Source organism: Daldinia vernicosa (assembly GCF_022497035.1).
Source record: "Daldinia vernicosa strain CBS 139.73 unplaced genomic scaffold F5Y00scaffold_8, whole genome shotgun sequence".
Taxonomy (NCBI): Eukaryota; Fungi; Ascomycota; class Sordariomycetes; order Xylariales; family Hypoxylaceae; genus Daldinia; species Daldinia vernicosa.
In genome coordinates, this window is record NW_025953924.1 from 1 (window position 1) to 476094 (window position 476094).

Sequence of the window (476094 nt, forward strand, 5' to 3'; positions counted from 1 at the left end):
TTAATTATATAAATTTTAATATTTTATTATATTTATTAATAATTAAATAAATAATAATATTATTTTTAAATAATTTAAAAAAATATATATATTAAATATTAAATTAAAAAATTTTATATAATAATATTTATTTATATTTAATAATTATAATAATTATATAAATAATAAATTTATATAAAAATATTTTTTAAATAAAATATATATATTTTTTTTTTAATTTATATATTTTATATATTTTAATTTTTTAATATAAATATATTTATAATTTTTAAATATTTTTTTCGATTTTATTTATATATATAATTATTTAAATAATTTTTATAAAATATAAATAAAAAAATTTTTTTAAATATTTTTTTATATATAATTAATAATAATAAAATTTAAATATATTAATATTAAATAAAAAATATTAAATTTATCCGTTAAAGACATTTTTTACGTTGGAACTTTTAGAAATTATTATGTAAAATTAATAAGGAAATGATAAAGAAATAATAAGGAAATGATAAAGAAATGATAAGTAATTGATAAATAATTTATTAATAAATGATAAGAAAATTGATAAAAGATTTAATGTTTTTGATAGATTTTCACGTGCGAGCTTGCGAGCACGTGAAAACGCTTGCGCGAGTTTACGAGTGCATGCGTTTTCTTAAATTTTAATTTATTTTATAATTAAAATTTTAAAAAAACTTATATTTAACTTTTAAAATAATTTTTAAAAATATTTTTTTTAAAGTTTTATTATTTATAATTTTAAATTTTATTAATTTTATTATAATATTAATTAAATTAAATATTATTATATTTAAATTATTATAAAATATAAAAAATATATAATTAAAATTCTTTTTATTTAATTTTTTTTTTAATATATTTATTATATAATTATTATTTTAAAAATTTAATAAAGTTTTTAATAATTAAATAAATAATTTTATAATTGTAAAATTTTAAATTAAATAATTAATAATTATATTAAAAAAAATAAAATTTAAAAAATATTATAAAATTATTTTAAATTTAAATAAAAAGTTTATATATATAAAAAATATAAAAAAAGTTAAAGTAAATTTAAAGTTATGTTTAATAAAAAAATAAATTAATATATTAATAAAAATAAATTTAAAATAATAAAAAGTTAATTAAAATAATAATAAATTAATATAAAATTATATTAAAGTTATAATAGTAAAGTTTAAATTAAAATATATAAATAATAAAGAAAATATAAATAAATAAATGTAAATAGTTATATTAACAATAGTTTTAAATTTATATGGCGCGTTATGGGGTATACGCGTAAAAGGGTGATCTACCTTAACCACGTTTTATACGGTTGGGAAGAGTTTAAACTTCATGGCTTCTCGATATTACCTATAGCCTACCTTACATATCGCGTGATTCTTTAGCAGCTATCTTGACCGCCTTGAATTACAGTATGTATGCAGCACGTCTATAAGCAATGAAGTCATGTAAGAGAAAAAACCTGGCTAGGTAATAAGCTTATCCGGAGATCAGTATTACACATTTTGGGGTTTTGGGGGTTTGAATTCGCCTGTGATCCGAGGTTAATGTCTTGATCACCACCTAAGGTATGTCAGCCTGCGTATGTAGCTGTATAGTAGTACTCATGTTAATACTTCGGCTTACCTCGATAGCACCAACATCTACCTCCAATTTTTCCACTCTGATCTCGATTCGTCTTTAGATAGCACTACATACCTTTACTAGCTGACTTCTATACTATCACGAGCTTTAGGAATGAAGGTTAACTTACTAGCGTACCTAGCGCATTGACGAAAGCTGTAGTGTAGCATAAAATAATTAATTTGAAGCTGTTGTTATACATTTGCTTATCGTTATACGAAGCCACCAAGTCTGCGAGTGTCCGTTCACACAGTTCTAACGAATCACCGAGAGTTTAAACTCTTTCTAGATCAATTTTCGAAAAATTCATGTTATTCTTTAAAGCAATAAAGCCCTATCCCATAACCCTATCGTCTTGAAGATCCATGATCTAAGCCTAAATGGTTCATATTTGACAAGTCAAGTCCTTTGTATTCCATAATATCCCTCCACAATTTGTGTATGTAGGTGGAATTTAGAATGGCCTATTACTGCGGCGGTCCTTTGAGCCACACAGTGTTCTCATCAGGCTCGGGGTCTTCTACTGGCAATGCGTGCTTGTCAGCCCAAGCAACAATCTTGTCGAGTCTGCGGCACTTGTGCTGCGTGCTGAAGTCGGGGTAAATTCCCCATGGATGAACCCAGTTGTAGGTAATGATACCAACGTCGCCGTGACACAGCAGAGCTTCACGTAGCATCTCAATGCAGTGGTCGATATGAGCGCGAATGATAGGCTCGGGGTCAGTGAAACTTTTTGGTCGATTCTCAGCGCGGAAATAGTATTCCTTGTAAGTGTACTGGCGGATGATGTTCTGCTACTATTAGTATTCGGCAGGTTATCATGGTGTCTCGAGTTGAACATACCAAACAGTGCATATGGTGGAAGACCTCGACACCGACATCATATTGTCCACCCTTAGACTCTGGGTACTTTACGGCAATACGCGACTTTCCGATGCGGTCTATGACATCGCCGCTCACACCAGAATTGTTCACTAGTTTTGTAAGTTAACTTGACAACTACTGAGACTTTAAACGATCGTGGCTTACTGTGCGTGAGCTCTACCCATGCTGCGTCAAGCTCCTTGTTAGGTGTCCCCTTATAGATGCTTTGGTGTTCAAGAGCGCCTTGAAACCTGCGAGTTTCATATTCGATAGCACCAGAGTCCTCTTCTAGGAGCGGGGCTATTGTTGTTAGTTGTTGATGAGTATAATCTGGATATTATCATTGCTCACAATAGTACGATGTCTTAGCAGCACACTGGATTTCGGAGCATTCCTTTTCGTGCTGTGAAAGCGATAGGACGACGATTATACTTATTAAAAGAATAGTGTTGATAACTGCTAGAACTGCGCCACCTGCTTTGACCCAAGAGGTAAGGCGAGAAGACGTTCTCTGGAAGCTTCGTCCTAGCATAGGCTTGCCCTCTTGGCTCTCGAGGCTATCAGAACTCTGCGAGAACCGCGCCTCATCTGAGACAAGCGGCTCGTATGTTGTTTCCTTTGACTTAAAACCCATCTTCGATATGGATAGGCTTCAGGACTAACAGGTTCTAGGACATGAAGAATTGTATAAGACGGAGTTGAGAAGGTTAGGAGTAAGGTATGGGGATGGGCTGGGTGTAAAAGTCTTAAGTTCTGATTCCTTTGTGAGCTTTAACCCGAAAAGAATGTATGATGACAGACCGTAGGATCACGGACCTATTTGTCCGTCAATGGCGAATGTTAACCGGCAAGGCATTATCTCGAGTCTCATCCTCATCGGAGCAATGCTAGGTAACTAGGGCCTCGCCCCCCTCTTACAAAGGTGCCGATAATGGCGCTGATCATGGGGTTTCGATCGAGTTCGGATTCACATGTCTATAGACTTCACTAATATTGTCCACGCATATATGCATGCATGTTTATTGAAGATGGCCATGTTTGAATATGGGGTCTTTCATGTCGTGATGTTTGATCACTTCTCTTGTGGGGAAGTCTAGACCTATAGCCATAGTTACATGGACCGAGTGGTAAGATTTTACGGTTGAAGCTCGCAGATTGCATACCAGTTCATCACGAGCCAGGGCTAGATATTACAAGCCGTAGCTAGAACTGCAGGGCCAAAGCTTGATTCGCTGGGCATGCATATATGCGGCGCTATATATGCCGGACAACGGGATCGTAGGCTGGATGCAGATGCGGGGAGGAATAAGCTTTCTAGGCTCAGCTACATACTGCACCTAGGTACAGTTAGAAGCCGGAGACGCAGGATCTGCAGGACAGCTCGTTTTCCGCGCCACCTAAACGCGGCGACAACTATAAGCACAACCTGCATATCAGTGAGGAAATCAGCACTATAATTGCGTGATACCAAAAACGGTGCTCACCTTTTTAAACGGATTGAATAATAAACGGCGGATTAATTCTTATAGTTACCTAGGAGGTAGTTAAGATAATGATACTACTATAAGGTAACTTTGCACTTTGACCTCATAGTTCTATAGCTCTATCACTGATATTAAGATAACTACTACAAAGTTACTTACTAAATTGGACAGAAGCTAACTCATGTTATCACTTGTGAAGATCGACTCAGTAGTTTACTTCGTCTGTACTTTTAAATCAAGTTTAACTACCTGTAGAACATGTTACATATTAACAACATATGAACCTTACACGACACAACATGAATCTCGTCCTAATATCTTACCTGCTTTCCTCGCTAGTAGTTTCCGGTTTTCTCATAGCCATGGTTGCCACCAGCATACCTCTCTCTATTGGATACTTGATAACTGCCGAGATGTCATAACTCAGGGTATCAAATCCTACTTTCTTCTATCCTCACTAGCAAGTGTGATATCTACAAGCTCTGCATATACCCGAGACCTTCTGACTAGCTGTGGGTATTACAGCATATTCGGCATCTTGGGCGATTTGTCATACAAATCCCGGAACGGTAGGGGGTGTAGGGCCTCGAAAAGAGTCTACCGAGGATGATGAACATGCAGTCGTCATTCTCGTAAACAATCACCTAACCTACCTCCTATCTATCTAGCTTGTTAGAAGGAAAAGACTTAAGAAGGTGTATTTCTACCACATACTGCCTACTCTCATCATCCATCCTCAGCAAAGATACAAAGCAATTCCTTCGATTAAACAGTCTCCAACCCCCCATACACCATCATCAAATACCAAGATGCACTTCGTCAAGACTTCCATCGCCCTCCTCGGAGCTCTTGCCTCCACCGCAGCAGCCCTCCCCGTTCAGGAGAACTCTATCGTGGCGTAAGTCTATATTATCTGTTCCCCGAGATACTTTGACAAAGAGGAAACTGACATTCTATAAAGTCGTGAGCCTTCTAAGGAGAAATATGCTACGTATGATGCTGCTCAAGGGGTAGATAAGCGCCAACCCTCTAAGGAGAAGTACGCAACATACGATGCTGCCCAGGGAATTGAGGTGCGGGACCCCTCCAAGGAAAAATACGCCACTTATGACGCCGCTCAAGGGGTAGACAAGCGCCAGCCCTCTAAGGAAAAGTACGCTACTTACGATGCTGCCATTGAACACGAGCATGAACACGTACACGAAAAGCGTTCGAAGGAGAAGTACGACGCCTATGATGCCGCCCAGGGAGCTGAGAAGCGAGAGCCTTCCAAGGAAAAGTACGCTACGTACGATGCTGCTCAAGGGGTTGAAAAGCGGGAGCCTTCTAAGGAGAAGTATGCTACTTATGATGCTGCTCAGGGAGTAGACAAGCGGGAACCATCTAAGGAGAAATACGACGCCTACGATGCTGCTCAGCACGAATAAGCAGTGTATGTATGTACCTAAAGCATCGTGTAGACTAGATCTCTTAGCGAGCCACTGCTCCTCGACTGGCTCTTTACACGATACGCTTCTGGGGAACTTGGTATAGTAGCTATAAGTTAGAAATATTGGCTTCAGTTAGGTGCCAAGGCATCTGAGGCTTGGGGATTTCGAGGGAATGCTGAATGAAATGGGCTGATAGGGGAGACGTCGTATAAGCTTTAAGTCTCCTTTGGACACTCATAATTGAGCCACTCATTTCAATAGTATTTTCCAAGTAGATACTTGCTTGTAGATGTGAATCAAGTACTATGTCCACCTCATTAAGACAGATTTCTGATAGCTCATATCTACGTCCCGTAAAAAGTCCTAGAAGAGATTAACTGGTCTTTGTTCTATAGAAAGGAAGAAGTATTTTCCGGCACGCACAAGCAACCTTAGGTACCCCGTCATAGCTGCAAGGGGAGGTGTGTCCAATTGAACGTGTGATACGACGTATCATCTTCCTAATGAGGTAACCTGATAACCCTTGCTAATCCATATATAAACGTCGCGCCCTTACGTCAAAGCAGAAATGCCGTTAGAAGCCGGTTTTATTTTTCTACCTATCTATCCCGCTGCATAAACTCGATTAAACCTATCATAATCCAGGGGAAACCACCTCCTCCGGGAACTGGTCTCTACTTGACAACTCTATCCATTCCATTCTATTTTGAGTACCTACTTGTTATAAGGATCTCAACTTGACCTTTATAAATAACATCACGCAATCATGACAACCTGGAAGATTGAGCGCTGCACCGTGGCCGACGCCGCGGCACTAGCTCGCAATAACATGAGCGCCTTCTGGGAGGACCCGAACTGGAAGTTGATATGGTCTAAGGAGACCACGCTAGACATGCTGATCGAGAACAACGCAAAGCGGTATCCGCGCATCCTCGCAACCGACCGCGAGAAAAAGCGCCACGAGAAGGCCGTAGACCCCGCTACCGGGGAGCTCGTCGGCTACGCGCGCTGGGTGCTCCCGTCCGAGCATCTCGCCGCGGAAGACGGCAGTCCGGAGTGGGCCGAGGCGCAGGTCCCGGACGTCAGCGACGAGGAAAAGGCCCGGTTCGAAGAGCTGGCCAAGTCGGCGCGGCTGGCTACGAGAAAGGAGGCAGATGGCATGGACGACAGGAACGACGAGGTCTTGGCCCGTCTCCTAGCGGCGGGAACATATATCAGTGAGTTACCTATCAAAAAGGGCCGCCGGGCTACTCTGCTAGTTATGCCGGACTGTACCTAACTACTTCTAACTAACCAACCCATGCTTAGAGTTTGAATACCTAGCTGTCCACCCCGCCAACAAGGGCAAAGGAATAGGCAGCGCACTCGTCGAGAGCGGGATCAGACACGCCGAGAAAATCGGCGTCCCCCTATTTACGATGGCGTACAAGGCCGGCCGGGGCATCTACGAGCGACTTGGGTTTAAAGAAGTCGAAAGGGTGGTCCAGGATGCCACGAAGTACGGCGGGACGGGAGAGTACGGGGCTTATTTCATGGTTTACGACGTCCCTAAGAAGGCTCCTATGAGCAAGAGCCAAGGTTTGGGAAACCCGCGAGAAGAGTGCAATGACTTGGGCGGAAATAATGGGGAATAAATAATAGAATTGCTCCTTGGGTTGCTAACGGGTATATTGATTCCAGCATGGTGTAGATATTTCTACCTACCTACCTCTTGTTCTTAGCTTTGATCATGCGCGAATTGTGCTGTCTAATACCTACATCACGATTGAAGGGACTTTCCATAACAAGCCCCGGAGACATCGAGCAACCGGGATTCTCCTGTCTACCTCCGGAGAGTTAGATCAAGCTTCGTAGAGCTCCGGAACCTACCTATATTTGGAATTGCCGAATCTGGACATCCCCATGGCATTCTGGCCAATCATAGCTCAGCTTGTCCTTGGTGGGTATGATTCCTTCAAGTGGTGATTTACGTCTGAAAAAAAGAGAAGCAAATATAGAAGCTACGCAAAGCGGAATTATTTGCTTTTATTTATTTTCATGGATATATATAGGTGTTTAAATACATCCTGATTTGACGACGCCGTAGTTACATGGGGCGGATATCCTGTCGCCCCCGTTCTCGTATCGCCCTTTATACCATTTTGCCTGTCCTCGTTCCCTAGAACTTGATATTTTAGGTACCTTATAACCCTTATAAACAAGTTGACGGCGCCCGGTCCTGAAGCGCAAGAGCAGGAGTTGTATAATTCGGATTATACTCTGGAAATCAAGATTCTTCCATAATTAGGTCTGGATCGATCTCAGTACCCAAATCTCGGTCTTCTAAGAACGTACGCCCAAGGAGCGTATCGGGAAGATAGTCTTGCTTCACTTTGCCGTCTTTATAGTTGGGGTTGTATTTATATTCCCTTCCGTATCCGAGCTCCCGCATCAGCCTCGTCGGCGCGTTTCGTAGATGAATCGGTACTGGTAAAGATGCTACTCCTGGTTCTTTGAGAGCCGCAAAGGCATTATTCAATCCTCTATAGGCGCGTGTACTCTTGGGCGCGAGCGAGAGCGCTACGGCGCAATGGGCTAGAGGTATGCGAGCTTCCGGCATGCCGATCTGTTGTGTTGCAGTATATGTTGAGGTTGCTAGGCTAAGAAGTGAGTTATCTGCTAGCCCGACGTCCTCAGATGCGATTACGACCATTCGCCGCGCGATGAATAATGGATCCTCTCCCGACTGGAGCATACGCGCCAGGTAGTACAATGCAGCATCTGGGTCAGAGCCGCGGACAGATTTGTGAAACGCAGAGATTGTATCATAATGTTGATCGCCAGCTCGATCGTATACCAGTGTCTTCGTAAGAGATTCTTTAATTATTTCCTTTGTCATGTTGTCCCTATTCGCTAGAGACATAGCTAGTTCCAGTAGGTTGAGTGCTGTCCGCGCATCGCCATCAGCAAAGTTGGCAAGATAGCTCATAAGTTCCTCGTCAAGAAGAGGGGAGGGCGGTGATGAAGTAGCTGAAACCTCAGCCTGTAATGCTCGTGATAGAACGAGTTGGATGTCTGTCGTCGTTAGCTTCTGCAGTGTGAAAGTTCGACATCTTGAGAGCAGTGCATTGACGACTTTAAAGCTTGGATTCTCCGTTGTTGCGCCGATGAGCGTTATCGTCCCTGCTTCAACGGGCTTAAGAAATACGTCCTGCTGCGATTTGGAGAAGCGGTGTATCTCATCGCAGAATATTATCGTTTTTCTTCCGGTCAATGCCAACTCGTTTGCCGCATCATTGAATATCTTCTTGCATTCCGCCACACCAGAGCTTGTAGCGTTCATCTCAACAAAACGGGAGCCGACCATGTTTGCTATGCAGCGCGCAATCGTAGTTTTGCCTGTGCCAGATGCGCCCCATAATATCATGGATGGTACCCGGTCGGATTCTATTAATGATCGTAAAACACCGTGTGGGCCGACAAGATCTTGTCCAAAGACTTCATCGAGATTCTGTGGTCGCATGCGTTCAGCGAGAGGGGCTGCTCTATTCGTCTTGGTCCTTTTCAGCACCCGACCGGTTTCGATGGGTGCCACGTCCTCCGTCCTGGCGCCTGCATCTTGCATAGGCGAATCTTCTCCGGGACCTTCATCGAAGGAACGCTTGACACCACCGTTCGGTTTCGCTCCGCCGAGTGTTCCACTAACACCGTTAGCCGAGGGTGCAGTCGGTTTGACGGGTGTCGACTGTCGTTTGGCGGAAGGAGTATGGAAGAAGCTGGACGCCGGCCGCTTCTGCGAGGAGGACATTGCGCCATTTGCTTGGGTAGCCGAAGGCATCTGGGACGAGGACGAGGACGTCGAGACGTCAATTAGGAAAGTCTGGCATCCTGAATCGATATGATCATTGATCTTGGCAGATTGGACTTGCTTGCTACAAATTGGGCATTCTACCATTATGGCGTCAAGTATTGTACAAGAAAAGAAGCAAGGTGATTCGAAAAATGCATTAATGATTTGAGAAACCAAGATAGTATAAACCAAGCAGGTCAATCCAGATATTTGGTCACTCTCGGTAGAAAGCTTGACGCGAAATAGTTCGGGGTTTAGAGACGACGCGATTAGATGAAGGGGAGCTAGAAGCTGGTAGATTAGTAGATTAGATAGACATATGAGAATTTATCGATAGGGGTCCATCGTCCGATTAGCTAATAAATTTCTTAAGCTTACAGGGTACATGCATATATGTACCTTTAGTGGGCTACCTACCCTGCAAGTACCTAGTAGCTCTATGTACTTATGCATGTATCTATCATATCGATGTAAAGACTCGGAAATCGGACATAAGCAACTGTGAAAGCTACCTATCCAGGATATCGGACATTAGTCTTTAGAAGTAGATAACAACTAACCTGTTAATAGAATCATATTTATACATTAGACGGACAATATTATCATACGTGCTTAAATTCTTAGAGAGAAGCCGAGCAACCTTGAAGTTGGCTAGGCTTGACCATACCACGGAGGATCAATATCTCTTACGGGATACGCAATACTATCGTAAATACCGGATATGGTAGGTGGTTTAGAGAGTAACGGGTATCGTTTAGACTGAATAGAAAGTGTCTGTTTAACATTTCTTGGAGAGAACCTTTCATCTTCTTCTCGTCCTCGAACGTTTTGCCGGTCGTTGAGGTTCAGCTACTTCAGCTTCGCTATCTTCCTCGTCTGATTCGACATCTTCGTGGTTGACATCGTTCTCATCTAAATCTTCCTGGCCGTCCAAATTGTCTTCGTCCTCTTCATCTTCGCTTGATTCTTCGTCGTCTTCTGACTCGCCGTCAACCACTCCGTTTGTGACAGGTAATCCATCGTCGTCATTTAAGTCCATAGCCCCATTAACTATATCTGCGTCACTTTCTTCCCCTTCCACATAGACGACAGCCTCTTCTTCGTCACTTTCATCGACTTCTCTGCTTTGTTGTGCGATCCGACGGAACTCCATTTGCGCCTCTAGTAGATCAAGTTTGCCCTTTAAAACTAGAAGAGAATTAAGGCCTCTTGATCGCTCTTCTAATACTCGGTGTAACTCGCTTAGCTTCTTAGTCAACCCCGGCTGAGTTGCCAATGCGCCTCCATGTACAATTAGCGTCCATTGAACCCAGGTCATTAGGGTACCAGCTCGTCCCGGACGTCTATGCATTCGAGTCGCAAGCTTCGTAAGTAATGTTCCTGCGAGGGTGGAGTCTAATCTTTGAATGGTTTGTCGGACTGTGTTGAGATCGCTGACGTGAAGACAAGACTCTAGGAGATCTGCATCATCAGTGCGGAGTGCTTGTGATAAAACAGTTCCTAAAGATGAGAGGCTAGGAATAGCTAGAGACCGCCCTGGAGTGGCGACGGCGTTGGACTGGGTAGATATTGCGTTCGGAACTTCAATAGTATCATGCGCGCGGGCAAGTTCGCCAAACGTGGGTTGAGCAGGTTCTTGGTCAGACTCGCCATCTGTTGGCAAGTTTGGGGAGGGCATGTCGACATCAACGTCCTCGGTATTTTCTTGTTGTCCTTGCGCCTTCTTTGGTACGGATTGATCTTGAGACAGCTTGGTCTCTAGCTTAGTTTTGTCGTCTTCCTGCTCCCCATCTGTAAACTCGTACTCGCTGCTGCCCGAGTCGCTTGAAATCTCTATTACTTTCTCGTCTGTAATTCCACTCTCTGTTGAAATATTGGGAACTGAGACAGCTGTTTCGGACTCATTAATTGTAGTTTTGAGGGGCTTCTTTGCGCTCTGCTTAACGACCGGGTGAGCAATCTTGCTCGGTGGTTTTCGTTTGGTTGACATTTTCCCTGGTAATAAATGGAGTGATTATGGAGGTTTCGTAAATAGAGAGTTTAAGAAACTAGGATTCATTCAAAGTAGGACTTGATGATACCCTTTTGAGGTCGGAGAGGGCCAGCGCAAAGGTATTAAAAATTTCTTGTACTTTGCACGCAAGTACGTATATTATGTAGGTAGTGAGGTGAATGGTACTTCACATTAATTTTTTTCCCTTGATAAGGAATTGGCTTAGTATGATAGGTGTTTGGTATTTCCGAAACCGAGACATGCATGGCCCATCATCTACCTAGGTACCTAGGTTACCTAAGCCTCGAAACTTCACCGCCAAGTAATATTATGTACTCGATAGGTATTTCTTACTGTGACCGTGTGCCTCAATTCAAAACCCCATTATGCCCGGCCAACTTTTCCGACTGAATGGAGCCTAAAAAGCTACACAATTTCACCTTTACTACACAAATTTTCTTTAAAGTTAACCTGTGCAACCTCGAAATAACACGATTTTTCGAGAGCTCTAATCTCTACAGATTAAGCAACTACCTTAGTCGAGTCTACGACGCGACACAGAGCTTCAAAACATCTTTTAAAGACGAAACATGTTCTTTCGAGGCAGACAAAGAAAAACCTTTGGCAACGACATTCTCACATCAGTTCTCCCGGATCATGTGACGATGAATGATGCATCGGATTGCTGGGGCAGAACGTTGTTCTTGATGAGTCAACAATGAAGCAGTATTTACAGCTGCACGCCCGGGGCTAATCTAGCATCGAAAAAGAGAGTGCTGGTGTCTTCTATCATTTCGGACGAGCAAGGATTTCCGAGCCCTACGCGTCATGATTGGGCAGTGGCCAGAAGGTCATCATTGCGCTCCGAATTTGATTGGCTCTCCTATCAGGTATCTAGGTAGCCCGCCAAACAATACTTCTCTCGTCAAATCTTCGAGCACCCAGGTCTTGCCTGTCCATTCACTCAGCAGCAAAAATTTATCACATCCTCAAATATGAGCATGATAAATCGCAACTCAACGCTTCCCTTCCGGCTTCCCGAGAAACGAGAAACGAGAAACAAGTATAAGGCGGTGCCGTACAATCACGGTCCAGACCCGAGTTCCTCCGTCAATCCAGAAATGCCAGGTAACCGTTTCCCACCATTCATCCACAGTACCTACGTGTACCTGCGTACATACGCACAATGCAGTATCAAGATGGGTACTTGATCAATCTTGGGAGTGTGTACCCTTGTTCCCTGTATTAAAGGGCCCCACATCTTTATATCTGGCCAACATGATTTGCCATTCAATGCTTTAATACAAGCACGGCAGGCGTTGTTCTCGACATAACCCTTGTCGTAATTCCCCAGTAATGGCGAACCGTGATTTCGCAGCCCGGGAAAGCGCGTTCTACAAATAGGAAAGTGGCCCCAAACCAGAAATTTTCGCGACGAAGAAAAAAAGAGACCTCTGATTCCTGAGATTTTTTTACAACCCTTCCTCCTATTTTTCCATTTCTGCCCAACCCCAACCCCCCCTCTCTAATATTCCGAGCACCGACACCGCCTCGCATCTTGAGAAACTGATCTCATACCTTCACCACCGCTGCACGCGCACCACGCGACAGAAAGTACCGAGGTACCTTTTCCCTCCCATTCTGTCTTTCCTTATTTCCCCCGTGCGCTCTGCTCGTCGATTCGTTGTTTAATATTTTAAGTTTTTATTCATTCCAGTCCTTCCCCCAAAACGGTAGTATCAAGTAACTATCGCGACCACTACCGCTTTGACCACCTGCGCGCATCTACTACCATCGCGAAGTCCGTTTTTTATCGGCTCTTCGTGAACCTCGTCGTCGTTAAATTATCAACGATACTAGGTTATCGCCATATTACTATTATTTGTTTGGTCTGATTCAGTTCAACGTACCAAACAAATCTCCACTACTTTTTCATTCCCGCGACCAACGCGCATTGCGCCTCACCTTGCCAGTATTCGTCTAGTAGTACAAGAGTGACTTTCATTCACTGTCGCTTTACTACTCTATCGTCTGGTCGTAATCGCCACGTGGGTTACTCGTTCCTCTCTTGTCTTGCCCATCGCCATCCTTTTTTTTAAAACCTGGATCCGGGATTCGACGCGAGCTGGCGCGTCTTTGATTTTTTTTTCAAAGTTGAAGGTAAGTTTATCAAAGATTCCTTGTTCTGCCTATCCCTTATGTTACGTTTTGCACTACACCACTATCCTCATCCCTACTATCATTTGTCTGGTCGTCGCCAAGGTTGCAACATTGCCCTGCATTTGAGCCGTACACGGCGAACCCATCTCGTTTGCCCCGGCGCCTCAAGTCAACGTTTGTCAACTCCTCTACTCGTCTTGGACTTAGAGGAGTCGAAGAACGCGCTCCTGGACTTTTGATAGAAATCATCCCGATACTTAGGAAAGAGCCGCTGTTAAAGTATCATTGGCTGCTGACGCGCTCTGACCACACTGATCACTTGCGCGTCCATAATCGAGTTGGTTTCACAGCCTGATACCGATGAGAAGATGCGCAGATTTGGATAAGTCTCGATATAAGGCGTACCGTCCCGATAGCACTTACACCTCATCCTTGCACCCAGAAATCCCCCAATCTTTCCCAGCCCTGTTTTCATTGGCCGGCCACCTTGCGACTGGCCCTCTCGCATACACAACTGTCGCATGTCGCAAGTCCGCGTAGCGTAGCGCATCGCGGCGCAAAGCAAACATCCATCACGATATCGCCAAATTTCTCTGGCGCCCAAAATCAATACCACTCCTATCATTCTTTTATTTACTCTCACTTTTACATATCCCTTGCGTTCAAAATTGCAGCCTTGCACTTGCTCGTTATTGCGTTTAATCGTCTTTTTTATTACCTTCGTTACTGACTACCAGCCGCAGTCGTAATTACCCAGAAACCTTTTCGCCTGCAAGACTAAAAGGTAGGTTCATCCCGGCTCTTACACTACTAAGTAGTCGCAATTGCATCATTCTGGCGTCTCGGTTGATACCTTTTATGAGAGAATCCCAATATTGCGTCTCTGTTTACCATCTCTTTAACCGCATCATACAAGCCGTGTCTAAATATTCATATCTGACCATAAGTTTTTATTAGACCCAATTCTTAGGTTCATGCGAGAAATTCGGGTTTCTGGCTTCACAATATCGACATCACCTTGAACCAGTTGCATCTCGACCCCTCAAGGTAGCTGGATGGCAATTATGGCGACCGAGCAACCTCAAACCTTACCGGTAGATAAGAAAGTCGCTGGTCCTGTAGCAGATAAGGAAATATCGATTAATGAGTCGGATGCGGGAGTAGTTAATGGGTGAGTACAATTATGCGCTCATTATATCGAGATGCTAAACGGTACTTTGAACAGGCATTCTCAATCTGGTCAAGACGAGCCCAAGTCTGACGACAAGCCTGCTGTTAATGGCACTGCCGAATCGGCAGACTCGGCAACTGCCAGCGCTGATAAGTCGCTGAATGACAAGGCCTTTACTGCAAACAACAGTATTTCCCAACAAACGCCGACTAAATCGCACTCTGACCCCCGGTCCACCGATGATACCGATATGCCCGATGTTAATGGCGCGTCGGCCGTGAAAGACTCGTCTCCAACAGCAGAAGCTGATGTAGAAGCCGTCCCTACTTCAACATCCGAGAATATTGACAAGACGGAGCAGAGTTCTGCGACTCGAGATTCAGTACCGAACGAAGAAGTATCCGAGAAACCTGTAGATTCGATGGATGTGGATATCTCAGAACAGCAGATCGACGAAGAATCGATCACCAAACCCGAGACGAGCACAGAAAACAAGCCTCCCAACGATACGCCAGCGCCTGCGTCATCTCAGGATTTAGGTCAGCCATCGGCAAGTCTTGCCAAATTGGATATCAAGGGTACTCAACCTGACACTACTGCCTCTCAGCTCGACACGCCTATGGCCGACCAGCCTGTGTCCGCAGTCAAAGTTCCCCGAGAGCGTGACGAAGATGCCGACAACGAGCGAGCGGCAAAACGTGCGAAAACAGAAGAAGATCAGAGTGGACCTACGGCTGACTCGTTAGTTGTCGCAAGTGGGCCCCCTCCCGCGTCACAGCCAAAAGAGAGTGTTGATCGAGAGCAAGATGGCCAAGCCATCACCCCTTTCCAGAATAGGCAGATAAGGCAAGTCTTGGCCGGTATCAAGAAGACCAAAAACGGCCTTAATTTTAGACAGCCTGTAGAACGATTGTGGCCAATTTTATGGGATGACTACAAGTCCAAGATAGAGAATCCAGTGGATATTTCTCTGTTTGAGGCGAAGCTCCGCGAGGACAAGTACGCTAATTATGGCGCATTGAAGGCCGATATACAACTATTGTACGAAAATTCTCTTACGTTCAATGGCGAAAATAATCCCATTACCATAGCCGCAGGTGCAGTAAGAGATCAGATACTTGGACGCCTGCCAGATATTTCCAAAATGGAAGAACCTGCCAGACTTGAGAAGGGCAAGAATCCTGCAACCCGACATCCAGAACCTCGTGCAGCAACCCAGCCTCGGCGACAATCGCAATCACAGCCGTCACGCCCATCTGCTGCGAGCCCCAAGCCGAAGCCGACCCCTACACAGGCCGTACAAACTGCGCAGCCAGCATCTGCTTCGTCTTCGGCGCCAGCCTTTGCGATTCCCCCGAATGGTATCCCCCAAATCCGTCGCGATTCCACACGAGAAGACAGTGACAGACCCAAACGTCCGATACATCCTCCAAAGAACCGCGATCTTGACTATGGTTCAGCCAGCCGCAAGAAGCTAGAACCCGAGCAGCGTTTCTTCGAAGTCGTTTTGGACGAGATCAAGAAGGGGAAACATTACGCGCTGAATCAGTGGTTTCTCACACCAGTGGACCCCGTGGCTTTGAATATCCCGACGTACTTTAGTATTGTTAAGAAACCGATGGACCTTGCCACCATGACACAGAAGAACTACGATGGCGACTACAAGACGGTGAAGGATTTGGAGAAGGACATGAAACTTATCGTTCACAATTCCGAGCTCTTTAATGGCCAACATCACGATGTTACCATGCTCGCAAGACGCTTAGAGGAGCTATTCAAGTCCGAAATCTCGAAACGTGATCAGTGGATGAAGCGTCATTATCCTCCGGAGTTGCCGTCTACGGCAAATGTATCTGCTCGTAGCCCAGTGAGAAGCGCTCACGAGTCCGAAGACGAGAGCGAAGCAGAGGCTGAGGATGAACAAAATAGCGAAGCGGTCCGTAACCTCCAGGTTCGCTTAGATGAGGAGCAAGACAAGTTGAACACTCTTCTTGGATCAAAGAAACCAGACCTTACAATGATTGAGATTCAGCAGTCGATGGTTTCGATGCTCCAGCGAAAACTTGTAGAGGAGAGAACCAAGTTTCATAGTGAGGAAAAGAAACCGAAGTCGAAGAAGAAGAGCACCAAGAGCAAGCCAAAGTCCGCGGGTAGTGGATTAGCAGCCACAGGTCACAAAAAGGCAGCGTCTGGAAATGTCAATACCACCAAAAAGACGACCAGCCATCATACCAGCCATAAGAAGGCGGCCCCCAAGCCCCGGCCAGTTGGTGCGCTAGAGAAGGCGGTTATCGCAGAGGGAATCAATGAGCTCGACGGTACAACCTTGACAAAGGCCGTTGACATTATCAAGAAGGATACTGGTCAGAATGTAAGCGTCTGGATCTCTACTCATCTTACCCTCTTACATATTGTGCTAGCGGTTGTTTTGCCCTGTTTGAGACCAGCACTGACAATTATTATAGGAGAATGACGACGGTGAGATGGAACTGGACATAGATGCCCTGTCCGATGAAGCCCTCCGAAGACTCTACGACTTGATCAACAGGACCAATCCTGCCATTCGCACCGCACTTGAGAAGAAGCCAGAATTTAGCCGCCCTGTCGAGGTGGAACCCAAAGCGAAGCCCAGTGCGCCGCCTCCTAAGGCCAAGAAGAATAAGCCGATGAACAAACATGAGCAGGAACGTAAGATTGAGCAACTCCGTGAGCTTAAAGCTCAACTTCAGCGCCACGGTAGTGGAAGTCAAGAACCTCTTCCTGAAGTTGATGACAGCAGACCCATGGAGTCAAGTGAGGAGGAAAGCGACTCCGAAGAGGAATAGAAGGATAAATACTCCAACTTGCCAAGACACGTTAATCTCCGCATATTCTCAGGAGTATGACTAACGTCTTGTTATCCTCGAGTAGCTTGGCTTGCTTGCTTTGCTCAGTGACCCTAAGCCTGTTACTGAGAGGGGATATGCCCAATAGTAGCAGAGTTTTTAAGAGAGAAAACTTGTAATGTAAGATTATAATTCCCTCCGAACCCCAACCCCTTTTGGAGGTTCTGCCGCCGGATTTGAGCATTGTTGCCAGGCTGGCTGGGTTGGTCGTAGTTGAGTTACCGTTGAGTTGACGTTGAGTTGAGGTGGAATAAGGCCTATGTACTGAAAGGGCCCGGTTAGCTACAAGTTACTGTAACTATTGCCGTTGCACTATGCTGAGAATCAGAACTCAATAAATTGAGGGCACAACCACACCTGGTAATGCTGAATTGCTATGTGACTCAACCTCTTTCCGCAAGCCTAGCCGAGTTTGTCCAAGGTCTTATAATGATTTATCCTAATTCTTGCCCTACGGTGAATAATGTCAAGTGTAAATGTTAATATTGATCCTACGATTCCCTTATTCAGGTAAGCTCAGGTGGCTACATGGCTAAGGTTCGTGGCTAGGTCACAGACATTCGTATCATCACAATCATAGCCCCAGACCAGACTTTTCTTCATGCAAAATGAGTTGTTGGGGATGTCAAAGCGATACTAAGTTCAGCTTTGATTAGGCAGAGAACTAATAGACAATAAAGGTGATATCAGTGTACTACGAAACTATAGCTAGAATCAGTAGCTCGAACTATCGATCTCGACGCATGAGTCATCGCATGGACTCTAGGTAAACCTTTAAGTACTATATGGTTAAGCGGCGTCTTCAACACATAACTTTGATGAAACGGTTGGGGCTCCCTGATGCCTTCGCCTTATATAAATAGTCCATAAGGGGAGGGGGTTCCGTCGACTGTAAAATCTCTCCTGGTTTCATTCAATTCACCACGCAATTTCGCACGAACACACATATACCTCAATATCAAGCTATTCTCGCAGCTATAATTCCTCAGGTTTCAAGCGAAAGAGAAAACACGTTTCTTGTTCTCACGCTATCTCATACACCATGCACTTCTCATCAGCTCTCGCAGCTCTACTATTCGCTGTCAGGGGTATCTCCACCCCCATACAACCCTCAGGCAGCGCCATAGACCTGAGCAACGTGTCGGATGGCGCATATGAAGACATGGTCGCAGGCGCGATTCCTTATAGCCTTGCTCCTCCCCCGTATGACCCTCCCTCTGTCGGCCCACGCAACTGGCCACCAAATGATCCTATCGACAACAACAGCTACTGTCGACGGGACACCGTACCCGGGACGAACTTGACGGAGGAGGAGAAGGAGCCTGTGACGCAATGTTTTAACGATATGGTTCAGGCAGGCGAGTGGGTGCCGGAGTGGACCCTTTGCAATGGTACCTCGCGCTACTTCACGGCTTGGGGTCTCTGGTGGAAGAACCCGGACGACTGCTATAACGCTGTAAGTGATACGGATAGTTTATTCCCTTCTCTTCCCCTTCCCCTTCCCCTTTTACCTTGTCTCTACATGCAAGATTTCCTAGTCGTGGGCACGAGGGTTACTACCCCGAGACATATCTACGCCCCAACGGAAGAAGTAATTATTAACTCGTTGTTACAGTGCAAGAGGTGCTTCGTTGGCGCTATCATGGGCGACGCCGCAAACTGGTACTGCTACCAGAGCGCCGGGTTCATGGCCCAGTGTACTATCAGGTACATGCAGTGAGGGAGTTGCTAGGACTGGCGCGAAAGCATGGCGTTTGGGTGGTTCTTCAACCAATACTGTACCTAATATACTTAGCTCTCATGCCCCTTATGGGCCTGGTCGTACCTCTACTTGAGTAGATCCAAATATATTTATCTTTTACCTATATACTATATTGAGTAGAAAACAGTAAATGCATCATTATAATATTATCGCATTTCGAACCTTACATATTAAGAACACTTCTGATGAAGTACTATCTACGTTTGTTTCCCTAATTAAATTGTAATACTGAAATGGTGAGTGCTTCGATTTGCTGCTTAAAAGACAGACATCTCTACCAGTCGTTCATCTCGCATAGGCGAGGCCTGTGTGCATTTTAAAATTCTGAACGTAATACCAACCCAACACTATATCTATGCACGAATTTATGAGGGGATGTTGTCTCGGGCGACGTTTTTCGAAATAGGAAGCTCGTCTATACGCGGCCTTTTAACGCTTTTTATTGGGTGCATTCTTCAAATATGGATAGATCGTACCAAGTCTCCATTTTCATCTTTTCATATTTTTCTTTTCGAAATACATATTGCCTTAAGCCCTTCTTTTAGGTGTCAAATCCTCTTCCAAGGTGCCGAGCCCTTTGCCAGGTGCGAAGCCCTCCTCTTAGGTGCTAAATCGAGGGTGAGGGTGCTAAGGGTGCTAGGTATCCAGGGTGCTGAGGGTATCTAGGTACCTAAGCTTCTAGCCGTGTCATAGAAGTATAAATTCGGGCTATTGTGGCATCCCGTGCGGCCTATGGACTTAGCAATGGGCCATGGCGGTGGCGGGCGTACTTAAGGTTGATTAAAGGAATAACCGCCTGTAACCCAATACTTTTTACGGCTTAACCTAAGGTCATATGCGCTTGAGGCCGAACTCTCTTTAAACATTTTAGAAGATACGTTAGCACTGATGACGTTGGATAAGCCACGCAAGTCAATGAGTCAAACTTACTGTAGATGCCGAGGCCTAGAAATCGACACTGGGACACTGCGCATGCGAAGAGGATTTGTGGATAGAAGCCATTACTTCCCATTTGCTAACTTTATCAGGTGTCGGACCGAAAGTTCGTTTGCGGCCATGAGCGATGGGCTACCAACCTCTCAATTAAATGATAGTCCTTGGTAGTTTTCGTCGAAGCCCCAATTTACGAGTTCCGTCTCCCCAAAATCGAATAGGGCGTCTGACATCTAGCAGAGGCGTTTAGTGGCAAAAGTACCTAAGATATGGTGGCGGTTCTTTACTTACGGTCAAATCCCAATCTTCTACCATTTGAGACGGCGTGGTTTGCTCAGGTGCTCCAGTGGAACCCTCGAGTTTTTCCCTAGCAAGCATTTCCTCAAGTAATGGGAAGCACTCTTCTTCAGCTTTCTCCCCTTCCTTGACCACAAATCTCGAAAGCTCATCTCTTTCGAGGCCTTTCATGAGCCCCTCGATCTGAGCTGCGTGGAGGCTTGCGAGAAAGTAGCCTTTGACGCTAGTCTCCCCAGCCTCAATGCACTTCCAGGCCCAGGTTTTTGCCTCACCAACAACGGACAGAAGGTCCTGCCGTACTAGTCCGAGCCCCAAAGTTTCTTCTTCTCGTAGTTGGCCCATAAGCTCTGACGCTATGAGGACGCTCGCCTGGAGGGCACTGATCCGAAAAAAGCCCGAAGCACAGACTACGAGTCGAGCTAAATAGTGCCGATTCGGTAGAACTGTGTCATGAGAGGTTGGGGTAAGTGGCGAAGGAAATACTCCACGCCAAATCTTAAGCGAAGTTTCGACCACTACATTTCTAGAAAACGCGTAAGCGGCCTCATCCATCGCAGGGACGAAGAACGGAATATGGAGGGATAAGCAGTAGCGGTTCATCAGGAGGCTCATCACATCCATCGCGAACTCTGAGGGCTGCGATCCAGTGGTTGACTTGTATCCTTGAAGAGTTCGAAGTACGGCCTTGTAGGACGCCCTTAATTCTGCATCTAATCGTAGTGTCTCCTTGTATGTACCGGATGAACCGTGGTTGTTTAAGAACTTTACGACAGCGAGGCGAGCTGGAAATATCTTTCGAAGAATTATAGCTATAGATGTTTGAGTAAAATGACCTTCTGGTTTTGGTGGAGGATCCTCAACCGCCAGTTGCTCGTCGTCGAAGTTTCCAGGGGGCTCGGTGTTAAACATGTCCATAGAGATAAACGGTGGCCCCCCTGAAACCAAACTCAACTGCAGAGATATTTCTAGTATCGTATTCCATAACCTCCTGCGCATCTCTGCAGTGAAAGTCGATACCTTGGGGAGGCGTGTAGGGTCTTTATGCAACCCCATGTACACCGCAATCCTGACGAGCGTACCAGCTGAGATCCATACTAAGTCTGGACCAACGTCGGCGAATTCTCGAGCTAGTAGAAGGAGAATATTATTTTGCAAAAACTGAAGATTTAGTCTATGCTTGAATCCGGGCTCGGAAATCCAAGTTTGGGCTTCGTAAACCCATTGCATAGCGGAAGTTCGCAAAGTGAATTTCTCATCGTAAGTAGTAGCTCCGATTGCTAGTACTAATTTCAGTTGAACTAGGAACGCCGTATTGGGTTCTGTATTTGACGTCCAGTGAGCTTCATAATCTCTTTTGAAACTGGGGATATGAAGTATTCGATATATAGTCTCGGTTGTCTGAAGATACCGGTCGACAAGCTCGTCGGCAATATCTTTCGGGGGCAGATCCGGTTTTAATGGCGAAGGCCAATGTGGGGTCCGTTGTGCCTTAATAGTCCTTGCCAGAGACTTAGATTTTACCATGAGAGTAGTGATCTTACATGTGTCTTCATGCACATGAGGCTCGATCAAGTTCAGAATGTCTCGCACCTAATCATTGTCAAAACCCTTATCGACTGAACAGGGTAAATAACACGAATAACATACTAAGGACATTCCAGTAATCCAATGGCTCTGGCCGAACATTCGGCTCTTATGTGTAACACTACGGGAGATGTTCTGAGGCTGGCCAGCTAAGGGGTCTTCATGATGGACATAGAATGTGCCGCCGATACGCGATGAGATAGCCTCTATATTAGAACCGGGGGTCTGGATAGGGGACTGGGAAGTCCGATTTGATTGTGATAACCGTTCTTCAAGCTGTTTAATCTTGTTTTTTAAAAACTCAATATCTTGGGAGGATTGGTAACTGGCGGCAGTTGATGCAGTTGTTGTGCTAGCTGCCCTAGGAGGTGACTTAGACGTGAGACTCGGAGCTGCTACCGCTGCGATGGGTGGTGAGATTGAGCTGTGAAGCTCAGTCGCCTGCTGAGGCTGAGAAAAATGATTCTCATAGATGCAATTTGCATTTTTGGAGCGCACACAATTACTGCATGGGCTCTCCCGATTACATCGTATCTTGCGCCTTCTACAGAGAACACACGAGCTGTACGCGATGAGGCGTCGCGCTGCTGTCAGCGCCAAGTCCTAGCTTGCTTAAGGGCTTCTAAATGAACATACATTGGTGGTCGTCTCCGCCGGCGTTCGGTCTCGGCCATAGTAACCACTGAAGAGTCCCGGGGTATTCCTTTTCGACCGGTATGAAAAATATTAAGGTGGATAAGTTTATTACGAGTAAAATGATCTCGGTTTGTCGTTCATCTTCAACTTTTTTCGGTCTACGAATTTGCCGACTCCGATCTCCGACACCGAATTCATGCCGCCTTTATTTTATCCCCGATGGAGCCTCTAGAGTATACGATTGCTCACTATTAGGTAGAACTAGAATAGAAATAGAAAATTGAGAAGTCCTAAATTAGTAAATCGTATTTATATATGATGAATCCTCCCTCATTTCTGGCTCGTGAATATGATATTTGGTTTTCTACAGTAGCATAATTGAAGCCAACAAAGTCTCACGGACTGCCAGAACCCCTTATCGTCCAACCCCGAGACGTATTACTGTATAACGACACGAACTATCACGAAAATGTCTACTTCAGAGATAGAAAGCCGAGAAAAGGATTCGATCGCTTCCGTAGAGCTCGGACAAGAGAATGCGACCACCAACCTTCTCGAAGCCCCTGACGGAGGGCTTCGAGCATGGCTCGTCACAGCCGGAGCCGCTTGCGTTTTCTTCTCGGCTATGGGCTTCTCCAATGCCTTTGGGGTCTTCGAGGAGTACTATCTGTCACATCAGCTCAACGGAGAATCGCCGGATAAAGTGGCATGGATTGGATCTCTAGCCGTAGCCCTCCAGTTCCTATCGGGAAACATTGGCGGACCGTTGTTTGATCGGTTTGGCGCATGGGTTCGTATCCCCTTAACTTCCTAAGATACTAATTAGTATATTAACAGCTTACCCAGGTGCTCCGACCAGCTATGGTCCTGTATGTCTTTTCCATTATGATGACGAGCTTATGCAGAGAATACTGGCAATTCATGCTGGCTCAAGGTGTCTTGATGGGCACTGTTATGGGTTTTCTTCAATTCCCGGCCATGGCAGCGTTATCTCAATTCTTTAATAAGAAGCGAGCAGCGGCCCTAGGGATAGCAATTGCTGGGTCGTCTCTCGGCGGAGTCATTTTCCCTATTGCCTTGTCTAAGATGCTGAACGGCACCTCTCTCGGGTTTGGCTGGTCGGTACGAATTATTGGATTCGTCACCATTCCTCTCCTTGGATTTGCATGTGTGGCCATCACATCTCGTCTGCCGCCTAGGACGACTACCTTCTTCGTCTGGCAGGCCTTTAAAGAAACGAAATTTATTCTCTTGACAATTGCGCTATTCTTCATGCTTCTCGGGACATTCGTACCACTATTCTACATCCCGACGTACGCAGTCTCGAGAGGTATGGACCCAACACTCGCTTCTTATCTTCTGGCGATCATAAATGCGGCTTCCACGTTTGGCCGCGTCATTCCGGGTGTACTGGCCGACAAATTCGGACGACTAAATATGTTCGCATTCGGGGGAATTATAACCAGTATTGTTATATTCTGCTGGAACAAAACCGAATCAACCGCAGCGTTGGTGGTATACTCTATCGCTATCGGATTTAGCACCGGAACTGTCATTTCAGGGGCATCTGCAGCACTTACGGAAGTCCCCAAAGACCCCCGAGACATCGGCACGTACCTAGGTATGGGTATGAGCGTCAGCTCTATCGCGGCCTTGATAGGTCCCCCGGTAAACGGAGTATTCGTTAGTAAATATGGAGGATACTTTGAAGTATCTATATTTAGTGGCGTAATGGTCTTGGTGGGCGGCGTTATAGCCCTTGCAACCAAAGCTACAACATCTAAAGGTCTTCTAGGAAGGATATAATACTTAAATACTCGACACCCTATTGCGGGTTAATTTTTGTTATCCATTATCCCACTCGTCTTTAGGAATCCCTACTCCTAGATAATTTAGCCAGGCAACTGATAGATTTAGATATTTCAAGGTTTTACTAATGTCTTAATACGAAGCTACTAGGTACCCGGTATCGTAACCTGAAAAGACTTACCCCCCTTTTTTTGCTTAGGCCGCGTACTTGAAACTGCCCGAAGGCAAAACGACACGTAGTACGTCCTGTCACATGGATACTGAGTTTAAGTATAGCTAATTGCAATACACTCCATTAGTTCTATGAGGGTTAGCGGACGTTAGTATTCATCATCTTTCTGGAGGTAAATCTGACATTTCTGTGCAACCATTCTCCATCATACACATCATAGTTCTAGTATTATTCAACAATACCACGTATTAAGATCTAATTTATTTATGGACGGACTATCCTACCATACATACTGCTATCTGTATTATATTACGCATACCAAGCACTGATTATTTTGAGAACTTTCAGACCCGTTCCGAAAACGATTAGTTAATTGAGACTGGCTGCTGGGTAATAGCCAGTTATCTACTATCTGATTGAAGCGAACCGATACGCAGGCGCAGCAATGAAACACATACTAGAAAAGCCATATGTTACGGATAACATATTTGAACTATTAAAATTGAAGGCCATAGTAACCATAGGGACGACAAAAATGCTCCGTGGCGGCTCGAGGCTTTTCCCACAGATGGCTGTGGGGGTTACTCTACTACTATTTGGATCGTATCTCTGGTCGTCACGTTTTGCTAGTCATGTCTTAAACTCTGACTATACCAGGGTCCTTCAATGGAAGGGAGATGAGCCTGAAGAAAAGAATTTCAGCGGAGGACTGAGGATAGTTGTTTTTGGAGGAGGCGACGTTGCTACTCCAAGTCGAGCATCATGGCAACTAGGCGGACCCAATGTAGCGTGGACAGATATTCTCTGCCTCCAGGCAAGTTAAGAATTAAGAAACCAGATCTCTTTGATAACAATCATGCTAACTCTTTATTTTATTTTTTTTAGCTGAATTGCAACGCCTACCTCTCTTTCATGCCACTCGCTGACCACGACGGCGGATCTATCATATCAAATTCATTATTCGAAGCTGCGCTGGCTCGTACATCATCAGCGGATAACAACACACTCTCTGGACTTGACTACTCCTGGTTGTCCCATAATTATCCGGTCCCGTACCACCAAGACCTACTCGGACAAGTAGATAGTTTCCTCGCTGGTCCTCGACCCCGTTACCCGCCTCGAGACACCTTATGGATCTTTAATATCGGATTTTGGGACATATGGTACTTAGCAGCATTGCCGCGCAAACTTGCTACGCATATTATCGAGACTCAGGCACAACAAGTTTTCTCGTGTGTGGAACTTCTTTATGAGGAAGCGCACAAGAACGACTCTGTTGCCTTCTCAAATACTTACATAGATACTGTTAAGACTACTCCGACTCGACCCCCGTTTCGCGTATTTATACCAAAACTATTCGACATTTCCTTAACGTCGGGGTTTATTAGTGCCCGCCCTACGCCCCCGCCACCTCATACTAGGGCCGAGCAGATGCGGAATGCAGCGTTCTTGGCGGGCCACTGGGACAAGGTGTTCCAGGATATGCTACACGAGTGGGAGAGCCTTCCAGATAAGGAGGAAGTTAGCGATGAGGATGACTTGTCCGAGATCAAGGATGCTGATCTTCTACTTAGTAAGAGAGCTTCGAAGGCGAAAAGTCCTCCTGTACCATCCGCGCGCCGAGAAGCTATTACTTATGACATATCCGGCTACCTCCGAGAACTCATCGTCGAGCGCCAACTACGGAACGCTGGAATCATGGATCATAATGGACTTGGCTCCGCGGCCGTGGCCAATGGGTATTCTGAGATATGGGAGCCATGCATTAAGAGAAACAACCTCTCCGGGGACATGAATGATGAAAACACTAAGGATAATGCTAATGAAGAAGGGAGTGTGTGTGGTTCACCTGACGAGTATCTGTTCTGGACCGATTTTACAGTGAGCCGACGGGCTGTCTTCGAGATGGGTAGGCGTGCTGCTGATTTACTGAAGCGTCATGTGCAAACGGATGCGGAGTGGTCCAAGAAGGCTGAGCAACCCCTATCGTCGTTGCGTAAGGATTCTAAGGGAGTACCCCTGAAAGACGAGGCTTTTGCGGCGTGATGAATTGTTGATGTAGCCATGTAGAAACCGATAGAGGATAAGTTGTGTGCGGTTGCTTCTGTATTGTATTTATTTTTTATGTTGTAGTGATTTACTTGGTCACGTAATAAATATCATCTATGATTACTCCTAGTTCTGACAACCCGACTGTATAATGCTACGTAGTGGAAAGGGGTTAGGTATGTCCTAATGACAAATGGAAGCAAGTTGTAATTCAGGGGTAAATGAAGGTGGGGAAGAATGGAAGGCCGATTGGAGTTGCTTCCATTGGGTAAGTACCTAGGTATTTTGCATCAGAGAGCGGAACTCCACTCTGGCAGGTACGCTACCGGATTATTAAAAGTCCGACGGTGGGGCTTCGATCGTGAAATGGAATCTCCTGAATCCCAGCCCGATCCATTAGATCTTCCTTAACTTCTCTCTGCAGCTGCCCCTGCCCCTTGTTATCAACCAAACCACTATTCTATGCTTTTACCAGCCTGGTTTCCTCCTCATTAATGGCCCCTTTCAATTAATTTATAATAGTTTCAACTAATATTAGCCAATATGCCTCTAGCTCCTCCTGCAGAGGGCATCTTCCCTACCATAGAAGACTGCGAGAGGGCAGTGCAAAACCATGCTGCAAAAGAAGGCTACGCTATCGTCATGCATGCAAAAGCCAAGTCCAAGCGTACTGGCAAGTATATCAGATACTTGATTCGATGTGATAAGTCGGGAAGTTTCCAATCTAAGGCTACTATCGGACTCAAAAAAACAACAACCAAGAAAACCAACTGCCCTTTCTCTTGTCATATTAATGTTCGCGAAGATGGTTGCTACTTCGCTGTTAGTGTCCCTGAGCATAATCATCCTCCATCTAGCGATCCGAGTGAGCACGTCCAACACCGGAAACTCACTGAAGACCAACGCCGCTTTATAGAAGCTGGTGCTATTGAGAAGAAGACCGTCAGAGCTATCCATGAGGAACTTCTTAGAGCCTTTCCCGAATGCCTTGCCAAGCTCGAGGATATCGGAAATCACGTTCAAGCCTGGAAGAAGAAGGCAAAAGAGAACGCTACCGGCGTACAAGCTCTTCTGATCAGCCTTCAGGAGAGGGAGGATATCTGGAGTTTCCCCCTCGAAAGAAGTGGTAGCTTGGAGGGAATGTTTTGGGCCCCGAAGTGGTCTCAAAGCCACTGGCAGCGGCATCCAGATATTCTCATTATCGAGACGAAGCACATGGTTAACCAGTCTGTCCTTCCCGTCATTGAGATGAACAGCGTCCTGGCTGTTAACTCCCACCTTGGTGCTGGATATGCGATTCTCCCAGACAAGACCGACCCTACCCTTCTGTGGCTTATGCAGGCGGTGGATAAACTACGCCTCCGTCTCAAGATACCAAAGCCACAGGTCCTCAACATTACGGATTTCAAAACCGCCGAAAGGAATGTTCTAGCCGAAGTCCGCGTGGGACGAAATTTGAGGATTGTTTGCGGAAGACTTCTTGACTGGGAAGGCGAGGAACCTTCACAAATTCCTGGTAGCCAGGACGACATGAACGCTGAAGAGAGCTTTGTGGATGTTATGCCGGAATGATCATTTTATCAGATTCCTTTTGTTACAAACTAGAGTATACGACGGATATTATAACGACAATCGTCTCGCAGGGGTCGGATTTGGTATTAACTGGTAAATATGACGGACGGATGACTAGGTTCAGGAGGTAGTCATGCCCGCGGCGTTATCCTGAAGGTTATGGTCTATCGTGGCCATGGTAAAAAGTTACAACCTGTGTAAGTCAGGGTAGGGAATGATGATTATGGAAACGAAACTTTATGTATGAATTACGTAGTTAATATTATCTTGTTTTCACCTTTTCTATTTCTATTAGTTCCAAAAAGGACTGCTCGTAGGTTCAAAAAAGAATAGTCTATTTAGAAGAAAGACCTATTACTAGCTAAGATAGGCATCTAATGGGTATCCAAGCCGTCTTGAACCCTGACCGACGTATCCAACTTCGGAACCAGGGGGTATCTATAATAATCATAGCTAGAAATAAGTACTTTACATCGTCGCGCTCGGGAGCTCGGTGAGCCCTAAAAAAAAGGAACACGAGGTTAGTAAACTAGAATTTGAAATGTGTGGATAGGGGTATTCTAGCACTTACATCCGTCGACATCCTCGTTGATGGTCTGCGGCTTCTTGCAGGCGGTAGCCTGGGCCGGGGTCTGGGTCTTGAGCTGCGAGCACTGGTCGTTGGAGCAGCGGGCGTCGAGGGCGCGCTGCAGGGCATCTCCCTTCCAGCCGAACATGTAATCGCCGTGCCAGCCGTATCCGGTCGAGTCGTTCATGCTGTAGACGAAGGGCTGGGAACCATCCTCGGGCCAGATCGAGGGGTCGTTGAATTCCCGCGTGTCCCACATCACCTCGTACATGACCTGGGGGATTTTTATGGGGTGTGTGGAAGGGCACGCGCTGGACATCTCGAAGCTGCCGCTCGAGGGGTATGCTACGTGGCTCTTATGGTCGGGGCTGTCGAGGTTCTTACCGTCCCAGCAACTAGAGAGATTGGGGGTGGTTAATCGTTAATTTCTAATCTATTCAGGGGTTAAGGGGAAAGAGACGGGTATGTGTAACGAGGGAGTTTATGGTGGGCTAGTACTTACGTTGGGAAAGTAATGGTCGCACGGATACCTCCATCACATTGCTATTATGAGTTAGTAAGAGTCCTTCAATTAATCATGTGAAATTATGGCTTTTAAACACGATTGAAAAAGGGGAATCCTCAAGCACCACATACCTTGTTCGGGAGTGCGGAAGTATCCATCTGGCTGTCGGCACAAGGGGCGCCTCCGAAAGGAGTCTGGTTGACGTTGGTATAGCAGCGGTGGCATAGCTGCTTCTGTTGGCCTTGAGCTGTCCTTAACATAGCTTCACCGACGAGCATACGGAAACCCTAATACTTTAATCAGTCGATATCCGAACAATATAATGTTGTTGCTAACATACCGGCTTGAAGGCTGTGACCTTGGTGTAGCCATCATACGGCGGAATATAGTATACGGTCATACCCTCCTCGCCTTGTAGACCCTATGATATAAAAGTTAGATAAGTTCACTGCTGAATAGACATTTACACTTACAAGGTTGACCATCTGCTTCACTCGCTTGTAGGTACCGTTGCGGGCCTTGAAGTACAAGTTCGCGGTCCAGTAGTTAGAGAAGTCCTCGCTGAACGAGCAGGTTGTGCAGGTCGACTCGGATGGAAGGTCGTAGTCGATAGGAGCCATTGTAGCGTTGAACGAGTCTCCACCAACGACCTGGTGAATATGGGGCGACTGGATGAGACCCGGAGATACAAGGGGGTCTACTCGCTCAACAACTAGCCTGCCTTCAGTCTTAAAATTTGCTTTTCTTGTCCCAAGTTTTATGTCTGAGAGCTTACCTAGAGCACTGGAAGCGCATCATAGCAGCTTGAGCATACTGGGCAGAAACCTGCAGCGGGCTTGCCGCGGCAGCTAAGAAGAGAGTCTTCCACTGCATGTTGATAGAAGAGTAGGTACCTAAGCAGCCGGGTGTGATCTACACAAGGTAAGGTTGTGCTGAGCTGTAGATCAGAAGAAACGTCGAGAAAGGAACAGGACAGGGAACGACAAAAACATTATATATTTGATAACATCCTGGAAAAGCTGGGAAACAATCATTTTTGATGTCGTCGTGGCATGGCCACCGGGTAAAGGTGCTTGCTCTTTGGATAAAATGCTCTTCCCCGGTCTCCATACAACTGCCGAAGAGAAATGTCAAAATAAAATTTGGCCGAGGGATCAATTAACTCCGAGTGGTCGTAAAGCTTCCAAGACAGTTTTTTTATTGGATAGGAGTAAAAATATATTGCATTGGGCACGGGTTGTGCGGTGTCCTACTCCAGATATTCTATATTAAGATACATGCGGCACCCAAAGTTGACCTGGTATAGCATACTGACACCCCTGTCCGTCTTGCTCTCGGAGAACGGGAAGAGATGATCGGTGGCGAGAATAACTGTGCTAGGAATATAGACGCTTATAATATTTCGGTTTTGACGTTTGGTGGTGAGAGGTTATCAATAAGAAACGGTATAACCATGTTCTGCCTTTGATTCGACCAGTTCATCTGGAATAGTGCATTTCGCGTACAAGCCAACCCGAAAGTAAATAAAAATAGAGGAGGCCCATCGTCCCGATAGGTAACGATGAACACCCAAAACCATATATCTGTTGATATGGGGCGAAAAGCAGCCGCGCCGGCTAACAAGAATGATATTTGCAGACCCTAAAGTACTCCCATTGCTTTGGCCACCCTACTATCGAATAGCATATACGACTTGGTTGGCCGTGTGAAAGTAAGTAATAATCCTAGAGCAAGGCATATTGCACCTAGAAGAATGGGAATTCTGAATAGCCTTGTGGCTTCTGATCGAGGCTGGTTATCCTCGTTCATCCGGGGCCAAGAATTCTGCATCAGTATACAGCTTAACATGTCCGGGAGAGGATTGGTATAGGGATTACAATTCTCATGGAAAAGAATGTGTTTTGGTATTCCGTTACGGCATTGCCTTATTTCCCGTTCTGCTATCTGGCTGCCTGCGTGTACGAAACTAAATGCACCAAGATGCACCATGAAGAACTAATACGCCAAATCGATGTGCTCGACGAGCAGGTCTTGATGTTACGAGCCCGCTACGACTGGATAGAAAACAAACATTTCATTTAGTCTATTCTGGGGGTGACGGACGGACCGTCCAAGTGCCAATCCCTTATCGCAGAAGCTAAAAAGGGGCAACTTGAACTTTGCCGACCTTGTAACATATTATAGGCCATCGCTTCAGGAATGGCTCAAAAGGTCAGATGGGTAGGTAAAGCCATTTTGGACTGTAGAAGTCTAGCTTGGACTAAGAAAAGGTAGATCATAAAGGACCAGAGCCATGATACTGAACTAAATAGACGAGACATAGTTTTGACTTGCAACAACAAAGCCTCGAGGATTTACTAGCTTAAAGAATCTCTTGATCATGATATACATGATATACTTGTACCTAGAGTAGGTAAGTATTCATAGATTATATATTCAGCGGCTAGTAAGGGGCTTATAAGAATACTCTCAATAATCTACTGCATCGGTAATACAACCCTTGACCCCGTGCTGCGACCATTCGGAAGTCATCCTCACAATATAAATGAATATCATTACACTATAGAAAGGCCGAATGTGGGTGTAACAAGGTCTGTATAAGGGCTTGGAATAGATTCAGATTACTAATAATTTTCTAAGGTCTCGAGGTCCTTGATGATCTCTCTATCTCATTGTGAGGAGATCACGGCCTCTTTGTAGACGATTCTAAGAGATGTATCCCCGTATCTCATTGCCCTTTCGGCTGTATGTTAGCTATCTCGCATACTGCCTGCAGCGTCTTGTGATGTGCCTCATCCAGTTGTTCTGATCGTAGTTATCTTAACCCCTTATTGAGTCTAGGCTGTATTTTTAGATTCCAGTCTAGGCCATGTTGTCCGTATGACAGTGGGGTATAGTGTAGTTAATGAGGTTGTATCTTGAGTTATTCGTATAATTCGGTCATCTTTCGTTTCGTATCGTATCATATTCATGCTTTTAGGTTGACGACACGCCACATCTCATCAAGCTTGGTTTGTCGAGGTAATTGCACCTTCACTCGGTTCATATGACATAATAGACGAAGTCAATTAGGAAATAAGTTACCTACCTGAGGTAATTACTACTAGGTAGATAGAGAGGATGGAGTTCTTGAATATAGAAGTTAGAAAGCGTAGAAAGGCGACCTAAGCCCATCTTTCACAATGTACTGAGTTAATTCTCCAAGTTGCTGCGTTCAATGTCGAAGAAGCCCTGATGGAATGGGATCCCCTAAGCCAAGGTTGGTGTCTTCCCATTGAGAAGTATGATGAGGTGATGGAGTTCAATCTGGCGTTTCGTGGTCTATATCGTGAGAGTTCGCTCGTAAGTTACCCCTGAGTTTTTATTTTTTTTTTCTCAATAAGGCAAAGCGTCATATACCATGGAGGTAGTCATTTTATATACTAACTGCCTCTTGTCAAGGGGCTTCGTAGTTGAAAACGTAGCGGATAAAATGTATGGCCAATGTCTATTCTGTACCTAGGTACCTTCAAGTACCTTAGATTAGGTAAGCAGCTAAGGTACATATTCTCGCTGTTATCTCATATCAGCTGCCAACAGCTGGAGAGGGGCACCTAAGCTATTAGCGGACGCCACCGCCAATTCCCGCCTGTCGGGTCGCCTCCCTCAGCTGATTGTCCTTATTAGCCAGTTTTGCGATATCGAGCTATTGAGGCATTGAGTCGATGAGTCGACGAGGTCCCAATTAAATCTTACGACCGTATAGCCAAACTTACGATCGTCTAGATAGTGCCTCCAAGTGCTCGGCCTATTGCTTTACTATAAAATCGTTCAATTCCGGGGTGGTACACGATGTCGAAGCGACAATTGGGCCAGTTCATATTACGGCCACAACTTGGAAGAGCCAGCCGTCCTCCTCGACGAACATTTACAACTGCTTCGAATACGACTAATAGGTTCCGTTGGGTTAACAGAGTTGCAATTGCCACTATTTCGTTATCTGGTCTAGCTTACACGATGGTATTTAGTCCAGTCGAACCCTCTTACATGGCTCTAGATCACCTAATTAACCAATTTGTCTTCTATTGTAGGCGACTCAGAAACCAGTCAAATTCGACGCTCGCACACTCGCCGAACTCGACGAAAGGACGAAACGCGAAAAAGGCGTAGACGAGAATTCTCCGATGCGTTTGCGCATGGAGAAGTTCATTCGCGAACAGCAAAAGGAGATCGTCTTCGAGCTTGAAAAGGTAGATGGCATGCGCTTCCGCGAGGACACGTGGACGAGAGAGAAAGGAGGTGGCGGCGTGTCCTGTGTCCTACAGGAAGGCAACGTATTCGAAAAGGCTGGTGTAAATATCAGTGTTGTCTATGGGACGTTACCGAAACCGGCCATCTCGAAGATGAGGGTCCACCATAAAAATATCGCAGAGCAAGACGAGGTCGACTTTTACGCCCTCGGCTTGAGTATGGTGCTACATCCCCATAATCCGATGGCGCCGACTGTTCACTTGAACTATCGATACTTCGAGACGATGCGGCCGGACGGAACTCCACAAGCTTGGTGGTTCGGCGGAGGAAGCGATCTAACGCCAAGCTACTTGTTCGACGAGGATGCGGTGCACTTCCATAAGACGATGAAAGACGCCTGCGACAAACATAACAAGGACTATTACCCCAAGTTTAAGAAATGGTGCGACGAGTACTTTTCTAATACGCACCGAGGTGAGTCTAGGGGTGTAGGTGGAATCTTTTTTGATGACCTAGATGAGACCGTGGCCGACGCCGACAACATATTTGCATTCATTCAAGATTGCCTGAAGAGCTTCTTGCCTTCTTACCTGCCAATTATCCAAAGGAGAAAAGATATGCCCTTTACCGAAAAGGAGAAGGAGTGGCAACAGGTGCGAAGAGGCAGGTATGTCGAATTCAACTTGGTCCATGACCGCGGTACGGCGTTTGGCTTGAATGTTCCCGGATCAAGAGTCGAAAGTATTCTGATGAGTCTTCCCTTAACGGCGTCTTGGCGTTACATGTACGAACCGGAGCCAAGGAGTCGAGAGCAGAGACTTCTCGAAGTTCTCCAGAACCCTAAGGAATGGGTATAATGCTTTCTCGTTTAGAAGATAAGGTTATGTATTATACGGGAAAGGCGCAAGAAAGACTTAAGAATAGGAGATTTATGAAGGGATGGTGTATATAAAAAGAGAAACCTGCCGTATATAGGATAGAGATATGTAAAAAGTCATGACCAAATCACGTTGTTTCGCTATACGACTTGCACTCGATCGCGTTTGTTAAACCAGCACGGAAATTCCGATGAATTAGGACGGGTCGGAATGGTACCGCAGTGGACCCGACAGGACGGAAACAGTTTAAAGTTTTTGGCGTTGGCCGTTGAAATGTCCCGAACGCACGTGCCATATTTTAAGCCCTGCAAGTTGTAAGGTGGAATAATCTCGGTGGGGCTGTGACAGACGCGGCAGGACAAGATTGGGAAAGGACGTGCCCTGTAGGGTGGTCAGGGTGGTGTCATTAAAGAAATGGAAAGGACATGAACTCGACTTAGAAACTCAAAAAAACAAGCTTGACTCCAATAATGACATAGAAACTAAACAACACTTTCTTTTTCTCAACCCAATCCGACCCCTCAACTGAAATATCCTGGCATTACGTTGTTTACAAACGTCTTACGTCGCCTGTGATCTTTGGTTAACGAGACGAGTTAATGTATATATACAACACGGTAACTGCCTTATGTTCAGAGACTGCGCCGATCCTCGATATCGTGACGATCCATTTTTCCTATATAGGTACATATGCGACAGCACTGCGAGCGAACAACCCATCTTCCTGATACCACGAAAGCTGTCGCGTAATACAACTTTCCTTGCCGACGCATTGCATCTGTCTCCAGGAACCTAATACCATTCCCGTCCGAGTCATGTTCGGGTTTGGTCTGCAAGATCTAACTGATTAGATCCAGCCCATCGGAATGCTCTCACATCTTCGCTTCCATAGACGGGGTCCGTCCAATCCTTCATCTCCCGTACCCGAAACCAGCCCTTGGGATACTACTGCTCTTCAACCAACCCAGCTGGTCCCTGACGATGGCGTCCCAGCGCCCGAGATTCGACCACGATCCGCCACTTCCGTACCTTTTGCCCATGGACATGGTCAGCCTCCCTCGCAGCCGGCGCCACCTCAGTCCCAACAGCCTCCCTTACAGCATAGCCAGCCGCCTACCTTGCCACCAATTTCCGGCATTTCGTCAGCCGAGTCGGACCTAGCGATTGACCTAGAAAAATTTGAACATAAGCCACGCGAAGAGTCGAAGCCTTTGCCGCGGTCGTCTTATAAGGGGGATAGCGGGTTTATTGGTGGACTAGCTTTGCAAAATTACCGTCGGGAGCAGGCGGCATTGAGACCGGACTCATTAGATAGGAATACAGCCCGCGCGTCGGAACCCCCTCCGTCGTTTACCACTTATTCTGGCGTGGCCAATTTTCCAAGTCGCCCAGCGCCGCCGGTAAAACCCATTAAGGCCGCGTCTTCCTTCACTCCACCTGTTCCTCTCCAGAATGCAAATACGACAGGTAAACGGCCACCAGGCGCTAGAATGGTGTCAGATTCACAGGCCTCTCATGGTCAAGATGCCCCGAAAGGAAAGAAAAGCCTCCCTTTTCTGAAAAATCCTATGTCTACGTTGCTTCTGCGGAGAAAAACCAGTCAGAATGCACCGGAACTCACATTGCCGTTACGTGGTCAAGATGAAGAACCTTCATACGATCCTCGGATTAGAGGCACCCGAGTCCATGATTTCAGTGCTCCACGACCGAGGAAGGTTGTACCGAATAATGAACAAGTTAATCCAGGGGTCGAACAGCATCGTCAGGATGTTGTGTCACCTACTATAGAATATAATTCATCTGTTGTAGGGGTACCTCCGGTTCCTCCTAAGGAAGACAATTCTCAGTCTACTCGATCGTCCTCAGCAAATTCTCGGACAATATCAGTAGATACCACGTTTTTACAGAAAATCCGGGGCTCAGTGAATAGCGGTTCTAATATTGAGTCTAGAAATGGACGGAATAGCCAGAGGAGAACAAATTCGATTTCCCCGTCGTTAATGTCATTATCTCGCAATGGATCAGAAGCGTCTAGCCGAGACGTCCTTTCGTCGATTCCCAGACATATGAAAAGTACATCTTCACGGTTTAGTTTTGATATGATTGGTGCTGCGAAGCAGGAGAAGTTGCTGGAAGATAGACACCGGCAGCGACAACAAGACAAGAAAACGGACGAGCCCCTCGAACAGAGGGATTCTCGCTTCGATGATTTCGATGAAGACGCGTTTGACTATGATGCGATGGATTATGACGATGGCCTTGAAGAACGTATACCGGGTGTTAATGCGGACTTGGACGAAGACTTCGCCGGTGCAGATGACCCAGATAATGACCAGGAAAATTTTGCGGGCTTCTCCTTTCAAAGATCTAATCCCGTGTCAGAATTAGCCAGTCCCCGTAGCACCGGAGTATTGCCTACGCCCAGAGATGCAAATGGCAGTGTCATTGGCTATGCAACGACTCGAGAGATGATAGATGTTCCCCAGCCCTTAGATATTACCACCAAGGATCTAGATGAAACTCCTGTAAGGCAGGCATCAGAACAAAATACCCCGACGGGACTAGGTATACAAGGACTCGAAGCTGTCAACGAAATGTCTGAACAAGTATTATTTCAAAAACAGGAACAGAACGGAACAACACGACAGCTCTCTAAAGACGACGAGCTTTATTTTGACGATGGGTTGATCCATGATTTTGACGGGGAGGGAGATGGATCAGCGTTTGATGAGTCTATATTCGATCTTGAGGATACTGATAAATATGGTCGTCCAATTCCCGGATTGTTCGCCAATGCGCTCTCGCAGAGAAAAGCTGTCGAGGAGGCAAAAAAGCGAGAATCTGATATGACTTCTAGATTGTCGGCGCAATCCGATTATTCAGAATCAACGGCCCACACCTCGCTCAGTGCCGGCCTCCAGTCTAAACCGACCGAATCTGAGCCCAAAGTAGAGACACAACCATTTGTCGAGGAGCGGAAATCATCGGTTGTTGGTCTAGACAATACAGGGCAGGACCAAATAGCAGCTTACCAAGCGGCTCTGGCATTAGCAGCCCATCAAGCAGCAGCTTCTGGGAAATTTCGAAGGGATTCATCTCCCCCCCTGCCTGCTGAATTAACAGTTACGTCTCCGACAACGTCTACGTCCTCCCACGCCGATAACCTCGATGATTATGAATATGACAATGGATTATCCGCAGGGCTAGATGACTATGAGCTTGACGACGACGATATTATCGCTGAGGCGAACGCCAGCGCTCTTGCTAACGATTCGGATGGTTGGTATGGACAAGAGTTTGGATTTTACTCTGCACCAGCGCAGTTACCAACCCATCACAATGCCAACGCGCTTAGCGAGAAGAACTTATATCATTATTCTCACGGGGGTTACTTCGGTCCCAGCGGTATCAATCAAAGTACCTCAGGTCGTATTGCCTCACGCGAGCCGAATTTGACGCCTATCACAGAGCGCTCCGAGTACTCGAATCGAAACTCAATCATGAGCTTAGGCATACCCCAAAGCACAAATCCTAATGGGCCTTTGCAAAGTCCCGGCTTAGCTCAGCTCGCAATGATGGCAGACGATGATAACATGTCACTATCAGCGCTGCTTCGTCTACGCTCCAAAGCATGGGGTGGCTCCCAAGCGTCACTCGTCAGCTCGCGTGAGGGCTCGCCTAACGATAGAAACGGCGCTACTAGTCCATGGGGTCAAGATCTTGGTATCGCAGCTTCGCACGGACGTAAAAATTCCGCCTTTTCTATCTTTAGTCAAGACTCTGCCGGAGCAGGAAGTGGCTCAGGTAGCCCCACGCTGACTATGTCCATGTCTGGCATACCTAACAATTCTATTCCACCTCCCACGGTGCCTTCTAATTCGAACCCCACTGTCGCAACCTCCCCTTCCAGCTTACCGATATTTTCCCCCTTACAACCTTCGTCAGTTTGCCCACCTGTCTTTGAAGATGAGGAGTCCAGTCCACTCGACGAAAGACGGACTGACATTGTGAGCCCGAGCCTATCGGCATCAAGCACGATGACAAGACCACCCAGTGAAAATATGAGCCCAACAATTGGTCTACCTTCCCAAAAGGGACCAGGTATGGGTCATAGGCATAGAGGAAGTGCAGACAGTATCTCATACACGAAAGAAGAAGATAGTGGGGAAATAAGATGGATAATGGAACGACGCCGAACCGCAGAGTCGGGCGAGATAGAGATCCTTGGCCGACAAGTGGTTGATAGAGGCAGGATTTGACAAGTTTTGAGATAACCGACTTGGGTTACAACGATGGTTTCTCACTTGGGACGTGGGCGTAGTAGGGCCGGCGTACATTTTTAAGTGGGTGGTATATGGAATGTTTCTTCTCGTCTATATATTACGCACCCTTTGGACTATGGCATAGCACTAGAGAAATCGAGGGTTGGAGTAATAGATACCTACGTATAAGGGTTTGCTGGAGTATAAAAAGTATGGAGTCATTTGGCTTTCCTGGGTTGGATGAATGGAGGCTATTGAGCACGGGTTGGTCTTAACCGTGTACATCTACGCAGACCTTTGTATACCTAAAGTATAATGACGCCTTTGGCTCAGGGGTCGTATTGATGACCCCTTAATTATCTGACGAATATCGCTTTACTTACGAGCTAGGTTAGATTGTTGTACGCGTTGTTAAAACTGGAAAAGGATAAATCATGAGAATTTTGACAACACCCAATAGAATTAGGTACCTTGGGTAAGTACCTTTATTAGGGGTCAGGGGGTAGAGACATCAAATGTCTGGTGGCAAATAATACATAGGTACAACGAATATCAAAGTCGACTATGGCTGACGTCAGTGCAGCTGAAAAACAAGAGATGCTGAATCTTGTGGAGTTGTTTACATAAATTTACATAATCTAGCCTTACAACTTTTACGCGTCCATCACGTCCAGGCTTATTAGATCTGAGGACGATAGACCTGAGAAATCGACTTAACTGAGACGTTCAAGCCACATGCGTAACCTGTGGAGCTCCATATGCCATATGCTATTGCATCATCATCTCTCTCTCAAGATCAATAAATTAGGTAGATACCGACCAGCTTATATTCATCCAACCCTCCGTGTACCCCTATTTTCAAGTAATTCATGTCTTCTGAAAACACCCAAAATCTTATACGAGTCGAAGCTCACAATGAAGCCATTTCCAGAAGTTAAGAGCAACGTGCCTCCAATGAGGTCAAGGCTACCCCGTACTCTCCGGTCGAGATACACATGGCGATTAATAGTCGTCATCTTCATTGTTTCTTGCTACCTTTTCTCTCTGCCTCCATTTCCTCGACCATTACCTGGTTACAGCGGTCCGTATCCCGTCGGCGCAGTTGATGTCGAGACACCCTTAGCATCACCGCGCATCATCGATACGGCGCGATTTAAGGAAGCGAAAGAAAACGCATTTGAGTTAGATACGGTATTATTTACATTATATTACCCAGCAATCCAGCATGCCACTCATCGTCAAGCGAAGCATCACTGGATTCCAAAACCGATATCTCTTACTGCCGAGGGTTACGCCAAGTTCGCCCATATCAACAATGTCATCATGAACAAGGTCATGACAGGAGTACTCAAAGCTCTTGTCGGACACATTCAAATTCCAGCTCAAGTTGACGTACCGTTGGCTGACCTTGTATCTGCGGTGACAGCGATACCGGAGACCCAGGACAACATCGAGGAGATCGAGAAAGTCGTGCAGATTAAAAAAGGCGGGCACCCGGTCATTGTGTTTTCTCACGGCATGGCAAGTAGTCGCACTGATTATACGCACTATGCTGGTGAACTTGCATCACGGGGTTATGTTGTTGCGCTACTCGAGCACAGGGACGGTTCATGTCCCGGGTCCGTCGTCATGGAGCAGGGAAAACCGGATCGCGTGAAACTAACCTTCGACGTTCCGGAAGTAGAGACGCCGAGCGGAAAGGAGGTAACAGTGGATGAATTCAAACGAGCACAGCTTGACTTCCGGGAGGCGGAGATCGAGGAAACTGTGCGAGTCTTAAAGTTAATCAATGAGGGACGAGGAAAGGAGGTGTTCAAATCAAACATGCGGGACGAAGGTGTCGACTTCGTAAATTGGAAAGGCCGCCTGAACACGGACGATATGATCGTCGCAGGCCATAGCTACGGCGCTACCGGCGCGATGCAAGCTCTACGAGGCGGCCCTAGCGCAAAACGCCCCTTTAAAGGCGCCATCATCCTAGATCCAGGCAAGCAGAGCGGCCGGCTAAACGACGACATCCGGGTACCAGTCCTCGTCATCCACAGCAACTCGTGGAGCAGCAAGTACAGCCTATTCTACGGGCGCGCGCACTTCGATACGGTCCGGGACATCGTCGAAAACAACGTTTTGCGGGGAATGCCATCGTGGTTCGCAACGTCGCTTGGGACATCGCATCCATCGGTCACGGATGCGCCGCTGCTGGAGCCGTTGCTGCTCAGTTGGACCACCGGGGCGCGGATCGATGTGTACCAGGGGCTGAGGGTGTATGTGCATGTATCCGAGGATTTTCTATGGTTCTTGTCTACGGGGGAGAAGAGAGGTTTACTAAAGGAGAAGCCTGAGTTTCCGCAGTACGATGAGGGGAGGGGGTTTGGCGTATGGAAGCCGGCACAGGGCGAGAATGAGAAGACGGGGGGACCTTGGTTTGACTGGAGGAGGTATTGGCAGGTTCATGTTTCGCCGAATTAAGATGTATATGGTATAGGAGGTAGGTTAGGTATGAGGTATGTAAGAGATAGATGGGAGGGGGATAGATCATGATGCTTTGGATACCTTGTTGCTATATCTAGAATATCGTATATTATAAATGTTAGAATTTATACGGTTCTCCAGCAAGACACTTATTATAAGCCAACCGCGTGTAGCTCTTCGTCACACGCGAAAGTTGTGGAACTCCCGCAATGTTTTATATCCCTCTTCCTCGACATGTAAGTCCCCTGGACCCCACAGCCGCCGAGCGCATATCTGTGTTCATGATAGGCCACAAACTTTGAAAAGATCGAGACGCTGACGTTGTGGCTTAAGTAGGCCAATCGGAATATCCCACCTCACGCCTCTATTTATACATATAGTAATTAAGGATCAATATCTGCAGGGAGAAGTTATTGACGGCGTACAGAATGTTACCAGCCAGTGTAATCCAAGACAAGCCCCTAATTAGAGCAGAATTAATTGATAAGGTCAGACCAAGAGGGCAGATCAAATATCACTCCTCTTCTTGGAGACACGAATTCTAAGCGTCACACATGTCTCCTATGCGCATAATAATATATCGATCACCATCTCTTTGAGCATAATCTAATATCTAATCGGGCGAGCGATGTCAGATCTCGGGCCTTTGACGACAACATTTACGCCGGCGTCTGGGTGTAACTCTATTCTTTCGGGAATCGTATACACGCAGACTCTACAGGATGGCAACACGACTACACACAAGTACCATAGTCTAGGGCCCAGTGCCACGTCCGAGTGCTACCCACCAGGGTTTGAACCCGCGTCTGGCTTTTACTCCCCCGGGATCTGCCCGTCAGGTTGGTGGTCGGCGTGCGGAACGCTCGACGCTATCGCAACTCTTACCGAGACTAGAGCGACCTGCTGTCCGCTGTATGTTGACTAACACCCCACCGCTTGATTATAAGGATAGTAATTTCTAACGAGAAATAAATTCCTCAGCGGATATGTGTGCATACAGAAGCCAGATCCGACTGAGACGTGGTCGACCTTGTCCTGCTCATCGTCTGCTATCTCGTCTGTCTCCGTGACAGTTCCGGACCTGTCTAATCAGATAAGCAAAGTTACTGTACTGAGCGGGATTGTCATACATGCCGCAGCGATCAACATACGGTGGCAGAGGGGCGATTTTATAGCATCTCGCACGAACACGCCGACCACTTCAGCAACATCTTCTCTATCGTCCTCTCTTTATCAACCTCCAGCGCCAAGCGGAACTGAGATAGCTAATGAGGACACAGAAACGGGGCTTTCCTTGGGCGCGAAGATAGGCGTCGGCGTAGGTGTAGGACTGGGGGGGTTGCTCCTAATCTCAATCGCGATTGGTATCTGGTTATGGAAAATACGCCACCCCGAGGGGAAAGAGCAGCAGAGAAATATGACCATGCGCCACCCGCCCAATCTTGGGGCTTCGAAAACGCCGGCGGAGTTGTGGGAGCAGGACCAACAAGAGATGCAGACTACGAGTAATACGCACGAAATGGCCACGGAGAATAATCGACATGAGATCACGGGTACTCCTAGGCCCGCCGAGCTGCCTCATGAGAGTTGGAGGTAGTTTTTCCGGAATGTGGATATCATGTTAAACGTCTGTGGGAAGCCCTATTTCTTCCGAAATTGGTGGTAGATTTCCTCTAATATCAAGTAGAACTATATCTATACGATTTTATCGTGGACGCTAGCTATTGCATCGAGCGTTAATATTAAATTATAATTCTCCTAGTGCTAAATGATCATGGGACATTCATCACACTAATAGTGACCTTATTAGTTGTGCTCGGGGGTAAATGACCCCCTCCCGCAATCAGAAGAGACTCGGGATCCTCCTGGAAGACATGTAGAGACCTGGTATACGAAGCTCCCTCCGGCGTCGATACCTTGTTCCACGCATTTTCAGCTCCTAGCACCTTGTTGATGTAGATTTCAGAACAGCACCCCGAAGACACGATGATCGTTCCATTCTCACCGCCGGCTGAGGACCATACGACATATGGCGAGCCGGTTGGAACCGTACCATCGGTAGTCCTCAAAACATGATGAGTCGCACTGTTAAATTTCTCGGGATCGCTGGAGAGGCGGTAGTAGACCGGGAAGGAACCCGAGTTTGCTGGGTTCGGGCCTCCGCCGTACTCGTACGTGAAGATGTATTGGCCGTTCGGGAGTAATGCTGCTGATGGCATTCCCGGACGTTGGCTGTATGTAGGATAAGCCACATCGTCGACTACGGGACCCCAGTTGCGCAAGTCAGTGGTAGTTTGGTGGACCATCTTCTGGCCGTGTTTCGCGTCTCGCTGGTCTGAGTAATAGTAAATAAGCTTGCCGTTATGAAGTAGCAAGAATGGCTCCCAGACAGGAGTCAAGCCATTGTTCGGCCTGGCTTCGCCTCCGGCAGCAACATGGCTGAGGAATTTCCAGGTTTTGCCGCTGTCCGAAGATGCATAGATATCAAGTTGAGTCTTCGAGAGGTCTGTCGGGATCGACGAACCGGCTAGTAGCACATCCCCTTTCTTGTAACCTGCGAAATCCTCTGGCAGCACATAGAGGAATGGCTGGTACCGTAATCCGTATCCGTATCCTTGGTCCTCGACTTGAGAGATCTTCGTCCACGTGGCGCCTTTATCGCTAGATCGATAGATGGGGAAGTATACCGGAGGGGGTTCCGGGCTATAATTCTCCCAAGTTGCTAGGATATCGTCATTCGGGAGTTGCGCTGTGCGCGCATACAGAACTCTCGGGTCCGTGTAAGTGGAAGGCGGAGTGTAGATCACAACCTGCGAAAGTTCTTTTATTGCGGACGATTGCGATGCCGCAAAAGTGCCAGTAGAAAGCGAAAAGATGGCCAATGCGGCCAATAATAAACGATCGTGGAGCAACATTTCGACTACGACGTAAATTAATCCAGCTCCCCGACAGAACTTACAAGTCGAGGATCTACACCCCATTTTCATCTTTACCGTTTTCTAGGTAATTATATACTTGCATTTCGGACTATCCGGTTAAACCCGTTCAGAGCATTCGCTATGCTCTCCGCCGAACAGCTCCGCAAAAACAAGATCTTCCCATGGTACCCCAGATTTTAGTCGAGCCAATCAAAGGGCCTTGTCCGTGACGAACATGGTAAAGTGACGGCCCAGACCTACGCCGATTCATGGAAATATCCCGTAGGTTTAATAGCAGCCATATTAAGGTCGTATCTCATCATCTAGCACAAACGGGGCGACCCAGTTCCCTGTGGGGAGGCTGGGATAACTCATTGATTTCTCCTCTTTCTTCGCATAAGCTGGGTTACGAAGCGGCTTGTCGTCTCCAGGATTCTCCTTACGCGCACCACTAGAAAGGCCGTAATAAGCCAAATGAGCCTCGCGTAGTCTTGGGCAAATTATCTATATTCTAGGCGCCACTATCCTATAAATAGTAGTTAACTCATCTCAGTACTATATATATCATTCCTGTCAAAATTATGGCCATATTGTGTAGGTAGTTTGAGCAGCATAATATTATTCAGTTGACTATAAAGTCCTGTAATAGCTAAGTGATAATCATGGGAGGTTAACGTCGGTTATCCTCATAAAATAACAAGAGAATCACGCCGACCATAAGTTCAAAATAGTCTATATTATCTAGTGAGAACGGACGGACAGCCCCAGTGTCACGAGGTGACTAAACATGTCCTTTGTTCTGGATGTCTCATTTCAGAATTCTGACGCCCAGCCCAGTATCGTATCTATAATTATAAAGACTTGACGACAGGAGTAAATGAAATACTAGTTAGACGTGGTATTTAATTACCTATACTTTGACATTGAGTCTTTAACCTCTGGATGTAGGAACTAGAGGAGAATTGTTTCACTTAACTATCGGCATTGAGACAATTCCTTATAGACGCTCTGCTAATTAAGTTACTCCGACTTTCTTTATCAGCTAGTTAGGTCCAAATCACAATAAGCTATCCCCTTAACTGAGATACAACTGCGCCCCGCTATAATTGTGTATAGTACGCAAAGCTCGGCGTCGTTCATTAACATATTGAGATTAGTCTCGAAAGCAATATGATTGGACAAGCTAATACCACACAAACCTATGACAAGAGAAGTTATTACTAAAAGTGCCAAAAGGGTTCCTATCAGGGGTAAGCTTACCTAATTACTTAGAACAGAAAATCAGTAATCAGACAAGACGGGGAGTATGACCTTAGCTGCTCCTATACATCATATTAGGAGTGATTTATCCTTTCAAGGATTACTAAAGGTACCTAGTTGTCGCATTTTCGCGTTCTTCGGCGTAGCGTTCGTGAGGCGCGAAACGCGAAATCAGCATTAACATAAAATCCATATACTTCAACCAATATGACTAAAATTCGATTACCACGAATCACTAACAACCTTAACCATAATTATCAATCGGGGTAACAGATACCCCGATAATGACAAATCGTAGCCCTTATATAATTAGGTAGTTAGAAGTCCTCTATATCATTTATTTAATGCTTGGTATTGGAAACCATATCTATAATCAACAACAGTTTATTTTCCTAACCAATATGCCTCGAAATACTAGTGCTACGCCTGATCGACCCGGCCGATGGATCGTATCTAAATTCGGCGGCCCGGACGTCTTGAAATGGGATACCTGGGATCCATACGCTGAGAAGTTACCAGCCGACCATGTTATTGTACGGATCATAATAGCTGGCATTGCTGGAACGGACAATATCCAACGGGTGGGAGGTTATCCTGACCCTCGTTGCTCGAAGCCAGGATTCACACTGGGGTACGATTTTGTCGGTGAAGTCGTCACTCTGGGCGCCTCGGCATCGAAAGAAAACCCCCTGTCTGTGGGAGACCGCGTCATGGCTATGTTTGGAGTTGGTGCCTACGCAACTCACATTATCTTGCCCGCGGCTGAGCTTATTCGTATTGACAAGACGGATGATCCGGTCAAAGTTTCTACTCTCCCGCTCAACTATTCAACGGCCTTCGGGATGCTGAAGCGGGCTGTGACAAACCTTGTCCCTGGCTCAAGTATCTTGATCGGTTCTGCAAGCGGAGGTGTTGGGACGGCGATAGCGGAAGTGGTACGAGCGTTTAAAATGGACTTAAAGATGATAGGGACATGTTCGCCATCGAAATTCGATTATGTGAAATCCCTCGGGGTAATCCCGGTCGACCGCCATGCGCCCGACCTCGTAGATCAAGTCCGGGCTTTGACTGGCGGCGAAGGGGTAGACGTGGCGTATGACTCGGTGGGGAGCGAAGAGAGCATCCAAAGAAGTTTCCAGGCGACGAAAAAGGATATCGGGCAAGTCATAATAATTGGCGCCATGTCGGAGATTTCTACTGATGGATCCGGACTACGGCAAAGCGGACTCGACCTTAGAACCGTGGTTAAGCAGCGACTACAATCAAGAATGAGACTATGGAGTGCCATTGCCGACTACAAGGCGATACAGAAACAGGTCTGGCTCGAGGACTTGCAGGCATTGTTGGAAAAGGTCCGGAGCGGGGAGCTGTCGCCGACGATCGCGAGGCTATTTAGACTCAGTGACGCTGTAAAAGCCCAGGAGTACCTTGTATCAGGCACGGATGTGAAGGGTAAGATGCTGTTTGTTGTGGATGAAGATCTGGCTACGCAGCATGGCTTGTAAAGGGGTTGGCCCATTTACAGTGCTATAGAGTACTCTCAATTTATACGTAATATTGTCGACCTAATAGCTACATATTTATATCATTTAAGTTTACTTAGACCCCTTAATAGTTACCAAGACATCTAATCTCCACCCCTCAAAGAATCATCCATTGTTTTATTTTACAGATAATGTTCCCATGTGTGTAAAAGGTTACATCGAGTCCTTAGATGCTTTCAAGGTACCATATATTAATCTAATCTGTCTCATAGATCTTCGAGGAGACACTGAAGGTACGTTTAGCTATTATCTCCTATGTTTCCAAGTAAGAATTTTGGTAGTCAACATTTTCACGCCAACAATAGTCTAAGCTTAACTCAAAACTGGGGATAGGATTCATTATATAGATCTAGAACTGTCTTATTTTCATGAGCGCTGGCCAAGTGTTTATCCAAGTCGTCGAATTACCTAGTATCACGGTGAGCAGTGGCTCGGAAATCATCAATATAAAATTTCTTTCTACCACTAGTCGTGTTAAGTTTCTTGACCCCAAGTTCATTGTTGTTATAGAGAGTACTGCGAACTTGAAATTCAAGACAACGGATATTGCTATGTAATCCACCAGACATTCTGATTCACTTTGTCGATCTTATTTGGGAAAGTTATAGGATAACCTTTTGGGTATCGATTCATGGTATTATCCTTCACCAAGACACTCTGATTTCCTTCTACGTGTAGCTAGAGAAAGGTCATTATGGGATGTATATCGCTGGATAGTATATACCTTACACTATTCTCTTTCGAACCTTCGAACTGATCGATAATACCTTAGCTTTATAGACTGAAGCATACCACGATTAGGCATGGATCATAGACATACTTACCAAACCCTAGAGTCTAGATCATCGTCGTGATATAATTCAAAGCTGGTTTTATAGCTTTCATAGTCATACCTCATCACCGGTCTCCAACCCTTCTATTTGAATCCTGCAAGCAACGGTAGTTTCCGTATGTCTAAGCTATAAGATAATTCTCCGGGACGGCACTCACTATATCATCCCGATAGACAGGGCCCTTGTCGTACGTTAAAGTGTCAGGCGCATGTCTTAAATATGACAGCGACCTTACGTTCAAAAGCGCCAAGAATGCCTCTAATGGCAAACAAATCAAGGCTTTGATCGGGAAACAAATCGCCGGCAACATTGTCGTTTGGTCTGGGTGGATTGATACGTCATTTGCCAATAACTTAACCGTCTTCAGGCTATCTATGCGCACGCCCTCCCAACCTACCTCAGACAGTGTAGAGCTCAAGATCCGAGAATTACGTGATACCTTAGGTGGTATCTTTGATGGATCTTTTAACCAAGACGGTATACAGTGCGTATAGTGTATAATTATCCACGTGTATATGTACTTCTTCCAAGCGTGTACATGTGGGCATGGTATTGTGGAACTAATAAGCGGGCTTTATTTGTATGTTGACAATACCACCACACAATTAAAGTGATGACGGACGTTGGCTTATTGGTTTACTAACGTTCTGTAGCATTGCCGTTGGCATTTTTGCTAGCGTAACGTATGAATACAGAAGAGGCAGAGTAGAATTCTCATCCCGCTTTGTCTCTTCTAAGACATCCTCAGAGCGGCAGAACTCGGACTAGATGCACCAGTCGGGAGAGCTTTGAGAGTTTGGCAGTTAGTTGCTAGCTTCGGAAAGTCTCCCCGCATCTAGCTTACCACACACACTTGCAGGGATTCGGAGTCCAGGACTTTCTTTTAACTGGTGGCCCTGATCCCGAGCATCAATGAGGCGGGTGCGCGATGCTTAATGCAGGGACACTGCCACTCTTGCATACGCACCATCATACCTATTATACAAATGCAACATACAAGCTCGTAAGCTCTCGGGGACCACATACGTAGGTACATAATGGTGGGGAGAGGGGATAGGAAGGGTTTGGAATTAGACTACCCTTACGATGGGACTTTCGTCTACATATGTATTGATGCTGAGTCTACAAGATAGAATATAAGCAGTAGAGGTCTAGCGCTGTGATAACATGAGCTTTTCAGTCAGTAAGCCTGGAATACGGGCATTAGGGTTGTGTGATCTATTACTTACCTGCCCACATAGTGGCGTGGGCACTTACATAGAGAATCCATAATAGCCCGAATTTCTATCACATCACACCGATACCGCAGCATCGTGGTGGGCTTGGTCACAGGAACAGGTACCTAGTCGTCTTCACGTTATGATCTACTTTTATTGCCTATAGCACAACAAAAGACGCAATATCTTATAGAGAATATATTATATCCCGTATAACATACTCTATGAGAATAGTAGTATGCGAGTGCGCGGAGTGGGGGTTAGTGAAGACAAATGAATTAGGTACAGTTCCCTCTTTACATCTCTGTTCCCCTCTACATAATGAGCAGGGTTCATATATGTGGGGGGAGGGGGGACACGGATGTCTCGAGCCTCTACAAGGAAAATCTCTAAGCATCCTAAGCCATGTGATGCTATAGAAGTAAAGAACAAGGTCGCGGCATAATTGATCAGAGAATCTTGCTGCATCTATGTTGTGGCAAATATTATACCCGAATAATCTGATGAGCCAGCAATATTGTCATGATAATTGCAACGGGAATATCGTCTTTAACTCTGCAAGTAGCCATTGAAGAAAATTTCGAAAACCCGGTTCCTATGTATGTATTAGAAACCATCCGAAGTCCGTTCCAAAGGGATTGTCCTCAGCGCCGCCAGACTGGGCCGTAACGACTATAAACGATGTGAAGAAAAAAGTCCGATTGATTGCGAAAGTGGGCGTATGTGCGCAGCCATCCGCTTCAAGGTCCAGATTTCATCTTCGTAGATCGTACGTCATACATCATACCAAAAACCTGACGTTCTCCTCTTATTGCTGTTTGCTTTCGAGCGTAGCACGTGGCCAAGAGAAATAAGCGTTTGAAGCCTGAAACTAGGGTGGCCTGATGTTGAGATGTTGAGAGTATACCTTGCGACGGATCACCTAAGATCTGCAAGCCCACGCTACTCGTCATAGCGTAACGGATCTTTCCATAATTCTCCATACCTTACCTAGGTTACTATGTAAATTGACGATAACCTCACCTGAGGGACGTGCGCGGGTGATCTTGAACCGGCTCTCGGGAAACTGTATCCCGCTGTTGAACCTCCAAACAAATCTTGGCCAATGTGAGACGCATTTGATAAATCACGTATGTCTGGAGAGACTCCAGCAAAGTGGTAATTAGTAATATCCGTTATGAAAATAGTCGTATAATAACAGGTAATTTGCAAGTCTCATTATTATAAAAATGCAAGCTAGTTACTCACTTATACAGGCAACGCTTAGATGTTAGACCTATGTATAAGTACCGAGAGGTTAGAAGAACGCATAAAATATAAAATGAGATGCTAATCCGTATTTCTCGCCTATAGTTGGTCTGCTAAGTTACTACGATATAGTTATTCGGCTTCACGTGCGCTAATAATTGGCAATTAAGATTGGAAGAAATTCCATTAACCTTCTAGCAGCAGAATACAAAGAATGCCTATTAAGCTGGCTTGACCAGGGAGGCCAATCATCGTAACGGCTGAGAACATGAGCTAGAAGCCTTGTGGGTTTTGATAACGGCAACAGCCGTTAATAGTTGCATCGGCGTTGAATTTGTGCGGAGCGGCGCCGGCAGAGAACCTCATTATAGTAATCAAAGGCCGAGAGGATGGGGACTTTACGAAATGACAGATACGACCCTTCAACTACCTAATCTTCATTTTATCTTACTGGTGGAGGTATTACGCGTGCCAGTTACTAGGATAGCCTAGATAGAAAGAAAACATAAAAGGAGTTAAGCAATCACTGCTTGTAGAGAAATAGAAGTTAGCATCGACTATCGTCAACGTAAAGATGAAGCGTCCAACCACGAATCTTGCCGTCCCAGTCGGTGTGTTGGCCCTGCTAATCAGCGATGCACTGGCAGCCAGTAGCGGCGAGTTTAGCGTCCTTAGCATGAACGTCGCAGGCTTGCCAGATTTCCTCAATAGCAATGAGGTCCCGGGAGACAAGACCACCAACTCGGGGTTGATAGGCACGAAGTTCGCGCAGTACGATTATGACATAATTCACGTACAAGAGGTACGTACGATATTTCGTCTTCCCCTTATTTCGTAATGTATCGATGATTTGTAAGAGTTTAGCAAGTGGTCAGGTTTTGAAACCATCTGTTCCATCCCCCTGCGCTGTTCTCCTTTTTCGTTGAAACAGAGGTCTGAGGGCAAAGGGGCCGCGACATACATGTTGCATGATAGACAAGAAGGATCTAAGCTAAACGCAAAACCCAGGACTTTAACTATCACGCTTACATCTACGCCACTGACACGCACCCGTACCGCACGGCTACTTCGGGCGGTGTGCCTTTCGGCTCCGGGCTCAACACCTTATCGAACTTCGACTGGGTTGACTATGAGCGCGTCAAATGGGAAACGTGCAGCATTGGCTCAGGCGATTGTTTAACCCCTAAAGGTTTTGACTTCATGCGTGTCGCCCTTGATGATGGCGTTTACGTCGACGTATACAACCTACACGCAGACGCGGGTAGCGAAGACGGCGATATAACAGCACGTGCCGCCAACCTCAAGCAGGTGGCTGACGCCATTGACGCTCGTAGTTCTGGCAACGCTGTGCTTGTATACGGCGATACTAACAGCCGCTACACGCGGACGGGTGATGGTATCCGCATCTTCTCGGAGCAGAACGGACTCACGGACACTTGGGTTGAGCTCGTGCATGATGGCACTATTCCGAACGTCGAAACCATTTGCGAGAACCCAAGCACCACTAATGAATGCGAGACAGTCGACAAAATATTCTACCGCGGGAGCGCGCTTCTCGACCTGACCGCTACGTACTGGAACTACGAGAGTACCAAATTCCTACAGTCTAACGGCAGTATACTGTCAGACCATAACCCCATCACTGTGAATTTCACCTGGTCAGCGGGATCGAAGCTGCGACAATCTGGATTCTGGGGTGGCCCGCACGGTACTTGGTTTAGTGATGTGACATCACTCTCGGGGAAGACGTCGCCAAAGGTCAGCACGCTCACCTTCCGGGGTGCAGAGAGGTTAGATAGCGTTGGCGTGACGCTGGCTGATGGCACGACGTTTACGCACGGAGGTGATGGTGGCAATACTGCGACCTTGACGCTCAATGCCAATGAGTATTGGACTAGCGCTCAGTTGTGCCAGGGCCAGAAGAACGACGAGACGCGCAACTTCTATATAAAGGCTACAACGAGTACTGGCCGGACTCTAGAGGCCGGAACGTCTACTTCGGCTTGCTCGACTTTCACGGCGCCGGATGGGTGGGTCATTGTCGGCTTCCTAGGCCAAGACGGTGATGAGATGGATCAGCTAGCATTCGTGTATGCACCGCAGTAGGTCGAAGCCATTCTACCGAATTCGTAAAGATATTTAATCGTAGTTAATAATACACCACTATATTTCTATGATATCACTGGTAGACGCCCGAGGTGAGGGAAAGGGGCTAAACTACAATCTATTTGCCGAACTGATCTAGACTATTCGGCTATGTAGAGCATGCATCATGTTGTCGTAGTAGCATAGCCTAAATGGTAGCATCTACACTACGTACATTTAAGCCGTATCTTTTACATCTTGGAGTTTCTAACGCTAATGTGAGAAGATCGGCATTGCAGATGGTACTTACTATGGAGATACAGATCGCCAGGTCCTACATAGTTGCGGAGGGGGTTGCAGAGCATGCGGCCACCTCGTTTCCGTTTTTCTTTCTTCGGCGCACAAATGTTGGATGGCTGAATATGGATTAAATTAAGATTCCCTCGTGGCTGCTCGTGTACCTGCGTTGCTCGCGTGGCTCCCGGGGTTAAAGTAAGTACGTAAGTCTCGTAGTGCGACATTGTGTATGACGAGATTGAGTGGTTTCTGAGCCAACTCGATACCGACGATAGATATGCAATTTATTGTGTATACGAGCACCCCTTTCTCGCCAAGACGGAGCTTGGAGCTTTGCTGTGTTACTTCATATCGGGGTAGGCAACCCGGTCATAAAGTGCCGGAAAGGCTTACATAGTGTGTAGTATAAGTTCGTGGCTCTTGTTAGTATGCGTCTCGACTCTCCGATATGAGAGCCAAAGAGAAGACTAATATGTAATATTCGCATCCGGTATCATGTCTCGTTTCATTACATAAAAGACGAGACTAACGTATGCTCGCAACCGTGCTCGTGTTCATGCGTTGCCCGGACTGAAATCAGATCCGAGCTTTGCTGGAGCCACCCATGGAGCGATCATCCCCCCAGCCTTTCAAGTAGGTTGCCGCTTTTTGGAACCGCATCCGCGAGATCTAACTTAATCTCATTTATCATACGCGGTTCCATTGACGTCGTGTAAATGGATGGCTAACGCTTGGGATGGTAGCTCCCCGAGATGGTCCTTGACGGGCATCGAGGCGTAAAGAATTGGATTTTGGACGGATCGAACGGATATCGAAGATACACTAGATGAAAATGCGAGCAAAGACCAACGGTTCGTCCTACAATTTTAATCACCCAGGCAACTTCACCGATGCCCCCCCAAATTTCATATATTTCGCACATAGCGTGTAAGCAGTTTAACAGGACGCCGTTGACACTAGGGCCGTTAGATCAAGCCATAGTTCGTAACTAAAGGACGGAAAACCCGCCTCGTGCCGTCGCCTCGTTTTGCTTTTGAGGACCCCACACTATATAATTGTTCAGGGCTGAGAGAGCCTTTGTATTCCCTGAAAACTCGCGTGGCGTGCGCCGCGTGGATGGCAACGGATTTCATTGGTAGTGCCCTGGTGCAGTAGCTGCTGCCGTTGGCTCCATTAGAAAACTAAGACAATTCTAGACCTAGGATCATGATCAAAGCGGTAATCCCAAAACTGACCGGGTTTGCACTGTCACTATACTAACTAGCGACAAAATTTGGAAAGGCGGGAGGCTCGTGGCTTGCACTACGGAAACTCATCCGATGGGAACCAATTTAGAGTCTTTGAAGGCTAGATGTGATACCCTGAATTTTGAATAGCCTTTATAGTAATGGGTCTTGAGTTAAAGATGGGACGGCTGAGTAAATATTGTATATATATGTGGGAACTACGGCTACTCTGGAAACATTGTACTAACGTTATCGTCAACGGGTTATGAAATTTGAGGCGTGTAATAAACACGTTTTACTGAGCTGAGACATCGTGTCGCGTGGAAATATCGTATGCAAAGTGATATAGCCTTCTAGGCCTCCGCTGGGTCTAGAATCATAAAACGGTCGGGTGCGTTCTAAGTACTGCCTGTCTATCGTCAAGTCAATCATCAAAGCTTCGGTCGATATGTATATGCCGAGGGAAAATTATGATATACCTAAGTCTTGGAGAACTGGCCGCAGTTGGCAGAGGGATGGATCCGAGAGTTCGGTCAGTCCCAGCGTATACGAGCTCCTTAAAATTAATCAACTTTGATTGTTTAAAAACACACAAAACATGAGTTCGAGATTAAAAATCCTTTAGAAGTTTTATGAAAGATGGCAAAAACACTGAACCAAGACGCTGGAGATTTCAGGGGTACACACCAACGAACCCCCCGCAAATAAATTAACCGAATGAAAGCTTCCCGCGACAGTTAGATCTGAAGAGCGTCATTCCTATAGAGAGCGGATCATGCGCAAGCTAGCCTGTAAGGCTTATCCTATCTATTTAATATTGTCACTTTATGTTTTGCATATAGGTATGTTGACCTGAGATCCGAGTTGTCATAAGACCGCGAAGTGACTTACATAGCTCAAGTCGACATTGCGGGGCACCGTAACCATTGACATTGACAATAACCAGTAGCAGTCCTAAAAGCTTGAACCTACAATAGGTCAAAGAGCAATTTCACTAAAGGGGGTCAAGCTCAAAAGGAATAAATGTAGTAAGCAAGCTAAGATAGTTATGTGACTTATGACGATTCGGACCCTCAAGGATATACCCTGATCTTCGAATTGGCGTCTGGAATTTTTCTCTTCGTTCTAGCATCCTTCTGTCGCTACCTGGATAGGTATCCCGGGGATGCTTTCAGGATGGCGCTATGTATGATGCGAGATTACTGAGATGCATACATAGATCGTGAGCTAGGTAGCTATGGATAGTTTCAGGTAAATGGGCGCGGAGATTCTAAAGTTTTTCTTTTTTTTTCTTTTTTTGGGGGGGAGAGACTGGAGGCTCGAGCTTCTCGAGAAAAAGCTAGGGGTATCGACAGATGAGAAGCGCACAGACAGCTGCTCTCACATGCAGTCAACTCGAGGCCGCTACCTAGGTATGTACGTAATACATAATGACGAATCGAAAGCGTCTCGTTCGATATTCTTATCCTCTTCTTGTTTATTTAATGTTATAGTAGCACGGTAGCTATTAGGTATATGTCTTTACTACTCTAACGTTGAATAAGGCAGTCTTTCGCAACCCTCTGTAAACATATGCAAGGTAGATTAGGTACTTATCTACCTAGGTTTTACCCACAAAAGGTTACTGACAATGCACATAATCTAGAAGCTCAGCTTTGGAAGCGGAGTTTACAGCATGGGGCTCCTCAATCTTAATCCGCACAGGTTGTTGGATCGGTCCCGACTCCCTAGGATTGCACTGGCACAATACTGGAGCCACCCAATAGGCTACCTAGATATCTCTTACTTGGGTAAGAAATCGGAGAATATGTATGCGCGTATGATGCCGGAATGAAGAGTATTTAAAGGAAGTGCTTCTCTATTTTGAGATGAGGGATGTTTGATTTCTAGTTCAAAGCGATACAAAGAGTCTACTGGAGCGTAAGTAGGTATGTAATGTGACGTTGTTGCCTTTCACTACTGAATAAATATGTAGGTAAATACATACACGAAGCGCGTGTCTTAGTATTCTGCGCAGAATAATCTACGTGCGTGGTTAAGATTCGTGACGACACCAGGGCTTCTCGGCTCTACTCCCCAGATTGGCATCTGAACAAGGAAATGAGATGGCCGCTCGTAATCACAATTTAATTCCTTCGGCACCCACGTTTCTCACATGGTAGTGTGGCCAATGCTTTAAAGTCTTGGCTGGAGCCCTTTTTTTTGGTTCCTGCATCCATACGATCCAACGATCCAACGGGCTTGTGTGACTACTGCAAACTCCGCAGCGTGGCTTGACGCCAGAGAAGTCCTATGCATGTTATTCGCTGGGGCTGACTATTTGCAACCACGGGGGTATCATCACGGCCTTTCTGTGCGGACTGGAAGTTATAGCCGGTAGGAGTTTTTGTTGTTGTTTTCCTTGGCATAGATAGGTCTCGGTCGGCCTACTCGTTAGGTATGTTTCCGGTTGAGACATAAGACAACTTCAAATTTGCGACGTAGATGTAGATACGAGCTTGGAGAACTAGCACTAATATCCGTCAATTGCCAGTTCTCTGATCTTGGATTAAAAGTATATCGAACTCGGAAGTAGGTGAGCCGAGTAAATCGGCCGGGTTTTTTGCATAATCTATTATTGTCGAAGATCCGGAAGAACAGACATTTTTGGCGATTTCCAAGCTTGGTCAACGCGGCTACTCCCAGCTTTGCATTGCGCGCAGGCGGGAACAATGGCAAAAGCTTGTACGAAGAACTACAAGCTTTGCGGGCCTGTGCTGGATGATGTTGGACCCTGACGTCGTTAGGAGGAATCCCGGAACTGTGACATGCGTTGCCGTGTGCCGTCCCTTGAGGCTAACAGTACTAATCTATCATGGATACGGTATAGATTCCCTAATGCCTGGCATGCTTTGCATGGTCAAATGGTGTGGCTCGCGTGGCATTGCGAAGACGACACTATTCGTAAGGTAGCCAGTCAATTGAATAGTACCTCGGTGGTGTTAATTGTTAAAGCAATAGTCTCACAGCTGAACGTAGTCAAGTACGACGGATTCAGCAAGACAATTGGTTCGTGTCAGAAGCGACTGGATGTGTATATCAAATATACCTATCAGATTCTGTGGCAATATGTCGAAGTTCTCGATGTGATGGTGTCGCCGCTGGATGAGCTACCTATATGGGGCTGTCATTCGGAGAGGGTGGTGATAATGCAAGCCACCCGAGGCTCACAGCTAATCGGAAGGCTCGTAAGAATCTTGTGGCTACCTATGGCGGTGAAGCCTTGAGAGTATGGTTCGTCGGTAAGACTTCAGAGCAAGATACCTCCTATATCCTGGCTATTAGAAACCCATCAAGCAGCTCACAGGTAAAGCGTATAATCGACGTATGCGAAACTCATATCGTATACGTATGGGAGTAGCGCTATTGAACAATGCATTGTATTTTTGAGGCTTACCATCCTGTGCCTGAATTTCAACGGCGGCGCGGGGGGGAAACGTGAAGGTGGTAGAATGCAACTGGGCTGAAGACCACCTGTAAGGTGACACGGCATGGGCTGGTCTAGTTTTCTATTGGTGTAGCAGTTATATGTACATATCCAGTAGGTGGTGTGATTGTTGATGTGCGATTATTTGGAGATAGTCGCACTCGGGAGTAGCGTTGCGTGACTTACATACATACAACACGATGATTTCTTTATTTCACGAATACTTAATCCAAGCGTATATGGCATGGCATACACATTTAAATATCTAATTTTTGTTCGATAAGATTATTGATATACGTGATCTATGTTTTATATACGAGATAGATATCTGCTTGGTGTACCTTATTGGGTACCTGCTTGCTTGAACCTAGTACTGTATGAGAACAGTCCTCGATAAATGCATGTAATCATAAGTGACGATATTAAATGTACGAAAACAATATATCCGAGATACGTCAGTTTTTAAGCAAACCATCTCTCTCAAAAGTCGCCGTTCCATTCATAATTCCTACCGCGGAAACCGGACGAGCAGCACTCTCACCTACACAGTAAGATTATATTTCCCGCGGACTAGGTCTAAGTGGCTCACCGGGATCGACCATCTCGATACTCTATAAAATGGCCCAAGTTTCCTGTCTGCGTGGTACACTAACGCAAAACCCCCCGACTCCATACATACGCACATACATAGATCTGAGGCCATCATCAATACTAGTGCTATTAGTGGAACTTGCACCAACTAACGGAATCCTTAGTGTATTATACCTGGCAGTTGGATAGCGAAAAATATAACCAACAAGCCTACTAGTTTATTGATCATCAATACTTCCGAAAACACCACATTTCATAACCAATGGTGGTTTTAAAAAAGCCTTATAACGTGTCATGTACCTCTACGAACGTTTAGATCACGACAATCAATAGTTTAAGCTTATCCAACGCCTTTCTCCGTATTCCCCATAAGGTTCTCTGCCTATTGGCCACATCCTAACGAATCTTCTTCAAGATCTATAGTAGCTGAGTCGTGTTCCTCTTAGGAGAGGTACGCCTTTTCGTACGCCCCGAAGGTCCCATGGAAGCTATCTATCAATATGTGTGTTTAGGTTCGAATACTGCATCGTATAATGGCCTGTGGATGGTATTGAGATGGTTGTCTGCTAATATTGCCGCTTGGCGCCAGGCGAAAGAACGCGCGAATAAGCGATCAGAGCTGCAACTGCAATCACTATCAAGCGGCTAGAGTCTTTAGAAATGGGTCTTTGAGGTCGGCGAACAAAGCTTTGGATTATTCTAGTTAAGGATAAGACGCATCTGTTCAACTTTGTAACCGGCCTTAAGCCGAGAATCGTCAATCGTACCTACCCTGAGAGCTTACAGTATGCTTGACTGTACTGCACGTATCTACAGAAGGTGCATCCCGCACTATCTGGTCGAGTACCTGTGTATCTATACCTTAGGTGGTACCTACCTACCTAAGGGAAGCCCCGGAGACCCTGTAGGGTATCCCTGTGCGACATAAGAGGTACCCACTGCACCTAACCCATGCTGGGTGTCAAACTAGCAGCCTTCCTAACCAAAAGCTCTAGCAGAACCCACCAATAGGTGGTGACACAGGACCCACTGAAGCTTGTCTGTCAAGGTCGCAGTTCCCGAACATGCCCCTGGTTGCTCCTTCCCCCCCCCTTTGGAGATACGTACATATTCCCGGCTTGTAGGTCCATCATGCCTAATAAAAATGTTGCCGAGTCTTTGTTAGGCATAGCTGCATGGGGGGTTGCAACGGGCAGGTCCAATAACGTGGATAATTAAGATAATAGTTGCTAGTAGGACGTGCAGGAGCGCATTGGTATCTGTTTTTCTCGTGCATCTCCCCAACCTATCTTGCCGCATCTGCATCTGCATTTTGTCCTACCATCTCCTTCAATCCACTTACACAAGTTCAGTTTGACTTTGTAGGTCGAGTATTTGCGGCGGCACAGGACGCAACCTAAGTGATCAGACGGGTCTGAGTACAATACGACGCTTTCACCCCTCCAATACTCATCCGTCTATCTTTCACATCCCCATTTGATGTGTTGATTTCCTAAGCGCTCGAGATACTAGTCGACCACAAATATCCATCCACAATATTTCTCACTATTCTCTCGGACTTGGTTATGGACCCGGAATAAGTTGGGATTGAAGGAAAGCTTGCAATTGATAGGACGACCAATTCGAGAGTAAAAGTGTCGACACGATATTGGACTTATCCGCGAACTGGTGGAACCGTTTTCGACAATCGCAGCTATTGACATCGACTATCTCAACTATCTCATCGCCTACCTTTCGAGAAGCTTGGATTAAGGCATTCAGCGCCCCTCTTCCGTTGGGTATACTAATTGCGGATTGTGGAAAGGTGAATTTTCATTTCCTTTATGATTTTCCTGGATATTTTCGTGCGAGCTTTTTCGAAGGAAGGGAATCAAGAATATTGATTTTGCGCTTCCCGGGTTGGTGCATCAAAACCCACGAGGTACGCATACGGGCATAGTTCTCTTCCGATTTCCTATCGCGCATGGTAGGACGGAGGAAACGATCTTCTTTACTGCCTAATATGGTATGCTACATGTCAAATGGGAAGAGTCGTCATTGGAAGCAATTGGATCTGAGACTTTGCGTCAAGCACATACCCCAAAATTGTTTAAGCTAAGCTACCTCCTAGGTAGACAGCTTCAACATTCCTATCTTGGACCCCTCCTGTCTAGAAACCTCATAATATTTTTTACTTTATCTCCCTTCATTCCATCAGGTTCTCAATTTTCTTCGCAGCAGCAGTGGCAAACAACAAATGGTCGCGTACTAACACATTTTCTGTTTCTCTCGCAGGTTCTTCTGGCTATTCTACAACGCCTCCTCAACCTGAACAAGCAGTGTTCTCGCAATAACCTCATATCGAACTTTCTAGAATCGCCTATTCCAGATACAGTTATTCATGGTATCAAAAAACTTCCGAGTCTCGAGACTCTCAGAGAAGAATTAAGACGTGGTGCACGTCCGCTAGAGCACCTACGTCGTGAGGAGTCTGGATATCTCCTCTATCTACTAGCTGTTGCGAAAGTGACAGCAAAACTTGGTCCCATGGTTTTCTACAGCGCAGTTTTACAGCAATCATGATGCTGGATGACCAACCTATGCGAGCGAGCCTGCAAGTGGCTCCGCTCGCAATCAACAAGAACCGCTACGATGAAGCGGCAGTGAACCTGCAGGAAGGTGAACCAACAACATCCACACATCCCTACTCTCAGTCCCAAATAACTCCGCCTTCGACTCCCAATGATTCGCAGGAGGAGTTGGTTCCCCAACCCACACAATCAAATCCTATCTTTCATAACTACCTCCGAGCGTTTTATCCGTTCCATCCCACATATGCTATGTCAGATTCGACCGTTACACTACCCTTGAACGAAGGCGACGTGGTCTTGGTCCACTCTATTCATACTAATGGGTGGGCCGATGGGACGTTGTTGATATCTGGTGCGAGGGGATGGTTACCAACGAACTACTGCGAAGCGTACGACCCCGAGGAGATGAGGAATTTACTCAATGCATTACTGAATTTCTGGGACCTGCTAAGGAGCACAGCGACGAACGATCGGGACATATTTAGCAACCAGGAATTCATGAAAGGCATTATTGCAGGCGTGCGCTATCTATTGGTAAGCTATAAGATTTGTGTGGAATTGTTCCGGTTACAAGTAGCTAATCGTGTCCCAGGAACACACACACTGTTTGACTCGGGAGTCAGCTACAATACAGAGGAGCGAAATCTTACGGCGTGGTAGGAAATCGCTGCTATCCGAGCTATCATCTTTAGTGAAAATTGCCAAACGACTCCAAGAGACATTAAGAAGTTTACCACAATATATCCACGATGTGAATGATATTATTGATGAGATGATCCTGAAGGCATTCAAGATCGTCGTAAAAGGCGTTCGATTTCTGGACTTGATTGAAGACGATAGACGGTTACGTGCACCTGCAGTAACAGTTATGGCAACTGTTGTCGAGGAGCCATTCGTCCCACCAACGCCACCTTTGGAGTCTACGGAGTTTGAGAGCGACCGGAGAGACGAAGCTGCATCTTCCCGAACAGCTGTCGATGCAGTGACCACTAAAGGGTTGGCACCACCGGCAGCCGACGACGCACAAACAACTGGATCCACCAACAAACGATTATCATCTGGTGTTTACTCGTCTACCAATGTAGCAAGTAATCGGATGTCTCAACTCAGTTCGTTACACGGAAATCGATTATCGGCTACTATATCACACAGAGTGTCTCTAGCCGGTCCTTCTCCATTATCGCATCCCCAAAATCTTGTTTCAGAGAGGCTCAATTCCTGCCACGATACGTTTTTATCGCATCTTGGATCTTTCATTGGCCGATTACACGTCCAATCTCAATCCCGACCGGAACTCGCCCTGGCTATTAAGCATTCAGTTATCTCAGGCGGAGAGCTTTTCTCTGTAGTAGATGCGATATGCGACCACAACATATCCGTTTCGGACACGTTGGGACAGTCGCGTGTAGCCATGTACGATCGTATCAGAGATTTGGTCTACTTAGCCCGTGAGATTCTAGGTAACCGAGGACCTGACGGCGAGGACGTCATTATGCCACAAGATAATAGTCGGCTTCTCTCAGCCGCTACTGGGTGCGTCAAGGCAGCTGGTGAGTGTGTGGCAAAAACCAAATGGGTTCTAGAAAGAATAGGCGATTTCGAATTCGAAGTCGAGAATGGAAACTTTGGCATTGACCTGGGTGTCTTTGAAGCCGTATCTGAGAGCCAGCCGCGAACTCCAACCGAATCAACAATTTCAGAAACTAAAACACCAGAGTCGTCATCTAGGCCAAACCGTTCGACTCAATTATCGATTGACAAGCCGCTCCCTGAGGTCCCTGTTGAAAATATGCAAGGGCGAGAAAGTTCCGAGGAAATCTCTTCGCCTGCATCAAGGCCGCAATCGATGATTGCAGATGATAGAGCATCGAGCATGGCGTCTTCTGTCTCCTCCATTCGGCCTTTACCCCCGGCCCTACCAAGGCTTACGACTGCCATTCTGCCAAATGAGCCGTATAGCCCTACGACAGAAAGTTCGCAAGACGTCGAGTATCAGAATTCCTTCCGATCTGATACGGGCACAGCTTCCAGTTCTGGAAGTAACAACACATATCTAAGCCGTGACTCGGAATCGAGCATGGTGTCCGATATTTCCACGTGTGCTACTACACCCGATATTACACTCGTACCAAAGACTCAACCGTCCTTGTCAGACTTAAGTACAGCAGGCAGTTCCAGCATAAGCGAGGAAGTCGAGGAGCTTGAGTCGAAATTATTAGAGAAAACATTTGCCAATGAGCTAATGTTTAACAAGGAAGGACAAATCACTGGTGGCTCGCTTGCTGCTTTAGTTGAGCGTCTTACAACCCACGAAGCGACGCCTGACGCTATGTTTGTATCCACCTTTTACCTTACCTTCCGGCTGTTCTGCACACCCAGCAAGCTGGTAGAAGCACTCATTGAACGCTTCGATTATGTGGGTGAAAATCCCAACGCAGCAGGCCCTGTAAGGTTACGTATCTGCAATGTCTTGAAGGGGTGGCTGGAATCACATTGGCGCGATTCCGTTGATCACGAAGCGTTGCCGCTCATTCAGAACTTCGCAGAGTTCAAACTTGGATCACTTGCTTCTCCAGGTGCAGGTAAACGAATCCTGGAACTCTCGCAGCGAGTTTCGTCCACAGATGGTTCGTTAGTACCACGTCTGGTGTCCTCTATGGGGAAGGCGAGCACCTCCACTTCTCAATGCGTCCCCATCGATACACCGATGCCCAACCCTACCATATCTAAAAGCCAACAGAATCTGCTCAATAACTGGAAGTCGGGGGGCAGCTGTCCCTCGTTTCTTGATTTTGAACCTCTTGAAATTGCTCGCCAGCTTACTCTCAAACAAATGAGCATCTTCTGCTCGATCTTGCCGGAAGAACTACTTGGTTCTCAATGGATGAAGAAGCATGGTGCATCCTCGCCCAACGTAAAGGCAATGTCCAGTTTCTCGACCGACTTGTCAAATCTCGTGGCGGACACTATTCTTCAACATCCAGAAGTTAAGAAGCGTGCCGTGGTCATCAAACAGTGGATCAAGATCGCCCATCAGTGCCTGGAACTGAATAACTATGATGGCCTCATGGCTATTGTTTGCAGTCTCAATAACTCGGTCATTAGTCGCTTGAGAAAGACTTGGGACCTTGTGAGCCCAAAGCGACGCGAAATGCTAAAAACCATGCAAGCTATTGTTGAACCATCCAACAATAACAAGGTCCTTCGAGCTCGTCTTCAGGGCCATGTCCCTCCATGCCTTCCGTTCCTCGGCATGTTTCTCACCGATCTCACGTTCGTGGATATCGGCAACCCTGCTACAAAACAACTTCCTGGCTCTGGCCCGAACGAGAATGGTTTAACAGTTATTAATTTCGACAAGCACACCCGGACCGCGAAGATCATCGGCGAGCTACAACGGTTCCAAATTCCGTATAAGCTGACAGAAGTTCCGGACATGCAGGAGTGGATTCAAGCGCAAGTTAACCGTGTGAAAGAGTCTGACCAGGGCAACGTTCAAGTCACCTATTACCGAAAGAGTTTACTACTTGAACCTCGAGAAACCTTTCTGAGAAGCCCAACTGATGGCTCGACCGCTACACCAGCAGGTCAAAGGGCGGATTTGTTTGGCTGGATATCAAGAGATCGGCACAATAATGCGACGATTTCTACGTAATGACGCCTACACGTAACATTGGCCATCATTATCGCCGCCTATCCTTACTCGTTACTACTTTTTCCGTCAACTTTTCTTTTTCTTTTTTATCTCATCCATTGATACCCTATTGTTTCTTGTTTTATCGTCGAGCCCAATTATGAAGCATTTGGGATGTATCATGTCAGGTACTGGCGTTCACAGGCAGGGGAACAAAGGATAGTCCTATAACTTTTCTTGTTGGCACATATATTGCCTGGTCGCATATACATCAACTGACCACCGGTCCTCAGGGATTTGGCCTATGAGTTGATACTCAATTGTTCCTCTGCAATCATTTGGAAAAATGGTGGATGGAGTTTGGTATACATTCGATCAGCATTCACAAGGCGGGGAAAAGCATTTGGGCGTAAGCATGGATGTTATGCGTGATCAGGATATTAAGGGATGACACGATATTTCCAACGCCCACCAGTTACGCGAAGGGGGAGAACTTATTGTATGAGATACAGGTACTTGATATGAGGTGTGAGAGTATGTACTACCGTAGCTTTCTACGCTCGGGAGATAATCATATTGGCCAATGCATAAGACTATTATCCGCTATGAATTTGCTTTGAATCTGCTCAGAGATGGAACCTGAAACTAGCTGTAAGGTTTAGTTACCTATGTCTCGAATCGTCAACTTAATATAGCACGGCGCATTTTAGCCACGCAAGCTTCGTCATATCAGTAGCTCATCGCTAACAATACTCAATACGATTCATCCATCGAGCTTATATCAGCCCCGTTTATGAGTTATCTTAGATGTTCTAAAGATGTACTACCGAGTACCAGGCAAGACCTAACCAGACACGGTAGATACAAGGTCACTCTTACTTGTTTTATAAACCTACAAACCACAACTGACAATAACAGCTACACAGCATCGAGTAATTTATAGTCTCATTCGGGTTATAACCAAGTTAGTATTAGGCCTAGGTCGTAATCGGCTTGTTTACAGGCATGACTTTAAATACATATGACCTGGGCATCGGTAAAAAAATTAAGCAGTTGTTACCATATTTACTTACGGTCTCTCATGAAGACTATCGCAGTCAAACATTAGCCCCCTGATTGGTATCACGCATAAAGTGAGCGTTAGGATGGATAAAATCGAACTATCAATGTTTGTTTTTTACCCTTCTACGAGGGTGCTGTGCGCCCCTTATATAGTAGATCTACCCTGTAACTATCCCTAAAGTAGGCTTTACGGGTAAGCTAATTATACCAGGTGTAATTATAAATCATCAATGGTAAGGGAAGATTGCTAGAATCCCCTTAGGAACGTTATCATATTTATCACGTATGTCATTTCATATGCTTCTACGCGAACAGAAGCTTAGCAGTATAAGGAGCCTACTTGTACTACCTGCTACTTTCAACAGTACAATAGGTAGTCCTTTGCCTTTCTTTCCATGGCTCCCGTGAGGGCTTAAAGCGAGGCTTTCAAATCTTAATACTTTAGGTCGAAGCTATACATTCTACGTGTATTCATATATGATCCTTTCTGTTGAACTGGAGTCATGAGTAGGTGTCAAGTACGTAACTTCCAGCAAAAGCTGTTGCTCGCCGTTGGTAACCGAGGTTGGCTTACAAAGTGAATGTACATTATTGTTAGGACTCAAGATAAGACACTCAGGAGGGCAGTATACCTTCGGTAAGTCTAGCCAGAGCAACCCATGGCTTGGCTTGGGGTTCCGTGTGTAATACCCAAGTTGTTTCTATGTATTCTAGGTTTACTTATTATGATATAGCAAGTGCACCTCTTTATGTACTAACATTGAAGATTCGGCCAAACTATAGGGCCATTCATGAAGTTAAGTAGAGCTCTATTCGAAGAGTAGATTGTGTTTTTGTGTGTCGTAATTTGGTTTGCTGGCGATAAAAGCTAGCTAAACACGAATTGCTCAACTTGAAACTACATCAATCGTAATCTTATATATTCAAGATCAGCTCGCACAAGTCATTGGGTGATCTTGCTAATATATTAATTTTAGCAACGCACCGCTTCTATGTTCTATTCAATGATTGCGCTTGTGAAGATTGGCCCTGGTTTATTTTCTAAATTGAGAGTTTTTACTTGATTTGTTTGCACCCTGGCGCTGAACTGCCTAGTTGAGCGTTGGTTGGTTATCTAGGTAGGTATCCTTGTTGTGTTGATACCACTCCTTCACACAGGATTAATAAACAATGGGTATCTAGGCATGGCGTCGGGGGGCACAGTCATATGCCTCGGTATACTTTTTTTACGTAGCTCTAACATAAGAGTCTTGCGCTTGATGGACTTCGTAGATAGTCAACACGCATCAATCAAAACCTACCTACCGGATATTCTATAATATATTACTAGGATGGCTCATAGTTGCCATCTGTAGAATACATAGAAATGGAACCAAAGTCAGAACTCAATGGCATAACCATGTGGTTTTGAGAAGTTGGCTCACTAGGGCTGACGTTTCAATACTTGGCATCGTATCTGATGGGTCTGGGTATACCGCTAGATACGGATGGTACGATGTTAATTATAGTAATAAACCACCAACATTGAACGCCTGGGTACGGAGTGTCCTTCTGATCCAACATTTATCTAAAATAGGCATGCGGACATGGTATTTCTGAATGCCATCCCTGTATTGTTAAATTTGAATTCCGATTTGGGTTTTTCTTTTTCTAAAATCTTTTTTTCCTCCCCGCGTTTCTGATACAACCACAGAGCTTCATTACGTACCTACTTACATCTGAATATTGCTTTCGCGTGTTAATGCCATAGGTACCTATCTGACTACCTACCTAGGTAGATAGGAATAATTTGAAAGAGAGCGCTGTTGGTTGCGACTACGCAAAGCATCGTTCTAGAACGACGGACGTATGACCACGGCTAATGTTGCTGACCTGCTGAATTATCCAATGTAACCTCGCACGCTCGGTTGGCCATGTCGTGCAAGAAAGCCGTTACATAGTAACTTGTTCCCAGCTGGCTGTTCTGTGCCACATGCGAAGCGCAATTGCAAACTCGGAGTCGCACACAGGAACAACAACTCCACTGATATGAATTGTAGTCGTGGCTAAAAGTATAGTTTAGACTTGATGGGGTTTAGTTGAAGATTATACCGTAGCTGAGGATCTTGGTATGAAGTTTGTTCGGTATCGTATATCGTTATCTTCTGTAACATTACCCAGAGGATTGGAACAGGATGATAGGTACCTATGCATCGTAGCAGCAGCCAGCCAACCGCTTAGGGCACCAATCGAGATAAGACAAATGAATTTCGGATAATGTCAGTATCATATCATTCTCTAGTGGTGGTGTCCTCGGCCTTACAGAAGAGATGTATGTCTCTTGTGAAAGTCGGTTGGCAGTGTGTCTTCCCGTTAGTACAAGAGAAAAAGATAAATTTGGGCAACGTTACATATCACAAGAAGTACGGATTCAACTTGCTGACGAATAGGGGGTTTATCTTGGGCGGTATGCTTAGGTGCTCAGGTTTAATTGAAATCTTGCTCTCCAAGTATACATCTTATAGGTAGCGTACCTATGTACATAGATAGGTACTTGGGTACACATAAATGTACAACTTCCTTCCCCGGAGAACACTACGCCACCTAGCCAATGATGGCGATCCAATGATAATTCGTAGCGGGACTATCTCGTGACTTGGGGCTTTTTGTGTCCAATTAGAGGTGATCTATGATATCCATATTCGGCCCGCTGCTATCTATCTTCTTATCGGCTATCTTATTAGTCTACCTTCCATGTCCCTGTCTTTTTACAAATGTTTTCTTTTTTAGAGTATTGGGGAAGACGGGAAAGATGGTGTAGACAAACGCAATTCATGTAAGGGTCTTTTCTAAGGGTCTTCCCGCAAATCGAGAAGAGGGGAAAAGATCCCGTAACTTAATTGGACTTTACGAAGCCAACAATATTCCATCTACTATCTATTTCTAGAGGCAATTAAAGATAACACGACATTCCTACCTACTACCAACACGAAGTATGAAACAAAATATGGTACGAATTCAGCAGTAGGTACCTAGATAAGCTTAGCTCTCTAGCGCGTTTTTTGAAGCCAAGGGAACGGAGCTCGCGAAGGATTGCCTGCAATCTGACCACTTACCTTAGGTAGTCAAACCACAAATAACTTAGCGTCTCCCCGGTGCTCCAAAATCCCCAGAACTCTAAGAGCACTAGGTTAAGGTTATTAGTGGAGTGACATCGTTGATACCGTTGACACTTCAATGTTCTTTGTTTCGTCTTGTGCGACATACATAGGTACCTAGATATGTATACCTAGCTACCAAAGATATACGAGGGGTAATCGGGCTGGGCGTGTCACGTAACCATCATTCCGAGCAACATTCCCGAGCTTATAACGAGTTTTTCGGGGCTGAGGATTTATTCGGGGTTGAAAGTTAGGTTGGTATTACCATACCTACCGTATGTATCCAACCGTATTCCGTTCCCCCCCATTCCCCAAAACCGCCAACCACAAACTTCCCAAGTAGATCGTGACTTCAATGGTACCCATCCGATCAGCACTAGGTTAGGTAGGTGCAGGTACATTTTTCTGACACTTCTTTCGCTGGTACATTCCCGCATGCATGCATAATAGTGGAAGTGTTCCGCACGTGCCGCATATCGTATTAATCTACCTAACGTCGCCTTATCTTACCAGGGTGGATACCTTATACAGGCATGTACCCCAGTATTCTATTCTAAGACGATAGGTACCGTAGTGTATTTATTTTGTTATATTGTCTGGGCCCTTTCCGCTTCAGCGCAGCTCTCACTTTTTCCCATCTTCTGCCAGCTTAACGGTCAATATAATTTAGCCGCCACGGCGATTATTAATTTTCAAGGTATGTTCGTACTTTGCGCTTATATGCTAACGGGTACCTCATTGTGTTTTACTTCAAGCACTAGTACTTAGCATGGACCATCGTCATAATAATACCTAAGCTAACACTAGATATTTACAGGGTCTATTCTAGAGAGCTTTTCTTCGAATCGCTACATAGAAGAAAACTGACCAATCGACCAATCCTAAAAGATGGCAGACGCGAAAGAGGCGGCGGTCGACGCCGATACACAAGCCGTTCGAAGATCCCACTCGGATCTTGCCGCGAGTACGCACGGCCCCGAAGCGCGTCCTGATAGTTGGATGTATCGAGGTTTTCGGATCGGCGGGAAGGAATTCTGGTATGCGTCACCAAAGATCCAGCTTCTGATGGTGGCTTTCGTCTGCTTCATGTGCCCTGGAATGTACAATGCGCTCCAAGGTCTCGGTGGTGGTGGACAGGTCGATTCCACTGTGCAAGATCACGCATCCACCGCTCTTTATTCCGTCTTCGCTGTCGTCGCTTTCTTTTCCGGCTCCATCGCGAACAAACTCGGTGTAAAGATTACTTTGACTATCGGTGGTATCGGTTACTGCATTTACTCTTCTAGTTTGTTGTGCTACAGCCATACCGGCAATGTTGGTTTCGTCGTCTTCTCCGGTGCTCTTTTGGGTCTTTGCGCCGGTCTGCTCTGGACTGCGCAAGGAACTATCATGATGGCTTACCCCCCCGAGGAGTCTAAAGGCCGCTACATTAGTTGGTTTTGGATCATCTTCAACCTCGGCGCTGTTATTGGTAGCTTGATTCCTCTCGGACAGAACGTCAGCAATAACACTGGTACAGTCACGGATGGCACGTATATTGGCTTCATTGTTCTCATGTTTGTCGGAGCGTGTCTTACCACGCTCTTGGTGAATGGAGACAAGGTTATCCGTGATGATGGTTCCAAAATCATCTTGATGAAGAACCCTACTTGGCAGAGCGAGTTCATTGGACTCTGGGAGTGTATCTCCCTCAGCCCCTGGGTCGTTGCTCTATTCCCAATGTTCTTCGCTTCCAACATCTTCTACACATACCAGCAGAACGTTCTCAATCTCGCCTATTTTGACACTCGTGCCCGCTCACTGAACAACCTTCTTTACTGGCTCGCCCAGATTTTTGGCGCCGTTATTGTCGGATACGCTCTTGACATCAAATCGATTCGGCGGTCAATGCGTGCCAAAATCTCATTCGTCGTGCTTTTCGCCCTCACCTTTGTCATCTGGGGTGGTGGCTGGGCGTGGCAAGAGCACCAGCTTGACCGAGCGGCGTCTAAAGAAGTACCCGACGATCAGAAGATTGACTGGAGAGACAGCAACTTCCTTGCACCTATGTTCCTTTACATTTTCTACGGCGTGTATGACTCCGTATGGCAAACATGCATTTACTGGTATGTCCCTAGAATTTAAAATGACCTATGTAAATATTCGATGTCAATCTAACACAGTTTTAGGTACATGGGCGCTCTCTCAAACTCCGGCCGAAAGACCGCCAACTTGGCTGGATTTTACAAGGGTCTGCAATCCGCTGGTGCTGCCATTTTCTGGCGCTTGGACGGTATCCACACCGAATATAATACCATCTTCGCTGCTACCGTGAGTTCCACCCCCTTTCCTCCGCAGGTATGAATTCGTAACTAATATTTGAAATAGTGGGGTGTTTGTGCCGGATCTCTCCTAATTGCCGCCCCGATCATTTTCATGAGAATCAAGGACACTACCGAGCTCGACGAGGACCTTAAATTCAGTGATGAAACGGCGGGTGATGTCCTACCGACCGCAGTTCCGGAAGAGAAGCGCACTGAAGTTTAAGCAGTGATTTCTTTTATTTATATGCTTTTTTTAATAGTTAAAAACACTACGAGCGGGGTGTTTATGGTTTTGATAGAGCCATGGATTGAGCGGCTGAAGATTACGAAGTGGTTGGCATAACCTAGCCTACCGGTGTTGACGCATGATGATGAATATAGTATTGAACAAATTCATTCATAAGCATATAAATATACCCCATGATGCAGTTGTCAGATCTAAAGTTCTTTAATTAGTAATGGTATTAAGACTTGATGACGAGAACTATTATAGTACTTTCTACTTCAAGTAGAATAAACACTAGACTCGGAGTAAGAGATGTGAGCATTCTTCTTGTGTCATCTCTAATAACTCGATATCCCCGGATCTAGTCCCGGTCCCCATTATTACCCCAGTATGAGATTGATCGATCTTGTTTATCTCTACCATGAAGGGGCACGCTACCGGCCATCAGGATTGGTTCAATACGTAGGTACCTATTACTCAATCAATGCTATGCTAGCTAAATTGGCAGGGGGGCATTGAAAAGTTTCACAATGTATGTATTCAACGTTCCTTACCCCCCTTAAGCTAAGCTCCAAAGTGCAATGCTACGTTACTTTAATTGACTGCTGGGTCTACGTCCTTAATAATAGCACCTTTGCCCAGGTTTATAAGTATACCACGGGTTTAAGCGATTATAAATAGTATGCTGGAACTATTATCTATAATGACATGCTTATCATGTTGTCTATATGTCTTTCTTAGATGAATGGAAAACTATGAATTGATTGTCACAATAGCTCTAGTAAAATACTGGTCCTATATAAATCCGGAAGTCTTGGTAATTGGCACAAGACAATGCTTAAATCAGGACAGACTAGATGATATTGAAGACATCATAAATATTCCTCTTGGAATCATTCCACGTAATTACCCTCTAGCTTAATCCTTGTAGCAGATTCAAAAGGAGCCGCCGGCTTCTGTCGGTAGACAAGGTCTAGTCCATGTTATACGTACGTATGGATTAGGGGTAACGGCAATACAGCAATAAGGGTGACTCTCGTATAAACGATGCATGATTCTAAGATCGAGATAGATGCGGCTCAACGGGAGAGCCGCATCTATATACTCGTGCGGGACGGATTATCCTCTAATCCGATAAGGATCATCTAATCCATCTAGTCCAACAGTTTCCACTGTAGTGAAATTAATCATAGTTCCGGAAACTTCATAACATAATACTAGTACATCTCATGAGCCCTACGAATAAGGCACGACAGAAATCATCAAGCTTATGGTTGCCAGAGTTTATATTTGTGACGGATGTTATACATAGAGTGAATGTCGGGATCCTAGATGAGACATCTAGGACAAAGAACATGTTAGTATGTATACGAGCCATAGGCTTGTTAGATAGGTTTAGAGTTCCTTGCGGAATAACAAAGTTGTTTTCCATACTGTTTGGTTCCAGCTTGTGACAGTGAATATCATCATAGTAGTATTGAACTAGTAATAACTGCCTTCCTATCTTTTTACTACATTGCTGCGCGCCCCATATGTAGTAGATATACCTCTAACCTTCTTATACCCTGAGAATGGTGCTTTTGAGAAAAAATGATAACAATCACTCCTTAGTAAAATCCTCTTTTATTATAATTCAAGATTTTGCAACCTTTCTTATTCTTTCCGTAAGAGTTTAGGTCGATCTCTTTAGTACATATGCTAGTAACCTGTCCTGCGGAATTATTTTTAAATGAACGTATTTGGTTGTGAAATGAGTGATTGGGCACCTCCTAAGATATCTATGTGAGATAGGAAAGGGTCACTTCCATAGTAGATTCATGAGATCAATAAACACATCGTTACACAATACATCTATGTATAGTTGCTCTGCTAAATTGTACTCTCATACCAAGTTACGTGCTTTCACCATGTGTTCATTGCCCGACCTACGAACATCATAATGTAGCATTTTCATCTTTATATTTCAACCCATTTCTTGCTAGACCTAAATTTTCACCGTGAATACGCAGGGATCTCACTATCCTAGGAGGAAGTTGCCAAATATTTACGCTTTCATAGTTTCTTAGGGCGTTTGGTTGTTAGTTGAATCTCGATGGACTTAGTCCAGGCTTTCTTATAGTTTATTTGTCTTGTTAGGTTATAAACGTCAACGTACTGTCTTGTCTACCTAGAGAATCACTGCTCTAATGAGTTTTGCATAATACTAAAGCTTAGATCTCATCTGAAAGTATCACAGGAGCTTAGACAGTCATTCTTTTAAAATAGGGGAGCTGATAAAATCGTTGTGAACACCTGGTCGTCTTGGTCAATACAACTCGTGCATGAAATAACAGATACCAGTGTCACCTTCGACCTTAACGATTTACACACCGGCGTAAGCTCTCATATGCAGAACGGTTACGAATGCAATCACCCCACCGGCATAATAGGGGACGGTTCCAATTTGACGAGTCTCGGCCGTCAAGTGTGCGGACGACAAGAAAACACGATAGATCCATACAGATAGATCCGTACATTAGACCGTTCTACTCCGCTCACTCATTTACTTAGTGGCACCTAACCACTGACTCTTTTCTTTCCCTTTTTAAATGATATCAGTGCCACAATTCACAATCCCAAAAGTTCCCCAACCAGACTTTTTATTTGGACAAAAACTCGCACCCTTCCTATTCCTCTAGCCTTGCCACCCCCCCTCCCAAGGAACTTATTACTTACAAGGCTTGATTACAAGCTCCTTTTATTTTCATTGTCCTTTACACTCTTGCCACGATGTCTTCGAACTATCCTCAGGATGTTACCACAACACCGGTAGCATTGGTAGATGTCAACAAAGCGAAATTACCTTATATGCCTTTGGAAGTTCAATTTTTGATAGTCAATTCAGTCTCAGAGGAATATTTTCCGGAGGCTTGGTTTGCATTCCGCTTGGTTTGCAAAGCCTGGAAGGCAGAAATTGAGAAAACTTTTCTGCAGAAGTATATCGGCAAAACTTATATTACTCTCTCCAATCTCGGCTGCCGGATAAGAATCCTGGAGTGTGTCGCGATTTCAAGGGATCGCAACAATGCCCTCTTCACCATGGAGGGCCCAAAACAGGCCTTGGCCTATGGATACTTTGGTCATTTGGCCAAAGGCGCGGTTACTCCCCCTGAAGCCGATATTGACAGGATTTATCACCTCGGAATGATTGTAGGAATGGCCTGCACTGACCCTAAGTGTATGTAGTCATGTGGTTTTTTACAAGAAAGCAGTTGCTAACTCTCCTTGTATAGTAGAGGGAATAGAGATAGATTTCGAACAAGAAACGATATCTATACCTTGGATTCCAATGATCAATCAACTACTGGGTGATGAAGTTCGTCTACGCCGTCGAGCAGTCAAGATTCTTGATACAGGGTCACAATCCCGCCATCCGCAAACGACAGTTAGCAGGCCCGATCAGTCCCTATTACTATTTCTACCCAACTTGAATACGGACAAAGCGATGAGAGAGATGTTACTCAAAATCATTAACCGCGATGATTGCTTCATGCTTGAGATCGACAGTGTTCGCGAGTCACGAATACGACGACAGTATACGCCAAGCCAGCATGGATTAGACGCCGGGCTCTACCGTGACATTAAAAGGTTTCAGGCAAAGACTCCCGAGATATTCCGTACACGGAATGTATTTAAAGCCACATGGATGCAATAGAGTGAATACGACAGACTGGAGGATGTAATACTTCGTAAGTACCCCATAGCCAATACCTATTTGAAGAAGTTTAGAGGACAATTGGCTAACATATAAGTAATATATAGTACGTTGCCGGTACTCTGACGTTCGGCTATCGATGCCAGCCCTAAATCGACACTCGTCGACCCCGACCCAGAGAGGAATACCGAGTCCCCCCTGTTCCGAGGCAAACTACAAATGAAGTTTGCAATAAAGATGAGAGATTCAAATAGGAGGGGATTGTTGACTTAACTATTGCCTCTCCTTGCTTCTCTCTCTCGATTTCTTTTATTATTTCCTTTCGTTACGAAGTCGTTACACAGCCTGACACTGGTGGCTATTAATGCCGAGAAGATCGTGATGCCTGCGGTTCTTAGTCTTGTTGTCTTGGAGAAGTTGATGTGCATTTCTGCCATCAGCCATCAGCCAAACAAGCCAGAGCACATAAAGGAAGATAACAGTAAGGTAGACCTTGGCGAGCCAATAGGTACGGTTCAGGTAATACTGGAATGTTTCTTACGCCCTTGAACCGCGGCGAATAGTGTAGCTTAGCTCGTTATTAGAATAGTATAGTGCGGAAAATTAATAAAGTCATATAAAAAACCACTGGACTAACGTATCGAGTGATCTTATAATTTGAGCGCAATACCATATCCATAATAGAACATTGATATCATAGAATTCCAACAGCCTAGACTCCCCGCAAAAAGCTGTTTAGACCTATCTCGTAGAGATTACAAGGATCACCACATAGACTCTTCGAGTTAGGCTCCCAGACCTACCTAATACAATCGCCATCCCTAATATCGATGCCTAAAGCAACCAATACCTGTATATAAGCCCTAGTTACGATCCGACGAGCCTGTCGCCACGGCTCGGCGTGTCCCTCCCCGTTTCCTGTATCGTACGATCGGCTGCGCCACGGGCTCTTCCGCTTCGAAGAAACCGCTGTTAGCAAGCGTGATGGTATGGATGAACCGCAGCTTGCCGTTCTCGAGGCGGAACTCGTGGCTGTCAGGCGCGTTGCTTAGGTGCTCGAAAATGCAGAATACGCTGATGGAGCCGTAGGTGGGATCGATGACGTAGCGGCGATGCGAGTTGGGCGCCTGGTTATGGTTCGAAGGAATGCCAACTTTGCATGAATCTGTGGGAAGTCCGCTACCCGTGTACACGCTGCCTTCGAGTCGATCGCACGGCTGACCCCAAGGCACAGCGTCTTCGGCGGTGCTGTTACTCCACATATCCAGGTAGGCGTCGGCAGCATTTTTGAGGGTTTCGCGCGAAGGGCGTTGGTCCTCTTCAATGAGAGTCCAGTTCTCCTTAGACGCGTATTCTAGCGTCCTCGTGGAGTTGAAGAGCCACGACCCGGTCGTAGACACGATCAAGTCCATGAGATAGCAGCTCAGATCGCCCGGGCTGTGGCGGATCTGGGCGCCGATGACGTAGGGTGCTGGTTCGCCCGAGGCGTTGTGCGTTATGATGAGTTCGGTGAAGGAGGAGCAATCGATGGTGTCGACGATAGTGTGGCGGTGCGCGATCTTGAGCGCGTTGTTGAAGATGCCGCTGGTGATCTCTGCCGTTTTGTTGTTCTCCACGTACGTGAAGTTGTCAGCGATGTTCTCTAGGCGGTTTAGCTGTCCATTCTCGTGCGCCTCGACGTAGCTGTCTGCGAAAGACTGTATATATGTCCGGTTGCACTCATATTCGGCGGCAGCTTGAGGCAGTAAAGCCCCAAGGACTGCAATGCCAACACCTAAGAGACGGGAATGCATCCTTAGGTTTCTATTTTCAAATGTAGATAAGTCTATCGACGTGCTATAGAGTCGAGCCCAAGATGCAAGAAGTGTTCTCTGGATCCTCACTCATCTATAATAGGTCTCGCTAGTAGGTAATAAGTATATCCTTTTAATCGGCGAGTAGGTGGAAGTGCCGTTGCCAATACTCCAATACCTTCCATGGTCCAAGACATTCCCGGCTCCGGGAGAATTAGCGGGAAAATTGTGTGATGACATCGCCGTTCGGGTCCCTCCCCACGAGCTCTTTGCGGATATTAAAATGCGACACGGGAATCTAGACTTGAGGACGCCTTCGCCTAAAGGGGTAATAGCAGAGCATAGGTGCCCGCTTCTCTAAACTTACCCTCCATGCCCGCACTCTCTTCCTTGGAGACGTCTATAAGTCTGTGGCTTGGCTACGGTATGTCTTGTAGAACCAGAAGTACTTGGATACTTACCCCTGTGTATAATTGGTAGCTGTTAATCTGGGGTAGATCGTTCTTTTCGGTGGTATTTATCTAGATAATAAAATAGTCCCAAGACGCTATTGGAGGATGGCATTCATCTTAATACAAGTATACTTTGAATATTCAATTGAGATAGTGCATTCCAAGTTAAAGAACCACCTTATACAGTGGGTAGTGGTGTGTAATACTCCTAGATGTCTAGGCCCTTATTGTTAAAGAAAGGGGGTGGCAACGAATCTCAGATCTGTCTCTCCTATCTATTATTCCTAATATTCCCCCCGTAATAGAAGAGTACGTGGTAATCTCACTAACACCTCGCATTGAACTTATATCCCCAAGTTCACTATTATTCGGAAACTTGCTAATGTGCCTTGGCAATCCTGATCAGATCCTCGGGCATCAACGGATCTTTCTCAAACCCATTTATGACCTGATCTAGCATAGCTGTCGTAAGGTCTACGACACTGATGCTAGGGATACCAGCAACAAGTTGTATCATAGTGCCGGCAATAGACTTCATAATCTCGCCCGGTGCAGTGATATAGCCTGGTTTTGCGACACTGGCTTCAACTCCATCGAGCTCAGCTGCCAATGCAAGAACTTGGTTTTCAGTCTCTCCCTATATCCCGTTTATCAGCTCTGAAATGTTCGCTTCGTTGTCTTTCCTTACCCGCATGTATGAATACTGTGGCTGAAACCGTACGGCCTTTTCCGGGTCGCGTTCTGCTGCTGCACCGCTCATATAAAGGAATCGAAATGGCTTTGAGACGCCAGACTCATGTATTGCCTTAAAACCTGTGATTGTAGATGTCTGGCAGATGTGCTTGACTTCCTCAAAATCGTACATCTTTGATTTTGACGGCGTGATGGCGACCGTCCTAGGCTTTGTTAGCGATCTTACTCGGATATATGGCTAATCTCCGCAATGAGAAGAAGGTCAAAGGGATCTCTACCATATGCAGGCTGCGGCCCCAGCAAATTCGGTTTTGACCTCTCCAGGATAATGATCGTAATCTCTTATCACGACACTTTTAAGCTTGGAAGGGTTTGCGTTGGGTAGAAGCTTTTCGGGAACTGATACCGGCTTGCGAGCCAAGGCCACAATAGATGTAATCTCGGTCCTGCTTAAACTCTGTCGTATTATTTCATTGGCTACGAAGCCTGTGGCTCCCGAAATAATCAATTTCATTGTTATGGCTTGTAGATTGGGTAGGTTGTGCTATTGGAGAATAGGTATAATTCAAGATGAAGTAATGTATTCATAGCATAAATCACTTGCCATAGAGCTTTGTTAAATACCTCTGTATTACGAATATCGTGTGCTTACTTGTCAGCCTGTCTATTAGCTGACGGATGTGCAAGGTGGCGGCAAGGATTACACCGAGGGTCTGGCTTACTGCATACCGTAGCGCACTCAATATTCTCGGCCGATGATCCTCTTTAATCGGGGATTGGATGATCAATTACTCCGCGACCGTTCGGCATTCCGTATTTTTATATCAGGTTTGCGAAAACAGACGCTTCTTATCCTAACCATATCTTGAGGGTTCCTTTCTAATATGCCTAGCAAGTTGACGCCTAGCCCCTAGAGTGTAATTCCAGTCTATTGGCACACAGGGATGAAGGCTGCACCTTTAAAGGATCCAACTATTACTAGCAGTATTGCGATGCTGTCTTCATCGCCACTTTCAAAGGCTATGCTAACTACATGTAGTGCTCAGCAACTCGAATGAGCGATACGCCTAAGCTGAATACGAACCCAAGACTCGTGAAGCCGTATAACGTTATATATGTAGAGTATCATTGAAACTTACCTACGGAATACTTAGGATGGACGATGAAAGCGTACGTAATTCGTTCTCATAATTTGACGCCTTACACAGGTTTTCGTGCGATGATTAAACATAGGTTGGTTCATCTAGGATACTACGGCTGAATCTTTGATCCATCATATTATATCCTAATATCAATTACAGTCTCCATATTTTTTAAAAAAAAAAAACAGAAGGGCAAAATGCGTGCTCTTCGTATTGAGACTAGTGTTCATAAATACGCTCGAGTGGTCGAGCGGGTCTCTTTAATTTGATGGGTGTAGATCTGTTTTCGGGCGGTGAGCCTTTACTAATAGGGTTACGCGGAATGTTTACTCAGTGCAACGCCTAGAGACATTATTTGGTACAAATGCACCTCTTCATATGCCCCTTTTCCTCATAGACCAACTCCAACGTATCGGAATGATCATCCATTGATGACGACAGTACTCCATAGGTGGTTATCAGAATGTACATAGATAGAGTTATACGTTCGTTCGCCAGAGGTGCTTATTTAAATATTGTTGGGATACTAATGTTCCTTTGGCACGCTGCAAATCTCTCCCTTTCTATATACAAGGGGTAGAGTTGACACCTATTTTTCTAGGGCGGATCAAAGCATAATAGTTTCCGACCAATTTCGTAAAATGCCGCCAAGAATATCAAGCTTAAAGTCAATGATCGCTCTCTCGCCTGATGATTCGCGTAATGGTGCGCGCCCACGTCAAGCCACGAACAATCGCGTCATGGACAAGAGTCGACGCCAAGTGGAAAAGGACGATGAAGGTAGGAAACATTGATGCGGATTGAATGATGTCGGTGCTAATTCGGGGCTTGGGAGCAGGACACGGCGGCTGCATATGCTAGCCTTGCCCTGTCCTTCGTCAAGCAATACAGTTCAGCTTGCTACGCCTATCAAGATATCAAATATTGCTGCTGGTAGCGTTAAGACGGTCCATGCGAAAACCCGAGTTCATAAGAAAAATAAAAAGTCTATAAAGCATGCCTCTCCTGCATAGATTTAGCGAATTAGTTATAATGTAAGTCTAATCTCTATTATCTTGACTGGCGTTCCTACCCATGATCGGCGCAAGATTAGGAATAATGAACGCCAGACCCTAATAGTGGAATATACGAAGATATATGCTAATGTATAAAAGATAGACGGGGCGTGTTTAGTACTGGGGCCTTGACCGTATGTTCCCGCGTTTTGGACCGCGATTCGCTCCAAAGCCAAGGATCTGTGTGCAAGTCGGGAGAAGAAGGACACAAAGAGAACTAAGCCAAAACTTAGAGTCTGAGAGTGCCATTGGAAAGATATACAAATCAGTCAGAGCCACTGAGAAATCTTCAGTATTACTCCTATTTGGGTATGAATTAAGGGTATTGACTGCGAGTGTATAAGTTATAATAATGTGTCAAGATTGGTAAATAATTTTCAATGAGGATACGCTTTGATTCTTTGATATTATACTTCCCATGATTAAGAAAGTACGACCTATTGAATATAAAGGAAGAACTTTTGTTCATAAGTTGCTATATACTTGCTACCGAGGTAGATACACCACTTTGACATACTACTTACCTAGGTACCCAGCCTAACCTCTACCTCTTTTACTTAAATACGAGCTTCCGCTACTTACGGAGTCACACCATTAGAAATTTAATAACTACTTAATGTAGGTGGTGAAACCTCATCGCTAACATTAGCCGAGCCAGGATCAAACTTATATTCGTTAGAGTAAGAGCGTGAAATGTAGATGTAGCGATTCGGCTTCTCCCGTTGCAGCATGCTTATACCTATGATGATTATAGTGAGGCGGAAATTACTCAGTTTCATAAAATAGTTGATATAGCCAATAGGTATCGTAATCAGGGGGTGTGATCGGATTGTTAGCTACGGAAATTACACATCAGTACCAGGTTATCGACTTGAGGCCATCATGATCCAGAAGGAAAAGATGTTTGTTAATACGCTTCCGACGCCAAGTGGTTGTTTTCCGTGTATGCAAGTCGCAGTTGATGCAAGATGAGAGTACAGAACGCCACAATTTGGATTTAATTACTTTTCTTTAGGGGGGCAGTTTTTCAACCAATAGGCACTATAATCCAATGAACACTACCCACGAGCATTGCATATATTGCGTGTTGCCACAGAACGCTAAAACAATCAGCCGTCTCGCGGTTGCGTGCAGCTGGTTGTCTGACTTGGAAGAAGTAACAGTCCGTGGGGGTCCTAGGGAGCATGGTATATTACCTGATCTCGAACAAACCTCAATGGATAAGTTTATTGGATACATGTTAAGGCGTTGGCCCTCGGAAAGGAAGAACCAGACCGTGGGAGAAGTATTAGTAACGAGTCTTTCCGACTCCTATCAATTTGTAACAGTGGCGTAGAGGGATGATACGAAACGAGAAGGAAGAATATGCAAGATTGAGGAACTGGACAAGGTTCTCAAGTATAAGAGTCGTACAACTTATTAAAGACGGCCGATTGCGCCGTCAGTGCCCGATAAGGGTTGTAAACGTGATCTAACGCGAAGTAATACAACTTTTGGTGGCTTCATGTAAACCTGGATCAACACGCCATAGAAGTAATGGCTACAGGTGGCGTAATTTATCCTTCATATAGTTGCAGGGTGCATCCTGTATTGTGATACCCAGTACCAATTGGAAGCTTTTAGGGCTGTCTCTATCGAATTTTATATACTGCATGGGACAATATGACTTAAAATCGTGATTCATTAGTTTATACAAGCCAACTCGGCATAGGAAGTACTTCGTACAGCATTGCATCGAGTAAATTATATAAAGACCATACACAGGCTTAAAGCACTGAAGATACTTCATATAATCAAGACTTCATAGTAACTCGAGCAAGACTTTCGGCACTATCAACAAGAAATAAAAGTTACTTTCTAATTTGAGTCTATATTTCCCAATATGTCTTCGCAGTTGGCAAGTACCGTCTCCAACTCATCCCTTGAGGACAGAATAATCTATGGATTCGGGCCCGATCATCGTATGCCTTATTCATGTCCTTCGTGTCTTGGAACTCCGAGATTGTAAGTTAAGACTCTAACCAACTCAAGCCAAATATGGAATTAAACTAACTGAAGCATATCCTAGGGTTAATGATTGTCATGCCTGTGATGGGACCGGCCTTGCTTGGGACACCAATTCGGACAGTATTTACCAGGGAGAGGAGAAACGACAGACATCATCCGGTGGATCCTCGCCGGAGAGTTCTTCATTATCATCATATAATCAGCAGGGCTGAAAGTAATTATTGCCTCCGACGGTCCATCCTAACGACCTATTCGCTCGATCATAAAGCGAAAAAGCACTTACGGGGGACATCAACGAATATGGTATACAGTAGGGTATATTAGCTGGAAATAATTAGACCCTCACGAAGAACCTGCTCTATGATTAGCAACGCGAAGCTCAATGAATCGCTCATGCGCTGGTAGCTGGCAAAACCCCTCTCTTAATTTTTCGGTGGGGTAATACATACGATATATGGGCTATAGGATGCGGAGAACCTGGGGTAATGATTTAGGCTTTGGAGTTTTCCTAGGTTGAATACCTTGTTTCCTAGCCCCTGAGCGGGGAATATATATAATTAGTTTTACTCTAAAGGTCGACGAAGCTATACTTAATACATCAACTACCCGATTACTGGTGTAATTTCAACTAAGTTGCGAGATGTAATTTCAAAAGGGGAAGTTTAACGGTGTCTACCCCTAAGTGAGGATACAACGATTCACTGCATACCGACACGAAATATTTGCTTGATATGCCTGATTGATGTGCAATCAAGAACCCCAACTATGTCGCTATCTACTTTGAGTCTTACCGTCTTCCTCGGGGTTGCTGTCCGTTTAGCTGCATGCTCTACAGACAAATGTGCATCACTCGGCGCCCAAATCCTGGTCCCTAATAGTACAATTCTTATGCATAATTACTTCCTCAATGGAACGACCATTGATCTTCCTGGGACTGTAGAGTCCTGTGGAGGCCCAAATCTCAAAGCTAACGCCACCGCCAATCTCTGCCGGCTTGTATTTACCATCACGACTTCTCCCTCGAGCGAGATACAGCTAGAAGCCTGGCTCCCAGATTCACATAATTGGAATGGAAAAGTATTAGCGACAGGAAATGGTGGTATTGGGGGATGTATCGACTATGCTACGATGCAAAATGGGGTTGGGCTGGGATTTGCGTCTTTCGGGACTAACTCTGGGCACAACGGATCAATAGGGTATGATTTTTTCCTAAACCAACCTGAGGTTATCAACGATTTCGGCCATAGAGCCATTCACATCGAAGCAGGGTTTAGTAAGGAATTGGTACATCAATACTACGGAGCCAGAGCAACCAAGACGTATTACGCGGGTTGTAGCACGGGGGGCCGTCAAGGTTTTCAAACCGCGCATTTGTATCCCGAGGACTTCGATGGGATGCTTCTTGGAAGTCCGGGTGTCGACTGGTTACGCGTTGTGGCCTCGAAGGGAATCCTAGCACGACGTATCGGATGGCCTTATCTAAATTCATCGGCTTATGTACGCCCGGAGCAGTGGCCAGCTATCGTCGAAGCACAGATCAGAGAATTTGATTCTCTAGATGGAGTAACCGATGGTATTATAGACGAGCCAACGAAGCACCGATTTGATCCTGAGAGCCTAGTATGCGGTACCGGCCTGCTTAACTCATCACGTTGCCTTAGCCCACAGCAGGTGGAATCTGTGCGTAGAGCGTACGAGCCGATCGTTAGTGCCTCGGGCCAAATCGTTTATCCAGCCTTCGAACTAGGTTCTAAGACCGATGTATTCTCTGAGAATCAGGAGAACGGGACAGCCAGGTTGAGTTATACGATCCTTGAAGATTTCTGGCGTGGCGCAGTTTTCAATAATACCGATTGGACACCAGAGGACTTTAATGAATCGGACATGGATTTTGCGGTAAGCGTCAACCCAGGGCAGGTCAATGCTGCTGAGAAAGACTTGTCGAGTTTCTATCGCAGAGGTGGTAAGATAATCTCGTATCATGGGAGGAATGATGAGGTATGTAAGATTTAGCAACATTATGGAGGACTAGATGATGAATAGATCACTATTAGGTAAAATTTCCGAATCAATGCTAACAGGCAGTATCTAGACTGTAACATCTGCTCTCTCCGAACAATTCTTCACTGGGGTTCAGGCCGTGCTGAACATTACACTACAAGATATGCATAGTTTCTATCGATTATTCTTCCTGCCCGGTATGCATCATTGCTCAGGGGGGTTAAGCCCCTGGAGTATAGGAAATGCGCAAAAATATCCGTACGACAAGACGCTACTGGATTCTAAACATAATGCGCTTATGGCGTTGGTTAACTGGGTCGAGAATGGGACGGCGCCGGAAATAATTATTGGTACAAAGTACGAAAACGATATTATCGGAGGTAGTATCACGGCACAACGAAGTGAGTTTTCCGTATATTTATCCTCTTTATGAATGAGGCGCTAAGATTCTATACATTAGCGTACTGCTCCTATCCTATGGTTAGCAGATGGGACGGCATTGGTGATGGAAATCTGGCAACTAGCTGGGAGTGTGCTTGATGAGGTTGAACAGAACGGGAACCATGCTTCGTTAGAGATAGCAAAGTAGGTGGTACATACATACTCCAGGGGTTTATACTTTGGGACCTACGATTTCCCCTTAACCAATTATTTTTAATTCCAACGTAAGTTTACCAACCGCTGAATATACCTTTCCATACGGAAGCTCGCTGTCGTATATTCAACACATTCAAATTCAGCTCCAACAACAGTAAACTGATAAACACAAACCCAAGGGGTTAATTGGTTAATTGGTTCACACATCGAAACAACATCAAAATGTAAACAATAAAAAAAATTAAAATTTTATAACTAAAGAATAAAAAATGTTGTGCCCCCACACCGGATTGAACGATGGACCTCTCCATTTCGAATTTCACTAGATCACGCTGTGACCATGTGGTACGAGTGGAACGCTCTACCACTGAGCTATAGGGGCCGTATAGTGGCAAAATGCCGCTATTTTAGGCTTATAATTCCGTGCAAAATTCCGCGCTCTTTGACAACTCACCTCCTTGATCATTACCGTATAGTAAATATAACTCTATAGTATGGGGCTTCAATTTTTAATATCTTGCCATTGTTAAATTCTCAGTTCAACATAGGTAATCAATTCTATCCAGTAGTCGGGTTACAGAGACTAGCTTCGACCATGGCGTCGCCCCGGGAATGATGGTTCTAGAGTCCGGCCCTAATAAGTCTATGTTCTTTGACCGACTTTGTCAAAAATTCCACTAAGGCTTATTGTTTCCTCGATACTATAGTTGTATCTTGGATCTGTCTTTTCTCTGATGCCGGTTATGACATCTTGAGGAGTGAAAAAGCTTCCGGCACCATTTCGGCAAGAAAATGCAAAGACTTGTCTATGCCCTTATATACGTATGAGATGCTAAAATACCAAGTTATCACAATCTCTGATAACTCCGAACTTTTTCCATTTTATCATGAGATCTAAAGCTTCAGAATTTATGATGGAAGCAGGGTAATAAGTCACTCCATCTCATCATAACTACACTAGATATGAAGTGACAGTCAATTGACAGCTCCTCTAGGTTATGGAACTCTTGGAGAGTCCTAAGTGGAGGGTAATCTGCCCGAGGAGGGTCGACCAAAGCTGGGAACGAATCGAGCCTTATGCTTTCTGAGATACGTGGTATGTAGGAAAACGATACAGAGTTTCTTGAGCGTTCCTCTGACGTGATGTAGCAACTGGGCTGGGCCAGGTCAGAAAATTCATCCAAACCCTCCCAGTAGTACGCTAGATCCTCAACCTTCGGAATACAATGCAGCAAGTTACCCAAGTGATTGGGGGTCAAATCTCAAACGGCTAACCTCCTTACATTATATAATCCCAACTCGTACTAATATTTGTCGTAAAGCTATTTGACTACATGCTTGGACCAGTCTTCTGCGTCACATGCATATATGTCCTCAAGTGCGAGGGAGACACGGTGGGTACCTTATACTAGGATATGTTCAATCAGAATTCATGATAACTGTTTTGGATCAATCAAGTTACTCGGATTTGGGGGGGTTGACCCACCGTGTCTCCCTCGCACTTGAGGACATAGTCTCGGTATTATTTGGAGCCACGGCGTATAATGCCTCCAGTTCATTAAGGCATAGACAGCTGGGCTCATGGCGTTGCATATGTACAGCTTACGACTACCTATCAGCTATTGACATAAGGATGATGTATAATACTAAACATATTCTACCTTTCAAACGGATAGCTCGTCTTGATGATCAGGAGTGACATGTGTTCTATAAGATAAGATCATCTAGAACTTACTACACGAGAGCATCATTGTAGACAATATCGCTTATGAAGGGCGCACTTGCTTTTCCCACAACTGCACTTTTAAGACCTGCGTTACATACTTGGCTAATATCAGGAGGGTATGAATGACGTAGGGAAAAAGCAATGGAGTAATACGTGATAGTAGTGTCAGACTGTATACCTCATCTGTTCCACCTTAGACAGGAGCTTCCGTCCTTAGCTGCAGCCGCCAGAGGTTGTATTTGGTTACCAGCGTCTATCCAAGACCAATGAAAGCCGTGATAGTCCGAGACTCCAAGCAGACCCCGCATCCTCGATCCAGTTTGTAGGCAATCGATCGGGACAACGTGCATTAGGATCGTGTACCAGATAATGTGCTTTATTGAGGATATAAAAGAAATATGTAGAGCAACCAAGATATGATCGAAACTATTATTTACATTGCCTAGTTAAACATATACATCGCGAATCGAGACCTCACCAGAAATTACAATTACCAGTCACCATGTCACTCACAGAAGAGTTAAAAGGTGAGTACAAGGAACACGCGCGCGCCTACAATGAAGAATATTCCTTGCTCCCATACGGAATCCTGGAGAAGCAACTCCTAGCATCCGCACTAGGCGACTGCACAGGCTACACCGTCCTCGACCTAGGCGGCGGGACCGGCACACGCGCCCGCGAGGTAATCGACCTCGGCGCCAGCAGCGTCGACGTCGTAGACCTATCCCCGGATATGCTCAGCGCCGGGCGTCGGACCGCCGAGGCCGCGGGAGCCAAATATGCCGATAACATCGGGTGGCACGAGGGGGACGTCTCGAAGCCGCTGTCCCATCTGCCGCTGCGCCAGACCTACGACCTCGTCATGGCCAACTGGGTCATGGACCACGCGGCCAGTCTCGCCGAGCTCGAGGCCATGTGGCGCAACGTCGCCACTTACCTCGCCCCCGGCGGGCGCTTCGTCGGCGTGCGCTCCGGCGACCCGTACGCGGCCTGCGCCGCGCAGGGGAAATACGGCATTAGGTACAAGGACTGGCGGGACGTGCCGGGAGGCGTCTTCTTCCGGTACGAGGTGGCGACCGTGCCGCCCATCGATATCGTGGCCTCGTCGTGGGAGGTGTCGTACTCCGGGTCGACGGAGATGATGGATAAGGTCGGGTTGGGCGAGATTGAGACAGAGCCGTATGAGAATGCGGAGGTGGTTAAGAAGGACCTGGGGTTTTGGGAGCTGTTCTTGGAGAATCCGTCGATGGTGGTTGTGAAGGCGCGGAAATTGGCGAAGACGTGAATGGGGAAAGGGGTAGCTCAGGAGTGCCCTAATATTAATAATTGGTGCTATCGAATCAATTTTTCATATGATTTGAAGTAACACTGTAGTAAAATTATTCGATGGAGTATGGATGAAAAGCAGTTTGATCATAATTGTCGTTATCTTTCACTTACGCTGTCGGTAGGAGACACTCCGTACCAACTTTAAAGAATCTCTATTTCAAGAATCTGGCCATCTAATCGCTCCCAGTAATATTAAAATAAGCTGTTCTAGCGTAACATATCTTTCAAGTATAATTGTCCTATCCGAAATAAAGATATCCCATGTACTGACCTTACCCCTTTCTTTTCAATCAAAGTAGGATATTGATAATGAAGTCATACTTCTAGACTGAGAACTCGGACGACAGTCCAGTAGCAGTAAGTTAAATACAATCCTTTAAGTCTAGATGAAATTTAAGAGTACAATTAGAAAAAGTTCCCTCACGAGGGTAGGTAAACGAGAAAAATGTGCGGTTATTTTACCTAGGTGTTGTTTATAGGCCACGGGGTAGGTACCTGGTTAAAGTACATTGTCTTGAAATATATAAGGTATAACTATAAGAAATAAGTATAAGGTTTCTAATGGTTGGTATATTTGATGATTTTAGTCAGATAAAGCTATCACCAAAATATTGAATCAAGTAGACAAAGCGTAGCTATGACTTGTTTTTTAATTAATATATCCAAAGCCCAAGCCGAGCTGATGTTGGGAACTTCTGTATCTATACTATACTCCTATGCAGCTTCTTCTAGGGCTGACCCATGACCCCAAGAAACTGCAATATGCTCTTCAACGGCAAATAGAATCGCGTATATACTTGCTTCGAAATTGATATAGCTTAAGTGCGTCAAATCCCAATATGCATGCATCCCCTCATATGGCTTTTCCTATGTCCAAAATCTATCCCTTACCACTTCTTAATCTTCCGCATGCTGCCCTCCTCTACTAGTGCCTTGTGCATGTCGAAGCTGTTAAATAGTAGGTGCGGCTCGTGACCCCAGCCCTTCTTGAGGCATTCGAACTCGGCCTTCTCGAAGTAGTCCTTGAGGATGGGTCGGTAATCTTCGTGGGCGCACTTGTCAATGATGACGCGGGCGCGCTCGCGGGGGCTCAAGCCTCGGACGTCTGCGAGACCCGTTTCCGTCACTACCACATCCAAGTCGTGCTCGGTCTGGTCTACGTGTGTGCACATCGGTACGATACAGCTGACACCAATCGGGTCTGTCTTGGACGGTCGCGTTGACGGCGTGTGCATGATACTGTACTTAGCTGACCGCAAGAAGTCAGCCGAACCACCTAGCCCGTTCAGCATGCGGCTACCCATCACGTTAGTGCTGTTGGCGTGCGCGTAGATGTCAACCTCGACGGGCGTGTTCATGCCAATCACACCCAGCCGACGGATGATCTCAGGAGAGTTAGAAACCTGTTGCGAACGTAGGAGCAACTTGTTGCGGTACTGCTCCCAGTTGTCATAAAAGCGCTTAAAGCCTTCAGGGGAGAAGCGAACTGAGGTTGCGGTAGCAAAATCGAGGCGGCCAGAGTCGAAGAGATCGAGGAAGGTGTCTTGGATAACTTCAGTCCACACTTTCAGATTCCAGAAGTTGGACTCGCTAAGGCCGCCAATGACAGCGTTGGCGATGTTACCGATACCAGATTGCAGGGGGAGGAGGGACTTGGGCATGCGACCGTGCTGGACTTCGTGCTCGAAGAACTCGATCAGGTGGTTTGCAATCGCACGAGAGTTTTCATCTGCAGGTGTGTTATGCGTCGTTTGGTCTTGGTAATCGGACTCGATCACACCAACAACCTTCTCCGGATCGATAGGGATAGAAGTAGTTCCGATGCGATCTTCGACACCCATAATTAGGTAGGGCTTTCGTTTAGGAGGTAAATCCGTCATTGTGATGTCGTGAAGTCCATCAAAGCTGGGGATTGACGTGTTGACTTCAATGATAATCTGGCATTGAGAATTATGGTTAATGCTCCGTCTCTGGAATCAATCGGTACAAGTACTCACCTTGTCTGCGAGCTGGATGAGTTCTGGTGTTGCGCCGACCGATGCGCCTGGGACAATGCTTCCATCTTCTTTGATTTCCGAAGCCTCAACCACCACCACGTCCAACTTGTTGTTCGGCCTATCCTTGGTATAAAATCCCTAGTGATGTTAGGTATAGACGCACTTATAGGTTACCTTATAGTCGAATCCCAGTGTTCACTTACATATACTAGATCCACGGGAAACATAGATAAATGCTTATCGAAAAATTTAATCCTTCCCTCATTAATACCTTTTGCAATAGCCTTGCCGACTTGGTGAGGACTACGCCTCTCGATCATGTCGAGTCCAGCCCATCGGTTCTCGGTTTCGGCCCCTGACGATGCGCCAACAAATAATGTGTAGCGGAGCTTGCCCTGGAGGTTGTTCTTCTCGACATGGTCCGCTAAAAACGTGGGTATTTTCCTGCAATTGGAGTTTAGCCAGATGAACCGCATGGAGAAAAGGAGGATAATAATCTACATACTTCGGATAACCCACACCAGTGAACCCCGACCAACCAATATAGGCACCATTAGGGAAATGGTGAAGCATATCTTCAGGTCGACATAGCTTTTTTAGCATTGAAGGTCGACTAACTCGAGCCTTCAAAGCTGCGGATGCTACAGGAGAGGCCATGTTGTCTCGATTTGAGCTCAGAAGCTCCCGCTAAATGCGACCTGGAGGGGCAAGCAACGGAGGTGGCGAGAGGCACAGCAGTGATTCTATTGATACAAGCACGAAAGCACAAATGGCTACGGAATTAGGAACGAGCAGAAAAGAGAATTAGAAGAGAAGGATATAAAAGGACGGGAAATTAGGAAAGAGGGTCAATTGAGAAAAAATGAGGAGAGGAGAGTGGAGAGTCTGGGGAAATTTCACGATAATGATCTAAGGGTTAGAGGTTCACGATTCGCATATAAGTGACAATTAAGTAATAATATTTGAAGCTTGGGGAAACTGGAGAACGCCGAACGCCCGCCGAACCCGAGGCCCATAATTTTAAGTGGTGCCACTACGGAAGCTCTCTTTTCTCTTCAACCTGATATAACAGGTGATGCAGGCGAGGTGAATTTCGGGAAAAAAAGAAAAAAAAATTCAAATAAACATCTAAACAAAAAATGATTTTTTTCCTCTTTTTTTCCTTCTTGGCTCCCTGGGGTTCTGAATGCTGCGTAGAGGTATCCCTATACCAAGCAAGTTGCTGACTATGACGACACTTTGACGCCGTTGGCCCGTTCCTGATAAACTAGGCTCGGCCCGAGCAGTATCGAAATCCCTTTGGTCCGGATAAGGGAGTATATGTACCGTAAACGTGAAACGACAACGGGTTTGAATTATTCGCCCGGAAGACATCTGATTAAGGTTCTGCCAATTAATTGCATCGATTTGCCCGTCTTGGTGTAATAGGGGTTCTTACATATACCGAATCTAGCCCCCGCATCTACGTGTAGGATGTTCCGAAAACAATCCGGGGTTGAGCAAAAACGTGTAAGCGCGTTTCGAGAATATGCAACTATAGGCTGGGATTCTAGTTATAAGCGATTTCCTAGAGGCGATAGTCGAGTGGTTATATCTTAGCTACATAATGCTACAAAAGGATAGACAAAAACTTCTAACTGGCTTGACGATTCCAGAGATCTCGCCACATCTCCTTGAATCCGTAATGGGGTGCTTTCGAGTCGTATACCTTTGCAGTATGTCCGCCGTTCCCAAAGCGATCTAAGATATTGCTAGGGGTATTTCCAACCCCGCCTGATAGGGATCTCGCCGAGCTACTGGCCCTGTCCTTTATTTCATCTGCAAGTTGCGGCGCAACATCCGCATAGCAGTTATTTAACTCTCGTTCAAGTGAGAAATACGGCTTCTTTGCGAGATCAGGTGCCATCAAATTATAGGATCGCGTAAGAGTGTTCAGATGGCTAATGGAGAGGTCCATGTAAGACTTTTCCGTGGCCAACCAATCGGGATCTCGGAAGGGTGGCAATGAAATCTCCTGAGTTGCCGCCGCACTAGCAGCAGTCTCCGGCGCCGGTTCGGGATTCGTTTCCAAGGACGCTTGTTGCCTCATTTTGGCCATGACTGGATCGTCTGTCGAATTCGTAGGTACTGCTATCTGGTCGACGTTGCGCTTTCGCGGGTTGTGTATTACTTCGACTTTCGCGTATTGCCTTGCCCGATTCATCTGATCTTCGAGTGAGCCGCCCTTACTTGCGATCATACGGGCAGCGTGACGTCTCCAATCATTTCGCAACCGAGCCCGGAACACGTGCGCGGCTTTCGATAATTCTTGCTGCTTCTCAATCCACGGCGGTACTATCTCTTGACGCTTGATCATCTTGTTCATAATGTACTCGGTCGTATCTATGAACGGATTGTCACTTCTCGTATCTCGTTCAACTCCCTTGCCTCTTGGGATGTTCTTGAACTGTCCTCTCGCGATGGCATCTTCAATTCTCTCGTTTGCTAACGAAGCTAGTCCTGTCAAGGTATTCGGTAGTGCTCGGGCAGCGGGTCTAAAGCGATCGCGGAATTCCTTCCTCATCGCCTCTCTCTCTTTTTCACTGAGTCCATTTTGTGCCTCTTTCATACCCATGCCTGTGTATGCAGAAGCCTTATCCCTGGCGTTGGCAGCCCTGTGCCCGGCCTTCATCTTTGGTTCCTGTCTAATTCGCATGTCGATCGGTTGGAGGTCGGGTATTTTTGGACGGCCTCGTAAATCTTTATTCAGAGGCTTATGTGCGTCATCAAGCATCCGTAAAACGGCGTCTTCAGTAGCTTCAGTACCTGTCCATGGCTGACTTGTTGCCGCGAGACGGGTACCCACGCCAGCAGCAGATGGCATGCCGGCTTCGGCGAAAGCTGCGGCGTGTTCGGATCGAAACTCGGCATCTTTAACTCTCGCGAGAAGACGTTCTTTTAATTCGTCTGAGAAACCGGCATCTTCCACCGATCGTCGACCGGCTCTCCCTCCCGTAAGCAACGCCTCCTCCGTAGCCTCTTGTAGACGGCGGGTCATAGGACCCGGCTCAGGGTTAGTTTCTTCATCGGCTGTATTCTCAGATTGGCGGCCGGGGTTGCTGCTAGCTGGAGAATGAGTAGACTTGGTTGCATAACTTTTCCATTGGTTAATCGCGGGGATTTGGGTGTTTCGGGCAAGTAGCGCATGAGCGCATCGAGCGCAAATGTACGGGGACGCTATACCTCTAGCCATTTCCACCTTCTATATAAGGTACTAACAATGAAAAGAACATTTTGTTATGGCAGCGTCAGAATATGTATGTCCACATTACCTAGCAATACTGTGGCAATAGAATCAACGGACGGAGATAAGCAACAATAGCAGGAAAATCGCGAATAAGACAAGCTCATGAAACTAAAAGCTTGCCGGACTTTAGCCGATTCATACTACGCCATAGCAGCGTGCTCAATGCTTACCCCAGATTAGGTGAGAAATCTGATGAAATCACCTTCCAAATAAGTGTATGATCTTAAATTTGATTGGCTACCTATGGAATTAAGGCAGAATACGCTGTTACTCAAAGAGTTAGCAACAGAGATAACAGCCAAACAAACCGTCGGTAATTTTATTTCGAGTCTTCCGGGAAGGTTCATTACCTCTAGCATATAATATGGACATAAGCAGTACGCTCAAAACAACACTAACTTATTATAGGTACCTAACTACGGAATACTCAATAGACTGCTACACCTCCCGGAAGCTCTTTGATCCACTGCCCTGCCTTTCCAACATCTTCAACAACCTGTTGAGCCTTCTTGCACTTCATAGCGTCCGCAGCCGACTGTATCTTGAGAACGCCGCAGTTAGCGTTGGCACAATTTCCACTAGGCAAAGCATCCATGGCCTTTTGCAAAGAATCATCCTTCCATCCGAAAAGGTAATCACCGTGCTGGCCGTATCCAATGCTGCCATTAACATTAGTAACAGGTACAACAATTGACGTAGAGGAGAGAACGTACGAGTCGCCAAAGCTGTAGACGAAGGGCTGCTTGCCGTTTCCGTACCAAGCATCGTTCTTGTACCTTCCAGTGTCCCACATGACTTCGTACATAACCTGAGGAATAGCAACGGGGTGAGTTGAAGGGCAGTTCGGGCTGCCTAGGCCGCCACCGTTGGAGTAGGCAACGTGGGACTTGTGGTCCGGCGAATCGAGATTCTTCCCATCCCAGCAGGACGGAAAGATGACGGTAGCGCGGATACCTCCAGGGCAGTACTTGGTTGGGAGCTCGCCAGTGTCTTTGCTATCGCAGGGAGCGAAGCCCTCGCCGTTTCCGAGGCAGCGGTGACAGATCGAGGGTTTGTATATGTTTTGTTTGTTCGTGGGGTCCCCCGCGATCATCCGGAAACCAGGCTTGAATGCCGTCATCTTACCATTTTTGGCGCTGTAAGGCATGTAGTACACCGTCATTCCCCCATCCTGCTGGATGCCAAAGTTGGCAAATTGGGGCACGCGCTGGAAGGTACCATTCTCAGGAGACCTGAAGTACAATGATGCGGTCCAATAGTTGCTGAAGTCCTCCGAGTAGGTGCAAGTCGTGCAAGTAGACAAGGTTGGTGGATCGTATTCGGCTGGTGTCATCTGAGTCATGTTAGTGGCAGTCTTCGACCAGATTCATGTGCGCTACCGTAAGATTGAACGAGTTGCCTCCGATAATCTGATGTGTGTGAGGGGCGGGGTTTTGACCAGGAGAGACCAAAGGGTCAGCTCGTTCGATGGTGAGCTGCGAGCAGCCGAAACGAAGCATGTTTTGCGCAGAGGCATGCTGCCCTAAAAGGGCACCGACGATGAGAGAGCTCCAAAACATGATGAAGTCTTTTGCGTGAAGTTCTAAGGTGAGCGTGGTGATGCATGCTGCATCCGGTCCTGTTGACTTCTTAAATAAACGACTACCTAACCTACAATCTGACTCCATAGGTCAACCTTTAGATTAAGGCCTGGGTGCCGTGGGGAATCCTTGATACATACAACTGCCGGTAAGATTCTTTTAGCCGGAGAAAAAAACCAACCAACTGGAACGTCGAGATTTAAAGGCACTATCATGGTTGTTATATGAGACGGTTCATTCTATGCGGCTATAGAAGGCCATTTTCGGATCCTTAAGTTCCTAGTCCCAGTGACTTTTATGCCGTGCACCTAGCCATGATTTATATGCGGACTGCCCTCTCGACGGTAGGTAATATTGGTCATGTGACAATCTAATAGAGTGCTACGACCTAACGGCCTGTTCTTAGGCCACGAAGTCCGTAAATAAGGGGAAGAAAAGACTCGAACTACTTTGACGGAACAGAGAAGGTGTGTTGGTTGAATCAATGTTTTAAACTCGAAGCTCACAGAACTTATGATACGAATCGAGGCCCGATATGAGGCCCGTAAAAGTGGATCTAATCCACCGGAATGATGATGCGGGTGCCGGGTACGGCACGTGACATCCTCCGGCGCCCCTGAGAACCAGGAGATGACGTTCTCCATATAAGCCTGGCATAGTCTCATTAGTTGCAGCCCTTCTAGCGGTAGTTAGCCCAGGCTTATACTATTATTTGGCATTAATATAAGACATGTCTCTCTTTAACCCTCTTCGGCGGGATATATAACCCTACGTATAATACCTAATATACTATCTACCTAGGCATAGCAGACCCGAACTTTAAAGCTCAATTAACAGTGTTATGTATTAGTATTCAGCTTGTACTCTCTTAATAATTATACTAGGTAGGTATGTTGTGCATAAGTATATGATTTGCCAGCTTTGACCAAGGTTGCATTTCAATGACACTAAGTCACCTTACTTCTCTTCCTTAGAAGTCTTTGTTTCGCTGGCCAACTGTTGGAAATCCTCTTCGTGTGTCATGAAAGCATCGTCGTTGACATTGCGATGTTGCCACCAGAAGATAATGGTTTGAATAGCGAGTGCTATTGCCGGAGCAGCCCAAGCCCACACAAGGGTGGGATCTGTAATTGCGGGAATCAAAATTTCACCCAAGGCACTACTCAGAGCAGTCATGAATAAGAAGAGAGCAATGACTGTAGCCCTCATATTCTCCGGGGAACGAGCGTATGCGAGCTCGTATGCTGTAACGTTGACAAAAACTTCGGACATTGCGCCCAGAGCAACGTTTGGAATCTGCCACCAAATTGAGATTGGCGATACCTCGTCGCAGTCTGTAGCGTAATAGCCGCAAGGTGATGTCCTATAGACATATAACTGTACTACAGCACCAAATACTGTTTTTGGGTTCAGGATTAGCATCTTTTTACGTCCGCAAATAGGGGGAAAATGCTTACTTCCGGAAATGGTGGCAAGTACAAAGCCGATTGTCATCCGAGTAATACGGCCGACTTTGATCTTTCTGCGCTCCAGGGCTGGATATACTATCTCGGCCATCAATGGCGAAAATACGATAATCACTAGAGGATTAAAGTGACCGAGTAGATCATTAGGTGCACCTTGAGACTAATGTATAAAATGATTTTGTGTCAGTTTTGCAACCCTAAAATTCTAGAATCCCTATCGTGTTCGGGTGAGTCGAAATAATCAGGTCATCACACTTACTACTAAACGTTAGCCACTATATTCCGAGAACATTCTATAAAGGAAGTTTTCAAGCAACAACACGGAACTTACCAGTCATGCTCGCGCCCTGGGAGCTCTGAGTACTGCCTACGCCGCCACTGCTCAAGTCAAAAATTGAAGCTTTAAAAGTGTAGGATAATCATCGTGATCGAGTGGGTCAGGAGGTTAAGGTCACCACACTTACTACTGAACGTTAGCGACTGTATCTCGAAAATATTATATCAAAGAGATTCTAAGACAACGACACGGGGTGTTTTCATACATACCTCATTGAGATTCCAAATAGGAATGTAGCAGAATATCCGTACGGCCGTCCAAGTTCGTTCAGTATCACTTACATCCTTCTCAGAGTAGGTGACATGGATATTTTGCTCCGCTAGCACAGAAGGCTTCACATTATACCATAACCTTTGCGAGAAGATGTTTCCTTTACTCTTCTTCAAAGCTGAAAGAGTGATCTTCACGAAACGGGCTAGGTCGGAACCCTGAGGTGGCTTCTTGATGGTCCGCTTATACATGACGGCGAGTAGGATCGGTAGCAGGAAATAGATGATGCCTGGGAGGAGGAAAGCAAGCCAGAAGCTGTGATACTTTTCGACATAGACCACAGCGATGCTGAAAAATGCACCCACGTTGACAAACGCGTAGAAAATAAGCATGATATGACTGACCGTTGTCTCTGGGTCGACAAGCACTTTCTCTCCGCTTTTCAGTACCTTCGTATATTCTTTTTGATACGAGTACTGGTCAATAACTGTCGGCGCAACATTTGGTTTGAAAATGCCAGCTCCGATGGCAAGCAATATGAAAGAAACAAGGAAGGGAGCCACGCCTTTTCCGGCCTGTTTTTACGACAGTACGTGTTAATATTATCTTTATAATAGAATCGTGGCCAGGGAAATTGGAAATCGTACCTGAAGTAAAGCTGGAGCAGCCCCTCCGACCATAATTACGTGGGCAACACCTCCAATAATGACACCCCAGCTATAGAACTGGATTAGTATAAGAAAATTGTGGGGGGGAGGCTTATGGCTTACATTATAGCTTTATAACGACCGATTTTTACATCCGCAACCCAGGCACCAAAGATAGGAATGACGTATGCTAGGAAGGTGAACAGGAGACCCAAAGCAGAAGCTGTTTGAATGCCAAGGTTGAGGGCACCAGCATGTGAGTTGGGCTTTGACTTATCAATAGCACCGGTCCCGGGGCCGCCCTCTGGGAGAGGAAACTGCCTATAAAGAGTTATAGTGTTAGGCTGAGGTCTTATTACGCGAGGTTTTACAAGAGATAGATACGCACATATAATTGTTAAAGACAGCTTTGACGCCATAGTAAGAAGCTCGTTCGGCCAGTTCCACAAAGCAAAGGGACCAGGCGGCCAGAGGGATAGAATCGTTGACTTTGCGCAACGTCCTCCGTTCCTCTTCGGTCGGAGGTGGGTAGGCTTCATAGTCGATAACAGGGCCAGCTTCTTCAAGCGATTCGGGAACCGAATCGGCGCGGGGAGAATCGGAGGACTTGTTTACGGGTTTGTCCTGTGCATGATGTCTTTCTCCATCGTGGATACCCGGAACTGGGTCTGCATCTGGTTCGACGACTTTTTTGACATTGAGACCGACAACATTCTCAGCTACAGAATATGTTAGATAGGTAGACAATTAATGGTAGGTACTAATGATAGGCGGGATGCTAGGACGTACCCATGATGGGCGGATGCTTTCCTTGGATCTGGGGAATAGGTCGCGAGACTGGCTAAAAGTCTACAGGATGCGTAGGTCCAACGAGATGGTTCGCATGGCCCTTATTAATATATCCTACGACACATGGGTATATCTACAATCCAGTGATTCGATACCGGCCTGTGAAACCGGTCTTGGATGATTGGACGGGACTATCAATCATATAGGAAGTTAACGAGGCGGGAACAGGGATTATTCATATAAAGTAGGAAGGTGAAATGCCAAGATGATAACAAACTTAATGACCTCCATTGCGCCATTGCGGAGCTGCGAAGTCTAATAAGAAGAGGGGGGCGCAACTTGGTTGCGTGATGGCGCACTGAACAGATTCTAGCTAATCGCATACCCATGGTTAGATCTTTAGTCGAGAATCTGGATCCGAATCCTTGGGATTCGGCGTAACGACCATTTTTGCCTCCCATCTTCCAGGTCTTGCTCTGTACGAGCATTGGACGCCGGGATTTCCTGCTCTCATGGCTAGAGTCAGTTTTGTGTGACCAAAGTTACGAGGGTCTGATTGGATTTAAACGAAACCGAGACCAGGAGTCTGGCGGATTTCGTATAACAGACGTATTGTTACACAGAAATCGGCAACATACATAAACACAAGCCATTTCCTGATTCGGGGAACAGTGTTTGCCAAGAGAATGCAGGTAAGATATTAAGGTATACCAACGTTTTACTCATTTTACCGACCTATAAGAGTGGCCGATAAAGCACCAAGTATTATATACATCATGTACATAGATAAATACACATGACTCTATAGCGCATTCAAGAAAACAGAGTTCCTTGTGCGTATCAGTAGGTGAATTGGTAAACTTTTTGAGAGGTAGGGAGTTAAGTTTCTATAGGTTAGGATTGACGGCTTTGTATACGTATTAACAAAGTAAAAATACTTTCCTAGTAGAGAATTTGGTACGTGCTGAGGATAATCGCGGATCCAGTACCCTTGTATGGCGTGGTCTTGTCGATGCAATCTCGGGTAGACGATCAACCCTAGAATTTAGTACGAAGCTTAGCGCGTGGTCCAGATCGTCAGCCAGCTGATGTAGTTGAGCTTCGGCGAGATTCTGAATAATAGCAGTCTGACCGAAGCCGAAGTAGATATACCAGCTAATTTGAAATGTTTAAACTGAAGCTGCTTTGGTGGTGTAAGCAAGACTCAAGCGCGTAGGTATTAAAGTCCAGGCTTGGTAACACAGAAATATGCCGAGTTAATGATAGGTCATTTTCCGAGTATCTTACGTTAACTGGTCAAACCTTGTAACTATCGCTTCCAATGGCGTCGTGTTATGGATGCCTCTCATGATGTGATATATGTAAGAGGAGAGGAAGAATCTTTCAACTTCAGCTGGAAGCCAAGCTAATCAACAAAAGTGGATATATCCAGCACGTTTTTTGCCTGTGCGATAGCGCAATACAACATACTGACATCTACGATAGTAAAACATGTAACTTACCTAGTAGGTTAGAGATATCTACCCCGGCGTGCCAAGGGCGGGATAATCCTTTTCTAGCCGCAACTAACACAAAGGTACCTATTCTACCCGCATATGTACAGTTCACCCCTGAAATAATGTTAGTTTTTCGGACGTGCACGATATAAAACAGAGCTTCGAATTCTGAATAAAATAACGCCTTTTAAAATATTTCAACTATAATACCAGGGGTCTATAGCATAGAATACACCGAAACAACGTTTTCAAAAAACTATAACGACTTCCCAAGGCGGCAATAGATAAACCTCCGCTTCAGGATCTTAGCGAAGTAGCTTTAGGGGTCCGCTGAATAACATTAAGAATGGAGTGCCACGTGGAGAATGCGCGTACCTACCCGCGAGATGATCCACCAGATTGCAAACCGTGCGCTTCGCTAATGTCCCGCCAAAACTCAAGCATAGAATAATTATTATTCGATCATAGGATACTACCTCCTCGCAAAAGCTTCCCAGATTCGTCCAAGTAATAGATACGAGCCGCGTGACTTCCGATAGATTTATCAAATATATCTTTACAACCTCTTACTATATTGCTTCTTACTGTTTTCTACCTGCTATCTTTTCGGCACTTACGCCTTGTACTAATTGCGGTACGTTTGGCGGCACTATGCCCGAATTTATAAGGGTTATTATCTTAGGCGACGTTTTTAAAAAAAAGAAAATTCGTCTACCTACTTCGTATACGCAACCTTTTAACATAGATCCTCTGAAGTCTTCACTTTCTTTTTTTCGAAATACGTACTATTTTGAGTCCTTTTCTAAGATGCCGAGCCCCTTTTTAGGATATCGAATCAAGGGTAAGGGGAGGGCGCCGAGTCTTTTTCCGGGGTGCCGAGCCGTGGCCAAGGGTGCTAAGGGTGCCAGGTATCCGGAGTGCCGAGGGGTGTTGAAGGCGAGGATGCCGGGGGTTTCGAGGGTACTGGGGATGAGGGTACTAAGAGTATTGAGGATATCTGAGTGTTTAACCGTGTAATAGCAGTATAAATTCGGGCTATTGGGGCATCCCGAAGGGGTGCCCTCCAGTCTAGGTACCTAACGTTAAACTCGATATTAAAGGGTGCTGCGCATTACCTATAGGTAAGCATTGGGCTGGTAGTCAAGGACTGATCCGAGGTACTTCCGAATAGGAGGGTTTTCCATATATCATAAGAGTATTTTCAAACAGCGCTAATTCTATACTTATTCCAGTACTATGTAATTTCCAAGAGTCGGAATAGCCTCTTTATTGGCTCGGAGATATTCCTTAGTCTTGCCTGATTTCTTGATTACTGCGCAGCACCCGAAGGTTGCAAAGGACGGGGGCAGCACTTCTACTGCACATTAAAGAGATATGAAATATATTTGGAATATATACCCTGAATAAATGCCTGAAAGGGAATTATTTACCTTATGACTAGATGATACTCATTAACATGAGAACCTCCCACACTATCTAGTAGCACCCGACTGATTGATTATAAGGAGTAGCACTAATATCAAAGTCCAATCTACAATTATGTAATGATCAAGTGAAGGAATTATAGCGTTCTGTGGAGTGATGATTCTGAGAAGCACCCGCACACGCTGTCTCTATCACCCAGCGAAAATATCTTAGGCATTTGAGAAAAAGGAGTGGTCTTCGAATTGGATTGGGATGTTATATATAGGGGCTTATCCTTCATTGGGCATACATCTAGGAAAACAAGTAGAGAAATAATCCGCCTTATGGCAGTTCATGGCTGAAGCGCCTGACGAAAAAGGGGCAAAATCATAAAGACCACGTTAGTATCAAGGATGCGAAATTTTTATTTATTTATTCTTACAAGTTAAGTCGTTACTTGATACCTATTACTTCATATATTTACGAGTATCTCCAAGTTCTATAGTTTAATCTAAGTCATTATCTTACATTGTTTAACTAGTACGCACATATCCGAACGTTTACGATAGGCAAGGTATGGTCTAGACTCTAGAGATATAAAAAGTTCTATCTCATCTCATGTAGTATAAAATCTATGATTTCCCAAGAGGTCGCCATCCTCATGCCCATTTGCCTAAAAAGCTCATTAAAGCCATTCCCGCAACAAGTCCTAACCCTCCAAGAGTTGTCACCACTGCCCCTGCATTTGCCAATTCACCATCAAACATCCAATCTCCCGCCCACATCTCCACAACTCCAACCCATATGAGTATGCCAGCTGATAAAGCATTGAGAGTTCCCAGAGCAATCAGTGTGCTGGGGTCATTACCATTGAACTGATTCAGAACCCCAATGCCAATTGCCATGCCAACCGGAGTAACCAAAGCAAAGGCGGCGGCCATCAGGAACTTCCGAGGCATTGGTAACGAATTCAAATTCTTACTTTCCTGCAGAGAGTCGCCATTATCCGTGATTGTTTGACCTTGTGTGGATGTAGTATCACCCCTAGCCAATTGTCCATGATTGGCGTTTTCTCCATCAGCTCTGTTAGATTGACCAATAGAGGCAATGCGTGTACCAAGAGCTATACCCTCAAACATTTGGTGGAAGAGGATGACAACAAAAAGGGTTATGAAGAAGCTGTCCCCTGCAACCACTAAAGTAACGCCGATCACTTAAAGAAGAAGTTAGTTTTGGATGAGACCAATGCTTAAGGACTGAAGACTTACAAAGCGAGTGGAATATTATGCCAGCTTCAAGCACTGTGACACCAACTACCTCGCTATTATACTGAGTTCTAGCCCAGAACTTTCGGGCCAAGCGGTGACTCGTATATTCTATTACGAATGCGAAAAACATCCCGGCCATGACAATCGCAGCTGTTGTGGATTCGTACCCAAGCTCACCAAGACACTCATTGGTGAACATAAGCTGAGCATGCGTGAAAAGCTAGACGTAGGTTAGTGACTAGTAGTACGCGTTGTGTATCGACCTAGGAGACTCACGTGGACTAATGCTGTTGATATTATAACTCCGGTGCCGAATTGCTTCAGAATGAGGAAAACTGGCTGGAACTTCTGTGGCAGAATAGGTTTGAGGAATATCGGTCCCGCGACGCCTATAAAATTCCATCAGTTTATCACCATTAGGTACCGGATAACGGTTATGATTACCGATGAAACTCGTGACTAGAATAACGAAGAGAAGTCCAATCCTAAGGGGGACGTTGTAGTCTCGATCTCGTCGTGAGCACTGTGCTACGCTACTCTCGCTCGACCCGCCGACACAATGCCTGTTGAATTTTAGAGATACGATCCGATAATACCTAGGAAGGGACCTACTTACTCAACTCCTGCGTGGAAATGACAATTTTGTTCCCCGCTCTCACTGTGTGCATCGTCTTCTTCTGAGTGACCGGCTGGGTCATCGCTGTTAAGACCGATGACTTCAACATCGGAGCCATCAGGCGCAACACAAAATCTGGGCGATTAGCATTACTTTACGGTCCAAGGAGTATATTACTTAACATACGATTCATCCCCGTGATTATGACAGCCTGTATACGTTGGAGGAATTTCACTTGTTGCTGTCGCTGGTACCACCACTTGAAGCTCCGTTGTACCATAGAGGCAGAATCTGTTCTACGTTAGCCCACCATTCCAACCTGTTGGCGTAAGAACTCACACTGAGGCGCCGTGCAGATGGCATTCTGATACAGCAGTGAAACTTTCGGTGGCTCGAGGGACTATGGGAGCTGGTGTGGTCATTGGATGCTGAGAGATAGGTTGTGGAGAGATATATGATGCTTTAGAGCAAGGAAAAACGTCAAGGGCGATAATAACGGCGAGTCGAAGCGCTGTCGACCGCTTCTGGGACCAACCCATGATGCAAAATGTAAATGTATTGTTGCTTCTAATTGTAGTTAAGTCGATCGTGGCCTGTGGTCAATCCTAAAATAGGGGGTGATGTTATGGTGAGTCGTAGCTGCGTTGAACGAATGGATAGGCCTATTGGCAGAGCCGCATAATATGAATGAAGGCCTGTGTAATTACTTAAGTGAAATTTTTTTTTCGCTTGGAAGCCGCTCTTTTGACCATCAAGGTGCTTCGGCTTTTTGACGACTCAGGAAGTTGTACTTGGCGTTTTCGCGAAGTATACTCTAGTCCGTGTTTATCCCCACACAGCTTCCCTTGGCCTTCCTCCAGCTGCTTGGCAGGTCCAAGTGGCAACCCGAAGAGGAAATGATTATTTGAAGTTTTGAAGTGATAATTATTTTCTTTTCAGTCCTGTAATAGCGAACAAGAACCTTTATGGGCATTGTAAGACCTTGCGAATTCCGAGCAGATGGAAACACTCACGGCGCACCAGTGTTCATGTATTTATCCGCCATCTTGAAGGCACTAGGTCTGTGCAGATATAAACGCATAGAATACTTCGGTACTACGTATGACGTATATTAAAGATATAATATTAATTTGGTACATCTTAATTGGCTTTCTTAATGGGATGGTACATTACTATATGCACGATGCAAGATCATACACCACAACATATATTATTGTCCAATATAGCCGTAACAAATGTATTACGTATCTAAGCTTAAAATCGACTTTTCTTCCATCTTGAGTAATAGTAGAATGCCGTAGAACTTAGTACAATCTAGTCTAGGATAAACATTGCCTATCAGAAACCCATTCCTGCAACAGCGAGTAAACCTCCTAGCATCGCAATGCTACCAACTTCTACTTTTCCAACGCCAGCTGTTTCTATAGGTTGGGTGGAAGATGTAGTTTCGGCCACAGCAGGCCCATCGCAGTGCCAGTGGTCCCCGTGCGGCTCACAACCAACCGACTCTGTTGGGCTAGGTGCCAGGCTACCAGTTTCCTCGTCATGATGCTCGCTAGTCACAGAGGTTGTAGCCGAGGCAGTCGCCGATGCGGGAGCATCACAATGCCAATGATCTCCGTGAGGTTCGCAACCGATAGACTCCGTAGGACTTGGCGCAAGGGTTTTGGAGGTTTTGTTATTGTGAGTGCTGGATATAGTTACAGAGGCGGTGCTTGAAGCTGGCCCATCACAATGCCTGTGTCTTCTAGTAAGTTTATCATGTTTTTCTACCGGTAATATTAAATAAGAGAGTGGCTCACCAATGATCACCATGAGGATGACACCCCACAGATGCGGTTGGAGACGGTGGCAACGTTTGCGCAACGGCTGTCGAAGCGACGAGGAAAGCAGCAAGAATCGCGTTAGAAGTATACATATTGTCAGAGCTCTTGAAGTATCGCTGGTTGAGTAAAGCTAATAATCGCTCAAGCCCAATCAACAAGGCATTGCGGACGACTTATATATCTGTGTAGGTATAGGATTTAAATTCAATAAGGTTAAGTCCATTTCTAAACTAAAAGTTATGAGCCGAGATAATCTCTGATCCAATACTTGTTCTCGACTCACACTACCGCAATCTCGTGTTGACCATCCCAGCTAGAAGGACGAACTAAAGATTTCAATCAAGGATATTCGGCCGACAACTGAGTGTTTGGATCACTGCCAAGCTAACGACGTGGTTAGTTATGAGATCATAAAAAGTTTCGTTCATCTCCGAAGTTGTGAGAAAGGAATATGAAGCGCTGTATAATGTGAAAATGTTAGTATATAGGAAGAACCCTGATGGCCGTTATTATAGACTATATATCTTGGCTCTTTCTCTTGCGCTCTCTTGGCGTGGGTAGTTCACCGTCTACGAACTACGCCAAGATATCGAAATTTTCAGCTTTGCCTAGGTCTTTTTTCGTATGCGGAATGCAGTTACCCGACTCACCTCCAAGATGAAGCTTTAGTAACCAAATTACGTTGAGAAACTTAACAGGTCCAACAAGGTTACGGTCTTTCGCGCGGCAAGATACTTAGGGAGACAGCTAGATACTTTGGCGGAGAAAGGATGTACCTGGGCTGGTCAAAATATTTATACACAGGTAGTATTCGACTCAAATTTGGTTGTCGTATTGGGTTCTTTATGGGACTTGTCAGATATGATTTCATTGGTTTTCTAGAATTAAAGCTTTTCAAATTTGATTTTTTTTCAAACACTCAGAATGCCTTTGAATATATAGTAGTAACGCCTCAGCCTCGTGGCCAGTTGGTCCAAGCTGTACTATAATGTTGAACGTAGTGTAAGCTATTCCCGTCATTTGATATCCCATAGATTTACCGTTTCTCCTTTTGCGAATGTGTCATCTAGATTATTATAGTGCAAATGATAAATAATGCAATCCATTGTAGGACGTACAAATAGACTTGTTCCCTCTCCACTTCGGGACATACATAAAGGGGCTTTTCTACGTAATCTCCAATTCTGATATCTCGAGTCATCTCAATTCTACACCTTGAAGTGTGCTAATAAATACAGTATATGAGCTGTATGTTGTATATAGACTTGATATATCAACAGTAAACAGTAAATCCTGGCCTGTCACGCCCCTTATACCCCCAGGGGGAGGCCATGGAGCAGCAATCAGTTGTTTTCCCCCGGGTGTTAAATAATAACAATAGTCGTACCCCCTTAAATAGAATCGAGTAACTTGCTACTACTAATAAATAGACCCGTTTCACTGGTCCTTACGGGGTTCAAGGTGTATGTTCAAGGACGGCTTATCCCACAAGAGCCACATCCGCTGGTCCTTAACCCAGTCTTTATCTGCTTCGTTGACTAATGAGATATCGTAGTTCCAAATGAGCCTTGCCAGAATTAGTCTCATCTCTGCGTACGCAAGGCTAGATATTATTGTTAATATATTTATAGACAGGGGGATTACTTTCTTTATTTTAAAACTTACTTCCTGCCCAGGCAGTTCCGTGCTCCATAGGAAAAGGGTTGAAATGCATCCTTTTTGTCGCTTGCAAACCGTGGATCGCCTAGCCATCGTTCGGGAATGAACGACTCTGCCAAGGCGAAGTGACTTTCGCTGTGGTACATATTCCAATGCCAGATATCCGCCAGGGTCTGTGTTGAGAAGTTAGTCCCCAATCACTGCAATACAAGTAGGCTTGATAACTCACGCCCTGGGGAAGATATGCCCCGCAGATTATAGAACTTTCGTGGATTATACGTGGCACGGCAGTGGGCACAGCAGGATAGATTCGTAAACTCTCGTCAATGACTGCCGTCATGTATTTGAGTCTCTGGACACTAAGAAGAGTGATTTCGGCCTCGGTGCTAAATGCCGACAAGACCTCATCGCGAAGTTTAGCCAGCACTTGAGGGTTTGCACACAGCAAGGATGTTATGCCACATAGCCTATATATTTCGGTCAGAGCGCGACCTCGAAACCAAAGCGTTCACTTACGTGGTTGCAGTCGTTTCGGAACCAGCTATAAGCAAGAGATTCACGTTATCCTGCACTTCTTCGAGAGATAATTTCTAGTGGAAAGATAAGAGTTAGAAGACTTCCAGGCGGTGAGAATATTCACATACCTGTTTGCCATCTGGACCTGGCGCAGTCATGGCGTCCATAAAGTCAGGTCGTTCCGACTGTAAAGCCAGCCGCTTCTTGACATTGATCTCAACTAACTCATTGTGCTCCCGTATTTTCTTCGCAGCGAACGTTTGAAGTATCGAGTTGATGGCGGCATTCAGGCTTGGGTAAGCTCGTCGCAGCTGCGACAACACCTGGATCTCTTTGAATTGTTCAAATATCATAGCAACCCAAGTGTGATAATTCGAATTTTTCAGGCAGCCGAAGGGCTCTCCGAACGACAAGTCGCCAATTATGTCGAATGTCAGGTAGTTGTACCACTTAACCACGTCAACGGGCTTACCGCTAATACAGTGTTCCCTCAATCGCTCAAAGAAAAGATCAATGTAAACCCCCATCAGAGATTCTTGCTTGATCATGCTCTGTGCAGAGAACCCATTGGCAAGTATCCGGCGAGCTCGAGAATGGTTCTCCGAATCTGCGCCAATAAGGCTATGGGGGACTGCTTGGAAGTACGAGGTCTCCTTGAGGTTTTCTGGCTGTCCTACCTTGCGATGGCCATACACTTGCCTCCAGGCGTCATGATTGAGTAAAGAAACTGAGTTGGGTCCCGTACGAACGACATCACCATACTTTTGGTGCAACGCACGAATCTTTTTATGAGGCGTCCCGGAACAGTGCATAATAGCATGGGGAAGGGGTGAGATCGCCCACAGTATTGGGCCTGGAACCTTGCGAAGAGGATTAACGAATAGATTGTATACGGCGCCCCATAGCATATATCCCAGTACCTGTTGCAGGTCGGTTTTGAGTTTAATTCATCCACAGTAAGTTAGGGGTTGATCTCACAAGGCAGGCAAGCAACGCTGCAAGGCGTGGCATCACAGGCTTATCCGTAGACAGCATTAAGGTGTCTATTATCGTAACCATGATTGTTATTGTTCTCAAAGTTAAAGAGTATATTTTGAAGAGAGTCGAGCAGAAGTCTCGTGGCTTTTTGCGAGGCTTTATTTAACAGGAGCAACTGTCTCCTGCAGAGTATGGCTCACTACTTCAACAACTCAAGACCTTAGGATAGGCCCTAAGGAGCTGATAGTGGCACTATACTCTATCGAAGGCTGTAAACGAGCTGATCAATTCGAGGAATGAATGATTAGAGGTCGAAAGAGGCTATTAGACGCATGGTTGAATTGTTGAATATATCGATTAGATGAGGCTCTAATTAACGATTGAAGATGGTAAGTATGTGAGATGTTGATCAGAGGATCGTCTAATATAGGACCTTTATAAGATTTGTGTGGCTATAGACTATGCTGAAAGATACGGTATATGAGCTGTAGTTGTATATTGACTTAATCTACCAACTATATGAGTGAGGAGAGAGGTCCTTCTTATATATACATTCCATGCCAAGATACCATGTAATACTGTACCTGAAAGTAGTCCCTTGACCACTCACTTCAACAGACTACGTGTCACGAGGTGGAACCAAACAACATGGAAATAACTTCGTTGTTCCGCGAGGAACTCTAACCTATCTGGCGAGCCCACGGCTCGTATATACATAAATGTTCTTCGTCCTAGATGTCTCATCTACTAGAATCCTGACACTACGTAATGTTACCCTATAGGTTGCGACTATAATTGAAAACCGGTAATTGTCTGGTCATATCCCTGCCTGTAGTGCGTTGAAATATACCGAATCTAGTTATGGACCCTGATTCTTAAAAGAGGGTATTAAGCCAAAATCGTCGACTCTGTAGTATTTGATGAGCTCGTAACGTCACAGATGAATACCTGTTAATACGATTAGAACAGTTTATATACTTGACTTCCTATACAAATGGTATCTGACACTAAGTACTCGGAATGTATTACCCAAAGCCAACATGTAGACTACCTTACTTATCTATAATATTACCCTACCAACTAGTCTAAGGTTTTGGTTACAATACAATATTGATCACCTATAGATATAAGCTTGGCCCAGCTGAACCAATCACTAGCCAGAATCCGGGCCTGTAGTTGCATAGTGCTAATTGCCCGAAACTCCGAACGGGGTTTCCAGGCAGCCAGGTTGGCGAAGAGCGGATCATTACGAATCCGGGCGCCCGATACAGGCCACGGCTCCTAGCCGGTTCCCCGGCGGTGTCGAAGCTACGTCAGACAAGGGGGCCTTTGGGGTGGTGATGGAGACTCGGGGCAGATGAGGAGATAATTTTACGAAAAGGTCTCGGGCCCCCTCCAGGTTTCCTGATGAGCTACTGTTAGGGCGTCATATTCTACTATACGAATCTAGGTCCCATATATAGGATTGCGCCCACTGAGGGGCCTATCTCCAAAATACTCAATCTAGGATGTCAATAGAGTAAGCCTTCTCTCATACTACAGCCTCTGCTACAACGTAATCGTCGTATGATCAAGTCAAGAGACGAGCGGCTAGGCTTCAAGATATTCACATATGAAACCCATTCCGGTGGTACAACCCTCCTAGGCATACCTTGGGGACCAAATTATCAAGGCATACAAGCTGTCGAAGATTTAAAATTGATACAGCCCCGGACTTCGAGAATCAGAAGCGTTAGAGGCATCCGAGTCCCCTCCTGTGTTGCCATTTACACTCGTCTTATTCTTATCACCTTACGCTGCGAGTGGCTCATACTTTACGCCGTTAACATTCTCGTCATAATCATCCCCAGACCGGAGCTCAAGTCAGAAGGCGCTCCTTCTGTACGGTATCGAGGCCGGCACCGACGCAACTGCAATGGGCGCGACTCTGCGGTGGAGACGATCGTCTTGACCTCTCCACCGTCGGTAGGGCTGGGAATATTTGGAGGGGAGCTAAGAGCGCTGGGGCGATCCTTCGGGCGGGTCTTGCATCTGGCAACCAAGAAGAGCCCCAAAGAGGGACTGGGGCTTTTTGTGTTCCCACTAAACCGGAGGGTACGAAGCTGTGCTTATGCCGCACCGCCTTCGGGATTTGTTATGGAGATAGAAGGAGAATCTAACACGAGGCGATTGGCAGACTCCGCGCAGCCAGGTTTTCCGAGAGGGAACCTGCTCACTGGCAGGCGGTCTGGTCTTGGGCAGCCAAAACGTGTTCGCATCGGCAGCCCGTGCCTTTATATCGGCGGCTCTCTCGTCGACGCAGTCTCCAAACCCTTATACAGGATTATAGGTATTCCAGATGAGTGATGCTATTTACAGATTACCTTGACAGTCCTTCCATACAGATTACTCCACAGAACAAGTGTATGCACTTACCCACCAAAAATACTAGTAAAACAACATGGTCACTTTCTGCCTCATTGATTTTACAGAAAGTTCAATTTCACCGGTAATTACAACAGATATTAGAATTTTTTTACATGCATAGAATTGCTCAATTGAATATAATAGGTAATCCATGTCTTTTTTGTTTTTATAATTTAACCGTATTTCATTAAGTTATTATAAGTAATCTCTAAATAGCAATACGTATGCTATATTTCTCAGCCAATACACCGTATTTTATAACTGCTATTTATACCATAGAATCCTTATGATGAGGCGCATCTAATGGTATTGAAATTGTATAGAGACGAGGTATTCTAAAAAAGATATTGTTGAGTGACAAGTCTTATACCATGTAAAAGACCTTGGAGCCTCATATTACGTAAGAAGCCTTGAATGGCCTTGAATGGGGGCCTCGAATTAGGGACCTGGCAGCGCCTGTAGCGCCTGTATGCGTTCTAAGAAGGTTATGGGGCAGAATGGGGCCATGTCGTTTTACTATTAATTTTGGTTGCCGGCTACTTACCCACACCTGTTTTGTGGGGTAATCAGCGGTCTCAACAAGCCAAGTCAAGCAAGTTTTTACTAAAAGCCTGGCCGCCCCCAAGTCAAGTCAAGTCAAATAACTGAAATTTTTTTTACCTGACAATATTTACGGATTGGCTTGGGTCTCGGAGCCGGAATAGTATTAGTCCGATAGCGCCTCATCTCTAAAAACATAAGCCACAAAATCCATATACACATCCACACAAAGCCACAAGAAGCCACTTATACCTTAACCACCAATTACCTAAGTAGGTATACCACGTAAATATGTATATAAGTGGGCCTGTATACATAAAATATATCTGGATAACTGGTCGAATAAAAAAAATAAAAACTTGACTCATTAAAATATCTTAAAAATAGATATCTGGCCAAGTCAAGTCAAGTCAGTTCAAGTCAAGTCAAATAATTACTTGACTTGTTGAGACCGCTGGGGGTAACCTGGATGGAAGGGCTGTCAAGGTAATCTGTAAATAGCATCACTCTCCTAGATTACAAAATAGATATCCGCCACTTCAAATCCTGGGTTATCCGCATTGGTACTATACTGATCAAGAATTTATCTAGATAATTGGGGTGTGTGGACGGGGTGTGTCACGAGGTGATACTAAACAGCATGGGAATAACTCCGTTGTTGTGCAAGGAACTCGCAGCTATTATACGAGCCTACGGTCCGTATACACATTAAACATATTCTTCGTTCACCCCCAACCCATGAAGAAGCTTCTTAGTAAGTAATTAAGCGACTTATACTGGTCATACATAGTTCCTTTTAGCAGTACCCAACTCCTGTATGCCTGATTTATAAGCTAGACTCCCAAATCATCGAAGATCGAAGGGTAAAGTATGAGCTCGTCGCCGGTTATGTAACTCTCGCCCTCTCGCAAAGACCGAATTCTTAGCCCACCCTTCGTATGTGAATATAAGAGAACTACCTAATTGGCTATTTTAAGAAGCGTCAGAGGATGGGAGGGAAGCGGTCCGGGGTTCCAAATCGAGTAATTGATTAACTCCGATACGTAATATGGGTGTCAATAAATTATGTCCATTAATCCCGATAAGGAGTATAGCTGTTAAGTCCGCTAAGACTCCGAAACTCTAGCGTGGTAAGGAATGGCTCGTAGAGCTTGAAAGCGAGACTATTACTGGACTGTATTCGAAAGACTACCTGCTAGGTACCGAAGAATAATGTAAATAGTGTTTCATCCCGCATATATAAAGCGAGGCCAAAGCCTGCTCTTTTGTCCTCCATCTACACGACTAAAGCTCGTCATATCAAGCAAAGCCAGCACTTCTTCTTAACATATCATAATCCTAGGAACAATCACCCCAAGTTGCCATGTCTCAGGACAGTTACATCAAGAAGGTAGCGATTGTTGGTGTAAGTGACTACCTAATCTACCTAATCTACCTATACCTAGGCCTATCTTGTATACCTGCCGTACTAGACCTTTACTAACCAATCACCTCTAAATAATAGGCGACCGGAACGGTTGGATCATTCATCGTGGATGAACTTATAAAGCTAGGGAAGCACGAGATTACTGCTATCACGCGCAAGAGTAGTTCGGCCGCTAATTCGATCCCTGAAGGGGTCAAGGTCGCCAAGGTGGACTACGACGAAGAATCAACATTGGTAGATGGATTAAAGGGCCAAGATGCTCTTATTATTACCATGGACACGAGGGCTGCCCCAGATACGCAGTCAAAGCTTATTCGCGCTGCGGCCGCTGCTAACGTACCTTTCGTATTACCCAACGAATGGGGATGCGACACAGCAGATGAAGCCTTAGGAAAAGATATCCTTATAGGAGATATTAAAGTATCCTCGCGAAAATTAATCGAGGAGTTAGGCAAGAGTTCGTGGATAGGTGTAGTAACGGGCTTTTGGTACGAATACAGCCTCGGCTTTGGAAAAGAAACCTACGGTATGGAGTGGAAGACACGGACGTGGACGTTTTTCGACAACGGCGAAACCAAGATGAATACCACTGTGGGAATAACCTACTAGCTTCCCCTTTATACATGGAATACTAACAAGGTTACACGCAGACATGGCCGCAGGTAGGCAGGGCCGTAACCAAGCTGCTCTCTTTGCCAATCGAACCCGAGAAGGAAGGAGCACCGAACTTATCGAGTTACAAGAACAAGTTCGTATACGTGTCTTCATTCCATCTTAGCCAAAAAGACATGTTCGCCGCTGTTCTCCGTGCTACGGGGACCAAAGAGTCGGACTGGAAAATTGAGTACGAGGAAAGCGATAAACGTTTTCAAGACGCGAGGAAACGATTATTCGGCGGCGAGACGCAAGCCTACCCTCAGCTTCTCTACAGTAGAGTCTTTCGGGACGGCAGTAACGACTTTGTGGGTAAATATGGAACCGTTGCTAACGACGTCTTGGGTCTTCCTAAAGAGGATCTCGACGAGGCCACTAAGCGTGCTATTGACCGTGCCGAAAAGGGCCTCAAGTACCACCAAGCAAGGCACCAAGACAGGCATATTTCATGAGGATATTCAGGGGCTGGCACGAATGGATACGAGTACATGACATACTCTAAATATATAAAATTGCATGAGTATTAGGTCTAAAGACGTATAAATATTTACGTAACATACACACATAGAGGAATCCTAAATTAAATTTTATAGTTTAATATTGGTGATTATTTAACCGTTTCCCCTGATCTAAGGATAGGGGGATGCTCTCTTGGTAGCCACTTTAAACAAGACCTGGATTCGCTTTACCAAAGAGCAACCCTGCCGACGGACTCATAGACGCGAAGTTTGTTAAAGCATAATACATCTCGCCAGCTACCGTGCTGGGATCGATCGGCATATGCGGCCAAGTCACAAAGAAGGAAAATCCAACCACCGAAATCATCGTGGTTAATACACCTACTGCCATCCAGAGGCAAACCGTATGTGCCCAAAACCCTTCGGTACATTTGTCTAAGGCGGTACTTAAAAGCAACGGAAGGATCTCGGATAAGATCGAGGTAGCACAGACGAGCCCGAGATAGACGTCTCGGCGTCCGGGTGCTAGCGATGACCAAATGCCAGTAAAGGGGTTAGTTGGTGGTGTCATGTATACGGCTTCTCCGTTATAGAGTCGTATTCGATGCAGTAGTTTATGAGGACTTAGAAAGGCGACGGCTGGTGACTTTATCAGCACGGTAATTTAAAGGTGGGATTGATTAACAGAACTTACCGTAGAAGAATGATCCCCATATTATTGAGATCAAAACGCCGATTGTAGTGAATATAAACCGCACAACGCGCCATCTACCTGTCATAAATTGTGTGTAGTCCTGGCCGTCCCCCATAATGGTATAAATCATTAAGCCGATTACCATACCGCATAATAAGGCTAGAAAAAGTAGCTTCCCAGTCCATGTAAGAATAAAGAAAGGCATATAATCGCCTTTCCTCCGCCGCTGAGAAGCTTTCCCCCCCGCAAAGGCTACCGATTTGCCGCCTCCTCTCAAAGGCTGTACCTCATTTGGGATTAGTAAACCATATTTAAGCTCCCCGTTGTCTCTATAGGAGTCCAAAATAAAGGACACTCCTTTTAAGGCCTTGGTGACGTATTCATATGTCATCCGGCCGTCCTTTTCACGCAGGCGCCGCAGTAGCAAGGTGCGAATTTCGTTGTTCGCCGCGAGGTGTCCCATATGGAATAAACTCCAAGGATTCCAGCTCAACCCTGTATTCCATTTTCGAAGCACAATCGCAGTTATCCCGACGAGGATAGTCATAAAGGCAAGGAGTGCTACGGCGACTTGGGCTGGCACTAGGTTGACACCAAGGGCCATGGTACAGACAGAGGAGTCTCCCCCTGGCCCCGCACAGTTCGGACCCCCTAAGATAATCCGGACAGATTCGGAAGTTAACGGGACCATAATCACACTTCCCAATACCAAAAGCCCCGTTAGAGCAAGGAGGCTTTCTCCATTTAACAGTGAGCGAAAGCGTCCCTTGATGTTCCATATACTTGAGGTCTGAAAACATAGCGTATCGCGAGCTAGTGCCCCTCGAGTTGCCGTTAGCGCGTGGAATGGATGATAGAGCCTTGCATTTTGGTCGACCATCCTGATCGAAATCGACACGGCAATCGCGATAAACGTAGGAAGCATAAGGCCTAAGAAATATTTTCCGTTGGAAATGGGGACGATGCTTAACGCCTTCTGATCTTTGGCATTCGGCGAGACTTCCGAAGTTGGCGTTGCAATAACCGTCGTTGTCAAAGATAGGGGGACAAGGTCAGTTGTCGTCAGGGTTGCTACACCGTTCCCGTTAAACAGGGTAGTTGGCATAGCAACCTCTGTAACCATGGATGTCTTAGTAGCCGTTGGATGACCGTCATCGTCGTATAAGACCTCTGAGGATAGGCCAACATAATAATCTCGGGTTAATGTTGCCCGCCCTTGATAGTCCGTCAGAGTCGTCTTACGTGGGTAGCGAAGCACGATCTGCGTCCCTGTGCGGGTGGGGTTTCCATGAGAATCTTTATAAACGATTGTTTCCGTAGATGCTTGTGCCCAGATAGTCTCCGTTCGAGTTGGTCTGCCATCTGAGTCCGTATATGTGCTAACATACTTCGTAACTGAATCATCTAATTCAGCTTTTATCCCCTTGACGAAAGTAGTTATGAATGCTACACCATCTTGGGTAGTCGATGTAGTTATTGTTGTAGTTATTATAGGTTTCGACGGCGATGGCCGATCAGGAATATTGGTAATCGTTAAGAAAGGCTCCGGCAACTCAGTCTCTGTCGTTTTAGATACCGACGATGATGGTTGTAATATCCTAGTTGGGATAATAGCTGCGGTTGTGCTAGATGGAGATAGTGTCATAGCTTGAGGTTCAGAATTTGTTGAAGACAAATAATCAAAGGTGTACCTAGTGTTACTAGCCGTCGTGCCAGTTTTTATAGATGTCTTTTCGCTAGTCAAGCTTCTGGAAGACGCATGTTCTGTTTGTGCTGGTGGACTACTCGGGAACTCCTCCGTAGTTTTAGCTGTAGTGGTCGTACTTGAAGTAGTTGTACTTGAAGTAATTGTACTTGAAGACTGTATACTGGACGAGCTGATTGGAAGACGTGTAGTAGTCCCCGGTGATTCTGTCGCGGTTCCAAGAGGCCCCGTTGAAGTTGAAAATGGAAGGCCTGTGGTTGAAGTTGAAGGTGGGCTTGGTTTAGTTACGCTAGAGGAGGTCGGTGATGGTGGCGGTGGCGGTGGCGATGGCGATGGTAATTTAGTACGTATCGTTGTTTTAGGGCCTGTCGGAGTAGAATCAGAACCCGTGGATGATGTCAACGTATGCTTCGACCGCGTTGGGTCGTCGCCGGTGGGAGGGTCCGGAGCTGTCGGCCGCGAGGACGATGATGGTGTGGAAAGCATGGAGGTTTCGTCGGAACTTGGAAGCCGTGAAGTAGGTGGGACTGGTATTGGGGGTTGGCCTGAATGGTCTGGATGGACTAGTATTGGGGGTTGGCCTGAATGGTCTGGATGACCTGGATGATTCGACGAAGGCCACGGCCATTGGTTCTCCGACGATGAACTTTCATGCGGTCCAGTAGGCTCCCGTGTCCCTGTTGACGTAACCGTTGGCGACGACTCTAGCGTGGATGATATCGACGGTGGCGCGGGCCATGTAAAAGGAGGTGATGGAGAATATTTAGATGAAGAGGTGACGGATGGTGAAGGATTATCTTCTGACGATGGCGAAGGCGAAGGAGGAACTTTCGAAGTTGACGTTTGAAGCGGCGGCTGGGGATCTGGCGACGGAATTATAACTGGTACCGTAGGTGATGATGTTGATATCTCAGTTTTTGTCCCTCCTCCAACTGGCGGTACCGTTGTTATTTGTGACGTTAAGCTTGAGGATGGTGTAGTCTCAGGGATGGTATGAGACGTAATTTCAGTAGGTGTAGAGGTGGTTGTCACTGGCCTGGTTTCGTTATGGCGTTTGAAATGAGCTAGATTGCTGGGGACATGAGATTTTGTTTCAGGATTGAGCCGATGGTAGATCTTCGCAGTGTGCTCGTATTCTTCAGAGAATGGATTAATCCCCGAATCATTCGGAAGACGTTGAATCGCGAGTTCAGCTAACACAATAAGAACTGCTAAAGACAAGAAAAGGCCAAGCAAAATATACCCTCTTAAGCAAAGGGGCTTATAGTTCCTTTTCTCATGTTTATCTTCTTCGTCGGTCTTCCCTTCAGATCCACAGTAGCTTATACTATGACAATTATCATCAACGGGAAGTCCCCCAGAAGAGAGATAAGGGGCAGCAGGTTCAGAATGAACTTCTAGCCCGAGACCAGCTCTAGCACTTGATATTGGTGAGAGGCCTACAACTTCCGGGCCGTAATATCCACCACAATACTCCACGTACTCTCCGGTATTTGCTTCATGACTCCTTAGCGGTACCTCGAAATAATCACCACTGATAAGCGTCGTATCTGAAAAAGCGGGCGAGGTACGTGTGCTTTCTTGACCGTTTTCTTGCTGTATAGCGCTTTGTCGAAGTACCTGCTGCACCTGGCTGCGAAAATCACTTTTTGGTGTCCATTTTCGCTCCGGTTGTTGTTCGCTAACATGCTCCTCTTGTGGAATCGGGTTGAACCCACCGCGGCGGACGCCGGACATCTTTCACTGCGTAAATCGGTTCAAGAACCTTGCCGTATGCCGTGAATAAGGTTGTTAATCGGCATCTTGGAGATCCCATGACATGGCGAGTTCTTAAACAATGTCTTGAGCCCTCGGCAGTAATCCGCAAGTCGTTATCTCACAGCGGTATGTCTTAGAAGAGATGTGATAATACCCCTCAGCAAGGTTACAACCCGGCGACTTGATCACTTCAATGGGGCGGTTTTTTGAAGGAGGGTGTGGTAGTAATATAGTTAAGGGATATAAATGGTTCATGGCCCCAGATCGAGATGCAAGCTGACTAGTAGAGCCAATAGTCGCATCGCGCAACTTGTGCAGCCTGCCTTAAATAGCCCCAACATGCATGCGAGTTACTAAATTTGCCCATAAGGGTAACATCAGTTCTCGATTTGTTTTCACAGCCCTCACCAGCGACACGACAATATATTTCGCTTGTAAGATTTTAGCGGATTTATAGGTACATTCAATGCGATGACTTAACCGGCACGTTGATCGTATCACTATAATTGTATACTCGCTTTTCACCGATATGTTCTAATTAGTTTAAATAATCGAATTGTTCTTAACTTCGTCACCGTATAGCCTAGGCCTATCTTCCGCTAGATATTATACCCTTAATGAATGTTATACATAAAGTGAATGTTAGGATAGATGGACAGAACTAGTACCGCCTGCCTTTATACTCTCTTACGAGGGCGCTGTGCGCCCCTTATATAGTAGATATACTCCTATAACTACCCCTAACCCACTTATACCCTGACATCTTCCCATCCACGACTCACTTCAAGTCCCTTAAAAAACACCATTCTTCGCCTGCGAGAATGGACATGTTGCTACTCCCCTGCCCCGAATAATCTCTACGTTTGCAATCATGTCCTCGATCCCCTTTCCTTTCTGCGGTTCTGGTCCAATTGTCATCAAGTCGTAGCCTTGGGGGATATACCGGTCTCCGCCCGAACCAGGTACTTTCCCACCGAGCAGCTTGATGAGGAAGGCACCAGGTCCCCAAATTGACCAAAAAGTTGGCCTTACGTACCATGGCTGCAAGGTTTTCCGTTCGAAATTATATAATCCAGTCTTCGGGTTCGGTGAATCGTCGACCATCTTTACGGGGAGGGAGGATGGACGCGGTAGTGCCGCGTACCGAAGGAGTACTATTCGAATATTGCGGACGATGGCCAGGAGAGATGAGAGAATCGGTCCAGGCGCCTCCAAACTGCAAAACTTAACAGTTAAAATTCTTGATGTCCCAATATGCTTCAGATCAGTGGTAAGGGCGCTCTTGATAAACTCACCAGAGGCTCGTCCTCATAACATCATCTAAATTCGCCGCTAAGACCTTCCTCAAAGTTGTCCTGAAGACTCCAGGCAGACTTGCGACAGCTGAATCAACGTACACCCTAACATACTGGTCGTTCGTCGGTGTGGCCCTTGCCACATCTTCCTCGTATCGGAGTGTCCAATCTCTTAGTTCCCTCGCAAAGTGAACCCCATCTTTCCACCCTTCCACACTTGACGGTAGTGGGGTGAATGGGATCCCCATATCTTCTCCCAGATTCTTGTGAAAAATACCAACGGCGCACACCTCGACACCCGTCAACTTGCGCCATTCTTCTCTATCCACGACATTTAAGATCTCAGCAAGGCCGTCACCGAGAGTGTGGAGCAGATCGGGGTCAGTGATTTTGGCGGCGCGTCGGTAACGTGAATGGCTGTTAGACAAAAATATTAGCAAATGACGGGAGTATACTTTTTAGATATTCAGCTGTTATGATTACAGGTAGTTCATCCTTGCCACGGCCATAGCGTAGCGCTCTGAGTCCCGACGTTTAGACTGCGATTCTCGAAGAAGAACCTCAGTGTCGACGGAGCGCCTTCCCGCGTTACGTTTGGTATTTTGACCAGTGACGGCGAAGAGTTTAGACATGGTCGGGATGCCTCCTGCCTGGAAGTGATTGTATCGTTAGCTGTTATCTTAGGTATCATCAATGTCAAAGAATATCTCAACACGTCGTGAGGCCTACTTTGAGAAGTGCAATTTTGCGAGCTTTTGCGAATGCGTACGGGAACTCGAGCTCTTGCAGCTGCTTCATGATTTCGTAGGCTTCCTCGGTGGTCATACTTGAGAGAGGCCGGTTTCCTTTTACAAAAGGGGCTTCGATATTTGATTTACGGCGGTAACGAAGGTATCTGACAATCAACAAGTAGCCAGCCAGGCAAATTCCCAATAATAGCGAATAATTGTGCCATGGTGGGTGACAAAATGTGAGGTTGTTGATGGCTGTTCCTGGAAAAAACATGGTCGAGTCTCTTTAGTCGTTTATTCTTAGTGCTTGCTATAGAACTAAGTTGAATCACACTTCATCATCAACTCTTATTACTTATTATATTAATTATCTCTTCTACACTAGCGATGAACGTTGAGGAGTCCGGAACGCAACCACCAATTGCATTATACATTCCAGAAACCCAACAGAAAACAAGCCGAGGCAAAACCCTATCAGCCCCAATTAAATCATGTGCCTGGTGACATTCTTCCATGGGGTATAATGAAGCTATCCAATGTCATAGGTTAATAGCAGTAAGGTATATTATATTTAGTCAGCTACGGTTACTTCAACAGCCGAGGTACGACCCACAACTCCAGCCTTACTATGTATAACCCCCAATACCAATATAGTAACATAGTACAATACCATATAGTCTAAAATTGGGCTATCCCAACCTCATCCATTATAGTTGGCACGGCCAATATCTTCAGTCTCAACAGTTATTATTTCTCATCGTCGTCAAGAGAACTAGCTATTTATCAGAAAGTCGCCCATACGACCATAAAATGGAGCAGAATTCTTCACTGGTCGAGGCGACGCGTCATTTCAAGTCAATACCATGGTGCGCCGCTCTTCTTGAGCGTCCTAGTGTGATTACATTTACCCCTACCTCTAGATTGCCAGAGGATCCTACCGGCCACTCTCCATCTCAAGATCAATTATTTCGGAAGACGCTCAACAATGCCGACACCGTGCCACACTGCATTGGCTTTTACGAAAGCCCGGCTTCCTCTAATTTGGATATAGAGGCAAGCCCGTCTACCCCGTTGGGCCCACCCTCGCAACTTGGCCTGCAACTTCTGATCAACTCCTCATCCCTAATTTTCGACCTACGTCCAGGTGTGAACGGATATAATGGCACAGCCCACGGCGGATTCGTTAGCTCCCTGATAGATGAGGCAATGGGAAGTCTTATTTTCATCAATCATCAAGTTCAGATACGTGAAGAAGCACAGGGGCGGCGTCTTCCACGAGGCGTTTTGGATTTGAATAACGTCCGATTCTTTACTGCGAGCATGACTGTGCGGTTTCTGAAACCTCTGCCTACCCCACAAACTGTCGTCGTGACAGCATCTCTTAACAGAATAGAGGGGCGAAAAATGAGTTTAGATGTAACGGTCAAGGACGAACACCAGGTAGAGTTTGCAAGATGTGATGGGCTCTGGATGTCGTTGCCGAAAGAGAAGATGTAAAACTCACCACAAGCTAACAATATACCAAATCGATATACTTGACGAGAGGGTCTAATGTTACGGGCCTGCTATGACCGGATAAATTACATATATTTCTTTGCATCTGTTCCAGGGGTGACGGACGGGTTGTCAGGGGTAGCTACAGGGGTCTATCTACTATATAAGAGGTGCGAGGCGCCCTCGTAAGAAGATAGAAGGCCAGGCGTTACTAGTTCAATATATCTATTACTTGGTCTACCTACCCTGTACACTCACTCTCTGTATGACTATCCTCACCGGGCATTAATCCTGACATCCACCTCCTAGGGATGCGAATTTAATTATGCGCATAGTGTACTATACCGTATAATATCACATAATGGCGTGTAACAGAATTACTATGCGCATAACGGAAGAATCCCCCTTGTTTATCCGGCGCACTAGTACTCCAGATTAGGATTAGCTTGGTGTCAAGTGAGTGTAGGTTTTAAAAACTAGAGTTAAAAGATAAGTGTTTTTAATATTAGTACAACGTATATTCTTCCAAGTAAACGACTTTAATTGATTGATATGAATTGATTAAACTTAGGGTAGTTATTTGAAAATATTTTGAATAAAATTGTAGGTGTTTTGAATGAAAATAGGTGGTGGTGTTGTTGTTGTGATCAATGTTGTTTTCGCATTATGTGCAAATTGCATGGCATTATGCGCATAATTGATCTATTATACCCTATAATGGCATTATACGCTATTACGCACATAATGGGCATGCCTACCACCTCCCCCTCGGAGAAGATAGGGGCTATCGGTCATCCCAACATAATTTCGAGTAAGAATAGGCCACGACCATTCGATTTTCGTGCGTTCGTTTTTGCCAATGCTAATAGAACCACTTTAGCCCATCAATATTTCCTTAAATTCCATTGCGAGCATAAAGTCTTTTATTTATGTACCTTATACTATTCTATCAGTTGCCGTTTCCTACTTACAGCTATAGGTATTCATACGAAACGTAAACCGATCAATTTTTCTCAGAGCTTCTGTCACGTGTTCAATCTGTGGCCAGCGATGACAACAAGTAGCTAAGCAAGTATTAATTAGATGTCTACATAATTACGGAGGTCTATTAATATACTCTGGATAACTCCCCCCTTTTAATCTCATTAGAAACACTGTTACTTTGATCTCAAAGCTAAGTTATATCAATGTTGTTTCATTTAGCCGTACAATATGGTTCGTTACTCGTAGGGGGTATCTTACGAATTAACATCAGCTTTGAGTTAACGCATCATCTCCTGCTCGCGTTTCTTCTGTATTTCATCATTCGCGATTGCAAGTTCCTCCGGTCTGATGCCATACGGTGCCGGAGCGGGTTTGGGCGCCCCCGGCTTCAGGTGAAATCTCGGTATTACGGAAGTAGTATTTTCGGTTAACACGAAGCCGTGACAAACCAAACACATCCACGCCTTACACACACCTTCTCCGCCTTGTGGGCCTTCAAAGTTGTACTCGTTGATGCCAGGCCTCTGTTTACATACGGGACAAACCGATCTTCCGTACATACTGTCGATATATATCTTCATATTCGATATAGCTTCTTGCATGTCTAGTAAGTGCTGTAATCTGTGAGGGCTACACAGACGACGACCTAGTAGCTTAACGCCGCAGGAACAACCCGTTATCTCTAAAGGAGCGCCTTTCCAACCTCCTACCTTTTTAGTTAGTCCTGTACTGATAAGCGAATGGCTTTCGAAATCTGGCAACTGTACTCCTGTGGGGTTTTCGTAATAAACATCAAAACCCATGTGATTAACCAGTAAAAGTAAGTGTGGAATGCTGATTGAACATTCATAGCATAGGTATTGTCTCATTTGGGGGGCAGTAATTTCGAGTTCCTTGTAAAATTTCTCACGGTTTTGTTCTTCGCAGGTATCGCAAATTGGGACACCATCCCCTACGTGAGTGGTATCTTCACATCCGCATTTTGTTGGATTTCCGCACTTTCCGCCAACCATATAGTCAATCATATACTCTTGCTCGCATGGTTTTGCGGTAGGATACATCTCCCCTTCATCCCACATGCGTAGGAATGGAATTGACGATAACACGCATTGTGCATTTTCGTTCGGATGCTCCCTGAAGGGATCTCTTCGAATAGCACTCATATTAACTCTTTCAGGTCGCCCCTCCGGGTATTCGGCTGTGTTGTCGTGGATAACCATAGCATCACTTTTCGTATTCCACGGTATCCAGTAGTTGGGGCGAGCAGGGCCAGGAGATGCTGGTCGGGTAACAGGACCCAAGGCCGCGTCTCTGATAGGGGCTATATAAGAATACTCTACCTGTGTGCCTGGATTAAGTCTTTGAAGGTCTGCCTCGTTATAGAGAATATTGAATTCGCTTATCTCAATTTGGCGTTCATGGGCTCTAGGATTGGGCGCAGTTTGTTTACCGAGATAGTACATGAGATCTCGCGCAGCTTGAGACTCATTTAATGGGACTCCGGCCTTAACATCCCGACTGAGGATTTGCATAATTGCCGGTAGGTTAGCCGGGACCCCATGCTTGGCAGCGTCTTGTGCTAGCTCTACGATTCGTCCATATTGGTCCTGGAGTGGTTCTTCTCCTTGTAGTTCTAATACCTCACGGGGTACAGTTCCTTCGTTTTTCCACCTCATATATTGTACATGGTAGTCTGCAGGCATAGTCCATCCAAACTTGCGTGTTTGAAGAACTTGATTAATCCCGTTAGGACCAAATCCGAGGTTAAGATAGTAGCCGTACATGTCGCCGCCTGGTACTTCGCGAATGAAACAATATCTTCTGCTTCCCGTGCACCTAGTTCCAGCATTGTGACATCTATCGCACTATAACAACAGTTAGCACCAACTTCTTTTCGTATAGAGTGTTAAGAGACTTTTTTTTGGAAGCAACAGTCAATTATAAAGAATTTGGCTTCGAAGATAGGCCAAAGAAAGGGTGAAACTCATTTTAGTTTTACGTACCGGTCTTTTGAAATCGCAGCGTAGGCCCAGCTCTTTACATTGATCGCATGAATATAACACTGGTGCTCTAGTAGGACCAGGGTACGGAGGTAGCGGATTATCGCCAAATATGCAAGGGAGGCCATACTGCTTACATGCAGTGCACTGTAATATTAACGGTCAGCGAATAATCACAAGGAAATACCTAGGAACGCGAGATATTGATTTTGATTTTTACTTACCCCGTGGCCTTCCACAGGACGATTGCATGGTGCTTTTAGACCCGATGCCTTCGAGCGGCATGCTATACAAACTTGACGTGCTGCCTGTCTACCTATAGTCATTTTGGATGAGCGTAAGCTTGGGTGACTTTTAAAACAATTCCAAGTTTCGACGAAAGGCTTCGATGATGATGATGTTGATGATGATGATGATAATGATGATTAGAATATGTAAGTAGCGTTATGATGAAGAGAAATGAGATACAGGAGCAGGGAAATTCGATAAATATATATACATAAATTCCCTGGAGAACAGCAGCAATACGAGGCTATAGTGATATAACAGATATGAAACAATGCATTGTTTCCCAAGTTATATAACGTTGCATGTTCTTTCTTTGGTTTCTACATAGGTACCTTATATGCGAAAAACAATATCATTTCATAAAATCTTATCAGATCAATCTCTTTCAAAAAATCTCAATATGGCAGCTGTATATTCTCATTTGTTAATTGAAAATGGATTCGAATGGGTAAATAAGTCCAAATCCTCTAGTTTATGAAATAATTCCCTTCAATACTTGGCGGCGTATATGGGTGGATAATACATAACAGTACAGAAGGAATAGGGGGTACGAATGAGCGCAGTATACGATGGGGTGCGCGAGGAAACAATGTAGAACGCAAAAGGCTACCGTGATTAATTTAAGTCTATTTATCCTATGCAAGCTTATAGTAGCATATTGAAATAGTCTAATAATGAAAATCTTTTATTTTAAGATTGAAAACTTTATAATTAGAGTCAGATTCTATAGCATCCTAAAGTCGGTCTAGCATTGCGCGTAAAAAGCGTGCTTAACCTAGATTTAAGGCAAACAGGCCTATTTACAACGTAGAAGTCATTAGCAAGGAAAAAACGTGCATGCTATAAAAAGCTATGTAGGTAGGTATGTCGAGATTATAAGAGGGAGGCATTATAACATAAAATGGTTGAACCAGAATTATGTTCAGGTTGTTACAATAATAAGCTATCTCTGCTTATACGTTTAGAATACCTATCACGAAGGGCTTTTTAATGCGAATGGCGACGAAAATGCTAAGGGTTAATAGTACAGGAACCAACGGAACGTTAGCTAAATTAAAACATGAAACTCTTTGAGGATAGATACAAGGTAAGCATGTCTTGCGGCATGTCTAGGTACAAACTAGAATAACGCTATCTAATTAAGGGGTAGGGAAAGTAAGTGCTCCCATGCTATATGGGTATAATATCTAGTATAGTAAAGCCTTTTTATACATCCATTCGATTTATAACTTATTTCAAGTCGAATCTTATATGCGGACGAAACACAGAGTCCTATTTTGGACACAGTTTTCCGTTCTGTGTTGGGTAATACTCAATCTGGTCAGTTACGTACCAGTCCTCGGATCCAACTGCTGTAGGTGCCCACAATAGGCCCCAAGGATCGTACTTCTGCTTGAGCTGGTAAAGATATGCATAGTTTGAACCGTAGAAGGCTTGCTGCCAGTTTGGTTCGTTAATGTCCGCCTCGTTGAGATATGCGCCAGCATCGGGGGATGCATCTCGCCATGGTTGCATCATCTCGACGAGGTTCTTGTTCGCGGCCGCGATATCCTGGGCAGTGGCTTCCTGGCTCCAAGTGGCACCTAGTAGCGCGTGCAAGACAGTTTGGCGCCATGCTGGGTTTACGGCGTTGGTCTGGTTGACTGATGGGTTGACTGCTGCTTTCATGTTGTACCCGAGCATTAAGCCAGCCTTTTCAACACTCTGCCGGAGCGCCGCGTTTTGTGTAGCAAGCTTTGCAGGGTCGTCCCAGTTAGAACGGGGGAATAGTCTTGACCCAGTATTAAAATTCCAGACACCACCCTGTTCACTTTCAGCCGACCAGGTACCTTCGATGCCACCCAGCACGCCATCGTATTCTTTATAGACAGCATCGCTAACGGTAATTCCTAAACCCGCGAGCTCGTCAAATAATGGAGTAGACAATGTCTCAAGCGTCGTCGAATTCATATCATTTCCCCATTGAGGAGCCATGGAGAAGGAGCAGTCAGACAAGCAACTGATAGACCAATAGTTGTACATCCCCTTATCGGCAAATTCGGGAAATTTGGCGAAAACAGCATTTACTCCCTCCCAAAAAGTCTCCGTCGATACGTTAGTATTGTTAGTATTGACACCGAAGCTATAAGTGAGAGTAGAGACGGGCTTCTTCGGGTAAGCCCGAATAACAAGCGAGGTTACGATACCCCAGGTGCTGCCACCTCCGCCACGAAGGGCGAAGAAAAGATCGGGATACTTTTGCTCATCAACAGAAACAAATCGGCCATTAGGTAGTACAACTTCCATGGACAATACTTGGTCAGCTGCCATGCCATACATGGATAGCAAGGGGGAATGGCCACCACCAGCAATGTATCCACCACCGATGCCGACGGTCTAGCACAGTATCTTAATTAGACTCTGTTGTTTTATGGTATTTTCTCGGAACGGGACACGATAGGTAGGTACTTACACGAGTATTTCCACCGACAATATGAAGACCTAATTTGTCTGCGGCTTGATAAAGGGGAAGGGCCTGAACGCCAGCACCAATCTTAAAAGCTGGCCCCTGGTAACCTGATGAGCCATGGGAGTAAGTGGAACCCAAGTACTGGATGTCTTGTAGGGCGTTGGTCCAGACGGAAAGCGATCCAGCGGCAGTGGACTTGGCCTTGAAGTCATGGCCTTTGTTCTTGACGATCAGCCGCAGGTTAAGGTTCCGCGCGAAATTGACAGCAAGCTGGATCTGTGCGACATTGGTCGCCTTAACAACATACGACGGCATGCCACCTAGCGTGCATTTAGCACCCGTCCTTGTAAGGTTAGGCGGCAAGCAGCTCACTCCTTCAAAGGCATAGTATTGGATTCCTAGAGGCTGTGATAGTCTGTGCTAGGTTAGACACAAACCCAAGCGAGGATAAGGAAAGGGGTGCTGACTGGTATTGAGGCGTCTGCCACTGAGAAGTAATCGAAGCACACTTAGTCTCGTCATACTGAGGCCAGTCAGAATAGCATGGCGCTGCGGCTGGCACTCCCTCAACTAGAGCACCTCCTAATAGAATATTAAAGAGGTCCCATATAGGGCGAACCGGCCAACTTCTGTCTCCGGGATAAGTTTTACACACGCGGCCGCCACGTTTTTGAACCGCGGCTTCAGTGTCGCTAAAATTGAAAAGGTCGACATTAGTAAGATTATAATTTGTCAAATTAGCAATAACGTCAGGCGTAAGCTGGCTCGATTCGAAGGGGAAATAGTCGATGCCAGATGATGAGGCATCAGCTTCCACTGTCTCGACGGCTGGCGCGATAGTCTCTGAGGTTGCCTCTATTCGCATCGACAAGGGTTAGCAAGCCACCACATCATAATGGTGTGTCTATTGTAATAAAGGGTGCATCAAGGACAAAAACTAAAGCTTACCGACGCCATCCTGGATTGTCTGGGCGAACGCCAAGTTGGTTAGCGACAGAGCCGCAACATAAACGAAGCGCGTCATTGTTATGCCCGTAGCTGAGTTGCCAAGTATCAGGCTCCTACGCGAGATGCAAGTATATGCAAGTTTAAAAGTATAGGAACACCTAGCTACCGGATAAAACAGTCATCGAGCAGTTTTCACGGCCGAAGGATCACAATAGAAAAATTCCAAAGGACCGTCCCTGCGTGATTAATTTATACGAACCGATAAGACACCGATATTCCTTGACATCCACGTGGTTTTAATGTGCTAATGCACACAATACCAACAGTTTAAGGAATAAGTCAAAGCTGACCAGGTGTAAGTGTATATAACTACCTTATAATACTATGTGTATAGCATAGAAAGTAGTATGATATACACTACGCCGTTATGGGCGCAGATGAACTTTAGTTAAAGCTTACACATAAAACGATAGTCCTCTGTAATTTCATATGGTTCGAGGGTTCCATCTAGCGACTCCATACCGAGTCTAGAAACTCCAAACGAGGTCAAGAGTCCGTCTCTAGTCTAGCGTCTATCTAGTCTAGAACTACTGTAATACCTAGTAGCCTTAGCTAAGCGTTCTCCAGCTTCTTTTAAGAGTTTACTCTCCGTTCCGGAACGTCGGATTGTGGATATGACTTGCGATAATGTATATTTGTACATAATATAGGTAGCATTATACGCAAGGTACGCGTCTAACACCGAAAAGGTGACACTACCCCAACCTACAAGATATGACAGGGCAAAAGGGTATCAGCCCTTTCTCGGGTATTTCTTCCGTCGCTTTTTTCGTATAAATTTCGGCGGTTTATCAACACCAATCCCCAATATTCATGTTCATCTCTGGCAAATAGTAATCAAGTTTATCATTCGAGTTCGCTGAAGTAAGAATTAATCAGAGAAACAACTAGTGAGGTTCAGTCGAGTAAGTATTGGAACCTATACGGTGGCTTGCTTGAAAACCTATGCGGAGTATCGCTATTGCGAAGTGAATACGGAATCGGGAACGCAAGGTAGTATCAATTGCAAAGGTAGCATAAGACGAAGTAAGGGCGCAGCAGCTTGGTAATACCCGCGTCCAAGGAAGGACGCAATCCGATATACCCCTATAGACAAGAAGATATCTCCGCCCTGGCGGAGGACGCGGCGGCGGAAAAATACTGCACGATACTACCGCAAAAAGTGTTCGGAGAGAAGAGCCGTGCATCATGCACCACATACTGCAGGTGTCAACCAGTAATGAACCGATAGCATACACGAAGACAAGGATAAGAAAATTGACGGTCCTCGCTTAAGATCCTTAATACGCTAAGTTTTGAAGTATTCAAGTTGGTGTCTCATGAAGCTAACACGCCTTCACAGGCACTAATGTTGGAAGAAGCCATGTCCCTGCAGGGCAGGGTCGGAATGCCCAAGCCCATACATGAGAGGGTAGGCAGTGCTGTTATATAGAAACTCTACGTTCCGATAGTACTACCCGAAAAAGTTTCCCCATGAAGATGCAATCCCGATCAAGGACAAGTCCATGTCACCTCGCTCAAAGCAAGTCCCCATGCTATGTACCATACGTAACAGGTTTAAACAATAACCCCTTAAACTTTTGCCAACTCTTGTGGTAAACTCGTGCGAAATAGCCGACGGTTTCTCCTCGCCAAGGCCAGGGGACAATCCAGTTTCGGGCAATGGGTCCTGGATTATTCTAGACGGATACCGGGGAATCCATGTAATGCCCTGTTTCCAATTAGGAGGAGAAAGGATCGTGTGCTTTGATGTTCCTTAGGATCATTAATATGCATCTAAACCGCTCGAGAGCCTGATATATCGCATCGATTATTCACTGAGCACGAGCCGGGTGAAGCTTTCCAGACCTCGTCACCCTTGCCAATGTTGTAACGCGACTCCTAGGCCCCACGGCTACCAAGATCTTCAACATACTCGAATTCTGGGGGATAGGATATATGTATATGAATGATCGCCTGCAACCCCGGTGACGATCTCTTTTATTGTTTGGGTCGACTCATCTCGTGGATCTATCCTGACCTTATCTGGACGGGACTGCACAGATGTTTTAATGATCAGTCACCATATCAGAACCCATCCAAGCCTCTCCAATGGCGACGAACCCTAATCCCACGAGCTGGCTCCAAAACCTGGGTATCGCCATCGAAGTGGTATGTCCAGTGCTCGCGCTGATAGTTGTTGGCTTGAGGACTTATATCAGAATCGACACGAAGAGCTTTGGATGGGGTAAGTTTACGAGTCGCAAATCTCAGTAACGAGATTAGAGCAATGTACTAACTTAATTCATCTAGACGATGGCCTCATCGTTGCTGCAATGGTCTTTAGCATCGCTTTAGCAGTAGGCTCTATCAAAGGTAAGCGGACATGCGACAACGCCTATCAATATCTGAACCTAACAATCCGCAGTTATGAAGGAGTTATACATAGGAATTCATTACTACGATGTGCCGCAACCCTTTGATCCCACCGAGGGACTGATTTGGATATACGTTGTCGGCGCCGTTTACCAACCCATCTTAACCCTGGTGAAACAGTCTGTCCTCGTCTTTCTACTTCGGTTTTCAGGTATTAAGGCAGGCGTCCGATACGTCGTCTGGGGCACTATCGTCTTTAACACAGTCTTGATGCTCGCCATTCTCCTGACCGTCATATTCCAATGCACTCCTATCGAGCTCAACTGGCATCCATTGGTACCTGGGAAATGCATTCAACAGTTCACCTTCGGTGTGGTAGCTGCATGTATGACTATTGCAACTGATGTGGTCTCAGTCGCTCTTCCATTTTACATTTTTCTGGGCTTGAAGATACGTAAGAACAGGAAGGTTGCCTTAATTGGAGTTTTCATGCTAGGTGTACTGTAAGTAACACCCCTAATTACGACTTCCCAGCTACTCCAAAGAATAATTCGAAAATATCGAATGTACTTGCAGAGGTAAAGCTCTAACATAAGTCTTATAACAGCGTTACCATCGTCAGCGTCATTCGTCTCTACTTCCTCGCTCAAAACTTCCATGACCAAAGTCCAGATAAGAACTTCTCTGTCGGCTTCTGTGTCTCTTCGATCGAGTGCAATTTGGCTATTCTAACTGCATCGGCTCCCGCACTTTGGCCACTTATTCGTCGTTGGGTACCGCATCTCAAGTCGACCGGCAACCACTCTTATTATGGTCATCACAAGTACGGGGGTGCCTCGCATGCGCAGCAGGGCTACATCAGGACTACCGATGGACCAGATAATAACGATATCGGCTTAAAAGACATGGATAGCCGGCGAACCCGTACCGAAGTCCGGTCCGCGCGAGATTCAGACGAAGAAATTCTTACAGGAACAGGGATCATGCGCACTACACAGTTTACCGTCTCAACTGAGGACGAATATCCACGAAAGGGGCCAAGAGCCAACTATGAAGGCCAAGCGACGCATTCAAAAGCCTCGAGTAATGCTTCCTTATGAGTTATGATGTACAATAGCAGCTGAAGCGAGGGAATGTTGTGGTAGGGGCAAGGGGGCCAACACATTTCCCTTTAACTACCGTCAAATTCTACCGGTTCATCATGTATATATTTAGGTACCTTGGCAAGAAGAGAAAAAAAATATTAACAAAAACATAGATGCATTTCTAACGCCGAGCACTTCAATTCTTCATTTCTACTTCGTTCACAATAAGCACTTCTACTTTTCAGTAATCTACCCTATAATTAAAGGCTATGGCTCATAATCGAGGTCGACGTCAAGCATCGAAATTGGATAGGTGGCAGTGAACGGATTTCAAGCACATGCAATTCTATTAGACAGGAGAGCCAGTCTCAATAGTCCGGAAGACAAAGTTATGATTGCCGCAAGGATCATCCAAAACCCCCCCTCGTAGTTACATCGTGGGGCTCCAAGTTGTAGGGAGGGCCGGAGAAATACACCAAGGAAGGACGGTGGTAAGGCTAACGGGTTTAGAGCATGGGTCAAGCATTATTAGGTACTAATGTTTATCTTCCCTTTTAATGTTGTCGATTAGGTTCCTGGCTAGATCACCCAGAGAGAAATTTACCCACAGAATAAGAACGTACTCCACGAGTCTTTAAAATGGCGATACTAGGTATAAGGGGTCGGGATCACCCGCATATAGTCGCGTCCCAAGTAATAAATTTGATACATATATCAAACGATAGCCCAGGATGGACAACGCGTATTTCACCTTTGGATCCTTACACCAACAGCTTTCCAGCTTAATACTACTATTCACTCAAACTAAAATTCGCAATCCTGCCATGTTAGTGCACAAGCTTATTGGCTCCGGGTGTTTGTCTGCTTGCGTGGCTATTTTCAAGGTATTTCGGGTAGTTGGTTAGACCTACTTGAAATGGAAGAGCTTAGCAGGGAATCGATGTGTTTGGAATTCAGGGCAATACGGCATGTCCCGACGCAAACCAAGCATTTCGGGCCGATCCACGGTATCGTCAAAAAGACCTTTTACCTTTAGATCGAACGAGCACCACGGGTACCCACAGTTCATATTGGGCTCAGGAACCAGGTACAGAGCTAAGAAGAGCTTTACTTGGGGGTTTCCCCGAAACACCCGGCTCTATGCAACATGGCGATGGATAGTGATACACTATATCTCGGCCTTTTCACGAGCACGCTGGTAATGAGAACTATGAGTATCTCGTTCCTAGCGCCGTTCGGGACATCAACTTTTAATAGACGTTCCTCACTAGCAAGCCGTATTGTGTTAAGTCGACTAGTTATAGTGAATATATTGGAACTTATATAGGGAGCAAGTAATTACTATACAGCGACAGCAACGTACAAGGCGGATCAGCCAAGTTATCAAACCCTAGTACCATAAACGGGGTATCGACCATCAAAGTTAACGCCACGAGAAACGGTTTCTCGGCTATCGAGAAATTAATTCTCTGTTAATTTTCATTAATTACAGGCGGCCTCGCGCTCTAGCACTACCTCTCCCCCTTCCTCTTCCCCGACCGCGTGTAGCAACGAAAGGTTTCCTCGTTGGACCATCGTCAGCGGCTTCCAAGGACGAGTCGCTATCACTACTATCATCCGAAAATGATAGCCTGACAATAGTAGGAGTTCCCAATTTCTTAACAGGTTGTTGCCGCTCTGGGGCCTCATGCTCCGGCGTGGGGCTAGATGAGGGTGAAGACTCGGCTCTCTCATCAGCAGGCTCAAAATCATCATCAACTAGTTCTTTACGGCCCCGTTTCGGGCTGGCCCTACTAGTTTCCTCTGCATTCTCAGTATCTGGCATTGGTTTGCTTCGAGTAGTTGTAACTGCAGGAGTACCTTGGGTCGAAGTTGCTGCAGGGCTTCCCGTTGCACCATCCCTTGTCCGGCGTGAACCAATCCTAATTCTCCTACCCCTTAGAGCCGCTCGTTCTCTCATAGACATAAAACGGGTATCCGGAGGCGTATCATCTGGCTTGGCTATCGCGGGAGATTGCGTTACTCGCCGTCCTGGTGGTCGGCCTCTTTTCCTTACAGAACCCCCACGGGCCGCAGTCGGTCGTGACTGCTCTCCATCATTTGCATCGCCCAGTTCTCGCGCCAGCTGAGCTTCAAGTTCATCTACGGTAACGTCATTCTCATTCTGAGTGCTGTCGGGGTCTTCAGCATCCACCGTGATACTGCCCTCGTCATTTTCAGTATTATTGGGTAAAGATTTTCTCGGCCGTCCTGGCGGGCGGCCACGCTTCTTCCCAGTGGACGGAGTAACAACCGTTCCGATAGAGCTTCGGGGTGGTCGCCCTCGTCTCTTAGCTCCCGGCTGTGGAGTGTTTTGGGCGATAGTTGAATTCTCTCCTTCGCCGCCAGGAAATTGGGTCAAAGCGCGGATTGCATCCGCCGCTAAATCTACAGGGTCTAATTCCTCCGGCACGCCATCTTCGCCCTCAGATCCAAAAATTCTCAGGGGCTTAATTAGAACACTATCATCTGGGTCTTCTGCGGGTTCTTCGGCTTCCACGTACGATGCTCTCGGTTTAGCGTGTCGCAAAGTAGGTCGTAGAGGATCAATAGGAAGAGGAGGCCTCGCTTGCTTAGGTGCTTGCTTAGGTTGAGCAGCTGGTTCATTAGCTTCTCTCGGTTGTGTTTCTGCGATGTCGTCCCCTGGCTGTTCACTAGGGCCGACCGAAGCAGTTAATCTCGTGGGCGTAGATGTGCTATCGCCAAGGGCACCGAGTAAGGCTGGATCCAAGTTGACAAGTTGATCAATATTTCCGGTCTTGGGCTTTTTTCGCTGGTGACTCCTAGGTCCTCTAAAATCGGGATCATCCTCAATCTCCAGTCTTGCCTTTCTCTTCGCAAGTCGCAGCGTCTTTTTAACGTATTCGGACATTTCCGGCTCATTATCTAGAGCATCGGCAGATGGCATCTGGAAAGGATCGAACAAGATTTTATCTGCACTTTCATCTTGGTCATAGAATCCCATTCCCATCATTCGTGCGCGGCCAACCATAGATGGATCGGGATACTGCGATTGATCCGGAAGAACCGAGTCTCCTTCTCCATGTTGTATAGCAGACACGTCGGCGTGGTCAACCTCGTCCACAGGTTCTCCATGCGACATTTCAGCAGCGGGTGCTTGGCCATTCTCATAACTAGCAATGTTTGTCTCAGCATGGTCGAGGAGATGGCTTTGATCTCCATAGCCGTTCATAATTGAATCCTGAAGGGCCGAATCCATTTCGTGCGGAGCGTCTTCTGCGGAATTCAAAGAAGCCAATGGGTCTCTAGCCTTTTCAGCATCTGCCTGCTGCTTTAGACGTTGCATCCGCTTCGTATCCCTCCCACGATTTTCGTCGCCAGTGGCCTTAAGCCAGCCAAGGTTATGTTGCCTGAAGTCGACGATTGATTCAACACTGCGATCGTCCGCAATTGGACGCGTATCATGCCCAAGAAGGGTATTCTTGGGGACATATGGCTGTGTAGTGCCACTCTGTCTACAAGACCCGCAGTTGCAGATATTGAGACATTTGGGACATTGCCAATGTTCCTTCTCCATTGCCATCTGGGGCATCGTATCAAATGCCCGCCACAACACCCCGTAACAATATGCGTTTTGACATGTCGTGCAGAAGTTTAGCTTATATGTGTAGTCTTTGTGGCAACAGACATGACAGCGGTAGACATCGCCCTTCTTAGCCTTGCGTTTCGGCTTCGGCTTCTTCTTGATACGGCCATCCTCGTCGACCTCGGGTTCATCAGATTCCTCTGCTTCAGGTTGAGATGGCTTTGTGATGTCGTTCCAAGGCCGCCTTCGAAGTTGTTCTTGGCAGATCTGGGCTACCGACTTCTTTCCCGTCTTTTTCCGCACAATTTCGATAGGCTGAGGAGATAAATCGATGTCGACAAACCCATCTTGTTGAATAACCATTGATCTCCAAGTTTCATGTTTTTCGATGAGATGGGGCCACTTCCATTGTTCGCACCACTGGAGGCCCGATATACAAATACATGAGCGCCCCATAGCATAGCATTCCATGCAAATATCGTATGTATCTTCGTCGCCGTCGATTAGAGTTCGCACGCAACACTTACAAGTTAAAAAACGGTTGAAAACGTTGGACCGGCAGTATGAACATGTGATATTTGAATCGAATGGAATATATTCAACGTCGGTTTGCTTGTAACCAAACATCTCGTCGACGAGAATCTCGGTGAACAGGCCGAACAAGCGTTTGAAGTCATTAGCCATCTGCTTCATACGAGTGGAATTTTGCATCAGCTCTTGACCAAGACCCAATAACCCAACTTCGGAGTTCTCTTCGTGGGCTTGAAGATCTTTGTAGTACTTCTCCATAGTATAATAGATGATAGCCTTGTTTTTATATTGCTCATCTCGGCAGACTAGTCGCGCCTTGGGTAATGCCTCATGAAGAGCTAAGTCAAGGGTTTCGACTGTTGTTCTATTCCATGCAACTTTCATTGTCCGTGTCCCGCGGTTCCAGACTTGGTGGGGGGCTAAGGGAGGTATAAGGATGAAGTCGCCAACCTTTTGCTCAACGATATAGACGGGAAAGTTGGCCTTCTTCCAGGCGTTGATCTGCGCGAAATGCTTCTCGATTTCAATGTCGTGGCCAAGCATGGAAAGGAAGTACTCTCGAACAACCTCGCGATCCTTGGTCTCAGTCATGAACCAAATCGAACTACCCGCCTTCTCTCCGTTCCGGTCTTCCGAGGCTTCAACCATAATATTCTGGCCCAAGCTCGCGCACATCTCTCGATGCGCAGGCGTATACGTTCCTTCATGGCCGATGTAGCACATTAAATTTTGCGCACGCATCTCCTCGGGTAAGCTGCTCATAAGATCCCCTGCTGTAGCAGGAGTCTTTTCTGGTGCGCCAAAAATGTCGTCATTTCGAGCGTCTGCCCCTGGGTTTTCGCTGATATTCTCATTCATATAGAAGACATTTGGAGGGATGACCTTCTTTAGGTGGTTATACCACTCGGGAGGACAGTCTATATCCTTCAGATAAAGACGCTGGCGCCGATCGTCGCGGAAATTCGTAGGGGTCCATTGATTAGTCAACTGTCGCATCGATCGCAAGTAATGGCCAGTGGTCATTGGGATATCGGTCTGTGCTGTTATATCACGAACATTTTCCTCTACCAGCCCCTATTAGTATTTCTAAGCGCTGTATATGACGAAAGCGAAAGACTCACGTTTCTTATCGTAAGTCTTCTCCAACCATGCGGCACTGAATAAATCTGATGGGAGGACTTTATTCCAGCCTTCTATAACTAATGGTCGGCCTCCCTCGATAACATGAAGTTGTACTAGCTTCTCAAAGCCAGCAGGACCAAGGCGCCTGATCTGTGCGGTAGAGATCCGTACAACCCAGTCGAAGTTCGGGGTGCGATCGACAAGAGCATGGAGGTCGAGATCTGGAGGGATTGGGTCGAATTTAGCTTGGGGATGTAACGTGGTCGGCATTTTAGCGATTACTCGAGGTATACACTAAGAGCTAGTGATTTGAAGAGTCGGGTTTCGGAGAGGCGGAAAGGGGTTATGAAGCGACGGCGGGGTTCGCGAAGATTGTGATCACCTTCAGACGCGCCTCACGGAGTTGTACCAATCGCGATGGTATTCGCAAAGGACAACCAACGCAATATACATAGTATCCCATATGCTTTTTAATTTGATAGGCCTATCGTGGAGTATCCTAGATGCTATGGGAAAAGGTTGCCAGCTTCTACCCGCGGAACAAAGGCGTTGCAGCAATTTAATGCTCTTGGTAAAATGCGACGCACTTGCAGCGCGAGGCTGGAGGCGAGGAAGCTATGACAATAAATTTAGAGACGATAACGGAAAGCGCAAACTGGATGACAGATAAGTACTTAGGTACCTACCCACTAGCGATAACTCATGTATGTTGTAATCGCACAGGTCCAGTGCTTCGCATGCATGTATCGAAGTACCTAAGGTTAGGATGAATTGCGGTAGGCTCGGTACCTCGAGTTTGTGCGCAGACCCGTACAACCTCCAGACTTATAGAAAATAAATAGCTTTTTCAAACTCCAGCAATTTCTCAACATGACTTTAATTAGTATGTGAAATGGTTATAAACTCGAAGTGACAACTATTTCCTTTTAGTCTCAGTGGTAGGTCTTCATTCCCTTAGTTTACTTGACAGTGAGTTAGTAGTTCACCTCTTAGGAAACAAATATGAATATAAAAAATCTGATGAGTTTATCAAATACTCACCACTCACTTAGGTAGTTATTACTACCCTTTATATAATAACATAGTCTATAGCGAAGATCGGTATTTCATACTGTTATCATGTTAGCCTTATGTAGTGAATGGAAATTTTCTATATAGGGCTTCTCAAATCTGACACCGTCTCATCCTATCAGTCACTGCTTAATCAAAATCTTCAACCTCGCTAGAAATCCAGCTAACAAGTCTCCAGAAGTCGATACACCCCTGAGAAAGATGCCTCGCCTCCTTATACCCAAAGGCACAAAGTCTCTGGTGTCTCACAGTCTAATATCTCCGGATTTAAAATTATCGAGACAACTCCATAATGTCTCCAGAGGTGTCTCATGTTACCTACAAAACGCAACATCAGCCTCAACAACCCTCGGTTTTCCCAGGCCAAGGCAGATAGTTTCAGTGCACTCACAACCTATAAGCCAGCGAAAAGCCCACACCGTCGATTCACCATCCTCAGCAGTCATTCCAGAACCCTACTCACCACCCACATCAGGCATTCTATCCCGTCTGCCTAAGTCATGGGTTCCCTACGGAGAGCTCATCCGAATCGATAAACCCACAGGGACATATTATCTATTCTTCCCATGCTTATTCTCAACACTGATGGCGGCTCCGCTCACCACCCCCATGGCTACACCATTGTCCGTTGTTGGTACCACTGCTCTCTTCTTCGCCGGTGCCCTCGTCATGCGTGGTGCCGGCTGCTCCATCAACGACCTCTGGGATCAGAACTTAGACAAGCACGTAACACGGACGCGACATCGGCCCCTGGCACGTGGCGCTATCACGCCCTTCAAAGCCCTGACATATACAGGGGCGCAGCTCCTAACCGGCCTCGGGATCTTGCTGCAATTCCCGACCTCATGTCTCTTCTATGGTATTCCAAGCTTGATATTCGTGGCTTCGTACCCTCTCGCCAAGCGCGTGACGTATTACCCGCAATTCGTCTTAGGCCTGACTTTTTCTTGGGGCGCCATCATGGGCTTTCCCGCTCTGGGGGTAGACTTGTTGTCAAATAGTGCCGCCTTAAGTGCGGCTGCTCTACTTTACGCAAGCAATATAGCCTGGACTGTACTATACGATATGATCTATGCGCACATGGACATCAAGGATGATGCCAAGGCAGGAATCAAAAGCATTGCCCTCAAGCATGACGCTGATACGAAGAAAATCCTGTCCGGGTTAGCGGTAGCACAAATAGGCCTTCTTGGAGCCGCCGGCATGACAGTAGGCGCCGGACCAGCTTTCTTCATCGGGAGCTGCGGTGGTGCTGCTCTGACATTGGGCTGGATGATAAAGAGAGTAAATCTCAAGGACGTGAAGGACTGCTGGTGGTGGTTCGTTAACGGATGCTGGATCACTGGAGGCGCGATCAGTCTCGGTCTTGGAGTTGACTACCTGTTAAAATACGCCGAAGAAGACAAGAGACAATCTTTAGAGAATTAGGCTTCAACCATAATGTATAGTTATGTGTATATAACGGAATTCAATGTCGGGTTTGGGATAGATGTTACCTAAGGTAGGTAATTAGAAAGCATCTACTCTGCTCTTAGACCGATTATTTCCGCATTAGATTAGGTAGTCACGATAATCACGATAGACTCTAGAAGAATTACAGGTATTGCTTTGGCGACGCAGAATCTCTATTTGTGGATCTCGTCTGCCTGTGAATGAGTATCAAGGCCCGAACCTATGATGCCGTGATGAAACAAAGCAAGCCGTATCGACTCCGCATGCCCAATGAACCTTCTCTCGTTGCACATTTTCCTTAATTTCCTTCGTCCCCGACCGAACATCTATGATCTCGGCTTCTCCTTCTTCTCCTTCCATAGAGCTAACAGACCGACACCGGAAACCTTGACGACCTTGAATCGCACACCGGGAATATCACCCTTGGCCTTGCCCTTGCGACCGAAACCGGCAAGTAGGACTTCGTCGTTCTCGTCCACGAAGTTCAAGCAACCGTCATTGGGGACTAGAATTAAACCGCGTCAGCTAATTTGCACTCAAAAACAAAGGAATTATCGCTCTCTTAGATATCCCTTCCCGCGAAGCCAGCCGCCTCAGACACGTAGAATAAAAGTAGGGGTATTCGTACCGAAAGCAGTAACCTTCTTTCCGTTCTTGATGAGTTGGACACGGACACACTTTCGGATAGCAGAGTTGGGCTGCTTGGCTTCGACACCGACCTTCTCGAGGACGATACCCTTGGCGTGAGAGGAACCACCGAACGGCGACGACTTGAAAGCGGTACCGAGAGCGCGCTTCTTGTATCCGAGATCGGCCCACTTCTGCTCCTTTCGGTGCATGCGCAGCTTACGGGCTGCGTTGAGTCCACGAGGCTTTCCTTTACCCATGATTGCTGTAGTAGAGGAGTCGCACGGTCAGCAAATGTAGACTCGAGGGCGCAAAAAAAATTATTTATCGTAGTCGAAGGGAACGAGGTAAAAGAGGATTGGTAGCAACGTATTGACCAAAGCCAAAAACCGATGCAGATCGATCGTGAATGAGGAATTGAATTGACTTACCGATTTGTATGTGGTATCGCTGAAAAATGGGTGTTGAAGTCTTGCTTGGATGGATGTGGATGGATAGATTGGCTAGCGGTTCGTGGATGTGATGTTTCTTCGGTTAATTTTTTCCACAAGACCAGAGGTGGAAAATAATTGCTAAGGGTTTCTTCGCCCTAGTCCCCCCAGCTGTGGCCGGATGTTAATTGTGGGTCATATACAGATTAGTCCATCTCCACATTAAAATTTCGGTACATAGGTACATACCCGTATCGAAGTGGCTGAGTACCTGATAAATTCATCTAAGCCACATTAATAACGGAGACTTGCCCTGTGCATGGACCATGACGCGTGTGTGCGTCCCTTCGCATCTTCATCATAGGCAACTTCAAAACTGACCAGTCATATTCGCCAATTACAATATCTCGCTCTCCAGGCCAGCCTGGCTTCTGGACTGCCCTTCTTAATAGGGCTATTTGAAAGGAGTTGTATTGATATTGATTGTATTCTCATACTGGCAAAATGTAGCAATGGATGACCTCAAACTAACACCGAGCAATTCTAAAGCTCGCGACCCTCCTAGGTTATTCCTCCATCCCTCTCCAACAACATCACATGTATCGCTCTCGGGAATGGTCGCTGCTAGCCCGGCAGTTCCGCCTGCTGTTGCCTCAATTTCGAACACACGAGAAAATGCTAGCGGCGCATCTATCCAGCAGTCCCAAGCTACCCACTCGCTTGCGCGAACAGGTTCGTTGTTAAATACACGAAACCGCGCGCCTGTCGGCCGACTCCATACTGCAGACTCTACCCGCACTGCTGATAGAACCGATGCCTTGTGGGCTGAAATGCAAGCGACTCTAGAAGAGGTCGAGCTGTCGGCAAGCGGAGGTACTCACGTTTTCGGACCGGAGCATGACCGCAAGCTCGCCGAGTTACGTGCGGCCCAAATTAAGCTAGCCCAAGCATGGGCAAGAAGCGAGGCTGACGACTCAATCGAACCGACGGCTGCGAACGAGGTGCTAAACCTTAAAGGAGCTTTAGGTGAGATTGGCGTATCTGCTACTGGGGTAGCCCTTGGTCCTACGATATCCTCAAGCGTCGGGAAGGCGGCGGTAGAAGGTACAGAAGGAGGAAAAAGCACAGTTGGTACAGGCAGCGCACGACCTGGAAGTAGTGGGACTGGCCGCGAGCGGTTAGGCGCTAAGCTCGAAGAAGAAACGGAGAAGGATATCCTTCTAGCAAGAAATAGGAGAGAGGCGAACGATCGCTACTTTTCAAAGATAGACCAAGGAGTTAGGGACGTTGTCGAGAAATTAGAAGAAGTGGCTATCGCCATGAGAGCTGTCGAGGAGGAAACGCGTAACATCTGGGGCGACAGCGCTATACCAGATAATGTAAGGGTTTAAGGAGGACATCCTGGAATTATGCATATACATTACGAAGATCAGATGCCCTTACGCATTGGTCTAGTATAGGTATTGGGACATAACGATATTCGATGATGGTTTCACTCATGCATATACAATCGGCGTGGGTACGTAAAGGGACAAAGGGGATTGTATTGGCCTGATGAGGCTGCTAACACACCTGCAACAACTTGGCAGTTGGTGCATGATGGTCGAAGAATGAGTGGCTTGTGCCAGTAAACCACTCGGGGTATAAGTCTTCATAATATGGTATCCTTAACATTGGTCCATCTCCTGGGCCAAATACTCATTTCTCATAACGCGTATCGTGCTCATAATATAACCACTCCACACGTCTACTCCTCGGTCTCAGCTGAGTCCCTTCTCATCCAATACCCAAGCTTTCTTCCTGGATTATGGATACAGATCGGATCGGGGTGTTGTCCTGGGTAGGGGTTAGGAATACATCCCTAACCCCTACCCGCAGTCACGCAGACGCGACTAGGTCCCGCGGCGTCTAGCAGCTCCAGTCAGTATGTAGATCTTTATAGGGCAGAAGAACGTTCGAGACTCACCGTCGCCTCCGCAGTAGCGGAGACAATAGCCACGGCGGCCATGACAGCGACAAAGATGGAGAACATCTTGACGGCTGTTAACAATGACGGAAGTTGGTTGGTTGGTTTTGGTGATGTTTGACAAGGCAAAAAGCCCCTAGATCATCCAAAGAGAACGTCTCGTTTCCCGGAGAGGGTCTGTAGGTTTTTATAGACATACACTTCTCTTCCTACGCACACATATTCCTTACCTTAGATCGGACCCGGTTCGCACATTTGGGTGCGTCTTGCCACCCCTCACTGCCCTTAGAGTTACGGTCAAGACTAAATTGAGGTTGGGAAGCAGATTCCGACACTTTCATTGGATGGAATATCCAATCTGGACCCAATTTGGAGGGGTTGGGGTCAAATCCCCAACCCCTGGGTCTCTCACCGCCGGGCGTAGTGAACTCGAAATTCGGAACACAACCATACAACGACGTCCATTTTAGGCATGGTAAAGCTGCAATAAAGCAGACGTTCTGCCAACGAGCGGACACCACGACCAATAGATCTTTGGCTCTGTGAGACCCGGCAGCGAGATTTAATGTCTTGGCGAACTTCATTGCCAACACATGCATCGATCGATAGGTTCTATTCGGCCGGTACTTCGTCCGTCAAGGCCGACGACCGGATCAGATCCGCTGGAATGGGGAGATCGAAAAAGACATAATTATTATTATAACAGTAGACCAGGAACAAACACAATTCATACTTCAGATCTCGGTCCCTCGAAGACGCACCAAGACACGACTGGAATTCTATATCCTAACATCCCGATATCTTACGATACTTAACACACCGGATGGTCTAACCGAGACTAGGACAGCATATCTCTTGAGACAACGCAATCATCGAATCATCAGGGAATTAACTCGAATGGAAATAAGCATTTCCGTTCTACTTACCCTTGAGGGTAAGAACCGTATTAGTATTAATAACTAGAAAATCCCGAAAAGGTCTCCCGGCTCTTCCGGACGGTTCCTATGTTCAAGGGTAGCATCATTCGGTTGTTTGTGCTCGAAGAGCAATGCGCTGGTGATAATTGTAGCCATGCACAACTATTACAGAAAAGAAGACGCCAATACGCTCGTTTTCGCAAGGGAAGACTTTATGTTTTACGCCACTTCCCTAGGACTCATTTTTACGTGCTATTTCTAAAGTCGGCCTAGTAACCCTGTTATATTTTCCACACCGGGCTCGACCGGCCGAGGTACGCCAAGCGCTCGGACTCAACGGCCGCGCGCGATGCCATCGTCAGTTCCCGGGTGTATGTTCCAAAGCTGCTCTATCCAAGCACGATCATAACAGGTACATAAAAAGCATAATAATACATTAATGATAAATTGATCATAAGGGCCCTCGCTTATTAGATACTTAGTAGGCGCTTATTAAGGAGTTTGTCCTACTGTAAGTACCAGAAATGCCAAGGCAACTATACCCTATTTTAATCCTCATATCAGTTGCCGGGCTTGTCGTAGGAAGACGCTATACAAACTAAGCATCTTCTAACCCTAGCCACAAATTCTAGATTCCTTTGGTAAGCTCTAACGCGAAACTCATCTCTTCGGCTGATAATTGGCAATGTAAACCCTTCATTATTCGGATCAGTTTCATACAAACATTTCCAAAGCATCGAATCAATGATGCTGTTAAAACCCATGTCGATAAATAATCGATATATTCGGTACCTTAGTAGATAACCACCGAAATGATGACAGTTACTTTAAAAGTCCTTTTAAGGGCAAAATTTCTCTCGTGCTGCAATCTTCCAACATCTAATATCAACTATACTTTAGCTTTACACAAGTTAGTATCCTATAAGGTGTAAGGTAATTTCATAAGCAACCATATAATAATTAAATACTAGTAGGTATGAGCAAAGAATAACCATGAGTGTCTAAGATATGTAAACAAGCCGACCAGTATAGCGCGGTTGAACCCACGCAGGAAACGTACCGGGTATGTCAACAAGGCCAGTATTCAGCTTTTGTCCCGAGTATTTGGGCCAACATAGATGGATCGCGGTAGTTGTTTCTACCAAGCAAAGTGCCTCTAGCAGATAACGCAACCAGGAAATTTACGCGAAGCTGAAGTACGAAAACACGTGTCTTCGACGAGCTTCAGGGACTGCATACGTAGTAGTATATCAAACCAACCCCTGGCATCGTTGCCGATCAATAAGAAGAAGAAGAAAAAGCGTAGGTAGTAGAGACCCTCGGTTAGAGGATTTCGGCTCTATTAGTATGGCCTCTCCGTAGCGATAAGATGCAATCATCAATTCCTATTACGGGTAGCGGTACGACCCTAGACGTTGATAGCTTCCTTCCCCGCGTTTTAGATAGATGGTCGAGAACCCTCCGCAGTCTTGGCTAGGAACCACGACGCTGGCAGATACGAGATCTGATCGCGAAGGCCTCAGTCCCTAATGAGAAAACCGCGTAACATACGTACATACATACATATACTAATGACCTGCATCAGCCGCATCGCTCCCCCGCGTTTTAACGTCCTCTCTTCCCTTGGCTTTCCAGGTTCCTGGTAACGTCTGATATACGATGACTTCAAAGGTCGGCGCCCATGGCAGAGGCCACCTCGTGCATAGCCATGCGCATGAGGAGGGCATCCCAGGGACTGTAAATCTTCAAGCTGCCGGTATGCCACTCTGGAGTATTCTTTGACGTTCGAAGGTTAACTTAATGGCTTGTGACACTTTGTAGAGGGCGACGATACGGTCTATGGCATGGCCCTCTTCCCAGGTTATTATATCCTCCGAGTCCTTTGGGATATCCATTGATTGGCTTAATTTTGGCTAACACTCTCAAAGTTCCTGCCGAGGATCCAAATGATCCTTTACAGGTATGTTTCGTGAAGATGTGAACAGGGGCGGGTTCTAATGTGACAATAGTGGTCCAACTTCAAGAAGACCATGATCCTCATAATCTGCTCGTTTTACTCGTTTCTCGCCAATGCGTCCGTCATTGGGCCGTCCCCATACATCGACCTCTGGGCTGAAGAGTTTGATATCTCGCCCGCCGTAGCATCTGAGCTGATATCTTATCCCAATCTCGCCTTTGGGTTTGGTATGTTGGTGCTATGCGGCAAGAGAAGAAGCAATGCTAATACAATGAAGGCTCTTTAATTTTTGTGCCCATGTACTTGAAGTACGGCCGACGACCGGTCATGCTGTTCTCTCTTGTTACGTTCGCAGCCGGTCTAATAGGGGCGTCTCAATGTACTTCATTCAGTGGCCTAATGGCAGCCCGTGTAATACACGGCTTCGGTTCCTGCGGGTAGGTTCCCGACAAAATCTCATCATATATAGTAGCTAATATTCAATAGTAAGCGAGATGCTCATATCTTATTATTTAGGCGATATTCACCTAGGTTCAACTAAGATTACGCTTAAAATCTAGAACGTCATAAGTTAGAAACTAATATGTTGTCTTAACATCAAAACAGTATGCGAAGCATTACCGGTACAGTTAGTCAATGATATATTCTTCTTACACGAAAGGGGCAAGCGAATTGGGTACTATACAGGTAATGAATATGGCATCGATCTTTATCCAGTATATCTCTAACGTCTAGCAGTCTGTCTATGTCTCGGTACTTTTGCCTCATTACCTGCTGGATATATGCTCTCTGGCGGTCACGGCGTATGTAACGTTCAAAGTTTGCTTCTCCCTTTCCTCGCCTACCTTGGGTGTCAGCATTTCTACATAAGTTCGCCAAAGGAGCCAATACCCCTGAAATACTTACTCACTTCTAGACTCCTCCCCAAAAGAATTAACTGCTAACTTTTAGTGATTCAGTGGAGGCTTTTCTTCTACGTAGAGTTTGCGTTCGCCGTAGCACTTCTTATACTAGCTTTTTTCTTCGTCGAAGAGACGTCCTATAACCGCCAGGCCCACGCAGCACCTTCCACACCACCAAACGAGTTGGAAAAGGAGGGTGCCCGAGAGGTCGAAAAGGGGACTCAACAGGCTGACCTTATTGTTCCATCGCGTAAAAGCTTCCTGGAAACATTGAGTTTGCGGGGAAGAGTTGATTCTAACGTCCCATTCTTTACGACGATGATTCGCTCATTCAGTTACTTCCGTATGAGACCCCTTTTCCTTTTACTGGTCGTTTTGGGGAGTGGCCGCCTTCTATTTCGAGGCCCCTGGACCCATTATTAAAGGGAATAACTACTGACGGATTTCAAGTTGTTCCCCAATCACTTTGGGTTATTACCACGTTTGGGATCAATGGTAAGCATAAATACCAGTTTAATTAGGCGTGATTCCTTCCGCTTGTCCTAGTTGCTAACGCACTTGAAGTACGTCATACAGTTATTATCTATTCCCCTAAAGGAATAATCTTGAAAATACGCGGTAACATTGAAGTATTAACGTGCAGTAGATTGGCCTATCGGCACTATCCTTTTCTTACACTTTCCCGATTTTAATTACATCGCCGCCTTACAACTGGACAGTGGTATGTTGCTTTCGTATAAGCGTTACTCACATCTCGATTAACATACAATACAGACCAACTCGGGACTCTTTGCCATCGCCGCTGTGGTGGGTTACGGACTTGCTGTTCCTTTTACCTCGTCATCAGACAGGCTTGCAGCTTTCTTTACGAAGCGTAATAATGGAATCCGGGAGGCCGAAATGCGCTTGGGGGTCATGGTAATTCCGATGATTGTAGGGCCTGCAGGAATTGTCCTGTATGGATTAACGGCAGAGCGAGGCTTACATTGGATATGCTTCTTTATTGGAGGGGCCATGAATTACTGGGCCGCGTACTTTTACTTCTCCTTTACGCTTGCATATGCAGTTGACTCCTATTACGCTAACACGTCTGAGATGCTCATCGCGATGAACATCGGGAAGCAAATTATCTCTTTTGGGTTCGGGCTAAAAGTACTGACTTGGGTATTGGAATCTGGGTATGGTGTTGTCATGTCTGGGATCTTTGCCGGTGTGCTACTAGCTAACAACCTCGTACTCATAATCTTTATGGTATGGGGAAAGAGAATTAGAATATTCTTGTCACAGACTTGGCTTGCAAGGTTCCATTTTCGGAGTATTCGGGAGGTTACTACGCATTAGTTGGTGGATTACGCCGGACACGAATGACCGCGAGATACTGAGCTCGACCCCATAGAGGTCGCTTTCTGGCCTGGGCTGGACATACTTTCAACAATAACAGGTACCTGGGTAAATATTATTTATGTAGAATCTAGGCAGTGTCTATATTTGATACTATTATTATTGTTAATTACTCAAATAGACACAGCTTTTTCACAGGTGATTTAACAACAACACATCGTGTGACCTCCTATTTTCTCCTATTTTTTCTTTCGACAAAGCTAGCTGCCGAACTTATCAGCCGCGCAACTAATGCAGCTTCTGCAGGTGGCGGATTCACCGGACGCTAGGTAATAAGCTCCGCAAAACCTCAACAGCAACGACATACGAAATTTCGAGCTTTGCCGCTGGACCGGTAAGCCTAGCAGGGTATGCGATCGGTCGCGGTACCACCTAAGAGACGTAGAAACAAGATGGAAATCCTGTTTGTGTGACAGAGAGACAGGAACGGCAATAAGGTGTTCAAATTGATTTCCGTAAATTAATTTGTCGTTTAGGTAGGTTAAGTTAGGTACTGAGATGTGATTCGGTAGACCAATCTTTTCTTTAAGGCTCCCGACAGCCGAGTTCCGCGGTCAAGGTTGTAAGGCGAGAAATGACATCGGCCTGCATTGCCGCGTATCGTCCGAACTTATCCCCGGAGCAATCTCAACGTCCCGTCCCATAGCGCCCGTGCATTAGCCTTCTTACCTGGAACCTGGCTGGCTGACCTTTAGCTCGATTGGGTCACCAATACGCCAACACAACACGCTTACACGTATCGAGAACGGAACGCAAGACGGGAAGATTGCGCGAGGCCAGGTCCACATCCAAGAAGCCTTAGAAGTTCAATAAGCTAGTGACAAACAGAAAAGACTTCTTCTAGTTATACGAAAGTAAATATTCTATCGTCAAGGTCGATCTATATTCTGATCTATATTATATACGTGTATTCCGTACTTGCTAACTGTAGGTGTGATGGGAAGAGATTTTACCATCTGCCGAGCATCGGAATTTGACCAGTCATCTTGAGAGTAACGAAAGACGGTACGCGGACTGCTCTAGATTCAACTGGCCCTGTCAGCCTGTCTTAGCAAGCCAGCTCAGCCATCCGTTTGGCTGGCGTAATTGTCACTGCACGCCTAAGCCTTAAATTTTGCCCAAGCTCCTGTTAGATCTGGTTCAACTTGAGGATCGCTAAGTTAGCTCAGATCCGTAAGTGGGGAATTATATTAACCAGCTTACGAATATAAACGGTTGCCAAGATTTTATACACCTGGAGGTAGTGTATTATTAGTGTCTAGACCCGGCACTAGACAATAAACTATCATTTGTCGAATCAGGCGTTGCGGCTGAAGCAATGTAACATATATAAATATGCCTGGAGAAGATCGTAATTATACAGTCATTATGTGGTATCCATCAGCTAACGTTATCCAGGTACCCAACGCAGACAGGTCTAAGGATTTGCGGGGGTCGCATTAAGGATGCTGGAGTGGCTGAATTAACCCTGTCTAGCCAGGCACGAATACATAGTACTATAATCTCTAGTTAGCTACACGTAAGTAGGTTTAGTATACGAGGTTTGATATGGATAATGCACCTGTACTTCTCCTGGGATTTGGATAAGCCAACATGGAAAGTAGGAGTTTGAATAGCGAGTGTCTAACCGCTGAGGACTTCCTCTTATGACGAACTATAAGTACTAGGTAGCTTTAGATTTATAGCTATTATTACAGTATTTGTTCGAAACTATGCCTAATATCGAACCGTAATAGGACGGCGTCTAGGATAAGCCTTATGCCGTAACACAAAAAAGCTTTACACTCATGACGCCCTAATAGGCGACCTCCGAGTACTACTATAACGCCAAACACAAACTTACCCGGAGGAGCCAACAAAAACGGACAGAACATCGTCATGTATACGCTTAAGGTTAAAATATGCAAAATATCAAAATAAAGAAATACGAATGTATAGGTACTAGTCCTTAAATAGCCCCGAATGACGCATATCCCTAAAGAGGTTTGAGAAGACCGGCCCTTCATCCGGAACGCTCAACATTGGTACAGAAAATTGCAACATGCAATTGCAACATTAGTGTCGTTGTCGTAGTTATCTCTCATTGGTTATTCTCGGTTAACGCTTGCTTAGAAAGACTCTTCAAATCAAGTTCATCAAGTTCATCAAGTTCTCATAGTGGATCATTTACCCTATCAAGTAATAGGAGCTAGTCATACAGACTTTGAATCGCCCTCCTAATTTGCTTTACAGAGGTTGTTTCTGTCGTTGACTGCTTTCACGAACGAAGCTCATAGGCTGGTGGCTATTCTATATTGGAGTCATGTGCATTATTTCGATCCACCGTGCTAAGCTTACTCTATGTCACCGCTACGTTGCCTAGGTAGTGTCGTGAAGTCGACGAGGCCTTGGTGAAGAGCCTTGACCATCAGATGGCCTGATCATGGGCAATAAGGAAGACTGTCTTCGAATATAAGAAGCCATGATCCTCTTAGTTCATCTCAGGTTTTTTTTTCTTCATCCGCAACCAGATTCATCTTTGCAAACAGGTCAACCATCATCTCTGCTTCTTACACATACACCGAGCCTTCGAGTTCCTCAAAGCCCAAAATACAATCAAAATGCAGCTGTCTACCTTCTTCGTCACCTTCCTGGCTACCGCCGTCCTCGCCAACCCTACCAAGCGTGGATATGAAACTGCCTACGACCCTTGCAGTGGCCTTGAAGACACTCCTCAATGCTGTGCCACCGACGTTCTTGGTATAGCAGATCTTGACTGCGCTGCCCGTAAGGATATCTCCAATGTTTATCATCTAGAGATTTTAATTTTTACTAACAATCCTTCTATAACAGCCAGCTTGGTTCCCGTCAACGCGCCTGACTTCAAGAATATCTGCGCTGCCGTTGGAAAGCAAGCCCGCTGCTGTCTCCTACCCCTCGTAAGTACTATTGGACTTCACCATAGTTATACATACATTAACGAGCCTTTCTAGCTTAACCAGGACATCGCTTGCTCGACCCCCGCTGGAGTCTAAGAGACGAGGTAAAAGGCATCATGCAAGGTTTCTAGGGAAAAAGGCAACACTCGGATAGAAGTTATTTCTCTTCAAAATACTTCGACTCGTCAATATTTCTCGGAGTGGGCCTCGGTCATGGCAGATGAGATGGTTGTGATGGATTGTCACTCCTTTAGACTTATACATTGAATTGAAAGTGGAAATTTTTCCATCCTACACGAATATTTGACGTTTCAGCAATCGTGTGATTAGGTTATTTTGCAATTCTTCATATCGCGTATCCTAATCCCAGAGTTTATAGAGTGTTATGTTGTGTTTAAAGCTCTGGAATCTCTAAATCATCCCTTTAACTGGCATAAAACAGCAAACCCACTATTTTCGGTATCAATACATATATCAAAATCGGCTAAAGAAGATAAACTGGCTCTATATTATTAGATTAGCCAATCATATTTATTATAAAGGCATATTACAAGTTTTTTATGTCAATGAATCGCGTTGAACTTTACGTACTCTACCGATTATAAAGGGCTTGCTGTTTTATGCCAGTCAAGGGGATATCTTAGTTAACGGGAGAATGATGTTAGGATTCTAGATTATTCATTCAGATGAAAGGATGAAGGTACGCTGGATACAGCCCCAAACGCACTAAATAGTGTAAATATTCGTCGGGAAAAATCATAATCAAAAGGATGTGACATAATGGTGCGAGGATATTAATGGCTTTCCGGACGTTGCGCATTGATTGAGGAAACGGCTAAGATTTAGGGATATCACCAAGCCAATAAAAAGTTGTCGTGAGGCTAAGAAGATGGTCATATTTACTCATGGATCTTGACTAACTTTTTGAACCTATTTGGTCCAGATACGACGTTGCATCAACCGCGTCTAACTACAAACCTACTATACTAACACAACATAATAAACGACTGGCACAGGGAGGCCAATACATAGAGCGTAGACTACATATTAAAAAGCACGTCATGTGGTTCAAAAAAAAAAAAATCAAGTTCTGAAGTGGTAGGTATTTCAGGTGTCAAAAAGCCTGCTACGCTTAGCTATAAAGCTCTCGCCCAACCCCTTTATACACCACAGCGTAGAGCAATAAGGAAGCCACTAGGATGCGGAAAATTCAACAATTGACAGTCCAGTCCTTCATCAAACCTATCCCATAAACACATCCTAGCAACGGTTCATCTCGTATCCCATCCAGATCATTCGTTGTCTGTCTGCCGTGGAAAAATTGGGGGGTTGACTAATTAAAATTTCAAGGGAAGACCGCAAGGGTATATGGTGGCTTTTTTTCGCCTGTAAAAACATCACGAACGTCTCCAAATACAAAGTACAAGATGTACGACATGACACGAAGTAAAGAAGGGAAATACGGAACTCCTCAAACGCCTCGCCAGATGTGCACTATGTGCCTGGAAAACAATACCGAGCAGAACCCCGAGTAAGCCAAATAGCGTCGTGATTGGGGGCAAGAAAGACGGTCAGAGGCATATCACGCCAACCCCGCGACTAAAAGCAGTTGAGGCTACCTTTCTTCTTTTTCTTGTTGTTGATTGCGTTCATGCGCTCCTCCAGATGGGTTCTAGCCCTCTCGGCGTCTTGCCGCTTCTTGCGTTCCTCCTCAATCTGGTAAAGGCTGTCACGGTTCTCCCGTTGAGGCCGCTCCTTAAGCTCCTTAACTTCTGCCTCAAGGTCTTGAGCACGTTTTTTCCAGGCCTCACAGTCGGCCTTCATCTTCTTAGACTGGCTTTCGAGGTCAGTCAAAGCTTCTTCCAATGTGGAAGTCAGCTGCCTTTCAGCTTTCAGATGTCTCTCGATGCTTTGTATGCGTGCCTCCTGGTCCTCTCGGATCTGAGCTAGAGCAACATCATGGCTAGTTGGCCGGCCACCAATTGACGCTGGCGGGATACCTTGAGTTGGCGAAGTCGCGCCGCTGGGTGGCAGCGGGGGAAGGGGGATGGCGGGTGGTGGAGATGGCAAAGAGATGACGGATGCTGTCTTACGGACCTGCGAGCTCGTAGAATCAGTTCGCTTCGGTCCATCGGCAGCGCTAAGCTCCTCGATACGAGCCTAAATACATGTTAGTCTAGTAAAATAACGGGTTGGGTAGATGTAATATAAGCCTTACCTGTAAGCCGACCATTTCTTCCCGAATAGTTTCCAGCTCAGACTGCGCTTTGATCCTGGCTGCATTGGCTTCTTCTAATTGCATGTTGCGCTCGGTTTGGAGCGTAGACAATCTGTTATTAGTAAGTTGGGCTTGGTCGTAGTTAGTCTGCAGCTGGTCCTCCAACTCCTCCACCAAACGAGAGTGTTTCTTGTTCTTGTTCTCGAGATCGTGCATTCGCTTCTTTAGGGCTGCAAGCTGCTCTGTAACAGAGGAGTAGGGGTTCGTCAAATCTTCGCTGTCAGGATGAAGTATGCCATTTAGCGTAGATTTCACAGTCTCGAGGTCACGCATAATCGTGTTGTTGATCGCTGATAACTCATCGATATGACCTTCGAGCTCGACGGATCTCTGCTGCTCAACATTCAAGGCCTTCTGATCTGCAATCAAGTCCTCGATACGCTCACTGATCCTGTCAACGCTTACTTCAAGACCTAACGCGAAAGCGACTTGGGTGGCGATTTTCATAAGCTCATCGCGTGCTTCCGTAACATCGCTTTCCAGGAATCTAATGTTTTCAGCATGCTCTGACATGAGCATATCGATTTGCGCGTCGTATTCCTCCTTGGAGCTGGCCCGAACCTCGTCGATTTCCCTGGCATGGTTGTCGCGGAGCTGAGCTAGGTTTTCCTCGTGGTTCCGGAGGGCCTTCTCATGCTCTGCTATCTGTATTTCGAGCCGACTAACAAGTTCCTGATAGCCGCGGGATTCCGCAGATGAAATATCCCGCGCTTTAGAAACCTCTTCAAGTTGCTCTTTCGCAAGAGCATGTGCCTGCTCTAGTTGAGCTACCTTAGCAGCATTGCCATCAACGATTGTCTTAAACTTCTCGATCTCATTACGTAGCGTAGCAACAAGGCCCTGGTGCTTAGTTTCTGCTTCTTCGGATTCTTCGTCGCTCTTTGCTTGCCCTCGAGACTCGTCTATCTTCGCATACGCAGCTGCGACCTCTGCTTCAAGATCGGTGATGGTTTTCTTCATTTGCTGCTCGGTTGTTTGCAAAGCATCTAACGCGGCGTTATGTTTACTCTCCCAGCTGAGAAGCTCAGCTTCGAGATGAGCAATCTTAGCCTCGTGGGCTACGCGCAACTCGCGTTCTTGTTCGCTCACATCCTGTGTCTGCGTCGTCGACGTTGATCGAACCTCGGCAGCTTCCCCAATGGAAATGCGCAGAGCTTCCACCTCATCAAGAAGTTGTTTTTCACGGGCAGCATGAGTTTCTTGCATGTCGAGGAGTTGTCGTTCGTTCCTCTCTAGCTGCTCCTTCAATGCCGCAACCATTGAAATGTCTATAGGACTAGACTTCAAGCTGGATCGCTCACGTGTTAAACCTGAAATGATTGTCATCTTGCTCTCCATTTCCTTCCTCGCGGCGGCGACGTCAGCCTCTAGCTCCTGAATACGCTCTGACCTAACGTGTAGCTCATGCATGGCCGAGTTTAGATTAAGATCGAAGTTCTGCATAACATCGGGCTGTTGCTCGAAGTGTTCAGCTGCCATATTTCTGAGCGTTGCGAATGATCGATGTGCACGATCAATTATCATCACATTCTGACTGGACTTTCGGCGAATTACTGGTGTGCCCATCCTTGGGGATGGCGGCTCTGCGTATTTGGCCTTGGCCACTTCGGTTTTGAGCTCTTCGACCATATCCAGCGTTTCCTGGTGCATTTCCTCCAGTTGAGCGTACTTATCGGCAAGTTCCCTCTCTGCTGCCTGCTTCTCCTCGGCCAATGCCCTTAGTCTCTCTAACTCGGCGGTGAGAGCTTCACTGTTATCGGCGCTCGCTGTTTCGGTTACCGGAGTGGCCCTAGACTCAGAAGGCTTAGACGCTTCGCTCTCCGGAATATCAACAGTAGTAGGGGAATCCATAGCTGATGATAATTCCGAGGATAGCGATCGCGATAAGTGCGTCCCATCTTTGGCGACGCTCGATCTCATCTCGGATAAAAAACTCTGAGGCCTGGTCTCGTTCGGAGAAGTTATTGATAAGATCGAATCGCGGTGACGGTTTGGGTGCCTTGCCTCATCGACCTGGTCCTGTAATTCTGCTAGGGTGCGCAAAGCCTCTTCGTATTTCGCATGGAGCATGTCGAACTCGTTGATGGTTGACTCGTGCTCGACTCGTAGGGCGACAAGTTCTTCGGTTACGTTCTCGAGTTTGTCGGCAATATATTTGTTTTGCGCTGGACTCTGCGGTGGGTAGTCCGTAGGTGTCGGTGCCCTCTCTGGTGTATCAATACTTGAGCCGACTGCTTCATGATCGCTGGTGGTATCGGGGTGATCTTGGTCGTTGGCTTCTTCTTCGGTACCTTCGGCGACTTCAGGAAGAGTTCCTCTTCTGCCTAAACTTTGTCGGCTGACGTGGCTCTTGGTCGATCGTTCTGACATGGTACGGCGGTGTCCGATTCCGTTTCCGTGCTCGGATTGGGCGTCGGACTCCTTGCCATCTGGTTGGATATGATCCAGTTCGTGGAGGAGGCTGTCGAGTTTGCCCAGGCTTCGCTGGCGTTCAATAACCTGTTCAAGGCGGTCAATCTCGCGCTGCATTAACTCCTGATCTTGATCAGACTCAGCGAGTCTCTCCTCCAAGGTTGAAATATATTCCTCACAAGAGGCTTCATTATCTCGGATTCGCGCGATCTCTTTGCGTAATTCTAGGACGATGGTAGCATTCTTTTCTTCGCCAGATGTGTGGCCATCAAGCTTAGCTTCCAAGTCGTGAAGATAGCTTTCTGTACTAGCCTCTCGATCCATTAGTTTTTGTAACCGTTTTTGCAGCTGAGTGTTGATTGTTTCCACGTAAGCACACTTCGTTTCCTTCTCAAGAAGGCTTGTTTCCGTGCTTGAGAGCGTGGCCCGTGTGCTGGTGAGTAACTGCTCGAGCGATTGTATCGTCTTCTCATATTCCAACACAACTTGCTCTACAGCTTGAGCAAACGAATTAGACCGATTCAACCTTTCTGTTGCTGTATCGCCCACGTGATCGTCCAGATCCTGGTTCTCGGCAGCTTCGTTGTCACGGGCCTTAGCCATTTCCGCAATGAGCTTAGCATGGCGCTGGCTCAGGCTATTGTAACTTTCCTGAATGTCTAAAAGTTGGTCTTGTAATTCCGACTCCCGTTCGTTTTGCCGTTCGGACTTCTCGTTTGTCGCAACATTGCGACGCTCACCCCCACTACGTTCTGCATTTCGGATCTGATCGCGTAGGAAAGCAACTTCGGCTTTCAGTCGTTCAATGATTGCTTGTTTGTCCCCTTCCTCTACCTGCTGGATCCTAGGTTTGCTCTGAATAGCTCGGGCTCTTTGCGCGTACTGTACAGTGTTGAGAGTTTCGCTTAGGTGAAACTCAGCCGGAGTCACACAGGCGATCATATAAGTGATGGCGTTCCCACCAAGGGAATCCTGGAGTAGCCTAGTCAATCTCGAATCACGATACGAGACATGAGACCCGGCCTGTCGAGATGAAAGCTGCGATATAACCTTTCCCAAAGCAGCAAGGCCAGCATTAATAGAGATACCTTCCTTAGCCCGCTCGCCCTGAGCGCCAGTATTCTTTAGGCGTTCGCTACCAGCTAAATCAACAAAGTGAAGTTTGCTATCAGTTGTAACCCAAGTCTCAGTTCCGGTCATAGCTTCTATCGGAACCGAAAACCTCTTGTTAGCTCCCTGGGCAGTCTGCGATTTGCTCTTGCGCTGTACTAGATTCAAACTGAAGACGGCATGTGAACGCGAAGATTTAGCGTTAATGGCTGTCGCATCAGTCTGTCGAATCGTCGAACCAAAGTTTAAAGCATTCATAAGATCATCCACCGAGTTAATATCAATCTGTTGCAGGCCAGTAAGGATGATGTTACCCTTCTGATCTTCACGAATTGTGACGTTACTTCGCTCATATTGCTGAAAGTGGTCTGGCACAAGCAAGTCGCGAAGCTGCTCATTGTAAATCTCTACATACGTTGCTTTCAACTGCCAATTCTTTTCACCCTTTGGTGTTGGCGTCTGCAACGAGTATCGCGCCGGCGTTCGCAATTGGGACATGGAACTACGATTCGAACTTTTCGGGGGGCCTTCCAACTTCTCGAATAGAGCCATCGCAGCTCGCGGGATTACACCTACCCGGAATGCAGGTCAGTATTGAATATTTTACAAATTCAGAATTCACTTACCCATAGACTCCAAGTCGCCTTGCTCATTAGGTCCAGATGTTCCCATCGTGTAGGACTTTCCCGCACCAGACTGGCCGTATGCGAGTAGAGAGACATTGTAACCTTGGATAAAGGCGTTAATACTGTCTTGCAGGTATTCCCAGACCCCTTCTTGGTCAACATCAGAACTGAAGACTCGGTCGAATACGAAAAGCTTTTTTCCTTGTGGTGAATCGATGGAAATACCCGTATTCGAGGTGGTCTGCACCATAGACCGTTGGAATCGCTGGGGAATAAGTTCGTAGCCGGGATCCGTAGGTTTTAACGGTGGCCGCACACGAACGGCTACCCATCAACTGTTAGCGTTGTGATCTGTTGTTATCAAACCTAAGAGGGCCTCCTAGGGATATATATGATATGATACTCACCAACTTTTACAGCAGTGCGACCCCCATCCTCATCCGAAGCTCTACTCCCCCCAACTTTGCTGTTCATACTTAAGCGGCTACTGCTTCTTTGTGCCGGCTTCATCATGGCGCTTGACGGTCGTGGTAAGCCTGGTGATCCGGGAGGAGATGTTGCCATAACGGCGTAGGGAACCAGCCTGGTAAATACCTATACGAGGGCCAAGCCAGTGAAGATATGCGATATTACTATGCGAAATATCGAAGAGATGATCGATCCGGAGCGGTGGAAAGTTTAGGACGAATGAGGCGATGAATGAGGCGATTGTGAGCAAATCAATCAGGTCGTCGAATCGTCGAATTATAAAAGCCCAAGCACCCAAAAGTGCCTTCTGAATAATGGGTGGGAAACCCTTCAACCCAGGAAGGTTGTCAAAACTTGTCTATGGTATAGAAACGTCATGCGTCGCATGTAGTCGCGTATATTCGTAAGTATTCGCATGTATTACACGATGCCGTCGCTAATGCGCCTAGGACATTTTTCTTGTCGCGCGTGGTCGTCGAGTTGACTGACTCTATTCTCGAACGTGGACGGGGAACGGCGATCAGAATTAGGGGGTGGAATGAAAATTTGGGGTAGCACTTGTTTATTATTTAGGCCAGGAACGTGCACTAAAAATCCGACGATTGATTACCCATCTACCTCTATGTACCTGGACTAGACTATGTCGTTGCTTGCTTTCTTTTGCTGCAGTGAGTGCAGTGGGTGCAGTGGATTCAGTGGATTCAGCAGTGGGATTTAATCGTGGGATACCTAAGCAGGGGGTGAACAGGGGATGCAGGGATGTCGCGCGCAAAAGTAACTACAGGGGTCCACTCCCCGGTCCACTCCCCTATCAGAACTAGACGGTTACCAAAAAGAGTCAAGAGTAAATTAAACACGTCGCTTAATGCGAAAACGCATACCAATATTGTCCTTAGGTAGTTAATATATGGCATATGCAATATGTAATTAATAACAACATAACTGCCCGGCACTTTTTACTAATCCCGTAGTTACCTATGTATTAGCCTACCTACCTTCAGATTTTATAAGAGCGGCAACGGATTTGGGAGAGAGATTATTCTATACCTTAGGTACATAGGTGTACGATCGGATGTTGACTTAGATCCTGCAGGTTCGTTCAAGTTCGTTCAGTGGATGCAACTTATAAAGCCCCGAAGCATACTTCGTACAGCCCTTGATGCCTACCTATCTAGGTAGATACCCGACGTTGTCATCCCATGTTATCCTAGAAGTTGGAACCTATCTCATATCCCAGAAGTTCTACGTTGCAATGGTGTCACTGCACAATAAGTTGTGCTCCGTGCGGGACAAACTGAGTCTCGTTCCCGCCTTTCAGAAAGCCGATACCCAAGAATGGCAGTTGGACATCCACGTTTTTGCCATGCATATTGCCATATCCAAAGGTATAAAAGACAGTATAAAAGAAATATTTAAAGGAAACCTTAATTGTTTGTCTTCGATATTTCCCTGTCCATGCCGATTTCTACTGCAAGGAGACACCTTAGAGAAAGGACCCTTAATACCAAAAACTCTTTAGTTGGGATCCTTTTCAGTGGGACAGCTACATATAAGTACCTACATATGTATGTATTGTACATTAGGTAGTTAACCTAGCCTAATGTACGTCTTATGTACCTAACCTAAGGCAGCCAAGGTCACCTAGCGTGAGATATGTGAGATGGAAGACAAAGCCCACATGCATCCATGATCTGCTTCGTACACGTACATATGTACCTAACCTAACATAAACTACGGGCAAACGGGCTATCTTGGCTCCAACGGAGCACATACCCACTTACGCAGATGTTCTAGCACCGAATGTAGCACACGAGAGCGGGTCAGGATGGCCGAATTGGTCCAAGTAAATCCCGAAAGCTGATTTTTAAGAAAGCAACGGCGCCAGAGCGGTTCCTTTTCGTGATGTAGGTCTAGTGTAGGGGTGATATCAAAGGGGGAGAATGTGCCAAAGGGGAAATCAGCTGCAGGCATAAATGCCACTCTCGCATCGTCCATCTCAATTCTATCCAACCAATTGCTTACTATACGATTTACCCAACTTTAAGAATGTAATATCAAGAGTTGCCTGCCACTTTTTGGGCCAAGTAATTGACCATCGAAAAGAAGTATTTTATGTATAGATGTTAATATTGCTACATCGACGGTGATTTAGAGTAGCTGTATTGAATTCTGACAGATTGATAATCAGAACGAACCACGTAGTATACGCAATTATGGCGTCGAGTATCAGGTCGCACAATCGTACCACAAACCGTTAACCTGTCAATCATATCCTTTTTTACTCCCCCCACGAAAACGACATCTTCGTACCAACGAAGATCATCATCTACATAATGTATGTAGGTCACGGATAATAAGCCCATTACATATCGTGGGCCGCCATAGTAAAAAACGATAGTTCGTTAGCGTCGGATATGTCACTGTAAAATATTAAAAAGGAAGGGAAAAAAAAGCCTCATAGCAACTTCATATTTCCATTCCTCGTCAGTCAAAAGCGTATTCTATACTAACTCACAATACTAATGCTCATAAATTGTAAGGCGTCTTTATGAAAAGTACCCGGCATTGCACGCTCATCGCTCACGGACCCCTCGATCTTGTGGATGTCACGTGTATGTCGCAGTCTTAATCTCGAGCAACTGTTCCAGCCATGACAGCATGATTCAAGCGTCAAGACGCATGTTTCAGTTCTCTTGCCGGAAGATAGTCGCCGATGATCCTTTGATCTTAATTGACTGGCCCTGAGCGTTGAGGCGCTTAACTTGCCTCCTCTTCCTCGGGGCGGTCGGGGTCCAAGCCCTCCAGCTCGGCCAGTCGGCAAACGCCCCACGGGAATGATGCTAAGAAGGGATTTCGTATCATGTACCTATCCTTTCAGCACATCTAGATCCCATGGTCAATGCTCTAGCTAACGCTCGTCACAGCCTGACCCGACAGCTGGGGACGGCTAAGGAATCAAACTACTCTATCTACTTCCCCTGAAAATGATCGACATTAAAAACGCTGGCCTTCAAGTATGTAGCTGCATAAATAGGTAGATATGCTTTCATGCACATTTCTCCATAACGTTTGACAATATATATCTCACCAATAACCTTAAATTGATATTGTAGAAAATTCTCTATACTCTAGCATCCTCTAATCGCGAAAGTAGCATCTATATAGGTAATATTACAATTACACGCAGGCGTTATAGCTTCAAGGTCAAATAGGCGGGGCCGCTTCAGGTTACACTGGCTCATCCAACTGCCGGTGGGCTATGAAACAAACGTCTATGAACTCGATCGTTAACATATGGCATATATGTCTATACCTGTAATTGTTTAGCAAGGTGTTTATTTTAATTACGTATTTACAGACACTTGTACACATCTCATAATAGGTAATTTACCTAAGTCATAGCTTCAACGTCAAAACAAAGCAACGACATAACTACCATATTCAACTCTAATACTAATCATTCTCATATTCACTCTTACTAGGTAATAGTACTCAGAATCGATATATTATACATAGGTCAACTACAATCCAGACAATTATTGTACAGTATTTAGCTACCTGTCTAGTATTTTATCGTTAAACGTGTTGTACGTAGTGACAGGTTCCTTGGTCATTGTGATTGATGGCAGATGATGTTTCGATGATTCGAACATCGGCATCAAGAATGAGGTATCCACGCTATCTTCAGCCAGGTGAGAAATCTGAATAGAATTTCCGTCCGTCTCATCTGAATATATTTCTACATATGGTTCGACTTCCGACATAGAAAAGTAAGTATCTGCTCTGCTTATTGTAGTTAGATATCCAAGGAATCCCCATAGCTTGTCTTAGAAACTGAGGTCTCCTTTCAGGTCTATCAGTTATCCGATTTAGCTAGATTCCGCAGCTGCAATGCGCAATGCACCCTTACTGAAATCTCCGGCCGTGCGTGCGTTTGAAGCTTCGTTGATCATGATCTGATTCCCCAATCCCCCATGCTCAAAAACCAAGCTTCGTGCAGTTGAGGTAGTAAAAAGTGATCGTGCGCAACCAATGCGGCACGGCAAACCCAGTTTTCTTTTCCCAGGCTTAATGTTCCACATGCATCTGGATTCTGCATTCTGCGGGTGACGATGAACAGCCAAGACCCAAGTCTGCTGAGTTTCCACTGATCCCACTGATCCTACTGCCTGAGCGTGCATGCATACCGGAAATTCTCCTATTGCTTGCAGTGGAAGTTTAGTATTCCTGGGTTAGTTAGTAAATATATTAAACGATGGCCCTGCCGTCTTGACCAGAATAATTGTCAACTCTACCGCATCCTAGCGTCGCGAAAAGCGGTTTTGCGAGCTACACTCTGGAGGGCATCAATCGCATCCAGAATATATGACACAGATAACCTCGGACTAAGAGCTTTTGCCAAATGAAGCAATCAAAGTCCCGTTGCTAACAATGCAAAATTCAGACGGTACATAACTTTTAAGCGTAGGTAAGAATAGCTAAGAATTGAATAGGAACTCCAATTTACAATTTACATCATGGGTGAGAAACACGGTCCTAAGTCAACGGCAAATATTATCGAAGTCGGAACTTCATATATTGCATAATGAAACGTCTATAACTAATAACTGTATATATGGGCAAGTATCAATTCTAAAGGAAGGGCTGTATGCAAAAAAAGGACAATTATTGTATCACGTGCCTCGCGTCACTGTCGCGACTAAACAATTACGCGTTGTTTGCCCAAAATCGGATTTTTAAACTTATCGATTAACGTTTCGTCCGTAGCGTAGGCAACACTAATTTGACATATTAGCCTTTGCTACTACCAGTTGGCTTGAATCCGCATGTTTCAGAGCTATTTACTTGCTCAGCCCATCACCTTGGTTATGTGAAAATGGCAGCCGAAGTTATTAGTCTGCTGTCATCGAGCCCAGCTGCACCATCCCGACCAATTCTCACTACCTCCCCCGAAGTCTCTCCGCGGATAGGCCAAGCCGCTCCCTCTAGGGCCCTGGATTATGATTCTCATAATTTAACCGCGGTGCCGCCTCCAAAAGGACACAATGGACAATCAGACAAGAGATCTCATGGCTCAGTCACCGGCGCGAAGCGAACCAATAGCGGGCATATACGGCAAGATAACGACTTTTTATTCCTTTCGGATGAATTCGACACAACTGGGGACCTTGACGGCAATGTAGCGAAGAAACCCCGTGCCTCAACTTCTACGACGTGTCTCAAGAAAAGGGAGGATACTAGTTTCAAGAAAACTAAATCCGCCACGGGTTCTTCCAAGGGTCACGAGCGACTTTCACCAGTTGCACCGAAACGATGGAACTCGGCAATCGACCCAATAGAACATAGCAGCTCCCCCGGCAGCTTTGCGGCTCGCAAAGTCCAGAATAAACCAGATATTTCATCGGACCCGTTCGAAAGCCCACCAAAGAAGCAGACAGCTACCAATGCCAAATCATCTCTATTAGACTTGTCAAGCGATCCATTTGGGAGTTCTCCTAAACAAGACGTTCATGAATACCAACCATCGAAGGCACAAAAATTATCGGCTGATGACACATCCGATTTCAGGAGTAAAAAGTCGTCGAAGACGCCTATAGTCATAGACCTTTCCGATAGCGAACCGGAAAGCCCTAAGGGAATTGGCCTATCCAAAAAGTCGAAGCAAAACGGAGCTTGGGATCCAATATCGAGCTCGATGCCAGAAACTAGAGTGCTAAGGCAAGATAGCCCGACGGACTCGGATTCTGACTTGCCCGAATTGAGCGAAATCAACTTCTCAAGATCAAAGAGACGCAGATACAGTCTATCACCTTCTCCGCCTCGTAAGAAGTCCAAAACCACAGCCAAAGTTCCGGCCGCCAAAAAGACGGCGGGGCCAAAGAAAACCGAAGAAGACAAGGAGCAAGAAAAGAGGCAAAAGGCAGAGGCTCGGGAAGCGGAAAAAGAACGGAAACGAGTTGAAAAGGAGAATGCAAAACAGCAGCGAGCAACCGAAAAAGAAAAAGAGAAAGCCTTGGCCGAAGTTAATAAGCTCAAGACTGATAGGAAGGTTGCCGTACCTGAGATGATTGTGGACCTTCCCAACGTCTTGAGCGTTGGCGTTAAGGCTCAGATAGAGAAGCTACTTGGTAATATGGATGTCCAATTCGAGTACTGGCATAGCTACGTCAACAACGTCGTGAAGTGGCGGCGAAAAGTAGGCTCCAAGTACAACGAGGAGCTCGGACACTGGGAGCCGATCCCAATGCGCATCAAAGCGGAAGAGCACGTCATGGTCATCATCGAAGCTGCCGAATTCGTTAAGCTCGTTCTCGGCCCCGAAGGCCAAGATCTCGAAGCTCACGTTCTCAAGATGAAGACGAGCTTCCCCGGCAGCGCATTGATCTACTTGATAGAGGGCCTCACGCCTTGGATGCGCAAAAACAGAAACATTCTCAATCGGAGGTTCGCGTCGGCGGTTCGTGCTCTCGACACTAATAACGTTGCGGAGTCTACTACTTCGTCCAGCCAGCCCCGACGCCGGAACAACAACGCTCAGCAAGAGTACATCGACGAAGATATCATCGAAGACGCGCTGCTCTCTCTGCAAGTCGTTCACGGGGCCCTAATCCACCACACGAACGTGCAGGTCGAAACGGCGGAGTGGGTCGCCGTATTCACGCAGCACATCAGCACGATCCCGTACCGGAAGGCGCGGGACGCGGCCACGGACGCCGGGTTCTGCATGGAGGTCGGTCAGGTGCGAACAGGCGAGGATGCGAAGGATACCTACCTCCGCATGCTGCAGGAGGTGACGCGCGTGACGGCGCCCGTCGCGCTCGGCATCGCCGCCAAGTACGGCACCGTAAGTCAGCTCGTGCGCGGGCTCGAGGAGGACGGGCCGCTCGCGCTCGAAAACTGCCGCAAGTGCGCCGACAGAGACGGCGCTTTTTCGGATCGCCTCGTGGGTCCCGCTATTAGTAAGAGGATGTACAAGATCTTTACCAGTCAGGACCCGGGAAGTATGGATGTGTAAAATAGTACTTAGGTTAGGCACTTTTGATAACTTACCATAGCGGCAGAATGTAGGTTCGTGGAATGGTTCCAACCTATTACAATAATTCCATGTATAATAATGTTTCAATTCAGACCAAATGATTCCACAAGGCTTACAATGATTCCACAAGGCTTACAATGATTCCATAGGGGTTGGAATGATTCCAAAAGGGTTGGAATGATCCCAAAAGTGTGGAATGCCCAGAAAAATGGGTCCAAAAGTTGAAAAAAGGCTAAAAATTTGAAAAGACTGGTCCTCGAACCTATAGCTCCCGCGTTTGTGTTACCCTATAGTGGGGGTGTTTAAACGTTTGAGCTAATGGGACGAGGTGGCCAATTTCATTGAATTAATACGAAAATTTAATTAATTTTTACCTTTATAAGTTTTACATTGAAAAAAACTTAATAATTTTTATTTAAAAAAAAATAAAATGGAACTATTCCATTTTTGGGAATCATTCCGACATTTGCAGAATGGTTCTAGGCTTTAACCCACTTTTATTACCTATCATCTAATTAAAAGCCTTAAATTGGCAGTGGGTTCCGCATTTTATTAGGCCATTCCAATTTTAGCAATCATTCCACGAAACTACATTTTGCCGCTATGGTACCTAGGTACCTGGTATTGATTAGAGAGTTTTGGTTTTGAATCCAGTTTATTTGTTACAATGCAGTGTCGTTTATTTTAAAGAATTCCGGATCAGTTGGCGACTGTACGTCTTAAGCGCTTGCGTCCGTTGGGGGTTTATGTATACGGCGCTTAACAGCGTGGCCATAGGGTGGCCGCGTTGTAACGGCCTATATTAAGGCAACCTCCCACCACCAACTCCGACCTAAGGGGAAGTATTTTCATAAATGGTTTAACGGTATGTCTCAAATTATACTTTTATCGTAAGTTGTATATACATGGTATGCGCGCATGAGGCGCTTCTCCCCCGCCGTGTACTGACTACGGCTAATCACCCCAGATCTGTCGGGGTAGGGGGTTTGTGCTCAGCAGCAGAGGGCCAAAAGTAAATATTGGCCCTCAAGACCGCCGGTAATGCATTAATTCTCGCCTGTAGTGATGGTGTTTGCCAACTCTATGCCACGGAGCGATTCTGAAGATTTCTCGAGCTTTGATAGCTCTATTCTCATAGGCTCTTAGCAGCATGAGTGTCTAAACGATCCACATCCACTAGTAGGCGAAGTGCTGATGTTGAGTACTAGCTCCGCTCATGATTTAGCCATTAAGGCTTCAGGCGTAGCGAATCCGGTCTTCTTAGCCTGGGCCGCGAGGTGTTTGAGGTGTGTTTCGGTCAGTAGCGAAGGAATGGCGTTTAAGGTGTTCTCAACCTCGGTTCTTACACTATCGACCGAAGCAAACAGGGAGTTATGATGGCTATCCTTATTTATCTCAGTTTCTATAAGATGGAGTTTCTGAGCAAGAGTCGATACGCTGTATGGAAGATCTGTTAAGGACTCAGGAAGCGGCCAAAGCCCATGACGGTGAAGCGCCTGGATGATTTTCCCGAGTGTGAGAGCCAAGCATCTGTTTTTGTTGAAGGAGTCGCATTGCCTGCAGAATGATACGTCGTTCCGGACAAGACGCCCGATAATATCATTCAGGGGCTTGAGAAGCGACGTGATCGTGTCCAACCGGACTTTCTCTATCCTCTCTGAGGTGGTATTTCATAAGCTATAAGAAGCGCAATAAAGGTTAGATGATTAGACATACCATATATTTCAGGCGGCTCCAAGGCCCCGACATAACGCAGATTGTTACCCGCCGAGGCGGAGCTATTCATGAGCATCCCCTTCGCCATACTCTCGAAAGCAACCCGATCCCCAAGTTCCCACGAAATCCACAGTCGTTCGTGACAGAACTTCGTTCGTAAAGATTGGCCAAGCTTTTCGCATTGGTTATGCGTAGAGCGCGACCAACCTTTGGCCCACGGCCGCAATACGTGGGCCATGTCGTATTTATCTGTCAAGACGCAGAGGTTGTAGAAATGCGTCGTGTATACGAAATCCTCATAGCCGGGGACCTTGTCGAAACGGCCGTGGATGATGTTAAGGATGATTGTCATGGCGGCGACATTGTCCTCAGGTAATTTTACCACCCAGTCCGATTTCTCGCTCCCCGGTTGCGCCTTTTTGCCTTCGGAAAACGCTCCGTAGAGCATCTTCTTGAAGAAAGGCGATGACCTCGCCATGGTCTTAGAACATACTACAAATTCCGTCGCCTGGGGGCCCACGGTGAGACATAAGTCGCCATTTGGATCGGTATAAGTCTTGAACGGCCTAGGAGTCGACTCTCGTGCAGTTGACTGTGACTGAGAAGTAAACGAAGTAGCGGGGGTTACAGTGCCGCTTGATACAGAGCTCCTTGATATAGAACTCCTTGATCGTGAGATTGGTGAAGGGCTGGCCGGGGTGGTAGACCTTCCAATGCTGAAAAAGCTTAGTTGTGGGTTGGTCGGATTCCTCGACTGGTTCGTCTGAGTTGCTTGAGGCGGAATGGTTTGAGGTGTAAAACTGGGGATGTCATTGGTAGTTTGAGGAGTAGTGGTGCCAAATAAAGATACCGGAGTTTGAATGGCTTGCTTAGGGCCTCCAAATAGAGTCTTATGAGACCTTTTATGTTGAGGAGTTGTGGTTGGAAATATGGCGCTATTTCCAATCGTCTGCTTAGGTGTTTTTGTCTTCCGAGGTACGCCAAATGCTGATGTCGATTGGCCCGACACCGTAGTCGAGCTTCCCCAGAGGTTTCCCGACGTTCCAAACGAAGTAGGCTGGCTCACAGGAGCTTGGCTCACGGGAGGCTGGCTCGCTCCAAAAATGGGAGGTTGGGAAGCCATCGTCATCGCATTGCTTAACAGTTAAGCCTTAACTAGAAGCAAAAGCCCACGGAAAATTTCTTACGCGTAACCCCAAGTTTTTGCGCTCGCGTCTAGCTGATAGTAGATATAGTAGATATAATAGATCGACTCGTACCAAACTTGAGCTTTGAGCTAAATTGAACCAGATTATTCGCTAACCAAGCTTCGGAATATGACCCAGATAAATCACAAAGCAGGTAGTTTGATTAGTTTGATCGCAAATGTTTTTCTTAAATGGTCATGCATCAAAGTGGCTTCCGGTAGGGGGTTAGGATCGATGTCCACTTACCGCCAGACGCATTGACCACTTTTCGTGTTGTAGCATAATCAAATTAAAAAACGAAAATGAAGGTATTTTAACCTTTAACTCTGACAAACTGGTGCCATCTTATAAAATCATGAGAAAACAACCCATTTTATATATAATACACCTGGCACCCGCTCATGTGCATGAGCTGGGTTACCTATCATCTGCATTTGAACCCCGCCTCACACAATAACAAAAGGCTCAGAAGATGATGAGATAGATTGTGTATCCGGGGCTGGCGGGGAGACACGTATGGTCGGTATCCATACAGTCTATATCGAAATATCAGCACTGTATCTGCAGATACGGGGCCCAGGTCAATTAACTAAGACGCGTCGTGACATAACCGGGACTATTTCGAAGCTAATAAAGGAAATTAAATATGCGATTTGCACATCCAATTCTGCGGAGGTGGCGGGCGTGCGCTGGCATGAATGAGCAGTATCTAGTAGGTTATGACATCTCGACGTCGTCCTAAGAGGTGGTTTGAAATGAGACATTAAAGATCGAATAGGAATAACACCATATAGTATCTACGATGTGATTGGTGAGGCTATATGCGACAACGTTGTATTCGTTAGCCTCATATAGGTAGGTACCTATAGGTATACGCCTAGCTGGTCTATATACAATACATTAGGTAGTGATGAATGCGATAAGTAACACTTTACTAATTGGGTCCCAGGTAGATTACTCCCGATAAGTTTTATCGTCAATACATTGCTACGCCGCTCTCGACCATTCGAATGAAGCTGTATCAGTCTGGGCAAAAAATACTCTGCGCAATGATCAGGACTACGTTTAGAAGTATCGTTTCAAAGTGGCAGAGGTAACTTTTGTATTAGTTACGTACCTAGGTACCTAAGTATATTGGATTAGGTCCTAAATCATATGAACAGAGCGGCGTCAAAGATGGCTTTCGTTAGATGGTATCTACTTCGGTAGTGATCACCATATTATCTAACATGAGGCGAATACCAGCAAGTCCTAACTGATCCCCGCAGACTGCTAGATAGTTCCTACGAGGGTTACACTATCTTTAAAGCCGCCTAGTTTATCTCTAGCCGGATTTATTTATTTGTTTATTTATTTTATTTTATCTGCGCAAACTTTACAAGACTCTCGTAACTCAAAATAGAGCAGCGTCTGCCTCGGCGAACTTCTAGAAGGGCAAATGACCCTATTAAGTAGTATGAAGAACTGACACATACCTAGAGGTCTAACTGATTTCGCGAACTACATAACATGGACGCAAATACTTGTGATCATAACAACTTCGAAGTTATCTATATACCTATAGGTAGTTATATACGTTTAAATTCTTGTTTCAAAGCTCACTAAGTCTATAAACGACTCATGTATAGCGTAGGGCATATTCAAAAGCCTCTTATTATGCCTTAGGTAGGTGAGCTTTTATATAAAATACCGACAATTATTGGCTATAGGTACATAAATACCATACACATGCGGCCGTCCTGCACCCCAGATTACCTGTAGCTTTATAGCGTAGACTGCTTAGGGCACACCAAATCATCCTTCCTACCTATATATTCTATCCCTTCTTTCTTATAATATTTTTTCTACGATGCAACGCTTGTTTCTATGCAGCCAGCTTTAACCAGGGGAGACCCGTCGAGCACACCTGTTGGGCACACCCCTTTATAACCAGTTGGAACCACTGCTATCAATGATTAGTAGTGTTTAAATTAAAACACAAGTCGGACCGTTCTTTGGTTTAGTAACTACAGCTGTATTCGAAACTATTTATATAGGGCGCTCGTAAGCACGGATCAACAGACAACCAGTTTCAACCACTATGCTATGCAAGAATGTCTTCGACCGAACTTGCCGATATGGTTACAACCGGAGAACATCGACCAGGGAGACAAGAACGCCCCGAAGATTCAGCTGAGTGGTCAGATGACAAGGATTACGATAGGTGTATGACGTGATAAGGGTTCTAAGGTCTAGCTTGAAGCTATCTACCAGCTAGTCATTCATTATGTTGTATATAAGGGAACCTTGGTTCCCTGTTACATTTAGGAAAAGGCAGGCGTTAATAACACTTTGAAATATATGATATATGAGCTATCCACCAGCTAGTCACCTGTCACTCCGTAATGGTCATATAGGTACCAAGGGCTGTCTCAGAAATGAGTTGAGAGAAATAGAAGCTTCCAGTTTACCATCTGAGGCGATAGACCAGAGTTCAGCCAATAACGCTCTATCAACAACAGCAATCAACGCAGCATCCAAACGGCAGCACTGGTTTTCTACGTTAAACTTCGGAGTCTCGGGATACATTTCTCTTGTATCTCTTGCGGTGTCGGTGCGTGGCAAGCAACAAATAGAAGTAATAGTATCGGACTAGCAAGCTACGAGGTATCAGCATGGGCACTATGTAGTGATCATGAGGCGAGTGACCACTTTCTTCTTCCTGTTGAACTAATAGTAGAATATAGGCGATTAAAGATACTCCCTAGTGTAAACAAATTCTTAGAGGCAGCGTTGATAATATTGCTCTTGGTGAGCGGCAAATTGGGAGTACATTATTACACGAGAGGTCTCATACATGTAGTGATGGAACTTCGATATCAATCTCCTGTGACCAACACAATACAATAACCCTCACAACATATTGTGATGAGAGAGAAATTTTGTTTCTGAAAACTATCACCTCTCTTTGTCTTATCCTACTCATCATTATATATACTCTCCCATATGCAACTGCTTACACGGCCGCATTTGACGAGATAACCACATTTCTTGACTCCGTCGACTTCTTGGTCGTCGAGGATAAGGTTTATGAAAGTATTTTTGCCAGGATTCCAAGACGGGAAGACAAGATACGATTAAGCCAAATACATAACGAGATCCAGAAAAGCCGCGATGAGCTAGGGGAGTACCTGGACCGTCTTTTTTACGTCAAAGGCAGCTAGGCATTACGAATGCCACCTCGATGGTTTTGGGCTGGCTACAAGAAACAATTACAGAAAAGAGCGCGGCGGCTCGATAAGCTACGGACGCGTTTCCTAGTTGTATATATGGACGTGTTTGCGACGACAGCGGAAGGTAGTACATATCTTCAACACCAAATGCCCAATTTAGGTATATTCCGACCAGGCCAACCGAAAACATCAGACAAAGACAAAACCTCACTATGAGCTGTAGTAAAATGATAGAGAATCATAATAGTCGTTTCAATCATGAACTTAGCAGTTTTCATTTTAGGACAACTTTCCCAACTCGGATGACTTTTTCTTCGGGTTGTGGGCTTAGAGAAGTATAATTTTGATACTATTTTTAGCCCTCATATACGTAAGACTATTAAATGTTGCGGTTAGGGGATGTAATTGAGACTACCTCTTCCCGTGGGAATACGTGATTTTGAAAGCTGTTTCTGCTGGGACTCGTGGCCATGACATGAATATATACTATATTCAGATTCCGTACGGCTTGAGATCGAGAGCGAAAGGTATACCACGCGGAGCTCTACTATTGAGTATTGTTTAAATTGGTCTACAAAAGTTGAAATATATATAAAACATAAGATAATTGTAGTCGACTCAATTAGACGTAGACTTGAATCTAACCAGTACGCTGACCGTCACTAGGTCTTTGCTAGTTCGGAAATGCATACATCAAGTCTAACTTACGTACTATACATGCCAAGTAGTAGTAGAGGCCCGTGGGGCAAGCGCATCCTCGAATAGCAAGAGTTCCATATCATCATGAACCCGGGTAGCATACCCGACAGCTTCGAATGTCGGTGATTATTCGCAAGAAATAATAGCCGGCTCTACCTCCGAATCCTGCGTGTTATGCAAATTCTCTTCAGCCAAGCGAAAGCTACAAGGAGGCGTTGACATTGTATTCTAACATCATCAAACGGCCATGTGCCGTCTATTAAGCGCTCTTCCCCATTCGTATTCTACTAGGGGACCTCTTTTCCTTCTTGTCTTGACTTTCCTTGCCCTGCTGATTTTCTTTCTCCTTATTCTCCTTCTCTTTTGCTTTCTCCTGATTTGCATTGATTGCATCTTCAGCATCTCTAGCAGCCTCGCCATCTGCTGGGACGCCATTCTCGACCGGGGCCTGTAGCCAGCCGTTTTTCTCAACTTCGATGATCTTCTCTATAAAGATATCTCCCATCTTGAAATAACCCTTGTCGGTAGGGTGCATATCGTCAGGTCCAATATCCGCCTTCTCAACGCGGTTCGGTAGACCCTGGTCATGATGCATTTCAGCCATAACTACTGGTTTGCCCTCCCGAATAAGGTCGATAGCCACCTGGCGTATCTGGGCATTGGAGCTCCTGACGCAACGTTCCGTACCTTCCCATGGGCTCATTATGATGGTGGACATGATAATGGTACTTCGCGGCGAGGCTTCGAAGACGAAGTCGACTAGATCGCGCATTTTCTGGAAGACATACGCCGGTCCCCAATGGTCCAACTGGAAACAATCGCTTGATCCAGCATTGATTATGACCAAGTTTGGTTGGGTCTGAGGTACGACTTCTTTAAGGCGATCGAGGGTAGGTTGTATAGGCTGGGCACCGAATGCTTGGACGTCGTTGTCTTTGAAGTCACCATATCGGTTCTGGAAGCACGTGCGGGGTTAGCATAATCTAAACGTTGGGATGGACCACCAACTACGGTTGGCGGAGGGGGGAGGGGGGAATACCTGGCCGACATAGTTGACGGGATTGCCTCTAGCAACCATCCAGTCGCGAAGTTGCTTTCGGTAGCCGACTTCGCCAGTCGAGTGCTCACCGAGGGTCATAGAGGCGCCTATGAACATGACACGAAGAGGAATTCCACCAGCCAAAGGGCCATTATCGGAGTGTGTAAGACGGTTCCACCCATCGCGTGCAACGTCGGGATTAGGCTGAAGAAATATAACTATATTGGCCTTCTGCATCAGCGTACTGGCGCGTGATGCGCGTTGCTTCAAGAAGAATTGTCTTACCTAATAAGAAAATAAATAGGCCGGATACAGATATCACCTTATGGAGGTTGGGTAGCTGCTTCCAGCGCAGGTAAAGCGCGGAGAAGGGAGAGTTCATAAGCATTTTGGCGGGAGGTCCATTCGCTCGACGATAATATAAAAGAGTGAGGTAAAGAGTGTATTGCTTGCGCAGTCTTTTAACGAAAGCGCATAACGGCGCAGAAGCAATCCTGATGAGAAAGGGGAAAAAAAGAAAAAGGACACCACGAAGGATACACGAAGGCTACACCAAGAATATTTCAGGTAAGAGCTTGGCAGGGGCTTCTCTACGTATGTACGTTTAACAAGACAACAACGCAGACACGAAGTGCCTTCCTGCGCGGCCTACGCAATAAGAAAGCAGGAAAGTGATCATTATCCCTGTCCATCTGTCTTTTTAGTTAGTCTCGAAATCCTTATCGGTAACCTTATTTGTCGAGAGTTTGAACTGATTTGATTCAGACCCTACGGAATCTATCCTAACAGGGGTATTTAAAGTTAGCTTATCTTGGCGCTAACTGACAACCGGGACATCGGCACCGCCCAAGCGTAACGGGATGCCCACTGTGTAAATATAAAGAGTGATGCTACTTACAGATTACCTTGCCAGTCCTTCCAGACAGATTACTTTTCAGAACAAGTGCATGCACCTGCCCACCAAAATTACTAGTAAAATGACATGGCCACTTTCTGCCCTATTAATCTCACGAGACTTTACAAAAAGTCAAGATTACTAGATATTTTTAACAGATATAAGTATTTTTATATATTTTTAGCATCGTCTAATTGAGCTGAATTGATTGATACTAATCATTCTACGATACGACCGTGTTTTCAAAAGTTATTAAAAAAGTAATCTTTAAATAAGCAAAGTAATCTCTGAATAGTGGCATGTAATCTGTGTATAAGGCCAAGTAATCTGAAAATAGTAATATGTATATGGTATTCCCCAGCTAATACAACGTATTCGCCAGTCAACACTTATACCAATATAGTCGTTAAGATGAGAGGGATCTAATAGTACTAATATTATATAAATGCGACACTTTTTAAAAATGGTATGTATTATCGAGTGATGAGCCTTATACAGGTATGTCCATATGTAAAAGGCTTTAGAGCCTCATATTACGTAAGAGGCCTTGAATAGAGGCCCCGAATTAGGGACCTGCAGCGCCTGGCATGCTGGGTGTTCTGAGAAAGTTATGGGGCAGAAAGTGGCCATGTCATTTTACTAGTAATTTTGGTGGGCAGGTGCATGCACTTGTTCTGAAAAGTAATCTGTCTGGAAGGACTGGCAAGGTAATCTGTAAGTAGCATCACTCAATATAAATAGGAGATCCACTCTATCACCTAGAAGCTTTAAGTTAAGAACTTATCCAATTCATCATCAATATTGTCTTGAAATAACTATGTCAATAATAATTATATCAATCCATAAGCAACACTATCCAATTTGAACATCATTTTTTTTTAATATAACGTTGATCAATATATACAGTAGAAATAAAACAACTGTGGCGTAAACCCACGAGGAGCATCACCAAGAGACTATGTAATATCTCGGTAGCGTCTTGAGATGAGTCGCAAAATACTCTCTATGCCGTGAATGGGACCTCAACCTTCTCAGCAGCCGCGCTCTTCTCTGCCTGAGCTACCTGGAAGGCGTTAACAAGAGCCGGGTACCAGACGTTCACCATCTTATCATCGCCCGAAGCCTACGGTAAAGAGGGTCAGCAACTACTTCAACTAAGAACTCCAGAGTCTTCCGAGGAAGCCCTATGGCAGATATGACAGGGGACATTTGCTGGTACTACTTACGTTGGGGTGTACGCCATCGCGCAGATCGCTGGTGCCGCTGAAGCCTGTGTATTGGTCCACGACCCAGATGGGCGACTCGGTGGTGTTGAGGCCCTGCGCCCAGGGGATGATGGCCTTGTTCAAATTCTGAATCTGGGTGTTGTAGTTGCCAAAGCCCATGGGGATAATTTGAGCGACCTAGTTGGACGAAATTAACAACTACTAGTACTGAGGAAAGTAGTGAGATAAGAATTGATAGGAAACTTACGACGATCTTCATCTTGGGGTTACTGTTCCTCATCACGCCGATTAGGGTCGTGAAGGCAGCGATGATATCGTTAACCGGCTTGTTCTGCTGCACGATGTCGTTGGTACCGAGATGCATCGTGATAACGTCCGCCGGGTTAGTCTGGAGCCACCCGACGAGTTGTTGCCTGTTGGCAATGTCGATGGCCAAGAAACCCGAGTGGCCCTCGTTGTCGCGGTCGTACGTGCTGTCTCCGCAGTTGTTTTCTACTTTTCCGGAGCCAACCCAGTCCACAGATCCCCACTCGGTAGGCTTCAGCTTCTCCCAAAGCTTTGCACGCCAGCAGATGATCTCGGTGATAGAGTCACCGAACGGCATATACCGGAGCGTGGCGTTCTGGGCGACAGATGCGCCCAAGAGCGTAGCGAGGGGGAGAAGCTTGTTGCAGAGCATCGTGAAGGTTTTAGTATGAAAAGATCAGGGCTTGGAAGTGTTGATATTGATGGTGTGAAATCTTTGACTTGATGATCGTCCTTAGCCCGGGTTTTATACTAATCGCTGTATCCTGCAATGCAGACCAACGGAGGTTGAGGTTCTACATCGTGGTAGCCCTGGGTTCCTGCCAAGAGCGGCTAAATGAAGCGGCTGCATGCGTACGTACGAAATATCAATATAGGCACTCATATAGCATCCCGCCGCGGGCACGCCGATTAGGACTCTAGCGGAATGATTAATTCCGAACCCCAGAGGATCGTGTGGAAAGATTCCTTTCAGCCGGGTCCTCGACCACATGGCGTCCACGTGGAATATAGTCATCTACAGCCCTTTCAAGTGAGGATGTTACGCTAATCTCATCGATCCGAAGATCGGGTTGACGTCCGGAGACGGGGTTGATGATGTATTCATTTGATTCAATCTATCCGCTTGAGACCCTACTATAACTCCCGCTCGCCCATTTGCTAATCCCAACACACTTCCACGACTCCCATATTAAATCGCACCAAATTTAGTATCCCACGTGGCTTCTCCAACTATGATCCTTCTGAAACCTCGTTACATTATACTGTTGCAGGTACTATGAGCGGAACTTTTGCGTAGATAGGCTGGTTCCGACGTATATGCTTAGAAATACCTACATCACTATATGAAAGTCAAGGATTATGAGTTCGCTGAATACTACACATGCACTTAGAATGTTCTGGCACAATTCCTAAACGAGTTAAGAGTGCCGGGATAAAAGATATCTTCGCAGATAATATATACGCTATACTCGTTGATATTACCTACAGTGCTCGAATAATCAAATCACTTCATTATATACGTTGGCTTATAGAAATATTGTTGTCCTATACAAGCGAGGTATCATACTTTCTGAAGCTAGACTATGTAGTAACTATCTCGGCTGCAACCAACCCACGTCTCCTCTATCAGCTCAAGAGTAACCGCAAGAGTAACCGGATAGAACAGATGATTGTATGCCATATATCCTGCATGCTGTCACATTTCCAATATTACCTATCACGAAAGCTAAGTTAATGATGTCTGATTCTATGCATACTTAGTATAATCCGATTCAACCGGCGTGGTCTATCCACCACCGAGAGCTGATCGACAGAACACTCCAAATTGCTGGATATGTCTGTTGAGTATCACGATAATATAAATTATGCAGCTACATATCAAGTATGCCTTGATCCTTGATGTCCACGTGGAGGTTCATGCTGCGGGTTTTGACCTAGTAACTTGTAACCTCCGCGGGTAACTCGCTTGTCATCACGTCATGTCAAGGTTCCTTACTCTGATAATGGCTACAACTTTATGTACATCTAGCGGTAGCTATGGTACTAAATAGGGGGTCTAACCAAGTCGTTTAAGAAGGTAGTAAAGGATGATATGCAAGCTAGATTGTCGGCTAGGGAAGTTCTATTCCTCGATATCTCCTATTTATAAGGGCCATATATAACAACTGCCTCACTGGGTACCTAATGTATAGATGCCGGCGAAAAGAAATGATTATTATTCGTGGAAAAGCTAGTGTTAAGTACACCAGCCTTCCTTGACTACAACAGAAACCTCTGAAGATAAATGTCTAGAATCACAAGGCCTTGTAGCATACAAATACCCAAATTATAGGCATGCTTTAGCCAATAGGGTAAGAAGCCAGAGTTACTATCAACGAGGAGGAATAGCGTAAGAGGTACCTCCTCGAGTAGATCACTACTAGTTACGAAGGGATATCGATATTGAATATACTACCCCGGTATATTACACTTAAAATAGGGCTATATCATAGTACCTTGGTTAAGCTACTTCTGTCGTAGGCATCTTATTATACCTACCATTGTAGTATCATGGCCTCATCGAATATACAACCGGGTAGGCTTGAGTAGATAGATCTATTCCTACTAGGATTTTCTGTTCGATATGCTAACGCCTCTTAACTAACACAGAAAGACCCCCGATAAGGCGAAAAGGAAGCACTCCTAATCCGGCCTGGATATACTCGGGATGTATTGGTACTTTTGCAAATTAGAAAACTACCTATATAAATTATCTTTAATATATATCGAATATATATCGCTGGCCATAAAGAGCTGCCTACTAAGACCTTTCCGATGACAATAAGGTCTAGACGCACTATATTAACATTCCAGCGGGTATTTCTTCCGAGGTAATCAAAACACTGGGCCTTAGATACTAATGGACACTTCATATGTAGGCATACTCGAAGGAGATCGTCGTTCCCAGCATCGTAAGGGGTAAGAAGTTGTCCGTTCGTCCGGATACCGCATGATCGTGAGGTACATTAATATGGACATGTCTACGACATGATACATTAAAGCCATCCCAAAAGGAAATCTTTAGGCCAAGGTTAGTTACCTAGTTTGTAGGAAGTCTCCCCTCGCCCCTATCCCCCCTAGGCGATACGGGATGTGCCATCCTGGACTTGGTTCCCCATAGGTCAGGTAGTATCGTCACACCGGAACCTTATATCCCCAACTACTGTATCCTAAGGCCTGAGTGGCCGTTATCACCTAACGTATGGCTCTGAGGGTAACCCCGCCGCCATACCTGACGCTCGTCCAACTAGCTCCTGGTGTTCGACAGCAACTCCTTTGCTTGGTGACTGTCACTAATCTATGTAGTTTTTGCGTAAATAATAGACTGATCGGTTTACAGCCACATCACAAATACTACCTAGGTACTTAATGGAACTATTTATTTTTAGACATAACATACGATCCAGCTGTTCTGCGGTCCCTCTTGGTGTGAGCAAACTGGTTTCCTTCCCCCGTGCTAATTCTGTGTATACTTTACGTATACTGTAACACTAGTACGCCCGGTACACGTGTATAAACTTGTGCAGTACGTAGCTAAAAACGTCTTCTGGATTACATGTATTTATAAAGCGCTCCCTTATGATACTGTCACCTCGAAGCTGGATGTCACTGTACGATATATCATGTCAACTTGATATACATTCCCTTCAAACTCTCATTTGACTAGGAATGCAGGTCTTTAATAATTCGTACTGATCATTCACACACTGAGCTTTTACTTTAGCCATGGTATCGGTATGTGGATCTAGCCCCTAAGTGTAGAAAGACTAGGGCTATAATTTAGAGTAAAAACGGTATACGTTGGAATGATACGATATAAACTAGCCCAGTACCACTTATAAGGTGAGGAACACTAATAGTTACCAATAAGTAGTCTCTCCTTTCGTGTGTTCTCTTCCCCATCCCCCCTAAGTTAGGTGGGGAAGAACAACTAGGTATGGATACACAACATCAAACGGCAGCTATTGGAAAGCAAAATGCCAGTAATACAGCACCGGGCCCAGCAAGAAAACTAACGCCATCTTACTGTCTGATAAAAAAACAAAAAAAAAAAAAAACAAAAAAAAACAAGGCTGTGAGGTTAAAGAAAGTATTTACATGAACCTACGCAAGCAGACGGACAACCTCATGAAATAAGGCTCTCGCCTATCTACCGTATATCTCCGTAGCTGACAAGATCGGCCCGCTCCACGTCCTCCACAACCAGTAGAAAAAACCCTCACGTTTTCCAATTATTTCAACCATATATACACAAGCGGACTAGGTTTGTACGCCGCATATGCTACGATGACGGCCTTGTAACACGCCGAGACTTTTTTTTTTCGGTGGGCGGAATGGTCCGGGATGGGGCCATTTACCAAATAAAGAGCCGACAGGGGGCACACACATACATAGCTACATACCCGGTGAATACATAGGTATGACTCAGGAAATCTTTCCCCAATCGCCCCGATCTCACCTCTTCACGGTGCATACCTACCTAGCACACACGACTGATGTGAGACCGAAAGCTTGCTTACCTACCCCATGGCAGCCTGCTCGCGTCCCGCATCCGGAGGACAGGCCATACCGGAAATTCTAGGCAGGCAGAGACGCCAGTTACAACGCCTATGAGTGATCACGCATGGATGAGGCTGCATACCTAGGTACCTTACCTAGGTAGGCTTGCACCTCGTAGACTAATATGCTGTTCCTATCCTTTTTGGTAGGTGTTACATGCGAGTAAGACGGCGAGTGATTGGCTATGACGGCATGTGTTCAGCTCTTGGAACTTCTGAGGATGACATAAAACTTGAGGCTACGTCCGTGAAAGAGGTCTAACTTGTGTTGTGTTCTGCTTTTTATTTACTTACCTACTCTCCCAACATATGCTTTAACTAGGCGGAACCTCTAGCTTAAGTTACGATATACTGATTATCCGTACGCAATCTCGAGTATGCCGACTGAACAGGAAAAGCATAGGGCGGTGCTAGCTTCGAGGGGCCGAGTTCCTATGTTCTCCCCTCCTCCAAGCTCCCCGAGGGGTAATAGTGTTAGCGAGACCGCGCCGACAAAACCGAAGAATCCAACCGGTAGAACCGGTCTACCCACTGGACAGCCGTACCATGGCCAATCGCTTGAGGCCGCATCCATCCTCAGCCATCCGCGACTACAGCAGGTGACAGGCTTACACCCGCGGAAGGTATCTTGGTGGAAAGGCGTTCAACCCCCAAGAGACGAGCTAGCGCGTCTCCAATGGGTTATGAACCTGCCAGACGCCTATCCCGTCAAACGGCCGAAAGGGAATTTCTAATATCGCGAGTCGCAAACGAAGAAGAGACACCCAAGCTAATCACTACTCAATATTTATTTTTGCTGAATGCCATTCTACATTCACCCGTATACGCCGAGGTTGTGCTTTGAGGTATCTAAAAGAAGAGAATAAGCGCAGGAAGAAGAATATACTATATACAGGAATTTCGTAAGGCCAGGCGCGAATATAAGGACCGAAGGGGAGATACGATGATGTCAAGGCGCGCAACAACCGTAGGCGACTGGCCGCTCAGCCAACCATTGTCTTTCCGATCTCGCTCTGCCAGTCTTTGGCCCTCTCGAACCCGTTCATATGGAATTGGTAATCTATCAACGCCTGTCGCACATCTTCGGGGGAGTTCGCCACGAACGGGCCGTACTGGACAACCTTCTGATTCAGGATCTGGCCGGCAACTATGACGAAGCGCGCGTTTTCCTTTGCGCTCTCGGGTACCTCGACATTCACCACGTCGCCGTCCGGCTCGAATACGCAGTTGTGATACTGCGCGACCGTCTGCTTCTTGTCGCCGGAGCCAAACACGGCGGATCCCTCTAGCTGGTACGAGAAGGCATTCCAGCCCTTCGGGAGAGGTTGAGCCAACTTGCTACCCGGCTGCATTTCCACGTCGAGCAACCAAACCGGGGTATAAGCCAGTTCCTTCAGGCTTTCAACGCCACCGGCTTGTCCCGATATAACTTTGATGCGAACCTTGCCGCCGTCCAATTCGGCGCTCGGAATTTCGTCCTTCTTTAGATCGCGGTATCGGGGTTCGCAAGCTTTAAGGTGGGCGGGTAGATCAACCCATAATTGTAAACCGACGTTCGCGCTGCCGTCCGGGTTTTGGCGCGGCATCTCGGCGTGCATAATGCCCCGGCCGGCTGTCATGAACTGCAGGTCACCGGCCTCGATGGTACCAGCGTGACCGGCGAAATCCTCGTGGTCGACACCCCCCGTTAGCAGATACGTAATGGTTTCCTGGCCGCGATGTGGGTGGTCTGGGAAGCCTGCGCCGGGTTTGATGCTGAAGTGGTCTAGCATTAGGAAGGGCGAGAAGTTCCGTAATTGCGGCGTTCCTACGCTTCTCCTACCAATAGTTAACTTGCCGTCCGGATCACGTATTCAGTGCATAGCCGTTTTCGGGTCTAACTGACCTAACCCTAGCTCCAGCTCCTTCGGCCTGTTCGACCGCTAGGAAGACCTTGCGAATTGCGCGCGGGACAGACATCTCAGTTACAACGAGTTTCTCGGACGGGTTATAAAAAGGGGCTTCGGATTCAGATTCGGATTCGGTGGTGGTCGATTTGGTTACCGTATCGCTGTTAGTCACGGCGCTATTGCTACTACTTCTGCTGTTGCTGTTGTAGGCCTTAAAAGTCTCTAGCACGGAGTTGAAAGTCGTTGTGGTCAGGTCGATAAATCGTTCTCTAAAGACAACTATAGACAGTATAGCTATAAGAAAGGAAAAGGCGACAGTCCTCATGAGGGGCAGAGATGTTAGAGCCTTAGAGGGTGTCTTATGTCTTATACGGGATCGAACAGTAAGACTGAATCAGGTAGGTCGCGAATCAGGGACGAGGGTGGATGCATTATGTACCTAGGCTAGCTAGAAATATCACGAAGATTCGCCCGATCTTGTTTGGTTGACGTTGGTTTTTTGTGATAGGGGCAGAGGAGCAGAGGGGGTGGGAAGGAAGAAAAACATCACGGGGAGGGAAGCGGGGCAATTACCCTGTAGTCCTTGTAGGTAGTCCCTGTACGAGCTAGTTTCTGGGTAAAGTTTTGGTAGTTGGTCAGCAATTGCCTTACAAAAAGTGAAAATTCCCGACGGTAGGTACGTAGCAATGGGTAGCATCCCCGCCACCAAGCCTTACCAACCCGTTACATCAGCGTCCACTCCCGCGTTTCGGGCCTGCACTTGTCCTTAACAGGGCATGGCTCCAGCGCTGACTGGCCGCTAGCTATGGCTGACTTAATTCTTCCAAATCTCCAAATTAATTTTCTCACCTCCGAAACGCCGTCGGCCCCGAATATACTTACTACTTTAAGAACCTCGTCCGGCAGAATGGAAGATCAATTGTATGGGTGATCCCGGTTGATGGTAGTGTTTTTTACCTATCTTCCCTATTATCACTATCGTGGTCATTAACAACGTCAACTCTTATTATTGTTATAAAGGCGTATTATAAAGTCAAGCAGACCGCCAGTTTGCTTACTACTGCGTCATCGAAAGACCATAGAATCTGATCGACATTGACATAAAAAAAACATCTCATTAGATTTTAACTTCATAAGGTTTGACTATAGTGAGGCTATAGTAGATTGCGAACACCTCTCATCCCCGACCTCGACCCCGAGCCTATTTCGACGCAGTGGCCCTCCACTGCTGGACCTCACTCTCACTAATCTCTCTCAACTTATTAACACCCGCCGGTTCGCCCGTGACGGTGCCCTTGGCAACCTCGGCAACCCTGCCCATTACCGACTTATCTGTGATAGCATATGTGATGGAACTGGTCTTCACTTTGAGCACAGCAATGCGCGGATCGTTCTCGCTTCCGTCGTGAATGCCGTCACCAAGGTCTCCCAGCCAAGCCTTGAGCATCGGGTTGTAGTACTTCTTCACGACCTCCCGGTCCGTCTCGATGGTCGCCTCGCCCGCGATTGAGGCCCACTGGCCCGAGTGGTCGTAGAATGAGATATTGGTATGCCTGTCCGCGTTCAACTCGTCCGTCTTGTGCGATTCTGTGTTTGTCGTGAAGGTTAGGTCGATATCACCGCCTTCCTGGTGGTTTGGATATTACGGTTAGTTATCTGGGCACTGTTTCATTCTGACTTAGACGAGCAAGTAATAGGAGACTTGAACGTCCTAGGTACCTAAGATACTATCTGCGGGGACTCGTTGCTTACCTTGCCTGCGACGGCCATGCATCGAGAGACCAGCTTCCCGCTCGAGGGGTCTCGCGTCGTCATCATGCCGAACTTGCACGACGACACGAATTTAATGAGTATCTCAACCTTCTCTTTTAGGGATACATCTTTGTCAATGTTCTTCTCATAGTATGGCCCAGACGGCTTGTTGCCGGTGTCCGTATTTGAGAACGACGACATATTGCGTGGGAGTTGGTGGTTGAAAGTAATATATCTAACACTTTGCTGTGAGGGTTGAGTATATGTTATTGAAATATGGTCGATCTGTTGGTTTTCCGAGATGACTTCTTCTACTGATGGGTCTGAGTGTAGTCCGGTGAGAAACAACGCCACTTTTAAGCATAGCTCTCCTCGTCTTTATATTGACCAGACCAATCGCTACGTGCGGCAAAGTTGCTTCATCATGTCTACTACTTATTGGCCCGCCACTTGGAATTATTAACTTAGTCTGGGTAGGTTTGTTTCACAAACATCATCATAGAACTGATTTAGGAGAGGTTGTTGGTCTACGTGACGGCTGTTCAATACTATGACGTCGTCGATGGTTAGAGCGCGTCACGATTACGAACCGAGGCTAGATTTAGACTGGCCCTTCTAAAAAGCATGAAGCTCCGCAGATAGATCGATTGGTTAATCATATGTGTGTCCCTTACTTTATGCTAAAGTTGATTTCAACGTCAATGAATCTAGATTCGGTACCTTCTTATATGATACCAGTAGGTCTGATTACTATTCCGACCCATATACACATAGGCTCTCGCTTCTCTTGTTAGGGTTAAACACTCAATATGAGATGAACAAAGACGATGGATTAAGGTTGATGATTTGTTCACTGTTTCTCTATTGCCAAGGTATCTTAGTCGTTTACATACAAGTAAATCGTATTGCGGAGTTGTAGAGCCGCACGGAGTGAGCAACGACAACCTCCGCTCTTAATATTCGCTTTTAAAAAGGCCGCTCCGTTTTAAAATAGTACGTGGCCATGTGATATAAGAATAAAATGGTAGATACTCTGTAACTCATTAGTATGCAGACAGATATTTCCTCCCAACTCCCTTGTGACCCATCAAATCCCTGACCTCCTAAACCTAGGTATCCTTTTACGGTTTCGATAAATAAGAAAGTATAAATCGTCGCATAGGTATCATGGATATGCTCTTCCTACGTAGTTGAAGTTTGACGGATCTGACGTGTCTAGCGAGTATTCTAAGATCTCATTGTTAGAGATGCCGTAAAACATAGCATCCGGCGACATTGCGATGGCCGTGAAGTTGGTCTCCGGGCCGGATTTGAACTGGAAGCTTGAAATAGGGTTCATTTGTTTACCGTCCCAATGGCTGCCCTCGATCTTGCCTCCTTGAAGGAGTCCGAGATATAAGGCTTGGTTCCAGCTATCCCATCTAGTAGCAGCGAACTGTTGGGATGGAGCGGGAAGTGGTATGCCGTCTTGAAGTACGGTCACTGGATATATGTCAGCTTACAGGCCTATTCGGGGGGTCTTGAAATAATATAAAATATCATAAATATTCATCAGTATGCTTACCTTTTTGATCAGCGCCATTCCACGTGTCATCGTACGGCGTCATCATCATACTTCCCGTCTTGCCTGATGTCACTTGTTCGGAGACGAGCTCCAGGCGGTCGAGCCATGGCCCACGCAACTTAGGGAGGATGGCCAGGCTGGAGTTGGCGGCGACATCTTGAGATTCGACCGCTACGGTTGCGGTAGCCCAAGTACTTGAATTGGCCGTTTTTATTGCTCCTTCTGGTCGTTGGTAGGCGACAACCCAAGTACCATCACAATCGGCACCCCAACAGCGTTGCCACATCGCCGCTAACTGACCCCCAGGCCAAGTTTCTAGTCTAGCATTGTCGAGCGTATCGTTATCCCAACTGTCGGGTCTATTAAGCGCGTCGACAGAAGCCATAGATCTTATAATGTTATCCGGGTCCGTGAACCATACATGTGTTTCGAATGTTTGCTTATAATCCATAGACGCGCTCGCTAATGGTGTTCCTGGTTGTGGGTTGAGCGGCTTCGTTGTCGCAGCCATCAACTCGGTTAGGTTATTCGTCTTCCACGACTTATTCGTAGAGTCCCAACGCCGAGCGATAAGAGAATTATACGCATCCTGGAAAAAGATAGTCCTGTGAATGACCCCATCCGGATCTGTCCAGTTAGATGCGGTTATTTTCGAATTGTCGAGTATGAGCTTTTCGTCTGTTGAATTCGACGGCAGATCTGTTGGACTGCCATTGTTCGACCCTGACGACACCGCTGAATCTGTTGACTCTGACGTATGTTTTTTACTCGCCAAGCCGGCCGGTATTCCTACTGCTAGCGCAATAACCACGACGATCACTACTCCTAGAATTATAAAAAATGTTTTCCTTGGGAGGCCACATATCGTCTTTGTTGGAGTTGCCTTCTCTGTAGGAGGAGATTCTCCGCCGAGTCCGGCCGCGTCTATTGGCCCGGGTCCGTAAGCAGAAGAGTTTATCGGGCTACCCACGGTCGTAGGATATGCGCTGTTTGGATATGCTGATCCGTCAGAATAAATCGTGCTTGCGGGATAGCCTGCGCCATTGGGATATGCCGCGGCGGTTTGATGGTACGCTGAACCTGCAGCGTAGTTCGGGTCCTTATACGGGCCTGGAACGACACCAGGATATAGATGTGATGAATTTACGACTTCTTTTGCGGACTCGGGACCATAATACGATTGTGTATCCCCCACGGCTGCGTGTTCGACAGGAACAGCTTGCGGATAGCTGTGGTCTGGATATTGTATCACCTCCTTCTGGAAGGTCTCTGGGTCCCGCGGAGAGACCTCAAGCGTGCTGTAAGGCGTGTCTTCCGGTGGCTGAGACATGGCGTCGTCTCAAAGAACCAATACCGCTAGATTGACAAGAATTGCTCAGCTCGAGAGAATTTGGATCCGTGATAGTCTGTGAGAGAGCATGGTCTTCCTTTGGTCAAGAAGCACTCGAAATTAGGTTGTCACGACACAGCTGACGCTGTGGCGAGAATGGGCTGGGGACTTTCTTCAGCTCTCGCTCATAGTGTATGTGGCCCCGGGGAGTTATTCAAACTGTTTTATGAATCCTCCTATACATACTTCGTATTATATTACAGCAATCCAACCTGACCTGCCTCGTCTCATTTTCTGGGCTAGCTCGTTATGGGTTCGTGTAGTTGCACGCCTGCTTCTCAATGCGACCATATGCAGGGGATATGAAATCCTTCTGGGTCTACATTTCCGCTTATCCTATCCAATCCCGTCTCTAAGAAAGCTACGGGTCTGGGGGCCCCAAGCACCAGCAGACTCGGACTCCGTGGATAAATCGACCTATGTACTTTCTAAATAAGGCGTATTCATACATAGGTAGGTAGGTATTCCACAAAATAGAGGTCTTTTATGGTAGTTCTCGTGCTAATTTCCAATGCTGCTATTCTCTACTGTAGCCGCTCTGCTTTCGAACGGTCTGGCTAGTTATAATTAATAATTACTTGACCAGATATCTTCAGCTAATCTCTAGACTAACAAGGTCAGAGCTTCAACAGCCCTATCAGACTGTGCCGCTAGTTACCATAGATTTGTAGCCTAAAAAGCTTGGCTCTTTTATATACGGTACCTAGACCACAAAAGGTCAAATCTCCTCCCTTTGGTGCGATCGACACAACGTACGGGAAACCCATTTGTAGCAGGCGGTATAATAAGTAAGATTGCACTGAGGTTTTTACCAAAACTCAGCGCAGTCTCGCCTTTTTAGTCCTTTTTAGTATTGTAAGATCGAATCAAGACTTCGTTCAACCTCATTGGATGCCATGATTCCTCTTTCGTCAGCGGAGAGCATTCCTAGAATCCCTTGGGGGCGATGAATAGAAGCCGAATCGACTATTGGCCTCTAGTTTTCTGCACTCTTTCTTCGACCATTCCTTCGCCCAATCTAGCTGAACGTGGTATGGGTATGGACGGCATCGCCTGCGCCCGTTCCCGTTCCTGAATTCGACAGGGGTTCCCTGTAATGTAAGGGGGGCGCATCCAGTTCTTTACCCACCTCGCTCTGTCAAAGATCACTGCATGCTCCCCGCAACACAGACATCGCACCTCGTTGGGTCCGTAGCCGCGCTGAATTGAGTGTTATAATAGATGGCCAACAGGGCGGTAATTCACCTAATCTAGTGCTCTTGTTTGGGTTTAGTATGACCTCACAGCCTCAGTAAACGCGACAGGAAGTATTCAGAGGACTTCCAAAGTCTACCTACGAGTTACCTACGTATTTAAATGATTGCAATAGGCTTGTTAGATTACATAGTAGTAGCGTTTTCAGAGCCTCGGTGATGGTTCGTACAGTAAGCAGTGTTTATCGTAGCATCGACATTTTACCCCTGAGGTGGCCAATAAACGACCTCGAGGAGTTCCTTTAAGCTTCCTTCCTCGTGACTAGCTTGACTGGCTTGACTGAATTACGCCGGGTTAAGGTCGGTATCAAATCGTAGTAGGTTCTGCCTTTTTCCACCCTCCAGGCCCCTTGAAACCACACCTGTTATAACTACCAACCTTATCTCCTACTGGAACGCCGTTAACGCCTTGCCATAGAGGTCTAATGCCGATCGAACGCAAGTTAGGGTATAAAATACCGATATATAATATATACAATATACATAACGGACGAGTACCGCGGCTAATTCTTAACGTATTATGGTCTTGAATTAGTACGTGCGTCGTTCGACGTCGATTAATATGGGCGTTTCAATCCCAAAACCGTTGAGAAATAATATAATGAGATGTGAAATTAGAAGGCCTGGGCGAGGTAAGTTAACCCCGCCAGCGACGGCGAAGGAGACGAAACACGGTCCGTCTCCTCTAAACCGGACCGCAAGCATGTGAAGAACATAATATCGATCGATTGCTCTCTACCCCGCTTGTTGATGATGAGCGTTGCGGTCTAGAATTCATAGGATATTTCCTTGTGATCAACCAACAGCTTAGCATGCCATGCCGTACGTGTCTATCACAACTCCTTAAGGTCTACGGAAGTCCCCATCAAAAGTTTTGTCCATAGATGCCACCTGACAGCTTTTGGAACAGCTGTTTAAAGCCTGGCACCATGCGGCAGCCAAGATTTTAAATGTATACATATGTACCTTTTATAAGATATTTTACCCCTGATTTACTAAAGAAAGATATTGAAAATAAATATATCAAGGATAAAGGCTCTTTTACACTTCTATATAAACTTCATTGTTTAAAACTGAAAGTTCGTGCTGTTCTATGTAAGTAAAAAGAGCGTAGCTTGAATAATACATTCGGTATGTGGCCTGTAGCTGTTGCCAAGCCCTGTTAAAGCTGGTCATAGCTGACAGGGGCTGGCCTATGGACAAAACTTTTGATGGGGACTTCCGTAGTGATATATCGATTACCGGCCGTATCATAGCATCAGCCGCGGTCTGGGTAGTCGCTAGTCTAAGTCTTATAGGTACTAACTTCTAAGTAGGTCCGGGTTCGAGTGGTGGAGATCTAAGAACTTGAACTTTATTATGCCCCCGTTTAGGAAAGAGCCGCAGATATGGGGAGAGGATCATATGCAACGACGAGGCTATCCTCGAAGTCTCCTAATAGCATACGTCACAAAGTATACGCAGGAGTTAATCACGACCGTGCTCAAAGATAAAATATGCGATGCAATTCTTTAGTAGTAACCACGATGGGCTCGGACTATATAGATTTAAGTTCAAGGAGTTGAAGTCAACTTCTACCCCTCGGACTCCTTTATTTGAATAATTGCAACCACCATCGTCAAGAACCAGGACGGTGTGTATCATAAATAGGTGGCTCCCCCAGTAACAGAGCACACAGAACTCTTCTCAACTCCAGAATAGTTACCTGGTAGTAGTCAGTTACTTTACTATACATAACTACCGCGAAACGATGTCGACACCGGGTTCTTACTCGACTGGTTCTCTTGACCATTCATTCGACCGCTGCCAACCTTATTCGAGATTCGCGGCTCGTTCTCAATGTGCTGGCACTCTCTTCCATCGAGATTCCTTCGAATTGTACAGAGAAAGAACTATTCGAAGGGCTCAGCGGATAAACGAGGGCGGTTGGGAATTCGACGAGGAGGAGGAAGGTGAAGAGAACAATAAGAAAGCTTCTCTGCTGGGCCGATTAATCGCCCGAATCCGCCAAGCCTGGTCTGCGTTGCCATGTTCGACGGCTTCAAGAAACCGACAAAAGAACGAAGCAAGAAACTCAGTAACATGAAAGGATAGACATGTACGCTTTGCCGATGATGTCTCGACTCCGGCATCGTAGCACCGCACTAATGTTCAACATAGAAACACAATTACCTCCGAAGGTAGAATACAGAAGAGCCGCACAATATTCCTCACGTTATAACCGCACTACTCGGCGACGAAGTCTTTCATGAAAATATACCTTATATCGAGGTTGAAGACGACTCCGACGACGAAGACACTGAAGATGGCTCACCCGACACAATCGATTCGCCTTCTGGACAGGACCCATCTGGCAGCCTTCAAGGCAACACGCCTAGTAACTTCCAGTCTCCATTGCCATTCGATTTTTCGCATTCTGGTGTGGCAGAATTCACTCATACTCATCCCCATCAAAATTACCATCATTCCTCACCCATGACGGACTTTACTCCTTGCAGCGTCGAATATTCTGATCGGAGCGAACAGCTGACAAGCTTGGCTAATAGCCTGCCGTCGCCTAATGAGCAGTGTGCTGGTGCTGGTGCTGGTAACTTATCTACGATAGTTCGATAATCGAATATGAAATCTTTGATATCGTACGAGTCGTCAGTAAAAGGGCCGCTCCACTTGGAAATCAATAAGAGAAGGTAAAGGTTACCCAACTCCACCCCGTCAGCTTTATGTCAGGCGATACTCTAGCTCTGTTCCCCCCGGGGAGTACTCTAGACGTCTAAAGCGCCAGAGATGCGCCGCTGTACCTACATAGTAGTATATAGCAGACCAATAGACGTAAACGTTATCATCATCATCCACCCCGTCAGCCCGTAAACCCATTGATGCCGACGAGGCGACCATCAATTTGAATGATCCAAGACCTTAAAGCCGAACGAGCCCCGAAGCCTGGCATGCTAACATAAATGACTGTACTGGGTTCTTGTTTCTTTATGGCCAGTCATCAGTCTCCAGCTTTCATGGTTAATGAATAAGACCTTTTGCGACTATGTATGAGCTGAACTCGAAGGGTTTTATAATAGTTAATTAATATAAAGATTACCTTATATAATATTAGCGCACTGCAGCCCTGCGTTGTCAAATCTCCGAATCTGCGAGGCCTTAAAGCCTAAGGAACACGAGAGAGAACATATTTCCCCGTGCTTTTCCAATAGATGCGGTCCACGATCTTCGACGCTCGCTAAATCGGCCACTTCATCTAAGTCGGGCCGCTTTGTGCCTGCAGGACACGTGCTACGACCCAGAAAAGGGTTGGGTATTTGGGTCTTTTTCATTTTCTTTTCGTTCCATACGCTTACATAGCTTGTTACGATAGGGTAGGCTTTTTGTTCTTTACATGCTTCTGTGTAGGACTTGGGACTTAGAACCGCGACTAGTTGTATAAAACTGCAGGGGGTTACGCACTGAAGCGATGATCCTGCCGCTCTCATTTAACATTGGAAACTGATATTCACTCCAGCTACTATGTAATTATATAAAATATTTACGTAAAATCGTTCCATATCTTACGACAATACCAACCACAAGACCTCTAAACCCAAGTTCCAACTAAAAAAAAATAACTCTACATACTATATAAAATGACTTCTTGATCTTAAGGCGTACCCGTGCCCGGTTTAGCTAGCTTGTTTTCCTTATTCGGAAAATGGCTGACAGAGCGAGTTCGCGGAATAGGCCCGCTGTATCTGGCGCCGAACGAATCGGGCTCGAGTCCCTTTCCCATTTATTTTATTTTTGGAAATCTGCATCGCCCAAGCAGGCAGCGAAGCTAGGCACTTACATGGTATAACTAACTGACATGGTATATAGATAGATAGTCATGTGTCTCCGACGCGGAGTAACGCAACGCTAGCTTTTGCTGCTGCTGTTTCTCTGGTTACCTTAGCCCTACATAGGTACACTTACATAGGTACCCTACATATATACAATTCATGTATACATTATGCATACGATTCTTTATGTCTTAGGGCTATATCTTGAAAGGGGGTTAGCTATTCTCAATTAAGACTACCGGCCGTGCTAAACTACCGGCTTAGATATTTTGAGTAAACCCAAAAGGCCCCCCCAAAAAGTGAACTCTGAACCATATGCTCCTCCAACCATGAAGGACAGGCTCCAATCATCGACAAGCTTCGAGTTCATAAAGTTTGGTCTCGAAGAGCCTCCTGACCAGCCGGACCAGAACCTGTCCGTAGAGAGAGATGCTTTCTGGAGCTACTGCGGCCCCTTGCTCTCCACACTAGATGATATCCCATCTAGCTTTCACGACTGGGCCCACGCTGCTCTATCTGGCTCCTTACTTCCACTCCTACTCCCCTTCTTAACCTTCGTCAACGAGTTCGTCCGAACAAATGGCCTTGATCACTACTGGCTCACCATCCGCGCGACGAAAGCGACCACGGAATACAACAAGCCGAGATGGCACACGGACGACATGTTCTTTAATAGGAGTAGTGGCGACGGTGACGGTATTTGGGCCCGGAGAAGATCGCTAGTAATGGGTAGGGAAAAGGCAGAGTTGGACCTGCAGACGGACTGGAAGTTATGCGCTACGCTGCTCGGTCCCGCAACTATGTTCATTCCCGCCGAGCACCAGGCAGCAGCTCGCGCGACGTCGCGCTCGACGAAGCGTGCTCTAGCTACAGATCACACCTGCACTTCAGTCCGTTGTGTTGGGTGTGGGGCGACGGCCGAAGCTGTCCGGGATAAGCTCACGACCGAGTTTGCTCCCTTAGGCTCGGTTCAAGCGGAGCCGGGCGAGTGCAGCATATTCCGCATCGGCCAGGAACGCGGTGCTGTGCACTCGGAGCCCTGCATGAGTAGAGGAGATCGGATATTCGTCAACGTCGTGCCGGGGAAGAAAGACGAGCTGTCTTCTCTACTGGCCAAATGGGGGATGACTTTCCCAAGGTCATGGTATATCGCCCCAGGCGTCTTACGCGGTCATGGATTAACGTGATTGATGAGGCATACACTGGGAGGTCGAGGAGGACTTAACACTGTAGTAATTGAGTATGAGCATTGTTACGGGCCCTGTCAAGAGGAAAAATTTGAAATGAATGTAGGAGGAGGAGACTACCCGAGACCAAAGGAGGATAACCCCTCTCTTCTTTTCCTTATTGCATTTTATCTAGTTTTCTAACGTGAACATGATCGAATGGATATCCAGGCTATGATACCTTATACCCACACCACTGTGACCGACAACCCGCAAACAAAGGGCAACAGGGGTACCGGAATTAAACTCCCATCTTCCTCGTATGTGCGTGAACACCGCTCTGAAGAAACCGTCTACTACTTACCTACTAAGGAGGTGGAGAAAGTAGGAGGAACGCTACAGATACATATAAAGGGGAAACCAGAGAAATAGAATACATGGAGTAGACGGATGAATCGGCAACGAGAGATACGTAACATATAAGGATACAGCGAACACAGACGAAAGACATTGAACTCTAAATGAAAGCAAGAGGACAAAGGGGTGGTAATAGTCGATTTATTTATTAATTAACTATTGGACGGGAAACCTACATCAAACAGTCAAAAAAGCTAAGCGTTAAACACATTTTAACACGTTCGAAGCCAGCGAACGAGTCTCATGGCATCACATCGTCACGCGGAACGGCTTCATATCCAGTTATGTCCAATCGCTTGCCGGGTTTTCTCAGCCTCTCTAGCTCTCCTCGCCTCTCGGTCCCGGGTGACGAGGAAGCCCAACAAGTGCATGATCCTAATGCAGCGGTCAAACTGGATGTCCTCGGGGCTCTTTGCTATCTCGGCGTCTAAGTTGACGTCGAACGCCTCTCCCCGCGCGGTTACCAGGAAACTCATGATCCGCAGGGCAAACATCGACACGTGCGGTAGGAGCTCGTACGGCGCCGACTTGCACTCGTCTTCTACTGCTTCCCTCAACGTCTTCGCCTTGCTTCGGACTACGGACGACGTGCGCAGGTTTTGCAAGTAGTCGTCGACGTGCTTCCAGTCGGGCAGTTCCCTCGTCATGGAGGCCGCCGAAAGACACCTATTCATGTAAAGCCGGAACGCCTCCTTAACTTCATCGACCTCAAGCAACGCCTCTGCATCACGCTGGGTCTTCAACCTCAGGGAGATTTGAAGAGATTTGACTGTCTCCGGATGTCTGGCGAACATCTTGTATTAGGTAATGTCTTAAGGTGTTGATTAAGGTCTAAACTTGGTTAAGGTATGAATTATTAGGGTGTCTGGTTTGGTTTAGATCGGGCTACTACTATGCATCAGGCTTGTATTTATATCCCACGGGCGTGTGCCTATTTCAAAGCAATACTTGATCATTGCTACAATACCTTATGCACAAAGCACTAGTTTTTTCCCAAGTTGTTTGTTTGCTGTTCTCAAATGGTTACCGGGATTTGGTTCTTGCTGAACCGAGACGGAATCTAAACAATGCCTTAGTGAGATAGTAGTGTACAATGAGATTGTTCGCCCCATCAAAGGGGGTAGTCGTAGTATACAATGATTTCGTAGGCCGACATCAAAATGAGCGTCTATAGGGGAGAGCACCACATTCTCACGTCATATCTATCTGTCCTCTGTCTTGCCGCTCAAACAACCCGTGAACGTACAATCATATCCTACAATATGTCGAATTAATTTGCTGGGCGGGTAGATACCCGTTGGAACAGGTGAATCCATTCATCATCTGTAAGATGCTGCTCTGCGGACGAAATCGCTTCTAGCGAAGGGTCGTTCCCAAATTTCGAGTCGTCTCCCCCGTAAAAATTGTCCAACGTGTAAGGGAAACTAAAATCTAGAAGTAGAGGGTCTTTACCGAGTTAGCATCTTCGTCGTCACTAGATATATGAAAATGGAAGCATATTGAAATAGTGCCCCTCGAGGAAGTAACGTACCTTGCAAAGCGAACATAGGACTTAGTTCGTCCTCTGCGCTAGCCGGGCTCTCCGTAGGAGTACCCGCGATTTCGAGGACCAGATTGATCGCTTTGGTAGCCCTCCGAGCATTTCTGGATACGTCGTTGTACCTCTTCCAGCATTCCGCAGATGTTACGAGGAGTTTGTGAACCTCTTCTGTGCTTATTCCCTCTACTGCTCTTTTAGGACTATCGGTAATCTGTTTAATATAAGCACATATAATACTAGTTGCTAGGAGAAACTCGTTATTCATCACAGATGAAAGTTTCCAGCGAGTCTCGTATAATAAGCTACCTGGCTTGACCAGTTCATAAATCGTATGTTGATATTCAAGAATCTTCATGGCCGCTTTCATGCAGACTTCTCGCGAGTGATTGTAACGTTCATTTTGTATGGGTACCATAAAGTACTTCTTGTGTAGCACGATTCTCAGCCGGAGGAAGCAGATGTCCAACCAAATTCTCTGCATTACCAGGTTTGGAGGGTCTGCGATGGACAGATGTATAGGCTGCATCATTAAGGGTGGTGGAATGCGCAGCTGATCAGCTTGTACCCTTTGGTCCATTGCAAGGGTCTCTTCGTATTTATGAGGCCTTGTATCAGTCGCTAAGTCGCGAACCTTTTCCCAGAGACGCGAGACGCGGCTCCTAGTAATTATATATAAAACTGCCAACTTGGTTAAATTTCTAGAATTGCCTTGGGCCTTATACTTGTTATAGGAAGCAAAGCTACTAACCTGGCGTCACTTCTGTCTCGGGTCGAGATGGAGGAAGTTCAGTTGTTCCCTCATCGAAATCAGAGTCCGCAAGATTGTGTGGTTCTTCCGTATCTATCTGGTTGTCTTTCAGTATACTCGGAAGGCCCATTTGGGAGGAAAAAATAAGATTCGCCTGGTATAGCGCCGCCCATGTTCGTCTTCTCATCTCACCATCGAAGGGTGATATGACTGGAAAGTTTTTAGGATCTCTATGATATCCCATCCTCATAGCAATGCTTATTATCATGCTTAGTAAAAGATGAGTACCAAAATCCGAATCCTCTTGGAGGAAATGTTCTATAGCAATATAGAGAATTAGAGTCTGTAAGACATTCTCACCGCCCCTGGTGTACTTTCCCAGTGTCAGGCACTGGACAACCTTCTCTCGATACGATCGTACAAGGACCGTATTCTCTGCAGTAGGGGGTAGAGCGCCTGGATCGTGATCACCGTAGCGTTGTAAAAGCATAGACGAAAAACACATGATAGCGAACAAGAGCCCTATCCACATAATCGGGGCTGCGTAGGGGTCTTCCCAGAACTGGTTGTACTTAAAGCAGCATCCGTTAGCAATCAGAAACCATCGAATATACGAAACATGGTAGTTACCTGTCGAATAAACTGGCCGCTGTGTAATAATGCTAGATAGAATAATTAGCTCCAAGACGTTACTTATCTAAAATAAGCGTATGAATATTACCTGGTGTTAAATCGATAGATGTAAAGAACTTCGAAACCAATGAATCGGCCACACTTCGCGGTGGTAGTATGCTTAAGATCTCTCCCTTGCTGGCCTGGGCAAAACGGCCGTATAGCAACAGCGGGCAAGGCCCAAAGTCAGGAATACGTTGCAAGGGAGTTTGGTAGTGCGGTCCTGATTCCGTACCATCTTGAAAGTAATCCTTTAGTTCGGAGATGCTGTCTAACAGAGCAGTCCAATGTGCACCATCGACGTAGCTAACGCCGGCGGGGCTGTCCGTTAGTGTACCACCATTAGACGGTTCTCCTGATGCACCCGCCTCGGAGTCGGGGGATCCTTCGGTGACCTCGGGGGGTGCTTGGACGTTGGATGAGTTCTTGGGTGCTGCCCGTTGCATAAGGGTATGAACAAGGCCCTCTAGCTCACGGATTCGGTTCTGCACTGTAGAATAGGTATCACGATCCGAAGGGCGTGATGTGGCGTCCGGGGGATAACTGCAGGAAGCGGCAAGTCCCCGGAGGGAACATGTTTTGCAGGGCTGTTGTCGATCACATTTAACCCTAGACGCTGATGTGAGCAGAGCAACTTATTTGGTGCTGATATTAGAATGGAAACATACTTCCGCCGACGACACGAATTACATGAGAGCTGAACGCAATTATTAGTTATCCATATTACTACTACCACTACTCGCTTTCTCATAATTAATACCCACCTGGGGTTTATCCCGTCTTCGATTTGGTGGAGGCAAGGGGCGATGTCTTGTCGGAGGAGTTGCCGACATTCTTTTCGCACATTATCGGATATACTGCCGTTCTGGCTCGGAGTTGATGCAACGTTTAGCTTCCTCATACGAAGAAGAATTTCTCTAGACGGTGATAATTGAGAATGAGACGGTCTACCGACTCTTCGAACCAACCAACAAGAGTCAGTCAAGTTATTTGATCCGACATATCCGACCGTCCGAGACCGTCCGAGCCTCCGCAACCCCACGTCTTTTTAGCCATTAACTAGAGAGACTTTAGAGAATTTTCATCTCTTGACTCGGTTTTATTTACTAAATTATCGATCAGAAACTTAAATACTTGCTTTTTAAATGAGAAGATGACTTTATGAGGGGTACCTTGTTTAATTCATTTCAAGTAAACTCAACGTTCTTTGTTGTTTATATTAGTTAGTTCTTTTCTCAAAGGGTTGTGTAATGAAAAGCTACCATTGAGATGCATCAATAGTTGGATTTCGTGAGCCACAAAATAAATATTACACACTTTGATGCCGTTTATAATGCCAGATACACTATAATAAATATGATATATGAATTCTCGTAGCTTATAAGTTCCAATTTTGACTTGATCAAATTGATAAGTTGTTTATTGTCCCATCCTTCTCTGCTGCGGATATCTACCTCATAACTTGAGTCTTCATGATGTCATATTTCATATTATCTTACTGCATAAGCCACTCAACATCAGGGCAGTGCTTATAATACCCCACGCCTAAACTCCGCTGAAGCCGACATCGAGCTGCATGATTTCTTTGCCTCCAAACGTTCAATAGAATCTCTTGTGACGCAAGAGGCGCCCGCACCCATAACAGCGTTGGTAGTTTAGTGCAATATAACCTAACGCTAGCCAGGAACCAAGCTGCCTACACGATGACAACTCTCTCACTAGAAGAAGAAGATCCCCCGCCTTACATCCCAGAGAATCGGAATGACGGAGACGACGTACTTCAGCCTGCCATCTTCGTACTTGACGGCCATTACATCCGTGCCCAAACGGCCGACGGTGCTCCATTATATGAACTCTCTCGTGATGTTAGGAGATCTCCAACAAGTGAGGCCCGCCTTGCCCAAGTAACGCTCGAACGTCTGATTCGCAACGTAAGGATAAGCGCAAACGGTACGCCTCGGGTTATACACCGCAGCCGTCGCATATTCGAGCTCAAGCATCTGCCTCCCGTGATATCTACCGGATTTCCATATGTCTTGGATGCCATATCGCGACATGCTATCGGGAACCTCGCGCTTAAACCCGCATCCTTCCCCCGATCGGGATATAAGGTAGTAAAGATCATACCCGAGAAGGAGAGCGGGTTCCCTAAAGGATATCGAGCTAGAAAGGAGTCGTTGAAGGGGGACGAAGTGATATTCGAGATACTCAAGAAACGCGACCATTACGAGTGGATGCACCCTATTGACGGGAGTCGTATCGCGGTAGAAGACGAGATGGGGAATCAGCATAGACTGATAGTTACGACCCCTATCACGCGGAGGATGATGGATGCCATGGTAGCTAGTTGGACCTTACGAATTTGGCGTGACGGTATGAAATCGCATGGTGAGCCGCGGAAAGCACGTAAGTTGATTTCACTATCGTTGCCGAATAACGGTATGTGTTGACACCCTCAAGTCAAGACAGAAGTACGGAGCGTACGAGAAGTTCTTCCAAGGTGGTGGTAACTAAAACAACGAAATCAAAGAGTGTTAGTGGCGTCAGGGTCACTTACACAATTCGTAGGGAGGCGGCAAGGAGGAGGGGGTGACCATAACGTCTACTCGGCTCCGAAGACGAAGCAGAGACGGCCTCTCAACCTGCATCTCGAACTTTGAGAAGCCCTGGACGGGACAGACGGTCTCAGGGATTTTATGTGATCACGGAGCTATATGTCCACGATATTAACGACATTTACGACGTTTATATGTTTTCCTTACAAGCTGTATATATTAAGATTGTTAAGGTATCTAGGTAGGGACGGTTGATGTAGATAATCAAATTCGGTCCACGATTTATTTATCCCCTTGCTCCCCCACACATCCAATCTACGACGAGACATGCTATAAACCAAAAATAGCTACAGATTTCAAAAATAACTATCCGTCCGAGCACGTCGCTAAACTTCTTAAGCCTCAACGGCAGCTAATTTGAGCTGACGAAACAGTTTCTTCCATGGTTCTGGCGAATTAGAAATCGGCATTAGTACCCTTGGCGCCAAGGCGATCATCGTCGGCGGTTGAGGTTTGAAACATCTCAATGGCAGTGCTTCGTCAATGAGGGTTTCAAAAAGTCTGGGCAGTCGTAACTGCGGATGGGGAAATGAACTCGACGACTAAGTTGAGATGTATTAAAACGATGTGGTCTGCAGAATGGCTTTCAAAATCCTCACTTGCGCTGGATTTGGCAACTGAGCACGTTGTGTTTCCCCAGGTCACTTTCTTTCTCACTTCACTTCGAGATATCGGGCTGCGCCCTCACTGATAATTACTATCTACGGCTGGACCTAATTGAATAACCAATTACTTTCATCGAGGTTGACTTTTCGTCTTTCCCCTTTGTTCATTTATTTCAATTCTAGGTTGTCGAGATTCTATTAGTGTCGCGTATTCACAATGAGGTAAGTAGTCGATAAGTTGCGTTATAAGTGTTCCAGCTCTAATCATGACGAAGGAGCTCAAGCTATCGGAGAAGCGCTCGCGCAAATAACTTAAGGGTGTTTATTCGCGACGATGTCCCACATACCGTTGATCATGTCGAGCCCGATTCCGAATCTGAAGATGAACCAGATACACCATCGCCGACAAAACATGTGTTTCCGTCACCCCCCGCCAGGACTGAGGCACCTACACAGACACCTACACAACAGGTTGGAGCTCATGCCACCCCAAAGTCTTCATCAATAGAGGCTCCTCAGCCGACAACATCCACGAGCATCAGCACATCAGCAACTCAATCTTCTTCAACTTCAACCAGCACAGATCTTCCAGCAAGCGCACTACCACAAAGCAACGAATCCTCACAAGCTCAAGCAGTTCAATCCGAGAATTCCAAATCTATAATGAGTAAGGACGGCGCCATAGCACTCGGCACAATTGGTAAGGCTATAACGTAGTAAAGCTCTTTTAGCAACCCTAAAAAACTAACGAAAGCAATAGGAGCAACGATAATAATCGCAGCCATAATATTCCTCCTCTGGAAATGCCGACGGCGCCAAGCCCGCGCAAACGACGGGGGCGGAGCATCCAGATTCTGGCCCTTCTCCGGGTTCAAGAAAATAGAAGAGCCGCGGGAGATATACACGACGAACCGCGAATCAGGGGGGAAGACGCAATCAAAGATCATGGATGATCTCATGGCGGCTGCGTATGCCGCCGAAGACGGCAATGTGTCGCAGTACGGGGCATATACGGATGAAAAGCGGCAAACTTACACCTCTATGCACGCCCCGAACCAGCGACAGTCGAATCCGCCCCAAGCCGCGGAAAATCCCGATAGGGGGTCGAACTCCCTTTACGTCAACCAACTCATGTCCGGGTTCTACAAGGGTTCGAGAGCAGATGGACTTACGACCCCAGCTAACGCGAGAATGCCCCCTCCGCCAGCCCCCTCTGTCTCAGGGGAAACCGACGTCACGGCTACTACCGAGAGTACGTGGAGGACGTGGGGTTGGTCGCAAAAGAAGCCGCCGAAGGAATCTTGGGTCGATAAGTATATCCGCTTGGGAGGCTCGAGATAGTTTTGGTCTCGCTTTGATATTTATAGAGCATGTTAGAAACTTGAATCGAGCTACGGCAACGCTTGGAATCGAGGCGTTACGATATCTGCATTTTAATTCGTGGTATTTCTTAGTACAAGTGATATCACTTAAAAGGAGCCAAGGTAAGTACAGTAGTCAGACGATCTAATCGAAGCACGCCCTTTGAAATCATATCAACTTGACTTGAACGTAAGTGTGTCCAAGTAGGACATGCAAATTGTACGGGTGAAACCTGTCAATACCTCAATGGTTCATTTCCAATCGGATTCTTCAGCAGCATCACCTTTCCTATTACGGTCGATTATCTCGACAGCGTCGGCAGACCATCATATGACAGGTGTCGCATTCGAAAATGAATTCACTTAGTCGGATATTACACAGATCACATACGTAAGGCCCCAGTCTCCTGGTCCAGACATGGAGGTCGCATCCATGGTTCACCCTCAGACCCTCTGCAATATTTCGAATAGCCACTCGCCTCTGGGCATTCGGACCTTGGCGAGCGTTGCGGCCACGGTTGTAAATCGCTTCCGCTCGGTCGAATAGCCGATTCTCGTCCCACTGGGCGCAGGCACATGTTTTCCAGCGCAGGCCACAGACGTAGCAGAACTGCGCGCCACAGCGGCAACTAAGACATAATTAATTAGCATATTTATCTTAAAACCTTTGCTCTAGATTCGGTTATACTCACGTAATATGGTGACAACCAATGTTTAGTTCAACCATCGACTTGCAGTTGTAACATTGTTGCCATCCTTCTTCTTGGGCTAGTTGCATGAGACCCCGGAGTTCTTCGTCGTGGGGACAGTCACCATCGTGAGAAGGTCCCTTGCAGGTAACGCATGTAATAGACTGGCACTTATCACATGTTGCAATGTTTTCAACATACATATCAGGTCGTATGAATGCAGAGCAGGTTGTCTGGTGACAGTACAATCTATCCGGTGTTGAATACTCGACGACTTTGTCTTGGAAATCCCTAACTAAATCCTCCCCAAGCACATGCTCGTTAGGATCGAGAGGGACCGTTCGACGACAGCAGCGTGGAGGGAAGAGAGATTCATCGGTCATGGCATTCCGGAACAGGGTTGCTAGACAGTTAGGGCAGTACTCGTGCGAGCAAGGTACTTCTGTTAGCCTGGTAACTTCGGTCATCTCCTGGCAAGCAAGACACGCACGCATTTCGACGATCTCGGCCGTAGTGTCCTGAGGGGTAGCCCCTTCTGGAGAACCACTGTTAGAAGCCGAATCAGAGACTACCGGGGGCTCCTGAAGGGATAAAGTAGCCACGACATGGTCATCCTGATCGATACGCTCCTCGGGTGTAGGTTCATCGGGTATAGGTTCATCAGGCGTAGGTTCATCAGGTGTAGATTCATCGGGTGCGGGTTCACCAAGTTCAGGCTCATCAGGTACAGGCGCCTCAGGCGTGGGTTCCTCAGGTGCGGGTTCGTGCGCGATGTTATTATCGACATGGTTTCCCTCCCGTATTTGCCGAACTAACTGCCTATCCGAGGCGATGGTGGCAGCATTGTTCAGCTCAATATCGTAAAGCCGAATTGCTAATTCTGCATCTATAAGCTCTCCTTCTGTGTGCTCGCCATTAGCAGGTGCGAGAAGTTCTCGTAAGTCTTCCTGCTGAAGTTGGATAATGAGATTTAAAGTCTCATCGTCAGCGGCGTACCACTCCTCTGTCGGGTTGCCTGGCGCGGCCATTGTATGGGAGGTGTGTTTAGTCGACTAAGAGAGTTAATGGACACATCTGGGACACCTTGGTCTGGAGATTTGGGTTAGAAAGCGCAAAGGTATCAGAAGTGTGTAGATAGAGGTGCATAAGTTGTACATCAACCGAAAATATTGTTCACGGGTGCCTGAAATCGTAAAAAGTACCTAAGGTTGACTTATCCTAAAGAGTAGTGAAATTTATCGCGATGCGTTACCGTGGCATCACATAAGTCGTGTTTGCTAAAGCAATACCTACCGAAATTCAGGTGCGAAACTTGTTTAGAGTACGCCTAGACAGCATGCAAAGCTCGATAGATGCCAAGTGAGCTTCACAGTTGTACTTCTAGTGAGGTGCTATAGGATTAAGTTACCGCCAAATACTGCAACTTGATAGATGCTGAGAATAGGAAGTAGGCGGCATGGCAAATCACCTATTTCCCAACCATACCATTCCCTACGCCAAAATTCCTACTTTTAAAGAGCTAGGATTTACAAGACGTACTTAATTAAGTTGTCCTGGTCCTAACAGATAACGAGAGACGAAATAGGATGTTGTGCCAGTACAAGTTTCTATCTCAACCACCTAACGAAAGCAAGTTAATTTGACTTCTACTTCTCAGTTTTCAAATGACCTGATGGCACTCATGGCGCTTCCAAAATTTATATCTACTATCTCCAGATCAGTTATTCGCTGGTCTTAACTTGATAACGAGTTTCCAATGAAATATACCTGAGGTAGTATTAAACTAGAAATTTCCATGCGAAGCTCTACACAAATAACGCTGCTTCTACATGATATATCAGCTTTCGCGAGATTGTCCTAGGTATTTACATTTATTCTCCATATTTGAAGTGGCCTGACCAAAATAATAACTAATATTTCTTTTTAATAAAAGTTCGAAATTAAACTAAAGCTTTCCATTTAGAGAGGGTCAATTTTTATTTCTTGTTTTTATTACTTTTGCCTCACAAGACCTCCCCCTTTTCTCGAACGACGAGTAATGTGAACAGAACTCGTGATAGCCAAGATGTCCATCATACGGAGTCGTTCTGTCCTCATCTTGACGAATATACGAATAGTAGGTAGGTTGGGGGTATGGGGACTGGACCTAGCCGTTATGTTATGTCGCTATGACGAAATATGATATATTGAGCCTTGCCCACTTTTGGGTGGCGACAACGATGCCGATATCAATCTTGAGCGCATTTAATACTCGTGGTCCTCTCTTACTCAATCACTACCAAGGAGCGACCCCCGGAAAAGAAATCACCTCCTATTTTGCAAATACATGGTATTCAGACTCGGCAAGAAAATGACAGACGCCCTACCAGAACTCCTAAAAGGCGCAGCGCAGAAGCTACCGCCGATAGAGAGCAATGAATTCGGCGCCAAATTCGACATGTTTGGCCATTCCCGCTTGGTTCTCATCGGCGACGGGAGGTTAGTACTCTTAATCCGGCTCTGGGGGTTAGCATAATACAGCTCGTTAACCAACTTCAATAGTCACGGGACGTCCGAATTCTATCGAGCGCGTGCTGCTATTACGAAACGCTTGATAGAAGAGCATGGCTTCACTCACGTGGCTATCGAGAGTGACTGGCCGGACGCGCGCTCTATCGATCACTACGTACGGCAACATCCTCGCCGGTCTCAGGAGGTGCCTATTCGTGTCTTCGACCATTTCCCGCGTTGGGTATGAGTAATTCCAAGCAATATCATTGCTATACATCCTAGTATAATTCCTAAGATCCTCTAACATCCTATGTTGTACTAGATGTGGCGGAATACCGAAGTACAGGAGTTTGTCGATTGGCTCCGAGAGCACAACGCTCAATTGCCCATGAACCAGAGGACATCATTTAACGGGCTTGATCTTTATAGTATGGGGGCCTCGCTTCGGGCCGTGACCGAGTATCTCGATAGGGTAGGCTGTCATGTTTATTACTCTTGATCATGCTATTTTATCGTGCACTAATATCGTAAATAGGTCGACCCAGCCCTCGCTCAAGCAGCTCGGAAGCGATACCACTGTCTAGAGCCATGGCTTGATGACCCGCACGAATACGGGCGCAAGTCATTCTATGAGGGCTCTGCTAAATGCGAGGCTGGTGTGGTCAAGATGTTGCAGGAACTCCTCGCGAAACGCATTGAGCTAGCCTCACACCCAGAGAACGGAGAATCCTTTATAGACGCCGAGATGAATGCTCGCGTGGTCCGTGACTCCGAGAAGTACTATCGGGCTATGTTCCACGGTGATAGGACGTCGTGGAATATTCGCGACACCCATATGTTCAACACTCTAGCGCGCCTCCTCAAGCTCAAGCCCGGCTCCAAGGCCGTAGTATGGGCACATAACTCACATCTGGGAGACGCCAGAGCATCGAGCATGGGGACTAAGCGCGGCGAGATTAACCTAGGACAGCTATGCCGCGAGAACTACCCGGGCGAGGTCTCTGTGATAGGATGTGGAACGCACATAGGGACCGTCGCTGCTGCAGACGAGTGGAATGAGCCTATGAAGATCATGGAGGTAATGCCTTCGCGCCAGGATAGTTATGAAAGGGCGATGCATGATACTGGAATACCCTCTTTCATGGTTGATTTGCGCGGCTTGAAGACCGAGCCTATGTTACAGCGATTCATCGGCGTGATATATAGGCCCGATACAGAGAGATGGAGTCACTATATTAAGACCACTCTCAACGAACAATACGACACATTTGTTTGGTTTGACAGGACGAGTGCCGTTCACGCATTCGAAACAGCACAGCCGAAAGAGGCTCTCTCAAAGGGAGAAACTTATCCCTTTGGGGTGTAGATAGCTAGAAGAAGATAGGGGGAAGAAAACATACAATATCACTTCTGATCTAATCCAGATGATACAGGGCAAAAGCAGATGTATAAGAAAAACACGATGCTGTCCTCCCAAATGTAAATAGTGTATATCAATGCTACATTAACAATTTTAAATCACCATAACATCTGTATACACGGTACCTGAAGATGATGGTATAAATGATAGAAAATGCCCATGAAAACTCCGCTAGGATGCATATCAAATTATGGTCTATCAGCACGCTCAAAACAGATTACCGCCGCCCTGGAATATCACCCCACTCCTTTCTGTCCGATGCCTTTTTTGATGTTCATTTGGTCGCTGCCAAGCCGTCTCATGGTGTTCATCTCTAACCGGGGAAAAGAAAGCACAGTGGCTCATCCGAATAATTGATAAACAAGGGTTGAAGCAGGGGCCCGAACACGCATCAAACATCGTGATTATGTGATTCATCTTTACAATTTCGTCCGTCAGGGCATGTCCACATCCCGCGAAGTAAAAAGTAGTTGATGCATTGGCCGAAAAGCCAAGCATACCTGATATCGCCGAGCATGCTCATGTCTCGTCCCATCATCTCGTCGTGCTCAGTCCCATCAACGTCTCACCCAGACACCATCCCAAAGCAATAAAATTTGTATGTTATACATTTTCTCCTGAAAAAGAGAGGTGATTGATCCTTCCAAATTAAAAATAAATCGACTCGCCTCGATCCCAATAGCCTCGACGCGGCTAATTTGAGGCTTTACTCGTGGTCGTTAAGAGTGTTTACTAGATTGAACTAGATTCCGTGCGAATATTCATTATGCGTCCCACCTTTGTTGCGTTCGTAGCAAAATGCTTAGCATTCTGACCATATCGCTCTCAATGAAAGCTACCGCATTCTCTAAGAAACAATTAATTCTAGGGCACGGACCACGGGCATCAACTACACTATATTTGCAATAATCTGAACCATATCCGGGTTTCGCTAAAGCACCCCACAGCAAGATGTGCTCAAATCATTTCCAAATATCGTATAGCTGATCTCCGTGGTCCGTGCCCTAGAATTAATTGTTTCTTAGTGGATGCGGTATATTCCGTATCCGATATATGAACGGATCGGCTTGATACATGTTCATGTATCTCATACACGAGGGGTAGTAGTATGCAGGGGCGTCGACACCAGCAACAACACTAAACCTTCATTAATTTTGCATGTATATCTTCTTGGCTGTTTCTGTGCTACCGATACTCGTTTGGGTATCACGTCTCTTTGCGCTTGATAACGTTCTTCCTAGAGGTGAGCTGGTGTGGTCTTTGATAGGATTCCGCTTCTTAGGCTTCATCACAAGACCTTCATCGCTATCGCTACCGTCGTCATCATCGACTGCTCTTGTAGTTAGAAGGGACGATGTGGCGAAAGAACGTTGGGGTTGAGGGAGTAATAGCGTTTGGAATTGTTGCACATCTTCTAGAGGAAATCCGGAGATCGGCTCCTTTGTAAGAGCGGGTGGGGTTAAGGAGTCGGTAGTATCGATAAGAGAAGGACGGTCAACAGAGCCTGGCCTTAAAAGGAATTCCCCTTCGGCATCGGCGGATATCGAGCTGGCACCGCTGAGCAGCGCCGGTAGCGATGGGTCTGAGCGGAAGACGGGCGAGTCTTCATTCTGGCTTGGTATACTTCCGAGGCCAACCGGACTTGTCGACTCGCTCGGGCTGGTCAAAGGTGTCATCAGCGTTCCAGTGGAGGCTGAAGCTGATGTCCCAGCGGTTCCAGGATCTTCCCTAGATGGTGGTTGGGTATGTTCTAGGCCTAGCTCGTCATCTGGCGAAAAAGGATAAGAAATGGGCGTAGTATCGTCCCCATGGAGTTCGAGCTCTTCGCGTTTCGATTGTTCTTCGTCTTCTTGTCGGCGGCGCATTACGTGCTCATGAATTCGGGCAAGAGCATCTGGAGTAGACGGGTCGTATACCTTGGCCGGAGCGGTGTGGCCTTCCACCAGTGCGGCTCGATGAGCAGTCACGGGCCGTTTATCTAGCTCAGCAGTGCCCATGTGGTTTTCATGCATATTGGGGTCTGAGTTTGGCTGACCATGCTGATAAGTACCGACAGCTCTAGAAGAAAAGAACATAGGAGAAGCCAAGGCAGTTCCCCGATGAAAAGTGTATGATTTGATTTCCGGTGGGTGGACCGAAAGAGGACGTCTAGGAAGTTCCATATTGCCGGGAGCTACAGCTGTGCTTAAAGCAACCTTGGCTTCAGCGCGTTTATCGGCACAACCAAACAATCCACGATCTACCGATCGTGATCGGGACGATTCATCCGTCGAATCGACATCTCGGGTCTTCCTCAAGGCAGTAATTGGATCATCTCTAATGCAAGTTTCAAGTGCAGGAGAATTCGGCGTGGTATGCGGGTCTCTTCCAGGTGCGAGAGCAAGGATTGCATTGGTTATTGATCTTGTCCGACCGTGGCGGTGGCCGTGACTTAAATGGCCCTTGATTGACGAGAAGGAAGGCGATGTCGACGGCGGTCCTGCCAGATCTGGTTGCGCGTTAAAATCGCTTACAGAGCCGCTCAGATTGCGTCTAAAATCTCCGCCTACCAAAACCGACCCACGTCGGGTAGAATCCGGTCCATCATGGACAGGAGACTCCTGAGGAGTTGCACTAACACTTTGCGATAAGGGGTGATCACTTTCTCGAACCGTAGCAAAATAATCATCGGGGCGTAAACTCTTTCGGCGAGCGTCTCGAATGTGTGATGTCGATCCTATAGTCGAGCCTACAGTCGAAGGTACATCTCCTGCAGAACTAGCAGCACTGCTAGCTGCCCTTCTCCTCGAGTGGCCTTCCGTTCTCTCAGCACGCGGGTGCATAACCTTGCCGATGGTTTTCTTCACAACCGAGCGAGCCCTTTCCAGAAACGTAAGAGGGACGACAGCACGAGTGATTTCTCGTTCGTCGACCTCTATTTTTCGACCAGAAGTACGGCGCGAAGGGTCTGTCTCGTCAATCCACGCAATGAGGTTAGGAATACCTTGCACAACCCAAGGATGACGCTTCACCTCCCTTAACCGTATCCGTTTCTCCGGATTCTTAGTCAGCATCCGATTTAAGAGGTCGTATAGCAGGTCGTCAATCTCTTCGTACGCAAGGACACTATCGTCGCGGTATGGCTCGCTGTTAACGCGTTTGTATAAGGACACAGACGATGGGGAAGTTTGCGGATCGACCGGCTTGAGTCGGCGACGTGGGATATACACTTCCTCCTTAGCAATCTTGTGGAACATCTGGAATTCATCCTCGGCCATGAATGGGATGCGGGCGTAGATTAGGCAGTAGAGCGTCACTCCTAGAGACCATACGTCAATTTGTTCCGAGATTTTCGGCTGTTCTTCGCTTATGTCCGTATAACATAGCTCCGGTGCAAAGAAGGCGGGCGTGCCAACGGTCTTGGCTAACTCAAGATCGTCATCGAAGTCGCGAGCCTCGGATTCCGATACGAGCTCATCGGGTTCGCCCTCACGAATCGGTCGGCCAAAATAGGAAACACCGAAGTCGGAAATTTTTACCCTATGGTCTCGAGTCCATAAGAGATTGGCCGGCTTGATATCACGATGGACTACTCCTTCGTAGTGCAAATACTCTAATCCCAGTACGGTGTCCCTGAAAGTAGCACGGGCGCTATCAATTGTGAAACAAGGAACATAGGAATAGTCATCGGCGAAGGGATCATGAGGTTGCTGATTACAATCAACCGATGACATATGGGAAATGATAGAGTCGGCCATACTCGGAGATCGACCACGAAACATAACATCGTCGGGGAACGCCGAAGCGAGGGTCCTATCTAGTGCGGCCGAAGATCCGGGATGGGAACGCAAGGGCCCAGGAGTCTCGATGTCGCTTTCGCCTTCTACACCGACCGAAGAGGCATCGTATTCCGAGGGTAATGGTGTGCCCGCGGGAGAACCTGAAGGTGCAGATTGGGCGTGCGAACGAGTCGGAGAGGTGGCTCGTGATCCAGTCCTAGACGAAGCTATTCTGTTTGAACGGATAAGCTCGCTTCCTGCTCTACCTAATGAACGTGGTTGGCCCTCGGAGTCGTCATCGTTTGCGGCACCGTACTCGATACTCCAAAAGTCGACCGGGCCCCTTTGAGTCTGCACCATCTTTGCCCTTTTCCAATCATTGAGAGCCTGTCGTCTTTCGAGAAGCTGAATATAGTGTTCTTCTTCTTCGGTACTCAGTTCCCCTCGGACTTCCTTCTCAATCCTTCGTCTCTCGATGCTACAAATGTACGGCAATCCCTTCTTCCGCCAGACAACTTCTCCTAATTCGACGTGTTCCAGAACCATGTAGATCTTCTTCAACTCCGGATCGTCGATGATTTCGAGCAGGGCGACGACATTAGGATGGCGGATCTTTTTTAGTATAGCAATCTCTCGTTTTGTCTTGTCCTGGGGAGACGCAGTCACTTTTCCCAGGCGGCGCTTCTTAGAGAACCTGGGGATGATCTTGATCGCAACATTCTCGCCAGTCTCCAGGTTTCGTGCTAGTTTCACTTTGCCGTGTACGCCCCGACCAAGTTCTTCTATCACTTCGTATTGATTGATGATCTTTCGTCCTGTCATTAAGTTCAAGTCAACGAGGGCTTTGTGTGTCCTATATTTGCCAATATTAGTTAGCCAACCGCGAATCAGACGAAACGCCCAAACAGAGATCCCAATCGGAGACCGAGCTTAGCCTCTCTTCGGCTTCAACGCTCACGATCCGATTCTAGGTAATAATACCAATACATGATGTTCTATATGTCGGTCATGCTAGACTTACTCTCGGACTCTATGATTCTGCAGAGGGTGCAGATAGGGGCTAGCCGTGGTGGCCATCGGCGTAGAAACCTCGGAGGCGGAATGGGTGAAGAAGGCATTGGGACGAGGGTTCGTAGGGCTGAACAGGCCCGGGGAAGAAGTCGGGGTACTATTCGCAGTCCTAGAAGGAACGGAGGAGAGGGGCGGATTATGGTCGGTAAGGAGTTGATGAGGTTGATTCGGCTGCTGCGGATCCATGGCGGCAAGAGGATGTAGGTGGCTTAGGAGGTATTGTGGTCATCATTCTGGGTGAATATCGAAGCATATCGTCGCTTGGTCCTAGCGGACAGGAGGCGGGGAAGAGAACCGAATTTCAAGAAGCCATTACCGTGGGGAATTGAATTGGGTAGTACACACAACTGGCAGGCGAGTGGGAAGCTAAAGGATAAATTGGATCTCGATGACGTTAGGTTAAGTGATGAGTGATGAGTGATTCGTTGTGGGCAGTTGGTCCTGTCTCTTGTCAAGCAAGTCGTCGTCGGTCAAAAAGGGAAAGGGGAAGAAAAAAGGCCAAGTCCAAGAAAGAAAAAAGAGAAATGGAAAGAATTGGACTGATTCGTTGCAGAATGGGACGATGATGAATGAACCGGACGTCAGAAGTGGGCAAAAAAAAAGGCATGAGAAAGTTTGGTCTGACTCTGGCGCAAGTGGAGAGATTGTTGCAGCAGCCACCACCGCCCAGCCAAAAGCCCAGCCCAAAAGACACGAAACAAGCCAATGATGAGGGGAAGGTTCCCACTAATACGTAGCTACTTTGGCCCGGAGCTAACATTGATAATCGGATGTCTCTTGTGTCTGTGCTGCACACACCATGCTAGGTTTAGGTATGTATTAAGTATAGGTGGATACCTAATTTATGACGCTACGCTATGCTGGGATATGCACGGTACGCGACTCGCACTAAGCTTGCCTTGGTCGGGCACTGACCAACACAGTTCGAGGAGGAGTACATATGTACATAAAAGGTTGCCCCTCCTATGCGACGTTCTACTTGGGTACATAAAACAGGTACTTTATACGTAGCCCCTCCTTATAGCCAGTAGGCGATTGGCAACGGGCAATGAGCAACAATTATAATAACATCCATCAATTGCTCCGTCAATTATTTGATGAGCTGTAATGCACGTTAGGTATGATACATGTAGCAAAAACACGTACCTGAGTTGCCTACATCGGCAGTATCACCATAGTATCAGCATAGGAGTTTCGAGAACTTTGAAAGGTATGCAGGTATAACTATTACCTTTTCGTTCTGTTTGATATTTGTGAAGGTTAATTACATACATGTAAGTACTAAGGTTCTTGCCTACTAAGGTTCTTGCCTTGGCTGGAAACTTTGTACAATGTAACCTGCAGGTTCGTTCCGTTCCTGTTTATGTATGGTTTTTTGTTCTTCTTCCAACTTCATGTAATTAAGAATGATAACATCATACTTTTAACTTCGTGGATTGCGTCCCCTTTGTTTGGCGCCGTGACACAAAACGGGCACAGGCAAACCGTGATGTCAATTTCCTGCTTCAAAGCAAGACGATCGCCAGGTACCCGTCGATAACATCCCCAATTTGCTTTTTTTTTTTTTTTTTTGGATCTCTTTGCTTTTTCTTCAAGTCTACCGGCAGTTGATCGATGGACCCGGGGAAGGATACTTGATCATTGTTAGAATTTCTTTTATTCCCTTCTACGATATCAGCGCATCGTTTGTAGTCTTGCCTTGCAGTACTTGCAACTTGCAAGTAATAAGTCCTTGTACCTAGACGAGATAGTTACCGTGCCTTTGGAGGGTTGCGGCTATGTATGAGTATGTCTGTGTATGCAGCACAGTACGAAGACGGGTTATTCATTGTATGTGTTAATAAAGGGGTGAGATCGACGCCAGCATGGGTCAGGGATGATGGGGTCAGGGATGCGGCAGCTTATCGCACAATCTCCATGCGTTACCAGGATTATGATTGGCCTCCTCTTAGAAAGACTGCCAAGCTGTTTTCGGCCTTCTGGTGGGTCGACGGACAAACGCCGTTACGTTGAACATACGCAACATTAAAGTTGACCCAGGGGATTATTCATTACCTACTATGGTACTCCTCGCGAATCGACGACGCTACTATATATGTATGTACAGAACTCAATAATAGGAGGTAACATATGATACATCGCCAGGCACGTGTGACTGTACTCAGCCGGCCGGACGAACGTCTTGATAAGAGTTGGTTACGGCTAGAAGTTACCGGTACGTGTTGTCGGGTGCGGTATGTACCTTGAGATTTTTACCTTTCATATAAGGTATATACCTTATAACATAGTCAAGCCCAGGGTATATTTGCTATACTCGAGGCAGATGCTTCTAATTACCATGTATACACTAATGGTCGATCAATGTAAGCCGCAGGGTGCAGCGGTGTTAATTCGAGGATATTGGAATGTCCCTTTTTGGTATTTCCGGAGTGCAAAACCATCATCCATCGAGCCACACGCTGAGCTTGATGGTTCGAGTATTATTTTCCAGCCTGACCGGATTCCAGTGTGACTGGATTAGAAAGGACACATCACGTCGTACAGCAAAGACATGATTTCCCGGTTAGTATGAGCATGCTGACATGGAGAGTTGCGGTGCTAATATGGACTTTAATTTTTATTTTCCATTTCTTTAAAAAATACCTACTTTTCCCAGCAACGTAGCGGGTAGTTCGTTGTGTTTCTTACGCTTTAGGCATAACTCCAGACAAGAAGGGATTCAGTCGGATAGAAATCATATGTAGGTACCTAGTGGTATTGGCTCTTCATTACCATTCTCTGATAAATACATAGTACACCACCGGATAATATGCCTCATTCACATGTATGTATAGAGCGACGTTGGCGGGATCGTCTTACACGTGTAAAATATACAAAGCTTTGCTGATCCGGATCTACCCAGCTCGGCGTGTATACGTACGTGCTTCGAAGCTTTTCTTGATCGACAGTTCCCACAGTTAAAATATCGTCAACCTGATCGACAGCACCAAATACTTGACTAAATAATGTAGCGGTGAATATTAATCCTCCTACATAGATGAAACTGACAAAACTTTCCAATAAACTTTGAAGAATACCTAGGTAGGTAGATACGTAGTAATAGTGCTATCATCTTGAGCGTTGTTGTTGTCCCGTACCTAGTAGGTACTTTTTTATGTTCTTCCTACTATTTGCCAATGGACAGAAAGGTCCGTGGTCACGATGAGGGGTATCGCCCGCCCCCTAGTGTAGAAGGATTTAACTGTATTTCTCTCGTCTACCGTCGAACGATATAGATTGGTTGGGGAAATGCACGATTTGATGAATGCGGCGCGGTGACGTCTCTCGATCGGGATCAGAAACCCCTCAGTAAAATAAATAGAAACGGCTAGGGCTGGAAGAAAGCCGTTATTACACCAGGTTGGATCTTTAGCGGATTTTCTCGTATTCCCGATTTCTAACCATGTAATTTAGCATCAATCGTCAATAATACCATGCCACAATCCCATGGTCATTTCTGGATTAGCTAGAGCAGTAAGCACATAATGTTGTGTAAACCCAAGCATTTCAAGGGGCAACGATTCTCCAAAAGCTGAGAATGTCGGCGCCATTATTTTACGAGTAAAAACATGTATCCGCTCTCCGAGAAGCTGATTTCATACAGCCGGTAAGCCTGACAACGGGGAATCACATCATCACGCTGTAACATTATTCTCCAAGATGGGCTGCATCGACTGCAGTCTGGGCCATAAGGGCGGCACGCCGAAAGCCATTGTAAACCCACTACGCTATATCATTCGTTGAAGGAATGTTAGGAGGTCCGATGCTACACGTGCTCTATCCGTCAGCCAGCCATCGCAAGATCGACGAGTCACGAAAAGGCCATTCTTCAAAGACCCTATTTCCCCACACCCACGCCCACACCTACACACCCTCTTCCCCAGACTCTCTACTCTTTCGAAAGCCACGCATTGGAGAAAAATCTATGCAGGGTTTGTGCAACTCCTACCGTCAGGGCCCCAGTTACCGTAGTCTATGGTACCTAGTAATAGGCATGAAGACAATGGAATATCTGTTGTTAGTGGTTGCTAACCATCCCCGCGCCGCCCGCCACCTAATGTGGTCGTGAATGATACCCCTCACTTCGGACCTACAACGCTGAGACCTGCTATGTACATACATATTGTCACACCGCAGCAGGATATTCTTCCTTTGAGAGAAGGGTCTGCTTCGAATCTTCGATTTACGCGCGGATCTATGGATCCACGTTGAATCGGCAGCTACTACTCAACGTCAAGAATCGACGATTGCAATGCAGTAATAGAATTACTCGGTAGGTGAGTCCAAGATGCTCCGGAAATAGAGTATTATTTCGAGTTCTTTCTTTGATATCCAATTACCAATATCTAGTACTGGTGGATAGAGAGCGATCTTCATTGCCATTTTCTACATAGTACAAAAACAGATGGTAATAAAGACGGGACAAGGTACAGGGATCTATAATGAGTATAATGACGCTACGACGTAGTAGGTATGTGTTTAACTCCTGAGCACACACATTTATCTTCCGCCGCAAGCGACAATTGCGACTGATGCGTTGAACATACTACATAGGATTCAAGAAAAAAAGAAATAGAAGAACAACACACGGTAAAAACATAGATATAAGATAGAATTAACTACAACAAGACAGTATTGTATCATGGAGAAATGAGGCATAAGACTCAGCTAACGCCAGGTAAGCCATGTTGGTATAGGATGCAAGCCAGGGTCAGCGTCATCGATATGTATACCTACTCAAGAATAACAGGATATTGCCAGATGCTAGTTAAGAAAGGGAAGGACCCCGTAACAGGAACATTTCCTCAGCATGGGACTTCAGTCCAGTGGGCGGATAGCGTGGATTGGGTTGCTGGCGAGTGCCTTGCAGAAACCTGGGGTAATGGATCCCGTACAGCATCACTCATCCCGCTCGTCCCGGATAACTCGAAGAGTCTTCTTCTATTCGACTAGGATGAACCCGAGTTCTTCCCCAGATGCGGTCCGTCGAGTTCCTTTAAAGTTCTATAGTGTATTCAAACATATACATAGTCGAATGTATTTATAAATCTACCTCTAATAGTCTTAATTAGGAAGATGCTTATTTCCCGAGCAATACCACGTAGGCAAGCAGCCTTGTGCAGCACAGTGTAAACATTAATTTCTTTATTATATCCCTCTCTATATGTATCCCGTCTCGGCCGTGTACTGTACAGTATTTGTCGAAGGTCTGAATCCTGATATTACTTGCATCAAAGTCCTTGCAACTGATGCCGTTGTTGGCCATGTATCGTATTGCATCTCGTTCCCGACGCTCGACCCCTCCCAGGGTCTTGCCGACCATAAAAAACGATCTATCACTTTCTATCACCTGCTGCTGTATGCATGTCTACCAACCATAACAAGTCCAAGGATAGCTTGGCTGTCTAGGGCCATTGCAGAAGGAATTCATCAAACAGCTGCATTATTATGTTGGGAATTGTAGATCTGCGTCTTAGCAGCCTGATCATCGTCAGAGCACGCGCGTTGAAGATCTGACAGCCGCAGACAGGTCTCAGTTAAAGCTGCAAATATGCAGTAGCAATACATAGAACCGGTAGAACGTAGCACAACTACCCTTCAACGTTTATCAATTTTTAGGACGAGGGTGGTGGTACGGATAATAATCCTGTGCCGCTATAACGCAGCCAGCCTTCCCGCCTCAAGTCAGGACAAGTCGGGCATAGAAATGAGCCGCGCAGACTTTCTCGTCACATCTAGTGAAGTTCGTGGAACATGCCGCATAGAATTTTTAGTTCCAGAGGCAATATCTTGCGACTTTCCACCAAAAATCAGGCACATCCTGCTCCGTGTGTCAACATAGGTATTCGAGCCTAACCACGAATGAGGCACTCAGTATACCACATTAGCTTCAGTTAACCTTCTTGGCCAGGTAAGGGAAAGGATCGTCGCTTCAGGGTCCAGATTGATACCTAGAGTAATGCTCACTTGTCGGAGTTCACTCCATGCCACGCCTAATCAAATAGCCAAAAGGTAGGTAGTTAGAATTAATATTGTAGCTTGTGAGCTCAACAGCCCCTAGTTTGCGCTCAGCTTGGCGCCAAAGACGAGCGTTTTTTCGGCCGAGAGAGTAATTGGAGCGTTGCGTACTAATCGTTCGTTCTATGTCACAACGATACGAAAAGAGGTATCATACTCAATGCTACTTAACGTACCTAATCGATCCACGACGCTATCGACATAGAAATGGTCAAGGTAGCATGATTCTTACTTAAATCAAGGTGTATGTATTTGTCTAGTGTATGTACTTAGATGTGTATATGAATAACTAAGAACATATACGTTGATTGGCCTATGTATTTACCCTCCTCCTATATACATACACTAGTTCTCTACTCTGCCCTATGTTGCCACACCTTCAAACAGGTACATTAGTCACAGCCACAATCCTCGTCGTCTAGTTAGTGTATATACATAATCTGCTCTGAATCTTTGTGTTCTCCACCTACCTACTTTTATCGTCTTCGTCGTCGTTTAGAGTTACGTATAAAGCCGCCTCTTACTTAGTGTCAAAATAGCTTATCGTCCAATAGGGTCTGTTCCGCTCTCCTTTCCATATGTTATCTAAGTATACATATGTAGCACCTAGATAGAAGCTTCAAGGCTTCTCGGTTCCATATATTTGATAAGCTGGGATCAATGGTGTAATGACGGAATGTTAGCTGATGCGAAAGGGGGGGCCAATCCCATCTGGTCGGCACATCTCATCTTACAGCTGCAAGCCACCTTCTTACAGCCCCTCCAAGCGCTCTCGGGTTTGAAGATAATGACGAAAGGCAAATTATTAGGATGCCTCTGCCAGCTCTGCCCATGTACGCACCCGAATTACCCTCTGAAACTTAACGACATGCTATCACGTCGCATTAAGCCCACCAGACCCTCCTTTTCCTTTCCCTAACGCTACTCAGAAACATCGTGGTGATCACCAGGCAGCCCAGAGTAGTTCTCTCTCTATGATTTAGGCTAGTTGCGAACATGTGATGTGCCAAGTCTTGATCTTAGATCCTGACAGGTCAAACTAGTCGCCATTTCTAAGCGATACGAGCCACATAATTCACGCCAAGACACTTTTTCTTGGTCTTTGAATTTGTCTTCTCATTCGGTGTCTCACCTAAGGTATGGCTAGGATGGCATCGATTTATTTTTCCCTCCACCACCAGCCGCAACCACAACTACAAACTCACTATGTAGATGAAGACAGTCCTCTACTCCAGGTAGCTAACATATGGGCTGCTCATGTACCTATGTAATAAACCCCATCTACGGTAGGTTAAGCAGCCCCTGCTTGCCGGACCAACTTCCTCGCCATTGCCGTCTTTAAATCTCCCGTGACTTGCTACCGTCGTGCTCGGTTAGCGTGTCCTTGCTCAGATCTGCTACACACCTCCTCACCGAATGAGGCGAATGTTATTTTCTCAAACATAGTGTGGCGCATAGCATCTAACTATTGGTTCCTCAACAACCGAGAGGATATTGTCGGGAGCCAGCAGACGCGAGATAAGCCCGTGAAACCCGCCTATCTCCCCAGCTCGAGAGGGTGTTTCGACCCTCGAAACACCTTAAAAATTTCAACTTGGATGTACACCAGCACGGATCTTCCGGGAAAAGACGGTGCGGCGAACGGCATTCCTATGTCTAGGTACTTGCTTCGCTGTATAGTTTGCCGATGTAGGGCACCATGATATGAATACCTACATAGGACCAGGCTCCTCGCCACAGACGTCAAGCACAGCCGAAAAGACACGACTTCAACTCTTCATATCGTATAGATAGTCGATAGTCGATAGTCGCCCTATCAGCACACCACTAACTTTTCCGGAATACCCCGAATATTAACCACCTTTGCTGATATCCCGTATAATCCGCGACCCCTATGACGATCGTATCAACCCAAGTGTGTCTAATCGCAGGTAACCCCCCACGCAAGCATTACCACCCTAGCCAGACGAGGCGACACGGTCCGCTACAGCCCGTCTCTCCGCAATGTATGTCTCCCACGCATTACCGTCGCATCGCTTATCCGATAGGCAGACGAGCCCCCCCCGGCTCGGCTCAGTAGTACTCCCTCCCAACGTAGTAATAATCACCAGCCAACTCTTCGGCATTCCTACGACCCTGCGCCTGCATCGCGTGCTTGACTCGGTTCGCCTCGAGTCTCTCGGCCGCCGTCCTCCGGGTGCGCGCCCCGGCTTGCTCGATACGGCGCTGGACTTCTATCGGAGGGTCCGGTCCGGGAAGTAGACACTCGCGGGGCAGGGGACCAAGTTCTGTCCAGACGTCATAGTAGCGTAATGCTGCATTGATACCGCGCCACGCGAGCTCCGGGTCAGCCGCGTGTTCGACGGCCATCATATCCGTGAAGCCCTGCAGTGTAAGCATTGGCATTCCACCGTATGGAAGCTGTGGGCGCCCAGGGTTGCGCACAGCGACGCGGTGCTCGAAGGACCATGCTTCGCATGCAGCCTTCAGCTCGAAGTCTGCCAGGTCTTCTGGTTGAAACATCACATTCGGGGCTAGGTTTGATTTCCCTAATTTCTTATTAATTTTTATCAAATATGACAAGCTTCTATCTAGCTTATGACAGGTATGCACTAGGTAGGGGAAGGATTAAGGCACCCACAGACGTTGTCCCCCCCTACAAATCCGTGCACGTCTAAGAAGGCCGATAGAGTCTCGGGCGTGATAGTACCTGCACTTCGGGAGTCGAGACTGGCGAAGAAGGCAGCCAGTAGGGCTTCCATTAGTTGTGTCGCCGTGCCGTCAAGATTAGATAATGGTCCCCATGTCATTGGCTGACGTATGGTATGCGGTCGTGGGACGCCAGGAACCTGTCGGAATTGTTGCTGTGCAGACGGGCTCGGCCGGGGAGGCAGAGAAGGGTTCACCGGACCCCGGAGCTCGTACCCGGGTGGGCGTGGCGGGATGGGTGGTGGAGCATCCATGAAACCGACAGGAAACCAGATTATAGTATCACAAACTCTTTTCTACAACCTTGCACATGTAAGGAATGGTCATACACTTCCTTTATGCATTTATTTTTCACTGCTATAGCCGCCATAACCATCGTATCCGAACATTCAGCCTTAACCTACGCCTTAGCTGAACGGACTACACTCCAATTCTTCTCAGCCGCACAAAATGGCACAGCAAAAGTCGGTTAGTTTTTCCCTTCGAAGTTCGCATCAGGTCAGTGTGACATAAGTGTAGTTTACCTAAGCCCAGACGAGTTACCGTGCGAATGGTTCATGGCTGCCCAAGTAATGTGAGCCAGTGCCGAGATGACGTTGGACCGGGTCTTGAGAACTTAAGAGAGTCTAGAACGTGCAGTAAGCCGAGGGAGATCTCAGTCTCCAAGTACCTTCAGATGGGTTAGCTTGGCTGACGATAGCCGCATCCGGCGGCATCTAGCCCCTGTCGTTCGGGTCGATAAAAGCATTAGATCCTGTGCGTCTGCAGCCACATGGTGGTCTAGACCGCTCCGAAAAAGCTCGTGAGATGCATTAGACTCCCGGCGAACTACTGGACGCGGAAATTGAGGACAAATTAGGGACGAGTTTGGGGTAATGTTAAGTACATACATAGTAGGTCCATTCAGGATAGATGATGTCGTCGCCACCCTAGCTAGTTGGCTTGTATGTAGAGAGCATCCCTAGCATGACGTCCCGCTAGAATACATAGTCTATCTACCCGTCTATACTATATATGAAGCAGTTCGAAATTGACACGCACATCCGCATGCTGCGATGTGTCTCCTGCATACCGTCACCAGGTTGCTTTTACCCTTATATACGCGGGAATTGCCGTTCAAACCCAGAGGGTCTAGCCAGGTCTATGCATAGCCGCACGAAGAAATTGCACAGGTATAGATAGAAATTAAAACATAGTAATCCACTCGTTCTATACCTAGTTCACGATCTGATAAGTACTAGTCCTGAAACCCTTCATACTGACAGTATGATGCTGTCATATGCGAGACTAAAATAAGACGACATGGTATCGAACTTGGTTTAGCAAACAGCAGCATTGATCTAACGGATACTAACAGGTAGGTTTGGTGTCTTCCCATCTGGACCTTCTATTAATTAGGAATGTCGGCAGTAGCGCAAACCTGCTTTGGTTTTTTTTTTGGTTCTTTCAGGCCTCTTACCTTCTATTGAGGCTCTCATGCATAGTCTCGAAAGGAGGTGTAAGCAAATAACTCCGCTGCCCGCCTTTGCATTACATATCTGTCGTGTAACAAGTTCGGGGGCGAAAGGCTCGAATGTTAATGGTGACGATGCTGTATCAGGGTTCGGTAGGCCCCGCTCAAGTGTTCATGGCCTGATAGACTCGGCACTTTCATAGCCCATGGTGTTGAGACTGCAAGCTGGTCTCTACGATGGTCAGAGGCAGTCCTATCTTCCGTATCTTATGGGAATGTGTTGATCAAACCAGCTTAATGCCGCTCTCATAGGAAAGCGTGAGCTAATTGGCCTGCGAATGAAATAAAACCTAGATCCATACTGTGCTAATCGGCTTGCCTCAGTATCGAGTATTAGTTTAGAAAAGAAAATAACCGATAGTTGTGCTAAGAAAATAGCTTTCAGTATAAACTTAAGTCAGAAATCAAGGCATTAGTTTGAGGCATCTTCAATGATGAATGTTTCTGCCGGTGCTAATATTTCAAACTCTCTTAAACTCTTCTTAAATACTCTACTTGTAAGTAATTGCATACCTACTAGTAGTCTTATCCAAGTTAAAGTGCAACTACTCGTGCCATAGGATAGGTACCTACTTAGTTTCCTTCTGCAAAAATTATGAGAACTACGTACTAGCCGTGCAAGTCACTTGAATAAAGTGCTATGCTGAACTTAACAAACTTAGCTAGGTATGGCTACCTGTGTATAATAAACTTTGGAAAGATATATTGTATACCAATTGTGCTGTCTCCTAGAAAATGCAAACTACCTATCATCTCTATACATCGTTTATACATGAGTAAGGTAAAGGAAATCTGTTACACACCTTAATAAGTTAATATAGGTACCCATAATCTAATTACTTAATAGCACTAGAAACTCTCCATCATAGAGCAGACTGAGTTATAAAGGTTTAATCATGTATAGAATATAAGCGCCTACAACACTGCCAGCCGTCCATAAATGAGGCAGAATAAGACCTGCATGAGATGAAACAATTAGGATTTCCAGGAATGATGCCAACTATATGAACTACATCATGTGACAACACATCATCCATCAACTGTTTAAGATATTCCATGTCGCTTTAAATTAATACAATTATAAACTCCAAAGGGCATCTGAAGATTTACAGAGACTAACGATCGAATATACTCGCTCTCAAAAATAGCTTTCCATGAATATAAAAGGCTGTGAAAACGAGGCAGTGCAATCCAAGTTAATGCGATGGGAGGCAGCCGTTATAGGAATTGACCGGCCATAATTTGGCCAGCCATGTTTCATCCCAGTACCAACACCACCCTTGGGATCAGCTCTGAATAGGACAGCAGGTAGCAATGCCTCGAAGCACAGGACTCATTCAAAAGAGAGGTCCTAACCTTGTTGTCTTATTTCCTTAGTTACCATCAAGCTTAGGTACTCAATTAAATTCCCCAATTATTCCTATACTATACGAGATGACTCCTACGAAAAGCACAGCACCTCCAGGTAAAAATAACTATAAGAAGAGAAATACCGACAGACCGTCCTGTATATTCTCCCCTCTCCCCGCTCACGAGTACGAGCGTAGCTTAAATCCAAAAGAGCTCGATCAATTCAACCAACGAGTGCAAAGGCTAGACAAACGGGTCTGGCGTAACTGCAACAGACGCAATGTATCCGAATTCTGCTGGGAAGTCCACGCGTGGGAGGACGTATTCGACCAGATCCGAGAAGAAGACGCATTTCGAATGTACCTAACCTACTAAAACCCCCGTTCAACACCAAGTACCTACCTACCGAGTATCATCAAGCTAACCCGACAACAGGGACAAAATCGACTACACGGCGCTTGAAAAAGACAAACACGGCAACTGGCAAATAATCAAGCGAACGCCAGACGCAACTCTCGGCTTCCAGCCTACCCACGGCGGCTTCGAAGCCCAAGTCCAGAGCGCAAGAGGCAACTGGGTCCCTCTCTCCCGGATCTGCGAGGTAACCCGCGTCCCCTTCGACCGGGACGCCGACGCTCGGAGCCTCGTGTTCCCCTTCGCCATCTACGAGGCCAAGAAGAGCTACTCCTCCGACTTCGAAGCCGAAGCGCAGATCGCGCATGCGTGCGACCGCTACCTAGGACTGCTAGACAGCGTCGTCCGCGACCCCAGAGACCCTGCCAAGTACCAGTGGCGAACCAGCCGCGAATACCAGATGTTCGCCTTTACGTCCTGCGCTTCGGAGTGGAGGGTATACGCCGCTCGACGCTACGGCGAGTATCACGTAAGTCGCAACCAGCATCTATTACCTATTACCTAAACCTACCTAGGACTGCAGCTAAGCCCAGCACAGAACGTAGAGACGATCTGGGCAGGTGACGTGAGGTTTCCAATCCATGCCGTAAGTCTACTAAGTATCGTGGATCAAATCCAGAGGTGGGCGGCCGATGTCTTCCGGCCGTTTGTTATCAAACATTTGGACATACGCGCAAAACTCTCCGTGGACAGCACGCTCAAGTGGAATAGGCAAGGATTTGTTGGTCCCGAAGCCGCTGGGCCGCCGTGCGTCATGAGGACATATCGTTGTCGCGATGTATATAAATGTACGAAAAGACTTAAATTCGTGCAGACTGATGGCGAACTCGTTCCGCCGGAAGTGCTAAGCCGAGTCTCGAGGCTATACTCTGGTACCGTAGTAGTTAGAGAGCTTATCCACATAAAATAGTGGTAATACCATGGAAGTCCTTCGCGGAGGTTTAAGCACATACTTGTGTACGTATAGATTAGTTATATTATTATTAGATCATAGAATAAGTGTTTACCTGAGAGGAAACGGACTTGTAATAGAAGACATCATATCATCCTTCGTAGGAGAAGTTCGTATTAGACAAAGAGAAGCTATTATTAATAGTAGTTAAAAAGTTCTCTCGCTGTCTATTAACAATTCTTACTATACTATGCTCTATAAACAAGGCATTCATGCCTTACTGGAGTCTATCGTTACGTAACTTAATACAAACAAGATGACTCGCTATACGTAGAAACCTACCGCTGTCTTCATCGAAGGGGCAAATAAACTTCTCCCTCAATCATAGCAATAAATTGTTAGCGCTCGCTTCATAGAGACGGTTTGTGTAAGGGTTGCGATCACCAGGTTTTGTAGGCTCCCGATTCGTCAGTATCGACCAGATGAAGCGAATAGTAATGCTGCCGAAATCCGAGCCTTTAAGCCTTTTTGTTGTCGGTCTTAACTCGTCCGGAAACCACTCTTCTAGAGTTCCTCCGGGTCTTCCTAACTCTCGCCTAACGTCCAAGTCCTCGCTACCCGCGATCATGACCCCTACTGCGACACCAGAAAGCCACGTCCACATCAGGCCGTCACCACCGAAACCGGCCGAAATCCACTCATTTGGCTGTTTATAGCCAGCGTTTAGGACCTTGTTACTCCGTAGGTCTGGATGACGGCCTGTTAATGAAGCATCCAGCTGGCCAACAAATGGTAGTAGATCCCCTGTGACGCTCATCACTCCTGACCATGTGTGTACAGTTCTCCCGCCATTCGACGCCGTTTCCCTACCCTAAAAGGGCCCGAATATCAACGGAAACAATCCATTGAGATGAACAACGGCTAGGGGGTCCAAGAAGGCATCGTTCTACACGCCAATCATGCTTGTACCGTGGCCTGCTGCGCGCGAGAAACCTCCACTGGTAATAATATGCCCCGGACTTCTCTGGTTCGCTGGTCGCTGCATAGCATTGTCACATGTTTTCCCATGCACAACAGACCAGGCATATCTTTTGCCTAGATTAAAAAGGCCAAATCTATGTCTACGTAAATTAGTATTTATCCATCCTCTAAAAACCTTATAGGGGTCATAACACCCCATGAGGTTAGTTAGTAGGCCTTTTGACTCGTCTCGGGAGTCAAAAAGAGGAGGGGGAATTCTTGCCATGACTTACCCTGGCCTCATCGCAGTCATGGTTCCGAGGATCCCGGTCATCTTGCTACGCAGGCCGGGCACGAGATCGGGGGCGAAAGCGTTTGTAGCGTGTACGATGTGATTGCATCTGAAGTTGCCACGCGTGGTTCGGACCACATAGCCATCTTATGTATGAAAACATTCTATGTCAGCTTTACAATTCTAGAATCCTAGAATCTTCACCGTCCTTGGTCGAATGAGCGGAAACGATAAGGCTTTCACACTTACTACTGAGCGTTAGCCATTATATACCTTACAAAGGTGAATTCGAGACCAATTTAGAAAGGGAGGGCTGAAAATGACAGTATGGGTTGTATATAATACGTACCATGGGTCTCCCTTGACTGAGTCAATGGCAACAACGTTCGTATGTGTCATTATATAGAGAAATGGTTTATACTTGAGTAGAAGAGTATTCCATATGGAGTTGACGAAATGGAATGGTGAGATCGTCTGTGGCTAAGGTTAATGTAAGAAGAGGAAATAGAAAGCTTGAGCATTACCGCTGAATCGTAGGATAAGGCTCCTTCCACTGCCTGGCTCACATTGAACCTCTGCATAACCATATTAATATTTGCATGCGCTTTTCCATTTTCTTGGAAATGAGTCGATATAAATTGTTAAATGGCAACTTACCTCTCGCGCCTGATCCGCGCCAAAGGTTGCAATCTTAAATTCCGGAATCCACTGTGCAAATAAACGCGCCTTAGCGAACGCAATTTTGCAATCTCGTTCAGTAAGGTATAGTTCTACCATCTCCTTCTCGCGGAACTCCGTATAGCCATCGCCCCGATCTATCTCTTGGCATAGCTCCCTCAGCACTTTGATATGAGCTAGTTGGAATCTTACAAGCGCTGCGGCACGATGGAGACCTATAGTACTCCGTAGTCTGTGAAACATCTCATGCGGTGCGCAGTTCAAAAGACCATTGCCACGGCCCGTTCCGCCCCCACACATCTCTCGGGACTCAATGACGAGAACGCGCCGTAGGTTGTTCACACGTCTGGTTTCAACCAGTATGGAGTTGGCGGCTGCGGCTGCGGCGATACCAGAGCCAATGATTATAATTTCGGCCTGATCCGATGGTATTTCTTGTACGATGTTCATGATGTCCGGATATGGCGGATCTTTTAACTAGTAGGACTCCGTCGCATCAGGCGTCGGGGGTCCTTCTGGGTGGTGCGCTCGTTTCGTGACATCATTGAATGTATCCTTTAAGTGGAATGCTGCTTTTGTGGCGAACCATAGGGATTTGGTTGAGGACTGAATACCGCCCATTTTGAATATTTGAGTACTTGGATGTGAATGTAGGCATATATGGATTCGAATTGAGTATAGATTGGATGAGAATTAATAATATGTCAAATTTAAGCGAGGGTGAACGATAATCAAGTGGAATATTGAGCGATGATCGGTTTGAATGTTATATGGAAAATATATGAAACTCGACACATATGTAGTTCTTTGATTGAATTCAACGATATAATAAGAAGGGAGTAGGTATTAGACCTATACCTTCCTATATTTTAACTCTCGACTTGAAGTAGGTGTTGCCGTTGTTTTAGGGGTTGTGACTTGTTAGTCATCACACACAAAGACATTCTACGGCAAGTGGTTCGTGTGTTACACCCCATCTGGGCTGCTGGGGAAGATGTACATATCTAGTAACTTCCATCCACCTTTAAGCGCATCGTCAAACGAAGGACTAAGTGAATTCTCAGCACATACATACCAGGTACATACATGTATGTCTGTCCTCGTCGTTGAGATTCAATATAAAATTCAACTAAATACACTAGTTGAAAAAAAAATAAAAAATAAAAAATGGTGAAAATTCTCAGAATCCTGAGTAATAGCGGACATCAACTATCCCGCTCTTACCCGCCGTCACCAAGAGCCATGCCATCAGCGCCAAACAGAAACACAAAGCCTAGAGCCAGCGCAGACAAAGTGGCTACAACCACGCAAGCACATCACAAAAACAAGAAGTCTTCCTCTCAAAAGAAGCCCCTGCCGCTCCCGGGGCCGGGTCAGGTCAGCAACGCCACGCAAGTACCTGTAGGCGGTGAAGGCGTGAAACTAGATCGCCGTAAGTGCCGTTGCTATCTCCGTTTTATTCTCCCGTCTTAGAAATACACATACCTACCTACCTACCTATGTAGACAGAAAGCTAGGTAGTCGTATAGGCGATGAATAAGCGTTGCTGACATATTCATTGCTGCAGTGGGCCCGTTCGTTGTTAACAGAGACGGCTCGATGAGCCGAATTTCCAACTGGGCCAATATGCCCGAGTTCATGCGGAAAGATGCGCTGGTGGCGTTGGGCAGGCGAAATAAAATGCGTCTGGATGCACTTAGAGCCAAAAGGCAGTCTCCAGAGGGTCAATCCGGGAATGGAAACTAATATATTCAAGGTGTACATATGAATATAACTTTTGGGATATCTAGGGCGTTTCAGGATGGCGGCACAAAAACGAGGTTGAATCGACTCTGGCAAATATACACGTAGTTGTATATTGTATTAGGTTAGGCATTGTACATAACTATGTATTTGTTATTCATTCAATTGAAATGGTGATTAGATAATATCTGGTCCCGTCAAGGAAACACAGGAGCATTGTGTCAAGTATAAATGCATACCTATCTTGTGAACTTATAAGATCATCCCTTATGATAGTAGATCGTTGTGGACAACAAACATAACATAACCCTGCTTGCCCTAATAGTAAGAGGCCAGTGAAGCGAGTAGGTACTAGCGTTGAGGTGCGATGTGGTACCTTACATGTCTATTTGTAAGCAATGGTAACCGGGGATCCGGGGGTGAGTGGCGGATCCGTCGGGGGCGTTAAAACAAAGACGGTGGGAGACGCTAGGCTTCCAACGTAGATTCCGGTAAAAGCGCTAACAAACTCGAGGGAGCCTTGGATACGCCCTCGTTCACTTAGAGAAAAGATATTCTTACTACCGCATCAAAACTACGGTAGAATATATAGTTTATAGGCCATCTACAAGATTGATATCACGAAAATGGTGATCCGCTAGGCAAAACATATGTATGCTCATATATTGCTCATATATTGGAGTAAAGAGTAAGGCGATTACCCTCGAATCATGCTTCAAAATCAGACGTGATATATCCCCAAAGCCGCCGCCGCCGCCTAACAGTGCGCAACCAATATGATTTCCCCGTAACGCCATCATTAAATGTTTCAATGGTATCATCATGCTGAGAGTTTACTATGAGGCCTTCTCGGCTTCCGTCTTAGCATTACTCTCCGACTCCTTGCCAGCTGGCTTCTTCTCATTATGCTTTTCCAATAACGTGGAAATTAGCGTTTCGTTCCCGCCCGTCTTTTCCATGACAAGCTCCCTTAACCATTTGTTCTCGGTCTCTAGAGTTTGAATTCGGACCTCGAGGGTTCCGACCTTGTCACTTAGCTCCTTCTCGCGCTTTTCGAGAGCTTGCTCGCGAGCTTTCTTCTTAATGCGGAATCTTGCGCTGGCGGCCGTATTTCGCCTCCGCTTGTCCTCTTCCGCAGCTAACCGGGACTGCTCCTCGAAGGACAACTGCCGGCGAGGTGGAACAGCAGGATCAGCAGACTTTCGTTTGTCTCCCGTCTGCGGGATTGAAGCCCCGTAGGTGTTCTGTGGCGAGCCATTGGGAGGGAAAGTTGGCGAAGGCTGAATAGGTTGTAGGTTCCCTAGGTTGTCTGAGAAGGCTGAGACATTTGGTGTTGAATAAGGGTGAAAGTCAAACCCGTTGAAATCGCCTGAAGACATGACGTGACGTTAAAAACTGTGGCCCAATTGACAAATGCAAAACAGAATCGTGACAAAACCTTTCTGAGGTGCTAAACATCATCGATGACGACTTAGTGTCTCGAGAGGGATATAAGTTTAAGCCATTGCTGTGAACTCTCGACAGCAGACTTGGTGGATTTGAGTTGGCTATTGATCTCAATAACCTACTCCAGATCACCTAAAGATCACGGGATATTGCACCATAGCTCGATTGCGCAATCGCAGGGTAGTCTTTCGCGACCATAATAGGCACTGGCACAGAACGCACAGAACACACCTAAACCGAGCGATCGCTGCAATCCAAATGCAACATGGACCAACATGGACCAACCCGCACCAATCACGGCTCGAACACATGAAAACTCATAGTGGGGCAATCATAAAGAAGTGCCAAAAATGCCACAAGTGCCATTAAGTGCCAGGCCTGTGATAAGACGAGGGACTCCGCTTGGTGGACACACCCCCAAATTCTCTCTTCTCCCACTGACACCTGGGGGTGGTCGCTGCAACAAGGCGCGGCACCAACCATGCGAGCTCACATAGGCGATTGGAAGGTAGATGGTCAGTGTACCAACCAGCCAACCCAGGCACGAACGGTCAAGCGAGGCTGCCGAGCTGTAGGTAGAAATGAAGACCCTAGAAAAGTGACCCTCGACGTGCACACGCCATCGTGTAACACCAAAGCGCAATAATGATGCGGGGGAATTGATGGCGGAATCCTTCATCAATTGAATTTGAAGAAAATTGAATTGGATAATAAATAAGAAGGAGTAGGAATCGGGAAGAGAAAACAACAACAGAAAGACGTTGGGGAAACCCGTTTCTACTAACCTGGCAAGTTGAAGTCAAATCCCGCTAAATCACTACTCATTGGCCCTTCTTCTGTAGGCGACGTTGTTGACTGCGTGTCCAAACTAACGCTTGATGAAGCCTGTTGCTGCTGTTGCTGTTGTTGTTGTCGCTGCTGCTGGCTCTCGCTCGCATCCCAATCGATGAAATTGGTATTAGTGAACATGGCTAATTCATCGTCGAGGTTTCGTAGATTTTCCTCCGGTACTGCAGTAGGCTCCGGGACTCTGTTCAGGTCTTGTAATAATTGTGACACGTTCACGGCCTGGCCGCGCCGGCTGGAGTAACTCGGCGGCATATTTCCAAGTGACTCTCTTTTAACGAGCTCGCGAGAGCTTGAGGGATTCGGTAGCGTCGAATCGATTGTACCGCCCTTCGCTACGGGATATCAAAGCAGTGATCGGTGGCGGGTACGATTGTTTTATCTTTGCTAGATAAGACGGCGGAAATTTGTGAAGCGAGAGAAGATGACGGCGGGTAGCAGGTAGAAGGTTTGTGTAAATGTAAATGTAAAAGTAAAAAATTAGTAGTCAGGTAGTGTTCGGATGAAGTACTTCAAATTTGTGGTAGTGGGTCAAAGGAGCGCCGGACAAAAGCGAAGTTTGCGGCTAGTCACCACCGATTTTGACCGATGGGTGATGGGTCCGCCTATAGCTTAATAACAGCTGACGCTCGGTTGACGTTTTAGGGAAGATAAAAAAAAAAAAAAAACTATAAAAAGCCTCCTCTTGCCCCTCTTTCGTAGCCGATATCAATCGGTATTAGTCAGTATACGTAGTATAGGTACCTGCTGCGCTTACACCTCCGTTATACACAAAGTCTAACGTTAACCGTAAACTCTTTGAAAGTCTAGAATTATTCAACGCTGCATTCTCCAAAATCATTGATAAGTTGGAACAAAATGAAGGTTTGGGAAGGAGCAAGAAATTATTATCTGATTCCAAATTGGAGACGCAGGATTGACTTTAGTATCCATGTACTGTACATACTTGCATCTACACTACATACAAGTTGGTTAGTTAGGTTGGTTGGTCCAATGGCCCCTCTCATGATCCTACGACGTAGACCCGAGTATACCAGAAGCGGCATACAGTCCGGGCTTTGAGTGGATGACCTATTAGTCAAGCAAATTGGGTCGGACCAATTAAATGTTGTGGAGAGTTTTAAGCTTCCCACCTCGCCCACGCACCCGCGTGTATTTATACAGGCAATACAGGAACCCCCACTACTACAACCTGTCTGGAACTACTTGGAGTCTTGGACCCTGACTATCCCAAGCCGTCCTGCATGGTGATTGTTTAGAAAACTTGGCCTTGCTGTTCTCGACAGCTTTCTTATGCCCGTCTATTCCACTCTGTTACATAGTCCAATTTACTATAATAGCTATAATACTTGGTGGAGGGGACCCCTATTCTTTTCTTTGACCAAGCAATATTACTCTCATGCTTAGAAATCATGGACCAAACCAATGAGAGGGGAAATGGGTTATGGGGACACAAGATCGCCAAGGCCCTATAGCCCTTGCATGTGTTGCGAATTCTATTTTATCTCACGATATTATCAGGTAATTATTTCTTGTAGGTTTGTCTGCTTAGATGTATGTACTGTATTGATATGCTTGTCTGCTATACCACACTGCCACAGTACGTGCCTCAACCTGGATTGGTGGCGAGTCAGATCGACAGATCCATGATGGTATGATCCGGACGTGATCTTGATATATGCACGCAACGAAAAATAACATATCAGCCTTTAACTACGATAACTCTTGACGTCAACTTTGTTAATCCCTTTGTTGTACCAAAAGTCAAGTATCTTACACTACAGCTCCCTCCCCTATGCCACCAATCATCTTAGCAGTATGTAATTGGTACCTAGGGTCGGTACGGATCCGTAGACTGGTAGATATGCAAGTACGTGCATAGAACATCACAAGAAAAGTCCTGATATCTTAAGGACCTTACATATGAGAGATATTTCTTGCCTTACCCAACAGACCCAAGAAAATCAAACCTCCATCCCGCACTCGTTCGCCAAGAGTTCATCCATCCGCTATCGGGTAGCGTGGGGTAGTATGTACTTTTGTACCTGTAACTTGTAAGGACAAGTCAAGGTTGAATTCGGGTGCTCGGGGCCTCGGTATCTTGTTGCTTAACTAATAAAAGATCCATTCTGCCGGCGCTTCTCAGAGTTGCGGCGACGTCTCAGGGATGCTTCCCGAGTTGCGGGAACCTATCGGATGAACATATGCGGGTTCCTTTATTAGGAAGGAGAATCCGTCAGCTGCCCTGGCGCATACACTATATGTATGTGCATAGGTATGTATGTCAGTATCTTTCTGACTTTTATATAAATCAATCGGGAAATTCATATATGTAAGTCTTTGAATTCTATCTCCCGAGTCGCCGTATGGCCAACCAAGGAGAGCTAAGGATTGGTGCACATCCATGTACGGTATATTCTGAGAGAAAAATTAACCAATCGCGTATTTTATATTTCCGAGTGGGATACTATATTGGTGTTTGATATTATGTATGTTTTTGAGAATAATGATGCTGATGCATTGATTGAATAGTACATTATCTTGCCTATGTGCTATGTTTGATGACATAATCAGACAGCTGGCAGTACATGATAGCGTCTGGCAGCCACCTGTGCTATAGATTATACCCTTGTTAATAATGATCTTGACGTACAATAATAGATTACAACAATATCGTCAATAGTAATGCGATTTGTTCTCAAACTCTAAGCTCAGCTTTGAGTTATCACCACGCGCTTAGATAGAGGTTGCATTTTAATCATTTTAATTAAATCGGGTTGGGTAGGACAACAGGAAAACCGAACCATTCATCATACCAAAATGCGATAAGAGGCCATAATTCTCCGACGCGTCGCGTGTCCCACTTCAACCTCAGAGCATCAATCAAACATACTAGGTACTTCGACTATATTGTTCGAAATTGAAATATTTAACCAAGGGAGAAAGAATACAAACCGATGCAGTCATGGCACGACTATCGTTGCCAACAACAGCCCGTCTTTCCCCATCCTTACGGGTTGACCCCGCGAACAACACCGTGATTAAAACTCTTAATCGCCTCTCGCGATCGTCGCTACTGTCGCTTGTGCTGGACTGGTTAGACGAAAGAAACCAATACTTATGCCCGCCGCTTCTCCGCCGACCAGATGCTCCCCAAGATGAAGACGAAGATGACTTTTATCCTCCTGCGGAATCGCTTGAGGAGTTAAGAGGACTCTATGAATCCATGCAGGCTAGGAAGGGCGGCCGACGCGAAGTAGTCGATAGGATTCTCGAAGGCGATTGGCGATACGGTCTTAGTCTATACCAGCTAGCAATGGCAGACCTACAATACCTATACGATCACCCTGGCAGTCTCAAGTGGACCGCCTACCGTATCCAACAACTGAAGGTCCCGGCGCACGAGGATGATGCCGAAGGCCCAGAGAGAATAGACAAGGAATCGCTTGCTGTACCGCGTTTCCACCCGTCTACCTTCTTACAGAATTTGCAAGCCGAAGTGCTTCCCGACGTCAAGGCGCATTATAACTTTGACCGACCAAAGGACATGCCGCTTCTGTTGCTGCGCATTTTCATTATCGACTCCCCTTATAACACCGACCTAGCGGTCTCAACCCGGCATCGCGGCCGTCCTGGCAGCAATGGTAGCAATAAAAGCATAACTACGAGCTTTGATGCCTCTAGGACTATCTACATCGCTTTCCCAGACGCCTCGCCGCACATCTATATATCTAAATCCGCCGCCGGGGGCGCTTCCTCGTCAGCAAGCGCGGCGGGCGAAGCCAAGAGCCTACGCGCCCTTATCGTGGAAGGCATTCCAAAGGCGCTATCAAGACCACGCGAGCGGTATACTTTAAAGGGAACAAACCTAACGACGAAGAATCTATCTACCATGTTGGCAGTGAAGGGCGCGGGTCGCACAAATGCCGCAGGTGGCGGCTGGAGCATCTACGCTGGCACAGGAACCTCGGATTTGAAAACCGACAGCCCTTTGCAGACTTTACTGCCCACACCACCATTATCAGACGCATCGTCTATCGACACTGATAATACAGATAGCGATAGCCGCAAGCGTAGGAGGCCTGTGAATGATCCAGCGGATGTAGAGGATGAGAAACAAGCGAAACAAGCACGCTTGGCAGCACAGGCGCGTTTTGGCAACGCCGCAAAAGTGGACGATGGAAAGGGGATAGAGAGATTGGACGTCTTAATCGAGGACCCGTTTCCCGTAGATATTGCTAATTTCTCAGATGATGAGGAGTCTGAGATTCAAAGGGAGAATGAAGATAGGACAGCTGCACTGTCGCGACAGTCGTCGAAGGGACGTCGGAGTACGCTTAATTTGAGCGTATTGGTAGAAGATCAGGAGAATGCCGATGATACTGGCGGTGGAAGAAGAGACAACGACTGGGCACCTCAAATTAGGCTCTCGTTCCACGGGTCTCACGTCTTTGCTGGCATACGGCAGTTAGTTGAAGCAGGGATTGTTGACGGAGAGAAGATGCCGGGGTGGATGACGGGCGAGGAGGGCGTGACGATCGGAGCCGTGCGGCACGGTAGGATAAAAGGCTTCAAGGGTTCAGGATTATGAGTTATTGCACTATAAGCACTTCCTGCTGTTGTTTTGTCATGGCTGGCGTTGTCGGACAAGGAATTGCTATGCATAGGTAGCCTTGGGTGTTTGCGTTCTGATTTCTAGGAACGAGGTATGTCGGATAGGTTATCATATACCCAGTGAAGCATTTCGGGAGCGGTCTAATACGAAGAAAAAAGGCCTTATTCCTCTTTTTACCTTCAAAGTGTCCATTAAATGAACTCTTCTGATGTCTATCCTTCGCTTTCTAGTAATCTGTTCTATTCGTCTATAGGAAATACCTTGGTAGTATTCCGCCAGGCCGCCTCGCAAACCTCTTCTACCGAAACGCCTTTGATGCCGGCAACGATCTTTCCGACCCGCTCGATCATACACGGCTCATTGCGCCCCTTTACCATGGCGCCTTCAACCCACTTCTCTTTCTTCACGACTTTATAGCGCTCTGGCACTTCCGGTTCCTTCTTCTTAGGCTGCTTCTTGGACTGTTGCTGCTGCTTGCCCTTGGGTTGCTGCTTTGCCGGTTCTGACGGCGTACTAGTGCCAGTTGTTTCGGTGCTGGTACTCGTACTTGCGTCCGGTTGGGGTACGTCCGCAGGCTTCGGCGCGTCGATGAGGTACTTCCAGCCCTCGTGGCTAGGACGTACTTCGCACCAGGGACCGTCGGTCTCGAGCATAAGGCGATCGAGGTGGATTTCACGGACAACGGCACAGTTCTCGGCGGTCTTGAAACTGCAGCCGTTGGTACCGATATACAACCCAAGGTCCATAAGCTCGCGCATTTCCTCGGCGGTGCCCGTGAAACTGTGGACGACGGCGCCACGCTCTAGTTTCTCGAGCCGCGGGCCGAACTTCTCTTTTAGGAGGCCGACGAAGTCGGCGTGCGCGGCTCGCGAGTGTAGGAATAGGGGCAGTTGCGGTTTTAGGGATACGGCTAGGTCGAGCTGTGCGGCGAATGAGTGGAGTTGGATCTTCTTGGAGCAGTAGTGCAGGCGGTCATAGTCGAGCCCGAACTCGCCGAAGGCGACGAGTGGGCTTTGGCCAGCGCTACTGCCCCGTGCCTGATCGATGAGATCTCGGAGTTCTTCGATAATTGACGTCGTCCTTTCAACATCAGGCTCGTCATCTTCCGAGATTGGTTTAGAGGGGTCTGCATCACAGGGCATCGTGTGGCCGTTTGTATCTACATGGGAGTGTGTTGTACTAAATATAGCACTAGAACAGGGGTGAATGCCAGCGGTGGTGTATACAGTACCGGCTTCCGTTCAGTCAGCTAACTCCGGTCCCAAGTCAATAAGACAAATGTGAGTTTTACTTACGGTATTCTCTAGCTATCTCAAGAGCATGCCTGGAACTTGTGAAGTCAGAGCCCGTAATTATAAGTTTATGGCAGCCGACTTCCCGGGCTCTCGATACGACGGCGCTTAGGTCGTCGGGATGTCGTTGGGTACCATGATACTGGCCACGGAATATTGGGTCTGCAAGATTGATACCAATCTAGAGAATAACATTAGTGATAAAACTAAAATAAATGAGAAGCAAGTAAGTTAAATTACAAAAATTGTGTCTCGGAATGGCCATAATGATTAATATATCAGAGGGGGGAGGGACTACATTAGTGACGTTCAGGATTTGACTTACATCAATATACCGTGGTTTGTAAGTTGTCTCATTCGCCGGGCCAGATGCCGGCACAGAATCCGGCTCGCCAGCAGACATCCTAGGAACCGACAAACAGACGCCTCTAGTAAGAACACTTATAATTGATAAGCGTTTGGGACCTAGGCGTATGAGACGGAAGAATAGTGGATTCTGGAAAAGCATCAAGGATGAACTATCTCAACAGGGACTCGTTATTTCCCCATAACTACCTAAGGCAGCCAATATTTATAGTCTCATCTGTCTCTCGTATTATCTTCAGACTAATAGCAACTAGATGTATTGATTGCATGGGTTAGCTGGGTGAGTCACTTTTAAGCGTAGGAATCTGGGATGAGCCTCAACGTTGTTATTTGATTTATTAGATCTTTGTTGGAAGGAGCTCAGGGTGTAATCCACGTCACCTGGTATGCGATAAGGTACAATAAGGGCTGTAATGCAGCTATTTAAGTAGGGCTTATAAAGCTATTAGACTTAAAATAATCAACGTACATTTTAACCGATTAACCTATCTACATAGTAACTTCACTACCGTCCCGACGCCTTTCGGCGTTACGTAACGCCTTCTTGGCGTGGATTCCTGCAAGTAAACCAGGAATAAGGTTATAAATCGTATTAAAATCGTAATTCCGCGTAAAGTAAACGACGCGTTAAAAATAGGTTGCAAGAACCGCGTTAAAAAACGACGCGTTAAAAATATGTTTAAAAACTGTATTAAAAAACGACGCATTAAAAATATGTTTAAAAACCGCGTTAAAAAACAACGCATTAAAAATATGTTTAAAGTTATACGGGAAAGTAATGTAAGTGTAAGTGCGCGTTATTATATAATAACGTTAAATAATATTAAAATAACCGCTTTAAAAAATTAATAAAAAGAAATAATAAATAATTTAAACCACGGATATTTTTTAAGTAAAACTTATTTAAAAGGTAAAATAATAAAAAAGGAAAAATAATTTTATTAAACGATAAATGTATTAAATAATTAAAATAATATAAAATAAAATAATAATTTATTAAATAAATAATAATAAATTAATCGAATAATTAAAGTAATATAAAACGAAAATAATAATTTATTAAATAAATAATAATAAATTAATCGAATAATTAAAATAATTTAAAATAATATTATTTAAATAATAATAATAATTATAAATTAAATATTATATATTATAATAAACATTATACGCGATAAAACTTTATACGATAAACGTTATTATAATTTCGTATTTTTTTATAATAACCATTTTATAATAATTACTGTAAAACGCGAAAAGTTAAGTTTATATATTAAAATACCGTAATAATTATAAAATATATTTAAAAATTAAAAAAAATTAAAAAAAATTAAAAAAATGCGAAAAGTTTTATATATTAAATAAAAATGTGTAAAAAACGTAAAACTTTAAAAAAATTAAATTTAAATAATCGATTTAATAATTTAAATTTATAATTAAAAATTTACACGTACGATAAAAAATATATAAATAATAAAATACGATAATAAAATAAAAAAACGTTAAAATAAAAAAACGTTAAAAAACGGTAAAATATAATATACGAAATATACGAAATGTATAAATATAAAGTTTAATAAATATTATAAATTAAAAAACGTGTTAAAAAAAATTTAAAATGTAATTTATGTTATTTAATATATGATAAAATATAATAAAAACCGTAATATAATTATTTAAATAAAATTTATAAAATTATTAAATTTAAAATAATTAACGTACATTTTAATCGATTAATTTATTTATAATTTTAAATATAAAAGTATATTTTTTATGTATTTTTAAATTTTATATATAAATTAAATTATTTTAATTTACGTGTTTTTATAAAATAAACGGTAAAAAGTCGATTTTATATATAATATAATCGCGATAAAAAACTTTTATATAATGATTTTAATTTAAAAGTAAAATTATTATTAATTAATATATTAAAAAAATATTTTTATAAAAAATTATTATAATTTTTTTATAAATTAAATTTTTTAATTTTTTTTAAAATATTTTAATTTAAATGGATTTATATTTATGTTATTATTAAATGTAAAATATTTAAAATATGTATTTTATTTATTAAAACTTAAATACGGGGTAAATGTTAACGTAATAAATTTTAAATAAAAAAAAGTAAAATAAAATTTTATAAACATTTAATAATAATAAAATACCATTTTTAAGTTTAATAAATGATTATAATACGGAAAACCCTTTTAAAAAATTATTGGTAAAATAAAAGGAAATAAAATTCTTTACGACTAAAGGAACTGTAGTTGTATGTACTTAAAGTATACTTAAATGTAAGTCTTAAGATATATGTGTGCAAACGGAAACTAAGCGGTACGTATCCCACCTTAATCCTACCCACAACTTCAACCCCGCGCCAACACGCGTTTAGTGGTTTTTTTTCTGCCAGTGATGAATAGGCAGGGGCAAAGCCCTTGCTGTTGGTCGGGGATCCACGTCACCTAATTACATAGGATTACAGTTGTGGGCAGCTGGTTACGGTCATGAGTCACTGAAGCAGCTATTGAGGCAGTCACGATCGAGGCATCTAAGGAAGGAACGAGGCCCTTAAGGCCTCAGGGCCAATTATATAAAGAAACGGGGTCCCGTAGCCTTTTAGATTTAGCAACGCACTCGCAATACAAGACCAGTCCCACACTTGCTGATTAATTCTTAAATGATTGCAGCTGGCAAAGCTTAACTAATCGCCTGCCAAAGAGGGTTTAATTGTTCCGAGTGTTTTTCTTTACGCGCTAACCCGGAAACGCGCCATCAATTAATTCTATTGGGACGCGTTTTCTACTTTCTACATAAAAATCCACCGTAGTCGAAGTCTTTTCCTTCCAAACATCTCCCACTCAACATCAACCACAACAGGCCATAACATCATACTACATACATTGGATCTGCATGCTTTCCATTGCATACAGATATTTGTGGCTCTGAATTGATTATTTCCATTGCCTAAAACTTAACTTTATTTCATTCTTCATTACTTAATTCTTCATTTTCCACCCCACCGCCATTCCTTTCTCGGGTCTTCCAAAACCCAACCTTCACTTTCACCATGTATGTCAAGAAGCGTGATGGACGCCAGGAGCGCGTTCAGTTCGACAAGATCACAGCTCGTGTTTCGAGACTATGTTACGGCCTGGACACAGACCATGTCGATCCCGTTGCCATTACTCAGAAGGTCATCTCTGGTGTCTATGGTGGTGTTACTACAGTCCAGCTTGACGATCTCGTAAGTACACGATATATCATGAGAGCTAGTTCTCCTCTAACAAATCATTTCTTATAGGCAGCTGAGACGGCTGCATACATGACCGTCACTCACCCAGATTACGCTATCCTTGCTGCACGTATTGCCGTGTCGAACCTCCACAAGCAAACGAAGAAGCAATGGTCTTCTGTCATTAGCGACCTTTACCACTACGTCAACCCGAAGAACATGAAACCGTCTCCTATGATCTCCAAGGAGACGTACGAGTGTGTTATGAGACACAAGGAGGATTTCGACTCCGCAATCGTCTACGACCGAGATTTCAACTACCAATACTTCGGCTTTAAGACTTTGGAGCGGTCTTACCTACTGAAGCTCAACGAGAAGATTGTAGAAAGGCCACAACATATGATCATGCGTGTAGCTGTTGGTATCTGGGGTGACGATGTAGAAAAAGTCATTCAGACTTATAACCTCATGTCCAGCAAATACTTCACCCACGCTTCCCCCACCCTCTTCAACGCTGGAACACCCCAGGCGCAGCTGGCATCTTGCTTCCTAGTTGACATGAAGGAAGATAGCATTGAGGGTATCTACGACACCCTTAAGACCTGCGCTATGATCTCCAAGACAGCTGGTGGTATTGGTCTCAACATTCACCGCATTCGTGCCACCGGCTCATACATTGCTGGCACGAATGGTACCTCCAACGGCATCGTGCCCATGCTGCGAGTCTTTAACAACACTGCGAGATACGTGGATCAGGGTGGCAACAAGAGGCCTGGTGCCTTTGCTATCTACCTCGAACCCTGGCACCAGGATGTCTTCGAGTTCCTTGACCTTCGCAAGAACCACGGTAAAGAAGAAGTTCGTGCTCGTGATCTTTTCCTCGCTCTCTGGATTCCCGATCTTTTCATGAAGCGTGTTGAGAAGAACGGCGAGTGGACCCTGATGTGCCCTAGTGAGTGCGCGGGTCTTGCTGACGTCTATGGTGATGAGTTTGAGGCTTTGTATGAAAAGTACGAAGCAGAAGGTCGCGGCCGCCAGAAGGTCAAGGCTCAGAAGCTATGGTACGCCATTCTGGAAGCTCAGACTGAGACTGGAAACCCCTTTATGCTTTACAAGGATCATTGCAACCGCAAGAGCAACCAGAAGAACCTTGGAACTATCCGTAGCTCCAACTTGTGCACTGAGATCGTCGAGTACTCGGCTCCCGATGAGGTAGCCGTCTGCAACTTGGCATCTCTTTCGCTACCTTCGTTCGTTGATTACAACGAGGGTACCTACGATTTCCAGAAACTACATGAAGTTACCCAAGTTGTTGCCCACAACCTAAACAGAACCATCGATGTCAACTACTACCCCGTCCCGGAGGCACGCAACAGCAACTTGCGCCACCGTCCTATTGGTCTAGGTGTTCAGGGTCTTGCAGACACCTTCCTGGCACTACGTATGCCATTTGAGTCCCCGGAGGCTCGACAGTTGAACAAGCAGATCTTTGAGACTATTTACCACGCTGCCTTGACCGCGTCCGTGGAGATTGCCAAAGTCGACGGTACCTACTCGACCTACGAAGGCTCTCCTGTCTCCCAAGGCATTCTCCAATATGATATGTGGAATGTCACTCCCAGTGATCTTTGGGACTGGGCTAGTCTCAAGGAACAAATTAAGCAACATGGTGTACGAAACAGCTTGTTGGTTGCCCCTATGCCTACCGCCAGTACTTCCCAAATTCTGGGTAACAACGAATGCTTCGAGCCTTATACCTCGAACATCTACTCTCGTCGTGTCCTCGCTGGAGAGTTCCAAGTCGTTAACCCTTGGCTGCTCAAGGACCTTGTGGATATGGGTCTCTGGTCTGACGCCATGAAGAACCGCATCATTGCCGAAGGTGGTTCGATTCAGAACATCCCTAACATCCCTGCGGACCTCAAAGCCCTTTACAAGACCGTCTGGGAAATCTCTCAGCGAACCATCGTCCAGATGGCCGCTGACCGTGGTGCCTTTGTCGACCAGTCTCAATCGCTAAACATCCACATGAGAGAGCCTACCATGGGTAAGATTACCAGCATGCACTTCACCGGTTGGAAGCTCGGCCTAAAGACTGGCATGTACTATCTCCGTACCCAAGCGGCTGCCGCACCTATTCAGTTCACTGTCGACCAAGAGGCCCTAAAGGTTGAAGATTCGAATTCCGCTCGGTCAGGTACGCTGAAGAAGCGTGCCCCTCCGGGTAATTACGTGTCTTCTCCATCCGCAGGTCTTTCCGGATCCGTATATTCCAAGCGGGACGGCTCGAACAACAATCTGGCAGCGCCACTTACTAATGGGATGCCGACGCCCAGCACCACTCCTCCCCCAGTCTCGGAGATTAAGATAGCTCGACCCGTTGTATCGCCCAACAAGGCCGTACCGTTCAAGGCAGACGTCGACGAGGGCGATAGTCCCAAGGCTCTGGCTACCGAACCGGTAGAGAAGATCAGGGAGGAGGAGCTCCCGGAACCGGCCCTGGACGGCCAGAAGCCGAACCAAGATGAAGACAAGGAGGACAAGAGCAAAGAGCGCGAGTACGACATCTACGCTGATGCCGTCTTAGCTTGTAAGTCAAAATGATTAATTCCCGCTTGGCAACACATTCTAATAATTACGCAGGCAGCATCGAGAACCCTGAGGCTTGTGTTATGTGCAGTGGTTAAGAGATTTCATGAGGACATGGGAATGATTATGACACGTAGTTGACGAGGGAATAATGGGAACCGGGTTGTTAATGACAGAAGTCTGCCTGGTTTTGGACCGCACGGAGAAACGTAATAAATGAGATGCATCGATGCCATTGCATCACGGTTGGGGTTCATAGGGCATTCGCTTAGCTCTACGCGTGGGCTTGTATAACTATTTTCAATAGTTCTCCTGAGGAGTCGTATCCGGCGTTATTTCTTGACGCCCATGGCGCATTTGATTACAGCTTGTCGCTGTTGCGCTTCCAGGAATAAATCAATGAAGTTATTTAATATGTATATTCTGTTACTGAGAAGTGTGGTGTGTGATGTGTAGGCGTTTAGACGGACCAATATCATAAGTCACCCTCCCGAAAGGCAACGTCTTGTCGTGGTCACTGACCTGATACTACATACCTTATATCCCAGGTTGGCATTAATTCGCCGTTGTATAGAGACCGAAAAGATGAATAGTGTTGTTTATGGTAGGTAAGTGAAATATAGTAGTTACTCATTTAAACTATTGTAACAAGTTCATGCGACGTACTTCTAGTAAAGAACATCGGTTACTAATAGGACATTGTACAGCTGTATTTGTTTCATTCGGTAAGACAAGTGGCTCGATATGTCCTTTGCGCGCATGGCTTCTTATATCTGGAGACTTAGAGAGTGGCCTTAAGCTCATAAAGCAACACTATCCATGAGGTTAGGTAGGTAGGTAATTGCAATGAATATCCTCGTGGTGCTCCGAGACAGTGATCAAGACACCGCAATGCTCGGGAGGATCCTATTCGATGTCTGTTGAAGCCATCAATAAACGCATCTAAGGAGAATTTCCTAGGACTCGGCAGGATTAAAACAGCATGCGGGAGTAGGATTGACGACGGTTCCGATTATAGGGTGCTCGACACGCGTCCTACGACATAGGCAAGACAGGGCATAAAACATCAGGGTTAGTGTCGTACACAGTCCTCTCTATCACATTGAGGAGAATTAGCTTGGCTAGGTACCTAAGCTATGGCATTTTCTCCCTTCCAAAAGATTATACACGTGCCTCACCGACTGCGATGGCTTCGACAGCGGTTTAATTCAGGTCATATCGGCGGTTTAATGGCGGGGAAAAAGACGCGCGGTTTTCGATGGACCCCAGCCACGTACATAACCTGCTGAGAAGTTTCGCCTGCGTCCACGGCAGGCCAGGCTGGTTTCGGTGAAACATATAGACGGGCAATGACAATATAGGTACCAAGATGTGTTGTTGCTCCGCCAATGACGGTGGTGGAGCCAATGGGAGGTGTTATGCGGGAGATGCTGGGCCTGCGCCGTCTACGTAATAGTGCTGGCAAGGATTTTCTGCTCGGGGACGAGATACATACCTCCAAGGTATGTAGGTAGAAGGACTCGTAAGTTGTGTGTGCCCAGCTGGTTCCTTGTCGTAGCACAAAACATCAGCTTTTTTTTTCTCGAATAGGACGGGTTTTTGCGGCAGCTTGCTAGCGTCTGGGGGAACATTTCGTGTCCAGCGCAAGTCGCACCGGATGGTGGTGCAAATTTCCAGATGTTTCACTTCGCGAGGCTGTTTTTCTTCCCGGCGATAATTCTTGGTCCCCTATGTAGGTAGGTAATGATGTTATCTTGAAGATATCTAGCCACCATTACAGCCGGCAAATTGCTGGGAAGTTGGAACGATGCCTAAGTCCTATGTCCTATGTGTAAGGAAAATTGAATGCGGATGGATGGTTTAGGGCCACAACTCCCTACTTAGGTGCTGAGTTGTGCCACGACGGGAACTCGGTGAGACCGATATCGACACTAGCAACGGTGAGAACCCGTTTGACATATGCCCAAAGGGACTATGGTTAGTAGCTTGTCAACGCAAGTAATTGTAGGTGGTTAACCCAGAGTACCTATTAATGCGTCGAGTATCCAACCACAACGCCGGGACACAACGAGACGGTTAGTTGTTGCCGGAGAAATGCGTCTGCTGTAACTTGATGTGACATCAACGGACAACTCATCAACATCGGGCTGGGTCAGTTCGATGGGGCCTCCCACTAGACAGGGTCTTCAATCTTGCTTTTTCTTTTCTTCTTGCAGGATACGGATAAAATACCTATATTCACCCTCGCCGATAAGAATTTTTAATTATTCAAATACAGATCTCATAATAGGTAGCTCTTCATAACTGTGAGCTCTTAAAATACTCAGTTAGGTCAGCTACTTGGGAGAATTGAAAGTTGAAAGTGGAGAATTGAGATTTGAATTGGAAGTCGAAAAAATAGTGTAGATGCAAGGCACGGTTGCAACTTTTTTGCTCTTAGCTATGGTGATGTCATACCTTTCTCAACCAATGAGATTAGATAAACCTGGTAAACTAAATCCATGCTTAGGATCCTGCCCCGCATGAGCTTTCAATGCCTGTAAGCTGTGTCCAGACATCTCCCTTAGTTACCTAATCAAATGTGGGTCCACAGATCTTTCAATGATACCTCAATCAGATGTTTTTAGCAAGAACAAGGACAGCAACGCATATGTGCTCTTGTTCATAACTTGAATATGACCCCTGATACCATACATAGCAGAAAATCTCGTATCCAGCCCAACCTCTTAGATCTTTTAGATAATAATACTACCTCCAGATATATGCGGCCGGGCAGTAATCCGTATCCAGCACGGCTATTGGAACGGCGCCCATACCGGGCGGTGGTCTACAATAGCTTATATAATCAATATTATCAGCCAATCAAACCTCTAGATTACCCTGTCCAGTTGTCCGTATGCAGTAATCGCCTTAATCCTTGCAGACCTTTTTTTCTTGGAGTTCTCTCCGCTTTGAATCAATCTATTTACCTTTCTTGGTTGCTTCCACTAGATCAACAAGCTGATAGAAAATCCGGCCTTGGACATATGAGCATCATAGACATATAAGCATCATATTCAACACTTAGAGTCTACGGATCAGTGGTTATTTATTTATTACTACCAACCATATACCTATGCTAGCTAGGTAGTTAGATATTACGGCGAATACATCCAAATCGGTAGACATCCAGAACAAGAAACTGGGCGGTCGTTTGGATAACTTCATAGAGCATTTACCAACCTCCAATTTTCTTTCTTGACGATGTACATCGACTATATGATCTTCACCACTAACTATATGCTAGGTATTTAAACACCAATCTAGCATTGCCAAATACAGTCTAAAGAGACATTGGCCTTTCTTCTTTTAGTCCGACCCAAACTAGATACAGACGACTAAAAGCAATTACAGCTAAGATAGGACCAGTGAATATTAATGAGCTCATCGCGTATATGCTTGCTTGGTCTAGATCAGTAGTACATAGGGCATTTAGGTAGTTCCCACGTAATGATGCAACTCGGTATGGGCGGTCAAGTCCCGTGCCAAGTATACTAAGTGTATTTACTGGGTGATGCGGGCCAAGCTTACAACTTACTGCACCTGCTGTCGTTGATGCTGTCCTCGTTCATGCTAGCATCGACGATCAGTAACCGGATTTTTGGGAGCTACGCACCAATATTGGTGGATCAGGTACACGTTACGCTAGGCTTTCATTAGTATGAGGTAGGTAGCCTCAAATCAGTACTGGCCTCAAATCATCACCCTCGGTACCTACATTTATGTACCTTGATATGTGGGTGCGGGTACCTTTTTCGATGCAGGTTCGGTGTGAAATACAATATTTGACCAGGCAACACCGTGACTACGGGCGTACCTAATTAATGGAAGGAAGGTGTGGTAGGTACAATATACTCAGTGTTTGTGTACATGGAAAAATTGTTACCTGCATCAGGTGTGGATCAGCTAGCCATGTTAGAATAAATCAGATCACTTGGGGAACTGGAGATGATACATTCATTAGTATTCAATAGGATCAATTTTCATGTATGACTTAACCTCTCTGGCCGATTAATTATTTAATTGCCTTGGTAACCGACCGTCCGTACTTTCCTTCCGTACGTTCCTTCCCCGTAGCTCCTTCCCAACTTTTACGTCCCACGTGTAAAGAAAGAATCAGAATCACCAAGCAAGCAAGCAGCAAGTTTCCAAATATTAAAGCTTGAAACTGCTGCCTTCCGTTCAACTTTCTTCCTCTTTCACCACCAAGATTCAACACTCACGCCAACGAATACAAAGTTACGATAGCCTCAATTTGTGAGCTCTTGCCAACCTGAGTCCTGCTCTATCTTACCTGGTAAGTAATTATTTCTCGTCTCTGTCGACACCCAGTTTACGTTGCCGTCCCTACACATCTTGCACACACATTCACTTCATCATTGCCCGCTTCTAAACAAATCACTACATTATCACCTTGTCGGTACGTGTTACCTTACACATTTTTACCAACCCTTTCCCTTCACTTTCCAATTTAATCACCTTTCATTACCTATTGCCCCCTCTGCACCTCCGTTTCGTGTCTTACATCGCACAAGTACGTACACAACCGAAGGAAATTACCTCCTTGAAGGACATTCAGGTGCGCCTTCCTCTCTGTTCGGATAACTATTGTATCGTACCTGCCGTCTTGTAGCTGCCTGTCTTGCAGTCTCTCTTCTTACCGATAAACAAATACGGTCCCCTCTTCCTAATCTCGACGTTCATCCAACTCATTTCTTTTTTCTACAACATTTTCCACATTCACAAACATAGATCTTCTACCAACATCACAACTGTGAACGCACCCTCATCCACACACGCACACGCATTTCACAATTTTGCACGCTTTTTGAGCATCCATTTCTACGATTTTCTACGGTTTCATTTTGACAGCAGCAATTCTTACCATTCTTGGTTCACAGTCAATCGATCTCAGCACATCGACATCTTGCCATCATTCCGCCTACGACATTATCCAAGATGATGTTCTCTGCGATGCTCGTTGGCGCTGGTGCAGCCGTCGCTGCGGCTCAGGGCTCCGGCTTCCCTCAGGGCTTCCCTCAGTGCGGTGTAAGTACTATCATCTATTTACGTCCTAATTATTGATGCCTAACTCAAAAAAAAAAAATGTTGAATTACACTTACTCAATCCTTTTTAGGTCACTTGCGTCAACAACATGTTGAGCCAAGCTTCCCAGCTTGGATGTTCCGAGATCACCCCCTCGTGCCTCTGCACTAAACAGAACTTCATATACGGAGTTAGAGACTGCGCTACGGAGTCTTGCCCTGACCAATCCGTCGCCCAGCAGGTCATCCAGTACGGTAGTCAATACTGCGCTGGTAAGTCTCATTATAACCAAATGGATTAGTAACTTACCCACGACCGCGATGCTAACCATTCGGAATAGGTGTTGGTGTTGTCGTCTCTGGTATTCCCTCTGCTGTAAGTTGTGGTTATGAAAATTTAGCTCCAACTTTTATTAACTCATGAATTCTTAGACTGGAGAGAACCCTACTGCCTCCACCACTGTGGTTGCAACCGCGTCTCCCACCGCCAACCCTGGTTCTCCTGAGGGATCAGCTTCGGCTTCAGCTTCGGCTTCATCGGCTCTGTCAGCCTCGTCGGCTTCGGAAAGTTCCACTTCTGGAGGATCAGCAACTCAAGAGTCCAGCAGTAAGAGCCTTTCCTTTACCATCGTAACGGGCAGTTACGGTGACGTTTATATCTCCATGCTCACAGACAATTCAGCTTCCGGTACTGGTATCGTTGTTATCCCCATCACTACGGCGACCATCTCGACTACTATCAGCGGCAGTGATGGCCCCATCACCTCGGCTGTCGCTAGTACCGTCTTCTCGACTTCTGGAGCTTCCGCCTCGGGTAGTGTCACCTCTGGCACTGAGTCTGGATCTGTCACCACGGGTGTGATTGAGTCGTCTGTTACCACCAATGGCTCGACCCTGGTAACTAGCATCACTACTACCGGTCCGGCAAGCAGCCAAACCTCAGAGGGAAGCAGCGAATCTACCCCCAACGGAAACGCGGAGTCGACTTCATCTACTTCGAACCCTGCTGCACAGCGAACCGCAGCACCAGCCGGCCTCATTGCCGCTGCTGGTTTAGCCGCTCTGATGCTATAGACGGCTTGGTGAGCAAGTGATTTGGTCAGGCTGAATCTCAATTCAGAAAAAAACGGCATTTGGTTTGAGAGGGTATGCAAACGGGTCACATAATATTATTGGTCGGTTTGTTCAAGGATGATTCACGACAGCTGGGATTCCCCTTCACTTGATGATGCGATGACTTTGAGGTTGCAGGCGGCTTTTTTACGATGTATAAATGATTCATTGTCCTTCTTAGGACTACTAATACCTGTTTTAGAGATACCCACCCCCTGAGCAGATGGCATCAGGCATCGGGCAGTGGAGTTGGCTTCTCGCTTTCATCAGTGGAACTAATAAATAGTGCTCCTTTCATCAACGCATGTGTCTCTGTGAACTTATTCATGTTATGTCCAGTCTGCAGTTGTTGTTTTTGGACCAGTTTGTACCTCGCGAATCGTATGATAGCTAATAGCTGTACTTGTGCGCATTCACGTATTGCCAAAAAATGAAAGGTTTATAACATACCTAACCAGTAATACGTTGACAATTTATTTCGTGAATTGACTTGCAACTTGGTGTAATCTTTTATCTTCTGGTCCTCATGCAATCCCTTGTTGATATATATACAGGTACGCATCGTAGCTTCGTAATTTTAATTTTAGCCAAGTAGTAGTCACTCCTAACGCAACCTTATTGTACCTTTTACCCCTTTGCAGCCCACCCAGTCCAAACCAAAGAACACTTCCCTTACCACAAACTCTGGCTTCAATTCTTCATCTCCTTGCTTCGACCTAATTATCTTACGATAACCTACACCATTTGGGCTAACAATATGGGGCAGATGCAAAGTATCACTATGAGGCGATATCAGGGGTGGCCTCCTCCAACATTACTAGTCCATGCTGGTTCGGCTTTCATGAATTTGCCATTGGAAATAATTCACTACATCTACAATTTCTTCTTAGATCCAATATCAACAATAGCCCTCGCTCTGACATGTAAAGACATGTTCGCCGTAATATCAATCAAGTCGCTGCCAAAACTGGACTTACCTGACCTGAAAGAATTGCTGCTCCTCCTCGAGAAAGATATGAATGGCCCACGGCCGAGTTACTTCTGCCATACCTGCACGCGCTTACATTATCTCGAGAACACCGGCGAGGACGAAACCATATTCAACTATAACCACGGTATAAAATCAAATAACCATTGTTGCAATGACCTATGGCTTAGTGGTAGCAATTTCGCCATCAGATACCACCATATCCGCCTCATCATGAATCGGCACTATTACGGCGCACCTGGAGGTTTGCCGTTGAGCGTGTTTGACGTCGTAGACCAGTCGGGATTCTGCCAGCCACGCTAGCTTCGGAAATGGTCGGCAAGGGTTATAGATGACGAGCTTTTCCTATCTGCTACGCACAAGATCCGCTTCCTTGGTACGGAGGGGGACTTTCGAGACTTCCTTGACCGGAGGGAGTATCAGGTATGTGCGCATACTTGTACAATGAGGCGTGGGGTTGGGTCTGCGGACAAGGAGGTAGAGAAAGCGGAGAAGTTTCATATACGTCTTCTGAAGCTTCAGGAGACCGTCAACCGGACGGTGTGGATGAAAGGCGGCATTCCTACGGAACATTCTTTTTCGTACAATCCTCCTTGGGGCCCCAGCCGCACTATCAACTCATTTAGGCCTGAGAAAAGCACGGGTCCTACGCTCCAACCTAGGCTTTTAAGGCAGTGTCGGGATGTCCTCGGATGGTGCATCTTCTGCGCTACTGACTACGCAACGACTCTCGAGAAAAGAAAGGTTGGGCATTGGTGGGAGCGCGGGCGGGAAGAATGGACCCTGACCATCGTCGCCTATCATCAACTGGGAAGCGGTCGAACGCCGGCTGATCCGTTTTGGAAGGCGTTTACGACGAAATGTTCGAGCTATTCGGAGCCTTACCGCGAGATATTAGGATCTTCGCCTAGAAGCGTGAAGGAAAAGTGGGATGGGTTTGTTTCATATGGCACTAAGTGAGCACTTCGTCGACGACACTTGAGTATGTTCTGCTGGGGATATTCCTAATTGGTAATTGGGTAGGTGTTTGTTTATCTTACCTTGAGCGCTCGGCCTATTTGATTTGTTTCTTTTTACATTAGGTAGTTAGCGGTACTTGACTGAAGTCGAGGGATGGATAGATGTAGATTTTTAATAGCGAAGTATCATGGTATGCTTTTACTTTGAGGGTCACTGTTAGTCGTAATGCTTTGTGGGGTGCACGTAGGTTCGCCTTTGAAATAACAACTCGGTATGCTGTATGCGGCTTCATGGCCACGGTTCTCCGACTAAAAGTGCGGTATGATTGATGCTGATTCCGGATTATGATGCTACCCAAAAGGCCGGTTAGATCATGTTTGACAGAATAAGTCTGGCTTCTGGTCGGATCTGAATAAAAGCAAGCCTGTTTGCAAGAATACTAAATACCGAGTTGGGCTCGCCTAGCTTAATGACAGTCCATGCTTTCTTCGTCTAAGAGGCTGCTAACTGTAGAGACGGAGGTTCGTAGTCTGAAAACTTGGCCTAGGTTGAAAAGGGGGGAGTGTTTTGTAAATAAAACCTACCTACCTAAGGTATACATTGCAGCTTCTTTGCTATTAGGAAACGTAGGGACCTACTAAAGAATTCCTAGCAATGTGTCAAATGACAAGGAATACGATAGGTTTATGACGTGATAAGGGTTCTAAGATCTAGCTTGAAGCTATCTACCAGCTGGTCATTCATTATGTTGTATATAAGGGGACCTTGGTTCCCTCTTAGATTTAGGAAAAGGCAGGCGTTAGTAGTATTTCGAAATATATATACCATATGAGCTATTCACCAGCTAGTCACCTGTCACTCCGTAGTGGTCACATACCAAGGGCAGCTTCTGACACAATACTACTGTTGATCCGCAATCTAGTGGCAACTATATCGAATACTCTCTTCAAGTTACTAGAATAAATTCAATTCATAAATGTGTGCCACCTTCTCCAGCTTAAATTCAACCGTGTCCGTGTACTTGAGTGCTTTATCTTTCCTAACGCTAACGCAGAATAGTCCTCACGGATGCATCGCAAGAGTATATCAACTGATATTGTGAAATTTCGCTAGGGAAAACTCCATGAGAAACTCATCCCGTTCATTGCCGCTCTTATCTCACCATATCACCTCAGTAATTCTTATCCGCTTTGCCCAGACCAACCTTACTAATATCCTTTTATAGGTCTCTACTACTCTTTGGCCCCCGGGGGACCTGGCGCCAAACCAAGTTCCTCAGTCTCCTCTTCTGTATGCCGAAAAACGCCTTCAAACCGATCGATTAAATTATTTATGGACTCTGACAAAGCTGAAGGCTGCTCCGGCTGTGGCTTTGGCTTAGACCAGGGGTTTCGCCCGAGACTAATATACGTCTCGTAGAGTACGAATTCTATTCCGTGAATTAGTTTGCTGATTTGATGCAATATGTTAAAGAATATTCGCCTCGCTTTAGCATGAGTTTTTACGGACTCTAATAGCGCTGGAGGTAGATACGATGGGTGTAACGACTCAGATTGCTAGTCGAAGGGAATGCGACCAAAGTTATGGAGTATGACTTCTATCCTACTAAGTTGGATAAAAATTTCGTCCAACCTTTTAGACATAATTCGCTCATGATCAGCATACATTTGTATATGCATTGATCGACGTTGAAGTAGATCAGGTGGCTCGTCTAAGGTAACGGAAGTTGGCCACTGGTCTCGTACTTGGTGAAATAGGCCGTCGGTTCTGTTTATTAGGTCGTAGGATCTTCCGATGGGATTGTCTAAATCTTTTATGCGGTCCAATAGGGGTTGAAACAGCGTTGAGTATGGCTGTGGCGGCTCTGGTTGGTGATCCATCGGAATGAAACGCGACTTGTTTTCGTTATTATCTGTGGGATGGAGCAATATTGTTGCTGGCGTGGAGGTTATCGATCAGAATTGACCAGCTGGTAGAGTCTTTTTATAATAATGATGGGTGCCTATATCTGGGTAGGTGGGTATATATGTTGATGGGCGGTATGTTGATATAAAACTGGCGCGAGTGATATATGAAAATATGAAACGTTATGACGGCTTTTAACTAGCTAGGTACCTGCCCTCGATTAACCTCAGTAATATAGAAAGAAGTCGAGTGACTATCCCAAGGTAACCACTCCTGATAGGGGCTAACTTCTAGGAAAGGCGCGAGATAACTTAGATGATGTCTTGAAGGAAGCTGCCCTGTACTAGAAACCTTACATGTATATAATAACTAAAACATACTGAATATCTTTTACATCTTCGAACTATTTACCTTCACCTTTCTCTATTTCATCTCAAATTAATACTCGTAGTCAAACACATACATCGTATAAAATACATAAGTACAATATTCTAGATACTCTCGCCATCGTCGATAAGCTTTATAAGGGGCTTCTTCCTCATAGACAGGTACTATACGCAAACCTCCATATTATTTTTGCGTCTATCATGAGATAAGACAATAACCTCGACTAAATTAAAACGTCAATAGTGTAGCCGATGAACTAATGCACCCCAGATCACGAGATGGTGCGGGGTAGCTTCATTACTAGAAGCAGATTTATGAGTACCTGGTTGAAGCATCTCCAAGTCTTATCCGGATAACAATACCCCATCTTTAGGTGCATGTAAGACAGGGGCAAACGGGATATATTTAGCACCACATTACGCCTCCCTAGTCTACATAATTCTGGACACTACAAAAACTTACACTAGGGTAAGAGGTAGGCAACCATGACTTCTACAAAGATCCGACTTGCTACTGCATCCCCCGGGACGCAAGCGACTACCAAGGAGACCCTCGCACAGCTTCACCACATCGCCCAGCGTGCCGCGGCTAAAAAGGCTGACATCCTAGTACTCCCGGAAGCCTATCTCGGCGGCTACCCCCGGGGCTCAGATTTCGGATGCAAAATAGGGTCTCGTACTGCAGAGGGCCGCGATGATTACCTGCGCTACTTCAAGAGCGCCGTGGATCTGGGGGACACTGTTGGCGACGGGGCCGGAGCCGGCGAAGCCTGGGTCAGACGACAGTTGAGCATTGTCGACGCTGTCGTAACTGGCGATGCTGCTGCGCAGGGGCCGGTGAACAGGGGTGACGGGACGAGAGAGGAAGTCGAGCGAATCGCGAGGGAGACGGGCGTCTTCGTCGTGGTGGGGCTCGTGGAAAAGGCAGGGGGTAGCTTGTATTGCTCCGTCATATATGTTTGCCCTAAGCTAGGGGTTATCGGGAAAAGGAGAAAAGTCCAGCCAGTAAGTATGGTATTTCTTACCTACCTATATGCATCCTTCGTGTGACCAGCCAATGGCCCTTGCAGGTACGTGAAGCCACTTAAGTCATAGTTGGCAAGGTTAAGGTAAGTATTGCAGCTTTTCTAGCTTTACTTATTGAACTACCGGGTGTTCCCATGAGAGAAGTCCTATTGGGATTTCAACTTGGATCCGGATCATCGCTCAATCAGCAGCTGCGGTCTTAGCAGAATACCTATGTAGTTCTACGAGAATGGGGATTATAGGTATAGGAGAATTACTGCTGGGAACCATTCTATAATGGAATACAACCCGAAATAGTCGACTAACAGCAGACAGACAGGCACGGAACGACTTATCTGGGCGCAAGGATCGACTGCGACCCTCAAAGCCGTGAGCACCACAATCCGCGGCGTCCGTATAAACCTGGCTGCCGCCATCTGCTGGGAGAACTATATGCCACTCCTACGACAGAGCCTCTACGCCCAAAATGTTAATCTATACCTCGCGCCTACGGCAGACGGTCGCGACGCTTGGTTGTCGTGTAAGTGACCCAGCCCCTTTTCTGACCTTGAAGTTATGGTACGTTTCTGGAGGTTACTGTAAAGGATATGCCTATAGCATCATGATAGGATACCTGATGCTGGGATATATATAGTGATGCGCACCGTAGCCATCGAGGGCCGCTGCTTCGTCGTCAGCTCCAACATGTGCGTGCGTGGAGATGCCGCCGCGGATCCCGCAGCCACGCATACCCGCAAGCATGGAGTTGCAACTAGTAGTAGCGACCACCAAAAGGCCGCTACAAGAAGACGGAACTCGTTTATGACCGAAGACGGCTTCGAGATCGCACTGCCCGTATCTCCGACCTCCCCGGGTGTATCTGGGAAACCGAGGGTGGCGATGAGCCGGGGCAGGAGAAGGTCTGTGTTTGACGAGGATGGCAATGAGATCGCGATTCCCGAAGGTGACCCGACGGCATCCGCTGTAGTCGAAGAAGAAGAGCACTCGGCGCGGGTTAAGACCGCCGACTCTCCAGCGTTGGCGAAGACTCCTGCTGCAGCACCAAGCAACAGCTTCGTTTCTCGCGGCGGATCCAGCATCGTCTCTCCTTTCGGAGATGTCCTCGCTGGCCCGCAATGGGAGGACGAGGAAGGGATTATCTACGCGGACGTTGACTTCGACGATTGCGTTCGCGGAAGGCTGGATTTGGATGCGGCGGGGAGTTATTCGAGGTATAGAACCCCCATCTCATCTCGCCTCGTCCCCCTATCTGCGATGTCATTAATAGGTGTATATCTACCTAGGTTAGGTACCTAAGCTAACAACAGACTCTAGGAATGACTCTTTCAAATTCTCTGTAGTGGGCCTGGATCTTGATCCCTTGCCATACTACTAGTTTCCTTTCCCCTCGATTTGCTTTTCGTCTGTATCTTTCCCAAGTCCTGGCGATGATCTCGTTGAAGGTAGTACAGTATAGGGTATTATTTGGTCTAGCCCTAGGAGGTAGTTGGTTGTGTGAATCTCTGAGACCCGGGCTGTTGGAAAGTTTATACGTAGGTACCTAATACCTACAACCCCTTATTCATATAGAAATACCACCCCATTCATTCATTCATTCACTTAAGTTGTTAGAACCAAGCTAACATCACCTGCCTATATAAGACATACTGCCAAGAATAATAGTATTTATAAGAGCAACCCAATCGCAATCTTGTTCTAAATTTCAACTTGTAGTACAGTAAACGGGTATCTAATTTCGCCAATCAATCCCCAGCCAGTGTCCGCCTGCATTGTCTCCCATAGCCCAGAAGCCACCCCAAACGCAAAAGGATAGGAAAACGACACAAAATATACAGGAACTCCCCCATCCTCGCCCACCGCAGAATCGTGTCGTGGGACGTCATCGCATTCGCAAAAAAGAAACATTATCATACCCGTCTACCCTAATCTGCCAGTAACCTGCTGAACACTAAGAAGAACTTCTTCCAAATCACTACGCTACGAAGGACTCGCCTGCTATCAAAATAAGTCCTTTCTTCGGTACCTGCCCTTCTTAAACCTATCTCTTCTACTCCTAATCCTTCGTCACGAGGTTCTCGTCCTTTTCTTCAGCTACGGCACCCTTCTCCGCCGCCTCCCGCGGGGATGCAAGCGGGCTGTTTACGCCACCAACGCTTCCACTAATGCTATCGGCACGGTTGTGGTTGAATAGGCCGCTGCGGACGCTGGCGGCGTCCCCGGCGAGGCTTTGCTTTGCATAAAAACTGTTGCGTTCGCCGGCTAGAGTGGGAGTAATTCCAGTTGTAGAGTAGATACTCGTACGTTCGTTGGCTCCGGCGATCCGTGAGGTCGACTGGTGCAGACCTGGGGTAGACATATCACGACCACCGCTACCGTCGATATTGGCACTGAGAACGCTAAGCGGTAGGGACTCGCGGCTCCCTCCCCACAGGGAGGATGGCGCGAGGGCACGTACCGACGCGTCAGTGTCCATAGATCTTCGACGGCGCCTCTTGCTGGAGGAAGCTAGCGTGAGGATCGACGCATTATCAGTGAGAAGGTTATTTGCGGTGGCTGTATTGTAGGTGGTCGGGTTCGAATGAGGTGCAAGATACGGGGGGATGGCGGAGGCGGGAGAACTGGTGGGGAACGGTTGGGTAAATTGGATAGTCTGATAATTGCCTTGGTTGCTTTGGTTGCCTTGGTTGGATGAGTGACCTCCTTGAGCCGGACCGTTGACTGCGGCATTTGGCCCCAAAGACTGGATAGTGGTGAGAGTAGTCGTTAGAGACCGCACAGAGGGTGCAGGGGAGGAGAAAGTGCTGTCTCCTCCTTTTCGAGAGTCGAGACCTCCACCGGCGGTGCGGCTCGTGCCTGTTACCGAGGATGCCATATGCGAAGGAGCATGGAGAGATTGGGTGGCTTCGTAGTCGGTGCACACGGTATGTGCTATAGACGGGGCACCGGCGGTGGGAGGCGCGGCTTCTTCGGTAGATGTTCGCATAGAAGATCGACTCCCCGGGGCTAAAGAAGGATCAGAAATCCTGGCGCTACGGGAAGTCAAGAAAGATGGGTCACTCTGGTGGGTTGGTATGGCGATACCGATGCGTCCGGACTGTGGGTATGGATTGTTATTCTTCGAGGGACGTTTCTTGGAATTCTTGGGAATGGCATCGCGTTTCGAATGGTTATGTCGACCGCCCTCGGTGGAGGAAGCGGCATTCTTGAAGTTGGCTAGCTTCTTGACCCATGTTGTAAAAGGCCGTCTGCGACCTGGGCGTTCTTGACGATCTGTCATGATGAAAAACATGTTAGAGATATAATTCAGCGTCATAGCTTAAGGAACTAAATATACGGAAGAGCTAAAGAGGTGGGAAGAGAGATGGAAAGAAAGAAGAGATAAGATATGACATGTGCTTATATGTCTGGGAATATTTACCAGTAGGGAGAGGAGATGTCTCAGTCATGGCCATCTGGGGGTTAGATAAAGTTGTAAAATGGCGATTAAACTGTAAAGAGTCTTAGGTCAAGGTTTGATGCGGTGCACGTTTCCCCGGACTAAGACGCCGAATGAAAGGTGACGCGATGATTTTCTGATTAAAGATACGGGATAGTCTTTGACGTGTTGGCGCAATAATTTCCAATTGATGATAGTTGACCCGCACAAAGTCGTTGGAAAGTTGGGCAGATATGCGACAATGATCTGGACCCTATGTTGTTGTCTGTTGTCTGTTGTCTGTTGTCTGCTTTCGTCCGAACGTTGAGGAGGGTGGAGAGACGGAGAGACGGAGAGACGGCTTTTATTGAGATATCGAAATGTCCGTTCTTTTTGGAAATAGGCCAACGTAATCCGTATTGGGCTCCGATGTTGTGGTAATAGGGGGGATGCGGCCCAATGCGACGAAATTGTCCACCTAATAGGACAGTATTAGGGTATGTACCTAGGTAAAAGGTAGGGATGGAAATATGGAATGGTAGAATGGTTCTCTTTAAGACACCATCATCAGTGATGAGGTGCGATGGGGAATGGGGAATGGATATTTGTGGATATGTGGATTTTATGGGTTATGGCTGTACGAAGTACATATGCCCGTCGGATGCAGCTGGGTTTTAGGTAATGTCTCCGAAATCTGTTATCGACAACTCTGTCCAATTATAACGCTCCGAAATGAGCCTTCCAGAAATCCCCCCCTTGCTTTAAACTCCACTTTTCGAGGCTAATGCTCTTTCTCCACCTATCTGCCTACACGCTAAAGACTAAGGGTGCTAGGAACCTTCCATACATAGCATCATTAGCCACAGCTACGCAGCTACTCGCATTTTATACTTCACTTATTTCCTTCATTTCATTTCACTTCACTTTACACCATGTCGTAAAATAGACAACTCGACCTTGACATTTACATATTATATTCTCTCTGGCCATTTCGATGGATAAGGCCGGACTCACGCCTCTCCTATAGAATATCACATGACAACTACGAAGATGAGAGATGAGGAAAATACCGGTCCTCAGCAATGTCTATCCAGCAGTTGCCGGAGCATGTCATTGCTCAGATCAAATCATCTACCGCCATAACGTCTCTTAACAGTGTTGTCTGCGGCCTAGTAAATAATTCTCTCGATGCGGAAGCTACTAAAATCGTAGTTTCTATCGACTATATTCGAGGCAATTGCTCCGTCGAGGATAATGGTTTAGGAATCCCTCCAGAAGAGTTCAAGTCTGCTGGTGGCCTCGGCAAACTTCATTATACGTCTAAATTCCCCCCTCGTAGCGATACTCATGGCCGACATGGCGCTTTCTTATCTTCCATAGCTGCGTTGTCGTTATTGACAATAACGTCACATCATCATGGTTATCACTCCCATAATTCAATTAAAATCCATAACGCCGAAATCTTGGCGCGGCATACCCCTTCATTACCGGAACAGAAGCTGTTAAGCTTTCCTCACGGAACTCGGACGACTGTTCGAGATCTCTTCGGGTCTATGCCGGTGAGAGTTAAACAGAGGGCGATCGATGCTGAAAAAGGTGCCAACGCCAAGGACTGGGAGTTGCTTAAACGTGCCCTCGTGGCGCTGCTACTCGCTTGGCCAGGCCAGGTCTCCATATCACTTCGTGATTCCGTCGATCGGCGTAGTCTTACAATCCGTACCCCCGAAGAATCTTCGAGTTCTCAAGACAAAAAACATGACGTTCTTAACTTTACCACTCGTGTTTCGAGGACATTATTCCAAGCCCAGCTATCCGATGACCGCTCTCGGGATCTGTGGGTGCCACTTAAGGCATCGGCTGGTGCAATATCGGTGGTAGGTGCGATATCGCTGGTTCCCGTAGCGTCTCGGCAGATACAGTTTATTAGCATAGGTGTACGACCCGTCTTTAATGACCATGGGCCAAACGTCCTCTATGAAGAAATCAACAGGCTATTTACGAACTCAAGCTTCGGGGTAGAAGAGGAGGGCGACAACCTCAGTGAGAGCGAGCAAAATAGGAGACTTAACGAACGCCGGTTCAGACCAGATGGATACACAAACCAGGAACTCAGGGGTAGAAAAGGGGTTGACCGATGGCCTATGTTCTATATCAAGATTACCCTTGGACAAGTCTCTCGGCTCGCTCACTACGATGTGGAAGAAATCCTGGATGAGCGCCACGATAGCCTAAAAGCAATAATTGATGTTCTATCTGCGGTCATCTACGAATTTCTCAAGGCGCACCACTTTCGCCCAAGATATTCTAGACCTCGTGGGATCACATCATCCAAGCATTCAAATTCTCAGGACATACGCAACCAGTCATTATCTAGAAGCACCACCCCCAAAGTCGAATCTCGGGCAACAAGGGCTAAGGCATCTATAAATCATCTATCATCTACCGGAGATTTGGCCAGTACTCGTCTTAATCTTACGCATAAGAACTCCAAGAATTACGGCTTGCGGCCTTTATCTCCGTTCGATTCCTGGACTCGTATTAAATCGGGGCAGCCTCAGTATGCACACTTACACGACAAACCCTCGGGTCAATGTGTCGTGGAATGTGCTCATAGTCACAGTCCACGCTTAGAAGACAGCAATGATATTTCAGATACACCATTGGTTGCTTCGGATGGCACGCTTGTCCGTATTCCTTTCCCCGACGTAGAATTGGACACACCCGGTACAGATAGCCAAAAGCCTACACCTAAAGAAGAGAGTCTTAATAGAGACGCATCTCAGTTACGAGAAGGCAAAGAAATTTTGTGGACCAATCCAGCCACTAAAGATACCTTCGTCGTGGACACACGTACTGGCTCAGTGATTCGGCCCCTAAGACCCGGAACCGGGGGACCTGACGTACTGAATGAGACCCACCACCTGCATTCAAGAAAGAAGCTTCGTACAAACACCAAGCCAGTTCCTAGCGATTTGAGAAGCGAGTGGCTATGTGATCTCTTATCATCCTGGGATAACCCAGTTTTCAAGTTACATGAGCCACCGATCCCTGTTGCTTTTGAAGAAGAAAAAGCATTAGCTTTAGCAACAAATACTACAGGGGATTGTTGCCATGGATATAACTCCGGATTGTTGGAATCCTTACAAACTACTTCTCATAGTATGGAAGGCCGGCTGTCTAAAGATAGTCTACGGAATGCTGTCGTAATATCGCAGGTTGATCGGAAGTTTATACTTGTTAAAATTCCTTTACCTTCACCGCCTCCCGACTTAGGTGCAGGCAAAAGAAGGGGCACCTCATTGCTTGTCATGATTGATCAGCATGCTGCAGATGAGCGATGTCGGGTTGAATCCCTTATGAAAGATTACTTCATGGTTACAGAAGATACTCAAGACGCAGTCACAGGACAGCCCCAGCAGTCGATTCATGCCCAGATCGAGCTTCTAGAGAAGCCTATCATATTTGATGTTTCCCTTCGGGATAGCCATCAATTTGAGCAGTCTATCGAGTACTTCAAACATTGGGGGATCATATTTCAAGTCACCTCGGCGCTGAAACCAAAGCCTGACAGCAAGGGAAAAGCTAAACTTAAAGTCCTCGGCCTACCACCTAGCATAGCTGAAAGATGTCGCTCAGAGCCCCGACTGCTTATCGAGTTACTAAGAAAAGAGACATGGAAGTTGGACGAATACGGACATAGTGCTTCTCAGCGAAGGGGGGTAGAGGAGAAGCAGGGAGCTGGGGATAGTTCTGCTGGTCTGCACTGGCTGGCTCGGTTTCACGGGTGTCCCGACGGCATTATAGAAATGATCAACTCGAGAGCGTGTCGGAGCTCTATTATGTTCAACGATGCTCTATCCCATGAGGAATGTGTCGATTTAGTAAGACGGTTAGCAGACTGTACTCTACCTTTCCAGTGTGCCCATGGACGGCCATCGATGGTGCCGCTGGTAGATTTAAGTAGGATCCCCACGAGTGCGGTAGATATAGAGAAGCCTACGGGTGGATTTGGGGAGCAGTTTAAGAAGTGGAAAGAAAGCATGGGTAACTAGTGGATAAGAGTTTGTATAATTAGGGGACCTATTCGGAAGAGTGTTTTTGATATATATTATAGAGATACCCAAGCCATTCAAGGAATTTTAGGTTAATGTTAAGAGTTACCTTTGCTGTTGCCTTTGCTAAGACATTAGCAATAAACCACGCGCACTTACATGGATGGATTAATTGGAAGTGATTCAAGCACCGCCACACCTTAAATCTTTAAATGCCAAGATGTACCCCATCTGCCCATGTAGCTTGTATGTATGTACCTCGGTACTAGGTATCGATAAAGCAGGACCCATCTTAGAGCTTCGCGGTGACGTTCCCAGCGACGTTTCCAGCTGTTAGATAATCTAAATCCGAGCATCACCAACTTTCGAGCAAGGATGAACAAACTAGAACTAATGCCGCCCAGTTGATTGTCGCAAGCATTTGAGCACCCACTATGGCTTTGCTTTTAGTGAGTTATCAGTCTATGGACTCTTTATTCTCCCTAATTCTACTTAACTAACCTACCCAAAGTGGAAAGCATTCGACTTCTTCGAAGTGAGCCAGGTCAAGCTCGGCGACGACGAAACACGTTCATTTTTTGAGAACAACGAGGTATCGAGCGTGTGCTCCGGATCCGACAGTTTATTCTTCGGAAGCGATAACGGCTATGTACGCATCATCGGGCCAAGCTGGAAGATCGTCCGGAGCTTCCAGGCACACGACACCGGTCGCATTACCCATATGCGCCAGGTCGAGGGGACGAGCCTGCTAGTTACAGTCTCTGTAGGATATATGTTATAGTCTTACAATTTCGAACGGAACTAATAAGAAGCAGGAGGACCTAAGTAATGAACCTGTATTGAAAGTCTGGGCACTGGACAAGCCCGTGAAGAAGACAGGCCTGCCCACCTGTTTAAGTACTTTAAACATAAACAATGGGCGAAAGCAGTTCCCCGTAAGTCCAGCTATAAATGAATATGAAGATTCATAAGTTAACTAACCGTTATAGATATCGTCGTTCACCGCTCTCGATGACCTCTCGCAGCTCGCCGTGGGATTTGCAAACGGTGCAGTCACAGTAATACGAGGCGACCTGATACACGATCGAGGCACAAAACAACGAATCGTTTACGAGTCAGAGGAACCCATCACAGGGGTCGAGTTTGTAGCTGATCCAAAGCTCACAACGCTGTTTGTTGCAACGACGTCCAAGCTCTTGAAGCTGGTTATATCTGGTAAAGGACAAGGGCAGCCGCCAAGGACGATTGAGGACGCCGGATGTGCTGCTGGCTGTATGACGGCAAATAACAAAACCGGAGATATCATCGTAGTTCGGGAGGATGCAGTGTACTATTACACGTCAGAGGGAAGGGGGCTCTGCTTTGCCAACGACGGAGCCACGAACCTAGTCTCAACTTTCCAAGACTATGTTGCCCTTGTTTCGCCGCCCCTGGGATCTAGCAGCGGACGCTCTGATAGTATTGGGAGGCGTTTTGGAGGATCAAATGCAGAGGCCCTCTTTAACGCAGCCAGGTTTACAATGGTGGACCCGGCACTTCAAATAGTCGCACATTCCGAGTCTCTTATTTCTGAAGTTAAGGCTATTTTCAAAATATGGGGAGACCTATTCATTTTAACTCAGGATGGAAAGGTGAGGCATATTGATATTTGTTTGACCAAGCATGTACTCACCAAGGCCAGGTTACCCGCTACCATGAGAAGTCGTTACAGCAGAGGCTCGAATTATTATACCAGCGAAACCTATTCCCGCTTGCTATCAACCTCGCGCAGAAGTCCGGCATGGAGCCGCAACGACAAAATGTCATATACCGGAAATACGGTGACCACCTATATCAGAAAGGAGACTACGATAGCGCTATGTCTCAGTATATCAAGGCAATTGATAACACTGAGCCTTCACAAGTCATCCGCAAGGTAAGTGTCTAACTTGAAACTGTAGAATTTCTCTGACAGGAACAGTTCCTTGACACACAAAGAATACATAACCTAATCGAATATCTCGAAGAGCTTCACCAACATCACAAAGCTACCGCGGATCATACAACTTTGTTACTAAACTGCTATGCTAAGTTGAAGGACGTCGAGAAGCTAGAAAAGTTTATCAAATCTGAGGGAGATTTGAAATTTGACCTGGACACGGCCATAACCATGTGTAGGCAAGGTGGATACTTTGACCAGGCCGCTTACCTTGCCACTAAACATGGCGAAAGCGACATTGTAGTGGATATCCTCATTGAAGACTCCAAGAATTATGCCGAAGCACTTGATTTTATATGGCATCTAGATGCTGAAACAGTATGTGAATTGGTATTTGATGTTACTGAGATGCTAATATCGAATAGGCATACCCATCATTAATGAAATACGCCAGAGTACTCCTAGAGAACTGCCCGAGCGATACTACCGACCTCTTTATTGACTACTATACTGGAAAATATAAGCCTAAGGCTCACCCGGTGCCAGAAGAGACACAAACAATTTCAAGCGGCGGGTTGGCAGCTGGAGCCGCAATAGCCGTGCAGAACCTAACTAGCCTGCTTCCGCTTCCCTACATGAACACATCTGCAGTCCAGACACCTACCGGGCAAGGATCACAAGCAACAGTTAGCGACGCAGGCGCTGTGATAGATAACGAAGCGAACACAGAGCAGAAGTATACCCCACCCCCTCCCCGAACTGCATTTTCGTCCTTTATCGACCACTCAGACGAGTTTATCGTCTTCCTCGAAGCCTGCCTTAGGGATGATTCTCTTAAAGAATCAGACAAGGTAGATATATATACAACCCTATTTGAAATGTATCTCCACAAAGCAAGTGAGCGGAAAGGGATGCAAAGGGAAGAATGGGAGCTTAAGGCCAAGAAGCTGATCGAAGGGCGTGAAGTCCCCATTGAGAATTCAAACGTTCTGCTACTATCTCACCTCTCAGACTTCCGAGACGGCACAACTCTAGTCAAAGAGCAATCCGGGTTATTGTTCAACATCTTCCGCTCCTACACTTCCGCCAAGGATACACGGGGCGCTATCAAAGCCCTCCGCAAGTACGGACCCGAAGAGCCGCAACTCTACCCCGCGGCTCTAGCCTACTTCACGTCAGATAGAAAGATCTTAGAGGAAGCCGGACCAGAAGAGCTAGCCAACGTGCTCAATAAGATCGATCGCGACAACCTAATGGCGCCCCTGCAGGTCATCCAGACGTTGGGTACGAACGCGGTTGCGACCATGGGCATGATCAAGCCATACCTGCGAGAAACGATCTCGCGCGAACGCCGCGAGATCGCGTCTAACAGGCGGCAGATCAACTCGTTCCGCAAGGAGACGGAAGCCAAGCGGGCCGAGATGGCGGAGCTGGGCACCAAGCCGGCGGTGTTCCAGGCGCAGCGGTGCCCCGGGTGCGGCGGGCCGCTCGAGCTGCCGGCCGTGCACTTCCTGTGCAAGCACAGCTTCCACCAGCGCTGCCTCAAGCAGCAGGGCGACGACGGCGGCGACGTCGAGTGCCCCGTCTGCGCGGCGAACAACGCGGCCGTGCGCGCCATGAAGCGCAGCCAGGGCGAGCGCGCGGACAGGCACGACTTGTTCCGCGACGCGCTGGAGAAGGGGGACGATCGGTTTAAGACTGTTGCGCAGTGGTTTGGACAGGGGGTTATGGGTGCCGGAACGGCGGAGTAGTGAGAGTGAGTGGTATGGATGGTGGATTGAATCGGATGAAGTTTGTGTAGGTGCGTTTAAAGATTATATCCTGGAAGATGGGGTGTCGCGTCTATGTGTATAAGGCGCTTTTTTATATACATACCTACCTAGGTACATGTCTATATGCATTGGTATAATATATTTATATATACAGGACTAGCTACCTATGTAGCTATAGGGAATCGTAAATTCAGCTTTTGTCTATAATCCCGAATAAGTTATTAAGCCATCTTCCAACCGGCTCGCTGTCGACTTTAGACCGCCAATCGGTGATTCGGTGGAGGTACGCGGATTCTAGGGACGCTGGTAGGTCTTGTCCGGAGACCTCGATGATCTGTCCGTGGCGTACTGTCATGGCTGCGCGGAAATCTGGGGGCAGGTCGTCTGGTAACGGCGGCCTGGGACGAGGGTCATCGTCGGTCGGGTGTGTGGAGAAGGTGAATTGTGGTGTTTGCGCGTATATCCAATCTAGAGACTATTTTGAGAATAAGGGGCTTGTTAGCCCTTCTCAAATATTGACTTTCATATTCAGAGTTTAAAAGCGTAAACGGCGCGGAAAACGGACAGAAAGGAAAAGACGCACCTTAAGCTCAGCGTATCCTTTTGCGATAGCCGGAACGTTATCCAAAGCCTCCTCGGCGTCTGATACCGAAATCATCTCGGGGTCAACATCCCCGTACATAGCGCCGAACTCAGCGACAACGGCCTCCTCAAACGCGGCCGTATCTTGTATCCCTACGTTGCGGATTGGGCTGCGTACACTTTCAACGCCTCGTGCTTTAATTAAGGGGGCCGCAGGGGAACGTAGGAGCGGCCCTACGAGCGGTAGATTTGGCGACTGTAGGAGGCACGTGCCGTGGTGAAGAGAGCGCAGGCGCGTCAGCTTGTAAGCCGAGCCCGAGATCTTGAACGTTTGCGTCTGTTTCGGTCCGGGGATGTCTAGCACTATATCATGCCGCTCGTTGACGCGAGATCCGGACACGCCGAGAGAGCGCAGCGCTTGCACAACCATGTCGGCATGCTTGTTCCGATCGAAGGAGGCGGGCGGGCAGATCACGCTGTAGTTCACGTTGCCCGAGTCGTGAAAGACGGTGCCGCCGCCGGAGCGCCGGCGCACGAGGAGCACCGAACCTTCATTATTGCCGTTCTCGTCAACGACATTGCTTCTCCCCGGACCGAGAAGTCCCAAGTTAACCTCGACCCACGGGTTCTGGTTGCGGCCGACGACGATACAGGGACGGTTTGCGTATAGGAATAAGACGACGGACTCCGGAGGTGACTTCTGCAGTAAGAAGTGCTCGATAGAGAGGTTGAGATAGGGATCTGTCGCCCGCGATATGTATACTTGGACTCGATTGGCAGGGTGTGAGACGGCTTCCGCGTTGAAGAGGCGGCGCGAAGATAAGGAGATATAATAGGGTCTTATACGCGGCCTGCTGGAAGGGTTGAGAAGACGGCGTGGGAGAGACATATGGAAAGGTCGGGATTGGTGAAAGCTACTGAAGCTACTTGTCACCTCATTTCATCTCATCTCATACTATTCCATTTTATTTTGTCTCATTTCGTCTTGTTTAGTATTGTGAGTGGTGAGATTTTTAGTTGAATTAGGTAGTTTAGATGTGAGTGAGATTAGTTAACTAGTGAATTATATAAGATGAGATTTGATATCGCTGTATTGGTAGTTATGCATATGACGAAGTTACATATGTACAGTTAAACCTGTTTATAATGAATTAAATTTTTCAGTGTTTTAAATTTATTATAACGGGGATTTATTATAAAGTAAATAATTTTATTTTAAATAAAAATTAAATATATATATATTAATTTTATTAATAAATTTTATTTATTTTATTATATAAAATATATGTTAATTATTATTTATTTATTATTTAAAATTATTATTTATATTATTTTAATAATAATTAATATAAAAATAAAATTTTAATTAACGTTTTAATTTTAATAAATTTAAAACTTTCGTCGATTTTATTATTATTTTTTATATTTTAATAATTAAAAGTTAAAAATTAAATATATTATAACCGAAATTTAATTAAAATATTAAAATTTATAAAAATTATATAAATTTTAAACTTTACTTTTTTTAAATAAAGTTAATTTAATCGGTTAAAACCGTATAATATATTGTTTTTTATAATTTTATAAACTTTTTATATTTTATATAATAAATTACGTAATAATAAATTAAAAAATTTAATAAATTCGTTATATAAAAAAATTTATTATTTTATATATAAATTTTAAAAATTTTTAAAAAAATTCGCTAAAATAAAAATTTGTTATGTTATAGATTTACTATAAATAGGTCTGACTGTATGTACAGTTATAACCCCCTGTTATCTCGGGACCCTGCAGCTGCAGGCAGGGACATCAAAACCAGGGTCTTTATCGATAACGATCGCGGGGCTCGAATCGGAGATGCAGAACCCCCACCATCCCCACCGTCGTAAGACCTCGAAAATTAAATCTTGTCCTCAATCCGTTTGCTCTTTGACTCACACGAACAAAGCCTCCTATCGCTTTAAAGGGACCACGACGCAGTCCCAGAGGATCCAAAAAGCGAGAACTTACTAGACAACTTATAGGAGTACCTATATTATACCCTAGTTGGCCAATTGATTAATTTAAAATTAAAATTTAGATAACTTACAGAGTCATTACCTACTTTTCGAGTAACTATCACAAGATGTCGACCTTTGGAGATTTCTTTCGGGTAACTACGTCAGTTTTACCACCCAATTGACCTCGATACATATCCCTAACATAACATATTCTTTTACAGCTACGGCGAATCCCATTGTCGTTCGGTAGGATGTATCGTTGATGGTTGCCCTCCAGGCATGGAACTCACCGAGGACGATATTCAGCCCCAGATGAACCGTCGTCGCCCGGGTCAGAGTAGTATTACAACTCCCCGCAATGAGAAAGATCGAGTCGCCATACAATCCGGTACCGAGTTTGGCATTACACTTGGAACTCCGATTGGCCTAGTAGTCCTCAATGAAGATCAAAGACCGAAGGATTATGGAAACAAGACAATGGACCTTTACCCCCGACCCAGTCATGCCGATTGGACTTATCTTGAGAAGTACGGCGTCAAAGCGAGCAGCGGTGGTGGAAGAAGCTCAGCTCGCGAGACGATTGGTAGAGTGGCAGCTGGAGCCATTGCTGAGAAGTATCTTAAGCTCGCTTACGGCGTTGAGATCACCGCTTTCGTCACGTCTGTTGGCGCCGTTCACATGTTCCCCCCCACACCCGAATATCCCACTCCCAGTCAAAATCCCGCATTCATGGAGCTAGTCCAGAATATCGACCGCGAAACAGTTGACAAGTTCCTGCCCGTAAGATGCCCGGATGAGCAGGCTTCGCAAAAGATGGCCGACTATATAGCCGCATTCAAAGAGCGCAACGACAGTATCGGCGGAACGGTGACTTGTGTGATCAAGAATGTACCAAGCGGTCTGGGAGAGCCGTGCTTTGACAAACTGGAGGCCAAGCTTGGACATGCCATGCTCAGTATACCAGCAACTAAGGGCTTTGAGATCGGCTCCGGTTTCGGCGGTTGCGAGGTACCGGGATCTATCCACAATGACCCCTTTATCAGGGCACCGGAAACCCCTGCCAGCCCGGACACGGGTGCCGGACGGGCTGGAACGCCTAAGCCTAAGCTTACAACCAAGACGAACAACTCGGGAGGTGTCCAGGGCGGCATCTCAAACGGAGCGCCTATCTACTTCCGAGTCGCCTTCAAGCCGCCCGCCACCATCAGCCAGGCGCAGACGACAGCTACTTACGACGGCGAGTCCGAAGGTGTGCTGGAAGCTAAGGGAAGACACGACCCTTGCGTGGTTCCGAGGGCGGTGCCCATCGTCGAGGCCATGGCGGCTCTGGTAGTTATGGATGCGCTGATGCAGCAGATGGGACGACACGAGGCTAGGAGACATCTTCCGCCTCTAAAACAGACGGTGCCGCCGGCAGATAATGGCGTTTCTATGGATACGAAATAAAAGGCTGGGGGGATAGATGATAGATAAAACCGGATTACAAAAATATAGGTAGCGGGATAAAATAATATGATTGATCACCTTTTTTTTTTTTTGAGAAGTTCTTTCCAATCACAAAATAACTATAATAAACGCCACCTAATTTAATTGGCGGGGTCGTCTTTTTGTCTTTAGATTCACAACATGTTCTTTACTACCTATCAAAGTCTCAACTGTCAAAGTAACGAATATATTAGGTATTTGCCAAGGCGCTGCCCATGTAGCCATGGCATCCACAACATCTATACACGAGACATGTCCTCTCTTCAAACATCCCCTTGAATAGAGCATTTCTGCGGTATCAAATCTTATGTACCTGTGCATACCGAGTCGATGACCCCGTTCTTCGCCTAGGGGACAGCTGGGTCTTCCGTAATTCCTGGAGTAATTTAACCGCGTCCTTCCCTCCATGGGTTAATGAATAATTTCTGTGTGTATATTTCTACTTGGAACGCAAGGTTACTGAGGGTGAGTTCCACAGGTGTTACTTGAGGGAAACCTGGAATGAACACTATGAGTCGCCATTCTATGGGCAGATAACCGATATTTACCTCGCAGGAGGGACAGGATATTGGCCCGAGGATGGCCCAGACTTTAGTAGGATCAATGGGCTAAGCGAGGAAAAGAAAAGAGAACTTCTGGATAAATGGCAAACCGAGGTAGCCCTGGCACAGCTTCCGCTGCTTTGCCTTGATGACGACTAAACAAAGAGAAACTTCTTATAAAATAAAGGGGAGGAGTGCCTGGACCTATATCTACTCTACTACTGTTACGAAAGAGAAGTTTACGGCTATATATACGCTATCGTCCCAGAGGCTACACCAATAAAATCGTTCTACACAAATGGTTTCCTGTTAGCAAATTGAAGAGAACACCGTTAAAATTCATCTAGCCTTTATCCGTAAAGTTCTACAAGGAAGCAAGGTAGCTTATGGGAAACTAGAGACCTTCGGATATATTATCATACGCATAAAACATACTAAGGCTTCTCTCTTGACTATTCTGAGTTCCTATTTTCTCTCACGTTTGGTATCACTACCTAGAAACATCCCTCCGCTATGCAAGCTGATCGACAAACTTCATCTCTTCGCCGTTGACGTTGAAGACGTGAAGCTGTCCGTCCTCCCCTATTTCACTACGGCCCTCGGCACAGCCTATGACAACGGAAGTAAGTCAGCAACGACTGTTAGGATAAGATGGAAAGAAAGTACACAAGCAAAGTTTTAAATAGCGACGACTTCTCAGCCATCTGAATTCAGAACAACAGGTATTTATCGAGAGGGGCTAGAAAATAAGTGACACGAATGATTCTACGTACAACTGCTGTACTGTAAATAGAGCATGTTAGCAACGATAGAGATATGGACCTCACCCAGACATTTTGAAGACGTCGGGGGGGAGGGGAGGGGAGGAGTAGTAGACTTACGACGCCGTAGCAGGGTTGGTTTATGCAATCGTTGATTTCGCACGAGAGGCAGCCGACAAGGCAGCAGTGGCTCTGGTACTGACGTGTTGCAAGTGCGGGAGGAGGCTTGGACGGTCCGGCGTTGGTAAGGAGAGCCAGGGGCATGATGGCCATGGCGCCGAGGAAGTAGATGATAGTGGAGGAATGCATCGCGAGTGGAACTTGTTGGTGAAAGAAGGCCTTGGAGGATCACGTCAACGGGGGATGGAATCTCGCCAGAGTAACTAGTCTTCTTTATATATAGACTTTTGTAAACAACTACTGTATCTGCTGACGGTATGTGATTGGAACAACAACTGTCACTATTTTTCATAAGCCACTTGGGACCTGTTTGTTTCCTTGGACTGGAATGCGATAGATAACATGTTCTCATTCGATGCTAAAATTGGTCGGCCATTGGCCCCCCAAGCAATCATCGGAGTAAGGAGTCAATTTCATTCACCACTTACACTATCTATGTAAGGAGCTAGTTCGATGGGTTGCTTAGCAGCACACTATCCCTTGACGAGGTTCTGGGGTAATACCTACTCATGACTATGACTACTACCAACGATGGACAAGTAGGAAACTTCCGGAAGGCCTCGGGCTTAAACCAAGTACATACAGCAGCTGACTCAATTCTTCCTCTATTTGGCAAAGATGCTTCGAGTGAATTAAAGGCGCTGCTCCTAGTCTACTAATACACCCCACGAAGGCTAAGGGGTAGGTAATTTTCAACAATCCCATCTGAGGCGGATCGGTAGATTAGGGAATATCCGTATTTATTGTACTGCTACGTCTTCACAGCACGTAATTCTCGCTGTACCTACTCATCCTTTGCCTAGTTCTTCGGCCATCAGCATTCGATACAATGGACATCGAAAATAATTAGTAGTTTATACTCTGGATCTTGGGTGCGTCCTCTAGGGCATAATAGACACGTGCAGTTCCCTACCCCCTTTCCTTCCCCTATTACCTTCGTAATGCTTCTGAACCCCCATCCAGGCCTCGCATGACATCTTAATATGTCGATGCTTGGGTATACACCCCTATATTCTGCCAGTGCGTGGGATGGGATGGGATGGGATGAACGCCGTGAGTCGTTGTTCCGACCTCAGCTATACAGTCAACGACGCCTTAGTCCGAACTCCTCTAGCATAATATAGCATAATAATAACGAGCAAGCTTCCACCTCCCTTATCCCCATCACACACCCCCCTCCGCGTACAACCCCTCCTCCCGAATCCACCGTGCGATATCCTCACTAACCAACTTCTTCAACGCCTCCCAATCCCTCCTCTGCACCGCCTCGCGCACCTTCGTACTACTAACAACCTCCTCCTCCCCATCCGCCCTCTCCTCCACCATCTCAATCCGCTCCGCCCACCACGTCCTCCCGCCCACGCGCTCCAGCCCACCCGCCCGCAACTCCCGCACATACGCCCTCTGCGCCGCGGCATCGCCCCACTCCGCGTCCGGGCGCATCGTCACCCGCAGCTTCGAGTGCGCGAAGAACGGGTCGAGACACGTAGCCATGGACCCGTCGGGGTAGTACTTGGGGTTGAAGATGCGGACGAGCGTGTCGAAGCCCGTTAGGAAGATTAGCTCCGTTGTGCTGCGTTCTCCCGCGCTACTATTATGGCCGTGGTAGAAGTCTGATGCGGAGATGGCGGCTGCTTTGGCGTGGAAGTACGGCTCGGTTGTCACTGCTATGTCTACGCCTTCGCACTGGTTCTTATGGCTTGTTTCTGTTGCCGTTGAGCGCAGTAGGTCTTGCGCGAAGATGTACATCATAGCTAGGCGCTGCGGGAAAGCGGCTGGCTTTGGCGCCTTGTCTGCGTTGTTGGTGGCGAGGAGAAGGAGGACTCGCGATTTATAAGTGCTGTCATTACTGGGCTGCCCGTGCTCTGAAAGAGCGGACAGCGCCATACGTTGATGAGCGAGGGTAGGCGGGTTGAAGGATGAGTCGAGAACAAGAAGGGGTTTTGGAGGGGTTTGAGGTGGATGAGGAACTGGTGCTTCAGTTGGCGTGGAGGATAGGGAAGAATGGGTTAAAGAGCATAATACGCGGAAATTCGCATTGGATATCTGGTAGCTCTTGAGAGCTTGGGTGAAGACGGAAACGAGATTTGATGGTAGTCGAGCCATTGGAGAGTTGTCTGTTGATGACATTTCTATTACATTTGTCTAGGAGTTGTATATGAGACCAAGGCTATATGAGAATGATATAAAACATAATTGAATTTTAGGTAACGACACGTTGTATACTAACCTGGTATCGATGCTGGCGATATTAGTGAAAGGGATGATGATAAGAGGATGATGATAAGAGGTGGGATGAAAAGAAGTGGACATGAGGGGAGGTTCTTTAATCTTGGCATGCGGGTAATCCCGTCTCAAGTGGATACATACCTGGGTAAGGGGTAAGGGGTCTGGGGGTTCATGAATTAGGTATTAAATATGATAACTAAACATAAATAACTTGTACATGTAGGTCATCTCGACATGATTTAATTACCTCTTGTAGTGTTGGGTGGATGTGTTCCGCCGAATGAAACAAGTAGCCATAGTAGCCATAGTAGCCATAGGGTATCGTAAGTTATCAACCAGTATTCCAGAACGCCTTAACCTAGTGCTTTAATACGCCATCTTGCTAAACACAGCTCGCCCGCCAAATACCTTTAACGAATTTCCGGCTCTCTCATGAAGTCGGGGATGCTTAATCCGCCGTCTCCAGGGGTATACTTCTTGGACTTCGCTTTTCGATCTCGCTTGTCTGCGGCGAGCTTTGATATCGCCTCTTCGTCGTGGTCGTGAATGTTCATCGCCGCTATTCTATCGCGGTAGTCATCGATTGCTTCGACCATGTCCTCCACGGGGTTGTTCTCTGCAGTATCTGCGCTGTCGTCTAAGGCGTAGACTTCCACTCCGCGTATGTGCGTATCCTTTCCGTTCTGGTGATTTTCGAGCACGGTCACTCGGATAAACCAGCAGCACAGTGAGTTGCCATCATGTCCGCCACCAGCTCCATGGATAGGTACGTCGACCCAACCTTTAGGCTGGGTAAATTCCATTATGGTGTACGGAATGGTCATGTTGGGGCTGAAGCCGGCGGTGATTTGGAGTTTAGTAGGCGTATAACTCTCATCGAGCTCGTAATCTAGGTAGAGTCTAAACTTGCGTATCTCTACACGCTTGATGAAATGAATATTTAATCGATGAGGCTGCGGCCCATCGGACCTAGATAATACTATGTTAATGGGATCAGCGCGCAGAAGTAGGTTAATGCTTACTGCCAGAATTGGTTGACATCGTCATCTCGAAGTTCCTTGACGCCACAGCCGGGTTTGTAGCTGCTGACCGTAAAACTAGCTAGGTTGCTGATTTCCTTCAAACCGACCAGGGATGCGTCAAATGCGTCGTCTTCTTCATGGCCTTCATCTTCTTCGTCCAATTCTTCTTGCCCTATCTCGTCCCCCTCTATGCCCTCAATATCATGACCGTTGTCATCTTCGCCTTCATCTTCTTCAAAATGCTCGGTATCTTCTTCGGTAGGAGCTACAGAATGGTGAGATGATGAAATAGACAAGAAATGAGAAGATGCGTTGCTTCTTTGGTCTTCTTCGATAACGGTCTCACTCCGAATCCGAAGTAGTACGCGCCATAGTTCATTTTGGGTCACTGCCGGCTGTGGCAAGCCATATCCACCTGGGGACGAAGCTGAACGCTCTCTTCCGGAGCCTGGGATATTCATGGCGTATAGAATAGACCTAGGATTCGGAGTGGATAGGTAATAGAAGATTATGAAAGGAGATACGATAAATGAAAAAGGGAAAAATTCAAATATGAAATTCAAGCTGACCTTGAGGTGTCTGTAAGCCCATTGCCCACCGCAAGTCACGCCTTGCACTGCCATTTAAGGCAGAATATAGGCCGGTTGTCTCAGCAGCGCCGGCGCGGCTCGGGTCTCCGGGGTAACCTGGTGATGCCCGGGAAACGCGGTCTGGTCGCATCAAACGCCGTCGAAACTCTTCTTGCTGTTGACGGATGCTGGCAGGGTTCCTAGCAGTGCCACCTCTGCTACCAATGTCTTGAGGCTCCATTATTAAGCAGATAATAAGGCACACGAGCTCTTCCAAGGCTAATGAACAATTCTTCGCTCTTTCAAATTGGTTTCCATGAATAAGTTTCTATAGAATGTGAAATTGGCGACGTGAAATTATTGATGTTTTTATATACTTGGGTACAAATATCAAAGTAGGTTCGGTTTGTGACTTAGCGCTGTTTTATATTGCTAATATGTACATATCGTATACAAGCTATACATTTATATGCTATATTCATCTAACAAACCATTGAAATCTTATCAAACCACATCTTTTTACACCACTTCTAGCCTTCTGTACCTTATTTTTGAGTTTCTATCACTAGCATCGAGATTCATGTAACTATGACACAAAAGAACTACTGCTATCAATTAATTGGGTGTCCATTCTTTAACACCGGCGTGTATAGTTTTTAATCTGGCCTTTATCTAGGTCATGAAGCTGTCAGTTTTTATATTTTTTTATTCCACCTGGTCGCCAAGTCTCTCTATTTACCCATAACTAAACCTACTTCACCATCGAGTATCGAAAGGGACAATTAACTAGATACAGTGCTCATACTGTAAGATATATAATGTCATCTGTTCTATCCTTTTAACTCGGCACATCATTTGGAACGTATAAGACGTTTTAAACCGCAGGTTAGTAATAACTCTACTTAAGGATTGTCTGCCTCAATGCTGCTTCTTATCCATCAATCCCCTCTAGTCCCACTTCATGTACCTAACGTACGTATATAGGTACATATATACTTCATAAGATGTGGGTACTCGTAGGTTAACCGCTAATACCGGGCCAGTACATCATAGGTAAAATATAGTGCCATGTAACTTTACCTATAGTTAAAGTACCTACTTGAAAAAAAAAATGGCATTTACTTCGGTTGATGTCATTGGGCGGTCGTACCGGCTTGCGGTTCCCCGGAGCTTTGGTGCTACAAACACCACAGATTTACTGAGGGGCAGCGTGTTTCGCTCGAGCTTAAGACCTTCTATTATTTCTGCAACCCATACAACAACCCCTACAGCATCTCTCCTCAAGAGTCCAACACGACAATATAACAGCTCATCTTCATCTATCTCGTCAATACCCGTCATACGAGCTGATTGCTTTTTCAAGCCATTGGACAGGGGTCATTTGACAATTGCGCCCTGTCCACTCACGCCCTGCCGGCCGTTCTCTTCTTCAACACCTGCCAAATCTGTCGCTCTAACAGCTCTTGATTCGCAACATCATTCTCAACCAAGATCTAGGCCCCACAACAACTCTCCCAACTCTCCCTTCTACCTGCAACGTGGGACTACCCCTCTGCGTATAAATATACCACCAGCATATCTACCCAACAGCCGGTCTTTCTCTTCGTCGTCCCCAGTCTCTTGTTCAGCTATCATACCCTCATCCATCATGGCAGACCGAGACATTCTCCCCTCTACCGTTGTCCCCTCTCATTATGATCTCTCTATATCCTCCTTGAAGTTCGACGACTGGTCCTTCCAAGGAACAGTGGACATCCAAGTCTCCATCACGGAACCTGTCAAGGAAATAGTCATCAACTCTATCGAGCTCAAGCTACACACTGCCAAAATCACAGTCGACCAAACCAAGTCCTCTCAGTCCTTTGAGACTACCACGTTCAACTATGACGAAAAGAAGCAGCGTGCAACCCTCGTCTTCGCTGAAGAGGTTCCTGCCTCTCAAAAGGCTACTCTCCATATTACATTCCAAGGAATCCTGAATAATGATATGGCGGGCTTCTACCGGAGCAAGTACCAGCCTACAGTTCCCGCCGCAGCTTCAGTACCCAGAGACGATACCTTTCATTACATGTTGAGCACCCAATTCGAGGCCTGCGATGCCCGCCGAGCTTTCCCTTGCTTTGACGAGCCTCGACTAAAGGCAACTTTCGACTTTCAAATCGAAATCCCCGAGGACCAGGTTGCCTTGTCTAACATGCCCGTTAAAAACACTTCGAAGTCCAAGGATGGCTTTGTGGTAGTTTCTTTCGAACGGACCCCGGTCATGAGCACATACCTTCTTGCCTGGGCCGTTGGCGATTTCGAGTACGTCGAAGCACATACCGAGCGACGATACAATGGAAAGCAAATTCCCGTGCGCGTGTACACCACCCGGGGACTTAAGGAGCAAGGTCGATACGCTTTGGAGCATGCCCCTAAAACCATCGACTTATTCTCGGAGAGCTTCGGTATCGATTACCCCCTACCAAAGTCCGACTTGCTTGCCGTTCACGAGTTTACGCACGGAGCGATGGAGAACTGGGGTCTGGTTACCTACCGTACGACAGCCGTCCTTTTCGACGAGAAGACCTCAGACGCTAGATTCAAGAATCGTATTGCATACGTCGTTGCTCACGAATTGGCCCACCAATGGTTTGGCAACTTGGTCACTATGGACTGGTGGGACGAACTTTGGTTGAACGAGTCATTTGCTACCTGGGCGGGATGGTACGCCGTCAACGAATTCCACCCCGACTGGCAAGTCTGGGCTCAATTTGTCAACGAGGGAATGGAATCAGCGTTCCAGCTTGATGGAATGCGCGCATCTCACCCTGTTCACGTCCCAGTCAGAGATGCTCTGGATGTGAACCAGGTCTTTGATCACATTAGCTACCTAAAGGGATGTTCTACTTTACGAATGCTAGTCAATCATCTTGGAGAGAAGACTTTCCTTAAAGGAGTAGGGGCGTATCTGAAGAAGCATGCTTACGGTAATGCCAAAACTGAATATCTCTGGGAGGCGCTGGCCGAGGCCTCTGGAGCCGATATCAATGCTCTTATGGGCAACTGGATAGAGAAGATTGGTCATCCCGTATTGACTGTTGCTGAGGAGCCTGGGCAGATCTCGATTAAGCAGAACCGGTATCTATCGACAGGCGATGTGAAGCCAGAGGAGGATCAGACCATATGGTGGGTACCGCTCGCATTACAAGGTAAGGTAGGGCAGCAGGACATTCAGAACTTGGCCCTTACCGAGAAGAGCACGACGATTCGCGATATCGACGACAACTTCTATAAGATTAATAGCAACGCCACCGGTTTCTACCGAACAAACTATCCTCCAGCTCGTCTCGCTAAGCTTAGTAAGCAGCTTGATCGCTTGAGTAACGAGGACAAGATCTCCATTATTGGTTCTGCGGCTGACTTGGCCTTCTCTGGCTACGGTACCACGCCTGCTCTTCTTTCTTTCCTCGAAGGCTTCAGGGGCGAGACGAACCAACTTGTCTGGGCTCAGGTTCTAGATTCCCTTGGGCTAGTTAAGACTATCTTCGGCGACGACGAGGCTATCAAAGCTGGCCTCGAGAAGTTTACTCTGAAGCTTATCGGCGACGCAGTAGAGAAGATTGGTTGGGAATTTCCGGAAGGCGAAGACTATCTCAAGAGTTTGCTGCGAAAAAGGCTTTTGCTTAGTGCCGCAGCAAACGGCCATCCACAGTAAGTTGCCCTGCTACGAGATCATATACCTCATTTCTCTATGATTAAGACTACGCTATGTTTCACACACATTCCGTTTCACCAGCTAACAAACGGTTCAGAGTCGTCGAAAAAGCCAAGTCATTGTTCGAGGCTTGGGCTGATAAGGGAACCCCTCTACCCCATCCGAACTTGAGGACCGTAGTCTACCGCGCCGGCGTGAAGACCGACCCGGCAAAGGCAGTTAAGGCTCTCAAGAAAGAGTGGTTCACCGGAGCATCCTTCGACGGAAAATTGGTCTGCCTTGCTGCGCTGGGCCACGTTCGTGACCCGGACCTCATTTCTAGCAGCATCCTACCCTTCAACAGCGACTTATCCCCACCTGCCCCTCCGTCCGAATCGGTACCTTCAGGTGACATGCATACCATTGGTAGCACCCTGGCAACTAACTCAGTTGCCCGTCCAATCCAGTGGAAGTATATCCAGGCGAATTGGGAGAAGTTAATAACTAAGATGGCGAATCCAGTCGTTCTTGACCGCTTCGTCAAGCACACACTTTCGAAGTTCACTGATGCCAAGTACATTGACGAAATTGACGCCTTTTTCAAGGACAAGGACACAAGCGCCTTCGACCGAACCTTAGAGCAGGTCAAGGACTCCATCCGTGGCCGAGCCGCCTACCGCGAGAGAGATGCTCAGGCTACCAAGGAGTGGTTACGCGCTAATGGTTATCTTCAGTAGAGAGAGCCTTTGTCCGGGGCGTCATCGGTATATCTATCTATGAAACTCGTGAAAACTCCTGCGTGAGTTGCGTCATTGAGCATTATACGAGATGAGACAATCATATCAAAGCTACAAGCCAAATAAAAGAATAGTAAATAAAAATGAACACATTATATTCTGCGCAATTGCATATTGATCCTAATTTAGAGTTGAGATTTTCGTAGCGCTAGTCCAGTTGTGCAACATGACAGCTCATCATCGAACGCAGTCTTACTAGTAATTATTATATTCTCTTCTCTAGTTTGGCTTATATAGAAAAATAGTTAGGGGTAGCTGAAAAGGAGATAAATAAGCTAATGAGCTTTCTCGCTTGTAAAGACTTCGAAGCCAAGCACATCATTATCATTAACACAGTCTTCTCGAATTACTATTAACTATAGCAGAGAACTCTAACTCTTATGGCGAGGCGTCCAGCGCCAGCCAACTCGAGCCCCTTTCTTCCCGAGGTCTCTCTAATATAATTCTAGAGCCTCTCTCTCACATCATATAATCATCATTATACGCGGTCACACGCAACATTACAGGCAAAACACAAAGCAAGCAAACAAGCAAGTAAAGCATGTATCCTCATAATCTTGGTCTCATTAACCATTTACGCCAACCGACTTCTTTTTTTTCGCGTCTCGTAAATGCCAACGAACTTTTGGTACAGACAAACAAGGAATCCTGTCCCCCACCAACCCGATGCGCGGTGCGGGAAGAAAGCCGACGCCAGTTTGTGCCCACCCTATTGTTTCCCTTTTTATAAAGTCAGAGGGCCGATCCAAACGTATTTGGACAGCCCACCAATCCCTTCTTTTTTGCTTTACAATTATCCCCCTCATGAATACATGCGCGGGGACCGAATGCTGATGCTTTTTATATCGAAATTAATCCTGTACAACCAGACGGGCAGAGTCTAGATACGGTCGAGTGAGAACGAGGTAGATCAGCGCCATGACTGTCGAGCCAGGAGCCGATCTCGAGAGATGCGGCAATAAAATCGACGGGCACCGGCACGAGGCTGAATCCTCTACGACTCTTCAGTTCGTGGTCTTCCGCCACGTCCCATCCCACCGCGGCCACGGCCACGACCGCGTCCTCGTCCCTCTCCGTGTCCTCGCCAGCCACCGCGGTAGTCGCCTCGGCCACGTCCTCTCCAGCCTCCTTCGCGATCACCTCGCGGTCGGTTGCGCTGAACCTGGTGGAATCCGTCGTTCGCTTCCGCGGGGGTACGAGACTAAGTAATAGTAGTTAGTAATATGGACTAGAACGTCTCTTCGAAACACTTTAAAGGTGTGGTAAGTAATCATCTATTTACTAACCTCCGGCGGGTTCTCGGGCTGTTCGTCGGCCCATGATTGGACATTGCCCGTTGATACAGGGGTTGCTGTTAGGCCGGTCTCCGTTTCGGTAGGATCTCGAGGGACCTTAACCCACTCTTCCTGGGAAATGGAGGCGCTCAGGTCGTTGTTAGCATCCCATTGAGCCTCGGCGGCAGCGTTAGCAGCATCGTCACCGACGTCTGCATTCTCAGGAACACCAGGGGCCGATGCTGGTGTAGATTCGGTGTGGCCATTTGTCAGGGGGGCCGCCGTTCCGGTACTGTCGATCTCAGTAAGACCGGCATGGGCAACAGTTGGGTCGGTTCCATTGGTGGTCTCGACAGGCGCTTCCGTGGATTCGGCGGCTACCTCAGCAGCAAACAGAGCGGCATGAGCCGCAGATATAGCCTTAACTTGGGTGACTAGGAGAATGTTAGTAATAATAGGAGAAGGGAATATATCGAATACACGAACATGTGGTCTGAAGCTCGTCTCCGCTAACACTGGTGGTCTTTTCTTCGGAACCTTCGATAAGCTTGATCATAGTAGAAACAGCATTCTCGTCTCCCGAATAGACGTTGAGGAGAACACCCTCGAGCGCCATGTTCTCGTCCAAGCCAGCATCTGCCTCCTCTGTTCTTCGAGCAGCGGCCAGTCGAAGGAACTGCGATAGTACCAGCAAACTATCATGTTGAGTCTTCTTAGAGTCAGCTGCGGCTTGCTCCTTAATCTCGCTAATCGCATCGGCCTTCTCTTTCTCGAACGCCTCCGTCAGGGTCTTCTCTAAGCTGGCCTTCTCGGCTGCGAGGCGAGTTCGGTATTCCTCGTCCACTTTCTTATACTGGGCAAGTTGTTCCTCGAGCTGAGCAAGCTGAGATTCCAGTTGGGGTTTCTTCAGGCGCTGAGTGCGCTGGTCGGCGTTGATGATTCTAGCATTGACAAGTTCATCTAGTGATTTGTCTTTGTGCTGGTCGATTATGGCATCGGTCTTGGCAGAATTGGACTAAAGGGTGGGTGATGATATAGTCAGATATAAGCTCCATCAAGCAATAAGTGATGAGATGAGGGGCAGGGGAGAGAGGGGAGGGGAAAGACATGTGCATTAAAGAACTGATTAAAGAACTTACAATCTTTTTGTTTAAGTTACGGATGTTCCTAGTAAAACACGTTAGCGACAAGTAGAGCGCTAGAATGCGACGATGTCACACTGACTTCTGAAGCTCACGGACGTAAGGGCTTTCGGAGCTATCATCCTGACCTTCTTGACCAGCGACGGAACCAGCCTTCTCGGGCACGGACAGGGCAGACGGGGCTGGAGACTCGGTTCGCTCAGCCTTAGCCTTCTTCTTCTTTGCAGACTTGGACTCGGTCTGAACGAGAGGGTTCTGAACGGCAGAAGAAGGCATAACTAAAGAAAGGGTAATGATTTGGTCGTGTGCTCAGCGGATTAGGTACCTAAGGTGGGATATTTTGGGAGGGGAGCTTGTTTGCTCAACTTGGCGAAATGTAAGATTTCAAGGTTGATGAAAAAAAAGAAGAGGGATGCGGGATGGGATGGGGGATGGGATGCAAGTTTCTTGCGCAAATATATTTTTAGAGTGATTTTTGTTTTTGTTTTTTTCGAATTTGGAGATTCTAGTTTTAGGTAAGGTGACTAACTAACACTAGGTGAGGTTGTGAAGTTGTGAGGTTGTGGTTTGTGGTAAGATAGGGCGAGTTTGAAGAAATGATGCAGTTTGGTGCAGTTTTTGGTTGGACTTGGCAGCTTGGTTGGTCTTAGCCTAGGTCCTTGGTCCTTTGGGTTTGAAAGTGGATGTTTATTTTCTGCAAGTGCGAGTTTTGGGTTCAAAGCTCGAGATCGGAATTTTTTAACCAGGGCTACCGTTAGCTGCTTACCCTAGCTGCTTTACCCTAGACTCGCCCTTTATTCAGGGCCCAACGCTCTCTAACGCCCTTCCCTAATCCAACGGCTGGCCCCGACCTGACAACTGGGCAAGCCTGAACCTTACGTAGGAGCGTACCTAAGGTATTTTACCCACCAGCGAAACTTGAAGAAACTCTAAGAATTATAAAGTGAGAAAAAAAAAGATCAAATTTACAACCATCTACACTAACCTAGTCCATATAATCTTTAGTACCTGGTTTAGTTTGTGCTGCACAATGTTTCACATTTATTTAGTTAATGCCTCTTATACCTATTATTGATCCGTTTCTGTATAGTCATCCTATCTTTGTGCCTTTAATAAATACCATGCTAAGAAGCCTCGCATGTGCCTATGTGCTAGGCAATAAACAAGGCTGAGTGTGCACAATATATGGACTATACCATAACCACCAACAACTTCCATCGAGTCCGACTCGGAGAGGCCCAATGTATCCACCCACTCGTTACCTCGCGCAAGGCGCGCTTGATCGAGGTGAGACAAGAATCAAAGGGCAGGGCACACTTCAACTATGCCTAGACTCGGAATACGCTAAACACCCTCATTGGTCGGCTCATGATATAGTGTATCAAGTCTAGCCACTATAGCTCCGACAATAACTCGATACTATGCAGGCTTGTTCTCTTTCATCCCTTGAACTTGGCCAGGGTATCCTTCAAACGTATCAGTAATTCTACAGTTCGCCCTTACAAAGAAATCGCGTTAAAAACTTACCGCAGTAGCTTTTTTCACGCTCCGAGCACTTATCCCCCTTTCGCCAGCTTGTTTCCCATCAATAGCCGCTTCTTTCATGAGTCTATAATCCATACGGTTAATATTCCAATAAATAAATAAAAAATCGCAATGCTAAAGAGGAAGGTCAAACCGTACGTTTGCATGAAGAGCACGTAGTCGAGGAATATCTATAATGATGCACATCTAATTAGAACGCGTCGTGAACGCGGGCCAAGACAGTGAAAGTAGAGCGGGCCAGCCTTACCATGACATCGACGTTCTTGCTAACGTTGCAGTTAGAATGCGCTTTCACAATCTTCTTCACCGTCGCCCTCGGGTACATCTTCTGCCCAGGAGCCATTTTGGGTTATATTAAATAGAAAGACGAATTAAGGTGTTGTCATGTCTTGCTCGTTAAACCAAAGGCGTTTCAAACGATGGATTGTAAACTCGACTTGTTGATTTTGAAGATGGCAGCTAATACCTAAAGCCCCACCAATCGCCGTTGACACTGGAGCTGTGCGCACGTTAGAGGTACGTAAGTACTTAAGTACGTACCCTACAAGGAGCTTGGGCCAGTACCCCACCTCCTACAGGCCTTGAATTGACTTACAGCTTCCAACAGGAACATAGGACAAATCCAACAGCATTATCACGTGCTATTATCAACATCAATTCTTATTCAATGTAGGTTAAGTACTTGTAATAATATTTATTCTCTTCATAGTTCAAATATCGATGTAAGAGGGCTAATTAACATATTAAATAGCTTTCCAATAAAATAAATATCAAAATACTGGCAAGATACTTACCATGTAAAAGAGGTAGCAAGAAGATGGGAAGATGGTCCGTAATAACAACTCCGAATAAAATATTTCGAGACTATTATGATAAAAGCTGTATTAAGTGAATGTAATATGATCCTAAGTTTATGAACCGTATAAACTCGGGTGAACTATACATTACTTAAACACAGAGTCTTTTATTCATCAGATAAGTATATGATAGGAACTAGTGATAGGAATAGAGGATTAGACTTATATAAAGTGGACTGACTGGGTTGTTCATATTTAAGTGATCAACATAAAGGAAGATATAACACATAGGCTTAGTTTAAGCCAACTTGATTTCACGATAGTTGAGAAAGATCTTCGGGTTAAACAACCCCCTTTTTTTTGTATTTATTTCTAGCTATATCAGCGGGACCAAATATAGTCCCTTTAAATCAAGGCCTTCCTTTTTTATAAGTTTTCTAATTTTACAGTTTTTTTTTTCTTTCCTTCATTTTCAAAACACTGCCAAAGCCAGTTAGCTTTAGCAAGAAAACAGCGAATGCTTTATAAAAGCGGTGGATGGTTATAAAAGATCATCACCAAGTAATTTCAGGTCTTACTCCGCTTGACCTGTGGAATCAGCGGAGATATTGAGCTGATGCAAATTGTCGACGAATCTCATCTGTTGGCCATTGGTATTAAAGATCTGGAGGTTTCCATCCTCGTCCACTTTGCGGAATCCTACGGCACAACAGCTGCCATACTATAGAGAAAGGATAGGTTAGCAATGATGTAGATGAGATATTGTTTAAATATTCTAGTTACAAAAGGGGAGGTTAGTATACTTACAAATCCATTACAACCGCCATGAAGACAGTCGCCTACAGCGCACCAGTAACAACCGGGAACACAGCAATAGGTCTCCGGGTCTCGTGTCTCAAGCGAAGGCTCTGGAATGGGTCCAGCATTGACGAGAGCTAGAGGAGCGCTGAGGATGGCGCCAACGAGGTAAGCTACAGTAGAGAACTGCATTGTGAGTGAAGTTAAATTGCCTGGGATGTCTGCGACTTGAGTTATTTTAGAGGTGAACAGATTTATTTTCGGATATGTGGTTGGGTTTGTTGACAGGAATCTACAATAGAGAAGATGAGGGAAAGAATAAAATTATCTTCCAAGCGACGTTTATATAGATCTTCGTAGACAATCTCGTTCTGCCTCTGTTGTGATACGACTGAAATGTTCGGAAACATCCCTATCGTTATAAGAGTAACTATAGAAACATTTTGGAACAGACTACCAATTCACTTACAAGATCTTTACTTGAATCATTAGTAAAACGGGGAAAACAATTGTATTGTTACCCGAAGAAATACAAACCTATTAAAGATGGAAATATCACACTTACAAGCTCTTTGTTTTGGTTGGTTGTCTGTGGCCTCGGCTTTGGAATAGTTAGACAGTAATTCACTGGCCGACTAAAGATTATTTAGCTTATCCGAGTAAAGGACCATGCCTATCTATGCACTTAGTAACTATATTCACTACTTATCGCTGGGTAGTCGTATTGGACGCCGTGTAAGTGAGTTGGAATTTTACCAGGAGTGACTAACGGAGTAAGTCATTATGAACGCCAACCTGTGTCTAACAAGCTTAATCTGCTTAGATGCCTACAATACCTATCTCGGAAACATTTCTAGTATACCACCGATGAGCAAGGTCTAAAATAAAAAGAATGTTTGAACAATAATTGCTATCCAAGAAAAGGGGGACTTGGCTGCCCAAGGATGAGATGAGACTAGTCCTTCAACTTAATTGTCCCGTAATCGAGAGAAAAGACTCACTTACAATGTAAAAGTGTTAATAGAAACATTCATTAAACGGGTAACTTACCCGGCAGATTATTGAACGCAAATTCAGACGCACTGCTTCTTTCACATACACACACACACACACACACCTACTCCACAGTTTACAATACAGTAAACATACTGTACACATTCACAATTCATACCTGTTATAACTAACATGGAACTCAACCACATCCCACCACCACAATCCAGACCATCCAGAACCAACCAGCAAAGAAACAAACAATGTCCTCGCAAGTACCCACACCTCGACAATTCCTAACATCCCTAATAGAAAGCCTAAACTCAATCCCTACTCCCACTCCCACTACCCCACAACCTAACACAACAACCGGAACCGGGAACCCGCTGAAGCTCGTCCCGCCGGCGCACCGCCCGCTCCTCACCACTTTATACGCGCTATACCCGTTGACTCTCCTACCAGCCTTAGACTTACTAGACAGACGTCTCGCAACGCGCATCATCATCGCGCCGCCCTCCCATCATCAACAGGGAGGCGCAACAACAACAACAACACCAGCACCAGCACCACCACAACCCCCCGAAGAAAAGGGGCAGCCACCAAGCCATCATCACTCCTTCTACATAGTCCGCTCCGCGCAACCCCAACACCCCCGGCGCGACACCGCCTCCGCCTCCGCCCCGGGCCCGCGGTACGTCGTGCGCCTCTCATCCTGGAACTGCAGCTGCGCCGCCTTCGCCTTTGCCGCGTTCCCGCGGGGCGAGGACCGCTACGTCATTAATACCGCACCCCGCCAGCCCTCCAAAGACGACGCGCTGGAATGGCAATTCGGGGCTCTGAGCCTCGACGGCGTCCAAGGAAGCGGGATCGCCGGGGTGCCGTGCTGCAAGCACTTGCTGGCGTGCGTGCTGGCTGAGAGGTGGAGTGCTGTGCTTGGTGGGTATGTGGATGAGAGGGTTGTTGGGAGGGAGGAGGCTGCGGGTTTGGTGGCGGATGTATGAGGAGGTAGGTAGGTGTGTATGTCGGAAGGAAGGGTCGTTTTATGACATGACATGGTGAATGATGAATGAAGTGACGAGTATTTTATCCCTAGGAAGGGCTATAATGTAATAGCGTATAAACACCGGCATACAACTATCGCCTATGAGGAAGTAAGGCTTAGGAGATAAAATGATGCCTTCATCAGGGATTAGCCCCTGGTCAGAACTCTATAGATTTGCATGCATGAGGTATCCCCAACCTCGAAATCAGCTCTCGTCCAAAGAGTATTAATGTACAGGGGTTGCAGTAATTTGGTATTCCATCTACTCATAAAAGCTTTGCTATTTCTTCTTTTCCTTGTCGCTACTCTTCTCCGTAGTCTCGCCACCGACGCCGTTAACGCCATTCTCCTTCTTCTCCTTCTCGTCTTTCCCTGCCGTCGCGGCAGCTTCTTCCTTTGCCTCCTTCTCTTCCTGCTGTTGTCGGTTCTGGATCTTGTTCTCGATTAAGTCGTGGAAAGCCGTGATGGCCCGGATTAAACTGCTTAGGTAGATGGCGAGAAGCTGGTCGTTCGTCTTGACGCTCATCGCATAAGATAGCTCACCCACATTACCGCTCTTTCCATCAACACCGGGCTTGGGTGTCGATAGGTTAGGTAAGAGGTTGAAGATATCCTGGAGGTTTCCTAAGACGGCATGGTTCACTGGTAATTTACCATCTTGAACTTTCTGAAGGTACGCTTGGATGTCACGTAATCGGAGGTGTAGTCCTTGTAGCGATTGCAGCTGGTTTGTGATCCGCGTCGACAGAGTGCCAATAGCTACGTCGCGAATATCTCGGAGCAGGTGCTCGACACCGATCTCCTCCGCTTCCTCGGCCTCGATGGTGGAAGGTGTATGTACGAAGGTCTTGGATGTGGTTGTGCCGTCCTATTCATCCTTATATTCAGCATTTGATAAACGGTGTCAGTATAGAACTACTTACGTCCTTAATCTCCTCTACCGCGAAGTACGCATCCGTCGGAACGCCAGACTCCTTAGGTTGGACGTCGATGATGACCAGTAGCGGGTTTGGTGTATATCTCTTGAAGAGTTCGTTGATCTGAAGGTCAGATGCGCGCAGCTTAGGTCCTGAGTGGTACCAGCCTATTAACTTCTCTCGGGCGTTGACCTTCTTGAACATGTCATTCATATTCTCGACGTAGTTGTGATCTAAGAACCAAACGGACGGATCATCGCTGTCTTCCTCGAACGGAACTATATAAAGCATATTAAAGGTTAGTGGTGCCGACGTAGGCGACATAATGAGGAGTAGAGATTAATGCGACTAACCTGCGAAGCTGTTTGACACTCGTACATTTTTTCCATCGTTCTGACCCAATAGCACACCGACGACTCGCTTCCGCGTGCCTTTTGCTACCCGATTGAAGTGGTCTACGACGGAGAGGAGGACGAGAGGGGCAACTGTAACATTTTTATTGACGAAAGAAAGGGTCTCGGCGGTTGTGGCAGGCATCTTGAGGAAGGGGAATAGGGAAATTGAGAAACAGAATGGAATGGGGGAGCTTGGTATACTCAAGATAAGCGAGCTTGATGGAAGTTGATAAACAGATAGAAAGGCTGTCGTATGTGAGGCTGCCTTCGTTACGAAATCCCGGCAAGCTCAGCTCTTGATTAGGATTAGTGCGGAATATGTTATGCACAGACCCCCACTGACAAGGCTGATGTAATACCTAGGTCAGTTGTTTCCACCTGAGCTTTTATGTAAGAGTTGGAGCGATTCAATCTATGGAATAATTACATAATCGCAATGTGGCTGAAGAGTGGCTTGTTCTTTACTGTGCGGGTGGCTAGTGGACCTTGATGAATGCCCGAACCTTTAGAAATTTTTTTCGTTCGTGGGGTTGCCACAGATACAAATACACGGGCCATGCGTTTCGTGGCGCCAACAAGAGCACAGCCCGCCTTCACGATAGGTATAGTCTGAGTTCACTAAGATAACCTTTAGATACCCTAGAAGTTCTATAATAGTTTCAACATTTTAACGGCACAATGATAATAGTATATGTTTGCTACTAAGCAGGGAGGGTCATATGAACATTCATTAGACTAGTGAATCCTTCCGGCTGACTGAGGTATATTCCGTATTATACCTATTCTGACAACTAAGGACGAGCGAGCCTAGGTATCCGCTTGGCCGAATACTTGGAAAATCACGAACCGATGCTGGTCGTTGCTTATTCTACTACCGTACGGATTAAAAGCCGTTTGAATGAAACTCCTTAAATGGTATAAGAGTAAACCGATTATTGGAAGGTATCATAACAAGGAATATAATCAATTTCATCGCTAGTTACATCTAAGTCAAAGAATCTAAAATATCGTCAACCTCGGCGGTCCAACGGAAAAAAAGAATAGTAATCCGACTTTCACTTAGGTCCGGAGAAAAATAGCCGAACCCCAAGCAAAGCACCAAGACAAAGCTTAACCTAAACGGGTAAGACGGTGAAGCTACCCTTAAGCTAGTGTACCTCGGTGCGGTAAGCTAGAAATTACATACTGGCAGGTTACTGGCAGCATGCCGCTAAAAAGCAACGAGATGTCTCCACTCTATACTGCCATCCGTGGGTATGGGTCCTTCTATGCCTAGGCTGTAGCGACGGTTGTTATTCAGTTGTCCATTGTCCCTTCAGCCACTGGGGGGCCCCAATTGCCCCGAGCTCCAGTCTACCGATAAACATCCAGTACGGGGACGGGGACGGTGAGCGTTTTTTCCTTTAGTCCCCTTTAGCAAATCGCAATTGAACGTGGCAATTTGTTCCTTGTCCGAAAAAATTAAAAAAGTAGAGGTGGTCGTTCCGTCTTCGAGTTACAATTCTTGAAGAAAAGAATATCCCGATTCCCGACTCCCCGACCTCGCTGCACCGCTGCACGCTGCACGCCGCACGCCGCACGAGCACCACCAAATTTCCAGAGCTTCTAACACCTGGCAACCTTCTCTGCCAACCTTCAACTTACTACGCTCTTCTCTTTATCTTCCCTACCGGAATTTCCGTTGCTTTCTTTCCTTTTTTATTATATCACTCACTCACTCATTCTTTTGTGACCTGACCCGTCGCCTTTCCCTTACCTAGCCTTGGTCTGGCTCAATTGATTCGTTTGAGCTGTTTAAAATGGGTGTTATCGACAATGAGATGAAGCGGTTGCAGGACGTTGTGTCCAGCCTAGAGGACCGCGTACGACGTCTAGAACAGCGCCAATCCGGCGGAAGTAATGAAAGCGTGCGCATGATCCTTATGGGCCCTCCTGGAGCTGGTATGTCATTAGAAGAAAAAAGAAAAAAACCATTTTGGCCGAGATATTGGTCTTAGATGAGCGTTGCGCTAACTGCGACTTGACAACTTTCAGGAAAGGGAACTCAGGCGCCCAAGATCAAGGAGAAGTTCTCTTGTTGCCATTTAGTAAGCGCCGACACATTCTAAAGCGCTATTTTCATGCGAACGTAAATTACTAACAGCCGTAAAAAGGCTACCGGTGACATGCTTCGATCCCAAGTCGCCAAGAAGACGCCTCTTGGAAAGGAAGCGAAGAAGATCATGGATGCCGGCGGTTTGGTCAGCGATGACATCGTCATTGGTATGATCAGGGAAGAACTTGACAACAACAAGGAGTGCAAGGGAGGGTACGTTCTTTTTTTTCGCGCTCTTGTAGCAACACCTTTTTTTTTTCTTTGGCTCGTAGCCAGAAAGATGTATCGAATTCCAACGTCGAACTCGACTGACCTTGCCCTAGCTTCATCCTTGACGGTTTCCCCCGCACTGTCGCCCAAGCCGAATCGCTCGACAAGATGCTTGCCGAGAAGAACCAAAAGCTACAGCACGCCGTCGAGTTACAAATTGACGACGCTCTCCTAGTTGCGCGTATTACCGGTCGTCTAGTGCACCCTGCCTCCGGTCGAAGTTATCACTCCACCTTTAACCCCCCGAAGGTGCCTATGACGGACGATGTCACCGGCGAGCCTCTGATCCAGCGATCCGACGACAACGCCGATGCGCTTAAGAAGCGTCTGGTTACCTACCACCAGCAGACTTCCCCAGTTGTCGGATACTATAAGAACACTGGTATCTGGAAGGGCGTTGACGCCAGCCAAGAACCTGGCCAGGTTTGGACCAGCCTGTTGAAGATTTTCGACGAGAGCAAGAGCCCTAAGAGCGGTGGTATCTTGAGCAAGCTGACTGGCCAATAAGCCAGCGGCTACTCTTGTCTTTGCCTTCCGCTCTCATCCTAGTTTCCTACGATTCGGATCTAGGAGATAAGATGTCGGCATGGATATAGGAGTTTCCAGCATGAGGCGTCAGGCGATCATCTAGAAAGGCGTCATTATCGGAATGTGACGGAGTGGGAAAGGGGTATTTGGAGCCCAGGGCGCCTAAGGAGTAATGATGGGATGAAAGGGGGTACCTATGGAAATAACGCGCGACTTGTATCATACGACTTGCATGTACCATGGCATCATGAATTAAGCCTTCTAAAAGACCCTGAATCTTGCGTCTCCCTGAAAGTTAGCACTAAACTTGGGTTCAGCCTGTAGATAGAAAACGCCATGTTTTCCCAGCATCATATCTCTTCCCATTCTATGCTGAACAATGGCCATTTTTCAGAATCGATGACTACCGACTCATACTTCAGAAAAGATCTCGGTATAATGTAATATTGAGCTTTAGCTTTAACGGGGTAAGGTTGGATGACTAACTGCCCAATTAAGGAGAATAGCTAATAGTTGACATTTTTAAACAAGACAATAAACGTCAAAGCTTAGCTTAAGAGTAACGTAAATAATGTAACTACTTAGGTAGAGATAGTTATCTCTTTCATCGTTCGAATTACGAAGCATACAAATAAGTAGGTATAAGAGTATGAATATGTAGTTACGATAAATATCCGAAAGTATTCGTTGATTTCTATATTGTAGAGACTATACACATGAATACGACTCTATACAGTATAGTCTATACTCGTTACCAACTTGAAGCGAAAAGCGGTCTCCAATCCCATGAGTCACTTAATACCATTGCGACATATGCAGGATCCAAGATAACATCGAATAAGATCGCTTAGAGGTCACATATATAAGAGAGTATAGCCCTATATAGGAGAGTATGGCCAGCTTCATTGCATTTACGAATAATCCATTCAAAGTCTCAATAATACATACATAGGTACCTATATATATTATATGTATGTATATTATATAACTAAACCAACAGCGAAAAACGTTCTTCTCATAACCAGACACCCCAACCATGGCCTTAACATTCACCACCTTCGACGTCTTCACCAAGACGCCTTTCCGCGGCAACCCCCTCGGCATCGTCTCCGTGCCAGCAGACGCGCAACAGCTCACCCAAGACCAGAAGCAGCTCATCGCGCGCGAGTTAAACCTCTCCGAGACGGTCTTCCTCCACGAGCAGACCCCCGCCGACATCCGCGCCCGCACCGCCCGCATCGACATCTTCACCCCGCGAGCCGAGGTCCCCTTCGCCGGCCACCCCACCGTCGGCACCGCAAACTACCTCCTGCACCACCTGCGCCTCGGCTCCGCCAAGATCCTCGGCACCCGCGCCGGCCCCGTGCCCTTCTTCTCCCAAGCGGACGGCGCACAGGTCGCCGTCGCGCATAACTTCCACATGCACAAGGCGGCCGTTCGCGGCCACCCCGTCGTCAGCATCGTCAAGGGCATGACGGCCGTCATGGCGCGGGTGCCCGACCTCGACGCCTTGCGCGCGCAGACGGCGAACCTGGTCGGCGCGGAGAACACGTTTGCCGCGGCGGCGGCGGCGCTGCTGGACGAGGGCTGGCGCAGCGGGCCCGTGGTCACGTATTTCTACGTGGACATGGGGCGCGCGGCGGACGGGACGACGACGACGACGCGCAAGTTGCGAGCGCGGAATCTCGGGAGCCGCGAGGATCCGGCGACGGGGTCGTCTGCGGCGGGGCTGTGCGCGATGCTGAGTTTGTTGGAGGATGGAGGAGAGGGGGACTCGACGGGGTCGGCGACGCGGTCGTTCGAGATCACGCAGGGCGTGGAGATGGGGCGGCCGAGCGAGATACGGGTTCGCGTGACGCTGAATGCGGCGCGGGATGGGATCGAGGAGGTTTTGATTTCTGGGGATGCGGTTAAGGTTTTGGAGGGGACGGTGCCTATACCGTCTCCTGAGACGACGGTTAAGCCTGAGTAGAGAAAATGATAAGATGAGTAGGTAGGTTTATAGATACGTGATACTACTTTGGAGCTGAGTTATTGTTTATTATAGCTTTGTCTTGGCCATTAAATGAAGCGAATATACATACGGTGTATAGAAGTAGGCCGTATATATGTCGTTATTAGCTATTTCGCTGGGATGTTTTATTAAATCTCCAAGAAAGCAGTCGGGAATACCAGCACACGACGAAAAGCGTATCTTTAACTCCTCGCCTATGCTCCCTAACTTAGCACATATACCCTCTAAGCAAACCAACCCAACAAACAACCATTATAAAGACAAAGAATAAGTAACGAAAATAACACTTAAATTTTCGCAGAGGATATCTAACTAGGTACCTAGTAGGCCAAACGCAAAGTCTACTCTGATCTAAACAAACATAGTCTCGATATGTATTATGCTATAGGGGGTAGTCGTTCCGCGAGGTGAACCCAACTCTATCGCCAACTAAGCAGCTCTCTTACAAAAAGAAATATGAAGAGAAAAGAAGGTGGTATGATTAGGTAGGGTAGGTAGGTATGTATCTTCCATTACCCGTCCGTAAGACGAGCTACGTACCTAGGTAGGTAGCAAACAGCCAGTCCGTCCCTCAACGCCAGACCATCGTTCACGTCGTAATCATACAAAAGAAAGACATAACGAAGATATACCAGAGGGAGTGCGCAACAGCAGTAAAAGTAAAAGTTATTGACAATAGAAAAAAAAGAATTTAAATCCAACGCCTTTCCATTAGGTATTTCCCCCCTTGCCTCCCTGCCTCCCTCCCTCCCTCCCCTTTCCGGAGGACAACAACGCCGATGGAAATGCAGATATTGACCGAGCTGTGAATAGCCGCCGAACGCCTCGCTTTTAACCCGAAGCCTCTGCAATTCATTTTCGCTTGCCAGATTACCTCACCGCCGTAACTGTAACTACACTACACTACACGTGTAAGTTGGCCCAAGGTAAGGTAAGGTAAGTCCCGCTAGGCGGATCGCCCCTTAGCAGCTCGAGCCGCCGGCGCGCTGACGTCCCTCCTGTCGCCCGTTCCCGACATCATCTGCCTCCGGGGCGTGGCTAGGCCCTGCGCAGCACTCCTAGCTCTACCGCGGCGCTCTCTAATCTGCGCTAGCGCTTCTTCGCGCGTCATTGTTGGTGCCAGGGTCGGGTTGTTGACGTCGAATGACGGAACGCGGTTTTGGTTAGTTGGTTCTCGGATGGGAACTGTCGTGGTAGTGGTTACCGTGTAGAAGGCTGAGGTACTGTGAGGTCGTGTATCCTCGTCTGGTTCCATCTCAGCTTTTGGGCGGGCTGCTTCTTCGGCATCTTCTTCCGAGTCTGAGCGATTATGACCTTCTAGCGGTATGGTCGGGATATCCATCATAGGGTAGTTAGAATCGCTTTGACGCGGTGCGTTGAGGAGTGAGAGGAGGGAAGTGCGCTCCTGCGCCATCAAGGCAAATGTTGGAGGCTCGACGGATGGAGTTCGAGAATAAAAAGAATGGTTTGGTGGAGGATCTTTTGGGGTCGTTGGCTCGCAAGGGGAATCCTCAGATTTCTCTATTGTGCGTAGGTCCTGCTGCGAGATGGTCCTGAAGATCCCCTCAGAAGGAACAAAAATAGTAGAACGTCGGGGCTCCTTTCGTTCTCTCGGTGCCTCCTTTTGTACAACACCCTCTACCTTCGATTCTCTCTTCTCTAGTGGCGGTAACTCTTGTTCTTGTTGTTCTACTTGCTCCTGCCCCTGACCTTGATTGTACTCCGAATTCCTAGATTTAATAGAGATAGGCTGCTCTACGGACTTGGGCTCCTGGCCTAAAATCATAAGGTCTGCCGGGTCCACAATCGTAACTGGTCCAGCCCGCTCTTGACGTGCAGAGGCAGCCAGACTTCTCCGCGGGCGAGACTTTGCGCAGGAGCAGCATCGCAGTTGACACTCGGCCTGTACGAACTCCAGATGTTCTTGGGCTCGGTCAGCTCTTTGCTTCTCCCATTGCCATAAACGTGTTAACTCTTCGATCTCCTCTTCACTCGCAGCTGAGGAAAGGATATCAACCGCCGACAAAGAAAAACGTCCCTTTTTAGGCGACGCGAATTCACTATCCGGATCCTCGGGCGGGAGCGGTAGACGCCCCTCGGCGGCAATCCTAGCAATCTCTTCGCTCTTGGCGGCTTCCTTGTAGGCATCGCGCTCCTGTTCGACGAAGGCAATTCGTTCGAGAGCCTTCTCTAGTTGCTCTTGTATTTCGGCTAGTTGGTAACGGGATTTAAAGGCTTCCTGCTCTCTAGCCTTGCTAAGATCCTTCTCCCTTGCAAGGGACTCTTCTACAGATTTGCAAGAACTTCGGGCCGCTTTGAGTTCTTCTTGTAGCTTAACAATAGATGACTGTGTCTTGAAAACTTCCTTGCGCGCGTGTCGAATTTCCTTCTCCCAAATCGTCTTGCTGTGTTGGAGAGTTTCTTTCGCTTGTCCATATTTCTCCTGTTGATTAACTATTAGCGCAAGAACTTTACCAAAGATAAACAGTGTTTTGGTTTTAGTAAGCTTACCATAACATCTTCTAACCTTTCGCCTACTTTGCGCTCTCGACCGCGGCTCTCTTCGACTTGTCGTCGCAGAGCCCGAGCCTCTTCACGATAGCGGCGCATCTCAGCTTCTGCTTCTTCGCGTCCTATCATGGCTCGTTTTAAGGCGGCGTCGGCCGTCTTTCGTTCAAGTTGCCTAGACATGGATGCCGCGCCTCCGGGGCCAAGGTGCGCCAAGTTGTTGAACTGACGGATCTTGTCGTGTACGTCGCTATCACGAAGGTGATCGGACTTGGTGGGAGACGGAGGGGCGGCTTCGCGCTGTTGATTAACTTTGTCGGGAGATGAAGGCTGGAGTGCCGCACCAGGCGAACCTGGCACGCTAGACGAATTTTCGACGTGAATCATTTGTTTACCCGCTTGCACTTGCGGATTTGTATAATAGGTACAAGATAGATTAAATGTTATTCTGAAGAAGATGCGATTATGTGCAGCATTGGGGTTTGAAAAGCCAGCTTAAAGTTGTGGAATGTGTTAAAGATTACTGTGCATTGAGCAGTGATAAGTGCAGTGCAGTGATAAGTGGAGGTGACAACTTAGAAATCTGGTGATAGCGGGTTGCCATGTTTATCCTCGAGATAAACGCGTTGCCAGGTCAATAGATGCGGAGCCACGTGATTGCTTGACGGTTATCCAACGGTCCGAAAAGTCGCACAGCAGCTGGAACAGGCGCATTTTGACCCCACATATTCCATTCGTCGACCGTTAGCACTAATTATGAGGTACCTAGGTACCTATGTTCACTAATTTTATTCTCCCCTCTTCATTATTGATCTACCATGCTGCCATGATGCTGTGCGGCGAATGATCCCGACTTGAATCGTGTAAGTGCATTTAGTTTTACTAATTGCAGAACAGAACACAAAAACAAAAGGCACTAGATATAGTGTATTGGGATCGAAAATATATTTATCTCCTCATACAGGTCATTAAACACGACTCGGTTTTGTACCATTTTGTCCGCGCCTTTTCCCCAGCTGTCCCTACGTGTACACCTCCACTTTCTCTTCTCTCTTCGTGAACATCTCGGCTATCAGGAGTAAGACAAAAGTTAATGATAATAAACCAACAACACGACCGAATCGAAGTCCCACAATCTCGGTAGACACGACTCGCCCGACGCCGAATACTCTTCCCAAGCGCGAGGATGAGAAGCGAATGTGAATGCCTAAAGTCCAAGCCACATATGCCCATAATACAGCCTCCCCAAGATTACATGGTAGACAGACTACTTCCCAACCTGACTACCTGAAGCTTCCGGTTGGAAAACCGATGACAGAGAAGAGATGCATGGTATCAAAAGAAAGAGACTATGCCGAGGATCGCCCCCTATTCCTATGTTAAGCGTTTTTGTTCTTCGGTGATATTTCAATTGTTCACTCGGCGGGCTGTTTCATTGCCTGTTTCCTTGGCCTGTACCTTGCCGGCTCGGAGCAGGTCGCCGATCCAGGTGAGCGCTTCGCTTGTAACGACGAGGCCAGCCGAGACGAGCGCCTTGCTGGATGCTACTAGGCCATCACCTCCAACCTTTTTATACTCGGAGTTGTAGATGTCGAAGACGTGGTCCTTGGTTTCTAGCCCTTTGCGGACGGGGAAGAAGAAGAGGTTTACACCATCACTCCACAGCTCACCGGTCGGTTTCTTTAGGACGGGAAGACGTTCGTCGATTTTGCTTAGGGCACCCTCGCCGATCTGGTCGGCCTTCTTAATGTAAGGAGAGACATATTGATACGGCTTGGAAAGGTACGGAAACACCGGCTTAGCCAAGGTTTTATAGGCGGTATCACCCAGCTCTATCGACTTTTGGCCATAGGGATTCTTCTTAATGAAGGCAATGCTGTCGTTGACCACCGGGTATTCCCTGATGTGCTGCTGCGACGTTAGTTCCGGTCCTATCTGAGGTTTAGATGGAAGCGCGGCGAGCTTACCGACAGAGTCGCGGACGATGGATGAACCTCGCCGTTAACCTGAGCAGCCATCGTTGGGCTAAGTCACCTAAGTAGTAGGAGAGTAGAGAGATAAAAAAAAATATCGAGGAAGGGAAATGGATAGAAGGAGCTCAAGGGCGAGCGCTAGTGTAGGTAAGTTGTTGGGTCACAACGATGGTTTGTTTAGGGAGATAGAGGAGGGAGGGGATGAAATAAGGTGAAAGAAGAAGCTTAATCGAGGCTTATTCGTTCGCAGGATCAAACGGGATAAGATTGGGTGGGATGAGATGAAATAGTGTAAGGAGAGAGAAGGAGGGAAGTCGATCAAGGTTGAAGAAATCGGCGACTAATAACTTAAAAGATGAAGTCCGTTAAAAGGCAAAAATGCGGGATGAAACAGGCATAAGGCATAGTCAGGTGAAATGGGATGCTTTTAAAACAATAAATAGTTCAGCTTGACGATGTCCCGGCGCGAACATTCTTTTTTAGCATGTGCTTCCCTCCTTTGCCTTATCACATTAGGTACATACATGTAAGAACAGTCAGTTTTTACATGTATTGTACATCATACACATGTTAGGTACTTACATGGTTATCATACACTCTACCTAACATGGCAGAGTCGCATTACGCCTTCGTGTTGGGTATATGGTATATGTAAGTAGGTATGTAGTGTAAGTAGAATTGCCGCCATTCTTTAAGGTCCGTTATTTGACGCATTCCACGCCGTTGAACCAATGAAGTCACCAGCGCTGAACTCGTTTGGTTCCGCAGTGTTTCTAGCGGGTCTCTAGCTATCGAGCTTTACACACTAGCAGCTAAAAGCTGTAAGCTTCGGATGCGGTACCTGGATGCCTGCCGTAGATCCGCTGGCGGGTCAAGTACACGTCGGAGGGGCGATAACATGTGTCACAGGCAAGATATAAGCTATCTATGCCGCTTGAAGTTACTGATCCCGGTGAACTTACAGGGGGTTAAGAAAGAATTATGTTAGGTCGGTATTTGTACAGTACACCGTACACGTAACGTATACACTAGAGGACCCCCCCTGCCCCCATGGCCCATGGCCCCCTCCAGCCTACATTAGGTACGTAGTACATATGTAATCTTTACCCCTGTCATTTGACATGTGAAAGATTCGGAACTTTTCTTTACCTCTCACCTTTACACCACTACACTACTACTATCCTATGGCATTACTGGCACCTATGTATGGTACAACATCTATCTACACATACACTATTCGCATTCGCAATCACTATCCTTGTTCCTATCTATCCGTCTTCTTCGGTTCGCCTATCTTAGATACGCACGCGCGTTATGTACTCGGTTACATTCCTGTACCTTTTATCGTGAACCAGCTTGAGACATGAACTGCCTTATCCTTATAGGACTATGTACATATCACACCGGTATGTAAGGATCTCGGAAAGGCACATCAAGATCTTATTAGCACCGTGCCCTCTCATTATGTAAATGTTTTGTTTTAAAGGTTGCGTGTCCCATCCAATCCGACCCGAGTTTCGATTATAAGCACACCGGATGGGAATTTCTTTGATATAAAATCGAGCCAAGACCGACCATATTTGCATCAAGACACCGTCATATGCAATGCTTACATTAACTATACCTTCTTACCAAATAGATAGCTATTGTGGGCAATTCGCTCGCAATTGATCCTTCGCTAGGTGAGCTCGGCAAGGATAAGTCCACCCTTCGGCGAATGAAAACGTGGCGGCGGCACGCCTTGATTTCGAATGGGTCGGCAAGTCCCTCGTCTTGAACGGTCTTAAACCTTAGGTACTTTCTAGCATATGAACTATGAACTACGAACTACGAGCTACTACATTTCATTACTTGCCTAAGCGCCGAGGCATCATTAACTCGCATCTAGTATAAACTTCCTTTCCAAGACCTTGGACAAATTTCCGGAGGCGTGCCGTATCCATCGTCTTGGGAGCCTTGAATGGTTTTCAAATATTATTATCAAGTCCAGATCCATCTATTATTCGCAAAAACTTCCAACAACCTCGGTTCAATCAAGATGATAGAATGATAATCAAGCCATTCGCCACTTGTCGTCTGAACCACTAAGAGTCTAAGACCGAGGGGGGGCTTTGTTTGCAAGCATCGCCGTAACTCGTCGGGGGGCTATCGAGTGATCCAGGGGTTCTTTGATGGATACCGATGGAACCTGAAGAGTTGCGCGATTCCGATGCTGCATGATAACTTGCCTGTCTCTTTCACGAGATTCTTATTGTTAACTAACCTAGACTATTAGTACATACATACATATACACCATGGTCCATTATCTACATACATATTGTACAATACTATAAGCCCCACTTCAATTTATATCTCACGATCCATCATGTCAACTTTCACATGTCAAAAAACCCCCACGAGGCTACATACATTCAAACGAATTCGCGGTCTCACAAAAAAAAAAGAAATTCGATATTTTCTCGTCATCCCGCGACGCCACGTTCCGCCAAAAGGGATGCCAAGAACGCGCGTCTATCTACCCATGCTCCTGGGACAGATTCAGCAGAAACGATCGATTAACCTAGCAGCCTAGGTCCTAGGTATATCAATCCTCAAGCAGTACGTATTGACTATCAACGAAATCATTATTAACTACTTGGCGATCTCCTAAACCTGTTTACAAGACGCAATCCCGACCTTCCCTGTCAAGTTGCCATGAAGACCGTTGGAATACGAGGACGGTCAACTTTAATCATGGACATCAGAGCCGGAGCATGCTAATTACATGCTCTAGCGTGAACCATATGACCGGTAAAGCGTAGACTGAACCAGCATCCACCGAAATTTCAGAAAAGAATCTAGACTAAAACACTAAAGAGTGACTGGTGATTTTATAGTCCACCGCCATATCTTTAATTTTGATATAATATAACTATCGATGAATATCCAAATCATCTCAATATGAAAACGAGACCGGATTATCCGCACGAAGCTTTATCGGTGAGGTTTCACGGCGTCGACTCCTCGTTGGTTCGGATTAGAAAAAGCCCAACTATATCCGTTCGCGTTTGATGTACGAGATGTACGACAGAGTCGGTTGCTGACGCAAGATCGTGTTAGGTAACACAAAGGCTTGTCCGTACCACTACTTTGGTTTTCATTTTGCTGGTAACAGGGTTAATTACCTACATAACTACCTGGGTACCAGGTCGAGATAGCTCGGCTAGAGAAGCTATCTATACCAAATGAGCGGCATTCAGCCCCTGGAATAGACAGGCCCTTCACCACTACTGCAGGTAACAGGTAGACATCCTAGGGCCGTTCTAGCTTCCTTTGTCTTCGTGGGGTTTTAAGTTACCTATGAGAACGGGCGATTCCCTCATACCAACATATATGATATCGCTATTAAAGCCCAGTTCGAGTCGCACAGCATACAAACTTCGAAGCGAACGAAGCCCTCCGCATTCTAACTCGCCCCCGCTCATGCGAAGTACGTGGCCTTCGGCGTGATGTCTACTACATATCATCATAGAGTATATGGTCTCTATGCCGATTAAGCCGGATGTTTGCTGTATATCACATTAGCGAATTCGACCGCTCTAGTGGCCAAGGTTTTCACGGTATTATTCACGGTATTATATGCTGCTCAGTTGCCCCCAAGCTTGGAAATATCTCGTGTATGACTCTTCCACTTCGTAATGAGCACGTAAACGCCGGTGATTAGCTTGAATGGCTATACTAATAACAGTTGGCAATACTCTTGTCCCCGGTACTCATCTTGTCCAGTAAAAATAAAAAAAATGGGATATGAATACCATGGTCAACTTTTTGCGAGGCATAGAGATCGAGTATGAATATTTCGGTAACATACAGAATAGGTATGTCATTGCATAATATTGAGTTCCTGATTAGAAGACAACGCAACGCGTCGGACCGGCACCACCTATACGAAGGCGGATATTATATTCATACGCGGGGTACATGACATGATACCGGGAATGCCCGCTGGCTGTCGTGCATCATAACTTCGGAGTGGATAGTTGCATGGCAGGCATCCAACCACGCAGTGCAGGATCGTTACTGATGAGGAATGCGGAGACGGCGGTCCGATGTGACGGGAACATGACGGCATATAAAACCGGGCATGAGAAGAGAAGCATCTAACCTAGAAAATACTCCGAGTGAGAGGCTTGATATGTGGCCATTCTCCCATCCCGCGCCGAGTATACCTGTCACTTGTACGCAAGCAGTTCTATAACCGCCTTCTCCATTTAACAAACATGGCAGGATGCATACGCCGTCGCTTACACATATGCTTCTCTACTCGATTAATGGAATCCAATAACGGGGATTGTGCGATGGTGATCGTCGGCGCATAGGTGCTACCTTAACATTGGCATACATAATACGTACATAATCAGGCTTACGAAATACAGCCGGGGAAGAAACAAAATGCACTGCTGGAACTTATAATATATGCGAGGATGTGGCTCAGGGGTTCCCATTGTCCAGCATTCCCGTGATATCCTCAGATCCTGCAAGTGTTATATATGCAATTACTCCAAGAAAGGTGAAGATTCTATGTCGATCAAGATGATACATTAGTTTCGACTTCCCAATGCTGAACTTCAATTGGACTTCAGGAGAGCCCTCCGCGCCACTGAGGGCTCTGTGCTGATCTACGGTAACTAGAACTTTCTGCAATGCATTTGGCTGTTTTGAGAAGCTGTCGTGAACACAATAGGGGAGGGGAACTCAACAAACTTACATTGTGGCGGTGGTTAACCCTAGCTCGGATAATCAGCTTCCTTCATTCTATCATACTGCTCAGTATAGGTAGGTAGGCAGGTATGCACATACCTCGCGCATTATCAGATCGCCTACAGCAGAGTCGCATTACAGCCGCTCCCAATTATATCAAGCCACATAAGGCCCATCGTCTGCTTTTAGCCTGAGACAGAGGGGTCAGGGTGCATAGCACAGCATGAGATCGACACTAGCGAGATCGGGGTTAACGACGACGGCTAACCTACGCGTGCGTGCGTGCGTGCCTGACTTAGCCGGGTTGAAACTTATATGTATGTATGTATGTATGTATGTATGAATATCTAAGTAGGATGGCCCGCCGGTCGAAGCTTCGACTGCGACGGTAAAATGCCACCTACGTAGGACCCCGACAGGCCGTCATGTCGCAGCCCGGAGTATGCCCGACATTCGAAGGTTCGTCCGGATATACATACCTACATACATACATACATGCATAAGAAGCAAGCCTTCCTATGCAATATTTCTGCTTGTCTCGCACGCCACGCCGACAAGGGCCGGAATTAGAAGGACGCTTTGGAGCCGAGGGGTTAAGCTACCTACATACCGATCAAGATACTCGCTTGGGCATGTCGATGGCTGCGTAGGAAAGGAAGTAACCTACGTCTGTATGAATACTGGAACGATATAAGACTACGGCGGCGTGAGGCTAGGAGAAACATGGGCTCTAATATACCTAACTGCCTACCCGGTTAGATAGTCATCCGAGTTTGCGTATTGCGGCGAGTTACGTACCTATTTATATCGCCGAATTTGTAATAAATCGGATTAAGTGTAGCTTAGATTAGACATCCTGTAGTATCAGTTATAGACCGTTATAGATGTGCAATTATTCAAGAGTATCATCCTGATAAATTCCTATTTTGGTGAGATATTACCTAGAGAACCTGCATTTGGTATGGATGTTGTGTAAGAAGCGTTCTCTTATTCTTTGTGTTACCATATGTATGTTGCGGTAGTAAGCTTTCTAATCTGACCTTATTCTAGGGGAGAGTAGTGGTAGTCTTGAGGAATAGAGTGTTCTTTGAGTCTTTAGTTAGGTAAGTCCTAAATAACTAATTCAGTAACTAGATATAAAGAAACATTTGTTATTGTCTATTTTTCGAGATTCATTCTCGATAGTTCTTTATAGTGATCATCATTGAACACTGTATTATGTGTCTAAGCTTCTAACCCTAACGATAAGTAAATTTAAAACTGGTTTCTCGGTATATAGGACGATCATCATGGGCTATTCCGAGAGAAGTTTAACTGCTAACCATGATAAAATCGAGAGTCTGACTACCTATAAGCTTCCAATAGCATTTTCTCATTCAATTATGCTGAAAGAACCATAGGAAATACTTCAAGTTTACAAAGATAGCTTGGGTAGTTCTTCTGATATGCTAGATTAGGTACTCCCGCAGGCACCATTAGTTTCTAATACATGTAAAATATTCCACCTAAGAGACTATACGATAAAACCCAGCATCGCGTTCTATAGTAGAAAGTAATAGCTAGCGACGAATCTACGAGCACCATGCATGAAAGCTCGTAGACGCCTTAAGTAGATGATAGCTAGGAGTTCAAGTAGTCCTCATACCATCTTACTCATGCTATACCCCTATTCTGAGCTTCCAGACGTTTTATTTGTCGTGAAATGTGTACCGCCCCTATCCTACCGCTACGCGTTGGTACAGCTATTACCATCTCCTACAGGTCACGAAAGAGTATCAGGACGTGAACTTGAGTATGAAGCTTCTAGCAATGATCTTCCATTTAAATTTTTATACTCTAAACCCCCCAATTAACTCTTCCATCCTTTCCAATTTCTATTTATTTTCCTCTAACCAGCGCCAAGTTCATGCATACCTCTTAGGTATCTATATATGCCTTTTTATGTATCAAATACCCCAGCCGTCTAGCAACAACGAGCCTCCAACTACCTACACCGCAGTCAACACCGCCCTAAGATGCACATCCCCGCGCTCCAACTTATCAATCGCCTCCCTGACGCCCTCTTCCGTCATAGGGAACGTCTCCGTAATCGGGCGGATGCCGTGCAGCGCCGCAAACGCGAGCATCTCGCGGTGGACGTTCCGCGACGCGACGAGCGACCCCTGCACGCCGATGCCGTTGAATATCAGCGGTATGTACGGGATCTCGAGGTTGCCCGAGTCGACGGAGAGCGGGTATATCGCGGACCCCGGAGCCATGATCGGCAGGATGAGCTCCCAGCTCGGCTGCGCCGACGTCGTCACGAGCAGCCGGTCGATCGGCGTCGATACCTCGAGCTTGTCCTTGCCTTTGGTGGAGACGAACTCGTGGGCTCCTAGCTTCATCGCTTGGTCCTTTTTCCTGTCCGAGCCTGATAGCACGATGACGCGGTTTCCCATCTTGGCTGCGAATTGAATCGCTAGGTGGCCGAGGCCGCCTAGTCCGACGACTATTATTCGGAGTTAATACTTTTTTTTTTTTTTTGGGTTTTTTTTTTTTTTACGTATCTCAGGGCGTAATGAGGGTGGGGGGAACTTACCACCAACGGTCTCAGTAGGCCGCGTATTATAAGCCTGCAGAACAGCAAACACCGTAGCGCCCGCGCACTGCAGGGGCGCAGCATCGACATCGCTCATGCCCTCCGGGATCTTATGCAGAAACGCCTCGCGGACGATGGCGTAAGAAGCAAAGCTTCCCTGGTCGACCTTATCGGTGCCGTACATAGCGCGGTCCGCGCAGTAGGTCTCGTTCCCCGTCAGGCAGTTCCGACAGTTGCCACAGCTGTCGTGCTGATAGCCGAAGCCCACGCGGTCGCCCTTCTTCAGGTGCTTGCCCTCTGGACCCACGGCCTCGACGATGCCGACGCCTTCGTGGCCGAGGATAACGTCATCGTGTAACTGTGGCTTTTTGTTAGCAACAATGGCATGTGAAGATGTGTAGGTATGTTTTCTACGAACCGAGTGGAGATCTGTCGAGACTTGTTAGTTCTTATTGCTCGTAGTACGTAAGATGGTAGGGGTACACGTCACGACTTACCAGTACCGCACAATCCAGACGCCGTTATTCTCAATAATACCTTGTCCCCAGTGAGGTTCTCTGGCTTGGTGGCAGAGCTCTTAGTGACCCCGTTTTTGGAGCCTTTGTAGACTGTGAAGGAAGTCATGATGGAAAGGGGGTAGTTAAGTTGTTTAGAGGAATTTGACTAGTTATTATAAGTTTAGTTATAAATTTAGGAGTAGAATGATAGCGGTGTTTGTTAAGATTGAGGCTTTTGAGCTGATGACTGAATTTTATAAATTTATATTCGAGATCCGATGTCCTTTTATATGTATCCATGTCAGCTCTGAGACATTTCGGTGTCTCAGCGCTTAGACCGTTGATATGTATCATTGTATGTGGCTCCCAAGGGGCAAACGCTGATTACGACTACTCATCGGTTTCTAATTCGGCGATAGGTAAAACGAGCACCCATTTCCTTATTTCCTTATTCAGAGATAGGTGAGCTACTATGTACGGTATTGTTTCTTTCCATTTCTTTTGTTTATAAATTAGGTATCTAGGTAACTATGCTTTACTAAGCTATAAATTAATGTCGTCGTATACTCACTCCCTTAATAAGTCAAAGTTTACGGCGGGTTGTAATTCTCCTCCGGCTTCTCCTTTAGGACTCGGGATGCGAGGGGTTAATTGTTAATCGGTAATCGGGCTGATCTATTTCCAGCTTGCGAGTTCTTACTAACACCCCGCATCCGCATCAATAGATAAGATTGATCTTTGAAACCTTATTGATCCTTTCCGAGCCTCAAAGTAACTCTGATGTCATATTTAACCTATTTAACCATGTGCATGTCTATAATATAAGATTCGGATATTTGGTTGCTTAACTAATCCACATGCATCGCGGTACTTTATTCCTACGTAATTCGTAGTTGTTTACCCTCTATGTCTTAGACAATGGATTGACTATTCAATATCGTCGGCAAGTCGATTACTGAGCAGTTTCCCGGATCATTACTAACCGGCACGTCAGTTGATTAGCCTTCAACCATTATTCACTTAAGTTGGATGGATGGTTAACCAGCCCATTACGCAGCCAACTATATCATTGCATTAAGTAGATATGTATGTAGGTACTATAGTATGTGAGATGGCATCATGTAATTTATAATTGGCTATATAAGTGCTTTTGTTGAAAATTCCCACCAACGCCTCACAGATACAGAGTAAAACATACATACATACATGGAAGTTAAATAGGAATAGATGAACCAAACTGACATCATTTCACAGCCATATCATTCCATACGCCTGGAGCACCTTGCATCCCATATGATAGTCGAAAGGGGTCAAGGAAATACGGTAACGGGAGGAGCCTCTTGGGATTCGAATGTCTCTATGCAGACATTCTATTAAGCTTACGCTTGCTGTTATCCGTATATCCATTGGGCGCCAGGGTCCCCATTCATCGTCGGCCAGGACAATGTTCCGAAGTTCCCGAAATCTTGATTGTCGAAAGTGAAGGCCATATCAATAGACCCGGCCAACATGCCCTGCATAGGTAAACCGGTCCCATCGTTATAACCCCAATCTCCAGCCGCCGTTAGGGCTTCGGTGGGGTTACCGTCGGTGAGTGTCTCGCCATTTGTAGCCTCCCAAGTACTTGAACCTAAAGGCGTCTCGTCCGCCTTCTGCACCGAATCTTGGTTGTCTTGTGTCTGCTTGATGAGTATATCGGCCTGTGCGATGACATCGCGCGTAATAGCAGCCGCACTAGCTGCACTTTTGATGCTCCTTTTCCAGATATCAAAGACAGCTATGGCGAGGTCAACAGCGTTTCTTGCCTCTGGGGTTGTCGAACTTTGTGGATAGGCAACCACATAACCGATGAGTGACATGGCAGCGTTCCACTGCCACTGAGATGCCTCATGCCAGCCGGTAAGGATAGATGTTGACGAGAGGACTTGATGCAGGATACGTGTCAGTGCTATAGCGTGGCGGGCGCAATCTGCAGCGATTCTGTCGGCAATTGGAGTAGGTCCTGCTGTCGGAGCAAAACGGACGAAGGGACGAAATAGGTTTATGCATAGATTGTGATACATAAGTTCCAATAGAAGACGTTGCCGCTGGAGCCAGAGCGATGCGAACTGTTCGATCTCGAGAGGCGTGAAGTCGGTGGAAAAGGGAACACCATTTCCCCCGCGTTTAGTTTTAAGGGCATTGGGGACACATTTCACCCAGTCCTCTATTCGGTCTATATAAGGACCCAGAAACTCCGCGTGGGATTCGATGATCTTTGGGTCATTCCGCGAAGCCTGGTCGTCGAAGATGCTGGTGGTACCGAGCTGCTTTTTGTAGAAGGCCGTATAAGTTATTCGGATCATCCGGAAGAGCTTAACGTTTTCGAGGTTGAAAGTTAGCCATGTAGCGTCCTCTCCGAGAGGAGCAAACACGGAGCCCGACAGCGTTGCGCATTCCCGGTCATCACCTGGTAGGCTACAAGTAGTATCGGAGTGATCTAGTTGGAATGGACGGCCCAGTTTCATGCTGATCTTACTATCAAAGACGTAGAGAGTCCACAATAAGCGCTTCCGCATTTCTCGCTCCCGCTTCGGCATATCTTCTGGCGGCTCTAGATGAAGGCCGAGCATATAAGCCGTCCGCACGGCCAGCGTACAGGTGCTATCTGACATGTTCGGGAAAGATGCAGAGCACAGATATACGGATGACAGGAGGTGGCACTGCAGCGTTAGTATGGTAGGATTCTCTAACTCGTTGGTTAATAACCTTTGGCAGCGTTGATAATACCATCGGCTACCAGCGATGATATCGTTGATGTCGTCCTCAAGGCCTGGCTGTAGCGCTGTGTTATATTGCATACATAAGGCAATGACTATGTCGACAAGCGCCGACGGCTTTCGCTCTCTGCCCGATGTTGTCCATAGGGATTGATAATGCTCCTTGAATGTACCTTCATCTAAAACTAGTAGTGAGGTGTGGAGAGACTGCCAGAAGAGACTTATGAAATATTCTTCCTGTGTCGGGGTTAAATAACTTCCTGAGATGGCGGGATCTCCTGTCACTGTAGTAGTCGGCCGATTACTCTGGTCTCTCGCAGAGGTTTGACTTGTCCCGTCGAATAGCTTTACTGGGTCTGGTAGCATGCGATCGATAGGCCGGGCTTGTTGAAGAGAAGTATTCAAGAAGGTGTTCATACGCCTGATGAAGTAGAATAACGACGAGGCACCATACCACGTTCCCTGCTGGGAGCGGGTGGTAGGAATATGTACCCCTTCCCTCGACTTCTTCTTCCCTTCCGGACTGTTTCCATGTTCCCCCGGAGAATCGAATGCTTCGGGACCCTCGGAGCCGGAAGGCCCTGACGAAGCGAGACTCGACGGCGTCTCAGGCGTATTGATGCCAGTGCTAGGTTTTACAGCAGCCTTACGTTCGTTCTCAAGTTCCCGCTCTAATTCTCTCACCCGGTTTTCCAGGCGCTCGATTTTCCGATAGGCGTGAGGAAGAGTACGGACAGGAATCTCCCCTTGACTGCACTGGCCATTTCTCTTCCGGCAATTCGAGCACGGGAGATGATTATCACATTTAATACGGTGTACACGGCACCAATCACATGCCCGAGCTACTTGACTCCGCTTCTGTCGAGGTTTGGGGGGTTGCGCCTCCGGAGTTAGCGGAGCGCTCGATTCGGTAGCACCCGCTGTCGTTCCAAGGAATGTGGTGAACATTGGCCTGTCAAATTTGACTTTTAAAATATGATAAGCTTAAGATGAAGACGCGAGGGATTGAAACTTGTAGGTAACACAACAGAACAGCAATGAACTTTAACCTAGGGGCGAATTTGAAAAGGCGAAACTAAACTAAACAGACTAAACAGGCGGGGACGGGGAACGGACGCATAACAATGGCAGTTACCTTCCAGCCTTCTCACTCAGCAACCAGGATGGGTGCTACGTAATAACCAAGAACCTCCTAGATTACCTAATATAACTAATACAAAAGGGGCTAATATTTAACCGCCATCAACAACGCCTTCCAATGCTACCTTAATTTTTTGAAATCTTTTTAATGTTTCGCCTTATCAGCTTATTAACTTTACACTAATCGACAACTAAAACCTTACTAGGATGCATACTTCACATCATTTATATTTCTATATTTAGACACACTAGGTATCTTAGGTACATATATGTACCTCTAAGGTACAATACAACTTGAAGCTCGTAATTCCAAGCACCCCATGCATAGAGAAATATCACGGGATTTCCACGTGACGCTTTAAATATAAAACCATCTCCAAAGAATCTTGACTACATGCCTCCTAACCTATATGCGTCGATTAAGTCATAATTATAATATTAGGCTGAATCAGTAGACTTGACAATTCTCTGGCGAAAATACATGACGCTATGATTCTCTCTACATTGCAAACATCATAGGAAGCACGCGACTTCTGGCTTTGTTTCACCAAGGTAGTTAAAGACACAAGATTTTCTGCTATTGCTTATGCAGCTAAGATATTTTCCTTTTCCTATAAAGTACATATTTGTAAGAAGAAGATAAACTAACTAATATATGAGTGAATTCGGACATGACAAAAATGGTTACGTTGTACAGCTTTGAGTTGAAATATAAGCGACAAACATCAGTCCAGCGCTTGGAACTTTCTGATGCAGTCGTTCAGCATTTTCCATATTACAACAAAAGAGCCATGACGCCGTTGCATATGCCGATACCTCATATCACATATCATAAAGGAATTCCTCCAAAGTGCCACCAACCAACCCCGGCCGCGAGGCTGAATCCTCCGCATTACCTCTATAATATACATTTATATGCTGCCCATAACACCATCTAGTTCTATCCTCTACAAGCCAATGGATTTTTTTTTTCAGAACTCAATGCTCGCTTGCTTATTTAAATCAATTTTTCCCAACGCTCGAACGCCCGAACTGGAAACTAGGGAACGAAAAACGGCAAACATCGCACAGATTTAGAGGGTCCATAAACCGCTTCGGCGTTTCCCTAGCGGGTATACGATGAGTGCGCTTAGGAAAAGGCCGACAGTAATACCGATAGCAATTTGGATCATCGATGCGGCGACGTTGAACACTATCGTATCAAGGGGCTGACCTTGTTGAATAGTGACCTATTTGAAGTGTTAGTCGACAATCTACAAATGCGGTTAAGAGTGCATGCCAATACTCACAGTACTAGTGCCGTTGATAACTTCTGTAGAATTGTTTAGTTCATTTGCTGTGCTCAGCCCGCTCAAAAGGCTTCCCGTTGCTGCTAAGCCACTGGGTACCTGCACGAAGATAGCGGGCAAAAGAGCGGCAGCCGCCACGCCATGCCTTAGCCTCGAATATAAGTTCGCAAGGACACCGACAGTGAAAGCGCCTAATGTGTTGGCGATTTGTGGGCTGGCCGCAAACTTGGGGCTACTGAAGAAGTTCACGATGTATCCGGCAAAAGCAATAATAACCATAACAGGCATCTGCTTCCATTTTGCCTGGTTGACGAAGGCAAGACACATAGTAAAGATTGGTACAAAGAAAAATCGGTAGTAAGTAGGTATAGGGTTTGGACAGGTCGTTGCCGAAGTGGCTTTAGGATCCATCAAACCGTAAAGTGCGGTTCCAACAGTGATACCAAAACCGAGGAAGAGCGAGTAGATAATAGCATAGACCATACGAATGGAGCCAGGTACCAAAGCGCGAGATTGAAGCTCAAGAGCAGAGCACACTATAAAAGTATGTTAGAGATTACAAACCCGGAACGACACCGAAGATATGCACTTACAGACAAACCACCCAGGGAGAATCAATGCGATGGAACTCTGGGCCAAGGACGAGAAACAAAATAGCGACCCGCCCGCAATGCTGCCAAATGCTCTACTCAGAAAACTGGTTAATACGGCAGCAGTGATCTCGAAGACATTATTGTAAAGATCGGACCGAGGCGCGACGATGATTTGTAAAGTACCAACAAGACATCCCAGGAAGAAGCAGATAGGAAGGTCGATCAACTGTCCTTCAAAGGCAAACGGCGCAACTGACGCACTTGCTAGCCCGAATACTAGGACTCTTAGCCACGGATGAAATTTATCCTTGGTTTCCATAACCGTCGATAGGTTTTCGATAGCCTCTTCCAGGTCGATCTTGTCGTGGAGGACCAGCTTGTATATCTCATGAACATCCCTGAGTTTTCCAAGATCGATCCCCTGATTAGTGCGAACGATTTTTACCTCGGTGGTATGTGTCGAGCGGTCATCAAAAGAAATAATCATGCAGCCGGGCAGGTAAAGGAACTGGCCATCGATCTCAAGCACCCTAGCTGTCATCCGCAGATACTCCTCAAGACGGTGAGTCGGAGCTCCATAGAGCATAAGTGCTTTACACATCTTAATGATATACTTTTGCCGGGTTAGTGTCTCCGCAATGTGCATTGTAATACGAATCTCCTCTTCCATCCGTGGTCGACCGAAACTCAATATTCGTCCGCTTGGGCTACGCCGGTGCTTGGGTCGTTTTGGCTTTGTGATGCTAGGTGCGATGCTAGGAGCGTTATTGTTATTCGCCCCTGGTCCACTAACCCCAGCGCTGGCGAGACGCGCAGATGCCTCGACCAAGTTGGCCAGAGTATCTTGCGAACGATTCTTTTCATACCATTTGCGCCGGTTAGGTGTTGTAGCACCAGAAGAACCCGGTGTAGTAAATTCGCTACCATGCTCAGACTTTCGGCCAGATGGATAATTAAAGGAAAGACCGGAGTCAGCAGGCTTATACAGCTTCAAAAGATTTGATAGGACACTGGAACGATATTCGGTCGGCGGCGTCACGTATAGCTCGTGTTTCTGTCCGTCGACGGGCGTAATTTGACCGGAGCTCAAGGCGGTACTGGTGGTTGCTGGATGATACACTCCAGGGGCATTCCTTCGCGTGTGCGATCGGACAAGATTATACGCTTCCTTCTTCACGGACCGTTGCTCCTCGGAGGCACTCTTGTGTGCGGTGTCACCATTGGCGACATCTGTGGGATAGTCGTCCAGAGCTATACCGGGAAATCCTGGGGGCATATCCCCAACACCGCCGCTATTCACCGTTTCAGCGTCCGAGTCCAGAGAGGTTCTCGTCGACCCCGGAGCGGATCGCGAGCCCAGTAGGGTTGCGGCAATCTGCTGAGCACGCTCCTGTGCTGCGTGGGCCGACATGACCTTCTCGGAAGCAGGATCATCGTCATCAATAGACTCGGGAATACTAGTCACCGAGTTATAGGAATTCCCACGCAAGACAGAAGGCCTTGGCCGCGGAGGTAGCGACAAGACATCATTGCGTGATTGCGTCCCCGAGATACCAGATAAATCAAAAAAAGATGGTGGCTCGACTCCGGCGACACTATTAAAGCGTACTCGGCCTTTTTCCTTTCTCGTTCCGGCGTTGAGGGCATTTATGGCAGTAAGATCGGGCGATGCTGGACTCTGAGGCTCCTCGGTGGGAGGAGTCGAGGCCGCACTGGCATCATTGCGAGGTGTCCCGGGGGTTTTTTCCATGCCGAGAGGATTAGTAGCTCTAAAACCAAGGACCAGGCGTAGAACAAAAGTAAACAAAATTTAAAATTTAATAATCGGACGATGCAAAACGTTATTCGGTGAGTGTTGCGAAGGGACACAGCGGATGGGTCCTAGCGAAACTCTACGTTTTATTTGGGACGAAGGGTATGGCGAAGCGAAGAAGACGAGTACGAGGTTGGGCTAAGGTCGGATGGATATGTTTAGTAAAAGTTAGAATAGGGTTCGTAAATTCGAGTTATCCGATGCAATGCCCTGGCTGTACAATCGGTACAATCGGAAAAGTCCTATACACAATGGGTTGAAGAGAAGCGAACGATGAGAAGTATGATCAAAGGATAAGTCGAACCATTATTGGGAGGTTAGGTTACGACAAAAGGATTCGCAATGTCCAAGGCGTCCTTTACTATGTAGGCTGAACAAAGCGAAGGCACGAGAAGGGCGGTCCAGAATTTAATAAACTGGGGACAAGCTCCAGACCCGATACAGATCTTCAAGCTCGGGGGTGGCTCGTTGCTCAAACTAGTGTCGTGACGCGCAACATGAATGTAGGCTGTGTGTATTTTGTGTATTGTATATTGTGTATTACACAATGCGGTAATGTACAATTCAAGATATATACACCCGTATATACCGATGCGGATATGTCCACATCAGTACAAATTCACACAAATGGTGAATGGTTCATTCAAATGGCGACAACCGGGTGGGCCACACCTAACATAGATACACACCCAACACCCAACACCAGACCAAATAAGGAGGGATGAAGGGTGAAGGGGTGATAACGGGCCGATATAAAAAAATGCTTGCTGTTTAGCAGAGTTGGATTATCATGCCGCTTGGGATTGGACGTTGACAGAACTACCGGCAGACGAAGTTCATATGGGATAACGTGCAATGAACAACGAGCAGAACATGGTTGCTCATGAAGTGCGACCCTTCGGTGGCTAGCTGGCTTAGCTACATAGAACAGCCAGGCCAGCCAGCCAGCCAAGGAGTCGAAAGGGCGACACCCCCCCTCCCCCCTTCCATTTTCCTTATCTCGTTGGGGGACTCCACCGTCTATTTTCCTTCGTTCGAAGCGGGTTAGAAGGGGGAAGAGGAAAATTTAGAAAAAAAGAAGGACCTGGCGATTATGGGCGATCCAGACCTTAACGAGAGGGACCCAATGTCTGGTTGGGTGGAGCGGCAAGGAATACTAATGGCTCGTAATGTTGTGTCCTGACGTCGACGTTGGTACCGTATGTAGAACGAAGTAAGTAAAAAAAGTACGGTATAAAGTGGGACAGATGATGCTGTAAGAACTGAAATGCACGGATTGTTGTGTTTCCCAGCTTCCATGCATTTACCATTTATCAATCATCTTGTCATCTTGGGCATCTAAGCTGCGATGTGGATCAGTGGATCATGTCTGCTTCCTTTTTAGAGTAGCCAAGGATGAGCTCTGTCCAGCATCTTTAAAATTCTATGGACGGATTGGCCGATCAATTCCTTGGCTTCTGTACGTATATATTAAGAATAGACAACCTCCCGGTAGTGAAACAGGGCACGGCAGAGCCGCAGGGGCAGTATTCTGCACAAGTGCTGCAGAGAGGTGCAGAAAATGCAGAGGGGAGGGAGAATTTGGAAATTTGCTGTAAATTTCACATGCGCCGTATGGTGCTTCAAATGCCGTTTTAGATGATTGGAGCGGTTCGTGATTCGTGGGAACCACCACAAGAAACCATAATGGGAAATGTCAAGGAGAAAAAAAAAGTTTACACTATGACGCCTGCGGCTGTCAACGGCTCCAGCGGGACGAGGTTTTTACATTGCTACTTTAGCCCGCCTGCCAAGTCCGATTTCGTGGCTTCCTTTCTTCTATCTATCCGCTCTATTAATTGGTGGTTGCGCTTAACGAAGTTTTTTTTTTCGTGGCTTTTTTTTTTTGTTCTTTTCTCCTTCGTCCTTCCTTCTCTTTTCTCTAATTTCCATGTTAGCTGATAGCTGATTGTTTTAGCCGTGGCTGCCATAGCTACCAGGACTAAAAGGGCCGGAATACCACAACAGGGTTAGTTTTATATTAGTGCTGATCATTCTCAAAGAGCGTACATATGGGGTCCATTTCTTTTGCAACCCGCTCCTGACTATCTAGGTACGTAGGTACATTTCTAGGTTAGGAGGTACCTAAGTACACATATCTACAGTATACATATAATGTAACTGGCAATTTAGAATTTTAGTAGAACCTATCTATATCTCCAGCTGATCGCTGATAAGGATACATCGTTTGTCTATATAGCGTCAATCGACGCTCGATGATATCACATCAACAACTCATTCCAACCAATTCTTCCAACCAATTCCCTCCCCTCAAACCCCCTCATCCCCCTCAACCTACCATCTGCTGCACTGCCCCCTACCCGTCTTTCTTCACTCGTATTCCGTGATCGTAACTCATACATGCTTTACGTACCTACATATATACAATATATCGTACATGGCCGGTTAAGCATACGCAAGTAATTGATCTCCCCTCCGTGTGGTTGCATACAGCTTTCTCGATCCTACGGACATGACAAACATTTATTCGGCCTGTTCAACCGTAGCAGACCATCGTGGTGATACCAAGGTCCGATCATTTCCTTAGGCGTCTTAGTCGTGGAGCGATATATTAGACACGACACTCAGATAGACAGATAGATAGACAGACGGATAGATCACCCTACCTTGTCTACATACATGTCTAATCCGTTCATACATGTCTATAATACAACACCCGGGTTCCGCGACCACCCTTGTGTTCCGGGAACCTGCGATGTCAGCCGCTAAGTGCATCGCGGCCTGCATAACATCGTGTGCTATAGAAGATGATTAACTAATCCTTGCCTTGTGCATAATCGGCTTGCGCCGCCCAGTCGGTCGACGCCAATTAAGTCACGCTACACCGCGGCCGATCACTACCGACGGATGTAGCGCAATAGCTAGACCCGGAGCTTCACAACATCGCTCAATCGGCGCTACGTCTGTAGTGTAGTCTCTTTGAGATCGTTTTCTGGAGACTGGAGACGGGAAACTGGAGTAGAAGGTCTACTACACGTGTTGACCTTGGATTCTTAGTACCATGATTCTATCTCCTTAGTTCAGCCACCTTAAGCTCTGGCATCTTGCGGTGTCTGGTGTCTGTGCGGGCTGGGAAAACTCCACCGTCTAGACCTCGTGGACCCTGCTTCCGAGTCAGACTCGTTGGTTTGTGTCTCGCGTTTCTGTTTTTAGACCCGTAACCGGATCAGCTCGCAACCTAAGCGCTAGATTGCTGGGATCTTGCCCAATGACGCCAGGGTATCCTCGACTATCTTGGGCCGAAACAACCTCATGTCTTGCGAAGCCGACGATAAAAAAGCAAGCCCGATTGACCTTATCTCATCAAATCTCATCGCCCGGAGCCTATTGCATTGCCACATCACCATCACTCCGTTGTTGCTGAGTTCGTCATCTCTCCTGCCCCTGTCTGTTCCTTTAATTTGACGAGATTGGTATAATATACGGGATATACGGGAGTACGCTTGCCGGAGAGCTTCGTCTCCGCCTCGCTCACTGTCCCAATAACGGGTAAGGTGCCCAAGCGGACACACACCAATACTTCTTCTTTTCACATCCCATTGGATGAACCTTTCCGTGAAGAAGAATGTCTCCTTGTGCGCTTCGTCCAAAGAGCGCTGAGAGCCCCCATAAACATTGGTTGGCCGTGATTCTGGCACTACTATGCGGCTATCTAGTTAAATCCGAGTTGGCAATCCGCGAAGTCAAACGTGGGATGAGTGTCAATACCTATGAAAGCCACTTTCCATGGCACAGCATACTACTGGCCCCCAAGCTGTAGGACTCCACCCGAAGAGACCGGAAAGAATTTAACAGGGGCGCGTTTTGACATTGGTGCGGTCTTCGCGAGTGCTGGGTGTCCATAATCAGCTATCGCAATACCTAACCGTCAATACAGTTGCAGGTGATAAATCAACAACCAAAATAGTTGAAGGAACGACACTTTCCGGCAGGTTTAAACGAGAATATTCTAACACTTCGAGGATCGACAATGTGCAGCGTTTGGGCAATGCCTACTTAGGTAGTTATCTAGATGTGGCGCCGGATCCAGGAATGAAGTTGAGCGACGAAACGTAGCAACGTGGTAACCCAGGGTGTGTATGAGTAAGGCACACCAAAAGACACCCCTCCCCCAGCAGAAACTCTAGGCACGCTGCAAGTCATTCTTGGCCCTTATGGCAAATGCAATTCCCGGCGAGAAGTTTCCTGCGAATTGTAATATTCGGTTGCCGTACCTGACTCGCATCGAGAAGCGAATATTGCCAGCATACCACCAGAATTGACATGAAACCTGTGCTCAACGTTACTCTACAGAGGCGAAATGACGAGCCTGGAGACCAAACGAAATGGGAAACTGGATGCGGTGTCCGTCACCATAGTAATTCTACGAAGATCTCTATGCGAGATCATTCTTGCCACGTATATCGTTGCTTGCCGCTACTTGCTTCTTCAATGCCCCTGAACGTATGTAGGTAGTCAAGAATAAATTGGTTGGACAGCTGCAGTATGGATAATTCTCGAATCGTACAAGCGAGCATCACAAAAGATTGGTTACGCATCCGGAGGTGCACCTCGGAACGCTTCATGGACCAAGTTGATTGGAAGTAATCGACCGTCGTAGGGAAGCAACCCTATGTAACAGCTAGTACCATATAACTACTAACCGGGGTTATGAGGCCATAGAACCAAGGATGTCCGCGGCCTGGGTGGGTTATAGAAGGATGACTATAGATAAGGGGAGCAACTACGGTCAACGAGAGGATAGTTATAGAATAGTACACCTTCATTATGACCGCAAACTCACTACATTCGCTGTGTTGTGTCACCGCCACTTCACACATATAAACGAACCGTAGATAAGATGATCCAACGCCCAAAAGAACCCATCGGCGGGCCTAGACTATTGAGTGCTACCCTCTGTTGTTGCGAGATGTGAGGGGCTTTGGGTGGTAGCCGTGGACAAGTAATAGAGATAAGCACATGTTTCTAGTTTTAGACAGAGTAAAAGCCATTAAACTTTAATATGGACATATAGAATCTCTCTGTGTGCCGATATGGGGATTTTCTATTGGTGTTTGCTCGTCTGCCTGTCTTGCTAATAATATGGTTAAACCATCCCATATACCCACCTACGGATCTTAGAGATCGGACTATTTTACGTGTAGTGAGAGGTACTCGGTATTTTGAATTTGGTAATGCGACGGTAACATATCTTCACTATACCAACGTAACCCTCGCAAAATATAGTATGGTAAGATCTTAAATGTCAACTTAAGCTAAAGATGCACTTTAAAACATAAGGCAGCTATTTCATGTACTTTGGTTTATGTGAGGATCATGCTTCTTCCAATACCCAGATATTACGAACACTCAATCCTACATTGGTAACAAGATAATGATGATACAGTTTGCGGTACAAATAGTGAACTCAGTAGGTCTAATCTAAACTCATAAACTCAAATGCCGGAACTAAACGTCTTACATGCCTCTTACGACCAAGCCAATTAGGATGTATGAAACCGTGGACTTTGCATATCAACTTAATGAATACCTACTTACTACCGCAGGTAGCACATTATTGCACCATAAACGATGGTACGAAGTAATTAATATATTGTGGCGAATAAGCAATTGCCTTCAATGCTTCCTCTTTTGGGGCAGACGGACTTAAGAAGAGTCGAGTGACAGTTGCCCCAAATAACGTCAATTGATTATTATAACGCTAGGTTGACTGGAGATTGAGATGGTGCAAGTCACTGCATGTTTTCAGATTACTAGAATTCTTAAAGTCTAATTACCTACAATGGTACCTGAGTAGGAGTTAAAAGGGGGAAATTATGAGATGTGGGTTGAAAAGACAACTCGGCCTTCATACCGGTCCAAGCTGTTGGCTTCAGGGGTTGTCGGAATAGCATCCTCGTTATTCCCAAGTCAATGCTGTTTAGGTTACCTCGGTACGGGAATCTCTAACAGGTACATAATATTTGCGTAAGTTCTTCAACACTTGATACATATAGTCTCCAAGAGTATATTAGCTGACGTATAATACTCTGCAGCCAAGAGTTTTGGTAACCAATTGTGTTTAGCTATGGGAGGCTCAATTATATTGGTAGAGGCGAACGGTAAAATATTTTGCTTTGAATTGATTGTAAATTGAGATATACTAAAATTCATTCTTCCTAATACCTCCAACTAGGTTAAGCCTGTCTACTTCCACACAAGGTGTAACGAAGTCTTGAGATTAATTACTCTATATCTCACATCAGGAAAGTGACGCTTGAATGAAATTGTCGAACCAGTCTAGTGGTATAGGGGCTCTCGCTTTGCCTCGAGACTGCTGTGATATGGCAAACTCCCTTATGAGACGTGCAACTATTATATGCTTAGTACTCTGTCTCATACCAAAATTCCACGGAATAGATAAAGTAATTTTGATTTAAAAGAAAAGATGCATGATATTCACCCAGAACTCAGCTGTTTTCGCGGAGAAACTAGTCGAGGGACAGGCAATAACCTCACTCTACCTCTTGAGGACTAGTTTCGACATGCGAATACTCTACGAGGTCTTATACTAGAATCTTATAATGTGCTAAGTATCCCCTAAACTTTGTGGAAACGACGCTCGAATGAGGATATCTTGCCAGCACATAGAAGCAGGTCTAGATTCGAAACGATAGCACGCCATGAGCAAGCGTTGTTTCCGCATTGGCACAAATGATATTGTCACCTCTGTGATTAAATATTTCTCATCAACCATTCTCATTAATAGGTCGGCTTCCGGGAAATAACACAATTTTATTTGTTATAGACCTGCTTCTATGAAAGTACTCTCTTATAGGGTTATATTCTTAATCTTGTTAAGTCACTTGATAAATCTTTAACCTCAACGGCTACCAAATAGCGAAGTTAGCAAAGAGCCTCTAGTGATCTTAACAACTTGTGACATATAAGGCGTAATTGCTAGTTGCTGTTTTCTTGCGACGCAACTGTATTCATTTGCATAGCTGCGCCGATACTTACATTCACTAATGTTAGTCTCCTTTCTAAATCTTTGAAATATTTACTTTCAAACTGAAGTATTTGATGATCTAGTAAAGGACCCTCTTTCAACTTTCTTAATCGTTATCAAAGTAACGGTTCTTCGAAACTGATTTGACGATGATCGTAAGAATCGATACCGCGGAAGAGCCCAATTTTCAGCTATCGTAATAGACATCGATACATATAGTATTTACATTGCCGCGTATAAGCTGCTACCGACGATGGAAAACTCTAGTTCTATGAATCAAGAAACCGCACTAACTAGGCTCCCCAAGCATGATGTAGGTTAGTAACGCGGACGTAATCGCTAAAATCAAATATAATGGTCTTCTAGTTGTTGGCTAATTTTTATACTACGCCCCTGTATAATGAAATCTATGTATCGGAAACCTTACGAACTAGTGACCGGCGTTAACAGTTGCGAACTGACACAACCGTCGAGGCACGAACAACCATGGCTACAGGTAAAACTGGACCACCAGCATGGCTAGAAGCTCTAAATACCTTAGAGATCTACGGATTTAACACCGATGAATTTCTCACCTGTGTAGGGATGTATGCTAGTCGTCCCCTCTAGCTATAGACTTAAGATGATTAAGAGGCACTCCCTAAGAAATCCCCCTAGTATGGGACATTATCCATACAATTAACCTGGGAGTTAAGTAGGAAACTTCAACCTGTGATTTTCACTATAATAGTATTGTGTTGGGTGGTTCGTTATTGCGGACAACCTCGTTTAGGGTTGATAGCGACTATATCCTAGTACTAGTCTGTCTCTCTGGATCAAGTGTCATATTTCAAGTTAGTAAGTGGCAAGATATGTATTAGTGCAAGCTTTTAAGCGTAACACTTAATACTACCCCGTGAAACTCGCGGGAGTGAGAGAGAAGATTGATTTTATCAGAAGTGTTAAGTGATCATTGACTTAGACATGGTAATTCCCTCAATGCGTAAAGGCTACCTTGGTTAAAGACATGTTTATTTGAGAATTGACGGTCACATGTTTACGTGGACAAGATGCGAAACTACACGTCTATCTGGCGATGGCTATTTATCTGTCTATAACGCACAAGTTACGCCAACTACTCTTGCCGTAGACCCCGTCTCTACGTCGGAAGCATCGGGTATATGCTGAAACTTTATCCCTGTATTGATGGTATTATAATTAATTTAGCACATCGTGGTCCCATTAGGGTCTAGTTCTTACGAATCTCGTCGTGTTCATACCACATGTGTAGTAACGGTTAGATTTAGTAACGGTTGTATGTAGTAGCAGTTGTAAGTATCGCAAAAACGACGCTGTAATTGCTAGTTAACAATTACGCCTTATATGTGACAGTATGTATTTCGAGGTTAAAGATAGGCGGGGGAAGCGAATACGAACAACCAAGAGTAATAGATGGGACTGAACGAAAACGTCTGGTAGTCGCGCGAAGATGCCCTGGCTTTTTATATATTTGCTTGCTGGTTATTGGCGCTATTCAGACAAGAGTCGTAGGGTTAGATACGTAAGCTGAAGAATTGGTGGCAAAGGCTGTCACTAAAGCTGAAATAGTATCGCATTGACCCTAGATTGGGCTGAATGTAGTATTCATGGGGCGGGGATGCTTAAACTACCTAGCTTATGAGGGTTCGTAAAACTAGCGAAATGGAAGGGATTTTATACACGGCGTAAGACTTTATAGTTCGAAGGACGATCGACTAAGATTCATACGGGGAGGGCCGAAAAGCTAGCGGAGTCAACGGAGGGGATACCGACGCGTAATTCGTTATTTTAAAGTCCGGGGAAGAGTGTTGGTGAAGAGGCAATTTTGACACCTTAATGTGAGTGCCCTAGCCAAGCCATAATACAAAATTAGAGGAACATTCGTTGGCTTTGAATGTAGATGTAAGTATTAATCAAATAGAAACACTGTTATATATGTTCGTCGTGACTAAGCACTGGATATATAAGTTTGAATAAGGAAGATCCTTGATGAAGGGACGGGGGGAGGACGTTTGCTTGGATGTAGAATCGTAGAGCTACTGGCGTGAAATTTTGGTTCGGATCGCCTGAGCTGAGAGCTCGCCTTGTATTGGGGTATAGCCATGAGCTCGGATCGCATACTAATCCCGTCTAGTAGGCGAATGTAACCGAAGCCAGGGGTAAACCAAGATCTGAAGCGGGCTAGTGCGGTTGTCTTGTGTTAAAAGGATTGAGCTAGACCTAAGTGATCAGAAGGACGTTTAAAAAGGTGGCGCACCTACCAGGATAACTGTTAGTAGAGGTGCGCCAGCTTTTTTGACGCCTTTTGGTGATGTAAAAACTGGTGTGTTGACAGTTCTGATAAGCATCTCATCAACGTCTCGACTCACCGGGCTATACAACAACACATACACAGTATTTTAAAGCTATTAAGAGGAGCTATACTAGCAATTAGTATTGACATGTAATCCAATTCAATTTACTAGAGTAGTACCGACTGTTTGGGGGCCGCATATCATTGTGGATTAACACGCGTGGGATCGACGGTTCAATTTTACATATGCGGCGAGCATCTCTGGGGAGTCTGCCGAAAGCTTTCGCTACCATATAAATTGTGTAGATCGTTGCAGACTATTATGGGGATAGAGAACTGTCTGAAGATAGGTATGTCGGTATCATTTGAAGAGTTGACTTCTAGGAACTAGTTAGACCTTTTGTTTTGTTGGTGTTGTACCTGTTATATGGCCTATGTACGGGACGCGCATTAAAAGGCTCAAATTAATTCTTAGGGCTAGTATGTAAAATGAAAAGACGACCTAGGCAATGGTAGGATAGGTACCTACTCTTATCATAATGATTTATGTGATTCAAATCATCATACGCTGGAAGGACAGGGTAGAGTTGCAAGCCGGGGAGGACGCTGTAATAATAGATGTGTTAAGGACCCCCTTTGATCCCCTGGCAGCATTCTGTGCAGTAGTCGATCAACTTACCAATAGCGAAGGGGATCAACCAATGGCCTCTGCAAGTTGCAACTGAGCCGATTGGTAGAACAGCTATCATAGCTATCACAATGCTTTGCAGCGCGATGCGTCTTGGCCCAATCGAGGCCTAATGGACCCGAAACATTGCGCCTAGAGCCGTCCATCGATGGGATCAAAGCACGTATGTTAAACATGATACCGGCATCTATTTCATTATGGGTCTGAATCCTTCTATCGATTACTCGGCTTGTGGATAGAAGTGGTGTTGCTTCCCGCTCTGCATCTGCAGCTTATCTCAATGCGGGAAGACGTCCACCCCGCGAGTCGAGTTCACTTGGAACATCATTGGAACCAGTATTATGCGATAGCCGGCACGTTTCAAGGGCCACCCTTCTCCGAATCGCGAAAAGAGCCAGGACTGCCAGGGGTTTCTGAAGAGAGGAGCGAACCCATTGCCCCGGGTCTATCTTGATTCATAGAAAAGGACGAGAAACGTGTCTTGTGGGTAATCGAGCAGACAAATGAAGAATTGATATACAGAGCTTGAAAGAATCATGAGGTTAAGATTGTCTGCGCTAGATGGAGGGGCTTGAGGCGTGAAGGGATGAACCATCGCGGTGGGCCATAGCGTGCATAAGTTCAGATGTATAACACAGGAGATGGGAAATGAAGAATTACCTAGTTTGGAAGTTTTCGCGAGAGTCAGTTGACTAAATCGTCTGTTTAGTAAACCACGCAGTTAGCAGTTAGCAGTTAGAGGGGAAAACATCCGAATAGAGGTTTCTATGATCGTAAGTCCGAGTATGAGGTATGAGGTACGTATGTCTTATATACTGTGCGCTTTTTAGTCATGACGTTATCCGGTGATCTGTTTTTATATGTCTACGTGTATGCTAGATAGGCTAACCGCCTTATCGTCAATTTAGAGATCTTGTTGACGGCATGAGGCCTCATGTCCGCGACAAGTTGAGATAACCGAGTCAATGATTGCCAGCCACCATGCAAGTGGTGAATCAAGAGACAAGAAGATCAGATGTTTTATGCGTGTGCTACTGATGTAGAACAGTAATATTTCTACACCGTCTCGCGGAATTTCTTTCAATTTGAGACGTTGCTCAAGTAAGGTAGGCTATCGGATGCAATATAACCCTGGATATCATCTCACAAAAAATAAGAGTACGATGTTAACAAGCATAACCCCCATTGCATTGAGATATAGGTACCTTATGCAAATTCTCATAATGGCATTGTTAGAATGAACCACCGCTACCCTATGTGTTTTTTCTTTATTTTTTTCCTACGGGGAGGATTTGTTTTAATTGTTTAAGTGACTTAGATATATATACCTGCCTCATAATATCTGACCTCGTTTACACTGTGTTGAGGCATATTACGGACTACCGATAAAGGCAAATCCCAGCACGATTTCGAATCATAGCTTGTTCTTGTTTTACCCATTCAACGTTCCAATTATCCTCTTTCTTAAACCTTTTGCTAGGTGCTCGTTGCATAGATAAACCTAAAATCTGGCGGTTATCTCGATACGTATGAGCTTAAATTCGATTGTCATGTTGCTTTTGGCGTACGGCCAACCATCTGACGATGGTCTTCGGTGTGGGTTTCTACATTCACTACAAATAACGGCCCCTTTTTCAAGGCTAACCAGCCAGCCAGCTCTAGTTCTCCCACGCTATTCCACTTTTGTTATTCAAATAGGCCTGTTATTCGTTAGATGTAAAATCTAGTGGGGCTCTCGAAATTTCGAAGCTGCCAGGGACCCCTAGCATAATGTCGCGCTAAGAGGAGAGCTAGTCTTGGGGTAGCTCCAACCCCCTGCTGAATTAGGTGTCAAATGTACTGAGTACGAGGCTATGGTTGCATTCGCGGCCTGCATGATATCTCCAAACGTGCGACTCCCAGCGGTTTTAGGGCAAAAACGGACTCAGGCACTAATTGCATTAGCGTCCCCCCACCTATAATAGAGTATTCGTTACATAGCACCCTTCTTTCCCTCTTTAGTGTCGATCCCCTAGGCACGCCAGTCATCTTGCACATCTTTTGCAGTAGATTGCAGTAGATGCCCACTTCTTATTTCCCCGTCCCTAGCAAATTGTATCACGGCTGTTCTTGAAAAGCTGACTTCGTTTGGCCCTGTCACACTTCGTCACTCTCCCAATTCATCCCGGTGTAATCCTAGACGGTCGTTCATTATTCATTGTACCAGGGGTCATTAGAAAAAGAGACAATTCGAGAGTGCGCATTGACCTTTTGGCTGCTTCACTCGGGGCAAATATCCTTTTCTCGTACTCTGTCTCCGAGAAACCCTTTTCTACCCACCGAAGGCCCTCTTGCCTCACGTCTCGTCTCTCCTTTTCCTCTCTTCTAGAGATCGTCGTCTTTTCAACCCTCCCTTCTGCTTTTCCCTCCCCCCACTTAAGCAGTTGCAGCAAGACTGTATTCTGTCTCCCATTCTGACAGCAAAGCCGCAGCTCATCGCCGCTGTCGTTACCGTCGCTGAGCAGCTTGGTGGTTTTGTTTCTGGTCAACCAGATCGGAAACAAATCTCAAGGGAGGGTCTCTGACGGGAGCAGTTTCATGCCATAATTCCTTCGTGATTGCCTAGATTTGATTGAGCAGTAAACTCGGTCTATCTAGATGGTATTATATTATTCTTAATTCGATCTTTCCGCAGGACAGCAACAAACGAGTCAAACGAGGAAACGTACCAAATTATCCATCATGGCGCCTTCACTTAACACACATTCGTCTTTTACGCGCCCGCGTACTAGCGACCGTGACGCTCGACCGACTACGCGCGATCAGGGCGACACTAACTTGATCATTCCGAGCAGGACTTCATCTCTTCACTCTCGTATCACGCAGCCAATTCCTTCTACCCTCAATTCGAAGCCCCAACAACGAACACCGAAGACTCTAACTCATGCCTACATGGTATGTGGTGTCGGCCGAGAGCCTTCTCAATGGGTTAAGGCTCCCGCCCCGACCCAAGGAAAGATTGGCCACATGAAGGGCGCAGTTGGACAATTCTGGCTCCCAGAGATTCTCGGTAGTAGCCCTCGCCTCGAACAGGACAACGATATTGCTCGAGCCTTGCACGCTGCTATGAGGGTATGTTTCTCCTAGAAAAATAGCTTTATCGAATTCTAATTGAATTAGGCTTGTTTTCCGCACGATGTCGAAATCTGCACCGGCCGCAGCCAACCACACTGTGTTCACCATGCATTTGTTCTCCAGCAGGATTCGTCTCACACTCTCTACGGTATCTGTCTGCGTGTATGGTCAAGGGCGGACGAGAAGCGAGCAGAGACTATTAGGGATTTAAGGAAACGAACCGAGACGGATTATTACGACAACGCAGATGAAACTTACTGGATTCCCTACTGTTTGTCGTTCCTTTCTCGATACCCCTTGTACAACCTTCTTGGCGACTACTTGCGAGGGATGTGGATTCACTGGAACAAGGCCACCAATCTCTTCCACGCCGAAGAGGTATCGCGAATTCTCAGCTTTCCCGCGCCGAGATTGAACGACCTCGTCCGCATTGACATGAAGGATTACGCCCTCTGCTACCAGTTCCCTTCGTCCCCCACGGGTTTCCAAAACTTCGCTATGTGGCCTTTGTGGACTTGTCTTTCGGTCCCAAACATTGTTGGTGTCATCGAAGCGGCTATATCCCCTACTAGGCGCATCATATTCGTCAGCCATTACCCCGCGATGTTGACAATGGCTGCTGAAGCTATTCGCTTCTGCGTTCGAGTCTATGAGTGGAGTGGTCTTTACGTACCGGTTGTTCATGCTCGCCATGCTAAGGAATTGGTAGAGGAGCCGGGCCCGTACATCTTGGGTGTTACCGCAGAGTGCAGGTCTCTTTTCACTGCTCCGAGTGATGCCCTTGTTGTTGATTTAGATCGCAACTTTGTACTGACATCCAGCCCTCCGACTGCCCTGAACGCAAACCAGCGCAACAAGTTTGTGACGCGACTGACACAAGCGTTAAACGGTGATGTCACGCCTTCCGGTGTTCCCCAGCATTTGCGTTCCGCTTATGGTGGTGGAAAGTTGGTGCCCGCTGGTCAAATCATTGTCATGCGGGGCGAAGTCGAGTCTATTCAAGATCCCGAGTGGTGGAACCAGGATGCTGTAATGGCCGTCATGGACCACGTCTGTGAGAAGATGGTATGTGCTTAGACCTCTGGACCAAACTTTATTAGTTGCAATACTAACTATTTCGCTAGGGCCGTAACTCGGGTTTGAAAGCTGTATTCGGTGGCTCCGTCAAGAAGCCCTTGATGACGAAGGTTTCGATGAGGCATCTGAACGAGATTGTTCGAGAACGCAACCAATATTCCCGTGACGCCCTAGAAGCATGGCAAGATTTTATTAACCTTAAAGGCCGTATGGACACAGAGCTTAGCAAAGTTACGAAGCGGAATAACTACCTTGTGGAAGAATTGGAGAGCTGGAAGCAGCAGGTAAGGGTCTCTTAATGAGTGATGAAAAATTATTACTAATACAATACAGTTCCTCAAATTCCAGGCATTCGCTGAGACGCTTACTAAAGAGACTCAAGACTTGAAAACCAAGATTGAGACTCATAAGAGGGAGAACAGGAGACTCGGTGGCCTCATTGACCAACAGAAGGACGACAACGCCCGTCTTTCAGTTCGCCTTACTGGCACTGAGAAGCAGCGAGACGATGCCCTCGAAGCGCTTGTTCTTCAACAGGAGATCGCCGAAGAGCTTGAGAGGGAGCGTAAGCGGAACAAGAAGGAACTGGCTGCCCTTCAGCACACTAACGTCACTATTGTGCGACAACGTGACGAAGCACGTCGTGTCGTCTTACACCTGCGCAGCTTGATTGGTGGACAATCTCACCACATGGAACACTTAGTTCAGTCGCTGACTACACGGGACGATTTGGCTGATGAGATTGAAGAGGGCTTCGAGGAGGATGAAGATGAGCAGCAAGATGGTAAGTTACAGGAACTTTTTGACTTGTATTAAGTGTCATTGCTAATGAATTTTGATTAAAAGGTCACATGTTGAAGAATCCTAGCCGAGGAAGCAAACGCATCTCTACTGCCAGCTTTACCGACGTAGCCGACAGACATCTCAAGGACAAGACTGATGCTATCTCTCACATTATTAGGAATATTGCAGAGCAGTGTCAGGCCGCCGTTGAGGGTCTCCAGCTGGCTCAAGATGCCGAAATCGAATCATCTAGGTCGCACCGACGGGCAAGCAACCTATCCTCGGTTCATAGTGAGGATGGCCACTCGGCTGCTACATCTGAAGTTGGCGACGACAGCCACCTACACCCTTCCGGGCGCGTGTCTAGTATTCCTCCGACTCCGGACTTGATTCCCAACCGAAGCAGCACAGCCATGTCTATGGCATCGACTATGACGACTCCCGAGCGAGGGAGCCAGCAGTACAATATCCACAATGACATTCCCACTAAGATTGTCGAGGATGACGAAGATGACTTGGCTGAGCGTAGCGAGAGCGAGACGTTACCCCAGGAGCCCGGCCTGGTTGGCAAACACGCCTCAAGTCTCATCCACCGCCCGTCAGGTGCTAGAATCAGTGCTCTCGGTGGTACCCGTTAAAATTTTGTGTTCCTAGCTTGTTGCATGTACGGAGTCGGCGGCGACATGTACCAAGATCTTTTGCCTGTTGAAGGCTTTACCAAGGAGGGGAGAGTTGTCTCTATATCTTTTGCCTCTACCTGTGTATATGAACTTTGCTTATACCTGGGCCTATCTGTTTATGGACCTGTAAGGCGTTTTACTCTATGAAGAGTTTCGGATTTTCGCTCTTTGCCTTTCCTACATTCTCCCTTGGCCCTTTCGGTCCCGCTTTTTATTTTCCTTCAGGTATTGAAGCAACTAGAGATGATACTCTCTTGGCAGACATATACTAAATGTCTTGCTCTGTTACGTTGTTAGTGAAGGAAAAAAAAAGATGTGATGGAATGGCCATTCTGTCTCTTTTGTGTGTTGGTTAACATTAGCTGTCTGTCACCGAAGACCAGTAAATGTTTAACCTTAATTATTCTCAAGCTCACGTCTTATGTTTAGCATCAGACAAATAAGAGTTACTTCAAAATAATGCCGCCTCGCATCTTCGTAGAACAAGTAACGTGATTTTGTCTTGTTTAGTACGTATTTGATGGACTTTTCTGTAAAGTATATTGCTGATGAAAAGCAATGGTACTAAGTTAATTTTGTGGTTTATCTGTATTATTCTTACATTTTTACAGTTCCTAATATCAACTCGCATAGTCGTATCTGATTCTCAATGTATGGGTAGTTGGGGCGCTTGGTTGAACTGTACCGTTCTGGTGGGATATGTATGACGTAGGAAGTTATATTTAGATATCTCACGATATTTGGAATGCTTCTAGAACTTGTTAGTCCAGTGCACAAGTTTACACGAAGAATCACTTCTATAAGAGTGGAATAAACTAGGTACCTAATCTATTATGGTAGAAAGATACGAAGTAGTAGAGCAGCTGAGTCATGTTTTCGATTTACATAACTACCAAGTTGGCGTGTTCTATCCTATACTATATTGGCGTCGTCGTGCGATTAGTGGTTGCGTCGAACTTAATGTGAGAGTAGAGAGCCAATTCGCATCAGCTTGGCATTTAAACTCGACGAGTGTAGTAAAGTAGATCTCGTCTTGGCTTTTTGCAGCCTCTGTACATGGGTAGGTATTGATTGGTATAGAGTCCGAGGTGTCTATGTATGTATTTCTCGTCTAAACATGGTAAAGACATCCCCCCAAAGGAAGACATGATAGTGCTTCGGAATAAGAATCTCGTCGATGGTCTTCCGGTCTGACGCTATATTATGGGGAATCTTTGAGAGTGGTTATAAGGCATGTAGTCTCATTCTCTTCTAGGCAGTGTAAATGTATATCTACAAGGTACGTAAATGTAGTGGTGTTTGCTTGAATTCGTCTTCAGACGCCAAGACCATCGCAGATCCAAATTAAAAGGACCTATTCATCTCTCACTTATCACGGAGTTACCTAACCCCTATCATGATTCGCAAAATACTTTTGGCTCTTTGGTATGTATGTACTCCGCTGAAAAGGAGTAGGTAAGGAGTTCAATTCATGAAACAAGATAATAACATACAAATTAATATAGACGGCAGCTACTAGGACGCCCATGTTATACAGGTTTCTCGTCTTGATAACTACCTAACCTATGTAAAATACCTTACAATTCACGTAAATTCGCTAAACTACTCCCGTCTTAAGCCCGTGGTGCAGACTCCACGGAATCCCGAATCTGAGCAGAACAACAGACCGTGCTGTGCCATGTCAGACTTCCTAGCACCCCTTAAATACCCTTCAAGACACTTTAACCTATGGCCCTAGGTACCTAGGTATCAGTCCTACCCGACATAGTCCCCCCCTGCTAAAGAACTACATCACATCACATCCTCTTCTCTAATAATTATTAAAAACACCTCAAAGCCGGCTACTTCGCCAACAACGCATTCAAAAACCCCGGCGCCTGCTCCTTCCACTTGCGGTCCCTCGTCTTCGGCAGCCCCCACCCGGCAACAATATACGCCTTGCAGCACACCTCCGCGTCGTCCTCGTCCTCCACGTTGGTCAGCACGATGGCCGGGATGACAGCGCACACGGGGTCGAGCCGCCGCGTCGCCTCGTCGGGGCTCTTGTCCTCGATGGTGTACCGTTTGGCGTTGTCGAGCGGGTCCGCGAGCTCGAACAGCTCCTGCTGCTCGTAGAGCTCCCCCGCCGTCGACAGCTCCCCCGTGCTGACGCCCGGCAGGAAGTCCCACACGTAGATTTGGAAGTAGTCGACCGAGGTGTCGAACAGCTCGTTGAGCTCGAGCGCGCGGAAGATGATCGTGTCGCGGATGCGGTCCAGCATCCCCGCTTCGTTGACGCCGGGGAGGAAGCCTAGTATTTCCTGCAGGAGGCTCGCCAGCTCCTGCTCGTGGGCCTTGCGCGCGGTCTTGTACTCGGGGTGCTGTACCAGGGCGTAATTCGTGCTCTGGCGCCACCTCGCGATCTCGATGGGCCGCAGTTCCGGCTTGATGTGGTTGGCGAGAGAGTCCTCGATGTGCTCCAGGGTGGTGATAGTCTCCTTGGCGACGCCGCGTATGTCCATGCCGAAGATCTCGCTATTGAGCCATCGCATGATGACGGCTAAGATTGTGTATTCGGCTGATAATTTAAAAGACGAGAGCCTGGCGATATCCGGGTACGCTTCCAGCCAAGTGACGAAATCTTGGGCGGTGCCGTCTCTCTTGGCGGTTTCGATAACCTCCGCGGCGTGTTTCTCGTCTGTTAGGAGCGGTAGCACCCACTCGTATACGAGGAGTATAATGCTATCTACGTAATCTCTGAATTCCTATAAATATCCGGTGAGCAAGCTTTACCTACCGCAGAGGATAAAGAGACGGGCGGTACTTACGACCTTAAGATCCTCCTGTGTTATACTGTTACGGGGGAGCGTGGGAAATTGCTCAGCCCGCAACTCCTTGATATCGTCGGGGGACATACCCTGTAATTCATGGACTTCTTCCTCGAGGGCATCGTTCTGCTTTTCTAACTCGTCGATGCGTGCGACGTATTCATCTAAAGAACTGTCGTCGGGTAAGTGTTTCAATAGATTTTTAAGCTGCTCGTTCTCTATCCATAACTGATCCTGCGCTGCTTCTAACTTGACAAGCTCGCTCTTGACACGGCGCAGTTCCGCATTGTGTCTATGCCGTTCTCGCGATACGCTTTGGATGACGGGGTAAACTGGCTTCGCAACCCCCGTCCCGGTTTTTGCTTCCTTCATATTGATACTTCGTATTCGTTAGGATATAACGCCTACATACAATTATATTTGTGTGATATACTATCAAGCTAGGGGTCTGTGATGTTTAGTGTATGTCTGGCACTTATTATTAGAGCAAATGATTGCTTTTGTTCGGACCTGTCATGCATATAATTGGTCCTAAAGTACAGATATAACCGGAAACATCGAGTAGCTTTATCTGAAGCGAACCCGTAGCATTCCATTTAATCCTCAGCGCAAAGAAGCTTGCGTTAACAAAGCTGTCTGTTTGCGACATAATCGATTGTTAGCCAGGGGGATATCTCTCCTTTGTCCGTGTACGCTGATGATGCTCGAAGGTACGAGGAGTCAGATAACTATACTCAGCTCAGAGTTTCGTAAACAAACCTGATAATTGTTAGCGATTTGTAGAATGTATTGAAGACTTTGGCGCCAACTTTCATATTTTCAATTGTAGAAATAGTCGCAACGAGGTACTTAAGGACTCCTTATGTCAGAAAATTACCCCTTATAGGTACATGAACAGGTACTAAGGGGAAATGGCGTCTTAATCCCGATGTCTATATGCGATTACAACAAGTTTACTAAGTAGACCTCGTGGTCGGACTCAAAGTCCCAAGATAAAGAGCGTCGCTTAGAGTAATCTAAATACAGTAGCATCTCTATATCTTCATCTACAACCAAGGGTAGTTTGAGGCTTAAACCTGGTTTAGTTCGCTACGGATTATTGATACTATAGCGAGTGCCGCGAAGCCCGTTGGGAGCTCCGCGGCGTATATGAATTTATATGAACTCGTGTTTACTTCTAAGCCAGATATGCCAAGGCGCCTAAGACATAAGCGCCCATGGCTCAATGTCGAGCACATTTGAGCCGCCAGACGCACATATTTTTGTATAAGGTTGAATTTACCCCGAATATGCTAGTTGCTACTTGCTATTCCAACTATTTCCCCAAAGGGGAAACCGGAAACATCGTGAGATTACTGGTTGCTGCCATATCAGGCTATTTTACCCCCCATCCTCCCACTATGTACCCCAGACAAATCCCGAATCGCCTCTCTTGGAATGGTACGATCCCCAAAGTGCTGTGCTTACGCGCGCGCTCTTGCTAATGGCGTTAGTCAGTATGCTGCCCTCCCCCCGCGGATAACTATTTAAGGGAATATTGGGGGGGAGGGGCTATATCGGAATGCTGGGTTGTGGTAGTAATAAGCCAAGTGTTCCTCGAGGATTGTCTTGTGCTTGTTGTCCACTCCGTTTCTCCTACTTCGAAGCTGAGCTCGTGATACCTACTTTCCAAACTCGCTCGACGGGAACCAATTGAAGAGATGCGGTGCTCTATACTAGCGCTGCCGGTCTTGGCGGCAGCGACATCTGTCGTTGCCCAAGCTCCGAAACCTGGGAAGGATGGGAAGTACACGATATCTTCGTCAGGAATAAAAGCGCAGGTTCGGCGATAGTATCCCAACGAAGCTGGCAGAAAGACTGACACTTACACACACACTCTAGTTCATTCCGTATGGAGCTACGCTCACTAACCTCTTCGTCAAAGATAAGAATGGAGAAGATGTCGACGTAGTACTTGGATATGAGGACATAGAATATTATCGTAATTGAACCCCCAGATTACATCGTCCATGGAGAAGAGAGAGACAGAGAGAGAGAAAACTAACCTTTGACTCTAGCCAAGGACCCAGGACATCCAGTGTATAACAGTATCCCTGGCCGTTACGTCAATCGCATTGGAAAGGGCATGTACACGATCGACAATACAACGTACGCTACCCAGATAAACGACGGGAGCAACACGTTACATAGCGGCACGAACAACTGGTCGTACCGCGTGTGGAACGTGACCGATGCCACCGAGGACTCCATCACCTTCGCCGTCAAGGATGCGTCGAACTCGTCCCAGGGAATGCTAGGCCTTGTCCACGGCCAAGTGACGTACAGCGTCAGAGGTGGTACATGGAAGATCAAGATGGAGGCGACGTCGCCTGAGGCTAGGACTCGTACGTTTCTTTGCTTTATGACGTAGCTTTTGGTGTGCCTACATTGCTGACTTGGACTGCAAAGCGCTCATGCTGACCCAGCACACCTACTTCAATTTGGATGCCTTCAAGAACCCAGAAACGGACAAGATTTGGAACCATACTCTGTACTTACCGTACTCGAGACGGTACTTGGTCGCGGACGACGGCGCCTTGCCTACGGGTGAGATTGGAACTGCGGAGCCTAACAGCATCAACGATTTCTCCAGCCGCCCTGGTCTATTCCTAGGCCATGCGCGAAGCGACCCTAAATTTTCCGGGAACTGCGGCGGTGGCGGCGCTTGTGAAGGTTATAACGGCTACTTCCTGATCGACGATGCGCCCAAGGATGCTGTTGTCGTCAGTTTGGCTAGCGCCTTTTCTGGCATCACTGCCGATCTACGCACGGATCAGCTTGGAGTCGTGCTTTATTCATGCAATTGGATGGATGGTACTGCCGACTTGAAGAGTACGCAAGGTACTAAGACCATCAAGAAGGTGGGAAGAAGTTCTTGCGTCGCTATCGAGGCTCAAGATTATGTGGATGGCATTAATCAGTAAGATTCTCCCCCCTTTCTTCCGTCATCCGACGTACTCCAATTCTTCCCCGCGCCTGAAGACAAAATTTATAAACGTCGGTCGTTGTGAATGATGTGAGCTAATATGACATGCATAAAGCCCTGAATGGGGACGAGTCGAGGAGCAGATTACCGGACCAGGCCAGAAATACTCATGGGAGAGTTCATGGACGTTTGGAACTCTTTGAATGAGATTCGGTAAGGGGTGGCAGAACTCCTAGCATTCAACCTCAAGAGAGGACGGAAGTGAAGGAATTCATTCGTACATACGTCTCGTCGGCAGTGTCCGTCGTGAAGAAACTAGACGGACCCCGAATTGTACATAGCAGCGAGGTCATCGAGAAATGATAATCTTAGACGCCTTGTCGCGCAGTCCAGCTTGTTCAATGCTTTGGCGATAAGGTTACAATGAGTTACGCATGATTTGCAGGTCGAAATCTTCAAAGTCGATATTCAATTCGAATGCATGTTGACATCAGAATAAGACCACCATGGGAACCATTCCTTTTGAGGGTCAAAGCTTTCCGGTTTGGGGTGGCCTTGTTCTGACATACATGTAGCGAAAATACTGCGTAATGCGGGTGAAAAGGGGGGAGGGGCACGACAGTTGTTTGATGGATGCTTATGGCTTCGCACCCACGCAAATGTGAACGGAATGCGAATAGTCTAGACTTCTAGCTAGATCTGTGGTAAGGAAGAACGCCTTCCTTGTAGACATGTATTGTACCATGCATTGTCTCGGAAACTTGGGCAGTAATCCGGCAGTCTATTGATGTATTGTGTTTGCTCTTATTTCCGTAGGCCGTAGGCGAATTCGGATCTCAATGATCTGATCTGATGCCGTATGTAGTTGGAACCGTCTGCCTTACAGTCCGCCTGAATTTGACTTTTGATATTTTCCTACTATTGATTCGCAGGCAGCAATGGCCTGATTCGCTAAAGGATCAGCAAAATATCTATTTGTAGTTGATTGGCTCATAATTGGAGGGGTATACCGGAGGGAATACGAGCCCATACCGCTATAGTCGATTATTTTGTCTGCATGTCTTTGCGATTGCGGAGCATCGAGATTTCCCAAAACTCCATGTTCCCTGGGCCCATTCCCCATTAGACCAATTTAAGGGTCCGTTGCCTTGCATACGCCAGTCATCCAGGGTCCAGGGGTAAGCCCTTTGCGCCCACCCAGCTCTCAGCTGGAATGACGTAGTTTGGCCGAGGAGGAAAAAAAAGTTCATTTTACTTTCCCCTTCCTGTGAACGTTAAATTTCTGTACAACTCGAAGAGTCTAGACCCTTAATTAATTAATTAATTACTCGCCCGCGAACCATTCGCGCGCAATTTCGGTGTTCTAGACTTCGGGATTAGAGAGTCTTGCTGTAAAGCGCGATCAAATGCCAATCAATATCCGTTACCTTCACATCCTAGGTCAACAATTAGCTCCATGTCCATTCGTACGTCATTGCTCTAGAATAGGAGATTTCTGCATTGTGACTTTTTTTCAACATTCAACGTCATTGTCGTTCGGTGAGCTTCGATTGTTTTGAGGCTCGTTATTCCGTGGGGGTCTTCTAAAGAAGGCGGCCAAGCGATCACCATGGTGGAACGTTGCCACCATCGCCTTTTGACGAGATACTCATATTTAACCGTAGTATAGTGGTCTTATTAAATCAATATTTTGGCGAAAATAGGCCATGATCGTCTTGAAGTTGCGATCACGAGGACTAAAATCCTAGGTCACTGGGGACGGAGCGACACGGATTGAGATGTTGTTCATGATAGTTGGGTTCCAAGTTTGCCCGATCGGCTTCTTCTCATACGTAGCAATTCGCTCCCGCTAGTCAGATAGAATCTGAAGAAACAAAGAGAGAAGAAAATCAGCCCATAATTGTTTAGTTGACTGGATCGGGTTGTCGGCCTGCGTCTCCAAACAAGTAGGAGATCAGCTCTGGTGGACTGGTGGGGGCTAAAAATTGTAGGTAAGCGGATCTTGACCCTGAGAAAAAGTCTTACGAGTCCATCAGCCTCACGCTTCTAGCCATTCAGGGCCGTCCGCCGTTAGCGCAAGCTGATGTTTTACGCCGTCCCTCTCTCACCTTCGACAGAGATGGTGGACTTGAGGAATGACATCATGTAATTCCCGAGGATACACGTCAGGGGATAGTGACCTGCTTCCCGGTAGACCAACGTTTCCCCTGTCACGCCTAGCCTTACCTCGTGGGGGGTTAAGGTTGGAATACCTTGTTGATGGTTGGTCTGTGCAAGTACCACGCGGCGCATCGCGCAGGCAGCCTGGGGAGTTGGGCAAGAGGAGGGTTAATCCTAAGATTGTGTCCTTGGATTCTACATAAATCTCAGGTTTGGCCCTCCAAGTTGCCCTCGATCGACAGGCTCAGTTACTCATGTGTCGATCAATAACCTGTTATGTGATATCTTGTTGATTCACTACGTCGTTGTTGCTGTTTTATTCGATTTATTCCCTGTTGTTGATGCTTTGTGTTTTGTTCAGCTTTGGAAAGAGTTTCACGAAATACGACAAAAAGTTTATTACCACTTTCTTTATCTGCAACGCCTATCTTATCTACCCCACACTACATACACCACTTCAATTCGCGTTTCGCGCAGGGTCCAACCTGCCAGCGGCTGCAGCCGAGCGCTAAAACGAGGCCTAAACCACAGTGCTGGAAAGCTCAATTAGTTCCCCTACGCTTCTAATTGGAAATTGCATGCATCATGGCAAATAACGGCCAAGTCGATGGTTCCACACGTGCTGTCCAGTATTTAAAGTGAGTACCTTAATTTATATACCGTATCTAAGGTATTCTCCTATAATGTGCCTCAATTTAAGCTATTTTAAGCCAATGAGTTGAGGCTTTGCTCATATCCACCATCTACTTAGTCAAGACGCTGCTCCCGAAATAGCCCAGAGACCCAATATTAATGTTCCCCTCGACGTGAATTACAACTTACAGCGATTCCTGAACCCACACCTCCACGCTCAAGACCAGCACCTAAGACCGCCGCAATCTCCAACACCGCTCTCCGAAAATGAGTCTCGCATGCGCATGACGTCAATCTTGAGTTCTATGGGGCTAGACACGCTACCGAAACAGAAGTGATGAAGAGCGAAAATGCTCGGAATTATGACCTATATTATGCATTATGTTTTTGTTTTCTTTCCTATCGTATTATTGTCGTTTATTTTATGATTGCGGGTTGGTTTTTGTTTTTCATTCTTGCATAGCTGGTGGCGCTGATAGGAGGAAACACAATTCATTCATACCTTAGGTACCTAGGTACCTAGGTCCAAACGGAACTGCATCGGACGGAGGGTTCTTTTACATAGTTGGCGTTTCTAGCATTTTAGCATTTCCAATCTTGCCATTATTGGTGGATTCTGTACCATAGTATGTATACCTATCGCATTAGCATAAGTTTTGGCCTATTCCATCATCTATCACCTTCCTCTTTAGGCTAAGCCGGGTTGTTTTAAACATGATTAAGAAATCTACTATGTAATACGCAGACACGTGCTGGTTTTTGGGTATCTCATTCACTCGTCGTAATTGGCATAGGGGTTATCTTCGGCCTCAATTACAAACAGCAACTAATTATAACCACAACCCAACCATATTGAATTTTCAAAGTTCCTTAATACCAACACATCCCACCTTACCCTTAAATAATGGCAAATAAGATCGAACTGCAGCGGAAAGATATTAAGGGGGATGTACTCGTTGACGAAGCCGTCTTCAACATTCTCAATGACTATCTCCAGCTAGACAGCTCTGTCTCCACTGCGCAGGTAGCCGCCACCATATCGAAGCTTCCACCTGAGCCAGAGGACGACAGCAAAACTTTGGATGATGGCTTCTTCTTTGATTTATGGAGAGGCATCGTTTCTATCGCAGAGCAGATCCCGTATGAACATGCCGCCCAGGATAAACTAGTCAAGCTTATGAGGGAGCTAACCCTACTATCCGATACTGGACTTACCGTGTGGGAAGTAGGTTAACCGGGTCTCATTCCTACCAACTGCATCTAAGTTATAAAGCTAATGAGCGGGCTAGTTACGACTGTGGACCGATCTTCCAATTCTCGCAGCCGTCTTTAGGGAATATCTTAATGGGCCTGCTCAATCAAAGATCGCAGAGGAACAAGCACGTATTGATGAAGCTTGGATACGGTTCCACGCTTTCTCCGCCAGGCTCATGGGCGCTGGAGTGATCCATTTCGCGACTCAGCCCATATGGATGCTGCGCGATGCTCTTGAGGAAGAAAACAACCCGCCAAAGAGCAGCGCGCTAGACAGAGGCTTAATAACTGCCGCGATGTATATCGAGTTCTTTGGCGCAGTAATGGTCGAAAGGCTGGCCGCGGATCCGAACCCGAAGCTTTCTAGCGAGAACCGCCGATTGCTTAAGGGCGGACCACTTTTCCATGGGGAGCCCGGATTACGATGGGACCGTTGGGAGTTCTGGACTCGGAGATTTAGGGAGGAGGCGGAGAAAACAAGTACCAAAGAAGCGAGGGACATTGCCCTACGAGCTGCTCGGTTAATGGAGGTTTGGAGCGAGACAAGGCTGAACGCCCGATAAGGGGGACGACAGTGAGGAAGCAAAAGTTTAGCCTAGATGATGATGATGACGAATTCGTTTATCTCTAAACATTTAACTTCACTATATAACGATATATGTGACTCCTATTTTTTCCCTATGAAGTATTTTTGCCGTCTCTCGACTATATACATGCCATGAGGTAGAGTAAGAAGCAGGGAAGCAAGCCTACGGCTATACATACTGAACGCGTCCTTTGTTCTAGATATCTCATCTAGGATCCTGACAGTTTCCTACTTCCTAGGACACCTAACAAGCTCATTACATCAGAGAGTATCTTGTTCAATGTTCTACAACCTACGTCCATTCTGGTTTAAAGCAAAGGTGGTTTCTGTCTTTGGTGTGCTTATCGTGGCCGATATCGATTCGAGGCATGTATCCGTACCTTAGGCAAGTACCTAGGTTAGGTAGGGAACTTCCCGTCTATGCAGGATCACCGCACTTAATGTTTACTGAGCAATTGCTAATACAAAATAATATAAGTCTAAATATTAAGGACATGTTCTATGTAAGGCACCATCATAGTTTCAAGTAACGGCATTATCTGAGCACAGTCATCAAGACCGCCAGATCGTATAACTCAAAATATTTCAATTCCCTATTTGCTAATCTAACTACCCCTTGAGGTCATGATGCCCATCGTAGGGAACGAGAAAGATGTAAAATGGCATACGCTCAAAGTGATAGCAAAATCGCTAGCATCGCAGCATCTAGTACTGCTATTATCGTTCGTGTGGTAAGCCTGAGGCCTTCGCCACCTATTATAACTATTTAGTCTTCAAAATGGTATAAACGCAAACCATACCATGAAGGTGCAAAACCCATAGAGTACTTTCTTTCTTAAGGGCATGGGCCCTAGGAAGATATTCCGTGGGTCATAACCGCAGTTTAGCAATGTGTAGCCAACCGTGTCTAAAAACCGAAATATTCTAGTGAAATACATTTAGCATCATAACCATCGTCGGAGGGGTAAGGGGACTTACAGGTTAATTAAAAAGACGCCAAACCCGAATTTAGGAAGTGGGCCTCCCTGGGTCGTCTCAGAAATAACGGTTTCGCGTGCGGTGTAGGTAACGGGAGGAATGCGAATGAATGTAATTACTAGTTCTACAGCCAGCGCACGCGTGTACGTGACTTCATTCGTGGTGCCTACACGGACCACGAATATCATTACTGCTATCACCGCCAGACAGAAATCGATCTAAAAGTCGCGTTAGAATACTGGGATGCCGAAGAGAAAGTGAAAATAAACATACGGTAGCAGGTATTAAAACTGCTGACGTATTCCGGAACATAGTCCACGCAAGTACAGCAGCCAGCATGCCGAGGCCGAATTGTATGATGGCCATGATTAGCCATGATATAACTACGACGAGTCGCCTTACCCGGCAAGGGGCATGCATGTTTTTGATGCGGCTGCTAGAGGCGCCGCTATGCACCGGCCAGGTGCAAAAGTGGCATATGTAGCCACAGTCGCCGTTGACCATTTGCACCAGCGGCCAGTGCTTGCGCTGGTTCTCACGGCTCATTCGATAACGCCAGCATCGAAAACAGATAGACCGCCACATGTGGCTTGGACACGTCGTATCTATGATTAGGCGATCAAGTCCCGGCATACACAGACATTCGGTGCAGCAGCTCTGCAGGACAGGATCGTACTCGCCATCCGGGGCAGTGAACTGCTTGCGGACGACGTCAGCCGTTATGATTTGGCGGTACAACGGACATGTCTCTCGCAGCGTGATCAAGCTCGTCAAGTCCAGATGAGAGATGATAAGGTACTGCAGCTCAAGCGGTAGGGACTCTAGCCCAGACTCTTCCGCGTTTCCTGCGTTTGCTGCGCTTCCTGTCCCCCGCGGCGCATAGCGGCGACTGTTCTTGGCTTGGCTCTGGCCGCGCCTCGAGCTTGTGCTGCTGGTGGTGGTGAGTTCGATACTTGGAGACGTGCTCATCATGCGAGGTTAGACAGGTTAGACAGCGTAGCTGAAGAAGAGTAAAGAGTGTGTTCAATCATGGAATGAATGAATAGCTCGTCATCTTCCGCCGAATGGACTCTCCTTTGAAAGATAGGATGTAAAAAAGGGTTAATCGTTAATCGTCTTCAATGCGACAGGTCGGGTTTCTTCAATGCCAAGTATGACGGTTTGAAGAAATTCCCTGGACTGGTTTGATCGGTTTTCCGGCACAAGGCAACGCGCTAACCCGGCTGTCCGGCACAGGCCGAGACCGTGCACTGATCCGTGCAAATCGACAGTATCAGTACCTACTACGCACTGTCTTGGAGATACTGTGGTTGGTTAGGTACCTAATGGAAAAGGGGATGTCCGCAAGATGAGAAGGACCAAGAAATAAAATGAGACGAGATTAGCAATGTTTTAAAGTTTTCATAACAACGATTTTAAAAAAGCGGGATAATATAGTATCGTATCTCTACCTTAAATGAATATAAAAATAGTTCTATCAAGAAGTAGAAAGATGTTCATCTGGGTTAAGTATCTAAGGTTAGGTTACATACCAACCTAATGTACCTTGGTGGATCTCCTTTTTTTTTCTATGGGTACATCCCGACTTATCTAGCGGGATAAGCGAGACTCCAGGGATCTAAGATGGGTAGGGAAGCCTCGCAGGGCTGTCACCATTATACGTGTATGGAAGGCAAGGCGGAGAAACGACACAAGTACAATTCGGGGACCGCTTAGCGTAACATTGTATGCGCATAATGGTTTTTAGGGTTTAGCTAACAAATTTCAGAAGGTGTGAAGGGTAACGGGTAACTGAGAGAGAAGAGAGGGAAGGAAAGGCGAAGAAAAGCAGTTCATCGAGGAAGAGCGGCTTCTAATCTATCTACGTACAACATACATAACAGTATGCAAGTCAACACAAACCCTACCACCCTTTGATACCTTGCACTATCTGACTATCCCCTTCTCGGGGTCTCGTTGGACCATCTTACATAATCTCGTTATGATCTTTGGTCTTGTACAACGAAGATCAGGCCTATCGGATCCGATGGGTAGAACTACAGTCCCGGCACATGCATTTTGGGAATTCCAAAATCTTCACTATTACTTCCGGGTAGCCGTGAAACCACCCGATATCATTGTTTGATTAGTGACGAAAATGGGACCTGCTAGGGGGGACGTGTTTATTCACCGTCACTACGATGATCCCTGCTTTAGCGACTATTTTCGTCCCGCACCGGATTGCGGCAACCTGCAGACAACCGAGAGGATATCGGACTTTGACCCATTTATTTCCCCGGCCACGTTGAGTTTAAATTTGCCTTGCCGATAGATCGGGTTTAGACATAATCCATTTCCGACGAGCGTGATCCATTAGTTCTACTTAGGTAAGCATAGTTAACTATTTAACTACTTACCTATTAGTTAATCCAAGTTGTTAAAACAGTTTCGTTTTTCAAGTCCTTCATAACAGTTTAGTTACCTCTAGTAGAGATGTATTAACTTTACTTCTTCTAATGACCTTGGAATATCTTCTAGTACTTAATAATGCGCCCCTATACTATATACATATACCTATAACTACATAAACCATTCAAGACTGGCTTGCGTTAAACGCATCTAAAGTTGCCTTCATCTCGATAGTTCCTGCCTTGACCTTCTCCGCATAGTCCATACAATCTTGCCATATTATCTCACCAGGCTCCCAAATTTCTTCCCCTACTCTGACTGCATTGTCTAGGTAACCTTCAGCTCTTTCAGAATAGACTATGCTCTGCTCCAAATCTGTCCTCTTGTTTTCATTTTTGAGCTGGACGAAAAACTCCGCCGCATCTAGGTACCTTTTCAAATTGTGAGTCTTGATGAATATAGTTGCTAATATAATTATGACTTACCCGAAATATAGCTCCGGAGGCCAAAGTAGTGCTTGAAGAAGCTCAAGGCGCCGGAGTATACGATGCTCCTCTGCCTCTCTTCCCCCTTGTATAAATCTTGGTAATATTCTTTCTTCGTCGGCATTGGGATTTAACGCCTTGTATGCTTCCTCGAGATGAACGTCGTAGTCAGTATCCCAACCTTCACATCTATTACATTGGCATATGAACCCCCAGCACCTCAGCAATTGAGCTTGTCGTTTTTCCCTGGTCGCTTGATTAGGTATATAGCTGATTGTGATTTCCTCGCCTTCTTTGATAGGCCGCATCGGTGTACAGATAAAATGACCCGTCCATGAGGTTGTAGTATACCAGCAATTAGGATCGCAGGAATGGTTAAACCTGCTTGCCTTTATAAAAACGCCAGTTCGAGAGGGAGTTCGTGTCCCGTCCGGAGCTGTCTTAGAACTCTCTATCTCGAAGCAGTTGGCAGCATGAACAAGCCTGACGGTAACACACTCATCAAGTTGAGCTGCTGTTATTAGGTGGCCGCTATGTTCAAATGCTGCTTGATTTCGAAACCTAACGACGGGATTTGTTTCCGAGTGTAAGTCCCGAATTTTTGCCTTATCTGTTTCACTCAGTTGTAAATAAGACTCGAGTAGGCTGTTGGTTCTATCATAAACATCACTATGATCTACCTCCCAAAGGGCGCACCTTTCGACAAGAACACGTTCGCCGGCCTTGATATCTCTCGATGCAAAACAACCCATCCCCTTGAACCCCGAGTCCCTTACAACGAAAGGGTCCGGGTAGCCATCCGCCTGTAAATTCTCAGCCATTGTTTCCGTACAGGTTATATAATATTTAATTTCTTAGATGATTAGGTACTAGGCGTTAAGATATATGAAATTAAAGCTTATTACGGAATATTATAGCATTTTAAAAGAGAAGGGGAAATCGAGTAAAAAAGATGATTTCAAGCTAGAAGGTAAAAAAAAGAAAATAGAGAGCGGCTTAATTTGGGTAACGCACTGCAAGGAAAGCTCTGCAAGCAGAATTCCTCACCGGGATCAAAAACCCGCTTATGGTAGTAAGTGATGGCATTGCTATCGTGTAGAGCGTCGAAAGACAAAGGCAGACGGATTCGGCGTCAACTATCAACCCCACCTCCCCAAAAATCTAAATATTTCTTACCTGACTCACGATTGTTAGCCTTTGTTGAAAACATGTTTGCGGTTTTGTTATGCTTCCCTGTCTCGAAATTGTGGGTTCTCCAACTTCTTTCATTTATGAGCTCAACTTATCCAACATATCAGACTCCTTTCCATATAATCATATCCTACTGCTAATAAATATCTAGCATCTAACAATTGTTAGGATTTAGTACGAGCAATACTGATTCTATAAAACTAGTATTGCCACTTAAAGACAATCAAGACCAGCCATGTCTTCCGATCCCAGTTCAGAACCTTCGATAGAGCCTGCGGCAGAACCTACGGCGGAGTCATTAACTATCCGGCTTGAGCGGATCGAGACCGCAGGATTATATGGGTTTACCGACTTTGGCACCGCCGGCTTTCACGAAGCTGCGCCGTATTTTATCTCTCTCTATACGAGTCTCATACAACTACTCGGCGAAATTGCCAGAGTAAAGGTTAAGGATGGTGCTGATGCCGAGCGTGAGCTTTTCGGTAGAGGGGTTAAATTTCTTGACACCTGTCACGATTTCGTACGGGACAATATCGAAGAACTGATGAAGTTCAAGAACTTCCACTATAAGCTATGGGCTCGCCTCGAAAACTTCTCTCAACAACCTTTCACCTCTTCCAACAAAAACATTTCGAGACACATCACGCAAATGACATTATTGGCTGGTAATAACGCGCCCCCAGCATCACAATCGTGGGTCGGTGACGCCTTACCCGAGCATAAAAGATTTGTCAGGGCATATAACGAATTCATGGGCCTTGAAGATTGGCAACTTCGGACTGATGCAGATCGCCGCGAACTTATTTTCTTTTCACAAGAAATCCTTGATCAGGCACTTCTCGGTCTTCGGATGCCTATGGTTTCTATACAGATACACAAAGAATTGTTTCGCGAGGGCGGGCGCCCTACGTACATTGATTTCCCAAGCGACGCGGAAGAGTGGCTGTACGGGTTAGGGCAACGGCCGGGAGTACTAGATCTGAAGCTGAAGCTTGGCGGCAAGCTTACCCCTGAGGAAGAAGAGAAGAAGAAGCAGGCCCAACAGGAGCCCAAAAAGAGACCACAGCCGTCTTCTGAATCAAACCAGCCAGGTCTAAAAAAGACGCGTCTCCTAGAGAACTACACTATAACGATGGATAACGTCGACGCTGATATTGAAGACATCTATAGCGACGCAGCTTTCATGGATGTATTCGAGAGGCCTGGGTACGAGAGACTTCTCAACCCCACCGTTGAGAATCGGGAGGACACCTTAAACAGTTACGCACCCGAGTTTTCCAAGAGATTAAGGATATGCCGGAGAAATTATTACAGACCAGAAGCTCCCCCGAGCTCGCAGGATCGACGGGATCAAATCCTCAAGCAGATGGAGAATGACATACCCCGACTCCGAGACGAAATACACGAGAAGGCCGAAATTATCACCAGCCCTTCCAAGTTAAAGGAAGCAAGGGTAGCTGCTTATACTCTCAAATTCATCCGGGCGCTTTACATGAAATTAGTACTGTCAGCAACGCCAGAAATGTCGTCTGATAAGATGAACCGGGCACTAAGGGATCGTCTCGACGACTGGATATTACACGAGCAGGCCTGGAACGCGGGCGATGACAGGGCCATCAACAACCCTCGCACGGCGGCCGCCAGGAAGAGCTGGCTGATGAGGTTCGTCGACGCCAGAAACGAGAACATCGAGAAGTGGTGGGTCCTACGGGACCAGCTAGACGCGCAAATAAACAGCCAGGCCAAACGCGACGCCGAAGCCGACAACAGCGAAGCACAGGGAGAGAAGGAGAAGGAGAAGGAGGCGCCCGAAAAGGCCGGAGACAAGACCGAACCGGCCAACAAACCCGAAGAGGCCGAGAAGAAGGCTGCTAAACGTACTCCGGTTTACTGGGTCGAGCCCCGGAAACCGTCTAAGACGGTTTTCTTCGACGAGAGATTCGAGCGGCGGCGTGAAGACCGCGCAAGAGCGGCCGCGAAGACGAGGCTTATAGGGCCGCCCGCCCCAGGGCAATACTACAGCAATGAAGAACAGTATCGTCTAGAAGACGAGCACAGCGCCCAACTGGCCATCAACTTCCCGTCTCAGGGCGGTCCACCCAAGTTCCAGGACATGCCCAAGAATACCATTTACGACAAGATTATATACATGCTCGTCATGACGCATTGGCGTTTCTACCAGGGGCTGTCTGTTATATGATTGATGTCCGCGCCGGGGGGGAGTTTAGCGTAGAATTAATTATGTCTCTTATCTTAGGCACATTGGGTATTAATTATGAGCTCTTAATTATGTTCACCTGTGTTCCTCGCCGTCTTTACTTTCAGAGATCACTAGATACCTACCTGTTAGAGCTGCATCTTATCCCATTGTTACTAATAAGACCACACACCGAGGTACCTATGTGATGTATGATATTATTCCCCCCAGTGACAATAAGCAAGCCGCAATGCTAGGTAAACCCCACGGTAAGATGGCCGATTTCCCACATTGGGTAAATAAACTATTAGGGGAGAGAGAAACTTGCACCCTTATCTAACTAACGGCTTTGTGTCAAACAAAGCCACATCTAAAATATGTACTCGTTCGTCAATCCCGGATTTGGACATAGTATCGGCCAGGCCAACATCTAGCCAATTTCATCCTGGGTGTAATTCGCGGTGTATGTATCACGTACAGTGCCTCATTAGATTTACAGTACATTAGGTACCTACATGGTAGATGAGAACTTAAACCTCAGGCTAGGTAAAGAGAGGCCAATAGTTGACGCCGCCTTGGGTGTCCCACATGCCTAAAATGGAAATTAGGAGGGAGCCCAGGTACGCAGGTACCTATCATCTAAGAGATCGGAGTCAAGTCTCGTCATCTGCCTGCATGGATCTACTCGCCTTGCACATAAGCTAGGTATGTGGCTTTACATGAGACTATCGTCGCACTACATATGCGTGGTTTTTCTCTACGGTAAGAGAACAACCAGGTACCTGTCCTACGTATACAATTCTAAGCCTACCTAACATATATATACTAAGAGTGACGAGCGTATAGAATATTCGTCTTACGTGACATTAGACGCAAGTAACCACAGCCCAGCGGCGCAGACATGATCAAAGTTTTTTTTTCCATCGTGGGGTACACAGCAGAGCAATCTTTTCTTCATCATTCTATGTATGTTAGGTACCTAATCCGATTCACCGTTATATATTTCAGCCTATCAAAGGCGAACCGTACCTCCGACCACCAAACTCCGTTAAAATATACAAGGGTATCGAGACCTGAAAAACTCCTTTGCAGACATAGAATCGACGCTGTGCTGTAACTGATCATACATCGTCTCTCGTACCTTCACAGCAACACCTCATTACCAAGGCTAGCAATCGCCGGCTGGCTACTGTCACGATCTAGTTGCTGGTCTTCCTACCCCCCATTCCTGTACAACACTGGGCTCCTGGGCATCCGGCTGAACCATGCTCGTAAAAACACCTCGGCATGCTTCTAGTCGAGCTGTAATAATCCCGTCTCTTTCGGTATGGACCCATAGTTCGTCTATCGCAGCGAGGACACTTAAACCACATGCGTCACGAACGTAGGGATTGGCTCCCAATTGAAGAAGCTCCTTTAGGGCGACCTTTTTCCCGGAGCAGGCAGCGACGTGAAGGGCAGTTTTACCCTCGCGATTACGCCTCTCAAGATTTGCACCGGCTTCGACGAGCTTCCGGATTGATCTCTCCATATCTTCTTTATCCGATCTGGAGTCTTCCGGCCTCAGCGCGATAAAGGCCATTAATGGCGTTTGCCCCCGATTGTCATAATGGTTGACATCAACACTAGTAGATAGAATTCCTTCGAGGTATTCTAATCGCTTACTATTGTGGCTACTTTCCGGCCTCGTCTCGCCCTCCTCCTCCTTGTACTTCCTTTTCTTGTGTCGTTGGTTGTCGTCGGTGGGATGTTGGACTCGCTCAATGTCAAGCTCGACTTCTGCAAGAGCATGGAGCGCATTACGTCCGTGCAAATCTTCTGAGAAAGAGTTCTGGCTCGTTGAGTTGACACCATCGACCTTAATAGCATCTACTACTATTCGTAGAAGCTCGGCTTGAGACCGAATTCGAGCATCATCTCCACGTCCAGAGGGAATTTCGAGATAGGTTGGTGGAAAGTCCACATTGTTTGAGCTTCTAGTGTTGAAGGGATTGGCACGGGGCATGTTTTGTACAATAGGAGACTCCGATTGTTTCACCCGAGAGTCCATTGGCTTAACTCCGAATGCATCCCGCCGCCTAAGTAATTCCGTATCAAATAAATGATCCGGTACGCGAATGAAGTCCCGCCTCCTATTTTGTAGCAAGTGGAAAAAGCTGCGACCGTAAACATCAGTTGCCAAGATGTTAAAATTGGTGTCCTTAAGCATATTAAGAAGCCACTCCAATAATACTTCATCTTCGAACCAAGAGTGATGTAGAAGATGAAGGAACGTCTGTCCAGCTGTGTTCGTGGCATGAACGAGGGGGTTATGGGTAAGTGCTTGAGCGATGATATTGAGGAAATAATTCCGGTCTCCAGTTGAACTAGCAAGCCAATGGAATATTGTATTGCCAAAGGCATCTCTGATTTGATTAGAAGAAATGTCTTGGATAGTATGATGACCATTAGTGATTGGCCATATCTCATAAGGCGATCTCAGCTCGTTGACGATTCGGCACCAGCAGGTCTCGGTCTCGTGAGACGGTGAGCCAACCTCGCACATGCTTTCTCTATTAAATAAGTTCGCATTTAGGAAGTCGCCAGGGAGGGCGTATTTCGCACTAGACGAACTACGGGTAGCTGGTTCATCATGGGGAGGGAAAATCGGCGGCCCATGGGGAAACACAGGGGAAAAGGAAGTTCCTCGGTGCATGTCAAGATCCTTAGGGAAGGTAAACCGTTTCAACACACACCAAGCACCCTTCGCTTGGTCTCGGGATACGGTGGAAAGCTTCTCCTGAAAGCTATTGCTCATGCTGGTTTCGGTAGAATTGGTTAGATTGGTATCCCGGCGAGATGTATTTCGGCCACTGAGAGTCCAAGAGAAACGAATATCTCCAACTTCGGAGTCGTGGTGACTTGGCTCTTGTTTAATATTCTCAAAGGAGGGCTGGTTCGATTGAGCAAGAGTTAGGCTGTCATCGTCATGCCAAACAGAGCCATAGATATTTAGATGCTCATTAGTAAGGTGCGATGATGATGCCTTCTGGCGAAGCTTCGCCCCGCGCCGGCTGTTCTTGAGACCTGTGATACGTCTTCTTTCATCATCCTCATCCTTGGGTCTTATCCACCGAGGGTCGTTTCCGAGGAGTGAGTTCTTGACTTTATTGGCAGCATCCTGGATGAGCTTGTTAGCATCGTGGACAGATAGTCGAGGCTTAGTCAATGTCGTCTTGCAACTCATAAACTAGGGTGTCTTGAAAGGGGAGGAATATGGTAGCGTAGCACATAAGTGACCACTGCGAAAGAGGCATCGCATCCGGGGTAGGGTGTCCATCTTACATACCTTGCTATAAGATAGTAAAGTAAGCAATGAGATCTAATGTAAGATAACAGACAGGGAAAACATACCCAGGTTTCCAGACGCCGTCTTCTAGAAGTTTTAATATAAGCTCAAAGGGTAACCTCGTATAGATATATAGTCGCACGAGTCTTCGGGCTCGGGGTTCGGTCCAATCCTTAGGACGACCACCTCTATTGGTGGATGTGCTAGTAGTAGGAGAAGCTGAATTCATTGCGGCGACTAAGACAACACAACACCTATTTGCTAAGAACTTTTAGGAATAAGAAAAACAGGCCCTCCGAGAAGTCAAACTAAGAAATATATAAGAAAGAATACTTCTCGAAAAGGAGAAGGATGTTAATAAGAGAGATCCAATCCATCACGAACGAGGCTCGAGGCTCAAGGGGACTAGTGGGGCTTTTTATAGGTACTGTCAACTTGGTGCATGAGTTGGTGGATGAAGATGAGGTTAGATCGGATGTGCATATTTAGTACCTGTAGCGGCCGCTGCATCCCTGTACGATCCCGTTGGTGATGACACTACGGGGATGCCGGCTATTAAGCCAATCAGCAGGCTTCTTACGCCATTACCTACAAGGCAGTTAGTTAGGCTGTCCCTCAGGCGGGAGGGAGAGGGGCAGGAGAGCAAGGGTTTATGTAGGCTGGCCGATTCCCGAATCGAAAAGGTCGAAAAGGTCTGTTAGCACTGGAAGTACCCCTGTATGTTCCTTTTCTTCTCCTATCACTTAAACCTATGTAGGTATCGTGACGGGGAATGAGGCTTGGTTTACCTCGAACATGAAGATATCGGTTTTTAAACAAAGACCCCATTTAGGAAGAACTAATATTTATCATACTAATTAGGTTGATATTGTTAAGACATAAAATAGTAGCTCCTAATATTACCTTAGGCACCTAAGTAATTAATTAATCGATACCCTGCTTTGATATCTTGTGACGTCTTCTTAGTTTCGCTTGTAAGTGTCTTGCTCAAAAGTCTAGGTTAGGTTTAAGAGGGAGAGAGCAAACGAACTCACCGCAGCGGGCCGCCGAACGGTCGCAGCTTGTGGCTATGATTACTGGGTATGAATTGTGGCTGTTACTGAAGAATTAAGGGAACTCCCGTTACTAACACCCGCTACTAACACCCGCTTCTATCTGACAGGTACGTATTGGGGCTGTGCTTCGCAGCGGTGCCTAGCGCTGGTGGAGGGTTACGGTTACCTAAGGTAGAAGTGCAGAAGTGTAGAAAGGGCAATAAAGCAAAACTTCTTTCCTCCAGATTTTCTTCCCTCCATCACATGTAATCTGCTGATATATGAACTACATGGGCCGCGCTCCCAATACAGGGTAAGGCAACATGGAAGTAAAGAAAATGCAACTTTCTCTCATCTTCGACTAATCACCCTTTATCACATCGGACCATGTACAGTATAGACCCGTTGCAGGCCGGTTACAGACCATGGTCCGTCCACCCTATTATAATTGATAGCCAAAGTTCGAAAATCTGACAAGGCCGACTTGAGCTTACACGAGACAAAACCCACTGCGTTGTTAAGGTTCGCGCTCCGCTAGTTACCTTACATGATCGAATCCCACAAGCCCATAATGGATGCCAACTGGCATTGCTCGATGTCGAAAAAGAAGGAAAAGAAAGAAACAAGCTTTTGTTCCTCCCCACAGCCTTCCTTGGCAACCTGCCCATCTTGGTTCGGCGAAGACAAGGATCATTACTGGTATTATGTAGGTTTTCATCGTCATTTTGTAGCTATCATCACACTGTCTATAATCCGCCGTGTGTTTACAATACCTAATACATGTAGTTTCATCTTAAAGAGTAGAAGGTATCACAAAATCCACGCCGGTTAGTCAATAACACGTTCCGCTTCCGCGCTTTCAAACACCACAACTCCTAACTAACGCTTCTATTCGCTGACAGCTATAGACTAGTTCAGCCGGCTTATAATTCGAATTTTTCAACTTTCGATGCCTCTCTCCCGCCATGTTTCATCCAAATTTGCCACTCCGCATCCGAATACCCGTGTGCTGGAACTGACCGTAGTTCCACCAATTTTTTATTTGATCGGAACTGTATCGTATCACGATCATAGAATTCTTTAACAGATAAGCTTCTGACTCTTCAAGCTTTTTCTACTTTATCGTCTTCACGCGACATCCACCCTATATCCCCCCATTCCCCCGTACTTATAACGCGCGTTCGATCATGGCCGTGATTATGTTTGGGGATATAAAATGGGTCGGAACTCACGCTTGCGACGATGTAGAAGACGGATTTAGACATTCATTCGGATAGCATCAGCACTGACGTCTGCTTACTTTGAAACAGCTCATTCGTACTTTAAGAGCTCACAGTTGTGCTTCTACACACGCGTGTACATTAGGTACGCATATACGTGGACAGCGCATTTTACCCCTATATATGCCATATCTATACACATTTGTGACGCATCACCTATATTGAACCCGGCTCATCTCCCTCGGTATCTATTATCTCACACTGGATAACAAATAGCCCCACTACCATCTTCGCGCACATCGTCACATACTCCCATCGCTATGTCTAGTCGTACTTCCAGCTGCTCATATAAGTCAAGGTGATACCTCATCCATAGTCAAGCCCGATAATTCTTCCACTAACACTATAAGCTCATCTTGCCCATCTTCCGATCGGGTCTCGGATAGACAAGATAGAGTCAGTGCATCTACTAGGGAGACGGATATAGTGGAGAAGTTCTTCGTTACTGGGGAGCCAAGTAATAAGTCAAAAATGTCCATGGAACGTCAACTCGTTGAATGGCAGGCCCGTTATAACGGTGCTTCTAGGAGATAATAGTAAAGCTAGTGTTCGGCAATGAATTCACCAAAATAGGGACAGAAACGAGCTGTATGATACCTAGGCAGTGAAGGAATCGTTCACACGTGTGCCTAATTAGCGATTGTGGAATCTCAAAGTACAAAATTGTCTTCTTTGCTGTTCCCTAAACTCGTATCATCACATACCAATACGTCAAGGCCCTAGAACCACCTAACCCCGAGCCTCACACATGTTAATATAAAGCTACATATTACCCTATAGCTGTATGCAGTAAGATAATACACCCCACATACTGCAAAGCCACCGCATAGAGCGCGGGTAAAAGCGGGTATTACCCGTGTTGTTAGTAGAGGGTAGGTACCTATTAAGCCTCATCCTCACGAGAAGAGGCAAGGGATCCACACCCAAGAACGCCAGAACGGAATGAGATAAAGTTTGAAGTTATAATGACTAGGAGGCAGTTATGTAAAGGGCTCATGTTTCAAACCGGCTTTTATCCAGTCATAGTTCACCTCAGCAACCCTGACTCTCTTAAACCCCTCTGCTGTTTCTTCTGTCTTCATCAACACGTATACAGACTGATTAGCTTCCGACAATTTCGATATGAGCGGTGAATAAATAGATACATATTATGATACATCAACCACACATGCTGAACTGGATTCTAAGATATGTGATAACTTGAGTATCTGTGATGCATTATGTCTACGGCAAGATGAGACAATAACACAAAGAGAACTCTTTATATATGTATAGCTATTTAATCTCCAAGAGACGAGGCCAGAGTGTTGCTCAAAATTGCAATTATTCGTCTTCTACCTAGGTACCTCATACCATCGAAATATCTCAAAGCAATAGTCAATCCAATATGTCGGAACATGCATATGAGAACAACGAGCAGCCAACACCTCCCCTACTCGAGCACGATTGCTCGGAATGGAAAACAAGTAGCCAGCACATGGAAGACTTATACTTTTCAGGAGCCAGACTCTGGCAGAAAGATGATCTCATAGATATCGAGCAACAGCTCTCACAATTTCGCACCATTGAGAAGTTCACTATCTGGTGTGTTGACGGTAGTGTAATCTACATAAAAAACCCTATGTGCGGAGTACAACGACCGATTTGGTGAGACATTGTGCATAATTTAACAATAAGCTTTGGCAGTAAAATTCAGAGCTAACAAATAGCCATGGCTTCGTAGGTTTCCAACTGTTAAATTCCAAGAGTATTGGAGACTCGTAAAGGCCACACCCGATGGACCTCCCGAAACGTACCGTTGCTCATATCTTGTAGATTGGGAAAATCGGTCAGCAAGAGATAGTAGGGGACTAATAGAGAACACGGCTGTTTCTCTCCTGGATAGGTATCAGCTCTGGGACAGGAGTAAGACATGCAAGTCCTTTGAGTCGCTTATTAACAAGGTATTATATGGACGCAAAGTAAGCAAGATCATTTGCTTTGGTCTTGGTGATATATGCCTCAGAACGCCTGAATGGTGGAGAGAACAGACGGGTACAAACTGGCAGCAGATAGAGGCCGATATCATGGAAGGCAGGATAAAACAGTATTTGGCTGTATTGGCTATATTCATCGGAATCTGTTCCAGCACGGGGGACTCGGTACCCATACTAACCCAAGACCCTGATTACGCTGAAGAAACGAAAGAAACCCTAAGAGAACTCGGGTTCAAAGTGGTAGGGCAATTCGGCGCCGGAGGCTTCGCAGAAGTCGATGATGAATCCATAGTATTTACGGCCTTCGCCGCTGCGCCCGTCAAGCAGATTATCGCTGACATTGCACGTCCCGTTGTGATCATTGCCGTGGGAGAGGGCAAGACTTTCAATGCTAAGGAGTAATTAAGAACCCAACCCTTTTAAGCCGAAACACAGTTAATTCTAACATCTATCTCTTCTAGCCAACCATATGGAGATCCAGAATCTCCCCGGACGAAACAAATGTGGCAAGACTACGAATCATGGGACTTTCCAGTGGATCCCTCCGAAGCACAGTCTATGGGGGGGATGGACAAGTTGAAGATATATGTTAGAAAGACTACGAACATTATCGGTAGCGATGTATTGTTAGGGTAGTGTCACCAAAGGGGTTCTGTCACCGCACCCAACGGCGACTAGTGGATAATTGTCAGGATTAGATGCTCTAGTGAGGTGAATCATGCACAGAGTGAATGTCTAGGGTAGGTAGACCAAGTAGCGATTGTATTGAACTTAGTAACGCCTGGCCTTCTAACCTCTGACGAGGGCGCTTCGCGCCTCTTATATACTCGTATAGATCCCTGTAGCCGCCCTGACCCACTATACCCTGACAATAATGAATGATCAAGAATTAATCAACGTGGTATAACTATTTCTCCTACTCAGTAGAACATAAACACCTAACTAGTACACATCTTCTACCCTCTACATGTATTACGATATGACTTTCAAGCAGTGAAATCATCGGCAAATAGTTCACTTTGGCGGTAGCTCCGTAGGTCTCACCTCAAAATCGCCCCCGCCCAGTGCATCAATAGCTTCCCCAATAGCATCGATGACTCCCACGATCTCACGAGGTAGAGGGCCCCTACCGATGTCTTCGATGTTCTGCTTGACCTGTTCCACCTTAGTAGCGCCCAAGATAATCCCATCTTTCTCCCCAAGGACAGAATGGTAAGCCAGCCACCGCAGAGCGGCTTCCGAAGGCTTGATCCCGAGGGGTTCGATCGCCTCTAGGAGTTTCCGAACCGCATTGTGGAACTCAGGTCTGTCGTACCAGCGCGCGAAGTGCGCTCCGTAGGCGCTGCGCAGACGCGTCCCCTCGGCGGTCCCTAGCGTCAGCTTTCCGGTGAGGAAACCGCCGCCGAGGGGCGAGTAAGCGTTGAATGTCATGTTGTGCTTTCGGAGGAATGGTATCAGCTCCTTCTCGGGTCCGCGGCAGATCAGGTTGTATTGTCCCTGATACACCGATGGCTTGACGTAGCCCTCCTTCTCGCATATCTCCACGAAAGACTTTAGCATATCGAGTGGGAAGTTGGAGATTCCGATCTAGATTATCCGGTCAGTAAATCAGAAAAGAATGTTGCTTGGTGGCCTCACTTACCTTGCCACAGAACCCTTTCTGGTATTGCTCATTGAGCGCCGCTGCCTGTTCCGCCAGGGGGGTCTCCGGGTCCGCGGCATGAGCGTAAAGGATCCCGATCTTCGCGGCGCCTAAGTTCTGTAAGCTATTTTCGACGCTCTTCCGTACTGCTTCTTTGCTAAGACTCCCAGCGCTGTTCTGTCCGGCAAATAGCACCTTGGTGTTGATCGTAAACCCTTTCTGGTAAGCTTTCACTTGCCCAAGCATTCGTTCTGAGGCGCCATGGTTATCCGGTGGATATCTAGCGGCTGTATCGATCTGGGCTATGCCGCCATCTTGTAAGGTATCGAGGAACTTCAAGACATTTGCCTCGTCCTGTAGCGCAGGCACATGGGACGAGCCGAATGTTGTCGTCCCGAAGTAAATGACCGGATGTTTCTGTTCCATCGTGAAAGGTATGGACTAAGATGCTTGATTATAGATCTATAAAATATTCTATTATTATTAAACATGACGTTATAGCAAGCTCCCTTATGATCATTCTATACATAGGGGAGGATGATCCTATATATAAATAGTCGACTCTATCTTTCTCTTTACATTAACTGGTCAATCTCGCTATTTCTTGCCCGCCGACTTAGTCCGAGACTGTCGAGCGCAAAGGAGGATGTATGGCTAGGCTGGGTAATATAAAACACCGATGAGGCGAAGAAAGACGCGAGGGTCGTGTGGCCGATCCGTTTGCTGCATATGGGATGCGGGTCTCGGGCTGCCGCGCCTTTGCAACTATCCGACCTTATAGTCGCGTCTATATGCGCTTAAGTACGCCGTGTTAGACGGTTGCCTGGAGAAGAAGATTACGTGACCTAGAAGTTTGATATATTAGCCAAACATAGCTTCAACTTAGTAATTGTGCTTAATGACGACACGTAATGATGTGACCAGCTCTAAAATAATGCGACTGAGTGCTGAGTGTAATCGAGGAATCTTCAAGGTTAGTTGGTGACTCACAAACAAGCCCCTATAAAACTACGACCTTAATTCTTGGCGGCGTTTTTGCTTGCTTACGACGATCATAAAAGAACTAAAGTAGAACAAGGTTACGATATTCGGTGTAAAATATATGCTCTCTTAAAGTATCCTGATTGTAGCCCAATCTATCCTTCATGGAGTCTAGTTTTATACGATAGTTACGAAATGAACATACGAATAGCCTACCTAAGGTACATACTATGTCTTCTTCAAGTATCGATCCGAGGACCTACGCCATTCCGCCGCTTGTTTCACAGAGTTAGCCTTCCTCAAAGTAGAAACTATATTGTATAGTCAGTCGGCCGAGCGTACGTATAAAGTTATCCCTCAGCATAGCGAACCTATCTCTGACTCATGAACTTTGACTACCTGAACTTAGCTACCTGTAGTACATTTTAAACTTGATGCTATACGACCGAGCGTATTTTACACGTAATAGCTTTGCCACTCATCTCAGTAGGAACTCGAGTATATATTCAAGCACATAGCCCCGGAAATGTCTCGACCTTTTTACCCCTTTACATACGCTACCTAGCAAAAAACCCGAGAGCACATCAACACCCAAGCCAAAATAGCACTCATACCTCCTAAGCGACATCTAAACATCAAATAAGTCACCATGAAGTGCTGGAATTTCTTCTTACGTATAGTCGTGATTCTCGGCACTTCTCATGCCCTTAGCATACAGATGCCTATAGAGGACACATCAAAGCCACAAAATCATACTCTAGACATGTCCGCACTATCCCTCGGGGGAAACGCCACCAACTATCTAGAGACGTTCGGATCCTACAACAATACCGTTTCTGCGACAAATCCCAACTGGACTATTCCCGTATCCCACTGGGGTTGCACCCGCGCGAAGCTGAGGAGGGACGACATCAAGGAAACAATCCAGCTCATGATCGACTGGAGCAGCCGAGGCGGTGGAGTTTGGGGCAGAGACTACCACATCGAATTGCAACCTCAAGCCGCTGCGTACTTGTGCAACTGCAAAATCAGGGGGTTAGACTACGCTCCGGAAAACGAGATGTGGGAATTCTACGAGAGACTGCGGATTAACTGCGGCGAAGGCTGGACGGGTTGGATTTTTAGTAAGAGATGGGAAAAGGGATGGGCGGTTCACACAAGGACCTATGTTGACGATTTCCACCCTAAGAGGCATCTATGCCCTGTTTTTTGCTGCGTCTAGTCAGTTTATGGATATGAAGCCTGCTACTTGACCAGATGGTAGTAACGCATGGCGAAAAAGGGGAGATGAGGAGCGGATTGCGCGTAGTTAGTGTATTATCAATAATTATTCTTTCTCGCTAAATATAATATAATGCGATACACATACTGTGCATGATGAGTGGTATAGCATAATGAGGCCTAAACTCCGCCGCGCGATGCAAAAGTGTGGTATGGTACAATCCTAGCTCGAACCCCCGAGTCAAATCATTGCCCGTCATCCCTCTAATAAACACCATATTGTCTTCAAATTACCCCCCGAAAGTGAAAGATGTGAGCTTAGCTGATTCCTAATATATTAAGCCATTTACTCGGTTTCAAATTCGACTGCGACACCTGTCTCTTTTAATAGAAGGTCGCCCAGGGTTGTGCCATCTCGAGCATAGACCCATTCTCCCTTCTTAATATTCTGCTTCTCGCCCTGTGCCTCTCCGGATTGCACGTAGTCGTATCGCTTTGGACCGGAGATAGGCGACGACAGCCATATCTGCTTATTAGGGGGCTGTTTGTTGATTACATAGACACCGGCATTGGGGATCTTAACGGTCATAACGCCGGACTGTATGTGCATAGTTAGTATTGTTCCCAGTGTCGCATAATAGGCTGATATAGAAGGTATAGATAGCTGAATAGTAACTTACGCTATACTCAACGTCAACCTCCCCGTACTCATCCTGGAGCTCTTCAAACTTGGTAAGCACCGCGTCGAGGTATTCATCAGCCAATTCATGATACTGGGCCTGAGTAATAGGCGCAATTTCGACTTTGGGTGCTGTCTGTTGTGCGACGGAAGAGGACGCGGAGAAGAGGCGTATTGCGACGGGTTGGTGAGACACGGTACGAGGCAAGAACATCGCTGTGAGTCGTTGATTGACATTGGGGACAGAAGCGCGGCGTGCTGCAATGGCAAGGTTACCGCGGCCCCTTTGAGCAAGCTTCAGGAAATTGGCGCGCATCATGTTGAATTTATGGGAAGTGGTATAGTCCTTGGGAGATTGGTAATTCGTCAAGTTCACGGATGGTGGTAATAAAGGGAGAAGGGCAAAAGGTTCAAGGCAAAGTCGCCGTCTTTATATTACTACTCAGAGCTTCTATCGCCCTAAATATAGGATTACTGAATTTCAACCAGGGCTGGAAAAGGAATATCACGCCGTCCGTATGTACAATTGCTGTCCTGTCGGTAAGTTGGGGATTTGAGGTGAGGCTTGGGGAAAAAAAAAAAGGGTATTAAGATGCAAGGAAGCTTCGGCGTGATGGCAGCAAGAAACAACCCCCACTAAGAGGGGGGAAACTGCTGATCCCTGCAGCCCTGTAGCTTCTGGCGACTTGAATATGGCCCGAGCTCTCTTATGAGCTCATTATCCTTGTAACCCTTTCCCCTGGGTCAGCTTCTAACTGACCTACCTAATCAGATTCACCTCAGCGCCCAAGGCAATTACGAACACACCTATTATAAGGAGCATATCAAGAAATCTCACAATATCTATAAGTTACTTACTTAATATTTAAATAATTATACGAATTATTGTCCTCTTTGTTTACAGGTTTATACCTCTTTAATAAACGCCTCTTAAACCTCCCGAGATGTGTTACATCCTTATACTAATAATCACGAGGCTAAAACTTACAACATACTGTTTTTATATATTCGGAAGATTGAAATCATGACCCCCGTATCAACCGTGATACTGCCCATATTAGCAAGATTTATATACAGCTTGTGTAAACTGTAAATATAAATAATTCTAAGAAACCTACTTGGATCCCCTTTGCCGAATATTGTTTATGGGGAAAGATAGATGTTTCCAGTACATGCAGGTACGTTGACTCCTTAATCAGTTTTCGTATGTGCCATCCACGTATCATTCGACGATCGTCTCATATATACTAGGTTAAGTTCTCGTGAGACAACATAAACTTTCATGAGGGGCACCTTGGCTCTTACATACTAGTGGAAGTAGAAATGTAGCTCAAAACTTTACCAGACCTACCCCCAAAAGAGAAAAGCTCGAGTGGAAACGAGAAGGTCCACAGTTGTTTGTTAAAAGAAGGGGGTTGATTGGCGCCTGTGGGAATAGCGTTTTTATTGTGAGGGCTATGAGTTCGCTTGCTAGTTTAGCCTTTTAGGTATGATCTAAGAAAGACAGACGTTCGCATTCTACTCTTCGATAGATTTGGGGTCAGCCCAATCAGAGGAGCAGGATTCGGCAGTAACTTCACATGTAGATAGCTCTGATATCTATATGATCTACACTTCTTTCATCACTACTAGAGAAATACGACGACAGCATGATGGCCGATTAGCCCCCCTGATATACATACATATGTGTGCTAATCGTTAAGTGGCATAAAATTCTGACGACCCACTCTAGTAGCAGTCATTAATATGTCTCATAGCCGTAGACCGGCAAGAATCGGCGATGGGATGCATGGAGAGAAATTAATATCTTTGCAGATATCTAGAGCTTAAAGCCGGCTCTTGGTTACATATGGTTAGTATGACGACACTACCCGAGAGCTACCCCGCTTCACGATGAGTATAAAGATGTTGAGCAGAATCTTCTGGCAGAAGAATTAATTCCTTCCTTCTTTCTACACTCACCTGACTTTAGTCAACTTATACAGATATTATCTGCATTAGCATCCGTACGCCTCGTAGTAGAGACCAAATCCCTATTGTTCTTTAGACAAGGACGTATGCTAATTGTTAACTTGACCAGGACCGATACTCGGTACGCGTCAAGATGGCGACCCCGCCAGAGGACATGACCTCAGATGGGTTATCCAGCAAGAGTTCAAATGACTGCACTTGATCAAAGACCCCTCATCATTAGGTAAAGAATCTGAGATGAGCCATGAGCCGGTGTTCGGGTCTCCGCGTCCCGTCCATAAGTGCATCCAACCATACCCATCCGGAAATCATTTTTCCGTGTGAAGGGTACGGAGATGCATGGAGGACGGGGCAAAACGCGGAGCTCGTTCTGAGATTATACGGCCGAAAACTTGATCTGGATAATACCAGCGAAAGGATCATGCTCTCGATGTTTTCCCCTTTAACCCCCCGTGAGTGAGTAACTAACACATATCAGAAAACTTACCTAAAATTTAATCAAAATGGCACCATCTGCTGTCGACGTCGTAGAGCCTACCACTCTTCCTCACAAGGGAGGCATCCCCGTTGGCAATGGCAAGCTCCGCACTGGTGGAGCCGTTCAGGCCCTCGACGGGAAGTGGAAGGAGTTCTCTTTCGAACCCATCAGGGAGTCACAGGTCGCCCGTGCTATGTACCGCCGATACTTCAAGGACCTCGACACCTACGCCGAGTCTGACATTGTCATCGTCGGCGCCGGCTCATGCGGTCTTAGCACAGCCTATACTCTGGCCAAGGCTCGCCCTGACCTGAAGATTGCAATTATTGAAGCTAGCGTTTCCCCCGGTACGTTCACTTTATATAGTAGTACTTTATCGCCCAACGAGGCTGACGTCTAGTGTAGGTGGTGGTGCTTGGCTTGGAGGCCAGCTTTTCAGTGCCATGGTTATGCGCAAGCCGGCTGATAAGTTCTTGACCGACCTCGGTGTGCCATTCGAGGACGAGGGAGCTTATGTCGTGGTCAAGCACGCTGCCCTCTTCACATCGACCCTACTGTCGAAAGTGTTGGCTTTCCCGAACGTCAAGCTTTTCAACGCCACCGCTGTCGAGGATCTCATCACCCGTCGCGACGAGTCTGGCAATATCCGCATTGCTGGTGTTGTCACTAACTGGACCCTGGTCTCAATGCACCATGACGACCAGTCCTGCATGGACCCTAGCACTATTAATGCACCTGTCATTATTAGCACCACTGGCCACGATGGACCGTTCGGTGCTTTCAGCGTCAAGCGACTAGTCAGCATGCAAGCTATTGAGAAGCTCGGCGGCATGCGCGGGCTGGACATGAACACCGCCGAAGACGCCATCGTCAAGGGTACCCGAGAAATCGTGCCCGGCTTGATTGTAGGTGGTATGGAGCTCAGCGAGGTTGACGGAGCCAACCGTATGGGCCCAACCTTCGGGTAAGTCATATATCATGCCTTGAAAAGAATAAAGGAATATAAACTAATTGGTTCGAAGTGCCATGGCTCTATCTGGCGTGAAAGCGGCAGAGGAAGCTTTGAAGGTGTTTGAGCAGCGCCAGAAGGAGAATGCATTCTAAACTGAGACTCTACCATAAGACGGTGGATGACGGTGGATGCGAGGGGGGTTCATACGTACCTGATGGATCATAGCTATTGTTCTGGAGGTACAGATCTTTCTCTAGATAAGAACGAGCATACATGACTCGCAGAATACATTCATTAAGATGTGTCTTAGATTCGATATGTTTGGTGCATGCTTGTATTGGGTTTGACATGATAATACACATCATTGAAGATTTGGTGATGAGGATGAGAAAATGTAACGCCTTTTCCACTATTGGCGCGTACCGTTAGGTAACTAAGTACTTCGTACCTGACCTTAGACAGCCCGGAATAATTCCGGAACAGCTTTTTACTCCACCTTAGCTTTAAAAAGCTCAAAGCTCGCAAATTTTTTCAATTAATTTCCCAACAACAACAAATCCAGCAATCTTTTCACTGGTAAACTCGTGGAAGATGATGTGTCGCAATGCGCATCTTGCTGATCAGGCATGGCGAGTCCGTTGACAATGTAGCTGGCCTCTAGTAAGCAATGCCTGCTCTAGCGTCCAGCTGTCGAGAGCTGACCTTTTCGAAGTGCAGGCTCCCGCGATTCTCCCTTGACAAATCACGGTGTTCTACAAATAAAGAGATTGGGTGCTCATCTCGCGAAGTGTTGCGAAACCACTGCCCCAATCAAGTACATATTCACCTCCAATCTTCGAAGGGCTTATGAGACAGCCGGTGCTGTATCCAAAGCTCTTGCTGATACCCGAATCTCTTCAAGCGGTAGTGAATCGGACACACATACTCCCCTGGAGGTCGTACAACTCCCTGAGCTACGAGAGAAGGACTATGGGTCATCCGAAGGCAAAAAATACAGAAATCTCAATGGTCTAATTCAACCGGACTCAGAAACTCCCGAATCCATGAGAATCAGAATTGATCGATTTCTGGATTCCCACTTGACCCCAATCGTTGATACACATGTGTCCGATAAGATCACAGTTGCTATAGTAGCACACGGCGTTATCCTCGGTGTGCTGTTGAAAGGATTGCTTAAACGCTTTCCTGGCCCGACTGGTTCTGCAGTACGCCACGGAAACCGTGACAACTGGCCGGAGTCCGCAGCATGGAGCAACACTGGTGTACTTCAGGCTAGGCTTGAAATGGCCAACAGTGTGTCGAAACCAGGTTGCCCAAGTGATGCCGTGTCTGTCAGCCCAGCGACCCCGGGAGACGATTCGAACTTGCACAAAGGGACAATATGTCTGACCGTTGAGTTTATCAACAATGTTGACCACCTCGAGGGTCTGAAAAAGACGAGAGGTGGCATTGGTAGCACTAAATTTGACTCACGTCAGAGGACCATGGACTCGTTCTTCGGGCCTGCTTCAAAGAAGCGTAAGCTTGGGGACTCATAGTCTACTAATTTAGCAAGTCTCCTTTAGAACCCATCCGGGATTCTATGATCATGGTATGTTTATATCCAATCCCTCAAAATTCTCCTTATATGATGAAAGCACATAATTCACAGACCTGTTCTGAATTAAATGTGGAATCACTTATGTCCAACCGCTATCTGATATCTATCAACTTAATCCCTACCTTTTATATTCTGTTAGGGAACCTTTGCTAATTTGGCACTTCATTTAGATGCGCTTCCCAGAGATCGAGAAGAAGTAGTGCTGTAGTACACCTCATTACTATCAAGTACCAATCAGCTACCAGTACTTTGGCTACGAATTTTGCCGTAATCCTAGCTTCATTGTTGAGGAATAGGACGAACAGTTAAATCATTCGTCGTCCTCTTCCTCTTCCGCTTCCGCCTCCGAAGGTAATTCGTTTGGAAACCATCCACATTCGGAGAAGTCCACCATAAGTTCGCCCAGCGCGCTAGTAGTAACATTAACGCCCTCAGTTCGTAGAGCAGCTGCCTGATTTCGTGCCCCTGAGGGTTGTGACCTATATGGTTGTTAACATATGTACTGTCTTTGAGAATGAGGTAGCATACCTGGGCGAGATCATGCCCTTGGCATTGATAACCCTTTGCCATGGGACGTTATCATGGTTAAAACGTGAGTCTGTATCTTGTGGGAGATGCTTGAGGCATATGCCGACTTGACGCGGTCGTTCGGCTACAAATCTAGTTATTATACTATCAATATACTTCGAATTACTAGGCATTATCATACGAGTTCCAATTAACTTCGCAATGTGTCCGTAAGTTGTGACCTTTCCGTAAGGAATCTGCTGTACGGCGGCGTACACAGCGTAGAAGAAGGCCTCTGCCTCTTCTGACCTGGCCATTATAAATTGGTGGGAATATGTAGGCAAGTTTGGATAATATATCAATCAGCGGGAGTAAGATGTTGGATGGTAATATCTTGATGAACGCTGTGGAATTTTATGAGGCTAGATGCTGAGGTATCAAGCATGAGATCAATACAAGGGCGCCATGCACGGGCCAGCCGGTCGCGCTGCTTTTGGGTTAACTGCATGTACAGTGCCATACAGTAAATATTTTTGCATCGTCATAAGGGAAAGAGAATACACTTGGAAGAGGGTAGTTTGATCATAACAGCCTTTTTTTTTTTTTTTTTTTTACAGCATTAACAATATTCCCATATGATAACCCCAGCTTAACATCAATCAATTTCCCGAAGCCAGTCCATGACCAAGGCAACGGTCCGGATTGAATGTTGCGGAGGTGATAGTGACAACAGCTCTTAGGACCAATTCATCTCTGAATTTATCGCCTTCTTCTCGTCTCTTAAGCAATTCGCATGGACATCGGGAAGGATTTCCATGATGAGAGGAGAAGCCCATTGGGCAAAGATATATCTTTTTAAAGCCCCATGAAGTTGAGAGGTCAACTTTGCTATCCCCTGACACTCCGCTCATATGAGAGTGCATCGATGCACTAGTAACATCATCATCAACGATCACTGATCTCGTGATCTCAACAACGTCTATATATTTCTTCTTTTCGATCCAGTCGATTAGTTTGCGAATGCCAAAGTATCGGGCCTCGCCTAGCAGGGATAAGTACTTGGCGTGGTCGAAGGTAAGCGTGCTGCTGTCGAAGAAGACTGGGAAATTCCCGCTCCGAAGATAACTAAGGATGTGCTCGAAGAGGGCCGGATCGGCATCGATAAAGTAAGAGCCATCTTCATCGGCGTCATTCCACCTCCCGGAGAGGCGCGCTGCGAAATACTCGCTTTGGATAAGGGTTTCGCGAAGGGTGGTGAATCGACGTTCGCCGACTCGTAGAGTGATTCGATCGGCGAGGCTGCCGAAACTATCACGGAATGCGCTATCTGTGGACGAGCTGGTCCTGCTGGCAGCATCATCGCTATAGCCACTCATAGTCCTAGGGAACCGGGTTGGATGGTACTAAATGAGGAGATATAATGTAATGGATCTCTTAAGGAGTACAAGTACTAAGGCTACCTAATATACCATAGTTTAGGTAGGTACCTATACATTCGATTTGGAATGTTTCAAGAAACACGGCTGCTAGATTTCAATATCACGTAGTTATCATAGATAAATTCCATAACATTTGGAGGGGGTGTATGGCAGTGCAAGCAGCCTGCATGTGCGACTGTCATGTCATGCGACACTTGAACATAGGTAGGTTACAGGTACATAATACGATGAGGTGGGATCTGAAAGGAGGAGATATATTGCAATTACGAGCGGAAGGCGATGCGCAATTGCTATTCGATTAGAGTGGGAGATGAATGGACAAACACTTATATTGTCTTGCTCATCTACATCGGTATCCTTTGAGGAATTGAATTATATAAGGGACCCAGTAGACCTGCAATACCCCTTTACTTATATACTCATACATATATGTCCGTAGGGGGAATCTGCCGCTTCAACACGAACAACACGGACTCTCTTCCGTGGCAAACGGCAAGCGGGGTTGTTAACGAGATACGGCATATGAGCATGTATATTACATTAGGTAGTATTTTAGAATGAAATTATAGATTATCTCAAGCTTACTAGCTTTCCTCTAGGACCTATGTAGAGAGGGCGATATACCTACTGTACACTAACAATTGCGGTGCGGCTGAGCAAGGCGTTTTGTGTTGTATGTTATAGCCAGATAGCATGGTTTTTACTCATGTAGGGGCAGGTTCTTTGGCTGCGTGTAAGTGGCACGAAAGTTGGCGATGTTTACCTCGTCGAGCGGCTGAGAGAGCGCATGGTTCTTAAGCAGGGCTCATGAATTGGAACTGGGTAGTATCAAGGATATTAATCCGTTTAAGCCCTTTCTATCCTTACATAGTATCAATGGCGACAGCGCATCCAGCCGAGTTGTTTGTATGTATGTAAGATCGCCACTATCCAATATTCCGCTAAGGAGGCGCAGCATCCAATTGCGATTACCGATCGTCACAACTCCATAGTTCATAATAAGGTAGTAAGGATATGAAATCATTAAGAGTTATTCTTTCAGCTTTTTCTTACTTGACTTTGATTTTACTTTTGATTTTAGGTTCCTTCTACTCGAAGTCGCGTACGAATTCAAGAATCTAGAACATTGTCGCCAAATTTCGACTTATATACCTACATCATGTCGCCAACCCCTTCAGTAGACTCAAGTTCATTCAAAAGCATCTCAGATGTTGAAAGCGACTTTCAAAGTAGCTATAACAGAACAACCACAGCAATCACAACAGGATGGATAGTTGGCATCGTCTTCATAGCCCTATCCGTTATAATCGGCTTAATCCTGCTCCTCTGGATGTACAACCGAAATAGCAGGAGACGGCAAGAAAGAATGGCACAGCTCAACGCAGACCCGAATCATAACGGAAACCAGATACCTGGGATACCCGGGATACCTCCGCAAGCTATGTCAAGTCCGCAAGCTATATCAAGTCCGTCAGCCTACGGACAACCTAGCGAACGTGCCAGCCCGTATGCGCCGCCAAGATCCGAAGCTCCAGATACGCCAATGCCACCTCGCGAGGTACCAAACAACGAAGCTCCGCGCAAACCGTATGAAGCAGATTCAATTCCGCGGAGCGAGCTCCCCGTCTGAGATCAAAGACGGTTTAAAATCGATAAGGGTTAAATAAAAGAGAAATGCAAATTTTTGATATTGGCCTCAAGTCAAAGGCCTAAAGATGCGGCTTGGTGCTCGCGTCTATTATCATTATGTCTACCTAATGAACTTATGTAACTGTATGCCGCAGCGTTATGCGGTTGCAGTATGATTTATATATACTTAAAAGATACCCGGTGCTGCTCCGCAGTTCTCAATGTTACTTTCCTTTTTGGATCTATTCATCAAGCATTATCAGACCCTGATATATCAGCGAAATGTCCCCGGTTCGACTTAAATCTTGTTCTACGCCTCTAGGTCTAGTATATGAAGTGCCCACTTATAGATTGAATACCTAAGGCGCCGACAGGTATGAGGTTCACTTATATCACTACCCTGTTCGCATGGGGAGGCTTGTGCCAAGGCGTGCTTGAAGTTTTCCAGGCCGCACCACCTCCCAGATCAACTTTCGATAGACCAGCATGCCGCCAGTTTTTATTCGAACATGATTTCGGCAACAGTTACGGAGCCCCTTATGTAGGGACCTACTTACCGCCTAGCGGCTGCAACTTCACAACCGCCATTTTTAATTTGAGCGTTGTTTCTAGCGGGCGCCAATATGACAGGCTCGCCACGCTATGGCTAGGCGATATCGAAGTCTGGAGGACTTCTACCGCCATGCCGATTCAGTCGGGCATTCATTGGTCGTTCCAAAAGGATATGACCATATGGCATCCGCTCCTCACCCGGGGTCAGAAGATAATCCTCGATCTTGGCAACCTAGTCGACGGAGATAGGTACACGGGCTTTTTCAACGTCACTTTAGAAGCGCTCTACTACGACGATAAATACGCGGCAGGATTCCACTCGGCACAGCACATCTACCCCATTTCGACACGGTCGTCGTCGAACAACACCACTTCGCTATTCTCGCTCCCAGGCGATACTGGCTCAGTCAGCTTGACTATTCCGAGAAACGCCAAGAATGCCGTCGTTTCGGTTACGGCTTCCGGGAATGGCGCAGAGGAATTCTGGTTCACCAATGTACCGTCAGAGTACGTGAGCACGTTCCCGGGCAACGAGGGGTGGTTATATGGCTACAGTCCGTTTCGCGAAGTCCAGGTACTTATAGACGGTCAACTTGCGGGTGTGTCCTGGCCATTCCCAATCCTTTTCACTGGCGGGGTAGACCCGGGGGCGTGGAGGCCTATCGTTGGCATCGATGCCTTTGAGCTCCCGTCGTTTGAGATCGACATCTCCCCTTGGCTGGGATTGATAACCGACGGTCAACCACATACTTTCCAAGTACGCGTCGTGGGTTTCGATACTTCTGCAGAAGACAGCATTGGGCCCGTAGGCGAGAACTGGTGGGTTTCGGGATCTGTCTTTGTCTGGCTCGACGATACGATAGAGCAGACAGTCATGCGGAACTTCGAGAGCAACATAGCAGCGCCATCCTTTGACTTCCACCCCGTTGTTGGCACTGCTATTTCCGAGAATGGTACTGCGACCAATACCTCACTTTACTTCTCCTTGATAGCAAGTCGGAATATAACGGTGTCTTCAATCGTTGAAAACGGGAATATCGCCCGCGAGGTAGCCTGGACGCAGAGCCTTTCGTTTTCCAATATCCAGAACATGACGGACTTGGCGTTCAACCAGTCGCTTGCTATGGTTTCATCAGGGAGTTATTCGGACTCGACTTCTAATGTTGTCTCGCACTACACGTATCCCCTTAATCTTTTCAGCGCATACGATGTAGCCTCTTCAGGGGCGACTTCGAATCCCGGGTCCGTCTTTTGCATGGCCGACCGAAGTAAACTATTAGATGGCATTTCTATGCTGTCTTTCTTAACGGGGACGTCTATTGGATCTGAAAGTCTAGAAACAAGGCAAAACGTTACCTCGAGTTATCATTGGAATCGCACCATCGTGGAGGGTACCGAAGGCTTGGATACTATGGATGGAGAGGTATGGCTTTCTTACATCAGCGCTACGGGGAATGAGGCTGGTGTCGCAGCATATCACCGCTATGCAAAAGAGAAAAATGACAGCATATTAGTAGACGAACAGGGTTGGGATCCTATAGTAGTTCCTAGAACAATGCCACTTCCGCTTGTACCTGGGGAACCAATAGTCCAGAGGTACGCGGACTTTCATTGAAAATTGCAATACTTATGGGTATGCTACACTTATATCTCTTTTCTCTTTAATAGTTTCGTGAGTCCAGGGTTCGATTAATCCCCCTTTGTGATTGGTTTATCCCGGTGTCTTCCAGATGATGAAGCATCCATGATTTATTTGGGGGCCGAAAAGCGGCGGGATCTTCGATTGAAGGAGTAATAGTGTATGCACATAGTCGCTAATTAGAACCTCTAATATGCGCCCAATTCCCTTCGCCCATGTCAGACTTCATATACTCTCATAAATACCACGCGACCATCTCCATGCTGGTATCCCCGCCAGACCCGTCGATATGATATCGCCGGAGCTTCTAAACCTTCAACACTCTTTTATATTGCGGTTAATTCTCTTCGTTCTTTCTACAATCCTATGCGTCGTAGGAGCGCATAGATATCTCTACCGATACGTGACGTCACGTCGCGAGCCGCGAGAAGCTCTTGATAGAATTACCGTCTTTGCCGATTATGAAGAGGTGCATCTAGAGTAAGTACCTAAGTGGAGTTGCCAGCCGGTTATCGAGTATATAGATCTGATAGTAGAGTTAAGTATAGTAGCTGTACATGGCCTAGGCGCGCATCCCTATTACAGCTGGAAGGCCAACGCCCCCCCTAACTCTACCGGGGTACCAGAAGAAGATGAAGTAGGAATTAATTGGCTTGAGCATGATGACTTCCTAAAGAAAGATTTCAAGAACGTCAGGATCCTCTCATATAGTTACAATGCCGATTGGTTCGTGGACGCCTCGCTGTCAACAGCGTCGCAGAAGGCTCTTACATTTCTAGAGACACTCTCGGAGTTCAGGGAGAAGACGAAGGTTCAACCCTACGTACGCTTTTCTTAGAGTAAAGAGTATCTAACCAGTCACTCACAGAAAACGCCCCCTATTCTCTTCATCGGTCACAGCTTTGGCGGGATCCTAGTGAAATATGTATGTGCCTAAGTCCAAGTACTCTACTTTATCTACATTCCGCTCATATTTCCAAAGGCTATTCACTCGGCGCATTCAGACTCGCGTTTCGGAGACATCAGTCGCGATACTGCAGGCATTCTCTTCTTAGGGACGCCTCATCAAGGATCTACTGTTTCTTGGATCGGTGAGATTCTTGCTCGACTAACCATTCTCTCTGGGTCCGATACTACATTGTTGAAGCTGTTGAGCCACGGTAGCTCAGCGCTCCTAGACTTAAAGAGGGATTTTTCTGCTGCCGTAACATCCATCATTAACCAGAAACCACTACTTGTGTATTCATTCTACGAAACGCTACCGACGTTCCGCTATGGCGTGTCGCTTGGTGTAGTGCGTATTTACAGTATTTTCCGACTTATGAAGACTAACTTTATTGTTAGATTGTAGGACCTCAATCAGCTACTCTTGATATCGGGAAGCATATACCAGTAAATACGGACCACTCCGGCCTAAATAAATGCAAGACGAGAAAGGACGATCTTTATGTGAAGATTTGCTCAGCTATACAAAATGTTAAATCGATCCTACAGCAACAGTCTGGTAAGCCGACTTAGACTACCTACCTTTTTATAAATAATCATGAGTTAAACAGGTTATTCCCCATAGAGCCGATTGCAAGATGGATAATGGGATCTGATGACCCTGCGCGTATTTTCAAGCATCGAGTAGATCACGAACGAGCGAGAGATAAACTCCGCGCCTATGATAATATAGGAAAGTGGCTCATTGAATCGCCCGAATTCGTGGCCTGGAGCGACATCCAAGAATGCACTCAGTCGACATTCTGGCTGCGTGGTGGAGGTGAGTTATGAGACGGCTGGATATTTAGTATACCTATCTCCTGATATACTAACGTCCGACATGCAGTGGGCACAGGCAAAACATCCGTGAGGTGAGATAGCCCCTATTTCCATCCGCCTTGCATACTACCGAAACGGCAAGGTGCTAATCGACTTTGGTACAGTTCCGAGGTTATCGAGTGGTTCTACAAAGATAATCGCCTACGAAGACCACGAAAAGTTGTCTATGTCTACTGCTCTATAGACCACGACTTCAACTTTATGCTTCGCTCACTTATTCTTCAACTTGCATTTTCGGCGAATGGCGTCTCAGTTCAGCAATGTATTACAGAGAGATATAACTCCAGGGGCCGAGCTCAGCAGCTAGTTCTTGATAAGGACGATTCTAAGTTAATACTCGAACTCTGTCGCGCTCATCCAGAGATAGTCATTATTATCGATGCACTAGATGAATGTCCTGCGTCTCGCCATGTACTTGATACCTTCAAAAACGTACAGGAAGGGTCCTCGAACAAAATAAAGCTATTCCTATCGAGCCGTCTTCATATGGGACTCGACGACGTGTTTACGAATCTCCAACGTCTGACAATCGAGGAAAACACAACCCGCATGGATTTAGAACATTATATCAATAAAGAGATCGACTCACGACGTAACACTCCTCCTGGCTGGATTCGTATGGGTTTCAAGGATAGGTTCAAACGCGCATTAAGTCAGTATGCACAGGGAGTGTTAGTACTCATTTTCAATACGTACCTAAGGTATCTACTAAGTCATTCTTCTAATATATCGACTAGGTTCCGTTGGGTCGAGTTACAAGTTGAAATATTCTTCGACGAGAGTTTTCCATTTGAATTAGAAGAAGACGTAGAAAGCGAACTGCGAAATCTAGAAAAGGGGCAGTCCATAACCGGACACTCCAAAGACCAAATGGCGAAACTAAACGAAGCGTACGATCGCATACTGAAAAAGCGCCGCCAGAATGCCCGCAGTATTATAACCTATGCTCTTAAATGGGTTCTATGTTCTCTACTCCCTTTAACGTCGGGGGAGCTGTTCGAGGCGGTAACCCTTTCCCACGAGCGCATGCTGACGACAGGATCCTACGAACGGCACGAAACCATCGACTTAAACCAGATTATGCGGCTATGCAGTAATTTGATTTTATTTACGGACTATAGTGGATTTGTAAGGTTTTCTCATAACTCCGTCAAAGAGTATCTTATGAATTCAGAGTATTGCAATGACGAGTTTGTCTACGAAACATGTCATGGTTTCGTCGCGGAGATTTGCCTGTGGTATATATACCGCCGAGGAATACTCAATGGGTCACTTGGGTCCTATATTCAATTGGCAGCACTCTCCCACTGCTCTCGTGCCGGGCCTGATAACAGAAGACGCCAGGGACTTCATGACCTACTTCGCAGCTTTTGCGAACAGCCTTTGAAGGCACTTGACAGAAAGAATATAGGGAAATACTATCTTTCCCTTTACGAAGCGCAAGACAGACTCGCTACTTCTTTCAACCATTTAGCCCATGCCTTCATTGCTGCCTGCGTTTTCAATCTCAACGACATTCTCGAGCTTGCCTTGACACGAGAGGCTACTGACTTCGCTGCACGACGGGCCCTGAGAAGAAAGGGTCTTAAAGCCGCATGCATATACGACTCCTACGAAGTGGTAATGGAACTGCTGAACGGGAGGGAACCGGTGGAAGTGACTGCCGGGCTAGTCAAGGCGGCCATAACTTATAGTAGCGGGCGGGTGATAACACTCATCCTACGGAATTACGACAATATGGTCATTACACCGGACATGACGACGTGCGCCACGAAAAATAGGCAGTTTGGAGTTGAAGTCCTAAAAGCCTTGAAGAATCACTATGGTAGACTCCCGGCAGATATAGAGACGTATAGATCAGCAATGGGGTGTTCCAGCGAGATGCTGAAGTATTTGCTCGCCGGAGTAGACCATCCCCCCGGGATCGAGGATATCGTCGCCCTCGCTTCGAGCGGCCGTGAAGAGTCCATGTCAACAGTATTGCATTCTAAAGAGGATATTCCTATAACCCAGAGCGTACTCCTAGGGGCGGCTCGGAACTCGGTCGACGGACACCAAATAATGAAGACTTTGGTAGAGCACACCAAAGCGAACATTGTCCTCTCCGAAGAGATCCTCTGTGCTGTTGCGTCGAACAAGCACAAGGGCCCGATGATTTTCGAGTACCTCTTTCGGGCTTTAGGGAACAGCGTGAACATTACGGAGGGGGTACTAGTCAGCGCAGCAAAAAGCGGCTGGTTACTAGACGACCTCATCAATATTCTCAAACGCCGGCCGGATATCCCCATCCCAGAAGCTATCATTTCGGATGCCGTCAGCGACGAGTTTCACGGCGACGAGTTTATCGAAGCGCTGTTCAATCACGACCCCAACATCGCCATCAGCGAAGACAGCCTGGTGGCCGCAGCACAAAACAACGGCCGCGGAACTAAGATAGTCAGCTTCCTTATACGGCATATAGAAGGGATAAAAATCACGCCGCGAGTTGTGGCGGCCGCAGCAGCTAACAAATCCCTCGGGAATGAACTCGTACCTCTGCTTTTGGCCGGAATACTCGATTTACATATTGAAGATACGGTTCTGGAAGCGGCGGCCGGGAATTCAGAGTTCGGAGATGAACTCGTCGAAGCACTGCTATACTACGGCGGGGCTGCACCGATCGGAGATGGTGTCATGGAAGCTGTAGCCAGGAATAAGAAAAGGGGCGTAAGAGTTTTCGCACTGCTTTTGGAACATGATCCAAACATTAAAATATCCGAGTCTATGCTTAAAGCAGCCGTTTTCAATGGTAACTCAAAGCTCTTGAAAGTATGGCTGGACCGCAGCGACGCCAACTCGAGAATTTCGGAAGCGGTAGTGAAAGAAGCTATCCACGACTTCTCGACGTTATTAGTCTTACTAAGGTCAGGAAGAAGGATCACCATCACGCCGGATATCCTCAAGCTAGCAGCTACGAATCGCCACGTTACGGAGATTTTCCCGACGCTACTAGATTACGATAAAAGATGTCCCATCACAGAGGCTGTCCTCACGGCCGCAATCGGGAATCCGAATCTGTTTGGTCGACACGTAGGCTCGAGCGTCTTTACTTCCAAGTTTAGCAAATTGCTAGATAGAGCTCGCGTCGGCGTTACGGAGGACATGGTAAAACTAGCAGCGGGAACCGATTGGCGACGTAGACACGTAACCAAAATCCTGCTGGAGTATCAAGACGATCTCGACGTCGGGGATGTTCTCGAAATCGCAGCCGGGAACGATTCGTATACGCAGGAGATGTTCGAATTCTTGCTCGAGTGCGATGAGGACTACCAAATTACGGAAGACGTTGTTATCGCTGCTGCTCGGTCTTCAGGGGGGAGCATGAGGGCTCTTCTAAAGTGTGGACGACACGTCCCTATCACCGAGGCGGTGCTGAAGACGGTGGCGAGCCGCAAGGGATGGGATGCGGCGTCTGATATGGCGCTTATTTTGAACGGAGGGTATGGTGTTGAGATTACGGAGGGGGTGATGCAAGCGGCGAGAGGTAGTGGCACCGAAGAGGACGAGGACGATGAAGATGACGGTAATAATGAGATGGTTACGATGTTAAAGACTTATCTTCAGTTATAAAATTTAGATACTTACTTAACCTAGTAGTAAAATATTCTTCAGCCGTGTTGATCGTTTCCTATCAGATCTCAAGAGAAGTGAGCTTAGTACATATATGTTAAGCTGACTTGTCATTCATTGCCTCTTCGACGTGTAACCACATCCTATAACCACATCGTACAACAAACGTGTCAAATTGACGGCTGAATATTATTCAATGACCTCACATATCATCGCCCTTTTGACAACCTTACTCCTCTTCTGCTGATCCCGCAATAGCCCCAAGGCTTTTAAATCTGGGCGAACATTTTTCACTATAAGTTGCTTCTATAAGACAGCAAAATGTCATTAATAATTTTGGTAATTGATATACCATCTTGCTGCTCCCGACTTACATACCGGCCTATGGCCCGTCATTACGACGCCCAACATTCTCAAGTATGCCACGACTTACATACATACAAAATCCCAGGGGAGAGACCAGTAGGATTCTCCAATTCGACAAGATCATAACATAAGAGTCCCGCCCATCGTATGTTACCTCCTTCCTATTACCGCGAAGGTGGCTGAAATCCGCCGCCAAGAAACGGGAAACGGCGGGCGCGCTTACACACCCAATGGGTTCTGCGAGGCGCAGCAGCTCATCATAATCCTGGATTGGCTATGCAGCGAAGTGAGGGATGAATGAAACCTCCCAGGTCCCGGAACCGGTGGCTACCTGTTCGTGGTGATTTCTGGTTGGGTGAACTGCAAGGCTTACTTCCTCCACGATGGGATCGATATTAATTATTAATTCGCAGGCGGCCACCCACCGCCCTTCTTCTGCCATGACTACCTCGTTGTAAACCTCATCTGCTATCTCATCTCATCTCAACCCTACATACATACATACCCTACGTACACAACCTATCAATTGAAACGAGCTACACTTGCTACTCTATACTATACCTAATCGGCACACGTAGTCGCAGCCCAAAGCATATATAAACGCCCATGGATAATATCCTCGAAACTCGTGTCCCCAAGGGCGGCAGCGGATTCAGACATAAGGGCGGTATCCATAGCAGCGGCGGAGGAGGAGGTTCTTCTATCGCGTGGTGGATATGGCTCATCATTGTCCTGAGCATTCTATGGTTAATTGCCTACACCATACTGTTCGTGTACTTCTACCGAAAAGGTACTGATCCCACTCACCCTATCTCGATTGCTCCTGAGCAGTCTTCAGCCTACGTAGATATATCAACGTAACTAACTCCGGACGAAAGATTACAAAAGCATACATCCAAGCGAACGCCCGCGTTTTGGCCTACGTCTATTTGGCCGCTTGGCCTGGAAGGCCTTCAGGTATGCGACGGGAATTCAGGTATTCGTATGGGTTTTCCGGAAGATACGAAGTAAGACGGACAGTGATACAAAGAAGGTAGGCGGCAGCTTCTATAGGAAAATCGACGACGAAGAAAAGGGGATGAAAAGCGGAAACGAACAGTTGGTGATGCCTCCCCCGGCTTATTCCAACGCCGCTGTTCACTAGAGGGAAATATTAGACGGACTAACCTGATGGGTTAGGTACCTGTATAGCTAATAATCACGGGGGTTACCTAATAAATGCTATTCGATATGCTTTCAAGTATAATGCGAGGGTTAAAAGTAGTAGATCGTTAAAAATAAACCGTATCTGACCTGTAGAGGCAGCGTATAGGTATTCACGACAAAGAATTACATACAGAACTATACATTAGTCATCGGCCCTTCTGTCAAACTTGCCAGGCCTTGTTGGCTCCTCCATATTGAGCCTCACATCTTAGCTTAAGTTCATTTTGACAAACTTCCAAAGGTCCCCACACACTCCGCGCCTATACAAATGAGGTATCTCACGAATAAAAACAAAGAATCATCCATCTTCTGCCTCAAAATTGGGTGTTAACATGCTAGACCTAGGTTTAGGACTGGTTAGCGAGGTGGTTTGCAGCCTAGGTAGTGGGTTAGTGCCCCCCAGTTCCACGCAAGACAGTGTCGAAATATCAGCTTACCCGCTCGAGATTATAGTCGTACTTCTCTAAGGCATTCACCGCGTCCGTCCTCGAGTAGCCCATACCAGTAAGGTTCTTAACGATAGGATCATCATGTTTTCCTTCGTCACTCAATGCCCTTCCTGCGGTGCTGGGCCTACCTGAGCTTTGGCTTTGAACGGGACTCTTGTTATCTTCGTTGCTTTTTGCGGGAAGGTCGCTCGGCGAGTCGAAACTAGAGAAAAGAGCTTCCCAGTCTTGGTTGTTTGGTGCTGCGGGGGCTTGGCCGGAGAAGGAGGTATTCGCATTATTACTTGGACCGGCACCAGTAGCAGCACCCGATGTAGATGAGACTGTACCGAAATCGTAGCTGCTGTCAATGCCAAATGCATTTGAAGCATTAGTCGATTCGCTCTTGGGCTGGCTTGGCGGCGGACTGCTGTCAAACACAGGATTGAAGTCGTCAAGATTTGATCTGGATAGGTTAGCAAACTCATCGTCTGCCGAACCCTCTTTAGCGTCTTCGAGGTCGGCGAAATCGTCATCGGGGTCGTCGAATGCATTCTTATGTGCAGTGGTGGCTGTATTTGTTACTGTAGTTGGAGTAGGGGTAAAGGATTCCCCGGTCCCTGATGGAGAAGAGAAAGATGAAGAAGCTCTCGGCGGCTCAGGGAAATTTGGTAGGTCACTTGATCCGATATTAGCGTCATTATGAGCTTTGAATGGTCAATGCATTGGAAATTGAAGGTCATACTTGGACGCGTGGGAAGCATGAGACGCGGAAGTTACACTGTCTGCGGCTGGGCCGTCGGTTACGGCAGTGCTAGACTTTGAGGCTGCCGGAGAAGCCGGAGCCTGGAACTCCTTGGCCTCGGTCTTTTTGTCGGCGGGGGATGCGGGTGCAAAGTCATCGTCAAACCGATTTCCCTCGCTAGCGGAGTCCGACTCATCATCCCTCTCAAGCTCGGAAATAGGGGGGAACTCTGAGTTGAAGGTCGAAAATGCCTTGGAGTTGTCTTGAGTCGACTTCTCCTGAGGCTTACCCGAAGTACTGCCCATGCTTGCAAAGGCGGAATCAAAGTCTACCTTTGCATTGCCAGAATCTTTCATGTTCGCGAATAGGTCACTGTCCCTTTTGCTAGCGTAAGGTGAGGTAGGGGCAGGGGCTGTGGGGGTCTCGTCGGGGAACGAGCCAGGGATAGATCCATCACCAGGGGCCTTTGATTTCTCTTCGCTTTGCGTAGGAGACCATCTTTGGTTGGTGTCCGACGCCGAAGCCAAACTCTGGCCAGTGGATGCGGACTCCAACGGGGCAGGAGTAGAAACAGAAGCAGAGGGAGTTGCGGCGCTTTCACCAGACCTACTAACGGGGGGAGAAACTTGACGTGAAGGTGACAGGGTCTCGGACGCCTCGCCAAAGGGTGCGAAACTCGGGTTAGGCTGCTACAACTCAGTTGAGACGGGGGGCTCGCGTGCGGGAGTGGAATGGAGACTCACAGTAGGCGTAGAACTTGTCGGTGTAGCAAAAGATCCAATGCTAGCTGTTGAGCCACCAGTATCTTGGTGTTTAAATGAAGTTACCGGAGGAGTTGAAGTGCTCTCGGCCCCGAAGTCACCAAAGATATCGTTGAAAGACTTTTCGCCATATGGCTTAACGGGAGGCGATGTGAATGTGCCCATTATGTCTGTACTTCCAGTCCGCCTGAAGAACGGATTATTTGCGCTGGCAGTTGACGGTGCTGGACTAGCTACCTGAGCGGAGGTTGCCACTGGGGAGTTGCTGTTAATCTGACGGGAAAGCTCCTCGTTGCTCTTAGTGAGATCCTCTACTTCGCTCTTTAGCTTGTCTCGGTCGCCCTCGACCGTAGAAAGCTGCTTCTTGCCAATAGCAACCATTCCTTTTTGTTGCCGAGCTTCTGACCTTAATTTTTCCACCTGTGGTTTCAGCTGCGCAATCTCAGTATTGACAGAGCTGATTCGTTGCTTAAGAGCAGCGCTTTCTTGTTGATCGGCCTGGAGAGCCTGGGCGATTTGCTGATGCTGGTTCTGCAAGTCCTTGTAGGTGCCATCGATTACGATCAACTCGTTGGTAAGCTTTTTGGTCTCTTCGCGCACGCTTCTAAGTTGTTCTTCCAGAGTACGAACATCTTGGGCTTCCTTCTCGTATAATGCGCGTAGTTGAGATAGCCGCTGTTCAAAGTTCTTCTTTTGCTCGCTCGCCTGATTAATCTCATTCTGTGTCGAGCTACGTTGTCCTTGAACCTGTTGCATCTGCTTTGACAATGAACCGATCTGGTTAGACAGGTTGGCCAACTCAGTTGTCTCATTTGTGAGTTTTTTGCTAATTTCTGGATCATTGTCTCCAAGAAGATCTTCCGTAGCGGCCACAGGGGGAGCAGGTCCCCTTGGATGCTGAGCGGAACCGCTCGACCCTCCGGTATCATGAGAAGTCAAAGTCCTACCGAAGGAAGAAGACGGAACGAAGGGCCTGAACGTATTGGCGGTGGGGGAAGCCCGAAGCGGGGAAGCTGGCGGTCCACTCGCGAATGGGTCTCTCGCTGCTGAACCTCCTGTTGATACCGGAATTTGGGGTGGAGCAGGGCTAGGGGAAGCGTCAAGACCAAATAGGTCATCAATGGCGGATTTCGGCTGGGGTATCGGTTGAGGTATCGGCTGAGGTTGAGGTGGTAGCTGCGTTGGGGAAGCTGGGACGTCGAACGGAGACGGACCGACCGGGGGACGAGGCTGCTGGTTTCGCAGGGACGGAGGGATGAGATTTGGAGGAAGGGTTGTAGGTAGTGGCATATCTCGCCTGCTTCGCTGTTGACGAATAAGGTGCATGGCAACCGCAAATGTGTCTCTCGTCAGCCGGCCTTCTGAATTGATATCCGCAAGATCCCAAATCTGGGCTAACGCATCCTCAGGCAAGCTAGATTGACTTAGGAATGGGACAGCTTCCTCTCCAGTGATGAATCCCTTGTTCGTCTTATCCAAATCAGCGTAAAATTGATCGAATCTTGCCTTGTCAGCAGGCGTGATTATCCAGTCGCTTCCAGTCGTTTGAGGGGCTACACCAGTAGGCTGAGGACCAAACGGTGGTCTTCCCAGCGGACTCGTCGTTCGCAATTGCGCCTGTCCGCTCAGTTGTCGTGGTATGGCGGGTACCGGCGGGACCATAGTCGTAGGGCTCCGTCCTGACATCGAACCACGCCTTGTAGCAGCTTCGTAGAGCGCGGCAGGTAGGATATTTGGGAGACCTCTCAAAGTACCGGACTTCATGGAAGTGAGAAGATGCATTGCGATTACAAATTCCGTCATTACAAGTGCTCCCCTTTGCTCTGTATCGGCAAGCTGCCAGATGCGTCCTAGAACTTCGTTGGGTAGGCCGGACTTCTCGAATATACTCTTCGCCTGATCACCCGGTAGTATGCCTCCATTCTGTAAGTTCTGTTTCTCAAATAATCCAGCATACTGGGCGACCTTCTCGGGTGTCAGAGGTGGTATCCGTATAGGGCCGCTGCCACTCCCCTGTGCCTGTATGGGTGGTGGGACAGGGGGGACGTTGGCACTAATGTGAATCCCGTCAAACCGCGGTAAGGGGCCTGGCTGAAGGGCTAGTTCAGGGGTTGGTTCGCGTGCAGCTTGAGCATGGCCGATGAGTCGCAAGACGAGTCCGAAGCCGGCAGGAGTTAGAAAGCCACGATTCTCCTTGTCTGCTATTTGCCAGATCTACCAGCGTTGAGAAGAAATTAGCATATTCTTATATCGAGCGTATTCATCCGATATTCAGAACTGTAAGGGAAACTTACCTCGCCGAGGACGCGCGAGTCTAGCCTTGTTTTCTCGAAGAATTTCACGGCTACTTCTCCCGTCACAACGCCGACATTATCAGTGTCTGCTTGTTTGAAGAGTTGGCCATATACTCGCTTCTCTTCGGGAGTTAGGTTAAGCGCCGGCGCGGCTGTTAAGACGATATGCGTTAGTTAACACTGCTGGTTATGATACATGCACACGGAAAGAAGCATCTCGATGATAGATGAATGCTTCATGGCAATATAGATAGGAGTTCCCGTAGCTTACCGGCATCAACATTAGATTCGGCGGACATTATTGCGCAGCCGAGCTCACCCAGGCTTCAATTTAAGACCAGAGCTCGGCGTTTGAGGATATCGAACAACGTTTCGGGCGCACACGAAAAGTCAATTAACGATGCGTCCAGGTTAGCATAGAATTGCTATCTAATAACGAAAGAAGCATGTAGTGTACAGCTTCGGCGACAAAAAGCGGTCGGAGATTTGGCCGTGTTTGGCGAAAGGAAGGGTAAGGTAAGTGGTGAGTGGGAAATGTTTTTGAGGTTTCCTTCTCCAACTAACTACGCTTTTTCGTAGGAGGCTGGCGTCTGGAGTCTACCTTTCTTTATTGTACAGGGTAACCTTGCCCCTACTGCCCCTACCTCCCCTACCTCAGGACCACATACGTAGGCGGGGCCACTTCTTTTAGCTTAGCTCCTCAAAGCTCCGGGGTCCCGGGTACATATACTGTAGGCATCTCCATATATAATACATGTACATATGTATATCTCTCGCATTACATCTTACATTGCAGAGCGTTAGGCCAATACCTACACATTTCTACGGCTCAATATCAGGTATTTAGATAATATTTCAATATTTCTAGATGCATTAATAATTCTATAAACAAGGATGAGAAGGATGAGAATATACATCAATTTTATAATTTCTCAAAGAAATAAAGGGGAAAAAAGGAAGGACTTTATTCTCCCCCTTTCCAATTTCCTCCCTCATCTCAACTGCCGGTACATTCAAAGGAGGTAGCCATTCATTCTGTAACCAGACTCGAAGACGTACAAGCGAACGTTTTGTAATGAGTCAGTCCAGCTTAATACATCCTCTTCCTATCAAGAGCGCTGCAGCATCCAAATATGGATCCTGTCATTTTAGGGGACAGTTAGACATGCATGCCGCTGCGAGCTGCAATCGAAAGAAGCCATAATTGGCCAACCGGTGGTTCAACCGCGGATAGCGTGAAAGGTCACCAACGAGTAGAGTGGCATTGTCAGTAGTTCATCCTTCAACTTATTGGTCTGGAGTCTGTCACACTGCATACCTGATAATACCAAGCGACACGAAAACGGAGCGGCAGAAATGATGAAAATTAATCACGTATTTTTCTCATTTTGGTATCGAAGGCACTTGGGGGAATGCCCGAGTGAACTTTTTGCTATTAAAAGTCATAGGACGGATGTACAAAGTGTATACTAATCTTGCTACCAGGCTCACAATCGAATTAAAAGCCGCCCTGCTGTCTCTCCACCACTATTCCTACGGACAGGACCACGTTTCTCCGCCACACAAGTATAACTGGCACTCATTATAGGCTTTCAGTATAATAGGGCACTATTGCGGTAGGCCTCGGTCAGACACAACGGAGGGAGTAGAATATTAGATGCCCTTTAACCGTGACACGTAGCATGAGTAACCTCATATTTAGTACTCAGCCTCAGCATCTCCCTCAGCGTCTAGGGAATCGGTGGCAACTTCCTCGTAGTCGCGCTCTAGCGCTGCCAAATCCTCACGCGCCTCCGAGAATTCACCTTCTTCCATACCCTCACCAACATACCAGTGGACGAAAGCGCGCTTGGAATACATGAGGTCGAACTTGGTAGACAAAGCTGACCAAGCCTCAGCAATAGCCGTCGTATTGGAAAGCATGCAGACGGCACGGTTGACCTTGGCCAAGTCACCGTCGGGAACGAACTGGGGAGGCTGGAAGCAGATACCAAGCTTGAATCCGGTTGGGCACCAGTCGACGAATTGGATGGTGCGCTTGGTCTTGAGCGTAGCTACAGCTGCGTGAGCGTCCTTAGGAACGACATCTCCTCGGTACAGCAGGCAGGTAGCCATGTATTTTCCATGACGGGGATCACACTTGACCATCTGGTTATACGGCTCAAAGCATGACATGGTCATCTCTTGAACAGAGTTGGCCTCGTGGGCGGCCTTGGCAGCCGAAATGACCGGAGCGTAAGCAACCAGGGGAAAGTGAATACGAGGGTACGGCACCAGATTGGTCTGGAACTCGTTAAGATCGACGTTGAGAGAGCCATCGAATCGAAGAGAGGCCGTGATAGAAGACACAACTAGACGACGTTAGCTACTAGCAATACAACACTATTAGATAATTCCCTACCTTGGGCGATTAAGCGGTTCAGGTTCTCGAAGTTAGGACGCTCCAAGCCAAGATTTCGGCGGCAGATATCGTAGATAGCTTCGTTGTCGACCATGAAGGAGCAGTCGGAGTGCTCGAGGGTGGTGTGTGTGGTAAGGATAGAGTTGTATGGCTCGACGACCGAGGTAGCAGTTTGAGGAGCAGGGTAGACGCAGAACTCCAGCTTGCTCTTCTTACCATAGTCGACCGACAGACGCTCCATCAACAAGGCACCGAAACCAGAGCCAGTACCACCGCCAAAGGAGTGGAAGACCAAGAAACCTTGGAGACCAGCGCAGCTATCAGCAACACGTCGCACTCTGTCCAAAACCTGGTCGATGAGCTCCTTGCCCACAGTGTAGTGACCACGAGCGTAGTTGTTGGACGCATCCTCCTTGCCTGTGATCATCTGCTCGGGGTGAAAAAGGCTGCGGTAGGTACCAGTTCGAACCTCGTCGACGACGTTGGGCTCGAGATCGCAGTAGATGGTGCGAGGGACGTATTTGCCCTGGCCTAAAGGAATCGAGAAGTTAGAATACTTTCCATTATCCACGAAGTATATCAAACATACCGGTCTCGGAGAAGAAAGTGCTGAATCCTTGGTCAGGGTCCGCCTTCTTGCGCTCTTCGGTCAGGTATCCATCAGGCTACACGATAAGAGTCAGTCAGGTCCTTAGTCTATTAGATTTCAAATCAACATACCTGAATACCGTGCTCGAGGCAGTAGAGCTAAAAGCAGGTCAGTTTTAATTTCCATCTTGAGTCGGTTTCGCGAAAGGCGCTGTCGAGGTCCGATTTGCGTAGTGTATATGCGACATCAAGATCCCGCACCGGGAATAGACTTACCTCCCAGCAAGCGTTGGCAATTTGGCAACCAGCCTGGCCGACTATATACAGAACAATCAGTCAGTATAAACGCGTTTCCATAATCTAGAAGTCAAAAGGTGCCGGCAGTAAGGAGACATGGATTATGCGGTGAAGGAAAACGCGTGCTATCGAGGGGAAAATAAGAAAACATACCGTTGATGCTAATGATCTCACGCATCTTGAAGGCAGATACAATGGAAAATTTGTATTAAAGGGAAACAAGAGAACAAAAATCGGGAGCAGGCAGGTTGAAAAGTAGCCCCTTTGCAGGATATGTGAGTGGATGAGATGTAGGAGTTGAGATCGAGTCAAAAGGAGTTCTGTTGATGCTTTGGACGGGGTCGTTTTTTTACCTAAGTTAACTAAAAGTTCAAGTGGGGGGCGGATTAAAAATTCACCCCTGGTTGGAGCAATTAGTGTTCCAATGTTCCAATGTTGACATGTCCCAGTTGGCCAGCCACGGTCTAGCTTGTTATGAGGTTGCCTAGATTGACCGGATTGGACTCGGGGGGTTCGGGAAGGCACACAGACCACGTCGTTGCCCAAGAGGAAACAGGGGGGTCGGCTATTACACCTATTACACAAGTCCACGGACCGGTTCGCAGATGACAAACTTGACAAATTAAGCTTAGCGGTAGGAACGCAGTTGGCAATTGCCCAATACAATCCATCCCAAATCTGATCTTCATTAATAATTAAATTTCATACGAAATACAACAACTAAAACCGGCTCACAATAATAACATAATAACATAAAACATACCTAACTAACAATAGTTGACCATAATGTTCATGATTCACCTTGCTCTTGTATATTCGCTGATTGCAGCTGTATGTGCCAATACCGAAAAGGCAATCTTCTTAGGACCACCTACAGCTAGTATCCCCTTTTCCCATCCGACCCTGGACGACTTACACGTCGATGTCCTCACACCTACTAATGGGGCGATACGGACCCATGTCGAGGCCCAATTTCCCAATATATCGTTGCCGCATGGCAAAGCTACTTGGCTCGTTCTAGATGAGCTGACTGAGGGTCAGCGTTACGAAGTGAGAGTATGCTGGGCTGCGACCGTAAGTAAACCTGCTACCATGTCATAGTTTAATATACTTGGTCTAGGGAAAGCTCACTAGTCCCTAGCAACCCACCGAGTTTAGAGTCGCTACCTATGAGCTACAAACCCTCCTCGAGGTCCCAGAGCTATTATCAAGCCTCTCAAAGTATTCACAGTTCCATCGGTCCCTAGATAGTGATCCTGGATCTCAATCTAGGTCCATCGGAGGCGCCCAAGCGCTAAGATATGAGAGAAAGACATCAGTCCTTTTCCTCCAAATTCTAGCAGCGGCAGATTACTATACAATGAACAAGACACTAATGAGGGATGTCCCGTCGGTTCATGTCGACATCATTCTCGATCCCTTTGTCTTCGGCTTACTTCCTCGCTCACTATTACCAACCGTGGGCTATATTGTCGTGGTAACCATCGCATCGTGGTTTATCGCACGATATATCTCAATTTGCATTCGCAACCTAGCAGCAGAAACAACTTCCGAAAAGAAAATTCAGTGAAGTGGTAAAAAAGGCTTCAACCATGGCCCCTTATATTTGCCTTCTAGATCCAAACGAGAGCATCACCTAGTCCTAATCATCATAACTCGTAACACGCGTTCGCAAATGCGGTCCAATATAACCCCAAACGAGCATATGATCACAACATCTTCATCTTATCCATAACTCAATTTATGCTATAAACCGCTATAAACCACCGTGGATCAATGCCAAAGCGGAATTCCTCTTAGCATAATGAATATGGTGGAAATGCTCCAAGAACGGTTAAAATAAACTCTGCGGTCTATTATATGCCTGAAACTTTGCAAATACAAATAACACCTTGGAAATTTCCTATTACCAATTACCGGGATACCCAGACTGGGCATGGGGATGCGTTGCCGAAGGAACTGGTGGCCCGGCGTTCGCATACGAAGGTTGTCCCGAGTACCCGTGAGGGCCTGACGATGGAGGTGACACATTGTATGGTCGGTTACCGTACGTAGACGGAGGCGGAGGGTATTGTTGGTGACCATTGTATTGGGGCTGATTCGGTGGTGGTGATGTGTATTGCGGTTGTTGTGCTAGTCATTATGTTAACCAAGCCGGCAATTCATCATAAAAAAGGGGTTACTCACAATAAGCATTTGCTTGGGGAGTTGGACTATGTCCATAGCCAGAGTGGACCGATGATGGGGCACCACCATAAGGCGGGTTTTGATGCTGTGAACCGGGTGGTGGGCTATGAAAAGAAGGATGTTGGTGTCCTCCTGTCTGGCCAGGAGGCGGAGGATATGATGTTGCGGCATGCTGGCCGGGTGGAGGTGGGTATTGCTGCGTTCCATGGTGACCAGAAGGAGGGTTGTATGAGGGAGAGCTCTGTTGATGGGGCGGAGCGCTATATGATGGCGTTGATGCACTTGGTGATTGGTAAGATGTCGGAGGAGCTTGACCACTATATCCGCCCGTATGGCCCGAGTTCGAATAGCCATAATTCTGACCCTACGTGACGCGTTAGTTAAGTCTAAGGTCATTTCAATGTCGTAGGTAGAACGCGACATACTGGTTGATGCGCTCCTCCAAACATGCTTGCAACGCCTCCCATCACAGAGCCGGCGAGACCTGATGAGTGTTGTGGTTGGTGTGACTGCCCTGCGTGGTAATTCTGTGGTTGCTGAGGCTTGCTGCCAGAGGAAAATAGACCCGAAGCGAGTTGGCCAACAAGTTGACTAGGAACTCCTCCACCATGTCCACCAGATGAACTTCCGTGGCTGCTGCCATGGCTTCCGCCGAGCCCACCAATTAATTGACTAGCGATACCTCCAATGCCGCTCGATCCATGACTGCTACCGCTTTGCGGTTTTCCGTGACCTCCAGAGAACTGGCTCAGCAACGTGTTGGTAGCAAAGCTCTACGGTTAGAAGCCAGGTTAGCAATCTTTTTGCTAGAATGCAAAATCTACCAGCACTTGTATACTCACACCGAATCCCCTTTCTCCAGATGGTCCATCGAGTCCTCGACTACCATCGGGCGCCAATACGGGTTCCATCCGTCCGTCAGGATGTTTGACGGTTTGTGTACCGTCCGGGTGCGTGATGACTTCCTGTTGGCCAGGTATTCCGTACGGGTGCTCGTTGACTTGAGCAGGCGTGTTTCCCGGCGCAGCTTGCGTTGGAGTCTCCCATTGCGAGACACCGGTCGAGAGTTGAACGTAGTAATATTTTTTGCTTGCACCATCCCACTGTGCTATCCATCCAGGCGGAAGTTGTGGTGGTTCGAACGTAGGGCCTTCGTTGGGAGAGGCGGGGCCAGCCATGGCGACTGAGGGAGGAGGGGTCCTATGTTCTTATGTTTGTCCCTCTCTATGGCTATCTATAAGTTACGTAGGTAGACAAGATGGGGAAACAACCGACTTCGATTACGAAGGAGACAGGTGAACGGTAGAAAAGTGAGCTTAAGTAGGTAACCGAGATATACCTAACGAAAAGGAGAGGGTTAGCCGACAATTAAAAAAGAATTATTATTGATGGTGGTATGGCTTGCCTTGTCGTAATGGAATTTATTGGAAAATGTGAAGGAGAGGGCTATCGAAGGTTGCAGATGAATGAATGAATAAAAGGAGACTAATCACGGCTACATATGTAATTAGGACCCTGCAAAGCCCACATGCACCCTAATACGCATATACTTAGTCGACAGTCAGCTCGAAATTAGGTAGGAGGAGGTAGTGTGAGGAATGCGTGGCCCGTCGCAGGTTTCGACTTCCTGTTTTTAGGTACCCTCTCTATGTGCGCCCAAAGTGAGGAATGTACCCATTAGGTAAGCTATAGTACATTTTTAGAGGGGTGGGCGATTCATGTAGGTACCTCTAGCCTCTTATTGAACCTTATGTCTTCTACCTTAGGTACCTTAGCGTCTAAAGGTCTGGTGGAATGACTGCTTACGCCATAATATCATTCAGCCACAGCGGGTATCTTAAGTGGCGGTTTTGAGCCTGCTAACTCAAATAAATCCAAACCACACCATCAGGCGTCAGCCAAAACCGCCTTAGCCACAACGAAACCTCCTTCACGCTCCCTTGTTGGTTACCTCCTGATATATATCAATGTGATCTGATCACCTGCATTTATAGCGGAGTCATGCCTTCCTAAGTGCATACTTCACGTATAGTGCTAACTAACAGAATGCACAGAAGCTAGAATGAATACTGATGAAGCAATAACGAGAGACTTCTATAACTTTATGACCTTCTTTCGTTTTTTGAAAATGGTCAAGGGTCATGAAAATCAAGACCACCATCATTCGACATAACAATGAGCCGCCAAGTGTCCAACGGGAGCAAACAAAATTATAGCAAGACAACCTTAGCTATATATCTTTCAATCCTTATTAATGCGAACTTCATTCAATTAGAATTCGCTATCTATGGACCCCGGAAAATTATCATTCAGTACTGCAGGGGGAGACGTTGACCTCCTAGAACGTCTCACGAAGCTACGTCTGTTATTCTCTAACGGCTCCTTCACCAGCCAAGAGTATCGATACATAAAAATCCTTCTTTCTAATGTCAACGTAGATATTATTGGCGAGCTTCCAGTGGAAATAGTAAGCCAAATTGCACAACTACTGGATCTGCATGGGTTTGTTTGCTGCCTTGGTATATCCAGACGATGGCGTGGCAAGTTTTTATCCCCGTCTATAATAAGCACTATTACGAACAAATATTGTCCTTCATTGACATACTCTGGAAATCCAGTGAGTCCAGATAATAGTCTCAGCGCCCTTCACAGAATAGGACGATTGCGCTGGCACTCTTGGCAGGACTATCTGAAGAAAGAATTTTCTTGGGAACATGAATCATATTTCAAGCTGGACCCTGTGTATCACGGCGATCACGATAACACCTCCATCGTCTATGCGCAATTTGGTCACTATGACAATGACCCCAGGCCAAATGCCGAGGCGTACTCGAGTGCTCTGTATTCTCGTGGAAGGATAGCGTGGCTTGCTAAACCACGCATCGTGGTAGTTGACAACTTATGGGTACGGACGCGAAAGATTTTCACTATGCCAACAGGTGCTCTCGCTGGATTGACACTCGAGATTCTAGCCCTTGGGGATAGGCTCGTGGTTGGCACTATGCATCGTATTTTGTAAGAACATCTGGATGTGGCTGTTCTTCCTTTGTCTAACGTAATCGAATAGAGTCGCATGGGACCACACAACGAACGAGTTTCTGGAAAAGAGGCTGCCTGGCCCCATTAAATATGCTACCACAGAAGGGTTAAGAGTCGCCGTGATACTCTTTAATGGGGATACCTTCTTATGGGAATTCGGCGGTAAAGTGTCGATGATTGCAACAGCTCCTCTAAAACAAGGACTCCACGGACAGTCATTGAGAACATGGGTGTCGAACCTGCGTATTTTTTTCCACCCTACGTGTAGCAGAACGCTTCTCCTAGCTTCTGGCTATACTCACTTTTGGTCTGAATACCCTAATGCAATTCTTAGGCGAGTAGTCTATGAATTTAAGGATATGAACCACACCGAGACTTTTCAATCTGAATTCCCCACCAGAATGCACAATCTCGCAAACCCTATCGATACTAAAGTTGACATACAAAAGGTCCTACCTTACCGCCGCGATATCATCGGGTTCTGTCAGTGTCACTACCGCCCTCAACCGATGGTCATAATGCCCTACCAGTATGAAACTTTTATTGAATTCGATATCTATGAACGACGGTTTACAGCAAGAACCGGAGAGGAGTTTGATCCTAAGAAGTTTGGCTGGCGCGCCCCTCTGGAAGATGCCGACTTGGACTTTGGAATTCAGTTCTATTGCAACGGTTTTACAGCTTTTAGCTATCAACCGGGGTTCGAATTTGAAAATAGCGGATGATTTCTGGTCGGGGAATACACGAAGCACGGTGGCTAAGAAAGCATCCATCGCGTGTATTTCTTACGTCACGAGACGCTTTGGGTATTTGCCTAAGCAAGCAACTCACCTCTTAAGGCAAGCTGGTTGACTAAACGCAATAGGTCGAGACTTATTTGAGTGAGAACTCCGTGGTTACCTACTGATATGGGTTTGGTGGCATACGAATACACTATTCAGTGTTGTCGCACCTTTGTGGGTCGCTACATGGGCCCTGGTTGGCAATATGGGACGGCCCGTATTACTCCCATTAGGTACAGTATGAACACTTCGCTCCCATGGGTAGACAGCAAGTCGGGCACTTACATAGAAATAGGCAAAAATTTGGCTTCACAGGGATTCTATAAGAAGCATTGTTTAGGGTTTACCCTGGAGGGAGTGTATTAGAAAAGATAGTATGTAAGTGCCGGTTGATATTCTTACAAACCCATTTATCAGGTTCCTCTTACTCTTCCAATAAAACCTTCCTAGCTAAAGATAATAGTTAGACAGCTAGGCCCCTTTTCTTTATATGTAAAGGACTACATAAGTAGTAGTCCTGCTAATGATATAGAGACGGGCACGCAGATCAAAGTGGACATAGGGGACTAACATCCAACTTAGGAAAGTCGCAAATCGCTGTCCGTTCAGGACCGAAGCTGAACGAACCGGGGCTAGGAATGGTTATGACCGCGGGACCCTTATTGTGATAGGGCAGGTTTATCTGGCTATTGCCGCCGTTGTCCGTATATTGGTTCATTACCAATACGGCGGTTGGATTAATACCCTCCAATAACAAATCTCTTATTTCGAATAGGGACGAGTCTGTGATAGACTGTAGTAAGAAGGTGGAAATAGCATAGTGAGTAATACACATGAGATATTATCTTCAACACCTCTCCCCCTTGTTTACCCCGCAAAACCAAGCCAACGCTTTGCTAGAATTGACTTCGGGCCTATAATCCATCGTCTACCTAGTCCCACCCCCACAACTCAACTTTGGCGGGGTTATTCTGGGGTAATGTAGTGTCGTCATTGGGTCATATTTGGATAGCCATGTTGATCTGCTCTTCATCTACCTTAACAGTCCAACCACATAGATATTGGAAACGCTACGGGGTGAGGTACCTAGAAAACATTACTTACCAATTCTAACCGCTGAAGGATCCAGCCAGCCATAGCATACATACCCCCCGGTCCTATAGACTATGCTGTCAGCAGGATCACCTATTATTGGCTCCTTTGACACTGCCCACCACTTACCAAGCTATTCACAGCTCATCGGGCGCTCCGATCTGGAAATGATTGCGACGATATAGTGCATACAAGCTGGGCCTCGGTTGTTCTAGCAGCAGGAACAGAAAATATCAGTGTGGATTTCACATGGCATCGGGGATGCTCACCCAAAGAGTTTTTAGATATGGCATTCCAGGTCTGAGTTATGCAGGGCCAAGCTTCTGTCAACCGGACGAAGACCCAGGGTGGTATTATTACCCCATGATGAGATGACGAGTTAAGAGATTCTTGTCTAGATTTCCTTTCCGGAAGCCAGGTTTTCGAGAGGATAGTCTGGAGCACCTGCGGAATTGGGCATGGACGCGTGGATGAAAATTGGTCACTTGGTCTGATGCATATCGAAATCTCTCTATCTCCGATGATCACCTGAATCAGAGACAATAAACAAAGGGCTGAAATTACGATAGCTCTATTTTAAGCCACTCCAAAAAAGCAAACCTACGCGTTACCCTAGTAAGTGAGTCAATATAAGATCGACATACCATCCAGGAGTCACGATGAGATTCTTTCCAAACAAGTCTCTTCTCAGTTCGCAGTACTAATCAATAAAGGGGACAACTATCCCTTGGGCTCCTCCCTATCCTCCCCTCTCCTTCAATCTGGTGTCCTACAACTCAAACACCATGTATGGGATACTCACTCCTCTGTTATCTGCCGCGGTGCTTGCCAGCTTGGCCGCCGCTCTCCCGGCACCAAGTCCAACCCTAGAAGAGCGAGCTGCCACGACCTCAGTAGTCCTACCGCAAGGGACTATCGTGGGCTCCGTCTCTAGCACGGTTGAGAACTTTGGAGGCATACCCTTTGCCCAAGCTCCAGTGGGAAAGTTGCGCCTAAAGCCGCCGCAGAGACTCAACTCTTCTCTCGGTACTTTCGATGCCACCGGAGCTGGTCCTGCTTGCCCGCAGATGTACTTCTCCACGGAAGGAGACCTACTCATATCTGTGCTGGGCGACTTGATCAACACGCCGCTCTTCCAGACTGTCACGGGGCAGACTGAGGACTGCTTGACCATGAGAGTTCAACGGCCCAAGGGTACCACGGCAGATGCCAAACTTCCAGTTCTCTTTTGGATATTCGGCGGCGGATTTGAACTTGGCAGCCCGCAGATGTACGATGCCTCCTTACTGGTCCAAAACGGTATTGACCAAGGTAAACCGTTCATATTTGTATCGGTGAACTACCGAGTTGGCGGGTTCGGATTCTTACCAGGAAAGGAGATCCTTGCCGACGGAGCGTCGAATTTAGGGCTTTTGGATCAACGTATGGGTTTAGAATGGGTCCAAGACAACATAGCATTATTTGGTGGAGACCCCGAAAAGGTGACAATCTGGGGAGAATCGGCCGGAGCCATCTCCGTGTTTGATCAGATGGCTCTTTATGACGGCAACAACACCTACAATGGAAAGACGCTTTTCCGCGCAGCTATTATGGATAGCGGAAGTGTGGTTCCAGCTCAGGCAGTAGACTGTGCCCGCTGCCAAGATATATATGATACCGTGGTAAAAGCGGCGGGTTGCGATGGGTCTGCTGATACGCTCGAGTGTCTTCGTGATGCCGATTACAATACCTTCCTCAACGCTGCTAATAGCGTTCCGGGTATCATAGGCTACACTTCTGTCTCTTTGTCATACCTCCCACGACCTGATGGCGTCATTTTGACCGCCAGTCCCGACGCCCTTGCGCTCAGTGGCAAATATGCAGCTGTACCTATGATTATTGGAGACCAAGAAGATGAGGGAACGCTTTTCAGCTTGTTTCAAGTCAATATCACAACTACCGACGAGCTCGTCGACTACATCTGGCAGGTGTTTTTCTCTGAAGTCGCGAGAGATGATATCGTAGGCCTCGTCGACACATACGATCCATCAATCACCGCGGGCAGCCCCTTCAATACTGGCATTTTAAATAATCCGTACCCACAGTTCAAGCGCCTCGCAGCAATCCTAGGTGACATGGTGTTCACTCTTACGCGGAGAATCTTCCTCGAGTCAGCTCTTGCCGCAAATCCCAACGTGCCTTCATGGTCGTACCTAGCGTCCTATGACTACGGCACCCCGATATTGGGTACATTCCACGCCTCGGATATACTGCAGGTCTTTTACGGTCTCCTGCCTAACTACGCCAGCAAGGCTATCCAGAGCTACTACATCTCTTTCCTGTACACGATGGACCCTAACAATGGCACTAGTTCTGACATCGCGCAGTGGCCTCAATGGAAAGAGAATAAGGAACTCATGCAATTTTGGAATAATAAGAGTAACTTGCTAGCGGATGATTTCAGAAGCGAAAGCATGGATTACCTGTCATCTCATGCCAGTACCTTATTAATCTAACTATGCATTTGAGGTTAGGTTAGTATATGAGCGTTTGGAGTTGGATAAGAGCGTGCATAGGTTAGGTTAGGTAGGTACCTAACGCGTGGACTCTGGAGGTTATACGAGGAAGTTGGTTTTAGGTCACCCAAGTAAACTTGGTGCAATGTCACGGTCACACTGAAAGTCATGTTACCAGTCTTAATTGGGGGGAGACGGGGACGCAAAACAACTAAGCGCGGTATATAATACCATATATGGTAGATAATCCGACTCATGCTTGGCTACTGCAACGTTTATTAGATGTTAATGGAACTGTGAGCGTATGGTAGATCTAGATTATAGTATTGCGATGGCGCGGGGTTACGGGCTCGGTATCGGCAATATTTCCTGCAGCAATTTTATGTATTTTGGTCAAGATAGCCCGAGAAGAGGATAATGTGACTCCGCTGGTGGATCTACTATAGCACTCGTATTAAGACTCCTCGCGTTGAATATCTATACCTTAGGTATGCTCATATCCTAGTACTCAAATCACGGCGCCGTGTACCCAAGATTAGCTTCGGTGATGTTATCTTTATTTCTGTTGGTCTTTTTAGATATCTTCGCGCAACTCAATGCGCAAGTCCTTCAGTTCGCGGAGAAAGAAGAATCGTCAGGAAGAAGCGACTACCACGCAATCTCACTAGATAAAGAGTCTTATATCGACGGCTTGATTTCAAACATGACGGTCGAGGATCTAGGTTAGTTTATATAAGAGCTGAAAAACTTCCCTCTGTAGCTAAACTAACGAGTATCTAAGTCCTACAACTACATCTTATGTTCGGAGGCGATATCATAGGAGTCGAGTCGAAAAATGAGCTTTATGGTAGGTGCAGTCGCAAGATGCTTTCGTGTCTTCCTACGCTACCATGAAGACTACCTAGACTATACGATGCGCTTCAGTCCGGGCTCGCCAATAGGTGTGATGCACGACTGGTAAGTCCCGGAGCTCTCCGTGGAAAGGGGGCTCTTAGTTTACCTAACCATTGGATACCTACATAGGTACCCGCTGAACACTTCTCATTATAACTCCGTCCAGGAGTTAAACCTGCAGAAATCACGACTGAAGATCCCATTCATACACGTGGGAGAATGTCTTCATGGTGTTGGGTCTTTTAAACAGTCCATTTTCCCTCAAAGCTTGGGCTTGTCGGCGAGTTTCGATGCTGACCTTGTATATCGGGTCGGCCGAGCAATTGGAACCGAAGCTAGGTCGATAGGGATTCATGCTTGCTTATCCCCCGTTCTCGACATCGGCCAGGATCCGCGATGGGGACGTATGCAAGGTACGACTTCTCCGTGTTATGAGAGGCCCGCCTCTGTACTGATAGTATGTATGCAGAGGCTTGGGGTGAAGATAAGGTGCTGACTTCGCATCTGGGCGTCGCCTTTTCGCGCGGACTATCTAAAAATGGTTCTTGGTCTGAGCCGGATGCTGTGGTGCCAGTGGTGAAGGTATGTCTATGAAGTATTATCCTATGAGCAGTGTTAGTAATTTATTTCACCTGATAGCATTTCGCCGCCCATGGGGCTCCGCAGTCTGGGCATAATACTGCCCCTTTCATGGGTCATGGAAATCGGCAAGTCATGCAGGATCTTCTCATGCCATTTAAAGCTGCGATCCAGCTTGGTGGAGCGAGAGGAGTCATGATGTAAGTTGACTATGACCTAATTGCGTACCTACCTATGTAGTGTGTGTTGAACATGTTGCAGGGCATATAACGAGCTTGACGATATACCGGCCCATGTGCATCCTATGCTATACCAAGCCCTTGACGACTGGGGGTTCGACGGATTCATCATTGCTGATGATACCGGTATTAATACATGCTAAGAGAGCCTTGATACACGTTTTGCTAAATATATAACAGGTATGGTTGAGCTCCAAGCAGTACATCGAGTGGCAGGTTCGCCTGCAGACGCGATACAGCAATGGTTTAATGCTGGTGGGATGGTTCAATTTTATGACTTTCCTTTAGAAGTCTATCTTAATGTGAAGCACCCCTTTTGTATCTGATAAATACCAATAACGCTAACACAGACTTAGACGACAATAGACCTAGTTAAAAATGGTACTGTGGAATTAGCAACCCTACGATCTCATGTACGTAAGATACTGGGTATCAAGTGGGATTTGGGTTTGTTTGACAACCCCCTCATCGAAACCAAGATCGATCCCCTAGAAATTGTTGAGAGCCATCGCGACCTGACACGCGAGGCTGCTCAAAGAAGTATTGTCCTCCTTGAGAATAAGGACTCGACGCTGCCGTTAAGGCCTAAGGCTCGGAATATCTCTAAGATCGCTCTTATCGGTCCTTTCGCTGATGTGCTTAACTACGGCGATTATTCCGGCCAATGGGGCCAGTATCCCGCGGAAGCAGCGCGGACAATCCGGCAAGGAATGTTGAGTTATGCGAGTAACGACGAATTTGAACTGGTTACAAGCTGGGGAACGAACACCTGGGAATATAACGCACAATATGTGATCCCGTCGTATCTTTTATCATCGAATGGGACTATAGGCGGTCTTTCTGTGACGTACTTTGCTAATACCAACTTTACTCAACCTGCAGCGCATCGAATAGAGTTGCCAGCGCTGGATTGGGGGCTTTATCCCCCAGATGGTCTAACATCGAATAATTTTAGTGCCATCTGGGAAGGCGAGCTACAATCTCCGGTTGATGCAGATGTTGATGGTTGGATTGGAGCGGCAGTCGGCCCTAACACGACTGTTAAGCTCTTTATAGACGGGGATTTAATTACATCAAGCGGAGTTGATGGACTGCTTGATTCTGGTAATATCATGGGTAATATCATGGAATATGATTATATTACAACTAACGCTACGTTATCTCCTAAAGGGTCTGCGCCTTTCACTTTCAAAAAAGGGGGGAGTTATCACATTCGCATCGAATACCAGGCATTCAACTTATATAAGAAAGTAGAGAACGTGAATTCTCTCAATTCTCAACTCATCCTTTTTTGGAACCTCGTCAGCCGGAACGGAGATGCCATTGACCAAGCAGTCCAGTTAGCAAGTTCCTCGGACGTCGTGGTCCTAGCAGTCGGTGCAGCTTGGAATAGCGACGGGGAAGGCGGAGATAGAGGCACGCTTGGTCTTCCTCCAAGCCAAGACTTACTGGCCAAAGAGATCTATAAGTTGGGAAAGCCTGTCGTGCTTGTACTTCAGGGTGGTCGGCCCTTCGCAATCGATTATTATAACCAGAGCGCTGCGGTGTTGAATACTTTCTTCCCAGGCCAATCCGGTGGTCAAGCCATCGCGGACGTGTTATTCGGCACTGTTAACCCCGGCGGTCGGATGCCGATAACAGTGCCGAAGCACGTCGGTCAGATCCCCGTATATTACAACTACAAGCCAACTGCCCATTTAAAGAATTATTTAGATGCCGAGTCATCCCCAGCATATTGGTTTGGGTACGGACTATCATACACGACATTTAAAGCGTCCAAGTTTGGAGCCTTAGTAAATAGCACGGATGCGATAGGCTTTAAGGCTGGGGATATAATTACGTTCTCGGCTCTTGTTAAAAATAGTGGCACCGTAGCCGGAAGCTATGTTGCGCAGGTATACGTTCTGAGTCGCGTCTCGTCTATCACTCAGCCGGTAAGGCAACTCGTCGCCTTCCAGCGTATCGACATACTACCTGGCGAGGAAGCTACGGTTTCGCTGCAGTTGGATGTTGATAGGTACCTTGCCATCTTAAATAGGAGAAACGAGTGGGAGCTGGAGAAAGGCCCGTACACTTTTGCGCTCTTAAATCACGGCGGCGACGCGGAGACAGCTCGGAATGTTACTTTGAACTGTATGTAAGGCGGGGGATCTTAGATTGGCTGCTTTAGTTAAATTATTTTATTAGCAAATATTTAATCTCTTACCATTTATATCTAGAGCATGGAATTAATTAATGTAGCCTCTCCGTGATTGTGGGCATCGTGGTATGCGAGCCGGCATTGTTCGGAGGCACTGTCCGGGGCAGTCTCGGCAGCTCCGTAAAAGGAGACAGTTTCTAGAAAATCCCTGGTATGGAATAGTAATTATGTATATGTTCATAACCGCTCTAAATGTACTGGGCATTGCATAAAACAAGATTTCTCGAAAAAGGAAGGACAAACTCTCCCTTGCCCCACCTATGTGGAACGTCGCTACGGACTACGGGACCTAACTTTAACTTTCTTTGACGTGATTCAGATTCCAATTAAATTCTAATTAAAACCCGGCTGTTATTTGTTATTCTCGTGCGTCTCGCGGGAAACTTCCAATAACAAATCATGACTGAACCAACTCGAGATTCATGTCCGCCTCTTCGCCCCGCCAGTCGTATGAAACGCCCGATATAACATGTATCGCGCCAGAGCCTTTCGAACCTATACCTCTGATCGCCGACATTGTGCGTACCGGATATTGCATTCCAGGTTCCGTATTCCTGGTTGAAGGCGTCGATTCCATCCATACGTCTAGATCCAAGAGATGGCGTGCCGTACGCCTATTACTCGGAGATGGAGAGCTGTGTATCCAAGCCCTATTATCGGCCGAGATGCATAGATACGTAGACGAGGGAGAAGTCGCCTTTGGGTCCTACGTTAAGTTGGAACAATTCCGAATCGAGCGGAGGAACCTTCCTAATGGGACTGATGGGGGCTCGCCAACCACCAAAGGGAAAGAGAAAGAACGCGATGATCATAGTGCCGAAAATGGGATGGTCTATTTGGTTGTTGAGGATCTTGCGCTCGTCGGATGGAATAACACACTTGTCGATGCTACGCCCGTCGAAAGTGCTCACACAGGTGCTGAAGTTTCACAAGACCGAGCTAAAAATAACACTCAGGCTTCTATCACGACCAAACCAGTTCCAGACAACAGTACTACGCAGTCTTTCGACAGTGGTGTTGGTCTCCAGAAAGAATTAGCTGATGCGGATGACGACTTCGAAGTCATGCCAAATTCCATGTCGAAGGTGACGCAGAATAGGCTTGATCTCGCAGCAAAATCCAAGGACATGAACCGTCTTCCCTGGTCAAGCAACAACCCTGGCAAACCCCTGAAACTCACCAAGTTACGCTCAATCCCTAACTTACCATACAAGCAAAACTGGAGCGTCAATGTACTAGCAGTAGTTTCGGCAATCTCGGGTCTCGAACCTTCCGGCCTACCACCGTATAGCCAGCGACAAGCCAGACTTGCCGACCCCTCTACCGATAAGCACGTGCTCTTGACAGTATTTCTAGATCCGGACCAGTTCTTACCAGCAGTCGGAAGCGTCGTATTACTGCTCGGGGTCAAGAACCATCGTTTTGACGGCGGAAGCCTCAAGAAGTATGCCAGCGACCGCCCAGCAGCCGGGCATAGCTGGTGGTACGAGAATCCGGTGCAATTTGACTGGTGCGACATCGAGGGGCTAAGGCAGTGGTGGGCCGAGGGTCAGTCTCTCGAATAATCCTTTAGGGCACGATCGTTTACGAAGCGGCTGATCGTAATCAACCCCTAATGGATATGCACGTACAGGATAGCAACTGCGGATAGTGGATTATTACTATCGATTCACCATTTACAAATTGCTGCTCCTACTTCGTGAAAAATAATAGTATTCTTTTTTTGGGTGTTTGGTCGTTATATAAATCAATACTAACTACAGCCTCAATCAAATTTCCTTAGCAATGATTAACAAACCAATCCTTAGACATCGTCTCCGCTAGTCATACCTTGTGCGCAAGCTCAGACTCGTCTTTCCTGTTATTTTTCTCGGGCTGTCTACACCAGTCGAGGTTCAGTCCATCGGCGTCCCTTTAGGTCTGCGCGGGCTCGTTAAGTTAAGCGCCGCCATGCTCCACAGCCATCTGCAAAGCACGCATATCTATAATAAAAGTTAGCAGTCGTTCTATAATACATATAGTTATTTGCAGTGTATTTCGGAAGTAATGGCTTCCAACAGAGCTCGATCAGAATGCCACAGCTCGCCGCACGCCAAAGGGAAAAGGGGTGAAATATTGATGCTACATACATTGTTCAGGCTGAAAAGCTGCGTAATTCCCGCCGAAGACCTGGCGCATGTGCTCGTCGCAAAAGAAATGGTGAGTTAGGGGGGTTGGGCTGCCGTCCCTTGAAACCGAAGCTGAGTGTAGCCAGCTGTCCAATTCTCCCACTAGAAACTCGCGTAGTCTTTGACGGTCGTATGGACCCGTCGGTCCCGTCTGTCGGCTGAAGAAGCATTCCTGTTCTTGGGGTTGAGCTTGGGGAGTAGGCAGAGAGACAGAGGGTTCCCTGGAAATTTCCATTCGCCCCAGGTGAGAAGATATGTCCTCTTCAAGGGCGTGACCTTGGCCACGCCCGGTGCGATGGCCATCGTGGACGTGGCCGAGAACGTAGCCCTGGCCCTGGAAACTCGGGGTGTTGCCATCAGGCGACTGTCCATGGCCGGTTGAGTGTCCGTGGCCATGCGGATGCTCGTGGTTATGGGAGCTCTTATGTTTCTGAGAGTTCCTATGGCTATGGTTGTGTCCGCAGTTGCAGGAGTTTCCGCTACCACCTGCATGTCCGGAATCATGGGTGGAACTATTGGCGGAACGGCCGCGGCCGCTGCCGCAGCGGCACGGATTGCATCGGCAAGCGGCGCCGCACGGACACATTGCGCTGTCACGTTGGTGTATTGTAGTAACTACCTAGGTAGGTTATGAAAATAGGTATGTCTGATGTTGGGGTCGGAATTAGTATGGTGATGTTTAGTAGATGGAAATGGAGTTTTGGATGGAAAAAAAAAAAAAAAAAAAAAAAAAGATGAAGGTGCTCTTCTGTTTATATAGACAAAGTCTACCTTCCCAAGCCAAAGCCTTCAGATAATTTTGAGTCACGATGGCCTTTGGTGCGTAAGGTCTCGATCATATTCTACGTGCGATATGTGTAGTCGTGACTGTACCGAACCGAATGGCGATCGAGTAAATGATTTTCGAGTGCAATCACCACGTTTGAGATACGACGACAAACTCGTCCCAACTACCTCGACAGCTAAGCAGCTTCTTTCAGAGATTCGACAGACTGTCGTACTGGACGAGTCACGAGTGAATCGATTCGAAGTCAGTAATTCTCGGCAAGAAGATGATTGTAACGCTCTTCAGGGGTAGTACGAATGATGAAGCCTTACTCAAGTCCCAGTCATGAGCTGACGCGTATATCATCATCAATCACAGTTAATCATTTTAAGCCCCTTTTTCGAGTTAATCTCCTAACGGTATCCATGATTTTCCGGGGAGACGTAGGAACCTATATGCGAGGTACCTAGATCAGGGATATTAAAGCTTTATTCTAAGTACCTACTGTCATACTTGGATTCACAAGGCTATATAATGTACCTACGGCGTTAATATTTTTTATGGTATTCCAAATGGCTCTAACTCCGAGTGGTATGAATATTACTCCTAGAGCCTATAAGGAGTCTGGGTAATACTTCAAATCTGATTCGAGAGTTGGGTCCTGGTGAGTTATAGATGCTGTTGGCAATATTGCCACCTGGTAGGGGTTTTGGCTGTTTTGGAAGGGATTGGATTCCAGATAACCCATATCATATAGTTAATAGGCATTACCCAGGTCAGTTTTCTAGCTACCTATGTACTAAAATGATCCCGAAACACTTGAAAGATGTACGATCAGTATGAATATAACATATTAACGATTTTTTTAATAAACTGAAACTCGAGTAAGAACGGCCACATCTATAGCTTACTACAGGCATGTCGTAGATGGGGTAAAATAATTGCATATATATATGTACTTCCATCAAGGTGGTATTTCTTTTGTACACCAATTAGCACACCAAGGCCAAGACCATCAAGTTCTGACTTTAACTGCAACGACGATACCCCATCCACGGATACTCTCCCATATTCCGAGATCATTCTCCTGGCGGAACGCAACCTCTTCAGCTGTAACTGTCATGTCAGCCCCCTGTTTCTCCTGCTCTTCCTGTATATTGTCCTTCGCAGCATCGATCTGTGGGGGACTCGGTACTGTTGATTCCGGCGATTTCTGCTCGCTTGCACGTTTTCCCCAGAACCAGCTTTTCTTCTCCTTTTTCGGTGGTAATCTTTGCTCAACTACAGTCTGAACTATCGAGTTAAGCTTAACCTCTGGATTTTTCTCCTTTTTCGGCTGTAGGTAATCGGCGAGGCGGCGCGCCATCTCCTCGTCACGCCACCAGAGTGATTTAATATTTTCGGCAGCGCCATCTAGCGAAGAACCAGGCTCATCAAATCGTCCCCAGTCACTAAATTCCTGTCCGGGGGCCCAGCTTGGATCTTCGCTTATCTCTGGAGAACTAAGGGCACCAGAGCCAGACTTAGAGTCCTTACCGGGGCTTTTTATGGAAATTCTGGAAACGCGACAAATCTCCCCGCGTCGCTTCATGTCTTCTAAACCGCTAAGGATAGCATTCTTAGGAACTGCGGCACCCGGGACTAAGGTAAGGGTTGCCAGCGGAATAGGAGTATGTCGAGCCCCTAAGTCGGCCAAGAACTCCTCGAGGACGGGAACAATATGGTCTAGCAGAGATGCATCACTAAATGACTGCTCGACTCTCCGTGCTTGTTGCGTTGCGCGGATGCGGTCTGGAAGGGACGTGATATGATATTGAAGATGAGAAGTCAGGGAGTTTAACTGCAACTCGTCTAGGGTAGCAAGACTAGTTGGAGCGGCGGTATAAGGAGGAGGTGCCTCCAGAGGCTCTTTGCTATCCATGTTTGCTGCAACCTATCCAGAGATTTGACAAGGCGGTGGATAAAGCCGGTAGCTATGTAGTCAGAGTTAGAACCAGGGGAGTGGCTGGGCTGCTCTTGTTTGAATACTATGTAGTAGTGAGAAAACAGCCACTCTGGATGTGCCTGTCAACCTGGTTATGCTAATCCTTCTGGTAGAGGGGCGTGGGTTAACGTTAGGCAAACAGGGTCACTACCTGGTATCCAAGCGTAGATGCTTACCAAAGAACTTAAAACGGGTTGGAAACTAGATGATGGTTAGTTCCAAGCCCGATTTAACCATTAATTCTTGTCATTGGTCCGGGGACAAAATGGTCCCCAGCTTGGGTTGACACGAAGGTTCATCATACCCCTGAGTAAAGATGAGGAGCCCAACCTCGATCAAAGACAAGTCCGTGACTCCCGATTGTCCGCTGCTCACTTTCGGGATCATTCGGAGTCAGCAGACAGCACCAGTCAGCCGTGAATACCGAATACCCAGATCTGGGGCTAAGATGCAAGATTAATTAGCCTTGCATCCGGCGCGCACGGGGATAAGTAAAATAAAACGAGGGGTCTAAGCCTCACTTAGCGGCCTTGGGAGCACCGAAGATAATGACGCGGGATGCTGGTCGTGTAGATAAGTCCCTTACGCACCTGATTTCAACGAATGAATTAACTATCAATTGTCGAATCGAGATTTTGAATGTTAGATGACGACGAGGTCTCAGATGGACGCATGAGTCCCGATCTCTCGATACCTAACACAGCATATGTATAAGTGCGGGGGACGGGCAGGACTCTGGGGAAGCGAAATAATAGGTAGAATAGCCAGGATTGCATGACTACATGCCATGCAAATGCATGCAAGGTTCAGAATCAAGGTTTCATTATCAGGGTTCGGAATACGCCGTAGCGGACAGATTACTGTGTAGTAACCGTGCCATGTTAACGAAGAAAGGGAGAAGGATTCAAGTTAAACAGCTTTAGGTAGTTATTCCTCGAGCCATAAAGTCACAGCATAATCACCGATCTACAAGGCAAGAGGGCTATGCTCAAATAGTCACGACAATGAGGAAATATGTAATGTAATAAGCGAGTGAAGCTTAGCCGGGAAGCTATAAGTCATAGCCAAGTACACTAATCGAAACCGTCCGGGTCACGGAGCTGAGCTTCAGCTCGGGCTCTTTATGGGGTAATACTTAAGTCTTAATGCAGCCCTAAGAAGGATTTGGAAAGCTTCCAGAATTATTCTGTCACTTACGGATTACGTGCAATTGGGAACTCCACTTGAGCTTGGACTATTGGACCTGGCTGGTAACAAATCAGACGCGGCAGATTATTCGGTCTTGTGACGCGAGACCCAAGCCCACTGCCACGCCCGACTACTGTGTAAACGGGCTTGGAAATGCTTGTAGATTCCTACCCTATCCAAGAACCTAAAGCACGTGGTGGAGTGAGTAAATCCCTTACGAGTAATAGTACGCGATGTCCATACTACCGTATGTATGTAGGTATGTATGTGTGCCTCGCAAGGCTTTCCGCATCCTCTAGCTTTCGATATATTTATCCCTGTCAGCAGCACAGTGGCGTATCGTTCGTTTAAGCATCAGATCCTCGAGCTATCAAGGTTACGTAGCGAACGCTGGTTGGTGATATGTAATCTAGCAATAGGTACTACAACTTACAAGTATTCACTCGGCCAGAGTACGCACAAACAAATTCACTCATTCTGCCTGTCATCAACTTGTGGTGGCTTCTAACGACCATCTGACTCCTGATAATTATCGTTTTCATAAACATCCATGAGACAGTAAATAAAGGATTCTCAATATTTGATGCCTAAATAGGCACTTGCCTACACTAAACATACTCTGACTACCTAACGTTAGGTAGTTTTCTTTCCTTTAGAGCTACATTAAGTACTTGGCAGTCATTCATCTCGCCCCTTCACCGAGCCCGTCCGTCTTCTCTCGGTAGCTCTAGCCTAAGTTAACTTAAACCAAGTCCTCGCCAAGAACTCGTCCTGACAACTGATGTGTAGACTACCTTAGCTACTCAGCTACTTCAGCCTCTCACAATATTTACTTGCGCCTCGTTTAACGAGTCAACACTCCACTATTTAACACTCTCGTTTTATACCGCTCTCCTGTCACATAGGTATATAAACAGATAATACCCCAGTACTATAAGAGCCGCATCTCAATCTTCTTTTCGTCCTTTTATTTAACCTCACCGTCCCCACTCTCCATCTTCTCGACTGAAAGTCTAGGAAGACGTCCCAAGTTTTGATTCTACTCACCTACTTGATATATTCAGCTTCACCACCATGTCGTTTAAGATCGCCGCCCCCGATGAGTACCTTGCCATTACCGGCATGAACGTGAAGAGTGTACTCATCACGAAAGCCGCATGGGTTTGGCCCTTTCAAAGATGTACACGCTTCTCGGTTCAACCTCACGATTATGCTATGAACCTCCAAGGTATCTCTCAATATTAACTACTGCTTAACCTGCACTAACGTCTACGTAGCCATGACAAAGGAGAAACTCCAGTTCCTTCTCCCTGTCGTGTTTACCATTGGACCGTATGTGTCATCCTCGTCTAAGCTGTTATGATAATTCGGAAAATAATAACCTAACGATAGGGATGTGAACAATCGAGGAGCTAACTCGAAGGCTCATAAGCCCGTAGCAAATCCTCAAGGGGGGCAATCCGTACATGACCACACTCACGATGAAGACCGCGGAGATTCTTTAATGAAGTATGCCATGCTACTGGCCGAATCTACCGCCCAGAAAAAGGGATCGCAATATCTCGAAAATATCGTAAAGGGTATTATCGAGGGCGAGACCAGAGTGCTAGTATCTAGTATGACGATGGAAGAAATATTCACAGAGCGCGAGGAATTCAAGCGCCGTATCTTCCGAAACATCCAGGGCGAGCTCGACCAGTTCGGTCTTAAGATTTACAACGCCAACGTTAAGGAACTTAAAGATGCTGCCGGCTCTACGTACTTCCAATCGCTCTCTCAGAAGGCCCACGAAGGCGCCACCAACCAAGCCCGTATCGATGTCGCAGAGGCGCAGCTTCGTGGAAATGTCGGCGAGGCAGAAAGGCATGGCCAGCAAGAGCGGTCGATTGCAAAGATGTAAGCGTCTCCTTAATCTAGCAGCAGCACCTTGAATATTTTCGCCTCCGTAAATAAAGCTGACTCATCCCCCGTAAAGCAATGCGGAAACGGCCGTCCAAAAGACCGACCGGGACGTCGAGCGCGCGGCGGCAGAAGCCAACCTTGCCACTCAAAAGACGATCCTCAGCCGGGATGTCGAGATCGCGCGTATCCAAGCAACAAGAGCTACAGAATCCCGCGACGAGGATCTCAAGAAAGAAGTCCAAGTCAAGCGCGCAGCCGCCGAACTCGAGCGTCTGCGCGCCGTCGACGTCGTCAAGGCCGCCATCGCCCGAGAAAGCAAGCAGCAAGCGGCCGACGCGAAGGCGTACGAGGTAGAGGCCGAAGCGCGCGCCAACTTCGAGAAGTCGAACAAGGCGACGGACGCCGCGGCGTACAGGACCAAGATCGACGCCGAGACGCAGGCTTTCGCGGCCGTCAAGAAGGCCGAGGCCAATCTGCAGCAGAGGCTGAAAGAGGCCGAGGGTATGGCTGCTATGGCTGATGCTTACTCCAAGATGAGCAATGCTTTTGGCGGCCCGGCTGGGCTCCTTCAGTACAGTAAGCTACCTAACCTACCACCAAGACGATCTCCCCCTATTCCGTCAAATCTGCCTAGAAAGTTTGAGATTTTCGGGAGAACCCCATTTAAAATTTTCTGCTTTTAAATTTTACACGAAAACTCCTATTTTATTACTAATCGCTATTGTTTACTTACAGTGATGATCGAGAAGGGCACGTACGTCGAGCTGGCCAAGGCCAACGCCGGCGCCGTCAACGGCATGCAACCCAAGATCAGCGTCTGGAACACGGGAGCCGAGGCTGGATCGTCGTCCGGCGCTGGCGGCCAGGGGTCTATTCAAGACAGTGCTGCGACGCTGAGAAACGTAAGCTACCTATGATTTCCACTCTATATGAGGTATTTGTATACCTACATGCTAACACGGGATATTCAGGTATACCAACTCCTCCCTCCGCTGATGTCGACGATCCACGACCAGACGGGCATCACTCTACCCGAGTGGCAGTTTGGAAAGTTGCCAAACAACGAGGTGACGAGGCGTGACCAATTCCACAAGCAAGAAGATGTCAACGGCAAGTAAGGGCGGGAGCGTTATTCGTGATTATTGGTTATTGGTTATACCACGGAACGTATTCGTATTACGTCTTTCGTTTTTGGGGTTTTTTTTTTTCGATTCTTTTGTCATATTGTAGATACCTAACCTAGCTTCAGCGTTTTTTGTTCCAATAGGGGCGTTTGCAGTAGGCTTGTAGCTTGCGTGCTAGTTGATATCCATCTGAATTAAATTTCATTCGTGTTTTCCATACCTACGACATGACTCTTTTGAGCTTCTTGGCATTATTATTAATTATGCCAATAAGATAGATATTAGAAATTATTAGAAGCTATGTGAGGTTATTATACGAATATGAATAGCTACCTACTAATAGCGTGACTCCTATGCTTAGAATCATAAACTGTATAATTAGAGTCGCCAAAGAATCATAATGGGGTTCTATAATTATACCAGGCAGTTGAAGTACTGAAGTAGATTACGGGTGATTCTACTGATAAACTAGAAGCTATTAAGGGGAAAGAACCCCGAAACGAGGAAGTCTTCGAGCTGTGCCGCCAACCCGGTATAACATCAACACAAGTGACTACCTACCTAGGTATCTATCTACACCGGATGATGGGATAATTAAAGAATTATTACGTCTCCGTTATAAGCCGCATTTTGGCATTTCGCCTTGGGTATCTATTCTTAGTATACCATATAGTCTTTCGATTCCTTATATATAAGTGACCTGTAGCCCCTACAAAACCTCTCTTATTAACTTAATCACCAGTTCTTCCCCCTTCCTCCTATCATTGCATCAATTCTATTAACTATGTAAAAACCAACAAAAGCAGCCCATGGTATCCCAACGGCGCAAAACTGTCCTCGTAACAGGCTGCAGCGAAGGCGGCATCGGCCACGCTCTAGTCGACGAGTTCCAATCGCGAGGCCTACACGTCTTCGCGACGGCGCGCTTCGCCCCTTATTCAGGGATCCACTGTCTGTCGCTGACCAGCAAGTACACCGCCCCAGGTTTCTACGCAGGCACCAAGTCCGCCCTAATCAGCATCAGCGAGGGCACGCGTCCAGAACTCAAGCCCTCGGGCGTCAAAGTTAGCCACCGTCATCATCGTCGGCGCCGTTGTACACCAACGTCTTTTGCCAACGCGCCCGAACACACAAGTTACCACCCGACTCGCTGTATAAGGGCGCCGAGGAGGAAATCGCAGCCCGGGCAACGGGACAGGATGTCGGAGAACGGCTCGGTACGACGACGGAAGATTCCTCGCGCGAGCTCGTTGGCAAGCTGTTGAGCGGTGCCTCGGGCAGGCTGCATGTTGGTAACATGTCGACTATGATACGTATTGTGACGACGTGGCTTCCGACCTGTGTGGTGGTAAGTCCTTCTATTATATTTTCACCTTTTATCTAAATTACGGGTTGGGAGAATGACATGCTAACCGTGGCGGCGTGTAGGAATATCTCACTGTAACAAGCACGGGGCTTGACTACCTACCTACCCTGAGCATCAAATAGGGGGCTCTCATATCCATCTTTAGTAATGCTAATGTAGTCGCACCATTGCATCAGGGATGATAAAGCGGAAACTCGTATGATATTTGTATATTGTCGATAACGAAATAGACTTAATGAATTATGTCCCGGACATGTTACCTAGGTATCCTCTTACACGGGCATAGCTTTATGGTTAAGTCAGTAGATGCCACCGCGAATACGTACTCACGTACTACACTTAGAGGAACTGAGCTGTATGATATCCACGACCTTATTCAGGGGATAGTTTAGTAATAGGCAATAAGTATTTCCATGTATAGTCCGGCCGTATAATTCCAAGAGTCGACCATCGTTTGAACACCGTAGCCCAGTCTATTGAAACCATGCAATTGTGGATGAGGGGTATAACTTCATTCTTTTAATTATTTTTTGCAGTGTTTCTATCTGAAAAGCGTCTGGTATTTCTTGTAATAGCCCGTACTGGGGTACCATCGAGCGACGAGCCCAAAGTATTATGATAGCTGACAGGAATTGGGACAACCTGTGTGGGTGGCCTGGTTACGTCCTACGAGGACGCGACGTATTCGCTTTCTAACCGAATCTTATCGCGCTGTTGCGATCCCAAGTTCCAGCAACAGGCGGCCGGTTCTCCTGCTGAGAATTACTTCCTATGTTCCCCCCGCCACCCACGGCGGCGCCAGGCGGAGGTGGCGTGTTGGCAAACTTAATGCCTGTCCCTGGGCTCCATACACTTTGCATAGGATTTGCCCTCGGCGGTTGCGGCTGCGGCGCCACTGTCTCACCAACCGGCACCCATGACTGAATGTGCGCTTCGGCAGGACTTTGGATCTGTTGTCTGGATGGAGCAGGTGGTGGCAAGAATGAGGTCTGCTGTGATTGCTGTAGCTGATCTCGATAGCCTGTGCCACTGTTCCAACCATTTGAAGAACTGGTCGGTTGTACAGGTTGTTGCACACGATCTTGTGGCCCCCCAAGACTCAAGTTGTTTAGCGGCGGCATACTTAGCTCATCCTCGAGCATGCGTGCCTCGTGTCTCCTTTCGGCTACAAAGTTCCGCGAACCGTCTCGGAAGCCACCTACTATGCGGCTAAGATCGTTGTAGAACTTACGTCCCGCCTCTGCGTTGCTGATCAATTCCTTGTATTTGTAATAGGCGTTTTCGAGTTTCTGAAGAGCTTGCTCCCTTTCCTTGTTTCCTTTGTCGCCCACCGTCTTCTTTTGGCTCTCGAAGTCACGATTTACTCGTATTAGCTCTGAAACAAGCCTCTCCTGCTCACTCGCCTCGGCCTGCACGAGTTTGAGATCTGGCTCATAAAGCGAGTCCAGCCGTTTTTCGAAAAACTCTTCAAAGTGTGCGGGAACAATAGCAGTCGCCACCGTTTGGGCACGTTCTAATCTCGCCGTTTCGGTTAGGATGTCAGACTTAATATCATCGCCACGGGCCTTTTCGCGGAGGGCTTCAGCTTTCCGACGACGGCGGCCCTCGAGACGTGCTATATTATTATAAGCCGTACGCAGACGTCCAATGGCGGGCTTAAGTGATTCTGGGACTTCTGTGCGCCGTGATGAGGGCACAAAGTCCAGTAGGCCACGATCTGGTCCGGTAAGAACAGCCAACATAGGTTCTATGCTATAAAATTTGTCGCGTACAACCTGATCGCTGCTTTCGCTGTTTGCAAACCAACCCTCCGCATCTGCTACCTGTTTCCAGAGTTTTGCACCTTGATTCGGCTCGGAACGACTCTCGGGTCGCGACCAACGTTCCGTGCCATATTTTCTCCGCAGCTGAGCATCTTCTTCCTCTTCTGCTTGCAGCAGGCTTTTGCCTTCTTCAAACACTGCCAGGTCAGCAGCGCGCAGCTTGTCGATATCAGCGAAACTTCTTTGCAAGCGGTGCAAGGCATCTGCCTGCCGGATTTCCTCGGCGTGCTGAACCAGAGTCCCAGGCAGGCCGAGCGGTTTTTCGAAAGCCTGAAGTGAACCTGGAAGATTCAGTGACGAAAGAATCTCATGAATTCTTTCGTTCAGTGTCTCGAGTTCAGCTACGATGTCCTGATTTACAAGACGGTCTCTTCGCTCTTCATATATAGAGACGGCAATATGAACGGAATATGGAACGAGTTTTGTGAAGAGCGGAGGACCAAACTCGCCCTTCTCTCCGAGATAGTTTAGAGGTGCCGATACTTGTGGTGGTATTCGCGCAGCCGCCATGGTGGCCCGATCTAAGATCTTAAGCTCCGACTTTGGTGGCACTGGGTCTATAGATAGTTAGCACTGAGGTCCGTCCGTGTTAACTGATTGGAGTAATGGTGAGGAAACTTACTTAGGTAAATTACGTCGTTGTCTTTTTCAGCTCGCTTAAGATCATCCTCTACTCTTCGCTTGAGACTGTTTAAATCATCTGCTACCGTTTTGTGCAAGTAACCGCCGCGACTCTCCCTGAGCCCCTCATTCACGCAAGAAACAGCATCGCGCAATCTCGCTACCTCTTCACCATATTTTCGCTTTTCTAAACATTCGCAGGCCGCACGGTATTGAGCAGCAGCGGCAAAATGATGGTGTTTGGCGCTCATATGATGAATCCAGCTACTGCTGATAGCCTGCGACCGCATAGCTGCCTCGCTCGCATCATTATAAAAATCGGAAACCTTAGCAGCCAGCTTAGCTATTGATGCATCCCTGTAGCCGTCCATAACGGCCTTCTGCCAGTAGCACTCTTGAGACTGCGCTAGCTGGAGTTGTATTAACGAGTCTAGCGTGTGCTCATCCATGTCCTCCGGTGGTGTAGTTCGTAGCTCGGGTATGACCTCATTTTTCAAGTGTGTCAGTACGCCTGCCGACTGGCTGAAGTAGCTCGCTGCGGTCTTAAGACCATCCGTACTGGTGCGGTTGCTTGCTATAGCTAACTGGGAGTACAGGGCAGCGAGATTGTATAAGATGTTGGCGAGTTCGAATTTTAGATTATTATGGACTATGGGTCGTTCGGTGTTGTAACCTAAAGCGTGATACCATGTGAAGTCTGCGCCGATCTATGCACGGAAAGGATCTGTAAATATAAAGCCACGAGAGATGACTTGGAGACTTACATCTATAGGGAATTTCCCCCCGATCCAGACAAGCTGTCCAGCGTAGGCCTGTAGTCTCGCGACACCAGTAGGATGCGGCTCGCGCACATTCACGGCCTGGCGTCTTAATGAATCGATTACCTCCAAATCTTGTCGGAACATGTCCGGGTGTTGGTCATATTTGGTAGAGATATACTGTCGGATAGCAGACGAGAGCGAGAGATGGGCCCCTTTACGGAAGGGGACCGCGAGGATGTTGTTTTGCATAGCGAACCGGTGTATGACACGAACGAGTACTTAGATTATAAAGAAGACGGTATAGTGTCAGGATATGTACGTAGCTATTGCCATAGTCGTTTTTTATTTTATTTGAAGTGGCTTCAAGCGATGGGGGTTATTTACGTCGAGATATGCTAGTAAAGTCGATATGGTAAGTTAAGTATAAAGTAAAGTAAAAATGACTTCATCTCGTCCGCATCAAAACAAAGAAACATTCGGCGGTCGCCTTGGGCAGCCGTTTCTTTAGTGGGGTGCGGGGCAGAGCTTACATAAGTGAGACACAAGTTTAGGCTAGTTACAATACAAAACCACTTTCAGCTTCTAAAGGTTCTAGGTTAAGCATAATTCTACATGAATATTACAAGGCATATATCATTCCCCTTGTATGTACTTTCTAACGTTCACGAAATTCCATTCAAGATATTACATTCAAACATGTCACGCCTACAATAGTATAGCACACTCATGTTTTAAGGTCATATTCTCTTGGCCTATCTAAGTATGTACAGTCGCAAGCGACGCATCTACCAGCTTCGTCTCGAGCACTTCGATTCCGAGCTAGCGATGCCATCCAGCACGACATTGAATAACCACCACCCTCTGGCCCCAAGAAAAAGATCAACCCAAAATCGCCAGCCTTGACCATGTCAGCAACAAACACGACACCATGTTCCTCACTGGGCATCTAATGCTCGTAACTCCACTTCCCAAAGAGCAACTGTATCATACAAATGGACGGGGGAATAAATGTAAGTCCCAAAACAGCCCAGCTATTCCCAGACAGCATACTGAGATGAAGAAATAAAGATGCCTAGTGTAAATGCTGAAAACGACCTTTAGTCGCCACTAATGCTAGGTTCCAAGTGGTAAGTAATAAGTGTAGTACGGTATAAGTGTACCAAGTAAATCCCTCTTCCGGAACCAACTAAGAAGGTATAAGGTGATGCTGGTAATAATAAAGCGATTATGTATTATCGGATTTTCTCTTCGTTTTTCGATAGTCGGAGTGCGATAGCCAGCGCGGGTAAATGTATACTTTGGATATGGGTAAAGCCTGGCATAAATCTGCCCAACGCCGACACGATCCTAACAGCAACGCATAATGTTGGTAATATGCGATCAAACAGGCTACACCAACGCAGAATAAGCCGCTCTCATTGGTCCAACTAGCATTCAAAAATGAGATATCCTGCTAGGCCAATGTCGGTGGGCATTCAACGAGTCAAAAAGACTGGGTACGCAAAACAGATTGGTGATGCCTGGTTCATCCCACATCCATAGCGAAGTCTCATATGGGTTTCCAACCCGGCCTTCTCCAAGTCAAGTAGACGAACATAAACATCTACCATTTCCTATCCCATCATACAAGAATCATTAGATCGTTCGCCACGCGCTGTGTAATGTCTCTATGGGACCCAGACAAGCTCGATTATGCCATCGACGTGAGACATCGGTTCACCGTTTCGGTCAACCCATCTCCAGTCATTAGCCTTTCGTACGTAGACGTGGGTAACGGTGTTGTCCTCGTTTACGCGTGCTTCCTGGAGATCCCAACTAACCTTACGACCTGTCTTCAAAAGGCTAGGTCGTTGCGGGTCAAAGACGTAGTCCAGATTCCAGCCCTTATCTTGAGGCGCGGCCGCAAATGTTCGCTCCATCTGAGCAAGGTTAAAATTGATGCCTTGAGGGTAGTGAGCGACACTGAAGCCCGTTGAGATGATGAAGTTATCGCTGGTTCGGAATCGCTGAAGGGTACAGTCCTCGCCACAGATATGAGCAATCTTAGTGTACTCCCAAGGCAGAGCCGAATGCCACCCGCCACCCTTAAAGTGGTGAAGAGAAATAGGCTTAATGCCAGACTCGTAGAAACCAGAGGGGTCACCGTATAGGTCAAGCTGGTATAGACCACGGAGGACAGACAGGCGCACATCTGTGTTTTCGTAGATGCACTTGCGGAGCAAAATATCGCCCTGAGGACCCCAACCCGAGTTCGATTCATGGATCTTCTCATCCGTTCTGCAACTATCATAGTCCTTTGCAATTTGCGCTGCCAATGGCACCGAGAGGAATACACCAGCGCCACCGAAAGCTTGCGAACCATGGCGATCGACATTGTTAACATCCTCAGATAAAGTCCCAATGTAAAGCATTTCGCTGGGATCGTAATCTTCAAACTTCTTTGTGAGTGCGTGGACACTAGGGAAAAATGTGTCGTCGTCGCATGACACGAGCCATTTCTTGGACGGTCGCTCGGGGTGATTGTATAAAGTCGGGATGAGGGTGAGATAGCGAACGGCCATCTCCATTGATGAGTCGGAGTGGTAGACATCAACATCAATTCCAGCGTGATGTAATATCGTCTTGGCGTGAAGTATCTGATCTTCCGTCGCGTCCAGGAGCAATAGGATCAATTTGCCACCATTAGAGTGGCCCTTGCCATCGGTTAACCAGTATGTCCATTCATTCACTGGGCTAGTCTTTTCGGAGCTGAATCTCTTAAATGTAGTTGACACGCCAAACATGAAATCGGACAGATTCCCGGTCGCAGGATATGGTGATTCAGTGACCGGAACTTCAAGTGGCTCGAGACATTGCTCATTGCCGTAGTTACTGGGGTGTTGCATATCAATCGTAGTAAAAGTGTCAGGGAGGAATTGCTGAGGAATCTTGGTGATCGACTTTCGCGTTATGGGCTGGCGGTTGATTTTGACATATCGCTTGAAGTACTGAAAAGTATCCCCAAGCTCATATTTCGCCTTGAGCTCACCCATGTGAGTTGAGTTGATGCTGCAATCCATTACATGGTTTGACACCGGCGCAACATCCTTTTCGGTTGCTTGTCCATCGCCAAGCGGTTGCTGCGAAACATCGCTCTTATGGGTAGACGCGGCTTTGACAATTCGCGAGCCAACATCTTCTATGCGGTCAGATTTCCATGTAACGCCGAGTAAGAGCAACAACGCGACGGCGAAGAGAACGCATCGCGAGAAAGGGTTCCGCATGCTGAAAAACTTCTGATGCGGAGAGGGCATTCTCGCTCCCATCGTAAATTTCCCCCAACAACAACTTGCCAGGAGATGATCGTCTCGACTATAACCGGGCTGGTCTCAACGGTATCGCTACTTTCGTTTCTAATCCAAACAAGTAAATCAGTTGTCGAATTACTTTACGACGGTTATTAGAGTATTCCGTGTCTGTGGATTTAGCATGCGGCGCGACGGTTGACAGTCTATGTCACGAGAGCTCTTGTTACTGAGAGGTTCTCAGGCTTTCGTAATCCAAAAAGTACCTAGATAGGTGGTAACGAATGACACCTCACGCAATAGAGCGAGGAAAAGCGAGACGTGTGAAAGAAAGCAAACGCTCACACCCGTCTTACGTGTAAGGCGCTTCCCAAAACTAGGCGTGTAAAGAAGGGATGGTTATTTCCAATATGAAGAAGAAAGGACAAAACGAAAGACAGGAGGGAGGAATTCGTCAGTAGAAAAGGAAAGAAAAAAAGGAGGGATCGATCAAGGCAAAGTAGGTATGGTAGAGAGGTAAGAAGAGAAACAAGATTGACAGGGGGAACAACCTCCGTACTACAAGCGGAAGCTAGAGGACGCAGCAGCATAGTGCAAGTAGCGTATGCAGCGGCGTATGTACTAGGTACATAAATGCCAAATGGCCATAATAGAACAGGCGCGGACGATTAGGGGGGGATGATAAATTGGGGTTGCCAGGATTTGTATTAGATCCGCTGATCGAGGGGTACCATTCGGTATGGTATATAGGTATGCGGTACATCCCCCTGTTGTGGATATTAGCAAATGGGCTAAGCGGAAACTGCAATAGCAAGGAGAGAACAGGCTTGAACAGGCTTGAAAAAGTTAAGGTAACTAGGGCCCTAGTAGGAGAAATACATAAGGAAACCCTGGAAAAGAGCGGGTCTTGGTAATAAGCCAATCGAATAGTTGGACATCCAAGAAGAATAAAAAAGCCAATTGGATTATGCGTTCCTGCGTTCCAATGAGCTACTTGTTGGTTGATAATTGATTTGATTAACGGCTTAAGAGGGGTTTAGACATAGTAGTATTGTTTAATATTGTCTTGTACATATTATACATATCGTACATATCGCATGGCGTTGTAGAACAAAGCAGATCGAAAGATGTATAGTTATCTCATGTTTGTTTGGAGGTAGAGAGCATTTCTTCTATCTGATACTGACTCGTGTATACCACGCATCCATGAGCAATGAGATAGACTGCCCTGACCCTTGATAGGTGTATATTACCTAGCGCGGCAACACCGCACATTGACATAGTCGACAGTATTGTATATTCGTTTGATAGGCCACTGACTTACAGCATGCCTCGGTCGGCTTGTAGATCCCCCAGTAAGACTTTTATTGTTTACCTCTTGTTTACACTACAGACTACATATTTTCAAGATTCTGTAAGATGCTGTATCGGTCATTATGGGGCGTTTATTGTTTACTACATATGTACCGCGACATGTTTAAGTGACGCTGGTCGAATAGTGGCTTGTGATAATCCACACACTTAAGTACCTAACACTAAGACGTGCGTTACTTACCTACCTTAGTTTAATGGTTAAAATTCCAGTTGACCACTGATCATACGTATGTAAACATGTACATGGCCGTTGACATGGGTATCATATTAGCGGATAACACCTTAACTTTACTGCTAATCATTAATAACAGTGTTGCATTTAAAACCAAAGAATTTCTCAGTCAAAAGTAGTAGTGGTGGTGGTGGTGAGTTACTCAGGCTGATTTGAAAGAAATATCGTCATCGTCTCCTTTCCTTGGTGGGATTGCCTACGATCGTATGTGCAAAATGTGGGCGTGGCTGGCAGTGCTTGTGACGATCTTTTCGCCATGCGCTTACCCGTCAAGCCCGTCAAGCCCGTCGAGCCGTTCCCTTCTCTTAAATTCCAATACGAAAAGCAAACTCGTAAACTACCTCTTAATGTATATCTGTAAAATGCTGTATTTAGAACAATCAGCAGCATGAGCTGACGAATCACTAAACTTGCATTACATGGAATCCGATGCGAAAAGGAACAAGTTGGAATTAATACGTCAATATGGCCAGTTGCTGTGGCCACCAAACGTGCTCTGCAGGCTTTCATTTTTCCATATTAGTGGCATAAACTCAGTAACCTGTCATGTATGCATGGTATGTATGTAAGTAAGTGATTAAAATGTACCTTTGCGTCCCGTCCCATCACCATGATACTTTTGGCCCTGTCAAACACAGTAAAGTTGACATTGACAGTCCAGATGACATGACAGTCTAGAACATGTATTTAAGTAAAAAGGTTACGCGTACCTTATTTTAGTTACTTTTTTCATTTGGATATGAGACGAATTACTTTAGTTGCGAAGTCTAGACACGAGAATAGAAAAGCTTCTTTCCTTACTCTATAAACTTTATTTTCTAGATTCTAATCCAGACTTCAACGTATCTCATCTTAGGTATTCTTACCTACTACATACACTATGTACTACCTACATCCGTGTATCCAAATTCAGATCCCGGCAGCCCCGGCTAGCCAAGTCGGGAAATCCTTGAAAGGGTTTTCCGCTCGGCCCATGTACATACATATGTACTAATGAAGATCACTACGTCGTTTTGTCTCGAAGTTCCCAGCTCCCAGCCCGCTCTAACCACCATAACCAGGGGTAGCACAGGCCAGCATTCGTAAGCTGTGGGTCTGTCGTTTCGAATGTATCGCCAATCATCGTCCAGTTCGGTGAGATTGCAGCAATTACGTCAATCCTGCCAACCGCTTAAGCACTTTTCACTTTTCATCTTTTGTCAGTAGTATTATGTCTCAAACCAGCACCTAGCATCTCCGTCAACTGTCTTCCTAACGAGAATTCATTTTCAATGTTATCAAATAACAAATGCCAGGATAAAAGTGGCAATTAATCGAGTTGATAACATCCCCGGGGCTACAGGGGGTCGCAATACCACTGCAACGCGATAGATTCCTGTTCGCATACCCCGATGCAAAATGGAAAATTGGAAGAAAACAGATACACTATTATGAGAGTCCAAGCCCGTTATCTTCTCGGCGTTCAATATGTGGCTGCAGATCAGGGGTTGATTCCGTTAGTCTATTCCGTACCTATCCACGATACCACAGCGGGGGAGAACTCGAACCTCGACGCCCGTAAATACCACAATGATAATGATGAATAAGGCGCACAATAAGATATTTTCCGCATAGGTCGCGTTATCGTGAAATTATCCTTCACTGTCTAGAACTTCTAGAAGCGCCGCGGCTTCGCTCAATATCACGGTTTTATCAAAAAGAAGCTTATATTTTTCTTACATATCGCTTCAATCCGATAGTATAAACGCACCCGTTATCAGGAAGTAACGGCAATTTGGAACTTACCGCTCTTGCATGGCACACCCTGCTGGTGATTTAAAGCTCTTGGCGTCTACGGTCTCTGGCGGGAATTTCCACGCCTAAACCCGTCACAATATGCCTAATCAATGGCTTAATTGCCGATACGCCAACATGATTGGCTATTGTCAATAGACCTTACAATTTCTTACGCAGAAAGCCGCTGTGATATGTCTAATGTATACTCAAATATATGATCATGGATTCTCGCAAAGCTGAGTGGGAGAGGGGGAGAAGCCAAGTAAAGTAGGGTGATAATAGGTAATAGTATACTAATCGATTGTGGTAGGCAAACATAAACATTCAGACTTCGGTAGCAAGGTCATTTTTTATTATTAGACCAGCCTCGATCTATAAACCATCCAATACTTATACAGCATTTGTCTAGCTTTGCAATTAAGCTTCTAACGGTGGACAAGTGTGATGTTGCCAATGTGTAATGGACGGATGTAACTAATGTACGGATGTAAGCTTCCACGGTTACTCGGCTCCAAATGTACATACCACCTACTCGACCTTCCTGGTTCTGTTAGTAGAACGGTGAGCCCCTTGAAAGAATCGAGAAGGACCAGGCCGAGAGACTATGCTCCGGATCAACACTATCGCCAACAGGCCAAATCTAGAGATGGTCGACGAGGATATTGAAGATCTCAACGATGATCGCATTCAAATTCAGTAAAGAGAGCTCGGTAGCCTGTATCCCGCCAACCGGCCTGGCGTAACAAATTCGGCCTACTAGTTAAGTGATCCGAAGGCTCCCTACAGCCGATTCTCCCTAAATCGGAACCTCTGTCACCGTTTCGCAACTTCTTATTAGTGCCTCTGAAAACATTTTCCAAACATTTTCCATGTAAGACTGCCAAGTCATCCTACGACAGCCCAAGAGGGACGAATAGTTCAGGAGGAGCAGAATGACTAGTGTATTTTAGAGACGAAAACCGTCAACCATACTAACCAACACTTGGCAGTGGACTATTTATGTGCTTTTCGCCAAGCTTAAAAACTAGACAGGCGGCGCCGTTGCGGCGCTGCAAGGCGTCGTCTAACTAAGTAGCCACCGGTGTGTTCAAAAGTCAAGAGCCTAAATGTGAAACACAGAAAAGGATGTCGAACAAGGACCGACTCGATTGAGGTTGAAGCAGTGATCTGTGATCCAACGCCAAGAGTAACCTTATTGAGAAGGCCATCACAAAACTGATTGATCGTACACTCCTATCCCGCCGTTGATCATCACGCAAGCCGCACCCCAAACTGGTAGGCAATAACCCCTCATCAAGTGATATTTAATCTCATCTCCAGCGGAGACGGACACGCGAGCTCCATCCATTCTTTTGAAAGATTTGGCCCCTTGTTTTGTGGTCACAGTTTACGACCCTAGGAATTTCCGTCCTCTTTCGTAGCTTTTTTGCCAACCCCCGCCAAAGGCTTGTTAGTGTTTTTATAGCCAAGAACGATCAGCCACATCCACTGTGCTTTAGTTAGCAGCACGCAGATCCTTTACCTATACGTACACTATAGACAAATGTACTTGTACTCCGGCGGCTAGAGACCTAATAAACCTGTCCGGTTTTTTGCCTCCACGAGAGCCGCCGGCAATATGGGAAATTATCTGCCTTTTAGTGTGATACATACAATTATCATTGCGGGTATTTAAGAGCTGTAACAGAACAATAACCAGGCCAGACAAGTGCCACGTGCTCGGGGCTAAAACACATGTATCTGAAACCACGCAGCTAAGCATATTGTTTATTCTCCGTGGCGATGACGACAATGCTTCTTAGTCTATCACCAACTACCGTGAAGCCTTTCGCCTACATCTTTCTCGCTTGATTCTATGTTCATGTGACTATTATGCGTTCCGAGTCCTAGGCCAGCTTATTTACATTTATTAATTTCCAAGGAGTGGTTAAGTAAATCGCATCGTTTTGGTTGAAAGGTGAGTCGAAATACGGATTACGTCCATCGCCGCTAGGAAATTGTATGATTATCTTCCGATAATCAAGTAGTTCCCAGGCGAAACATCTCTAATACCCAAACGTTGCCCTGCCATACATAGGTACTCTTAATCCCCATTCCTAGTAGCAAGCTACGATTCAACGCCTTAGGTACCTAGGCACATATAAAGCAGAGCTATCTACCTCTATGATCATGGGGCTGGGATCCGAAATAGATTACGCACGCAGATATCTAAGCTTTGATGATAATCCAGTGATAGAAATAGATATCCTATGAAGAAATTAAATAGAGAACTAATGGATTAAACATCTGATTCGTGCCCTCATTTCACCATCATAGCTACTAGATCTAAGAATAATACGCTCATATAATAGTATTTAACGCGTAAAAGGCCTCGGCAAAACACACACGACAACTCAATACTTCTTCTCTATCCAAAGGTCCTAACACTATGTAGATTAGAAGGCGTGTAGTGAGTCCATACGGTTCCTCAGAGAATATATTTACATACCCAAGTCCAGTACCCGTAAGAGCACCTAATGGCGCGTACTTAACAGTGGAATAAAAGTAAAGACCAATTAGCATACTCCAAATGGGCTCACGAGTTAGTTGAGGATTATTCAGCTTAGTCCAGGATACCTCCGTTTCTTTATTTGGAGCTGCTGACGCCATATTTACTCAAGGGACATCAGAGTATTCGTATGAATCATAGAATCAGGTGTCGGAAACCTTCACCTGAAGTGCCACTTCTGATTGGTCCAAATATAGGACCCTAATAACCAACCCTGGTTGAAATATTAGCTGGCGTCGCACAGAAAGCGGGACATATATACTAAAATAGCTGGCAAATATTCAACAATTGAAGCATGAATGGTGTAGCGGTAACATTCAACCCTTCCATCTTCTAGTTGTGAGGTTGAGCTCGGGGTTCGACTCCCCGTTCATGCATACATTTTTCTCCGTTTCAGGGCCGATTGAAATCCTGAGTCGAGTTTTCTTTTTACATTTTTTTACGTGAACGAACTTATCGATCTAATTTCTACGTCAGCCCGTCCCCAGCCTCTTCATATGAGCGATTGCACTTATTCTCCACTGGTTGTTCTAAAGGGTTTAAACCTTTTGCTAATGCAACTCATCCATTCTAGACGTCATGACACTTTTCATTACTCATAATATTATAAAGCATATGGTGAGAAATCAATAAATATTTGATGAAAGGACTCGTATGATCGAAGTAACTGAAGTAATCATTTATAAGGAAATCTGCCCATTTCTGTGACAGCAAGTCGACAGTGCGACACGAACCTTGCCCCTAGTCTTTTACACGAAATGGTCTCATAACTGATAAATGGGTAGAGTAGTCACGGTACACACAAACGCGCATCAGGTTCATCGTTATCATTAATTATAAACGGGTTGTATCCCAGCGATGAGCTTACGTAGCAGACTGAAACGGTCACATCCGGCAATATGTCCTTTTGTGATAGCCCACCGTCTTCAATAAATAGAGGTCGAGAAAATCGACAGGAGTCGCGATGGAATCTGTCAAATATTATAAATCTTCCAAGTTACGTAGACACTTACCGTGTTATTTCCGGGGGAAACCCGCTCTCTAAATAGCAATCATAGACTCATAGTAGTCCTTTGGATCCAGTCCGCGCGAGTATAAAGCGGGTACTTCCAAAGAGCAAAGGTCCTATTGTAAGTTCCAGATGCACCGGGCGTTCCGAGGACGGAGAGGCGAAGACGAGAAGTTTTTATTTAGACTAGATACTACCTAATATAATATGAAGTAGATGCAAATGAGAGCGTCTTGGACTCGGTGAATCTAAGTCAGGTGGTATTTACGGGAGATTTCATTTTACGACAATTTAAACCATCGCGGGCTGTAGATTACGAAACTGCCATTCCGTATCAGTTAACTCCAATGGCCCAGACTAAGTCTGCAACGAAGCTCCGGCAGATGCTTGCCGATCCGGAAAAGACCGTTATATGTCCGGGCGTACATGATGGACTTACGGCACGTGTGGCGTTGAACGTAGGCTTCGACGCGTTGTACATGGTAGGTAGGACCTTGCCTCCCCAAGCCGCAAGCCGGTGGGTTTGGGTACTTTCCCGAATATATTTAGACTGACTTCGGGTCAGACGGGCGCAGGAACGGCTGCATCCCGCCTCGGCCAGCCGGACCTCGGTCTTACCACCCTCGACGATATGGCGACGAATGCCGGAATGATCGCGGGCCTCGACCGTGCTATTCCGGTGATCGCGGATGCCGACACCGGGTTCGGCGGACCCCTGATGGTCGCCCGTACCACCGAGAAGTATATTCTCCAGGGGGTAGCAGCATTTCATATCGAGGACCAAGTGACGACTAAGCGCTGCGGACATCTCGGCGGGAAGGAGCTCGTCGACACGCCTACATTCGTAGCACGCATCCGGGCCGCTGCTGCTGCGCGCTCGCGCATGGGCTCGGATATCGTCATTATTGCCCGCACCGACGCGCTGCAGTCGCGGGGCTACGAGGAGGCGGTTAGCAGATTGAGAGCCGCCGTGGAGGCTGGTGCCGACGTGGCATTCCTAGAGGGGATGCAGACGAAAGAGCAGATGGCGCAGGTAGTCAAGGATATGGCGCCTACCCCGTGTCTTCTAAACATGGTCAGCGGTGGCGTCACACCTTTGGTTAACGCGCGGGAGGCGAAGGAGTTGGGATACAAGATTGTCCTTTGGCCTATAGCCGGTATGACGAGCGTGTACATCGCCATGCGCGAGTTCTGCCAGGAACTGAAGAGCACGGGCGAGATAAAGGATAGGTATAAGGAAGACGGGAAGATCGATGGAGGCGTGAGGGATGTATTCGAACTATGCGGGCTGTCGGCTTGCGTCGAGTTTGATAAGGAGGTTGGGGGCGCAAGTTTTGCGAACGGAGCTTAAGAGCCTATAGGAATTATATGGAAAATAACTAAGTATTCATCGCGAAGCGGACAACAAGGGGCAGAGTTGAGGCATATGACAATAGTCTCTCTGAAGCCCCTTTCACTTATTTAACCCTAGTCAGCTAAGTGCTCTCAATATATATTATTCGAAGAGAACAGTAAGCCTGTAGTGTATAAGTGATATTAAATAGGCAAGCTTCATTACCGTTTAAACACTGCATTCATAGAGATCTCTAGCAAGCAGCATTCCGCCAGGATATACCGTAGCTTTTTCTTCTTCGTCTTGTCGTAGGAAACATCTATTTCCATACCATGTCCTACTGATCAAAAGCCACAGAGCGTCTCATTCAATAACGATTGGAGGCCGCACTGGCACGAAGATATGCGATTTGTCACATGCAAAGCATGCGTGGCTCGCTTCATTATGAAAAAATAGATGTAAGTTTGCTTGATAGTTGGGACCAACAAACGGAATGGTCAAATTCCGGAGGGCAGTGAATATAAATAAAGAGCTGCAGCGAAGTACAAATAATATGGGCTACCGTTCTCGGGGGCTATGCGGCTGACTGGCGAATCAAGTCGTGCGGGATTCCCCCAATTTCTATTTCAGGATATCCCGTTCGCGGGAGATGCGACATCCGATCTACAAGCGCCCGGCCATCAAGTAAGGCTTAACAGCTATCAGCTGGATTTGTTTCGAAACAGCGGCCGACGTGTTAGTTCTATCGTTGTTGGTTCTCTAATCTCGACGGCATGCCTACCCAACCCAGAGGATCGGAATAGCCTTATCATGTATAACCACCAATTGCCCATGGCTGTAGGTAATTCTCGGCGTTCTTATTAAGAGCCATCTTCCAGTTTTTATATAGATAACCCCGGATAGAATCCATCCCGGTAGAGTTGCCCTTGGGCATACACCTCTCTGGCGCGCCCTTTTGCTGTTGGTCGTAACTAGATGGCCCAGCTGATGAGGCGCAGGCACGTGGCATAGGTAATTGTTGAAAATAGATGGATGCATGCGTGCTAGTTATTTACACGAGCTATGGTTAAGGCCTTTGACTTAGGAAGCGTTGACGTATAACTGATTTGTACTTGGACTCTTTTAATAACTATCATATAAGGAGATTTACTTGATATTTCCCTTTTCCTAAAGTAAGGGAGCCTGTCAAGCAGTTACCTTTAACTGACTGTGTAGTCTATTAAAGCCATCATACCCACGAACTCGAAACCACTGTCAGGAAAAGCAGAACTACACACAGAAGACATATCCATCTCGGAAAGATACGCTTCAGCTTTTATTAACCTTGAATATTCCTTATAGTTATTATCTTTCTACGTCTTAACGTTGAATACTTCCCCACAATGAAGTTCACTTTACTATCTATGCACCTATCTACTACAATCTTGGTCGGGTTGTTAGGCTCGGCCTCTGCAGCGGTTCTCCCTCGCTCAGATGCCGATACCATTGCCAACTTTGGCAGGATAGGCATTTGCCTCTCATACCTCGGAGCTGGGAACACGGAAAAAGAGCTCGCCCCGTGTAAAATCTTTTGCCCGGCGCAAAATCCAGGGTCGGACCCAAACGCCGTTGGTGTATGTAGTCCCCCCTTTCTCTGACCATAGCACAATCAAAAATGAGACTAACATTTGGGGTTTAACCGCAGTGCAAAGGTCCAGATGTACCCATAGAAAAACTAGACCCCAGCACGATAGACAAAGACGACGACGGGAACCAATTTACGCCGGGCGAGTGTATTTGCGACCTCTCGGGAGCCGTTGCAATCCTTGACGTGGTTATTCAGGGACTTTCGAAGCTAGACAACGTGATATGCGCCGTGGTGCTATCGGCCGTGACGACTCTCGTCGAGGAAGGCCTTGACGCTGTGCCTGGAGGCGCATCTGTGACTGCGGTCCACAAAGCCGTCGAAGGTGCTAAGACGTTTGTGGAGAACGGGCTTGACGCTATTTCATTCTTCAGCGATTATATTGGGAAGTCGTGCGGTGTCTCTGACTTCAGCTTCAACTTGGATGACGTATTCCAGGGCTTGAGCGATGCTCCGGATTCGCTTGGTATGAGCAAGGGCTGCTTTAGACAGAACAAGAGCTGTCAAAAGCCTTGAGGCATACTGAATGAATATTCATGTCGAAACATTGGACAACAGTGGTTAGGGTGGTATTGGTATTGGTACGGGGGCATGGATAGGAAATTGATTTGACGCATAATTTCTATGGAGTGGTGGATAGGGGTTAGGCGTATGGTATGGTATTTGATTGGAGTTTATTCCAATAGTTCAATCATTTAAGTGGCCTCTCCTATATATATCAAGATTCCATGATTAATCCTGCGTTTCGATATTCATATGATAATTTAGAAAGCCGGTCATAATTCACTACCTACCTACCTATGATAGTCTATTGACATGGTAAAATAATAATTAAAGAATAAAATTATGTATCTAAGAAGGGCACACGAAGATAATATGACCTGTATATTATAGAACCCGATCCAGGTTGATTAGGACATATAACAGCTCGTTGGCGTCCCAATGCCTCTCACGACTCCAAAAAGACTCTCTTCACCGTCACCCGTTGACAGCTGGGGTTCTGCGGCTCTTCCTTGCCCAGGACGTACTGCAGCGCAACATATCCGTACCCCTGCCAATACGTCGTACACACGGCCCAGCGATCAGTCAAATAGGTGACATAGTTCTCAAACGGTTCGGGGGGCGAAACCGCGTCGTCGACGTTGGCCGCCACGGCTAGGAGCTCATCCTCAGTGAACGAAACAGGCTGAGCGGTGTCGCTGCTGGGCCAAATGAGCGGAAACGCGAGGTTGGAAGCTGGGTTATACATGAGCGACATTGCCGTGCTCGAAGTAAAAGGCGGCTGGCCACCGGTGAAAGTCCATGTTATCAGACCGGAAGGTAGGTAGCTAGGGTCCTGGGGTGCTTCGGCTGAGCCGTTGAAGAAGAATGTCTGGAATTGGGGCTCTTGGACGTTGTCGTCGAGACAGAATGACTCGACGGCAGCTCCGGAGTGGCAAGCGGTGAGCTTGAGGCCATTCAGAGTGCTGTTATCGCTTGACAGGACGAGGTTGAAAGGTGCAGATTGGTTTGGATAGTTGCTTTGCGCTAAGGCTAGGCTAAATACTGATGCGAAGAGAATAAGCGAGCGAGACATTTTTATCAGCGTATTAGGCGTTGCCTATGATGTTTGATATCCTTTGTCTGGACGATATTATTCCAAAGACGAGAGACATGGTGGTAGATAACCTAGCCTTTATACTAAAACCTTTATTTTCTGGCTCAATATAGCTACCTACGTTTCCTATCATCAGCGCAGCCTTCACCGTCCTCGCTTCTAAGGGAGTTAATGAAATACGAGGTTCTAAGGCGTCATGCTACGTTAAGCGACGGTGCGGGCGTCAGCCTGATTGGTCACATGGAGCCTTCGATATTCCTCTTTCGGGCTTCATGTTGCGCTTTTAGCTGCATACAACCCGCCTTATATTGGGGTGTAAATAATCTGATGTTCCTATATGTTTTACTGGAAGGCTCCTTGTATTTTATACGAGGTGTATCGCCACATATCACTTTACCCTCAGTTTCTTACCAGTCAAGTGAGTCTTTATTTTGATGGCTGATGCTGTATACGAGAACATCATAATGAAGTATACTAGGTAAGATAAGCTGGCACGTTTTTCCATTCTAACATAGTACTCTTAAAAACATAGGTACGTATCATTTCTTAGAGAATTAGTTGAAATATTTATCTAGTGAGTCGCTCAATATGAAGATCATCCGCCCCATGAACAGTCAACCCCCCTATTCGAAATGTGTAACAAAGTTATGCCTGTATTCTTAATGGGAATTTTAGCCCCTTTTCTTACCAAGGTTCTTAATCCGGTAGGTAACTCCTAAGTTATCTATCTTTTAGGTGACAAGGCTAGTATATTACCTTAGAGAGAATCAGTATTATTCAACGACGTCCAATATCTGAAACTCGGTTTCAAATTACGCATACGCATGTATTATACAACAAGAAGCTCTTACTAACGATGTCTGGGACTCCAATATTAGGACAAATAATAAGGTTATTCGTATTGTTTTCTAGAAAAGGATGGGGTTTAGTGAGATCTATATCTACACTTTCCCATCTGTAGATGAAATATTACCGGAGATATAAGCTAAATTAACGACAAAATGACTAAAGATACATCAAGCTAAGTCAAAATAGTTCAACCTTAGGTTGGATACCTAACAAGTATTACGGACTCTAACCACTCGCTTTTGCCTTTAGCGATGATTTCGACGGCTTGCTGCTCTCTCGGCAAGCTCCTCAGGGGCAATAACAAACCGCCATCCTTGAAAGTGTGGATTCTCGAAGGAAGTTGGGAAAGCCACATTTGGAGGTCGGTGAGAGTTCCTTTGAGGAGGCAGCGGAGGCGCTGGTGGGTTTCCGTTTGGGCAATTGTGAAATTTCCATTCCCTCCCTTCGGGCGTGCTAAACCAAGCCTTTTGGACCTGTGTCCCAAGAGGTGTGAAGCTCGACGGAGTGTAAGTACCAGTGTTTAGCCAGAGTAAAGCCTGTGGACTTTTAAGGAATTTACGGCCTTGCTTAGTCTCAAGCCAGCGTTGCCCTTGTTCGGTTTCCAGCCATGGAAATCCAAAATTGGATGCCAACCACCACCAACCAGAATTTGATGCGAGAAACTGGGATCCTGGCCGATCGCCTTCAGACCAGTCATAACCAAGCCAGTCGTATCCTTCACGGCTTGCTAACCAAACAGAAAGTTTATTTTTATGGTCGTGTACTGGGTAGGCAAGCCATTGCATACCGTCTTTATCGACTAGCCACCCCTGCCTGTATTTGTATGCCTTGAGTAGAGACCAGGACCAACTTCTACTAATCTCTCTAATCATATGTTTCTCAGAGTTAGTAAGCTGATTTGTGTACGGCGTATCCTCATGGAGGGAATACACATCCGCCGGAGTAAGCTTGTTGGTCTGGAAATTTTTGATCACCTTCATCCTTGACGGTGGAACATCTTTTCGGAATCTACCGACTAGGATTATAAGTTCCTCGATACGTGAGAACCGAGGCCATATAAAATCAAAAGGTGGATCTCCGTAAGGATGGCAAAGCGTGCCGTCCAACATATTGTCGAGCTTGAAGGCACAAACTCGAACACCATTGAGATAAGAAGGCGTCGGCCAGTTTTTACTATCAGGTGTTATATTCACGCTGTCGTCAAAGAAAAACCAGTCTACCTTTTTCCTTACGGGAATAGGGTTAACTTGGTTGCTAGTCTGGATAGAAGAATGTGATCTACCCCTGGGTCGTCCTTGCGGGCTTCCGGCGCCACGGTCGTCCTCGGAAAAGAGACGGAGAATACCTTCAGCGAGCGCTCCTACACCGGCTGACTTGCCATTCGATGGGTTTATAACGCTGAGGCCCTGTCGTAATTGGTGAGATTCGTGCCATTCTCTGTTGGCATGGACTTCCTGATTACCACCCCAACATTCAATCAATTTCCCTTTCCTAAATTTGAAGTAGGCCCAGCTAGGCAATGAGCCAACCATCTCGAAGATAGAGTCCTTTATATCGAATGGTAGACTGTCAAAGGTTAACCTTTGGGTTTTGTGCTCAGTACCAACGGATGATTGTGCAGTCTGCCTCCCTTGCATAGTTGTCGCATCTCTGAATATATGAGAGTTCGTAGGCTCTCTTGGCTCTGTCTCGTTACACCTCCAGCGAAGCTCCTTGGCCGAAGTTGGTGGGCAGTATACCCTATACATCTTCAGTATTTTAGGTAGCTATACTACCTCCGATGTTGGGATGTGATAGAATTTGTTGCCGTATCAAAAAGATACGAGAAGGTATGGTCGAAGATTTTGGTTAAGTTCCTATCAATGGTGGTTTGATATTGCGTTTTAAAGAAAGGGGGGGTAGGCAGAGGATGCCTGTTGGGTTAAATAGCGTACTACTGCTACCATCTACAAGGTACATAGATCGTGACCTGAATCATTATGGCAGTAGATTATGATAAATTATCTACACAAGTCGCGGTGAATTGAGCCAAGAATCGCCATTCTACCTGGATATCTAGGGTCTGACTAGATGGTTGTGGTACAGATATGGTGACTATGGGCTGAATGTTAGAGGTTTCTGAGTAATAATATCAGGTGATTATCTAAATAGTGAAGGCAGAAGGAATAGAGTAGTACAGCACACTACATTTATGATTAAGTCATAGGTTTCCATTATCCCCTTGACTGGCATCCAACTACACCTCCACTATTTTCAATATTGATACATACCTAAGCATAGGTCAGGAAGGAGAAGATGGTTAAATCGGTCAATGATATTTATGGTTTATACTAATTATTGGACTTTTCTTATTATGTTAATGAACGACGTCAAGTCTTATGTATTGATTCTGAAAACAATGAAGGCGTAGTTGAATGCCAGCCAAGGGGATATTGTGAATAATAAAGCACAGGTTGTCAAATTATAGGTTTATAGAGGTTCCAACCGCGAGGCTGGTAAAATCGTAAGATTTCTTCGAAGCTATGATTCTATGAAGGCAACTCTAATAAACACAATATGCATAGGAGGTAGGCAATTTGTCTGCCTCGACAAAATGCAGCGCGCCAATATGCTAAGCAAATGTTGCGTATCATCCCTTTTAGATCCGAGGCAAAGCCGGTACGTCTGAGTGTCTCGTATCGTCGTAATCATCGTCGCATAATAACAACCGTCTGGTATAAGCTACGAGGCTAGCTGTGGCCGATAAAACCCTTGCAGCTGGTCTGCCCACTGCACGGAGCTGTTGGATATATCCTTCTGTCCCACCCCTTAAACCACAGATACCCCGAAATACTCCAAGAAGGTTCTTACTCCTCTCGTGTCTGATCATTGGACACTGGGGAACCTTCTAAAAAACATGATATGCCCGGCGGCGGTACCACTGCCGGCCCATCTTTCATCCCTATCCATTTCTTAGTAACCCATTCATATATCCCCATGATTTCATTAAAATCCTGGGACGGTGTTGCGTTATCGAACGACGCCAACCCTACCTTCCGCTAAACGCCTGCGCTTCGCCAGTAACTCACTTGGATAGCCGGAGGATTCATAATTCTCGGAGAAGCTTCCATTAAAGACTTCCGAAAATATTCTTCTTTTGCGCTTAGGTGATGGTGTTCGCTGGGCTGTATTGGATATCGACTCATCTTCTTCGTTGAGTTTCTGAAGCACAACTTGTAATTTTTCATCAAAGCTGTCGCTTTTACCTCCTTCTAAACTGGGTACTGGCTCATCCTGAAAGGTTTCTATCCGGTCTATATCGAATTCGCCAATGAGATCTTTGCCAAGGGCCTGTCCTAGGCGTTCTTTGAGACCTAAAACAGGCCATATTGGGACATGTTGATAGTTGATTGTAAATTTTGTATTTCCTTGTGGTGATTTTCCGGGCTCGTGGAACATGGTTAGAAATGCCGTGGGTACCACGCTCGAATAGACAACGAATGATTCGTCATTTTTCGAAACTGTCAGGACGCGGACTTCGACATCTTTCGGCACAAAGCCCTCTCCCGTGAACATATTTCCATATACATGCTGTTGAGCCATTGCTAATATGGTGGCGAGAATGTATTGATCCTCGTTCGGATTCTTCGGGATCAACTTTTCTGAGCGAATCTTTTGTAAACGGTGTATAGGACCGTTGAATGATCCATTAGGACCAGAAGATACCCGGAAACAGTTTCTCCTAATATGGTTTAGATAGTCGAGATCCAGGTAGGCTAGTATCGGTGGGTTATAAGGAGCCCTGGTATCTCCCTCTATGTTTATTATCGAAACATCAGATGAGCAGGTAGTAGTTGACTCAAAGGAGTGTGAGCTAATCAGGTCCTTGTACAGGGCCTGGCAGCGAACTCCGCTTATATATCGGTCTTTTCCGCATCGAAGAGTAAGACTTGAGAGGTCAGTTGGAGATAATTGGCCAGGGAATAGGTCGTTTAAGACACTCTTCATTGCTTCATTCTGCTCATAGGTGGGAATACCCTTCTTCATTATGATGTCAAGGGTACGGCTGATATGCACCACGGTTTGTGGTACCTTAGGATGCTGCGATTTCCGCGAGGGAGATGACGGAGACGAGGGTACTGGTGTAGTCTGGGGAGGTTGTTGCATAAATCGACAACCTAACACCTGTGTGTGGAATTCAGTCCAACACAACGGCGGGACGTAAAGTGCGGTGGAAGCATGGTCATGGAGAATATCGTAAAGTGACCCAATTCCTGGAGATAAGACTTTGCAACACTTTGTTCTGCGATGGAGTCGGTTGCGTTCAGTCTTTACATTCGTTGAAGCCGTCACGCGGGATCCTTTAGATAACATAATAACGGGGATGCCGGGATATTAATCCCCTAGAAGGAGATGTTAGTATAAGGTAAGGGTACAAGAAAAGAAAAACTTACCTGTTATCAGGAAGAAACTCGATAAAGGTGAACCAAATTTTAAAGTAAACCAATATTTAGGCAACTGCGACTGCAACTGTATGTATTTGTATCTTCGATAAATAGGAGTGTGGTGCGATACGATATGATACGATACGATATGCGCCCAGGTATTCGTTGCTGTTACCGGAATCAAGTTTTTAAAGGTAGCGAGTACCTCCAACAAACTAAATAAAATAAAAGAAAGGAAGAAAACTCTAGTTATTCGATTGTGTAACTTGGAACTTGTGTGCAAAGTAAGGGGTGAATGTAAAAGATGCAACAGTTCTGATACCGGGCGGTAATACGAACGATGGGAGTGGATGAGGGAAAGACGCGACCTAGAGGGGCATTCCACCTGCAAACAAACGTGGATTGCGCTGGCAATTTGAATGCGGCCAAGTGGTTGCAGTCACCACCTTTGCGCGAATTCACCTGATCTTTCTATCGCCCCCAATAAAGTTAGGGCTAGGCTCCAGCCTTAGATCAACCAGCGCCACACCTAATATGAGCCAATTATAGCTCGTATATCCCGATCCGGGTAAAAACTAGCTGCCAAGGTTGGCGTCAGATGCTCCATGGATTGTGGATGCAAGTCATTTTATTAGCCTGATTAAGGTTAGTGACATGTCATCTACGGAGGTCCTATCTTTAGTGTAGGTTGTACAACCTGGCGGGAAGGTACATGCCTGTACAGGGCGGGGTACTTCCATAATGTTATGCAAGCTCTTGCTCAACTCTTCGCATTATGTACCGGCATTTATCCGAATGAGGTAGTGACGTTTCTCACTAACAATTTACACGGGGACGTCAGCCTCAGCTGCACCCAAGCCCTGCTAGCCTAGGCGTCAACCGTTGTCAACCGTTGTCAACAGAGAGAAATAGGAGCTCCCCTCCGTAATACCAAAATATCTAGAATTGCAGGCCTGTCAAGCTACCACCGATTATTATCTCGGTGAATTCTTGACAAGATGCCGGTATGTGCTTTTTTATTACCGCCTTTGATAACCCCCTAATTATCTTAAGATCCCTCAAAGCCTAATACCACGAGGCACCTTCATCTTAGCTAACAAGACCCATTGTCAATTTAACTAGGCCTACAACTCTATGTTCAACAATGACCCCAACATCCCACGTCTAATTGGGAACTTCCCTCTACTCCCCCTCCGCACCAAGACCCGTGGTCCCGCGTACGTGCTACCGCAGCCCAACCCACCGCTTCCTGCCAACGAAAGCCCCGACCCGGATGCCGAGTCCTACGATATCCTAGACGAAGTGATCTCGCTCTTCCGTGCCAACACCTTCTTCCGTAACTTCGAGATCCAAGGCCCAGCTGACAGGCTGTTGATCTACGGCATCTTATTTGTGAGCGAGTGTCTCGGCAAGATTCGCCCTCAGCATACCCTGAGGGACGCCACGAAGGAGGTCCTCAACACTGCTCTAGACCTCAACTTCGCTATCCCGGGTGATCCTGCATTCCCCCTGAACCAGGTACGTTGCAGCATAATTCCTTTCGAATGAAGGAACAACAGGGTTCATAGCGTAAATCTAACTCGACGCGCAGATCTACGAGCCACCACGAGACAGGCAGGACGCCGAGCAACTACGACAGTATCTCTCCCAGGTGCGACAAGAGCTAGCCTCGCGATTACTAGCGCGAGTCTACGAGGAAGATGATAGCAAGCCGAGCAAGTGGTGGTTAAGTTTTACAAAGAGGAAGTTCATGGGCAAGTCATTGTAGGGGGGATAATATCTCTACAACACACAGGGACGTAGAAGTATCGAATACAAAAGAAGCCTGTTGAGCCGTCAAGTAAGGGGAATTCTTGTTATGGGGGTATCAATCGCAAATCTATGCGACCTAAAAACTAGACTGAAGCTAGCTAATGCCAGAGTGCTATACCTTATGTCCTATGATACCGAGATTCGTAACGCCGATGAATGCAGCCATGTTTCTATTCAGCCTGCTCATGAACCTATTCTTGCGTCGACCCTTCAAGCTTTCTCTTCTTAGTGCGAGCTTTCCCTCTAGCTTCTATTTTGCCTTCTGCAGGCTTAACTCTCCACGCCGTAAATATATACCCTTCTGCCCCGCCCTTACTTGTCATTAGAGGATGTGTCCGTCCAGGAAGGACCTGCCATTTCCTGACACGGCTTGTCTGTAAAGCGGCTCCCAACACGAGGGCCGGATTTAATGGGAACTCCTCGTTGCCGGGCCACTGCTCCAGTTCCAGAGGGGTTTTACCCATCGCCTCTTCTGGCGGATTTGATGCCCAGGCCGCGCGCCGTGCTATGCTATAACAATCCGCCAGTGCTGTCAGAGGTTCTATAGACTGCGAGTAGATAGCGATGGGCGCACCACCGGCAAGGAGCGGCACTGCGTAACGCATGATAGAGATAGGATCCATCGTGCTAGCAATTACCAGCCCAGAAAATTCGCCTTTCCGCGTGGTGTCGACGACATGGCGAACCTTAGCCCAACGACGGCGCTTGCGGTGGTATGTGCCCCGACGATTGGCTTTCCACGAACGCAGCACCTCAGACGAAACGTTGGGCATTTCCGAGGCGTAAGTGGAGTCTAAATCCGGCTTGACGAGTTGTAGCCACGATATGGTCATTAAGTGAGAGGCTAAAGGGTGATCTGCCGGTTGAGCAGGATTTGTAACATCAAACCCATATTCGCGTAGGAAGGTCAGGTTTGGTTGTTGGTTGGCGTGGATGACGGTAAGAGTATTAGAATTCGCATATGGTACCTTTGCATCGTTACATCGAGACTTCCCGTCTACATGCGAGATTCTTGTACTCTCAGGGGATTTTGGCTCCGTAGAATCGTGGCCCTGTGGTACCGTTTCCATAGCTGAGTTGCCATGTTCGGTGCTTGTTTTAGAGGGAGGATCTCCCATATTTGTCGTAGCTTTTTGGTTATGTGAATATTCTTTTTGATATGCGCCTGGTGATGTTGGTTCCCTTTGGTTTTCCGAAGCCCCGTTTTCGGGTGGGTAGAGAATACCCATTCTCTCTGCCATAGCCGCTACTAGGAGACCACCAGTGTCGTCCACGACAAGCCATCGACCAGGTGTAGACTCGAAGCTCTTTTCCTTATGATTATCAACTTCTTCGATACCGCTATTCTCGCATTGATCCTCCCCACCAAAATGCACATTGGCCCAACATCCTAACAGCGCTATCATCTCATCTCTCATATCCAGTATCTTACTTGGGTCTTTTACTTCCAATTGCCAGTGGGCGAGCATTGGCACATCCATGGGGAGAACGGAGAATCTTCGAATATACTTTTTCGTCTTGAGCAGTTTATATTTGGCCAAAGAGTACTCTGTCTTCTGGTCGATTGCGGTATGTGATAGCAACAACTTGGCTATTATATCTCTTCCTGCATCTGTGCCGTCTTTCTTCAAGGCTTCTATCTCCTCTGTTGTCAGGGTCTGACGAGCTGAGGCATCGATTTCTACACGATCGGTTCGAGCAACGATAGCACCAGATTCAGGATCGACGAGTGAGTACTCAATTCCTGTCGGTATAGCGCCCTCAACGTCATCACCTTCGTTTGTTATGGGAGTTTCTCCCCCTAGGGAGCCAGCTGATGCATCAGAAGATAGTATATCACTATACAGCTCAGAAGCTGGCACGATGCGCAAGCGATTAAAATTTTCTCCCGATTGTTTATCTTGCAATTCATAGGTCAGGTGATAGGGCCGGTGAATTATGAGGTTGCTTGGGAACGATCCATACTTCCCTAAGGAGATGGTCCTATAGCACGAATACATGTTAGTCAATGCAGTTACTTAAGATAATTCACGATGATATAGATGACATACGTATTAGGCGTGACTTCAAGCACTCGAAGGTACCCAGATGGAAGCTTGAGAGCAACCAACGCATGGGGTTGAACCAATGAGTGCATCTCGAATTTGGTCTTGGCTGCGAGAGACTCGAAGGATTTTAAAGTAGCGTTGATCTCACGAATAAACTTTTTTTATATCAAATTTGGAGGTCAAAGTTGATTGACCCTGGTTTGCAGATTCGGAGTGTAACCCCACTGTGGGACCAAAGCCATGTGGGGAAGCGAACCCAGCAGAGCCCCAGAGATCAGATTATGCGAGATTACATAAGATATCTAAGAATAGGGGTGATAGGGGTAATGTAATAGGGAGGGTATCTTAGGTACTTGGATTTGAGGAAACCGCGATATAACAAAGTTTAACTAGGCTGCGTAGTCGTTATGACTCTATTAACGGGAATATGTATATACTAAGTCTATAGCAAGTTATCTTGTCAGTGTCAATAGAGACTGGACTGCAGCTCAACTCTCTTTTATTAGACTTTCCGGTTAACTAGTTAGTCAATATATATATCTACCCAAGTTCAAAATATAAGAATGTTGAGGCATATGTATTACAATAAACTCAGTACATATCTATATTGTCAATTAGGTAAGGTCCTATCTAAGTCCTATTCCAGAGTGAGATTTGGATTGTCTTATTTGCTTAATGTAAGAAGCATGAGTCTATCAAGATACCGATAACAACAAATGCAAAAGTCTATTTGCTGAATAGTTACACCACTACGCCTGGGATTGGACGATAGCCCTTAGTCTTGGGATGATAAAGTAAAGTATACCGGTGTATCGAAGGAGAGAAAAGAGGGGATAAGAGCAAATAGAAAATAACATGCAGCAGAATGTGCATGAACTTCAGCATATATTCTTTTTGTAACCTACCTAGATACTTAGTGATTAGTGGTGGATAGGTGACAAACCGTGAATGCCATGGATACGGTCACCAAGCAACGCGACTACCACAAGAGGTACTGCCCACAAAATACACCACCCTCATACGCGTCGTCGTTTCCTTCTCGAGGTATCCACGACTTCTATTTTTGTTAGCAAACTACCACCACCGGCAGTCGCGTCCCCTTATCTTCGATATGAAATCCCACACTCATACAACATTCTGTATTTTCCCTACACTCCCTTTCCTTTTATTCTTTCCGATCTACAACATCCTTTCGCGAAGTGGAAGCCGTCTGCTGCGTGCGTTTTTTGCATTCTTTGCATTCCTTATTAATTAGCCTTTACAATTTCAGATAGCAAATATGGCGTCTACCCCTTTCCGCTTCTTGGATCTCCCTCCCGAACTTAGGAATTCTATTTATGATCTTGTTCTCTGTACTTTGTCACCTCCTGAGCCAAGATTGACCAGAGTGAACCAGGACCTCGAGTCCTACACTCCGTTCCTTCCACTCCTAAGACGCTACGAGTTCGACATCGCACTCCTCCTTGTTAGCCGACAAGTATCACAGGAAGCTCTTGATGTCCTGCTAAAATACCACCTCTTCATCCGCGTGGTCACTCATGGCGTTAACTTGTGCCACCTCCTATCTGTCTGGGATATCCCTATCGTAGCTATCGGCAAATCAACTATCAGAAACTTCAAAGGCTTTGTGATGAGCTATTCTATCAAGATCAAAGATGCTAGCCCAGTCCCAAAGAACCACTTAATAGTTCTTCAGAAGGATTTCGACTTGTTATGTGAAGCTCTCCACTGGCTCGAACCTTCCCCCGAGAGTTTTGAGCATCGTGCCGTTCTTTGCAACCCGTTCAAAAACACCTCATCCTCCGGTTACTTGGGTGTTGCGAAGCAAGTGAGTCTTAATACATAAAAACATACCTAGTGCAAGTAATTGTTAATTTCTAACTACTAAATAGGAGCTCCTTGTCCAGCCCTACCGAAAACTCATTGGAATCGGTTCCTTCAAGCTAGTAGGCAACATTTGCCCAGCTTTAGCTAGGGATGTCACACAAGAGGTCGAAAGAGAACCCCATCTCCATCCCGACCCGTGGCATTTATGGGACGTTCTCCACGCAGCGAAAATATGGGGAGACGATCTCTTCATGAGCGGCGAGTATATTGAGGCTTTGAAGACGTGGAAAAAATTCACAATGTCCATGAATGGTCTTGCTGGTAGTCCTATATGGCAGCAAATAAAAGCTACTGGAGATCCTAGTGATGCGCCTTATCATATTGCTGATGTCGTGTTCTATCTCCACCTAAAGCAGGTTGCCGGTATTATAGTCATCATGGAAATATTGAAAAGCCAGGGTAACTTAGACGAAGCTCGGGAGTATTGGCCCATTCTGCTTGAAGCACTGAGTGGATCATTCTTTGCAGTCGACAAACTAGACACAAATTGGACCCCCCTACCCAATCACAGTGGCGAGAGATTCTTTCGCCTCGCATCGGCCTACCGTGTCCTAGAATGCAATTCTGACGTTGCTCATGACTGCATCAGGATTGCGGAGTTCTATTTGCCCGGAAATCAGGATATCCTAGCTGAGAAAGCAAGAATTGATGCGTGGATAGCAGAGGAAGAGGGAGAGGCGGAGGAGGAGGCGGAGGAAGAGACATAGCCGTTTTTTACTGACTATAGTAAATCGGAATGGGCGATTGCGTTACGTTGCTTGTACAATAATAGTCAAGTCTGTTACGTAGGTAGCTTGCCATATGCATACCGTGCTCAAGTTCATGAGTCTTGCATGGTAAGTAGGAATGAAAACCCGAAAACAGACCTTGCAATATGCGTTTCGACAGGTACAATCAAATATATACATTTGTCGTTTGTACTAAGACATATCATTGTGAGGTAGACATGTGGAAATACTACCCAGCCTTACGAGCCCCGAGCACGGCCTTGCCAACAGCCGAGTCATTTGGCCTGCCCAATTCTTCTGAGATCCACTGTCCGATGTCCGCCATGGCGTCGAGATCGATACCGGTCTCCATACCCAAGCTCTCGAGGAAGTATACCATATTTTCGGTCGCCACGTTTCCGGTGGCTCCAGGGCTGTACGGGCAACCGCCGAGACCACCAACAGAACTATCAAACGTCCTGATGCCGCGCTCCAGAGAAATGGCCGTGTTCACAAGAGCCTGGCCGTACGTGTCGTGGAAATGCATAGCAATGTCCTCGTTCCGTATTCCCGCAGCTGCCATGCACTTCAAGAGCTCCTGCGTGCGAGGCGCAGTCCCCATCCCGGTGGTGTCACCAAGGGAAATCTCATCAGCCCCCATCTCCAGCAACGAAGTAGCAATTTCGGCTACCTTGTGTGGATTCACATCGTGTCCTTCAAAAGGGCAGCCTAAGACCACCGAGATATAAGCCCGTGCTCGAATCCCGAGCTGCTTCGCCCCTTGTATGACATCCCTGAACTTCTCGAGGGAGGTCGCGATGTCGCAATTAAGATTCTTCTTTGAGAAACTCTCGGTTGCAGCAGCAAAAACTGCAAGTTCTACTGCTGGTTTACCACTTACGCCTGAGAACGATTCGGCTTCCGTCAGATAGGCACCCGGGTGCTTTTGGAGTATGGCTGTTGCAATTTCAACACCCTTTCCGTTGGGGGCGAGGAAAGAATATGTGATTGGGCCCGGTGAGGGGATCTTGTTTGTTAGGACATGCTCGAGAATCTCGCTAGAACCGTCCATCTAGAGAGAGGATTTCTCCAAGTTAGCTTCTGTCTACATTGTCATTGTCATTGTCACAATCCGAAGGGGACTGACTAACTTGTGGTACCCATTTCGGGGAGACGAAAGACCCGGCTTCTATGACAGACACTCCAGTTTTAGCTAGCCTCTCAATTAATTCGATCTTAGTAGCTAGAGGAATTGATTTCTTTTCATTTTGTAGACCATCTCTCGGGCCTACTTCGACTATCTTAACTCGGTTGTCGGAATGTAGCTGTTGTTGTTGAGCTGCCGAAGCTGGGTTTCTTACGTCGGAAGCTGTCGCAAAGCGCCGTCGTAAAGCTGCTGCTGGTGCATAGGCTGGTGCCCGCCAGCGAGCTAACTGGATCATTGGGCGCAGTGACGCCATCTTTTATTCATATCGAATATCGATAATTTAAACTGTAAAAACTGTAACTCCCCTTCTTACGCCACCCCGAATTGTTGTTTTTCTCTTCTATATATCGACGCTGACAACTGCTTCTTAAAGCTACATTGAAATGGGGTAGAAAGATTTAGAACCGATGAACCTTGTACTATGTAAGAGCTCGGCTACTAATGGCTCTAGTTAGTCTAGCTCTAGTACTGGGCACTTATGTAAAAGCCGGGGTTACCAGGTATGAAGTCATTCTCTGAGATCACGTGCTAATATGATTGATTAATCGAGCAAAATGCGGCATAATGATATTCTCTTCTATTCCATCACTCAGACTACTCTTCTAGCGCGTCAGAGTCGTCGTCCTTATAGACTATAGTAAGCCAATGCTATGTCCTCGCAGGTTTCCCATATTCGCCGCCGATTCGCAACGTGCAAGAGAGGACCCGATATCCCTACCCAGCATCGGATTGTATCCAACGCCCAGAAAAATATTCCCCTGAATAAACTCTGACGACGCAAGGCGCCTAGTTTAATAAGTTCCTCTATTTCGATGAACCAAGGCATGTTGTATTTGATAAAATCCCTCCAGAAGTTACCTTTGCGAAGGGCAACATTAACCCACTAAGACGCCCTGGCAAATAAAGGAATATCTGTAGCGGGGAGCTGCCGACAGATCAAGTAGATGATATTGGATGGTAGTTTTTTGAACGGGTCATTTATTACTCGACTTCCAAGATCAAAATCTGGAAGTGACTTTGGGAATGGCACGCATGCCATGAGCTGCCCGACACGAAATGTCAATTCGGCCGAGGGAGCTGGGTTTGCAATGAAATGCTCTTCGCTTGGGTAGGATTCCTAATGTTTTTCTTGTCTTTCCTCAGCACCAGTCTCGAGGTCTAGCGAAGCCCCCTCCTCTGTGAACAAAGACATTGTAAGGAAAAGCCGACCTAGGTCCACATGATGAATTGGGTCGTCCTTGTTGGGATATAGGGCGAGGGCCAATATTTCATAGCATGGCCAATGGAAGGGAATGGCGCGTAATGGTTTCACCGTAAAATCCGGTATAAGACGGTTGACATCGTCTTCGGGATCGAGCTCAATATAATTATCCTTCAATTTTTTTCCCACACCAGATATACATTCCCTAGAAGACTTAGCTACACGAATATCGATCTGGAGGGGAGACCTTACAGTCTACTACCGGGGATCTGTTCTAATAGAACATGGACTTTGGTGACCCAGGAAGCTTGCTCTTCGCGAATTATCTCCGTTTTATAGCCCAAACCTTCGAAATAAGGGGTTTCGAATGGACCGGCACAAATGGCACAGTACCCCTTGATGGCAACTTTTGGTCCCGCCATGTCGTGCCGCCTCTGCGGATCACTACCTTAGGTATGGATTGAGCCTGTGCGCGTGGGATGGGCTGTATAGTTTAATGATCGGATGATACAACTATCTATGATAACCTTCAGCTTCCGTGTATAATCTTTGCCTTGGATAAATGTTGTAACGTGGTATGTAGTATCCTGATATCAGCATCTACGAGTGAAGGACGTGCTAATGGATATAAGTTAGGTACTTAACCCAATATTATATTGAAGTAATGGCTGTGAGACCATCCCGTCACTGCCTAGAGAAGACATGTGTCTTCCTGCCTACCGTATCTGTAAAAATATCTGTAAAAAGTAATCTTTTGCGTATGTGACTTCTTGAAACCTAGCTAAGGTAGGTACCTATACTATGAGATAACCGATACAAGTAATACATATGGTAAGAGCTTCCGATTGTCGATCTTGATGAGGCATGCGCATAATGCTACTACATATAAGCCCTATAATTAGTGTAATAGGGGGGAAACTACATGGCTCCATAATACCGTGCACAGACCATATATACCTATCCAATCATGTGATTCTTGGTTGCTGTGGCTGTTCTCCACTCTCTGGGTGCTGCGCCAGCTAAGTGGGAGCTTTTGTAACGGGCAGAACGGGTCTGGTTTTAGAGCTTCCCGCCTCTGTAATCTAACAATCTAACAGGTTAACGTTGTAATCTAACGTCAACGGTGGCTGGAGCTCGACATCAACTGCTTCATAGCCGAATCATAACCAAGCTTCTTCATTTAGAAGAGCTATACTTTTATCCTCCACCGTAATTTTGGACCAAGTATACCTGCAGTTAAAACACCATGGATCCTAGAGAATCTTCTTCGTATTCCATCGTACCTAGGATTCGGTACAACACCGTCAGCGGTGTCAATGGTCCTTTGGTCATATTGGATAACGTCAAATTCCCGCGCTACAATGAAATCGTCACCCTAACACTCCCCGATGGGACAGAGAGAAACGGTCAAGTCCTCGAAGCCCGAGGTGAGCGGCAGGAAACTTATTTACCGAATCCTTTCCATTTCTAACCCCATGTCTCAATATTACAGGCAACCGCGCCGTCGTCCAGGTTTTCGAGGGCACGTCAGGCATTGACGTCAAAAAGACTAAGGTCGAGTTTACGGGAGAGAGCTTAAAACTTGGCGTATCAGAGGACATGCTGGGACGTATCTTCGATGGATCTGGCAGAGCTATCGACAAGGGCCCTAAAGTGTTGGCTGAGGATTACCTCGACATCAACGGTAGCCCTATCAATCCCTACTCAAGAGTATGTACACGTCCCTACGGCATAAGTTTATGCTATGAGGTATGAGGTGAAGAAGGATCATCGCTTACAACGTCGCTAGGTATACCCTGAAGAAATGATATCGACCGGTATTTCGACTATCGACACCATGAACTCGATTGCCCGAGGTCAGAAGATCCCTATTTTCTCCGCCGCCGGTTTACCTCACAACGAAATTGCCGCCCAGATTTGCCGACAAGCTGGCTTGGTCAAGCAAAAGGGGGCTACGAATAAGGGTGTGCACGATGACCACGAAGAGAACTTCTCTATTGTATTCGCCGCCATGGGTGTCAACTTAGAGACTGCCCGATTCTTTACCCAGGACTTCGAGCAGAACGGTAGTTTGGAGCGTGTTACACTCTTCCTCAACCTCGCAAACGACCCTACGTATGGCGGCATCCCTTTCCTTCTTCAGGTGTTTCGGGTATTTGGCTAATAACAAGCAGAATCGAGCGTATCATCACCCCTCGTCTCGCACTTACTACCGCCGAATACTACGCCTACCAGCTTGAGAAGCACGTTCTGGTCATTCTTACAGATCTTTCGGCCTACTGCGATGCTCTTCGTGAGGTATCCGCCGCCCGAGAAGAAGTGCCAGGTCGACGTGGTTTCCCTGGTTACATGTACACTGATTTATCTACCATCTACGAACGAGCCGGTCGTGTCGAGGGCCGAAACGGTTCCATCACCCAGATTCCCATCTTGACTATGCCTAACGATGATATCACGCATCCCATTCCCGATTTGACGGGTTATATCACCGAAGGCCAGATTTTCGTCGACCGCCAGCTCGACAACCGTGGTGTCTACCCGCCCATCAACGTGCTACCATCTCTCTCCCGTCTCATGAAATCTGCTATTGGTGAGGGAATGACCCGAAAGGACCACGGTGACGTGTCCAACCAACTCTACGCCAAATATGCCATTGGTCGTGATGCTGCAGCTATGAAAGCTGTCGTCGGCGAGGAGGCCTTGTCCGCTGAAGACAAATTGTCCCTAGAATTCCTTGAAAAATTCGAGCGGCAATTCGTCTCACAGGGCGCATATGAACAGCGAAGTATTTATGACTCTCTAGATATCGCGTGGGGTCTCCTGCGTATTTTCCCTAAGGAACTCCTGAACCGTATCCCTACCAAGATCCTTAATGAATTTTATCAGCGTACGGCTCCGGATCGAAAGGGAAAGGGGAAGGAGAAAAATGATAAGGGTGTAAATGACACCGATGGATCTCAGGAGGAGAACCTTGTCGACGTATAATCAGTTAAACAGCCGGGGGCGTAAGCGCGACAGATGTGTATAGGGCAGTCGTATATGGCGGAGTACAGGTTACTGATTAGCATTCAATACAATGGTCGTTCCATTGAGCTTGGAATTATCATGGAAGAATGAATTTATATAAGCCAAGTCTTATAATGAGACATTGTTCAGCGTATGACCTTAATAACTGAAATATTGGAACATTAACTAAGCTATTTCATCTTGAACACCGGTCACTCAGCATATCATTATACTAAGATTTGATATAAATGATAGTATCAAGATACCAACTTAGTCTCAATACCTTTGAAGTACATGAGGCTGGCGATATTTCTGGCCGATTTACGAATATAGCTCTTAAGGTAGCTTCACTCGGTACTCGGGAATAACAGACCGGGACTGGGCTACTCGTATGGAAGGCTTCGGCGAAATATACGGTGAAGAAAGCCCGCTAGCTCTATACCTACCCACTTCTTCTGGATCTCCTCTAGGCTCTCCGCTTTGTAAAGCAGAGCTAAGGTATTGATGTAAAGCTGTATAGCAGCAAATAACTATGCATAGTGTCTAGAGTAAGGAGCTATATCGATCTGCCGGAACGATTAGAAAGAAGCTATTCGAGTATGCCTCTAAGGTATGTAAAGGTAATGCTGAGCTATCTCGACGTCATATTAAACGTGCGCGACCCGACCAAAAGCGAGATATATGCTAAGAGATGAGCGGGACGGCAGGACGCGGGGAACATGAAGCTCTGAAGGATTCCGGTACGTATCTCGGTTTGACCAGTTTAAGCTTGTTAACCCCGTCCAAAGGGGAACCCCGCACTGTAAGTATTGTACAATACCTTAGGTACCTACGTATATCGGGGAAGTTGGAAGATTTGAAATAATCCTCCTATTCTAGAGCTGCAAAAATCCACCATCCACGTGCTCCATTGCTTGTGTTACTCGAATTCTCGCACCAATTGGTGGCTTTCATGTCCTTTCCGCCATTTCCCATATTTTGCATGTTTGCTTCAACACCAACAAATCTTCTGTATAGAGGTTAGCGGCTACCACGAACAGATTGGGACTATTGTCTCAAAGACCTATTCGAATCACGAGGGCGAGCCTCGAATGTTCTTTTTCTTTATTTGCTATATGTCGCCGGAAGCACCCCGACGAATCATACATGGTCTTAAATGTACCCTCGAGCTAAGCTATGAATGCTAGTGAGAGGAATGTATGCAAGGCACAAGAGATGATGCCTGAAGGGAGGGCTGGAGTTCCACAGAAGATCCCTCTAAAGCTCAACGTTGTAGCCTTGAACGTCATTAAGGGAAAGCATCTCCAAATTCCCCCAGTGGGGTAACATAATGCCGGTTTAGAAGAGTCTTCAGCTAGCATAACCTCGAATAAGACCTGACCTTTCTTAGTCTACGAGAGTCTGGTTAACTCAGCTTTGTGGGATCCGATAGTTATAAAGAGCCTGAACATGCCACCAACTCTACTTCGGAATTAGCGGGTAGATGAGAATACTTCTATATATCAGGTAACCCTGCAAGGTGTTGGTAAAGAAATCCTTCTTGTAAGACTCTAGTTTGCCTAGTTGACGCCTCTAGGTAATACATACGCCCAACTCATACCGCTTCTTTACGAATAGTTATAATATTTACCTAGGTACTATCCATCCTTTTATTGTAGCGATCCAACACCTTGGGCTCGGAGTAATGAGTTATGGGGTAATGCTGGTTCATATCCACTGTGACCCGCAAACATTCAATAACAAAGGGCCCCTACCTACGAATGACCCTAAGCATTCTAAGAAGACGACCGAATCACAAATCCAACTCGGATTCCAACGTATGTATTAGCGACTTGGTGATTTCGTGCCGTGTTACCACATGATTTAGATGAGGCCAATGTAACGCTGCCTTGTTAAGTTACGTCGTCTACCCCAACTTTTCCAAGAAAGCGGAGTACAGTAGCTTTTGGCAGGCTAGCATAAGCCATAGCTGGGGATCGCAGGGATCGCCGGGGCTGCTGGGGCTACTAGGGCTGCTGAGTTCGGATGCAGGTGAGATTAATAAAATTCCCCAGCTCTAGGTACTCCCCCTGTAATAAGTCAACGTGATGAAGTGTATTCCTCCATTGTCCAACCAAATCAAGTTTCTCTCGACGGGGGTTTATCCTTTGATGACTGAATTTATATAAGTCACGAATCCTTCCCCAGGATTCCCGTCGCTCTGCTTTGCCTTCCTCTGCCTTCCTCTCTCACCGACAATTGCGGCGAGTACAAAAGCATCAGCACCAAAACTGCATGTTAACTAGCAAAGCTTGTCTCAACCTCAAGTCAACATGCGTCTGAACACTAGCCTCGCTTCTTTGGGAGCATTTTTGCTGCCATTGGCCTCGGCACAATCGCCTGGCGGTACTGGGAGCAGTAATGTGTCAAGCAGTTTGGGTCCTGATGAGAATGGCTTTTATTGGATTTACAGCGAGGGTCTCTCAGCCGCGTTTATCCCTTACGGCGCTTCTGTCGCAAAGCTCTTGATCCACGACAAGTACGGTATCGAGAGAGATGTTGTAGCCGGCTTCGACAACGCTACAGCTTATACGCTTGACAAGGCTCATCCCCATCTCGGCGGTGTACCAGGCCGATACGCAAACCGGATCAAGAATAGCACATTTGAGATTGACGGCGAAACATTTCACATCGAGCCCAATGAAAATCCTACACCGGAAGCTCCTAAAGGTGTTGATACTCTGCACGGCGGACCCGATGGCTGGGATTTCCGCAACTTCACTGTCGTCTCTCATTCGAATGACAGTATAACATTCTCCATTGTCGATCCCGACGGCGAGCAAGGGTTCCCTGGAGAGGTCATCTCCTACGTCACCTATACTCTCCACGATTTCACATGGGATTTTAAGCTAGTGGCTATCGCAACTACTAAGAAGACGCCTATCATGCTTAGCAGTCATACGTACTGGAACTTGGACGGCTTTGCCAACAACGAGACTAACACCGCCTTGAACCACACGTTCTACCTGCCCTACAGCGGCCAGCGAGTTGGTGTTGACGACATCTTGATCCCGACAGGTGACATCATCGCCAACAAGAAGGGATCCGTGAACGATTTCTGGAGCGCACCGAAGCAACTTGGAACCGACCTTCAGAAGCCTGAAGCGGAGGGCAACTGCGGTTTCAACTGCACTGGTTATGGTAAGACTTCCGCAACTCGTCACAACGGGAACCATGAATAAATAAGAAGGCTAACCTGTTTTGATTAGACACCTGCTGGATCATCAACCGGAGTCAAGAGGGCCCCTACGATTGGCGCGCCGAGGGCAGCTTCGTCGCCCGTCTTCAGTCGGAATGGTCCGGCATCCAACTCGACGTGTACACGGACCAGGAGGCATTCCAGATGTACTCGTGCAACGGCCAGAACGGCACGATGCCTCTCAAGACGTCGCAAGGCCTCTTCGACAACGAGGACTTCCCCCGCACCATTCCCCAGTACGGCTGCCTCGTCATGGAGGTCGAGGACTGGATCGACGCCATCAACCACCCCGAATGGCAGCGCGAGTCCAAGCAGATCTTCGGCCCCGGAGGCGACCCCTACGTCCTCCAGGCTAGCTACATCTTCAGCATCAACACCACCACCACCACCACCACATCGTCTTAGGCGGACGTCTGTGAAGGCGATAGATAGAGAAGACGAGTAGGTATAATAATGATAATAATTAAAAGCGGCCGCGGCACTATGACTTCGGCGGTCACCTCGAGTGGCGCGGTAGATAGATGCTATGCGTATTGGGTATTTACATCATTTAGCGCTACGTCGTCGATACTACCGGCGTTGGCGCCGTATCTACCTTAGGTACTTATATAATATACTTAATTGGCCAATTTTTACGAAACTGGGATTAACTGCTCGTAAACTCCTTAAGTGACTGGCGTGTTTCTAGAAAGGCATTGTAGAACTTAATATAGGGGGATAATTGAATCGGGGAAAACTGTCTCCCTTGCCAAGACGGGGGAGGCTATTAACGAGCAACTCGTGTAAACTACATAGGTACTTAACTAAGTATTTACATATAGCGTAGTAAGTATGCGTACTTTGGTTAGTTACTAGGTGTAGTTACTCAATAAGATAAAGTATCATATAAGAAAAGGGGAAAGCTATTACGATAACCAGCCGATAGTTATATCTTCTCATTCCCCAATAACTAGCCAGTTTAAGTAAACAGAATTAGATGCATTAGATATGGCATCGAACACGGTTGATCTTTCTTCCAGCTTTAATTTATTTAAAGGATCAAGCCTAATAAGTGGTCTCATATAGTACAAGATAGGTAGAGATGAGTCTATCTAAAGCTAACTAACTACAATAGGGGAGCGCGAGAATTCTACCTACATATCGACGGCATGACAATAAAGATGACAGACAGGTCCTCTTCCAAGCAAGGGTAATTTGTTTCTAGGTTTAGTTCGCTTAGGTAGGTAGGCCATATGCACAGAAGTAAATCATAGCCGTACATTATACCTAGCCGTGCAAAAGTTCTTTTCGTTTTGGGTATAACTATTACTCGGTAATAAACTACGTAAACTAAGTCGACATAAACCGCCCTGGTTACCTAGGTACCTAATCTACAGAGAAAAGGCTATTAAGTAGGGAAGAGAAAAGAAGAAAAAAAGGTTGCAAAAAGCTCAGTCCAGGTTCGAAACTCCCCCCCTCGGGGGAGTTTCGAACCTGGACCTACGAAAACCCGAACACTTGTTAAGATTTTGCTGACCAGCCACTCCGGGCGCTTTAACCGCTAAACCAGAGGGCTTAGTGAATCCAGCGGCCGGGGGCTATGGGCCGAAGGAACAGTCTGTTGCTGCGATATATGTTTTTACTTGGGCGCGTGGATGATGCGTGGGGGGTTGGTTGTTTGTTGCTGTGGTGAATAGGTAGGTAGGTAGCTAGGTACCTACGTACAGCTGTCGTGTTGAGTTTCCGTCACCTGGGAAGATGTTTACGTGCCTACTACTAAGGTACAACTCACGGCGAGCTTCATCATGTATATTGACTCTATGCCATATGTACCTAGGTAGGTAGTTACTATTTATTTATTAACTTAACACCTCGATCTCTTTCGTCCTTCCCAGCCCCTCCCTCGCATAATAATCCATGGGATAGACGCCGCTCTGGCTCCAGTCCTGCCTTTCGTTGAGCGCAACGAGTGCTTCATACGGCGTCAACAGCGGTCGCGGGAATGCGTAGCCCCAGTCGATACTCAGCCGGGGACAGGCAACTTGGACCCAGCACTCGACATCGCTCATCATGGCGAGCTTTCCGGGGAAAATCTCGCTCAGGAGTAAGTTGACCCAGGGGATCCCCATCTCCTTAAGCTTCTTCTCGATTAACGTCATCGTGTGCGGGTTGCCCTGGCGGCCAAGCGAGCCCAGTATCAAGCCCCATTTCTTCGCCCCTCTCGCCGTCGTAATAGCGTCCCTCCGTAGACTTTGCATTTCCTCGTGGCCGTACGTCTCGCGGGTAAGCTTCCTCGAATAGGGGTCGTAACGGTATGCTGGAATCGCAGGATTGTGGATCATAATACTCTCGAGATGGAAGCGGCCATCTCCCAAATAGAGGATGAGATCAACATTCTCAGAGTCGGATAATCGCGGAGAAGTACATCCTAGAATCTCGCCCTTGGACAACGGCGCGATTTGAGGGATTAGGACCTTGAAGCCGGCTTTTTCTAGCGTCGATCGAACGCCGTGGATGGTAGCATTGAACTGAATGGTCCCGACTATGGCGATGGTCTTGGGCGGCGCGAAGTTTCGCTCCAAGGTAGCCAGCAGATGCGACGTATCTATGCTGATATCGACGAAGACGTAGAGCACCTTGATCTTCGTAACGTCTACGGGGATAAGACAGCTGTGCGCATAATGAACTAAGAGATCACAGCCCAGAGCCCGCGCTGTGTAATCGTCGATACAGCAAGCGCCGTAGGTTACATCGCCCATGATCAGAGTTTCTATCCCAGGACAGAACTGGGTAAGAATGTCCGAAATAGTGGTGGCGAACATCAAGAGTCCCTCTGGCATCTGCAGCGCAACCCGTTTTGCGCCTGAAGACCGGATGCGATGGATAGTCTTGGGGATCTCAAAGGAGTAGTTGGCGGGCAATAACGCCATTGCCTCCTTGAGCTCCGGGTCATTCAAGATCTCCGGAGGCACTTGATTAAGCAGTCTCGGTGCTCTTCTCGGTTGCGATACTAAGACTCGCGTTCAGTGATTTTCCCCTCGACGCCTAGAACAACATTGGCTTACCTTGAATCGCCCCGCTATCCTCGATCGATAGATCACCAGAACCATTTTTAGCATTACTTGCAGCGGCTCTTCGTCCTACGAATCGCTTCTTTGGTTGTTTCCGAGCTGGGGGTGATGGTGGCGGCGCATGGGCCTCTTCGATATCTGCGGCGATGCCAAGATCAGCCTGTGCCCGATCTTCCTCCATGCTTTCACTACTGAGAAATGCAAGTCCGAAAAGTTATAGGATTTATGTTAAACGTAAATAGACACTAAATCACCCTGGTATTTGAAGTCATAGAATATAGTAAAGCACTGGTTGAATATTTACTGGAGATATCTCAGATGTGTCAAATGAAAAGTCAGATTTAGGAGGTACCTGTCAGAGCATATACTAGTCCCGATAAATGAATATTGACATACTATACTTGCATCTATTTACTAAACAAATAGCCCATTCACGTTCTGGGATTGGTAAATTCGCAGCGAACGATTGTACAAAGAGGTACCTATCAAGTACAATATCCAGGATTACCCCTATTATATTATACCTTGTATATCTCAACCACGCCTTCAAGAATTCCTTCATCCCAATACTCGATCTACCCTATCCTACGGTATTACCCAAAAACTCGACATGATTATCAACGACCGTATCATTATACGCGCTAACGTCTCGATAGTATAGCACTGTACTATCAGACGTACCGTCGTCGCCCTCGTCACTTAGCGCTTCAAACGAGAAGATCTGGTGCGACTGGCCAACCCCGGAGCTGTAGCTATTATCCGCCGGTCTGTAATACGTCGCTGACCCGTTCTTCGACGTGCTCAGTACCGAGCCCCGGAATTGCGATGCGTCAGTCGCGTTGGCGGCTATGAATGCTTCAAGGCCGCTAGGAAAGACGGAGTCGCCACGGACTTCATGGGTTAAGCTCTGGTTTAGATCTGCCCGAAGCGTTAAGTTGCCTTCTGGTAGGTAGGTCGTGGAACTACCGCAGTACAGCGGATAGCTGTAGCTAGTAGAGTAAGAGATATCTAGGCCTGCACCCGTGGCTGCATCGGCACCTGCGATTCCAAACGTATTGATAGCGTCATTACCGTATGCGGAAACGCCGCCATTATTCGAATACGATAGGGACTGAGTCCACGTCACGGTCCCTTCGCCATTTTGCGTCTTGACGTAGGAACTGATGGATAGCGTACGTGTGACCGCTAGAGTATAATCGAGGGTCTCATTAAAGCCCGTCGAGTTTTGTGTGACCTTTTGGGAGAAGGAAATGCTAGGGCTGCTAGCGTACGTAGAACCCAATTCCCCAGTTGTGACAGAGCCCTCGTCGTCAAGCCAAACGAAGATCTTACCGGTGATGTACCACTCACTGGCTGCGACTGGGGCAAGGGAAGCGCTTGATACTCCGTCGTCGACTAGACCGATAATCTGTATAGTGAAAGTGTGGTCTTTCCCATCAGAAAGGAGCGGTAGCCACGGGGTGATGTCAATTTCATGCTCCCTGATATCGAACGCTTCTATTCCGACGATTGGACGGTGTAGCTGAGGAACTACGCCACCCGTGTAAATCACCGGGAATGGCCAAGAAACTCCAGCAAGCTGGTCATCGATTAAGACCTGGACTTCTCGCCAAGGGGAGTAACCAGGATATGTGCCATAGTCGGCGTCAAATGTATGAATAGCACTTTGCGGCACATTGCTCCACCAAAACTCTTCATCACCCTGAGCTTTGACGTCTACTGTGAATACGGCGCGGTTTGCGTTCTGGGGGAAGCTTATGGTGTTAGTCGCATTCTGCTGCGGGTAGGTGAATTGACTCGGCTGTCCCGCAGATCCCGTTCGTTCAGAGATGGGAATGATCAGATCGGCGGGTCCCCGGCTGCTAAGCGCCGCCACGGGGCTCTTGAAGAAGGTAGCCGAGAGAGTTGTGTTGAGTAGTCCCGTGTAGGTGTCGTCCACAATATTCTCCAGATCGAAGATCACAGTCTGCGGCGCTTTCCAGAGGGACGTAAACGGGGTTACGTCCTTAAGCCAGACCCAGCGGATGCCATACGAAGTCGGTTCCGCAGTTGACGTCCTCCACACCTCCGTATCTCCAAGATAGAAGACGCCCGTTCGATCATACTGCCGCCCCTTAACTAGGACGGTGAAGTTGATGACTACGTGATCGAATTCGATATCTGGAGGGGTGTAATTGCCTTAACCAAGTCAGCACTAAGAACGGTTTATTTCAAGACGGGTATATAAGCCTACCAACGTAGGGGGCGCCATAGCTATTTGCGAAAGAGTGTTCAAATAAAACTACCGTGCGTCCAGCTACTTCGCCGGTCGAAGCCGAATCCGCCGTCGGCACATGAACACCATCGCGAAACGTAGGCCCTTGCGGCGTTAATACCGGCTCGGCAACCTGAAAGCATTCCAAGGGAGAGCTCGTTGCGGCGACCGGTACGGCATTCGGACCTTCGACTACGAGATCATTAAACCTAGCAAGAGGACTGCGCGCCGCTTTGAATGTTGCCTTCCGCGGTGGATATTTCGCATCGGGGTGCGCCGAAGATAACCCTACAAGAAGAAGGGAAATGAGCAGCAGCACCCGTTTCATGGCTAGGGCATAGATGCTCGAGCTCGACATTGGTTCGTCAATTGCCCAATTTAGAATGTAGACGAGGGCAAGTCATACTACGTACAATCCAAAGGGATAGAATATCGAATTGACCTTAGGCACGACATTTTCCATTTTCCATTTTCCCTTACGATGCGACCCTTGCCCATGGATATATGCATGCCGGAATAGTTCTAGTAACCAATTTGCAAGAACGCGCGCTGATAACGACTTCGCTGCACGGCAGATCAGCCGAGAATAGAAGGTGATATGCCAAGATCGACCAGGGGTACCCAGACTCTCTATCTCTATCTCTATCTATCTCCCTACCTAGGTAATAAACAACCGAGACTGTAAATTCTATATAAGTCATTGATATGTAAGAAAAATAATCGACCGTCGCTATCAATATTGATGATAAATGTTTGTTCCTATCTTACAGGCCGAATATGTGGTAAACGTCAATGCTCGCTTTTCAACGATGTCCCCGTCTGATGCTGTCGAATAGCAAACGTGTGAATTCTGAACAAAAAGCTTGTTGATTGGTGATTATATTCTAACTAATGCCTCGCTTATACTGCCTCGATAATAATTATTTTCATACCTACCTAACCAACATACCTAATCGTCTAATATGCACCCTATTTTTCCTTAGGCATGCATAGACGTTAGCCCTTTCGTCATAGAGACTCTTCAGGGCATGGAAACAATTCCAATTTACCGGTTCTGTTAAGAGGAAACAGACGCTCCTACGACATCAATCTTTATTACATATCCGTCATCCTAGAGACACGTTTCTCTACTGATTAAAATACTAGCCCGTTTCCCATTCATAAAAACTGAGACAAGCCAGTCTCAGCCCGGCCGCTAACTCATTGTTCAGAAACCAGGTGACCTCGGTGCCTGGGCGCTCGGAGCTAGTTACATCTTAAAGCACCGGCCGTACACCCAGGCTGTGAGATCGAGTATCAAAATGCGGACTTGGCCGGGGAGAGGCTCGGGGAAGGGTAGAGCATGCCACAGATCCCCAAAACGGAACTACATTGGACGGAGGGACACAGATACTTCACCATAGAGAGTCGTATTGAGGGCGAATCGCTTAACAATGCGTTACCAAGATTAACGCAGCAAGACCTCGCTCACATCGGCCAGCAGTCAGGTCAGTATCTTCTTCATCTCAAGACCATACTCTTCCACATACAACAAGGCTCGACAGACGACGGGTCTACAACTAGCGTTTAGTCAGGTAACATGTTACCAGACTTTCTATCGCACATCGACGTGATAAACCAAGCCTCGACGCATTCATGGCTAAAATTCCCTCTAGCGTACCATTTACCTTTGGTCATTCCGAGCTGCACGAAGGTAATGTTATGATGAAAGATGGCAGCTTTGCCGGGCGTATCGGCTAGGAGTTGGTAGGCTTCTACCCATCGTGGTGGGAATATATAAACTGTAGCCCGTCGTTGAGCAAACACTCCCCAGCCCCAAATCAAGAACCAATATGCGCTGGAATGGTTTATCGTCTACCATTATGTCCGATATAGGACTAAGGAGGAGGGCGCGTCTAAGTTGAGCGAATATCTCAGAGGGAAAGGTTAGAGTGGCGCGTAGTACGGAAAAGTCGGGTACCTAACTGGGCTTGGTGATCAAATACCATCCCATTAGACAGTCTCTTAGTGTATCTAGCTTGTGTTTATTAGTAATAATGAAGTAAAGTAGTAGATCTTCTCGTCTCGTTCGTATATGGCGTGGCGCTTTCGCATGTCGAAGTACTCTCTCGACTCTCGCAATGCTCTTGCTTTAAAGTTTGCTTCTTAAAGGTTTTTCCTAGGATTATCGAAACACCCAGACAAAGGAGCTAAGTTAGTTCTACTGGCCATTTGCATAAAAACGTAATTATTTCCCCCACTACTTGGTCGAATTATGCTTTGTGTTATGCCCATATGTCATCGGACTGTGTAATCGGTTCCCCAAGTAAAGAAGGAAAAGATATCGGCGGATGAATTCCAGGCTGCCTGTGAAGTGGACTTATAGCGGAGTGAACCATATGTAGGTTGTAGGTACCTAGGTAGTCGACGGACCAAATGTCCTTGCTTCCGAGATCGAGTCCCGAACCTAGATTGGCTATGGATGATGAAACCGGTCGGACCCGTCGTGGTAGCAAGACAATACAGCATTAATCATACGACAGCGATCGATGCTCTGTGCGATTCTCCAATGGCTCGACGCCAATTTGATTTGAACTTTAAAGTATCGTCCGACTAGAGCATGATTCTCTGAGTATGAACTGCTGCGTTTACGTAGGACTGAATATGCAGGAACTTAGGTATTTATGTACCTTATGAGGTATGTAGGGCGGCCAGACGACAAGTGGGTGGCTTATGATATGAAATACAGTGTTAACCGAAAAACGGTTTACGTTGGATCCCCTCTGGAGCAAGACAATACATATGTATTAGTAAGAGCGGTGTGGGTCTTATGATGGTCCACCAGCCCTTTTAGCAGCGTTTACCGTTGAAGGCAGTCGTGGCAGTAGCGTAGATCCACTCTGGGGAAGCGGGGCAGGCGGCCGTTTAGCGTCTGGGGAAGGGCCCCTGAGTCCACTTTGCTCTAGACTCGCACGTGAGAAAGATAGGTACCTATTATTAATTATCATATATATTAGTCCTCCGAGATTTTAAATAAAACCAAAAAACCAACAAGTATTTGTAAAGTATGAGGCTCTAATAGATGATGTTAAAAAGTAAAATGGCAACGAATAAAACATTATAAATAGTTATAGTCCAGCGACATCAACTGCGCTGCCCGTCTGTGTGGTGTGGCGTGGTAATGGGAATAATACCCCAACTCCCACAGCTCATACCTCCCCGGTTCGCAAATCAGTATCAAATTCAATCTCAGCCCTCGTACATATAACTACAGTATATACGAACGTAATGGATACTTTTACATACATCCATGGGTAAACAGTGTGGTAAGCAATCAAAGGGTGGCGTCACTCTGTCAAGTCTGGCCTATGGCACGTCGATGCTACGGTAAAGTTTATGTACCATCTAAACTTAATCCTAGAGTATAATCCTAGAGTATACATATACCCTGGATGGTTGGTCCTTGAAAGATTGACGCAAACATCACGGCCTGTTATTATTGGGTTACCCCGCTTCTTCCTTCCCGTCGTCTTTCCCCAGACGAAGCAACCATCAGGCCAGGATGGGCCAATCTAAGGGGGAGGCAAGTATCAGCCTACCTATGTAGGTAGGTATGTAGAACTCTCCCTCCCTCCTCCCCCCTTTAAAATCCAGCAGTCCCCTCGAGATCTGAACCTTCCGAGCAGTTACACAGAGTTCTTCCTTGTTTACATCTTTTGAACAAGGAACCAGCTTCATTCCTACATATCTCCAAACCATACAACTACCTACCTACTTATACGACCTACCTGGGATATTTAACCTGAAACGAAGACTGCTATCCTATCACTCTTCACGACCATCTTGAGCCACGTCATTCAGGCGTAAACACTTCAACCATCATCATCACCACCTACTATAAAGTCATCACCAAAACAATCCAAAATGCCCGTCCGTATCCCCAGAGCCAACAGGAGTGAGCTCGCAACCTTCGGCGTAGCTGGCGTCGCAGGCTTTGCCCCATTCTATTTCATACTCCCCGGCGCCTCGGAACACCTAGCATCACAGACTGCCCGATGGGCGCCCCGATGGGAACGTAACATCTCATACTTCGCCTCACCCGCCCAAAGAGTCGCCCAGCGCGTAGAACCCCGCCTCGAGAAGACGGTCAAGAGGATCGACAACCGACTACCCCTAGAAAGGGTGGCCAAGAATGTCGACCGACGGATCAAGTACGGCATCGACAAGATGGACAAGATGAGCAACCACTAAATAGTTATCGGCTGGATGTTTTGTTTGAAATTATAGGCTTGGGACATGAATTACGAAATGGTGGGATCGGGTATACCCATAACAAGTTGTACTTGACCTCGCTAAGGTGCAAACGCACGAGCGTCCATCGCTTCAGACGGGCCATGCATATGGATAACTCGCTCGCTAAGCAGTAGTAAACAATATAAAAAACTACGCAAAAACAGACACTCTATCTTAATGCCTTCGTGACTACCATTATGTCTCATATGACTTGAACGTTTTGTCGCCATCGAGGACTGTTAACCTTGTCGTCCTTGCTTACTTAGAAACCTACCTATAGTTTCTTTGCCTTGGCGACCGGCCCCCCTATCATGAGGAGCTGTCCATGATCTATATACCCAGACTACTATCGACCCTTTCAGTTTTCATATTCCCCATCCCAGAAATAATATAAAGTCTGCATGTGTGATATTTTCTGCCAAATTATTCCGCGCCAGCGCATCACCAACTATACTGATAGGTACCGTACAGTTGCATTTAAAGGCCACATGCTACCTAACTTACCCATCACGCAAGGGTACACACCTGAGTAGCGTGCGTATATACTACCAAGATCTACAAAACATGATGAAGAAACATTATAATATTATTTTCCCCTCCATGTCCCAAACCCCCGTCCAAGCCAACAATTGTGATGCAAATACCAAATAAAAGAATTACACCCAGTAGGTAAAGTTCCCAACAATCATGAACATTGAAGACAATTTATTTAGGTAGTTAACTTGGGATTTCCCCTTTATCAGATCACGAATGCTCGTTAGCGGGTTTTCGATACTTTCAGCTCATCTCGAAAGCCTTGGCAATGTTGACGTTATGAAGTCTAATCATATCAGTCTCTCTATTCTTGTTGAGAAGAACAAGGACTCGAAACAGCCCTATCAGAATATACCTATTTGGGTCGAATACTATAGGTATTATTAAAGCTTAGGTAACCAATAGTCTAGACTTATGAGGAATATAAGGCTGCAAGGAATATTATTCGGACGGTTTTATACCAACTAATACCATTGATGGAATAGCTTACTTAATCTTGTATACGGTAATATTATATATTATACGAATAACACAAAATATGCAGGGTCCTCATCCTTTACAGACTGTGGCGCGGATAGGAGGCTGAAAATCCTTCCGATGGCATCTAGACGCGAAGTCACGAAGTTAAGATGTATATGCTGAACCACCCAGCTCTAGTTTGAAGTGCGAAGTGTTTCACGACGAATTCACTATACTTACTAGGAGGGATGCTTACTATGAGAATATCTTACTATGAGACTATCTTGGAAATCAAAATAGTCCTACGAATTTATCTTGTACATAGGTAGGTAGTAACGGCTAGAATTTGATTAGATTATGTTGCATTTAGGTAGTGACAGTCACTCCTCGCGCCGTCTGTTTTCCTTCAACAATAAACCAAATCGGTACCATTTTAAAGGGCTTTCGGGTACCTAGTTGATCTATCCAGTCCCTTGCCAAAATGCACAAGTTGCTTTTGTTTACTGCGGTTATAGGGGTATCGGCATTCGAATATCCTTAAGCAGCACCATCGGCGACAACGAGAGTTAATTTAAGGGCATGTTCACGTATATCTTCTTCGGGTATGTATGTGTCTAATAGCCTCAAGGCCTTCGTGGAATGGCAGTCTACCCTTGCTTGGCTGAAGAATCCTCCAAAGTCTTATGGATTTCCTGCGGTCGATATATAAGGCAATTCAGATAAAATACTTGAGAAAGCTGAACAAGGACGTTACGAGAGTGAGTATGACTTCCAGGTCGCAATTATACAGACGATATCTGTAGCACACGATGATCATTTCTTCTATACGCCTGACGTCTTTAAGGCCTTCACCTTCGAAAACAAACTGGCCCAAGACATCGTCTCAGTGTTAATCGACGGCGTTTCCTTACCGAAACTATATCGCTTTTGTAAGTCCAAGATATTAGTTCCGTAGGTGTTTTATGGTATCATTTACTCATATAACATCGTCTAGCCGCTCTGAGACTGGGGTCAGCAATCCAAATTGCCCATATCAATGGCCAAAATGCTACAAGTTTTGAAATGGGAGGGGCGGGACGGATGGGACGAAGGACGAAGATGAAAATGCTGCTGCTGAAGGGGTACTTGCCCAGAGTAGTATTCGAGCGGTGTCTCTCCTTGCTATTGTCTCGGTCTTGATGCTGTGCCTATAATAGAGCCGGTACCTATAAGTGAAGAAACCATCTTTAGAGGAGATGAATATTTGTAAATGTATCTCGGTGGGTCGTAAGTATGTATTCCCCGATTCTCATGTCATTATATGAATAAATGTACCTATATAGGTATGTATATCAATTAGATTAATATACGTGTATAAGTATCCCGGTAAGGGGCGCGGACGGATACCTAGGTACCTCCTAGGTTAGACTATTGTTTGCGCCGTTGAGTCTTCTATGTAAGAAGCTCGGCGTTCTCGTAAGAGCATACTTCGAGAAATATAATAGCCGACTAGGCGAGTTACCGGAACCATGACAATATAAGAGGCATATATATAGCAACTGATGTGAGAGGCTACAGGAGTCATGAGGTATTTATCGAAATGTAAATAAAAAGAAAAAGAAAAAGGAGGAGGGAGGGTTACGCTGACACTCGAAGAACTGCGACTCTAAGTACCTGGATAAGATTAGTTATACTATGTAATTAGTTTCAACATAAAGAGCTGCTCTATCAACCAATATGCGAGTTTTCGGATTAGGTTCCCAACTCAAAGCAGGACTTCAATAGACACCGTACACTAGCAGTAAGTAAATATTTCGTTGACCAATGGGCAATAACTGAAAAAATCATCGTTTGTCTCTAAGAGTAGCAATAGCACCCTGGGTCATACTAAAACGCAATGGGCAAAACTACCTAATGAATAAGCTGTCGGGGCAAAACTAAGGTTCGGATGACCAAGTCAGAGCCGTCTGACCTATGCGCGAATAACGCCAGTCATGACTAGAAACAAGACAAAGGGCTAAGATGCACATCTTACGAGCAGGCTCTATAGCCTTATATTATATCACCATTGGCCGGCGTCTTAGCGGGGCTTTCTGCCTCTGCCTCCACTTCAGCCTCCGCCTCCGCCTCCGTCTCCGTCTCCGCTTCTGCCTCTGCCTCTGCCTCTGCGTCATTTTCCTCCTCCCCTTCCTCCATTTCCTCCCCTTCCTCCCCATCCTCTCCGACCGATTCCTCGGGTATTATGCCATTCATTCGTTCCCAAACCTCTCGTCGTATTCGGTCATCCTTGGCCTTCCTCGCTCGCTCAACCTCTTCAAATCCTCCGCTCTTCTTTAGCTTCCCATCCTCGACGAACTTGGTCAACTCCTTCATAAGGGGATTTCCTTGTCGGCTCTCTAACTCCTTCTGTCGTAGCTTCTCCGCACGTTCTATGGCCTCCAGCCTGTCTTCGTGGTTCGGCTGTAGAGCTCTGACTTCGCCTAGCACACCCTCCTTTGCAGCGTTCGGATCAGAGCTGTTCCCAAGGTGATGTAAGCCCTTCGAAAACTGCCGCGCCGTCGGCGTATTGTCCTTCATCTGCTCCTTAGTGGCTTGTTCAACCAACGCAAAGGTCTCAGAGGCCTTTTCGATGTCATCTTGTAAGTCAATCATTAGGTCTTCCATAACCTTAAGCTCGTCACGGCCCTGGCAAACTTCTTCCAGTTCTTTCTCCCAAATCTTGGTCCAGATGGGCTTCTCTCGCTTCATGTACTCCTGAACCTTCTTGAGCTCTTTGGTCAAGACTTGGATATCCTTAGATACGCTCTCTAGTTGACGCGGTAAGGGTCTCACGCCGCGATTAACGACGTCCTTGCGCAAGTCCTCAACTAAGTCTTGAAGATCGTCCACCTTGGTAACGAGGCGGTCCGAGTCTGAATTAAGCTGCTTACGGCCTTTTGTCACATAGCTATATCCAGAGCCACCTTCCTCCGGTGTTGAAGCCTTGGCAGCCGCAACCTTGACATTGGCTGCTTTGTTTCGTAGGGAAGACATAGAGCTCTGTATCTCCGTCTGGAAGTTTGAGTACGTCTGCCGCAAGACGGCCAGATCTCGTCGCAGTGTCTGCAACTCCCTAAGTTGACTAGTATTGAGTTTAGCGCCAGCGCCAACTCCACTAACTTTAACACCATCCATGACGGCCGGTGGCGCTGAGGCCATACGAGCCATCTCCTTGGCCGTCTCCAGTTGCCTATCCGATACTCTTTGTAAGGCGGATCCCTGATCGGTAACGTTCTGCTTCATCTCGTCTACTACTTTCTTTAGAGCCCCAAAACCCTCGTCGAAGTGTTTCTTGACCTCATCAAGGGGCTCGACATTGAGCGCAAGAACTGTACGGTCTTTGATGTCGGACAGGTCTTCGAGCTCGTGCCGCACCCCAGAGATGGGATCTTGGATATAGATCTCTGGGAGGTCGCTTCCGTTCAGGGCAGTGTTCCAGGAAAACTTCTCGATGAAAGCAAGTTGCAGGCGCCCAATTGTCAAGCCTGTATAGCCCTCCGGGAGCACGAATTTCTTCACTTTGGACTTATATTGCAAGAATAAGGTAAGTTCTTTGTCTAATGGAGGTGATTGCTCTTGTATGGATTGCTTTCGCTGCTTTTCCGGAGGGGTTTGAGGTCGCGGTTTGGATTCTACAGTTGTGTCTACCCTTGGCTTTGGCTTCTCGGGCGAGCCCGGGGTTCCCACTATTGGAAAGGCATCATCCAGAGGTCCGGATATAGTAGCACTAGGTCTATACTTCTCTTCTGGTGACTGAGCCGGTGGACTTTCCGATTGAGGGGGACGTAGATCGGGTCTTGAGCCCTCCTCGCTAACCTTACTGGGTATTCGAACCGGCGAAGACGCTTCATACGCATTCTTGGATTGATTAGATGCGTTTCGACTATGTCGTAGAGACTCCCGGACTTGGACTGCTCGCATAGATTCTCTTACTTCCCCACGTCCACGATTTGGTATCGGGGTATTCTGAGAAGGGAGCATAGGCACGCCATTGGTTGGTGCCCCCAGATGTTTGGATATTTGATAGGCGGAGTATCTTCGTGACGCCCTTCTTTCCAAGTCCCCTCCTCTTTGCAGGGCAGCAAACGCACTCTGTTGCGACTTTGGCGGCGGCGGAGGGGGTGGCGGGAATGAGTCGATATCTATACCTCCCGCAGGTCCTGTAGGTATCGTAGTCTCATCTCCGGGATACGGCGGGAGCACCGGTATGTTCTGCATGGTGTTACTCGACAGTGATGACTGTTCGGAGTTGAAAGAAGCGTTTGACTGGTCTCGTTGCAGAGTTCGTCGATTGGGAGACTGGGTGACTGCTGGCGGGCCTTCGCTCTGCTGTTGCTGTGATGCCACCATTCTTTCGTTCTGTTGTGGAGTAGTGTACCCGTTCTCGAGGCCTTCGTTTAGAAGGTTTGTGAGGCCGGTATTGTTGCTTCCGGTGGTGCTGCTACTCATAGTACGGCTAGCAATACTAGTTGATTCAGGCGAAGTAGCCCCGTCTTTATCTCGATTCTGCTTCTGTCGCAGTTTCTGTTGTTTTCTCTTCAACCCGTGTAAAAGATGGATAATGATGTCTCGTATTCGGGGCAGATACTTCTCGAGGCTCTCTGTGTTGGCTTCCTGGCTTAAAGTAGCCTCCAATATATGTCTTAGGTTTTCTGGGACGTTCCCTAGGTCAGATGTGTCAACGTTAATTGCAGTAAATGCGCGACAGGCCATATTAAACTCATAGCCCAATCTAACATAGACGTCAGAGACCTGAGTGTCAGTAGCCTGACCGCGCGACCATTGCGTTAACGTTTCGAGGAGTTGTTTTGTCGCGACGAGTAGATGCGTAACGCTCTTTTCTATTTGTGATAGTGGCATAGAGGATCCATTAGATTGCTGCCAGTAAAACCATACGGTTAACATCATAACTCTGCAAGAGTGGACATGGTGTGAAAAGAAAAAGAAGAGAAGAATGTTAATAAGAAGGGAAGAAGAAAATTAGACGGGTTGAAAGGCAAACAAACAAGAATGAGGCAGAACATTGAAAGATTAAAAGATTAAAACACCGCCTTCCCCCGCCTAGCAACCGATAATCACACCGGTTACGCAATCTTTAACGGCATTAACTTACATTGCGTCTAGAGGAACTACTCGCAGCTGATCTATTCGAAGCCGTTGACGAGCGCGGCTGCATACCGGCTGGCGACATTGGGCGCATCGGAGCATTATTGGGAATACCATCGGGCCCCGGTGACCGTCGTTGTATTGATCTCTGAGAAGCAGTAGGAGCCTGCATCTTGACTTCAATTCCAGAGCCTAGCCTAGCCCTTCTCAACTTCTCAACTTCCCAATTCTCTATATACCTTATACCTTTCCCCCTCTTTATTCCTTATCGGTTTAGGATTAGTTTAGGATTAGGTCCCGATCGTCCACCCTATGCTAATATCTCAAGAAAGAAAGCACGGAATATTGGCATTCGTCGAAATGGGTAATCGAAGGCAGTGAGCTAAAATGAAAAGCTATGGTGAGTTACGCTAAGGGAATAGGATGATCAAAATTGGCGTATGTGGAACGGGTTGCGATGGAAAGTCGTCGAGCAAGTCATAAGTCCGAGGTCAAGTTGTGGATGACTGATGCCCGCGTGAGGCGCGACGTTCGAAAAGATCGAGGAAGCCCGACCAACGCTAATCCTATTTTGGAAAGGTGTCAACGCAGGGGCTAGGGTCAAACACGGCGGACGGTCGGGGCGTGATTAAGTTAAAAGTTCCTAGGGTGGGTGTTACTATGTAAGTGGGGCCGGTCGTTGATAGTCTAAGGTTCTCGTTGGATATTAGAGGCATCTAACACCTAGAAAGTCACTGAGAAAGTCCACTAGTTACCTATTAACTCTATTAAGTCAATGTTTTTCTTTCCCTTTTTTGCATATGATGTCTGATTTGAGTAATTGTCTAAAACATTAAAGCTAAGCAACCGGGTTGCTAGCGTACCTAGGAAGTACCTGTTATTCTAAACAGAGTGACTTGTGTATATTTGACAACGATCCATTACATAGGTATGTCTTGATACCTAGGTAGGTAGCTAAGATTGGTAACTCATTGGTGTCTTGTCTATAAAGTACCTAACCTAAGCAGTAGCCTTAAATATGAGGGCAGCTACGTAACATCTCTACCTATGCCTTATATCGACTTATCCAAAGGTATACATACATACTATCTATGTACTCGACTCGAATTGAGGCTCCATATATACAGTTGTGAAATACAAGACTTCCTACATATTTCACAGCCCTGTCTATTTTAAGAGGATGCTACTATGTAGCTTCGGGATTTAAACAACGACTTCTACCCTCCGAGCAGCGAGCCCCGCGACACGTCAGCGTTGCCTTTTTTAATAGTGATAGGATTAAATCCATCACCATGTACTTACTCGCTTGTAATATGGTCTATTGACTAATAAATTGTTATATATTGAGTAAGCATTCTCGACTTTAGGGAAAACTCTCAACCCAAAACCCAAAACCACTTCACCCAAGTTATATATTACTATAGACTGATATAAAGGCGACATCCTTAGTTTGGACATCAACGTTATATATTGAATTTCAACCCACACATAAGCGGAACGATGTCTCTTCTAAACATCTCCATCATTGGGGCTGGTCCGGCCGGGTGTATGCTTGGACGGATTCTATCATTATCCAAAATCCCTTTTACAATTTATGAAAGCGACGAGAGTCCAAATTATCGTTCTCAAGGAGGCTCGTTGGATTTACATCCCGGCACAGGCCTTGCGGCGATGAAGGACGCTCAACTATGGAACGAGTTCTTGAAACACGGCCGATTCGACGGCGACTATATGATGATGGCCGATAAGGACCTTAAGCCCTTCGTACAGTTCGGTCCTGGCAATAAGCTCAGCGAGCGGCCTGAAATTGACCGTGCCGAGCTACGCCGGATCTTAGCGGAGTCGCTCCCGGAGGGAAGTATCAAATGGGGCCATCGCCTACGACGTGTCGAAGAAGGGAACACTCTGGTCTTTGATCATACAACAGTGTCCGGTTCCGATCTTATAATTGGATGCGAGGGGGGCTGGAGTAAGGTCCGAAGTTACGTCTCGCCGACAGTGAAACCACACTATACCGGGGTTGGATATCATGGTCTCCGGATACCAGATGCGGCAAACACCGCGCCAGATCTCTATAAAGTAGTCAATCGCGGGAGCCTGTTTGCCAGCTCGAATGGGCAGAGGTTGGCGGTACAGCAGCTCGGGACTGGTAGCTTGAGTGTCTCCTGGTGTTCGCGCCGTCCCGAAAACTGGACGCAGACTTGCGGATATGACCCTCATGATGTCGATCAAGTTAAGAAGGCAATCCTCGAGGAAATGCACGACTGGAGCCCACAGCTACGGGAAGCGATCGAAAAGGTACAAGATGGCATATGCGAAGCGAAGAATCTGTACATGCTTCCCGTTGGCTGGCGCTGGGAGCACCGCCGCGGCGCAACATTCATTGGCGACGCCGCACATTTGATGACCCCGTTCGCTGGCGAAGGAGTAAACGCTGCGTTTGACGATGCGAGAAAACTCGCCGCTGCGATCGTTAGGGCAGTCCAGGCGGGCGGCGGGCTAGACGAGGTCGATAGGGAAATACAAACGGCCGAGGAGGATATGTTTAAACGTATGGAAATATACCAACGACAGACGGACGAGGTTACGAAGTTGTGGTTTTTCAGCGAGGGAAATATGAGGGATGTCGTACCTAAGGTGATGGTAGAGCATGCTAAGGCAAAGACGCCGACAGCCTTCCATCCTTTAGCCTGGGGACTCATTAATTCGTATTGGTTCTTCAAGAATACGTTCTCAAGCTAGACGCCATGCCTATTTATACATTAGGTACCTACACTAGATCGGAGTTTGGCGCATTTGAGGGCATGTAATTTATTGATCTTAGATCCCCTCTTAGATGATAATAGTATAGGTTAGAGGTGACTGTCTTGCGTTATATTAATACTATAACTCGGAATTATCGCATGCAACCATCACACAAACTCGTAACCATCAGCCACTCGTATCGACCAAAAAAGAGCATCGTGTACTACTTAGCATGGTATTTCATGTATCCCTCGTTTCAGGTGCAGAGATTGGCGAGGTTCATCGTTGTGGGCGAGACATGACCTCATACGATTGAATCAGGTTCGATGTGACTACGATCGGACGGGAACTCCCACAGCGTGGAGACGTTATATTGGGGCTTAGCTTTGCAGATTGCAGATCTATTTTCCTATTCTTTGTCTCTTGTAGGTGAATACAAACGGGTCCCTATGAATTATCTCGAGCGATGAGGTGAGGCTACATACCCGAGGGCCGACGTAGTAGCAAATTGACTAGATCACGCTCCCAATTATAGACCTTAGGGGCCCCTATCAAACGAATGCTCGGTCAATGACCTATAACTGACCTATCATCGTGTAACGCATCAAACGAGGCGCAGATTCCACTTATACCTTTTTTTATAAAGTCTTCATGTTTAGCCCCCGGTATAGTATAAGTATAACCCTAGGGTCACAATGGGCTACTGTCAGAGTGGTAACGGCGTCCGAGCCTCCCTCAACTCACTATAAACCTCCATGTTTAATCTTTGTTGGAAAAGCCTCGGCACCTGCGGTTTCGTTCCCGCGGGGGCGCAGTCTGACAAATTTCTGCAGCAAACGCAGAGATGTTGCTTTCCGAAAGGCCAATAGTGAGTCAGGTTATCGCGAAGCTAACCAAAATATGTATGTTAAAGAGAACGAGCTTGTCCAGAATTCGGGGTCATCTAGCGCTGTCGATCTGACTGGGGTTCCCTTGGGAGGCTATCTTTTCGAACTTAACTCCATCTTCGTAAATGACGAATAACCAATGAGTAGCGGCCTTATGGCCAACAACTATTATAAATAATAATAATATAAGGCTTTTGGGATTGTTCACACATATACTACAAATGTCTCTTTCGACCTGAAGCAAGTTAACCTTTGGTTACAATTTATTGGTTTGGCTCGCCCCATGGGCGTTATTCACCCACGCCTTCTGCAGCCCTAAGAGCCCTAAGAACTCCAATCGGCTCCAACTACCATGCAATCGAGGGGCTATGTAAAGGCATGGAATACATAGGTAGGTAGGTTTCAAAAGGCATGCCCACATAGGTAAATAAGATGCTTCTTACCTTAAGGTTGTTACAAACGAGGCTCTGTGAAACATTTGAATATACACTCTTCGCCTCGAGTTAGAGGCTCATGTGCGCCCAATGTGTTGCCTTATATTACGGCCTAATTATGAACCTGACATGTACCTAATGGGATACCTAGAAGAGGCACGCAACGTATTTGAAAGTGACGTACCTGGCTAAAATACCTAGGTAAGCATAGTTATCTGCCTTAGGTTAGGTAGGTATAGACCGTTGATCTTGGCATTCTAGGGATCGGTGTTCGATGACGATGATGTTCATTAGGGATGAATATTACGTACCTAACCTAGTTGGCAGGTTGTCCTCGAAAAGCATTAGATTCAGCCTGGCCTTGAAAGCTGGCCTCATATGTAGCATTTACCTACTGATATAAAAGGGCAATGCCAAATTAAAATGTTGGGCAGAATGAACTTTGCCGCCATTATCAATAGCTTTGGCCAACATCTAATGCACCTCTAACATGGGTTATCTACACTGGATAGTAGATGTAACCAATAACATTTGTATATTCTAGGTTTCAATATCATGATCATGATCTTAACCAGGTTCCCATATTATATATGATAATTGTTAGAATGTTAGAATGGTCTTTCGGGCGCTAGCTATTGCCAACCCTAGTGTCATGTTCATGGCCTCAAAACTGAGTTACTTGCTAGGGAATCACAGTACTGCCAAATCACTTAGCTTTAAGTCTGCAAGATGTATGAATATAAGGTACCTAATGTATGTTACAACAAATGTATCACGCAAACTGATCACGCAAATTGTACATTTGTGTATATGAATCGACTGGTCTCCGAATGAGTGTTGACCGGTGTAACCACTGGCACTTCTTGGACCCCATCCCTAGGTACCCCTTAGCAGTATGTAGGAGATGTAGGAGGGGCTGGAGGGGAATATCTGCATGTATATAATTATTGGATACCTTAAACGACGACATTCCACATCTTTTTTGCATTCACCCTTTCTAAAGATATCCTATTGGTTAAAAATAACCATTCATATTCAAGTCATAATAGTTAAAGCTTAACTTATTCAGTTGTAAGACATAAAACCCATTCTCTTCTTCAATTTACTTACCTCATACGGTATGATAGCACTGTCTCCACGTCAACCCACAGCGTCAAACACCACTAAACAAAAAGTCTAAAATGTGCTAATTGTACCCCTAATCATTCAGAATTATACAGTGCAAACTCCAAAATCCTCTTTTTACCTTACCAGCTTACCTAACTCTAACTCTCACCTAACTCTCCTATCCGATCGTACCTGCAAGTTGCGCCAGTCAGACCACCTTTCTAAACTTACCTAAACTTACCTATCCAATTAAGGTCTTGCCAATAAGGCCTCGCCTCCCGCTGCCAGAAAAGACGCTCGGACCATCTACACCTATCAACTATCAAAAGGAAAGAGGTCCCAAGTCTCGCAGTCTCGCAGTCTCCCACATCTCGACCCTTGGCCCACCACCACAACAGCCAATCTGTTAGTACCTGTATTCCAAAGTACCCACAGAAAACGCTATGTAACTCGTTGGCCTCGACACCTTAACCACTAACCACCACAACCTCCACTTTCCCATCAACTCCTTCTCCAACTTGACTAACCGTCGCTCTATAGACCAGAGCAAGAAGCAGCGTCCTCTGCGACGAGGTCATATTACAGCACCGAGCTGGGGGTTGCCGAAGGGAGAACAGTTAGTAGTTGACCAATTAGCCCGAGGTGAGACAACAGACCTTTTCTCTGCAGTACTCAGTAGGTACTTGACCAAGCCGAGCCCAGCAAAGCAAAGCAAAGCACAACACAACCCAGTACAGCACAGCACAGCACAAGCACAGCACTACCAAAAAAAGTATTGCCCAGCAACCCCAGCAACCCCAGCACCCAGCACCAAAGCACTATATCTATTATTTTAGTTTTAGGTACCTAAAGTTGCATGGGCATCCGTGGCCAGCTGCTGGTCCGCACCGCACTGCCCTGCCCTTTTTTGACGAAGCTGTGTGCTGCCCAGACTGCCAGTGAGGAACACAGAACAGGACTGGATTGATGTGTGAGAAGAGCGAACGAGCCAGCGACCTTGACCACTTTTTTTTTTTTACCGGTTACTTCCAGTCTCCCAATCCCTTCTGCAGTTGGCCTTGTCAACAAAGCAACCTTTTTTTTTTCTTCTGCTGCTTCGACACTCTAGACCATTCACCTCTTTGTCTTATTCGCAATCATTCCCTCGTGGCAGCAAGCTGCTCATAGTTTTTCCGCATTTCGACACACTTCCCACCTTTGCGCTCTTTCTATTACCCTCTTGTTTCTAATGCGCTGACGTCCAGCCGTTTTTATCTACAGTCAAACTGCTACTTGGCAGAAGGTCTGGATATCGGCCAGAAGCAGCACTGTCACCACAACTACCTCGACCACCCCGAATCCCAAATCCCAACTAAGCAAAGTTTGTCTTAGCAAGACAAGCAAAGCTTCATTCGATTCCTTCGAGCAAGTGAGTTGTTAGCTTAACTTTCTTGCGACGTCGAGCTTCTTGTCATACGTCGGGCTTGGATTCGCGTCACCTCCACCTCCTTCCCTCAGATCCGCGCTAGCTGTTCCCGAACCGCAACCTTCCCATCTACCTCTAAATCCGCCAATTGCACCACAAACACAATACTACAATACCATAATACCCTCAAGCTTGCTCACCTTACCTCGGCTCTCCTTTCGTTAACTAACTATCCATCCGGTGCAGGGCGGAAGGGTTTAGATTACCTTCGTCAAGTGTGTCGAATTCGAAAGTATCTTCTGACACTTGACCGCTCTCATCTGTTCCCTGAGAATGGTGCAGCAGAAGAAAAGTTCGGGCGAGTCGACGAACGGAATTAGCAAGAGAGAATATCCTTCCATGTCCTTTCAGAAGAAGGATATGTCGGATACTAGAGTTATGGGGGGGAACTCGGCTAAAGGCGATGTTAAACATAATGGTATATCCTACTAGTTAACTACTATTATCACATATGGCGCTAACAATGGTGTAGGCTCGACGATCAACTCGCAGGGCAACTTCCGAACCGACAGTGCTATTTCCTCCTCTCGCCCGGGCCGTGAGCGACCCTTGCAGCCATGGGTTGGGCCAAGCAACTCGGACGGGCTCGACTTGAGCTTGGAGAAATCCAGTGGCGATGCTCCCTGGGATCAGTTTGCTGTTAACGAGCGCCAATTTGGTATCAAAACTACATATGACGAAAATATTTACACCACCGCCATTGATAAAAGCCACCCACAGTACAAGGAGAGGGTAGCTGCTGCGGAAAAGAAGGCCAGGGAGATCGAGCGAAGCGCTGCCGCCACAGCTCATGTGGCCGAAGAGAGAGTTATGGATCATGCTGGAGGTGACGATGTAGGTGGTAACGAAGAAGAGAAGTAAGTCAGATTATGTTATACATATCACCAGATTCCGGCTAACTCGGGAATAGGTATAGCGGTGTTAAGCGACAGGATTTTCCTCCTTTGCCTAATAGCCGAGAGAACAAGTATACCCCCCCGGCAAGACGAGCACCAACCGCCGCGTCGACTGTGAAGGGCGCACCAGTCGACCCAGCCATCATATCTTCGCAGCTGAAGGCACAAAAGAACCAGCCTGCTCTCCCGAAACAGGATGATAACAAGCTCCGCCCTAGCCCTAAGGCCGAAGTGCCTTCGGTGTCTCCTGCTGCTAAAGCCACAGAGCCTAAACCGGATAGTAAGGTTGAGGCGCAACAAAAACCTACAGAAAGCAAACCAACAAGCCAGAACGCCACTCAACTACGACCGTCCGCTGCTACTAGCCGAACTATCTCCCCTCAGTCGAAAGATGGCCAGGGCGTCGCGCCTAGTGCGACTTCGACTGTCGAGCGGGACGTTCTCAAGGAGTTCAAAACATTTGCTAACCTGCAGCGTATAAATGCTGAGAAGGTCCGAAGCAACAAGGCAAAAGCCGACAAGGAGGTGAAATTAACCGAGCTAAAGAAATTTGCCGACAATTTCAAGCTACCGACTCCTGTCCCTATGGATTTAATATCGATCATTGCTAAGGATCCGGCGAAGCAACGGGAGATCCAAGAAAAGGCTAAGCGAGACGCGGCTGAAGTCGCTAAAAGAAAGGCTGAAGAAGCCGCCGCAAAAGAGAAGAAGGGAGCCACTCCAAAGGAGACCCAGGCCCCTGCAACTTCTCAAGCGCCTCCTGATAGTAGAGCCGGCCGTCCATCCGCAAACCCCCCAAGTGCAGCCCCAGCAGCAGCTCCGCGTCACGGAGGTAACCGCCAGAGCTTTATTCCCCCAACATACCCTTACCAAGGGAATCGCTCGGGACCTCAGCACATCCAACAAACTGGCCGCCAGGGCGGCTTGGCTGGACGCATTCGAGAAGTGCAAAAAGCACAAGGCCAGGACGGCCGGCTGCCTCCGACTGGCCCCGCCAGTACGACCGATCCTTCCTTCGGCCGTCGTATCGGTGCTCATATAGGCCCGAAGTTGAATCCGCACAGTCACGAGTTTCGACCTAATGCGTTTGCGCCGGCTTTCAACCCGAACGGCGGACACCCCAGCGCAGGCTCAAGCCCCCGTTCGGCCATTAATCATGCAACCGATGCGCAGATCAGCACCGCCAGTACTCATACTACGCTGGTCGTTGTAACTAAGAAGAGAAAGGCGGTCGACCCCAAGAAGTGTGCTATATTGTCTTTTGTGAAGACAATCCAGCCCCCGGAGAACAAGAACTGGAATGAAAACGATGGGCTTCGCCCCTCTTACGATACTCAGCCAACCTGGCGCTCCGCGACTGACGATGAGAAGCCGGATTCGACAATGCGCTTGACGTTTGATGAATATTTTGAACGACAGCCGTTCAACACGCAGCCTACTCCGAACCCCCCGCATCTCCTGCCGCAGATGGCCCATCACCATCAACTGCCCCTACACATGCAGAACCCCGCGCACTCCGCTGCACCACGACACTCGCCTCACGTCCCTCCGGTTCAAATGCATGGTAATCAGCACGGTCCTGTCCCTCATGCACCGTTCAATGGAGCAGACGATCATAGAATGATGCACTCAAACTCGTCGCAGTCCTACTCATCCCCAAGAATGAGCCAGGTACCGCTCGTATACCCACCCAACATGAACTCGGCAGCCCAGATACCCTATAACCAACACATGATGCCCTCGTTTATCGGTCCCGGAGCGCCACCGATGAATCAGTTCAACCGCAGCTTCTCCAATTCGCCACAATACGTCCCTCAGCAGCCAGGAGCGATGGGTGCTCCGATGATGATGCAGCCCCAGTTCGTGCCACAGCCAATGGTCGCCGGTCCGCCACAGATGCAACCTTACCCTGGTACCGGCCATCTGCAGTTTATGCCTCCCGGCGCAACACCGCCCCAACCAATGCCTGGTGTCAATGGCTATCCCAGTCCAGGGCGGCCTGCAGCCCCTCTGATGGTCCACCAGGGATCACAGCAGGGACAGCCAATCTATAATATGAGTCCCAGTGTGCAGTATCAACAGCCAGCAACATTTGTGCCGCAGCAGCAAGGACAGAGTAAGTGGCATATATGGCAGCCCGACCAGCGCAAGAAGCCAGCTAACATACGAGGGATAGTGAATTCTATGCGAGGATATAGTAATCCTGGCCCGCAACAATTCGGTACAAGCCCGCAGCAAATGCATCAATATGGGCCCCCGCATCGCAATGGAAGTAACAACTTCAAGAACTATCAAGGTCACAACCAACATCAAGGTCCTCAAGGTGGCCACACGATTCCGTCTGGGCCTCAGGGGCGATCTTCCGAAGGCCCTGACGAAGCCAAGTGAAGGGAGCTTTAGAAACTGCTCCCTAAGAACTTAACCAGCGCCGCGCTCCAGCGCATATCTATTTCTTCATTCAACATGGCATTGGTATCGGCCACCTGCGTTCGTCGATTCTATCGTCGCCTTTGCATGGACATATAGCGTTATCGGACTTGCGACCTCGATCCGGTCTTCATCTCTTTCAACCCCTTCAGTTGGGTGAAGACGTAGCGGCAATATATTTTGTTACGAGGATCGGTCGCACAAGACAGTCGCTAACTACACATATCCTACTAAATCTCAAACCAATATGCACGTGTCGACATCTTCTATGACGTGGCCCTTAGGCACCTTGGCCTCGTAGGATATGTCTTTCAAACGTTTATTTGCCTAAGCAACGACAGGCTTGGGAAGGCATCGACCAGGATGAGGAAGTGTTGGAGCAGGCGGTCGGTGGTGCATGAGGCGAAGCAGCTTGAGCTTCTACGTGTCGAGGAGGAGGAAGGAATCAAGTAGCTTTATCTGGCTGTAGCTCTGGCTTGATCGCAGCGGTTGCGTCTACATTAGCGTCGTGGTCCGATATACTTACTACCAATTGTTAAGGGCCAGCGTCAGCCAAGCATGAGGAGAGGTTGTTTGCGGGATTGCCGGTCCAAGTGACAATAGCTTCACCCGAGTTATTGAAAAGTCCTCAGGAATGCGAATGAGAGACAGCCATATCGTAGTATCGATCTCGCAGATAACAATAAAAATAGTGTTTACACTAATTATAAGTTGATCGTGTTGGCTGCATACCTAGATAGTAATATGGCAATATTAACTTATCTGGACATGGCTTATATGGACTTGTGATAAATGCTGGTTTAGTAAGACGGAAATCAACTCAATGAACCAGATTCGCATCTCATCGATGCTCTCCAGCTGATACCTTAGGTAGTCAAAGTAGCCTAACGTACAGTGATGAGAAGAGCGGCGACGTCTTCTTCAAATACCGGGAATGCCGGCGCTATCAATTTACGTAGAGAGCAATATGTTGAATAGGCGCCTTGCCTTAATAGCTCTTTACGTAAATGCTAAGTGCTAGATGTATACTGGATATTTTACTTCAACTTATCGCTGCTCGGAGATTCCGACCTATCCACCGTCTTCGGCAGAACGTCACGACTCATGATATAAGTATGAGGCGAAGGTGAAGGGCAGTGCTATTTCACGATCATGCGTTTGAAACCTAAGAGCGCGTGGCAATGAAGGATTCATTAAGAGTGCCTAGAGGAGAGTCAGGAGACTAATAAAATGGGTTTAGAGAGGATGCAGATCTACTTGATATATACTTAGAGAGGCAAGAAACTAAGAAACTGCTGTAACATAGGATTTTTTTTTCTTCTTCTTTTTTTTTTTTTTTTTTATCTACGTAGAACGTTTTGCTCTTACTTCCAAGGGATTCTCTAATTACGATTCATGCTTCTGCTCCTGATGAAGCGAGTTAGGTGATAAATAAAGCATTGAAACAGACAAGGCTGACTTTGGACCTGCCGTATGCGGAGAGTTGTCCCCGGGAATTTTTCTATAAAAAATAGCGTTAGGATACTATTATGGGGGGGTACTAGGGGTAGGTGCTATATATGAGGGGACGGAATGGACATGACGCTCAATGCGAACTGGAACGAGGTCGGTTGGCGACGGACCCATTTTAAAAGATGTTTCAGTGTTTCAACTTTTGAACCAATCATATGCGGCCATGGGCTCCCTCAATTAGGTTTGTTTAAGATCTTTTGTGCAGGGGTTAGGAGAAAAAGGAGGGCCAGTCAACCAATTTAGTCGTTTCAAGATCCGGCCTACGTAAGTGCAACCTAGGAAAAGAAGCACCGAGAAGACGAGACCCCCTTTTTTTTTTTTTTTTTTTTTTTTTTTTTTTGGCAATTGGGTCTGGGGATAAACAGACGAGTCATGTCCATCAGGTTATTCTTGTCTACATATACTCAAGTACATATGCACGTAAAAGCTCCAATGCCAGGAGGTAATATTCCGTTAGGTACATACACTAGGTTGGTGGGATGTTTCTTCTTTTTTTTTTGTGTGCGCGTGCGCGCGGTGATGTGATCGCTGAAGATCTACACTACGCTACCTGACTAGCCATCTCATCCAATAGGAGATCTTTTCCCCTGACTTTAGTAAACTAGCATTCCCGGACTTTCCAATCCGTAGCCTATGACCACGTTACCCATCCTGCCATCAGCCGAGCCGTGAAAAATCAAAGCCGGCTTTACTACGGACATCTCATTAAGAACGATAATGAGTAATTAAGCACATCTCAGTATCGAGTCAATGTGCCGCTGCTCGTCATTCTATTCTCAATCCACACAATAAATCAACTTATTGCTATTGGGGCCACGTTAGGAGTCAAGATAATTCGGCGTTTCCGATCTGGTATATAAGGAAACACTTTATCCACATTATACTCCTATACTATATAAACATTTGCCATTGCGGGTAGGTAGTTTAGTTTGGTGTAGTCTAGTTGGAGGAATAATACATGTTAGGTAGTGCATTCTATTTGAGTGCGACGAAGGAAAATCAAGGGGGGGTTTCCAGGGATCGAAAAATGCTTAGAGGTGGCAGGCGGGACTAGAAACAAGCGTCACCAAACACGACCAAAGAGAGACAAGAAAAGCTTGTGAAGGTGCTGTGCCTGGACCGAAGCTGACGACTGTGGCTAAGGAGGCTAGTGAGGGTTAGGCTGGGTTCCCAAGGAGGTAATTCCGAAGGAGGTAGGTAGGTAGTTACTGCATATACAAAGTTTAATAAGTGGTCGATCGTCGCTCGCACTGCAGCCACTGACTAGCTAGTCCAGGTTAGACGTTTCACCGATTCAGGTACCAGATTGGGCTGATTGGTGTAGGTTCCTTCAGCCCACCACCCACTTTCAGCTTTTACCGCTGCGGCGCACCGGCAATCAACTGCGCTTCATCACCTCCCATTCTTTACAATACCACCAATTACGACCAATGATCTCCAATACCTCCAATTATGCTTATCCCCGTAACATCTGGTGTCATCCCAAATCCTACCATTGGGAGCTTATTCCCTAGGTAGGCATGTGCGAGAGAAGGAAATAAAGAAGTGTGTTTTGCATTGTTTGAAGATCTGCTCTCTTCCAATCCAGTCTCGATGGAATGGCTGACTGTAGACCACCCATTGGATAACCACCTACTTTATTTCTTTCAAAGAATCTGTGGATCTGCCTCGTGAAGATCCAAGCATAACCACTCCACTTCAGCGGCTGCTTGGCTTCCTCCGTCAGCCATGCGATAGGAGCTGTATGCAGTATGTACAATAAGTGCGCGCCTGTTGATTCCCGGCCTGGGCGACCTCATCTAGACAGGTAGGTAGGCGACTATGTGGATATGGCGGGGCCCACCCATGTCCACCCATGTCCACCCGAATTCACGATTCAGGGGTTCTTCCAACTAAGACATAGATTGTCAGCCGAACGAGGGCGGGAAACCAGGAGAAGGAGACCCGGGCTAAGCCAGCCATCATGGGGAGTGCATCTTACCAGCACGAATCGTGCTGCACGACAGGGTCTCGGTTCTCTTGTCTTGTCGATTCTGGATGTGACGTTGCCACTTGCAAGCAACCGCCACACCTCCTAACATGTGTCTATGAATATAAAGATGTTCGTCGGCACCCGGGCATCACACTGCTTTCCTCTCACCACAACTCATCCGCATCATCGGAGAAGTACAAGATCTTTCTCGTCTCCCCCCACTTTCCTTCAAACAACCCAATTTGATCTGCTGGTCATTTAGGAACTCCCAGGTGGTTTCCTACTATTTTTCCATTACATCGGTTCATTGTTCTACGGTCATCTGGCACGGTAGATCTCGGTCCACATCGTCGTCCCTTGTTCATAAACAAAGTCCTAGAGACAAATCGCAAACTTGTCCAATTCTTTGTTTACGACCTTCCTTTGGAATATCGAACGTGTCGATACAATCTTTATTAACCACCGAGATCCATTGGCAATTTACCCTGCCAACGCTCTCTTCGACGGAACTTTGAATTAGATCTTGAAATCTACCACGTGCCAACCGGCAAACAACACTCCTTATTCTTTTCTCTTGAAGAGGAAAGCCGAAACATAAAAAGAATACCAAATCACAAGAACAGCCAAGATGCAGATTCGATCTTTTCTCATTGCCGCCCTGGCTGCTGGTACAGCCACGGCTCACATGAACATGAAGGACCCTCCCCCATTGGCATACAAGGGTAACCCCAACTCCAAGGACCCGAACATCGACTACTCTATCACTTCTCCCATCACCAAGGAGCAATACCCTTGCAAGGGTTATCTCAAGTTGATCGGTACTGCCGAGGGTGCTTCCGTCAAGACCTACGCTCCCGGTGGCTCGTACTCGATGAGCGTCGAGGGAGGTGCCTACCACAACGGTGGTAGCTGTCAGCTCTCTCTGTCCTACGACAAGGGCAGCACATTCACCGTTATCAAGTCCTTCATTGGTAACTGCCCTACCGCCTCGGGTGGTACTTTCAACTTCGACATGCCCGCCGATGCTCCTGAGGGCGATGACGTCGTTTTCGCCTGGACTTGGGTCAACAACACTGGTAACCGAGAATTCTACATGTCTTGCGCCATCGTCACCATCAAGAGTGGTGCCGCAAAGCGCGAACTTCCCATGCCGAACATGAAGCGCGACACTGCCTTTTCTAGCCGCCCCCAAATGTTCACGGCGAACCTGGACGGTGAATACTGCACCAAGGAAGGCGTCGACACTGTTTACCCCGAGCCCGGCCCAGACGTTGAGAACACGTCTACCAATCCCGGCCCGGCAATCTTGTGTGCCACTGGTGCCGATGCTCCCGAAGGTGGCTCCGGTTCCGGTTCCGGCTCTGGCTCCGGTGCTGGTTCCAGCTCATCGGCCGCCGCAAGCACTCCCGCTACTACCTCCGCTGCTGCCCAGTCCAGCTCTGCTGCTGCCCAGCCCACAATGTATGTACCTCAATATCCTACACAAATTCTCATTCCGATCGATGAACTAACTCTTTCTAGTACTGGTGGTGTTTTCCTGACTGTGCCTCCTTCCGGAAGCGCAAGTGCTACTCCTGCTTCCTCGACTCTGGCTACGGTAGTTGTTCCCTCTTCGAGCGCAGGAACTGGTGCCGGTGCTTCTTCCTCAGTTGTTGCTGCGCCTCCCGCGGCATCATCCCCTGCTGGCACTCCCACTACCAGCGCTAAGGCTCCTACCTCTACCGGTGGCGCCGGTGCCGGTGCTGGTGCTCAGTCTGGTGCTTGCACCAACGAGGGTGCATGGGCTTGCTCGGCGGATGGCGCTTCGTTCCAGCGATGCGCTTCCGGCCAGTGGAGCGCGGCCATCCCTATGGCCTCGGGCACTAAGTGCACTCCCGGCATCAGCAACACCTTCCAGATCGGCCGTGTCCGACGAGACCGCGTTCGCCGCGCTGCTCAGATTTAAATCGGACTGCTGAGACAGCTCCGAAATTTACCTAGCACATAACCTTTCATCTCAAGGCTAGGGGCACGGGATTACTTCAACTGTACATATTAGCATCTTGCTCTTCTTTTCTATTCACTTCTTTCTTCCTTCTCTCCGAGAGCGATTTTTTGTTCTCTTCCTTTTTGATAGAATCATGTACACTAGGTCCCGGCTAAAATGGGACGGGGTTTCGGCTGCATGATCAACCACGGATGGAGGCATTATAGCATTCGCTTGAGCAACGGGGATGAGGCTAAGGGGAGACGAGACCGCCTTAGCGACATCCTCGGATACTAGATAAATCATAAAATTTAAGATCTTGATGACCATTACCATTCTGGTTCCGTTTATTGTGACATGGCTTTGGTGTTTTTTAGGTGAGCAATTGTTATTATGAATAAATAATGTCTTGGGGCGAATAATAGGGGGATGTTACTTAGGTAAGTAAGATCCAACATGTCCATCCGCGGGCCATGCCCGCCAATGGCCTAATCTGCGGGCAATGTGTATAGGTAGCTTTACGATCGCGTATGTGTATTCCTAAGCAGTAGGTAGGATGTTAGCGCCCAGCGGATAAGGTGAGTCAAACCCATCATGTCTCATACTCTATTGGTAGGTAACTGAACATGTTGTGGGACCAATGTTCAATCTATTGGCGCATCGCATTATCAGATACCAATCTCGGATGTCTATGATGGTTACACGCAGAGGCCTTAGGAAGTCCTACACAGGCGAAGACTGATGGCGCATCTGGTGTTGTGGCATACAAGCCTTTCCAGATCAGCGACTATTTAGATGTGTTGTTCTATCGCATGCAAGTGAGTGAGTCCGTAACAACCTCTCCCCCTATTCGTAGAGATAGACGCCCAGCGGTTTTCTTATTTGTTATCCATGACATATACCGATTTGTATATAAATAGAGGTACTTACCTAGGTAGTCAGTAGCATTAGAAGATCCCTTTCCTTCCTTTTTGATTATCTTGGTTGCCAGAGTATCATAGTCCGATATTTCAAAATATCAGGACGTAGGTAATCCATAAGCTCATACTCGCGGCGAGCGAGATCGCGGTAACAGCAAAAGCTCTATGGTTGCTGGTGCTGATATGGACTGCGAGCCTCATGCTCGCGACTTACTTGATATTTGTTGTAGGGAGGCAGAGCTAGATGCCCGAACCGAGGTGTCTTGGATTGAGCTCGAGTCGCTTCGAGATAAGGCAGAAGCCTCCAAGACACTCGGTAGGCTAAGCTCCAGCGTTGCAATATGCGACATGTCGAGGTACATATATCTTCCTTACTACGGATACTACATCATATCATAGAGCATAGAGGGAACGGATATCGATTTTTAATGTTATGGATGGGGTTGGGGGCTATAATTGCGAGGTTATGAGTTGTCTAGGCTAGCCAGGTATGTAATCTTCTAGATGAATATATATCGAAATACAAAATAATACCCGAGTTTACGAGGGATATTGTCTGGCTCATCTCAATTTCTTAAACTGGAAGAATTTCTTAAGAAGGAAGTTCGTCCGTACGCAGCCTTTTGGAGCTTTTTATTAGATACATCCCCCAAATGTAAATACGTCTTATCAAATCCCCCTTTTTATATCTTTTTCTCGAAATACGTATTGTTTCGAACCTTTCTTCAAGGTATCTGGGCTTTTGTTTTCTTTTTTTTGGGTACCGAATCGAAGGCGAGGATAAAGGTAAGGGTATCGAGTACTTTTTTAGGGTGCCGAGCCGTGGGTAAAGGTGTTAAGGAGGAAGGTATTAAGGGTAGGTGCCGTTGTTAAAGATGCCGTTTTCGAGGATATCGACGTTTGTTGCCGCCTGCCCGCCAGCAGCGGCACGTAATTGACCTACGTCCAGCTACGACTTTCGTAAACTCGGGCTATTGTGGTGCCCCGCAGTGGGTGTCCTCATGTAGCATAGGATAATAGCGTTAGCCACGGGGTTCCTATAATTCAGGAGAGTTAAGTGTCAAGGCATATCCCCTATGCCTCCTAGAATACCCCGCGGTGACCTACCTATATACATACTTGACTCTCCCGAATAGTATGTACGATGCAAGTAAGGGGTAGAATACTTCAAACCTAAGACGGGGGGACGGCTGATGTATATGCAGCTTCTTTATTTGATTTGTTTCGATGGCCTCTGAATAGACCTCTTGGCACTTAATTCGCAACAAAACAAAATTTGGCTGGTCGCCCACTTGTCGGCCTACGAATTGGGCCACATATGCCGGCCTGTATATAAATAGGGGGCGAGTATCAGGGGCGTTGTGATACAGTATCAAACCAGCCTCATCATAATCTACGCCGCTAGAATGCTTTAGTAGCTGAAGTGTC

The 476094-nt window shown here is 46.5% G+C and overlaps 154 protein-coding genes and 2 non-coding genes across 156 annotated transcripts; 79 read left to right on the plus strand and 77 right to left on the minus strand.

The window, feature by feature from the left end:
- Positions 1 to 2000: 2000 nt before the first annotated feature.
- F5Y00DRAFT_228122 (uncharacterized protein) lies at positions 2001 to 3863 on the minus strand. The gene is made up of 5 exons (XM_048006584.1): positions 3319 to 3863; positions 2869 to 3270; positions 2683 to 2817; positions 2497 to 2627; positions 2001 to 2444 (listed from the first exon to the last, which is right to left on the minus strand). Exons 2-5 carry the CDS (start codon positions 3149 to 3151, stop codon positions 2121 to 2123), a joined length of 873 nt encoding a protein of 290 aa, XP_047867814.1. The 5' UTR covers positions 3152 to 3270; positions 3319 to 3863; the 3' UTR covers positions 2001 to 2120.
- An 890-nt stretch (positions 3864 to 4753) lies between these two features.
- Positions 4754 to 5428, plus strand: F5Y00DRAFT_274171 (uncharacterized protein; the record flags this gene model as incomplete). The annotated part of the gene is made up of 2 exons (XM_048013304.1): positions 4754 to 4899; positions 4963 to 5428. The coding sequence occupies exons 1-2, from the start codon at positions 4811 to 4813 to the stop codon at positions 5426 to 5428; spliced, it is 555 nt and encodes a 184-aa protein (XP_047867815.1). The 5' UTR covers positions 4754 to 4810.
- A 554-nt stretch (positions 5429 to 5982) lies between these two features.
- F5Y00DRAFT_203093 (acyl-CoA N-acyltransferase) lies at positions 5983 to 7197 on the plus strand. The gene is made up of 2 exons (XM_048005389.1): positions 5983 to 6648; positions 6740 to 7197. Exons 1-2 carry the CDS (start codon positions 6198 to 6200, stop codon positions 7063 to 7065), a joined length of 777 nt encoding a protein of 258 aa, XP_047867816.1. The 5' UTR covers positions 5983 to 6197; the 3' UTR covers positions 7066 to 7197.
- A 246-nt stretch (positions 7198 to 7443) lies between these two features.
- F5Y00DRAFT_203099 (P-loop containing nucleoside triphosphate hydrolase protein) lies at positions 7444 to 9768 on the minus strand. Its single transcript, XM_048005391.1, has one exon. It carries the CDS (start codon positions 9363 to 9365, stop codon positions 7698 to 7700), a length of 1668 nt encoding a protein of 555 aa, XP_047867817.1. The 5' UTR covers positions 9366 to 9768; the 3' UTR covers positions 7444 to 7697.
- Positions 9714 to 11426, minus strand: F5Y00DRAFT_203095 (NUC189-domain-containing protein). The gene has a single exon (XM_048005390.1). The coding sequence runs from the start codon at positions 11248 to 11250 to the stop codon at positions 10063 to 10065; it is 1188 nt and encodes a 395-aa protein (XP_047867818.1). The 5' UTR covers positions 11251 to 11426; the 3' UTR covers positions 9714 to 10062.
- Positions 11427 to 14193: 2767 nt separating this feature from the next.
- On the plus strand, positions 14194 to 17891 carry F5Y00DRAFT_203162 (uncharacterized protein). Its single transcript, XM_048005393.1, has 4 exons — positions 14194 to 14197; positions 14371 to 14584; positions 14639 to 16955; positions 17050 to 17891. Exons 2-4 carry the CDS (start codon positions 14469 to 14471, stop codon positions 17407 to 17409), a joined length of 2793 nt encoding a protein of 930 aa, XP_047867819.1. The 5' UTR covers positions 14194 to 14197; positions 14371 to 14468; the 3' UTR covers positions 17410 to 17891.
- Positions 17892 to 17924: 33 nt separating this feature from the next.
- On the plus strand, positions 17925 to 19336 carry F5Y00DRAFT_228160 (uncharacterized protein). Its single transcript, XM_048006585.1, has 2 exons — positions 17925 to 18923; positions 19083 to 19336. The coding sequence occupies exons 1-2, from the start codon at positions 18512 to 18514 to the stop codon at positions 19187 to 19189; spliced, it is 519 nt and encodes a 172-aa protein (XP_047867820.1). The 5' UTR covers positions 17925 to 18511; the 3' UTR covers positions 19190 to 19336.
- A 730-nt stretch (positions 19337 to 20066) lies between these two features.
- F5Y00DRAFT_203228 (putative C6 transcription factor) lies at positions 20067 to 22776 on the minus strand. The gene is made up of 5 exons (XM_048005394.1): positions 22682 to 22776; positions 22109 to 22607; positions 20456 to 22051; positions 20162 to 20397; positions 20067 to 20087 (listed from the first exon to the last, which is right to left on the minus strand). The coding sequence occupies exons 1-4, from the start codon at positions 22717 to 22719 to the stop codon at positions 20311 to 20313; spliced, it is 2220 nt and encodes a 739-aa protein (XP_047867821.1). The 5' UTR covers positions 22720 to 22776; the 3' UTR covers positions 20067 to 20087; positions 20162 to 20310.
- Positions 22777 to 23150: 374 nt separating this feature from the next.
- On the plus strand, positions 23151 to 24487 carry F5Y00DRAFT_251372 (MFS general substrate transporter; the record flags this gene model as incomplete). Its single annotated transcript, XM_048009817.1, has 2 exons — positions 23151 to 23471; positions 23528 to 24487. The coding sequence occupies 2 exons, from the start codon at positions 23151 to 23153 to the stop codon at positions 24485 to 24487; spliced, it is 1281 nt and encodes a 426-aa protein (XP_047867822.1).
- Positions 24488 to 25107: 620 nt separating this feature from the next.
- F5Y00DRAFT_274180 (uncharacterized protein) lies at positions 25108 to 26734 on the plus strand (the record flags this gene model as incomplete). Its single annotated transcript, XM_048013305.1, has 2 exons — positions 25108 to 25476; positions 25548 to 26734. The coding sequence occupies 2 exons, from the start codon at positions 25108 to 25110 to the stop codon at positions 26706 to 26708; spliced, it is 1530 nt and encodes a 509-aa protein (XP_047867823.1). The 3' UTR covers positions 26709 to 26734.
- Positions 26735 to 28751: 2017 nt separating this feature from the next.
- F5Y00DRAFT_258851 (uncharacterized protein) lies at positions 28752 to 30229 on the minus strand (the record flags this gene model as incomplete). The annotated part of the gene is made up of 7 exons (XM_048010773.1): positions 28752 to 28783; positions 28855 to 29246; positions 29354 to 29394; positions 29488 to 29643; positions 29697 to 29777; positions 29830 to 30073; positions 30132 to 30229. The coding sequence occupies 7 exons, from the start codon at positions 30227 to 30229 to the stop codon at positions 28752 to 28754; spliced, it is 1044 nt and encodes a 347-aa protein (XP_047867824.1).
- Positions 30230 to 33163: 2934 nt separating this feature from the next.
- F5Y00DRAFT_228166 (Coproporphyrinogen III oxidase) lies at positions 33164 to 34666 on the plus strand. The gene is made up of 2 exons (XM_048006586.1): positions 33164 to 33355; positions 33427 to 34666. The coding sequence occupies exons 1-2, from the start codon at positions 33188 to 33190 to the stop codon at positions 34441 to 34443; spliced, it is 1185 nt and encodes a 394-aa protein (XP_047867825.1). The 5' UTR covers positions 33164 to 33187; the 3' UTR covers positions 34444 to 34666.
- Positions 34667 to 34913: 247 nt separating this feature from the next.
- F5Y00DRAFT_228168 (uncharacterized protein) lies at positions 34914 to 39104 on the plus strand. Its single transcript, XM_048006587.1, has one exon. The coding sequence runs from the start codon at positions 35331 to 35333 to the stop codon at positions 38721 to 38723; it is 3393 nt and encodes a 1130-aa protein (XP_047867826.1). The 5' UTR covers positions 34914 to 35330; the 3' UTR covers positions 38724 to 39104.
- A 236-nt stretch (positions 39105 to 39340) lies between these two features.
- Positions 39341 to 41334, plus strand: F5Y00DRAFT_228170 (alpha/beta-hydrolase). Its single transcript, XM_048006588.1, has 2 exons — positions 39341 to 39534; positions 39658 to 41334. Exons 1-2 carry the CDS (start codon positions 39462 to 39464, stop codon positions 41193 to 41195), a joined length of 1611 nt encoding a protein of 536 aa, XP_047867827.1. The 5' UTR covers positions 39341 to 39461; the 3' UTR covers positions 41196 to 41334.
- Positions 41335 to 41826: 492 nt separating this feature from the next.
- Positions 41827 to 42826, plus strand: F5Y00DRAFT_274188 (uncharacterized protein; the record flags this gene model as incomplete). The annotated part of the gene is made up of 2 exons (XM_048013306.1): positions 41827 to 42110; positions 42180 to 42826. 2 exons carry the CDS (start codon positions 41827 to 41829, stop codon positions 42793 to 42795), a joined length of 900 nt encoding a protein of 299 aa, XP_047867828.1. The 3' UTR covers positions 42796 to 42826.
- A 45-nt stretch (positions 42827 to 42871) lies between these two features.
- Positions 42872 to 44177, minus strand: F5Y00DRAFT_203313 (glycoside hydrolase family 93 protein). Its single transcript, XM_048005395.1, has one exon. The coding sequence runs from the start codon at positions 44111 to 44113 to the stop codon at positions 42971 to 42973; it is 1143 nt and encodes a 380-aa protein (XP_047867829.1). The 5' UTR covers positions 44114 to 44177; the 3' UTR covers positions 42872 to 42970.
- A 1553-nt stretch (positions 44178 to 45730) lies between these two features.
- F5Y00DRAFT_228173 (NAD(P)-binding protein) lies at positions 45731 to 47013 on the plus strand. The gene has a single exon (XM_048006589.1). The coding sequence runs from the start codon at positions 45778 to 45780 to the stop codon at positions 46879 to 46881; it is 1104 nt and encodes a 367-aa protein (XP_047867830.1). The 5' UTR covers positions 45731 to 45777; the 3' UTR covers positions 46882 to 47013.
- Positions 47014 to 50690: 3677 nt separating this feature from the next.
- Positions 50691 to 52423, plus strand: F5Y00DRAFT_228175 (mannose-binding lectin). Its single transcript, XM_048006590.1, has 2 exons — positions 50691 to 51020; positions 51227 to 52423. The coding sequence occupies exons 1-2, from the start codon at positions 50793 to 50795 to the stop codon at positions 52322 to 52324; spliced, it is 1326 nt and encodes a 441-aa protein (XP_047867831.1). The 5' UTR covers positions 50691 to 50792; the 3' UTR covers positions 52325 to 52423.
- An 8018-nt stretch (positions 52424 to 60441) lies between these two features.
- On the plus strand, positions 60442 to 64108 carry F5Y00DRAFT_258859 (ras GEF; the record flags this gene model as incomplete). Its single annotated transcript, XM_048010774.1, has 2 exons — positions 60442 to 60987; positions 61046 to 64108. 2 exons carry the CDS (start codon positions 60442 to 60444, stop codon positions 64106 to 64108), a joined length of 3609 nt encoding a protein of 1202 aa, XP_047867832.1.
- Positions 64109 to 68964: 4856 nt separating this feature from the next.
- F5Y00DRAFT_228184 (MFS general substrate transporter) lies at positions 68965 to 71029 on the plus strand. The gene is made up of 3 exons (XM_048006591.1): positions 68965 to 70394; positions 70458 to 70599; positions 70657 to 71029. Exons 1-3 carry the CDS (start codon positions 69178 to 69180, stop codon positions 70813 to 70815), a joined length of 1518 nt encoding a protein of 505 aa, XP_047867833.1. The 5' UTR covers positions 68965 to 69177; the 3' UTR covers positions 70816 to 71029.
- Positions 71030 to 73587: 2558 nt separating this feature from the next.
- Positions 73588 to 74664, plus strand: F5Y00DRAFT_258861 (uncharacterized protein; the record flags this gene model as incomplete). Its single annotated transcript, XM_048010775.1, has 3 exons — positions 73588 to 74035; positions 74091 to 74485; positions 74620 to 74664. 3 exons carry the CDS (start codon positions 73588 to 73590, stop codon positions 74662 to 74664), a joined length of 888 nt encoding a protein of 295 aa, XP_047867834.1.
- A 711-nt stretch (positions 74665 to 75375) lies between these two features.
- Positions 75376 to 76305, minus strand: F5Y00DRAFT_258862 (uncharacterized protein; the record flags this gene model as incomplete). Its single annotated transcript, XM_048010776.1, has 1 exon — positions 75376 to 76305. The coding sequence occupies one exon, from the start codon at positions 76303 to 76305 to the stop codon at positions 75376 to 75378; it is 930 nt and encodes a 309-aa protein (XP_047867835.1).
- A 605-nt stretch (positions 76306 to 76910) lies between these two features.
- On the minus strand, positions 76911 to 78356 carry F5Y00DRAFT_228185 (NAD(P)-binding protein). The gene is made up of 4 exons (XM_048006592.1): positions 78173 to 78356; positions 77729 to 78110; positions 77446 to 77653; positions 76911 to 77394 (listed from the first exon to the last, which is right to left on the minus strand). The coding sequence occupies exons 2-4, from the start codon at positions 77962 to 77964 to the stop codon at positions 77137 to 77139; spliced, it is 702 nt and encodes a 233-aa protein (XP_047867836.1). The 5' UTR covers positions 77965 to 78110; positions 78173 to 78356; the 3' UTR covers positions 76911 to 77136.
- Positions 78357 to 81529: 3173 nt separating this feature from the next.
- F5Y00DRAFT_258864 (uncharacterized protein) lies at positions 81530 to 81866 on the plus strand (the record flags this gene model as incomplete). Its single annotated transcript, XM_048010777.1, has 2 exons — positions 81530 to 81651; positions 81716 to 81866. The coding sequence occupies 2 exons, from the start codon at positions 81530 to 81532 to the stop codon at positions 81864 to 81866; spliced, it is 273 nt and encodes a 90-aa protein (XP_047867837.1).
- A 553-nt stretch (positions 81867 to 82419) lies between these two features.
- Positions 82420 to 84195, plus strand: F5Y00DRAFT_274190 (tannase and feruloyl esterase; the record flags this gene model as incomplete). Its single annotated transcript, XM_048013307.1, has 3 exons — positions 82420 to 83652; positions 83747 to 84056; positions 84116 to 84195. The coding sequence occupies 3 exons, from the start codon at positions 82420 to 82422 to the stop codon at positions 84193 to 84195; spliced, it is 1623 nt and encodes a 540-aa protein (XP_047867838.1).
- Positions 84196 to 84527: 332 nt separating this feature from the next.
- Positions 84528 to 84634, minus strand: F5Y00DRAFT_t33. Its single transcript has one exon. It is a non-coding gene; the product is annotated as a tRNA-Thr (tRNA).
- A 1846-nt stretch (positions 84635 to 86480) lies between these two features.
- On the plus strand, positions 86481 to 87263 carry F5Y00DRAFT_274191 (S-adenosyl-L-methionine-dependent methyltransferase; the record flags this gene model as incomplete). Its single annotated transcript, XM_048013308.1, has 1 exon — positions 86481 to 87263. One exon carries the CDS (start codon positions 86481 to 86483, stop codon positions 87261 to 87263), a length of 783 nt encoding a protein of 260 aa, XP_047867839.1.
- A 594-nt stretch (positions 87264 to 87857) lies between these two features.
- On the minus strand, positions 87858 to 90227 carry F5Y00DRAFT_228190 (uncharacterized protein). The gene is made up of 4 exons (XM_048006593.1): positions 89810 to 90227; positions 89508 to 89748; positions 89305 to 89442; positions 87858 to 89244 (listed from the first exon to the last, which is right to left on the minus strand). Exons 1-4 carry the CDS (start codon positions 89959 to 89961, stop codon positions 88195 to 88197), a joined length of 1581 nt encoding a protein of 526 aa, XP_047867840.1. The 5' UTR covers positions 89962 to 90227; the 3' UTR covers positions 87858 to 88194.
- Positions 90228 to 90808: 581 nt separating this feature from the next.
- Positions 90809 to 92650, minus strand: F5Y00DRAFT_203400 (uncharacterized protein). Its single transcript, XM_048005396.1, has one exon. It carries the CDS (start codon positions 92534 to 92536, stop codon positions 90938 to 90940), a length of 1599 nt encoding a protein of 532 aa, XP_047867841.1. The 5' UTR covers positions 92537 to 92650; the 3' UTR covers positions 90809 to 90937.
- A 367-nt stretch (positions 92651 to 93017) lies between these two features.
- On the minus strand, positions 93018 to 94149 carry F5Y00DRAFT_251390 (uncharacterized protein; the record flags this gene model as incomplete). The annotated part of the gene is made up of 3 exons (XM_048009818.1): positions 93018 to 93249; positions 93304 to 93923; positions 93970 to 94149. 3 exons carry the CDS (start codon positions 94147 to 94149, stop codon positions 93018 to 93020), a joined length of 1032 nt encoding a protein of 343 aa, XP_047867842.1.
- Positions 94150 to 94916: 767 nt separating this feature from the next.
- On the minus strand, positions 94917 to 98085 carry F5Y00DRAFT_228195 (PTR2-domain-containing protein). Its single transcript, XM_048006594.1, has 9 exons — positions 98005 to 98085; positions 97620 to 97810; positions 97219 to 97549; positions 96954 to 97151; positions 96831 to 96900; positions 96184 to 96758; positions 95969 to 96014; positions 95628 to 95796; positions 94917 to 95567 (listed from the first exon to the last, which is right to left on the minus strand). The coding sequence occupies exons 2-9, from the start codon at positions 97621 to 97623 to the stop codon at positions 95128 to 95130; spliced, it is 1833 nt and encodes a 610-aa protein (XP_047867843.1). The 5' UTR covers positions 97624 to 97810; positions 98005 to 98085; the 3' UTR covers positions 94917 to 95127.
- A 3093-nt stretch (positions 98086 to 101178) lies between these two features.
- Positions 101179 to 102942, minus strand: F5Y00DRAFT_251392 (Zip-domain-containing protein; the record flags this gene model as incomplete). Its single annotated transcript, XM_048009819.1, has 7 exons — positions 101179 to 101732; positions 101788 to 102007; positions 102064 to 102176; positions 102232 to 102350; positions 102404 to 102538; positions 102590 to 102694; positions 102743 to 102942. 7 exons carry the CDS (start codon positions 102940 to 102942, stop codon positions 101179 to 101181), a joined length of 1446 nt encoding a protein of 481 aa, XP_047867844.1.
- Positions 102943 to 103741: 799 nt separating this feature from the next.
- Positions 103742 to 104321, minus strand: F5Y00DRAFT_258872 (uncharacterized protein; the record flags this gene model as incomplete). Its single annotated transcript, XM_048010778.1, has 2 exons — positions 103742 to 104141; positions 104206 to 104321. The coding sequence occupies 2 exons, from the start codon at positions 104319 to 104321 to the stop codon at positions 103742 to 103744; spliced, it is 516 nt and encodes a 171-aa protein (XP_047867845.1).
- Positions 104322 to 105666: 1345 nt separating this feature from the next.
- Positions 105667 to 107439, minus strand: F5Y00DRAFT_251393 (cytochrome P450 monooxygenase; the record flags this gene model as incomplete). The annotated part of the gene is made up of 6 exons (XM_048009820.1): positions 105667 to 105832; positions 105895 to 106061; positions 106118 to 106355; positions 106405 to 106478; positions 106533 to 107324; positions 107383 to 107439. The coding sequence occupies 6 exons, from the start codon at positions 107437 to 107439 to the stop codon at positions 105667 to 105669; spliced, it is 1494 nt and encodes a 497-aa protein (XP_047867846.1).
- A 1509-nt stretch (positions 107440 to 108948) lies between these two features.
- Positions 108949 to 109728, plus strand: F5Y00DRAFT_258874 (uncharacterized protein; the record flags this gene model as incomplete). Its single annotated transcript, XM_048010779.1, has 1 exon — positions 108949 to 109728. One exon carries the CDS (start codon positions 108949 to 108951, stop codon positions 109726 to 109728), a length of 780 nt encoding a protein of 259 aa, XP_047867847.1.
- A 1963-nt stretch (positions 109729 to 111691) lies between these two features.
- F5Y00DRAFT_274195 (NAD(P)-binding protein) lies at positions 111692 to 112872 on the plus strand (the record flags this gene model as incomplete). Its single annotated transcript, XM_048013309.1, has 3 exons — positions 111692 to 111733; positions 111833 to 112345; positions 112405 to 112872. The coding sequence occupies 3 exons, from the start codon at positions 111692 to 111694 to the stop codon at positions 112858 to 112860; spliced, it is 1011 nt and encodes a 336-aa protein (XP_047867848.1). The 3' UTR covers positions 112861 to 112872.
- Positions 112873 to 113030: 158 nt separating this feature from the next.
- On the minus strand, positions 113031 to 117002 carry F5Y00DRAFT_274197 (uncharacterized protein; the record flags this gene model as incomplete). Its single annotated transcript, XM_048013310.1, has 2 exons — positions 113031 to 113505; positions 113561 to 117002. 2 exons carry the CDS (start codon positions 117000 to 117002, stop codon positions 113072 to 113074), a joined length of 3876 nt encoding a protein of 1291 aa, XP_047867849.1. The 3' UTR covers positions 113031 to 113071.
- An 813-nt stretch (positions 117003 to 117815) lies between these two features.
- On the minus strand, positions 117816 to 119143 carry F5Y00DRAFT_258877 (uncharacterized protein; the record flags this gene model as incomplete). The annotated part of the gene is made up of 4 exons (XM_048010780.1): positions 117816 to 118239; positions 118319 to 118735; positions 118802 to 118968; positions 119048 to 119143. 4 exons carry the CDS (start codon positions 119141 to 119143, stop codon positions 117816 to 117818), a joined length of 1104 nt encoding a protein of 367 aa, XP_047867850.1.
- A 716-nt stretch (positions 119144 to 119859) lies between these two features.
- Positions 119860 to 120546, plus strand: F5Y00DRAFT_258878 (HotDog domain-containing protein; the record flags this gene model as incomplete). Its single annotated transcript, XM_048010781.1, has 1 exon — positions 119860 to 120546. The coding sequence occupies one exon, from the start codon at positions 119860 to 119862 to the stop codon at positions 120544 to 120546; it is 687 nt and encodes a 228-aa protein (XP_047867851.1).
- A 1259-nt stretch (positions 120547 to 121805) lies between these two features.
- On the minus strand, positions 121806 to 123853 carry F5Y00DRAFT_258879 (uncharacterized protein; the record flags this gene model as incomplete). Its single annotated transcript, XM_048010782.1, has 3 exons — positions 121806 to 123392; positions 123531 to 123674; positions 123752 to 123853. The coding sequence occupies 3 exons, from the start codon at positions 123851 to 123853 to the stop codon at positions 121806 to 121808; spliced, it is 1833 nt and encodes a 610-aa protein (XP_047867852.1).
- A 1010-nt stretch (positions 123854 to 124863) lies between these two features.
- Positions 124864 to 127661, minus strand: F5Y00DRAFT_203552 (FAD-binding domain-containing protein). Its single transcript, XM_048005397.1, has 4 exons — positions 127213 to 127661; positions 126732 to 127119; positions 126268 to 126679; positions 124864 to 126191 (listed from the first exon to the last, which is right to left on the minus strand). The coding sequence occupies exons 1-4, from the start codon at positions 127286 to 127288 to the stop codon at positions 125088 to 125090; spliced, it is 1980 nt and encodes a 659-aa protein (XP_047867853.1). The 5' UTR covers positions 127289 to 127661; the 3' UTR covers positions 124864 to 125087.
- Positions 127662 to 128917: 1256 nt separating this feature from the next.
- F5Y00DRAFT_203558 (uncharacterized protein) lies at positions 128918 to 130889 on the plus strand. Its single transcript, XM_048005398.1, has 4 exons — positions 128918 to 129499; positions 129565 to 129627; positions 129680 to 130130; positions 130235 to 130889. Exons 1-4 carry the CDS (start codon positions 129364 to 129366, stop codon positions 130725 to 130727), a joined length of 1143 nt encoding a protein of 380 aa, XP_047867854.1. The 5' UTR covers positions 128918 to 129363; the 3' UTR covers positions 130728 to 130889.
- Positions 130890 to 131867: 978 nt separating this feature from the next.
- On the minus strand, positions 131868 to 136552 carry F5Y00DRAFT_228206 (uncharacterized protein). Its single transcript, XM_048006595.1, has 2 exons — positions 135951 to 136552; positions 131868 to 135893 (listed from the first exon to the last, which is right to left on the minus strand). The coding sequence occupies exons 1-2, from the start codon at positions 136219 to 136221 to the stop codon at positions 132199 to 132201; spliced, it is 3966 nt and encodes a 1321-aa protein (XP_047867855.1). The 5' UTR covers positions 136222 to 136552; the 3' UTR covers positions 131868 to 132198.
- Positions 136553 to 136760: 208 nt separating this feature from the next.
- Positions 136761 to 138597, plus strand: F5Y00DRAFT_203592 (putative para-hydroxybenzoate-polyprenyltransferase Coq2). The gene is made up of 2 exons (XM_048005399.1): positions 136761 to 136889; positions 137201 to 138597. The coding sequence occupies exon 2, from the start codon at positions 137224 to 137226 to the stop codon at positions 138448 to 138450; it is 1227 nt and encodes a 408-aa protein (XP_047867856.1). The 5' UTR covers positions 136761 to 136889; positions 137201 to 137223; the 3' UTR covers positions 138451 to 138597.
- A 203-nt stretch (positions 138598 to 138800) lies between these two features.
- F5Y00DRAFT_258884 (40S ribosomal protein S23) lies at positions 138801 to 139361 on the minus strand (the record flags this gene model as incomplete). The annotated part of the gene is made up of 2 exons (XM_048010783.1): positions 138801 to 138979; positions 139103 to 139361. 2 exons carry the CDS (start codon positions 139359 to 139361, stop codon positions 138801 to 138803), a joined length of 438 nt encoding a protein of 145 aa, XP_047867857.1.
- Positions 139362 to 139820: 459 nt separating this feature from the next.
- Positions 139821 to 141046, plus strand: F5Y00DRAFT_228212 (uncharacterized protein). Its single transcript, XM_048006596.1, has one exon. It carries the CDS (start codon positions 140045 to 140047, stop codon positions 140921 to 140923), a length of 879 nt encoding a protein of 292 aa, XP_047867858.1. The 5' UTR covers positions 139821 to 140044; the 3' UTR covers positions 140924 to 141046.
- Positions 141047 to 141410: 364 nt separating this feature from the next.
- F5Y00DRAFT_258886 (uncharacterized protein) lies at positions 141411 to 142082 on the minus strand (the record flags this gene model as incomplete). The annotated part of the gene is made up of 3 exons (XM_048010784.1): positions 141411 to 141440; positions 141499 to 141564; positions 141729 to 142082. The coding sequence occupies 3 exons, from the start codon at positions 142080 to 142082 to the stop codon at positions 141411 to 141413; spliced, it is 450 nt and encodes a 149-aa protein (XP_047867859.1).
- A 1768-nt stretch (positions 142083 to 143850) lies between these two features.
- On the plus strand, positions 143851 to 146615 carry F5Y00DRAFT_274201 (putative MFS transporter; the record flags this gene model as incomplete). Its single annotated transcript, XM_048013311.1, has 10 exons — positions 143851 to 144171; positions 144237 to 144275; positions 144344 to 144375; positions 144425 to 144599; positions 144650 to 144799; positions 144979 to 145059; positions 145111 to 145175; positions 145332 to 145646; positions 145921 to 145995; positions 146049 to 146615. The coding sequence occupies exons 1-10, from the start codon at positions 144075 to 144077 to the stop codon at positions 146613 to 146615; spliced, it is 1596 nt and encodes a 531-aa protein (XP_047867860.1). The 5' UTR covers positions 143851 to 144074.
- A 2660-nt stretch (positions 146616 to 149275) lies between these two features.
- On the plus strand, positions 149276 to 149689 carry F5Y00DRAFT_258888 (cerato-ulmin; the record flags this gene model as incomplete). Its single annotated transcript, XM_048010785.1, has 3 exons — positions 149276 to 149441; positions 149508 to 149593; positions 149648 to 149689. The coding sequence occupies 3 exons, from the start codon at positions 149276 to 149278 to the stop codon at positions 149687 to 149689; spliced, it is 294 nt and encodes a 97-aa protein (XP_047867861.1).
- A 1503-nt stretch (positions 149690 to 151192) lies between these two features.
- Positions 151193 to 156583, minus strand: F5Y00DRAFT_251405 (chromosome-associated kinesin KIF4B; the record flags this gene model as incomplete). The annotated part of the gene is made up of 7 exons (XM_048009821.1): positions 151193 to 151753; positions 151812 to 153025; positions 153056 to 153139; positions 153173 to 155255; positions 155334 to 155965; positions 156020 to 156343; positions 156448 to 156583. 7 exons carry the CDS (start codon positions 156581 to 156583, stop codon positions 151193 to 151195), a joined length of 5034 nt encoding a protein of 1677 aa, XP_047867862.1.
- A 4522-nt stretch (positions 156584 to 161105) lies between these two features.
- On the plus strand, positions 161106 to 163669 carry F5Y00DRAFT_228227 (ERCC4 domain-containing protein). Its single transcript, XM_048006597.1, has 3 exons — positions 161106 to 163207; positions 163260 to 163465; positions 163538 to 163669. Exons 1-2 carry the CDS (start codon positions 161364 to 161366, stop codon positions 163279 to 163281), a joined length of 1866 nt encoding a protein of 621 aa, XP_047867863.1. The 5' UTR covers positions 161106 to 161363; the 3' UTR covers positions 163282 to 163465; positions 163538 to 163669.
- Positions 163670 to 164533: 864 nt separating this feature from the next.
- On the minus strand, positions 164534 to 166620 carry F5Y00DRAFT_203732 (uncharacterized protein). Its single transcript, XM_048005401.1, has 2 exons — positions 165240 to 166620; positions 164534 to 165180 (listed from the first exon to the last, which is right to left on the minus strand). Exons 1-2 carry the CDS (start codon positions 166366 to 166368, stop codon positions 164738 to 164740), a joined length of 1572 nt encoding a protein of 523 aa, XP_047867864.1. The 5' UTR covers positions 166369 to 166620; the 3' UTR covers positions 164534 to 164737.
- Positions 166621 to 170186: 3566 nt separating this feature from the next.
- F5Y00DRAFT_228233 (carbohydrate esterase family 3 protein) lies at positions 170187 to 172054 on the minus strand. Its single transcript, XM_048006598.1, has 3 exons — positions 171662 to 172054; positions 171377 to 171594; positions 170187 to 171292 (listed from the first exon to the last, which is right to left on the minus strand). Exons 1-3 carry the CDS (start codon positions 171762 to 171764, stop codon positions 170597 to 170599), a joined length of 1017 nt encoding a protein of 338 aa, XP_047867865.1. The 5' UTR covers positions 171765 to 172054; the 3' UTR covers positions 170187 to 170596.
- A 1220-nt stretch (positions 172055 to 173274) lies between these two features.
- On the minus strand, positions 173275 to 174176 carry F5Y00DRAFT_258893 (carbohydrate esterase family 3 protein; the record flags this gene model as incomplete). Its single annotated transcript, XM_048010786.1, has 3 exons — positions 173275 to 173394; positions 173498 to 173674; positions 173745 to 174176. The coding sequence occupies 3 exons, from the start codon at positions 174174 to 174176 to the stop codon at positions 173275 to 173277; spliced, it is 729 nt and encodes a 242-aa protein (XP_047867866.1).
- Positions 174177 to 178240: 4064 nt separating this feature from the next.
- On the plus strand, positions 178241 to 178980 carry F5Y00DRAFT_203762 (uncharacterized protein). The gene has a single exon (XM_048005402.1). The coding sequence runs from the start codon at positions 178500 to 178502 to the stop codon at positions 178854 to 178856; it is 357 nt and encodes a 118-aa protein (XP_047867867.1). The 5' UTR covers positions 178241 to 178499; the 3' UTR covers positions 178857 to 178980.
- A 125-nt stretch (positions 178981 to 179105) lies between these two features.
- F5Y00DRAFT_251409 (uncharacterized protein) lies at positions 179106 to 180081 on the minus strand (the record flags this gene model as incomplete). Its single annotated transcript, XM_048009822.1, has 2 exons — positions 179106 to 179940; positions 180008 to 180081. The coding sequence occupies 2 exons, from the start codon at positions 180079 to 180081 to the stop codon at positions 179106 to 179108; spliced, it is 909 nt and encodes a 302-aa protein (XP_047867868.1).
- Positions 180082 to 181077: 996 nt separating this feature from the next.
- On the minus strand, positions 181078 to 182278 carry F5Y00DRAFT_274209 (pyridoxamine 5'-phosphate oxidase). The gene is made up of 2 exons (XM_048013312.1): positions 181764 to 182278; positions 181078 to 181638 (listed from the first exon to the last, which is right to left on the minus strand). The coding sequence occupies exons 1-2, from the start codon at positions 181962 to 181964 to the stop codon at positions 181213 to 181215; spliced, it is 627 nt and encodes a 208-aa protein (XP_047867869.1). The 5' UTR covers positions 181965 to 182278; the 3' UTR covers positions 181078 to 181212.
- Positions 182279 to 182824: 546 nt separating this feature from the next.
- Positions 182825 to 184770, minus strand: F5Y00DRAFT_203811 (uncharacterized protein). Its single transcript, XM_048005403.1, has 2 exons — positions 183328 to 184770; positions 182825 to 183245 (listed from the first exon to the last, which is right to left on the minus strand). Exons 1-2 carry the CDS (start codon positions 184655 to 184657, stop codon positions 182929 to 182931), a joined length of 1647 nt encoding a protein of 548 aa, XP_047867870.1. The 5' UTR covers positions 184658 to 184770; the 3' UTR covers positions 182825 to 182928.
- Positions 184771 to 187720: 2950 nt separating this feature from the next.
- On the plus strand, positions 187721 to 189110 carry F5Y00DRAFT_274215 (uncharacterized protein; the record flags this gene model as incomplete). The annotated part of the gene is made up of 2 exons (XM_048013313.1): positions 187721 to 188047; positions 188155 to 189110. 2 exons carry the CDS (start codon positions 187721 to 187723, stop codon positions 188581 to 188583), a joined length of 756 nt encoding a protein of 251 aa, XP_047867871.1. The 3' UTR covers positions 188584 to 189110.
- A 778-nt stretch (positions 189111 to 189888) lies between these two features.
- F5Y00DRAFT_203843 (uncharacterized protein) lies at positions 189889 to 191080 on the plus strand. The gene has a single exon (XM_048005406.1). It carries the CDS (start codon positions 190124 to 190126, stop codon positions 190979 to 190981), a length of 858 nt encoding a protein of 285 aa, XP_047867872.1. The 5' UTR covers positions 189889 to 190123; the 3' UTR covers positions 190982 to 191080.
- A 440-nt stretch (positions 191081 to 191520) lies between these two features.
- On the minus strand, positions 191521 to 192319 carry F5Y00DRAFT_203841 (uncharacterized protein). Its single transcript, XM_048005405.1, has one exon. It carries the CDS (start codon positions 192169 to 192171, stop codon positions 191650 to 191652), a length of 522 nt encoding a protein of 173 aa, XP_047867873.1. The 5' UTR covers positions 192172 to 192319; the 3' UTR covers positions 191521 to 191649.
- Position 192320: 1 nt separating this feature from the next.
- On the minus strand, positions 192321 to 195413 carry F5Y00DRAFT_203840 (uncharacterized protein). The gene is made up of 7 exons (XM_048005404.1): positions 195102 to 195413; positions 195006 to 195034; positions 194387 to 194946; positions 194296 to 194327; positions 193666 to 194236; positions 192909 to 193595; positions 192321 to 192823 (listed from the first exon to the last, which is right to left on the minus strand). The coding sequence occupies exons 1-7, from the start codon at positions 195168 to 195170 to the stop codon at positions 192648 to 192650; spliced, it is 2124 nt and encodes a 707-aa protein (XP_047867874.1). The 5' UTR covers positions 195171 to 195413; the 3' UTR covers positions 192321 to 192647.
- Positions 195414 to 195725: 312 nt separating this feature from the next.
- On the plus strand, positions 195726 to 197185 carry F5Y00DRAFT_203885 (uncharacterized protein). Its single transcript, XM_048005407.1, has 2 exons — positions 195726 to 196743; positions 196798 to 197185. Exons 1-2 carry the CDS (start codon positions 196041 to 196043, stop codon positions 196845 to 196847), a joined length of 753 nt encoding a protein of 250 aa, XP_047867875.1. The 5' UTR covers positions 195726 to 196040; the 3' UTR covers positions 196848 to 197185.
- A 98-nt stretch (positions 197186 to 197283) lies between these two features.
- On the plus strand, positions 197284 to 199102 carry F5Y00DRAFT_228248 (uncharacterized protein). Its single transcript, XM_048006599.1, has 3 exons — positions 197284 to 197779; positions 197833 to 198257; positions 198318 to 199102. Exons 1-3 carry the CDS (start codon positions 197775 to 197777, stop codon positions 198896 to 198898), a joined length of 1011 nt encoding a protein of 336 aa, XP_047867876.1. The 5' UTR covers positions 197284 to 197774; the 3' UTR covers positions 198899 to 199102.
- Positions 199103 to 199143: 41 nt separating this feature from the next.
- Positions 199144 to 200635, minus strand: F5Y00DRAFT_274217 (uncharacterized protein; the record flags this gene model as incomplete). Its single annotated transcript, XM_048013314.1, has 2 exons — positions 199144 to 199547; positions 199611 to 200635. 2 exons carry the CDS (start codon positions 200633 to 200635, stop codon positions 199211 to 199213), a joined length of 1362 nt encoding a protein of 453 aa, XP_047867877.1. The 3' UTR covers positions 199144 to 199210.
- Positions 200636 to 201957: 1322 nt separating this feature from the next.
- Positions 201958 to 203594, plus strand: F5Y00DRAFT_274220 (putative erythromycin esterase; the record flags this gene model as incomplete). Its single annotated transcript, XM_048013315.1, has 4 exons — positions 201958 to 202085; positions 202149 to 202338; positions 202420 to 202569; positions 202633 to 203594. The coding sequence occupies 4 exons, from the start codon at positions 201958 to 201960 to the stop codon at positions 203461 to 203463; spliced, it is 1299 nt and encodes a 432-aa protein (XP_047867878.1). The 3' UTR covers positions 203464 to 203594.
- Positions 203595 to 204486: 892 nt separating this feature from the next.
- On the minus strand, positions 204487 to 209097 carry F5Y00DRAFT_228254 (kinase-like protein). The gene is made up of 2 exons (XM_048006600.1): positions 208297 to 209097; positions 204487 to 208128 (listed from the first exon to the last, which is right to left on the minus strand). Exons 1-2 carry the CDS (start codon positions 208530 to 208532, stop codon positions 204666 to 204668), a joined length of 3699 nt encoding a protein of 1232 aa, XP_047867879.1. The 5' UTR covers positions 208533 to 209097; the 3' UTR covers positions 204487 to 204665.
- A 6802-nt stretch (positions 209098 to 215899) lies between these two features.
- On the minus strand, positions 215900 to 217566 carry F5Y00DRAFT_204000 (uncharacterized protein). Its single transcript, XM_048005408.1, has 2 exons — positions 217045 to 217566; positions 215900 to 216952 (listed from the first exon to the last, which is right to left on the minus strand). The coding sequence occupies exons 1-2, from the start codon at positions 217364 to 217366 to the stop codon at positions 216477 to 216479; spliced, it is 798 nt and encodes a 265-aa protein (XP_047867880.1). The 5' UTR covers positions 217367 to 217566; the 3' UTR covers positions 215900 to 216476.
- Positions 217567 to 220059: 2493 nt separating this feature from the next.
- Positions 220060 to 221299, plus strand: F5Y00DRAFT_251418 (uncharacterized protein; the record flags this gene model as incomplete). The annotated part of the gene is made up of 3 exons (XM_048009823.1): positions 220060 to 220334; positions 220411 to 220858; positions 220928 to 221299. The coding sequence occupies 3 exons, from the start codon at positions 220060 to 220062 to the stop codon at positions 221297 to 221299; spliced, it is 1095 nt and encodes a 364-aa protein (XP_047867881.1).
- Positions 221300 to 221451: 152 nt separating this feature from the next.
- On the minus strand, positions 221452 to 222400 carry F5Y00DRAFT_204145 (uncharacterized protein). The gene has a single exon (XM_048005410.1). It carries the CDS (start codon positions 222096 to 222098, stop codon positions 221664 to 221666), a length of 435 nt encoding a protein of 144 aa, XP_047867882.1. The 5' UTR covers positions 222099 to 222400; the 3' UTR covers positions 221452 to 221663.
- F5Y00DRAFT_258910 (FAD dependent oxidoreductase) lies at positions 222228 to 223661 on the minus strand (the record flags this gene model as incomplete). Its single annotated transcript, XM_048010787.1, has 6 exons — positions 222228 to 222396; positions 222535 to 222679; positions 222738 to 222781; positions 222883 to 223007; positions 223058 to 223108; positions 223191 to 223661. 6 exons carry the CDS (start codon positions 223659 to 223661, stop codon positions 222228 to 222230), a joined length of 1005 nt encoding a protein of 334 aa, XP_047867883.1.
- Positions 223662 to 223991: 330 nt separating this feature from the next.
- Positions 223992 to 225199, plus strand: F5Y00DRAFT_204262 (uncharacterized protein). The gene is made up of 3 exons (XM_048005411.1): positions 223992 to 224218; positions 224276 to 224643; positions 224779 to 225199. The coding sequence occupies exons 2-3, from the start codon at positions 224379 to 224381 to the stop codon at positions 224955 to 224957; spliced, it is 444 nt and encodes a 147-aa protein (XP_047867884.1). The 5' UTR covers positions 223992 to 224218; positions 224276 to 224378; the 3' UTR covers positions 224958 to 225199.
- Positions 225200 to 225431: 232 nt separating this feature from the next.
- F5Y00DRAFT_204065 (uncharacterized protein) lies at positions 225432 to 227802 on the minus strand. Its single transcript, XM_048005409.1, has 2 exons — positions 227186 to 227802; positions 225432 to 226323 (listed from the first exon to the last, which is right to left on the minus strand). Exons 1-2 carry the CDS (start codon positions 227499 to 227501, stop codon positions 225791 to 225793), a joined length of 849 nt encoding a protein of 282 aa, XP_047867885.1. The 5' UTR covers positions 227502 to 227802; the 3' UTR covers positions 225432 to 225790.
- A 2118-nt stretch (positions 227803 to 229920) lies between these two features.
- On the plus strand, positions 229921 to 232009 carry F5Y00DRAFT_228281 (CHL4-domain-containing protein). The gene has a single exon (XM_048006601.1). The coding sequence runs from the start codon at positions 230212 to 230214 to the stop codon at positions 231835 to 231837; it is 1626 nt and encodes a 541-aa protein (XP_047867886.1). The 5' UTR covers positions 229921 to 230211; the 3' UTR covers positions 231838 to 232009.
- F5Y00DRAFT_228283 (uncharacterized protein) lies at positions 232010 to 233952 on the minus strand. The gene is made up of 3 exons (XM_048006602.1): positions 233479 to 233952; positions 233157 to 233334; positions 232010 to 233095 (listed from the first exon to the last, which is right to left on the minus strand). Exons 1-3 carry the CDS (start codon positions 233659 to 233661, stop codon positions 232101 to 232103), a joined length of 1356 nt encoding a protein of 451 aa, XP_047867887.1. The 5' UTR covers positions 233662 to 233952; the 3' UTR covers positions 232010 to 232100.
- Positions 233953 to 236157: 2205 nt separating this feature from the next.
- On the plus strand, positions 236158 to 239760 carry F5Y00DRAFT_228286 (ribonucleoside-diphosphate reductase large chain). Its single transcript, XM_048006603.1, has 3 exons — positions 236158 to 236766; positions 236824 to 239344; positions 239398 to 239760. Exons 1-3 carry the CDS (start codon positions 236590 to 236592, stop codon positions 239439 to 239441), a joined length of 2742 nt encoding a protein of 913 aa, XP_047867888.1. The 5' UTR covers positions 236158 to 236589; the 3' UTR covers positions 239442 to 239760.
- A 4581-nt stretch (positions 239761 to 244341) lies between these two features.
- On the plus strand, positions 244342 to 246832 carry F5Y00DRAFT_258916 (uncharacterized protein; the record flags this gene model as incomplete). The annotated part of the gene is made up of 5 exons (XM_048010788.1): positions 244342 to 244431; positions 244521 to 244701; positions 244770 to 244804; positions 244861 to 245479; positions 246471 to 246832. 5 exons carry the CDS (start codon positions 244342 to 244344, stop codon positions 246830 to 246832), a joined length of 1287 nt encoding a protein of 428 aa, XP_047867889.1.
- A 141-nt stretch (positions 246833 to 246973) lies between these two features.
- On the plus strand, positions 246974 to 247489 carry F5Y00DRAFT_258917 (uncharacterized protein; the record flags this gene model as incomplete). Its single annotated transcript, XM_048010789.1, has 1 exon — positions 246974 to 247489. The coding sequence occupies one exon, from the start codon at positions 246974 to 246976 to the stop codon at positions 247487 to 247489; it is 516 nt and encodes a 171-aa protein (XP_047867890.1).
- Positions 247490 to 250129: 2640 nt separating this feature from the next.
- Positions 250130 to 252401, plus strand: F5Y00DRAFT_228294 (carbon-nitrogen hydrolase). The gene is made up of 4 exons (XM_048006604.1): positions 250130 to 250785; positions 251122 to 251326; positions 251441 to 252017; positions 252121 to 252401. The coding sequence occupies exons 1-4, from the start codon at positions 250267 to 250269 to the stop codon at positions 252179 to 252181; spliced, it is 1362 nt and encodes a 453-aa protein (XP_047867891.1). The 5' UTR covers positions 250130 to 250266; the 3' UTR covers positions 252182 to 252401.
- Positions 252121 to 254377, minus strand: F5Y00DRAFT_204354 (uncharacterized protein). The gene is made up of 3 exons (XM_048005412.1): positions 254225 to 254377; positions 253864 to 254076; positions 252121 to 253809 (listed from the first exon to the last, which is right to left on the minus strand). Exons 1-3 carry the CDS (start codon positions 254256 to 254258, stop codon positions 252860 to 252862), a joined length of 1197 nt encoding a protein of 398 aa, XP_047867892.1. The 5' UTR covers positions 254259 to 254377; the 3' UTR covers positions 252121 to 252859.
- Positions 254378 to 255086: 709 nt separating this feature from the next.
- Positions 255087 to 258377, plus strand: F5Y00DRAFT_228297 (uncharacterized protein). The gene has a single exon (XM_048006605.1). It carries the CDS (start codon positions 255304 to 255306, stop codon positions 258271 to 258273), a length of 2970 nt encoding a protein of 989 aa, XP_047867893.1. The 5' UTR covers positions 255087 to 255303; the 3' UTR covers positions 258274 to 258377.
- A 330-nt stretch (positions 258378 to 258707) lies between these two features.
- Positions 258708 to 261942, plus strand: F5Y00DRAFT_258921 (vacuolar protein sorting-associated protein 11; the record flags this gene model as incomplete). The annotated part of the gene is made up of 7 exons (XM_048010790.1): positions 258708 to 258722; positions 258785 to 259036; positions 259089 to 259208; positions 259263 to 259904; positions 259955 to 260188; positions 260234 to 260569; positions 260617 to 261942. The coding sequence occupies 7 exons, from the start codon at positions 258708 to 258710 to the stop codon at positions 261940 to 261942; spliced, it is 2925 nt and encodes a 974-aa protein (XP_047867894.1).
- Positions 261943 to 262153: 211 nt separating this feature from the next.
- On the minus strand, positions 262154 to 263434 carry F5Y00DRAFT_251423 (uncharacterized protein; the record flags this gene model as incomplete). The annotated part of the gene is made up of 2 exons (XM_048009825.1): positions 262154 to 262438; positions 262547 to 263434. The coding sequence occupies 2 exons, from the start codon at positions 263432 to 263434 to the stop codon at positions 262154 to 262156; spliced, it is 1173 nt and encodes a 390-aa protein (XP_047867895.1).
- Positions 263435 to 264468: 1034 nt separating this feature from the next.
- On the plus strand, positions 264469 to 266176 carry F5Y00DRAFT_228301 (chorismate synthase). The gene is made up of 2 exons (XM_048006606.1): positions 264469 to 264708; positions 264770 to 266176. The coding sequence occupies exons 1-2, from the start codon at positions 264674 to 264676 to the stop codon at positions 265992 to 265994; spliced, it is 1260 nt and encodes a 419-aa protein (XP_047867896.1). The 5' UTR covers positions 264469 to 264673; the 3' UTR covers positions 265995 to 266176.
- An 801-nt stretch (positions 266177 to 266977) lies between these two features.
- F5Y00DRAFT_228302 (uncharacterized protein) lies at positions 266978 to 267680 on the minus strand. The gene is made up of 3 exons (XM_048006607.1): positions 267457 to 267680; positions 267349 to 267358; positions 266978 to 267184 (listed from the first exon to the last, which is right to left on the minus strand). Exons 1-3 carry the CDS (start codon positions 267643 to 267645, stop codon positions 267087 to 267089), a joined length of 297 nt encoding a protein of 98 aa, XP_047867897.1. The 5' UTR covers positions 267646 to 267680; the 3' UTR covers positions 266978 to 267086.
- Positions 267681 to 268266: 586 nt separating this feature from the next.
- F5Y00DRAFT_274228 (Nucleotidylyl transferase) lies at positions 268267 to 269822 on the minus strand. The gene has a single exon (XM_048013316.1). It carries the CDS (start codon positions 269644 to 269646, stop codon positions 268681 to 268683), a length of 966 nt encoding a protein of 321 aa, XP_047867898.1. The 5' UTR covers positions 269647 to 269822; the 3' UTR covers positions 268267 to 268680.
- An 83-nt stretch (positions 269823 to 269905) lies between these two features.
- On the minus strand, positions 269906 to 271577 carry F5Y00DRAFT_274230 (APC10-domain-containing protein; the record flags this gene model as incomplete). The annotated part of the gene is made up of 3 exons (XM_048013317.1): positions 269906 to 270714; positions 270768 to 271215; positions 271337 to 271577. 3 exons carry the CDS (start codon positions 271575 to 271577, stop codon positions 270156 to 270158), a joined length of 1248 nt encoding a protein of 415 aa, XP_047867899.1. The 3' UTR covers positions 269906 to 270155.
- A 1407-nt stretch (positions 271578 to 272984) lies between these two features.
- On the plus strand, positions 272985 to 275749 carry F5Y00DRAFT_258927 (peptidase family M1-domain-containing protein; the record flags this gene model as incomplete). Its single annotated transcript, XM_048010791.1, has 2 exons — positions 272985 to 275029; positions 275131 to 275749. The coding sequence occupies 2 exons, from the start codon at positions 272985 to 272987 to the stop codon at positions 275747 to 275749; spliced, it is 2664 nt and encodes an 887-aa protein (XP_047867900.1).
- A 1301-nt stretch (positions 275750 to 277050) lies between these two features.
- F5Y00DRAFT_204467 (uncharacterized protein) lies at positions 277051 to 278625 on the minus strand. The gene is made up of 4 exons (XM_048005413.1): positions 278308 to 278625; positions 278223 to 278250; positions 277570 to 278098; positions 277051 to 277517 (listed from the first exon to the last, which is right to left on the minus strand). The coding sequence occupies exons 1-4, from the start codon at positions 278499 to 278501 to the stop codon at positions 277084 to 277086; spliced, it is 1185 nt and encodes a 394-aa protein (XP_047867901.1). The 5' UTR covers positions 278502 to 278625; the 3' UTR covers positions 277051 to 277083.
- A 578-nt stretch (positions 278626 to 279203) lies between these two features.
- On the minus strand, positions 279204 to 280293 carry F5Y00DRAFT_228310 (uncharacterized protein). Its single transcript, XM_048006608.1, has 4 exons — positions 280018 to 280293; positions 279909 to 279940; positions 279753 to 279834; positions 279204 to 279691 (listed from the first exon to the last, which is right to left on the minus strand). Exons 1-4 carry the CDS (start codon positions 280111 to 280113, stop codon positions 279665 to 279667), a joined length of 237 nt encoding a protein of 78 aa, XP_047867902.1. The 5' UTR covers positions 280114 to 280293; the 3' UTR covers positions 279204 to 279664.
- An 848-nt stretch (positions 280294 to 281141) lies between these two features.
- F5Y00DRAFT_258930 (uncharacterized protein) lies at positions 281142 to 281557 on the minus strand (the record flags this gene model as incomplete). Its single annotated transcript, XM_048010792.1, has 2 exons — positions 281142 to 281288; positions 281375 to 281557. 2 exons carry the CDS (start codon positions 281555 to 281557, stop codon positions 281142 to 281144), a joined length of 330 nt encoding a protein of 109 aa, XP_047867903.1.
- Positions 281558 to 282574: 1017 nt separating this feature from the next.
- Positions 282575 to 283516, plus strand: F5Y00DRAFT_204516 (uncharacterized protein). The gene has a single exon (XM_048005414.1). The coding sequence runs from the start codon at positions 282619 to 282621 to the stop codon at positions 283354 to 283356; it is 738 nt and encodes a 245-aa protein (XP_047867904.1). The 5' UTR covers positions 282575 to 282618; the 3' UTR covers positions 283357 to 283516.
- Positions 283045 to 285190, minus strand: F5Y00DRAFT_228312 (maintenance of mitochondrial structure and function-domain-containing protein). The gene is made up of 3 exons (XM_048006609.1): positions 284668 to 285190; positions 284321 to 284592; positions 283045 to 284265 (listed from the first exon to the last, which is right to left on the minus strand). Exons 1-3 carry the CDS (start codon positions 284849 to 284851, stop codon positions 283678 to 283680), a joined length of 1044 nt encoding a protein of 347 aa, XP_047867905.1. The 5' UTR covers positions 284852 to 285190; the 3' UTR covers positions 283045 to 283677.
- Positions 285191 to 285896: 706 nt separating this feature from the next.
- Positions 285897 to 288011, plus strand: F5Y00DRAFT_228314 (adenylate kinase-domain-containing protein). Its single transcript, XM_048006610.1, has 4 exons — positions 285897 to 286650; positions 286744 to 286796; positions 286863 to 287017; positions 287128 to 288011. Exons 1-4 carry the CDS (start codon positions 286509 to 286511, stop codon positions 287579 to 287581), a joined length of 804 nt encoding a protein of 267 aa, XP_047867906.1. The 5' UTR covers positions 285897 to 286508; the 3' UTR covers positions 287582 to 288011.
- A 393-nt stretch (positions 288012 to 288404) lies between these two features.
- Positions 288405 to 289705, plus strand: F5Y00DRAFT_274236 (Diaminopimelate epimerase-like protein). The gene has a single exon (XM_048013318.1). The coding sequence runs from the start codon at positions 288639 to 288641 to the stop codon at positions 289572 to 289574; it is 936 nt and encodes a 311-aa protein (XP_047867907.1). The 5' UTR covers positions 288405 to 288638; the 3' UTR covers positions 289575 to 289705.
- A 656-nt stretch (positions 289706 to 290361) lies between these two features.
- F5Y00DRAFT_228316 (uncharacterized protein) lies at positions 290362 to 292718 on the minus strand. The gene is made up of 2 exons (XM_048006611.1): positions 292128 to 292718; positions 290362 to 292059 (listed from the first exon to the last, which is right to left on the minus strand). Exons 1-2 carry the CDS (start codon positions 292509 to 292511, stop codon positions 290563 to 290565), a joined length of 1881 nt encoding a protein of 626 aa, XP_047867908.1. The 5' UTR covers positions 292512 to 292718; the 3' UTR covers positions 290362 to 290562.
- A 226-nt stretch (positions 292719 to 292944) lies between these two features.
- Positions 292945 to 294729, minus strand: F5Y00DRAFT_228318 (uncharacterized protein). The gene is made up of 2 exons (XM_048006612.1): positions 294092 to 294729; positions 292945 to 294032 (listed from the first exon to the last, which is right to left on the minus strand). The coding sequence occupies exons 1-2, from the start codon at positions 294140 to 294142 to the stop codon at positions 293532 to 293534; spliced, it is 552 nt and encodes a 183-aa protein (XP_047867909.1). The 5' UTR covers positions 294143 to 294729; the 3' UTR covers positions 292945 to 293531.
- Positions 294730 to 300652: 5923 nt separating this feature from the next.
- F5Y00DRAFT_228326 (GroES-like protein) lies at positions 300653 to 302244 on the minus strand. Its single transcript, XM_048006613.1, has 4 exons — positions 301914 to 302244; positions 301835 to 301845; positions 301417 to 301774; positions 300653 to 301326 (listed from the first exon to the last, which is right to left on the minus strand). Exons 1-4 carry the CDS (start codon positions 302038 to 302040, stop codon positions 300827 to 300829), a joined length of 996 nt encoding a protein of 331 aa, XP_047867910.1. The 5' UTR covers positions 302041 to 302244; the 3' UTR covers positions 300653 to 300826.
- A 714-nt stretch (positions 302245 to 302958) lies between these two features.
- On the minus strand, positions 302959 to 305796 carry F5Y00DRAFT_228327 (fungal-specific transcription factor domain-containing protein). The gene has a single exon (XM_048006614.1). The coding sequence runs from the start codon at positions 305618 to 305620 to the stop codon at positions 303305 to 303307; it is 2316 nt and encodes a 771-aa protein (XP_047867911.1). The 5' UTR covers positions 305621 to 305796; the 3' UTR covers positions 302959 to 303304.
- A 1021-nt stretch (positions 305797 to 306817) lies between these two features.
- Positions 306818 to 309724, minus strand: F5Y00DRAFT_204639 (DUF1212-domain-containing protein). Its single transcript, XM_048005415.1, has 3 exons — positions 307695 to 309724; positions 307102 to 307637; positions 306818 to 307041 (listed from the first exon to the last, which is right to left on the minus strand). Exons 1-3 carry the CDS (start codon positions 309442 to 309444, stop codon positions 306886 to 306888), a joined length of 2442 nt encoding a protein of 813 aa, XP_047867912.1. The 5' UTR covers positions 309445 to 309724; the 3' UTR covers positions 306818 to 306885.
- Positions 309725 to 322275: 12551 nt separating this feature from the next.
- F5Y00DRAFT_258941 (AEX-3 domain-containing protein) lies at positions 322276 to 325166 on the plus strand (the record flags this gene model as incomplete). Its single annotated transcript, XM_048010793.1, has 5 exons — positions 322276 to 322665; positions 322714 to 323733; positions 323793 to 324029; positions 324079 to 324529; positions 324592 to 325166. 5 exons carry the CDS (start codon positions 322276 to 322278, stop codon positions 325164 to 325166), a joined length of 2673 nt encoding a protein of 890 aa, XP_047867913.1.
- Positions 325167 to 327049: 1883 nt separating this feature from the next.
- F5Y00DRAFT_274240 (uncharacterized protein) lies at positions 327050 to 328387 on the minus strand (the record flags this gene model as incomplete). Its single annotated transcript, XM_048013319.1, has 2 exons — positions 327050 to 327952; positions 328016 to 328387. 2 exons carry the CDS (start codon positions 328385 to 328387, stop codon positions 327050 to 327052), a joined length of 1275 nt encoding a protein of 424 aa, XP_047867914.1.
- A 1239-nt stretch (positions 328388 to 329626) lies between these two features.
- Positions 329627 to 331500, plus strand: F5Y00DRAFT_204752 (galactose mutarotase-like protein). Its single transcript, XM_048005416.1, has 5 exons — positions 329627 to 329835; positions 329897 to 329996; positions 330073 to 330399; positions 330464 to 330974; positions 331096 to 331500. The coding sequence occupies exons 1-5, from the start codon at positions 329716 to 329718 to the stop codon at positions 331181 to 331183; spliced, it is 1146 nt and encodes a 381-aa protein (XP_047867915.1). The 5' UTR covers positions 329627 to 329715; the 3' UTR covers positions 331184 to 331500.
- A 2225-nt stretch (positions 331501 to 333725) lies between these two features.
- F5Y00DRAFT_258944 (uncharacterized protein) lies at positions 333726 to 334111 on the plus strand (the record flags this gene model as incomplete). Its single annotated transcript, XM_048010794.1, has 2 exons — positions 333726 to 333778; positions 333892 to 334111. 2 exons carry the CDS (start codon positions 333726 to 333728, stop codon positions 334109 to 334111), a joined length of 273 nt encoding a protein of 90 aa, XP_047867916.1.
- Positions 334112 to 334426: 315 nt separating this feature from the next.
- F5Y00DRAFT_228345 (uncharacterized protein) lies at positions 334427 to 335694 on the plus strand. Its single transcript, XM_048006615.1, has 2 exons — positions 334427 to 334998; positions 335063 to 335694. The coding sequence occupies exons 1-2, from the start codon at positions 334678 to 334680 to the stop codon at positions 335588 to 335590; spliced, it is 849 nt and encodes a 282-aa protein (XP_047867917.1). The 5' UTR covers positions 334427 to 334677; the 3' UTR covers positions 335591 to 335694.
- Positions 335695 to 336386: 692 nt separating this feature from the next.
- F5Y00DRAFT_258946 (uncharacterized protein) lies at positions 336387 to 337563 on the minus strand (the record flags this gene model as incomplete). The annotated part of the gene is made up of 3 exons (XM_048010795.1): positions 336387 to 336537; positions 336592 to 336809; positions 336865 to 337563. 3 exons carry the CDS (start codon positions 337561 to 337563, stop codon positions 336387 to 336389), a joined length of 1068 nt encoding a protein of 355 aa, XP_047867918.1.
- A 1453-nt stretch (positions 337564 to 339016) lies between these two features.
- On the minus strand, positions 339017 to 340285 carry F5Y00DRAFT_274243 (SET domain-containing protein; the record flags this gene model as incomplete). The annotated part of the gene is made up of 2 exons (XM_048013320.1): positions 339017 to 339410; positions 339465 to 340285. 2 exons carry the CDS (start codon positions 340283 to 340285, stop codon positions 339164 to 339166), a joined length of 1068 nt encoding a protein of 355 aa, XP_047867919.1. The 3' UTR covers positions 339017 to 339163.
- Positions 340286 to 340862: 577 nt separating this feature from the next.
- On the plus strand, positions 340863 to 342855 carry F5Y00DRAFT_274245 (uncharacterized protein; the record flags this gene model as incomplete). The annotated part of the gene is made up of 1 exon (XM_048013321.1): positions 340863 to 342855. The coding sequence occupies exon 1, from the start codon at positions 340891 to 340893 to the stop codon at positions 342853 to 342855; it is 1965 nt and encodes a 654-aa protein (XP_047867920.1). The 5' UTR covers positions 340863 to 340890.
- Positions 342856 to 343792: 937 nt separating this feature from the next.
- On the minus strand, positions 343793 to 346769 carry F5Y00DRAFT_228350 (ankyrin). The gene is made up of 3 exons (XM_048006617.1): positions 346246 to 346769; positions 346218 to 346219; positions 343793 to 346014 (listed from the first exon to the last, which is right to left on the minus strand). Exons 1-3 carry the CDS (start codon positions 346407 to 346409, stop codon positions 344045 to 344047), a joined length of 2136 nt encoding a protein of 711 aa, XP_047867921.1. The 5' UTR covers positions 346410 to 346769; the 3' UTR covers positions 343793 to 344044.
- Positions 346770 to 349881: 3112 nt separating this feature from the next.
- F5Y00DRAFT_274247 (uncharacterized protein) lies at positions 349882 to 351106 on the plus strand (the record flags this gene model as incomplete). Its single annotated transcript, XM_048013322.1, has 3 exons — positions 349882 to 350141; positions 350218 to 350868; positions 350932 to 351106. The coding sequence occupies 3 exons, from the start codon at positions 349882 to 349884 to the stop codon at positions 351104 to 351106; spliced, it is 1086 nt and encodes a 361-aa protein (XP_047867922.1).
- A 136-nt stretch (positions 351107 to 351242) lies between these two features.
- F5Y00DRAFT_228363 (Aldo/keto reductase) lies at positions 351243 to 353159 on the minus strand. The gene is made up of 2 exons (XM_048006618.1): positions 352113 to 353159; positions 351243 to 352057 (listed from the first exon to the last, which is right to left on the minus strand). Exons 1-2 carry the CDS (start codon positions 352536 to 352538, stop codon positions 351485 to 351487), a joined length of 999 nt encoding a protein of 332 aa, XP_047867923.1. The 5' UTR covers positions 352539 to 353159; the 3' UTR covers positions 351243 to 351484.
- A 30-nt stretch (positions 353160 to 353189) lies between these two features.
- F5Y00DRAFT_228365 (uncharacterized protein) lies at positions 353190 to 354403 on the plus strand. Its single transcript, XM_048006619.1, has one exon. The coding sequence runs from the start codon at positions 353743 to 353745 to the stop codon at positions 354313 to 354315; it is 573 nt and encodes a 190-aa protein (XP_047867924.1). The 5' UTR covers positions 353190 to 353742; the 3' UTR covers positions 354316 to 354403.
- An 84-nt stretch (positions 354404 to 354487) lies between these two features.
- F5Y00DRAFT_204895 (Frataxin) lies at positions 354488 to 355655 on the minus strand. Its single transcript, XM_048005417.1, has 2 exons — positions 354995 to 355655; positions 354488 to 354912 (listed from the first exon to the last, which is right to left on the minus strand). The coding sequence occupies exons 1-2, from the start codon at positions 355310 to 355312 to the stop codon at positions 354661 to 354663; spliced, it is 570 nt and encodes a 189-aa protein (XP_047867925.1). The 5' UTR covers positions 355313 to 355655; the 3' UTR covers positions 354488 to 354660.
- Positions 355656 to 356850: 1195 nt separating this feature from the next.
- On the plus strand, positions 356851 to 358698 carry F5Y00DRAFT_228373 (Thi4-domain-containing protein). The gene is made up of 5 exons (XM_048006620.1): positions 356851 to 356999; positions 357074 to 357187; positions 357443 to 357789; positions 357848 to 358406; positions 358465 to 358698. The coding sequence occupies exons 3-5, from the start codon at positions 357468 to 357470 to the stop codon at positions 358544 to 358546; spliced, it is 963 nt and encodes a 320-aa protein (XP_047867926.1). The 5' UTR covers positions 356851 to 356999; positions 357074 to 357187; positions 357443 to 357467; the 3' UTR covers positions 358547 to 358698.
- A 169-nt stretch (positions 358699 to 358867) lies between these two features.
- F5Y00DRAFT_204996 (phosphoglycerate mutase-like protein) lies at positions 358868 to 360292 on the plus strand. The gene is made up of 3 exons (XM_048005418.1): positions 358868 to 359054; positions 359107 to 359985; positions 360165 to 360292. Exons 1-2 carry the CDS (start codon positions 358999 to 359001, stop codon positions 359930 to 359932), a joined length of 882 nt encoding a protein of 293 aa, XP_047867927.1. The 5' UTR covers positions 358868 to 358998; the 3' UTR covers positions 359933 to 359985; positions 360165 to 360292.
- On the minus strand, positions 360164 to 360924 carry F5Y00DRAFT_228378 (DNA binding methylated-DNA--cysteine S-methyltransferase). The gene is made up of 3 exons (XM_048006621.1): positions 360704 to 360924; positions 360523 to 360646; positions 360164 to 360473 (listed from the first exon to the last, which is right to left on the minus strand). Exons 1-3 carry the CDS (start codon positions 360816 to 360818, stop codon positions 360305 to 360307), a joined length of 408 nt encoding a protein of 135 aa, XP_047867928.1. The 5' UTR covers positions 360819 to 360924; the 3' UTR covers positions 360164 to 360304.
- Positions 360925 to 361074: 150 nt separating this feature from the next.
- F5Y00DRAFT_228379 (BTB/POZ protein) lies at positions 361075 to 362129 on the minus strand. The gene has a single exon (XM_048006622.1). It carries the CDS (start codon positions 361875 to 361877, stop codon positions 361161 to 361163), a length of 717 nt encoding a protein of 238 aa, XP_047867929.1. The 5' UTR covers positions 361878 to 362129; the 3' UTR covers positions 361075 to 361160.
- A 788-nt stretch (positions 362130 to 362917) lies between these two features.
- On the plus strand, positions 362918 to 363570 carry F5Y00DRAFT_274248 (uncharacterized protein; the record flags this gene model as incomplete). The annotated part of the gene is made up of 1 exon (XM_048013323.1): positions 362918 to 363570. The coding sequence occupies exon 1, from the start codon at positions 363100 to 363102 to the stop codon at positions 363568 to 363570; it is 471 nt and encodes a 156-aa protein (XP_047867930.1). The 5' UTR covers positions 362918 to 363099.
- A 375-nt stretch (positions 363571 to 363945) lies between these two features.
- Positions 363946 to 365736, plus strand: F5Y00DRAFT_274250 (uncharacterized protein; the record flags this gene model as incomplete). The annotated part of the gene is made up of 1 exon (XM_048013324.1): positions 363946 to 365736. One exon carries the CDS (start codon positions 363946 to 363948, stop codon positions 365734 to 365736), a length of 1791 nt encoding a protein of 596 aa, XP_047867931.1.
- Positions 365737 to 366049: 313 nt separating this feature from the next.
- F5Y00DRAFT_274251 (uncharacterized protein) lies at positions 366050 to 371193 on the plus strand (the record flags this gene model as incomplete). The annotated part of the gene is made up of 9 exons (XM_048013325.1): positions 366050 to 366240; positions 366304 to 366571; positions 366629 to 366685; positions 366743 to 367054; positions 367105 to 367264; positions 367331 to 367525; positions 367592 to 367616; positions 367689 to 368255; positions 368322 to 371193. The coding sequence occupies 9 exons, from the start codon at positions 366050 to 366052 to the stop codon at positions 371191 to 371193; spliced, it is 4647 nt and encodes a 1548-aa protein (XP_047867932.1).
- A 657-nt stretch (positions 371194 to 371850) lies between these two features.
- On the plus strand, positions 371851 to 372765 carry F5Y00DRAFT_205024 (uncharacterized protein). The gene is made up of 2 exons (XM_048005419.1): positions 371851 to 372349; positions 372438 to 372765. The coding sequence occupies exons 1-2, from the start codon at positions 372166 to 372168 to the stop codon at positions 372701 to 372703; spliced, it is 450 nt and encodes a 149-aa protein (XP_047867933.1). The 5' UTR covers positions 371851 to 372165; the 3' UTR covers positions 372704 to 372765.
- A 42-nt stretch (positions 372766 to 372807) lies between these two features.
- Positions 372808 to 377635, minus strand: F5Y00DRAFT_228386 (uncharacterized protein). Its single transcript, XM_048006623.1, has 6 exons — positions 377262 to 377635; positions 376991 to 377142; positions 374679 to 376910; positions 373936 to 374624; positions 373203 to 373869; positions 372808 to 373142 (listed from the first exon to the last, which is right to left on the minus strand). The coding sequence occupies exons 1-6, from the start codon at positions 377287 to 377289 to the stop codon at positions 373113 to 373115; spliced, it is 3798 nt and encodes a 1265-aa protein (XP_047867934.1). The 5' UTR covers positions 377290 to 377635; the 3' UTR covers positions 372808 to 373112.
- Positions 377636 to 378688: 1053 nt separating this feature from the next.
- Positions 378689 to 380454, minus strand: F5Y00DRAFT_258963 (tubulin alpha-B chain; the record flags this gene model as incomplete). The annotated part of the gene is made up of 6 exons (XM_048010796.1): positions 378689 to 379341; positions 379392 to 379922; positions 379981 to 380056; positions 380112 to 380138; positions 380256 to 380296; positions 380430 to 380454. 6 exons carry the CDS (start codon positions 380452 to 380454, stop codon positions 378689 to 378691), a joined length of 1353 nt encoding a protein of 450 aa, XP_047867935.1.
- Positions 380455 to 381062: 608 nt separating this feature from the next.
- F5Y00DRAFT_258964 (uncharacterized protein) lies at positions 381063 to 381846 on the plus strand (the record flags this gene model as incomplete). The annotated part of the gene is made up of 2 exons (XM_048010797.1): positions 381063 to 381350; positions 381418 to 381846. The coding sequence occupies 2 exons, from the start codon at positions 381063 to 381065 to the stop codon at positions 381844 to 381846; spliced, it is 717 nt and encodes a 238-aa protein (XP_047867936.1).
- A 168-nt stretch (positions 381847 to 382014) lies between these two features.
- Positions 382015 to 384171, minus strand: F5Y00DRAFT_205104 (uncharacterized protein). The gene is made up of 5 exons (XM_048005420.1): positions 383869 to 384171; positions 383306 to 383778; positions 382889 to 383236; positions 382464 to 382827; positions 382015 to 382409 (listed from the first exon to the last, which is right to left on the minus strand). The coding sequence occupies exons 2-5, from the start codon at positions 383639 to 383641 to the stop codon at positions 382183 to 382185; spliced, it is 1275 nt and encodes a 424-aa protein (XP_047867937.1). The 5' UTR covers positions 383642 to 383778; positions 383869 to 384171; the 3' UTR covers positions 382015 to 382182.
- Positions 384172 to 384247: 76 nt separating this feature from the next.
- F5Y00DRAFT_228399 (uncharacterized protein) lies at positions 384248 to 386518 on the plus strand. Its single transcript, XM_048006624.1, has 3 exons — positions 384248 to 385478; positions 385531 to 386320; positions 386368 to 386518. Exons 1-2 carry the CDS (start codon positions 384751 to 384753, stop codon positions 386225 to 386227), a joined length of 1425 nt encoding a protein of 474 aa, XP_047867938.1. The 5' UTR covers positions 384248 to 384750; the 3' UTR covers positions 386228 to 386320; positions 386368 to 386518.
- A 1643-nt stretch (positions 386519 to 388161) lies between these two features.
- Positions 388162 to 389871, plus strand: F5Y00DRAFT_251440 (sterol esterase; the record flags this gene model as incomplete). The annotated part of the gene is made up of 1 exon (XM_048009826.1): positions 388162 to 389871. One exon carries the CDS (start codon positions 388162 to 388164, stop codon positions 389869 to 389871), a length of 1710 nt encoding a protein of 569 aa, XP_047867939.1.
- Positions 389872 to 390574: 703 nt separating this feature from the next.
- Positions 390575 to 393746, plus strand: F5Y00DRAFT_274256 (glycoside hydrolase family 3 protein; the record flags this gene model as incomplete). Its single annotated transcript, XM_048013326.1, has 9 exons — positions 390575 to 390593; positions 390653 to 390718; positions 390777 to 390828; positions 390895 to 391169; positions 391235 to 391347; positions 391405 to 391544; positions 391606 to 391709; positions 391764 to 391885; positions 391940 to 393746. 9 exons carry the CDS (start codon positions 390575 to 390577, stop codon positions 393722 to 393724), a joined length of 2676 nt encoding a protein of 891 aa, XP_047867940.1. The 3' UTR covers positions 393725 to 393746.
- Positions 393747 to 394036: 290 nt separating this feature from the next.
- On the plus strand, positions 394037 to 395626 carry F5Y00DRAFT_205379 (uncharacterized protein). The gene has a single exon (XM_048005421.1). The coding sequence runs from the start codon at positions 394206 to 394208 to the stop codon at positions 395346 to 395348; it is 1143 nt and encodes a 380-aa protein (XP_047867941.1). The 5' UTR covers positions 394037 to 394205; the 3' UTR covers positions 395349 to 395626.
- Positions 395627 to 395721: 95 nt separating this feature from the next.
- On the minus strand, positions 395722 to 396511 carry F5Y00DRAFT_258970 (uncharacterized protein; the record flags this gene model as incomplete). Its single annotated transcript, XM_048010798.1, has 3 exons — positions 395722 to 395765; positions 395913 to 396397; positions 396465 to 396511. The coding sequence occupies 3 exons, from the start codon at positions 396509 to 396511 to the stop codon at positions 395722 to 395724; spliced, it is 576 nt and encodes a 191-aa protein (XP_047867942.1).
- A 993-nt stretch (positions 396512 to 397504) lies between these two features.
- F5Y00DRAFT_205421 (uncharacterized protein) lies at positions 397505 to 399001 on the minus strand. Its single transcript, XM_048005422.1, has 2 exons — positions 398878 to 399001; positions 397505 to 398744 (listed from the first exon to the last, which is right to left on the minus strand). Exon 2 carries the CDS (start codon positions 398636 to 398638, stop codon positions 397733 to 397735), a length of 906 nt encoding a protein of 301 aa, XP_047867943.1. The 5' UTR covers positions 398639 to 398744; positions 398878 to 399001; the 3' UTR covers positions 397505 to 397732.
- Positions 399002 to 400292: 1291 nt separating this feature from the next.
- Positions 400293 to 403132, plus strand: F5Y00DRAFT_228428 (uncharacterized protein). The gene is made up of 6 exons (XM_048006625.1): positions 400293 to 401117; positions 401167 to 401221; positions 401282 to 401785; positions 401865 to 402367; positions 402527 to 402693; positions 402763 to 403132. Exons 1-6 carry the CDS (start codon positions 400964 to 400966, stop codon positions 402907 to 402909), a joined length of 1530 nt encoding a protein of 509 aa, XP_047867944.1. The 5' UTR covers positions 400293 to 400963; the 3' UTR covers positions 402910 to 403132.
- A 592-nt stretch (positions 403133 to 403724) lies between these two features.
- F5Y00DRAFT_258973 (uncharacterized protein) lies at positions 403725 to 404403 on the plus strand (the record flags this gene model as incomplete). The annotated part of the gene is made up of 3 exons (XM_048010799.1): positions 403725 to 403979; positions 404051 to 404263; positions 404344 to 404403. 3 exons carry the CDS (start codon positions 403725 to 403727, stop codon positions 404401 to 404403), a joined length of 528 nt encoding a protein of 175 aa, XP_047867945.1.
- Positions 404404 to 404614: 211 nt separating this feature from the next.
- On the minus strand, positions 404615 to 407967 carry F5Y00DRAFT_205514 (BRO1-domain-containing protein). The gene is made up of 3 exons (XM_048005423.1): positions 407490 to 407967; positions 406727 to 407432; positions 404615 to 406661 (listed from the first exon to the last, which is right to left on the minus strand). Exons 1-3 carry the CDS (start codon positions 407733 to 407735, stop codon positions 404974 to 404976), a joined length of 2640 nt encoding a protein of 879 aa, XP_047867946.1. The 5' UTR covers positions 407736 to 407967; the 3' UTR covers positions 404615 to 404973.
- Positions 407968 to 409153: 1186 nt separating this feature from the next.
- On the minus strand, positions 409154 to 410749 carry F5Y00DRAFT_251445 (glycosyltransferase family 31 protein; the record flags this gene model as incomplete). Its single annotated transcript, XM_048009827.1, has 1 exon — positions 409154 to 410749. One exon carries the CDS (start codon positions 410747 to 410749, stop codon positions 409154 to 409156), a length of 1596 nt encoding a protein of 531 aa, XP_047867947.1.
- A 6244-nt stretch (positions 410750 to 416993) lies between these two features.
- On the plus strand, positions 416994 to 417077 carry F5Y00DRAFT_t31. The gene has a single exon. It is a non-coding gene; the product is annotated as a tRNA-Gly (tRNA).
- Positions 417078 to 417852: 775 nt separating this feature from the next.
- On the plus strand, positions 417853 to 419218 carry F5Y00DRAFT_228441 (Phosphoenolpyruvate/pyruvate domain-containing protein). The gene is made up of 2 exons (XM_048006626.1): positions 417853 to 418191; positions 418275 to 419218. The coding sequence occupies exons 1-2, from the start codon at positions 418057 to 418059 to the stop codon at positions 419058 to 419060; spliced, it is 921 nt and encodes a 306-aa protein (XP_047867948.1). The 5' UTR covers positions 417853 to 418056; the 3' UTR covers positions 419061 to 419218.
- Positions 419219 to 420424: 1206 nt separating this feature from the next.
- Positions 420425 to 421327, plus strand: F5Y00DRAFT_274259 (uncharacterized protein; the record flags this gene model as incomplete). Its single annotated transcript, XM_048013327.1, has 2 exons — positions 420425 to 420655; positions 420727 to 421327. The coding sequence occupies 2 exons, from the start codon at positions 420425 to 420427 to the stop codon at positions 421180 to 421182; spliced, it is 687 nt and encodes a 228-aa protein (XP_047867949.1). The 3' UTR covers positions 421183 to 421327.
- Positions 421328 to 421437: 110 nt separating this feature from the next.
- On the minus strand, positions 421438 to 422284 carry F5Y00DRAFT_274263 (uncharacterized protein). The gene has a single exon (XM_048013328.1). It carries the CDS (start codon positions 422240 to 422242, stop codon positions 421616 to 421618), a length of 627 nt encoding a protein of 208 aa, XP_047867950.1. The 5' UTR covers positions 422243 to 422284; the 3' UTR covers positions 421438 to 421615.
- A 1073-nt stretch (positions 422285 to 423357) lies between these two features.
- Positions 423358 to 424860, minus strand: F5Y00DRAFT_258979 (uncharacterized protein; the record flags this gene model as incomplete). Its single annotated transcript, XM_048010800.1, has 1 exon — positions 423358 to 424860. The coding sequence occupies one exon, from the start codon at positions 424858 to 424860 to the stop codon at positions 423358 to 423360; it is 1503 nt and encodes a 500-aa protein (XP_047867951.1).
- Positions 424861 to 425607: 747 nt separating this feature from the next.
- On the minus strand, positions 425608 to 427926 carry F5Y00DRAFT_228443 (uncharacterized protein). Its single transcript, XM_048006627.1, has 2 exons — positions 427546 to 427926; positions 425608 to 427494 (listed from the first exon to the last, which is right to left on the minus strand). The coding sequence occupies exon 2, from the start codon at positions 427463 to 427465 to the stop codon at positions 426122 to 426124; it is 1344 nt and encodes a 447-aa protein (XP_047867952.1). The 5' UTR covers positions 427466 to 427494; positions 427546 to 427926; the 3' UTR covers positions 425608 to 426121.
- Positions 427927 to 428304: 378 nt separating this feature from the next.
- Positions 428305 to 429422, plus strand: F5Y00DRAFT_205573 (ARP2/3 complex, 21 kDa p21-Arc subunit). Its single transcript, XM_048005424.1, has 3 exons — positions 428305 to 428540; positions 428590 to 429054; positions 429128 to 429422. The coding sequence occupies exons 2-3, from the start codon at positions 428671 to 428673 to the stop codon at positions 429302 to 429304; spliced, it is 561 nt and encodes a 186-aa protein (XP_047867953.1). The 5' UTR covers positions 428305 to 428540; positions 428590 to 428670; the 3' UTR covers positions 429305 to 429422.
- F5Y00DRAFT_205583 (Gcd10p family-domain-containing protein) lies at positions 429312 to 431584 on the minus strand. Its single transcript, XM_048005425.1, has 2 exons — positions 431400 to 431584; positions 429312 to 431331 (listed from the first exon to the last, which is right to left on the minus strand). Exons 1-2 carry the CDS (start codon positions 431483 to 431485, stop codon positions 429540 to 429542), a joined length of 1878 nt encoding a protein of 625 aa, XP_047867954.1. The 5' UTR covers positions 431486 to 431584; the 3' UTR covers positions 429312 to 429539.
- A 1091-nt stretch (positions 431585 to 432675) lies between these two features.
- Positions 432676 to 434115, plus strand: F5Y00DRAFT_274266 (uncharacterized protein; the record flags this gene model as incomplete). The annotated part of the gene is made up of 2 exons (XM_048013329.1): positions 432676 to 433224; positions 433289 to 434115. The coding sequence occupies 2 exons, from the start codon at positions 432676 to 432678 to the stop codon at positions 433988 to 433990; spliced, it is 1251 nt and encodes a 416-aa protein (XP_047867955.1). The 3' UTR covers positions 433991 to 434115.
- Positions 434116 to 435593, minus strand: F5Y00DRAFT_205591 (hydroxymethylglutaryl-CoA lyase). The gene is made up of 2 exons (XM_048005426.1): positions 435142 to 435593; positions 434116 to 435062 (listed from the first exon to the last, which is right to left on the minus strand). Exons 1-2 carry the CDS (start codon positions 435448 to 435450, stop codon positions 434241 to 434243), a joined length of 1131 nt encoding a protein of 376 aa, XP_047867956.1. The 5' UTR covers positions 435451 to 435593; the 3' UTR covers positions 434116 to 434240.
- Positions 435594 to 435756: 163 nt separating this feature from the next.
- Positions 435757 to 437290, minus strand: F5Y00DRAFT_228448 (uncharacterized protein). The gene is made up of 3 exons (XM_048006628.1): positions 437119 to 437290; positions 436651 to 437016; positions 435757 to 436603 (listed from the first exon to the last, which is right to left on the minus strand). Exons 2-3 carry the CDS (start codon positions 436818 to 436820, stop codon positions 436315 to 436317), a joined length of 459 nt encoding a protein of 152 aa, XP_047867957.1. The 5' UTR covers positions 436821 to 437016; positions 437119 to 437290; the 3' UTR covers positions 435757 to 436314.
- Positions 437291 to 437469: 179 nt separating this feature from the next.
- F5Y00DRAFT_228449 (P-loop containing nucleoside triphosphate hydrolase protein) lies at positions 437470 to 439671 on the plus strand. The gene is made up of 4 exons (XM_048006629.1): positions 437470 to 437825; positions 437891 to 438108; positions 438188 to 438513; positions 438573 to 439671. The coding sequence occupies exons 1-4, from the start codon at positions 437645 to 437647 to the stop codon at positions 439381 to 439383; spliced, it is 1536 nt and encodes a 511-aa protein (XP_047867958.1). The 5' UTR covers positions 437470 to 437644; the 3' UTR covers positions 439384 to 439671.
- A 1297-nt stretch (positions 439672 to 440968) lies between these two features.
- F5Y00DRAFT_205622 (galactose mutarotase-like protein) lies at positions 440969 to 443269 on the plus strand. The gene is made up of 2 exons (XM_048005428.1): positions 440969 to 442584; positions 442653 to 443269. The coding sequence occupies exons 1-2, from the start codon at positions 441717 to 441719 to the stop codon at positions 443045 to 443047; spliced, it is 1263 nt and encodes a 420-aa protein (XP_047867959.1). The 5' UTR covers positions 440969 to 441716; the 3' UTR covers positions 443048 to 443269.
- Positions 443270 to 444415: 1146 nt separating this feature from the next.
- On the minus strand, positions 444416 to 446001 carry F5Y00DRAFT_228452 (putative diphthamide synthesis protein-domain-containing protein; the record flags this gene model as incomplete). The annotated part of the gene is made up of 2 exons (XM_048006630.1): positions 445687 to 446001; positions 444416 to 445631 (listed from the first exon to the last, which is right to left on the minus strand). Coding segments are annotated over exons 1-2 (1333 nt in total), but the record flags the coding sequence as incomplete, so codon positions are not given.
- A 271-nt stretch (positions 446002 to 446272) lies between these two features.
- On the minus strand, positions 446273 to 448274 carry F5Y00DRAFT_251452 (peptide N-acetyl-beta-D-glucosaminyl asparaginase amidase A-domain-containing protein; the record flags this gene model as incomplete). Its single annotated transcript, XM_048009828.1, has 2 exons — positions 446273 to 447870; positions 447926 to 448274. The coding sequence occupies 2 exons, from the start codon at positions 448272 to 448274 to the stop codon at positions 446273 to 446275; spliced, it is 1947 nt and encodes a 648-aa protein (XP_047867961.1).
- A 1014-nt stretch (positions 448275 to 449288) lies between these two features.
- Positions 449289 to 449686, plus strand: F5Y00DRAFT_258990 (uncharacterized protein; the record flags this gene model as incomplete). Its single annotated transcript, XM_048010801.1, has 2 exons — positions 449289 to 449515; positions 449602 to 449686. 2 exons carry the CDS (start codon positions 449289 to 449291, stop codon positions 449684 to 449686), a joined length of 312 nt encoding a protein of 103 aa, XP_047867962.1.
- A 1748-nt stretch (positions 449687 to 451434) lies between these two features.
- Positions 451435 to 452379, plus strand: F5Y00DRAFT_228458 (uncharacterized protein). The gene has a single exon (XM_048006631.1). The coding sequence runs from the start codon at positions 451850 to 451852 to the stop codon at positions 452174 to 452176; it is 327 nt and encodes a 108-aa protein (XP_047867963.1). The 5' UTR covers positions 451435 to 451849; the 3' UTR covers positions 452177 to 452379.
- Positions 452380 to 455038: 2659 nt separating this feature from the next.
- On the minus strand, positions 455039 to 458898 carry F5Y00DRAFT_205652 (AIP3-domain-containing protein). The gene is made up of 2 exons (XM_048005430.1): positions 458343 to 458898; positions 455039 to 458107 (listed from the first exon to the last, which is right to left on the minus strand). Exons 1-2 carry the CDS (start codon positions 458505 to 458507, stop codon positions 455243 to 455245), a joined length of 3030 nt encoding a protein of 1009 aa, XP_047867964.1. The 5' UTR covers positions 458508 to 458898; the 3' UTR covers positions 455039 to 455242.
- Positions 458899 to 459539: 641 nt separating this feature from the next.
- F5Y00DRAFT_228462 (FAD/NAD(P)-binding domain-containing protein) lies at positions 459540 to 461244 on the plus strand. Its single transcript, XM_048006632.1, has one exon. It carries the CDS (start codon positions 459836 to 459838, stop codon positions 461075 to 461077), a length of 1242 nt encoding a protein of 413 aa, XP_047867965.1. The 5' UTR covers positions 459540 to 459835; the 3' UTR covers positions 461078 to 461244.
- A 4002-nt stretch (positions 461245 to 465246) lies between these two features.
- Positions 465247 to 468257, plus strand: F5Y00DRAFT_258994 (uncharacterized protein; the record flags this gene model as incomplete). The annotated part of the gene is made up of 4 exons (XM_048010802.1): positions 465247 to 465391; positions 465446 to 465830; positions 465884 to 467985; positions 468046 to 468257. 4 exons carry the CDS (start codon positions 465247 to 465249, stop codon positions 468255 to 468257), a joined length of 2844 nt encoding a protein of 947 aa, XP_047867966.1.
- A 3960-nt stretch (positions 468258 to 472217) lies between these two features.
- F5Y00DRAFT_205712 (uncharacterized protein) lies at positions 472218 to 473782 on the plus strand. Its single transcript, XM_048005432.1, has 2 exons — positions 472218 to 473241; positions 473302 to 473782. The coding sequence occupies exons 1-2, from the start codon at positions 472409 to 472411 to the stop codon at positions 473723 to 473725; spliced, it is 1257 nt and encodes a 418-aa protein (XP_047867967.1). The 5' UTR covers positions 472218 to 472408; the 3' UTR covers positions 473726 to 473782.
- The last annotated feature ends 2312 nt before the right edge of the window (positions 473783 to 476094 follow it).

What these genes read in the sequence shown, in the direction of transcription:
- F5Y00DRAFT_205583 (XM_048005425.1), bottom strand. Translation starts at nt 431,485, where the DNA reads ATGCACTCATTGGTTCAACCCCATGCGTTGGTTGCTCTCAAGCTTCCA. An exon ending in CTTGAAGTCACGCCTAATAC is followed by an intron (nt 431,332 to 431,399) that starts GTATGTCATCTA and finishes TTCGTGCTATAG; the next exon opens with GACCATCTCCTTAGGGAAGT.
- F5Y00DRAFT_228160 (XM_048006585.1), top strand. Translation starts at nt 18,512, where the DNA reads ATGCACTTCTCATCAGCTCTCGCAGCTCTACTATTCGCTGTCAGGGGT. An exon ending in CCCGGACGACTGCTATAACG is followed by an intron (nt 18,924 to 19,082) that starts CTGTAAGTGATA and finishes ACTCGTTGTTAC; the next exon opens with AGTGCAAGAGGTGCTTCGTT.
- F5Y00DRAFT_203843 (XM_048005406.1), top strand. Translation starts at nt 190,124, where the DNA reads ATGAAGGACAGGCTCCAATCATCGACAAGCTTCGAGTTCATAAAGTTT.
- F5Y00DRAFT_205712 (XM_048005432.1), top strand. Translation starts at nt 472,409, where the DNA reads ATGCAGATTCGATCTTTTCTCATTGCCGCCCTGGCTGCTGGTACAGCC. An exon ending in GCTGCTGCCCAGCCCACAAT is followed by an intron (nt 473,242 to 473,301) that starts GTATGTACCTCA and finishes AACTCTTTCTAG; the next exon opens with TACTGGTGGTGTTTTCCTGA.
- F5Y00DRAFT_205573 (XM_048005424.1), top strand. Translation starts at nt 428,671, where the DNA reads ATGTTCAACAATGACCCCAACATCCCACGTCTAATTGGGAACTTCCCT. An exon ending in CTGCATTCCCCCTGAACCAG is followed by an intron (nt 429,055 to 429,127) that starts GTACGTTGCAGC and finishes CTCGACGCGCAG; the next exon opens with ATCTACGAGCCACCACGAGA.
- F5Y00DRAFT_203095 (XM_048005390.1), bottom strand. Translation starts at nt 11,250, where the DNA reads ATGTCAACCAAACGAAAACCACCGAGCAAGATTGCTCACCCGGTCGTT.
- F5Y00DRAFT_203558 (XM_048005398.1), top strand. Translation starts at nt 129,364, where the DNA reads ATGGCGACGAACCCTAATCCCACGAGCTGGCTCCAAAACCTGGGTATC. An exon ending in CACGAAGAGCTTTGGATGGG is followed by an intron (nt 129,500 to 129,564) that starts GTAAGTTTACGA and finishes TAATTCATCTAG; the next exon opens with ACGATGGCCTCATCGTTGCT. An exon ending in GTTTTCATGCTAGGTGTACT is followed by an intron (nt 130,131 to 130,234) that starts GTAAGTAACACC and finishes GTCTTATAACAG; the next exon opens with CGTTACCATCGTCAGCGTCA.
- F5Y00DRAFT_205024 (XM_048005419.1), top strand. Translation starts at nt 372,166, where the DNA reads ATGGATAATATCCTCGAAACTCGTGTCCCCAAGGGCGGCAGCGGATTC. An exon ending in CGTGTACTTCTACCGAAAAG is followed by an intron (nt 372,350 to 372,437) that starts GTACTGATCCCA and finishes TCCGGACGAAAG; the next exon opens with ATTACAAAAGCATACATCCA.
- F5Y00DRAFT_274263 (XM_048013328.1), bottom strand. Translation starts at nt 422,242, where the DNA reads ATGTCTCGCTCGCTTATTCTCTTCGCATCAGTATTTAGCCTAGCCTTA.
- F5Y00DRAFT_228449 (XM_048006629.1), top strand. Translation starts at nt 437,645, where the DNA reads ATGGATCCTAGAGAATCTTCTTCGTATTCCATCGTACCTAGGATTCGG. An exon ending in CTATCAATCCCTACTCAAGA is followed by an intron (nt 438,109 to 438,187) that starts GTATGTACACGT and finishes CAACGTCGCTAG; the next exon opens with GTATACCCTGAAGAAATGAT. An exon ending in AACCTCGCAAACGACCCTAC is followed by an intron (nt 438,514 to 438,572) that starts GTATGGCGGCAT and finishes AATAACAAGCAG; the next exon opens with AATCGAGCGTATCATCACCC.
- F5Y00DRAFT_228386 (XM_048006623.1), bottom strand. Translation starts at nt 377,289, where the DNA reads ATGTCCGCCGAATCTAATGTTGATGCCG. An exon ending in CATGCTTCCCACGCGTCCAA is followed by an intron (nt 373,870 to 373,935) that starts GTATGACCTTCA and finishes TATCGGATCAAG; the next exon opens with TGACCTACCAAATTTCCCTG. An exon ending in ACGACTATAATCTCGAGCGG is followed by an intron (nt 373,143 to 373,202) that starts GTAAGCTGATAT and finishes CCCACTACCTAG; the next exon opens with GCTGCAAACCACCTCGCTAA.
- F5Y00DRAFT_228168 (XM_048006587.1), top strand. Translation starts at nt 35,331, where the DNA reads ATGCTCTCACATCTTCGCTTCCATAGACGGGGTCCGTCCAATCCTTCA.
- F5Y00DRAFT_228122 (XM_048006584.1), bottom strand. Translation starts at nt 3,151, where the DNA reads ATGGGTTTTAAGTCAAAGGAAACAACATACGAGCCGCTTGTCTCAGAT. An exon ending in ATGGGTAGAGCTCACGCACA is followed by an intron (nt 2,628 to 2,682) that starts GTAAGCCACGAT and finishes TTACAAAACTAG; the next exon opens with TGAACAATTCTGGTGTGAGC. An exon ending in TCCACCATATGCACTGTTTG is followed by an intron (nt 2,445 to 2,496) that starts GTATGTTCAACT and finishes TAATAGTAGCAG; the next exon opens with AACATCATCCGCCAGTACAC.
- F5Y00DRAFT_205104 (XM_048005420.1), bottom strand. Translation starts at nt 383,641, where the DNA reads ATGGCTGGCCCCGCCTCTCCCAACGAAGGCCCTACGTTCGAACCACCA. An exon ending in CTGGAGAAAGGGGATTCGGT is followed by an intron (nt 383,237 to 383,305) that starts GTGAGTATACAA and finishes TTCTAACCGTAG; the next exon opens with AGCTTTGCTACCAACACGTT. An exon ending in TCCCCAAGCAAATGCTTATT is followed by an intron (nt 382,410 to 382,463) that starts GTGAGTAACCCC and finishes CATAATGACTAG; the next exon opens with CACAACAACCGCAATACACA.
- F5Y00DRAFT_274228 (XM_048013316.1), bottom strand. Translation starts at nt 269,646, where the DNA reads ATGTCATCAACAGACAACTCTCCAATGGCTCGACTACCATCAAATCTC.
- F5Y00DRAFT_205514 (XM_048005423.1), bottom strand. Translation starts at nt 407,735, where the DNA reads ATGCAAAACAACATCCTCGCGGTCCCCTTCCGTAAAGGGGCCCATCTC. An exon ending in GGGGGAAATTCCCTATAGAT is followed by an intron (nt 407,433 to 407,489) that starts GTAAGTCTCCAA and finishes TTCCGTGCATAG; the next exon opens with ATCGGCGCAGACTTCACATG. An exon ending in CAACGACGTAATTTACCTAA is followed by an intron (nt 406,662 to 406,726) that starts GTAAGTTTCCTC and finishes AACTATCTATAG; the next exon opens with ACCCAGTGCCACCAAAGTCG.
- F5Y00DRAFT_204145 (XM_048005410.1), bottom strand. Translation starts at nt 222,098, where the DNA reads ATGAGCGTCACAGGGGATCTACTACCATTTGTTGGCCAGCTGGATGCT.
- F5Y00DRAFT_205591 (XM_048005426.1), bottom strand. Translation starts at nt 435,450, where the DNA reads ATGGCGTCACTGCGCCCAATGATCCAGTTAGCTCGCTGGCGGGCACCA. An exon ending in CCCCGAAATGGGTACCACAA is followed by an intron (nt 435,063 to 435,141) that starts GTTAGTCAGTCC and finishes TCCTCTCTCTAG; the next exon opens with ATGGACGGTTCTAGCGAGAT.
- F5Y00DRAFT_228314 (XM_048006610.1), top strand. Translation starts at nt 286,509, where the DNA reads ATGGGTGTTATCGACAATGAGATGAAGCGGTTGCAGGACGTTGTGTCC. An exon ending in TATGGGCCCTCCTGGAGCTG is followed by an intron (nt 286,651 to 286,743) that starts GTATGTCATTAG and finishes GACAACTTTCAG; the next exon opens with GAAAGGGAACTCAGGCGCCC. An exon ending in AGTTCTCTTGTTGCCATTTA is followed by an intron (nt 286,797 to 286,862) that starts GTAAGCGCCGAC and finishes AGCCGTAAAAAG; the next exon opens with GCTACCGGTGACATGCTTCG.
- F5Y00DRAFT_228302 (XM_048006607.1), bottom strand. Translation starts at nt 267,645, where the DNA reads ATGCATTCCTCCACTATCATCTACTTCCTCGGCGCCATGGCCATCATG.
- F5Y00DRAFT_205421 (XM_048005422.1), bottom strand. Translation starts at nt 398,638, where the DNA reads ATGGATAGCAAAGAGCCTCTGGAGGCACCTCCTCCTTATACCGCCGCT.
- F5Y00DRAFT_274236 (XM_048013318.1), top strand. Translation starts at nt 288,639, where the DNA reads ATGGCCTTAACATTCACCACCTTCGACGTCTTCACCAAGACGCCTTTC.
- F5Y00DRAFT_205622 (XM_048005428.1), top strand. Translation starts at nt 441,717, where the DNA reads ATGCGTCTGAACACTAGCCTCGCTTCTTTGGGAGCATTTTTGCTGCCA. An exon ending in TTTCAACTGCACTGGTTATG is followed by an intron (nt 442,585 to 442,652) that starts GTAAGACTTCCG and finishes TGTTTTGATTAG; the next exon opens with ACACCTGCTGGATCATCAAC.
- F5Y00DRAFT_228458 (XM_048006631.1), top strand. Translation starts at nt 451,850, where the DNA reads ATGCCCGTCCGTATCCCCAGAGCCAACAGGAGTGAGCTCGCAACCTTC.
- F5Y00DRAFT_228248 (XM_048006599.1), top strand. An exon ending in CATAGCACTCGGCACAATTG is followed by an intron (nt 198,258 to 198,317) that starts GTAAGGCTATAA and finishes CGAAAGCAATAG; the next exon opens with GAGCAACGATAATAATCGCA.
- F5Y00DRAFT_228462 (XM_048006632.1), top strand. Translation starts at nt 459,836, where the DNA reads ATGTCTCTTCTAAACATCTCCATCATTGGGGCTGGTCCGGCCGGGTGT.
- F5Y00DRAFT_228310 (XM_048006608.1), bottom strand. Translation starts at nt 280,113, where the DNA reads ATGGCTCCTGGGCAGAAGATGTACCCGAGGGCGACGGTGAAGAAGATT. An exon ending in TACGTGCTCTTCATGCAAAC is followed by an intron (nt 279,835 to 279,908) that starts GTACGGTTTGAC and finishes TATGGATTATAG; the next exon opens with ACTCATGAAAGAAGCGGCTA. An exon ending in GCGTGAAAAAAGCTACTGCG is followed by an intron (nt 279,692 to 279,752) that starts GTAAGTTTTTAA and finishes ATACGTTTGAAG; the next exon opens with GATACCCTGGCCAAGTTCAA.
- F5Y00DRAFT_203762 (XM_048005402.1), top strand. Translation starts at nt 178,500, where the DNA reads ATGCCGACTGAACAGGAAAAGCATAGGGCGGTGCTAGCTTCGAGGGGC.
- F5Y00DRAFT_203313 (XM_048005395.1), bottom strand. Translation starts at nt 44,113, where the DNA reads ATGTTGCTCCACGATCGTTTATTATTGGCCGCATTGGCCATCTTTTCG.
- F5Y00DRAFT_228286 (XM_048006603.1), top strand. Translation starts at nt 236,590, where the DNA reads ATGTATGTCAAGAAGCGTGATGGACGCCAGGAGCGCGTTCAGTTCGAC. An exon ending in CAGTCCAGCTTGACGATCTC is followed by an intron (nt 236,767 to 236,823) that starts GTAAGTACACGA and finishes CATTTCTTATAG; the next exon opens with GCAGCTGAGACGGCTGCATA. An exon ending in CGCTGATGCCGTCTTAGCTT is followed by an intron (nt 239,345 to 239,397) that starts GTAAGTCAAAAT and finishes ATAATTACGCAG; the next exon opens with GCAGCATCGAGAACCCTGAG.
- F5Y00DRAFT_274209 (XM_048013312.1), bottom strand. Translation starts at nt 181,964, where the DNA reads ATGTCGTCGTTCTCAAATACGGACACCGGCAACAAGCCGTCTGGGCCA. An exon ending in GCATGGCCGTCGCAGGCAAG is followed by an intron (nt 181,639 to 181,763) that starts GTAAGCAACGAG and finishes CCAAACCACCAG; the next exon opens with GAAGGCGGTGATATCGACCT.
- F5Y00DRAFT_203093 (XM_048005389.1), top strand. Translation starts at nt 6,198, where the DNA reads ATGACAACCTGGAAGATTGAGCGCTGCACCGTGGCCGACGCCGCGGCA. An exon ending in AGCGGCGGGAACATATATCA is followed by an intron (nt 6,649 to 6,739) that starts GTGAGTTACCTA and finishes ACCCATGCTTAG; the next exon opens with AGTTTGAATACCTAGCTGTC.
- F5Y00DRAFT_228327 (XM_048006614.1), bottom strand. Translation starts at nt 305,620, where the DNA reads ATGTTCACCACATTCCTTGGAACGACAGCGGGTGCTACCGAATCGAGC.
- F5Y00DRAFT_203811 (XM_048005403.1), bottom strand. Translation starts at nt 184,657, where the DNA reads ATGTCTCAGCCACCGGAAGACACGCCTTACAGCACGCTTGAGGTCTCT. An exon ending in GAATGGCGCTGATCAAAAAG is followed by an intron (nt 183,246 to 183,327) that starts GTAAGCATACTG and finishes ACATATATCCAG; the next exon opens with TGACCGTACTTCAAGACGGC.
- F5Y00DRAFT_228345 (XM_048006615.1), top strand. Translation starts at nt 334,678, where the DNA reads ATGGCAAATAAGATCGAACTGCAGCGGAAAGATATTAAGGGGGATGTA. An exon ending in CTGGACTTACCGTGTGGGAA is followed by an intron (nt 334,999 to 335,062) that starts GTAGGTTAACCG and finishes TGAGCGGGCTAG; the next exon opens with TTACGACTGTGGACCGATCT.
- F5Y00DRAFT_228312 (XM_048006609.1), bottom strand. Translation starts at nt 284,851, where the DNA reads ATGCCTGCCACAACCGCCGAGACCCTTTCTTTCGTCAATAAAAATGTT. An exon ending in AGTGTCAAACAGCTTCGCAG is followed by an intron (nt 284,593 to 284,667) that starts GTTAGTCGCATT and finishes TGCTTTATATAG; the next exon opens with TTCCGTTCGAGGAAGACAGC. An exon ending in CGGTAGAGGAGATTAAGGAC is followed by an intron (nt 284,266 to 284,320) that starts GTAAGTAGTTCT and finishes AAGGATGAATAG; the next exon opens with GACGGCACAACCACATCCAA.
- F5Y00DRAFT_228326 (XM_048006613.1), bottom strand. Translation starts at nt 302,040, where the DNA reads ATGACTTCCTTCACAGTCTACAAAGGCTCCAAAAACGGGGTCACTAAG. An exon ending in GCCTACTGAGACCGTTGGTG is followed by an intron (nt 301,327 to 301,416) that starts GTAAGTTCCCCC and finishes TCCGAATAATAG; the next exon opens with TCGTCGGACTAGGCGGCCTC.
- F5Y00DRAFT_228379 (XM_048006622.1), bottom strand. Translation starts at nt 361,877, where the DNA reads ATGAGTGGCTATAGCGATGATGCTGCCAGCAGGACCAGCTCGTCCACA.
- F5Y00DRAFT_203099 (XM_048005391.1), bottom strand. Translation starts at nt 9,365, where the DNA reads ATGGTAGAATGCCCAATTTGTAGCAAGCAAGTCCAATCTGCCAAGATC.
- F5Y00DRAFT_228301 (XM_048006606.1), top strand. Translation starts at nt 264,674, where the DNA reads ATGTCGACCTTTGGAGATTTCTTTCGGGTAACTAC. An exon ending in GATTTCTTTCGGGTAACTAC is followed by an intron (nt 264,709 to 264,769) that starts GTCAGTTTTACC and finishes ATTCTTTTACAG; the next exon opens with CTACGGCGAATCCCATTGTC.
- F5Y00DRAFT_204752 (XM_048005416.1), top strand. Translation starts at nt 329,716, where the DNA reads ATGCGGTGCTCTATACTAGCGCTGCCGGTCTTGGCGGCAGCGACATCT. An exon ending in GTCGCCTGAGGCTAGGACTC is followed by an intron (nt 330,400 to 330,463) that starts GTACGTTTCTTT and finishes TGGACTGCAAAG; the next exon opens with CGCTCATGCTGACCCAGCAC. An exon ending in TATGTGGATGGCATTAATCA is followed by an intron (nt 330,975 to 331,095) that starts GTAAGATTCTCC and finishes ACATGCATAAAG; the next exon opens with CCCTGAATGGGGACGAGTCG.
- F5Y00DRAFT_228448 (XM_048006628.1), bottom strand. Translation starts at nt 436,820, where the DNA reads ATGGCGGGACCAAAAGTTGCCATCAAGGGGTACTGTGCCATTTGTGCC. An exon ending in CAGATCCCCGGTAGTAGACT is followed by an intron (nt 436,604 to 436,650) that starts GTAAGGTCTCCC and finishes TAAGTCTTCTAG; the next exon opens with GGAATGTATATCTGGTGTGG.
- F5Y00DRAFT_204354 (XM_048005412.1), bottom strand. Translation starts at nt 254,258, where the DNA reads ATGGCCATGACTGAGACATCTCCTCTCCCTACTG. An exon ending in GACATCTCCTCTCCCTACTG is followed by an intron (nt 254,077 to 254,224) that starts GTAAATATTCCC and finishes TCATCATGACAG; the next exon opens with ATCGTCAAGAACGCCCAGGT. An exon ending in CGCCATACCAACCCACCAGA is followed by an intron (nt 253,810 to 253,863) that starts GTGACCCATCTT and finishes ATCCTTCTTTAG; the next exon opens with CCCCGGGGAGTCGATCTTCT.
- F5Y00DRAFT_228233 (XM_048006598.1), bottom strand. Translation starts at nt 171,764, where the DNA reads ATGCTTATGAACTCTCCCTTCTCCGCGCTTTACCTGCGCTGGAAGCAG. An exon ending in CCTATTTATTTTCTTATTAG is followed by an intron (nt 171,595 to 171,661) that starts GTAAGACAATTC and finishes AGGCCAATATAG; the next exon opens with TTATATTTCTTCAGCCTAAT. An exon ending in CCGTCAACTATGTCGGCCAG is followed by an intron (nt 171,293 to 171,376) that starts GTATTCCCCCCT and finishes ACGTGCTTCCAG; the next exon opens with AACCGATATGGTGACTTCAA.
- F5Y00DRAFT_205652 (XM_048005430.1), bottom strand. Translation starts at nt 458,507, where the DNA reads ATGCAGGCTCCTACTGCTTCTCAGAGATCAATACAACGACGGTCACCG. An exon ending in GTAGTTCCTCTAGACGCAAT is followed by an intron (nt 458,108 to 458,342) that starts GTAAGTTAATGC and finishes TTTTACTGGCAG; the next exon opens with CAATCTAATGGATCCTCTAT.
- F5Y00DRAFT_203841 (XM_048005405.1), bottom strand. Translation starts at nt 192,171, where the DNA reads ATGTTCGCCAGACATCCGGAGACAGTCAAATCTCTTCAAATCTCCCTG.
- F5Y00DRAFT_228428 (XM_048006625.1), top strand. Translation starts at nt 400,964, where the DNA reads ATGTCGTTTAAGATCGCCGCCCCCGATGAGTACCTTGCCATTACCGGC. An exon ending in GAGCGGTCGATTGCAAAGAT is followed by an intron (nt 401,786 to 401,864) that starts GTAAGCGTCTCC and finishes TCCCCCGTAAAG; the next exon opens with CAATGCGGAAACGGCCGTCC. An exon ending in GGCTGGGCTCCTTCAGTACA is followed by an intron (nt 402,368 to 402,526) that starts GTAAGCTACCTA and finishes GTTTACTTACAG; the next exon opens with TGATGATCGAGAAGGGCACG.
- F5Y00DRAFT_228373 (XM_048006620.1), top strand. Translation starts at nt 357,468, where the DNA reads ATGGCACCATCTGCTGTCGACGTCGTAGAGCCTACCACTCTTCCTCAC. An exon ending in TGAAGCTAGCGTTTCCCCCG is followed by an intron (nt 357,790 to 357,847) that starts GTACGTTCACTT and finishes CGTCTAGTGTAG; the next exon opens with GTGGTGGTGCTTGGCTTGGA. An exon ending in CGTATGGGCCCAACCTTCGG is followed by an intron (nt 358,407 to 358,464) that starts GTAAGTCATATA and finishes ATTGGTTCGAAG; the next exon opens with TGCCATGGCTCTATCTGGCG.
- F5Y00DRAFT_228318 (XM_048006612.1), bottom strand. Translation starts at nt 294,142, where the DNA reads ATGGCTGCTCAGGTTAACGGCGAGGTTCATCCATCGTCCGCGACTCTG. An exon ending in CATCGTCCGCGACTCTGTCG is followed by an intron (nt 294,033 to 294,091) that starts GTAAGCTCGCCG and finishes ACGTCGCAGCAG; the next exon opens with CACATCAGGGAATACCCGGT.
- F5Y00DRAFT_204516 (XM_048005414.1), top strand. Translation starts at nt 282,619, where the DNA reads ATGTCCTCGCAAGTACCCACACCTCGACAATTCCTAACATCCCTAATA.
- F5Y00DRAFT_204000 (XM_048005408.1), bottom strand. Translation starts at nt 217,366, where the DNA reads ATGGATGCTCCACCACCCATCCCGCCACGCCCACCCGGGTACGAGCTC. An exon ending in TGTAGGGGGGGACAACGTCT is followed by an intron (nt 216,953 to 217,044) that starts GTGGGTGCCTTA and finishes ATAAGAAATTAG; the next exon opens with GGAAATCAAACCTAGCCCCG.
- F5Y00DRAFT_228206 (XM_048006595.1), bottom strand. Translation starts at nt 136,221, where the DNA reads ATGCCGACCACGTTACATCCCCAAGCTAAATTCGACCCAATCCCTCCA. An exon ending in GAAGACTTACGATAAGAAAC is followed by an intron (nt 135,894 to 135,950) that starts GTGAGTCTTTCG and finishes AGGGGCTGGTAG; the next exon opens with AGGAAAATGTTCGTGATATA.
- F5Y00DRAFT_228378 (XM_048006621.1), bottom strand. Translation starts at nt 360,818, where the DNA reads ATGGCCAGGTCAGAAGAGGCAGAGGCCTTCTTCTACGCTGTGTACGCC. An exon ending in TGCGAAGTTAATTGGAACTC is followed by an intron (nt 360,647 to 360,703) that starts GTATGATAATGC and finishes CTAGATTTGTAG; the next exon opens with CCGAACGACCGCGTCAAGTC. An exon ending in AAGGGCATGATCTCGCCCAG is followed by an intron (nt 360,474 to 360,522) that starts GTATGCTACCTC and finishes ACAACCATATAG; the next exon opens with GTCACAACCCTCAGGGGCAC.
- F5Y00DRAFT_228195 (XM_048006594.1), bottom strand. An exon ending in CTGCTCCAGCTTTACTTCAG is followed by an intron (nt 96,759 to 96,830) that starts GTACGATTTCCA and finishes TCGTAAAAACAG; the next exon opens with GCCGGAAAAGGCGTGGCTCC. An exon ending in CCTATTTGGAATCTCAATGA is followed by an intron (nt 96,015 to 96,183) that starts GGTATGTATGAA and finishes TGACTTGAGCAG; the next exon opens with TGGCGGCGTAGGCAGTACTC.
- F5Y00DRAFT_203840 (XM_048005404.1), bottom strand. Translation starts at nt 195,170, where the DNA reads ATGTCGGCAACTCCTCCGACAAGACATCGCCCCTTGCCTCCACCAAAT. An exon ending in AATTCGTGTCGTCGGCGGAA is followed by an intron (nt 194,947 to 195,005) that starts GTATGTTTCCAT and finishes ATCAGCGTCTAG; the next exon opens with GGTTAAATGTGATCGACAAC. An exon ending in TCCTATGTTCGCTTTGCAAG is followed by an intron (nt 192,824 to 192,908) that starts GTACGTTACTTC and finishes AACTCGGTAAAG; the next exon opens with ACCCTCTACTTCTAGATTTT.
- F5Y00DRAFT_204996 (XM_048005418.1), top strand. Translation starts at nt 358,999, where the DNA reads ATGCGCATCTTGCTGATCAGGCATGGCGAGTCCGTTGACAATGTAGCT. An exon ending in GACAATGTAGCTGGCCTCTA is followed by an intron (nt 359,055 to 359,106) that starts GTAAGCAATGCC and finishes ACCTTTTCGAAG; the next exon opens with TGCAGGCTCCCGCGATTCTC.
- F5Y00DRAFT_228316 (XM_048006611.1), bottom strand. Translation starts at nt 292,511, where the DNA reads ATGATTCACGTCGAAAATTCGTCTAGCGTGCCAGGTTCGCCTGGTGCG. An exon ending in AAAGGTTAGAAGATGTTATG is followed by an intron (nt 292,060 to 292,127) that starts GTAAGCTTACTA and finishes GTTAATCAACAG; the next exon opens with GAGAAATATGGACAAGCGAA.
- F5Y00DRAFT_228297 (XM_048006605.1), top strand. Translation starts at nt 255,304, where the DNA reads ATGTCTATCCAGCAGTTGCCGGAGCATGTCATTGCTCAGATCAAATCA.
- F5Y00DRAFT_228443 (XM_048006627.1), bottom strand. Translation starts at nt 427,465, where the DNA reads ATGTTATCTAAAGGATCCCGCGTGACGGCTTCAACGAATGTAAAGACT.
- F5Y00DRAFT_203400 (XM_048005396.1), bottom strand. Translation starts at nt 92,536, where the DNA reads ATGGCTAGAGGTATAGCGTCCCCGTACATTTGCGCTCGATGCGCTCAT.
- F5Y00DRAFT_228294 (XM_048006604.1), top strand. Translation starts at nt 250,267, where the DNA reads ATGACTTCTACAAAGATCCGACTTGCTACTGCATCCCCCGGGACGCAA. An exon ending in AAAGGAGAAAAGTCCAGCCA is followed by an intron (nt 250,786 to 251,121) that starts GTAAGTATGGTA and finishes AACAGCAGACAG; the next exon opens with ACAGGCACGGAACGACTTAT. An exon ending in TCGCGACGCTTGGTTGTCGT is followed by an intron (nt 251,327 to 251,440) that starts GTAAGTGACCCA and finishes GGATATATATAG; the next exon opens with TGATGCGCACCGTAGCCATC.
- F5Y00DRAFT_204639 (XM_048005415.1), bottom strand. Translation starts at nt 309,444, where the DNA reads ATGGAAAAAACCCCCGGGACACCTCGCAATGATGCCAGTGCGGCCTCG. An exon ending in TCTCCCTGGGTGGTTTGTCT is followed by an intron (nt 307,638 to 307,694) that starts GTAAGTGCATAT and finishes ATACTTTTATAG; the next exon opens with TGTGCTCTGCTCTTGAGCTT. An exon ending in TTATCAACGGCACTAGTACT is followed by an intron (nt 307,042 to 307,101) that starts GTGAGTATTGGC and finishes CACTTCAAATAG; the next exon opens with GTCACTATTCAACAAGGTCA.
- F5Y00DRAFT_203885 (XM_048005407.1), top strand. Translation starts at nt 196,041, where the DNA reads ATGACAACTCTCTCACTAGAAGAAGAAGATCCCCCGCCTTACATCCCA. An exon ending in TGGTGAGCCGCGGAAAGCAC is followed by an intron (nt 196,744 to 196,797) that starts GTAAGTTGATTT and finishes GACACCCTCAAG; the next exon opens with TCAAGACAGAAGTACGGAGC.
- F5Y00DRAFT_204467 (XM_048005413.1), bottom strand. Translation starts at nt 278,501, where the DNA reads ATGCCTTCTTCTGCCGTTCAGAACCCTCTCGTTCAGACCGAGTCCAAG. An exon ending in GTAACTTAAACAAAAAGATT is followed by an intron (nt 278,099 to 278,222) that starts GTAAGTTCTTTA and finishes CCCACCCTTTAG; the next exon opens with TCCAATTCTGCCAAGACCGA. An exon ending in AGACGAGCTTCAGACCACAT is followed by an intron (nt 277,518 to 277,569) that starts GTTCGTGTATTC and finishes ACATTCTCCTAG; the next exon opens with TCACCCAAGTTAAGGCTATA.
- F5Y00DRAFT_203228 (XM_048005394.1), bottom strand. Translation starts at nt 22,719, where the DNA reads ATGGCCGAGACCGAACGCCGGCGGAGACGACCACCAAT. An exon ending in CGGCGGAGACGACCACCAAT is followed by an intron (nt 22,608 to 22,681) that starts GTATGTTCATTT and finishes CATCGCGTACAG; the next exon opens with CTCGTGTGTTCTCTGTAGAA. An exon ending in TAGAAGATTGGGATTTGACC is followed by an intron (nt 20,398 to 20,455) that starts GTAAGTAAAGAA and finishes CGCCTCTGCTAG; the next exon opens with ATGTCAGACGCCCTATTCGA.
- F5Y00DRAFT_228227 (XM_048006597.1), top strand. Translation starts at nt 161,364, where the DNA reads ATGGCAGCCGAAGTTATTAGTCTGCTGTCATCGAGCCCAGCTGCACCA. An exon ending in GCGGCCACGGACGCCGGGTT is followed by an intron (nt 163,208 to 163,259) that starts CTGCATGGAGGT and finishes AAGGATACCTAC; the next exon opens with CTCCGCATGCTGCAGGAGGT.
- F5Y00DRAFT_228212 (XM_048006596.1), top strand. Translation starts at nt 140,045, where the DNA reads ATGGATGACCTCAAACTAACACCGAGCAATTCTAAAGCTCGCGACCCT.
- F5Y00DRAFT_228190 (XM_048006593.1), bottom strand. Translation starts at nt 89,961, where the DNA reads ATGGCCTCTCCTGTAGCATCCGCAGCTTTGAAGGCTCGAGTTAGTCGA. An exon ending in ACTGGTGTGGGTTATCCGAA is followed by an intron (nt 89,749 to 89,809) that starts GTATGTAGATTA and finishes CTCCAATTGCAG; the next exon opens with GAAAATACCCACGTTTTTAG. An exon ending in TCATCCAGCTCGCAGACAAG is followed by an intron (nt 89,245 to 89,304) that starts GTGAGTACTTGT and finishes TCTCAATGCCAG; the next exon opens with ATTATCATTGAAGTCAACAC.
- F5Y00DRAFT_204065 (XM_048005409.1), bottom strand. Translation starts at nt 227,501, where the DNA reads ATGCCGCCGAGTTACTCCAGCCGGCGCGGCCAGGCCGTGAACGTGTCA. An exon ending in ATTTGACTTCAACTTGCCAG is followed by an intron (nt 226,324 to 227,185) that starts GTTAGTAGAAAC and finishes TCATGTCTTCAG; the next exon opens with GCGATTTCAACGGGTTTGAC.
- F5Y00DRAFT_228365 (XM_048006619.1), top strand. Translation starts at nt 353,743, where the DNA reads ATGAAGTGCTGGAATTTCTTCTTACGTATAGTCGTGATTCTCGGCACT.
- F5Y00DRAFT_228170 (XM_048006588.1), top strand. Translation starts at nt 39,462, where the DNA reads ATGCGTAACCTGTGGAGCTCCATATGCCATATGCTATTGCATCATCAT. An exon ending in TCTCAAGATCAATAAATTAG is followed by an intron (nt 39,535 to 39,657) that starts GTAGATACCGAC and finishes AGCCATTTCCAG; the next exon opens with AAGTTAAGAGCAACGTGCCT.
- F5Y00DRAFT_204262 (XM_048005411.1), top strand. Translation starts at nt 224,379, where the DNA reads ATGGTGAAAATTCTCAGAATCCTGAGTAATAGCGGACATCAACTATCC. An exon ending in AGGCGTGAAACTAGATCGCC is followed by an intron (nt 224,644 to 224,778) that starts GTAAGTGCCGTT and finishes TCATTGCTGCAG; the next exon opens with TGGGCCCGTTCGTTGTTAAC.
- F5Y00DRAFT_228363 (XM_048006618.1), bottom strand. Translation starts at nt 352,538, where the DNA reads ATGGAACAGAAACATCCGGTCATTTACTTCGGGACGACAACATTCGGC. An exon ending in AGAAAGGGTTCTGTGGCAAG is followed by an intron (nt 352,058 to 352,112) that starts GTAAGTGAGGCC and finishes CGGATAATCTAG; the next exon opens with ATCGGAATCTCCAACTTCCC.
- F5Y00DRAFT_228185 (XM_048006592.1), bottom strand. Translation starts at nt 77,964, where the DNA reads ATGAAATTGATTATTTCGGGAGCCACAGGCTTCGTAGCCAATGAAATA. An exon ending in GGGGCCGCAGCCTGCATATG is followed by an intron (nt 77,654 to 77,728) that starts GTAGAGATCCCT and finishes AACAAAGCCTAG; the next exon opens with GACGGTCGCCATCACGCCGT. An exon ending in CACAGTATTCATACATGCGG is followed by an intron (nt 77,395 to 77,445) that starts GTAAGGAAAGAC and finishes AACGGGATATAG; the next exon opens with GGAGAGACTGAAAACCAAGT.
- F5Y00DRAFT_228173 (XM_048006589.1), top strand. Translation starts at nt 45,778, where the DNA reads ATGCCTCGAAATACTAGTGCTACGCCTGATCGACCCGGCCGATGGATC.
- F5Y00DRAFT_228283 (XM_048006602.1), bottom strand. Translation starts at nt 233,661, where the DNA reads ATGCTTTTCCAGAATCCACTATTCTTCCGTCTCATACGCCTAGGTCCC. An exon ending in ACAAACCACGGTATATTGAT is followed by an intron (nt 233,335 to 233,478) that starts GTAAGTCAAATC and finishes GTTATTCTCTAG; the next exon opens with ATTGGTATCAATCTTGCAGA. An exon ending in TGAGATAGCTAGAGAATACC is followed by an intron (nt 233,096 to 233,156) that starts GTAAGTAAAACT and finishes ACTGAACGGAAG; the next exon opens with CCGGTACTGTATACACCACC.
- F5Y00DRAFT_228281 (XM_048006601.1), top strand. Translation starts at nt 230,212, where the DNA reads ATGGCACGACTATCGTTGCCAACAACAGCCCGTCTTTCCCCATCCTTA.
- F5Y00DRAFT_228254 (XM_048006600.1), bottom strand. Translation starts at nt 208,532, where the DNA reads ATGGATCCGCAGCAGCCGAATCAACCTCATCAACTCCTTACCGACCAT. An exon ending in CAGAATCATAGAGTCCGAGA is followed by an intron (nt 208,129 to 208,296) that starts GTAAGTCTAGCA and finishes TGGCAAATATAG; the next exon opens with GACACACAAAGCCCTCGTTG.
- F5Y00DRAFT_203592 (XM_048005399.1), top strand. Translation starts at nt 137,224, where the DNA reads ATGCCTCGCCTCCTTATACCCAAAGGCACAAAGTCTCTGGTGTCTCAC.
- F5Y00DRAFT_205379 (XM_048005421.1), top strand. Translation starts at nt 394,206, where the DNA reads ATGTCCGCCTCTTCGCCCCGCCAGTCGTATGAAACGCCCGATATAACA.
- F5Y00DRAFT_203162 (XM_048005393.1), top strand. Translation starts at nt 14,469, where the DNA reads ATGGCAATTATGGCGACCGAGCAACCTCAAACCTTACCGGTAGATAAG. An exon ending in GATGCGGGAGTAGTTAATGG is followed by an intron (nt 14,585 to 14,638) that starts GTGAGTACAATT and finishes TACTTTGAACAG; the next exon opens with GCATTCTCAATCTGGTCAAG. An exon ending in AGAAGGATACTGGTCAGAAT is followed by an intron (nt 16,956 to 17,049) that starts GTAAGCGTCTGG and finishes CAATTATTATAG; the next exon opens with GAGAATGACGACGGTGAGAT.
- F5Y00DRAFT_203732 (XM_048005401.1), bottom strand. Translation starts at nt 166,368, where the DNA reads ATGACGATGGCTTCCCAACCTCCCATTTTTGGAGCGAGCCAGCCTCCC. An exon ending in GGAGCCGCCTGAAATATATG is followed by an intron (nt 165,181 to 165,239) that starts GTATGTCTAATC and finishes ATACCACCTCAG; the next exon opens with AGAGGATAGAGAAAGTCCGG.
- F5Y00DRAFT_228175 (XM_048006590.1), top strand. Translation starts at nt 50,793, where the DNA reads ATGAAGCGTCCAACCACGAATCTTGCCGTCCCAGTCGGTGTGTTGGCC. An exon ending in ACATAATTCACGTACAAGAG is followed by an intron (nt 51,021 to 51,226) that starts GTACGTACGATA and finishes CGCAAAACCCAG; the next exon opens with GACTTTAACTATCACGCTTA.
- F5Y00DRAFT_228399 (XM_048006624.1), top strand. Translation starts at nt 384,751, where the DNA reads ATGGACCCCGGAAAATTATCATTCAGTACTGCAGGGGGAGACGTTGAC. An exon ending in GGCACTATGCATCGTATTTT is followed by an intron (nt 385,479 to 385,530) that starts GTAAGAACATCT and finishes GTAATCGAATAG; the next exon opens with AGTCGCATGGGACCACACAA.
- F5Y00DRAFT_203552 (XM_048005397.1), bottom strand. Translation starts at nt 127,288, where the DNA reads ATGACGCGCTTCGTTTATGTTGCGGCTCTGTCGCTAACCAACTTGGCG. An exon ending in GACAATCCAGGATGGCGTCG is followed by an intron (nt 127,120 to 127,212) that starts GTAAGCTTTAGT and finishes CGATGCGAATAG; the next exon opens with AGGCAACCTCAGAGACTATC. An exon ending in TTGTCGGTGGAAATACTCGT is followed by an intron (nt 126,192 to 126,267) that starts GTAAGTACCTAC and finishes ATACTGTGCTAG; the next exon opens with ACCGTCGGCATCGGTGGTGG.
- F5Y00DRAFT_228441 (XM_048006626.1), top strand. Translation starts at nt 418,057, where the DNA reads ATGGCCCAGACTAAGTCTGCAACGAAGCTCCGGCAGATGCTTGCCGAT. An exon ending in GCTTCGACGCGTTGTACATG is followed by an intron (nt 418,192 to 418,274) that starts GTAGGTAGGACC and finishes ACTTCGGGTCAG; the next exon opens with ACGGGCGCAGGAACGGCTGC.
- F5Y00DRAFT_228166 (XM_048006586.1), top strand. Translation starts at nt 33,188, where the DNA reads ATGTCGAAGCGACAATTGGGCCAGTTCATATTACGGCCACAACTTGGA. An exon ending in CTGGTCTAGCTTACACGATG is followed by an intron (nt 33,356 to 33,426) that starts GTATTTAGTCCA and finishes CTTCTATTGTAG; the next exon opens with GCGACTCAGAAACCAGTCAA.
- F5Y00DRAFT_204895 (XM_048005417.1), bottom strand. Translation starts at nt 355,312, where the DNA reads ATGATGCGCGCCAATTTCCTGAAGCTTGCTCAAAGGGGCCGCGGTAAC. An exon ending in AGGTTGACGTTGAGTATAGC is followed by an intron (nt 354,913 to 354,994) that starts GTAAGTTACTAT and finishes ATGCACATACAG; the next exon opens with TCCGGCGTTATGACCGTTAA.
- F5Y00DRAFT_228184 (XM_048006591.1), top strand. Translation starts at nt 69,178, where the DNA reads ATGGCAGACGCGAAAGAGGCGGCGGTCGACGCCGATACACAAGCCGTT. An exon ending in TGGCAAACATGCATTTACTG is followed by an intron (nt 70,395 to 70,457) that starts GTATGTCCCTAG and finishes ACACAGTTTTAG; the next exon opens with GTACATGGGCGCTCTCTCAA. An exon ending in ATACCATCTTCGCTGCTACC is followed by an intron (nt 70,600 to 70,656) that starts GTGAGTTCCACC and finishes TATTTGAAATAG; the next exon opens with TGGGGTGTTTGTGCCGGATC.
- F5Y00DRAFT_228350 (XM_048006617.1), bottom strand. Translation starts at nt 346,409, where the DNA reads ATGAATTCAGCTTCTCCTACTACTAGCACATCCACCAATAGAGGTGGT.